General features: G+C 39.7%; 9 protein-coding genes across 38 annotated transcripts in view; 5 read left to right on the top strand and 4 right to left on the bottom strand.

The window, feature by feature from the left end:
* Positions 1-124586, top strand: part of pde4b (phosphodiesterase 4B) — a 352571-nt gene extending 227985 nt beyond the window's left edge. For 4 of the 8 annotated variants that reach the window (XM_003226759.4, XM_008119709.3, XM_003226758.4 and 1 more), the window contains 14 exons: positions 45383-45577; positions 47001-47037; positions 48656-48726; positions 51415-51464; positions 91763-91875; positions 110991-111084; positions 113662-113840; positions 115317-115415; positions 115533-115697; positions 116860-116959; positions 117465-117619; positions 117728-117850; positions 119814-119996; positions 122528-124586. In XM_003226759.4, the coding sequence (XP_003226807.1) occupies positions 45383-45577; positions 47001-47037; positions 48656-48726; positions 51415-51464; positions 91763-91875; positions 110991-111084; positions 113662-113840; positions 115317-115415; positions 115533-115697; positions 116860-116959; positions 117465-117619; positions 117728-117850; positions 119814-119996; positions 122528-122893 (1930 nt within the window). In that variant the 3' untranslated portion in view covers positions 122894-124586. Of the gene's footprint in view, positions 18-39986; positions 40103-45382; positions 45578-47000; positions 47038-48655; positions 48727-51414; positions 51465-73533; positions 73775-91762; positions 91876-108803; positions 110423-110990; positions 111085-113661; positions 113841-115316; positions 115416-115532; positions 115698-116859; positions 116960-117464; positions 117620-117727; positions 117851-119813; positions 119997-122527 lie in introns of those variants that run through there. The other 4 variants (XM_008119712.3, XM_008119710.3, XM_016997032.2 and 1 more) reach the window with 4 other exon arrangements.
* Positions 124587-177024: 52438 nt separating this feature from the next.
* Positions 177025-346316, top strand: sgip1 (SH3GL interacting endocytic adaptor 1). Of its 18 annotated transcripts, none has more exons than XM_062978197.1 (25): positions 177025-177648; positions 230126-230189; positions 238307-238331; positions 242952-243029; positions 244139-244195; positions 249122-249176; positions 249695-249870; positions 259743-259754; positions 260618-260642; positions 261509-261560; positions 263005-263090; positions 263600-263686; positions 269988-270062; positions 273772-274230; positions 279416-279540; positions 281598-281724; positions 287551-287610; positions 288764-288823; positions 324669-324780; positions 328689-328844; positions 331486-331618; positions 331858-332060; positions 333744-333808; positions 337190-337354; positions 337775-346316. In XM_062978197.1, the coding sequence occupies exons 1-25, from the start codon at positions 177639-177641 to the stop codon at positions 337795-337797; spliced, it is 2490 nt and encodes an 829-aa protein (XP_062834267.1). In that variant the 5' UTR covers positions 177025-177638; the 3' UTR covers positions 337798-346316. The 18 variants fall into 18 exon arrangements, with proteins under 18 accessions (XP_062834267.1, XP_062834271.1, XP_062834263.1 ...); XM_062978193.1 differs by lacking the exon at positions 177025-177648 and adding an exon at positions 199253-199475; XM_062978201.1 differs by lacking the exon at positions 242952-243029 and having other exon boundaries at positions 177029-177648.
* Positions 346317-354572: 8256 nt separating this feature from the next.
* Positions 354573-366176, top strand: dynlt5 (dynein light chain Tctex-type family member 5). Of its 2 annotated transcripts, XM_062978191.1 has the most exons (6): positions 354573-354919; positions 355614-355707; positions 358106-358223; positions 360347-360438; positions 362307-362431; positions 364937-366176. In XM_062978191.1, exons 3-6 carry the CDS (start codon positions 358111-358113, stop codon positions 365138-365140), a joined length of 534 nt encoding a protein of 177 aa, XP_062834261.1. In that variant the 5' UTR covers positions 354573-354919; positions 355614-355707; positions 358106-358110; the 3' UTR covers positions 365141-366176. The 2 variants fall into 2 exon arrangements, with proteins under 2 accessions (XP_062834261.1, XP_003226805.1); XM_003226757.4 differs by lacking the exon at positions 355614-355707 and having other exon boundaries at positions 354582-354919.
* A 2013-nt stretch (positions 366177-368189) lies between these two features.
* Positions 368190-376374, bottom strand: insl5 (insulin like 5). Its single transcript, XM_062978192.1, has 3 exons — positions 370326-376374; positions 369270-369307; positions 368190-368620 (listed from the first exon to the last, which is right to left on the bottom strand). Exons 1-3 carry the CDS (start codon positions 370492-370494, stop codon positions 368405-368407), a joined length of 423 nt encoding a protein of 140 aa, XP_062834262.1. The 5' UTR covers positions 370495-376374; the 3' UTR covers positions 368190-368404.
* A 124-nt stretch (positions 376375-376498) lies between these two features.
* dnai4 (dynein axonemal intermediate chain 4) lies at positions 376499-418825 on the bottom strand. 3 transcript variants are annotated; one of them, XM_008119698.3, is made up of 17 exons: positions 418498-418825; positions 416541-416712; positions 413717-413910; positions 411585-411691; positions 410372-410528; positions 408912-409051; positions 403736-403891; positions 402809-403006; positions 387356-387585; positions 386094-386180; positions 383906-384057; positions 380664-380821; positions 379720-379832; positions 379177-379275; positions 378251-378477; positions 376922-377075; positions 376499-376678 (listed from the first exon to the last, which is right to left on the bottom strand). In XM_008119698.3, the coding sequence occupies exons 1-17, from the start codon at positions 418566-418568 to the stop codon at positions 376601-376603; spliced, it is 2493 nt and encodes an 830-aa protein (XP_008117905.2). In that variant the 5' UTR covers positions 418569-418825; the 3' UTR covers positions 376499-376600. The 3 variants fall into 3 exon arrangements, with proteins under 3 accessions (XP_008117905.2, XP_062834258.1, XP_062834259.1); XM_062978188.1 differs by having other exon boundaries at positions 387497-387585; XM_062978189.1 differs by lacking the exon at positions 418498-418825 and having other exon boundaries at positions 416485-416612.
* A 16501-nt stretch (positions 418826-435326) lies between these two features.
* mier1 (MIER1 transcriptional regulator) lies at positions 435327-482037 on the top strand. Of its 2 annotated transcripts, XM_062978184.1 has the most exons (13): positions 435327-435520; positions 451461-451485; positions 454916-455061; positions 457450-457599; positions 467192-467312; positions 469635-469699; positions 471381-471453; positions 472159-472310; positions 472889-472970; positions 474944-475038; positions 475773-475900; positions 477973-478112; positions 479140-482037. In XM_062978184.1, exons 1-13 carry the CDS (start codon positions 435512-435514, stop codon positions 479460-479462), a joined length of 1509 nt encoding a protein of 502 aa, XP_062834254.1. In that variant the 5' UTR covers positions 435327-435511; the 3' UTR covers positions 479463-482037. The 2 variants fall into 2 exon arrangements, with proteins under 2 accessions (XP_062834254.1, XP_062834255.1); XM_062978185.1 differs by lacking the exon at positions 457450-457599.
* A 1986-nt stretch (positions 482038-484023) lies between these two features.
* slc35d1 (solute carrier family 35 member D1) lies at positions 484024-510864 on the bottom strand. The gene is made up of 12 exons (XM_062978186.1): positions 510581-510864; positions 508137-508170; positions 507961-508047; positions 505701-505768; positions 502156-502227; positions 500588-500656; positions 498935-499037; positions 497966-498058; positions 493517-493584; positions 491830-491908; positions 490992-491074; positions 484024-489361 (listed from the first exon to the last, which is right to left on the bottom strand). Exons 1-12 carry the CDS (start codon positions 510862-510864, stop codon positions 489256-489258), a joined length of 1146 nt encoding a protein of 381 aa, XP_062834256.1. The 3' UTR covers positions 484024-489255.
* A 14365-nt stretch (positions 510865-525229) lies between these two features.
* c4h1orf141 (chromosome 4 C1orf141 homolog) lies at positions 525230-552878 on the bottom strand. Of its 2 annotated transcripts, none has more exons than XM_062978183.1 (9): positions 552620-552878; positions 542735-542831; positions 541205-541374; positions 537562-537665; positions 536530-536633; positions 534538-534598; positions 533774-533897; positions 527813-527996; positions 525230-526390 (listed from the first exon to the last, which is right to left on the bottom strand). In XM_062978183.1, exons 2-9 carry the CDS (start codon positions 542813-542815, stop codon positions 525374-525376), a joined length of 1845 nt encoding a protein of 614 aa, XP_062834253.1. In that variant the 5' UTR covers positions 542816-542831; positions 552620-552878; the 3' UTR covers positions 525230-525373. The 2 variants fall into 2 exon arrangements, with proteins under 2 accessions (XP_062834253.1, XP_062834251.1); XM_062978181.1 differs by having other exon boundaries at positions 527813-527999; positions 552620-552877.
* il23r (interleukin 23 receptor) overlaps positions 545172-576716 on the top strand; it is a 59165-nt gene continuing 27620 nt past the window's right edge. The window contains exons 1-7 of the mRNA XM_062978187.1: positions 545172-546796; positions 560504-560637; position 560895; positions 563977-564267; positions 565190-565313; positions 569577-569740; positions 570735-570880. Coding sequence (XP_062834257.1) covers positions 560539-560637; position 560895; positions 563977-564267; positions 565190-565313; positions 569577-569740; positions 570735-570880 — 825 coding nt within the window. The 5' untranslated portion in view covers positions 545172-546796; positions 560504-560538. The remainder of the gene's footprint in view (positions 546797-560503; positions 560638-560894; positions 560896-563976; positions 564268-565189; positions 565314-569576; positions 569741-570734; positions 570881-576716) is intronic.

Below are 576716 nucleotides of genomic sequence, written 5' to 3'. Positions count from 1 at the left end.
AGGACTTTCCAACAACAGTAAGTCAGTCAGTTAGTCCAAAGCCAGGCAATGAGCCTTAACTTTTAGGTAGCCGGTTGTGCAATTTTTAGACAACATTTGCTTTGTTGAGCATAGCTAATGCATGCTGGAAACCTGACTCCATTTTTAGAGTATTACTGGAAACAAACCTTATTTCTCAGTAAGATTGTACTGTTATTTTATTTTTAACACGTTCGTCTTACAATTGTTTAAGGAAAAATAACCAAAGTGACAAAATTGTTATCAGAAATACAAAATATTGTTTTTTAATTATAAAGATTAAGAATTTTCCATGAAAGGTAAAGGTAAAGGTTTTCCCCTGACATTTAGTCGTGTCCGACTCTGGGGGTTGGTGCTCATCTCCATTTCTAAGCTGAACAGCTGGCATTGTCCGTAGATGCCTCCAAGGCCATGTGGCCGGCATGACTTCATGGAGTGCCATTACCTTCCCACCAGAGCAGTACCTATTGATCTACTCACATTTGCATGTTTTCAAACTGCTAGGCTGGCAGAAGTTGGGGCTAACAGCGGGAGCTCATCCGGCTCCCTAGATTCGAACCTCCAACCTTTCGGTCAACAAGTTCAGCTGCTAAGCGGTTTAACCAGCTGTGCCACCAAAATTTGCTGAATATAAAAGGTCTATGTTGCTTACCAAAATAAAAGCAGCAAGGAAACCTATCTGACTTCTCTTGAAAGGGAGAACCATTTTCTTCTCACTTTAAAGAAAATGTTTATGTCTTTCACATTTAATTCCTATGCTGCAGTATATGGCTCCGGTCCAGGTTATGTGAAGGACCACATCTCTTTCTATAAACCTGGGAGACATCTACAATCTACTGGGGAGGGTCTTTTCTTGGTCCCACCACCCATTCAAGCACATTTGATGGGAACACAAGAGAGGGCCTTTTCGGTGGCTGCTCCCAGGCTGTGAAACTCCCAAGAGAAACCAGAATGGCCCCATCCCTGCTGGTCTTCCAGAAGCAGGTCAATACCTTCCTCTGCCAACAGGTATTTTGGGGAAGCATAAGGGGAGACTCTGTGGAGAGTAGGTGGGATTGGGGGGATATGAGTTTTAAAGGCCATTTGCTGTATTATAATTCTGTCTTTACCACATTATTTAATTGTTTTTTAAACTTTTGTGTTATTCTTTTTAAACTGTTTAATGTGAATATATGTTAGCCACCTTGAGTCCCCATGGGAAGAAAAGAAGGATATAAATAAAGATGATGATGATGATAATTGTTATTTTAAAAGTAACATATTCGTGGCATGCTCTTAACATCTAACTTTTTCATCAAATTATTAATGTGAATATTTTAAAAATAAATACAAAGTTACATCAAATGCCCCCTCCCAATCAACATATAAGAAGTAACGTAATATAGAAGTAGATGTGTTTTTAAAAAATATATATAACCCTATAATTCTTATTTACATTACCAAAAAGAGGTTAAATGTTCTTTTTATTATCTTTCTTGGTGGATCTCTGAGCAAAAGTCTGCAGTTGTTGGCAAGCTGAGAATTTTCAACAACAGTAAATCAGCTCAAAGGTAGCCAATTATCTTTAAATTCTTAGCTTTCAGGCAGCCACTTGCCTGCTTTTTACTTTGCAAAAATAACCTTGGTATACTGTACCTAATGGAACAGTAGATGTACTGTTGTTACTTTTTAAAAGTTTTTCCAACTCTCCTTATAGAATGCTGTTATATGGTACAATCATGCAGCCTGATAGTAAGCAGGGCCCTTTCACACTACATAGTTACAGCACCATTTTATCTGTAACAGCAACATGCTGTGGAATCTGGGGATTTGCAGTTTAGGGAAGACAGTTAAAGTTCTCTGTCAGAGAGCTCTATGATGTCATCAACCAATGAATTTTTCGCATCCTAGGATACTGCCCAGCTCAGCTGAACAACGGAGCTTCACACCACCCATCACATGACGTAGCCTCACTTCCAGTGGGGCTCCATTGCTCATTAATGGTAGGACTCTGTGCCACCAAAACAGGATCACCCCATGTTCCATTTGGAACAACAGGGCTACCGAGGGACAAACCATATGGCAACACTTCCCCACATGTAATGGGGAAACATCGCTGCAGGGCAGGGCACTGGGATTACCCCACTGCCCTGCCATATAGCCATGGAGGCAGTATGATGAAATCCCTAATGCCACACTAAACTACAGATCCTAAGATTCCACAGAGTGCATCCTTGTCAGTTAAAGTGAAATCATAGTGATATGTTTGCATAGTGGGAAAGGAGCTCAGGAGCAAGGTGCAGCTTCTCCAGAAAAGGGTACAAGTAGTGAGTGCATCATGAAAAACTGGTGAAAAACAATCCTGTAAATCTACAATTGGATTATCCATATTTAAGGCTCAATTAAGAGACTCCTCATGCTGAAAACTTCAGAGGGTGTATAGAGCTCTATCTATCTATCTATCAGCTTAAATACTCCTATATTGCCTGAACTCCTAACACCATTTCTGTTTTATTTGACTGACAAAGCCTCTGTCTCTTTAGTTAGCTTACTCTCCTGCTTTCAAAATTGACCCCAGGCAAATGCTCTCTGAACCTTGGATGATTTTTTGCTGCCTTGCTTCTTGCTTTCAGCCAACTGTAGTTTTCCATTCTAGGAGGATTGTAACCACTGAAGAATAAAATTTGCTTTGTAACATGCCTTATAGCCTTAGACCTAACGTTGCCTCAGTTCAGTCTTGAAAAGTTTGTGCGTTTTGGCTCAGATCTGAGGTTTAGATCCTCTTGTCATTTTTGAAGTTTCCAATATCTTTTTTCCTTAATGTTATGTGAAGATTAAAACAAACATCTCATAACAGTTATGTTTTGTTTTATTGGCAGACTCGGATGACATTTGTCTTTTCTGAAGGAATCATGCCTGCTAAATTTCAGGCTCTGTGTTGTTTTTATTCGTTTTGTGTGCATATACCAGCGCTGCTGTAAAACAGTCACTGCTTGCGATGTTCTCAAGGGTCAGTCTCCCTCCTCTTTCTGATAGAGAAAGCACAGGGTCCTATTTGATTTTCATTTTAGAGCTGAGAAGCCCAACTGATCTTGTGGTTTTATCTTAACAGCATGATTCCTTGTGGCTGTAGTCAGATTCAGAGCAGTAGTAGAAAGGGGAAGAACAGCACACACAAAGTTACTCTTGGTTTAGCAGGAAGTAAGAATCCTTGCCCCAGGCAGACAGGGAGAGATTGCCAAATGTTAGCTTACAAAGGATGTGGTTTGATTCACAATCTAGAGCAGGAGGTCCATGAACCCTTTGAGGGACCTTGGAAAGATTTGAAGGGGTCTGTGAGCTTGAATTAGGGATTAGGTTCCAGGCCTGCCCGCAAAAAGTGAAAAACCGCGAAGTAGCGGCACTATTTTAATTTTAATATTTATACATCATTTTGGTCCTTTCCCCTCACGACCCACCCACGGTCAGGCCCTGCTCGGACTCCTCCACTCACTGGTGGGGGTGCTGCAGGCCCGCTCCCCCCATGCATGCCCACGTGGCCGGCCTCCCTGTCCACAGACCTGAAGAAGCGGAACAGCACGGGCTCCACTAGGTCCAAGGTGCACCTGGTGAAAGAGGTGGGGGAACGGCAGTGCCCTGCCCCGCTCGCCTCTGATGCAGGGGAAGTAAGGCAAGGCAAAGCAAGGCAGTGCCGCGCCGCCTGCTGCTTTTCCTCGTACAGGTGCTTGTGCCCGTGCTCACTCTCCTGCCTTCGCCTGTGGCACACAGATCCTGAACAGGGGAGCAAGTGCCTCTGCGAGGAAAGACAACATGCGGTGCAGTGCTGCCTTGCTTTGCTTTGCCTTGCTTCCCCTGCGTCAGAGGTGAGCAGGGCGGGGCGCTGCCGTTCCTCCACCTCTTTCACCAGGTGTACCTTGGGGCTAGCGAGAGGAGAAGCCTGGCATGTGATAAGGAGGAGGAAGCAGAAGAGGAGTGAAAGTTGGGAAGAAAGACGGCCCCCCTTCTGAGTCCTCCATGTTTCCCAGCATGGCTGGCTAAAGTGGCAGCGGCAGAAGAGGAGTCTGGCCACCTCTTCCAGGCTTTTCTGCCACCGGTGCGGCCCCCCTTCCTCGCTCACTCACGGAGCGGAGCGGCGTTCCTTCTTCCCTGGCAGAGGCAGCCAGAGCCACATGTCAGGGCCGAAGCAAGGGGGCAGCCCTGAGGAGGAGAAGCAGCAGCAATGGGGTGGGTAAACAAACAAATAAATAATTAAAAAAATTCCGTGATAGACCAAATCCGCGGAAAGCGAACCGTGAGATTGTGAGGGAACACTGTAATCCTAAAATCTAGTTGAAAGACATGCCAATGTTGAGTGTTGTAAAACTATGTGCCCCTACATTCTGAGGCATTCTGTGGTTTTGACCTGACTGGCAAAAAGGTATATGAAATAAAAATGTTTAAGAAACCCTGAGATAGAGATTCCACATACCTGATATTCAAGAACCGAATCATTCAAAAGGCTAGAATCATTGTGTTTGCTCCCCCTCACCCGCAAACAGCAGCAGCCGAGAACTGTCCCCAAGTGTTTATGAAAGTTTAGAAGCTACTTGAGTACCACTGCTGCTAAGGAAGATGAGAAGTTGATGGAACAACTTCTCATTTGTTCTATATTCTTCCCTAAATCACTGAAAACATAAAAAAGAGCCCTGGTAAAATTGTTCCATTTTTGAAAGCTACAGTTGTCAATCAAAAAGCTACATTCTGCCTCAAACTTGCTTGCCATATTGTGTTTATGGAAAGTTCATGAGAGTGTTGAAAAATACTAAATTCAGCTTATAGAAGTTTTGAAAAAAAAAATAGCTTATGAGCTGATTCAAACTTTTCGGAGCCTCCCACTTTGCCTTAGACTGTTTCAAACTAATTTTATTGCTCTTCGGGGGGGGGGGTGCTGGCCAAATATTTGATTTTGCTCATTGTGCTTATGAAGAAAGAAACAGAAAGATTTCATGATTGGATTTTTTTTACCATGAACAAATATTCTGAAGGTATGGGGTGATGGAAATATCCATGCCTGTTAACTAAAATAAGAGATCCAACTAATTTGCAGAGTTTGGGGGTGGGGGGAGCAGTGATGACAGGGAAATACTCATGGGCGACTAATCTGAAGAGTACAAACTATTCCTAGGTGTGGGGAAAGAAAGAAAAGTGAAACATAATTTTTCCAAAGTTACTTTGTGCCATATTTTAATGTTGGAAGTGAGGAATTGGGTAAAAAAAATAGATATGGTTTTTCAAATGTGAAAAGAACAAATCTTCCAGCTGTACATAATTTAGATCAGTGCATCCAGTCTTCTGAAGTCACTCATTTGCCCTATATTTTCCCACTGGCTGTAATTGCTCAGTGGAAAAAGTTGATAAATCAGATCTTGGTAGGAAGAAGGATGACTACTGACTGATGAGAAGGGAGCTTTTTTATTATTTACTTGTGGATGCAGTGTACAGGTGCTGTCACGGAGCTGTGAGGTATGAAATGGCAGCACTGAAGAATAAGGCTCAATAGTTTTGACATTTATCTTTGACATAATATAATCAGTGCTTGCTTGGAGAGAGTGGGTGTATATCTTCCCACATTAAACTGAGACTATTGCCATACTTCTACTATTTTAAAAGTGTTCTTGTTTAATTGTGTGGTACTTACTTTGAAAGTAGTTGTTGTACTCCAGAAACTTCATTTTTGTGGCTGCCACAAACTGTGTTAAATAGATTGAGACTCAATGAGATATTCATTGAAAAATTATAGCAAAATGTGCTGCAGGATGGCCCACAAAAACAAAGTTTTTGCAGTTTAATAAGCTGTTTCCATGTTTTTATGATGGAATCAATTAGGAAACGGCATTTATAACGTAGGAACAAAAATTGTGTTACATAGTGTAATTAATGAGTAGTAAGAAGAGGAGGCTGATGTTGGAAATGGCATCCCAGACATTGACGACGATAGCCATGAAGACACTGTGATTCTTAGAAATTATCTATGTACATGTTTTATGGGGAAGACAGCAATTAGAGTCAGTCTGCCTCTCTGCTGTTTTCAATCTGACTTGGATTCATGGCAACATTTTCACTTCATGATTCAAAATCACTTTCTTTTTCCTGATGAGCATTAATTTTAGAATGGTTGCTTTAATCCAATACAAAGGTTTTTGTTTTAGAATGAACATTCAAACAAAGGTTTCCCTAGAGACACATTAAAACTATCTCTGCAACCTCTTTCCTCACTCTGTGAAACACCAAGACTCCTCACACAAAATGTTCCATCTGATGTTACTCTTAGCAAAAGTACAGGTTCCAACAGGCATTTCTGAGAGCTTTGTTGTGGACTGACATTTTCTATGAAAAATTGCCACAATTTTCTGCTATGATTCTACTGGGACGCAAAATCTGATTTGAGTCATCATGCTCAGGCCCATAAACTGATTAAATGCTCTCTATCCATCATCCCAATTGCCACTGCCCTGGCCTCAGAGGGATAAAGAAAGAAGCAGGTACAGCTCCATCATGCCAAGGTCCAGAAGTCGATGAAAGCCCCTCTCTCCATCGCAACAGCCACTGCCTGGCTTTGAAAGTAGGGAAAGCCCAGAGGTATCTGATTGACTTAATCCCCTTCCACACTGACATTCCCCTTTTCTTCTGCATTTTGTCTTATTTAGATTGTACACCTGAGGGAAAAGAACTGTCAAATTAAAAAATTGTAAGATGATCTTAGAATCTCATCACATGGACCCTGAAAATCATTGGGGACCATCTGTCTAATGAAGGGAATTGTACCGTTAGATCCCCAATAAGCCCATTTCAAGTTGTGTCTTCCTATTACACATGTTTCTGTCTGCAGGTTTTCACTCATTGTTGGAACCATCACACAGGGAATCCTTTTCCCTGCCCTCTCCATATTACATGTTTTTTATTATTATTAAGGGAAAACTTCAATATTTGAAAGCTGATTACTATGAACCTCATCCCATTTGGGGGGAGGGGAGTGGTGGAATTTTAAACCCCTTTGTCATGATAAGTCTTTCCTATGCCTTCCTTCCCTCCATTAGACCTGTGTTATGTTAAAAAGCTAGCAAGAGCACAATTTCAAGCCTAAATTACTATTAAGGAGAAAACATAGTGAAAGCAAATTGTTGAGGAACACCCATTCCTCCATATCACTGAAACAATTCAAAACAGCCAAATCTGTCAATGTATATAGAGTACTGTGTATAGTTCCACACCTTAAAAGGATATTGTAGCATTTAAAATTGTGCAAAAAAGGTACACCCAAAAGAACTGCAGCAACTCCTTTATGGAAAAAAGCTTGCAATGTTAGGGATTCTCCAATTTTTAAAAAATGTTGATTAAGGACAGAGGTGATAGAAGTGTATAAAATTATAGGTGATATGAAAAAAATGAAAGGTAGAATTTTTCTCATTTTCTCAGCATATAGAATTCATGGTGCTGAATGATAGCAAATTAAGTGTTCTGCTTTTTAAAAAAATCCTGTGGGACATGGATGCAACCGTTTTTCCATCTCATGCTCCAGCATACTGCCTTTGATACTAGAGATGATATATGGTTATTCATAATAGCAACTGGTAGCTTTATGTGCTCTATGAATTTACTTAATCCTTCTTTAAAGCTGTCCATGTTGTCATCACTCTATCAATATAAAAGTAATGTACCTGGCATTGTTAAGTTATACAGTACTAATAACTGCCAGAAGTTATGGTGATGTGTACCTCCATTTATTGGTTGCTGGGGAATACAAACTGAAAGATGCCATACATTTACTCACATGCTGCTGTGTTTCCATAAGTTCACAATTGGGTGGCTACTGCCTGGACAGAATGCTACACTACATTAGTGGAGTTGGTCAAGAAGTAGCTGACATTAGTCCTAGCTTTTTTTCATGCTAAACAACTTTAGCACTGTGATTCCACTTTAATTGCCATTTAGTGAAGGGTATTTAGATATTTGTGACAAAGAACACATTTAATACTTTATCAAACTACAAACCCCAGAATTAGATAGAATACAACCATGCAGCCAGGAAATCAGAAGACGTTTACTTCTTGGGAGGAGAGCAGTGACCAACCTCAATAAAATAATGAAGAGCAGAGACATCACACAGGCAACAAAGGTCCGCAAGCAGATCCAACTAGTCCATACTCCAGAAAATAATGCCCGGCTGCTCACTGGAAGGAAGGATATTAGAGGCAAAGATGAAGTACTTTGGCCACATAATGAGAAGACAGGAAAGCTTGGAGAAGATCATGATGCTGGGGAAGATGGAAGGAAAAAGGAAGAGGGGCCGACCAAGGGCAAGATGGATGGATGGTATCCTTGAAGTGACTGACTTGACCTTGAAGGAGCTGGTGGTGGTGATAGCTGACAGAAAGCTCTGGCCTGAGCTGGTCCATGATATCATGAAGATTTGGAAGCGACTGAATGAATAAACAACAACAAACAACCATGCAACTAACATGGAATCATAGTGCTATAACTGTGTGGTGTGAAGGGACTTTTGCTGTGTAGTCTGATAGATCACTACCACTATCACAGAGGAAGAAACCTGTTGTTGAAACTACTCAAGATTTGAACTAGGTCTATGATAAGGAGCAGAAGTGAGCTTTAGAATTGGGCTAAGGCTGGAGTGATAGATAATCTTTATGGTCTGAAATGAAAGCACCTGCTTGATCAAACTGAAGATTGAAAAGAATAAAATTTGGGGTTAGTATAGATTCACACTTGTATGATAGAGAGGAATGTATTTGTATAAGCCAATACAAATTTAGCCGACATATTTACACAGTGGGGGAAGACTGAAATCACAATGGCTAGAGTGTGCAGAAACACAACAATCAAAAGCAAAAAAAAAATTATATAGACAGTTGTCATTGTTATTATCATCACTGTTCCATGATAATACAGGTAATCCTACATAAAGTAGTTAATAAGCAGTGAGATTTGAAAGAAAATAAGAAAATACTTTCTTTTTGTTGGAGCCAATGGATATGGAGTTAAACTTTTTGATATATTGTTATTCAGCTTTGGAATCTGTCTTTAAAGTTCTTTTTTCTCCCTGTAGTTTTGAGTGTCTTTCTCTTGTAATATCTGTGCCAATTTATTCTTTTGTGCAGTGGCTGGCCTGTTTGCCCTGTGTAAAATGCATGTGGCATTGCTGGGAGAAAGATGGCATATATCACAGTGTGGGGTGAACAGGTGTATGAACAATTCATTTCAAATAATGTTTTAAAATAGCTAATAGATGTGCCTGCTGCAAAATCTGAAAGTCACAAGTCAGGGCAAAGGATGATCAGGCCAAGTTTCATTGATGACACAACCCAGCAGCTGTTCTGTAATTTGCCTTTTTAAGATGTTTTCCAATTACTGTTTCAACCCACTCCCACAGTTTAGAATAATTGATGAAGGCTACGAAAAGGATAACACTCAAAACCACATCTAAAGCATGTGTTATTTGAACAACAGACTGTGTAAACAACTGCATTACACAATAAAAGGGAGGAAGAGTTCAGGCAGAAAAAAGGGACTAAGGTCCTATTTGCACTGGCCAATTGATTCATGGTCAGTCTGGAACAGAGGTGGCCACAGACTCCATCTGCAGCCTGCAGTGGTTGCAGGACAGAGTCCATTTGGGTCAAGTCTGGTTCAGCCCCACCATTGCTACTGCTGAACAGCCACAGAGCTACTGTACGTGAGAGTTTCTGGTCATCATGGGTGCCCTATGTTGGCATTAACAAGGGTGCCCATTCAAATGGGGAAATAATTGTGCAAGTGTCTCTGTTATTTCCTGTGATTATGAGTGCAGGAAATAGGGGGGGGGGGTGGCAGCTAGTTTGGACAGCAGACTGGTACACATCAAATTGTCCAAATTGCAAGGTTGCTATGGAATTTCAGCCAAACCCCAGAATATCCTCCAACTGTACTGAACAAGGGGCTAAATCAGATTAACCCTGTTCACCCTATGATAAGGACTTTGGATATCACGAAGATAGCCAGGAGCTATTTCACAGTGAGGGCAGGCCATTGAGCCCATGTAGATGAGTCCTACCTCAGTTTTATTTTAGAATGAACTTTTATATATACAGTTTTTCAGATGCAGCACATAGATGAAACACTGAATGTAATTGCTATAAAATCAACAATGTGATCAATAAATATGAGTTTCCTGCAATTTTGTTTTATTAAAAATCAGTATTCATTGTGTTATACAGAGGTCCTTACAACTATTTACTTACTTACGTAAGCCTTTAAAATTCAAACATGATTGCATTGTAACTGTTTTGGAAAAAAACTGTTCTCTACTTCAGAGGCCATCATTCTATTCCAACTAAAAATACTCAAGTAATGGGATTGGGGTATAGGAACAGAATGTATTTTCCATTTTTTGAATTCTTGGGAAAAATGGAAATTAATACAAATGCTCTAGTTTTAAAAACTATTGTGTTATAAATACTTATAATATCTAGTTTATCTTTTGCTTCCCCATTAGTCATAGGTGTTGTGTTTCAGAAAGTAGCACAGCCAAATGATATATGTAGAAATTATTTTTTAAAAATTAATTCAGTCTGAATAGAGATTTTTTCAGTTAGAAAAACAGAAAAGTCCAGCACAGTCAGTGTCTTATTTGTAGCAGATAGAAGCATAACTATTCTGGGATATAATCCCAGTAGCAGCGTTGAGTCATCGATTGCAGCAGTGGTAATGATATGAGAGTCTATTTATTACTCTTCCTCCTAGCATTGTACGGCTAACTCGTCAAGAAATTATTATTATTCCTTCTGGATGGTTTTTCTTTATTGGTTTGTAATTATAAAAGCATTATGAGGGCATGGCTATATCTAGAAATTAAGTCTTCAGAGTTAAATGTAGAACTGGAAGATTAAATCTTAGTCTGTTTGCCTTCATTATACTCGTCCTTTTTTCAAATTAATAATGTAGCTTTCTTGTATTGATGTATTACTGCCTGTTCCTGCCAATTCACTATCATGCAATCCAGTGTTTAAATTCACTTGCATTATGGTATTGAAGCGATAAACTTGGCTTTAAAAAAACCACACTAGAAAAATATTTTCCAGAAGGGCCTACGTTGATTTCATTTCGAACAGGTTGTATCACCGGAACACATGAATCTTCCTCTTGCCCTCTGGCACACATACCTAAAAGCTAATAAAAGGTACCATTAGCTGTAAGTTCCAAGTCTTCTGATATCTTCTTGTAGTTGTTAACTTGATTTTAAAGGAGACCAGAGGGAAAGCCAAGGCAAACCACCCAGGATATTTAGCTTTCTCTCTTCCACCATGTTAGAAAACAGAAAGAAGAGTAAGCTGCTCTAATGAGAGCTGCAGAATAGATTGCACACGAGTTGTCACTGAAGAAAGGACCATTCTTCTCAGCAACCTTAGAACTATTGTTCAGATTCAGAAAAAGCAAGCAGATTCCTCCTGGGAAATCATTAGCTCTGCTCTGTGACGAAATGTGGGAAAGATTACCTTGACTACACACATTTTATAGGTTTCCTTTAAAAAGAAAACCTGTTTCTCTTAGAACTGAAGTTGAGGGAAGCAGGGTTACCTACCTTCCTTTTCTGTTTTCTTATCTTCTCTGCATGCAATTCCCACGTTTCCCTGTATTCCCCATCCCACTGTATATTTCAAAATCACATCTATTTGAAGTGTCCACCTTGGAAAATGAGGAGAAAGACTGACATGCAGTTCATCTGAAACATTTTGGCTGTTTTATTTCCACTACAAATATGGATTGAATCAAGATTCCAGTTTAGATCCAGTCAGAGTCATATATAGAGCAGTAATGCTCCTCAGCTACTCTTCAGTAACTTCCAGAAGAAGCATACAATAGAATCATTTGGAGGATGTAGCAAATTCCTAAGGAGATCAGTTTTTCCCTTGATGCAAGTAAGAGAAGTCACAGATAGGGTTCTGCAGTTTTGCAGGTCTTTGTGTAGCAAAGCTTTTGATTGTATAAATCACAAAATGGCATAGACCAGTTAAAGATATTGGCATGTCACAACATTTTATTGTCCTGATGCATAACTTGTACTCAGGGCAAGAGGCTAAAGAATATGAATAAATTAAATGGTTTCCAGTTGGCAAGAGGCTGCATATTATCACCCTATCTGTTGACTCACAGTTCTGAGTCTGCAAGAACTACACAGGGCTGTTGAGGATAGGGTGACTTGAAGGTCTCTCATTCATATGGTCAATATGAATTGGAATTGACTTGAAGGCAGTTAAACACAAACAGTAAAGATTAAGACAAATATTAAGTGAATGTCGGAAACTCTTTGTACATTATCTTCCAAGTCTTACATCACTATATTCTGAACCAGTCACATAAATTCTCACCCCTGTAGATTTTGTAGTTTATACATTTACTTCCATACCTGAGTTAATTTAAACCTGAAGTAAAAAAAAAAAAACAGTTTTCAGTTAGTCTACTGAACCATGTGAAGGGATTTTAACTTCATCCTTCTTCTGCACATGTAATTGTTTTCCTTTCACGGAATACTCCACTGCCACTGTTTCCAGATACTGAACATGCACATTTCTGTGCAGCTGTTCATGTGGTTCCTCTCTTCAGCAATGAGGAGTGTGGTAGCAAAGGAAAATAAAAGATAAGTGTTGCAATGTTTTTTCCACATATCTATATCTTATTTGCCCGAGCCTCTCTCTATTAAGAGATTATGTTAAGCTGACAACTTGTACGGAAGTCAATGGAATACCATAAGGTATGTTTCCATCTAAAATCCAGAGTCAGAGTAAGAAAACAGTGCAAGCAGAAAGGAAGAGGTCCTTGGTTTACAGCTTTTCTCTCAGATTTTTTTCTGAATTCTGAATTAGTCATTTTGTGCTTAAGTATAGGAGCATTAAAGCTCTTCACAGCAGATGTGATTAAGCCCTGCAAGCAGAAAGTTTAACCAGTCCGTGTTGCTTACTTCCCCAAATGACAACGGATAATTTTGAACACTGGGTTGCTGTTTGTTTGTTTTTTTTAAAAAAATCCATCTAGATTGTTTTTGAAAGGCTGGCCTGGTACATGCTTCAGCTACACAAAGTAACTCTCAGCTGGCTGGGACTAATTCTTCTCCTTCACAATGCACCATGAGCAAATAATGGCACACAGTTATCTTTTCTTAGAGTTGTCATTTTGAAGTATTATTTGGAACTGCCTAGTGTTCAGCTGTAGCCTTTCGCATTTTATTTTTATTAAGTGCTCACCTTTTGTTATTTGTAATGCAGAGAGTGAATGAAAACTTTTTGGGAGAACAACTTTTGTGAGTCAGGCAATGCCTTTTTGTGGGCAAAGGTTATGCTCTTTCTGTGCTTGTCAGAACTTTGTGAAAGATTAACTGGATTTTGGTGTGCTATTTAGACAGTAAATTTGTTCAGAAGATGGCTATTTCCTTTATTCTCCATTCCATTGCTGCTGTTATCTCAGTTGGGTATCTTTTGCTGCAAGCCTGCAGCCTATTTCAGTCAGAAGAAAGCAGCTTGTGAGCAAGTTTTAGGGCAGCCACTAAATGGATTGTTAAATGCAGGAAATGCGCAACAGAAAAATGTGAGTGACAATTTGCTCAAAACCTACATATGATAATTATGTTCATATATACATTAAAAATGATGTTCTGAAATCTTCATTACATGGGGTAGTTAATTTACAATGTTTGTCATCTTCCAAGTCTTTCATCACCATATTCCAAATTATGTAAGTTCTCACCTCCATGGGTTTTGTAGCTTGTATATTTACTCTCATACAAACAGAAAAATTACATTAATTTAATCCTGAAGTTAGAAAATCTTTTAAAGCTCATTTACCTTTAAATTTATAGGGCTCATCTTTGCTGAGTCCCTTAAGCAGCACAAGGCTTACTGTTGAAAGTAGAATAATTTAATTAAGCATTTAAAATAATAATTTTCCTTTTAAAGAGAGGAGATATGTATAGCCAAGCACCCTTTTAAAGTATGGAATAAAACCTATAGCATCTTAGAACCACAGAGTTGGAAGAGACCCCAAAAGCCATCTAGTCCCATCTCCTACTATGCAGGAACCCACAGATAAAACATTCCTAAATTATACCTATTCACCTTCTTTTTAAAGATCTCAAAAATGGAGAGTTCGCCATCCTCAGAGGCAATCTACTTATCTGTTAAACCGTTCCTAAAATCAGACTTACAGCATCCACATAGAAACCTTCAGCAACTACTGGTTCCCATACCTCTGCTATTGCTGCTGCTGGAATATGGAACAATAGATCCATTCAATCAATGTTTGAGTGATAAGCCAACCTGTAGGTCTGTCCTATTGATTCAATAGGTCTACTTTACCAATAGGACTCAAGCTAGGATCTCTGCTAATGACTACATATCCAGATTGCATGGAAGAAGGTGGTAGTATAAATACCCTGTCACGAAGTTAGGCTCTAACTCAGCTGATTTCTATAAGCAGTATGCCTTTTGCTGGAGGTATCTTAAGTAACACAATCTATTTTCAAAAGAAATGTTTCAAAATAGCTGCAAGCATGGGAAATATTGCAAACACCTTCAGAAAGATATGCATTGGTATTGCCTGGAAAACACAGCTATAAATAGAGTGTTCTCAAGTCTGTAAGTGAGTAACAGATAATCTGCATTCAAAATAATGTTCACATTTTACTCAAACTGCAGATTCTGTATTACTGACTGTTCTGTAGAGGCTATAGTCTTGTCTTGGCCTTCCAATGCGAAAAGGTGGCATTTCATGTTCAAAGTTAAGTCGATAGGATATATTGTGTATTGGATAAAATCATGACAGAATAGCTTGCATCCTTGTCAAAGGCAGTAGCACCTGAACCTTTGGAAAATCTACTTTCTTGGCAATATTTTTGGTTAGAGGTTGCCATTTCTCATAGGCAGCTGTCTCTCTTGGAGCCCAGAACTACTATCAACTGTGCTTTTATATCTAAGTCTTGGGGCACAAATGGCATAGATTAGACAGAATAGAAGTTTACTCTGTTTTCCAGAGTATGTCCAATCCCAGGTTAGGTCTGTTTGTTGAACCTGATTGGTTTCCCAGAAGAAACTTGTGGTACAATTGGAAAGAAACAAGTGGGTACTGGTTAGGGACTTCATCACATTTACTGTAGGATCCATTGGAATTCACCAGCCTCCATGGTGAATCTGCAGGACAATGGGGCACTCCTGTCACCCTGCACTGGCGTTTCCCCAACACACATGGGCAAATATCTTTGCTCGGCTTTCCCCTGCACTGGCCCCATTGCTGCCTACAGAACACAGGAAGCCTTCCATGTCCTTGGTGAAGTGTTTTAAGACACTTGTGGCACAGTTCATCTACACAGCTGGAAATGAGTGTGTGTTGTGTGATGGGCAGCGTGGGCCCCCCGTAAATGAGATGTGCTGCAAGCGTTCTTGGACACTTGCGAAGATCCATGTGATGAAGTCATAGGAATCCAAGGAATTCAGGATTTATCACTTCTGCTTTTGTTTTGCATTAACCCACCTGTATCTGAAGCCTAATTCCCTTTTCAGTTACTGGCTTGCATTCATAGTCTTCCCTCAGGTCAAGTGAAAGTCTATAGTGAAGCTAAAAAGAAGTGTTTTTCTATATGTTTGCATAGCAAAGTAATTTGGGGGAACATAGGGGTAAACTGGGTTTTATGCTTGAAGTGCTTGCCATTATAGATCTGTCAAAACTGAATTTAACATGCATATACAGTAGAGTCTCACTAATCCAAGCTAAACGGGCCGGCAGAAGCTTGGATAAGCGAATATCTTGGATTATAAGGACTGATCAAGGAAAAGCCTATTAAACATCAAATTAGGTTATGATTTTACAAATTAAGCACCAAAACTTCATGTTATACAACAAATTTGACAGAAAAAGCAGTTCAATACGCAGTAATGTTATGTTGTAATTACTGTATTTACGAATTTAGCACCAAAATATCATGATATATTGGAAACATTGACTACAAAAATGGCTTGGATTATCCAGAGGCTTGGACAAGCGAGGCTTGGATTAGTGAGACTCTACTGTATATACTGTCATATTTTAGTCTCTGTCCAATTTCTCTTTCAAACTATTAAGAAACTCCAAGGGCTCTTATGGAAATGAATTATAATAAGCTGAAAAGGGTCTGTCAGCATTGTTTTTGTGAAAATATATTTAATCAATTCTACAGTGAGAAAGTATGAGACAGCAAGCTAGCACTTCAGGGAACATCATTCTGGATCCCACAAGGATTCAGATAACCACTTAGAAGATATATTTATTAGAGAAGGAATAAGACCACAGCAAGACATTTGGGCTTCTGCCTTCTTTAGATGTATTAAATCAAAGTCAGGGTCAGATTTTCATTCCATTGATTCTTAGCAGTAAAAGAAGTAAAAAAAACAAAACAAAACGGGCCGGGCTGTGGCGCAGCTGGCTAGTAACCAGCTGCAATAAATCACTACTGACTGAGAGGTCATGAGTTCGAAGCCCGGGTCGGGTTAAGCCCCCGACCATTAAATAGCCCAGCTTGCTGTTGACTTATGCAGCCCCGAAAGACAGTTGCATCTGTCAATTAGGGAAATTTAGGTACACTTTATACGGGAGGCTAATTCAACTAATTTACAACATCATAAAACTGCCAGCAAAACACGAGGAAAGGAATGAGGAAGTACAGCCACTAGTGGACAGTGAAGCAACAGCTCCCCCTGTGGCCGGAATCGTGAAGCTGGAAAAAAAAAAGTTAAATGCCTCTGTGTCTGTCTATATATGTTGTTTGTCTGTTGGCATTGAATGTTTGCCATATATGTGTTCATTGTAATCCTCCCTGAGTCCCCTTCGGGGTGAGAAGGGCGGAATATAAATACTGTAAATAAATAAATAAATAAATATAATGCCTAACTATGTGATAGTAGTATCTTAATTTTGTTAGTCACTGTAATGTAGGCAGGTAGCTGTGGGTGGATTTTTGTATGTTAATTAAACAATAAATAACATCACATTTCAATAATAAAGTAACAAAAACATTATGACATTGATTCTCTGTTACTAGTAGGCAGTTCACTGCAATTTCACAGTCCTCTTCTATTCTAAATCTTGTTTCTTTTTTAGATTAAATTCCCATCACAAACATACCTCTCACCCCTACACAGAAAAATCAAAGGATGACTGACTTGACTTTTTCATCCTGTTATTTCTGAATTTACAGTAGGCCTGTGTATAATGTGAGGAAGTCATTCCAGGACCTTTCAAGAACTATGAATTTCATGAAATATCTGGTGCCCTTCTCTCAGCGAGCATGCCACTAAAAACTGAAAATACTGTACAGCAAACATTCAAAATACCATCCTCCTACCGTGTTTCCCCGAAAATAAGACAATGTCTTATATTAATTTTTGCTCCCAAATATGTGCTAGGTCTTATTTTCAGGGGATGTCTTATTTTTCTATGAAGAATTCACATTTATTGTTGAACAAAAAAATGAACATTTATTATATACTGTACAGTAGTTGTCATCACAAACCAACATGATCAAACCAGACTCCTGTCAAGAATTTCTTGTTACTACCATTATTTCCATGTACAACTGGTATGTACATTTACCAATTCTGTATGCTCTGGTGTTCTGATTGGCAGGCGCCGGGCATGCTTCCAAACAAAAACTTTGCTAGGTCTTACTTTCGGGGGAGGCCTTATATTTAGCAATTCAGCAAAACTTCTGCTAGGTCTTATTTTTCGGGGATGTCTTATTTTCGGGGAAACAGGGTAGCACCTGTGCTCAGTTGCTGCCTTGTAAAGAGAAGCTTAGGTGAAGGGAGACTAATACTGGGATGTGGTCTACCTGTACTGAGCTCCCAAAAGGAGCCATCTCCCTGAGTGCCAATTCTAGCAAAAAGCTCAGCTCTGCCAAAAAAGACATCCATCTCTTTCCTCTGCAGAGAGAAGTAATCGAAGCCTGGCTGCATTTCTTTTCCCAAAGAAAGGAGTCCATTTTCTTTTTTTCAGCTAACAGAAATGCAATTAGGCTGTAGTTGTGTGATGACCCATGGGCCTTGTAGTCCTGCTCAGGACATTGTAATTCCTGATGAAGATGAAAACTTGGGTTTTTTACCTTCCCAGTCTGAACTGGATTCCTCTCAGCCAGATCTTTCCCAGGCAGATCTGGGAACCTTGCACCTGCAAGAAAGTTGTCTCCCAGAAGTATGTCAAACAAGCCCAGAGCCTACTTCTCCCGTATTCTTGCGCCGGGAGTTTTGTAAACAACAGAGAAGTTTGGATTCAGCTTCGCGCAGGAGTGCGAGGATTGCAGCTAAGAATGTGGCCAATTAAGACTGCTTCTCGTGAGAATCTTTGGGGAGTCTCACATCTGGTCTCAGAGTTAGCTTTCGGTTCTGATTCCCAGAGAACTGCTTCGGCGGGAAAGCTAGACTCTATTTAGGTGTTTTACCCGCGTAGTAACTTCGCGGAGTCAATTCGTCAGCCTACGGAGCGAGTTGTGTCTGGACAGCGCGCTCCGATTCAAGCCTCGCTCCTGCTCAAGCCTTGCCTAGCTATCCAGCCTTCGCCTTGCTTCCCAGCCTTTGTTTATCTACGGACTTTGCCTTGTTTCCCAGGATCAATCCTTGCCTTGTTCCACGGATTTATCAAGTTATTCCACGGACCTTGTTCTTGTTCTTAGTTACCTTGTTCCACGTTCAAGCCTTGTTTCAAGTATCAAGTTATTTCCTAGCCTCGCTCAAGTTTCATGGACTAAAGGACCTTGTCATCTCCCCTCACTTTGCCTGGCAAAGTGAGTGTTTCGGTTATTGGATTACAACTTTGGACCTTAATATTTCTTATTGGACATTGCTTTTTTGGACTAATTCTGACCTTTCCTGAAAGGTCTAATTCTGAACTATTTTCTACACTTGTTTTTATTAACTTTATATATTCCTACAATAAAGATATTAGATAGATTCTGGCCTCTGTGTATGGTTATTGGTGCTCTGCAGCCTGGGTCGTGACAGTTTGACTCCGCCGCCCTAAGCACCAATTAACCTCGGCCAGAATGTCTACCGGAGTCGTACCTGGGCCGAGCGGCCAGCCGATTACCTACACCATCGACAAGGAAGAGGTGGACCGAATCCGTGATAAGCTCAATGCACAGGATGGAGAAATAAGGGGTTTGAAGGAACGCGGTGTTCGTCTTCCGGCCATGGCGTTGCCAACCAAGTTTACTGGAGAAGCTTCTAAGGTTCATGTCTTCCGTCGCCAATGTCAAGCTTATCTGGAGGCCCGTGCTGCCGAGTTTCCCCAAGAAGACATCAAAGTGGCATGGGTTTACAGTCTTCTAGACGGGCCAGCGGCCAGCTGGGCGACGGCACTGTTCGACCAAGCCTCTCCACACCTAAGATCAGCGCAACACTTCTTGGACCACCTCAAGGAGACTTGGGGAATCGAGGACAATTTGGAGGCAGCCGGTCACAAACTCCGTCGCCTTTTCCAAGGAGACAGACCTATGTCTCAGTATATAGCCGAGTTCCGAGTGTTGGCCCACAACACCGGCTGGAACGATGTAGCCCTCAGGGGACAATTCCGGGAGGGTCTCAACATTGAAATGCTGGAAGAAATCTCCAAGGTGGATCCTCCCCAGACCCTCGAGGCCCTCATTGATCAATGTTTACGGGCTGAAGTCATGATTGCCAACAGGAAACAGTGGGTTCGAGGCCAGGGCAGTAGAGCCGGGGCAAAACCCCCCGCTCCCGCCAGCGTTCAGCCACGTCCGGTGTGGAGACCCCCACCGCCAACCCCATACCCCAGAGGAGGCGAGGAGGTGCCGATGCAGTTGGGCAATGTGCGTCCCAGACTAGATGCCGCCGAGAAGGCCCGTCGTCAACGCTTAAACCTCTGCTGGTACTGCGGGAACGGGGGCCACTTCGCCAGAGAGTGCCCAGCCAAAGGGAAGCCTGCCGCCCGTCTTGCGGCGGCGTCCTCCACGGAGACGAAGGCGTCTGAGCCGACTGGCACACAGCCGGCGGGGGAAGCCAACGACCGGGTGTAGAGAGGCTCGCCAACCCGGTCAAAAAATCCATCCAAGAGCCGCCAACCGGGGTCCTGTTCCTTCTCGTGGTCACATTATGGTCAGCAAAAAGGGGACCCGTCATGATCCACGCCATGATAGACTCTGGAGCTACCAACAATTTCATCGATAGAGAGTATGCCGACTCTCTGGGATTACAATATCATGATTTCAAGAATGCCCGTGTGGTGCAAGCCATAGACGGCCGTCCCCTCAAGACGGGCCCCGTAAGTCAGTGGTCGGAACCCACCAGGATGTGGATAAGGGAACATATGGAAGAGATTTCCTTCTTTGTTACCGAGGTCCCCCATTTCCCTGTGATTTTGGGAATTCCATGGCTGACTCTCCACGACCCTAACATCTCCTGGTCCAACAGAGAACTGCAGTTTGCTTCACCGTACTGCCAAAACCATTGCCTCGTAGCCAAGGTATGCCATGCCACAGACACCGAGCCCATCATCACCTTGCCAAAGAAGTACTCCGAGTATTGGGATGTATTCAATGAGAAAGAAGCCGAAAAATTACCCCCACATAGACCTTATGACTGTGCCATTGACTTGGTGGAGGGGGCCCCGATCCCGCGAGGGCATCTCTACTCCCTGACTGAACCAGAGCAAGAAGCTCTCAGGGAATTCCTAGAGACAAACCTTCGCAAGGGATTCATCAGACCCTCTCAATCCCCAGCCGCCTCCCCAGTGATGTTTGTGAAGAAGAAGTCAGGGGAACTACGCTTGGTGGTGGACTACAGAGCATTGAACAATATCACCAAGCGGAACAGCTATCCCCTGCCCTTAATCTCGGATCTACTGGATCGGCTTCGAGGAGCCAAGGTTTACACCAAGCTGGATCTTCGGGGGGCTTACAACTTAGTTCGCATCAGGGAAGGGGACGAGTGGAAGACCGCCTTCCAGACCAAATTCGGATTATTTGAGTCCCGAGTTATGAATTTCGGTTTATGCGGAGCCCCCGCAACGTTCCAGCATTTTGTCAATGACATTTTTCAAGACTATCTAGACAGGTTCTTGATAATCTACCTGGACGATTTTTTGGTGTTTTCCAGATCACAATCAGAACATGAGAACCACATCAAAATGGTGTTACAACGATTGCGGGATCATGGACTTTATGCCAAGCTGGAAAAATGCGCTTTTGATCTACAAGAGGTAGATTTCCTTGGTTACCGCATCTCGCCTCTAGGGCTTTCCATGGATCCAGCCAAAGTTTCAGCAGTATTGGAATGGCGGGCGCCAACTAACAAGAAAGAGGTGCAGCGTTTCTTGGGGTTCGCGAACTACTACCGCAAGTTCATTCCAGATTTTGCCCGCTGGTCCGACCCCATCACTAGCTGCATCCGTGGAAAGCAGCCTTTCCGCTGGACTGATCAAGCAGAGAAAGGGTTCCAGCAACTAAAGATACTATTCACCTCCCAGCCAATTCTACAGCACCCAAATCCTGGAACCCCTTTTGTGGTGCAAGCGGACGCCTCTGATGTGGCAATTGGGGCTGTACTCTTACAACCGGTGGGAGATCACCTCCACCCCTGTGCCTTTTATTCTCGTCAACTAACCACACCAGAGAGGAATTACACCATTTGGGAAAAAGAACTACTGGCCATAAAGGCAGCCTTTGAAACTTGGAGACATTGGCTAGAAGGGGCCAAATTTCCCATTGAAGTCCACACTGATCATCGTAATCTAGAACATCTAAGAACTGCCCGCAAACTAAATCAGAGGCAGCAACGTTGGGCTTTATTCTTTGAACGTTTCAACTTCCAGATCCATTATGTGACCCCAGCCCAAACCAAGCAAGCAGACGCCCTGTCACGTAAACCGGAATACGCTGCAGGACGCAAGGAGACCTTTGAATCCCAACTGCTACAACCTGAGAACTTTGCCACGCTCACGGTGGGGAACACCAAATCCATTCCCATTGGTTCAACTTCCCCTACTCCAGGACCCATCTGTGCTCAAGAAATCAGGGCTAGTCAGCAAGCAGATGCCTGGGCGCAGGACCAACTTCGCCAAGGTCTGCATTTCCCCTTTTCGCTTAAAGATGGGCTGCTCTGCTATAGAAATCATGTTTATATCCCACCCGGACCGGGCAGGGAAAAAGCGCTTCGTCTGTGTCATGACTGCAAACCAGCAGGACACTTCGGACTATTTAAAACTATGCATTTGATCCTAAGGGATTTTTGGTGGCCCAAGATCCGCAAGGATGTGGAAAAATATGTCAACACCTGCCCAGTATGCCAGCGCTCCAAGATACGAAGGGAGAAGCCCTCAGGGCTTTTACACCCCCTTCCTACCCCATCTCGCCCATGGGAAATAATTTCCGCGGATTTCATCACTGACCTACCACCTTCCTGTGGATTCACCACGATCTTAGTGGTGGTGGACCTATTCACCAAGTTAGCCCATTTCATTCCCTGCGAAGGCCTCCCCACGGCCAAGGAAACTGCGGATCTATTTCTTCAACATGTTTTCAGACTACATGGATTGCCCAAGAGTTTAGTCACAGACCGTGGATCTCAATTCACCTCTCGTTTTTGGAAGGCACTACAAAAACTATTGGGCATAGACTCTCGCTTATCTTCAGCTCATCATCCCCAAACAGATGGGCAAACGGAGCGCACCAATGCCACTTTGGAGCAGTATCTTCGCTGTTATGTAAACTATCAACAGGACAATTGGGCTTCTCTGTTACCACTGTCTGAGTTTGCCTACAACAATGGAGTTCAAGCTTCTACAAAAGAAACGCCGTTCTTTGCAAACTACGGCTTCCATCCACGTTTCTTCCCCCCTGTCATTGAAACTTCAGAGGTTCCCGCAGCAGAGGATTGGCTGCAGGAACTCACAGCGGTGCAACAACTTTTGCTCCAGCAACTGGACCAAGCCAAGGAGGACTATAAACGCCACGCTGACAAACATCGCCAGCCGGGCCCCGAAATCAAGGTAGGAGATCGGGTTTTCCTGTCCACTCGCTTTCTGCCCTCCCACCGCCCTTGCCGGAAGTTAGATGCCCGTTTCATTGGTCCCTATCCAGTGGTGGCGCAATTAAACCCCGTGACTTTCAAACTCCAACTTCCGCGTTCAATGCGCATTCACCCAGTGTTTCACCGTTCCCTGCTCCTTCCGGCGGATGGTGTGCGACCTGATACAGACCAACCGGCCCCCCCTCCTGTTTTGATGAATGGGGAGGAGGAGTTCGAGGTTGAGGACATTTTGGATTCTCGCTTTCACCGCCGCCGCCTACAATATCTCATTGACTGGGTGGGTTTTGGCCCTGAGGAACGCTCTTGGGAAGACGCCTCCACAGTCCATGCTCCTGATCTAACCCGTCGCTTTCATCAGACCTATCCCACCAAACCACGACCTCGCGCCTCGGGGAGAGGGCCCCAGTTTGGGAGGGGCCTTGAGGAGGGGGATAGTGTGATGACCCATGGGCCTTGTAGTCCTGCTCAGGACATTGTAATTCCTGATGAAGATGAAAACTTGGGTTTTTTACCTTCCCAGTCTGAACTGGATTCCTCTCAGCCAGATCTTTCCCAGGCAGATCTGGGAACCTTGCACCTGCAAGAAAGTTGTCTCCCAGAAGTATGTCAAACAAGCCCAGAGCCTACTTCTCCCGTATTCTTGCGCCGGGAGTTTTGTAAACAACAGAGAAGTTTGGATTCAGCTTCGCGCAGGAGTGCGAGGATTGCAGCTAAGAATGTGGCCAATTAAGACTGCTTCTCGTGAGAATCTTTGGGGAGTCTCACATCTGGTCTCAGAGTTAGCTTTCGGTTCTGATTCCCAGAGAACTGCTTCGGCGGGAAAGCTAGACTCTATTTAGGTGTTTTACCCGCGTAGTAACTTCGCGGAGTCAATTCGTCAGCCTACGGAGCGAGTTGTGTCTGGACAGCGCGCTCCGATTCAAGCCTCGCTCCTGCTCAAGCCTTGCCTAGCTATCCAGCCTTCGCCTTGCTTCCCAGCCTTTGTTTATCTACGGACTTTGCCTTGTTTCCCAGGATCAATCCTTGCCTTGTTCCACGGATTTATCAAGTTATTCCACGGACCTTGTTCTTGTTCTTAGTTACCTTGTTCCACGTTCAAGCCTTGTTTCAAGTATCAAGTTATTTCCTAGCCTCGCTCAAGTTTCATGGACTAAAGGACCTTGTCATCTCCCCTCACTTTGCCTGGCAAAGTGAGTGTTTCGGTTATTGGATTACAACTTTGGACCTTAATATTTCTTATTGGACATTGCTTTTTTGGACTAATTCTGACCTTTCCTGAAAGGTCTAATTCTGAACTATTTTCTACACTTGTTTTTATTAACTTTATATATTCCTACAATAAAGATATTAGATAGATTCTGGCCTCTGTGTATGGTTATTGGTGCTCTGCAGCCTGGGTCGTGACAAGTTGCTTCTTTGTGCTGAGAAAAGAGATCATTTTCTTTCTTGAAAGACAGAAATGCAGACAAGCTTTGGTCACTTCTCTCTGCAGAGAAAAGACCATCTTTTTCTCATTCCAGATAAATGGATTCCTCCACAAGACCAGGCTTCCTGCTAGATTTGGCACCAGAGAAGGGCTGTTTTCAGAAACTCAGCAGGGGAGGCTGGTCCCCTGTTTCCCTCACCTTCATCCATAGAGGGGATCTTCACTTATAACCAAAACTGCTGTTTTGCAGCAATGACCTCAAGATCTTCCTTGCAGTGGCCACAATGGGCAGTAAAAAGAGGTAGTGGTGTCAGGGATTGGAGACAGTAGAAGCTCCTCTGCCCAAATTATCAGGAAGAAGCCCCATTCCAAAACCAAGTGACCGCCAAGGAGAAGGCAGTGTTTCCATGCAACCTATTTTTACTCCCTCTCCCTGCCTATTTTGAAGCCGTTTCAGATGCAAGCAGCTCCACTGCGTCATGCAGATAGACAGGCAGAGCTGGGAATTGGATCAGGGGGCTTCCTCGGTGGGAGGGATGGAGAGTGGTGCAGTGGGTTAAATCTTTGTGCTGGCAGAACTGATGATTTAAAGGTTGGATTGCTGACCTGAAGATTGCCGGTTTGAATCTGACCCGGGAAGAACGTAGATGAGCTCCCACTATCAGCTCCAACTCCATGTGGAGACATGAGAGAAGCCTCCCACAAGGTTGATAAAAAGATTTTTTAAAAAAATCTGAGCATCCCCTGTGCAATGTCCTTACAGACTGCCAGTTCTCTCACACCAGAAGTGACTTGCAGCTTCTCAAGTTGCGCCTGACACATGCACAAACACACCAACCGCATAACACAAACTCGCATCATACACAGGCTTACTGTATATTTCGATAATTTTTGTGTGTATCAGGAGCAACTTGAGAAACTGCAAGTCATTTCTAGTGTGAGAGAATTGACTGTCTGCAAGGACGTTGCCCAGGAGACGTCTGGATGTTTTGATGTTTTTACCATCCTCGAGGGAGGCTTCTCTCATGTTCCCTCATGGAGCTAGAGCTGATAGAGCAGTGGTCCTCAACCTGTGGGTTCCCGGATGTTTTGGCATATAACTCCCAGAAATCCCAGCCAGTTGACCAGCTGTTGGGATTTCTGGGAGTTGAAGGCGAAAACATCTGGGGACCCACAGGTTGAGGACCGCTGTGATTGATGAAGCTCATCCACACTCTCCCCGGGTTGGATTCGAACTGGCAACCTTCAGGTCAGCAACCCAATCATAATAAACGGATACTATATTATTCAGCATTTGTCATGCATCCTGTTTTCTTACCATTGATTTAACAATAAATATTAACTTTTCAATTAAGGTAAACTCTAAATAATCATTTATTAATACTGTCTTACCTGGTTTTCCAAATGCTAGGAATGTTGAATCATCTCTGGTATTGTTCTCAGTTACGGGTTGAATTCCACAAACACATTTAGTTTAATTATTGCCTTTTGGTTCCAAGCTCTTCATCTGCAAATTGGAGGCAGTTCTAAAACTAGGGCCAGGTTGCAGTCTGTACTAAACCATGAACTTCATTGGATGAATTTGAGCTAGTAACTGTCTCTTTCCCTAACTTATATGAGGATAAAAAGAGTGGAATAATGAACTATGTTGTATATTGTTTAAAGCTCCTTGGAATAATAAATATAAAAAGGAAATTATATACATGCTTAGCATGAAATGTATTAAAAATAATGATGTACAATTCCCATAAAGCATTTCTTTTGTCTCCTTCTTTAAAAAATTATGTAACAAATCCTTCCAAGTGATTTTATGGTTTTGTAATTTGGATTGCTCATACCTCAATTCATGTCTTTCTTTGCTTATCAGTAAAGGAGGGGGAAAAACGCTTTTAAGTTTTTATAGAACAGAAAGCCCATGGTTTCAACAGATAATGCATCATACACTAACTACCATTCTCCATGAAGCATAGTGTGTAATCAGCAGGATGTTATGATAATATTGTAATATTAAAAGAACATAAGGGGATTCCAAAGAAGTAAACAAAATGCAGGACACTTAATTTTAAAAGATCCCTATCAAACCAGAGAGAAACATTGAATACATGTTTTCCCCATCAATAAGAAGTAACAAAAAGGCAAGTTCCTTCTTTCTAAGCACTAGATAAATCTTCAGTCTTCCCAAATGAATGCAGTGACTCACTTAAATCATAATTTTTTTTCATACTCACGTTCAAGCTAAAGGTCAAACTAAACATTAAAGAAAATGTTCATCCCGTATGATTATTGTGTGTTTATTCTGACTAGATGTATTTACTTATTACAGGATTCCTCAGAAATCTTGCCTCACCTATTGTGAGGGCATCAACCTCACCTGTTAGACTTGCAATTTAAACCCATGTTTACCTTCCAGTGACTGAAGCATGCCAAATGTTGGGAAATCCTGTGCTATGACAAAACATCATCATGGGAAGATTATATCAGCAAAGAAAGCACAAGCTGTGTCATGTAGCTGGCTCTTGTTAGCTACAGGGTTATATTTTTAAAGATAATTAGTGTCTATATACCAGAGCAGGATGTGGCCTTTTCTGCTGTGGAGGAGGATAATCCTTAAAAGAAAATCCCTGCAAGAGTTATTTAGTCTCTTCTTATTTTAAGACGGCACATCTCCCTTTTCTCCAAGACTCCTACCTACACTTATTTTCCCATTTTTGTTTTATTATCCATTTTAAGTCCTGTTCCTTCCAACCTTCACGTTCCTCTCCATGTTTTAACTGTCCCTCATTGCCCAAGAATAGAACTATTGTAGGGTAGCATCAAGGGCCTAAGTATCTTAAAGACAGCAGATAATGTTTGTTCTTGGAAGCCAAAGAATGTCATCCCTGGTTAGTATTTCGATGGAAGCTCATCAACAAATGCCAGGTTTCTGTAAGCCAGATTTCAGAGAAACAACTGTCAAAATCATTTCTGAGTATTGCTTGCCCCAAAAAACGCTATAAAATCCATGGGGTCGCCATAAGTAGACAGGCAATTTGAAGACAAAAACAAAATTTCCAGTCGTTTATAAGAATGCAGCCTCCCTCATTTTTATGTGTGCATGTATTTTAATGTAGTCTTTTATCATTAAACCTATTTAATGCCTGCTTGAGTTGGCCAATGTTTCTGTTCAGTTCAACCATGCGAACAGTCAAAAATGTTAAAATATTGGTGAAATTTTGCCTTCCTTCATGAATAGTATTTTTGGTTGATTTGGCTGATTAATACAGCATGTCACATATGACCTTCATGGAGTTTAATAAGGGCAGTACCCACTAGATTTCTGTTGCTTTTTTCATTTTGCTTTTTACCAGACTTTCCCTGAGGCTGGTAGATAGATAATCCTTTCTAGCCTGATAATTGGTAGGTGTTTTGGACAGCATCAAGTCTTAAGTGGTAATTCACTTTTCAAAAAGTCTTTCAGCTTTTATAGCAGTGCTGTGAAACCTATGTGTGTGGATGCCTGTGCATACTTGTAAAACAAATTAATGTGTAAATAAAGTGTTCAGTTTCCACACAATTCCATATAATCTTACAAAGCAATCTTCATTCACGTGTGAATGACTGGTGACTAGAAGCAAAGAGGAGGTGGAATCTGTGGCACTTTGAGCCATCTAGAAGTATCTGACACTTCTGGCAGTGTGTATCATGTTCACTGTCTTTAGTATGTTTGTATCTTAATAGACTATGGAAAGGATTATGTGCTTATTTTTATGTATATACTGTGAATCTTGGAATCACACACACAGCCTTTATTGGCATACAACAACAAAATCGCAACACAGGTATATACAACAAGAGGAAGTCACAGATAAAAAATAAAACATACTTAAAAGTTACTAATCTCAAGAATAAATTGTGCAACAGACTCAGAAAAAGAATCCTTCAGACCTGTTAGGAAGATATGGAATTTTATTACACACTTGCCATTGAGAACACTGTAAAAAAATTGAATTCCTGTATTTCATTCGTATATTATCATATTTGGGGCAAACAAACAAAGAATGTTGAAATGTTTCAACAGAGACCAAGTCACAAGAATAAACTCTTTTAGAGCATTCCACATTTTTTATCTGCCATCCAAAAGAGCTGATTGCAACACATCAAATCTTGCTGTCGCCAAAGCTCTCCTCTGGGTGGGATTAATCAAAATGCTGCCGTGACTTCATGCTCGCATGGAATTAATGATGTGGTAGGGGAACAAGTTGGTTTTTTTGCTGCAAGAGTCAGATTATGAAAGTCAAGATCCAAAAGACTGCTCTTGACTGACTTGCAGGCTCCCACATTTGTGAGCATTAAGAGTGCTTTCAAAGACAGGCCAATTGCTTTGATCTTTCTGAGAATCAAAGAATACCATTCTGAAATAAAATGATCTGATAACAGAAGTGGAATATAGCTATTGGGGTCTACCTGAAAATGTATATGCAGCCAGAATTTTATAGCTCCATGCATCCATGCCAAGGTTTCAAGAGCCCCATTAGTTTCTGGAGAAACTTGGAATGTAGCGTATTAAATTATTTATTGACTGCAGAAATCCAAATATGATCTTTTTATTGATTATCTGCAGGAGTAAATAGAAATTGCATAGCATCAGGGTCAGAAATTACATTGTCTAATAAAGAATGCAATCAGTTGCCCACCCTGGCATTGAAATCACCAGTCAGAATTATTTCCACAAGGGGAAAATTATTTTTTAAATTTTCAGTGTAGGTAATTGTAGGACTCCAAGGTTTTCCAGAATCTTGGAGTCCATTTACACCAGTGGTTCTCAACCTGTGGGTCCCCAGATGTTTTGGCCTTCAACTTTTAGAAATTTTAACAGCTGGTAAACTGGCTGGGATTTCTGGGAGTTATAGGCCAATACACCTGGGGACCCACAAATTGAGAACCACTGATTTACACTGTTTAATTAGGGCAGGGGTCCCCAAACTTTTTAAACTGGGGGCCAGTTCACGATCCTTCGGACCGTTGGAGGGCCGGACTATAGTTGGCCACTGAGCAATAATAATAATAACAACAACAACAACAACAATAAAAAAGAGTTGAAAGAGACCCTTTGGGCCATTGAGTCCATTCCCCTTCTGTCTTTGTGCACCGAAAGCACAAGCAAAGCACCCCTGACAGATGGCCACCCAGCCTCAATGTCAATAATAATAATAATAATAATAATAATAATAATAATAATAATAACAACAACAATAATAATAATAATAAAAAAGAGGGTTGGAAGAGATCCCTTGGGCCATTGAGTCCAACCCCCTTCTGCCTTTGGGCACCAAAAGCACAAGCAAAGCACCCCTGACAGATGGCCACCCAGCCTCAATGTCAATAATAATAATAATAATAATAATAATAATAATAATAATAATAATAATAATAATAATAATAATAAAGAGGGTTGGAAGGGATCCCTTGGGTCATTTAGCCCAACCCCCTTCTGCCCTTGTGCCGTGCGGGCCGGATAGATGGCTTCGATGGGCCGCATCCGGCCCCCGGGCCTTAGTTTGGGGACCCCTGAATTAGGGTGTTATGGTTCTATTTTATCTACAATGTAGAATTAATGCAGTTTGATGCCACTTTAACTGCCACAACTTAGTGCTATGGAATCATGGGAATTGTAGTTTGTGGGACTCTTGGGCAGAGAAGGCTAAAGACCTTGTAAAACTACCACTTTGACGGTGCTTTTCCTTGCATGGCAGGGGATGGACTAGGTGGCCCATTTGGTCTTTTCCAACTCTATGATTTTTGGATTCCCTATTCCATAGCATTGAAAGTGGTGTCCAACTCCCTTAATTATACAGTGTAGATGTACTCTCGGTATCTGAGATTTGGAATTTAGATAAGAAGAAAACTACAATTTGATGCATAAAATTGTGGGAGGATTTTCAAAGTAATGACAGGATGATTTAGGAGCTTGAGAGAGAAATGCATATATTTGCATTTCTGGACTAATAATCCGATTTTAGAGGAAATCCCAGTGCCTAGATATCCATAGTAGCACAGAATGCTTGCTGGAAAGTGAAAGTTTATGTGAGGTGTCTGACAATCTAAGCTTTGACTCACCCAGCAGGCTGATTTGGAGAAAAATCCTGTGACTATTTTTGGTTTACCAGAAGGAGGTAAATATGTCAATGCTCTTGGTTTTGCTATAAGAGGAAATCACAGAACTCCTCAATGGTCAATAGTATTGTAAGTCAGATTTATTTTATATTGAGTTAATCTTAGGAAAATAGCCATGAAGATTTTGTTTTGGAGTTGTCGGAGTTAAACCATCAGTATTTTCCAGTGCAGGCAAGACATAACGTCTTGGTCTTATGTAATATCTCATCTAGAAAACATGGCTTTGTTTTGCTTTAAATCCAAAGCATTTAAAAAACAAAATCACAGATCATGTTCCTTTGTACTTAATGTCGAAATAAACTGATTTCTGTTTATTTTGGTGCTTTAGCATGCTTAAGTACCTATATTTCTTAAAATTAATTCAGCAATGCAGAGCGGTAATGTTTTCCTTGCATGTCTCTTATTAGAAGCTGACAAGTAAGGTTAGAGAGCCACCTACTGATAGAACTTTGAATAACATATAGATGGAAAGAAGCACTACTCTTTTCATAATATTTGTACTGGCTTTACTAGTTTCTGCTTTAGCCCTATTGAATATGTATGCCAACCATTATACCTATTCCATCTCAGAGTGTTCATTTAATGTTTTTTCTTGGCTGTGCTAGCAGTTTCGTAAATATAAATTCTATTTATATTCTATTTATATTCTTCCTAGTATAGGCAATCCCCGAGTTACAAACATCCGATTTATAAACGACTCATAGTTAAAAGCAGGGGTGATACAACAGGAAGTGAGCAAAATCTACCCCTGGGAAGGATAATTCACTCCTGAAAGAGTTATTATGGGGAAAAGTGTTAAGCAGAGGCTGGATGCCCATCTGTCGGGCATGCTTTGAGTGCGATTTTCCTGTTTCTTGGCAGGGGGTTGAACTGGATGGCCACAAGGTCTCTTCCAATTCTATGATTCTATGAAGCTTTATCACCAATCCTTGCTTCTATAACAAGCCAGATTTTTCACAATCCAATTGTCACAGAGGCAGAAAGCAAGGTGAAATCTTCTGAACAGGGGCACAGACAGCAAAACAAACACCACGGAAGTGTTAACCCTTCCGTATGCTATATATATATATATATATATCGCTGGAGTTACACTTAAAATGTAACTGTTCCGACTTACAAACAAATTCAACTTAAGAAGAAACCTACGCAACATATCTTGTTCGTATCTTGCGAACTCCCTGTATTCTCTTACATCTGGTCAAACAAATCTGTGACCCTAAGTCCTGTGTTTCTAACAAATTTAATATCAGCTGTGAATCTGCACCAGGTGCTGGTTAATGAAGTTTAGACCTTTCTTTTGTCTAGGTTGAGTATCATCATCATTGCCATCATTATTACTGTATTTATCCCAAAATCCAAAATATTCCGAAATATAAAACTGACCAATGAGTGGCTGAAATAGTGAAACCTTTCTTTTCTTATGGCACAACGTACACAAACTTTGCTTCATGCACATAAGTATTACAAATAGTACATAAAATTGCCTTCAAGCAATATGTATAAGGTGTATATGAAATTTCATGTTTAGACTAGGGTCCCATCTCCAAGGTACCTCATTATGTATCTATCTGCAAATACACATATTCTGAAACTGGGGAGGGAGGGGGGGGGGATATCTGAAATCCAAAACATTTCTGGAATTTTGGATCAGGAATATTCAACTTCTGCTAACTCCTACTATCTGTAATCTACTTTGTAAGACTATGTGAGAACAATACAGGAAAACAGAAGGTTGAAACTGGCACAGTGAATGGTTTCATTGACAATGCCAGATCAATATAAATATACTGTACCTGCCCAATAATTAGAAAGAACAAAAGGAACGAACTAACTGGGAATCTCCCAACACCGAGGCGTCATCTACACTGCATTTTGAAACTGCATTATGTGGTCAGTGTAGACTCATATAATGCAGTTTAACTGCACTGAACTGCATTATATGAGCCTACACTGAATATATAATCAGTTTAAAATCAATTATATGATAGATGGGGTCAATGTTGACATTATAAAGTACCCAATAGTTTTAATCCCATCCAGAAAATTTTCTCTCTTTTTTGCTTCCATTTTTGTGTTTGTATATACAGTAGAGTATCACTTATTCAACATTCGCTTATTCAACATTCTGGATTATCCAACGCAGTCTGCATTTTAGTAATCAATATTTCTGTAGTGAATGTTTTCAATACATTGTGATGCATTGGTACTAAATTCGTAAATACAGTAATTACTACATAGAATTACTGCGTATTGAACTACTTTTTCTGTCAAATTTGTTGTTAAACATGATGTTTTGGTGCTTAATTTGTAAAATCATAACCTAATTTGACATTTAATAGGCTTTTCCTTAATCCCTCCTTATTATCTAACATATTCGCTTATCCAACGTTCTGCCAGCTCGTTTATGTTGGATAAGTGAGACTCTACTGTACATGCAGTCATTCATACAATGAAATTAAAATGAAACAGGTGGAGAGATGGGAAAAGCATGTTTTCCAGCATTAAAATAATTGTCAGCCGCAATCAAGCAAGCAAATGAATAGATTGCATGAAATAGTGATTATTGAGAACTGCGCCCGGTCACTTGTATTTATATATAAACAAATGATGTAAAGACATGCAAGTTGTGTATCTGAAACTATATTTACCTGAAATTTGATCTGACCAATTAAAGTTAATATGTAGTTTGAAATACTATAGAAAAATATGTACTCATATTTTTAACAGTTTAACCATAATGTTAAGTTAATGCCAACTGGATGAGAACAGGATTAAGACTAAATTCCCTAAAACTCACAAAAAGAGCTATTGTAATGAAGTTTCACCATTATAGTTATGCCATTTATAACATTTAGTAGAAGTTTTGTGACAAAACTATTTGTAAGAGAAGCTGAATGAGAATGGGTTGAAAATGGCAGAAAGTTAACACATGGATTGATATACTAGAGCTGATAGGCAAGAATATTAATATATGCAAGGATGGACTGCAAGAATGATTATCATGATAATGAATTAAAATGAGTAGTAATATACCAGTAGATGGCACTCGTAGTATATCTACTGCTCAGGGACTTTTCCTGCAGATATTTCTCCAGTGTCAATCATTACAGAAAAACTTTGTCATTTACCATGTAATATTCTTCCTTTGCCTGTATCTCAACTGATTAAAGCTAGAAGTTTATTATGTGTTTTCAAGTTGTTTCCAATTATAGTGACCCTAAGAAAATCACGTGATCTTACCAAAAAGGCTGAGAAGCAATCAAACATAGGATGTTGTTGTTGTTTGGAGGGGGAGGGAGTTGTAAGGTTTAGTCAAAGAAGGGCCCTTTGGAATGTAGACAGGTGTCCGTTCACACAGACAGCCTCCGGCTTCCACAAAGAGGCTATAGTTCCCAGTGCTGAGGAGCCACCAGGTCTTTTCCACTGACATTGCGGTTACAGCGAGCGCCATGAACATGCCCTGCCAATGTCCTTCCCAAACACTATGGCCCACAACCTAAGGAATGCTTTCATTTGGGGACCATTTTATCCTAGATTTTGCTTTTTCTTCCACAGGCCACAGGCAGGCATACCAGGGTTCTCCATTGCTGTGGAATTTGCATGGCCCCGCCCACTGCCCTTCCCTTTCAAATCTCTCTGCATAATAAACAGAGAAGAATGGAATGTTTTGTCGAAGAACTGAGCTGCAACTAAACTTACTGGAGGAGTTTGGGGATTAATTGCACATGGTGGAAGTTGTAGTTCACCCTGCATCAAGTCAGAGTACTGTAACTCCTACTGGGGAATTTAGAGGAGTTGTAGTTCACATACACCCAGAATTCTATGAACAATGATGGGTCTGGGCCAAACTTGCCATGCAGACCCGATATGCCCAGATTTGACTACTGGTGGGTTTGGAGGGGAATTGGCCTGGAAGTTTGGGAGTAGTAGGTACTGGGATTTATAGTTCACCTCCAATGAATGAGCACTTCAATAATGACTATCTTTTAAATCTTTCCTTTTAAGGATAGTTTTGGGTCTCTTTATGAAAACTTTTACTCTCCCCCACCTTACCCACCCCTGAGTTTTTTCCCTACGTTGGTGGTACTTTTTTGCCTCCCTCACTGAGGCAAAAAACTACCACCAACAGGCTTCGGCCTACTCACTCTAACAGGCATGACACATACAGTTCCCATGACCTACTATACATCCTGCCGCTGTTTCGTGTGGGATGGACCATGGATGATGGACTTTCATATGGGAGTTGTAGTTCACCTGCACCCACTGAACCCCACTGACCCTGGACCTCGACTAAACTTGGAACACAGGAAAAGAATGCCTTTCTCAAATAACCCGGGCACCGCCGGGTCCCCAAGCTAGTATATAATAAAAGTGAATGTTTGTATGTATGTAACTGGGTATGTGGCAGCTTTCTGATTGGCCAACCCTTCCACAGGCCACTGAGACCACCAGAAATGACGGATCTGGCCCAAACTTGACACATTTAACCCCCATGAGGCACTTTATGGCCTGGTGCCATTTGGGGGAGAATGGTCCACAGATGATGGGATTTGTAGTACTTTCAAACACTTTAACTCCCACAGACTACTGCAATGCCCACCAATGATGTAAATGGACCAAACTTGGCACACAGAACCCCTCTGGCCCCCTTTACGTCCTGATGTATATTGGGGCAGGATGGACCAAGGATGATGGAATTTGCAGTACCTTCCCTCACAAATCACAGAACTCAACCAAACCAGGCACACATATCCCAAATGACACACTTCACACATGCTGCAGCAGTTTGATGGAGGATGGACCAAGGATTATGGGATTTGCAGTACCTTCATCCAATTCACCTCCCACAAACCACTGTGATGCCCATAAATGACAAAACTATCAAACTTGACACACACGTGCAGGGTAGCCCACTTTACATCCTGGTGCAGTTTGGGGGAGGAGGGACCGTGGATGATGGGACTTGCACTATCTTCACTCACTTCCTGGGACTACTGTGACCCCCACCAATGACTGATCAAGACCAAACTTGTCACATAGAGCCACTATGGCCCACTCTACATCTTGGTGAGGTTTGAAAGAGCTTGGACCTTGGATGATGGGACTTGCAGTATGTTCACTCACTTCCCGAGACCACTCTCACCCCCATCAATATCTCATCAAGACCAAACTTGACACAGACAACACCCAGGACTCACTCTACACCCAGGTGCAGTTTGGAGGACGATGGACCATGGACAATGGGACTTCCAATACCTTCATTCACTTCCTGAGAGCACCGTGACTCACACAAATGACTGATCAAGACCAAACATGGTACATGGAACCCCCATGACCTACTCTACATACTGGCTCTGTTTGGAGAGGGATGGACACTGGACGATGGGACTTGCATATGGTAGTTGGAGCTCAACCGCACCCACTGAACCCACCTGACATTGGATATAGGCTACACTTGGAACACAGGCAAACAATGCCTTTCTCAAATGACCCGGGCACCGCTGGGTCTCCAAGCTAGTATCTATTAAAAATGGTACAAGCTCTTTTTATGACACATGTTTTTAATGTGTTTTAACATTAAATAGAGGCCCCATCTACTCTGACCATTTAATACAGGTCCAAACCAGTATTGAAGAAAGTGGTTTTGTTGTACAGAAGAATAGAGAGGAAGTCCTGGATCCCGTTTGAGGCCCGAATGGTGATTACACAAACCACAGAGCACTGATGGACATGAAGACCTTTCTTTTGTCATTTTTGTGGAAGTTTGTTTTATTGGCACCACAGTTTGAAGCTAGCTTTCAATTGCATTAAATGGTCAGTGTAGATGGGGCCTTAGTGTAATTATGTTTTAACTTTTCTATTACAAACTTTTTTAAAAGTGTGGTGCTTTTTAGATGTGTGCCACCTTGAATCTCTTGATGGAAGAAAAGCAGAATATAAATTAATTAATTACATAAAATAACAAAACCAAGAGCATTACATAGGCCATTAAAATGTAGAAGTTATTTCAGAGTTATATGATGGCATATCCTCCTAGTTAGGTTCTGATTCAGTCATTGTTTTATTTCTATTATGAACCTTTTATGTAGATTTTACCTCTTCCATGTAGATTAATTTCAAACTTTTATGCTTCCACAGTAACCGTTATAAATATTTGGTTAGAAACACATATACACACTTCATGTATATTCATAACACATTCTCCAGAACTCTTATCGGTGATGTGAAATCACTGAGAAGCTAGAATGAATCACTCAATAAAAATTATTTCCACATTGAATTGCATGATAGAAAAATCTTTCCAATGTGTTTTTCCTCCTTCTCCCTCAGCTGCAGGTATAGTTCATTTTTAAAAAGTGATAGTGACATCACACCTGTTCAGTTTTCTTTCCAGCTCTGAATTAATGGTGTATTTCTTCCTCCATATCTAGTTATTGGCAAGTTCTGTAATGGGGTGGACAAATGTGGTCTCTTGAGGCTTGTCCTTGATTATTTACCAAAAGGCCTGGAGAAAGGCAAATATTGTCCCTCTCTTCAAAAAAAGGCAAAAAAGAAGATCCAGGAAACTACAGAATGGTCAGCCTGACCTCAAAACCAGGAAAAATATTGAAACATATTTTACAGGAGGCTGTCTGCAAGTATCTTGATGACAATTCAGTGTTCAGTAGAAGCCAGCTTCCGTTTGTCAAAAACAAATTTTGCCAAACGAATCTTACTGGGTTTTTTTTTCAATCAAGTCACTACTTTAATAGATGGTGAGAGTGTCAAAATCAATTTCTCCTGATTTCAGCGAAGCATTTGATAACTCTACCTCATAATATTTTGATTAGTATATTGATTAAATGTAGAATAGATTAGAACACTGTCAGATAGGTCCATTATTAGTTGGAAAATTGTGCTCAAAGAGTTGTCATTGGTGGTAGTGCTTCAAGCAGGAAGTGGAGTATCATGGAGCCATTATTTTCCCACTTATGGCCCATTTACACTGACAACTTCAAATTGCAATGGCCAGACAACAAACACCCACAAAGGTGCTCCGAAGAAAACCCTTAATATGCATCAGTTCTCTTTGGTTTTTGCAATCATCATTCAAGTCTCAAATTGATTCCAGGATTTTCTGGGTAATCGTCTGCACAGTGCAACCACTTTCTTCAACACCAGTTTGAAACTGCATTAAATGGTTAGTGTAACTGGAAGGGGTGGCTAACTTATTAAAAGAGAGGAGCAGAATTCAGAAGGACCTGGATAAAATTGGGCAGAAATTAATAAATAGAAACTCAATTTAAAAAGTATACATTTAGGCCACAAAAACCAAATGCAGAAGTATAGGATGAGGTTAAATGACTTAGTATCACTACATTTTGAAAGAACGTTAGGATTATTATTGATCTTACTACCTTGTCACACAGCTACTGAAAATGTTACGTGTCGTCAGGGGCATTTTCTGACTGGGATGAAGTGATTTGTAGTCCAATACATTTGGAAAGTGATTTATATGGAAAGTCTGTACTAGACCATTGTATCAAATTGTGCAATTAGGTTTTGCCAGTCATTTGCTGAATCTCTCCTTTTTTTTCTATTTCTACCTGCCCCAACAACGTGTGTGCTGCTTGCTTACCCTTCAGGCGTTGAAATATCTTTTTATAACCACTTTTTTAAAAGTTAGAAACATTACTAATTCACAAATACACAATTATTAATTCATTATTACTTGTAACATCACATTTTCTATCAGTTTGTTATGGCACTCATTATTGACAAGTAAGTTGTTGCAATTAAATGGATTTTGTTAGATCTTTACATTTAAGCTCTGCATATCATTAGAGGTTACTTAGTATAGAGCTAAATACAAAGATATGGGATCTTAGCATGTAATAAAATTCTGGCCTTTTCTACTGAATTGGCAGTCAGCCATTCTGCTACGTTTTTAGCGAATGGTATGACCAAGCAGCCACATCTATACACATAATAAAAGTAAAAAATCTGTATGTGTGTATGTGGCACAGGTGTCCGTTCTCAAAGACAGTCTCTTGCCTCCACAAACAGGCTATAGTTCCCAGTGCTGTGGACTCACCAAGTCTTTCCCTCCCAGGACATTGCAGTTACAGTGAGCACATCCCAGTGTTCCTTTCTCTCCCATTTGCATGACCCCGCTCACTGCCTCTCTGAACCGCACCAATGATGGACGTCGAACTGACTTGGCACACAGACCAAACATGGTCAGATGTGCATGGTGGCAGGGTTTGGGGTGATTGATCTTGATATCCAAGAGTTAGAGTTCACCCGTTTTCAGAGAACACTGAACCCATCTGATGATGGATCTGGACCAAACTTGGTACACAAATTCAACATGGCCAACTGGGAATATTGGTGGACTTGGGAGGTGATTGACTTTATCTCTGGGAGTTATAATTAACCTGTATTCCATGAGCCCTTTGAACCCTACCAATGATGGATCTGGACCAAACTTGGCAAACAGACCCAACACAGCCAACTTTGTACACTGGCGGGGTTTCAGAGTGATTGAATTTGACATCCGGAAGTTACAGTTCACCCATATTCAGAAAACACTGAACAAAACCAACGTCAGATCTGGACCAAACTTGGCACACAGACCCAACATGGCCAACTGTGAATACTGGCATGGGTTCAGAGTGATTGTCCTGGGAATCTGGGAGTTGTAGTTCACTCTTATCCAGAGAACACTGAACCCAGCAGATGACAGATCTGGACCACAGATTGGCACACAGACCCAACATAATCTACTGGGAATACTGAGGGAGTTTTGGGAGGATTGACCCAAGATTTTTGGGAATTGTAGCTCACCCACATCCTTCTGCATTTTCTAATGGGAGCATTCATAAAAAAACAAAACAAAAGCAAAGACGAAGTTTTTTTCCTAAGGCATAACGTAACATATGACCAAACTGATACTACCAAATATCCAGACATAAACAGGGCCCTTTCAAATAACCTGGGCATCACCGGGTATCCAAGCTAGTTATCTATAAATGTACCCTGAATTGGCTCTGGCCCAGGACTGAAAATCATGCAGAAAGGGGCCCGAAATTATATAATATAATCACACTGTTACTTTTAATAATATCTACTAATTCATAAATCCCACAATTGACAATTGCCCCCATCCTTATTATGACAAAGTAATTAGCAAATCCCAGTCTGTCTTGAAATTGGACAAATATTTCTCCTTGGTTAATTCATTCTATCTCAGCTAATTCACAAACCTTCATCAGCCTTTCTCATCTCATCACCCTTCTCTTCTTCATGTATTTGATCCTGTTTTTCCTCTCTTCTCCTCAGATATCTGCCAATCTTGTTTCAAAATTTTTCATTAATACATTCCGTTGATGTTGAATCGAATTACATCTCATTTAAAGGGAGCAGACTACTTGGAAATAAAAACCACCAAATAGTGAGTGGGAGGTTCATAGAGTAATCATTATTAGTATTTTTGTTTGTATATGTATAAGTACATGTGAGTTTTCCTTTTATGCTTATGTTGTATTATTTGTAGTTGGTATTTAGCTGTTGTATTGTAGCAGTAGTAAATAGAATGTAAATGTGTGTGTATGTGTGTATGTATATGTGTATATATGTGTGTGTGTGTGTGTGTGTATACACACACACACACACACACACACACACACACATACATACATCACATCAATACTTAGAAGAAACAAATAAGTTTTATTTCTTCTAGTCTTGCTGTGTTTTTGTGTTTTCTTCCTTGAACAAAAATTACTAATTTAAAAAAGGCGCTTGAAATATCATAGATTTGGAGTATCTTCCTGTAAGGCAAGACTCAAAATTTTGAGAATGACTAAGTGGGAAACAGTTTGCTTTGCAACTTTTATTATGACACGTAGTTCAGTTTGCTTGCTTTGAGCGATCTACTTTCAATGAGACATAGTTTCAAGTGCTTCACAATTAAGCAGCCCAAGTTTAAAACACTAATTGAATCTCTTAATGAATGAGTTCCATTTACTCATCAGTAATTAGAGTAGTTGTATCATGATTTTGATTAGAAAATGAGAGAATGGAATAGCTATCAGTTCAAAATAACGGCTTATAATTATCACAATATCAGGATTTTACACAGGATGTTTTGAAAGCATTAAGGTTATTAGCTGTTGTTGTTGCATGCTGCAAAATCAGCTGACTTCCTCCGATTGTTTAAATTATCATAGTCTAAGCCACCCAGCCATCTCCCATATTGAATAATGAGGTTCAGATAAGTCAATGACCTAATGATATAGCAAAGATCTCCACAACATAAGTGGAAGCTGAGCCAGAACCAATGGCAACATTGGCAGTACTACCAATGGCAGTATCCATGTGGACTCGTGACAATTTTCCCTAATATGAATTCTGCTGCTGCTGCTGTTGCTCTTCTTCTTCTTCTTCTTCTTCTTCTTATTATTATTATTATTATTATTATTATTATTATCATCATCATCATCGTCATGGGATACAACTTCTCCCAAATAAGACTTCCAGTTATACCTACTTGGGCACTAAGATCACCTTCTGAGGCCTTTCCCAAACTAGCATAACTCGAGCCATACGCAGAGGTAGGAAACAAATAAAATTGATGATGATAATGATGATGATGCACAAGGAATACTTTCAGAACAGAATGCCATTTTGGTATTGACATTTTTGCTGGAATGCTTAACTCAACAAATATAATCTGATTCTTCCATTATTGTTTTTTTTGTGTCTGGGAAAAACTCTTATTATTCTCTTAGGTATTTAAATCTTGAAATATTTTAAGGTATTTTTATCAATTACACTGACATGATCATTGTCGTAATCTCTTTTTTCTTTGGGATAGTTTTAGAATTTAGATTTTTATATCTTTTGTACAGGGGTGGGGGGGTGTTACTTATAACTTATCTAGGGAGTCACTCCCAATTGGTGGTATGCTGTCAACTTTGGGTTACCACTTTAGAGTTGTAGTCCAAAAAACGTTTAATATGCACTGATTGGATAGATGGACAGGAACATTAAAAAAATGCTAGTTCATGGTGTGTGTAGATAATGCATAATTGCAGGTCAGCTTTTAGTAATGGCATAATGGATTTTGAAGAGACACAAATATAGGGCAAAAGGAAGAAATATGCCAAGAGGAAGGTGCATCACGCAAATCCTTGTTGCTACCACTTTCCATATGGAAATCTATATCTACAAGAAAAACTATTTGGATCCAGAATAGGTCTTCATAGCCAAAATTCTAACTCTGGAAGACAATTATAGTTGGCTGCAAGTGATAATTGCCAGTCCCTAATTTTGAATTTTGTGTCATTGTAGTGGCCATAGCAACTCTGGCTATTATTGTGTATACTGTTTCAAATGCCTAAACCATAGTGAGAAGGCTAGTAGCTCTATGTAAACTTAGTTCCCTATTTGGCACTATACCTGCATTATTTCAAACTACAAATATGAGTTCATTTGATTAATGGTTTCATTTGAAAATTGTTGAAAATTTGGTTTCTTAGAAAAAAAAGAATTCTAGGTATACATTTTCAGAATATCCTACTCTTTCTCATAAAATACTCTGATGAATATAGCCAGTAATAATTGCTTCAGGAATCAGTATCAGGTATTCTTTACTTCTGGAAAAATCAGAAGTAAAGATATCCTTTAGTTCTACAATTCCACTACATGATTGTTTTAAATGCTGTGACTTAAGGTTTACTGGAGCAGTATGTGTGATTGCAGTTCAAGGATTCCAAAAGTTTTATAGTAAAATATGTTGACCATTATACAGTAGTTGAATGGCGTTGCTTAATTGTGGGCTGTTATTTTAGATACTTCATTACATTTATATACCCTCCATATTTTCAAGTTTGAGATTTGCAAATTTGAATATTCACATATTTGATTAATATGTTCTCTCTCGGAATCTCTACGTCCTATAGTGCAACTCTGTGGTTCATAGAGCCACATTGGAGGGCCTATAGGTTTATAGAAAGGTTTTCCCTTGGATTAAAAAAAGAGCAGTTTTCTAAAAATTATGTTGTTTCTGCTTCTGTGGGGATCTTGTGCCCCTAATTCAAGCAAATGTTGAGAGCCCACTGATGCCAACCATAAATTCTTTCATTGGATAGCATATTAATCTAGATTTAGTGATTAGAAGTTCTGAGCACACATTTTTATTTCTATCATTTAAACTATGCTTAGTTGTTAGCCACAGAATTTACACAGTCCCAATGGAAAAAGGTCAATCTGCTTATTTAGGTCATTTATGTTTGGTGTCTCTTGCAAAAAGGGCTCAGATTTAACTACAGACTGTAACTATCAAAAAGAAAATATCCTTTGAAAAGGGCTATATGATCGAAACTGAAAATAGCCCCTGTTTGTTCAACAAAAGTTTATTCAACAAAGTTTAAAAAAGAACCACATTTTATAACTAGTAGGGTTTTAGTATTCTGATATGTTGCATAAGGTGTATCATCATAATATTTGTGTATATGGTTGGGTAGTAGTACTGATCTGCATTACTCCATGAAATTTTGTTTGAAGAAAAGAACAGAGGTGATCAAAAATGTTCAGATGCTTGGGAAAACAGAATATATTTCTGAAGGAAGGAGACCCTCACATTTTAAGCCATTATCTATACCTAGTTTTCCCTTGTCAGTTCGTTTAGATGTAGTTCAGATGTGTATATGCTCCTGAATCAAAGTTCAGAGAAGCTACCTTTGGGGAAGGATGGGTCTGGATTATTTGTTCTGGTGGGAGGATTATGTGACTTGTAGTCTAACAAAACTCTGGGATTAATTTAAGTAGGTATCATTCTTATCACACAGAGCTGGTGGACAGCTCAACACATACCATACTACTTTTCTTCTTCCCCCATGCTCAGAAATTAGCATCTGAAAAGGAGAGTTTTGTATGCTGTTAGTAAAATTATCACATACCCAACTCATATTAAATGATGTTGTGATACCATTATATTTCTTATGTGTTCCCCAACTGATCGCCTATACAGTACAGAAGAACAGATTGTGGAAACAAGAACTGCAAGCTAGCATTAAATAATGGGAAGAATGGAAGACACACTTTTACATAGGATATCCCTCCATTAGAATAATGACAATTTTTCATAGTAAAAACCAACACTCTGAAATATATGGTATTATCTTAGTAGGTATTCAGTGACGATTGTCAGTGACAAATTGACTTTGTTATATGAATCATGCCAGATTAATGAGTTTGAGTTTGGTATACTGAGATAATGATATATTCAGGAAACATAATAAGTTTCCTACCTGGTTTTCATAAGAGCTTGAAGGAAAATGCTCAGAAGGAGAAATTACAAGCTGCCTATGCCATTCTCCCTAATCATTCACTACAGGTTTTCCAGAGTTTATTCAACCTACCATATGGGTACAAGTCCAAGGGAAATTTGTGGCCTCACTTTCCTCTGATTATCCTGTGCTCTCGCCACTGGTGTCTGCAAACAAATATTGTACATTCGGGATCTTATCTTTGGCAAGGTCTTGCATGCTAACAGCTTTAAAATATGGAATATTCATAAACGTTTCATAGTAGCTTTCCAGCTGATGGCTCCTTTCAGTCAACTGAAACAGAACTGTTATGGCCAACAACTACAGATGTTTGACTTAGTTAAATTCTTCCCCTTCCTTTTAGTATGTATTTAATTTGGGAGATTAATGTATAATGTTATTGTTCCTACAAGCCTGTGTGGTCTTTATTTAGATTAGTAAGTCTTCCAAAAGAGTGTCCTAGGTTAGCTTTGCTCCAGAATTTGGAGTCCAAAAAGTAACTTTTACAAAATTTTGTTGTAATTTTTCAAATACCATGCTTACCCGAGTCTAATGCTCACCTTTTTTGGCTAAGTTACATAGACAAAATCAAGGTGTGCATTAGATTTGATGGCAAGTTGGAATTGTGTATCTAAAGCCACCTGTTCCCCTCTATCAGGCCGAAGCCACACCCTTTTGTCAGGTCAAGATGAATCCACCAGCCTCAGCCTGATGGAGGGAATGCAATTTCCCAACTGGCCTCCTTCATAAGATCTTCAAAACCGAGGGCGGGGGTCAGTGGAATGGCCGAAAAGCAAGTGGAAGCTATTCATCTTTCAGGCCAAGGGTAGCTTCCCAACTGGCCTCATGAAGGTTTTCAAGGCCTAGTGAAGGAGGTCATTTGGGAACCGTGGGAGGTTGGCAAAGGGGTCTCACGCCGTTTCCTTGCCTTCACAGTTGGACCTGTCATTAGAGAGGCAGGCCATGGAATGGCCGTTGGACAGGGGAAATCACGCCTCTTTGCCAGCCTTGCATGGTTTCCAACTTGAGGTATTACATTCAACAAAAAAATCCTTTTTTTGTAATGTGCACCTTCAAAATCGAGGTGCGCATTACATTTGATGGGACATTATGCTCAAGTAAATATGTGTATGTAGAGTTCATTGGAGAAGGGATGATTAAGGGGCTGATTTTAAAATATCCTTTGATAGTAAAATCACAGCCGTAGAGGAAATACGGTTATGATTATGTGTCGGATGGACATATATGTTTCCAATTTGAAGTATGGAAGATTTTATTTATGAATGTGATAAGTAAGAGATGATGTTGTTTTTGTTTATGTTTGGCTGCATCAAATAAAGCGATGATTAAGATTCTGAAGATGCCGTGTCCTGTAACATCCACAAATCTCTTGTTCACAGCTTTGATGTGGAAAATGGCCCATCACCAGGCCGTAGCCCGTTGGACCCTCAGGCTAGCTCTTCTTCAGGGCTTGTGCTCCACACCAATTTTCCAGGTCACAGCCAGCGCAGAGAGTCCTTTCTTTACAGATCAGACAGCGATTATGACTTGTCACCAAAGACCATGTCCAGGAACTCCTCACTTCCTAGCGAACAGTAAGTCCAATATCACAGTACTGTCTTATATATACTGTATTATGAAATTGAGGGTTTGGTGTTAAACAATAGATTGTGGCTGATGTTAATACATTATTCACGTTAACCAGATAGATATAGAACATTGATACTTTCTATCGCCAATCTGCTCTCTTATTTCTACTTGCCCGCAGCTTCAATAACAGACACTAGTAGACATGTTTACTTGAGAGTAGGGAATAAATCTTCACTTGTTTCAATGTGGCATACAGGAGCAAATAATGTTTAATGTTTTCACCACACTGGTGATTTCACAAGGTTTTTTCCAAGATTTTTAATTCTTTTTTGCTGGGATATTTTGGAGGGAGATTTGCTTAGACAAAAAGAAAGAGGCATAAAAATGATTTCCCCTCCTTCTCCCCCTAAAACCCTCACCAATTTCCTCTGTAAAGCAGCATGTTTTGCCTGATTGTTGTTTTTACTGTAAAAATGCTGGTTTTCTTTTTGCCAAATGTTTAATAGAAATGTATTTTTTCATAATAATCACATGGTGGTTAACTATTTTCTTCCTTGTCAAGGGGGAATGAAATTGCAAGTAGTCTTTATATCTCTATTAGAAAGTACATCACATTTAAATTAATATACTTTTCCTGAGTCTTTTTAATGGAAAACAAAAGGCAAGGCATTGCTTGTGTTTTTGATTTTTTTTTAATAGAATGCATATTTGAGGTAATTTTGTTGGCAAAACATATTTAAGATTCAGCTGAGAGCAAATATGCCACTATGTCTAAAAGCAGGGTTCAGAGGTTTCATCTGGAATCATTCTTGAAGACATAAGAAGAGTTCTGTGGAGAGGAATATCACACTTTCCTATTTCTTCTGGATTCTGCAGTTGTTCTGCTGCCAGTCCAGTGTTGGATACTACCCAAGATATTTGGATGGTTTTACAATGCTGTGTGTGTGTGTGTGTGTTGCACTAGCTCATCCGTAAATACCCTATTGTAGCTACTAAAATTGACATTCAGGACTAAGCCATTTTAAACTATTATGTATTAAATCTCCAGATTAAATCTTCCTCTATATGTGCAAAATGAGTATGAGCGTGATATTGTCCAAAGATGCATCTACACTGTGGAAATAATGCAGTTTGATATTACTTTAACTGCCATGACTCAATGCTTTAGAATCATGGATAGTTTTTCAAGGTCTTTAGCCTTCTCTGCCAAAGAGGACTGACCCCCCCCCAAACCAAACTACACATCCCAGAATTCCATAGCATTGAGCTGTGGAAGTTAAAGTGGTGTCAAGCTGCATTATTTCTACAATGTAGATACACCCCATGTTAGAACAAACTAAAAATTCATGATGATGAGTCTTGTGTATGCCTTCTTATTTAAAATATGTCCCAAGAAATGAAATTATTTTTGCTTTTCTTTCTTATTAGGCATGGAGATGACCTGATAGTCACACCATTTGCACAGGTATGTTCCAAATATTCTGACATTGAGCAAGTGTTGTGCTGATGGGGGTGATACCTAACATTTGAAAGCCTTAACACTACTCCTCTGGCCCATCCAGGCTATGGATTCTTGTTTTCATGATTCTTCCTCCCTATTTGCATCTGCCTTTCTGAACTGTCATTTCCTCACACATCTTCCCTAGCTTTCCAAGGCATAGTAGACTTCAGGATGCTTTGGCTTATCCCATCTACTGATCTGGCTACTGAATCCATATTCTGAGGGAGTGCTACTCCTGCAATGCATTCTGCAATTGGTCACCATGAATATTTTAAGGAGACTAGACTTGTTTCCAAAATCCCTGTAAAATCAAATTATTCTTCTATTCATTACTTTCAGGTTGGGGAACATATTTGACGCAGAAGTCAAATTACATTTCTTAGATAAATTCTTGAGGCTGTAATCCAAGGTTGGGTGGTCCCAGTAAATATGAGCAAATTTCAAGCACTCATTGCCAGTTGCCCAGACGTAGGAGAGGAATTCCAACCTTTTATTAGAATGGAAAGAACAATATGTACAAAATCTGGGAAACTACCAAACAATAGTTTCATAGGGAAAGGGCGGGGAGAAGTCTGTAGAAGCCCAGTGAAATCCCTCTTCTTGCATTAGTGCCTTGTAGCCTCTAACATAAGCACAACATATGCGTTAGAGAAGGCTAGTTCTAGCACTGCAAAGGGGTGTTGTTCCAAATGGACAAGTAGGTTACCAAGTATAATGGTAGTGCCTGATGATGTACACATTTCATAAATACCATTTACAAAACTGTTTGAACTTTTGTGGGATGGCTAACCGCCAACATATTTCACTCTGAAGGAGGCTGATCTGTGCCATGACTAATCAGTTATCATATACGATTTGAAGTACAATTAGTTCAATAAAGGATAGCAGTAGCATGGCAATGCTGTCACCTTTTCATTGGCCAGTGGGTAGCCACATCCTCTCCTTTCCTACTGAGTCCTCTTCCATGTATCTTGTTCTAAATTTTACTGCATTGCTGACTTGTGATAGATAAACTGTAAGTTATTACTCATGAGCATTAAGTTCAGCAGCCTGTGCTACCTGTTATGTACATATAGCTATTCCTATTAAGTATGTTTTATACTTACCTTTAATATTTTTTAAATGATGTATTAGAAATTTCTAAATCATGGGGTTTAGGAAAAGTAAATAGAAAAAGTTAATGTATTTCCTCTCATGGAAATCGGTGAGGGTTAAGCATTATGAATATTAGTATAGATTGAGCATGCCTTATCCAGAAATCTGAAATGCTTAAAAATCCAAAATTGTTCACATGGGTGGCTGAGATAATTGCACCTTTGTTTTCTGATGATTCAATGGACACAAACATTGTTTCTAAAATTATCAGGTTAAGTGTATAAGATGGACATGAAGCATAAATGAATTTCATGATTAGGCTTGAGTCCCATCTTCCAAAAAATATATATATCTACGTATATGCAAATATAGGTTTTCCAAAATCTGGAGAAAAAAATTGGAAGTACTTCTAACCCCAAGCATTTTGGGTAAGGGGTACTCAATCTGTATTTATTTTAATATTCAGAGTGGTCTCATGTCTTCCTAGGTTTTGGCAAGTCTGAGAAGTGTAAGAAACAATTTTACACTACTGACAAATCTACAGGGAACATCAAACAAGTAAGTGGCTTCTTTAAAAAAAATGAAGAAATGATCTACAGTGTTCTCACATGTAGGCTGCAGTCTTAGCAACTAGCTGTGAATTAGCATGCATTGGTTGGAACATCTTCACCTCCTTGCTGATTTTTGAAATTATAGTAATTGAAGATTCCCAACCAGCTTTTCATCTAGAAATTTGCTGTAAAAATGTCAGTATTCAATGACAAAGGTCGCAATGGTTGCTGATGCAGATTCAACATCAATTTACACTTGTAAATAATGTTTTCATATACAGTAGAGTCTTGCTTATCCAATGTAAACGGGCCGGCAGAACGTTGGATAAGCGAATATGTTGGATAATAAGGAGAGATTAAGGAAAAGCCTATTAAACATCAAATTAGGTTATGATTTTACAAATTAAGCACCAAAACATCATGTTATACAACAAATTTGACAGAAAAAGTAGTTTAATACACAGTAATGCTATGTAGTAATTACTGTATTTATGAAGTTAGCACCAAAATATCATGATGTATTGAAAACTTTGACTCAAAAATGCGTTGGATAATCCAGAACGTTGGATAAGTGAGTGTTGGATAAGTGAGACTCATATATAATTAAAAAAAACACTGTAGAATGTGGTTTTGCTTTAAAATTGTCCATGAATTTTACCTAACTGCTTCAGCTATTTGAACATCCTGTAAACCAGTTTTGCTCACTGGAGAAGCAAATGCGGTCTCTGTACCAATCAATGACAGAAAGAGCAACAATTAACACATATGTTGAAATTTATGTTTAATATAGATAACACAGTATATCGCAAAATATAAAGGTAGCAGCACATGAGTCCTTTATAGACAAGTAGGCCAACTATGCAGAGTACTTTTTTGTATGTTCTTGTTGAAATTGGGTCATCAATGGCATTGTTACAGTATTCTAGACTGGTGTGTGTTCAGGGTCTTTCCCCCCTGGTTGTAGTGATCAAAAAGGCCAGCAGTTCAAATTATTCTGAGGAAATGTCCAGAGCTAACTCAGAGTTACCAGTAAAATGTGATTTTGTTGTTTTATCCAAAGTTCAAAAAGTTAAGTGGCTCCAGTTCCCCTTCTCCCTAGTTAGTTATTGTAATGTGTCTTTTTATTTAAACTAAAAATGGTTTTGTTTACTGGAAGAAATGAAATCTGAATTAAGGTCTTCCAACATCTAATCAAATCGAAGAATCTCAAAATATAGATGAAGTGTGCAGCTGAGTGGTTAAAAGAACACTCTCCTTCCCTCTTCCCCTATTCCCAGGCCTCAATGCCTAGTTAAAGAGATCTTCATTAAAATCACAGCTGTAAGGAAATCTTCACTCTTCAAAGGCTGTGATCACTTTGAAAACCAAGAGACTATGTGCCTATATTCCATATATGTATGCATATCTGCACTACATATATACTGTAGATACATGCTTACCTATATAATGGCACACTTAGGAATTTCATATCATCTGACCCCCAACTTCATTTGTTCATCACCCGGGAAGAGCGCGGATGAGCTCCCTCTATCAACTCTAGCTCCATGCAGGGACATGAGAGAAGCCTCCCACAAGGATGGTAAAACATCAAAACATCCGGGCGTCCCCTGGGCAACGTCCTCGCAGACGGCCAATTCTCTCACTCCAGAAGCAACTCCGGTTGCTCCTGACACACAAAAAAGTACCTTCGTTATGCTCAGTATTTCTGCTGTCCATTTTACTAACACTTACTAATACAGTATAGTCTCACTTATCCAACATTCTGGATTATCCAACGCATTTTTGTAGTCAATGTTTTCAATGCATTGTGATACTTTGGTACTCAATTCAAAAATACAGTATTTGCTACATAGCATTAATGTGTAATGAACTACTTTTTCTGTCAAATTTGTTGTATAACATGATGTTTTGTTGCTTAATTTGTAAAATCATAACCTATTTTGATGTTTAATAGGCTTTTTCTTAATCTCTCCTTGTTATCCAACATATTCGCTTATCCAACGTTCTGCTGGCCCGTTTATGTTGGATAAGTGAGACTCTACTGTACAAAGTTGCTTGAGATTAGCTTTTCCAGGGGATAATCAGTTAGTTTTTCTTCTTCATTCTTGTGGGTGTTCAGAATTGCATTAGAACAACCTGGAAGGATGACATGGTCTTAATGCACTCTTATATTCCATGCACATTCACTGAAGTCACTACTGTTTGATTTTGCAAATTGGTATAGGTATTCAAGTGCATAAAGTCTTTTGACTCATGGTTTAATGATGTACAATTCCACTTCACCTAATTGTGCTTTGTGCTTATAACAGGCACATGGAGGCCTTTTAAAAACTTGAATCTGCCTGACAGTGGCTTCGCATGGCAAGCTGTTTGTAGGGAAAACCACCACCAGCTTTAGATTCTCTTGTGTGTTTTCCTCCAGGCAGAACATTACAGTCTTCTATTTAGAAGTGAATGGAAGAAAAGGGGAATTTACTAGCAGCTGACTGATGTAATGAAGACCAATGCACATGTGGAGTAGCCACTTTGCAGATTCAGTAGCAAAAGACATCTAGAGGACTCACATAACCACATCTGCTATTTATGTGAAGTGAGGCTTCATCAGTCCATGTTCACGGCTTCTGACTGTGTTAAAAGGCAGCTCTCCAGTCTGATAAAACAATAATGTCATGGCATATTATTTTTTCTTCTACAGGAGATCACCATCAGCAAATCAGCCACCAATTCCCAGGGTAAACATTCAAGGTATGTGTTGTGTTGGAAAAAAAGACATGTTTAAGTGAAAACCTGATTTTATTTTAATGAATTGTCTTTTTAATAAGACATGAGATAACCAGTGTGAAATGGAGCTCCGGTGGCTCAGTGGGTTAAACTCTTGTGCTGGCAGGACTGATGACTTGAAGGTTGGGTAAAAACATCAAAATATCTGGGCGTCCATTGGGCAATGTCCTTGCAAATGGTCAATTCTCTCACAGCAGAAACAACTTGCAATTTCTCAAGTTGCTCCTGACACACAAAAAAACAAAAAAAAAACCCCAGTGTGAATGCATTTAAAGCAGACAGGCAAAGTGTGCTTTCCAGATGTGGCTGAATTGTAATTCCCATCAGACAGGGTAGTCGAGGTGAATGCTTATCAATCCACAAAGTATGAAAGGCCACACTTTGTCCACCTGTAATTTGTAGCACAGGCAAAATCTATAGCAGTATTTCCCTTTCATGTTAAGACTTCTTCCTAGCACTTTGTTGTATTATCAGGCCTCTCATATAAGCTTTGCTGGCGTCCCAAATAAATTCTATTGCTGTGTCTTCCTCCTTATTAAGTTTGAAATATTCTATCAGCAATTTCCTATATCTGTCCTGATCCTCTTCGTCTTTTAATAATGATTCGTTTAGTCTCCATCTGTATTTTCCACTTCTCGGATCCTCCTTATCTAATGTAATCTCCAAGGGAGCATGGTCCGAGTTTAATCTTGGTAGTATATTACATTTAGTTATTCTGTTTGCTATTGATTTGTTTCCCCATATCATATCGATTCGGGTCCAGGTCAGATGTCTGTTAGACAGGAATGTATAATCCCTTGCACTCCCGTGTAGGTGTCTCCAGATGTCCAGCAAGTTTAGGTCTTCTTTCAATTTAAGGAAATATCTAGGTAATACACCACCCTTAATGCTTTTAGATTTCTCTTCTGAGTTGGATTTATCTAGGGCTGCGTTGAGCACCCCATTGAAATCCCCCATTATTATGAGGTCCTCGTATGCCTGTTCGATTATTTTTTGATAGAGACTTTCTACAAATTTTAATTTGCACCCATTCGGCGCATATATGTTGCATATCAGGAGTATCCTGTTATGCACTTCTACCGAGACGCCTAGTATTCTGCCCTCGTGATCTTTGAAGGCTATTTTTGATGGCAGCTTCTCGTTTACGTAGGTCACCACCCCTTTTTTCTTCTCGGGCCCCGATGAATAATACGTCTTTCCCAGTCTATCGTGTTCTAGGTGTGACACATGCTTGTGTGTTATGTGAGTTTCTTGGAGACATGCTACATCGTATTTGCCTTTTTTTATTTGTTGCCATACTTTATTTCTTTTACTTGGTGAGTTAAAACCGTTTATATTGTTAGAATACAGTTTAAGCCTCCGCGCCATCATTCTTATTTGCCTCCTCCCCCCTAACCTTATCCCATTTTCCCAGATCCATCAGATCCAATAAGTCTTCGGGCGATCTTTCTCTGAGTCTTTTTTTTAGTCTGGACCATTCTCCATCTTCTCCTTGTGTCCTGTCCTCTTTTAATTCCTCTCCTTCTTTCTCTTTCCCTTGCTGTTCCCTCTTACTGTTCTCATGTGATCCTGTGTTTAGGTATTTCTCATAGAAGGCGTGTGCTTTGGGTTCACTTGTTATCCAATGTTTATTTCCCTCCCAAGTAATCATCACTCCCTCCCTTCTTTCCCATTTGAATCTTATATTTCTTCTCTTCAGCTCGTCTGTCAGGAAGAAGTATTTACGCCTCTTTTCTAAGACAGACATAGGGAGTTCTTTAAGAATGGCGATTTTGTTTCCCTTAAAGTATGATGGAGCTTTTGCATTACCTCTGAGGACCTCGTCTCTGAGGCTTTTCTTACTGAAGTGGATCACAATATCCCTTGGCGTGTTAAATTTTCTTGAATGGTTAGAATGGATTCTATAAATTCTGTCTAAATTCCCTTCCACCATTTCTCTGGTTGTCTGGGTAATATTTGTTATGATTTCAACAACTTGGTCTTTTAAATTTTCATCTTCGGCCTCTTGTAAGTTACGAAATCTTAACTGGAATTCCTTTTCTTTTGTCTCAAGTATTTCTTGTTGAATTTTGATTGCGTTTATTGTTTTCTCTATTTCGCCTAGATCTTTTCTTGTTTTATCTTGATCAGTTTTAATTATTTTATTTTCTTTAGATCTTTCCTTATTGTCCTGTTTAATAAGTTCTATGTCCTCTTTTATCAGTCTTATTTCCTCTTTAACTAGTGTTTGGATTTCCTCTTTTATTTCCTCTTTCATTCCCTTCATCTCATCCCTAATCTGGGTGTATTGTTTGTCTTGCTTTTCCTGAATCTTAATCACCTCTGTTTGTAGTTTCAGAATCTCTAACATAACATCTTTGATACTGTAATCGTCTGGTAACGAGTCTTTCCTAGCTGTTCCTCGTTTCTCCTTATCTTTATCCATCTTAGCTTTGGATGAATTCATCTCTATCTTATTGCTTATTGCTTTGGTCTAGTCTGGTCTGCGGGTCGCCCTTATTCTTTATTTGTTTATTTAATTTCTGCCCCCCTTTGCTTGGACCCTGTTCCTGTTGCAAGTGATCTAAAACTGGTGCTGTAGGTGCTGTCTAAATACACCCTGGGACTGTGCTGTCAAGTCGAGTCGAGCTTACTGGAAGCTATGGGAATAGTAGATAGCCAATTACATCCTATGAATCAATTCTAACACTGACACTTCCTATAAATCAATTCTAACACTGACACATCTGTAAGTGGTTGCCAACCCCAGACTATAGCAACCAAAATGGAGACAGATTAGAGAAAGAAAGAAAACAAAAACAAACAAACAAACAAAAAAACAAAAAAACAACCATATGTCTATAAGTATAAGTATAAGTGTAAATATATAAGTAGGGTCTGTTAAGCGTTGTAAAGCCAACCTTGATGGGGCCAGCAGGCTAGTCCTCTTTCATTCTTCTTCTTCAGAACAGCAGCTCAGATCCTATTCTTCCGACCCTTGGCAGGGCTGGCCCTTGGTTGCTTTGTAAAAGCCTGTTTAGACAATCCTCGTCCCGTTCTCCTTTTGGACACACCTGAGGACTCTGTGATGGGTCCAACTCGGTTGTATTTTGTATATTGTCTCGTGCCGCTGCGCCTCGCTGTTAAGCGCGCCGCGTCTCCGCGCGTCTCCACGCCACGCGTTGCTGCGTCGTCGCGCCGCACGTCACTACGGCGCGCGTCGCTTGCGTCGTGTGCGTTGCTGCCCCCCGCGCGTCTCCTCTCCTGATCTCCACCACGCCTCGTCCTGTCGCCTCTCGTTCTCCACCACCGGCTGTGTCCCCACCGGCGCACCGGCGCACCTCTGGAGGTGTCTTTCCGATCTCCCTGGGTAGAGTGGTCTTCTCTGTCTTAAGAGTATTTTAGAGTCTTTAGAGTGTTTTAATATTTGTTTTATATTATTGTTCTTCTTGTGCCATGCGTTCCTCTTCCTTTCTCCAAGGGCCGAGAGTGCTCTTTCCTTCCTTCTCTTAGACTTCTCTCTCGCTTCTTAGTGCCGCAGTCTATCTTTTGCAATGTAGGTTCGCTTTGCTTCTATAGATATATTTCTTCCCTCTCTCTTCTTAAGTTTTAAAATAGTGACAGCGTTCTAGCCTAGCCTCGGCTAGGGAACCTCAGCCTTGCTCTGCCCACCAAGGACTTTTCCCGTGCTGGGACTGGTGCAGTTTTCCCTTGTTATCTGGGAAAGTCCAATGGTTTTGCAACTCACCGGTTTCTTACCACTGGTGAGTGGGAGCCACGGCTCTACCTGAGCTCTCGGAGAGGTCAGAACGCTGAGGAGCCTCAGCGTTCTGCTGCGTCCACCATTAACGCCACTACCGGAAGTGCATCTATTCATTTTGTAGTTGAGTATCAAATTCTGCCTGAGAGCTGGTTATGGTGAACTAGGCAAGTACTGTCTTTGAAAAATCATGGCACAGAAAAACCATCTACTGATGAAAGTATACATATGTAATAAATTAATTAGAGGAAGAGGTGATCAGTCTGAGGCAGGAAGAGGAAATTATTCAGTGTGGGAAGGCTCAGGGGAAGAATCCAAGTGACAAAAACACAGAGCAGTCACTTCATACTTCTTTGCTTTTTGTTCAGAGACCTCTACAAGGAAATCAATTTCCTTTCTTATATTTTCTAGACTGATAAACAATATTGCTGTATCTGCCAGCCAGTGCTGTATTTAAAAAGAAATATGGCACTTAGGTTGCATTACCGTACCCATTCACCTAAAAGGAAGTCCCACCAAACACAATGGGGACCTACATTGAGTCTGTTGTTTTTAATTGCACTTGAAAATTTGTCACCATGGCCAATGCTTTGGGGTTATGTTTTTAGAACTTTTTTTGTACCAAAACATCAGCCAGGAACCTACCTTAAAGGCTATTATAATTACAAAGGTATATTACTAACACAAAACACATTCGTGCTAGTAAGCTACAGTGATGGCACAATAGTACCATTGCATAAGATGTCCTGTTGCACAACAATATTGTATATTGGGACACATTGGGAGACATTGTGCAGTGGGGCTGTTCTGCAATAGCCACTCTTGCTTGTACAATGGTCATGACAGTGTAGCTATGTTTCTGCTTTCCCCCAATAATATGAACATTGTGCAAGATTAGTACCATTCAGCTTTATGAGATCGTAAGTTAGTTTATGGTGATCTAGCTTTCCAAGAAGATACCTGTTGTGACTGCGCCTTCGGGGATTATGGTTGATGGTGATGGAATTCGAAGAGGAAGAAAAAACCCTCGTGATGAGGGTTCACTGGAGGAGTTGCGCAGGAAGTGACTTAGAGAGCTATATGGGGGATCTTCTGAGGAAGATTCAGATGGGGAGATGGATGCTGAGGAACAGGTGGTGGCTGGGGAAGCGGGCACTGAATGGGCACAGCCACCGGAGATGTCTGGGGATTTGGGGCCTATGGATACTTCTGAACCTGGGGTTTCTGCAGGAGCTGATCCCAATTGGGATGCTTGGAGAAGGGAGGATGGTTCTTTAAGTGTTCATGGGGCTAAGTGTGGGCAGGATGATTGGGACTCCGATGAATTGCTAGGTACTCCAGATCCACGAGCTCTAGCTGTGTGGAGTTCAGACTCTGAGTAGATTTGGGACACCTGGTGTTTGGGTGTGAGTGTTTGGTCACCCAGGAGGAAGGGGAATAAAATGGGAATGTTTGGCCACTGCACTTTGCGTGTGGCAAGGTGTTGCTGAGGCGCCATTGGGATCTCTGTGTTTCCATGAAGACTGGACTTGGACTATGATTTGAATCTGCTGATATCACCTAGCTTGGCTCTCGCTGTGTCTTACCGTGGACCTGTTTTGGATGACTGCACCCTCTTCGGACTTTGGATTGAATTTGACCTGGCTTCTGTCTACACCCTCTGACTGACGGCTACTCCCGGCTTCTGACTATTGGTTTGTCTTTCGGAATTTCTGCTGCCTCCTGACCTGACCTTGGATTCTTCTGACGACGGCTATTCATCATCCCTTTGAGGCTTTCGGCTTATCTGCACCGTGGAAGCAGCTTTATTGCTTTTCTAGTTTGTTTATTTTCCAGCAATTAACTCTATTTGTTTTCCAAAGCTGAATTGAAGCGTTATTTAGGTTTTTATTGAATGCCAGCATGGGAAATTAGCGTGGCTCGTTTTTGAGCTATTATTGTCCAATCTACTCTCGAAACACTGAAAAGTGAAGTGTTTCAAGGATATTTCCTGTGTTTATGTTATTTTCTGGCTTATCTTCGGAATAAACTTTGTTTTGTATGTTAACTGGCGTCTGACTCTTGACAGATTGCCACACGCCAAACAACAACAACAGAGAGAGCCAAGTCAACATGGCTGGGCTGGACGACAGGCTGGCCGCTTTGGAATTGGAATTGGTAGCCTTAAAGAGGGCACAGCAGATTAAAGGACAGGTCATTGTGCCTGAACGTTTTGACGGGACCAGAGAAAAACTACCAACTTTTTTGGCTCAAGTGGACTTATATTTTTTGCAAATATCTGATCTTTCGTTTCCTACAGACACTAACAAAGTTGCATTTATTTTAAGTTTATTAACTGGGCCAGCGGGGCGTTGGGCAGTCAGTGTAATTAGGGGCAATAGCCCAATTAAGAATAATTTGGTGGACTTTAAGGCAGCTCTAAATGAGACGTTTGGAGATCCTTTTCAAAAGGAAAATGCAGGTTGGGCTTTATATCGGTTAAAGCAGGGTAAAGGGTCTTTAATTGATTATTTGAATAAGTTTAATTTGCTTAAGCATCAACTGGACTGGGGAGAACATGCTTTTATGTTGGTTTTTACTGCTGGGTTGAATGAATGTTTACAGGATGAGCTGTCTCGTGTGGAACCAGCTCAAAATTGGGATGAGCTGGTAACCAAAGTTTGTAGGATAGAGGCTCGAATGGAGTTCAGAAAGAAAACTCGTGGGACTCCAGTAGTGGAGTATCATGCTAGTGCCTCTGTGAACTCTGGGGAAGAACCCATGCAGCTTGGGATGCAACGCAAATTGTCCCAAGAGGAGAAAGACAGATGCAGACGATTAAGGTTGTGTTTGTACTGTGGAAATGGGGGGCATTTTGCTCAAGGTTGCACTCTAAAACCATCTCAGCTGCCGGGAAAAGGGCAGCCCTAATGCGCCATGAATCCAGCGCATTAGGGCCTATGATGCAATTGCCTAGGGGGAATAAGCATGTGTTTGTGGCCATACAATTGTGTGTAATGGGTCAGAGACCAGTTAGTACCCAGGCATTTTTGGATTCAGGGGCTACAGTTTCGTACGTAGACCAAAGCTTTGCGGAGAAGAATAAAATTCCAATTGTGAAGAAGAAAGTCACAGCTTGGGTGGAGGGTGCTGATGGAAGGTTGTTACATTCTGGGATGGTGAATCAAGAAACAGCGGGTGTAACCTGGCAAGTGCAAGGGCAGAAGGGGATGTTAACTTTTGATGTCACTGCATTACCTAGATATGATGTCATTTTAGGCATGGACTGGTTGGCACAGGTCAATCCTCGGGTGGATTGGGTACGCAGAACTATCAGTTTGGACCCGCCGGTGTGTTTAACACTAAATGAAGTTGGTGGGGATATGGAGGGAGTTCCATCTTGTTATCAGGACTTCTGGGATGTGTTCTGCCAAAAGGAAGCGGATAAATTACCACCACATAGGCCTTATGATTGTGCGATCAAATTGGTGGAAGGTGCTAAGTTGCCTGCAGGCAGGTTGTATGCGCTTACTGTACCTGAAAGACAGGCTTTAAGAGAATACTTAGATGAGAACTTGCAGAAGGGTTTCATTAGACCTTCTAATTCGCCTACGGCCGCTCCAGTCTTTTTTGTGGCAAAAAAGACAGGCGACTTGAGACTGGTGTGCGACTACCGTGTGCTAAACAAGTACACTGTTCGGGACAGGTACCCTTTGCCTCTAATCCCTGAGTTGTTGTCTCGGGTTCAGGGAGCTTCCATCTTTACGAAGTTAGATCTGCGTGGGGCTTATAATTTGGTGCGTATAAAGGAAGGGGACGAATGGAAGACAGCGTTTAACACCTGTTTCAGCGCTTACGAAAATTTAGTAATGCCGTTTGGGCTCTGTAATGCTCCAGCGGTATTTCAAAGATTTATTAATGATGTGTTCCGGGACCTTTTAGACAAATTTGTGGTGATTTACTTGGATGATATATTGATTTTTTCGAAAGACGCTCGCGAACATGGGGAACATGTGCGTCAAGTGTTGTCCAGGCTCAGGGCAAATGGGTTATTTGCTAAGGCCTCCAAGTGTGTTTTCCATGTGTCTGAGGTGGAGTTTTTGGGACATGTTATATCTGGGAGGGAACTGAAAATGGACCCAAGAAAAGTGGACGCTGTCAATACCTGGCAAGAATTAACATCCAAGAAGGATGTACAAAGGTTTTTGGGGTTTGCCAACTACTATAGGGAGTTTATTCCGCACTTTGCACAATTGACAGTGCCGTTAACCCAACTCCTGCAAAAGAAGCGTCCGTTCGAATGGACTATGGAGGCCAAGAAGGCTTTTGAACAACTGAAATGTAGTTTTCAGAATGGGAACATTTTAGTACATCCAAATGTGAACCAACCATTCATTGTTGAGGCAGATGCTTCTAATTATGCCCTGGGAGCAGTACTCTCGCAGAAGGACCCGTCTGGTAGATTAAGACCTTGTGGTTTCTATTCTAGACAACTCACTGCGTTTGAACAAAATTATACGATTTGGGAGAAAGAGTTGCTAGCGATCAAGGTGGCCTTCGAAGTTTGGAGGCATTGGTTGGAGGGGGCAAAACATCAGATAGTGGTCCTATCTGACCATAAAAACTTGGAACATTTGCAAACTGCAAGGAAACTGAATCAGAGACAAATTAGGTGGGCATTGTTCTTTTCCAGGTTCGACTTCAGGGTACAATTTGTAGAGGGGAAGCAGAACTTGAGGGCTGATGCTTTATCTAGGAAGCCTGAGTTCAAAACTGCTGAAATCCTTCTTGAACAAACCATTTTACCTGTTTCAGTGTTAAATGTGGTACAGGACAGGCAGGATTTTTGTCTTCTCAAAAAGAGGATAGGTGGACACAAGAGCAGTTGATATTGCTCTCTCAGGATATGAGAACTATACTGCCTAATTTACAGGATGTGGACGGGGTGTTATCACGTAATGGGCAGATTTTCGTGCCGCCTGGTAAACTACGCTTGGAAATCATACAAGCATATCATGATGAGCCAACTGTGGGACATTTTGGCAGGTTTAAGACTGTGCAAGCCATTACTCGTCATTATTGGTGGCCCAAGATGAGGCAGGATATTTTAAAATACTGCGATAGCTGTGCTATTTGTCTACAGTGTAAACATCCAGTAGGTAGGCCCTGTGGTCTATTGTCGCCTCTGCCAGTCCCTGAAAAGCCCTGGCAGATTATTTCCATGGACTTCATTACTGATTTGCCTAGAGTGGGTGGCTACACTTGTATTTGGGTGGTGGTTGATTTGTTTTCCAAGATGGCTCATTTTATCCCATGCTCTAAAGTACCGGCGGCTACAACGTTGGCCAAATTATTTGTGCGCCATATTTTCCGTCTGCACGGGGCTCCAGAGGTTATTGTTTCGGACAGAGCGCCGCAGTTTGTTTCACAATTTTGGAAACAGTTCCATGCGCAGCTTGGAACTAAACTGAACGTCTCTACTGCATTCCATCCGCAGACTGATGGGCAGTCTGAACGGGTGAACAGTCTGTTAGAACAGTATCTGCGCTGTTTTTGTTTGCAGCAAGCTGGGGATTGGGTTCAATGGGTACTGGTGGCAGAGTTTGCGTATAACGCGGCGACACATAGCGCTAGCCAATACTCGCCTTTTGAAATCATGTATGGTTGCCATCCACGTGGAGTAGTAGCGCCTGCGCAAAATACTGTGTCGCCGGATCCAGTGTATCATTCCAGTGAACTCAAGGCCTTGCAAGACGTTGCGAGGAAGCTTCTGGTGGAAGCTAAAGCAACGCAAAAGTCACAAGCTGACAAACATCGTCAGCCTGGAGTGGAATTGAAAGAAGGGGACATGGTGTGGTTGTCTGCTAAGCATATCAGGACGCATGCGGGGAAATTTGGGGCTCGGTACTTAGGTCCTTTGCCCATTGTTACTAAGGTCTCTCCTGTGGCGTTTCGATTGCGATTGCCTTCCACGCTGAAGGTTCATCCGGTGTTTCACCGGTCTTTACTGAAACTGGACACATCATGTAACAGGCCCTCAGTAATTACAGAGGTCTCGGATCCCACATTAATTCCAGTGGGTGGGGCCTTTGCGGGGAGGGATAGTGTTGTGACTGCGCCTTCGAGGATTATGGTTGATGGTGATGGAATTCGAAGAGGAAGAAAAAACCCTCGTGATGAGGGTTCACTGGAGGCGTTGCGCAGGAAGCGACTTAGAGAGCTATATGGGGGATCTTCTGAGGAAGATTCAGATGGGGAGATGGATGCTGAGGAACAGGTGGTGGTTGGGGAAGCAGGCACTGAATGGGCACAGCCACCGGAGATGTCTGGGGATTTGGGGCCTATGGATACTTCTGAACCTGGGGTTTCTGCAGGAGCTGATCCCAATTGGGATGCTTGGAGAAGGGAGGATGGTTCTTTAAGTGTTCATGGGGCTAAGTGTGGGCAGGATGATTGGGACTCCGACGAATTGCTAGGTACTCCAGGTCCACGAGCTCTAGCTGTGTGGAGTTCAGACTCTGAGTAGATTTGGGACACCTGGTGTTTGGGTGTGAGTGTTTGGTCACCCAGGAGGAAGGGGAATAAAATGGGAATGTTTGGCCACTGCACTTTGCGTGTGGCAAGGTGTTGCTGAGGCGCCATTGGGATCTCTGTGTTTCCATGAAGACTGGACTTGGACTATGATTTGAATCTGCTGATATCACCTAGCTTGGCTCTCGCTGTGTCTTATCGTGGACCTGTTTTGGATGACTGCACCCTCTTCGGACTTTGGATTGAATTTGACCTGGCTTCTGTCTACACCCTCTAACTGACGGCTACTCCCGGCTTCTGACTATTGGTTTGTCTTTCGGAATTTCTGCTGCCTCCTGACCTGACCTTGGATTCCTCTGACGACGGCTATTCATCATCCCTTTGAGGCTTTCGGCTTATCTGCACTGTGGAAGCAGTTTTATTGCTTTTCTAGTTTGTTTATTTTCCAGCAATTAACTCTATTTGTTTTCCAAAGCTGAATTGAAGCGTTATTTAGGTTTTTATTGAATGCCAGCATGGGAAAGTAGCGTGGCTTGTTTTTGAGTTATTACTGTCCAGTCTACTCTCGAAACACTGAAAAGTGAAGTGTTTCAAGGATATTTCCTGAGTTTATGTTATTTTCTGGCTTATCTTCGGAATAAACTCTGTTTTGTATGTTAACTGGCGTCTGACTCTTGACAATACCACATTGTATATTTTGCAAAAAAGTAATATTTTCTTAAAAAACACAATTTCTGTGCAAAGTTCCTTTATGAAATTGAAAAAAAAATCTCTTAAAATGATGAAAGATGTCTAAAAAACACTCTTTCCCAAAAGCGCTGTTATAATCTGAGGAGAAATTTTTTGAAATTTTCATTCTTGCTTGTCTCATTCATAGCTAGATGAAAACAGCATTTCACACCATAATCCTAGATCATGGTCTCCGAGTGAAAGATTGAAAGTCATGGGTTCTGTATCTTTTGGCTATGCAATTTGCCCACTGTGTTCCAAATGTTGCTGTTGGTGTATTGCAATCCATGAGCTTTCCATTTGTTCTGGCCAACTACTCCAACATTCTCTTATCATTGACTGTTGAATGACTCTGGTAAAGGTTCCACACTTTGGTCTTCATGCATCTCCAGACATCACAGATGAAGTTTTGCAGAAAATGTGTGACAAACATAGTATGTCTTATATTCAAAATATTAATGGTGTACTTAATAACGGCAGCGAGAATAGTCTACACAAGAAAATGGAGGTTAAAGGAAACACCAACTCTCCAACAATAGGAAGTGAAGATAATGGAGGTGAGAAATATGGTTGAATTAACCAGTATACTATCAAGACATCAAGGACCGGCAAGAATAGAAACAGATTGGACTTTAGTGAAAGAATATTTAAAACAGAAAAAAAAGAAATTGATTATATAGAGAGACTATTGCAAATAAGAAAGACCATCTGATTATGTGAGGAAAGAAAAGGAGAAAGAGAAGATATAAAGGAAATGACAATAAACTATAGACCATGAGGAGGAAGATCGGAAGCTAACCAAGAGACTTTTAGTAGCCCTCCCCCCTTTTCCCACTTTACCATCCCCCGTACCCTGGGCCCTCCCTCCCCAGGACATAGCGGGTTACCTTTACTTTTACTTTTTTTCCCTATCCCAGATACCTTCCCAAAAAACGCATAGAACTTTTTTCTTTTTATTTTATTTTTTCTTTGATATTTTAATACATGTATAAGAAAACTTAATAAAAATTCTTTAAAGAGAAAAACATAGTGTGACTTCCATATCCATGGAACCAGCATACACGGTTTCACTTATCCATGGTTTTCACTCACTCGGTTATTCATTTAGGCCTCCTATACAAGTGGCACCCATTTCTCAGTACCTCCATCATGTATCCCATTGAAAATAATAGGTTCTCTGTTATCCACAATTTCACACATCACTGTGAAATCTAGGAATGTATCCTTCATGGATATGCGAGTTGTACTATAAGTAAAATAGTTTGATTTATATAGGAAATATGTGTTTATCATATTTTACAGAAATATCTGGAAGTTATTAGTTTCCAAATTTAGAAAACAGAATTAATGTGGAAACAGATGGCCAACTAGAATTTCAACAGCATTAAACAAAGAAAGACTAGACATGATTAAGCAAAATATACTCATTGGCAGAAACTTCAATGTACATTTGTTTCATTGTTTTGATGTCTGCCCTGAGCTATTGCAGAAGAAATAACCCAATAAAAATATGGTTAGTTAAGTAGGAGACTTTAGACTCAAGCAAGAACAACCAACATACTGTTATTTTCTACTTCTAGAGCATACATTTTCTCTGAAGACATTTGATCTTTTGTGAGAGTATTAAGTTGTCCTGAAGCTTAGTGTGCTGCGGTATTTCATCTCCCAGATGGTCATCCATTGCTTTTGCAACATCTATATGGAATGTGACTGCTCAAGTAATACAATTCAATATGCTGCTTGTGACATCAACAGTGGTGGGTTACACAACTCCTTTTCCCCACCCTAATTGGTCAACATAATGTAATATTTTGCTTTTTTTCTCAATACTTTTTTCCATATTGAATATCCTTTACTCTTTCAAGGATGTTGCATTTTTTGTATCTTTTCTTTAAAACACACATTTTGGATCTCAATTGAAAGAGAAAAGTAGAGTATAAATAACTATTGTTGTTGTTTAACAGTGGAAACAGGACACAAAGGACCTGCATTTGGTGCCCACAGTTTTTTTGAAAGTTGGTAAACCTTTAGTTAACTTTGTAAGGATGTATATGTGCCTTCAAGTTGCCTATCAATTTACAATGACCCCATTAATTTCATAGGACTTTCTTAGGTTTAACCTGTTGTACCACCAGGAAACCCCTGGTGGCGCATTGGGTTAAACCACTGAGCTGCTGAACTTGCTGACTGACTGGACCTCCCATAATTTTTCATGCACAAGGCAGTTTAATATTCTTATGTTAAATCTAATTTTAAGCTCCACTTGAGGAAGGTCAACTCATGAAAAATTATAGAAGGTCCAGATTGTGATCTCTTTAGCAAGCCCTGCTGAGTTTTCCCATTGTTTCTTTCATCTTCCTTCTTATTAGAGAAACTGTACTAAGGAAAATAAGAAATAAGCTGTCTTTTAATTGCAAGCACCACCCTGTTTTCCCCAAAATAGGACAGGGTCATATATTAATTTTTTCTCCAAAAGATGCATTAGGGCTTGTTTTCAGGGGCAGGTATTTTTACAAATTGAGTTTTTAAATGAACTATATCTAGAGCTTATTTTTGAAATAGGGCCTATATTTCCAGCATCCTCAGAAATGCTGAAAAATCATGATAGGTCTTATTTTTAGGGTAGGTCTTATTTTGGGGGAAACAGAGTAGGAGCACTCTACCTGGAAGGACCTTAAGGCATCACTGGAGTTTTGCTGGAGAAAAAGAACACTGCACGAGTTAAATGCCTTAATTTTGTAGGGACTAGCCTTTTCCACAAGGAAACCATAAGCTTTTTTTTCCAACGGGAAGATCAAAACACAAATCTTCTATACAATGTGTGATTTGATGGTATAATATATTTTTTATGATAGCTGTGTTACAACTGAATTTTTTTTTAAACCTGAGCACAGAAACATTTATAAATCTTAAACATGCACATTTATAAAAATGTAGTTGTTTAATGACAGCAGTATGATATAGTGGTTTGAATATCAAACTAGGGCTAGAACTGCATTAAGTTGTCAGTGTAGACCCACACAATGCAGTTCATTGCAGCTAAACTGCATTATATGGGTCTACACTGACAATATAATGCAGTTCCAGCCTAGGATTCTACAAAAGCTTGAATGCCCACTCAGACATCAAAACTCACTGGATATCCTTTGGCAAGTTATACACTCTCAGCCTTGGAGGAATGCAAATGCAAACTGTTGAATTAGTCTTGCCTAGAAAGCCTTAGGATAGAGTCAGAGTCAACTAGAAGACACATAACAATTTTAAAGGGTCCTTTTAGGCTACTGGCTTGTTTAATTTTAATACATGCTGAAGTAATTCTGGAACCACTACATCATCATCAGGATTATTATTTACAAATTATTATCATCTCATCATCATTCCATCATATACACACTACATTTGTAAAATCGCCCACATATTCTCAGTATAATTCTATACATGTTTATCTAGAAGAGAGTCCAGCTGAACTCAGAAGGGTTTACTCCTGGGTAAATGGATATAGATTTGCAGTCCTGTATCATTACCTCATTTTGTATGGTCATTATTATTATTTTATTATGACACAGCAAACAAGATAGATATGCTGGATTTCGTATCACAAAATCACAAGTCGAACACTTCCCAAGTGTCTAGGATTGTGTGATGTATTTTTGGATGATGCGCGCAGATCCCAGCAGGGTGGCCTTTTGCAGTTGGCAGATCGTAATTTTGTCAATGTCTATTGTTTCCAAATGCCGGCTGAGATCTTTTGGTACAGCACCCAAAGTGCCGAACACCACCGGGACCACCTGCACTGGTTTCTGCCAGAGTCTTTGAAGTTCAATCTTGAGGTCCTGATAGCGGCTGAGTTTTTCCTGTTGTTTTTCGTCAATGCGACTGTCACCTGGGATGGCAACATCAATGATCCAAACCTTTTTCTTTTCCACAACTGTGATGTCTGGTGTGTTGTGTTCCAGAACTTTGTCAGTCTGGATTCGGAAGTCCCACAGTATCTTTGCGTGCTCATTTTCCAATACTTTTGCAGGTTTGTGATCCCACCGGTTCTTTGCTGCTGGGAGGTGGTACTTGAGGCATAAGTTCCAATGAATCATTTGGGCCACATAGTTGTGCCTCTGTTTGTCGTTATTATTATTATTATTATTATTATTATTATTATTATTATTATTATATTGTATGACACAGCAAACAAGATAGATATGCTGGATTTCGTATCACAAAATCACAAGTCGAACACTTCCCAAGTGTCTAGGACTGTGTGACGTATTTTCGGCTGATACACGCAGATCCCAGTAGCGTGGCCTTTTGCAGTTGGCAGATCGTAATTTTGTCAATGTCTATTGTTTCCAAATGCTGGCTGAGATCTTTTGGCATGGCACCCGTTGTTGTTGTTGTTGTTGTTGTTGTTGTTGTTGTTGTTATTATTATTAACTATAGGATCCTCCAGTGGTGCAGCGGGTTAAACAGCTGAACTGCTGAACTTGCTGACTGAAAGGTCTGCAGTTTGAATCCGGGGAGTGAGGTGAGCTCCCATTGTTAGCCCTCGCTTCTGTCAACCTAGCAGTTTGAAAACATGCAAATGTGAGTAGATCAATAGGTACAGTTCCGGGGGGGAAGGTAACAGCGCTCCATGCAGTCATGCTGGCCACATGATCTTGGAGGTGTCTATGGATGGCTCTTCGGCTTAGAAATGGAGACGAGCACCATCCTCCAGAGTCGGACATCACTGGACTTAATGTCAAGGGGAAACCTTTATCTTTACTATATTGAACTATACCTACATGTAGTGAATTCAGTGAATGTATTGCTAGACATTATTGCAATGCAGAAGATAATCTATAAACAGCATTATGCCTAGTTAAAAACTATAGACATTCAAGTTATTCCTCAGGCTTCCACACCATATGTTATGAATGGCTGTACTAATGATGAAAACATTCGTGGACTCTTCAAAATATTTTGTCCAGGAAAGCTACAGCTTTATCCCTGTCAGGAATTTGGAGAGACAATATTGACCTAGGCATGCTGCTTCTTCACTGCCTTCCACAATTTTAATGGCAATTTTTATATTTCATGCGCCCTTATTTGCCTCTTCTTTATGATATAAATACAGATGTTTTCTCCTCTGCATAATTTTAATGTGTTGTTTTGCTGGTGCAAAGCACAACATAGGCTGTTACTTTCTTATTTACGTATAACCCATGTTTTCCTTAGAAAAATAAGACATGCAGATAAGAAAGTTGGGTTAAATATGAAAAACGTTTTTATTGGAAAAGTAATTATATTGTAGTATTAAAAACAAGTTAAAACAGAACCATAGAGTTGGAAGAGACCGCAGGAGCCATTCAGTCCAACCCCCAGCCATACAGTAACACAGAATTAAAGCATTATACAAACTAGGTATTATTCAAACCAATTTTATTTCCAATCTTTCATTTTATTTATTCCATTTATTTGTATCCATTACCATTCCAGAAGGAAGGACTTGATTTTGTGAGTGTTTCTAGGAAAGAGGTATTAAGAGGTGATATTTCCTGGTAAATCCGGCGCTGTAATTTCCCATCAGAGTCACTTCTCTTATTAAGAAAGTGCTCTGTTTATACCTGCCATGATTATATCTTGAGTCATATGATCCATCCAACCAACTACCATCCATTGAATCAGATAAGATTGGTCTTTTTTGCTTTTGAAGTGTGAGTTATATCCTGTTATGAGAAGTACAGTATTCCAGCTAATAGATATGAATGTAATATTCCAAGGTAAGAAAAAGCAAACCTCATTCAGCATTTACACTGGGAATTAGCACATTTCTTGGCACTAAAAGGAAGATTCAAAACCTGGCAAACAAATAGCACTTCCTTGCTTGTATTGTTAAAGGATTATCCATGGAATTACTTCTTGCAAAGAAGCATTATAATTCTTAACACTTAAAACAGTGTCCTCTTGAGGTTGCAAAGGCTTCATATACATCCTAGAGGTTCTTATGACAGCTGTGTAAGGTAGGCCAGTTTTATTTGTTGCATTTTGCAAATTAAGGACTGTGGCTCAGATACAGAGCCTCATCTTAAATCTTTCCATGACTTAAAGTAACAGTGAGGGAGACAATAACATTAACTAGGGATACATCCTTGTGCTTTGTCACAACAATCTGTTAAGATTTTCCCCTTTTATTTTATTGTAATTGCAAGCCACAGGATCATAGAACTGTTTTCATAAATTACAAAGACACGTAAGGATTCAAAAGGGCAAGTGTTTAGCAAATAATAATAAAACTTTATTTATATCCCGCCACCATCTCCCCAACGGGGACTCGGGGCGGCTTACATGGGGCCATGCCCAGAACAGTACAATATAGCAAAATATAAAACAACATATTACAATACAATTAAACAATACAATAAATAATCATATACACTGCAACACAAAATCTATACACACACACACACACACACACACACATATATATATATAACAGATTAAATCTAGATTAAAGGAGCATGTATTATGCAACTACGAGGTGAACAATGATTTGAGATCCAGTGTCTACGACCTTTTCTTTCTTTTTTTTGTGATGTTGAGACATCCAAGTCAAATATGACTTGCCCCTGAAAAACCTAACACTCAATGTTTTCCAAATGTTTGGGCTAAAATCTAAACAGAACAATTCATTCTCAAGACAAAAAGCATTCTTACCCAATTTAAAATAGGCCACTGAGATAGCAAAGCTCATGACACATTTAATGAAATCCCTTCTGTGCTTTTATTTTCTGATGCTTCAGACCAAATTCCCATCTATATATTTGTGTCTGCTGGATTACTGTGAGCTGCTCCTGGCAAAAATTCAGCATCAATATTTTGTAAAGGAGCATGTTTGCATAACAGTCTGTAAATACAGTACTATGGAAAATAAAAATTGATTTTGTTGAAGACTTTCATGGCCGGGATCACTGGGATTGTTGTGTGGTTTCCAGGCAGTATGGCTGTGTTTTAGCAGCATTTTCTCCTGACATTTCACCCACATCTGTGGCTGCCCTCTTATTATTATGATGTTTATTTATATTCCACTTTTTCTTGCCATAAGGAGACTCAAAGTGGCTCCTCTGTAGAGGCCAGCCACAAATGTAGGTGAAACATCAGGAGAAAATGCTGCTAGAACATGGCCATACAACCCGGAAACCACACAAACTCCCCAAATCAACTTTATCCTTATACAAACTTAATGGACCAGTAATGCTGGTGGCGCAAGAAAACAGAAGAGAAAAACTATAATTCTGTTTAAAAGATCTTTAGAAGATGTACATCACAGATCTAAATAGAAGATTGACAGAACTGGTAGATGTTTTATTTCAACTGTTATCTTCAAAACCATCCTGCTATCAGCTGCTTTGTAAAGTAAAGAGTTCTTTTCACTCTAATGAACATGGAGGATAATTTTAAACAATTAGATTGTTCTACTGAATCCCTGGTATCATTTTAGTTGTTTTAAAAACAAAAATGAAATGTGTTCTATAACTTTATAATTCATATATGTTTAACTCAGCTGATATTTAAAGATTTCTAATTTTAATTGGACAGTTTTATTGCTTATGATTCTTTATGGTCCATTACTTGCAAATACATATTGTTGAGGCAGAAATGATGCTTTACTGCAAAGAAGGAAGTCATTTTTCTGGAGAGCTAATTTAGTTGTTGAATGCTGAAATTGTTCAATTAAAGCAATGGAATAGCCTGCCTCGAGGTATGGATTGAGCTCTTCTTTGGAAATTAGTTGGACATCTTTCTCGAGTGCTGTATTCCTGCATGTCATGGGATTGCAGGAATAGACCCCTTCTTAAATTGTGGGTCTAGACCTCAAATAGGAGTCCCCTTAGCTCAAGGTTGGGGTCATTAAAAATTGACAGTAAACAGTAAAACGTTTCGAAACAGCATCCATTTACACAAATCCATTAGCATCAAGTTTACAGTGGACTTGCAGAAAATGCTTCAGCTGTACTTCATAAAAAGGAAAATTAGCCTGTTTAGCAAGGCTTTGCAAACACTGATTTTTTATCAGTATTTTTTTATGCCTATTTTATATACCCATGGACATGGGGTTATGGAAAGATTTCTCTGGCAGAAAGGGGTTGTGAATGGATAAGGAACTTGTTGTATGGTCTTCTATTGGCAATTGAATACTTTGCATATGTTGGAAACCGCCCTGAGCACTCTTGGGGAGGTAGAGTGGTGGTGGTGTTGTTGTTGTTGTTGTTGTTGTTGTTGTTGTTGTTGTTAAAAGTAACCCTGGACTGGATGGCCCTTGAGGTCCCTTCCAGCTCTTTAATGCTACAGAAGGGAGGAGAGGAAAAACCTTTACGTATTTTCAAAAAAGGATAAATCCAGAATTTTAATTAATAATATGCTTAGGAAAACATATCTGGCTGTTATATTGTGGATTTTTTGCAACAAATCACATCCAGCTTCCCAAAGCTCACAGGATTAAAATCCTGTAAAAATTCCAGTGTGGGGAATGGCCGTGAAATAGCATTTTTCTTTTCCTTGCTGCTTCAACTCGCCTTTCCTGTGAGCCTCCACATATGCTTAAGCTCCTTGCATGCCTTTACATGATCAAATATGTTCAAGCCAGTTAAATACATATTTGTAGGTGAATCATCAAAAAAGTAACAAACCCCACAACAATAAAATATTTGGTTAATTAAAAAGCATCAGGATTCATTTATATAACCATTTTATCTTCCTTTAAAAAAAAATCAGTCTGCATAGTTTGGGATGTGTATGTGGTACATTAGCCATGAGAATCTGCTTTCATAGCCCCAAATCTCATGACAAGCTCCGAGGATTTTCTCACCCAGCTCAGAGTATGCATACTGATGCTTTGGGAAGTAACAGCTAATTCACTGGACCAAATTCCCCACCCACGCATTGGGTTATGCAGGAGGAAATACTATTGCTATGCCTTTGTATTTCCCATATCAAGAATTTCATTGTAGTTTTATCCCACATTAGTCTTTTGAGATAGGTATACATTGGAATTGAGGCAGAAAAGCAGTAACTTTCACAAGGCTACAGAGTGAGTTATTGAATCCAAGTGTCCTGGACCCACGCACTATTCATTATTCAATAGACTGCAATGAGATAAAGTGAATTTGAAGTGTTTTGAGTTAGTAAATAAAAGGCAGCTGTGTCATAGAATTGCAGGGTTATTAGATGTCTTGATAGCAGAGCATTTTCAAGACAAGAAGAAATCTTACTTCTATGGTAATAGAAACCAGCAGAGTGGAAGATACCATAATATTATTTCCCATGGCCTCAAAAAATACAGAAGATGGGCACACAACTTAGAAGTGCATCCAATTGAGTTAAGTGAGAGGAACTGCAGGAAACATGGGCATATGACTCCACTTCTAAAATTACTTGGACATTTGGGAATCTTACCGTTCAAGACTGTGGGTATATCTAAACTGTAGAACAAATGCAATTTGACATTTTAACCGCCATGGCTTGATGCTATGGAGTCACAGGAGTTGTAGTTTTACATTGTATCTAGCCTTCTCTACCAAAGAGTGCTGGTGCCTCACCATACTACAAGCTCAAGGATCCTGTAGCATTGAGCCATAGCCAATAAAGTGGTGTCAAACTATATTAATTCTATAGTTAGGGCTGTAGCCAAGGGGAGGGGGGTGTAAAAAGGTTCAAGCCCCCCCCACCCCCGCTGAAATTTTTCAGGTTTTTAAAAAAACTGGTTTACTCATGAATTTTAACTGATTAACGAAACACCCATGAGTGTCCACTGAAGTTTATCTGTCTTAAGTGTCCACTGAAGTTTATCGATGGAGCCAGATTTCTAAATTATTTTGCGTTATGGAATTACTCTTCATGATTCGCTTTAAAAAAGTTTCAACCCCCTCCCCTCAAAAAAATTTCTGGCTATGGCCCAGTCTACAATGTAGATGTACCCTTAGTTTAACTAAATTTCATTTACGAAAATGTAGTGCAGCAGATTGTCATTGCTGATGAATTAATGTTTTTTGTTTAATTGAAATCCATCATTTTATCAACAAGGAGGATATTTAAAACATAATAGTCTTCTGGGAAAAGTAAAGACATTGTGTAGTTTGCATCAGGTAAATGGTACCTACACACACACACACACACACACACACACACACACACGAATTAGCTGATGGGAGATCAAGATACTGGTTACAATATTAGCTTCATTTCCTGCATTGCAAGCGTAGTTCATTCCCACAGAGAATCCACTTCTCATTTTCCAATTGCCTAGAAACACACACCCCTCAAAGTTGGAATCATGCATCTTAGTAAGTATTTCAGTTATGCTATTGACGTCAATGCAGTCATTAAATAGATTGCTGGCCCTCCCAACACTAAGCATGTGCCAAAGAGCTAGAGGCAGACACGTTTTAGAATATGAACATCAGGTTTTCTTTAAGCAGTTTGAGAAAATAAGGGGGAAAGTTCCTGCTTTAGTGTCTGTTCTTTACAACTCCCCTGTCTGTTTTAAACCTCTTTGACTTTCCATCCCTGAAAGGGGTTGGAGGGCTCACTGCAATGTTGTCATTCTGTTACTAGGCACATAAACAACTTTAAATGAGTTACTAAATAGTAATTTCTTGTGACCAGCTCCAGCTGAAAAGTGACACTAATTTTACGTCGTGTAGCTAGACTTAACTTACATGTATCGTGTAACGTTAGTCAGCCAAACCTTTTTAGCCTTTGACTCCAGACGTTCTTCAGGGATTGATTTCATGGAGTCTATTAAAAAATAGCTACCATTTCTCCTCCGCAAGCCTCCTCTGGGCTCTGAGGACGCGTAGGCCAATCATGATCCCATAGCAACGGATATAAACTGTTCCCCTTCGGCCACACCTGTGGACTCTCATGTTAGGCATTCCACACGTGCTCCATCCGTCATGTGGTTTGCCATTCCTGCCAGTCCAGCTACCATCTATGGCAGCTGAGCAAGCAACAGTGATGTCAGTGGGACTCCCCAAGCGTAGTCAAGGAACCCGTCCGAGGGTCTAGCGGGGCGGAGGAGGGAAGCAAAGCAGTCTTCCAAGACTGAGTGACGGGCAGGTTCATTCATTACATGAGCCAGGGCAATGCATACATCCTAGAGCTCTCCCATCTTCTTTAGACCCACAATAGAGGCTAGTCCCTTGCAGAATGGATCTGACTCACCAGAGTTGTCTGTAGAAAGACTCTTAAAGCTTCGCAGTTGAGGATATATGGCACCCTTAAACATGTGGTGGACAACTTTACGCTTTGGTGGAACAATCAGGTATGTTTCAGCTAAAAGCATTAGGTTGTTTTCCAGATATTGAGCCTTTGCTTTCTTGTCATGTGCCCTTCCTCATTGCTTTCTGCTTCCCCTCCCCGTATTAGGAAGAGTTCGCCCCACCCTGCCAGAAGTCAAGATCTACAATGTAAGCAAGAGAGCTCCAGATATCATTCCATTTTCTTTTCTTTTTTTAAAAACTGAACTTTGTACATCTTTTAAAAACTCTACTCATACGCAGAAAAACTCAATCTTGAACAAAAAATGAAGAAACTAACTAAAAGTGACCCTCCCAGCTTAATTAGTGTGTTTCATTTATTGTGGTGAAAGTTTTACTGCTCCTACATGTTGTTTAAATACGAGGTTGTTTGATTTCAGAGGGCATGTCAAGTCTCCAGTTTTTGTATAGATGTCTATATCTAAGCGACAGCTTCATTTGACACTGCAATATGTTATTGCCACAATTGGCCCTGACATTTTTCAGAATGAGGCACTTGCATCAAACAGTAGCTTCTACAGTGAGGGCAGGCTGACAACAATGGTGATAGCTGAACTTCTCAGCTGTTTACTTCTGTTAGAGGACATACCTGGGTGTTTTGGAAGGCACACCTGCATGGCCATACAGGCTTTCCTGCATGCTGTCACATCACTAGCATCAGAATTAACGTCAGCTCCTTGTCTCTTCTGGATGAAACAAGTCAGGGAGTACCCTCTTGTAATTTGCCTTAAGCTTAAAAACATATTGAGCCATTTCCAGGACTTAGTTCAAAGCATGGTCTTGCCTTTACTTTGTCCTTATTCATCCTGGCCTCACAGATCTGTGCCCTCTGTGAATGTGACGGATACGATCTGGGAGCAGCAATAAGTGGTGTGATTAAACAGTGCCTGTAGGAAGCTTTTCCAAATGCTGATGGAAACTTCAAGCTGTATGAAAGCAAATTCAAACGATCATATTTATATAATGTCAGCTGTATTTTAGAGCATGAGAACTTCTGCTGAGAATGTATTCAAGCAACAATAAAGGGGATATCTTGCTAGCCCTAATAACTTTTGTATCATTTCATTCACCTTTGCTGTTGTGGGACTTCAGTTTCCCTAACTCTTCCTGAAGTCGGTGCCTTTAGGGAAACCTGAGAGCTATTGTGTGATATGATGTTGGATGCTATCCAAACACCACAAAACAGAACTGAAAGTATAGATTAGTGTTCTCTTCAATGCCTTCCTTAACAGGAAATAATATATGATTGCATATATATTCCTTTCTTTGTTTGTTCTGAAATTTAATCAATTTATTTTCCATTTCATCTTCAAATTGAAACTATTGATTTAGGTTTAAACTTGATGTAACAGTAAAAGAAAAGAAGAACAGTAAAAGCAGCATACTCGTATATACTCAAGTATAAGTCAACGTCATACCAGTACATTAAAGACAGATTTGGGGAGCAAAATTATAGATTTTGATATGGCCCATGAATATGTCGAGGGTCATTCTGCAGAGAGATGAAGAAGCACTAGCACTGCCTTGGGATCCAGTCATCCCTGGATGGCCACCATTTTTCCCCCAGGCATTTGAAAAGACCTTTTGCCATTGTACTCAAATAACGGGATCGTTTATTTTTTGTAAAAGTTAAAAGTATGATATTGATTCTTTTTTTACAGACTAGTGAAAAGCTAGAGTTTAGTCTATTCCAGAAAAACCTAAAAGAAGCATTGGCCCCCTCTACCCTCCAGGTGCGCCTTTGATGGGAAGATCCAAAAAGTCCCCACTGCCGTTTCCCCACTCGAGAAATTAAAAAAGATAGAGAGAGAGTGAAGGGTTGGCAGTGCTTCTTTCAGGTTCTCTTGGGATGGATTACGCTCTGGCCTTTCAACACTCTACTCAGAGAAGGAGATGGTTCCTTTTTTATATCTGTTAAAGTACAATACTAATTAGATCAGTGGTTCTCAACCTGTGGGTCCCCAGGTGTTTTGGCCTGCAACTCCCAGAAATCCCAGCCGGTTTATCAGCTGTTAGTATTTATGGGAGTTGAAGGCCAAAACATCTGGGGACTCACAGGTTGAGAACCACTGTCTTAGACTGACTCATTGATAAATTGACCCAGGTTTTTCAGGTCAATTTTTTACTAAAAACTTCTAGACATAAACACATCAGTATACTGTATTCAGTAGCTATAATGATTATAATTTTAAAAGCAGTTAAAATTCAACAGCCTGCTATAATATCTTGCAAGCATCCAGATGCCACGGGCCAAAATCCAATATTGCACGTAGAAGATGTCTAGCCTGTTGGGATCTTCTTTCCGTCACCTTTTGCAGACCTCTGTGCCATCTGGATCTGTATCAGTGGTTCTCAACCTGTAGGTCTCCAGGTGTTTTGGCCCACAACTCCCAGAAATCCCAGCCAGTTTACCAGCTGTTAGGATTTCTGGGAGTTGAAGGCCAAAACATCTTGGGACCCACAGGTTGAGAACCACTGCTCTAGATGGTTCTCCAACCCAAGTGAGTCATTTAAACAGGGAGAAAGGTAGCTGCAGCACAGAAAGGAGAAATCCTTCTCTTTCTATTTTGCCAATGGAAACAATTACATTGACAGGGTGACCCCACTATATTGTGTCCAGAGAGGGTGTGTTCACACTACACAATCACAATTATTCAATGTATAAATTATTCACATATTTATTCGTTTAAACATCCAATTTTAATTTTGAATACAAAGCTGCCTACACTGATTTACCTAATGAGAAATACACCCATGCTATCACTGAAACCTCCGGTGGCTCAGTGTGTTAAAGCACTGAGCTGCTGAACTTGCAGACCAAAAGGTCGCAGGTTCAAGTCCACGGAGCGGAGTGAGCGCCCGCTGTTAGCTCCAGCTTCTGCCAACCTAACAGTTCGAAAACATGCAAATGTGAGTAGATCAATAGGTACCGCTCCGGCGGGAAGTTAATGGCATTCCATGCAGTTATGCCGACCACATGACCTTGGAGGTGTCTACGGACAACACTGGCTCTTCGGCTTAGAAATGGAGATGAGCACCAACCCCCAGAGGTGGACACGACTAGACTTAACGTCAGGGGAAACCTTTACCTTTACCTATCACTGAAGCAAATTTTCATATCGATATTATAATTACAAAAGTACTGTTTTCCATATGGATATTATTATTTGTGTGCCAAAAACAATAATGTATGAAATACTTCACAATGTTCTTTCATCAGTAAAAGCTAGATTTGCCCTTTAAAATCTGTGCTTCAGCCCTGGCAAAATGATTTTTCCTTTTTCCCATAAATTTGTTCTAGAAGCAGTGTTAAAACTGACATTAACATTTAACCCAAGAACAATGAATCAAGAATCAGGTTCCCATAATGAAGGTTTTCTATGTTGTTCAGCACAATCTTGGGTTAGTTACTCAAAAGTGAAGGTGCTTATCATATGCATTTGTTTTAGAAATTGGTTTTGTTGCGATGAGTTCCTGTAAAATATTCTCTAAAAGCATCCTGTGTTGTGTCTGTCTTTTTAAGGAATGTTTTAATGAATAACATTTACCAGCAATCAAAGCACCAAAGGGGAAACAGACCAATATTTCTGCATGTTTTTCAAGAATTCCTCCTATTAGGTTTTTAATGTCAAAACTCCTATTGTTTTCATTCTAGTGCTTCTTCCTTTTTGAACCCAGCTTAGACATTTGGCATTTCTTTCTCCTTGGTAGTAAAAGCTTTTGTTGTGCACTCTTGAGCATCATGTTGCTAATATAGTGGACTGATGATTACTACAGTTTCTGATGCCTCCTTTCTCAAGGGATTAGTAATGCAAATTGAGCATTTCCATATGTGAGTCATTGTTTTGTCTATCATAATTATTGGCAAATATTTGTTAGAATTTGAATGGATTCTGTCTATATAGCTTGATACAGCTCTTTTGGATTGCCACATGTTTCTGGTGATTTATTTCTTCCAAGGGCTTTGAGATAAACTTCCATTTCATTTTCTTAAATTATATGTTCCCCCAAAAGTGTTGCATTTTGAAATAATCTATCATTCTTTCATATGTTTCATATAGTTCTCTAGGGTGTTGCTACCTCATCTTTTTATTTTGCTCTGATCATATCATGTAGTTCCCTGTTTACTGTGCTTGGAAATTATATTTTGGAGCCCCCAGTGGCGCAATGGGTTAAACCACTGAGCTGCTGAACTTGCTGCTCGAAAGGTCAGCAGTTCAAATCCGGGGAACAGGGGTGAGATCCCGCTGTTAGCCCCAACTTCTGCCAACCTAGCAGTTCAAAAACATGCAAATGTGAGTAGATCAATAGATACCGCTCTGGCGGGAATGTAATTAAACCGCTGAGCTGCTAAACTTGCTGCTCAAAAGGTCAGCAGTTTGAATCTGGGGAACAGGGGTGAGATCCTGCTGTTAGCCCCAACTTCTGCCAACCTAGCAGTTCAAAAACATGCAAATGTGAGTAGATCAATAGATACCGCTCCAGCGGGATTTTGGAGGTGTCTATGGGACAACGCAGGCTCTTTGGCTTAGAAATTGAGATGAGCACCAACCCCCAGGATCGGACACGACTAGACTTAATGTTAGAGGAAAAACTTTACCTTTACTAAGTTATATTTCAGAGGAAGGAACTACTGTAGATTCCTTCCCAAAGAAAATCCTACAAAATTAATGGGGTCACCATAAATCAACAGGCAACCTAAAGGCACACACTTATTTTTACACCTAGATACATATTTTTTTTCTTAAGTTCATAAATACACTCTCACACAGACTAGTTACTCAAAACATTATCCAGGATGCTACACCAGCGTTATCACTCAGCAAATCTTCCTTGCTGCTAACTGGTCCTCTCCATGACAACATAAGAAACCCAGACACACACAGTTTTCAGGAAGTGGTTGTGCATGCTGACTTGAAAACACCAAAAAAATCCAGTCTAATCCAGCTGCAGATGGATGTTTTGACATCATGTTGTTGGATTGCTCCACTTGCAGATTGTTTTAATCTGCAGTCTCTCCCTACTTCCATGCCCCAAAAGCAGAGCATGAAGTCTGCACTCTGCTTTCTTGAATTAAAAACAGTTCTTCCTTTATTTTTCTTGTCCATGTTTTATTCCCTCCTTTAACATCTCCAGAGAAGGAAAATTGTTAAAACCCTGTACAGAAGACAGCAGATGATCCGCTGCCAGAACTGCCTTTTCTTGCTTTTGCTGTCACCACTTAGCTAGCTCCACCTTTTTTTGTGTCAGGAGTGACTTGAGAAAGTCCAAGTCGCTTCTGGTGTGAGAGAATTGGCCATCTGAAAGGACATTTCCCAGGGGACACCCGGATGTTTTACCATCCTGTGGAAGGCTTCTCATGTCTCCATATGGGAAGCTGGAGCTGACAGACGGGAGTTCCCCCTCCTCCCCGGATAGGAACCTCCGACCTTTCGATCAGCAGTCCTGCCTGCACAAGGGTTTTACCCATTGCTCCACCTCATTTACCTATATTCTCCATCTCTACCCCTCCGTCTCTCTTCTCTCCTGTCTCCTGGCTTTTATACTTATGTAGATCACCCTGCTTTCCAGGAGAAGGAGGGGCAACACAAATATCTGCAATAAGATATTTTTTGATCAGAACAATGTCTACACATTCTGCTCTTTATCTTGGTTTCTTTAAGAGCTTTAAATAATGCTTGAATCCAGGACAATTAATGAAGCAACTGTGCACTAGGTGAGATGTATGCTTGCAAATTCATGCTATGTTTTCCTGCCTCTGCTTTTGCTTTCTTGCAAAAGTGTTCCCACACAGAGCCTATCAAGCAAGACACACAGGGTATTGTTATATGGCACATTATGACAATGTAAAAACCAATATAAAAATTAATAGTCTTTCATTTAATTGTAGACTCAACATAGTTAAAGCTATTGTTTAGTTTGTGCATTTTGTTGTATATTCTAGTTTAATTTGATATGCCCCCATCTGCTTTCCAGATTCAGATGAAGTTGTTTTACATTATCTTTCCCAAAGCCCAAAACATTTTTTAAAATCTGTGCAGATTGATAAAGGAATTTGAAGCCCTGGGTCCCAACTGATGAGAGAGCCTGAGGAGGGGCTAAAGATGGATTTCATTTTGCCTGTAAAGCATTTCTGCCAGCCTAGGTTTCATTCTCACACAGAGCTCTGCCTGCTCAGGAACCAAATACAGCAAACAATGTACCGAGGGCTGCCACAAATCAGAAAGAAAAGTGACAGCACTTGGATAGCACCAAATGGAGGTAGCAAAATGCAGGAAACATTTTGTCAGATGTCACTTAGCAATGATATCATGCGGGAGTCAGGGATTTGCCTGCATACTAGAAATACCACAGTCCATGGATATGTTAGAAGCAGAAATAGCAAGAGTAAAGAGAGATCTATCTTGGTTCACTGAATGAGAAGAAAAAGACTGGGCACATTTGGCTTAGATCCTTGAGGCTCAGCTGACTTCTTATGTATGTTTGTGAATCAATGAGGATATGACTAATTGTCTATTCTTGCGATATGTTTTTTAAAAAGGGAACCTCCACATGGTTAACAAGTGCACATTTTGGGAATAAAATTCAAAATGAAGTTAATTCTTTTCGAAGTGATAGAGAACTTTGCAGCGAAGTATACACACAGAGCAGAATTAGTACAGAAGAGAACAGAAGATGGTTAACATAACCACTCTGTTGTTACGTAAACATATAATTCATTTCTGCTCATGGTAGTATCATTATACCCAAAATATGAGCTCTATTTTATTGTTATTGTTTTAATTATATATGCTGTTGTAGTATTGTTTTATCTGTTGATTGGGCTTGGTCCCCATGTGAACCATCCGAGTCCTCTTGGGGAGATGGAGGCAGGTTATAAATAGAGTATTATTATTATTATTATTATTATTATTATTATTATTATTATTCAGATATGCATTATATTCTACAGGACAGGGATTGAAAAGACCATGTTTCCCTAATATACACTTGGAGCCACAGTGTCACATTTTATATCCTTCTCCTTCCCTACCCAATTTCTAATATTTCGAGGATAGCTGTGGTCTGAATCTAAACATCATTATTTCATTGTCTAAGGTCAAAGGCAGTCAGCTACAAGAGCGGCTGTAAACCCTGCCTCCTGTCATGATGACACTTACATTTGAAGATATGTTGCAATGAATACCTGGATAATAATAAACCCTATATTTTCATTATACTAAAGCTTGTGAGTAGTTGGAGTAAAGCCAGAATGCTGGAAACACATATCAAACACATATATACAGAAAATGTTTATTACATCAGTTAGAATATGTTCAAGATAAAATTATAATTTTCCTAGAATAGAGAAGTTGTCTGTACAAACACAAAGCTGGGATTGTTGCCAGTTGCACTTACTCCCAATTGAAAGCATTTTAAAACTGAAATTTATAAAAGTTTTTTAAAAAATCTATGTGAATTATTCTGCTAGTGATATTTAATATACATACAGTAGAGTCTCATCCAACACTCGCTTATCCAACGTTCTGGATTATCCAACGCATTTTTGTAGTCAATGTTTTCAATACATCATGATATTTTGGTGCTAAATTCGTAAATACAGTAATTACTACATAGCATTACTGAGTATTGAACTACTTTTTCTCTCAAATTTGTTGTATAACATGATGTTTTGGTGCTTAATTTGTAAAATCATAACCGAATTTGATGTTTAATAGGCTTTTCCTTAATCCCTCCTTATTATCCAACATATTCGCTTATCCAACGTTCTGCCGGCCCATTTATGTTGGATAAGTGAGACTCTACTGTATTTGAATATTAAATACACAGTCTGATTATCATGGAAGGCACAGAATTTATACTTACTGTTTTCCACAAATCTACTTTCTATTCTGTTTTAGCACATCGAAAGTTAAAGGCAGCTCTGTTACCTTTGAAAGTTAAATGAAGGGTGTTTCTCACATACATGTTTAATTTGGGATTAATGAATGATCAACTGAACCCTGCCCAAATGCCTCTGCATTCAGTTGCTGTAGGTCACTGTTTTTGTTTCCCATCCACATGTCTAATATCCAACGTGACTTTCCTGCACATGGTTGATATTCAAGACAATCATGCTTGAAAATAAATAAATACTTTCTGTTAGTTAGCCTCGATTTAATGAGACACATTTGTGACAGGTATAAACAGGAAAAGATTATGATTAAATAATTATAGCAGTACACATATAACAAATGAAACTGTTAAGAAATAATTTATTATATATAGCTAAATGTGAAACCCTTTAGAAGGAAACCATACAACTGGTTTACTTCCAACACAGAATGCTTTCTGCAGTGACCTTGTGGTGTATTATGAAAAAAGATTTATGTGAAACTGATTTTATTTTAAAGTAATTCCTACTTATTGCAGCTAAAGTTCTCAAACCATGGTATTCATATTGTTAGGGGACCACTCATTTTATTTTTTCTGATGACTTAAAGGCTGATTACTGGTAGATTTGGACTTGATGTTTTGTATGTTCAAGTCATTTCCAGTTTATGATGACCCCAAGACAAAACTACCATGACGTTTTGTTGAAAAGTTTTGTTCAGAGAGGGTTTGCCTTTGACTTCTTCTGAGACTAAGAGAGTATGATTTACCCAAGCTCACTGAATGGGTTTCCATGGCCAAGTGGGGATGCAAACCCTGATCGCCAGAATTCTGAAACCATTCTGGCTGTCATGCTCTGACCTATGGCTTACTGTTTCTATAATAAACTATGTGCAGTCTATTAATTTTCTCTTAGAAGCTTACCAGTTAAAGAGCCACAGAAAACCATGAATCCCTGTGATTTTCATAACATGATACCTGTGGATATTATATTGGCTTCATTTTTTTAAAAAACAAATGAGAGTTACATGCTTTGTTTTGTAACATTTATTCTATTTCAAAGACTTTGTCTCCCATATTCCATTTTGGGACAGGATACTGGAATGTGTGGTGTCATCCCAGTTTAAGGGCTTTTGGGATGATACAGATCTAGCTACATTTCAGTCTGGTCTCTGGTCTGGTTTTGGTTGCATTGGTGGATGACCTCCACTGGAAACTGGACAGGGGAAAGTACTGTATATCCCTTTTGGATCTGTTGGATCTCTCAGTGTTTTATTTTTTAAAAAAACATCATCAACTGTGCAACTGTGGAGCAGAACAAACATCTCAGTATCTGTATGCTTGCCCACAATGCCCCGCCTCATGCACAGAGGAAGAACTGTTTAAAGCTACAGACAATGCAGTTGCTGTTGCCCGTTTTTGATCTAAAACTATTTAGCAGTCTGTGATCGCTTTAATTTATCAGTTTTAAACTTATCTATTTATGCAATGCTTTTGGCATGAAATAAAAATCAGCCGTTGTTTTCTTCTGGGTCACCTAACTAGAATTAGCACTTTGATGTTTTCTGACAAAGTGGTTGCATTATTTTCTGGAAGGGAAATTTCAGAAGGTGATGCTGGGAGATGCCTAGAAGGGTGTGTTATTTTGAATCCTCCACTGTTCATCTATGTTAATGCTGAATTTAATTTCATAATAATCAAATATTTCCCCATTTGGAGGAGGGAAGGGGTGTGACTATTATGCGGTGATGGCCATTATGTGGTAAAAAGTGCCTTTGAAGGGAAAGCCAAGTGGGTGCTTTCTCAAAGGGGCTTTTTCACTGCATAATAGTCCCTTTAAGGGGTCAGACATCCACATAGCTGAGGCCTCACCTGGTTGCACCTTTGGCAGCCACATGAGCGAGTGACACTTTACCCACCCATGTAGCGGAGCCAAGAGAAAGACAATAGGCAGGCAGAGAAATGATTTCACTCCCCTGCCCACCTGCCTTCTTTCCTAGATGCTGCGGAGCTTAGCTTGGATGGGAGCCGAGTCAAGCTCCATAGCACTAAAAAGGAGCCTCAGGTGGCCTAGGGGATAAAAGCCTTGTGACTTGAAGGTTGGGTTGCTGACCTGAAGGCTGCCAGGTTTGAATCCCACCCGGGGAGAGTGCAGATGAGCTCCCTCTGTCAGCTCCAGCTCCATGCAGGGACATGAGAGAAGCCTCCCATAAGGATGGTAAAACATCAAAAACATCTGGGCGTCCCCTGGGCAACGTCCTTGCAGACGGCCAATTCTCTCACTCCAGAAGCAACTCCAGTTGCTCCTGACATGGAAAAAAAGCAAAAAACTAAAAAGGCAGTCACACCCTCAATTCACTTGCCTGGGCAAGTGAAATAAGGGTACGACAATTATGCAGGGAATACTATAATACCAAATTTGCTACTCAAAAAATGGGGGTGTGACTATTATGCGATGTATGGGTTGCTGAAGGGACACAAGGGGCCTGATTTAATTTGATTTAATCTGATTCATAAATAGCAGTGGTATTAAGAATAGATTTATTAAATAAATAGTCTTCTTAAGTGTTACAAGAGATCAATAAGAAGGGTTTGCCACAAACACCACCAAATTGCAGCAATAAACAGCCCATTACATTCCTTAGAGATGCAAAAGTCACTAGCTCAGGAAAGTCACATCAGCAGGCAATATATTCTTTGGAGACAGTGGCCTTAGATGTAGGAGTCAGAGATGGCATTTTGTTTTAGTTTGATTTTGATAGATGGACATTTGCTGTTTGCTGCTTTGATTAGTGTCTGACCAAATGGTGCCATGTGTAGGATGAAAAGAAAGAAGACATGGGAATGGAAGAATTTTGAAGGTGTGAAATATCCTTGGAAATCCTATAAAAGCCCAACCAAGCTGTGTCTTGGGGTAGCACTCCTTTTTATTTCATGCTATCCGCAGATCTTGTTTTGCAAAATAAAGTCTGTTGTATCACTTTCCTCGCCTCAGTCTATTTTGAACCACATGCTTTTAATGAAGCCAAGCCTCTTCCTTGCCATCTTTCTTGCTGAAATATTCCTAATCTTTCACAACGATGTGATAGGCAGGGACATTCAACTTTTTGGAATACATGTATAACTATTCATTTGATGAGTGCAGATGGATGATAATTTTACTTGGTTGATGTATTTTATATAAATTGTTTAAAAGATAGAATCTTCCCTCACCAAAGATCAATGGAAAGAACATGAGATTTTAAAATTCAGAAGGTAGGAGATAGCCCCTTCCCATACAACTTAAATTTCTGTAGCAAATTAAATTTGCTTAAATTTTAGCAACCAGCCTTCTGTCCCACTTCCAAAAGGGCAAGAAGACTGAGGTCAAGTAGGTGATCTATTGAGGGCAAGCCACTGTCGAGCAGGGATGACTACCTCTGTTGATGGCACTATTCCTGCTGTGATCGCTTCTTCCTTCACACGTTCCCAGCCAGTCAGGGACGAAGGCACCAAAGTTCATGATGCACAATGATTAAACTCTTAAGCAATGGAAATGTGAAAGTCTGACCATGCAGGAGAATTTCTAGAATATTCTCACTCATATACCAACAGTTTTGTAATAACACATCCTCAGTCTCAGAAACACCAGTCACATTTCCTCTTTCTTGGTGATGCCATGAATCAGAACTCTTAATGTGAAATAACTACCACTTGTAAAAAAAATGTCTTCCAAGCATTATCTAATCTTAGATAGAAGTGCTATCTAATCTTCTCTTTCCGTTAAGCAAATCTTTATCCAAATTCCCTGCCTCCTGATAAAGCCTACTAATTTGTATTGATTTCTCTTAGTATGTGTTTAGCCTTTATTGTGTTGACCACCAGTTACATACAGTATAACCCCCATATCCATTGAGGCTACATTCCCATTTTTCAAATAGATATGCAAAACAGCAGATTTTTTTAAAACCCTATTAAAATGAAGAATATCATAGAGTCATGCTGGATGACCTAAAAATGCCTAGGGATGATATATTTTATTCAAAGTAGATAAATGAAGTGCCAGTCTGTGGATACAGCAGTTGCACTGTAATTTTAGTTAGTGCTGCATTATGAATAATTAGTTTCATTGGGGAAATAGTAGATAGGTAAAGGTAAAGGTTCCCCTGACATTAAGTCCAGTCGTGTCAGACTCTGGGGGTTGGTGTTCATCTCCATTTCTAAGCCGAAAAGCCAGCATTGTCCAAGGTCATGTGGCCGGCATGACTTCATGGAGCACTGTTACCTTTCCCCCGGAGCTGTACCTATTGGTCTACTCACATTTGCATGTTTTTGAACTGCTAGGTTGGTAGAAGCTGGGACTAAAAGCGGGAACTCACCCCACTCCCTGGATTTGAACCACCAACCTTTCGGTCAGCAAGTTCAGCAGCTCAGCAGGTTAATCTGCTTCGCTATCGGGGGCTCCAAAATAGTAGATAGCTGAGTTCAAATAATGCTAGAATTGTATATTTGACATAAAATAAGATCAAATCTGTTTTAAATGCCCACCCTACAGAAAATATTAATAAGTACAACTGATTAAGGCAGATAATAATGATTAACCACGCCTTAACACCTTGGCAGCCGTTACCTTCCCGCCGGATCGGTACCTATTGATCTACTCACATTGGCATGTTTTCAAACTGCTAGGTTGGTAACAGAGCTACATGCAGTCATGCTGGCCACATGACTTTGTAGGTGTCTATGGACAACGCCGGCTCTTTGGCTTAGAAATGGAGATGAGCACTAACCCCCAGAGTCAGACATGACTGGACTTAACATCAGGGGAAACCTTTACCTTTACCTTTTAACACCTTGGCAATGTAATATGCTAGTGTATTGAGTGACAAAATAGTTTCACATTTCACTATGAATTTTCTAATTTATATCCTGTGAAAGTGATTGTGGATCTGAACACATGTTGCTGCCAGAAGGACATACATTTATATGAGTTTGCAATGTGACAAACTCATACACACACACACACTTACTTTTACTTAACTTACTTAGATGATCCCTCGTAGCTCGAGGATGATGGTCCTCCCGGTGTAGTGCCTTGGTGGTGGATGCGTAGGTGGCTCTGGAGACCTATTCTTGACCCACATGTTTTTCCACAGTGAAGACATCGGTTTCCAGACAGGAGGCGGTCCCAGTCAGGGTTGGCTTGATGCGCCGTCCTCATGGCATGTTTCTTCCTTAAGCCCTCAATTCGTGTCTCTTTGAATTCTTCAGCACTGTTAGTAACAGCTGACCTCCAATTAGAGCGCTCAAGGACCAGGGCTTCCCAGTTCTCGGTGTCTATGCCACAGTTTTTAAGGTTGGCTTTGAGCCCATATTTAAATCTCTTTTCCTGTCCACCAACATTATGTTTCCTGTTCTTGGGTTGGGAGTAGAGTAACTGCTTTGGGAGATGGTGATCAGGCATTTGGACAATATGACCAGTCCAGTGGAGTTGATGGCATAGGAGCATCACTTCAATGCTGGTGGTCTTTGCTTCTTCCAGCACACTGACATTTGTCCGCCTGTCTTCCCAAGAGATTTGCAGGATTTTTCAGAGGCAACACTGGTGGAATCTTTCCAGGAGTTGAGTGTGACGACTGTAGACAGTCTATGTTTCACAGGTGTATAGCAAGGTTGGGAATAGCTTTATAAACAAGCACCTTGGTATCCCTATAGATGTCCCGATCCTCAAACACTTTCTGCTTCATTCGGAAAAATGTAGCACTCACAGAGCTCAGGCGGTGTTGTATTTCAGTGTCAGTGTTGACTTTTGTGGAGAGGTGGCTGCCAAGGTAGCGGAAATGGTCAACAATTTCTGAAGTTACACCATTAAGCTATATTCCTGACATTGCAGAGGGATTGGCTGAGGATTGCTGGAAGAGCAGTTTGGTTTTCTCAATGTTCAATGATAGGCAGAGGCGGTTCAACCACCAGGCCAACTAGGCAGTTGCCTGTGGCGCCATGTAGTTGGGGGCGCCATCGAGGCAACTCCTGTCTCCTGCGGCCTGCCTCCGCAAGGTATTGAACTGCTTTTTCTGTTGATTTGTTGTAAAACATGATGTTTTAGTGCTTAATTTGTAAAATCTTAATGTAATTTGATGTTTAATAGGCTTTTCTTTAATCCCTCCTTATTATCAAACATTTTCGCTTATCCAATGCTTTTATTTTTCAGTGATTGATTTGGGGGTGGGGTGGGGGGCAAAATTCTGTTCGCCTACACTTGAAAAATACCTAGGGCCGACTCTGATTATAGGTCAAGCCTCTCGTATGCTTCTGCAAAGGTGTTTAGAGTGGCTTGTAGATCTATTTCTTTCTTTATTTACATCATTTATATACCGCCTTCCTCCCTAGGGGACCTAAAGCGGTTTACAGCATACTATACAAACAATGAACATAGTGTTAAAATGGTCAGACTACGTTATCATCAGCATATTGGAGTTCTATAACAGATGTTGTTGTGACCTTGGTTTTAGCTTTCAGTCTGCTAACACACACACACACACACACATAAAAAGTAAAGGTTTCCCCTTGACATTAGGTCTAGTCATGTCTGACTCTGGGGGCTGGTGCTCATCTCCATTTTTAAGCTGAAGAGCCGGCGTTGTCCGTAGATGCCTCCTAGGCCATGTGGTCGGCATGACTGGATGAAGCACTGTATACACATACATACATTGGTTTTATACCAATGTATATATACATACACTGGTATAAAACCATTTGTTGGACTTACATTACTCTTTTCTTCCAAATTAAGGAAAGGACTCAAGGGAGCTCACAGTAAGAGTAATTTGTTTGAGAAGAAAAAACTCTAACACAACTTTCACTCGTGTTCCTTCCTCAGCAAGTAGTCTATTGTCAAATGCCTGCCTTTCATATAATAAATAACAAAAATTAAAATGTGCACATGAGCAAAATCCACTTTGAAAATTTATAGGAATTTCCATGCCAGGAAAAAACAGTCTGATACAGACCTGAGTCATAATAAGCTTTGTGGTCAAATTAGTAAAACCTGACAACTCATGTGTGGCAGCTTCATTCAGCCCAAGTACAATTAAACATGCCTTTACTGAAAAGTCACTCTGAGGTATTTCAAGGTAAGAATTTTCAGAGATAGCTGTGTTAATCTCTTTCAGTATAAAGGCATCTTGGACTTGAAGAAAGAGAATGATGTCCATGGAAATTAAAACAAAAATAAGTGTATTGATCTTAAGGTCCTGGAATTTTTTTCATTCCCTGCAGAGTAATAGAAGTGCAAACCTTTTATGTTTGATCCCTTTGGAACAACTAAAAAAGAATAGAGCAGAAAGGACCAAAGATAGAAAATGAAGAACAGCGTCTCTCTTTTCTTGCTCAGAACTCTAGGTTTGGATCTACTTTGCATGTGTGTGTGAGAGAGGAAGCTCATGAGGGAAAGCAACTATACTAACTTCTAATCCTGTTATCTTGCACGACTTTGGAGGGAGGGAGGAAACACCTATTCAAAGATATGAAATAGTGGATATGAAGTAGTAACCCGCAAAAATCCCAGTCCACTATTTTTAAACATAGAGAATACATGTAAGAACAATGATATTCCAACCTAAAAAATAAAACGCAAAAGTGGCCCTCAAACACTTGTGGGCATTAAGGGGCAGCTCCCACCATTAGGTTCCAAAAGGGCCTTTCGTGGGTTTAAATTGACCTGGGGGTGCACAAAATGCAGCAGCAATGTACCACATGCTCCCTAGTAGATATTTCGGGGCTAAACACTTGAGCCTGTTCTGAGACAGAACTGGCTGTATTGTTTCACTGTCATCTCATATTTCAGATGGCCTGGGGACATGGGATGGCACTTACCATCCCTTGTTGTTCTCCATGTCATGGCGCTTTCCAACCACATCATGGGTCCTACCAGTTGCAATGATGTTGATGGGAGTGATGGGAAGGAGAGAGGCAGGAGCAATTCTTCTTCTCCACTTCTCCACTCAGTTCTTCTCCTCCTCTCTCCCTCATTTTTCTGGCACCCCAAGCCATTACTGCAGATGCCTGGTAGTACCCATGTTCCGGTTGCCACAAAATGGAGAATGGGAGTGACAGTAAGAGTGGCCTTTTGGCAGGGTCCAACCCAGTTTGATGCCACTGGCCAATTGGGACTTCCTCCCACTTCTACAGCAGTTTGGGCGGTGGGGGGGCTGTGAAAATCTTGATTTGATGTTACCCCACCAGATTGCCCCTGGAATGGTGGGTCAGTGTACACCCATCCCTTGTTATGCCATTTGTAACCTCTAAAGGCAACATGTTATGGATGACACTGTGACACATGCCTTCTAACATCTGGAATTAAGCTATGTGATATTGCTTTATTCCCGGTAAGGCAGACGGTAGGAAAAGAGGCATCTAATAGGCAGTCACTGAAAAATAGTCCACTTTTAATATCACAGTTACATACAGTGGCAGAAATTCACCCTATTTATTCTATTTAAAGTGGTGGCATAGCAGACACCAAAATAACTAGCAATTCTAGAAACCATATTTGCTTTTTTGTGTCAGGAGTGACTTGAGAAATTGCAAGGCGCTTCTGGTGTGAGAGAATTGGCCATCTGCAAGGATATTGCCCAGGGGATGCCTGGATGTTTGATGTTTTACCATCCTGTGGGAGGCTTCTCTCATGTCCCCGCATAGAGAGCTAGAGCTGATGGAAGGAGCTCACCCACTGTCCCCTGATTTGAACCGCCGACCTGTCAGTCAGCAGTCCTGCTGGCACAAGAGTTTAACCCATTGCACCACTGAAACTAAATCTTTTGTTCCATCTGCTAAAGGTGACAATGTGGCTTCTCAATAACTCATCACCTATAAATTAAATGGTGGGTTGTGGGTTGAGTGGAGTTTCATTTCTCTCTTATATATCTTTTGCTCTAAAAAATTCAAAATTTCCACTATTTTTAAGTATATGAACATGCATCTGCTAGTGCACAGTTTTTCAGTGAAAAGGTCCAATAACGTGTTGGATAGAATTGGCATGTATGACTTAATCTGGTTTACTTGTTACATTTGATTATTTTTGTGAGTTTCTTCACAGTTGGAAAAACAATTTACAAACAGTTATGTACACACTTACTCAATATGATTTATTCAATGGGTAATGCAGTTGGATTTATTCAATCACAAAACTGTAATGAAGAGTGCAGTTTTAGGAAATATTTTGATAAGCTTTACTTCCTCGGTTATAATTACAAAGCAAGGAAAATACAGAGTGAGCTAAAACTGTGCAAATGTGTTACTCCATCCAGAAATCCAGTACATAATTTCTTTGTGTCTCTTTAATTTAATTAAGAGAAGTGGGATTTCCAATTTTGCCCATAAAACAAAATCTGATATTTCTATATATTTTTTGGCTTCTGCCGTACAGTCATTTCATCAAACATCCAGTATAATCACTATTAATTTAACATATATGCACACGTTGTCGTTACGCAAAGACCTGGATGGAGGGGAATGATCAAACTTGCACAAGTTTAGGAAGCCTATAAACATCACTGTCAGTACTTTGTTTTTCCGCTTTTCATCTGAAGCTCTTTTTCAAGGAAACAAAAAGGGAAAGATGCAGTTTGATTGCCTAATCTCACTTGATGACACTTTAGAAATCTCACAGAGATGTCATCGCTTTAAACGAGAAATGCCAGGGTGATTAATGCTTGAGAAGAGAGAAAATCCCCTCTGCTTAGAAGGAACTGGTTTTCCGCTTCTGCTGGGTTCTGTGAGTGCATCTCCAGGCAGATGAGCCTGCCAGAGCGCGTCCCTCCTCCTCCTCCTCCCTCTTTCTCTAGAGGAAGTTTGTTGGTGTGTTACTGACTTTGCTTGTTCAAAGCTGGCAAGAACAAAAAGAGCCACCGAGCAGGAGGAGGGGAGAGCACACTCACACACCACAAAACCACAACAGCCATTCACAGCTGAGACGTGCATTGATTTGTTCTACAGGGGAGTGGAACAGGAGCCTCCAGAACTCATGATGAAAGAGCACTGTAGCTCCTACGGCAGTATTGGTCCAAGCCGTGCCGGTGAAGCCACCATGGAAAGCCTGCCATCGCTCAAGCCTAACTACATGTCTATGTGTTTGTTTGCAGAAGAATCTTATCAAAAATTAGCAATGGACACGTTAGAGGAATTGGACTGGTGTTTAGACCAACTTGAAACCATTCAGACCTACAGATCTGTTAGTGAGATGGCATCAAATAAGGTAAGAAAAAATATTTTTTGAAGAAAAAAGCATATTTTTAATTAAGCAAAATGCAGCAAGTGATCAAGGTGTAGGGATGTTCCATATACAGATTATTGGAATATTGGGGATGAGATTACTTGATGAATTCTTCCACTTCAGTCAACTTGTCAAATTGCTCAGGACTGTTAGTTCCTCTTGTTACACTGATGCAAAACCAAGCCAAAACAAAACTGGAAAAGTGTCACTGAGTGAGATCAAAGTCTTTGAAGTAAAGCACATCAACTTTCAAGTTTTTGTTCTTTGGTATTATTGAAGATGCATAAAGTATCTAGGTGGTATTTCATTTCAGGAATAAGACAAGTTGCATGTTTATGTACCAAGAATAATTCCAGAATTGTTTTAGATTGTTCTGTAAATAACTAGAAAGTGTGAAATGAAATCAAGTTTAATTTTGACACCAGGTTTTCTGTCAAGGTCCCAGTTAAGAAAAATTAAATCAAGTGTGAAAAATGATTTAGGTCAGAAACTTTAAATTCAACAGATTATACATTGTTATAAATGGATCATAATGGACTGATTTCTATTGGAACATTAAACTTTCAGAAATTAGGGCTTTCCATAATTCCATCTGTCAGGGGTGCTTTGACTGTGATTTCCCTGCATGGCAGGGGGTTAGACTGGATGGCCTTTATGGTCTCGTTCAACACTATGATTCTGTGAAATTAAATTAATTGCAGTGCTACTAATGATAAACTATTATGTTCACTTACAATGCAAAATATATGAACCTGCTTTTATTTTAGTTATTATATTGTACTTTGTGTACCGCTGTTAGCTCCAGCTCCTGCCAACCTAGCAGTTCGAAAACATGCCAATGTGAGTAGATCAATAGGTTACCTCCAATGGGAAGGTAACGGCGCTCCATGCAGTCATGCTGGCCACATGACCTTGGAGGTGTCTACGGACAACGCCGGCTCTTCGGCTTAGAAATGGAGATGAGCACCAACCCCCAGAGTCAGACATGACTGGACTTAATGTCAGGGGAACCTTTACCTTTACCTATAATGACAATTTGCCATTTAAATTGTTGGTTCGGTGACAGACAAATTTCTAGAAGTTGGAAATTGTATTTGGAATGTGTAGTTATGAAATTACTACACATTCCATGACATTAATCTAATTAGAATAATAGAATTATCAAGCTGGAAGAGACCACAAGGACCATCCAGTCCGACCCCTAGCCCTGCAGGACTGCACAATCGAAACACCCCTGACAGATGGCCATCCAGCCTCTGTTTAAAAATCTCCAGAGTGGGAGACTCCACCACACTCCAAGGTAGCATATTTAACTGTTGGACAGCTCTTACCATCAGGAAGTTTTAGGTGGCACATTGATTCCTATTTAATGTACTCGATTTAGGAATTAATTGTAGTTTTCTTTCTTTAAAAAATCTCATTGTCCCTAACCCCTGAAAACTTACAAGTGAGCATTTCACTCACTCTACATCTAAAAAGTGAAGTCTTTTGTATCAAAGCCACACCTTATTTGGCTAGCGGCCTGAATGCTGATGACTATCAGGGATCACACCCGCCTCCCGCCTCCCTCCTTTGGCTTCGGGCAGCACCTTCGCTGGGATCCCAGGCACTCTTCCATGGAACACATGGTGCACGTCTGTCTGGGGAGAAAAAAGCATTATTCTGCAGTGTTGATGCAGAGACCCCGTTCTACATCGTTTAATCAACTTTGCTGTAACATATGGCATTCTCCAGGTGTACTTGTTAACACCTGTGTAAATGGCATTATTTAATAAGCAAGCTGTGAGGAGTAAAATGTACTTCTCCAGCTGCAAAGGTATCAGTTTCCACATGAACTTTTCAAGTTTTAGAATGCAATAGAATCAAAGAGTTGGCCCTACATCCTTCTTCTCTTTATATTTTAATTTTACGTTACTTGTTGCAATATGTAGTGTTAGCTCTCTTTTACCTTTGAAATAGTTAAATCTCATGCCTATTGGGATGATCCAAATGACAGAATTCACAAGCCCATAATAGTTGAAAAAGTTAGTAACTGAAATCTTTTTTCTCTTGGGAAAATTAGTAACTTATCAATCTACATTAACATAGAGATAGTAACCAACATCATAGAGCAGTGGTTCTCAACCTGTGGGTCCCCAGGTGTTTTGGCCTACAACTCCCAGAAATCTCACCAGTTTACCAGCTGTTAGGATTTCTGGGAGTTGAAGATCAAAACATTTGGGGTCCCACAGGTTGAGAAAACCACTGTCATAGAGCTTAAAAAGAAATAATGGGATGTTTTGTGAGACAGCCAGCATGATGTAGTAGTTAAATCACTGGACTTCTATCCTGGAGACCTGGATTTGAATCCCTGCTCAGCCATAGAAATGCATTGGGTGACTTTAGGCAAGTCACATTCTCTCAGCCTCAGAGGAAATCAGTGAAAAACCCCTTTGAACAGAATCTTGCCTTATGGTGACCAGGTCACCATAAGTTGGAAATAACTTGAAGGCACACAACAAGAAGTTTTCACATAGCAAAAGGACCCACATAAGCTGAATGTTTCATAGTTTCATCATTTGTTCAGTCTTCTATCTGACTCTTAGGTTTTAAAAAAGGAAGAAACGATAAAGATAGATACACTTTGCTCAAAGGACCACAACATTTCTCTCTATTTATCATTTTCCTTTTTGCTACATAGTGAAAACAAAAGATGTGCCTTTATGGTTTTTAGTTTTATAGTACTGAAGGTGAGTCATGTAGCTTGCACTTACCATTTGAGAGCAAAGGATAAATTTGGGATTTTCTAAGTCTTTTAAGGAGCCTCTTAAAATATTTTCATTAATTAAGCTATTTCCACATCTGTAAATTATCTGAATAATTTGCCTTCCTTCCGTCAAAGGCTTCTGCATAGAGATTTGGTAATGGCACAAACAGCCTGATGTTTTGAAAACAGGATGTTTCAAGCTCCCCATTAGTAAAGAAGAACGGAAAGAGAAACAGTATGAAAAGGAAGAAAGCAAATAGACCCAGCATGATCCCAAGTGCAAAAGCTGTATAAACAGTGACCTATCTTCCTGACCTCTGGTATTGCTAAGTTCCTGGCCCCATGCCACTGAAGCCCAAACTACGTCATTTGAGAATGATAGTGGGCATGGCACAGCTGTTGTAAGTGTGACTCGAATTTCCTGTCTCCTTCCTGACAGACGTAGTTTTGAAAGTACGGCATTGCAAAAACAGTAGACAAAGGAGAGACTCGTTTTGAGTGTCTCTATTCAAAGCTGTTTCCCCAAAATCATTGAAAGATGTGTAAGAGTACCACTAGTGAAAGTTTTCAAGGCACTTCTAGTAAAAAAGATGCACATGTTTGGCAAATAAAATAATTATGTGTAAGACGAGGAATCTAAAATCTGACAGTTTCCAGTTGAAGGGTTTAAAGTTGTAAAAGTATGTAAAAATCATGGAGTACACTTTTATTTTATTTTTTTAAAAACTATGTTTCTCTACTGTGGTTTGGACATATATCAGTTGCATAACAATAACAAATCAGGACAGTAAATAAAGAACAATACTCAGAAAACCGGGGAATTCCAGACAGGAAACAATCAGGGCCTGCTAACACCTCCCAACAAAGATTCTCCCAGGAAGGAATCAGCAAGGCTTTGAAGCTGCAAGGCCATTCAGTGCTAATCAAGGTGGCCAATTACAATATTCACACCTACCTCCAGCAGACAAGAGGTTTTTTTCTCCCACCCTGGACGTTCCACAGATATATAAACCCCACTTGCCTAGTTTCCAACAGACCTCACAACCTCTGAGGATGCCTGCCATAGATGTGGGTGAAACATCAGGAAAGAATGCTTCTGGAACACAGTCATACAGCCCAGAAAACTCACAGCAACCCAATGATACACAAATTTGGTCAGCCCCATTTATTTGTAAAATAGAAATTAACATATTTATTGTTGCTGTTAGTTAGTTGTGAACGGTATATATTAAATATAGAGATAGATAGAAACTCCTCAGCAGTAGGTGTTGTTTGCAGAGTAACAGAAATAAGTATGAGCAACAAGGAGTAGGAAGCAGCATACACAGCACAAGTAATGTGAGCAAACAGCCAGAGTTTCTAAAATAATGTTGCTCACTGCTCAAGCTGGAGATAACTGAAACAGACTGGAGCAAAATGGGAGTAAAATAAAATAAAAATATTAAAAGATAAAAGATAAAAGTAAGGAAAACCGTGACGATACTGGAGCTCAGCTGAATGCCTCTTAACTCTCCTGCGTCCGCCTCCTGAATCACTTATAGATAGATAGATAGATTAAAATATATGTGTGTGTTTTGATTAATAGTATGTCCCTAACTTATTTTTATATTTGAATGTTAGTATTCTATCCACAGTTTTAGAGCCTGATTATTGTTTGTGAGACCTTTTGCAGAAGTGGCATTTTTCTGGAAGCTCTTTAAATTCATTGCAGGCATTAGAAAGATGATTGTATCTTCATCTTTGCTAGAAAGAGAATCACATAACCCTTTAGACCTAATATAACAAGAACACTCCCAAGAAAGAGATAATGCTCAATTCATTCTCATATTATAAAAAATGAAAGAATCATTTCAGTAATACTGGGGGGAAGAATCCCAGTAGGTAGGTAAAAGTTTTGACATGGTTTAAAGGTCTTGATAATTTCAGCCCTTGTAAAGTTTTGTTAGAAGAAGGGAAACATGAGTTAGTAAATAGTTAGAACTAATTAAATTAAATTAAATTAAACTAGTTAGTCCCAAGTTCTGAATGAATAGTGACCGTTTTCCTGGCAGATTAGTTTTATAAGCCTTGTTACAGGAAAGGGGTGATTGCTGTTGATGCGTGCCTTCAAGTCATTTGCAACTTATGGCAACCCGAAGGTGACCCTATCACAGAGTTTCTTGGACATGAGAAAGTGTGACTCACTCAAGGTCACTCAGTGCATTTCCTTAACTGAGTGTGAATTGAACCCTAGTTTCCAGTTGTAGTCCAGTGAACAAACCACTATGCCACACTGGCTGCCAAGGGTAATTGTTTAGCATATAATTAGTTACACTGAACTTGAAATTCCCAAGTTCTGTAATACATTTATCAGACATAAAATCAATGTCTCACTCAGCTACAGCAGCCATTTTTTTTGTTATGCCAGACAACCAATTTGCACAAGTTGTTGAAATGCTTGATAATCTGATTTAGTCTCTGGCTAGGTCACAATGTTTGTATATTGTCCTGTCTGCAGAACGTGCACGTCTTCCCTTTTTATTTATGTCATCAGCTCTTTTATTTATGAAATGTTTGGTTCAACTGAAGTAAATTGGGCATTGGCTTTGGCAAGACAGTACAGGATGGTTGTTCAGATCCACTGAAATGACCCCGAGGGCTATGCATCTCTACCTCACGTAGGCACTTGCTAAACGGTTTTATTGTCTTTGTTATCTGTAAACTAAAATCTATTAGTGTATACAAAACTTTCATTGCACGATTTCAAAAGGGGATTTCAGTCACATAAAACACACAAGGTCACGCCTTGCTTTTAGGAAACTAAATAAAGTAAACATGAGGGCACTAATGTAAATTCTTGAGGTAACTCTGGATGCCTGCCAACTGTCTATGTGCCTCTCTGCACAAAGTCCATATTGAGAAAGGAGGGGTATCCTATTATGGGTCTGCCAGCTCCAAGTCTTGCTCCCTTGGTACGCGATGTTTCCCTTGAGGTGTGCCATACTGTCCTTGCTTTCAGTTTACTCTAACTTCCTTTGTGTATGATACATTGCACAATACCCAAAGACTAACTCGGGCTAGAGAGCCAACCACTTCCGTTTCCTTTGTTTTTAAAGTGGAGGCTAATAGCCATGAAACAGGAAATTCTGTCCCAATTTATAATCATCTATATACTCTTCCCCCCGGCCAGCTGTTTGATTGTCTTAACTGCCCCAGAGACTTGTATCCAAGCAATTATGGAAGTTCCTATAAGAAAGAATGTCTTGAGTAGTCATAAGAACTGTTCCATAATTGTGAATAGATTTCTTTAAGTCCATAGCAGTCTTGTACAAGTTCCAGGATAAACATACCCTAGAGCAGATTAGTAAATATATTCATTGTTGAAATTATTACTAATACACTCAATGAACATATTTATGGTATTGTTTCATAATGAGACTTAGGATCATTCCATCAGATAATATCTGGATTGTGTCACTTCATTCACAATTACTTTATTGTAGCACAGAGTAATGCAAGCAATTTCTTTAGTTGTGATTTGGGGCTATTTAGGATGTACATTAAATCCAGAGAGTGGGTGATAGTTTTTATGGCCGTTGAATTCTCCTGTTGTCACTCTGCTGTCAATTTTTGTTCAGAGCAAGAAGACTTGTAGTCCGGAAGTTCTCCATGAGCAACAGTAATTCATTAACTCATGAGTAAAAGAAGTTGAAGGACTTGGTTTTAGTGAAAAGGAGCTTTTTTTCTATTTTTTTTTTTTTTAAATTAAAGGAAACGTTTGGCCAGATTCAGCTTGTATTTGGATCAAGGATGTGACCCAGCATGAGTTCAGATGGGTCAAAGTTGATTTCTGATAGCTGTTTGCTCTACTGGGCTCAATCTGAAATACTGTCTTTCAGATATTTTGCTTTCAATTTTTTTTTTCGTGTCAGGAGCTACTTGAGAAACTGTAAGCCGCTTCTGGTGTGAGAGAATTGGCCGTCTGCAAGGACGTTGCCCAGGGGACGCCCGGATGTTTTTGATGTTTTTACCATCCTTGTGGGAGGCTTCTCCCATGTCCCCACATGGAGCTGGAGCTGATAAAGGGACTCATCCGCACTCTCCCCGGGGTTGGATTCGAACCTGGCAGCCTTCAGGTCAGCAACCCAACCTTCAAATCACAAGGCTTTAAACCACTATGCCACCGGGGGCTCCTGCTTTCAGATTAAAAAGAAACTTTCCTAACCTAACAGGCTGAGAATCCAGTATTTTTCATTTTATATATCCCATAACTTGGATGATGCAGGACACCTACTATGATTTAATGAAGTCATGGTTGCAAGAGTAGAATGCAGATGGAGCCTTCAGTCTGCTAGATGGTTATCTTGGATTTAATGAGGCAGGGCAAAGGAACAGACTGATACTTTTCTTTGCAAATTTGGAAGCTGTAAAGTTCCTTTCAAACCCCAATTACTGGTGGTCTTACATTAATTAAAAACAGTACTCCATAAAATCACACAACATTTGTCCAGGCAGCCCAGTAAAGAAGTTGTTAAGAAAATGACTTTGTGAAACCATCTTAGAAGAATGCTGGAACTGAAGTAAGAACACATAAGTCATGAATTTTATTTTGTTGGGGAGATTGGTGCCACACATGTTTGGAGGGATTCCTCATATATCACAAGTACAGTGTGTTTCAAAAAGATGAATTTTCCCAATTTGAAATTGCTATACCTCTGCAACCAGGAACCACCCATGAATGAAACTCTTAGCATTTGAAAAGGTGGAGCATAGAATTTCAAAAGATTACCACTAGATGCCTCTTCCAGTGCATAAATCGCCCCTAACCTCAGTCATTCACAAGATGGCGACTCAACAAAACAAATATTCTCAATTTGCAGGGTAATTTTTTCAGATTTGTTTCTGGCTTCAAATATTTGGTAAAATTTGATAACTTGATAATTCATTAAATTATTTGTAACTTTTTGTGTAATTGTAACATGTTGCCATCATGAGGTATACTGCTTTGAAATTGGATCCATAATTTTGAAACACTTTAGAATCAAAGAGCCCCCATCTAGTTCCACTTAAATGTTGCTGAGATACTTGCATATAGGCTTTCACATGGTCGGGTTCTTCAATGTGATCACATTTTTCAGTGGTAGTGATTTAAGTACAATATTACTCAAAGGCAATCATGGAAAAAAGTTATAGTGTAAACTGGGGAAAATAAAACATATTCAGCTGCAATGCTCTGACTGCAAAATCTGCATTATTCATTTATGTCTTTATTTTGTACTCTTATGGATCACTCTTTAGGAGCCCCGGTGATGAAGTGCGTTAAAGCACTGAGCTGGAGACTGAAAGGTCCCAGGTTCAAACCCCGGGAGCGGCGGGAGCGGCCGCTGTTAGCTCCAACTCCTGCCAACCTAGCAGTTCAAAAACATGCCAGTGTGAGTAGATCAATAGGTACCGCTCTGGCGGGAAGGTAGCGCTCCATGCAGTCATGCCAGCCACATGACCTTGGAGATGTCTACGGACAACGCCGGCTCTTCGGCTTAGAAATGGAGATGAGCACCAACCCCCAGAGTCAGACATGACTGGACTTAACGTCAGGGGAAACATTTACCTTTTTACTATGGATCACTCCTTCCCAGAAAATACAATATTTGTTGTACCATTTGAAGCATCTCATTTCAGCTTTTTTAAAAAAAATCTCATCACAAACAGCAGAATATTTTTTGACCTCAACTGCAAAATAAAGAATGTGGGAACAGAACAGATCATTTTATTGGAAGTAGACATTCAGGAAAATGTACCTTTTTGATTCTTTAGTTCTTGTGCCAGGATTGTAAAATAAATCTCTCTGTAAGGTATAAGCATACATTTTCTCACCCTTTGTAAACTGATGTTTATATCCTCTTTGGAACAGTGCACAAGTTATGGTTCTTTGTTTAAGTTGGAGTACGGTGCCAAATAAAGGATTTAGTGGGATTAGCAAGTATCAGGTTTCCCAAACCTGCCACTAGACAATGCCAACCTCTCCCACGTGCTCTTTCCTATTGTCTTTCCTCCTCACATGGATCTTCTATAGTAACTCTTTTAATAAGACATCCATTTAAATGCAGGTGCCAGATTAGCAGGGAACAATGTTCCCACTGTGGAGCGTGTCTGGTTACCGGAAAACAAGTTCACTATTCTAACAGAATTTCTGATGTGTCATGGCGTGAAATGGGCTGAAAACCTTTTCTGTTCTTTCAAACTATCTTGACAAATAGTAGTAATATGCAAATCAGAGACAGAGGAATAAAGTTTACAAGGAAGTGCCCACACCTACAAGATTTGGGCATAGTATACACTGAAATAAATGGCCACTGTTCAGCTAAAGTTTGTTGACTGCAACAGAAAAATGATGTGTGCTTGACTTGTTCATTTTTCTATCATAATAGAGTTCTTTAGTTTATGTGAATTGAAATCCAGAAAGAGAAATTGGTTATGCCCAGAGAATGTGGAAATCACCTAGCAAACAGGATTTTTCAGTTAGAGATAATAGTATATCCCATTTCTATGGCAGACATGCACCTGAAGTACGTTTTCGGTTAAAATGTGATTAGAGTTTTATACTTAATTGGATCATTCCCTGTTCTGTGGAAATATCCCAATTACTTAATGATATACGTTTATTAAAAAGAACCCATGCCTGTAAACACCAAAGCAAAGGTCTTACAAATATTTTTTAAATTTCACTGCATGGACAGTCCTAACTTTAGTATTCAATAATACAACTTTCCACTTCAGGGTATTGCCTAGTTGCTTCATAGATTCCCTTCCAAGTTCTAGGGACTACCTACACCAGCAAAAGAATTCAGCTGCAATTTGAAGTATTCTTCCCTGGATTGACCCCATTAGCACCACAGCTACTCCAAATAAACCATGTTCTATTGATAGCCATGTATTTTCCATGCCCACATGCAAATCATTACAAAGACCTTGTGCCATTTTTTCTCCCCATTAGTCTTTATGTTTTATCTGTCAATCCTACCACCTACATTGGGCTTTCATTAGATCCATCTCCCATTCAAGCCCCTTTCTCTCTTTGTGTCCCAGTGAGTGATCATGAGTAAGGGAGGGAACTTTAAATGTCTTTTAACATATATTTCATGAAATGTAACATATACACACCAGTGAGCAAAGTATCTCAGACCTTAGGAAATGGGAGGTGAGCAAGGTTCATGGCAGGAAGTTTCCCAAAGGGTTTTAACTAGTATCCACACTTTTCTTTTACTTTAGTGAATGTTTGTATGCACATCTCTGCTTCAGCGCGCAAGCAAGCGAGTGACTAAGCTAGCAAGTGAATGTATGTATGAGTCACTTTCTAACCTAGTAAGTGGCTAATTGCAAGGGATCAGATGGGAATATCCCCCAATCAGCCACAGCCATTCATTTGGGTGGAAAGGCAATCAAACTGAGAAGAAAGGGGGAGAGCACATGCTACCTGGTCACACAGTCATTCACTTGCTCATACATACGTTCACTGAAATAAAAAGGTCAAAACAAGGGCCCTGTCCACCATGATCTTTGACTACTTCACATATATACACATACATGGAGTTCTGAAAGGGACACTTCCATTTCAGAAGGCCTGCTAGCCTTTAGAAATATGCACTGAACATTAAAAGAAAAATGGCAACACACACCACACACAACCACCTACAAGCCTGTCCCACCGTCCAGTTACCCCCCTCCACACACACACACTCCCATGTCCATTCCAATCCTGAAACACATGTAAGAGATCCAGATTTTCCTAAAACTGTGCATCACAAAGTGAGTTTCATATTAATGCCTAAAAAAAGTTCTTTCACTGTGAACCATTGTGCCTTCCTAAAGCACTGAAAACAGGAAGGGTACGATTTATTAGACCTGTGTTGACAACCTCTAGTTTTCTTTTCATTTCTTGACTGCAATCTCCATTCTTTTTACAGAATTGTAAATATATATATACAAAGTAATTGACCAAAATGGGCACTGGAACAAAATGCTGCAGTCAGTGATAATCTTAATCCAAAATCTATATTGTGGTGATGGCTTTATTAGGCCAACCAAAATTGTAGAACTCGTAGGCTTTTTAATCACGTAATGATGGGAAAACAATAAAGATGCCTGTTGGTTTGCAAGGTATCAAGGTAGAGTCTGTGTGTAGACTTTGGAAATAGGTCACAGCCTCAGTGGCCATGAACTGACTGGGAATACATGTAGTAAACAAAAGGTAATTAAAAAAAACTGATCCTGCATCTGAAAATACAAAGCACCCTCCTTGAAAATTAGGTTGTTTTATAGCACCATTATATTTTCATTCATGTAATCAAAATACTGTGCAGGTTTTAAAATACAGTGTTCCCTTACTTATCGCGGGGGTTAGGTTCCAGGACCACCTGCAACAAGTGAAAATCCACAAAGTAGGGACACTATATTTATTTTAATATTTATACATTATTTTAGTAGTTATACACTATTTTAAATCTTTATCAACCAATCGTGTGTTGATAAATTGCCTTCTCCTCCCGTTGCCACATGGGCTCCTTTTCTCTCTCTTTGGCTTCTCCTTCCTCCCTTCCTTAGGCTGTAAATTGTAATTTTTTATGATTTACAATAGTCTTTTAGAGTATATTGAAAAACTGCATAAGTAATACCATATTTGCTGAACACTACATGTGTATTGAAATGTAAATTCTACTAAGCTCACCCATACCGTAAAGACACTTTACTGAGCAATACTGTATTGTGAGCAATACTGTATGTAGGATCATATTACTTTTTGCCAAGAGAGTCAGTGTATTTTACTTAAAAGAATGCCCCACTGAATTTAAACAACTTAGTTCTCAGTAATAGTTTTTAGTAGATTTTCAGTACTGAGTCAAATTAATTTAAAGCCAAAATCTCGCTCACACTAAATTAACTCAAAATGTGACCGTATACAAAGAAGATGTATAGAAGGTCCACATTCTCCAACACGCAACATGTAGCTTTCTTTCTCTAGATACATAACATGCCTCCAGCTACTGTGACCTAAAATTCTTCAAAACCAGTTGAATTTTGCCCATGCACTTAGTTTAATCTAACATACTATAGCTGCATTCTTAATGAGACCACATTTGTACAAAACCCATCTGTTGCAAACCAGCTCCCAGAAGAATGAAAGTTTCCCCTTTTCCAAGTGGTCAGAACAGACAACCTTTGAAGACTCTTTTTGCCTTCTGGTCATCTGTGGAAAGTGTCATTTAGAAGTCTTCTGACAGAGTTGCAGGATCTAGAAGCCAGCAGCTGTGATGGCTAATCTTTTTCTTTCTCATGGATGAATTTCACATTTGCTCTGGCAGCAGCTCAGTTCCCTTGAGAAGCAGATTCTGTCAGTGAGATCTTATAGAAGAAGCTTGAATTGTCTGGAGGCTGGGTTCAAATGAGGGACAAGCTAATATGCATAAGCACAGCAAGTTGCCGAGAGAGAAAGAAGCATCCAAACTTCCTGGAGAAAATAGAGTTCCTCCCTTCCTTGGGAGGGCTGCAGTTGGAGAAGTGTCCATACACTTTGTGTAAACATCTATCTGAAGCAACCCGTTCTTTCTGTCAGTTGTGCAAAAACACATAATGAGCTCAACATTGCACAGAATGTTCCCTTTTGAGGGATATACTTTGCACTTGGCTTTCTGTCATTTAGTTTGGCTTTCTGTAGTCACCTCTTGCCTGTTAAATTACTGTTTGCCCAGTGAGTGAAGGTGGCTATTACTGCAAATATAAAACATTAAGTTAAAATAAAGCTTGCAGAAGAAAGGAATGAAAATGTAACAGAGGTTCATGCAAATCTGATGGAATGTTTCTCAAAGGCTTGACATATCTATAATGAATGGCATGGCTTCGGTATCACTGAATTAACTGTTGAATATCACAACACTTACGTAAACCAGTGTGAATCAATAGACCGGCTCTAGTCAGAAGTATCTGTATGATGTCTTGAAAATAGCACAGCAACAAAAGCATCATCATACTTAGAAGCTCTTACAACAAGCAAAGCTAAAAGTTAAAAAATGATTCAATACAAGGCAGCATTGATTAGCGGGTAATTGCTTTTACAGCAGTTTGAAAATATGCATAACATGAAAGTTTCGCAAGTAGGATTTTATTTGCACTTATGTCTTTGTATGGATTGTTCAAATTACATGGTGTAAATAACTCTGCCTATACAATATTTTGACATTATTACACTATCCTGATTAAATTTAATTCTTAGTGAGAACAGACATATTTTAATAATCATAAAAATGTTAATGTTTCTTGAAAAGTATATAATACAAAGTATTTTTCATGATCTATTGTGTATATGCAATATATTTCTTTCTCCTTTCACTCTTATTGATTTAGTGAGGATAATATTTATAGAGCATTGCACTTAATAGCATTGGTGGATTTATGTGGGAAAGGCTGCTAGCATGACTCCCTTTCTGTGGATCATTTGAGATCATCCAATGCTCCATAAATTTGCACACTGTTACAGTGTCAGCTGTGTGCGCAATTTACACAGAATGTGAATAAAAATACAATTAGAAGGGCTGGCCCAAATGAGCAATTATTGTGCACAATAAGTGTTTTATCAAAGAGAGCATTAATGAATCCTTCCTAGGACTTTCTCTCTCCTTAAGTTCAAAGGTATTTTCAAATGGCACAATTTACACTGTCCTTAGAAAATTAAAGTATTGGTGAAGTGAATGGAACTTGTGTTCAGTTAGGCCCCTTTTCTACTAGGTTTAGTGAAACTAAGGTATGGCTATTTTTCTCAGTTACAAGGTTCGATGTGTCTAGAATTGTCACTTAAATTGGACACATATATCTTCAAGGAAGTGAGGGAAAGGAATAGAGATAGCCCTTCAGCTGCTATTTCCTGAGAGGTGATTATTCACCTGCTGCCATGGAAATCTTGGAATCAGTTTCAACTTATTGATAGCCAGGTTCTCCAACCACAGCCAAAGGCACTTTTATTCACTTCAGACTCAATACCTGATTGAATTTTGTTCCCAAGATTTCAGACAGAGTAAAAAAAGAAAAGTCTTTTTTTGCCCCATTGATCCCTAGCTTCAATGCCTTAATTTAAATGTTTGTGATCCTGGCCAAATTGTGTTGGGCAGAATTATTTGAGTCAGTTCTCAAAACCAACATCCTGGTATTCTTCTATATAGCAAGACAGAGATGGGGATAGATACAGATATAGATGTTACACCAGTCCATTGATGTGAGTCCAAAATGAGATTCATGAGCTGAGAATGATTCCCCCCGAGTGCCGACACAGCTGGGATTCATGACCTTAACGCTGGGCATCATTCACACCTTCTCTTGCCCATATCTTGTGACATATTCCTAAGTAAACCCACCATGAGCCAGGAGAAGAGTGACGCACACTAGAAGCAACCCTCATCCATGTGATGATGTGCTCCTGCAGCCTCCACTTTGAAGTATAACATGCTGGCAGGCAGTTTTAAAGGCTCATTTTCATAGTCAAATTGGAGTAATCGTCTACTGCTCATTTAGTCATTGGCTTGCTGGAAGAAAGAAAGATTTCATGCAGCTATAGTGGCTTATATTTTATGCCAAAAACAAGTCTGAGTCCACACTGCCATATAATTCAATTCAATGTGCATTTTATACAGTTGTGTGGAGGAAAAAGCCTCCCAGGACCAGACTGACTTGGAGCTGGAGCTCAACAGGATCAAACAAAGTGCCAAGGGGATTCAGCGGAGCAAAGAACAGGCCGAGCAAAAGGCAGAGAAACTGTGAAAGGGGTCTAAGAGTTCACATTTTAGTTTCAGATGTATCTAAATTTCAAATCATTTCAACTGGTCATGCTAGCTGGTGGATTCCGGGGTGTTTTTTTAAAGCAATAGAAGAACCCCATCTAAAAGTAGCCATGGTTGTTGATACTGTTACTGGGTGTTCAAAGGCTCAAGGAAAAAGTGACCTGAATCCTATTGTGAATTCTAACCAGAGTAGAATGCTGTTTCTTACTCAGTATACCACTAGTAGAAGCCCCCCTACTTATTTTCAGCACAATCAGCACACCTATATATCTTAATAATTGTTTTAATATTGATATTGGTTTTTGGTTTTAATGTATATATTTATTTTTTTCTGTATGTATGTATATGTATGGCATCAAATTGCTGATTTTCTGTAAGGCCGCTATGAATCCCCCTTTTGGGGTGAGAAGGGTGGGATATAAATGTAGTAAATAAATAAATAAATGCCAATATTTAACACAAAAGCTTAGACAAGTGCATACCAGGTACTCATTTGATCCCCCAGCTGTTTCTCTGGTCATCAACTTCAAGCTCCACTCTTTCTGGTGGAGAAAGCCTCCACATGCAGTGGAGGGTGGGCACATGCAGTTGCCCACCCTGGTTTAACAAAACAATTATTTTTTCTTGATATTAGACAGAGAGATACCATTAGTGATCAATGAGTCCAGAGTAATGGGGTTTTTTATCATGTATCAGAAGCGAACTGAGGGTACAGTTGTAATGTATTTAAAAACACAAACAGTGTTTAAAACTTGGCATTATACTAAATGTCCTTTGACCAGTAGCTGGTTGCTTGGAGTGCCTCTGGTGTTGCTATAAGAAGGCCCTCCATTGTGCATGTGGCAGGGCTCAGGCTGCATTGTAATAAGTGGAGTAATCGGTAAAGAAAAAAAAATCTTAATTTCTGCCCAGGCTGCTTTCTTGATTGTGGTTAAAGGAGATGTGTTTACAGCATGGCACAAGCCACACTGAAATAGCTATCTCCATCCTATTGTGTGCATTCAGTGAAAAACAAAATATGATTCATTGGCTGAAAAGAAGGTGAATTTCCCTTTGCCCAAACAGCTCTGCTCTGAACCATTGTTAGAAGAACAAATGGATCCTAAAATCAACAATGACAAGAAGCTATAAAAATAGAAGGATAATCACAAGTCCATATTTGGTAAGATCGTTCATATCACAAAACAACAACTGTTGGGAATTGAATGGACAATTACAAAACAGTTGACAAAGAACCATGTATAGTAGTCCCCTTTACTCCTTCAATTCTCCCAGTTTATCAAGGATAGGCCCAATTAATCATCTACTGTCCCCCTTTGTTAGTCTGGCTTTCAAAATGTTAATTCAGCTGTGTGAGAGGATAGAAAGCTGCCCTTGCTTGTAGGCTCAGGCAAAAGCAAACTGATGCAGGCACTCCTGTTTTCGTCTTCATTCATAATTTTGCCATGATAATCTCACTCTGATGTGTGTGTGTATAATCATTCTTTACAGCTTCCTAAATTCATACTCATATCTTGAAGCAAATATATATATATATATACAGTAGGGTCTCACTTATCCAACATAAACGGGCCGGCAGAACGTTGTATAAGCGAATATGTTGGATAATAAGGAGGGATTAAGAAAAATTCTATTAAACATCAAATTAGGTTATGATTTTACAAATTAAGCACCAAAACATCATGTTTAACAACAAATTTGACAGAAAAAGTAGTTCAATACGCAGTAATGCTATGTAGTAATTACTGTATTTACGAACACTGACTACAAAAATGCATTGGATAATCCAGAACGTTGGATAAGCGAGACTCTACTGTGTGTGTGTGTGTGTGTGTGTGTGTGTGTGTGTGTGTGTGTGTATATATATATCCATCCCTCAGTGGCGCTTTGGGTTAAACCACTGAGCTGCTGAAAAGGTCAGCAGTTTGATTCTGGTGAGCAGAGTGAGCTCACGATGCTAGCCCCAGCTTCTGCCAACCTAGCAGTTCGAAAACATGCAAAATGCTAGTAGATCCAGCCACATGACCTTGGAGGTGTCTATGGACATCTTCAGCTTAGAAATGAAGATGAGCACCACCCCACAGAGTTGGACAGGACTAGACTTAATGTCAAGGGGAAACCTTTACCTTTACTACTGTGTGTGTGTGTGTGGACAGTTAAATAAGAACCTCTGGTTGTCCTTTTTTTTTTTTTGCTGCCCCACATTGTTGATTTTTGGACTCATTTGTTCTTCTAACAATGGTTCAGAGCAGAGCTGTTGGGGCAAAGTAAACAACAATTCACCTTCTTGTCAGCCAATGAATCATATTTCGTTTTTCATTAAATGCACATGTCATATGAAGACACTGAAGTTCATTTCTTTACAACTCTGTATGCGTGAATGTGCACCGCTTGAGAAACGAAAAGAGAAATCTTAATATAGTTCCAAGTAATAGCTTAAACTTTCTGGTTCATATGCCTTCTGAGATGATAGTGATTGTGACATCTTTTGGAGTGGGGAATAAAAAGAAGCGGATGAAAATAATTTCATGGAAGATGGTGCTCTTATGCAAGTTCGAGCCACTAAAAATCATCGTTTGTTATAAAGGGAGGAGAAGCTATGTTAACAGGCCTACTTTATAACCCTCTTTAGCTCTGTAAAAATATATTTCAATGGGTGGAAGTGCTGCTAGAATTCCTATGGCGAAGCCATTCTGCCTGTATGACAGTAATCGGAAGGGATGCTTTACAGTAAAGAGGCTGATTGCCATGAAGCCCTGTTGCCATGGCATTCTTTGGACCAGCTGTATATGAATTCTTGCAGGGAGGATGGGAAGTGCGAGAGTTTCGATGTATTTCAAAAATAGCTCTTCTAATGGAAGAAAAAAAACTATTTCATTCAGGAAAAAGAAGTATAAATCCACATTTATTTGTAGAGTTTTCCTAGCTCCGGGAGGTGGGGGAGGCAGGGAGAAAGCAGCATGAATATGATTCATTGGTAGTGTCTGTTTGTTCCTGATTCATTACATTTCACTGCATAAAGAGATCTTTGCCTGGATTCTTATGTCAACATGGGAGGAGACATGGCTTTGAATGAGCCAGTTCCGTGGAACCCTGACATCTATCCATCATTTTGTATACAAATAATAAAATTAAAATAAATAAAGAAAAATGAGTAAACTACTGCTTTCACAGATCAGCAAATGGATATTGAGATTTGCTCTGCCAATATAACAGACCTTGCCATGTTCTCTGTGTATTATAGAATGGGAAACTATTTGATATGGCTTAATTAAACATTTAGAAATAAACTCTGATTTTATCATATGCTAGAACAGTATTGGATTTTATTCAGGAGGTTTTACTCTGTCAAGAAATTCCAAACAAGATTTTATGTTAAAGGAGGGGGAAAAAAAATCTACATGCTAAGGCAAGCATTAAAGATCCAAATGCGTGAGTGAGAGGGGGTTTTCCAGAATGATAATATACTGATTTGGGGAAGGAAGAGGATTTGCTTGAATGTGCACAGGACTTCCTCCATTTTTTGTAAAGACGGCTGTATTGCTAAAGTCAGCAGTACCTGCAAAAGCTGTCGTCATTTCTTCTTCGTTGCATTCGGCAAAGGAATACTAATCTGGACTGGGAAACCCCTCTTTAGCCAACTAAAGGACCTGGACTATTCATAATTCATAAGTGCTTCAAGGCAGCTTGCTGGAAACATTTGGATTAGTGTTGGCTCCTTCGTGCAGTCCTCTCCTTCACATCTTCTTTGTGTTTTGCCAGTGGATGAGTCTTTACAGTCTTGGCATGAAGCCATGATTGCTGGAATTTCAGAATTTTGCAAATAGTGATTTTTCACTTACGAAGAAATTGGGAATTCCTTCTCTTTTGAACTGTGGATTCTTTGTAGGGGATTTGTTTTGTTTGTTGTTGGTGTGCAGAGTCTCCCAAAATGCCTGAAGCAAACTATTTATTATCTGTGTCATGGGGCTACATCAAGGTGGGTTGTTTTTAAAAAACAGATAACTAGATCTGATTATGTTCCACGTATAAAGGATTTGGTATATATTACAATTATATTTAAACATATAAATGCCTAACTCAGGAGTAATTTAGAACGCAGGCTAGCACTAGCATACTAATAGAATGATGTGAAAACAAAAAGCATAATTTTGTTTCCATAGTAGGAAGTATGTTTGTTTTGTGCATATGATAATCTAAACAAAGTGTGCAAGCTTTTCATTTTTCCTCTGACAGAAATTGATTTATGTTGAAATTGCCTTTATAGCATATGTGTTATTTGATAGCAGTTTGTAGAGATTTATAAGCCATGAAAGCAACTATGATATCTAAATATAATGTGGTTTCTAAATATTCAAAAGTTCATCAAAATATATCTAAACAGACTTTTTCTTGTCCTGTACTAACAGCACTATATCCTAAATTCTTATATATGTATAGTCTATTCCTGAAATTATAGCTTAATGAAGGTTATTTATTCTACCCAGTAAATGCATATATTACTCAGAAAGAAAAATGTCTAATTTTAATTTTCTTGTTACCAACAGTTCAAGAGAATGTTGAACCGGGAACTGACACATCTTTCAGAAATGAGCCGATCAGGGAATCAAGTTTCTGAATATATTTCAAACACCTTCCTAGGTAAGATTACAGTTGCAACTAATTCTATGTGGGTGGGATTTGTCAAGCATAGCCAGTGACTAAAGGGTTCTTCCATAGGCATAGCAGTCTACCATTTCTGATACAGTTAACATGACATCCGAAAACTCATTTCAAAAAAAATCATTTAATCTAAGCAAATAGTCGGCAATGTCATGAAAGGAACTGTGGTCATTAAGGGAAATTGGAAAACTCTGGTGCAAAACCACATAGGTTGCCATATCACCATAAATGTAGTAGTGCTTTATGGGTTGCCATAACACCAACACAACCAAATCCCCTAGGATTAGATTCTATCCCAGGGATTAACCCTCATCATCTGAGTGCATGTGACAAAATGACATGGCTCCAAACCCAGGTAGTAGATAAAACATATTTTTTAATTATACCACCCTTGAACAGATGAAAATGTAATGAGTAACACTTAGGAATATAGGAACAGAGCTGGTAGGGGAGAGTGGGAAATACGATCTTGCAGACTGCTGCTTAGCAACAAATTATGCTTTCCATAGCTCAGGGAGATGCTTGCAGTTGTTGTTCATTTTAGTTTGTGATGAGGCTAGAAGTTACAGCTGCCACAGCCCATTTTATCTGCTTTCCACTGCAAGGCACGTCTAGTGCTCATATGATTTAAATACTGTAAGTCTTCTGTGTGTGTGTGTGTGTGTGTTGGCATTTTCATTGGGTTTCTTGTGTTATGGAAAGAACATGTAACAGTGTTGAAGCATTTAAATTATAATACTCTTCCTGAAATCATTGACCACTTACCCAGATATCCTTTCCCCAGAAATAAAATGCTGACATTCAAATATTCATTTCAAATATACTCTGCTATAGTGCTGATTTTTCAGTTATCCGTATAGAACAGTGGTTCCCAAACTTATTTGGCCTACCGCCCCCTTTCCAGAAAAAATATTATTCAGCGCCACCTGGAAATTATTTTTTAAAATTTTTAATAGCAATTAAACAGAAAGATATATGTATTAATGTTTCTACCTTTTTCATACAATATAGTAAAGAAAGATGTAAATTAGAAACATTGAAGTTTGAAATTATGAAAGTATTTTTTGAACTCAGAATAGAAAGGTAATACAAAAAAAGTTAAAACATTCGAACCTGTGGCCATCACCACCCCCCTGGATCGCTGCAGCGCCCACCAGGGGATGGTAGTGCCCACTTTGGGAATCACTGGTATAGAACATAGCCTACAGTAATTTCAAAGTTTCATTTCCAGATGTAACTAGAGCATGACCTCCATATTTATGAGACTGGTAGCCATAATTCAGCATATCCACAATCCATCAGAAGATGTGATGTCTGATCATGTAGAGCAGGGGTGTCAAACTCATTTTCATTGAGGGTCCCATCAGCCTTATGTTTGTCTTGAAAGGCCCGTTGAATCCGTGGATGGAGAATCCATGGATACAGAGGACCAACTATAATTTATTTACATGGTAGTTGGTGCTCTTTCATTTTTACCCAATTTGAATCTTCAGATGTTCTTGAACAGTAGCTCCCATCACTTTTAATGATCCACCATGCAGACTGGAGACAATGGGAATTGCAACCCAACAGCACTTATGGCTCTCAGATTGAGGAAAGGTTAAAGGACACTTTAAAGTCTGCCTTGCATCTAAATTCAAATACCACTCTCCTGATAAAACAGAACAAACTGCTGCTTTCCAGATGTGACTGCACCCCAGCTCCTATCCGCTCTAGTCATGTTGTCTAATGAGAAAGAATACAGACATTGTAGTCCGACCTCTGGAGGGATACATAAAATGACATGGGCTGGATTTGGCCCACAGACCTTGTGTTTGGCACATGTGATGTAGAGATAACAATTTACAGGAGAATAACATGATCATTTTGATCTGAAACAAAACTGCATGCAGCCCCCCCCCCCCCCCGGGGCAATTTTTGTGGCCCTCAATGACAGTCTAAAATTACTTGCTCCAAAATGTCCCAAATGACCAATTGGTTTGTGAAAGGCATTTCCACATTTGAAGCTCCTCCTGGACCACCCCAGGAGTCAACACATTTTTTTAAAAAAAAAATCCCCAAAAATCTTATTTCAAAATTGCCTAAAATGCTTTTGGCTCAAGAAATTCTTGTGTGACCCCAGGTATATAGGTACATAAAATAAAATAAGTATATAAAAATTAAACATTTACTGATCACAAATCATAATTTGCAGGGCTTGCTAAATAGGCTGATTTAAGTAAAGCTAAAGCATCTTCTGCAAAGTCGCTGTAAACAGATTTATGTAAATGTCTAAAACAGCCACTAGGTGACATTCAGAAAAACTGTATTGTTGCCAAATGTTTCGGGACCCCAACATTGAGCTGTAGGTGAAGTTTAGTGTCATACACTTTTCCTCTAGCCGTCCATTGGATGCCAGTGCCTTCAACTGGAAGGAGTCCTTCCATTCATAGCAGGGGTGTCATAACTTCCTAAATAACATAGCCAATAATGTGTAGTGAAATGCAACACCTGGAACATGACAGTTGCCTATATTTATTAAGGGTTAGAACTTTTTTATTCCTTTTATCCACACAGACAAGCAGAATGATGTGGAGATTCCCTCTCCCACACAGAAGGATAGAGAGAAAAAGAAGAAGCAGCAACTTATGACACAGATCAGTGGCGTGAAGAAGCTGATGCACAGTTCAAGCTTGAATAATACTAGTATTTCAAGATTTGGTGTGAAAACAGAAAAGGAAGACCATTTAGCAAAGGTTCGTGATTCATTGTAGTTACAGTGAAATTCTTGTGAGAGATGCAGATGGAACATTTACTGTCCTGGGGTGGTAAGAACTCTTGCCCTGCTCCCCCGTTTAATGATAAGGTTGTAGTTTTGGGAGATAGTATCATCAATTACTCCATATTAAAATGAATGTCCTTAATCAGTATATCCCTAATCCTGGAATATTAGAAATTATTGATCTACATATTTACAGATGTAGACCCTTATATCTTGCTCTTATACTTGCCAACATATATCTTTGTTCTTCAAATGTTAGACCTGTTGCTAGGTATATTTGACCTCCCAATTCCAAAAATGGCACTGGTTTTTCATCAGCTCTATCAGCGCTAGTTTTTGAGATGCCCAATTTCACTTTTGCTCATTTGATTATTTGTAAATTTTGTTAACATATTCTCTGTACCCAGTTTTCCTGAAAATAAGACATCCCCTGAAAATAAGACCTAGTAGAGGTTTGACTGAATTGCTAAATATAAGGCCCCCCCCCCCCCCCGCCCTGAAAGTAAGACCTAGCAAAGTTTTTGTTTGGAAACATGCCTGCCAGAGCATGCAGGATCGATAAATGTACATACCACAGATTGTTGTACATGGAAATAGTGGTAGTAACAAGAAATTCTTGATAGGATTCACAGTTTGTCTAGTCATGCTGGTTTGTGATGACAATTACTGAACAGTATATAATAATTGTTCTTTTTTTTGGTTCAACAAAAAAGTGAATTCTTCTTCATGGAAAAATAAGACATCCCCTGAGAATAAGACATAGCACATCTTTGGGAACAAAAATTAATATAAGACACTGTCTTATTTTCGGGGAAACATAGTAGGAAATTCATCAGTGGTTCTCAACCTGTGGGTCCCCAGATGTTTTGGCCTACAACTCCCAGAAATCCCAGTCAGTTTACCAGCTGTTAGGATTTCTGGGAGTTGAAGGCCAAAACATCTGGGGACCCACAGGTTGAGAACCACTATTCTAGATCCTCCAGTGTGACTCTGTGGTGGAAGGTGGTAGAAGGTGGTCATATAGTCAGGCTGGAGATTCTTATAGAGATTTGAAAGTCCTCCAGTACAATTCTATGGTCAGCTTCAAGTCGAAATTGATGAAAGATTCAAGTGAAGGACCTTGGCATTTTTATTCATGCTTTTCCCATTTTTGCAGGGAGAGAGGCTACTATATTTCATTATCAGCATAGGGTATAATAATGAATTAGCAGCATAGGATGTAATAATGCTATGATTAAATACCTCTGTGCTATCTGCTTTGCTTCTGTGTCCCACAGAATACTAAACCTAGAATTAGAGAGAAACCTAAGTTTTCCCTGGTTCCTTTGATTTATTGATTTATTTAAATGGCAACAATACGCTGTACAATCACTGAAAATTGCTTATGCATAGGAGATCTTTTTGTGGTTACATTGTGCATTTATTAATTAGTTGTTACTGGATTTTTTAGGAGCTGGAAGATCTGAATAAATGGGGTCTAAACATATTTAATGTTGCAAGATATTCCCACAGTAGACCTCTCACCTGCATTATGTATGCCATATTTCAGGTTTGTAATTTTGATTGATTTGTTATTATTCATTAGTATAGATGGTTACATTCTTGACTATAGTCCCCATCCATCCATCCATCCATCTCTCCATAATTAAAACTTTACCTTGAACAGGAAAGAGATCTGCTGAAGACATTCAAGATCTCATCGGACACCTTTATAGCTTACATGATGACTTTAGAAGACCACTACCATCCTGACGTCGCCTATCACAACAGTCTCCACGCAGCTGATGTGGCTCAGTCAACTCATGTTCTTTTGTCTACTCCAGCCTTGGATGTGAGTAGATTGTCCCCACCCCAATATAAAGTATTCAAATTGTAATAATTGAATAAATCTTGAATGATTCTTCTTTCTTATTTGATGAGGTCTCAGTTAGTTTTGAAAAGAAAATGTGCATGATTTGTTCAGTAGTTTTGACAACATTTCCAGAGTGGCTTAGGTGTTCCTTGCATTTTTGCAAGATAGGAAAATGCATAAGTGAGCTCATGAGCCAACCCTTGGATGGGAGATTGCCAAAAATAAATACCAGACGGTGTAGACCAGTGGTTCTCAACCTATGGGTTCCCCATGTTTTGGCCTTCAATTCCCAGAAATCCTAACAGCTATTAAACTGGCTGGGATTCCTGGGAGTTGTAGGCCAAAACACCTGGGGATTCACAGGTTGAGAACCACTGGTGTAAACTATATTTCAAAAGAAGGAACTAGCAAAACCACCTCTTGAATACTCCTGACCATATGACATGGAGTTGTCATAAGTCAACAGGTGACTTGAAGCCACATACACACAGAGAAACACACACATAGGACTAGTGGTATTGTAGAAGTTTCATAGCCAAATCACAGGACTGCAATTGATGTGAAGGAGCCATGGAAACCCACTGGGTGACTTGGGCAAATCGTATTTTCTTAGCCTCACAGAAAGGCAAAGCAACCTTTGTCTGAACAAACCTTATCAAGAAAATCCCCTTAGAGCTACCATAAGTTAGAAAAACTTTTAAGGCACACAGCAAATGTTTATTAGCAGCTAAATCATTGTTCATGAAGTGGGATATAGTTTAATTTGAACATATTGTGAGTAAGATTAATTTAGGTCTTAAGTTATCTGCTTAAAGCATTTTTGTCATCCCTAAACAACAACGACAAAGCCCTAGAAGAGCTCATAAATATTAATAGTTTGACAGTCCCTGCTCTTAACCTTAAAATCTGAAAGATACATCACAAAAGGAAAGTGAAGGCGAGGGGAAGGAGGAAGGTTGTTCTAATAGATCAAACAACAAGAACAAACGTTTTCAAGGGAAAACTTACTGTATATTATCAATAATATTTATTATACCTGAACTATTTACCTAATGCCTGTGCCATGATTTCTGTTGAGTGGTAAGCAGGTTGTTCATAATGTAATTGTGTTGAATTTGTCCCTTTGTCCCTTTCTGGTTAGGCTGTCTTTACGGATTTGGAAATTCTTGCAGCAATTTTTGCGGCTGCAATTCATGATGTGGATCATCCGGGTGTCTCCAATCAATTTCTGATCAACACAAGTGAGTAATGTACTTATTAAATGCATTGAAACATGTCCAAGTATCACCAGTTCTGACCTGTTTTTCTCAGGAATCCAGTGTACTAATGTAATATTACGTTCATATAGTCCATGTGGGGAGCATTCTAGATTCTATACCATGTACTCACAAATCTGTGCAATGTAATATCCCAACAATGCATGAATTGATTTAACATTGCAAAGCATTTCTAGAGAGTACAGCTTGAAAGTCTCAATTTACCAATGCAGCCAACGTTCAAAAACAACATGGAGCTGTGCTGATACATTTTCCATAGTCTTTGCTTACAAATCTATTCCTGGCTGACAAACCTATTTCTGAATTTGTATTGCACCTGCTTTGGGATTCTTTAAAGTAGTGCAAGTAAAAGGAATGCCCAAAATGATGGATATGTTGCCCCTCTCATTTTCTTATGCTCTGTAATTTCTAACACTCTGAAATCATAGGTTTCACTTAATAGTATCTACTTATGCTTCCTTTCTTCCAGATTCCGAACTTGCCCTAATGTACAATGATGAGTCTGTTTTAGAAAATCACCACCTTGCTGTGGGTTTTAAGCTGCTGCAAGAAGAGAATTGTGACATCTTCCAGAATCTGACCAAGAAACAACGTCAAAGTCTCAGGAAAATGGTGATAGACATGGTAAGAATTGTAGTACCTGCTAGCCTTCTTGCTATTCCCTATTCTCCTGTATGAAATGGAATCCTACTTCTCCCTTTCCGTGTAATAATACTTTCTCTTTCCGCTCAGGTCTTGGCAACAGATATGTCCAAACATATGTCTCTTCTGGCTGACTTGAAAACCATGGTCGAAACTAAAAAGGTGACAAGCTCTGGTGTTCTTCTTCTGGATAATTACACAGATAGAATACAGGTTAGTATTGGAGAGGATTTTTTTATGTTGTCTAAGGCTTTCATGGCTGGGATCACAGAGTTGTTGTGTTTTCCTGGCTGTATGGCCATGTTCCAGAAGTATTCTCTCCTGACGTTTTGCCCACATCTATGGCAGGCATCCTCAGAGGTTGTGAGGTATATATATGTGGGCGAAATGTCAGGAGAGAATACTTCTGGAACATGACAATACAGTCTGGAAAACATACAACAACCCAGGATTTTTTTAATTTTTGAAAACATTGTATGCTATATGTCCTGTTTATTTTAAAGGGGTGAGACAAGAAAATAGAAAAAGGTTAATCACCACACTGATAGTGGGGCAAGTGTGTTGTTCTCTTCACTCATAACTTTGGAGCCCCTTTCAGTGCCAAAGGAGAAAAGCTTTTTCAGAACGTTATGTGGTAGCATTTGTCCAAGCTATCCAGAATTGAAATATATTAGAAAGAAAACTGTAATAAGTACGGAGCTTAAGAGAAGTTGAGGTAGAATTTGATTGGATGTCTCTTTGTCCATTGCAGCATAAACTATTTTTATACCACAGTTTCTTGAGGGAAGGAGCCTCCAGTGGCGCAGTGTGTTAAAGCTCTGAGCTGCTGAACTTGCAGACCAAAAGGTCTCAGGTTTAAATCCGGGGAGCAGAGTGAGCGCCCACTGTTAACTCCAGCTTCTGCCAACCTAGTAGTTCGAAAACATGCAAATGTGAGTAGATCAATAGGTACCGCTCCAGCGGGAAGTTAACAGCGCTCCATGCAGTCATGCCGGCCACATGACCTTGGAGGTGTCTACGAACAACGCCAGATCTTCAGCTTAGAAATGGAGATGAGCACCAACCCCCAGAGTTGGACTTAACGTCAGGGGAAACCTTTACCTTTACCTTTTTCATGAGGGAATAGAACTAAATCAGCACATTTTGCTGCTATTAGGATGCATCGTCTGCAGATTGCAAGCATTAAAATCACATCAGTCTTTCCATGAGAGAGGAATGGGGTTGTTAGTACTTCTGGATTTTTTTCTTCCTCCTGATAATTCCTCCCTTGAGCTCACATGGAGAAGACAAGATCTCACTGTCCTGTGGATTATTAAATAAGCCTAATGTTTACTCTTTAAGGATTTTAAGAATGAAAGCTTGTCATAATTGGCCAAGTAAAAGAAGGGATCACTTTCCTAGAAGAAGAGAACAGTGGCTAACCAAAGGTCACTGAGTAACTCAGATAGTTGATTTGGAATTTAAACCTGGCCTACTGAGTTCTTGACTGACTCTCTAGTCCAGTGGTTCTTAACTTTGGCTTCCCAGGTGTTTCGGCCCACAATCCTCATTCGGGATTTCTATGAGTTAAAGACCAAAACACCTGGGGACCCATAGGTTGAGAACCACTGCTCTAGTCACTTCACTACTGTGGTTCCTGATCAGATTTGTTGGACTCCAGGACTGAACCAAGGATCTTTAGATGAAAGTGAGCAAAAGGCAAGGCATATGAGTGTCCATTCTTTCTCTTTCTTCCATACTTGGTCATGTTTAACTCATTAGCAGGGTGGAATAGTGTCCTGGACAGAGTTGAACTAAAGGAAATCATACAAGGGCATTGTGAAGTAAGACATAGCCAGCTGGTTCTGCTTTACTTTCCAAGCCTCGTTTTACACTTGAGTATTCAACACAGTGCTTGTGGAATTGGCACAGACCAAATACCTTGCTTCTCCAGCATATCCACAGCGAATTAAGCTGACATTAACTGACCTCCCACATCTGCATATTGTCATAGTAAAAATGTAGTCTATGCAGTTACCTTTCATAATATATTCCAAACTAAGAGTATTTTTGTGATCAAAATGTTCTTCCTGCAATGCAAAATTGTACTGAAATGTGTGCCAGCTTGTACAGAACAAAATGTTGTCCTGTCTGATTATGTGAGCCTTCAAATTAATGCAGGTTTTTGCAATTACAGGTTCTCCGAAATATGGTCCATTGTGCAGACCTAAGTAACCCCACAAAATCCCTTGAACTCTATCGGCAGTGGACTGACAGAATCATGGAGGAATTTTTCCAGCAAGGGGACAAAGAACGGGAGAGAGGAATGGAAATCAGTCCAATGTGTGACAAACACACAGCATCTGTGGAGAAGTCTCAGGTATGATATTGATAAATTTGATCAGAGCTCTTACCACTAGAGCATGTTTTATAATTTTGGAAGGATCCATGCTGTCGAATTATTGCCATTTGGCACCATATTAACTGCCATGGCAGAAGGCTACAGAAGTCTGGTATTAGTAAAACATTTTTTTCCAATATTTACCCTTCACTGTCAGAGAGCTCTGTTGTAACAACAAATTACAAATCCCAGGATTCTATAAAACAATGCTATGGTGGTTAAAATGGTGTGAAGTTGGTATAATTCTGCAGTGGGTAAAATTGTTTCAGAGTGTTATAATTCTGCAGTGTTGATGGGAGGTTATTCTATTAAACCTTATGCTACAACTTCTTTCAGTTAGTCTCAGCAGTGCTACAAGATCTCTTTGTTTAAAAGCCAGTTCGCTTTTTTAGTTTGAGCTGTCTGCTGGGAAATTTAGTTTTCAATTTAGTTTACAGCTACGAGCAGTTCAGGTGGCTTTCTTTATGGATATGAAATGAGAAAGAACCCCCTCTTTCCAATAACCAAACAAAAGCTATTTAACTTAAGAGATCTTTATGTAGCATACACTGCAGGAAGTTTTCATCGCCTTCTGGCTTAGGTTACCTCAACAATTACAATGGAATTGTAATGGCTTGTTCAACATCCTGTTGTGTCTGAAAGGACATGAGTGTGATTTCCAAAGCAAACATCCTAACACTTAGATGGGTTCCTCCAAGAGTTGTTTTCCTGCCTATAGAATTGCCTTCCAAGAGCTTTTGGAGTGAAATGTCAAGCTCTGGCCAAGTCTTCCACATATTTTTTATGGCTTTCGAGTGCTCTGTCCTGTACTTGTTTACCACACAATGAAGAGTAATTCCGTTAAGAACTTCTTCACCAATGTAATATTTATATTCTTTGTTATTTCTCCACAATGACATATTATTTCTAGATGCAAGGGGGTGATGCCTCATTTTATGCTTCCATGCTGCCCACAACTTAGTAATTTCAAATTACTTCCTGCCTTGTAAGTGCACCCAGCTCTCTCAAATTAGCATACAGCATATCATCAGGGAATTCCAGTTTGTTGCTAAGTCCAAATCAAGATGCTGGTTCTTGACCCATGAAGCACTAAAATGGGTTGAGACTAGTGGCATACCTACCTAGTGCATTTGACACCTGTTGTGGGTCATTTTTAACACTCCTCTCATGTCTACAATAAAATTGATTTCAGTAATAATTATAAAATGAAATGATTAATAATGACCAAAAATGAAATACAAGCAGACAATGAAAAAAAATTAAAATGGGGAAAATCAAGACATCTTGTACTGAGTGGGTGCATTATTTATTAATTTATTTATTTGCTATACTTTTACCCCGCTCTTCTCACTCCGAAGGGGACTCAGGCCAGCTTTACAACGTGGCAATAATTCAATGCCTTTTAAAATACAAGGAAAATCATTTAAGATACACATTAAATTACAATAAAACACCATGCTCAATATATCCCATATGCTTGGGGGTATTGGGATAACGATACAAAAGGTTTGCTAGGGTAGACCCTCTCCCGCTCAGACTCAGCCCCCCCCCCCCCCCCACCAAAATCCCAGCCCCTCCCGAAACAAAATCCTGGCTACGGGCCTCACTGAGGCCTGTCACTACTAAGGACTGTCACTACTTTTTTTGCACACACAAACCTTGTTTTTTTCCCTCCAAATCTCCTGGATACAGGAGATTTGGCCTCTTGGGTAAGGAGATCTGGCTTACTTCCAGGCTAGCTTGTTCTCATGACTACCACCTTCTAGCAGAAAATACCATCTCTGTGCCTCATTTGGCCAGAGAGCAGCCTGCTTTTCCTACCTTTTTGCCTCCTATCTTTCCCGTGCCCAGAAGGCATGTATCATCTGCTCAACCTGAAGCCATTTAGACCCTCCATTCAGAGCTTCTTTTTCCCCCAGGGCAGGAAGGGGAGTATTCTCTTCCATTGGAGAATAAGAAAGTAATAATTGCTTAAGTAATCTCATTTTTTTTCATATGGTGACAGCAGCACTACTTCACAGAGCCTGGGTTAGCCCTTGGGAGGCTGAGAAAGACTTTTTTGCCTCCTTTCCCACTTGATACACCACTGCTTGAGTCCATTTGAATCAAACCCAAATCTTCTTTTCAGAGACATTATTTGTCCCTGCAAAACAGGGACATTCCTATTGAAAAATCCTGATTATGAAAAACTCAGTATGGCTTAGATAAGATTTTTTTTACTTTACTTTGGATAGGCAATGAAGATAGTGTTTTTTCATTCACCTTTCAATGGATTTCAATGCTCATTCTCTGTCTTGATCTAAATAAGATTTACATTCCTGTTTGTAATTGGTTTATTTAATTAATTATTTAATCAGTTTCCTTATTTTACTCTTTCTTTTATTCTATTTAATTTGACATCATCATAAACACCCATTGGATGATGGTACAGTTAATAAATTATCTAATAAATGTTGCCACTTTCAAAGGGTTTAGAGCTATAACGCTAACTACTTACGTTTGCTTTACAGGTTGGTTTCATTGATTACATTGTACATCCACTTTGGGAGACCTGGGCAGACCTAGTACAGCCTGATGCCCAAGATATCCTAGATACCCTAGAAGACAACCGAAATTGGTACCAGAGCATGATCCCTCAGAGTCCCTCTCCTCCCCTTGAAGAACGCAGCAGAGACTGTCAAGGCCTGATGGAGAAGTTCCAGTTTGAGCTGACCCTTGAAGAAGAAGACTCAGATGGGCCCGAGAAAGAGGGTGATGGGATCAGCTATTTCAGCAGTACAAAGACACTCTGCGTGATTGATCCCGGAAGAAGGGATTCCCAAAGGGAAGCTGATATAGAAATTCTGGAGGAAGATACATCACCCATTGATACTTAATATACTGTATCTGTGTTGGTGAATTTGAATATTTCATGCACATGCAGGTTGTCTTGCTGACGAGCCTGAAATCTAGGTCTTGGGCCAGCATCTACCATTGGTTAGAAGACCTTTCCAGCTACTTGAGATTGGAGTCAGGGTTAAAGAGGGTGTAGTGACTGCTCAGGAAATTAACAGGTGATTTATATTGCAGTGTCAAGCTTTGTCAGCCAAAAAAAAAATACACACAATCTTTTTGGTGATCGAGAGCCAGTGTGAGTTGTTACTGAACAAGCCTGATAGGAAATGACACACAACTGAAACATGCTCTATTCTTCAGAGGTTGTGAAACCTAGACAGGTCTGACAGCTAGAACTACTGATTCATAACTCTGCATTTAAAACTTGTCCACCTGTCTGCAGACCCGTGTGCCTTTTTTATAAACACTTCCACATCTTTTTGAGAGACCTACTAAATACGCAGTATAACGTGTTTGATATGGTTGTATAATTTTTTAAATTATTATTATTGTTATTCCTGTTTTAAAGAAAGAAGTCTTCCTTTTAAAGGGCAATACTTGTTACTTTATTGCAGTTTAATCACTTTGACTCACTAAATAAAGCAGGGTGCCCTCTTTTCATAATTGCACATTTGGTCACTTTATCAGTCTGCAAGACTTGTGTAACTCCTCTGTTTGCTTGCTGCTGAAAACAGTATTTTCCACTCAAAACTGTTTTTGACTTCTGTTGTGCACAGGATAAAAGTGTAGCTTTTTGTTCTCATAGCACAATCCAGCACATGTAAAACAAAACAAAACCCAGCATACTGAGGTAGCGTGATGTGCATTCTCTCCTCATTGTCTTTTCCCCTCTTTTAACTCAGTGGAAGTTGTATGCTTTAAGTCCTCTTGTGTTTTTTTTCCTGCATAGCTCATGTCAGCTAAATTAAGTCTCCTTTTTCCTCCTGCACTTGCCTTGAGCTCTAACGTGTCCAGTACTGTTTATAACAGTGTATTTATTACTTAATGTATATACTGTAATGTTTTGTAAGTATTAATTTATATAAATTAACATTGCCTGTCAGCGGTGATGTTACTTATGTAGAAGACTCTGGATGAGAGTTGCCTTTCTTGTAACCTTTTGTATTGCATAAAATAGAAGAACCTGAACATAGCTTAAAAGAGACATATGGAACCCAGAGAGGGCATTCAGAGGGCATTGGCTCAGGGGGATTCATTTTCACTAGCATTTGTTGGATAGAGACTTGGAAGGGTCTGTTCAGATGATGTGAAACTACTGAAGCTCTGGAGAAGAGCTCCCCAGTAAAACACCACAAATGTTATGTGTCGTTTTCCAATTTACGAACAAGCCAATGTGAATTTCTATTACAAAATGTGAACTGATATGTTATAATTGTGCTGTGAAACTTCTTCCAACAAAGCTTGTAAGGCATGCACACGGTGCCAATTTCAGTTTGTAAAACTATGTTTCAAGCTTTCAGTCCAACTTGTGACTAACTAACTAGTTAATGAAAATAGCACAGTTGTGCATGATCAATGGGTTTGTATGTCTGTTGAACACTGCATTGTTCAAGATGGTTATTTTATTGTTTTAAAGATTCACAATTGTAATGTTGTTATAGTATTATATATTGTGTTCAGATGCATTCTTAAGAGATTTTTATATGAAGTGAATAAATGAAAGCATGACTTAGATTACATTCTCATGTATATCTTTTTTTTAGTTAGCTACTATGTCTCAGCTGTATGGGTTCTAAACCTAACGAAAACTTCCTAGACATCTTGGTTGAGGTCCTGCATTCATACATGTGGACAGGAATGCTACATGTGGCTCTCTTGGAAACTGTCAAGCCCCAGAGGACAATTGCTTGCCAACCAGGGTCACAAAGGCAAGCAACAACACTCAGCAGCACCAAAAGGAAAGAGGATTAGTGCCATTCTCCTGATTCAGGAAATCGATAGAAATTCAGGAAAATTACATTAGTGGTAACCACTGCTGATCACCTTTCTGTCCATAGTTAGCAGATGACCACCACAGTGGCCCTTAGGGTTTGACTGCTAGCTTGGAAGAAGCAGCTGACTTGCTGTACTGCAGAAACAGGTTCAAAACCTAGAATCACGATTGTTTATTTTTATTTCGTGTCAAAAGCATTGTACATTTCAAATAATGGAAATAAAAATAAAATAAAATAATAATTTAAAAAAAGGAATCACAAGCAACTAAATAGTTTTGGACCAAAAGCGGGCAACAGCAACCGCATTGTCTGTAGCTTTAAACAACTCCTCCTCCGTGCATGAGGCAGGGCATTGTGGGCAAGCATACATATGCTGAGTTGTTTGTTCAGCTCCACAGTCACACAAGGTGGAGGATTCCTCCAGGTAGTGCCACCTTGCCGAGTTGTCTTTTGATCTGCCCACTCCACTTCTGAGTCTGTTCAGGGACTTCCAAGTTGCCCATTCTTGGTTTGCCCCTGGAGGAAGACCCTCATGGGGGGCCATCCAGTTAGAATTGCCAGGTTTAGCTGCCCAGAGGGACACCCTTGCTGTTGCTGGAGGAACATCAAGAGGAGTGGTGGTTCTCGTGAAGCCCTTCCTTGATTTGAGTCTGGTGGGAGGAGGGTGACAGCCATGCAGTGGGTGGCTTTCACAATGTTCGACCTTTTTTCTCTCACCATTAGCAGCAACTTCCTGTCGCACGTCAGGAGGGGCAATGCCAGCTAACTTGTAGAGTTTATCAACAGGTGTAGGTTTAAGGCCTCCCGTGATGATTCTGCATGTTTCATTCAGTGCTATGTCCACCTGCTTTGCATGGGCAGACTTTTGCCAGACAGAACAGGCATACTCTGCAGTTGAGAAAGACAAGGCCAGGGCTGATGTTCTTATTACTTGTGGGTCTGCTCCCCATGCGCTGCCAGTCAGTTTCTGCAGGATGTTATTGCGTGCAGCTACTTTGTGCTTGGTGTTCATGCAGTGTTTCCTATATGTTAGTGTTCGATCTAAGGTGACACCAAGGTATTTAGGATGGAAACAGTGTTCGAGCTCTTGGCCTTCCCAAGTAACTTTCAGTTTCCTGTTGGCTTCGCGGTTACATAGGTGGAAAGCACACACTTGTGTCTTGGAAGGGTTCGGCTTCAGGTGATTCTCTTTGTAGTAGCTGGAGAGGTCTTTCAAGGCATTGGTGAGTTGTTTTTCAACTGTTTCAAAATCTTTTGCTTGTGTTGTAAGGCCAAGGTCATCAGCATATATAAAGCTCTTTGTGAGTGGAGGTTGTGGCTGATCGTTCGTGAAGATATTAAATAAGGTCGGTGCAAGAACGCTGCCTTGGGGTAAACCATTCTTTTGCCTCCTCCATCTGCTTTTCTGGCCCTGAAACTCCACATAGAAGCTGCGGTTTTCTAAGAGGGTCTGGACAGTTTTTGTAAAGTCAAAGTCCCGGGTGATATGGTAGACTTTATGCAGCATTTTTCTATGTTGCACCGTGTCATAGGCTGCCGTAAGGTCCACAAAGACTGTTCCCGTAATGCAGCCTTTCTCATAGCCTTCCTCGATATGTTCAGTCAGATGAAGAATTTGACCTGTACAGTTTTTCCCTGGTCTGAAACCTGCTTGTTGTGCAATAAGCTTGTGTTCGATAACAGGTCCTAGTCGATTTAATAGCATCCTCTCATAGACTTTATATAGATGACATAAGAGGGAGATTGGTCGATAGTTCCTGGCATTGGAGGCATCTTTACCAGGTTTTAAGATGGCAATTATCTTAGTTTTCCTCGATTGTGTAACTACTCAATATTCACTAAGTATGAAGGTTGCAAACTGGGATTGAAGCATGACCATCACTTTTGGTGATGGTGCCTATCCAATAATTTAATAATAATAATAATCCTTTATTTACATACCACACTATCTCCCTGAAGTGACTCAGGGCGGTTTCCAACATGGGTAAAGAATTCAATTAGGCCTAAGAGAAAGTATAACAACCTTTACCGAAAATTATGACATTATATTTACCTATATATCAACAGCCGCAAGGATAACCTTTGCTCGACAATGGAAATCGGACAAAATACCAATAAAAGATCTCTGGTTAGAAAAGCTAGACAAAATCTATGACATGGACAGACATATTTAATGAAAGAAACCAGAGGCAAACCACTGACTGGAAAAAATATGAAGCATACAGAAAATTAGCAAGGGACTGAAAGAAACAAAAAGGAGAAACTGGTGAATTCAAACTACGATGGTGACCAACAAACAAGAAAAGACAATTAAATATCTAAATACAACCAGGAAAAGTAGAAAACGGAAGACCAAAACAAACTTTACCCTCATTACCCTTCCCCAACCAACCTTCCCTTTAATTTTTTTCCTTCCTTCTTTTTCTCTGTTTTTCCTTTTTCTTGTCCTTCCTATTTTTTCAATTTCTCCTCCTCACTTATATCCACCCATGCTTTTTCTTTTATGTAAGCACTGAAAATTTCAATTAAAATTATTTTTAAAAAGAATTCAATTACCAACACAAAACATACAACACAACCATAATAAATAATCAACATAATTACTATTAGCACAACACACTCATTTAAATTAAAATCAGTTTTATGCTCAACCTGTTGTAGTTCTGCCACTACTATGTGATAAACTCATCCTCTGCTATTGATGAAGAAACTTGTCAATAATGCCTGTTCACACCATACAATGATCTAGAACTCATTCTTATGCCAGGCATAAACAACCTGAATGAAACACAGGCCTTAATGCAGTGGTTCTCAACCTGGGGTCCCCAGATGTTTTTGGTCTACAACTCCCAGAATTCCCAGCTGGTTTAATAACAACAACAACATTCTTATATCCCACTCCATCTCCCTGGAGGGACTTTGAGGCAGCTAACATGGGGACCAAGCCCAAAAAACAGCATAAAATACAACAGCAAAATGCATTTAAAACATATAAAACAAAGCATATAAAATACAATAAAAACATACTCAACCGACCAATGTTAGGATTTCTGGTAGTTGAAGGCCAAAAACATCTGGGGACCCCAGGTTGAGAACTACTGCCTGAATACATCCAAACACGTTTGTTTCAAAAGCTTTAAGAATTCTCCCCTCTTTTCCCCATTTACACCAATTCTTGAGAGTGGACAAAACTTCATAATAAAGAGACTCTCAAGACAAAATATGTTTTTGAAAGTCTCAGGTTTATTTTAGAGACTCGTGTGATGTTTTATTTATCCTGAAGCATTATCTGGGAACTCCCAGCAGTACCAAGGACTTTTCTTTCCTACTTCCCAGATCAGTACTTTCAAAAATAAAATGTTTCTCTATTTGGGTGTCTGTTTGTATTATCCTGGGAGTACCTGCCATCAGTAAACACAGCTATGGTTTCCAAGACACTTAAACTAATATATACTTTTCAAACAAAGTGTAAAAATGATTTTAAAATACTGGCATACGGGTTTATTTCTTGTTGCCTTACACTGATTGAAGCTATCCACCCCTTAATCCAGTGTGTAATTTAGACCCCAGAAGGTACTTTCAAAGTAAACCTTTTAGGAGAGGATTAGAGTATTTGCTTCTGAGACCGTCTTCTTTGCTCTACACTGGACCACAATTTTAACAATACAGTAGAGTCTCACTTATCCAATATAAATGGGCCAGCAGAATGTTGGATAAGCAAAAATGTTGGATAATAAGGAGGGATTAAGGAAACGCCTATTAAATGTCAAATTACATTACAATCTTACAAATTTAGCATTATGTTTTACAACAAAACGACAGAAAAAGCAGTTCAATACATGGTAACATCATGTAGTAATAACTATTTACAAATTTAGCACCAAAATATCACAACATATTGAAAACATTGACTACTAAAAGGCAGACTGGGTTGGATAATACAGAATGTTGGATATGCAAAGGTTGGATAAGCAAGACTCTACTGTAATAAATAAAATCTCAAGATGACTCAGGATCTTCCAGGACATGGGACAATAGGTTCAAATTGCAGGAAAAGAGATCCCACCTAAACATTGGAAAGAGCTGTTCAGCAGTGGGATATGCTGCCTTGGAATGTGGTGGAGTCTCCTTCTCTGAAGGTTTAGAAGGACAGGTTGGATAGCCATCTGTTGGGGGTGCTTTGACTGTATCTTCCTGCATGACAGGGGGTTGGACTATATAGCCTTTGTGGCCTCTTCTAATTCTATGATTCTAAGACTCTGATACTATAATTCCTAGTTTATCAGCTTTTAGAGTTGTTTTATTGCCTGCTGATATAGAAATAAATTGTCAGTTGGAGCTTATTCAACTGCCTCTGTCCCTGGATTATCACCTAGGTTGATGGTGTGTTATGTAATGCCCTCATTTCCAATTATTTGATCACCAAGGAAATCTGATTCAGCCACATTTATTTCTGATTACAGAACAATTGCAAAAATGGTTAATGTTGTAGAGGAAACTGTTATTGTATTCACTTTTAGTAATACAGATTTTCTTGAAATGTCAACATCATGCTAAAGACATTGGCTTGCATCCTGTTGGTGTTCTACATATACGTAAGTTATCTTACCACCTCATCATATTTGGGGATTTTGGGCCCTTTCCTGCCAAGCGACTTCAGACGACGCTGTCTTGGCTCAACCCCTTTGATCCCTGAAGTGACGAGGAAGCATCGCAAGATACTTCCTTTCCACTAACACATTGTAAGTTGTTTTGAGTAGTTCCAACAGAGTTATCTGCATTTTTCTGCCCTTTTCCTCATCTGATGGGGACAGGGCACTAACATGCTTTCTCCTGTTCCTTCCTGACGGGGAAGAAAGGCAGGGACTCAGTGAAATGAAGCAAAGGAAAGGTAAGTGTAAAGAGGTCCTTACTCATGCAGTTTATTTTTTTGTCCATATTCATTATACAGTGGTGCAAGTAGAGTTCCAGAATTTTCCTGTTGGATATGCAGTAAGTTGCACATTCATAGATAGTGATGTCAGTGTAACTCACAATTCACTAAAACTGCAGAAACAACACACACATTGACTGCACAATGCTGGTACTTAGCAGAAGGGTAGTAGATTTGCACTACACAGGCCAATGTAGGATTTTGACTATTCTGCTTTAGCTTTATTCCAGCTTCTAAATCTACTGATATTGCTAGTGAGAGCTGCCCTCATATCTTCAAACAACAACCCTTAATCACAAAACCATGAATCTGAGGGCTGCACTACCTGGGTATTTCTGAGAAGATTGGCACCTCCAAGTGCACTTCATCTGGAAGGCCCTACTAAATCAAACAGAGCTTCACATACAAGTCCTGCAATCTAATTTATGTCATTGATTACATATATCCAGTATGCCATCTACTGTTTATAGGTAAAACAACAACTTAAGAACTTTAGAGATAAATAACAAGAAAGGGGAGGGATGAAAAGAGAGATAAGAGTGCATTTCAGGAATGATGTAAAAGAGAGAAAGCAAACACTATTGCTACATTTATCAAGATGTGAGAATGAAAGGTCAACTATGTAGGAGTTAGGTCAACCAAATGGCTTTCTCCTCCTGCGTCAATAGCAGAAGCAGTTGCTTCAACAGATGCATTGCAGAATGCTTTGCAAAGTGGAAGCTTAGGGAATTCTCAAGTCGTATTTATATGACCCCTTCCTCCTCTGTCTTCTGTGACACTGTAAAAAAATCCTGAGTCAAGCCTTTCAAACATGATGCTTTCATAAGTAGACCTAAATCTTTGTTGTCTGAAGGGACCATAGTCTTATCTGGAGTACTTTGGCCAGTCCAGCTGAAATTTGAACATGTCAGAGAAGGAGATGGAAAAGCCATATTTGTATAAACATCTGAAGATACAACAATGAGAATTGTGCCTCATGAACACAATAGGCATTCCTGAGACAGCAAAGAGTGCAATGCACCTGAAGAGAAAATTAACCAGGGCATAAAATAATGGAGCAGGGAACAAAAAGGAGAAGAATCCAAAGAGGAAGGGGACTGAGAAGCATCAAGTCAGCATAGCGAGGTAGGAATGCATTCAAACTCGCGATTTTTTAAAATTACTGCAAGGGGACAAAACAACAACACCAGATAAGGAAAAGACACACATCCTATTCCACCTAACAAGTTTTTAAAAAAGATTATGAAGGGGTGGTCATCAGAGGTAGAGAAGGAGCATAAGAGGGAGGAAAATGGTCAAATCTTATCTGATCCAGCTGTAACTATAGTTCAAGCCTTGCCATTTGTGTTCTGGTTTTCCATATATATGGTTCACTTTGACTCTGCTCTCAAAGGTATTTTTGATTTTTAAGAAAATGCAGATACGTATGATAAAGCAATATATGTCTGCCTAAAAGGGGGATTTGGATGTCACACTTGACTTTAGTACTCCTAAAAACAAATATATGCCAGTTTTCTACATCTTTGCTTAGCTACAAACACATAACTAAATGTAGCCCTTCCAGCCCCCTTTAATAGCCAGCAGTCACATAAAGTGAAGGAAGTTTGTTCAATTGCCATTTGAGGCACAATGAAAATGAAGCTTCCAGCCCACCAAAGAGCAAGACTTCAGTGAGGAATTGTGGCAGGAGTCCTGATGTCTCAGTATGGTTCAGTGGTAGAAGATGGGAAGCGTTAGCCCCTTGAGACCTGAGTGACATCTGACTGTCAAGAAAAGACCTCCTTCACCCAATGTAGCTACTGACTGGTTCAGGTGGTCTGGGGCAGAATGCCAGCCATACTTACTATGAAAATAAACTAAAGTGAATAGGATTTACATTCAAGTCATAAATGTTTAGAATGGCAATCTCAATGTGGATGTATCCTTTTTCTGAGAAATACATGAGGGAATATGACCATATCATTTATGGAACCCCTTTTGACTCTTTGGCCTAGGAGAGCAAAGGTTGATTAAGAAAAGCTTCTTGTACGTCATATCACTATTGAACTACATTATCTATCACAGTGTGGTCCAACCTGCGGGCCACATGCGGCCCACCAATTCATTTTTGTTGGCCCTTGCTTTTCTTACTGGAAAATATTTTAATTATGTAATTCAATATTAATTATATAATTCATTTTCTTTCTGGAATGTCTCTGGCCCTCACATTCCTATACTAAAGTTTGATTGGCCCTTTGGTAACTAAAGGCTGGACCACACTGATCTAGCAGTTTGTTTAAGTTTCCAGATTTACAGTAACAAATAAAATACTGCATATTCCCCAAAGTTATGTCTCTGCTAGTTATGTGACTCTACAGTTGGAAAACAATGCATTACAAACAAGAGACGACATTGATATAAGTTCCCATTTTTGGAGCAAGAATGACTGACTTAACCTTTTGGTAATATCTTTTGTAAGTGGATGCTGCCTGGGTTATTCCCAGCTTTGGCTCTCCCAAATGCTGGGTACTGTGCCTCAGGACATCCAGATGGACAAACATTGCTTTTTTGTTTAAGAGAAATCCTGATGTAATCCTTAACGTTCTCTGCACAAGATGCTTTAATAAAGATTCCACATTCAGAATAGTTCATTTTGGGTGGGATCTACTGAAGCACTTGAGCTGTCTGCATTCTTTTGGAGGCCTCTTTTTGAGTTTGAACCCCTCTTTCAGGCCCTGCAAATCCAAGATTTTGGTCAGTGAATCTGATCAGCTTATTTCTGTTTCTCAAAGTCTTGCACCTGGCTTCAGAGGATCTCAGTTAGCTTGTCCTCTTTTCCTTTGCTCTGTTCTAGCCAGGATACCTCATAGACCCAGCTGGACTACAGAGAGGTAATCACTCAGTCTTTTAAGTCTGTCTTTCATGGAGTACTTTCCCTACATAATGCAGCTTCCCTAAATTATCTGCATTTGTTACCAAGGAGCAGAAAGTCTTTAACTGTTGTAGAAGGCTTTCCTGGCCGGGTCTTTAACTGGATTGTCCTATGTGTTTTCAAGCACAGGTTGATGGCACCATCTAGTGGGAGGAAAATAATAAGGTGTTGTCGAAGGCTTTCATGGCCGGAATCACTGGGGTTGCTGTGAGTTTTCCAGGCTGTATGGCCATGTCCCGAAAGCATTCTCTCCTGACGTTTCACCACATCTATGGCAGGCATCCTCAGAGGTTGTAAGGTCTGTTGGAAACTGGGCAAGTAGGATTTGGAGGCAAGTGTGAATGTTGCAATTGATCACCTTGATTGCAATTGATTACCTTGGTTAAGATCTTAATCTTAATCAAAGTAATCAATTGCAATCAAGGTGATCAATTGCAACTTTCACACTTGCCTCCAACAGACAAGAGTTCTTTCTCTCAACCTGGACTTTCCACAGGTATATAAACCCCATTTGCCTAGTTTCCAACAGACCTCAAACCTCTGAGGATGCCTGGCATAGATGTGGGTGAAACATTAGGAGAGAATGCTTCTGGAACATGGCCATACAACCCAGAAAACTCACAGCAACCCAGAATAATAAGGATATGAAAGCATCTGTAATGTGCCTTTGAGCCACCTGTGTGGGTGACCCCATGCATTTTTCAGAGGCAAGGAAAACTCAAAAGTGGTTTTGCTAACAGAGGAAGAGGAGTATACACAGGCAAACCTCCATGTCTATGCCTAGGAAGCAGACCAAAGACATTTCCTCCATCCCAACTGCTACTGCCCTGATTTTGAGGGAGAGAAGAGGGCGGCACCGCTTCATTGTGCTTAGGTCCAAAGCTGATGAAAGGTCTTCCCTCCATCCCAACGTCCATTGATGTAGTCTTGGAGGAAGAAGAGACATCACACCTACGGCCTCTATCCCAGCTGCCACTGCCCTGGTTGGTCAGAGAGAAGTAAGGCAGTATTTGCTGGACTGAATCCCCTCCTTCACTTGACATTTTTTTCTTTGTGTTGTGTCTTAATTGGATTGTAAACCTGAGGGGTGGCAATTGTTTCATTTTTCTTTTACACATAAAAGAAAAACAATGATAAAAGAAAAACAGTGATGGAGCAATACAAATAAATAATGCTGATGTTCTAGATATCCAATTTGGCTGCTGGACCACTATTCATGCTGCCTAGGAGCTTCTGGGTGTAATAATACCTACCAGGGCCTTTGAGAGATGATTGGGCAGAATATCAAACTAAGGTCTCTTTCTTAGGGTCTGCGCAATGGAAGAAAAATAGAGTAAACAGATTCAAAGAGTGAGGCTGGCAAATAACTAACTTTCCAGATGGCATTGGGCTGCACTTCTCACTATCCCTAACCTACATAGCTAATAGTATGGAATTCAGGGAGCTGTAGTTCACAATAATCTGGAGGGCCATATGATGATTTTTAAATGCCCCAATTTCTCTTTTCACTTTTCCCTTGACCTACTTCAGTTCCTGCAAACTAAGTTCACAATGCAAAAGTAGTTTGCATTCAACCAATTAAGTGGAAGGCAATGGAGTGGAGACTTTTGCCCTTGGCAATAGACTCAGTCAAAAGCAAATAGTTGTAGCCTCTCCTAGCTTGTGTCTTTTTCTTAATTTGCCATCTTGATCCCACTTGTGTTGTTTACAGAGCTCCATGCCTTGATGCTCTTATTAAGGATAAAGCTTGAAGCTGAACAAATATATCTACAGCACATATTAAACATATGAGAAAAGAGGTGCATTTATCATAATTCATCTTGCTCTATGTATATTATTCACTGTCAGGAAAGCAGCAGCTTCATGTTGGTATCTACAAAGATGATTCTTCTAGAATGCCATCTGTAAAGGAAATTATTCGCCTTTCTTTTCACAAGGAATCAGTCATGCAAAACCCTTTTTCTTGAGGCAAGCAAAGCTTTTAAAGTAACCTAAAGCAATGAATGTGCCCTTTCCATGGGAAACTAAATGGCTTTCCTTCTTCTAACAGTTTTAGACAAATCTGATTGTATGTGACAAACTAAGAAGAATAAGCAGAATGTAAAAGCACACAGAACTAACACATGCAGGGGAATCAAGCTCTTCCTAAAACTGAAGGTACAGCCAAGAGGAATAGAGAAATTATAAAGTGTCCCGCAGCATAATCATCTGTTTACAATAAAACTATTGCTCAAAAAGGACCTCTTTAAGAAAAATGTGTTGTGAACTACTCTGAAGAATCAACAAGATAAATGAGAATTGTTGCATTTCACATACATGTAGAGCACTGGTCCTCAGCCTGTGGGTCCCCAGATGTTTTTGGCCTTCAACTCCCAGAAATCCTAACAGCTGCTAAACTGGCTGGGATCTCTGGGAGTTGTAGGCCAAAACACCTGGGGACCCACAGGCTGAGAATCACTGATGTAGAGAGACAGACAAAGGATTAAGACATTGCAGAGTGTGGCTAGGTGCTGACCTTTATATGCCACAGGTGATACGGCATATTCATCTTTTATTCAAAAAGACTGGGGACATCTCTATGTGTATGTCCCATTTGAAGAGATGTCATAAGTTTTCATTTTTTTCTCCCTGGACATCTCTATTCTAGGGGCCATGGTGGCACAATGAGTTAAACCCTTGTGCCGGCTGAACTGCTGACCTGAAGGTTGGCAGTTCGAATCCACAAGATCATCTGTCATCCCTAGCTTCCCATGCGGGGACATGAGAGAAGCCTCCCAGCATCCCCTGGGCAACGTCTTTACAGACTGCCGATTCTCTCACACCAGAAGCGACTTGCAGTATGTTTTCAATTTGCTTCTGACACAATAAAAAATATCTCTTCTGCACAGACCCTGGGCTACATGATGATGCCATGCATGCCAACAGTTGCTTTCTATATGTTGTTATAAAAAAAACTACTATCCAGTTTGGATCCTACAGTCAGTACAGGCCATTTCGAAAGGCCTTTCCCCTCTGTGCAATCAGCCATCAAACATCCCCCCTCCAAACAAAAAAAAACACCCTCAACTGTCTAAGTAGATATGGTGCTCAGACTTCACCACTTTCAGGCAGAACTACCCAGAATACTCCTCTATGTGAATGCTGCCAAATTCCCAAGATTTTATGCTCTAAATGCTATGGAATCTGACATATGTTGCCTCTGCTGTATAGAACAACAGTGGTTTGATAACACTGTTTCAATCTCAGGGTTCCATGCTGACAAATCTTGCAATTTGTAGTTTCACGCTTTATTTAACACTAGCTGTGCCCGGCCACGCGTTGTTGTGGCGAAGTCTGGTGGTATGGGAAATAAAGTATTGAGGAATTGGTGGTAGTTAAGGTCAAGGGTAAAGGTTTTCCCCAGACATTAAGTCCAGTCGTGTCTTACTCTGGAGGTTGGTGCTCATCTCCATTTCTAAGCCGAAGAGCCGGCGTTGTCCGTAGACTCCTCCAAGGTCATGTGGAATGACTACATGGAGCAGCGTTACCTTCCCGCCGGAGCAATACCTATTGATGCACTCACATTTGCATGTTTTCAAACTTCTGGGTTGGCAGAAGTTGGGCTAACAGTGGGGGCTCTCTCCGCTCCCCCAATTCAAACCTGTGGCCTTTCAGTCCAGAAGCTCAGCAGCTCAGCGCTTTAACACGCTGTGCCATCAGGGGATATTATTTCCTAAAGGTTGTGAATATACAATATTTCTGATTGTTTTTTTGTTTGTTGGAGGCAAGTATGAATGCTGCAATTAGGAAAAATGATTAGGATGTAATAGCCTTGCAGCTTTAAAGCCTGGCTGTTTCCTCCCTGAGTGAATTTTTTGTTGGGAGGTGTTAGCTGGCCCTGATTGTTTCCTGTCTGGAATTCCCTTGTTTTCAGAGTGGTGTTGTTTGCAATATTTTATGTGCTTCTACTGTCTGTGGCCCTGAGAAAACAGAGGATTTTCCAGACTTTGATGATGGGAATACTTTGTTGGGAGGTGTTAGCTGGCCCTGATTGTTTCCTGTCTGGAATACCCTTGTTTTCAGAGTGATGTTGTTTGCGATATTTTATGTGCTTCTACTGTCTGCGGCCCTGAGAAAACAGGATTTGCCAGACTTTGATGATGGGAATACTTTGTTGGGAGGTGTTAGCTGGCCCCGATTGTTTCCTGTGTGGAATTCCCCTGTTTATTTACTTTCCTGGTTTTAGAGATTACATTGTTCTGAATTATTCTATCCCAGTAATTATTTCATATTAAAGAAGAATCTCACTTATCCAACATTCGCTTATACAATGTTCTAGATTATCCAACGCAGTCTGCCTTTTCATAATCAATGTTTTTGTAGTCAGTGTTTTAAATTCATTGTGATATTTTAGTGGTAAATTTGTAAATACAGTACAGTAGAGTCTCACTTATCCAACATAAATGGGCCGGCAGAACGTTGGATAAGTGAATATGTTGGATAATGAGGAATTAAGGATAACCCTATTAAACATCAAATTAAGTTATGATTTTACAAATTAAGCACCAAAACATCATGTTAGACAACAAATTTGTCAGAAAAAGTAGTTCAGTACACAGTAATGCTATATAGTAATTACTGTATTTATGAATTTAGCACCAAAATATCACGATATATTGAAAGCATTGACTACAAAAATGCGTTGGATAATCCAGAACGTTGGATAAGCGAGTGTTGGATAAGTGAGACTCTACTGTAAATACTACATAGCATTACTGCGCATGGAACTACTTTTTCTGTCAAATTTGTTGTATAATATGACGTTTTGGTGCTTAATTTGTATAACGATTACCTAATTTGATGTTTAATTGGCTTTTCCTGAATCCCTTCTTATTATCCAACATATTCACTTATCCTGCCGGCCTGTTTACGTTGGATAAGTGAGACTCTACTGTATATTTCTAATCTTATATTATCTGCTCAGAACTGGATTATCTGAGGCCCCTTCTTCACAGCTGTATAAAATGCACACTGAAGTGGATTATATGGTAGTGCGGAGTCAAGATAATCCAAAGCAGATAATATAAGATTATAAAAGGGTTATATAGCTGTGTGGAAGGGCCTTGAGTCTACACTGCCATATAATCCAGTGCAAATTAGATAATCTGTGGAAGAAGTCTAAGTGAGGCCTAAATCTGCCTGTCCCCTAACTGAAACCTGGCTGTCCCTTGGTTGCTAGGCAACCAAGTGGGCAGAGATTAGCCCTCTAAACTGGCAGCAATTGGATAAAAAAAATTATTGCTCTCCCTCTAATTAGGACTTTGTTTTTCTTTTCTTTTTGTTGTATCAACCTTGAGGCGTGGATGATGGGTTGTGTTGTCAAATTTTGAGGTTGGGGGGCCTGTACTTTTGTTGTTTTGTGAATTGCCGTGATGCCATCACTCTTTTATATATATAGATTCATAGATATTTAGCAGAACTTGAGAAGAGTTTTTGGAGATTAACAATATTGAGGACTGTATTTCAGGAAAGAGACTTGGGCTCTCTAACATAGACTTCTAAGTAGCCTAACAAAAAACGAATGGAAAGAAAACGCAGATTGGTTGCAGTGGCACCAGCTCCATCTACAGATTAAATCATATACCACTGTTCAACTGCTGTGATGGAGCCGGCACAAGTTCACCCTTGTGCCAGCTGAACTGCTGACCTGAAGATCTAAAGGCCGGGGTTCTCACCCATAAGACGGGGTGAGCTCCCCTCTGTCAGCGCCAGCTTCCCATGCAGGGACATGAGAGAAGCTTCCCACAGGATGGTAACACAGTCAGGCATCTCCTGGGCAACATCTCTGTAGAAGGCAGATTCATTCACACCAGAAGCGACTTGCAGTATATTTTAATTTGCACAGTAGTTCTGTTATCGACCGCGTTTCTGGGGGATCGGGTCCCTTAAGGAGAGAGCCGATCCGGTCCTGAGGGAACGGACCTTGGCGAAGCCAAAAGAAGAATATAAGCCGCAATACAACCTGAAGCCTGGAATGAAGAAGGTCCGCCAAGTTGAAGGAAAATCCGCCAAGGAGTTTTATTGAGCAATTCAGCTGAAAAGGACGCTAATAGCGATCATTCAATCTACTAGCGTAACATATGTTTCAAATAAAGTCATATTTATACAATGTTTCGGTCTGACAGCCCTTTGAATTTCCCGCCCCGCTTCCCTGCCCATCTGATCGCGGATAGGCTGAGAGGTTGAACGAGGCGGGCTTTCGTTTCCCGCCTTGCCCTGCTGGCCCAATGGGGAGCTGTTTTTTGTCCCCCCTCGGGCCAATCAGAGAGGAGGAGGCGGGAGCTATAGAAACAATGCGGTGACCGGACAGGAAACATCGGATTAATTCTGGCCCAGCCAATTTCTAAAGGAATTAATGACACCCATCAAGGATGTCCGGGGTCCTGTCACGTTCGCAGATTTTAGATATGTCTTTGGGGTGTCAGACGGGAAGTGGTGATTTGATGAGCCATCATTGACGGCCCCACAGGGTGCCTTCCTGCGGCGTCCTGGCCTGAGATGTGACAATGTTTGCCTTGGGGGCGAGTCACCTTTAGTTTGGTGACTCGCCCTATATTGTCCATGCGATCGGAGTGAGATGGGATTAACTGTGGCAGATTATCCCTTTGTTTTTTGGGAAGGGGAGGTCTGAGTCATGGGGCTAGAGTTCAGGTTGGGGTCATAATATTTCCCATTTGATTTCATGATCTGACAATTATTTGGGATAAAATGAAAATTATAAATAAAGTCGGAACATAAACCCAGCAGGGAAAAACACATATTTTCCGGGGATCCCAAAGAGTGTAAATACATATAGGCAGATAGGTAGATAAAGGAGAATCCATAAAGGTGGGTGACATTGCATAAAGGGGAATCATGAATGATATAAACAATATAAATGAGCAATAGAAAACATTTGATAGGAACGAAGTTCACAACATCTGGGGAATCCAACATAGAAGTAGGGTTCAAGCAGCATGATTTCACAATCCATGAAGTTAGCCCAACAGTTTGAAATTCATACAGCAGTGAGTCATGTACATAGAATATAAAAATTCACAAATGCATGAGGGGAAAGAGTTCATAAGGAATTCATAGAGATGGCATGGGGAAGGGGCACATATGGGTTAGTAAGTCTTTGGAGGTATAGGATTTCATAAGTCCAAGGGGTAGGTGTGGGGAAGAGTGTTCTTCTCTTTCATAAAATTATGAAATTATGAATGAAACGTGGAGGGCCCCCGTCCGGGCATCCCTTGGCAGCTGTAGAGGGTGAGGGTCCTTGGTGAACTATGTCTCCCCCGCGAGAGAGCGATCCCCCCATCCCCATTTCACAGAAAGGGGCCAGGGAGAACCATTCCGCGAGTCGCGGGGAGAGAAAACCCCGGGATAAAGCAGCAACTTGGCTTGGAAAGAAACGCGGTTCTGTTTGACAGTCAGCTGTTGAGATGCCGAAAACTGGACCGATTCCGGGTCTGCTGGTTGTCTTCGAGTCAGGAGCCTTAGAAAGGGTTAAGACTAAAAGAGGAGCGTTCTAGGGGTAATTTTGATGGAGATATGAGCCAATTTATATCGTCCGCCATGTTAATCTATGGCGGAGAACCTCAGCCGGAGTTAAAGGACGGGAGGGAGAGAAACCGCATGCAAAAAGGAAGGAGTCAGAGGGAGATACAAAATAACCAGATAGAGAGTGTTACTGTTAAAATAAATGCCACTTTTATTGGGGGGATTTGTTACATAGTTCAGGGAAAGGGAAAATGAAGGAAAAAAGGTCTTTTAATAATGGTCTGTTGCGGTCCCGCTCCGTTCTTTCGGAGAGTAATCTATGGAACTCTCTGCTGCGTTTTCAAATCAATTTGAAAGCGGGGGCGACGGTTATCATACCCCCACTCGGGAGGGCGGGGCGAGATGGGCGGAGCCTATTTCGCCCCTGCCCTACCGCATAAGCGTTATAACCTCTCAGCGGCAGCATGGCCATCTGCTGAGAGGGATTCGAATGGTTCTTTTTGCGACAAATTTGGAACAGAGCGGGCAAATGCGACCAGCAACAGCTTATTATTAGAAGGAAAAGGATTACGGCTAGAAAGAGGAGAAAACCTTTCCTCAACCAGTCTAAAGAAGGGAGCCAATCGGTCAGAAAGCTAAGGTCGAATCCAGTCGTCTCCTTAATTCCTGAGGCCAAATCATCCAAACCCTCGATGGATTTACGAATCATAGGAGTCTGGTCTGTCAAATTAAAGCAGCACATGTGCCTTACACTCTCACAGCCATAGTGGTTTTTCAATAGGAGGAAATCAATAGCTGCCCTGTTATCTAATACAGCCTCCCGCAGCTCATGCATTTCCTTTGCCACTGATGCCAAGGCTTGAGAGGTATAATTGATGTTTTTGACCAGAGCGCAGGCCAGATGCTTTATGGCCCTATAATTCATGGCTGAGGCCACTCCAGGAGTGAACAATGCAGCCGCCACAAATTGTGGGATACCTTTTAGCACTACAGAGGGGTCACAATTCGGGTCCAAGTTCTGAATGGATCTTGCCTTCCGACCCAAAGAGTGTGCCAACTCTAAGTCGTTCTTGGAGGGCATAAAAAGAGACAGCCTACCCAATGCACAATTCCCCATGGAGGTATTGGCAGGTAGATAACCATAGGCTGTCTGTCCACACAGGAAAAACCATCCTGGGGGCAGGACCAAATGGGCATTCAAATGAGACAGTTTTTCTATATGTGTACAATTTAGAGAGTTGTCAATGGGAAGCTGATGGCACTCACCGATGCAGGTGGGTATTTGAAAGCAATTTTCTGCTTGAGGAACATGAGCAAGGCGGATGGCAGCCATGCCAGGCAACTTGTCCATGGAGACTCTTCCCCAGTTAGAGAGATCTCTGTAAGACATATCCTTTGGGATGTCTTGGAACATGGTATAATTTCTAAAAATTTCCAGAGGTTCTGGAATGCCAATTAAACAGGTGGAAAACAGGTCTGTGGCTGAGGCTCCACTGGACAGGCAAAAATCTGAGACATTTAAGGCTTTTGTGGCCAACTGCTGCCAGAAGTTTACTTTAGAAGAAAGCCACTCGTACAATACCGGGCTAGAACTGGTGGGGAGAGTCAAAGAGAAGATGAGAATTAGGGTTAGCATTTTCTAGGGTTAAGTACCAGGGACAGCTCCTAGTGGGAAAGACAGGGAGAGAGCAGAGAGAAAACTAGAAGGGAAATTAGGACTCACGGCTCCTGAATCAGCACGCCGGACAGCTCCCAGTGGAATCGTGGGGTTAGCTCTTCCGAGCGGGGGTTGAAGTGAGGGCCGATTTGACAGCTGTCAAAGCGAGCTGTCAAATGTTTGTAGGTCCAAATGGGGGTGTTCCCGTGGTGCTAGAAGGATGGAATTTGGAGAGGTCCTTGGAGAGGGTCTTGTGCTTTGGTCTCTGGCTTTTGGTCTTTCTCCGGGCCTCGGGAGGGTGTGGGTCAGGACAGTTCGCGGGTGGCGGTCCCTGAGGAGGTGTTTTCCGGAACAACACCTTCAGGTCGTCTCCCAGCTCAGCTGTCCACAGATCTTTGTCTTCCTCACCGCTGGTGGGGGCTGGCTCAGGTTCAGGAGCGCTCTTAAGCCTGGTGTGATGGATCCAGGCACGGATTCCAGCTACCTTGCAAGCGGTGTAGGAGGTCAGGAGGACTTGGTGAGGTCCGACCCACTTCTCAGTCAGAGGCTCCGGTCGCCACGTCCGCACGAAGACCCAATCTCCAATGGAAAAGTCGTGGACTGGAGCATCCAAGGGGACAGGAAGGTGGGAGAGTAGGTACCTGTTTAGAGAAGAGAGGACAGAGGTAAGAGAAGACAGCCTAGCTCTAAGGCTTTCGGAGCCCACCTCATGTAGGTGTTCAGCCTTCAAGGGAACCTGGGAAGAAGGAAAAGGTCTACCATAAAGAATCTCAAAAGGACTTAATTTTAACTTGCCCCTAGGGGCAGCCCTGACTCGAGTGAGAGCGAGTGGAAGAGCCTCTGGCCAAGGTAGGTTAGCCTGCTGACAGATTTTCGCCACTTGTCTCTTAAGGGTTTGGTTCATCCTTTCAACCTTGCCGCTTGCTTCTGGGTGCCAGCTGGAATGCAAGTCCCACCGGATCTGGAGGACCCGAGAGACCTGTTGGGTGACCTTGGAGATGAAAGAACTCCCGTTGTCCGAAGAAATGCAGAGGGGCAGGCCGAAACGTGGGATGATGTCATGGAGGAGGGCTTGAGTGACCTCTTTGGCCGTGCAAGTATAGCAGGCGAAAGCTTCAGGCCACCCGCTGTAGCAATCCACAAACACCAGCAGGTATTTGTACTTCTTACTGGAGGGCAATTCAGCAAAATCCACCTGCCATACCTGTCCTGGCTGCAGTCCTGCCCTGAGATGCCCCACTTCTGGCTTCTTCTGGATCTTGGGGTTGTTCTTTAGGCAGAGGAGACATCGCTTACAGGCCCAGATAGACTGTTGGGCCATGCGTGGTCCAATGAAGAAGGATCTGAGGTGTTCCAGCATGGCATCATGACCCCAGTGGGTGCTTTTGTGAAGGCGGAGGGCCACTTCACGCATCAGGGGATCTGTGAGGAGCAGACGGCCTTGGCTGTCCTTCCACCAACCCCCATCCTGTGTCAGTCCTTCCTTCCTAGCAAACTCATCGTCCACAGTTCCATACAGAGGGAGGCTGGTGATGGTGGTGTCCGGGATGAGGGCTCCCTGGAAGGTGGGCGTTTTGTTGGCGGCCCCCTTAGCCGCGGCATCTGCTCTCCTGTTTCCCCTGGCAGCGTCCTGGTCTCCTGCCTGGTGTCCCCGACAGTGGATGACAGCAACAGCAGTGGGTTTGCAGACAGCGTCCAACAGCCTCAGGATTTCTGCCTGGTGCTTGACTGGGCTGCCTGCAGTGGTCAGCAGTCCCCTCTCCTTCCAGATGGCTCCGTGGGCGTGCAGGACATTGAAGGCAAACTTAGAGTCTGTGTAGATGTTGACAGTCCTTCCTGCTGCCAGCTCCAGAGCTCTGGTGAGGGCGATGAGTTCTGCTTTTTGGGCGGAGGTACCGGCTGGCAATGGCTCTGCCTCTATGGTGTCCCACAGAGTAACAACTGCATAGCCCGCCTTCCTCACGCCCTGATGGACACTGCTCGACCCATCAGTGTAGTATTCCAAGTCTGCCTGGGGAAGTGGTTGGTCCTTGAGGTCCGGCCGGCTGGAGTAGACTTCTTCAATGGTGGCGATGCAATCATGTGGCTCCTGGTCGTCCCCTTCGGCTGATTCGATGGGCATCAGGGTGGCTGGGTTGAGGCAGTTGGTGGTGGCCAGGGTGAGGTCTCCCTGGTCGATGAGCGAAGCCTGGTAGCGAGTGAGCCGTCCTGCTGACAGCCAGTTGGTCCCCTTAGCATCCAGGACTGCCAGGACGCTATGGGGCACATAGACAGTCATTGGTTGGCCCAATGTCAGCTTCCGGGCCTCCTCAGCCAGCATAGCAGTGGCGGCCACGGCACGAAGACAGGCTGGCCACCCGAGGCTGGTGGGGTCCAGTCGCTTAGAGAAGTAGGCGACTGGCCTTTTGGTGCTGCCCAGAGGTTGGGTCAGCACCCCCGCTGCCACCCCCCGACGTTCGTGAACATAAAGGAAGAAGGGCTTGGTCATGTCAGGGAGTCCCAAGGCTGGTGCAGACATGAGGGCTTTCTTGATGGCATCGAAGGCTGTCCTGCATTCTGCGGTCCAGGTGAGGAAAGTCTCCGGTCCGGTGGTTGCCTCATAAAGAGGCCTGGCGAGCAGTCCGAAGTTGGGCACCCAGATTCTGCAGAAGCCAGCCATGCCCAAAAAACCCCGCAGTTGCTTCTTGGTCTTGGGCTCTCGGACCTTACAGATAGCTTCCTTCCGCTCCGGCCCCAGAGCCCGCTGTCCTTGAGAGACATCAAACCCCAAGTAACGCACAGTGTCCTTGCAGATTTGAGCTTTCTTTTTGGAGACCTTGAAGCCAGCCTCTCCCAGGAAGTTGAGGAGACTGATGGTAAGTCTTTCACAGGTGGGTACATCCTCACAACAAAGCAATAGATCGTCAATGTATTGCAGAAGGACCCCCTGGTCCCGATCCGGCCACCTGTCCAGCTCCGAAGCAAGGCTTTGGCTGAAGATCGTAGGAGAACAGGTGAAACCTTGCGGAAGAACCTGCCAGCAGAGCTGTACCTTCCTGGCCGAGTCCACATGCTCCCACTCAAAGGCAAATATTTCTTGGCTATCTATGTGCAGAGGGATAGAAAAAAAGGCATCTTTTAAGTCCAGAACAGTAAAGCAAGAGCAGGAAGGAGGGATAGTGGAAAGAAGAGTATAGGGGTTAGGCACCACGGGATGAATGTCCACCACAACAGCATTGATGGCTCTGAGGTCCTGCACAAAGCGGTATTCATCTGAGTTGGGCTTCTTGACTGGCAGCACAGGTGTGTTGTAAGGGGAGGAGCACTCTCTCAGCAGAGAGTGCTTCAGAAAATTTTCAATGATGGGCTGGAGGCCCTTTTTGGCTTCGAGGGGGATGCGGTATTGGGGAATCCTAGGAGGCCTGATGTCCGGTTTTAGGGCAATTTTGACTGGGGCAACGTTCTTGGCCCTCCCTGGAATCCCATCGGCCCACACAACAGGGTCGACTTGTTCCAGAATGGCCAAAGGGATCAGGTCAGCCTCGGGGCTGGGCTGATGAAGCAGGAGAGCCTGTATCCTCCACCCCTCCTCCTCTGGGACAGCCAAGATGATCTTCTCTGGCCCAAAGGTGACCTGCGCCCTGATTTTGCAAAGGATGTCTCGGCCCAGAAGGGGAACTGGACACTCAGGCATGTACAGGAACTCATGAGACAGAGTCTTCCCTCCCACCTCACACTCCATGGGCTTGAGAAAAGACCTCTCTGCCTCTTTCCCTGAGACCCCCACTACCTGAGTCTTCCTAGCTCCCATGTCTGTTCCCCGAAACCCTTCGGTGACCACTGAATGGGTGGCCCCACTGTCTAGAAGGAAATCCACAGTTCTTTTTCCTAACTTCAATGGCACCAACGGGTCACTGGGAGCCAAGACGATCCGCTGCCCTAGTCACATGACCCGGCTCTCTGGTCCCTTATCCTTGAGATCGGGACATTCTCTCCTGTAGTGCCCCCTCTGCTGGCAGTAATAACAACGGAGTTCCCTTGGTGGTTCTCTTCCTTGCCCCCTGTCCCTCCAAACTGGCCTTTCTCTGTTCTCCCCAACTCCCCGTCCCCTGTCACGTTCTGCCAGTGCAGCCACCATACTGGCTGCTTGGACCTGTGCTTGAGCCTCTCGGTCATCTTCTTCCTTCTGGGCTGCTGCATCCTCCCGGTTGTGGAACACCTTAAAAGCAATGTTGATTAACTGGGAGATGGGCATGCCTGCTCCCCCCTCCAGTTTCTGGAGTTTTAGCCGAATGTCCCTGCAAGACCTGCCAATGAACAGGGAGTTTAAAGAGGATGCATTTTGGGGGTCAGAGGGGTCAATGTGTGTCCACTGTTTTGCAGTGCGACATAACCGATCATAAAAATCAGAGGGGCTTTCCTCAGGAGTCTGTTTTATATCATAGTATTTAGAAAGGTTTATGGGGCGAGGATAGACCAACGGCAGGCCAGCCAAGATGGCACGGTGGAAGGCCTTTAGAGACATCATACCAGCGTTGGTATTGTAGTCCCAACTGGGGTCTTCCTTTGTTGGAAAAATAATTTCAGCATCTCTACCGTCATCTACATCAGCCTTCATGATTTCAGCCTGAGCTGCGGCCAGTAGGCGGCGCTTCTCCTCTTGAGTAAGGAGAGAGCCCAAGAGAGTCATAACATCTGCCCAGGAGGGGCGATGGGTTAGAAAAATAGTTCTAAAAAGTTCGGTCATTTCTGAGGGGTCCTGGGAGAGTGGTGCAGTTGTCTTCTTCCAGGTAATGAGGTCTGTGGTACTGAAAGGGACATGAATTAGGACCGGGTCTCCCCTTGCCCCGACCACCTCCCGTAGGGGGGCCATTACAGTGGCGGGGCGGGTCCGCAGGCTATTTTTGGTGATGAGGGGCTCAAAGGGATCCTCTTGCGTTTGGGAAACCCTTTGAGGGGGGAGGGATGAAGTTTCTGGCGAAGGAGTGGAAGGGGGACAGTTGGGGCTGGGTCTTTTGGGCGCTAGGGGGACTGGTGGGGTGGTTTGAGAAGCTGGGGGTGCTGAAGAGACGGGGGAGGTCCCTGCAGGAGGCGCAGAGGGGAGTAATAGAGGGTGGAATAAAGTCTGAGAGGCGAGAGGGTCTGGGGTCGGGAAAGGTGATCCTCTGGGTAGCGTGTATGGGAGATAGCCATTAAAGAATGAGAAAGGAAATTGAGAAGGAGAGGGAAAAGAGGATTGGAGAATGGGGGGGTTGGGAGGAGGAGAGAGAAGGGAGGATTGGGGGGGCTGAGAGGGAATGGGAGGTTGGGAAATGGAGGGGAGATGGGGCTGGGAGGAAGGAGAGGGCTGGGGAACGGAAGGGAGATGGGGCGAAAGGGTAGGGGGTTGGGAGAGTGAGTCTAGGAGAGTGGGAATCCCGGGAAGCAGAGGTTCCCTAGAAGGGTCACTTTGGGGGCTCTGGATCGGTGCAGGGCTCAAAACGGGGGGAGGGGGCGCGGGATGAGGTGGGGTGAGGGATGGGGGTCTGGGTTGGTAAGGTGGGGGGTAAGCAAATGTCTCCAGAAGTTCCTCTTCTGGTGGAGGCGGGAGGGGAAGTAGGTCTAGAGAGGAGCTTCTAAGGAGAGTGGGTTTGGAGCCCACGTCCCTGCATGGGAAGACTTGGACCCCCTCTCTCCTTCCACTCTCCCTCTGGCTTAAGGCCATGAACATTGCAGCATAAGCAAGTTGGGTCCACTTGCCCTCCCCATGGCAATGGCTCTGGAGTTTCAAAATGAGACTCTCATCCTCACTGCCATGTGGAGGCCAAGCGACTCCTCCTTCAAGGGCCACGAGGGGCCACTTACGCTTGCTTAGTTGGACCAACCTGGCCTGCACCATGTTTTTCGATGCAAACCCACCCCAATCGGCCAGGATCTTGCCCAAAGGAGAATCCTTGGGGATGTCTGCTGGGGTGGGACGCCCCAGGCGTGCTGAACAAACACCCATCCTTGGCTCAGCCCCTGCCCAGTACCTGACAGTTAATGGAGTAACGACTCACCCATCGGCTGGATGCAACTCGTCCTTTCAAGAGTTCTCCCTACACCAAGGCTGAATGGCTGGCGTTCGTGGGATCCGCAGGTGCCCCGGGAACACAATCGTCCCCCTACCCCACGATCCTAGAACCTGTAATCTTACAAGCCAGACTGTTCTCACACACCACCGGGCGCCAGATGTTCCCGCGTTTCACCAGGAATTTGTTACCGAGCCCTGATCCGAAGTGCAATACCTCCAGAACTCCGCCCACCTGGGTCTTAACAACGGGGCCGGTTCCCTTTTATTTTTACAGGGCGTCCCCTGTTTCACGTTGGCGCTTTTCCTTCGAGGAGCTAAAAATCTGCTTCCTCCTATCTGGCTCCTTTGTTCAGTACCCTGAGTCAGATCTAGAGAGAGAAAGGGGCTGCCAGAGAAATTTGGATGCGAAATGAGGTCAAATTGTTGGTCGGAGGGCCCTCCTTGCAGCCGTTTCTCTCCCCAACCTGTCCCAGAATATCTGGACCAAGGTCGCCGCTTGGAATTTTAGCCTAAAAAATTGATTTTTGGAACTTCCAAGCAAGTCCCTTCGTGGTAAAGCCAAATTATGTTATCGACCGCGTTTCTGGGGGATCGGGTCCCTTAAGGAGAGAGCCGATCCGGTCCTGAGGGAACGGACCTTGGCGAAGCCAAAAGAAGAATATAAGCCGCAATACAACCTGAAGCCTGGAATGAAGAAGGTCCGCCAAGTTGAAGGAAAATCCGCCAAGGAGTTTTATTGAGCAATTCAGCTGAAAAGGACGCTAATAGCGATCATTCAATCTACTAGCGTAACATATGTTTCAAATAAAGTCATATTTATACAATGTTTCGGTCTGACAGCCCTTTGAATTTCCCGCCCCGCTTCCCTGCCCATCTGATCGCGGATAGGCTGAGAGGTTGAACGAGGCGGGCTTTCGTTTCCCGCCTTGCCCTGCTGGCCCAATGGGGAGCTGTTTTTTGTCCCCCCTCGGGCCAATCAGAGAGGAGGAGGCGGGAGCTATAGAAACAATGCGGTGACCGGACAGGAAACATCGGATTAATTCTGGCCCAGCCAATTTCTAAAGGAATTAATGACACCCATCAAGGATGTCCGGGGTCCTGTCACGTTCGCAGATTTTAGATATGTCTTTGGGGTGTCAGACGGGAAGTGGTGATTTGATGAGCCATCATTGACGGCCCCACAGGGTGCCTTCCTGCGGCGTCCTGGCCTGAGATGTGACAATGTTTGCCTTGGGGGCGAGTCACCTTTAGTTTGGTGACTCGCCCTATATTGTCCATGCGATCGGAGTGAGATGGGATTAACTGTGGCAGATTATCCCTTTGTTTTTTGGGAAGGGGAGGTCTGAGTCATGGGGCTAGAGTTCAGGTTGGGGTCATAATATTTCCCATTTGATTTCATGATCTGACAATTATTTGGGATAAAATGAAAATTATAAATAAAGTCGGAACATAAACCCAGCAGGGAAAAACACATATTTTCCGGGGATCCCAAAGAGTGTAAATACATATAGGCAGATAGGTAGATAAAGGAGAATCCATAAAGGTGGGTGACATTGCATAAAGGGGAATCATGAATGATATAAACAATATAAATGAGCAATAGAAAACATTTGATAGGAACGAAGTTCACAACATCTGGGGAATCCAACATAGAAGTAGGGTTCAAGCAGCATGATTTCACAATCCATGAAGTTAGCCCAACAGTTTGAAATTCATACAGCAGTGAGTCATGTACATAGAATATAAAAATTCACAAATGCATGAGGGGAAAGAGTTCATAAGGAATTCATAGAGATGGCATGGGGAAGGGGCACATATGGGTTAGTAAGTCTTTGGAGGTATAGGATTTCATAAGTCCAAGGGGTAGGTGTGGGGAAGAGTGTTCTTCTCTTTCATAAAATTATGAAATTATGAATGAAACGTGGAGGGCCCCCGTCCGGGCATCCCTTGGCAGCTGTAGAGGGTGAGGGTCCTTGGTGAACTATGTCTCCCCCGCGAGAGAGCGATCCCCCCATCCCCATTTCACAGAAAGGGGCCAGGGAGAACCATTCCGCGAGTCGCGGGGAGAGAAAACCCCGGGATAAAGCAGCAACTTGGCTTGGAAAGAAACGCGGTTCTGTTTGACAGTCAGCTGTTGAGATGCCGAAAACTGGACCGATTCCGGGTCTGCTGGTTGTCTTCGAGTCAGGAGCCTTAGAAAGGGTTAAGACTAAAAGAGGAGCGTTCTAGGGGTAATTTTGATGGAGATATGAGCCAATTTATATCGTCCGCCATGTTAATCTATGGCGGAGAACCTCAGCCGGAGTTAAAGGACGGGAGGGAGAGAAACCGCATGCAAAAAGGAAGGAGTCAGAGGGAGATACAAAATAACCAGATAGAGAGTGTTACTGTTAAAATAAATGCCACTTTTATTGGGGGGATTTGTTACATAGTTCAGGGAAAGGGAAAATGAAGGAAAAAAGGTCTTTTAATAATGGTCTGTTGCGGTCCCGCTCCGTTCTTTCGGAGAGTAATCTATGGAACTCTCTGCTGCGTTTTCAAATCAATTTGAAAGCGGGGGCGACGGTTATCAGTTCTGACACGAACTACTGTGATTCCATGCTATGGAATTCTAGGAGTTATAGTTTTGCAAGATATTAAATTTTTCTCCCAAAGAGTGCTGGTGCCTCACCAAACTACAACTCCCAGGATTTCATAGCACTGAACCATGGCTGTTAAAGTGGAGTATAACAGCATTAATTTTACACTATAGGTGCACCCTCTGCCCCATATTTTCCTTGCCTCTTGAAAGCAACAACAAAAAAAGAAAAAATAAGTAGTAGAAACAGACTGAGAAGAGAGAGAGGTTTGAAATCAAGTGAAATTTTGCCTTGGTGCAGCATACACTGTCACAAGTAGTAACAAATCAGAAAACCCCATTATAGATCCAAGAAACTACCAAATAATGTTATATACTACAGTAGTAATTAATAATAAATACAGCCAATATAAATCATGAAAACACAGAACCAAATGCAATTATATTCAAAAACATTGTTTGGGGGGGTTTGTTTACGTATCTGTGATGGCCTTTTCTGGTTTCTGCATCTGTGGTTGAGATACTTCTAATAACAAAAAATAATAAAACTTTATTTATATTCCGCTCTATCTCCCCAGGGGGACTCAGGGTGGATTCCAACAAACAAAAAGGCAAACGTTCAGTGCCTCAGTCGCAAGTACAAACGTAATAACCCAAAATAACCCCACATAAGAAAACAACATATAACATACTTAAATAAAAAACATACTGGTAACCTATCAAAAATAGGTTTCCTTCTGTTCTTGGGCAAGCAATAAGAAGTGGGACCATTAGATGTCAGTAGCATGCATACTACAAGATCCATATTCATGCTAAGTGAATCATAGTATGACATACTTGGTAACAGTAAGGTTGATAAACGCTATCTTCCTTTTAGGTCCCCCTCCCCCCCCCAAAAAAAACCCTTTGTGAAATGAAATACTGATGCATTGAACAATCATACTGTTTGCTTAACAGAATGCTTTACTTACGGAGAAAAAGCTGCAAGTAAAGATGAACTTTAGAGTTGTTCACAGCAGCTAGGATTCAGAGAAGTCTTGTTACATGGTCAAGGGCTCAGGTGTTCCAAACAAGATTTTAGAGATTAGACAATAAGCTAGAAACTGCTTTTGAAAACCATTTTTACCATTTTTGTTTCATCTTCCTGATTGGGAAATATTTCTGTAAAGGAGACACTTTCAGTATTCATACTTTTTGCTTATTGTTGTAGGATCATAAGAAATCTCAAGTAACCTATCCCAGTTCACTAAGCCTGTTTGGCTTCCTGAAAGGTTTTATGTCTCCTGAAACACTTGGAGTGCATAGAATGAATGCAGTTTGACACTATTTTAATTGCTTCAAATCAGTGCTATGGAATCAAGGTTGCTGTAATTTTATACAGTCTTTTGCCTTCTCTGCCAAAGATTGTTACTGCTTCACCAAACTACGAACCCCAGGATTCCACAGCATTGTGCCATAACATTATTTACTGCACCTTAAACCATCCTGGATTACAGAAGTTTCCAAAAGGAACCAAATTCTAAAAGAAATTGAAAAATGAGTTGCAGGTGGCAGCGCGTTGTTACTTAGGAATAGAATTTTATGGACAAATCAAAACTATCTTTTTTTCTTCCATGTCAGGAGCAACTTGAGAAACTGCAAAACTATCAAAATGTACCTAATCAATGGGTCGTCGAAGGCTTTCATGGCCAGAATCACTGGGTTGCTGTGAGTTTTGCTGGCAGTATGGCCATGCTTCAGAAGCATTCTCTCCTGACGTTTCGCCCACATCTATGGCAGAAGAGCTACAAGACCAAGAAAAGGCCACGAGAGTAAAGTCAAAGATCCATCCAGAGGAAAAGTGTTCTTATCATACATCAAGGGAACCACTGACTGTATAGGGAAGCTGATGAAGAAACACAACCTCCAAACTATCTAACACAAACTCACAAAGTAAATCCAACAAATGCTACATTCAGCAAAGGACAAGAGGGATCTTCTCACCTCTGCAGGTATCTACCCTATAGCATGCAGCTGTGGACAAGTCTATATAGTGACCACCAAACGCAGCAGCATTGCCCAAACACCAACCCAGGAACATGAAAGGCAATGCAGACTAATCCAACCAGAGAAGTCAGCCATAGCAGAGCACCAGATGACCCAACCTGGACACAGCATATGATTTGAGAACACAGAAATGCTGGTCCACTCTCACAACCATAATGTCAGACTACACAGAGAAGCCACTGAAATCCACAAGCATGAGGACAATTTCAACAGAAAAGAGGAAACCATGAAAATGAACAAAATCTGGCTAACAGTATTTTTAAAAAACCTCTAAAATCAGGACAGTAAATAAAGAACAACACTCTGAAAACAGAGGAATTCCAGACAAGAAACAATCAGGGCCAGTTAATACTTCCCAAGGCTTTGAAGTTGCCAGGCTATTCAATGCTAATCAAGGTGGCCAATTGCAACATTCACACTTGCCTCAGGCAGACAAGAGTTCTTTCTCCCACCCTGGACTTTCCACAGATATATAAACCCCACTTGCCTAGTTTCCAACCCCCCACAACCTCTGAGGATGCCTGCAAGAGAAATGGACAAAATGTCAGGAGAGAATGCTTCTGGAACATGTCCATACAGCCCAGAAAACTCACAGCAACCCATTGAACCAAGTGGCTTTGGTATAGGGATTGGAAAACTGCATTTTATAGCCAACAAAATGTGTTATCAGGACATTTTTTTCAGTTCCTGTAAAATTTGTTCAGATGGATGCCTTTTGGGAACAAGCTCCTAGTATGTAGTCCACAAAAGCTTATGCCAAAATAAATTAATGAACCTGTAAGATGCCGTGAGACTATATTTAATCATTGTGTGGATAGCATGATAACATGCAGCTTTTCATCAAGGATGACAAATGCAGCATTTGCAGCCAGACATTAAACATTAAAACATCCCTGTCTGAATTGCATCTAGTTATATATGTATGAATTTTAAAGAGCATTCCTTTAAATGATGCAAAGACAACCTAATTGCAGAGTGCTTGTCTTTACTTGTGATCACTTTGAGGTAGTGTACTATAACTGTATAGTTTGCTTTTCAATCTGAATTATCAAAGATAGATAAAATAGAATTCAAAAATTTATTTCACTAAACCAACTTAAAATGCTGATTTGTTTTTGCACATACCTGTTAATTAAATCTGTAAACAATAAAACATCCCAGGAAACAGACTCAGGCCATGAAAGTTTATGCTACCAACTACAATCTCTTAGAGATCATTTGGCACTGTGATTATTCTTTAGCTGCTATGCTTGAATCCTATGGAAATCTGATCCTATGGAATACTGCAGTTTGCATTTTAGGAAGAGGCATTTAGATCTGTCAGTCCAAGACTTCTTGTGTCTCACCAACTGGTATAGATTGTTTGAATGCAGTTGTAGTAGTGTGTTCCACTCAAACATGTTTGTTTTAGTAGTTCCAGTTGTTTCCAACCTATGTCAACCCTAAGGTCAAACTATCATGGAGTTTTCTGGGCAAGATTTCTTCAGAGGGAGTTGCCATCGCCTTCCTTTGAGGCTAACAGAGTGTGACTTACCCAAGGTGGCCTTTCATAGATGAATCCTGCTGTCTAGACACATAGTCCAGTGCTCAGACCACCAGACTTATGCCATTTATTCAATTGGAAATACTAGATTTTATCTTTTAGGTTTTGGGGATGAGGGTACTTCCGAATAAAGGACTACAAATGCTAGTTTTAAAAATGACTTAGATTGGAATAAACATGTTGAGAACTGGACTGAAACTGTGCTGAAAATTACCCTAATGCAGTGGAAAATCCCTCCCTGTTCCACTTAAAGATCTTCAAATGTAAGTAGATTTACAATTCCCACACCTGAAATTCTTCCTCCTTTTTGAAAGCTTGACTTCATATCTTTTTATCACTAACACCTGTTAGAGGAATCTTGGGGACTCTTTTCTACTGGTAGTAGTACTTGTTTCTTGAGCATATACACTGTAGAATCAATGCAGTTTGATAATACTTTAACTGCCATGACTTAATGCAATGGAATCCTGGGAATTGTAGTTTGGTGAGGCAACAGCTCTCTTTGGCGGAGAAGGTTAAAAGTACATTGAACTATGGCATTGAACTTGTAAAAAGTACATTGAACTATGGCAGTTAAAGTGATGTCAAAATGCATTCATTTTACAGTTTAGATCAGGCATGGGCAAACTTTGCCCCCCCCCCCCAGGTGTTTTGGACTTCAACTCCCAGAATTCCTAGGTAGGCTGTTAGAAATTGTGGGAGTTGAAGTCCAAAACACCTGGAGGGCCAAAGTTTGCCCATGCCTAGTTTAGATGCACCCAGAGAGACAACATGAAGTCTTAAGTGGTTTTAGTTCAGCTGTTTATGAAGAAGGTGGAGGATATTATCCCTGCATACAGCAAATGTTGGGAAATTGAGGGAAACTCTAAAAAAATATGCCACTCTGAATAGGGGCTCCTGTGTCCTTATTCTTCTTTTGCCCATGTTTTTTGAGAGAAATGATCCAAGAGGGTTTTTTCCCCCATAGGAGAAATTCTTTCAGTTTGCAAGGGAGTTTCCTTCCATGAGGAAGGAAAAGCCTGCACCAATTTTTCTGTTCAGAGATACAAAGTTTTAATATGGATTTTGTTTTTCGTGTCAGGAGTGACTTGAGAAACTGCAAGTCGCTTCTGGAGTGAGACAATTGGCCGTCTGCAAGGACGTTGCCCAGGGGACGCCCGGATGTTTTGATGTTTTCCCATCCTTGTGGGAGGCTTCTCTCATGTCCCCACATGGAGCTGGAGCAGCCTTCATACCTTGGTGTCATATAAGAAAAAGAAGTGCACTTTATTTTGTGATGCCAGCATAAAACAGTTCCACTGCAAATATAACAATAAGTGTTCTAAATTAAATAGGCATTTCATTTTAATCTGAATTTTTGTTATGCATTTTGACCTTACCATGACCTGAATTTACTTAGCAATGTTTTAATGTGTGTACTTGTTACTGATGAAAATGCTGTACAGATATAATTCCTTTGATATAACTGATTGTGACAGGGGAACAACTTCTCTTTAAATACCTCAAGGACTGCCACAAAGAGGAGGGTGCAGGCTTGTCCTCGTAGTCTAATGGTTTTTAGGAGGGTAAATTTTGATTGGGAATTAGAAGGAACTTCTTCACAGTAAGAGCAGTTTATCAATAGAACCAATAGTCTAGAGAAGTGGTGGGGACTCCTTCTCCAAATGTCTACTGTTGCCTGCTGGTGATGTTCTAGCTGGAGATCCTGTATTAAGCAAGGGGTTAGCCTTGACAAGGAATCATCCAACTATGATTTTGTGGGTACATCTACAGCAAGCCTTCACAACATGTGGCATGCAGCCCATGGAAGCTGTTGATGGGGCCCACCAAGTACCACCCTCCACCACTGTTTGTGCCTCTGCTCCCCCATTGCCTGCTGCCATTTGCACCCCCACCCTCACCACTTGCCATTTGTGCCCCCTGTCACTACCCTGCTGCATCCCACCACTGTCACCCGCTACCATTTGCTGCCACCCTTCGTTGTCTGCTGCCATTTGTGCCCCCCACTGCTTTCAGCTCTCCTCACAACCTGGAGGTTGTCAGGAAAGCAGTTGAGCCTCATAACTGCCAGCAGTTATTGCCCCAAAATCCAGCCTGTGTCCTTCCTTAAAGTTAACTTGGACATCCTTCCAATGAAGCCATCAATCTAGTCCAGTGGTTCTCAACCTGTGGGTCCCCAGATGTTTTGGCCTACAACTCCCAGAAATCCCAGCCAGTTTACCAGCTGTTAAGATTTTTGGGAGTTGAAGACCAGAACGTCTGGGGACCCACAGGTTGAGAACCACTGATCTAGGCACTTTAAGTGGAAAAGGAAACTGGTATATGGCATATGTATTCTAAAAACTAGAGCTGATAGGAAGAAACTGGTGCCATTGTAGAACCAGCAGGTCAAATATACCCAGAAAGAGGACTAACATTTGAGGCACCAAAATGTGTGTTGGCCAGTTTTATTGCCATATGCAGTGGTTTTCAGGCTTTGGTTCTCCATATATTTTGGATTTCAACTCCCAGAAGCCTTGGCTAACATCACCAATGGACAGGAATTCTGGGAAATGAAGTCCAAAGATCAGGCAAACCGAAAGGTTGAAAACCACATCCCTATGGGCAACTAAATGTTGAGTAAGGGTTTCATGTTGAAAGCCATGGGATCAAGAATTGTTATGGATTTAACGTACAGATACTTTGCATAGGTTTTGTAAAAGGACAACTTTTCATAATGCATTATTACAGGCTGTATAATACTACATACTGCATTTTATGACTTGGACCCTGTCAGAAAAATGTAATAGAACTTGTAAATCTTCCTTGTGTATTCCAAGTAATAAAACGTGCCCTGGGCTATATGAGCAAACGCTGAATCTCTCTGTTACACTACAGTAAACTGTGCACCTCAGTCCTTGCATGTTTAGATCATAGACTGGCTAGACCTGGCAATGAGATTAACACTGTAGGAGGAAGGCTGGATGGTGGCAGGCTGGATGGTGGCAGGAACAGTAGCAGTAATAAGATTATGTAATTACACAGTCCACTAATAACCTTGCTAAATGATTAGCCTGCCTACTTCTTTTAATTCTGCAGCCTGGTTCATAACATGTATTGTTTGTAACTTTCCACAGTGTTAGCCATGGAATCAGAATCTGGCACAGTCGAATCTGAAATAATATATGTATGTTAATACCATAATTCAATCCCTGTTTAGGCATTAATTATGTGGGGAAAGGAACACATTGAGCCTGCCTCTTTTCTTGTGTATTTGTGTCACATTGTCATGTGGGAAAATGTTCAAAGATTCTGAGCTTCCATGCATACTGGACCCTGCCTTCTTCTTGACATATTTAGAGGGCAAGAGAAATGGCTATAGAGAAGCTGTTTTCATAATATTTGAATAGAGCTGGGAGGTATTGAAAGAACATGACATTTAGCTATAAAAATGCTTCCTAAAGAAAAAAACCCAACATGATTACATCAACAATGTACATATTCATAGAGTTGAAAATATGTTTACATGCACCAATAGTATAGCTATTTTATTATCCTACCTTCCTCTAAAGAATATTTGAGTTATACAGAATCAAAATTCCTAAAATCCTTGTTAATAATAATAATAACAATTTATTTATATTCCGCCATTCTCTCCGAGGGGACTCAGAGTGGATTACAGTATATAAACAGATATAGACAAACATTCAATGCCTTGTCACAATAAATGAGACACACATACACAGGCAAAGGCAAAGGCCTTTCATTTCCAGCTCTGGAGGCGATGCTCATCTCTGGTTTTGGGGGAGGTCCTCTTCTCCATTTCCATTTCCAAGCCAAGGAGCCGTGTTGTCACTTCCTGGTCATGTGGACGACATGACTGCTTGGAGCGTCTTTTGCCTTTTCCAGCTGAAGCAGTACCTATTTATCTACTCACATTTGCATGTGTTCAAACTACTAGGTTGGCAGGAGCTAGGGCTAACAGCAGGAGCTCACCCTGCCCTGCAGATTCAAACTGCCAGCCTTCAGATTAGCAATTCAGCAGTACAAGGGTTTAACCCATTGTGCCACCGCAGCCCCAACAAAGCTCAGAAAAATTGTTTAAAACACAACTATTTTTTTGACAGCACAATATCTATATCTACGAAGATCATTTTTATGTTTCATATGCACTAACAAGAAGAAAGCATTAAAACAGGGAGAGGAATCATGGAGTTCACTCCATTGTTTCCACTGGGTGTCTAAAAGCCAGGATTGGATGTCCATTTGGACATATAATTATTACATCAAATATGCCACCACAAAGATAAGTGATGGTTTTTATGGTTCATCTCCTATTGCTTCTGATGACAAGGGTCTAAGTTTCTGTGTTTCTCATTAAAACATGAAAATCTAATCTAAATCTGAGTTTTTTCTGTTCTATAATTCTTCAGTGATGCTGAGACATTGATTTAACACAAACATATAGAAATAATATAGAAAGAACAGTAAGTTCAGTTGGAATTTCACATAAAAATTGCTGTGGTCAAGATCCGTAAGCAAAGCACTATTACAATGTTAATTAAAAACTTTCCCATTGTAGCTTCTGCCTTTTTATTAATGATGAATAGGTTTGGAGAATGGGGAAAGATATGTAATTAAAAGTGAAAAGAAAATCAAATTAAAATGCATGCACAAAAATGGAGTTCAGTCATTAAGAATTAATTGAGAAGATAGTCAATAACTTTTTTTTCTCTTCTGAACAGAAAAAGGAAAAAGAGTCAGAAACTTCTAATTAATAGTAGGCAAGCCTTTAAAAGGCTGTAACAGTTTTCAAAATTTTCACAGAATAGAGCAGGGGTCCCAAAACTAAGGCCCATGGGCTGGATGCAGCCCTCCAAGGTCATTTACATGGCCACCGTCCTAAACTTTAGTCTTAGAGTCTCTCTAAGTCGGAAACGACTTGAAGGCACACAACAACAGCAATCCTAATTAACTTGACTATCTCATCAACCAAAAGTAGGCCCATATTTCCCATTGAAATACTGATAAGTTTATGTTGGTTAAAATTGTTCTTAATTTTAAATATTGGAGCCCCAGTGGCAAAATGGGTTAAACCCTTCTGCTGACAGGACTGCTGACCGAAAGGTTATTATTATTATTAACTTCATTTCTGTCCTGCTCTTCTCACCCCGCAGGGGACTCAGATCGGCTTGCAACATACATTTAGGCAAAAATTCAATGCCTCATTGTACAAAGCAAATAAAATGTAACATAAAATCAATAGAAAGAAACAACATATAAATACAATTAAAAACCATTAACATTAAGATATTAAAACATAAAACAGCATCTAGATACACCCTACTACCCTACCCCCCTCCTGTCATGATCTTAAGGTCTTCTTTGGCTCCCTTGGATGGTACTGGGTTGTAGGTTCGAATCCGGAGAGTGGAGTGAGCTCCCATCTGTCAGCTCCAGCTTCTCATGTGGGGTCATGAGAAAAGCCTCCCACAGGATGGTAAAACATCTGGGGGTCCCCTGGGCAATGTTCTTGCAGATGGCCACTTCTCTCACACCAGAGCAACTTGCAGTTTTTCAAGTCGATCCTCACATGAACATTTTTTAAAAATATTGTACTGTTCTCTCATTTTTTTGCACTTCAAATAAAATATGTGCAATGTGCATAGGAATTTGTTTATTTAAAAAAACAAACTATAGTCTGCCCCCCTAACAGTCTGAGGGACTGTGAACTGGCCCTCTGCTTAAAAAGAGGACCCCTGAAATAGAGGGACACCACAGTCTACTGTCTCTATATACTCCGTAAACCAAAGGTTTTGTTTTTGGGTGCACAAATTATACAGAAACAGAATGAGCTGCTGTTAATATGGATAGCAAATGGAACATAGCCCCCTTGGAATCATAATAGTGTCTCTAAACTTTGTTTTGGAGAGAAAAAAAAATCTGCTTTAGCCTCCAGAATGGATTGGGAAAGTGACAGCTCCAGGTATTATCCCAATGCCCTTTTGTAGCTCTTCAATCTTGACCCCAATGTTCAGGTTTTGAAAGCAAAAAAGGATGATCTGCTAGGATTGGAAAATGTATAAACTCACCTCCACCATCCTTCCAGATACCAACGTAAGTGAAAGTCAGAAAAATAAGTGACATTTGATTTTTTATTGAAAATGTGATAGTGGAGACCCACTGCAATGGCACAAAATTTGGACTCTGCTCACTCCTGCCTTAAAATATTAGAAATGGCTTCTACTGAATTTGGGGCACTAATATACTACCTCTGGTCTAATTCAAGTTTATATATAAAGTAGTATTGTATCAGCCTCAGTGTGAAAAGCTGCTGGCCACCGTTAGTTTCTCCTCCCAACACATATAAACCACCATTTTGAAAAAGGAAGGAATTTCATCCCACAATCAAATCTGCAGCTATAGGAAATACTGAGAGTATCAGATCTGTGCATTTCTTTGGTTTTTCATCAGAGGGAATGTGGCATGCAGCTTAAATTGGAGACAAATACCTATGTGGTCTGCTTGAAAGTCAATTAGGCGCTGCTAATTACTATACAGGGATGAACCACAGGCGTTGTCAACTAGTATCTGTCAGCTTTGATTTTCATAAGCACTTAAAAGAAAGTCCAGCATTTGACTTCTATGGGTTTATATCAGCGCAATTAAAATGTGCACACAGTGAAATATGAACTGTTTCAGAGCCAAAATGCCTGAAAAGGTCAAAGCCATCTAATAAAATGTCAGCTAAATGGGCTCACTTTGATAAATAGATTTAAGTTTTATCACTTTTTTATGTGCTGAAATGTGGGCTTGTTTTAAATAGACTGTGCGCCAGTGTGGTATAGTGGTTTGCACATAGGAAACCATAGGAGACCAGGGTTCGGATTCTCACTCAACCATGACCCTCACTGGGAAAGTGAAACACACACAGTGGTTCTCAACCTGGGATCCCCAGATATTTTTGGCCTTCAACTCCCAGAAATTCTAGCAGCTGGTAAATTGGCTGGGATTTCTGGGAGCTGTAGGCCAAAAACATCTGGGGATCCCAGGTTGAGAACCACTTGAGAGGAAGGTAATGACAAGAAGAACCTGTAATAGCTTTGCCTTAGGGTCACCAAAAGTTATTTATTTATTTATTCATTTACAGTATTTATATTCCGCCTTTCTCACCCCGAAAGGGACTCAGGGCAGATCACCATGTAAATATACATGGCAAACATTAAATGCCATATGACATACAGACAGAAACAGAGACGAAGACACAGAGCCAATTTAACATTTTCCAGCTTCCAGGTTTCATGACGGATTCCGGCCTCAGGGGAAGCTGCTGCTTCATCATCCACTGTGACACTGAGTCCTTGATGGATTACTTCCTTATTCCTTTCTGCACGCTACTGGATGATTTTTTATGGTGTTGTAAATTAGATAAATTGGCCTCCCTGCATAAGCAGTACCTCAATTTCCTACTTGATAGATGCAACTATCTTTTGGGTTGCTTAGGTCAACAACGAACTGGGCTATTTTTAATGTTTGGGCGCTCAATCCAACGCGTTCATGCTTCGAACTCACGACCTCTTGGTCAGTAGTGATTTATTGCAGCTGGCTACTAACCAGCTGCGCCACAGCCCGGCCCAAAAGTTAGAAATAACTTAAAGGCATACATCAACAAAAACATATTTATTATAAAGAAAAAATGCACTTTCTCCAGCTATTGTAAGCTGTCACATATGAATACGCCTATAGGCCTCCAGTTCTCTGAGGAAAATATAAGAGATTATTATTTACAAAAATGGATCTGTTACATGGGAGCAGAAAAGCCTTTCCTGGTTTTATAGATGCTAGTCCTGCAAATGTCCCAAGCTTTTGTAGAGGAGACATCCCAGTACTGGGCCCTCTTCTTAACAAAGATTCAGCACCAGGATGATTCGTGTATAACCTAGAACAGTGGGGAGACGGCTCAGATTGGCAGTTCAGGGAAAAGGATTTACAATTCTCAGTCAGAACACTCCAGTGTTTCTCCAGACCACAAACCCCAAGGCTCTGTAGGATTTAACTATGACAGTTAAAATGGAATAATAGCCTTGGGCCATAAAACCAAGAGTGGATCAGCCATTCTTATAATAACTCATTAACTGGTTGCTCTTGAAGATAACATTGCAGCAACCATCTAAAGCATTAGATGTCAGAGAACAACAATGGCAGCACCCCCAACTGCCCTTATTGAGATGCCTCTTCCCTCTGCCCAGGGGGTCACACAGTCTATCTTGCACTCCCAAATTGAACCTATCACTCTCTGAACTGGGAGCCCTGCAGTAAGTCAGGTGTAGACTGAGACAGTCTCCAGAGCCGGCCCTAGGTATTTTTCAAGTGTAGGCGAAAAGAATTTTGGCGCCTCCCCCCCCAAACCAATCACTGAAAAATAAAAGCGTTGGATAAGAGAAAATGTTGGATAATAAGGAAGGATTAAGGAAAAGCTTATTAAACATCAAATTACATTATGATTTTACAAATTAAGCATCAAAACATCATGTTTTACAACAAATCAATAGAAAAAGCAGTTCAATACATGGTAATGTTATGTAGGAATTACTATACAATAGAGTCTCACTTATCCAACACTTGCTTATCCAACGTTCTGGATTATCCAACACATTTTTGTAGTCAATGTTTTCAATATATTGTGATATTTTGGTGCTAAATTCATAAATACAGTAATTACTACATAGCATTACTGCGTATTGAACAACTTTTTCTGCCAAATTTGTTGTCTAACATGATGTTTTGGTGCTTCATTTGGTTTAAAATCATAACTTAATTTGATGTTTAATAGGCTTTTCTTTAATGCCTCCTTATTATCCAACATATTCGCTTATCCAACATTCTGCCGGCCCGTTTATGTTGGATAAGTGAGACTCTACTGTATTTGCAAATTTAGCACTAAATATTGAACAGGGATATAGGGCAGTGTGGACTTAGATAACCCAGATAGCCCTCAGTATTAAAAAAAACTCTAAAATCAGGACAATAAATAAAGAACAACACTCTGAAAACAGAAGAAATCCAGACAGTAAACAATCAGGGACAGCTAACACCTCCTAAAAAAAGATTCTCCCAGGCAAGAAGAAGCCAGGCCTTGAAGCCACAGGGCCATTAAATGCTAATCAAGGTGATTAATTACAACATTCACACCTACAGTAGAGTCTCACTTATCCAAGCTAAACGGGTTGGCAGAAGCTTGGACAAGCGAATATCTTGGATAATAAGGCGGGATTAAGAAAAAGCCTATTAAACATCAAATTAGGTTATGATTTTACAAATTAAGCACCAAAACTTCATGTTATACAACAAATTTGACAGAAAAAGTAGTTCAATACGCAGTAATGTTATGTTGTAATTACTGTATTTACGAATTTAGCACCAAAATATCACGATATTTTGAAAACATTGACTACAAAAATGGCTTGGATTATCCAGAGGCTTGGATAAGCGAGGCTTGGATTAGTGAGACTCTACTGTACTTCAAAGAAGAGTTCTTTCTCCCACCCTGGACCTTCTACAGATATATAAACCCCACATACCTAGCTTCCAAGTTCCCACAGACCTCACAATCTCTGAAGGCCCCAAAGGTGGGCTCACGTGGTGCGAAGGTGGGATCGCGCCAGCCGGAAGGCCCAGCGCGGGCACCGGGAGGTCCGAAGGAGAAGGAGGTGGAGAGTGGCGCCCTCCTCCCAGGATGATGGCGCCCCCTGGGTGATGGCGCCACAGGCACGTGCCTAGTTCGCCATATGGTTGGACCGCCTCTGACTGTCTCTCAATTAAAGTTTTACATTCAAGCAAAAGGATAACTTTATGGAAAAATCAGCAAAAGCAGAGCTACACACTATGCATTGTCAGGACTAAAAGTTTAACTCAATTCCACAATTTTATAAAGACTTTGCTATTACGTTAATTAGTGAGCAACATTTTCCTGTGAGTACAGCCATTGGTTCTTTAATCAAACATTACATCATTATTATTGACACTGTCTTATCTGGGAAAATAATCTTGGTATTTTCTCTCCTTAGCTCCTCCCTCTCTAATTCCCAATTTCTTATCAGCTTAGGTGAATAGCAATTTTTTTTTTGCCTGTACTCGCAATATAACAGTACTTTAACTGCTATCTTACACATTTTTATATCTGGCAGTGGCCATATATTTAATGTCTTTTTATATAAATATCATGATATATGATATAATAATTTTTTTTACCTTCACTTTGATGGTAATGGCGGGACCACAGTGGGGGCCCTGACATAATATTGGTGTTTAAAAAAATAAGTCTATTATCATTATGTGATTGTTTTAATGGATTTAATCTGAATTGTTTTTAATACTAATGATGTTTAATACTGTTCTAATATTTGTATATTTTAAATTGTATTGTAATGCTTTTAATGTTAGCTGCTTTGAGTCTCCTTATGGAGAGAAAAGGTGGGATATAAATAAACATAATAATAACAATTGGTGCTCCCAATGGCGCAGCAGATTGAACCACTGAGCTGCTGAACTTGCTGATCGAAAGGTCGGTGGTTCGAATATGGGGAGCGGGGTGAGCTCCCGCTGTTAGCCCCAGCTTCTGCCAACCCAGCAGTTCAAAAACATGCAAATATGAGTAGATCAATAGGTACTGCTCCAGCGGGAAAGTAACAGCACTCCATGCAGTCATGCCATTCACATGTCCTTGGAGGCATCTGTGGACAATGCCGGCTCTTTGGCTTAGCACCAACCCCCAGAGTCAGACACGACTAGACTTAATGTCAGGGGAAAACCTTTGCCTTTACCTTAATAACAGCAATTATTATTATTATTATTTACATTAACAATCATAAAATAAGGAATGATGAATCAAATGAAGCCAGCATGGTTTAAGCATTGGAATGGTACTCTAAAGGCCAAGGTTCAGTTTCCTGCTTGGCAATGGAAACCTGTTGAGTGACATTGGGTGAGCCACACTCAGATGTAGAAAATTATTTGATAGGTTTGTCTTGTGACTTGACGGCACAAAACATCAAACTCAAAACAAAAAATAGAAATGAAAGAAATCAGGGAAGATATATCTTGCAATGCAAGCCCACATATTGCAACAAATTAAAAGTGGTGCGGGGGACTCATTGGGGCTTATGTCTGAGTAGAACATATAGGATTGTGTTGCTAAAAACTTACAGGATTGTGTAGCTAAAATCTGCTGACATCAGCTTGCAGCTGGATAGTCCCTCTTTCATGTTTCTCAGATCTGCTGACATTAAGGAGAGGAGGAATTTTTGGTCAGCACACAGCTACTGTAATCTCTTCTATCTGCAGGACCAATTGTAGGACTGTACATTCTGTTTGTAGGGTTCATTGCCAATTTCTAAATGTTCTTACATTTGATTATGCCAAACTCCAAAAAAGACCATAAACCTCTTTAGAAATTAACACTGTAACTGGAGGATCAAAGTAGGCAAGACACTGGCTGTTGTCTGTTGATGAAAGAAGGCTCCTTGTTGGTGTGAACACATATGAGTGCGTAATTCTTTCCTTCCAGACCATTTATTGAAAAATACTGTCTAGATTTTAACCACATCTATGGTGGGAATAGAAATTGGAGAAGAGAACTGCAACTAAGGACATGTACAACAAATCTGTTCCACGTGCTGTTCTGAGATGGATGAAAGGTATTGTTTTCAATGGCAGAAACATTGGCATTAATTATGGATGTATTAGCCAGTGGCTACATATTCATACAGGCCAAAATGTAAACTGAAGAAAAAGAAAAAAGAAGAGGAAGAGGAGGGGTTACTCTGTTATTATTTTCATTAGTGTGTTGTAAGTTACTGCCTGTCTATTCTGACGGGGGATGAAGCTGGAGGATTTGAGCTTTATTTAGCAAATCCCTTGCCATCAGAACCTAAAGCTTCTTGTACTTGGCAAACAGTGTCCAGAAGGTACTCTGTCTGGCAATGCATATGGGGATGCCACTTGAAGTGTGTCACATCTCATAAAGTAAGACATCACTCTTGGCTATTACTTATTCATTTTATTTTAAAATATCTCTATCTTTACTTAATATTCTTCCAATTTTGGTGTGCAAAAATCTGAAAATTTAAAGAATCTTCCTTAAAGGTTCAGATTAAAATCCAAAGGATTTTACTAAGCTGCTTCACATTTCAGGACTCTTTAAAATTGCTGTGAAATCCTGATTTGTAGATGTGAGATGTAGAAAGGACTTTGGCCCAGTGGTAGGGCACTTTTTCTTCCATTTATTTAGAGATGTGCATCTTTTCTGAAGATTCCTACTAAAACAATACTACTTTCAATGATGTTCTGAAAGTGAACAGAGTTGAGGACAACATGCATACCACTCTAAAAGGTCTGTTCCAGAGTTTGGAGGTGGCATTGAGAGACAAAGACACTGTCTTGTCTGTCATATCAGATTGTAGAGATATGAAAAATGGACTCAAAAATGGAGCAAAACTCTCAAGCAAATTTCTTATGATAGGTAAAGGTAAAGACTTTCCCAACATTAAGTCTAGTCGTGTCCGACTCTGCAGGTTGGAGCTCATCCCCATTTCTAAGATGAAGAGACAGTGTTGTCCGCAGACACCTCCAAGATCATGTGGCCGGCAGGACTGCATGGAGCACTGTTACCTTCCCACCAGAGCGGTACCTACTGATCTACTAAAATTTCCATGTTTTCAAACTGCTAGGTTGGCAGAAGCTGGGGCCAACAACAGGAGCTCACCTCACTCCCCAAATTCAAACCTCTGACTTTTCGGTCAGCAAGTTCAGCAGCTCAGTGGTTTAACTCACTGCGCCCATGGAGGTTCCATATAATAGTCCATCAAAATCTTTAATAGTAAAAACTAAACACTTCAAATTGGTCTTGGAAACAAACTAGTTGCTGATGCTGTTTGTAGTAAAAGGATCATTGTTATGCAGTCTGGTTTGCTGAAAGCAAATAGTACTCCAGGTTGCTGAACTGTGAACCAAATTTCTGAATATCCGACCTTTTGGTCAAGATGTCTTCCTTCAAAAGGCTGCTAATATAAAAAGATCCAGGAAACCCACTGCCTGTCAGAATATGGACTTAGGACAAATGCTTTAAATGCCTAGAGGAGATTTCATACTACAGAATTATATCACCATGATTCAACTTCAAATTTTGGGATTTGCCTCGTAAGTCAGCATAGTGCTATAACTGTGCATTGTGAACGGGGCCTGAGAAGATAGTCAGGTAAAAGTGGAAAAGAGCTGGTAGAAATATGTTAAAAACTAATGTTCACAACTTCATTCTACTTGGCATTTTGACCAGTTGCTTGGTTGGTGAAACCACAGAATCCTCATAACCCCTCTTGTGATGACACAGGACTCTTTGCCATTAAATAGTTACAGTAGTCTCGCTTACTTAACCTTTGCTTATCCAACATTCTGTATCATCCAATGCAGTCTGCCTCCCACCTGGATCCACAGCTGTTTCTCTAGGCAGCAATTCTATCTTTATTTGTAGTCAATTTTTTAGTAGTCAATGTTTTTGTAGCCAATGTTTTCAATACATCACGATGTTTTGGTGCTAAATTTGTAAATACAGTAATTACTACATAACGTTACCCTGTAGTGAACTGCTTTTTCTGTTGATTTGTTGTAAAACACGATGTTTTAGTGCTTAATTTGGAAAATCATAATGTAATTTGACATTTTATGGGCTTTTCCTTAATCCCTCATTATCCAACATTTTTGCTTATCCAACATTCTGCTGGCCCGTTTATTTTGGATAAGTGAGACTCTACTGTATATCATTTTGATCCCCCTTTAACTGCCTTGACTGTATCCTGCGGATTCCTGGGGATTGTAGTTTGATGAGGCAGTAGAAGAGCTGAGAATGCCAAATGCATGGGATCTACATGGGATTACATGGGCATGCTGTCATGGCACTCAAAGAGGAATGATAGTGTTATAATTGTGTAATGTAAAAGCAACTTCATATTTTGCAGAGTCCAGGAATGTTATTAGTGTTTGCTACAGTGGCCATGCTGGTTGGGAGATTCTGTAAGATGTCATTCTAAAAGCAGAAACAGTAACATTTCCAAGCTGTAAATTACCCTGGTTATGATGTGAAGAATTTCCTGCTGCTCTATTTTGCTCAGAGTTGGAGAAGTCATTTCCAACTTTGAGCATTTCAGTGAACATTTGAGTCAAACAAGAATTTGTTTGGACAGTTCTCCTTAAAGGGATGGCTCAGGGCACTTTGAAATTATCCGGGACTCATTTTTATGCTGAATTCCATACAAAATCTCCTCCATAGCTAGAAAGCACATGATAGATTGGAGGATAAAGGTCATTATAATCACATGTACAAAGTAGCAAATCCTAATGTTTTAAAGAAATGAAATAATTTAAAGGCTAAATTATTAGTGCCAAATGCATGCCACTCACCTCTGTGCTGTTGAATTCATTATGCACAAACAGAATCTAGAAGAAGGTTTAAATTCATAGTTTAAAATTGACTAGGTAGGCCTGTTGGATGAGCAGGAACAATGCTGTCTTTATTGCTAGTGCTTGCAGCCTCCATGATGGTGAAGCAATTAATCTGTTCCAGATTTCAATTTCAATTCTAAAAGAGTTCTCCAAGGTGCTGAAACCATATGGGGTGACCCCTTTTAAAGTGTGAGATAAAATCCAGAATGAATATGTGCTGACATGGAAGCCCTCAACCATCACTGTGTATTGGTGTAATAAGAAATAGTTTTACATACTTGAAAAAGTTTTTTTAAAAGATATTTTGGGAAGTATTTTGGCAAAAAATAAAGCAAAACACAACAAAGGTTTATGCCTTTCTCTTTTCTCTTCACAAAGAATGGAAAATTCTGAACCTGTTCTTTACCCTTCAAGTAACAGAATATCAATGAACAATGCTTCTCAACACAGTAATGAGTCAAAACAATGAATTAAGTTTTCAAAATCTCCGGCAATTGCTGCCTGTGTCAAAAGAATCTCATCTCCTTTGCCTATAAGGAATATCAGAAAGCTATTTCTTAAGATTATTTTTGAAGTTTTGATTGGACCAGTATTTTATCATTGCTCCCAGATGGATTTCAGATTACCTTAAGCAAGACACTGTCTTCCATGATAAGCCTCATCGAAATACAAGCCTAAATGGCTAGTAAGAATGCAGTATGACTCCCATATTATTATGAGCTGTTTCAAGATCCCTTGTGGATGCCTAAAATCACAGATAATAGCAAACCCTATGTTTTGATTATGCGTGGGCTAGAAGCATACCATAAAATCACATTAGAGGATCCAGAGAGACCTACAAATATTTTTGGGCTGAAATATCTTTTGGAGCATGGGCAAGTCATGATCATTATCCAGCCTTTTAAACTTCAAAAGACTGGTACGTATACACAAAGGTCACAATAAAAAGCAGAGATCTTTTTAAAATGCCTTATTGACAACTAGTTTGAAAAAGGAGAGTGGGGAAATGAAGCCAACTGGTAACTTTACTTTCCTAGCATTAAATATAATTACCTATATAATGTACATTTTTGGGAAAACATGACAAAATCATTGCAGATGTAGTGACAACCATGTTGCACTTCTGCGCTGTTTTCACTGAAAACAATTCCCACCTACTGCCATTCAAGCAGGTAATTGCTCAAAAACCTATATTCAAATATCTCCAAAATGTGCAGCTTCTCAAATACACTAGGCTGCATAAATACATGTGCTTGCTTGCATATTGGGAATGTCCCTTCTGGTTTCTTTTTTACACTACTAGGAGCAGCATTAGCACTTTCGAATAGAAAATGCACCATCATATAGTTTTTCAAAGGTTCTTTGCTTTCACTTCTAGATTTGTTCATCATTTTTGTCTCTCATCCCAATAAATTGCTTTCTGCTCTATATATATTTAGAAGTCAGAGAAACAAAAGTGACTATCTGGGGATACTTTAGAAAATCAAGGGGCAGAAGTAAGTTGGGTGTGTTGTGTTTAATGTATGCATAGAAATGGTCATCACAGATGATACCACCAGTATAGTTGCTGCATATGACATTACTTCTATCACCAAAATGACAGGCTGTGTCTAGATACAGGGGCATCCACACCTGAGAATTATGTCCCAGCTCAGAATCACAGAATGGAAAGCCAGATACACTTTCATTGGGAATTCTGAATCTGATTTGTAAACTAAAGTGAAAGGTAGAGCATGTGTGGGTAACCATGTAGGAAATGGGGGGCGGGGGCATTTCTTCACTATTCACCAAATACTGTTTTGGCCACATTTTCAGCTGATTGTTTCAAATTCTGGGGAGCTTGGGATGGTCAAGGGAAGCAAACCACTGTGGTTTGGTATATATTGGTAATCACATGAAAATAAGCTCAAATTATTTTTGAAACGAACTTTTTTTTAGTTTACTTTGGAGGATATGAGGGACATTTGAGTTATTCTTTGGCTATATTTAGAAGTCCCAAGGGTTCAATGCAGCCTATGTGTTGCATTTTGCCCATCCCTGTAATAGGAAGTTCTGGACACTGGAGAAAGATGAGAAGAAAATAATTAACTCCTATGAAATGTGGTGCTGGAGGAGACTTCTGCAGATACCATGGACTGAAAAATCAAACCTGATGCTAAAATGACCAAACTAGGTTAATATATTTTGAGCAGATCATGAGATAACATGTCCCATTAAAACAGAGCTTTCCAAACTTTTCATGGTGGTGACATGCTTTTTAGACATTCATCCTTTCGCAACATGGTAATTCAGTTTCACTGAGGGTTAAACCAACCCTTTACAGGAGTTTCATACCCCCCCTCTCTCATATGTGTGTGTGTGTGTGTGTTTTAGTGGTAATTACCAGGCTTGCTAAAAAAATTCGATTTTCCCGTTTATCGTTAGTAATTCGTTTGAAACTACTTTTGAAACTAACGAATTTTCGTTAAATTTCGAAAATTTTTGAGGACAAAATTTGGAAATGACATCAGAAATGAAACGCTAGCGCCCCCTACTTTTGAAGCGAGTTTAGAATAAATTTTTACGTGGATCGCTCAAGCCTAGTAATTACTGCAACTCTGAACAAAGAGTTGGTGGCTCTCCCTTTACCCAGCCTAAATCCAATCCCTGGCATTTGCATCTTGATTGCATTAGAACCATTGAAAGCATGACAAAGATTTGGAATTGTTTGTGGCTGTATGGTCTCAATAACGTCTTGTGGCTCTGGGGTGTATGCTATAATTGTGTGGTAGAACCAATGTGGCCTAGCTGGGGCTTCCCAGCATCTCCAGCATCTCCAGCCAATATGCTAATGAGTTATGAGAGGCATAGTCCAAAATATCTGTTTGGTACCAGGTTGCCTAATCCTGAACCAGAATGTTGATTTCTGTGAAATTTTTGCAAAGCAGCTGCTATATAGTACTTCCAACTTGTGATTAACTGACCCTGGCCTGTACAATAGTGGTTCTGCATCCATGTTCTATTTCTTTAGGAAGGAGGTCATATTGCAGAATGTCCTTAAAGCATTTAGCTGCCTAGAAGCCTTAGAAGTGTACCTGCATTTGGGACAATGTTCTCTATTGCTTACAAGCATGGGGCTCACAGTTATTAATTCTAGTCAAATACACTTTCACTTATGGCAACCGTATAAATGAGAGTCTTCCAAAGCAGTCAATTATTAAAAAGTGCTATAAACTCAGGTGTGTGGCTTCCTTGATAGAGTCCATGTGCCTCTAATGCCAGCCTTTTTCCTACTGCCTTTCCCCCTTTGCTGAGCATTACCATATTTCCTAATGAATCATTTGTCTCATGATATGGCCAAAGTACAATAGCCTCGGTTTTGTCATTTTGAATTCTAGAAAGAATTTAGGCATGATTTACAATAAAAACCAATTCATTTCATGTTTTGACAGTTTATGGGATCTACAGAACTCTCTCACCCAGCATCACATTTCAAATGACCTGATTTTCTTCTTTTCAGTCTTCTTCAATGTCCAGAACTTCCAATACTAAGGTAAAAAAACACTGCCAAAATCCATATTTAGCTGAAAAGGACTTTGTCCCAAATTATAAAGCAGACATGTTATTCAGTATTTACAAGATTATAAAGTGGTCTTATGATCTTATATGGTTCAGGAGTTATATTTATGGTTGTTAATGACCCCCAAATCCTACCTCTTAAGCCAGGCAACACCCAAACTGATGGGTTTCTGAGGAACTATAGAAATTATGACTGCAACACTTTCTCAGTCATGAACATGTTGAACCAAATAACTGCAGCAGGATCCTAGAAGGTCTGCAGAGTTGCCCATCTCAACAAGCCTTACAAGTCCTTACATCATGATTAACTAATGTCTTGATGTGCAGGTCCTCAGAACACATTCACTTTAGATGCTGCCATGGATTAAGAGGTGGGCTGGAGGGGAAGGGGGTAAAATTAGGTACAGCGCTGGACCTCCATCATCATAAATATATCAGAAAATGTAGGATTTCAGCCTATGAATTGTGAGTACTCAAGTCTTTATGAGCCAATCAGTGGTGTGAGTGGAAACCTACTGTGTGAATTTGGACAATGCCCACTCCTTATTCTTAGAAGAATGCAATGGCAAACCTCCTCTGAATAAATATTGCAAAGAAAGCCCAATGAAAAAGGGCCCTATACGTCAGACTCAAAGGCATGTAACAACAAAGTTAAATCATGACCATAGTTCGGACATTCTTACATTATTCATAAAGTTGCAATCCATGCAGTTAAATGCACACATTCAAATGCTCTCTGGTATATCTGACCACCTTTTAATAATACAAAGAGACTGGTGCAGCGCAGGTGACTGGAAACTCCTACACAGCAACGTGTTTCAGAGAGCAGATCCTTTGGGAATATGCAGCAGCTTTAAATGAATGGAAAATATGCAAACTTCACCAGGTTCCTGTAATCCTAGTATAATGTGAATGAATACAAAGGTATTTGCTTTTCCAAAACAGTCATGAACATGAAGACCTCAGTACACATACAGAAAGAGATTAGATCTAACCTTTCCATCTAAACTTTCTGAGCAGTCACCAAAACAACAGCTAACTTTTGTTAGGATTTTTTCTGTTCTGAATGTTGACTATAGCAAGAATTGTCTTCTTCCTGCAAATAGGTTCTTAGCAATGTTAGTCATTGAAGGGTAGCTATGAAAGAACTACTGCATACTCTCATATATCAATCGATCTCATATACAGAAGAGTTCCAGTTATCCGAGATAAAGGGGTGGGCCTAATCTCGGATAACCAACTGCCTGGATAACAGGGAGGCCCAGTTTAGAGAAGCCCGTTGCATGCTTGCTGCCTAGCAACACGCACCGGGGCCTCCCCAAATGGCCACCTAGAGCTGGGCAAAGGGAAAAAGCACTCTTTCCTCCGTCCAGCAGCCCATTCAGGGAGGCCCCAGTGCATGCTTGCTGCCTAGCAAGACGCACCAGGGCCTCCCCAAATGGCCACCCGGTGCTGGGAGAAGGGAAGGCACTCTTTCCTCCACCCAGCACCCCATTTAGGGAGGCCTTGGGGCCCAGCCTGGCAAAGGAGCAAGCGAGTGAGGCCGCCCTCCTTCACTCGCCTGCCCTCCATCCCTCAGCTCTTTTGCCACGCCGGGTCCAGCATCACCAGGGCTCAGCCTGGCAAAGGAGCAAGCAAGCTAGCGAGGAAGTGAGGGCCTTTGCCAACCTCCTTCACTCGCCCGCCCTCCGTCCCTCTCTCACTCACCCAGGTGGGTTCCGGCAGCACCTGGACCCAGCGAGGTGAGTGAGAGAGAGAGAGAGAGTGCAGGGGCAGGGAGGACATTTGCCTTGGATAATACGGATGCTCGGATTAGCAGGGCTCAGATTAGCAGAGCTCTACTGTATAAGTTAAGGGCAGGTTTTGAGGCCATCATTCTGGATTTTGATAAATCAAGTCTCATTCTGTGGAGAGGAAAGCACCAAGACCACTTCAGAGGACCAGACATGTCTGATATTTCCTTGTCCAGGCATTCAAAATAAGGGCAGAAATGGAACCACAGGGGAGAGTAGAGGAGGCCAGTGCTTCTTTTAGGTTATCTTGGGATGTACTAAGTTCTTGCCTTTCATCACTTTATTCAGAGAAGGGTTGGTTCCTTTAAAAAAAAAGAATAAAGTACAATGCTTACATTGAGCCATTGATAAGTTGACCCAGATTTTGGAGGTTGATATTTTTGACTAAAATTTCTAGACATATACAGTACATAAATATATAGAGTAAGCAAGATCCTTAAGTGTAAAGATACATCACTGGATACTAAAGTCAGGAATGTCCATGCCATTGTATTTCTAATTCCTATGTATGGTTCTAAAAGCTGGACAGTTAAGAAAACTGATGGAAAGAGTGTCAATTCAACTGAGGTGTGGTACTACTAGAGAAGAGTTGTGTTGATGCCCTCAATGCCAAAAAGGCAAAAAATGGGATCTATAGCAAATCAACAGGAGACCAGAGATTGAATCCCTAATTAGCCATGGAATCCCAATGGAAGATCTTGGGCAAGTCACATGCTCCCAGCCTTGGAGGACAGCAAAGGAAAACGCAAACCCATTCTGAACATATCTTCACAAGGAAAGACTATAAGACTTTGGGGTCACTATGAGTTGGAAATAACTTGAAGGCACACAATAACAAGATCAAATCAAGCCTAAGCTCTTCCTAGAAACCAGGAAGACTCAATGGAGACTGCTGTATTTTGGACATAAAATGGGAAGACATAAATCCCTAGAAAAGATAATAATGCATGGAAAGGTAGAAGGCAGTAGGAAAAGAAGAAAACCACATACCAAATTGATAGAGTAAACTACAAGACTTGAGCAGAGGGAAGGAGCACAAGAGTCTGGCCAAAGTACCAGCCCTGTGTGTACTCTTGGGAATTAATTGGGATTGAAGCACATCTATGCTAAAGGGCAGTGGGTTTGTCAGGTGAAAGAAGAAGGAACAAAAGAAGGCTCAGATCAGTAGGCTCAGGAGATCTCTCATGCATAGGATCCCTATTTAAAAAAAAGCTTAACAGAAACAAAAATGTGATGGTTGTAGAAGCATTACTGGTCTTCTTTCAACATGGATGTATTCTCGAATGAAAAGGGGGTGCAAACAGACATCGGGACCCAGGTCAACCCTTCCCTTTGGAGGTGCTTTACAGGTGACACAAATGCCAAGTCTAGGTTCAATTGAGATAAAAGCAGGATATAAATAAATATTATGATTGTGGTGGTGGTGATGATGGTGGGGATAGTAATCCTTTCCCCCATGTAGCTTATGGGAAGTCCTAGGGCCCTTCCACACAGCCAGATAACCCAGAATATCAAGGTAGAAAATCCCACAATACTTTGAACTGGGTTCATATCGAGGAAAGCTATGAGAAAGGTTGCACTACAGGAACAGTTTTTGTAGATCTTACGGCAGCCTATGACACGGTGCAACATAGGAAATTGCTGCATAAAGTCTACCATATCACATGGGACTACGGGACCCCCCACAAGGGCCTTCCTCCAGGGGCAAACCAAGAATGAGCAATTTGGAAATCCCTGAACAAACCCAGAAGTAGAGTTGGCAGATCAAAACACAACCTGGCAAAGTGGCACTACCTAGAAGAATTCTCCACCTTGTGTGACTGTGGAGCAGAACAAACAACTCTGAATCTGTATGCTTGCCCACAATGCCCTACCTAATGCACAGAGAAAGAACTGTTTAAAGCTACAGACAATGCAGTCGCTGTCGCCTATTTTTTGGTCTAAGGGCCTCATCACACTTGCACATTTATCCACTTTAAATCTGGTTTATGTCTCCTGCAGAATTCTGGGGTTTGTAGTTTGGTGAGGCTCAGGACCTGTCTGGCTGAACTGTTTAAAGGTCCCTCCCTAAAGTGGATTTAAAGTGGATCCCAACTCTAGTGCAGTGGTTCTCAACGTGGGGTTTATCAGCTGTACCAGTTTATCAGCTGTTAGGATTTCTGGGAGTTGAAGGCCAAAAACATCCCCAGGTTGGGAACCACTGCTCTAGTGTGATGAGGTCATTATGATCTCATCATGCTAGAGTTTGGATCCACTTTAAATCTATTTAGCAGCTTGTGATCCCTTTATTTTATCCATTTTAAACTTATCAATTTATGCAATGCTTTTGACACGAAACAAATAAAAGCAGAAAACCCCACAATATCTGCTTTGAACTGGGTGATCTGAGTCCACACTGCCATATATTCCAGTTCAAAGCAGATAATGAGGGATTTTATTCAGCTGTGGGGAAGGAGCAGTAGAAAGATGAAAACAGTGGTTGAAAGAAGGTGACAGGTGAGGGAAGAGAGTACTCAACCAAGACTGGGAGTGCATTGCCTGAAATGGCAGGTGACACTAGTCTTTCCACTGCTGCTAGGAGTGTGTGTGTGTTCAAAGGGGGGGGGGAAGCCTGGTGGCAGGGCTTGTGGGTGCTCCCTCCCTCCCTCCCTCCCTCCCTCCCTCCCCCTCTTCCCGCATTGCTGAGCCCGCTGCCCTGGCCCTGCTTTTGTTCCCTCTCCCTCCGCCTGGCAAAGCCCAGCCTGGCCTTGGACAGGGATGCGCTGGGAAGATGCTCCTGCCGGACTCTCTTGGGCACCTTCTTTCCCGAAGATCATGGTTGATGATGTGACGTCAGGCCCGTCGATTTGCCTCTTGAATGGCTGTGGTTGGACGGCGGAGGAGGCAGGGAGGGAGGGAGGGAGGCAGGGAGGGGGGAGAGGAGGGGATCAGGCGACACAAATGCCAAGCCCGGCTTCCAGCGTCTCTCATTTGTGAGCTCTACAGAAACTGACATCCCGGGAGCGCAACCATTGTGAGGCTGCTGCAGCTGCACGGCAGCAGAATCCATCGCTTGGCTTTGGGAGCGATGATTCAATCCAAAAGCCCAAATCAATTCCTCCTCTTACTCCCCCCCCCCCCCCCCAGCCGCCTCTCCTGCAGCTTTCCTTCTGCTGATCTGACAGGGCTGGATAATTAATCTTGCTCACCCAGATGCTGCATTAAGATTACAGGGAGCGGGGAAGGCATGGCAAAGACGGAGACAATCCCTGTGCGTCTGCGTGTGTGTGTGGAAAGTGGGTGAGGACAAAAAGGGGGGAGAGCAAGAGGTCCCTGTGTTCCTGTGGGGTATTGTGTCAGGAGATGCAAGCCAGCTACCATGTGACGAGATAGAAAGCTGGAGGGATTGGCTGAGATACTACCAGCAGGCTCTGTGAGCTAAAGCGGCTCCCTCCACCCCTCCCTCCCTTCCTTTCCCTCCCTCCCTCCTCTCTCCCCCCTTCTCAGCATCCTTCTGTGATCCTGTAGGTGATACAGCTACAGCAGCATCCATGGCCTGCCTTTCGCCTTAGCACGCTCGCCCTGCGTTTTTTTTATTTAAATTTTATTTTTCCCCCACTTCTTCTTTGGCTTTGACAGCTGCACCCACCATGTATCCAAGGCACTGATTTTGGGGAAGGCTTACATTAAGCATCTGATACACCGGGATCGTAATTTCCTGTATTTTTTCAGGCTCTGTGGAAACTGAGGAATGCAATTCTGCCACCATGATGGAAGGTAGGATCTGCTCTGATTATGCCTTCAGATTTCCAATGCTGGTTGGGTTGTGATCGCAGCCCTTTGAGAGGGCAAAAGCGCTCCATGCTTAATCCAATTGCTTTTATTGCCAGGGTGATTTATTTTACAAAAATATCCCAACTTGGATGGTGCACAGAAATGACTCGCCAGATACAATCTCTAGCGATCAAATTCTCCGTTCTCGTGATGCAGCGGAAGATCTGCCCATGTTTTATTCATGCAGGTCTCTTTTCAGGATGGAAAAAAAAGTCGGGCAGTTCACGGCCTGTAGAGATATGCTGAACCAAATAAAGAAATTGAGATGAATCTTTGCAGAATGAATATAGGGGGTGAAAGGGATGGGGGGGGGGATGTCTGAAGGCAATACTTCGATTAAGCTTTGCTCTCTGGAAAAGAAAATCATTGCCACTTGGCTTGTTTTGAAAAGAGAAGGGGGTTGCAGAAAACTGCCTTCAGATATGATTTTCTTAATCCTTTATTGGAGAAGGATTGTGTTCTGTCACTTAACTCTTTCAAAGGCATGCACCTCAATGTTAGAAAGCATGAAGCAGATTCAACTATAAGAATATTAGAATATTTTTCCTGTTGTTTGTAGCATTTGTGATCTAAATCTAAAATATAGCCATTCTATGGCCCTTTAATTTGCACCAGTTATGACCATAGAATATTGCTGTCTCGTAGCTTGAAGGTTTGCTGTAATGAAATTGCTGTGGCTGCAAATAAAATGTCATGGCCTTTTAAGCATCATAAGGCATTTGCTGTGATACATTGAAACATACACATATATACATGTGTGATTGAAATGCAGAACATAATTCAGACTGATGGTTCTTTTGGGGGATGCATTTATTTGGGATGGGATATATGTGTCACACATTTTAGGGTTCTTTGGTGAAGAAACCTTTCTCTAGTGTTATAGCATTAATTCTTAATTGCGTTACAGTTTCTGAGATGATGACAGAATTACCAATGAAGCAAAAGACATCCATAGCAGGTGTACTGAGACTATTTCCTCTGGCCTTCATACTGTGCTGTGGTGCAGAGTAGCAAGCTTTTGCAGGGGGAAAAGAAGAAAAAATGAGAGGAATTAAGAGAGAGAGGGAGTTGAATAAAAAAGGGGGTATATAGCTCTAGATTCTGTACAGATGTCACTTAAATGTGCATGCAGAAACCTTCATTTATGATGCATGTTGGTTCAAGATTTTAGGACTTTTGAATATCATTGTTTGAAGCTGTATTTGCATGCAACTCCCCTCCTCTCAAACCTAGCTAAAATTAAGAATGTTATAGGCTATTCTTGACCAATTGATCGTAGTGACATTACATTTCAATCTGCACTGTTATAAAACCAAGAAGCATAGTTTGTAGTTAAGAAGGAAATGCAAATACGTTATCTAAACATTAAAGCCTTACCATTTCCTGAGATTAATCAAAATGTCTTGTATAACTACAGAATATACATTCTGTATTGCTGAAGGACTGGACTAGAGACTCTAGTTTAGTTTAGAATTATATGGATTACTCTTTATGGCCTGCTTGCTAAAAATGAAAATGAAAATAAACTCTTTCATCTAACCAAATAAAAATCAAACTAGATTTTTTTCACGTAAGCTTTGTATCTCGTGAACATTTAGCTTTGATTTGATTTTATCACCATAGACACTGAGTTAGGCAAGAAATGTTAAGATTTATGAAAGTTATGTTTGATTTAAACTATGAATTAAGCAAGTAGACATACTGTGAGCTTCACTATAGGTAGTACTAGGAGCTGGCAAGTATCTATAGCACTAATGGATCATCATCCTTGGAGAATACTATTTTAGTTATTCTGCCAGAGAAACACACACATACATAATAAGATAACATACTTGGAATGAGTGACCTTAGTCAAGCACTTACTAGTGTTTTTAATTAGTGTAGGCAACAAAGATCTAAAAGATATAATTATCTATTTGATTAATATTAAAAACGCTAAAAACAGGGGAGATGTGGCAGAACCTGTTTTTAAATAAAACTGTAGTCATGAAGATCTTAAATTTTCATATGCTTTCAGGCTCATAATTAGGTTGGAGTATCATGAAGCCTGGTTATAATATCTCAAATGTGCAAGTGTTTCCTCAAGTTGTTTTTTACATATACTGTATCTCCAAATTACTTATCTGTGAAAACCAATGATAATCCCTTAAAATATATCTCTTACATTTCAAAGAATGAACCAACACCAGACTTAGGGTGCATCTAGGTTGTAGAATTAATACAGTTTGACACCACATTAACAGCCATGGTTTAATGCTATGGAATTATGGGAGCTGTAGCTTGGTGAGGTACCAACACTCTTTGGCAGAAATGACTGAAGGCCTAGTAAAACTACAGCTAACATCCATCCATAACATTGAGCGGCTCCATAATCAGAAAAAAAAATCATGGGGAGTGTGGGTTTGAATTTTTTCAGGAAATCATGAAGAGTAGGTCCATAACACAAAAAATAATATAAATTCTATGACTCATTCTTTATTTTTATATAAACGTAATTAAATCAAATTTCTATTTTAGCTACAGAGTTTCAAGTCTAAAACAGCTGACTCTTAATTAGTAATTTAGTGGTTACAAAAGAATACCACAACACCTGTTGGAAATACTTGAAAACTATGCCAATACACTTTGACAGAAATCAGGCTCCCTCGATAAACTTCAATATACACTCAAGAGGGCAAGTCCAGTCAGTCTTTCTTGCCCTGTTGTGCTTTTTGTGTATGTTTTCAAAGGTTTAAGAGTTGAAAACAACCTTTCATTTGTAGCTGTTGAAACTGACAATGTTGCAGAAATCTGAATTAGTTTCTTTACATTCAGAAAAAAATGTCTATTACAGACAAGATATGCTTCCAATGCATCTGATGGTTTTTCTGCAGGTGTAATCTTTTTCCATTTTCTACACCATAGGTCAAACTCTTCCATCAGTGTATCAGTATCTTGAAGGCATTCATTGTAAAGTTCTGTGAACTTGTTCAAGTTGGATTTAAAATGGCCACAATTAATAGGGAGGAATATTTGCAGTTCCTGAACTTCCCTGTGCCTTGAAGACCTTTCTTGAAGCTGACTGCAGAAAAAATCCAGAAATGTTTAGCCTATAATATTCCATTGGTGTTGGTGAAATTTGCCTTGAACAGATGTGAGGGATCCTAACTTTTCCACCCACAGACTCCACCACTGATCTTGCTGTGTTAAAGATTTCCTGAAAATTTTTCACAAATTCTGTGTGCATCTCCCTGGCTTTTTCTAAGAGACTCTAAACATGTTGCAGACTACAGAAAATGTCCATATCTACTCTTTGTAATGTTTTGCCAAGCTGAAGGGAAGATGGCAGAAGCTTTCTTAGGATGTGTATGGTTATTACAAGTTCAGCATTCAGAACAGCTGTTTTATAGAGGACTCTCATTTAGTTCTTCAAGTGTTCTCACCACCACACTGTACAGTTCAACAAAACATAAAACTTCATCATGTCGCTCAACCCAATGGGCTTCATAAAGTGGCAACAGGTTGTTTGCTCTTGATTCAGGGAAACAGCCTTTTATATTTTTCCTCAAGAGTTCCAGTCTGATGGATAGTGCTCTGAAGGAACTGCACACAGATGATATTGTTCCTTGGCAGATTCTGACAGGTGGGATGCTGTTAAGTCTTTGCTAAGGCTAGTTTTAGCAAGTAAACACTGCAATGGATGTAGACAGTCATTTGATACTTCTGCGATATAATTGCTTGTGCACCACTAATATGGCCACTCATATTAGCAGCTCCATCATAACCCTGTCCACACAAGTACTGCAAGTTCAGCCCAATTATTCCAGGATTTACAAAACAATGCCTGCAAGTCCTCCACCTGTCATATCTTTACAAAGCCTATACAGCCTTCCCTTATTCCTGCAGCTTCAACATCAATTTATCTTGCCAAGAGCAATAACTGTTCTGAGGTACTCACATCCAAAGTTTAATTTGCCAAAAACAGAGAAACATTGTGATGCATTGCATCTTTAAATTTTTTGACTATCTTGTGACTACAAATGTCTATGAGTTCATTCTGTATTTGAGAACTAGTATACTGGGCATCCATAGCTGCAGTTTTGAAATTACTTTTTAGGTCATTTATCATGATGGGTTTACATCAAGACGTTTTCCAATGTGAATTAGCAAGGAGCTCTCAGCCAAGCACAAGTTGTTCTGATGATGTTTTCTTTTTTGGGTCAATTGAAGACTTGAATTGCATCATTTCATCACACAAATGGTTAAGCAAACAATGTACCAAGCTTCTGATGACCACCTTGACCCCTAACTTCTCCTCCGAACACCACACAGTACTTACAGATGGCACCTTGTATATGAAATGAGTTGACTAACCAGAGAAATCTGTTAAAAACTTTAAAAACTTAGATGCGTCTTCTTATCCAACCTGTTACCATCTTGGGTCTTCAATATTTGACTTTTTTTTTTGCCATGCATTCAAAAACGTTCAGTTGCTTCGATAGACATTCAGGGATCTTCTGGAGTCAGGTCAATGAAAGGAAACACTAACAGCAACTAACAGGGCTTTAAGTCTCAGAATTACAACTCAAACTAGCAGACAATTGCACAGTAAGATAGCTGTGTTTGGGATGATTCACGGCTGCTTTCATACCTTCCTTTTATATCCCAGTGGGAGGAGCAAGGAGGTGGACATAAGAGAGAGCTCTGAAAGGGGGAAGAGCAAGAGAGCAGTGTCGTGACTACTTTTTAGTGTTTTTAAAATCACATTTCAAAAAATATTAAAGATAATTACATGGGTTAAAAACAAATAAAATCTATAATTGTATTCAAATTTCATGAAAAAGAATGTTGATTAGAATCAGAGATACAGCATTTTGAAAGTTCTCTTATATATATATTTTCATTCTAAATTGGAATATCTAAAATCAAGATCCATGACTCACAAATATGTTTACATTTTTAGAAACTGCATAAAATGCCTTTAATCTAGTACCTATTTATTCAAAAATACTTGATATTTTAGGAGAAATTAAAGTATAAATGTTTAAAGCAAGCACAAATTACCATTGTTGTTATATACCTGGAATCATCACAAATTGTATTTAAACTCAAGTTTTTCTTATGGAGTTTAACCAGGAGAGTCTGAATCCGATGTCAGTTTTGATGGATCACATCATCTTTATGTTGATTAAACATTCATGATGTCAAAACTTGATCAGTTCCACTATGTTAGGTGGGTAATGATAGTGTGAATAAATCAAAATTTGGTTGAGATAGTGCTTTCAGTTCTGGAGATTTGTCACGACCCAGGCGGCAGAGGCACCAATAACCATACACAGAGGCCAGAATCTAACTAATATCTTTATTGAAGGAATATATAAAGTTAATAAAAACAAGTATAGAAAATAGTCCAGAATTAGACCCTTCAGGAAAGGTCAGAATTAGTCCAAAAAAGCAATGTCCAATAAGAAATATTAAGGTCCAAAGTTGTAATCCAATAACCGAAACACTCACTTTGCCAAGCAAAGTGAGGGGAGATGACAAGGTCCTTAGTCCATAAAACTTGAGCGTGGCTAGGAAATAACTTGATACTTGAAACAAGGCTTGAACGTGGAACAAGGTAACTAAGAACAAGAACAAGGTCCGTGGAATAACTTGGTAAAATCCGTGAAACAAGGCAAGGATTAGTCCTGGGAAACAAGGCAAAGTCCGTAGGTAACCAAAGGCTGGGAAGCAAGGCGAAGGCTGGATAGCAAGGCAAGGCTTGAGCTGAAGCGAGGCTTGAATCGGAGCGCGCTGTCCAGACACAACTCGCTCCGTAGGCTGACGAATTGACTCCGCGAAGTTGCTACGCGGGCAAAACACCTATATAGAGTCCAACTTTCTCACCAAAGCGGTTCTCTGGGAATCAGAAACGAAAGCTAAACTCTGAGACCAGATGTTAAACTCCTTAAAGATTCTCACGAGAACCAATGTTAATTGGCAACATTCTTAGCTGCTATCCTCGCACTCCTGCGCGAAGCTGAATCCAAACTTCTCTGTTGTTTACAAAACTCCCGGCGCAAGAACACGGGAGAAGTAGGCTCTGGGGTTGTTTGACATACTTCTGGGGCACAACTTTCTTGCAGGTGCAAGGTTTCCAGATCTGCCTGGGAAAGATCTGGCTGAGAGGAATCCAGTTCAGACTGGGAAGGTAAAAAACCCAAGTTTTCATCTTCATCAGGGATTACAATGTCCTGAGCAGGACTACAAGGCCCATGGTTCATCACACTATCCCCCTCCTCAGGGCCCCTCCCAAACTGGGGTCCTCTCCCCGAGGCGCGAGGTCGCGGTTTGGTGGGATAGGTCAGATGGAAGCGACGGGTTAGATCAGGAGCATGGACTGTGGAGGCGTCTTCCCAAGAGCGTTCCTCAGGCCCAAAACCCACCCAGTCAATGAGATATTGTAGGCGGCGGCGATGAAAGCGAGAATCCAAAATGTCCTCAACCTCGAACTCCTCCTCCCCATTCATCAAAACAGGAGGGGGGGCCGGTTGGTCTGTATCAGGACGCACACCATCCGCCGGAAGGAGCAGGGAACGGTGAAACACTGGGTGAATGCGCATTGAACGCGGAAGTTGGAGTTTGAAAGTCACGGGGTTTAATTGCGCCACCACTGGATAGGGGCCAATGAAGCGGGCATCTAACTTCCGGCATGGGCGGTGGGAGGGCAGAAAGCGAGTGGACAGGAAAACCCGATCTCCTACCTTGATTTCGGGGCCCGGCTGGCGGTGTTTGTCAGCGTGGCGTTTATAATCCTCCTTGGCTTGGTCCAGTTGCTGGAGCAAAAGTTGTTGCACCGCTGTGAGTTCCTGCAGCCAATCCTCTGCTGCGGGAACTTCTGAAGTTTCAATGACAGGGGGAAAGAAACGTGGATGGAAACCGTAGTTTGCAAAGAACGGCGTTTCTTTTGTAGAAGCTTGAACTCCATTATTGTAGGCAAACTCAGACAGTGGTAACAGAGAAGCCCAATTGTCCTGTTGGTAGTTTACATAACAGCGAAGATACTGCTCCAAAGTGGCATTGGTGCGCTCCGTTTGCCCATCTGTTTGGGGATGATGAGCTGAAGATAAGCGAGAGTCTATGCCCAGTAGTTTTTGTAGTGCCTTCCAAAAACGAGAGGTGAATTGAGATCCACGGTCTGTGACTAAACTCTTGGGCAATCCATGTAGTCTGAAAACATGCTGAAGAAATAGATCCGCAGTTTCTTTGGCCGTGGGGAGGCCTTCGCAGGGAATGAAATGGGCTAACTTGGTGAATAGGTCCACCACCACTAAGATCGTGGTGAATCCACAGGAAGGTGGTAGGTCAGTGATGAAATCCGCGGAAATTATTTCCCATGGGCGAGATGGGGTAGGAAGGGGGTGCAAAAGCCCTGAGGGCTTCTCCCTTCGTATCTTGGAGCGCTGGCATACTGGGCAGGTGTTGACATATTTTTCCACATCCTTGCGGATCTTGGGCCACCAAAAATCTCTTAGGATCAAATGCATGGTTTTAAATAGTCCGAAGTGTCCTGCTGGTTTGCAGTCATGACACAGACGAAGCGCTTTTTCCCTGCCCGGTCCGGGTGGGATATAAACATGATTTCTATAGCAGAGCAGCCCATCTTTAAGCGAAAAGGGAAAATGCAGACCTTGGCGAAGTTGGTCCTGCGCCCAGGCATCTGCTTGCTGACTAGCCCTGATTTCTTGAGCACAGATGGGTCCTGGAGTAGGGGAAGTTGAACCAATGGGACTGGATTTGGTGTTCCCCACTGTGAGCGTGGCAAAGTTCTCAGGTTGTAGCAGTTGGGATTCAAAGGTCTCCTTGCGTCCTGCAGCGTATTCCGGTTTACGTGACAGGGCGTCTGCTTGCTTGGTTTGAGCTGGGGTCACATAATGAATCTGGAAGTTGAAACGTTCAAAGAATAAAGCCCAACGTTGCTGCCTCTGATTTAGTTTGCGGGCAGTTCTTAGATGTTCTAGATTACGATGATCAGTGTGGACTTCAATGGGGAATTTGGCCCCTTCTAGCCAATGTCTCCAAGTTTCAAAGGCTGCCTTTATGGCCAGTAGTTCTTTTTCCCAAATGGTGTAATTCCTCTCTGGTGTGGTTAGTTGACGAGAATAAAAGGCACAGGGGTGGAGGTGATCTCCCACCGGTTGTAAGAGTACAGCCCCAATTGCCACATCAGAGGCGTCCGCTTGCACCACAAAAGGGGTTCCAGGATTTGGGTGCTGTAGAATTGGCTGGGAGGTGAATAGTTTCTTCAGTTGCTGGAACCCTTTCTCTGCTTGATCAGTCCAGCGGAAAGGCTGCTTTCCACGGATGCAGCTAGTGATGGGGTCGGACCAGCGGGCAAAATCTGGAATGAACTTGCGGTAGTAGTTCGCGAACCCCAAGAAACGCTGCACCTCTTTCTTGTTAGTTGGCGCCCGCCATTCCAATACTGCTGAAACTTTGGCTGGATCCATGGAAAGCCCTAGAGGCGAGATGCGGTAGCCAAGGAAATCTACCTCTTGTAGATCAAAAGCGCATTTTTCTAGCTTGGCATAAAGTCCATGATCCCGCAGTCGTTGCAACACCATTTTGACGTGGTTCTCATGTTCTGATTGTGATCTGGAAAACACCAAAAAATCGTCCAGGTAGATTATCAAGAATCTGTCTAGATAGTCCTGAAAAATATCGTTGACAAAATGCTGGAACGTTGCGGGAGCTCCGCATAAACCGAAATTCATAACTCGGGACTCGAATAATCCGAATTTAGTCTGGAAGGCGGTCTTCCACTCGTCCCCTTCTCTGATGCGAACTAGATTATAAGCCCCCCGAAGATCCAGCTTGGTGTAGACCTTGGCTCCTCGAAGTCGGTCCAGTAGATCCGAGATTAAGGGCAGGGGATAGCTGTTCCGCTTGGTGATATTGTTCAATGCTCTGTAGTCCACCACCAAGCGTAATTCCCCTGACTTCTTCTTCACAAACATCACTGGGGAGGCGGCTGGGGATTGAGAGGGTCTGATGAACCCCTTGCGAAGGTTTGTCTCTAAGAATTCCCTGAGAGCTTCTTGCTCTGGTTCAGTCAGGGAGTAGAGATGCCCTCGCGGGATCGGGGCCCCCTCCACCAAGTCAATGGCACAGTCATAAGGTCTATGTGGGGGTAATTTTTCGGCTTCTTTCTCATTGAATACATCCCAATACTCGGAGTACTTCTTTGGCAAGGTGATGATGGGCTCGGAGTCTGTGGCATGGCATACCTTGGCTACGAGGCAATGGTTTTGGCAGTACGGTGAAGCAAACTGCAGTTCTCTGTTGGACCAGGAGATGTTAGGGTCGTGGAGTGTCAGCCATGGAATTCCCAAAATCACAGGGAAATGGGGAACCTCGGTAACAAAGAAGGAAATCTCTTCCATATGTTCCCTTATCCACATCCTGGTGGGTTCCGACCACTGGCTTACGGGGCCCGTCTTGAGGGGACGGCCGTCTATGGCTTGCACCACACGGGCATTCTTGAAATCATGATATTGTAATCCCAGAGAGTCGGCATACTCTCTATCGATGAAATTGTTGGTAGCTCCAGAGTCTATCATGGCGTGGATCATGACGGGTCCCCTTTTTGCTGACCATAATGTGACCACGAGAAGGAACAGGACCCCGGTTGGCGGCTCTTGGATGGATTTTTTGACCGGGTTGGCGAGCCTCTCTACACCCGGTCGTTGGCTTCCCCCGCCGGCTGTGTGCCAGTCGGCTCAGACGCCTTCGACTCCGTGGAGGACGCCGCCGCAAGACGGGCGGCAGGCTTCCCTTTGGCTGGGCACTCTCTGGCGAAGTGGCCCCCGTTCCCGCAGTACCAGCAGAGGTTCAAGCGTTGACGACGGGCCTTCTCGGCGGCATCTAGTCTGGGACGCACATTGCCCAACTGCATCGGCACCTCCTCGCCTCCTCTGGGGTATGGGGTTGGCGGCGGGGGTCTCCACACCGGACGTGGCTGAACACTGGCGGGAGCGGGGGGTTTTGCCCCGGCTCTACCGCCCTGGCCTCGAACCCATTGTTTCCTGTTGGCAATCATGACTTCAGCCCGTAAACATTGATCAATGAGTGCCTCGAGGGTCTGGGGAGGATCCACCTTGGAGATTTCTTCCAGCATTTCAATGTTGAGACCCTCCCGAAATTGTCCTCTGAGGGCTACATCGTTCCAGCCGGTGTTGTGGGCCAGCACGCGGAACTCGGCTATGTACTGAGACATGGGTCTGTCTCCTTGAAGGAGGCGCCGGAGTTTGTGACCGGCTGCCTCCAAATTGTCCTCGATTCCCCAGGTCTCCTTAAGGTGATCCAAGAAGCGTTGCGCTGAACTTAGGTGGGGGGAGGCTTGATCAAACAGGGCCGTCGCCCAGCTAGCCGCTGGTCCGTCTAGAAGACTGTAGACCCACGCCACCTTGATGTCTTCTTGGGGAAACTCGGCATCACGGGCCTCTAGATAAGCTTGACATTGGCGGCGGAAAACATGAACCTTAGCAGCTTCTCCAGAAAACTTGGTAGGCAACGCCATGGCCGGGAGGCGAACTCCGCGCTCCCTCAACCCTTTTATTTCTCCATCCTGCGCGTTGAGTCTGTCACGGATGCGGTCCACTTCGTCCTTGCTGATGGTGTAGCTGAGCGGCTGTCCAGCCGGCGCGGCTCCGGTAGACATCCTGGCCTCGGTTAGTTGGTGCTTATGGGGGCGGAGTCAACCTGTCACGACCCAGGCGGCAGAGGCACCAATAACCATACACAGAGGCCAGAATCTAACTAATATCTTTATTGAAGGAATATATAAAGTTAATAAAAACAAGTATAGAAAATAGTCCAGAATTAGACCCTTCAGGAAAGGTCAGAATTAGTCCAAAAAAGCAATGTCCAATAAGAAATATTAAGGTCCAAAGTTGTAATCCAATAACCGAAACACTCACTTTGCCAAGCAAAGTGAGGGGAGATGACAAGGTCCTTAGTCCATAAAACTTGAGCGTGGCTAGGAAATAACTTGATACTTGAAACAAGGCTTGAACGTGGAACAAGGTAACTAAGAACAAGAACAAGGTCCGTGGAATAACTTGGTAAAATCCGTGAAACAAGGCAAGGATTAGTCCTGGGAAACAAGGCAAAGTCCGTAGGTAACCAAAGGCTGGGAAGCAAGGCGAAGGCTGGATAGCAAGGCAAGGCTTGAGCTGAAGCGAGGCTTGAATCGGAGCGCGCTGTCCAGACACAACTCGCTCCGTAGGCTGACGAATTGACTCCGCGAAGTTGCTACGCGGGCAAAACACCTATATAGAGTCCAACTTTCTCACCAAAGCGGTTCTCTGGGAATCAGAAACGAAAGCTAAACTCTGAGACCAGATGTTAAACTCCTTAAAGATTCTCACGAGAACCAATGTTAATTGGCAACATTCTTAGCTGCTATCCTCGCACTCCTGCGCGAAGCTGAATCCAAACTTCTCTGTTGTTTACAAAACTCCCGGCGCAAGAACACGGGAGAAGTAGGCTCTGGGGTTGTTTGACATACTTCTGGGGCACAACTTTCTTGCAGGTGCAAGGTTTCCAGATCTGCCTGGGAAAGATCTGGCTGAGAGGAATCCAGTTCAGACTGGGAAGGTAAAAAACCCAAGTTTTCATCTTCATCAGGGATTACAATGTCCTGAGCAGGACTACAAGGCCCATGGTTCATCACAAGATTTTGCTTCTCATAGACTTAACATGGGGATTTGGTTAACCAGTTAAATTCATGAGTAAATCAGTTTTTTTTTAAAACTGTCCGTAGATGGCTGAAGAGACCTATTCTTGATCTGCATGTTCTCCCGCAGTGAGGACATCGGTTTCCAGGTGGAAGGCAGTCCCGGTCAGGGTTGGCTTGACGCTCCTTCCTCTTGGCATGCTTTTCCCTTAAGCCCTCCATTCGTGCCTCTTTGAACTCCACAGCACTGCTGGTCACAGCTGACCTCCAATTAGAGCGCTCAAGGGCCAGGGCTTCCCAGTTCTCAGTGTCTATGCCACAGTTTTTAAGGTTGGCTTTAAGCCCATCTTTAAATCTCTTTTCCTGCCCACCAACATTATGTTTCCCGTTCTTGAGTTCGGAGTAGAGCAACTGCTTTGGGAGATGGTGATCGGGCATTCGGACAACGTGGCCAGTCCAGCGGAGTTGATGGCGTAGGAGCATCGCTTCAATGCTGGTGGTCTTTGCTTCTTTCAACATGCTGACATTTGTCCGCCTGTCTTCCCAAGAGATTTTCAGGATTTTTCTGAGGCAACGCTGATGGAAACGCTCCAGGAGTTTGGTGTGATGTCTGTAGACCGCCCACGTTTCACAGGCGTCGAGCAGGGTTGGGAGGACAATGGCTTTATAAACAAGCACCTTGGTATCTCTACGGATGTCCCGGTCATCAAACACTCTCTGCTTCATTCTGAAAAATGCTGTGCTCGCAGAGTTCAGGCGGTGTTGTATTTCAGTGTCAATGTTGACTTTTGTGGAGAGGTGGCTGCCAAAGTTGTAGCTGTATTCCTTGCATTGCAGAGGGATTAGCTGGTGCCTGTTGGAAGAGCACTGGTTTTCTCGATGTTCAATGAGAGGCCGAGCTTCTCGTATGCTTCTGTGGAGGTGTTTAGAGTGGCTTGCAGGTCTTCTTCTGAATGCGCACAGACTACGTTATCATCAGCATATTGGAGTTCTATAACAGATTTTGTGGTGACCTTGGTTTTGGCTTTCAGTCTGCTGAGGTTAAATAGCTTGCCATCTGTCCGATAGATGATTTCCACTCCAGTGGGAAGCTTCCCATCAACAAGGTGAGTATCATAGCGATAAAGATAGAAAATAAGGTAGGGGCAATAACACATCCCTGCTTGACACCTGATTCCACCTTAAATGGGTCACTTTGGGAGTCGTTGCTGTCCAAGACTGTTGCCATCATGTCATCATGGAGGAGCCGCAGGATGTTCACAAATTTGTCAGGGCACCCGATTTTTTGGAGTATGGTCCAGAGAGCGCTGCAATTCACTGTGTCAAATGCCTTTGCAAGGTCAATGAATGCCATGTACAGAGGTTGATTTTGTTCCCTGCATTTTTCTTGGAGCTGTCGAGCAGTGAAGATCATGTCCACTGTTCCTCTGGAGGAACGGAAGCCATTCTGGGATTCTGGGAGGGTGTCTTCTGAGACAGGGAGAAGGCGGTTTGCAAGGATTCTTGAAAGGATTTTCCCAGTGGAGGTTAGAAGGGAGATACCGCGATAGTTCCCGCAGTCTGTTCTGTCCCCTTTCTTGAAAAGGGTGATGATGGTGGCATCCTTGAAGTCTGCTGGGATTTTCTCGGTGACCCACACCTTTTCAATGAGCTGGTGGAGTTGTTGTATCAGCTCAGGTCTACCTGTTCTGAAGATTTCAGCAGGGATCCCAGCAGGTCCGCTGGCTTTGTTGTTTTTTTGTTGGCTGATGGCATTGCTAACTTCTTCCAAACTAGGCAGTGCTGCAAGCTCATCCCTGGTTTGTTGTTGCAGGATTTGTGAGAGGGTCTCTTCGGCCACATTGGAGCTGCGATTCAGCAGGTTCTGGTAGTGCTCTTTCCAACGTAGTGCAATTGATGTTTTGTCCTTCAGAATTTTGGTTACATCTGATGAGTGTAGAGGCTGTATGCCATGGTTTCTTGGTCCGTAAATGATCTTTGTGGCTTGAAAAATCCCTGGGCATCATGGGTATCTGCAAAGGGTTGATGCCAGTGGGTGCTTCAGTCAGGTGCTTCACCTGGTCATTTCTGATGGCAAAGCCAACTCCGTATATTCTTCGCTCTTCTTCAGGCAGTCCCTTCCAGAAGAAGGTGTAGCCTCCCTTTTCTTCCTTCAGCTGCCCCTCTCCTGCTCTCCGGGTCTCCTGAAGGGCTGCTATGTTGATCTTAAAGCGTCCCAGTTCCCTTGCAATGATAGCAGTCCTGTGTTCGGGGCGTTCGCTGTCAGTGTTATCCAACAGTGTCCGTACGTTCCATGTTCCAAAGTTCATTTCTCTTTTTTGGCCACAGAGTGGTAACCCCTCTGGACGTGGCAGCCCAGTCAGGGTAAGAGAGGCAGACTATGTTTAGGGCACCTTTTCTAGCCCCTTCCCCACGTGGGGTTAGCAGAGCGGATCCTAAAAAGGGCTGCTCAGTCATGGATACAGCTGCCGGACTACTCAACTGCCTCGGTCCTTGAGGTAGAATGACTGAGTCCATATCCACCGCCCATGTGCCAGTCTGTGACTAGGGGCTTCCAGATTTCACAGTCCTGCCCCCGTTGCCACTCGCTGATCACCATGGGACTTTTTGGGTTTGTTTTTATTTTTGTTGGAAGATGCCTGTGCATGATTTTTTAAAAAATGTGTGGAGGTCAGTGCATGGCTGGTCAACACACAATCTTCACAGAGTGAGGTTCCAGCAGTGGTGTGGTTAACACACAAGAGTGGCTTCTCAGTCTGTTGCAGCCTTCTTCCACCTTCACAGCCATTGTAACATGTACCATGTTATCCTCCACCTGCTCCGCCATTGAGGTTTTAGGGTCTTCGGATTGTGCTTGGTCTGGAACCTCCCCTGTGGCCACACCTGGAAGTGTATGACTCCAGTGGTTGTGCCTGCAGGTTCATCGGAACACGCAAGCCCCCTCACCATGACAAGGTGACAATCCATCGAGACAACTGGCTGTCTATATTTACAGATTCTGCATCCATGGAGCCCTATTGGAAGTGCTCTAACATCATGTGATGGTTTCCACTCCATTTCCAAAGCGCATGGAAACCAAACCCAAAGACCATATGATGAAGTCATAGATCTTAACTCCTGGTCATTTTAGGCCAGTGATGGCCAACCTATAACATGTGTGTCAGCACTGACACGCCTAGCCATTTTTGTTGACACGCTGCCGCAAGCAGATTGATTGGATGATTAATGCCTTTTGTGGCCAAATTTGGTGTGATTTGGTCCAGTGGTTTTGTTGTTTTGTTGTGGGAATTATGCACATTACATCTATCTATCTATCTATCTATCTATCTATCTATCTATCTATCTATCTATCTCATTCTATTATTATTGTAGTATATTATTATATTATATTATGCATTATTCATGACTACATTGAAACTACAATAGAGAGAAGCTGCAAGAGGTACCATAGATTGTTGTACATGGAAATAATGGTAGTAAATAGTTTTGATTTATTAAATACAGTTATATATTACAATTATATATTTTTGTTATTTAAAACTATACATTTTGTGAAATTATGGTTTTCTCTCTCGAAGTGACACACCACCCAAGTCATGCTAGGTTTTTTTGGTGAATTTTGACACACCAAGCGCAAAAGGTTGCCCATCATTGTTTTAGGCCAAATGTAGTTAGTAATCCTGGGGGCAATAAGGTATTTCTGCAAATCTTGGGCTCTTTTCTTCTTGCAGAATACTGATATTTCTGTCTTGTTTCTCATTAGGACTGTTTGGCCAGTATTGACACTCAGCATCTACATTCACTGTTTAAAAGAGATAATTTGACTAACAAGGAAGTATTGTTAGCAAGACAGTACTGTGTTAACAGATCATAATAACAGAGATATTATTCAGCAGTAGAAGTTGGAGGCCACTCCAAGTATTGTGGAAGGATTACTCAGCATTCCTTACTGGCTTTAGTTGATGGAGTTGTAGAACCACAACATCTGGGAGGCCCTTAGCATTGTCCAAAAGGTTATGAATGGGCATATTCTGTGATCAAACATAGGCACAGTGAAATTTTATAGATTTAGGATGCATTTACATTGTAGAAGTAATGCACTTTGATACCACTTTAACCACCATGGCTCATTGATATGGAATCATAGGATTTGTAAATCTACAAGGTCTTTAGCTTTCTTTGCCTAATAGTGCTGGCACCTCACCAATCTACAACACCCAAGGTTCCACAGCATTGAGCCATTGCAGTGAAAGTGTCAAATCTGCACTCAAAGGCATTGGATACCCTCCCACCCACATCCACAGAGAGATTTTCCCCTTGGAGATGTAAAAATGTATATGAAATATTTGTGTCATTCTCTAACCATTTTCTTGCAGAACCATCAACTTCAGAATTTATTCTTTTTTCATGTGTTGAAACTTTGTTCCAAATGGCAAAAAAATCTGAAACAAGAGGCTATTATGACTCATTTATCTTGAGCGATTGTAATGCAGCAATATCTGTTTGTCATTCAGGCAAAACAGTATTGTGCAAAAGTCAAGCTTGAGGCATTGCAGCTGACAGTGTATATTCCAAATGGACAGCATGCTCTCTTGTGCAGTGTTCTCTGCTTTAGACAAACCCAAATTGTTCTACCATCTTTTCTAATTCCTCTGCTTTGAAGAGAGTGCCAAATTCTGTTAAAATCTAAAAGGCTGGCAGATAGTCTTCTTTTGTGGAGGAGGGGGATACTTTTGGTTTGTTGAATTATTTTTGCTGCTTTGGGAACTCTCAAGTGGCCATTTCTTGGGGATGAGAGCTAATAGATTTGTGATTATTACTTCGAACATTTCCATAGCACTCTCAAACATGCTCAGTGATTTACTGTCATTCTTCAATCTTGTGAATGAACTATATATCTTGTCTTCCTAGCAGCTGATGGGAACTGATGTGAGAAGCTGAAACTTGTATTTCATAAAGCATATGGCCTGAATCCTATTATTAACTCCAACCCGAGTTGACCCTTTGAATCAGCAGTATTGATATAAGTATTGATTCATCATGAAAAAATCAATTCCGTGGGTTTACTCCAGTTAAGATTACCTTATAGCATACAGGCTATTGACAGAAATTGGTGTTAGAGGCATGCCTCACCATCATGCAAGGTGGACAGTTTTCCATGCTCCTTCTTCCATAACAAATACCATCAACATTTTAGTCATCCTAGGTTTAGAATGAGGTGAACCTTCCTCTCCAAAAAGGTTCAGTTTAGAATGATAATGGAATGAAGGGTTAGTTTCTCCTTTTCAACACACATCTATATATTATACTTCCAATCTTAACTGGAACTATTAAATGTACTGTTATCAATTATAACAGTCTCGGGTTACCTACTTCTTTTGTTTACATTCCTCACTGTATGCACTTTATGGCCCAGTCATCTTATGTGTGTTTCATGTTTTTATCCAGCCCATGTTTTATTGATATGTTTTATTGATTTGTTTTACTTTGATGTGTTTTTTACAATGTCTGTTATTATTTGGGCTTGGCCCCATGTAAGCTGCCCCGAGTCCCTTCGGGGAGATGGAGGTGGGGTATAAAAATAAATTTGTTGTTGTTGTTGTTGTTGTTGTTGTTGTTGTTACTATCAAAGCACTTCTGACAGGTGTTCATCTGGTCTCTGCTTAAAAAGAATGACTCCACCTTGCTCCAAGACAACATATTCCAGCTCTTATCATCAGGACATTATTTCTAAAATTAAGGTGTAATCTTTTTTCCTGCAATTTGAATCCACTGCTCAATGTTTTAGTCTCCAGAGAAATGGAAAACAAGCTCGTTCCCTCCTCGGCATTTCTAGTATTTAAACATGGCTATCATGTCCCCGCTCAGCCTTCTTTTCTCTAAGCTGAACATACCCAGCTCTCTAAGCCACTCCTCATAGGGCTCGGTTTCCAAACTTTTGATCATTTTGGTCGCTCTTCTTTGGACACATTCCAGCTTGACAATATCTGTCCTGAATTGTGGTGCCCAGAACTGGACACCATATTCCAGATGAGGCTTGACCAAAGCAGAAGAGTGGAACCATGACTCCTCTTAGTCTCAACACTATATTCTTGTTGATACAGCCTAGAATCACATTGGTTTTTAAAGCTGCTGCACCACATGGGGGATTCCCACCCACCCCCGGTGCTGTTTCGCCAGCCTCCGGCAGAATGGAGAAAGCATAGTTGATGTATTGCTGAAGTGGTGAGGATCTGTGCTGGCTCCAGTGGAGCCAGCACAACATGGGCAGGCTCACGTGTTTGGAAGGAAGCTTCTTAAGATGCTTCCAATTCAGTTGGGGGCGGGACCTCTGCCAGAAGTCCAGTGACATCATGTGATGCACAGTGTGCCTATCAGTTACTGGTGAAGTTGTCATGTTTAGTTAGTAAACTACCAAGAATCCTAAATACCTTTCATGTGTCACCCATCCTATATATGTGCATTTCGTTTTTACTGCCTAAGTGTAGTAATGTAAAAGTGTCCCTGTGGAAATTCATTTTTCTGGTTTTTGATAATTTTGCTTTCTGATCCTGTCCTCTGGAATATAAGCCATTCCTCCCAATTTGGTGCCATGTACAAATTTGATAAAAAATGCACATATTTCATAATCCAAGTCCTTGCTTGATAAAGATGTTGAATAGTACTGGGCTCAGGACAGAACCCTGTGACACCCCACTGAGCACTTCTCTCTAGGATGAAAATGAGCCTTTGGTAAGCACCCTTTGAGTTTGGGCAGTTAACCAATTCCCAATCCACCTAACAGTAGCTTTGAGTAGCCCACATTTTATTAGATTCTTTGTCAGAATGTCTTGTGGAACCTTGTCAAAAGCCTTACTGAAATTGAAATCATTGGTTCTGAAATTACTTTGGCCAGTTCTTTGAAGATCCTTAGATAGAGTTCATCTGGCCCTGGAGACTTGATTTATTTAGATTAGCCAGATATTTCTGTACTGCCTCTTTACCTGTTCTATGTTGCATTTCCCCTACTGCATGTTCTGCTACATTATCCCCAAGTTGAGCACTGTTAACCTATTGGGAGAAGACTGAGACAAAAAAGTGTTGTTGTTTTTTAAAAAAAATTATTACATTCCAACAATTAACAAAATTATAGCGATGCATGTCTTATTTCAATATACATAATACCAAAAGTAACTAATGCTTAAATGACATTTTAAACGATCCTTTGGAATGTAACACCCACCCCCCTCCCCTCCCTCGTTCCCCCTCCCCCCTGGAACAGCAATTCAATATATTATCATTGTATCATTTTAACTGTGTGGAACGCCTGGTTCAAGGTGGTGTATCTTTCGTCTCCGAGACAAAAAAAGTGTTGAGCATTCAGTATTACTGTCCCTACATCCTAGGAACTTGAGTCCACTGTCTAAAGTTGCCTTTTCTGGTTATAAATACAAACTAGAGTAGACAACAAAACCTAGGAGGAATTCAACAAGGACTGAAAAAAAGCCGTGGAGCATGAGTTCTTCCCTTTTTCATAAGACAAAGACCTTTTCTGTCAATGTATTCAAAATGGAGAAGGTATTGCAGAAGAGGAAAGTGCTGGGAAGGGCTACCTCCCTCTTGCTTTCAAACCTAGCCCTGGCAGCCTGGCCACAGTTATGAATTTACACATTTCAAACACTCATGTAGGTGAATGGAGAATATATACAAATATGTAAACATGTGGAGAATATAAATAATGTAAAACATTGGCCCAGTAAGCAGTCCTGTTAAATAAGCCTTACTTGGAGCATCCTTAAGTTCACATTTGACTTTGATGATTATTCATATTGATGAGAGAATGTGCAGAGATCTCCTGTTACTCATTCTCTGTGATTTTATAATGACTATGCACAATCATGGATATTCATGCACATTCACAAGTTAACTCATTTTAGCTCTATTGAATATCTTATTGTCCTTCTGTTGTCTACCAGTCGACAGTTAAGACATCTTAATTCCACTAGGCTTTTCGTATTACCTAAATGAGTCATTCATCTCTCCTAGTTTCTTGTCTTATTGGATGTGTCATGAGTAAGACCTGAGCTTGACGCTTAGACTGAATATTACAAAACAAAGCATTTTTAGATGAAAAGCTATACTGCCTCTAGCATTGGATCTTATTGAAATTCTTCAAAACTGAGAATTTACTAGTTGACAATCCATGATATGACATCATTTCTTATCATTATGAATGTGTGAACACACTCTTAAAAAGAGATCAGGAACCTTCAGTCTTCCAGATGTGTTGGGTTATAGTCTCCATAATCCTTTGCTTTTAACCATGGTAGTTGAGATTTCAGAGAGTTGACCAAAAATCCTCTGGAGAGTCAGCAGTTTCCTGTCTCTGTTATAAAACATAAACAGCCTAATCATAATCAAAAATAATGTTGTTCTGTGTCACACATACACTGTGTGTGTATGTCTTCAAGTTGTTTGCCAGTTTATGGTGACCCCATGAATTTTATAGAGTTTTCTTAGGCAAGGAATACTCAGAGATGGCTTTGCCAGTTCCTTCTTCTGAAATATAGCCCACAACAGCTGGTATTCATTGTTGATCTCCCATCCAAGGCTGATCCTGCTTAACTTCCAAGATCACATGGGATCTGGTGCCTTTAGGCCAGAGCTTTCCAAACACGCATCATTTTGCAACATAGCAATTCAGTTTTTCCAGCAAACTGGAAGTTAAATACATACATAAATTGTAATAACAAAATATGTAACAATACAACATACCTCATGAAAGCTTTTAATTTTTTTTTAAAGTATCTGATGTATTGTTTATTTCACATAGAGTCCTTATTTAATCTTTTTGTCTTTTTTCATCACAGTGGGAACCAGAAATCTTCAGCTAATGTGAGATATCATTAGCTGACCTGTCCATTGCAGCCTGCTTCCATGTTAAGTTCAGAAACATATCCCACGTGGATGTGAGGGGCATAGTGTATCAGCAAGTATTGGAAGCTTGGCAGCCTGTGCTTGTCTTGGTAACTGTCAGAAGGAAGTCTAATCTGTTCTTCTAGGGCACTTCTTAAACTGTGGGTTCCAAATGGGGTCCCCTTAGCCTAAAGCTGGGGTCACAAAAATTTGACAATAGTAAATGGTTTCTGAACCACAACCTAGTGGCTGTGTTAGACATTACACAAATTCATTAGCAACAACATAGTGTTAATAGTGGATTTGACAATGCTTCAGCCTGTTTAGCAAGCTTTGCAAATGCTGATTTATTATCAGCAAATGTTTGATTTTATATACCTATATACCTGGGAACACGCAAAATTTTCTTTGGGCAGAATGGGGTGTCAAAAAGCTTAAGAATCCCTGTTCTAAGGGATCAATATAAACAAAGGGAGACTTCATGCAATATCATAAAACAATGAATTAAGCCTTCAAAAATCTGAAAAATCCTGAATTCACTTCTCATCTAAGTTAGGGGTGAAGGTGTATGCATTTTCTAAGGAGCAAATTAGACATTATTGTTCAGTAAATGTAATGTGTGGGCTCAAGCTTCTCTTTGCTGAAAGCATCCCTAACCTTGGAACACACTCCTTGCTCTGACGGCTGGTGCATGTTAAATGAGAAGATCGTGCCCTTTGTGAACTCCACATCAGTGATGGGGAATGTGTCGATCTCAAGATCTTGCTGGGATAAAACTCATCATCAACTCTCAGCATTGGCTACAGTGGTTGTAGCTAATAATAGTGACACTGCTTCAACTTCTGGAGAGTGACACATTCCCCACACTACCTATAAAGTATTTGTTAGGGTCCAGTCTTCGCAGTCATAATGGACCCAGTTGCTATGGTGCTGCTTAAAGATGTATTTGCTATAGTGAATCAGGATTTGCTTCTTCCTCTTATATGAAAGGCTCAGGGAGGATGGGTTTTAAGGATTTAAAATCATTTAAAACCTTTCTGAAAACTCAAACTTAAGGAAATGGCCCAGTGGCCTCTCTGCCCCTTCTACACAAAGGCTGCAGTGGACAGGCCAGCTGATGATCCTTCCCACCAAGTGAAGTTTGCTGGTTTTCACTGTAATGAGAAAAGGAAAAAAGGTATTGACTCACTTTCTAGCAAGAATTAGTATACGTTGGTGACAGTTTTGTATTCATTTACTTTTCGGTGAGTTGAATTCAATGCTATGCTCAAATGACTGATGTTTATGGCTAAATTCTACTAAACTCTATGATACCTTTTATTGGAAATGACAATTTCTACCTGGTTTGCTCTTTGGGTTTTAAAAAAAACCCCAAGTTGTAAAAAGTAGAATCCTGGATACAGAATCCATGGATATGGAGAGCCGACTCTATGGGGATAATTCTTCCCATGTATGATCCTTTCTAGCTGGGCTCAATAATATTTACTCCAAGTAATTCAAATAGGAATTGGGCTCTGATAGACCCTTCTGGTTTTTCTAATACCGCAAAGTGAAAATTACAGATGGAAAAATCAATTTACTGTCTCAAAGAGTTCTCAGTCCCATTTCTTTATCATTTACTGGTGTTAACCAAAGTATAGTCAGTATATTCCAGTTCCTATTAACTTCAAGAGGATGTCTCCTTATGTTTGAGATAAACTTTTAGTCTGTTGGGATTGATTTGGAAACAAAATACATGTATGTGTGAGAATGAAATAGAAAGGTTCAATTATAATTGAAATTACACTCTTAACACTGAATAACACATTATGTAAGGCAATGCTATTTTCTCTGACAAAGGAAGAAAATATTCAATATGAAAAGCTCAAAGAGCTAGTGAGGTGTAGCTGTTGAGTTTTAGACTGGGAGAGCATCTCCCAGTTTTAACATCACTTTCACTACCATGGTTCAGTGCTATGGAATTGTAGAAGCTGTCGTTTTACAAAGTATTTAGCTCTTTCTGTGAAAGAATGGTGTTGCCTCACCAAACTATAAATCCCAGGATTTCATAGCATTTAGCCACAGTAGTTAAAATAATGTCAACAGCATTCAACAGTAGCTAGCTCAAGTCTCTGGAAGAGTAGGACCCAAATCGTGATTCATCCATGGAAATCGCATTAGTCCAGACATAGTTCCAGGCTGAAAAAAAAGCAAATGCACCCCCCTCCCTGAAAAAAAAAATCATGCAGAGAGCCTGCACGATTGGTTCACTTTGTGTTTAGCCTTCTCTATCCAAGAAAACTGGTGGGGTGCCAAAAAGCTGTCTGTAGCTCAAAGAAATTCAGCTTTAAAAAAGTTGGGCCCTCTACTGAATGTGTAGATCTGATCTAGACAGTTGGGAAGGGGGGAAAACCCCATTATCTCCAATAAAGAAAATGGAGGTTACAGTAGAGATTCTTTCTCATGCCATTTGGCTTCCTGGTTCAGAAGGCCAGTGACACACAGGAGAATTACTGGTATTATCTGTCTCTGCAGAAAACAGTGGCCAGCTTTGCCTGCTCTACATTTTTCCTGTCCCTGATAGCAGAAAGTATGAGGGTCGTCAATGCATTTCAGACCCAGGTGCCAACCATCAGGACTATTTGAACAAAGAACATCTGTAGGGAAAGCAAAGTGCAAAGCCATTCAGCTTGTGCTCAGAGCTAGCTGAATCCTAAGACTGGGGCTGTGTTCATAAAGCTCTGTCCCCTACTTTCCAGTGTAGAAGGGAGATATGGAGGGAGCTGACTGAAAGCACCAGTTGCAAGTTCAGTTGGTACTGCAAGCACAGAATATATATTACCAGGGGTAAGGGGCATGCTCATAATAAGGCCATGCTTCATTTGGCTTGGCATGCCAAGCCAGTTTGCCACCTTGTTATCCACATTTACTTTGAAGAAATTCCTCAGTGAACTCAACTTGGACTTACTTTTCAATATACATAAATAGGAATGCACTGCTAGAATATAGTTGCAGTTGGCCCTCAGAATCCGTGGGCTGTCTATCCATGGATTCAACCAACCACAGCTCAAAAATATTTAGGTGGGAAATCCAAAAAACAAACCTTGATTTTGCCATGCATAAACACATCCTCTTGTAGCCTCCCGCCATTTCACAGATCCTCATGCTCTCTCTGGTACATATTTTAAGTTGTTCCTCATTTTATAAAAGGGATGCCACTTTATTATGCCATTGAATATAATGGTATCCAGGGTGTCCTGGAATGAAACCTCAGCAGATACCAAAGACACAAAACACACGTACACTGTGCACATATGTTGATCCCATGATTTTCATAGGATTTTGTCAGGAAAGGAATACTCAGAATTGGGTTTGCTAGTTCATCCCTCTGTAATATAGCCTATAGGGCCTGGTTATCCATTAGTGGTTTCCCACGTACTAACCAGAGCTGACACTATTAAGCATCTAAGATGACATGGAATTTGATGTCTTTAGGATATCTAGGACCAGCCAACTAGTAGCAAATATTCTGACTCCTGACACCAGTACTTACAGTACAGCAGAGAATGCAAGCAGGCCTGTAGCCGGGAGGGGGGGGGTAGGGGGTTCAAACCTCCCCCCCCCCCAAATTTTTCAGGTTAAAAAAAAACATGGTTTACTCATGAATTTTAACTGGTTAACGAAATCCCCATGCTAAGTCTATGAGACGCAAAAAATTAAGAGTCCCTCCAGGCACTATCTCAAGCAGATATTGACAGGTCTGTAGCCAGGGGTGGAGGATGGGTGGGGGGGGGGGTAGGGTTCTACTGTACTCAAAGTGACAAAAGACATAGTAACAGATGAGGAAAACCCACTTTATTCCCATTTGTATCATTTATATAAATCTGAGAATATGAAATGAAGCCCATGTTTTCATAACAAGAAGTATTTGGTCTGCCATTAACATAAATGTTTTTTGTGGGTGGGTAGGTCAGGCAATGCCAGCCCTAATCATCACTGCAAGAGCTTGGTTACCACCTTTCCCTAAATGGAGTAGACCCTGCAGACACTAGAAAATGTCTTTACTGTACTTCTCACCTGAGACTGATAAATGTATAAAGTCCATTTTAGTCATAGCTGGTGATTCCTAGGTCCATAATTAATCTAATACAAACTTTAAAGGAGCTTTCTGAGATGCTGTGAACTGTCCCACAAGGGATAGCTCCTTTGAAAATTGTACCAAAGCGTGGAGGAGATTACCCTCCTCACGCATACGGGAGTGAAGAGCTCTTGCTCTAGTTCAGTGGTTCTCAACCTATGGGTCCCCAGATATTTTGGCCTTCAACTCCCAGAAATCCTAACAGCTGGGAAACCGTCTGGGATTTCTGGAAGTTGTAGGCCAAAACGCCTGGGGACCCACAAGTTGAGAATCACTGCTCTAGTTGCTTAAGCTTTGTTTCATTGAAATGAGAACAATTTGGACAAATGCAACACAGAGTAGGGCTTATCTTGAAATGGTGGCCACCTCTTCCTCAGAATTCCTTCCTTACAGAGATTTACAGACTATTTCTTTGTTTTTCTTCTGTCTTCAAGTGACAATTTTGATATTGCTAAAGTATTTCCTAGTACTGTATATGGATTGCTGATGATTTCATTGTTGTTTCCTTTCACCCCTACATAGCCATTTTGATCAGGAGATTAAATATTATCACCATAGAATGCACTATTTTGTAAATACTAATTATTTGGCATTTATCTGTAGTTCCACAGGGTGGTAGCTATATTCTTGTGGGTAGCTCTATGGAGAGAGAGAATATGATGAAGTTGAATTGATTGAACCTTTGCTACTTTGCAATTTCCATGTAGTTTCACAGCATAGTTAGACTAGTTTCATCACAAGGCTACAGATGGTGAACCAAGAATGCTTCCAGATAAGGAATCTGTAAACATTCTTTTATGAATGTTTACAGGAAATCCAAAGGCTTCCTTTTCTTTTTGCAGCTTCCTCCTTTATTGTCCCATCTTTTTTCTTTGTGGATTAAGGAAAGAAAAAAGACCCAAAAAAAAGGTAGGGACCCCTTGGGAGGCACCCTATGATTCCCAATGTTTGATCAATAATCCATGTGCCAAAATGTGGTGTGTAGATTGCAAAAATGCTCTATATTCCTAGAATTCTTGGAGTAAATGTTATTTTAACTTCATGTGTTCACATGAGTACTGGAGGGCCAAAGGAAAGCACTCTCTTGCCCAGTATCCCCCCTCCCTGATGGCTAGCCAAATGCTTTATTTATGTAGACATTGCATATGCATCAGGTTATGAGCTTGTTGTTTTTTGCTCTTGCATACAATTTCACATGCTGCCACATGTGGAATTACAATTTATTGTGCTTTGGTCACATCATACTTTTCAATATTTTTTATGGAAAAAGAGTAACATGGCAATGTAACTGAAAAGTAAAGGGAGGAATGTGTGATTTTCCTTCATGACTCTATACTCACCCGGCTTCACTTTTCAGAATCAACATTTGACAACTTTGTGCCAGAAGAATAGATTAAGAGACCAGTGTACCACCAGGATTCAGAGTCACCTATCAGAGCTTGAAATATTACTTATTTAATATTTAATTGATTAGCTAATTTAACCCTAACTGGGTTTTAATTGCTTCCATGAAAAGAAATTCATTACTTTCAAAAGTCATTCATTACAGTCATTATAATTGCCTTTTAAAAAAATATACACACACACACATATACACCAAGCTGCTCAATTGTGGAACAAACACACTCTACCCCCATTTACATTATTGCCGTGCCAGTATCCACAACAAAAAAATTAAGTATCATTGTGAGGCGTAGCACAAGCCAGAATTCTAACTATATTACTTTCCCCCTCTATCATTTAGTGAGGTACATTCCTGCAACTATAAAAATGGATATAATAATAACTTTGTGACTGGAAAAATTAAAGTACCAGATTATTTGTACTCATTTTTCCATGATTTTCTCTTTAATAAGTTGTTTCTAAAGATCTCAACCTCCTACATCAGCAACTTAGTTACACAAATGAGTCCCCAAGAACATCTTCATAATCAACAGCTTCTTCAGGTGAAAGAAATCTCTTCACCTGTTAATCAAACCACAGGAAAATGATGTTTCCAGCACCCTCCTATTGCGCCAAATTGCTATATGTGTGTGTGTAAAGAAATCCTTGCAAAGTTGGTTTGCAAAAGGGAACTCTGCAAAAGAGCTCAGCCTTTTTGCAGAGGCAAAGCCACGCCTAAAACAATGTATCGGTTTGATGGCAGGTGGCTGAGATTGTCAGTTGGAATTTGAGCTTGGAGGGAGAGCACAGAAAAAGACAGGGCTCTCTGCTACGGTCAAGTAGCAATTTTGAATATGCTATGCTGTATATATTGAAAGCTGATTGATTAGTTATTGATCTTATGCAACTACATGGACATTGTACGATTGCAGAACTGTTTTATATTTCAACTCAACAAGCAAGAGTAAAGTTTCCTTTGTTCATTTCAATTCCTCTGCCTGGTCTGAGTTTTCTTTGCACATGGTGTTAACTGGATGCTACTGATTCCGCTATACTCTCATCTGGTAACACCTCCCACCAGCAAGTGAGATGTTGACAAAAGAGTTGTGATAAGGATCATACTTCTAATTGTCATACCTCGCTCATTGGTGAGAGGGGATGGAAACAGCCTTCTTGTGCCACAATCAGCTGCTGAGCAGACCTCCTTTGTTCACTAGGGTCACTGGCTGTGAAGGTGGGACTGGGAGGACATTTAGGATTGTGGCAATAATGCCAAAATCACGATTTCATAGTCTTATGAGGTAAGGGATTGTTACAGAGCCATAACACCAAGTTATCAATTTGTAACTGTAATACAGAATGCCAGCTAAAAGAGATGAAAAGGGGGAACACTTTCAGAGCTCTTTAATCAGCATATTAATGATGAGAGGATATGAATTGTGTTTGGGATTTTTTTTAATGAAAAGAATGAATGGATTAGGAAGGGAGGTGAAAATATGGTAAGGCAGGATTACCACTGTTTGGCTACTAGCTCTGAAGAAGCATCAATGTTGATGTCCCTCAAAATAAGGGAGATGTATAACATACTTACGCAAACATGGCCAAATGTAATCTCTATTGAGTTTGCTTCTTCCATCAGTATGGATCAGGCATAGACAAACTTTGGCCCTCCAAGTGTTTTGGACTTCAACTTCCACACGTCCTAACAGCTGGTAAGCTGGCTGGGACTTCTGGGAATTGAAGTCCAAAACACCTGGAGGGCCAAAGTTTGTCCATACCTGGTATAGATGGTGGCAGTGAAGGAGGAAGGAGACAAATAACGACTGGACTAGGCCTTCAGTTAGGGTTTGATCAAATTCTTCATACCACCATGAGAATTTACAGTATATATAACCTGATTTATCTGTGTTTATTGTGTTTTTGGTTTTTTTGGGTATATGTGATTATCAAAAAGAGAATGATCATTATCCAAAAGATTACAGGACTCCCCCCCCCCCCCACACTGAAAATAAATTAGGGAATGTAATGAAAGAGTATAGTGTTTTTATGGGGTAGAAGAGAGGAAGGGAAAGCTCTGTATTTCAAATTAATATTTCAATAAAATAGATAAAAGACAATATTTCACATTATGTAATTCAAAAGAAATACAGAGAAAAGTAGGCAGATAAGTACACTGATAATTTTAAAATAAGAATTTACTGCATTGTCCCATCCCCCTTGAATTACAACGTTGATCTTGCTTCTTCATTACGTTATAGTTAAAATAATTGTGCCAGCTCTACTACCTAGGAAGAAATGGCACTATTATGTGCCACAAATATCTAATCAGGCAATAAGAACAGGGTTATTCTTCAATAAAAATTCCACTGGCTGAGCCTGTTCAAAGTTAGCAGTACTGAGTCACTTTTTTAAACAGCGGAAGTGAAATTCTTCAAATGCCTCTTTCTTTGGATTCCAGCAGAGAATGGAACATATGAGATCATTACTCTGCATATGTAATGCTGGGTATTTTCATTCAGATATACAGTGGGGAAAAATCCTTAATGAATTTACATCAATTAAGAGTAATGTTTTGAGAGGGAAAATTATGATTCAGAACTACAATTCTATATACTTTAACAGACTAAACACATTTTTAAAAAAAACAAATACATTTTGTAAAAGCCTTAGTAAGGACAGGTACCATCTCTGAAAGCAATGATAAGGGTCTGTTTAGATGAAAAAACTTACTTCATGACTATAAATCTGAAGACAATTGGGTTACTCAACAGATGTTTTTATTGTATATGCAATGCAATAAGAGTGGGCCATCTTGAAAACAGAGGATTAAGTACGGTAAATCCAATCTTATATTTTGTGGTTAAAATCATCATTGCTGATAGAAAGTACCAGAAAGTAATGCTTGATTTATTCTACCCCTTCCCTTGGGGCTCTGTCAGAGTACCATGGATCTAGAGCCAATAAAGTCTGAACTTTATTAAGTTTATAAAGGCGTCTTCTACACTGCCATATAAAATCCAGATTATCTGCTTTGATCTGGATCATCTGGCAGTATAGACTCATCCAGTTTGAAGCAGATAATGTGGATTATCATATTTGATAATCTGGATTATATGGCAGTTTAGAAGGGGCCTAAGACTTAGGTATTTTGATTATATAATGACTCATTAAAAACAATAATGCTTGGTAATGTAGAAGAAAATAGGAAAAGAAGAAGAAAGCATTTCAGGTGTCTATATTGAATCAGGGAAGCTACAGTCTCAAGCTAGCAAATTCTGAGCAGGGTTGTTGATGATTGGAGGTTTTCCATTCATAAGGTTACTGTAAGTCAAAACAGACTTGACAGCAGTTGACTACAAACCATGATGTCTAAGGTTTACATAAAAAGTGTGAGGGAATGTCTGGTGATTTGGGGTGTCGTGTAAGATAGCATGCTGGTGAACTCTCTTTTTCTCCTTTCCACCTGATTCTAAAGAAGCTACAGAGGTCCTGGATTTTTGCCTGAGACTAATGGACAAACTGAAATTTAAACAGGAGACCTTATATGTACCTTAGTAGGATAACCTCTCACAGGGGTAGCTAGCTATATGGCCACATATAGCATTGGACCACAGTTCTGGAGATCAGGGTTTGATTCCTTACCCTGCCATGGAAACCCATCAGATGACCTTGGACAAGTCACAGTCCCTCAGCTTCAAAGGAAAGGAGGCAACCCTCTCCCTGCCCATGAACAAATCTTGACAATAAAATCCCATGATAGGGTCACCTTACTGTTGTCATCAACTGGAAATTATTTGAAAGCACACAACAACAAAGTGGGACTATTAAATCTAAGAATTGGTGTTCAAGCTATCCTAGATGGATCTGCAGATCTCTTAAGTGGGAAGTTCATATTTCAAGAAGGTTTCTTTCTGTCATCTCACTGTGAATATTGCCAAAAGCATTTGATGCACCAGTTATGATGTTTCATTAAGAAAGCTGATCATAATGAAAAATAATCTGGAATAGAGATGCAAGTCATTCTTTTCTTGAAGGAAACAATGAGCAATTTTAGGATTTTTCTTCATAACACATGAAATGCTTTGAAAATTGCTCAAAGTCCTACATGAATCTCCTCACTTTTTCCTTTTATATTTTGTTCTCCAAATTTGTCTATAGCCTGCTTGAAATGTAAAACATTACAAGCTGATTCTCCCTATAATGGGAGAATATAGGCAGCAATCTAACTGAAAGAGTGAATATTTATATATCTCCAACACATCAATATCTTTGGTGCTTTTATTATTTCCCACCTTTAAGAGAGAAAATACACTTATGTTTGGTCATGGCATTTCTGGATAAAGTTTAGATTAACTATTTTCAATCTGGACATTATATGCTGATCTGTCCATCATGCTGGGTATTTCATCAGTTGTAATCTCTTGTCTAAAATCTTACTTCCTCATCAAATCATGTGCTGTTTGCCAGCTACTTTAACCCCCTCTCTAAAGGCTTTAACCAGTCTTAAAATAGCACCAGGCCTGCTGTTTTATATAAATAACATCACAAGAAGAAAGGGTTAAATGCCTGGGCTGGTGAATTTAAGAGCAGACTATATATCCGGCAAGCAGTGACATGACCTTGTCAGTTAGGAAGATATGCCTGATGTGGTGAAGACACAATAACTTGATCTTTGTACATTAATAAACATCTAGAATACTGAAGCTGGAAATACAAACAGGAAAGACAGAGTGTAACTTCTGTGCTGACATTACAGTTTGCGTGTGATCTATTCACTCAGCATATCAATATAAAAAGCCACCGCAAATGTTATGTGTGGCACAAAACTGCCAAAGGTATTCCAGTTGTCCTGAGTTGGCAGAAATAGTCCTGAACAATCCTCTGTCACCCTACACTTTCTGCTGCTTTCAAAATGTCCCTGTTTCTCTCTCCCTTCTCCATGAACCCGGCATGTTCTGACCAAGCTTTACAAAACCATGTTTCTGCATTAAGTCTGATCTACAGTCCAATCCCCATATCCTGAGGAGATATATTCCTAAACTTACAATCAAAATGGGAAACTGCAAATAATAGCAAACCCTTTTGAAATGAATGGCTTTTGCCAGGAGTCACCTTGGAGAACCTAGAAAATGTCTACAGAAGTAATCTCTCTATGAATTTTCTAGCTCTTCCAGCATGACTTGACAATAACGTCAATTAGAAGCATGTCATAGAATAGCCCTGGAGGACTTAGAAAATTTCTACAGATGTTATTTCTCTAGGACAGTGGTTCAAATTACAGGAAAGGAGACTCCACTTGAACATTAGAAAGAACTTTCTGACCATAAGAGCTGTTCAACAATGGAAGTCTCTGCTTTGGAGTGTGATGGAAGCTTTTTCTTTGGAGTCTTTTAAACAGAGACTGGATGGCCATCTGTCTAGGGTACTTTGATAGTGCTTTTCCTGCATGGCACTGGGTTGGACTTGATGGTCCATGAGGTCTCTTCCAACTCTGTGATTCTATGATTTTAGGGATTTCCTAGGTCCTCTAGCACAGGTCTATGAAAAATTTCACTGGAAGAATAGCCTGGAGAAGCTAGAAAATTCCTAGAGAAGACACATTTTGTTGGCTATGGATAGGTACTAGTCCTATGGGTGTGGAGGTTGTACTTTATAGCTGTCATTCACAAACCAAAATGATTTAGTGGATAACACCTTTTATTAGAAACTGAGTCAAATTCCTATTTCTTTAATGAAGCTCACCATAGCTTGAAATTAATATCACAGGTAGGCTTCACTTCTGATTCTGATAGCTATTCCTTGGCCTCCTCTCCTCTATGATGTTCTCTGGACCAACCTGTTTGTTTCATTTCACATATGCTTATGTATATTATTAGTTTTTGTGAAATTGTTTACTCAAATATGTAGAATTGCCCACCTTCCTGTGTTCTAGGACCTATCCTTATTCATTCTCTTCTTTCTTTCTGTGGGACATTTTTTTCTTTAAAAAGTCATACCTTTAAAAAGTATACCTGTATAGGTTAAAATAAAGAAAAATGATTACAATCCAAATATATGTACATCTTACCAAACTGGAGGATAATGTTATCAGGTGACCTGTGTATCTGATCAGTGGGCTATAAGAATATCTAAAAGAAATGAACAGAAGTAGCACAAAAGGGGCTGACGTATTGTAGGGGTATTTCAAAGCTGTATGGGGTAATGGTGGTTAAACCACTAAGCTGCAGAACTTGCTGACTGGAAGGTCAGTGGTTCAAATCTGCGGGATGGGGTAGCTCCTGTTGTTAGCCTCAGCTTCTGCAAGCCTAGCAGTTCCAAACATGCAAATGTGAGTAGATCAATAGATACTGCTTCAGCGGGAAGGTAACGGCGCTCCATGCAGTCATGCCAGCCACATGACCTAGGGGGAGTCTGTGGACAATGCCAGATCTTTGGCTTAGAAATGGAGATGAGCACCACTCCCCAGAGTCGGACTCGACTAGACTTAATATCGAGGGGAAACCTTTACCTTTATCTTATTGCTATGCTGTAACAATGTTTCTGCCTTAAAATAATATTACGGATTTGAGATTGGATCCTCAGGTTATTTAAAGAAGCTAATTTCTAGACAGAAATCTGGAAAATGTTATTTTGAGCAGTGAAGTGGTCTTAAACAGATGTGACATTTGCATAATAAACAGAAATGCTTTTTTTGACTATACCATCTAAATGACTCTGTAAATTTATTACTGTGAAGTATTGACTTCTCCATTTCAATGTGAAATATGTCACATGTGTAGTGTTGCCACTGACTTTATGAGAGTTGCAGGTGCTATCTTGTACAGCTGAAAAATCATCTGGAATCACTGTTATTAAGCATTTAGTGGACACATTTGATACTAGAGCTTTAAGATCTATATAATAATCATAACCCACCTTTTCAGTCTGTGTGACATTAATTTGGTTTAGTTCAGTTCTACAGGGCAAACATCTGAAAATTAAGATGAACCTTTTTGAAGTCCTTAAACATTAAAATGTATACGTATTTGCTTATTTGTTTGGAGATTTTACCTTGTTGCTATATCATGCAACCAGATTTCTGTGCCCAGAAATCTTCTTTGCATGCTACTTTGTGCAGGGATATGTTAAAAGTCCAGCCATAGACTTTGGTATTATGCATATCAGGAGGAAATGCTGTGCTAATCAGGGTCAGCATGATCTTTTCAATAACCAAGGATTAAGAAAGGAAAAGGCTGTCAGTTGCTTTCTCAAAATCCACTGCAAGTAACTGACTAGGATAGAGTCTGAAGTGCCAGGTCATGCTTCTCAAGAGAGCCAAGCTGTGTGCTGCAAAGCTTGCAAGCCAGGGTTTAGAAGAGGTGAACTGTCCTTGTGTAATCTTCATTTGCTTTTCATCTCCTCTCAGATCTGCTCCTTGAATATTTACTAAGAGCTCCCATGTGGTGCCAGCCATTACTTCCGTCACTGTCTTTCCTAGCTGTGCTTGCTGTTTCCTCGGGCTTTGGGTGGCATGAATACAAGCTGGCTCCCAGCTAATAGAGCTTGGAAGAAACTGCATCTGCTCATGTAATCAGTTTGTCAAAGTAGGACTTTTCTTTTCTTTATGTTATTGTTAACTGCCTTCAAGCTGACTTTAACATGGAGTAACCCTATGAATGAGAGACCACCAAGTAACCCTTTCCTCAAGATCCCTTCTTAGGTCTTGCAGACTACTTGAATCTATCCATCTGAAATATAATCTTCCTCTTTTCCCACAGCCTTCCTCTTTTCTACCTTATCAAACATTATTGTCTTTTCTAGTAAATCATTTCTTGTCATGATATGTCCAAGTACAACAGTCTTGGTTTAGTCATCTATGGAGAGACCAGGCTTAATTGCTCTAGGATGCACCTCTGTCCATTATGAGAGCACCACACACTTGTTTAGCAGTTCACAATAGCTGCAGAACTCTTCTCCAGCAACACATCTCAACTGACATGATTTCCTTCCTCATACCTACAGATGATTTTCTTATTGATTATTATTATGTTGGACTTCATGCTCTTATCTGAGAGAGCACTTGAGACATTGGAAGAGGGGAAGTGTGTGGCACTCTCATAGTGGGCAGAGGTGCACATAAGAAATCATGGAGATGAGCTACAAGGCCTCAGCCTAGCTCAGGTTGCCATGCCTGCTCAATCACAAGTAGCAGGAATACAACTAGTGCATGCCTCAGTAATTCCAACGCTCCTAGTGTTCCTCCAATATGCAGACTGGGAGTGGGATTGACCAGTAGGAAAGCTATTCAACAGTTGCATCTAAAACCTATGTAGCTATACTTAATAAAGTGCTGTGGCCAATTTTCATCCAAGGTGTGTGTCAGCAGACTTATTCTAATTTAACTTCAGTGCCCAGTGATAGGAGCCCCCAGTGGCGCAATGGGTTAAAACCTTGTGCAGGCAAGACTGCTGACTTGAAGGTTGGGTTGCTGACTTTGAAGGTTGCCTGTTCGGATCCAATCTGGGGAGAGCATGGGTGAGTTCCTTGTGTCAGCTCCAGCTCCATGTGGGGACATGAGAGAAGCTTCCCACAAGCATGGTAAAACATCAACAACATCTGGGTGTCCCCTAGGCAACATCCTTGGAGACGGCCAATTCTCTCACACAAGAAGTGACTTGCAGTTTTTCAAGTCACTCCTGACACAAAAAAGTGCCCAGTGAAATGATCAACAATATTTTTCAGCTTTACTGGGCAGTGATGCTTTTTGCATTTTAAGAGACCCATATTAAACCAGGATTGAATTGTATTGTATGCAGAGGGATCTAGTAGAATCTTTGTGACTAATTGAAAGATGTTGGTAGCATAAGCTTTCATAGACTTCATCAGATGCATGAAGTAAACTTTTTATTTTATGTGTATTTAGTGAAACAATTAATGATCACAATTTAAATATCTATAAATCAAAAGCAAATCATGAAAAGACAGGCTAACAACCTCAAATACTATTTTTAAGTATGCAAAACAGTCTAGTCAATGGATGATCATTTTGTCTCTCTTCCTCCTGTCTGTCCATTTTCATTGTTTCTGGAAATAAAATTCTTTTTTGTCATTAGCCCATTAATTTGCCTCTATTGAACACCTTGTTACCTATAGCAATCAGATGTCTTGTTAAAATACAAGGCTGCTTTAGATGTAACAGGAGCAGAGAGACTGCAAGAGAGAGAGAGAGAGAGTCTCAATTTGACCTATGTTGTGTCTCCCATATGGAGAAAGATGAGGCAATCAGGGATGGACAGAAATATGAAATATATAGGCATTAAGAGAAGAGTTTATTTGGCATTTTCTTTTTAAGACAGTCTAAGAGGTAATTAACATTCTCCATATTCACTATATTACCTACGGAAATATGATCCAGTGCAATCCTTTATAACCTTTACCTTCAAATGGGTTTCTGTTAGATATCTTCTCATGTTAAATCATTTAACTACTGTAGATGACAGGCCAGATGGGCAGAGTAAATCTTAAGGGCTCTGCGGAGCACACTTTGGGAACTGTTGCATTAGAGGGCTAGGTGTCTCAGTCTCTTAAGTATAATGCTCCACACCCACATACAAATGGTGAAAGAAAATAGTACACTATGGTCAACTAGGGGTTAAGCTGCATTTATTGAAGCATCACGCAAGTAATGCTCTTTCCAATATTATGAGTTTAAATTTGAAAGAGGGTTATTTTGGCAAAGTCTGTAATGTGGAAAGAAAACATGGCCTGAGTTTTTGTAGACTCTCTATGAGAGTTTCTGGGAGCAGTCACTGGACTAGCTCATCCATGATAGGGAGATGCTTCTAGACCCCTCTCCGTTTTGAGCAAACATTTGCTTTCTTCCTTTTGAGAGGGGAGCTTGTAGCTTACTTTCTTGATGGACAATGTGGAAATACTATGAGTGGTTCTATTTCTCTCCAGTTATGAGAGAAAATCATTATCTTGAATCCATACTCTGTTGGGTGAATTATTTCTTACTTCCCTTCTTTGGTTGTGGGAGGGCTGTCCTTTGTATTGATGATCACCTGAAATCCATTTGATATATGCATCTTAAAATTATTGATCATTGGATTGCATCAGGAGCTCCCAGTGGCACAGTGGGTTAAAACCTTGTGCTGATAGGACAGATGACTTGAAGGTTGGCTTATTGTCCTGAAGGTTGCCGATTCGGGATGAGCTCCCTCTATCAGCTCCAGCTCCATGCCGACATGAGAGAAGCCTCCCACAAGGATGGTAAAAACATCAAACATCTGGGCATCCCCTGGGCAACATCCTTGCAGACAGCCAATTCTTTCACACAGAAGCAACTTGCAGTTTCTCAAGTCATTCCTGACATAAAAAAGTGACCATCAACTTGTACATTAATATGGACATAGTATTTGCTAAGCTATCATGCTCCCAATATAGAGTTGTTCTTGGGATCAATGTTTCTAATGAGAAGAGCAATAGAAATTGCATTTTCCTTTTCCTTACTTGCATTTGCTAGAGTTGCATTCTTCTGGATTTTCTGGCATTCAGTTTCATGCTAATTTTATAGTTATCAAAGAGGAATATATTCTTGTCAGTTATACTGTTCTGGTTTTTGCAGCAACTGATGCTAATATTTTAATCCTACTTGCAGAGGTCTATGTCACAAAATGTTGCCCTTGTCTTTTATATTTTGTTACTTATGTAATACTTATGTTAACTGTACAACTTGTGTCTTGTAGAAAGTCTGAAACTATACCACCTCTTAGACTTTTTCTGATGATGGAATACTGACTATTATCCATTGCCCTTAATTAATATTATGGTTACGCTACTGATGGAAAGCAATGATTTGAGCCTGATATAGACCTGACTGTCTAGGATCCTTTGCCAAGTTCATGGTTGACCTGAAACATGGAATGTTGTTTTTAAGGTCTATGGAGCTCATAGCCCATACTCAGTGGTTCTCAACCTGAGGTCCCCAGATGTTTTTGGCCTACAACTCCCAGAAATCCCAGTCAGTTTACCAGCTGTTAGGATTTCTGGGAGTTGAAGGCCAAAAACATCTGGGAACCTCAGTTTGAGAACCACTGGCCTAGATGGTCAAAGCTATGTCTGGCCAAACTAGGATGACATCAGGTGCTATAGAAATAATTAATATGGCATTAAAAATAATCATGAAGGAAATAATTATTTATCTTGTTTGTTCTGAATAGATAAACTATGCCCATATCATGAATGGGAAAAAGCCTCTGGTTAGCTGATAAGAAAAAGGTGATAATTTTGTTTTAAACAGAGAAAATGTCATTATATTACCATTATAACAATTATGCTAATCTTTATATTATGTCCCATTTCTCATTAAAATTGTATATTTTGATATCACCTGTAAACCCAACTGGAATAATTAGTGTAGAGCTAAGTAATCCAAGTATTACAGTGAAAGGTCCTGACAGTTCTGTACATTTGGTCCCTCTGGTATCAACCCCTTGTTAATTTCATTTGTGCTAAAAATCTTGCAGTGCTTTCACAATTCTCTTTATCTTTTAAAAGTAGCATCTTGTAATTTTAGTTGTGTTTTACAAATATGACACATTGATAAGGAAACCCCTTTTATTAGAATATGATTTGCTTACAATAAATGGTATTTATGTGGTCTATGATAACATCAGAAGAATGAACCTGGTTTTGCCTGGGGGCTTTCTGGTAGCGGTGCTTTATTTACTTAAATATATTGCCTGTATAGCATGTAATCTGTTGGTTTTGACATTTAACCTGGCTAGCCTTCCTCTGACCTATCTTTTGAGATACTTCATTCTAATCTGTTAATTCTGAGCTATGTGCCTAGCACATTGTTATAGCAAAGCCATTGTCTCACTCCAGCATTTCTGCTCATTTTCCCTTTCAACCCCACTGTGTGACATCTGCAATTCTACTTGTAAAGGAGTTTGATAAAATATTAATGAACCTATCGAGTTGTCTTGCCAGCCATTCAAATCTCTTTTGCAATATTGGAGTCTCTCCTTCCTCTCCCCACTGCCCATTTTCCAACAATTAAAAGTAATGAAGAAAAGCAAAAAGTGTTACTCAAGTGCACACTAAACTAACGTCAAGATGTTGCTGCACTAGTCAAGAGCAAGCACAATTATTTCCTCCCAAATACAGAAGTGATAATTTCCTCCATGCTTCAATGTGTACAGCTAATGAATTTAACAAACTGGCATCTTTTCAATGAATTCGGGCATATACTTTTCACTGAAAGAAAAGACTGAAGGGCACCATAATTAAAGTAGAGTATTGCTTATCCAACCTTGCTTATCCAATGTTCTGTATTACCCAATGCAGTCTGTCTCCCGCCCAGATCCACAGCAGTTTCTCTAGGCAGCAACGTGCAGTGGACCAACACGCCCATTAACAACACAAGTGCAGCCACACTCCCAAACAAGTGGCAGACTTGTTGTAAAACATGATGTTTTGGTGCTTAATTTGTAAAATCATAACATAATTTGCTGTTTAATAGGCTTTTCCTTAATCCCTCCTTATTATCCAACATTTTCGCATAGCCAACATTCTGCCAGCCTGTTTATGTTGGATAAGTGAGACACTACTGTAAAAGAGATACGTTTTTTCAGACATCTTTCTTACTTTTACTCTGCATGTAAGATAAAGACACTCATGTACACAAAAAGTACAAAGGCTGTAAAAGTATGGTAAAACTCTGTAAATGGGCCTTGTGTTTACTCTCCTCACATGATGTAATTTCCTGTGTCTCTTTCTGGCTGGTAGCAAATCAAAGTTTGTTGTTATACTTAAACTGGCAAATACAGTAACAGTAAACTTTGGGAGTGTGTGCAGCGGTGCCCAAGAAGTGGGAGATAGTAAAGAAAACAGTCCATCAACCTAGACCTCATTCCAGGTTTATTCACCTGTCACAAACTCATAGTTTTATGCTTTCTTTCAACTATGCCTGAATCTCCAGATGCTACCTCTTACTACAGTTTTTAACTAAGATTTATTTCCAGTAACACATTGTCCTGGATACAAGCCAGCTTCCTTGATACATTATACATTACATTGCCAAAAGAATAGAAAGAAATGTAGAACTGTGACAGCACTTCTCAGGTAGCATCCTTTTTTAAAATAACTTTCCATACTGTGAATGTGGAAAACCAGGAATATTGACAGTAATTGTAATATTCTTGCTGATTTTTCTCTTTTTTTCTTGTTTATAAGGAAAACAGTAAATTTTAATGTTTTGAATAACTTGGGTAGTCAGCATTACAGAAAGAATGTAAGTTTCATAATAACCAGTATTGTCAAGTTCATTTCCCAATATTTGGAATGTTCCTCCTTTTATTCTCCACAAATTATCACTAGTAAACAGTATTTGATTTATTCAGAAAGTCCTTTAAACAACAACCCTGGTCTATGAGATTGGGCAGTAGCATGGGTGAAATAAATGTTGCTAAAAAAAATCATTGAGTAACTACTTGTAGTCATTCCGATCTTGTAGAATTGCGCTTATCTAAAGAATGCACAGTGACAAAAGTGGTCTTTTTAATTGATCCAGAGTAACAAACAGGTTAAAGCTAAAGGTTTTCCCCTGACATTAAGTCTAGTCATGTCCCATTTGGTTGTTGGTGCTCATCTCCATTTCTAAGCTGAATAGCCGGCATTGTCCGTAGACACCTCCAAAGTCATGTGGCTGACATGATTGCATGGAGCGGCATTACCTTCCTGCCGAAGCAGTATCTATTGATCTACTCACATTTGCATGTTTTTGAACTGCTAGGTTGGCAGAAGCTGAGGCTAACAGCAGGAGCTCACTTCGCTTCCTGGATTCGAACCACCGACCTTTCGGTCAGTAAGTTCAGCAGCTCAGCGGTTTAACCCACTGTGCCATTGGGGGCTCCTTAACAAACAGGTTGCAATTACTTAAAAAAAATTTAGAAGTTCATACTACTAAATAACAACTCCTGAACAATTTCTGATAAATAAATTTATTCCTTTAATATTAACGGCTCACATTTCCCAATTAGTTAGTATGCTGTCACATCCAGGCACCCTTTAAAGCTTTAAGATGTGCTTCTTCCTTTGCCCAGGTGAACTGCGGGGCCTTACTTAGAAGCTCTGAAAATCCCAGTAACCAAAGGCACTTCAAGTTGAACAATCAAACAAAATTTTATTTTCACAAAGTCCATGGCAGACTTGGCACACGTAGTTAAGGTTGCAAATATAAACAGTCAACTTATAAAACCTTGCAGATGTTCCTTTTTTGCTTTTCCCTTTTAGTTGCTGGTTTAACTTCCTCCAAAGGCGAAGAGATCCTGAGATCCTCTTTACCCTAGCCCTGAACTATCAGAAAGAGCAGGTCTATAACTATCTATGCTCCAAGCTAGTTTTTGAGGCGAAGTAGGTAGAACGTCCTCCTGTGGCAGAGAAATCCTGAGATATTCTCTGCCCCAGTGCTAAGCTACTGATTTTAGAAAGAGCAGGTCTTTCCCTATTTTATGCTCAGCACTGGTTTTAAAGGCAGGTCAGTACTTATGATGGCTTTGTCAGAGTTGGCCTGGCTTGGCCACACAAGCACATCTAAGTTCTTTCTTCTTCAGTCTAGAAGGCAGAAGAGGCTTCTCAAAATGGAGCCTTCTTTCCCCAGGAAAAGGGGCGGTCTCCAGAACAAAATGATACTTTTGCAAGCTGCAAGCAGCAAAGACTTTGCCGAGCTGGATACAAACTCTACTAATGGCTGACTATCAGGGTGCTGCAGAATCTGCAACAGCCATGGAAAAAATGCAAACAGGTGCTATTTTCTGCAACTATGAAAAAATGCAAACCAAACCTCTGGGGGATGGAACAGTTAGCTACTTCAAAGAGCCATGCCTCAGAACTAAATGTGATGTGAATCTGAAGCTGGGCAGATAGCTTTAGAGACAGTGGAAAGTGACTCGGGAAGCCATTGCTTTCATGATCAAACAAGTTAATTGCTAAAATTCTTTTGAAAAAGGTATTGTTTTAAAAAAACTCTGAAACATTTCATGAGAAGTTATTCCTCTTTCAAAACAACCACCAACGTATAATTTGGGAATTCAATCTTATTGGTTGGCAGAACTGACTGGAATGGCCTGAAAGCAGACTTCTTTCTGGTGGGCTTTGGGAGTATTTAGGCATCTGCTCAAACCTGAATTTGGCAGTCACCATCAGAGTCATATCCCACCCTTCCTTGTTTTACTGTTGTTATGCTGTTGTATTACATTTGTTTGCTATGTCTGGATTCTGTATTAGCATAACTTTGTAGGGATGTTAGCATTGTTTCTGGATCTGGGATGTGAGAGTGATGAAGATGAGTCTGGCCTTGGCCATAGGGGTCAGGCATCCCCAGGTGATAAGGGGACTATCACTGGGAGCAGGGATTTAGGCATGCATGGTTCATTCTCTGTCATCCCAAGCATTTTGGCAACAAGCTGGGAGTATTGGGCTTATCAGACAACAGGCAGGTTAGTCAATGCCTGCATCCAAACCCAAGGCCTTGGGTCAACGCTATTTAAAGCTATAACAAATAAAGTTGTGTTCTTTTTATTCCATATTGATGTTGTGTGAACTGGATTCTTTGCATTACAGAGGGGAATCTCCCTTGAACATGTGGTAAAGGTGGCCAGTGTAGTTGAATAAAAAGGTGGGATGTGGTACTTGTGAATTTATTACAGTATATTCAAGTGACAATTGGCTCAACTTAATCCACCAGTAAACAAAAAAACACATGTAGGCAGGACAGTGGGATTGGTGCCATAGCTCTAGTAAGGGAGGCTGGAAGAACATTTGGTTTGGCAGAGCCTCCATACCTCCCTCCTTGGCTACAGGCTAATTGTGGATAATCAAAGATAATAACTGTAATCAGAGTGTTTACAAGACAATGTTGGAATTCAGTTATACTGCTTTTACTTAGTCATGTATCAGGAGCTAAAGTGAGCTACTGAGTCCATGAACATAATGTTAAAAAATATATTTGTAAGCAAAAGCCACTATCTCCTGGAATTTTTTGTTTGATTGTTTTCTCTCCTTTTCCTAAGCTATTGATCAACTAATTCATCAGTATATAATTTATTTTAAAAGTGTAATTGTAAAGATACATTTTCAATGTCACATGACAAAGAATTAAGCCAATCACTTAACTGTCATCATTATTAAAGAAACATTGAATGATGGCTTGCCAGAAACACACCTGCTTTCTCTAAATTAAAACCTTCATATTCAGAGCAAGCATAACAGAAAGTATGCATAATTAACACTTCTGCTTCCTCTGCATCAGAAGTATGCTGGTAAAGCCAGAGACGTTTTAACAAAGTAAATTATTTAAGTCTACCAACTGTCACCACCACAGGTTTTCCTCCAAAGCTAAACATTATTGGGCTCAAACATCTTTATCAATATACTCTAAAGTGAGAGTCACTTCATTTAGCCTCCCAGTTGTTTTTGTGAAGTCTCTTATTTTATTTCTTTTTTGCAGGTGACAGTTGCCAAGTATATTTCCCATGGGGAAAGCTGTACTTTATTACATGAACTAACTAGTTGTCCAAGATTAGCAAAACAAAGTAGCCAAGCACTCCAAGACTTAAACTTTGTTTTTTGAGGAATGGAAAATACTAATCCAAAATAGACCTTTGCTCTCAGGCATTAGTGGAATTCTCAAAATGGGAGATCACAAAAAAGGATATGTGTCCTCTAGAATTCTATGGAAGTGCCTTCTGGCTTTGAGCACCATGACCCCTAAATACTACTCTAGATAGATAGTTCATGTGAGTCCAACTGCAGCTAATGTCTGTTTCTAATTATAGCTGGGGAGAGTTGCCTGTTTAACGGGTAAGAAAGGATGTGTTGTCTATTTAAATGTGAACATCATTATAAAAATCTGCAGGTTTGCTATCAAGCAGTGAGTTCAGAATCAGAGTGCACATCTGATTAACACTCCTCTAAATCTAAGGAATTGCATACTTTTGGAGTATAGCTCTAGTAACTATATCCTATCCTAAAGAGCACTTGACATATCATATTCTAGAGATAGTTTGTTTACATACCCACTAAAAGCAGTATTCAAAGAAATAATTGTGTTAGCCTCTTGCAGCATAAAAATATATAAAAGAATCTAGTAGCAGTTTTGAGACTGAGAAAAATAAATTTCTAGTATAAGCCTTTGTAGACTCTAGTCCATGTCATCAGATGCATGGAATGAGGCCTCTGTGGACACAGTCATGCTGTATATATCAAGTGGTGGGGAGAAAGTAATGTGAATTGTAAAAGAAACGCAACACATGTGGGTATGATGATGGAGTGATATGTTCATTCTTGGCAATGGTTACAAATATTAGTTAAAAGAATAATGGTAGGGGACAGATATTATGCCCAAGCCAAGATGAGCATGTAAATATATGAATAGTGGAAGGCTTTTTTGCTATTGTATATTGATATGTGTACAGGATTTATAGTACTCATTTGAATTTTTTTGCCTACTATCTTTTATATTGTATTTAAAATTTATTTATTTGTTCCAGATTTTTAATTGTAAACTTACATCACATATTCATTTTCAAATTCACTATTTATTTTACTCCCCTTAGCAAGGCAGAACATCGGCTGTTCACCAGATTGCTCTTAATTTCACTAAAACACATTAGAATTCTCTTAGAATAGAGTAAAATATGATGGAAAGAGTAACATCATGCTTTCCCTTCCTTTAGCTCTTGATAAAATAGATAAATATGTTGCACAACATTTGAGCTATTACTGTATATGGAATCTTACAAATATAGGTTGAGGCACATAAAAGCAATGATTATTTCTTATGGAAAGACCCTTTCTTCAATTTTTTTTGTTAAATTGTCTATTAATCTCACTTGCATTCTTGGATGCTGAAATGACAAGCAGGCCAAATCACATGCTCAGCATCTATATGTTAACATACCCTGTTCACTGTCAATCCTAGGAGATTGATGTAATTGATATACTGCTTCAAGTGAACTTGTATAGATAAAACATTGATCCATATTGTTACCGGACTATCTGACACATAGGCTTTTTAAACGTCTCTTGTATGTGATATTACTATAAATTCTACAAAGCTTCAGAAGGAAGTACTCCTGCCTGATCCTAGACATTTTGTTATTATCTTAAGACTATTTTTAGATTGTGACAAACTGCTAAATTTGGGGCATCAAGTCGCATCAAGTTACTATTCCTTTAATTTTTTTTAAAAAAAGATTGAAACAGAATGAATGAACCCCTTTCATGACTCACAGGGAAGTGGAAAATGACATATGAGTTTACTAGTTTAGATATTAGTGCTGCCCTGTAACACTTTCTCCAAATCGGATCATTACATTGGCTGGACCATTTCCCATAAGATTCATCCACCATGACCAGGGATTCTGTTATAATATCACATTTTGGGACCATGCTTTGTAACAGTGGCTCTTAAATAAGAACCCTTTAAGCAGTTTGTTTGACAGTTGGACAGACTTGTATCTTAGGTGGTGAAAATAAGTGGAATGCATATACATTTTGTGTGTTATGAATAGAAATAGGCACCTGAAAACTTAGCCCCCCTTCCACAAAGCTGAATAAAATCCCACAATGTCAGCTTTGAACTGGAATATATGGCAGTGTGGACTCAGATAACACAGTTCAAAGCAGATATTGTGGGATTTTCTGCCTTGATATTCTGGGTTATATGGCTGTGTGGAAAAACCCTTAACTAGAGTAGTTTGACATCATGTTAGTGCTGTGGCTCAATGCTAGAGAATCATGGGAATCGTAGTTTTATCAGGACTTTAGCTGTTGCTGCCAATGAGTGTTGGTGCCCCTTCAAACTACAAATCCCTGTATTATATTCATATCCTGTCTTTATCATAAACATCCAAGGGCAATCACGGTAACTAACACATAACATGCAACTCAAATGAATGGAAGATGAAATGAGTTATAAAGAGAAAACATTAATTAGATATCTATGGAAACATTGGTCAAAACAATTCCTTATCATACTTCTAATGTTAGCATCATGGCCTGGTCTCTTCTTTTGTCTGTGTGCCATCTGTGTCATGGAACCTTTTAATAGTCCACTAACTACCAAGGAAACTAGAAATTGGCTTGATCATTTGACCACGTTTTTACAAAAGCCAGTGTTCTTTCCATCATCCTATTTTTTTCAAGATATTTTTTCTTGTTTGAAAAGCTTTCATTTGATAGGTTCAGTGTGAAAAGAATTGTGTCCTGTATACCTACATTTAACTATATTAATAAGAGAGTGACGCACAATTGATTCCTACCAGAGAACAAGATGGCATAGTATGAGTGACAACTGAATCAAACTCTGGATACATCTGCACTGATACTTTATCCTGAAGAATATGGAGGAATCAATGCATAAAGCTGATTTGGGATAACAACATAGACTCAGGGTGCTTAATGTGGCCTTTGACTGCATTTTTAAATGTCGTGGGTTGCTCTGCATTTTCCTCAAGAATTTGAAGCAAATTGTGACTTTGGGCCCATGTAAGCACTGTAGTTAGACCAGTTCCAAGATAGAACTATCCACAACTAGGGTCTGTTGCTCACTATCTGGAGTGATGTTGGCCAGGATGTAAATGCAATAGGACAAGGAAGAGGAAAATGAGGGGAGATTCTTCTCTCTCTCCTTCTACATCCCATGTCGTTCTGGTGCTTCAGCTGATGTCATTCCAGGTGATGAGCGTTGGACACTAGCAATGTCATGTTCGGTGACTGCTGCTACATTGAGAACAGGAGGTCTGGAAAGGGGGGGCTTCCTGGCAGTGCCGAATCAGGTTAAAGCACCGCTGGATGATCTGGACTCCTTCCCACCTCCATAGTGGCCTGGGGACTGGAAATAATAATAATAATAATAATAATAATAAAAACCATCCTGGGGCCAGTCTGGAATTCAACACTCTAGATCAGGGGTCCTCAAACTTTTTAAGCAGGGGGCCGGTCCACAATCCTTCAGACTGTTGAGGGGCCGAATTATCATTTGAAAAAGAAATATAAACAAATCCCTACGCACACTGCACATGTCTTATTTGTAGTGCAAAACAACAACAACAATGAAAGAACAATAAAATATTTTAAAATGAAAACAATTTTAACCAATATAAACCTATCAAGATTTCAATAGGATGTGTGGGCCTGCTTCTGGCCAATGAGATAGTCAAGTTAATTAGGATTGTTGTTGTTGTTGTTGTTGTTGTTGTTGTGTGCCTTCAAGTCATTTCTGACCTTGGGCGAGCCTAAGTCTAAAATTATTTATTTATTCATTTACTACATTTATATCCCGCCCTTCTCACCCCGAAGGGGACTCAGAGCAGCTGTATGTACATACAATATATTATATTATTAACAAAGCACAATATTAGCATTATATATTACTATATTGAACTATACCACTATACTGTAATATTATATGTAATATATAACATGTAATTAATATTATTATATGGTATTATTATTAGTATTACATTGTATAACATGATAATATTATCAACATCATATGTATATATAATATATTATATTATTAAAACTGATATAAAATATTATATTATAAATGAGGGCGGGGGCCAGGTAAATGACCTTGGAGGGCCGCATCTGGCCCCCAGGCCTTAGTTTGGGGACCCCTGCTCTAGATCATCATGAGATAAAGTGTCTGTGTAGAACTGCCCTCTAAATGTGCAGCTCCTGATATGAGAAAAGGATAAATGACTTTTAAAGTTACATCAGTACTCTTGATTTTGCCATTTCATAGCTGACGGTAGTTGACCAGTATACTTAGGGGATGGATTGCACAAATGTTGTTTTCAGAATCTGGTTTGGGTTTGTTGTCGTTGTGGTTTCTTTTCTTTTTTGGTAGGCTTTTTAAGGATAGAACTAAGTGTGTGTAACCAAGTGCACATTCACATTGATTGCTTTGGCATGTTGAGAGAAATACACAGGTCAGGAATGTTTTATATAATAATCTGTTATGGGGCTTAGCTAATGCTGACAGGTACAGAATATTTTAGAGTAACTTGTTGACTGCAATTCAAAGATGTGTTTAAAATGAAAAGTCACTAATTGAGAGAGATAGAAGAATGCTCTGGGGAAAAATAATGTAATAATGAAAACATTCTTAGTGCAGGCCTGTGTGTTTTATGCTGTATTAGCATGTCACTTCAGATATCTCACAATTAGATATACGGAATTATGCTGAATCACTGTCCTCAGTATTGTGGAGTAGGTAGCAGCACAAAAATGTTTCCTTGTGGAAGTCCAGTTTTCTATAGTAAATTTGTCCAACTATGTTTTCTCTCTCTTTCTCTCTCTGTACGCCTGTACACATACTGCCCACTTTCACATGATTCACACAGGAAAAAATAATTCATATTATCTCTCCTAAGGATAGTAAGCTTCTATCCAGATAATGTATTGATGCAATGTGAAATTATGTAGGAGTTTCAGGGATAGCCTCTTGAGCTTTGTGCAAAGTGTTGGGGGTTTTTTGGTATACAAATATGTATGGGGGGTTTTGGGCAGGATGTCATTGATGTCTAGGTGGGAAATGCATATAGAAATACACTGCTATGAGATCTGAAACCATACTGATATATGGAATGCAATTTATCATGTCGTCTTATTAATATCTCAGTTATTTTTTATTATTTTCTAGGTAACAAATATGTAATTAAGTAGTCTATGACAAGACCTTTAGAACAGATTTAGGGGCATAAGACAACACAAGGGAATGTTAATATTATTGTGTGAATAAAAATCCACTTGTAGAACTTCTGGAAGGGACTAGGATCTTTAAAAAAAGGTTAAATATGATTTAGGAAAGTTTTTTCACTTCCCATTCTTGGAGTTCCTTTTTCTCCGAACAGAATTTAGGTGGTCAAAATCTTGATAACATCTTGTATGAGCTAATAGTATAGTCTGATACATCTTGTCTTAATGAACCATTAATTTACCATTCATGACAGGAATCATTGTGTTTAAGGTCTCACAGGATGAAGAGCAAATGCTTGATCTAAAGCAGGATATCAAACTCATTCCCACCAAGGGCCACATCAGCTTTATGATTGCCTTCAAAAGAGCCATTTGTAATTGTAAGACTGTACAGAATAAGACTGTACAGAATGTTTCCCTGGCATTGAAAGCCTTGTAAATCACAAAATGATGTGGCAGGCCAGATTTGGCCCATGGGCTTTGTGTTTGACATGTGATCTAAAGATACTTGATTGTTTCCTTTGTTTTGTTGTGTTTATTTATTAGCTTATTTATTAGGACTCTTCTATCTCTTTTTCAGTGGCAAAGGATTTCATTGAGAAAGAAAGTGGGAGATCAGGAGTGGACATCCCACAGTGAAAGCTTGTAAAATGACTAGGGCCAGAGCAGAGAATAAATCCTAATTCTCATTTTGTTTTGTCTGGCATTGTTGATCATTTGGTTCATGGTCTAATCTTTTACTGTCCTTCATCATCAAATTCACTGCAGTTTTATGACAACTAGGAATTGGTTACAGCTAGTTTTGTCTCACTGCAGCACTGCCAGTGATAGCTTGATAGGCCTTCAGGGATAAGGCAAAATCTTGTTTATTTCTTCTTACCCAAATGAGCATTTTGCTAATCTACAATTAGCCTTTTGATAGCTGAATTGGCTGATAACAAGTGAAATATACAGGCATTGCCATCTTTTATCAGGAATGTCAAAATAATTCTAACTTCTAATTTTTCTACATGGGTGGCTGAGATAGTGACACCTTTGCTGTCTGAGTGAATGTACACAAGCTTTGTTTCATGCACATTATTTGAAAATATTGTGTACAATTACTTTCAAGCTATGTGTACACTACAGTCAGCCTACTACATTTTCTGGTGTTAGGGCACAGGACCCCAGTGAAAGTAAAAAAAAAAAATGAATGGGTAAATTGCTATTTGTGTACCTAGGAATTTCTGAGTCTTCCAACATGATCCTATGGTCAATTTCTTCTGGAAGATGACAATAAAATTGCATTAGAGCAGTGATTGCCAATGTGGGTACTACTGCCCCCTGGTGGGCGCTGCAGTGATCCAGGGGGGGCGGTGATGGCACCTATTAGGACATGGGGCGGGGCCAGGGGAGGGGCGGGGCCTCTTCCCAAATGCCGGAGACAGGGCTGAGCACCTGAGGTGCCTGTTAGGACACAGGGGGCGGAGCTAGAGAAGTGGGCGTGGCTTCTTCCCAAGAGCCCGAGACAGGGCTGAGAATCTATACCTCTCCTGAGGCGCTTGTTGAGACACAGGGGGCGGAACTACGGAAGGGGGCGGGACCTCCTTCCAAGAACCCAAGACAGGGCTGAGCCTCTGTATACCTCCCCTGAGGCGCTTGTTAGAACAAGGGGGCAGGGTATAGAGGTTCAGCCCTGTCAGGCACTTGAGAAGAGGCTCTGCCCCTCCTCTAGCCCCGCCCCCTGTGTCCTGGACAGGAATAGAAGCTCAGCCCTCCCTTAGAACTCATAACTCCATCTATCCCAGTCCTGGCTGCCCATTTGTGGCCCCGCCCACCTCCTTCTCCCCCTCTCAGCCCTGCATCTTGGACTAGGGGAGAGGTTCAGCCACGCCCTCTTAAGCAAGAGCCACGCCCACCCCTCTAAGCCACGCCTCCTTTTCAAGGGGCGCTGAGTAATATTTTTTCTGGAAAGGGGGCGGTAGGCCAAATAAGTTTGGGAACCACTACATTAGAGGATCTATTCCAGAGATTCCTAGAAATGTCTAGTTCTTCCAGCATGACCAGAGGAACTTGACTTTAAAATCTTGTTGATTTAGATTCCTAGTGGACATTTTTAATCAAACTTGTGAATAATCAAACCCCCAAAAACCAAAACTGTAAATGTAGAGGGATGATTTCATTTTTAGATTTGGATCCTCATCTACGAGTTATCTCATTGGAATAGCTGTATACGTCAATGCAAATATTGCTATTCTAAAATCTTAAGAAATCCAAAATACTTCTGGTTCTAAGCATTATTGACTTTTTAGTGATACTTTATGTATGCATAAGGCACTGTTCTGCATAGGTACTGTGGACTTATTTTATAGTTAATTATTTTTGTACTTTTTTTACTGTCAAGTGAGGCAGCTGCTGTATGCTTCATGTCGTTATGCATTACTGCCTTACCTTCAGTGTCTCAATTCCCAAAGGTGATCATTCCCTTATAGTTAAATGTCACTTCCTATTTGCAGGGCAATAGCTTATACGTACTTTCTGTTTGGATGTAGTTGCACATGCAACTGTATCTAGAGATAGATTCCTGAGCATTTTCGTAGTGTTACAGATACTTTCAAAGATAATTTTCTTTACTAAAAATGGGTGCTATGTTTCTTAGCATTAAAGTATCCATAATTGTGAAAACGGATAAAAAAAGCAATAGTTCTGTCTGGAAACCAGTTTGAAGATGCTTGAGGTGCATTAAAAAAAGACAGCCAGATTTTGCTCTGTCCAAAGCAATGGTATGCTTAGCCTCTTAGGCTGCCAACTCCAGATCAAAAGGTCAGAACCTTGGAGAAAATGGCAACACCTGATATATTCTTTGTGTGCTTGTATAATATAGTTCCAGGGCATCAAGAGAGAAGCATAATGTTCCTGCATGTTTTTGAAGGAAAGTGAACATATTGGGTGATATCATTCTAACTTTTAATAACTATTGTTTTCTCTGTAGAATGTTAGTACAGTAGAGTCTCACTTATCCAACATAAACGGGCCGTCAGAATGTTGGATAAACGAATATGTTGGATAATAAGGAGGCATTAAGGAAAAGCCTATTAAACATCAAATTAGGTTATGATTTTACAAATTAAGCACCAAAACATCATGTTATACAACAAATTTGACAGAAAAAGTAGTTCAACATGCAGTAATACTATGTAGGAATTACTGTATTTATGAATTTAGCACCAAAATATCATGATGTATTGAAAACATTGACTACAAAAATGCGTTGGATAATCCAGAACGTTGGATAAGCGAGTGTTGGATAAGTGAGACTCTACTGTACTTTAAAATACTGCTTTAGTTCCCCCTTCCAGACATATCAGATTGCAGTATTCCTGGCTAGTGGTCATGGAGGATGAGGGTAAATGAAAGTTAATGGAAGTTGTAGTCCAACATCAAGAGGGTTTTTAGATGAATAGCATTCTTTACTTCATGGATTTACCTTCAAAATGAGATCTCCTTAATTGTTAAACCAGATTATTCACTCCATGCTCAGTTGTTCTCTAAGATGAAATAGTGCCTTCCTGCTGTAAGGTTAAGAATCCCCATTTATGTCTGATTAATTAAAGTATATGAAAGACAGATGTTGTGCCGTTAGGCATCAGGTATGAATCTGGCATGGGATTATATTGCATGCTGAGTCTGAAATGCAGTGAAAAAATGGTTAATATGCAAAATGCTGTCTCATGCTTTATATTCCCAATATGTGTGCATTTTAGCCATTTCATCTATGAATGTAGTGTGTGAATGTGACAATCTTATGTTTACAGAAACCTTTATTGAATATTAGGGAGCCAATAAGTGAAGTAGTTCAGACTGAGATAGGAAGGACTGCTCAAGGTATGCATTTCATTTGTAGCTTTTGCAATAGAGTAGTCTGACTAAGCAACCTTTTTATAAATAGTGCTTATGACATCAGATTATTACTTGGCTATGGTATGAATTGTGCTGATGATACCCTTTCACCGCACCGGATGTTAGAGCTGCAGAGGCTGAGTAGAGATAGGAGCAGAAAATGTGGGTGTATTTTTGCAGCAGTTGATTAGCTTGGCTTCCAGGAATGAAATAAGCAGGTATAGCTTTAGCAACAGAGTCTGACATTTTTGTAATACTGTATATACAACTTCACAAGTCTTCTTTAGACAGTAAGAGGGAAATGAATTCAAAGAAATGTATGATGTCAAAACTACCTTTCCTTTGAATGATTTGTTGTTGTTGTTTAACCATCGCGGATTTGTAGAATGTTCTTGTTAGGGTTGACACTATATGGGCTGTTTCTCTAAAGTATTTAAAATGCTTGTTGTGTGTCTAAAATTGTTCCACATCTAAAATTGTTTTCTACATTTTAGCAAATTACAACACTATCAAACATGTTTCATTTGCCATAATATTTTTTTTGCTTATTTAAATAATTAATATAATATAATTTAATATAATTTATTTGCTTATTTTTTGCTTATTACACTTTCTAGATCAGTTTTTTAACTAGGTTATGACAGATTTTAAAAATCACCATATTTATCCAAATGTGTGTTTTGATTTTGTCTCTACAGGACTGAAAAAACGTACAAGGAAGGCCTTTGGAATACGGAAGAAAGAAAAGGACAATGATTCCACGTAAGTTTGTAGAGAAAAAGGAGAAGGGAGTCACTCCTGAAGAACAGAAATAAAAGTCAGTATACATTAAAAGTACTCTTTGGCATGTACAGTAAAAAAAATCAGCAAAGAAACAGTAGTTAAAGTAGGTAATTTAAGAACCTCATGGTGTTTTGAAGTGAGGACAGTCCTTTAGGTAGCAGATACTGTATAAGTACACAATCAATATAACTCCTCTTAATATCCTCCTCCCATATCCTTGTTGCCATCCTTACATGCTTTACAATGCTTCTGATTTTATAATATGTTGAAGAAGGAGACAGGTTTTCTCTTGTTCTGAGCTCTGATTAAATTGAAATAAATAAATACTCAGAATGTGTAATGTTAAAACTTTTAATGACTAAAGTAAGATAGAATTTGCTTTTGTGGGTGTAACTCCTCACTTATTTGAAAGAATCACATTTTTGTTGTAGGAAAGGATATTTAGAACAAGGGTTCTTAACCTTTTATGTTCCATGGACACTTTGCCAGTCAGGTGAAACCACCGACCCCTTCTCTGAATGTAGTAGCAGATAGTTTTAGGACACTCTACATCAGCATGTCTTTAAATTAAATTTTAGGATTCTTCAAAATTGCATTTAATAGAGACAATACATAGGGTTGTTTTTTTGTTTTGTTTTTTAAATGAACCTCACGGACTCCCCTGAAATCTTTCCACAAACCCCTTAGAGACCCCTGGCTAAGAACCCTTGATTTAGAATAACAGAATGACTATGAAATAATTAGTACACCTTTTTGTTAGAAAAGTGGATGAGGCCTTCCAGGTCCTCCTGGGGTTAAATGCATTACAGGAACACTGACCAAAAATATTATGACATGAGGCTTTAAAAAGATTGCAATGCTATCTTGGGTTTCAGCAGTATTATTGTTATTATTTGATACACAACAAGATTAGTACACAGCAAACGAGATCAATATGTTGTATTGGATCATGTGTCGGACGCTTCCCAAGTATCTAGGACTATGTGATGTATCGGCAAATAATGTGTGCAGATCCAAGTAGAGTGGCCTTTTCCAGCTGACAGGCCGGGCTGTGGCGCAGGCTGGTTAGCAGCCAGCTGCAACAAATCACTCTGACTAAGAGTTCATGAGTTCGAGGCCAGCCCGTGCCTGCGTCTGTCTCTGTTCTATGTTATGGCATTGAATGTTTGCCTTATATGTGTGCAATGTGATCTGCCCTGTGTCCCCTTTAGGGTGAGATGGGCAGAATATAAATACTGTAAAATAAATAATTTTTTCAGTGCCAATTGTTTTTAAGTGCTGGTCAAGGTCTTTAGGCGTGTTGTTGTTGTTGTTGTTGTTATTATTATTATTATTATTATTATTATTATTATACCCCACTTTATCTCTCCTGCAGGAGACTCAAAGCAGCTTAACATAAATGCATCAACATACAACATACATATATGCAAACAATAACACAGGGTTAAATATAAACAGTATTTTAAAAATTCCCAGTTAAAAGCCATTAAAACATATTTAAAATTAAGAACCACAGCACCCCCTGAATTGATCTTAAAAACCTTCATCTTTAAAAGCCCGTCTGAATAAAAAGGTTTTAGCCTGCTGAAAGCAGGAAGCGTCCATTCTAGCTTTCCTGGGCAGAGAATTCCAGAGTGAGGGGCAGCCACCGAGAAGGAAGGCCTGCTCCCTTGTTCCCACCAACTGAGCTGGAGATGTAGGTTGGACCAAGAGAAGGGCCTCTCCTGGAGATCTCAGGGCCTGGGCAGGTTCATACAAGGGGATGCGGTCAGCCAAATAGCCTGGACATGAGCCGTCTAGGACTTTAAAGGTTATACTGGGCACTTTAAATTGTTCCCGGAAACAGACTGGCAGCCAGTGGAGCTGCTGCAACAGAGGGGTTGTCCAGCAGCAAATAGTATAGTTACGGTGTTATAGCCAGAGCTCCTCTAGTTTTGATGACCACGGGGAAGTGAAGCAGTCCAAAGTGATGCTTACAATGACCCATCACAGTTTCCAAACTCACTGGTGAAGTGCTTTGGGATTTACTGAAAACACTTTGAACATAATCAATACACTTTATCGGACTTAAAACAGGGTTTCCCCATTTTTGGAAAAGAACTGGTTACAGATGAACTGTAGACTGGACTGGAATGAATATAGGACAATGCTGTGTGATGGAAACAATTCAATTCATGGTTGGGGAGGCCGCAGCTCATGTTATGTGCCTTGTGTGGTAATGTCCTGAGATTGTGAAGGTGGCTGAGATCATACTCCCCAATATTTCAGACCCCCTCCACACAACTGAATATAATTCCACATTTTCTGCTTTGAGCTGGAATATATGGCAGTGTGAACTCAGATAACCCAGCTCAAAGCAGATATAACCCAGAATATCAAGGCAGAAAATCCCACAATATCTGCTTTGAACTGGGTCATCTGAGACCACACTGCCATATATTCCAGTTCAAAGCAGATATTGTGAGGATTTCTGCCTTGATATCCTGGGATACAGGGCTGTGTGGAAGGGCCCTAGAAGGGGCCTGAAACAAGCTAGTAGTAGTTATGGGATTAAAGTCTATAGAAAATCTCATTTGAACTGCAGCCTATGTGACAGAGAACAGTAGGTGGAGGCCACCTCTTAGAGAAAGCAAGCATCCCTGTGCTTTTGTGTCTGGAGAGAATTGTCTTAGCTTTTCAGCTATAGGTACTTTGGTTTCAAGGTAATTGTTCCATAGCAGAGGTTTAGAACATAATGGGATTGGTGAATAGCTTTTAATGTTAAGCTGTTTTGTAACATGCAATATTTAGAGTTTGTGCACAAAGCGCGTGTTCCTTTTCTTCTCTCAGCTTCGTGGGGTTTTTTTTGTTTTGTTTATTGCTTTCTTTTGGCACTGATGCTACCGTTTTTTCTCTCTGAAAACCTTAAATAGAAAACAGCACGGGAAGTTCTAAGGGTGCATCTACACTGTAGAATTATTGCAGTTTGACCCCACTTGAACTGCAGTGGCTCACTGCTATGGAATCCTGGGATTTGTAGTTTGGTGAGGCACCAGCACTCCTTGACAGAGAAGAATAAATGTATTGTAAAGCTACAACTTCCATTGTTCCATAGCATTGAGCCATGGCAGTTCAGGTGGGATCAAACTGCATTGGTTCTACAGTGTAGATCAGGGGTGGGCAAACTTGGGATCTCTGGGTGTTTTGGACTTCAACTCCCACCATTCCTAACAGCCTCAGGCCCCTTCCTTTCCCCCCTCAGCCGCTTAAGCGGCTGAGGGGGGAAAGGAAGGGGCCTGAGGCTGTTAGGAATGGTGGGAGTTGAAGTCCAAAACACCCAGAGATCCCAAGTTTGCCTACGCCTGGTGTAGATGCACCCTAAAATGTTAAGCAATGCATGCATCCTGATGCACCATCATTCCCAATGCCAAAACCTTTGGTGACCTAGGAAAAAATAGAAAACAGGATTATTTGGAAGTCAGGTTTTATAGCCTAAGGAATGTCCAGCATCCTCAATGTGCTGGAGATGAAAATGCATTGTCTCACCTTAAAGGCATATATACCTCAGTTCACTGCAGACTTAGCTTGGGAATGGGTTGCCTAGCAACAGGATCCAGGCTGCGGCTGCAGCAGCGATCCTTGAAATCCACTTAAATTGACAGAAACACTGCATTTTTTTTCCAGGAGTTCTTCCATAGCTCTATTTCTTTCTCCCGTAAAACATGTGACACGATAAAGGCAACACTCCTCTAAACAAGGGCAGAGTACCTTTTCGCTCACTCCTAAATCAGAGTAGCCTCTGAACATATACATTTAGGAAGGATGACTTCTTAGGGCCCTTCTGCACAGCCCTATATCCTAGAATATCAAGGCAGAAAATCCCACAAAATCTGCTTTGAACTGAGTTATCTGAGTCCCCACTGCCATATATTCTAGTTCAAAGCAGATAATGTGGGATTTTATTCAGCTGGACAGTTCTCAGACCAGAAACTAAGGCCACATTCTACACAGCTGAATAAAATCTCACATTATCTGCTTTGAACTGGGATATATGGTAGTGTGGACTCAGATAACCCATTTTCAAAGCAGATATTGTGTGATTTTCTGCCTTGATATTCTGGGTTATAGGGCTGTGTAGAAGGGCCCTAAGGCCCCATCTACACTGCCATATAATGCAGTTTCAGAATGTAGTTTAACTAGATTTTCTGACTCTACATGGCCATATAATGCAGTTCAATGTAGTTAAACTGCATTCTGAAACTGCATTATATGGTCAGTGTAGATGGAGCCTCAGGGTCCTTCTAGACAGCCATATAATCCGGAAAATCCCACAATATCTGCTTTGAACTGCAATGTATATATATGGCAGTGTGGACTCAGATAACTCTGTTCAAACCAGATATCATGGGATTTTCTGCCGATATTCTGGGATATAGGGCCCTAAGTCCCCATCTACAATGCCATATAATTCAGTTTGAACTGCATTATATGGAGGCCCTTCCACATAGCCATATAACCCAGAATATGAAGGCAGATAATCCACATTATCTGCTTGGAACTGGATAATCTGAGTCCACACTGCCATATTATCCAGTTCAGTGTGGATTTTATATATGTGTGAGGAAAGGGGCCTAGGTCTACACTACATTATTTAGCAGTGTAGATCCTGCCAGTGTTAAAGGCTGTTCTATATGCAATGCATTTTTATGTATACAGTACATTTGGCCGTCCAAAGCCAAGGATTCTATATACATGGATTCAACCATCCACAATTCAAAATTAACACACATCCTGAAAAAAATCACATTGATCATTTTATATAAGGGACACCATTTCACTACAACATTGCATTTAATGGGACCCTAACCCCTTCCACACAGCTGAATAAAACTGAAATATATAGCAGTGTGGACTCAGACAACTCAGTTCAAAGCAGATATTGTGGAATTTTCTGCCTTGATATTCTGGGTTATAGGGCTGTGTGGAAGAGCCCTTAAATTTTGGTATCCACTGGGGTCTTGGAACCAAACTCCAGCAATCCACTGAATAACGTTTGCTTTATAAACATAAAATACCATGTAATGTGTCATATTTGATAGTTTGTACTTTTGGTGTTAAATTGTCTGCCCCATGCATTGTCATGTAATGGTATATTATCTAGGAAGTGTTCCTTAAAGTAGTAAAAGTCATATTTGGAAGTAAAGGAGATCCCTCAGGCCCCCATCCACACTGCCATATAATGCAGTTTCAGAATGCAGTTTAACTGTATTGAACTGGATTTTATGGCATCATATAATCCAGCCCAATGCAGTTAATCTGTATTCTGAAACTGCATTATATGGCATTGTAGATAGGACCTCAATGAAAGAAGGGATTTGCTGTTGTTTTAGAAAGTTAAGTTTTGCAAAAAAAAAAAATCCATATTTTTGTTTAGAGGATTGTGAATGTAGATAATAATCTTGAAAATATCAGGGATAACCTTTTCATTTCATTGACAGGGTTTTTCTCTATGAGGAAGTACTGACCATGTTAAACATTAAGTTAAAGTAGGGATGGACAAAATGAATAGCAAATATCTGGAAGTGATACTCAAGCATGATAGAGTAACAGATTATGTACAGATGTATATGTTTTGGTTTGATCAGTCACTAAGCGTCCTTCCACACAGATATATAATTCAGAATATCAAGGCAGATAATCCACAATATCTGCTTTGAAATGGGTTATCTGAGTCCACACTGCCATATAATCCAGTTCAATGTGGATTTTATAGAGTTGTGTGGAACCGGCCTTATATATTTGTTTACCAACAACCACCACAATACTCGTACAATTAATTATTAAAGTTTCCCCCAACACCATAGGCTTCACAATACAATAATACCATAACTTCTTACATTGGCATAAAATAATCAGAAGTTGTCTTATATATTTTTCTCTTAGCTAATTAATGAAATAACTAATTTCCTGGAATGTGTCAAGCCAGATCCTCAGCATAATCTTTAATAATTCAAAGTACACTTGTTATGGCACTGTGAGGGCATTAATGGTTCAGCTTTAAAGGCAGCATACCAAAGAATATTGTAAAAGATATGTAATGGCGAATCCAAAATATGTCAAGTGACGTGTCTTGTGCTACTTTCCTCTTTAGGAGTGTTGGGTTGTTTTGTTTTGTATGCTTACCATTTTGGCAGTGTTGCTTTATATATACACTTGTGAATATGGAGATTTATAAACTAAAACAATTTTTTCAATAAGTTGGTGAGAACTTTTTGGATCACCTGGTGTTGGGGAACTGTGTTGGGATTTTGTGTTGTCAGCTCTGTTTTACTACAGTAGCTATTCAGATATTAATTTATGGCACACTCCACTAGCAGGTCACAACAATTTTCATTGTGTTCACATTTACAAATTTGCAATGTGGAAATACAATATGACCCCTGTACCCATAGCAGATGTGTTACAGTGGAAACAGGTAGCTATGGATAATGCTGAATCTTATTGAATTCCAGAGGAATTATGCAATTCTGAAAATTTGAAATCTCATGAGACTGGGGGGACTGGAGCTTGGTAAATAAATATTCCACATGTTCACAAAAACTGTCCCTTTAAACGCCTAAAATAATAATAAATATGGAAATATGCATTTTCCATTTAGCATCCTTTCCCTGTTTTGTGTATTCTGCAAGTAAGAGGGATATCTCTCATTCACAAGCTCGCATAAGCTGCTACTTTACAAGACTGGGCTGTACTGCAAAATAGATGATGATTTTGACTAATAAAAAAAGAAAGATGTATTTTGCAATTAAAGGCCTTTCCTCGGTTGGTGAATTTTGCATAGGAGGGATATTTCTTATTTAAAAAGCAGCAAGCTAAATTTTGCATTTTGACTCCACATTTGCAAAAGGATAAATGAAAGTTTACAAATACAGTAGAGTCTCACTAATCCAAGCTAAACGGGCCAGCAGAAGCTTGGATAAGCGAATATCTTGGATAATAAGGAGGGATTATGGAAAAGCCTATTAAACATCAAATTAGGTTATGATTTTACAAATTAAGCACCAAAATATCATGTTACACAACAAATTTGACATAAAAAGTAGTTCAATACGCAGTAATGTTATGTTGTAATTACTGTATTTACGAATTTAGCACCAGAATATCACGATATATTGAAAATGTTGATTACAAAAATGGCTTGGATTATCCAGAGGCTTGGATAAGCGAGGCTTGGATTAGTAAGACTCTACTGTAGCATGAAATTGCCTAATCAAGACAGGAACTTCCTACCAGTGCCTGAAAGGAGCTTTCGGCTTGTGCCGTTTGTGGTTGTTATTGAAGCAATCTGGGGAAAAGAGGCCATTTCTTGCTTTTCATCCAGAGCTCTTCTCATTCTGATGGGCAGACATAAAATGACTAGAACTATGGCTATAGGGAAGTTAAGCAGTTAAAGTACTCCCACCCATCGCCCAATATCATAGTTCCCAAACTCACTGCTGTAGTACTTTTGCATTCCCCATTTTTTGAAAAGTAATGATTACAGAGGAACCCCCAGTGTCACAGTGTGTTAAAGCGCTGAGGTGCTGAACTTGCAGACCGAAAGGTCACAGGTTCGAATCCGGGGAGCAGAGTGAGCACCTGCTGTTAGCTCCAGCTTCTGCCAACCTAGCAGTTCGAAAACATGCAAATGTGAGTAGATCAATAGGTACCGCTCTGGCGGGAAGGTAACGGCACTCCATGCAGTCATGCCAGCCACATGACCTTGGAGGTGTCTATGGACAATGCCGGCTCTTCGGCTTAGAAATGATGAGCACCAACCCCCAGAGTTGGAAGTGACTGGACTTAACATCAGGGGAAACCTTTACCTTTACCTTTACTTAATGATTACAGATGAGCTGCAGATTGGTTTGGAATGAATATAGAATTATGGCAAGCCATTCCATTTGTGGTTGGGGAGGCTGCAGTTCATGCTATGAGCCTTGTGTGATAATATCTGTAGTTGCTAATCAGTTTATTGTGTCTCCCAACCATACAAACAGTGAAGGAAAATGTTTTCAAAATGAATGTAGGTTGTTTGACCTATAATGGTAATAGTAAGTATGTTTACTTTATTACAGAGGATCACCAGACAGGGATGGAACTGTGAGTATTTAAAAGTCTTTCTTTATTAGAGTTGTTTTAAAATTAGATATGTCTAATGGTAACTGCTTCCCCAACTTGTGATTTATCATAAGCAATTTAACCCTTTCTATTTCTATTTCTGTGATACCATATCAGTTTCTAATACTGTCCAGTGTTCAGTATTTTCTTAAATTCATTCTGAGCCTTTTATCTCAGACAATATTTTTCTCTGTGTGTGTGTCACTCTCCTTTTGATTAAAAAAACCCTAGTCAGCGGAATATTTTTGTGTAATACTTCAAAGATAAATTAATAATTATGAGAGTGAACAAATACTAATCACATATGCAAACAGTTTGCAAACATTGACTATTACACTTAATATTTGTAAAACAGAAAAAGATTGGATATAATATGAAAATATTGAATAACCTATAGAAAATAGAAATACAAAAAGGGTTGCTCTTGAATTAACTGTTGCTTTTATGTATGGTTTTAGGTTTTGAGTCTCTGCTAGAATTGGACTAGCAGGAAACATCTCGTCAGCTATTAGACTTTAAGTTTGCTATGAAGAATGTTGGGCTCAGATATGGATTTTTTTTATTCTAAATTGATTCTGACTTTAAAACTCTTACTAAAATTTATCTTGTGAATAAGTTAAGGGAAATTGGAGTGGTTTATTAATGGTCTTCAACAGATATTCACCAATGGAATGGAGACACTGGAAGTCACACCATATGTCATTTTTTTGTACTAAAATTACAAGAATTGGGAGTGCTAAGGGCCTTTCCAGATGATTATTTTTTGCATACCAAATAAGCAGCAGTTGCATTGGCTATGATTTAGGTGTCATCCTTCAAGAAAGTACATCAGTGTTCAGACATTGAATTTTCCCAGCATGTCTTCTTTCACCAACGAAACTGTGCTCTTACCCCATCTAACGTCCCTCTTGCTGTTTGGAAAGTTCAACCTAGAATATATTGTTTGAATGCTACAGTCTTTCAGAAAATCTGTGGCAACTTGAGCAAAGAGCATTCCTTTCTGTGATCCTCTTTGCTGACTCTAAGTTATTTCTTTTACAAATATGTGTGTAACTGCTTGGAATTAAATATCCCCTCCATATAATCCCACTGTTGGTACATTGGCTTAGACCAGGGGTCCCCAAACTAAGGCTCCCACCCTAAACTTGAAGGCACACAACAACAACAATCCTTATTAACTTTACTATCTCATCAGCCAACAGCAGGCACACACTTCCCATTGAAATACTGTTAAGTTTATGTTAGTTAAAATTGTTCTTTATTTTGAATATTGTATTGTTCTTTCATTTTTTTGCACTACAAATAAGATGTTTGCAGTGTGCATAGGAATTAGTTCATTTTTTAAAAAAAACTACCTCCCCAAACAGTTTGAGGGACTATGAACTGGCCCTCAGCTTTAAAAGTGTGAGGCCCCTGGTAGACCTTTCAAAACAAGTAGCAGACATCACTTATTCTCCTTCATCAATGGTCTACTGCATTTTCCTCTTCTTAAAACTCTATATTGTTGTCTCTCCATCACAAACAGTTTTTTTCCCCTTAAGATAGGATACCATTTTCTCTCCAGCACAAATATTTTTTAGAGAGTTGAATACTTGTTCTCCACATAGCAAAACTGTACTTCTTCCCACATGTTCTCCAGTTCTTTATATGAGGATAGAATTTCGCAATACAAGTGTTCGATTAGAGTTCAATATACAGTCCTGAAATTAACTCAATATGATGCTGGAAAGTTTTATCTTCTGGAAAGGCCCTGTTATATGTGTTTAAAACCCTTTTTTAATAAACAAAAAAATGGAAACCTTCTGACCCAAGATCCTTAATTCTCAATCCTAAACAGAATTGCTTGCAAGTAAGCATAATTAGTTTAAATTAACTGAATTTTAAGTAGGTTTGCTTAGCACCGCAGCTTTAGAGTGCAAAAAACACCGCATTCACGGATCCTTTTGCATCCCCATTGTGTTCTGTCAAGCACTTTTAATTTACTTTATTTGACAATTTGGTCAAGGCTCTGTTCAGCAGTGATAAAGGGAAGCAAAGACCTGTAAACTTGATCCACTCTCTCCAGGCCTCATCTATATCACAGTTTTGAAGACTTACAGGTAGTTGGAACATAAGGAAAGAACCACAGAAGACCTCTGCAAACAGGTCTTGTCCTCTTCTGTGCACTTTCCTTAATGCAGAGTTTCATCTGCCACCAAAAAACAAAAAAGCACAGAATGTTCATTTGTGGAAATGTCCATAATTCTAAGTAAATTTTTCTATAATGGATAGCTTGCCTCATTCTGATATAACTATGGTAGTTTGGTAATATTTGACAAAACCATATATAAGATGTTGAAGACCCGTTAGTAAATCTCAGTGTCTTTTTTTTTTTTTTTTTTTTTTTTGGCCATAAGTACTCAAAGGATATTTGGGAGGGAGTCACAGCACTTGGGAACAGTGACCTGAACAATTTCCATTCACTGAATTTTGGTTAAAATTGCAGAGGAGAAATATCACATGGTTCAAGTACTAGTACATTCTGTATTTCAGACCGTTGATGAAAATTTTAAAAATTTAAAAATAAAGTAACTAACTGGCAAGTAATAGATTACTTTTAAATGTAGATTAAACTAATTACTCTAAGGTTCTTTGAATGTTGGCTGGAATTATTCACTTTTAAAATCAACTTTTCATACTCTGGTCTAGATATATTTGAGGATTTCAACTAAGGGAGAAAACCCATTAATAGATTCTTTTGTCAAATTGTTGTTACCATTAGGAAAAATTTTCTATCGCTCAGTCAAAAAGTTTCAACCCATTCATTCGAATCCTTCCCTTTAGGGAACTAAAGAGTATTTTTAACAATTATTTTTAAATGTTTATTATGTTTAATATTTTTAGTGGGAAAACTTCCTCACCATTTTTATTTATTCAAATAAATCAGAAGTATTTCAATAAATCTTTCCTTGATTTGGACCCTCTATGGCTACTAGCAATTATAGGGTGGGGGAGCAACCTGTGTTGGAGAAATAGCAAGGACAAGATGATCCAGCTCTGCTGTCACATCTCTGTAATAGTAATCAAAATCCCATTCATCATAGATGTTTTTAGTGTCAACGTAACAATGAAACCTTGACTGGATTTACACTGCCTTATAATTCAATTTCAGAATGCAGATTACCTGCATTGAACTGGATTATATGGCAGTGTAGACTCATATAATCCAGTTCAATGCAGTTAACCTGCATTCTGAAACTGCATTATATGGCAGTGTGGATCCAGCCCATATGATCCTATGAAGAATTACCCATATCATATTTAGTTTGAGCCATGGTTCCTTGGTTTTCAGCAAAACAGGTACTGTAGTTCTACTGTCTTCTAGTTTCATCCGTTTTGTAATATTCAAGGCAATCTGGCAGCCTGTTCTCTTGCTATCTGTCGCTGGAGAGCTCAAAATATTAACTGCAGCCAGTTGGGAGTATGCCAAGCATAAAACTTCTCTGTAACTTTATTTTCTTGTGTTATCAATGATTGATTTAGAGCTTTAGCTGTATTAGTTCATTAACAATAACACCATGGTGTGTTCACTATTGTGAATGAGCATTCCTGATTTTTAATGCCTTCATACAGTTAAGGCCTGTACTTCTAAATCTGATGATCTGTCAATGTAATTATTTTGAAATTTGGTCTCAAAGATTGTCCTTTAGTATTCAGGTGCTATGAGATCTGCTATTTATTTTAGTTAACAGAAAATTTAACACTTCTTTTCTTAGAGTATTTTGACAGAGTGGAAATTGGGCACCAGCTCTCCAAAGTTTACAGATGAATTTTTGAAGAAGAGGAAATTCACCTGTATAACATGAGCATGGAGAACAAGAATTTATACTCAATATGTAACACTGAGTATCATGTAGCTTTATACCAGCTTTTTGGACTGTGCATTCGGAATCTCAACAACATTAATGTAAGAAAAATAAATAAGGACCAGAGCTTGTAATCATCATGTTAAAATTGGCTATGTTATCAGTCTGCTTTTCATATTGCAGAGGGCATAGGGAATGTATATAATTCTGAGTAGGAACAGGGCTGACACATAGATAAAGATGATGTTGCCTGGATTCAAAGCTTATTTAATGTCAAAATATTGCTAACCATTTTCTTGCCAAAACCAGAATAAAAACACTGAGGACCACACTATTAGATGCATATTCAGCTGCAAAATAAATGCTGAATTATATCACAAACTACTCAGAGCCAGTGGGAAAGGTTGGCAGATCAGCTGAAAGGGGCCTCTGCAGAATATTAATTGTTTGAGCTGACTTTGATGGCAATGTTGTAACTTGTGAAGATCTTTTTTCTAGAATCTAAATTAAGAAAAAGCCTTTACAATTGCTAATACGTACCCCTGCTGCTCAACTATAACAGTGCTACTTTCTGCTGAATAGAACCCTATCATGTGCTCTACAGTAGTCTGCTGACAGCAACCTTAAATTTGGCAAGTAATCCCTCTGAAAAGTGCATTCTGAGCTTGCTTCCTCCATGTACTTTCATGTTTTTTTAAGGAAATCAAACCACCCAACAGTTTAACCCTTTTTCTATAAAAAACAAAATCCATTCCAGCCACCCAGCCCTCATCCTCATGATCCACCCTCCAATAGCAAACCAGAATGTGCACAGGAAGGAGGAAAAACAGTTTCGGTAAGGATATCCCTATTAGTTTAAAGCTTCCAGGGGGTTGGTTTGGAGCAATTGTAAGCCTAGCAGAGATTTGTTGTTATTTTCTTATTTACACATGTATGGTTAATATTGTTTCTGCATTGCTCATTTCAGTGCATTTTTCACTAAGATGATGAACTACTGCAAATATTTTCCTGTGTTTCTGATATGTTTCTAGTCTTTATATCTGATTAATGTTACCAAATTGTCAGCATCTTCTGGTATTCAACAGGGTTTTGTTTTGTTCAGGGGTAACTGATGATAATCCAAGTAACTAGAAACTGATCAGAATTTACCTTGCTTTGTGTACCAGGTTTGGCTTTAAAATTCTATTGTTACATTGAATTCTCTTTTTATAATAGATATTTTGGAATGAAATTAATAAATGTTCATTCTATTCATGATATTGAAAATGTTTTAAACATGGGCTTTTGAAATGAAATATTTGATTTGAGTGTATATAAGCACTTTGAGACCAGTGTTCTATTATGAATAGGATGTTTTGATCTATATTTCTATATTATGCTTCTCTGCATGTTGTGAATGCCAAGGGAACATGATAGGATTGCCTGATAATTTTGCTTCTGAAGACTAGGGAAATAAAAAATAACTTGAGATTTCTATTTTATATAAATATCCTACATTTAAATGAAACACATTTTGTGTTATCCTTTGGTTCTCTTCAATGTATTTACTAGGGCTTCAGTTAGTCTTTCATATCACCTTTTCTTGTCCACATAATTTGAAGATGTCAGGAAATGACTGACATTTTCTGCAACTAGACCTATAAGCTATGGTCCAACCTGCATTTGCCATAAACTGTGACATTTCATCCCTGAAAATATAATAATAGTACTCTCTCCCTGCAATCTTTGCTCTGGCTCTTGGCTTTAGGAAACCAAAGACAGTTATGGGCCTGGTATTGTCTTTCTTGTTATGGATCAATAGGAAGTCCTATCTGACCTTAATAAATTGCAAGTCATTGATATTCTGAACTGGAAACTTACAGTTTTGTTATAATTTGTCAAATGAATGAATTTTTATGTTGATTTGTTTATTCAAAGCCTACTGTTTTTAACTATATATTACAGAAGAGATCAAATGGTGCTCCAAATGGGTTTTATTCAGAGATTGACTGGGAACGATATGTAAGTAAGAATAACACTTTGATATCCATTCTCTCCTAGAATATTCCATGTTCTCAAGAAATTCTAGTTATTCCCCCATCCCCCCCCCCCTTTAAAAAACTATTGCTATCAGATCTTACTCCCGTGCACTATGACATGTAACCTCCAAAGGGGCTTTGGGTGGAAATGCTTGCTGTTTCAACAGTCCTTCAGATCATTGGATAAGTGATTATTTGCTTCCTTTCTAAAGCCCCATGTACACAGCCATACAAAATCCAGATTATCTACTTTGAACTGGATTACATGGCAGTTTAGATTCCTATAATCCAGTTCAAAGCAGATAATGTGGATTATCTGCTTTGATAATAAAACCGCTGTTGAAGAAGCCATCACTTGACCCCACTAACTGGAATAACTTTCGACCTGTTTCCAATCTTCCCTTTCTGGGTAAAGTGTTTTAAATTTATATATTGCAATTTTTATTGTATTTAATAGTTTTAATTGATTTTATGTATTGTTTGATATTGTTTTTGTGTGGGCATCAAATTGTTGCCATTGTTGTAAGCTGCCCTGAGTCCCTTCGGGTGAGAAGGGCGGAATACAAATGTTGGAAATAAATAATAAATAAATAAAATCGTTGAACGTGTGGTTGCCTCACAACTTCAGGGATTCTTGGAGGAAACTGATTATTTGGACCAGGCACAGTCTGGCATGGAACTGAGACGGCCTTGGTCTCCTTGGTGGATGATCTCCGGAGAGAGCTGGACAGGGGGAGTATGTCCCTGCTGGTTCTCCTGGATCTCTCAGTAGCCTTCGATACCGTAGACCACAGTATCCTTCTGGGTCGCCTTGCTGGAATGGGGCTTGGGGGTACTGTTCTGCAGTGGCACCAGTCCTTCCTTGAGGACCGTACCCAGAAGGTGTTGATAGGGGACAGCTGTTCGACCCCACAACCGTTGTCTTGTGGAGTCTCACAGAGTTCAGTACTGTCCCCTCTGTTGTTTAACATCTACATGAAGCCACTGGGTGAGATCATCCGGAGTTTTGGGGTTCGGTGTCATCTATACGTGGATGATGTCCAACTCTATCATTCCTTTTTTCCAGCGTCCAAGGAGGCCGTTGAAATCCTGAACTGCTGTGTTGGACTGGATGAGGGTTTATTTATTTATTTCATGTCAAAAGCATTGCATAACAGATACATTTTTAAAATGATGGAAAAAAATAGAGGAAATCACAAAAACAACTAAATAGTTTTAGACCAAAAGCGGGCAACAGCAACTGCATTGTCCGTAGCTTTAAGCAACTCCTCCTCTGTACATGAGGTAGGACACTGTGGGCAAGCATACATATGCGGAGTTGTTTGTTCTGCTCCACAGTCACACAAGGTGGAGGATTCCTCCAGGTAATGCCACCTCGCCAAGTTGTCTTTAGATCTGCCCACTCCGCTTCTGAGTCTGTTCAGGGACTTCCAAGTTGCCCATTCTTGGTTTGCCCCGGGAGGAAGACCCTCGTGGGGGGCCATCCAGTTGGAATTGCCAGGTTTAGCTGCCCAGAGGGACACCCTTGCTGCTGCTGGAGGAACATCAAGAGGAGTGGTGGTTCTCATGAAGCCCTTCCTTGATTTGAGTCTGGTGGGAGGAGGCTGATAGTCATGCAGTGGGTGGCTTTCGCAATGTTCAACCTTTTTTCTCTCCCAGTTAGCAGCAACTTCCCGTCGCACATCAGGGGGGGCAATGCCAGCTAACTTGTAGAGTTTATCAACAGGTGTAGGTTTAAGGCATCCTGTGATTATTCTGCATGTTTCATTCAGTGCTATGTCCACCTGCTTTGCATGGGCAGACTTGTGCCAAACAGGACAGGCATACTCTGCAGTTGAGAAAGACAAGGCCAGGGCTGATGTTCTTATTACTTGTGGGTCTGCTCCCCATGCACTGCCAGTCAGTTTCCGCAGGATGTTGTTGCGTGCAGCTACTTTGTGCTTGGTGTTCATGCAGTGTTTCCTATATGTTAGTGTTCGATCTAAGGTGACACCAAGATATTTAGGATGGAAACAGTGTTCGAGCTCTTGGCCTTCCCAAGTAACTTTCAGTTTCCTGTTGGCTTCACGGTTACGTAGATGGAAAGCACACACTTGTGTCTTGGCAGGGTTAGGCTTCAGGTGGTTCTCTTTGTAGTAGCTGGAGAGGTCTTTCAAGGCATTAGTGAGTTGGTTTTCAACTGTTTCAAAATCTTTCGCTTGTGTTGTAAGGCCAAGGTCATCAGCATATATAAAGCTCTTTGTGAGTGGTGGTAGTGGCTGATCGTTCGTGACAATGTTGAATAAGGTCGGTGCAAGAACGCTGCCTTGGGGTAAACCATTCTTTTGCCTCCTCCATCTGCTTTTCCAGCCCTGAAACTCCACATAGAAGCTGCGGTTTTCTAGGAGGGTCTGGACAGTTTTTGTAAAGTCAAAGTCCCGGGTGATATGGTAGACTTTATACAGCATTTTTCTGTGTTGCACCGTGTCATAGGCTGCCGTAAGGTCCACAAAAACTGTTCCCGTAATGCAGGGTGAACAAATTGAAGTTAAATCCAGACAAGACAGAGGTCCTCCTGGTCAGTCGCAAGGCTGAACAGGGCATAGGGTTACAGCCTGTGCTGGATGGGGTTGCACTCCCTCTAAAGGTGCAGGTTTGCAGTTTGGGAGTCATCGCTGAATCTGGAACCCCAGGTTTCGGCGGTGGCCAGGGGGTCCTTTGCACAACTCAAACTTGTGCACCAACTGCGCCCGTACCTTGGGAAGCCTGACTTGGCCACAGTGGTCCATGCTCTTGTTACATCTCATTTGGACTATTGCAACACACTACGTGGGGTTGTCTTTGAAGACTGTTCAGGAGCTGGAACTAGTCCAACGTTCTGCAGCCAGGTTACTAACTGGAGCGCCATTCAGGGAGCATACAACTCCTCTGTTGAAGCATCTCCACTGGCTGCCTGTTAGCTTCCGGGCACAATTCAAAGTTCTGGCTTTGGCCTACAAAACCTTAAATGGCTCTGGTCCAACTTACCTCTCAGAACGTATCTCCCCCTATGGGCCATCCTGCAGATTAAGATCTTCGAGTGCAGCCCTGCTCTCGGTCTCACCGCCGTCACAGGTGCGGTTGGCGGGGACAAGAGACAGGGCTTTTTTTTAGTGGTGGCTTCGCAGCTGTGGAATTCCTTGCCAAGGAAGATTAGGGAAGCCCCCTCACTAATATTTTTCAGGAAGTAGCTGAAGACCTGGCTGTGGGATCAAGCATTTGGCCCATCCTAAGATATGAGCTGATATGACCTGATGGATTAATATTAATTCAAACATATACTGGCTCTGACTTTGGCTTGAAACTTCCCCTGTTGTAATGGTCACATGGTTTTAATTGTTTTAATTTGATTTGGATACCGGCTTTTATTTGTGTTTTATGTTTGGTTTTTCTACATGTTGTATTATATGTGGCATTTAATTCTTCCATTATGTAAAACTGCTCTGGGTCCCCCTGGAGGAGAAGAGCGGTATACAAATTAAATAAATAAATAGTCAGGATTATATGGCAGCGTAGAAAGGGCCTAAATCATATGGGGCATACAGAGGTTTTGCAAAGTGTGAGTATTGTTTCACTTTGCAGATTTCACTAAGAAATGACTAGAATCACTTCCAATGTCCACACCTCTGGAGCTTTCAATGTTTCATGTTCCAATCTCTGCAAAAACATTCCCAATACTCTCCCAAGATCTCTGCACTTGCCAAATGTTGAAGAAAGACATGGAGTTTTTTCACATGATGTCTTTAATCTGTATGTATTGTGCTTTACTATTGCCTGATGTAAGCATCCCAACACAGGCTGTAAAGACATCTTTATACAGCCAAGGAGCAGAATGTGAGCACAAGTGAGGTGGATTTTATCCACCTCACTTGGGCTCAGTAATATTTGGGCTGGCACACTTTCACAGTCACGCAATCCTGCTTTAGATGGCTATCCCATGCCTATTGTGGGATATACGGTAGGCCATCCACTTCTGTAGGGGTTGAGGTGCAGGAACCCTATGAAAGTGTGAGCGGGAGAGATATGCACTTTTGTTTTTTACCTGAGAGAGCGTTCCTCTAAAAATCTCTAGGGTCTCTATCATGATTTGTGATCAACATTTGGCAGACATCAGCCATAGAGCCATGCTGTAGGAACTAGACATTCCCAAAGAGAGAAAAACCAATCAAATTGGGAACGAATACACCTTCAACACCTTAACTATAAGATGTGGAGGGCTGACTCTATATAAAAATTGTATGTTAATTATATTGTATAAAACTGCCTTGGAAAAGCTGAGAGTTATAAAACATTGAAAACCAATTATGCTAATAAGGAGAGTTTCAGTCCAGACACATTGTGGTACTGAAATGGAAGACGTCCAAGCTAATTAGAAGAAATTAAAATTTCTATAGAAGAAATTTAGCTTTGCTAAATAGTGTTCAATTCAATTGTATTGCTACTTGAAATACATCTTTAATGCCCAGGAAGTTTAATTTGACAGAATAGCAAAATGGCTTAGCCTATATATATGCATATCTTTATATCTGTATTGTTTCGAGGTGAATAAATATTATGTCTGTTTTGTAATATGCCCCAGAGAAGCCGAACAACAGATGTGTGCCTTTTCTTACAGCAAGGATCATTCATGCACAAATTTTAGTAACCTTTTTATGATACACATTGCTTCATTTCTCCATCCCATACAGATACTAGAGCCATTAACAAAACAGGTTCCAGGACAGATTCTTTGCTCAAATTACTCCATCCCAGTTGGGAAAATGTATGTCTGTAGTTTGTTGGACGTGTAACCATTATTAATGAGAGACGGGGGGAGGGGAGGAGAAGAAGATTGCTAGCTGTCTTGTGTCTTGCAAGTAATCCAATTGTTTCACTGTGTTTCATGTATCAGAATTCACCTGAGCTTGATGAAGAGGGATATAGCATCAGACCAGAAGAACCAGGCTATATCCTTTTGCTGTTTGTTCTGAAACTGACTTTATAAACTCTAAAATAATTGGGGCTTGATGACATGGTTACTTGTTATTCTTGTTTGCCTTCAAATAGTTTCTGATTTTAACAACATAACTGAAAAAAGGAATGAAAAACCTAGAAGTAATAACCCCCACTCTATTTTCCTTCCTCGCCAAATGTTTCTTGAATAGGAGAAAAATATATTTAAAAGAATTATAACAAATATATTGAGCAGAAATTGCTGCACACCTCATCATAAAAAACTCATGGTGGCAATAATATTTATTAGTAATAGCCACTGACAGCCTAAACCATGACAACATGTGCTGTTATAAATGCATTATTTCATTAACGTTACCAAACTGTTCATCATGACTGATTAACACAATGACCTTCCAGGATGTGTCACTGATGAAACATTCTTCTTAAATTTAATTCTTAGCTACTCGTTGTTGAATATCCAAAGTTAGATTCCATGGTTCAATTGCAGCTCTCCTTAACTGTGTTCTACCTACCAAAGGAAAGCACTTTTATTCCTCAAGTGAATCTGAAGAGGAAGAGGAGGCACATAAAAAATTCAACATTAAAATCAAGCCTTTACAGTCTAAAGATGCTCTGAAGAGTGCGGCAACTGTTGATGAACTGAAAGCGTCTATAGGCAACATTGCACTTTCGCCATCTCCAGTGGTAAGAAAAATATTGTTTAATATGTTGTCTACTTATGATATAATTCATAATTCTTTCTTTTTTTGTCTGGTTATGCAGTGATTCTCAACCAGTGGGTCCCCGGGTGTTTTGGCCTACAACTCCCAGAAATCCCAGCCAGTTTACCAGCTGTTAGGATTTCTGGGAATTGAAGGCCTAAACTTCTGGGGACCCACAGGTTGAGAACCACTGAGTTATAGCATTTTTATTATACTATATCTTGTCATTAACCGATAGATCACAGTATCAAGACTTGTCAGAAACTCATTTAGATTCAAGATACACTAGTGTCTGGCAGAGTGTCTTGTATCTGTGTGAGATGTTTGACATATTTTTGTTAGTACAATAGAGTCTCACTTATCCAACACTCGCTTATCCAATATTCTGGATTATCCAACACATTTTTGTAGTCAATGTTTTCAATATATCGTGATATTTTGGTGCTAAATTCGTAAATACAGTAATTACTACGTAGCATTACTGCGTATTGAACTACTTTTTCTGTCAAATTTGTTGTATAACATGATGTTTTGGTGCTTAATTTGTAGAATCATAACTTAATTTGATGTTTAATAGGCTTTTTCTTAATCCCTCCTTATTATCCAAGATATTCACTTATCCAAGCGTCTGCCGGCCCGTTTATGTTGGATCAGTGAGACTCTACTGCATGTGATTGAACTGCAGGCACTTTTCTATGCATTTCAGCAACTCATACATTTAGCAACTGGCATGAATTTGATTGATATCTGAAGTTGGAGGGGAGTAGTAACAGTGAAAAAAAGAAAATAATTCTAGTTTTCAGTGATTTGTTAAAAAAAAAAGCTGTCATATTCTTCCGTTACACTTTACTTGTCACACTTGCAATCCAGAAGTCCATTCACTGATTCTGATGAAATCAGTAGATTTTTTATTTTAAATTATTTTCTGTACCCAGCTTCATATTTTGTGTTGGGCCACTTTCAGAAAAATTGGAACGCTTCAAAAGGCATTTTAATGCACTGAAGTAGCAATAGTTCTTGTAAAAAAACCACAGCACGTTTTAAATCCTTTGCAGCAAAATGAAGCATTTCAATTAATTTTGTGATTTAAATTTTTTAAAAAATAAGCTTTGGGCATATTTATATTATATTATGCCAGGGCTCCATTTTGAAGGGAAGACTGACCCCATGGACAATGTGTAAACCCATTGAATAAATCGGATAAGTCAGTCATAGCTGTTCCCTGACATGTCATCCATCCCCCGAGATCTTGTTAAATTTAAAATTGCTCACTTTTAAAGGCGTTAATTGGAGAGACTTTTGTGAAGAGAGCACCTTGCCTTTCCTCCCTAAAGCAAACTTCTTCCTTCTTTCTCTCCCTCTCCTCCCTCTTTCTGCATTTGCATTTGCATTTAGAAAGCAGCAGCATTGTAGAATAACACAAAACCAGTATTACCATATTTCATAAAAGGTATAAAATATACACACTTTGATTAGAGGTGCAAAACTACCCCCTCTCTTTTGTATAACTTTCTGTGAAAGGTGCCACTGAACATACTCCTCCTTATTGGGTGGCAGTTGAGAAACAAAAGGGAGAAGCTGAGGACTGAATTGTATTAGCTGACCTGACACTGCATAGGATGGAAAATATTGAAATAATTGCTTATTTTGAATAATGATACCATTTTATTAAAGTCAGGAACCACACAGAAACACTCTTGTGTTTCTTCTAGAGATGACCTACAATGAATTCACACTTTAGTTTGTTAGGGGAAAAGGTTGCCATAGCTGTCCAAGTTTCTTCTGTTTTGGAAAACTCAGAGATGCTGAACTTATCTATCTGTTTATTATTGTGTAATATCACTGAAACTGAGGTGCCATCTCAGTCAGATGCCCATAGTGTGGTTCGTCGTAAACATAATTTATCCATTAATGCAGATCATGAGTATGTGAGATTTACTCTGGCATCTCCAGGAAGCTTCAGAAAGATTCTGGAATTTTGAAGGTTTGGGCAGCTGGATTGAGCTGGATCCTGATTGATTCGTGTCCATATCGCCAATATATCCATTGTTGTGTTACCACCAACAAACATCTCCCTGCCAGAGGCTTACTGTCAATGTATCTTGTGGTGATGTCACATCAAGGTCCCAGCATGTGACCAGAAATGAGATGTTGTCAGCATGCTTCCAGTAGGGTGCTGCTTGCTGGCAGTGATTCAGCAATAGTTCCAATGTACCCTTGGCTTAGCCAACCATGTGGATGGCCAAAGGGCTCCAGGGATGCTCTCAGGCTGCATCATAGCAGCTTCAGAATACTTCAATCTAGATTAGTTATAAATATAGACACGTGTTTCTACTGTAGCCTTTGTCAATGTAGAAACCATAAACTGCTTCTTATAAAGTCACTTTCCTATTTAAAATGTAGTCTAATTATCTGGAAGTGGCTGAAATTTACTGCAGCTCTGCAAGCTTCCTTACACAACAGAGCTACAAGACCTTTACTCCCTGTGATTTATCCCATAAAATATAAATTCCTGAAGGAATGCTGTCCTGTGTGTTAGCTCCTGACTCACCCTTTTATTTTTACAGTTTCAGCTGATAGGTGATACATTATGCAGGAATTAAATAGAACTTCTCCTCAAATGAGTGCTTAACTTGCTTGTCTATTTAACTTGTGTTTATATTGACCCTGTGTTGGGGCTGTGCTCCCTCATTAGGGAAGGATGCCCTTCCTGGGTTCTTATAGGTGGCTTCTAAGCAGTATAGGGAGAGCAGCCAGCTTTATGCCATCCAGCATTTCAGAGATGAAATGTGGGATACATGTGGCCAAAGAACATCATGGTGTGATCAAGATGACAAAAGTTATTCATGGGGAGAATAGGAGATGCTACAGCATTTCGATTTTGCCTGCGTCTACTGGGAAGAATAAGGTTTTGCCTGTTCCTCTCCTATCCTTCCTGCTGAGATAAGTGAGTGCAAACCACTTTTCCACTTTGACCGCAGTTTAAAACAATTGAAGAAAACTGAGGACAAAGGGGAAAAGTGGAAGGAAGAGAGAAACTGAGATATTTTTAAACCAGCGGAATCAATAGGACAACAGATGAATCAAGATTGGGTCTCTCAATTCAGGACAGTTGGATAATATATATTTGAAGGTAACACTCGTACCTATTTCCTACTTAAGATCCTAAATTGCCACAGATGCTCACTCAGCTCCCCAGTGCGAATGCATTTGTTTAAATGCCCATTCTCCCCTCCAAGGAATCCTGGAAATTGCAGGCAGCCAGAGTCTTGTTTTTGAAACCTTCACAAAAGTATTATTCATGAGATTCTTTGGAGAGAAGCCATGACAGAGTGTATCCTGGCAACATAAAAAGAGCATGACTATAACAGTCTTGAAACTGATCCCTGTTTGCTGCTTATAATGCTAATATATCTATAATTTATGACTGGCACTAAGCAGTAACATTTTATGACTAAAAACCTTTGAATTTCCAATTCACCCAAATAAATGATCATTATGTTTTTAATTTGCAAACAAATAAAGCTTTCCATTTTTTTCAGCTGTTGGCAAATACATTTCTTACTTCAGTTTTACCTATTTAATGTGTTAATAAATAACAAACAATCTTGGTATTTTTAACCAGAGAAATTAAATCTGAAACTGGATTGAGCTAAAAATCAAACTGAATTGTTTTAATCTTACTGCTGAGACTACTTTCATGTGTGTGGCTTTAAAAAATTGTGATTGCATAAAAATTTTCACTTATAATTCTGGTGTGCATATTAGTTAGATTGTGTTTACTCTGGTAATTAGTCTTTGTAGTCATTATGAAGTCACTATGCTCTTGCAGCTGGGTTTGGAAGCAGGACAACAGTGTATTATTTTGTTGAATATGGAAGGCAGGTTCAAGAGTTGATTTGTGACACTCATTTCCTGGACGGTAGAAGATGTGGGAACTGTAAATCAGAATGATAGCTTTGTTGCATTGCAGAGAATGCAGCTTCCTGATCTACTTGTAAGGAGTCTAGGATGTGTGGGTATAATACTTTTCATGGAAAGCAGGATGTTGAGAAGAATAAGCAAGCCAAGCAGTTCTATAACTGCACCATGAAAAAGGGGGTTTGAGTATAGACCAAATAAAATTAATTACTTTCAGCTTTTTAATGAGGCTCCATGCTTATGTACAAGGCACACACACATGCTCTTGCACACACATACATTAATAGTCAATGAACTAAACATTTTGTTATCCTTATTTCAAAACAATATATTTAAAGAGTATGCATAACATTTTGTTTATTGATAAGGCGCTTGACTGGCAATGGGTGAATTCAACCTTGTATGTGAATTCATTGTATAATTATCTCTTTCCAGTAATCATGATAACTGTCAAAAGGATAGTGTTCTTATAAGTTCTTCTTCATTGTACCATCCTACACTAAAGTTAAAAACAACTAGAGAGTTTGCCATATGGAAAATCTGTTGTGGAATTGCCACTCTTTCCATTTTCTGTTATACTGATTAGAAGGCAAATCCATGAGACCAGATACTCCTTAATACCACATCTAATGGTAGAGACCCTTTGGATCATTAGCTCTAGTTCAGATAGTGTGAGAGAAAGTTAACAACTCTTCACTCAAGATTAGCTCATGGGATGGATTGTTTAATATATTGTTTATTTTTGAATATATTGTTTCTAAGGATGATTGCTTCTCCCTTCTTCAAAGTTGTTTCCTTTCATACTAATTTTTTGAATGTTGATTCTTACCATTGTTGTTATGTACCATCATGTCAGTTCCAATTTATAGTGACCCTGCTCTAAGGTTCTTTTGGCACAATTTATTCCGAGGAGCTTTGTCATTGTCTTCCTCTAAGGCTCAGATAATGTGACTTGCCTAAGGTCACTCAGGGGGTTTCTGTGGCTTCTGAAGGATACAAGCTCTGGTCTCCCAGAGTCCTTGTCCAGCAATCAAATAACAACATCACTCTAGCTTTCTTTATTATTATTGTAGCACTGTTGACACAACTTAGGAGATTTTGAAAGAAATTTTTGCCCTGCCTTTATTACAAAGGCAGATGATAAGTCTAGTGTTATAATGAAAACCTAACTATGAAACAATGCTTTATATAAGGACAGCATTGCTTATCAATAGATACTAAATACTTTATTTGTGTTTGGGAGATGTTTCTTATATTATTATTTAAATAGATCAGATTGAATCCAAACATGCCCTCCATAATGTTACATTGACACAGGAGGAAGGAAGTAGAGTAGCATCACAGCCTCATTTGCTCCAGGGGGTTCAAAAAAGATACTTGAAACAGCTTAGAAGGTGATGTTGGGGCCAGTCAGAGGAAAGATGGAAATTAAAACCAGTAGAAATTGGCTTGATGCATTTACCCCATTACTTAAGTAAGAAGCCTCTGTTAACAAATCTCATTTCTACCTACAAAAATAACAGATCTCTCTTTCTCAATTACCCCTATAAAAAGAAGGAACCCCTCTCGTTGGAAAGAGGATTATCTATATCAAGCCCACTTATATCTTTAAATTCTCCTTTAGAAAAAGGGAGGTTTTTCAGCGCAGCCAGAGACTGTTTTTGAAAAAGAATAATGAGCAGACTTTGTTTTGGTTATTTAGGGTGTTGGTTCAGAAAATTGCATTGGATAGACCCCATCAGCTCTAGTTTCTGATAAAGAACATATACCATCCAGTAGTCGCCATCTGCTCGCCCACAGAAAACCATATTTAACAATCTAGAGCTGATGTGGTCTGCAGAAAGGAGCAGAAATAATAATAAAAAAATAAACAAATAAAGAGGAAGGAGGTTCGCAGACCAGATTTTTGTTCTCGCGGCCCATGGGTTGGGAACCACTGCCCTTAACAGATATAACTAATTGAGAAGTCTCATGTCAAAGTTCATTTAAAGAACACCTCTTTTATTTTATTTTTTAAACCTATTATAAATTTGTTAAACACTTTTGAATATGAAGTCATTCTTCCTTCTTTACCTGTTACAATAATAGACAGTAATACTTTAGTCTGTCCAATAGCCTACTTTAAGCAATGGCCATCTGCTCAAACATAAAGAATCGTCACATGTGAGCACTTGGGAGAGAGTAACATTTGCAGTTTCTAAAAATAGGAATGATACAAGCAAAAGCCGGGAATCAATATATGATAAAAAGCATCATGAAAGAAAGCATTGCTGGCCATTGACTATAACAATAAAGCCTGATATGTTAGAAAAGGACTTATCGCTAGAAATAAACATTTTAAAAACCTCTATTGGTATTGGAATTGCACTTCAGAGCAATTGTTTTGTAAAAACAAGAGGTTGTCCTTTTCATCCCGTTCCCAGGGAGATGTCAAACAAATAACTTGTGACAGAAAATGAGGCTGAGTGAGAGGTCTTCTGCTAATGAATCTTTTGGAGGAAGTACTGAGAGCGTTCTGTTCAGCTATAATAAGTTTCTATTAGATTACCAAAGGAAGTGTGCTGTTCTAATGAATAACTCATGATTTAAATATGGAGCATACTCCCAGAACTAGCTGCTTAGTCTAATTCGTGTGCCCTTGTTTGCTTAATGGATCACATCTTTCATCCCCCTTTATCCAGAGTGCTCTATTCTATTATCTTATTGGCTATATTCTATTATCTTACTTGACAGTGGTAGCTGTAGCTCCTGTCTTCTTCGGGATTCCTTGTTTAAAGCAAAAATATCAGAATGATGTTCAATGTCTCAGCCTTTTTAAAAAGCAACTATGTAGCACACAGGTTGGATTATAAATATGCAAGCAGAATAATGAGGGCTTATTTTAAAATTGATCAGAACCAAAACAAATGGCTTCTTTCAATAAAGTACACATTTGTTGCCTTGTTCTATCTAGAGACTAAAAAGAGGGTCACTTTCTTTGACAGACTGTGGCTTTCTGAAATTGAATTTCTCAGTGTTTTATGTTTATTTAGGACAGCATGTTTCATGTGACAGTTTTATCAGATTTATTTATCCATTTATCTGATATAACAGTAAAATTTAAAATGGAATTTTCAATATAAAGCTACAATTTTATGCAATCCCCATTGAATTCTCATTGGAATGTTTGTCTAGGCTCCACTTGTTTTATTGTACAGTTTAATATGATTACCTCTTGTCCATGAGATTACTTTGTAGGCCTTTCACATTTTTTGTTAATATTTATACCCTGAAGTCCCAATCATATTTACATGCAGATCCCAGTCATATTTACATGCAGATCCCAATCATACTTACATGCAGATCTCAAAAAGTCGCTTTTCAAGGTAATATGTTATGTATGATAATATGTTCCTGAGGGGACTCCTACATAACGAGTTAATATAACTTTTTTAAAGTGTGGAATTATTGTTGTTGTTTAAAAAAAAAAAGCTTCAAAATGGGTATTACAATCTTGTAAAATTGAAAATGCCCCAGCGGATGTTTAGTCCCCAGGATGTTACAAGTGAAAATAATGTTGATAATGGATGATTAAACAACAAGGTGAATGATATCTCTGTAATATTGTTTAGTTCCAAAACAATAATGTGTTATGAGAAGCACCTTTACTTGTAACATTTTATTTCCCAGTTGTGATGAGAAGTCCTATTTAACCAGTAAGATTTGTTGTTTTAGGACTGATCCTTTAACAAAATTGTTTTATTTTATAGAGACGGTTTTTATTTTCTTAAAGATTTCTGAATAGTTGAAAATGTCCGTTTTCTTTTTCTTTTTCCTTTGTTAATGCATTCTATAGAGGAAAAGTCCGGTAAGACTCAGTCTTCTTCAGCTCTTAATACTTATTATAAATTATTGTCTCCCTGTGTTATTTAATACTGATTTAGCAGACTATAGACCCAAAATATTATATTAAATATTTGTGAGTACTGATCACTTTCCATTGCATTCATATTCTGAGTTGTGGAGTTCATTTTGCAGTTTGTGCTATATATCCCCTCCTCCTGCTGCAAATTTAGAATTTTTGCAGATCTTTTGCGATGGCGTTTGTTATTGTAAAAGCAATGACTAAGAATATATTATTTTATATACTGAGATTTTTGGCTAAATGTGATTTCTGCAAATTTCCTGGTATAAAATATGAGCTTCCATTTGTTTCACTTATTTTTTGCTCGTTCGTAACTTTCAAATGTGACCCAACTCTGCTTCTCCAGATGTTGCTGAGTAGCAGATTTCATTTTCTATGAAAGGAAGAGGGCTTTTCATTTCCTACACTCAACAATGGCTCATTAGACTTTTGCCAGTGGCAGCCTGAATAAAGAAAGGGGCAGGGTGACCTGAACCCGCAATCCCAGGGAGAGGTGCCCTTCCTGCTGAGACCCCATGCCAGCAGTGGTTTAGTTTTGCATACATAGCCCCAGATGATACTGTGTTCCTTGTTATGCAAGGGTAGCTTATTATCTGCTTGGTGAGTCATGATCAAAATTACTGAAAACGAACATTGAATAAGAAATGTTGATGAAATTTGGTATTTGCAGAAACCTTTCCCCCTATATTTATACTGTGAAATGTCTTTCTTAAAATGGATATGACAGTCATTTACTGGAAGAAGAAAAAACATAAAATGTGTATTGACAAATACTTGGCGCGTATAAATTGGCATAGGTCCACTGAAATTAATGAAGCAGTGTGGCACAAGAGCTGAAAATCTGTAAAGTAGTCCCTCAGCTGGGGCCTAAAAATACTAGAATGATTTCTAGGACAGAAGTTTTATATAACATGTTCCCTGACATTTCCTGCTTTGTATTGGAATATGATTTATATTGATTCTTGTGGATCTTGAATTCTCTTTAAAAATAATGTCTATATGCATACTTAGTAATCTCAATTTAAAAATTAAATGTGTACACTCAGAAGTACTCACCAGCTGTATTTAGTTATATCTGCATTCATATAAGCATATGCTTACCTGCATTCATAACTGAAAAGCAAATAAAAGTGGCTTGCCAAATATCTTCAGGGCCCATATGTTGTTATATTTTTAAATTATAAGGATGTGCTTTTGGATGCTATACACTTGTTTGCAAACATATGAGAATAAAATACTGGCATGTCTTTCTCACTAGACAACAATAGAAGTCTAAATTTCTGCTTATTTCTAACAAGAAATTGGAAGAAAGAGGAGAGGAGGGTCTTTAAATTTAATAAAAACTTGCTAGGCTTCGTGATACATGTTACTTCCTACTTCCATACTTATAATTTCTCTCGCTTAGCTATATTTATGAATGATCAAATAGGCAAACAGCAAGTGAAACAGGCAATTTGATATTCATTTCTGAATTATTTTATATTTTATTATTAATTTATAATTTATAAAAATATGTATTTTTATAAAAAGGAACACCAAACAGATTCAAAGACTTGGACAGAAATGATGAGGAAAGCAGCCAGGATCATTTAGTACTTAATGTTTCCTATTTGTGAAACAAGAGAAAGATGGCCTATCTTCCACCACAAGTCTCACCTTGATCTTAGGCAGAGTGGCAAATCTTTATGAAAGGAGACATAGGAGGCAACCAAAAGATACAGGATGCTAGTGGTGGGAATGCCATATGGTCCAGCTTGCTCACCCAGGCAACCGGGTTGCTCTCAGTTGGAGTGGAAGATGCTGTCTGATGACCATTGTTTAGCTACCATTCACCTGTCAGTTTTGCTCGCTTTTTGTACATGAAATTGAGGGAAAGGCAATTTCTCTTTTGTCTCAGGTTGAAAAGTATCTTTGGCCAGCCCTTACTGAAAATCTGCTTTCCAACCCCCAATCCATGTTCAGTCACTCTCTGATCAGCAATCTGTTCTCTCTCTCTCTCTCTCTCTTTTTTTTTTTTTTGCTGACCACAGAGGCGCAGTCCGGTAAGATGTTGCATGACGTTTCATGTTAAATCAGTTGCAGAAATGACTAGGGGGTGATCATAATCCATATCCAATATAAACTGGTTTTGTGAATTGCAAGTAAAGTAGATTAATCTGATCCTCTTGCATAATGTTTGGATTACTTTTCTTATAAGAGAATATGAATATGTGATGTACTACTAGTTTATATATAAATAGCATATATGTAGGAACAGAAGGAAGCATACAGGCATACCTCAATTGACAAAGTCTCTGACAAAGAATCTCCTTTTTACAAAACCTTTTTATTCCCATGCACCATCTCATTTTCCTCCTTGTCTTCTGTTTAGTCGGATTTTTTTTCTAGCAGCATCAGCATTGGAAGGATAGTGAAGGGGACAGGAGAAATGTAGATTTTTTGTGTGTGTTTAGCAGCAAGAGCATGCTTGCCATAAAAGCATCTACATGAAAGATTTTTTTAAAAAAATCTGCTTATTTTAGCAATTGTAAATTTAGTTCTGGACAATTTGTTAATTTGTTTTTCTAAATCCAGCATTTTTGGTGCATCAATTGCACCTAAAAATGGTGAGTGGGATCAATTTTATTTCAAGGTCTAAAATTATGAGGCTGTACATTTGTAGCAACTCATTAAATCTTAAATTAGTGAAGTAAGAATTAGACAGCATGACTGACACCTAAAATAGAATGTGTGAACCAAAGTTAATATGTATTTTGGCTTATTAATGTTAATTTCCTGTACCCTTTTCTAGTTCCTGACTTATTTGCCTTCACTGTTTGTTCCAGTGTCCAGAGTCTTTCATTCCTGCTACTGTCTTAAAATATATTCATGTAGTCCTAAACTGCATTTTTGTTTTTAATTTTAGGGTACAATAAAAAGGAATTTATCTAGTAAGTATATATGCATTTTATTTTCTTGGAATATATCTCTAGATATGTTTTGCATCTTCAGTGATTGCAAATATTTACTTCTTATTTTTCATACTCTAAAATTATTGCAAAAGATACTTAATTTTATAGGCTGCTATAAAGATATTTAATTTTATATATGTCCTCAAAATAACATTTTGTGTATCTAACAACAGTAATTTCTGATATTACTATTAAATTCTGCATGAATTTTTAGCAAGTAAAATTAATAAACTCTGACAATATCACAACGAGAGACATATGAAGTTTGCCTGAGTGCACAAATACGTTCAGCAGGCCAAGAAAAATATATGTTAGAGATTTGGAATTATAAAGGGTTTGTTGGCATAGGATTTGGGCTTAGGTTTTTTTTCCCAATTATAAACATGGTCATATACTTTTGCATCAAGCACACCCATACATATCCATACATACATATGTAACATGGGAGAGGAGATCAAAACTAAACCATATTTGTGAAAGTGACAAAGACCTAGCTGAAATGAATTGCAAAAAAATTGTTTCAATTAGAATTATCATAGTTATGTAAGAAACATTATAGTTAATGTTATATTTACTCTGCGAGGAACAAGCACTAAGACCCAGAAATAGTGCACAACAAGAAAAAGGATCCAAGAAAGTATACATTATATTAGTATTTCAAATATAAATTATACAAATACATCCATATTCTGAGAAGAGATGATTGAAACAATGTTTTATTGTTCTTTGTGACTACTGTAATGCGAAGGAAGGGATCTTATACAGTTGGCATTTCTAATAGTAATTGCACCATTTTTCTAGAGGGTGCTGGGAAAATAACCTTAAAATTGTATCTTATGTGCCAGGTGAAGAAATAGCAAGACCTAGGCGTTCAACTCCTACTCCAGAACTTCTAAGGTTGGTGTAAAAGTGGCATATGCTTACAGTATGGGAAGAGCTGCACTTCTTAACCCAATATGGCATCCTGCAATATTATTATTAAGTTCATGATTTATTGGTCCATTTTCTTTTAAAATGTTTTAAAATAAGCACAATCTATAACTCCTCTATCCGAGTTCAAAACACCTTTCTTTTATGTACTGTATACATCTCTGCATGTAGAAGTGGAGCTTTAGGGCAAAATATGCAGTCACTATTGTCAGAGCACCATCTTGTTTCATTTTACAACTTCATCAGATGGGCCAAAATTTGGCAGCATACACAGGTGCCTCTTCAGTTTTGCCATGGAGCCCGCCATCTCCCATTCCATATTGTACAACTAGTAGCTACTTCCAGTGGAGTTCGGTAGCAAAACTGAAGAGGAACCGGTGTATGCCACCACCACAGCAACATGGGAAGCTTTCCGTGTTGCATTACCAACAATGGGTGGAAGCTAGATGGTGGATGCTTCCCCCTGTGGGATGAGGTTAGAGTCAAGTTGGGTGATGCGGGGTGACAGGCTCTGCAGCGATTCCAGCGGCAAATGTGATGAAGTCCATAGATGATGTCATCATATGGGTTTCAAGGACTTCAGGAGTTGTTTACCATTACCTTCTTCTGTACAGCATAAGTTACTTTAGAGATAGCTTTGGTCCACTGCTGTAGTCTGTAAGAGATCCTTCTTCAGTGTTCCCCCACTACTGCTGCTGCCCAGTAGCTGTTTCACACATTGAGCCTGGCTCCCCAGCAAAAGTATATCTGACGTGGGAGCCCCTCAGCAGTGCTACCATCAAGTCTCACCACCATGAAAAGGTAGTGTCAAGATCACAGTATTTCCAATTCATCCGGGTCATAGTATTTTCAGTTTCTTACACTTGTGAAAGTTAGACAGCAAAGAAAACTGACAAGAAGCAAATAAATTATTTTGAAATGCTTTGTAGTGCTAGAAGATAAATTTGAAAGCTACTGAAAAACAATGGAAAGCCCTGCTATCAGGAGAAAGAGACCCACAGATCTTATTTTATGCAATTTGAACCCCACCATCTCTTTTCATAGAATTTTACTATTTCAGAAGCTGCTTCCTGAAGTTCCATTTTGAAATAACAGAGTATCACAAATGGACCGTGCAACAAAAATTTGTTGTTTTGAAAGCAGTGGCAACTGTATCACTGGAATTGTGGGATGGGGAATCGATATTTAATTTTAATGACAGTGCTGTGGTGTGGTTTTAAGAGCACCTGTGATTCTGGTTATATTGGGAGCTATCGAAACGATGCACCCTGTTCACAACATAGGCTCAGAACCTGTATAACCCCTACAAAATCTGGAGCTACAATTAAAACTGAGCATGGATTAGTAAACTCTTTTTGTGAAATCTAGTAACCACCAGTAATTGTAATTCAGTATCCATATTGTACTGCAGCAAGAAAACCACAGAGGATCCTGCAGTCCTAGCACCACTATTTGGTCCACCCCTAGAGTCTGCATTCGAGGAAGAGAAGTTGGAAGGCAAGTAATATTGTTTAATTTTATTTATATTAGACTCTGTCTCGATAGTTTGAAATAACCAGAAAGAATTTTTCTGAATTTATTTTATACAATTTTTCACCTTATCTAAGTCCCTTGATAGAGGTTCATTATGAACAGAATTCATAAATTGAACACAAAGTAGATCTATTCTTATTTGTGAACAAATATCAGTCTACCTGTGGGTGTACAATAAGTAAAAGAAGATTTTTAAAAATTGCTAGAATACCATTTGATATAAATGGCTAACCAAGAAAGTAAGTAATATGGTTATAACTTTGGCATTATAAGAATTAAGACCATTTGCAGTCTTCTTGTTGTCTCCTATTAGTTCTTCCTAGCTTCTTTCTCTCCTGTCTGATTTTTCCTAAACTCAAGGACAAACTGAGTTTGTCAAAAATGGATATTTTCTAATTATTTTTAAAAGTAGGATAAAGGTTTGTTACCTCTAGATTTCCATGCATCAATGTTTTATATCCTTTTGTGTTCAGCTCCAATAGATCAACCTGAAGTATGGGGTTCAGTGCAGCCAGAAAGTGTAGAATCTCCAAATTCATCACAACCTTTTCCATCTGGAAGTAAGTAAAAGTATTGTCTATTGGAAAAAGGGTTTTTTTTATTCCTGTTACCAAACATTTAGGTAGGAGAGGGAAACAGCATTGTTAAGAATTATTGCTCATTATACTGTCATGGATATTGAGATATTGGGGGCCGGGCTGTGGCGCAGGCTGGTGAGCAGCCAGCTGCAATAAATCACTCTGACCATGAGGTCATGAGTTCGAGGCCAGCCCGTGGTGGCGTGAGCACCCGACAATTAAAAATAAAAAACAGCCCCTGCTCATTGCTGACCTAGCAACCCGAAAGATAGTTGCATCTATCAAGTAGGAAATTAAGATACCACTTACAAAGTGGGGAGGCTAATTTAACTAATTTACGACTCCATAAAAATATCATCCAGCTGACATTGGAATGAGGAAGTGCAGTCGCAGTGGATGATGAAGCAGCTGCTCCCCCCTGTGGCCGGAATCGAACATCCCCTCAGGAGAAGGTTAAATTGCCTCTGCGTCTGTCTCTGTCTCAGTTCTATGTGTATATGGGCATTAAATGTTGCCCATATATATGTATACAATGTGATCCGCCCTGAGTCCCCTTCGGGGTGAGAAGGGTGGAATATAAATACTGTAAATAAATAAATAAATAAATATCTATTGCTTTATGCATTGGAATCAATCTTTCAGAATGTACTCTGAAACAATTCTCAGTTCTTGGAGAGAAAACTCTCTTTTTTGCGATCTCAATTTGCCAAGTTAAGCCTGACTTTTAATCAAAAAGACAATCACCTAGCAACTAGTACAGCATGGCACATATTTGTAAGCTCCTATTAAGAACTAAAATTGGATTCATGTTTGTGAAGGGAAAAGGAAAAACTCATTTTAAAACTAGCAATAGTTAAAGCGGTATCACACTTGCTATCTCAAAACATCTCACAGCACAACAAAATGTGGGCTGCATCGGGTAGTGATGCTTCACTACCTCATAGTGATGAGCAAGAAATTTGGGTTATTTCTCATCTGTCTTCTGTTAGCGGTTGAGGTTGATTAGATTTATATTCCACCTTTTCCCAAAAGTGGGACTCAGTACAGCTCACCAGAAGTGTAAACACAAATAAGAACTCTAAAGCAAAATAAAATATTAAAACAAAATTGATTTAAATGCAATTCCAACGTGCATCAATAAAAAGTATAGAACCAATTGTCGAATGTTTCTGAGCTGCCAGTAAAGAAGCCAGGAGCTTTGTTGTTGTGTAAGTTCAAGTTGTTCCCAGCTTTACAGAAACCCTAAGATGAACCTTTCCCAAAATTTTCTTGGTGAGATTTGTTCAGAGGAGGTTTGTCTTTGCCTTCCTCTGATGCTGAGAGTGTGACCTGCTCAAGGTCACCAAGTGAATTCTTTTCATGGCCAAGCAGGAATTAGGCATTGGTCTCTGGAGTTGTAGCCACCAAACCATACTCTCTTTCAAGCAGAAGACTGCCTGAATACAAAAGTTTTTTTATGTATTCAGAAAAGCAATAAGAAGGTAGGCAGCCTAAGCTATTTTCGGGTATTTATCTGTTTTGTGACTGAAAAAAAACATAAACACTTGAGGTAATCTAGAGCTAGTTTAAAAATATCCTTAAAGATTAATTTAAATTGCAGCAAGGCACCAAAGTAGTATAATTCTTATCTGCCAAGGTTTATTTTCAAAACAAAATTCACAGACAAGTGGATATCTTTATTGTTCAAACAAAATGCAGAAAATATATCATGCAAGCTTTTGAAACTCTACTGGCTTTGAAATTTCCTGGGTTTATTTTTAGAGATTCTCAAGCAATTCAGCCTTAATATTCCTGAATGAAATGATCTGACCTTCACTTAGAGTGAAAAAAAGCTTAAAATTTAATTGTCCACCAGATTTCAGACTCCCCTTAAACTGTTGCAATCTCGTTCCTGACAGTTCACATGTATCAATATATACATTTGAATAATATGTTGAAACAAAATGTAGATTAAATGTATTTTGAGAGAAAATATACAGTTTTACAAAGTAATTCGATGAAGAAAAGGATCTCCCCCTGTGTAATTTTCTCTTCCAAGAGTTCATCAAGGCTCAATTCTAAGGAATAATGGGAAATGTAGTTTGGTGAGGCACCAGTACTCTTCATGGAGAAAGGCTAAACGCCTTTAAAACTACAACAGCCAAGAGCCATGGCAGTTAAAATGGTTTCAAACAGCATTAATTCTACAGTGTGGATGCATCCCTAGAATGCCTTCTTTCACTTTCTGTCTTCATTGGCCATCAGAGCACAAAGACTAAACTGACTGCTGACAGTTGGGAACTCCAACTTTTATATAATTTCCTTTCTAATGGCTCTTTGAACAATCAACCATGTATCAAGAAGCTATTTTTAAAACTTTTTATATCTTATCATAGAATCATAGAATAGTAGAGTTGGAAGAGACCTCATGGGCCATCCAGTCCAACACCCTGCCAAGAAACAGGAAATCGCATTCAAAGCACCCCCGACAGATGGCCATCCAGCCTCTGCTTAAAAGCCTCCAAAGAAGGAGCCTCCACCACAGTCTGGGGGAGAGAGTTCCACTGCCGAACAGCTCTCACAGTCAGGAAGTTCTTCCTGATGTTCAGGTGGAATCTCCGTTCCTGCAGTTTGAAGCCATTGTTCCACGTCCTAGTCTCCAGGGCAGCAGAGAACAAGCTTGCTCCCTCCTCCCTATGACTTCCCCTCACATCTTTATACATGGCTATCATGTCTCCTCTCAGCCTTCTCTTCTGCAGGCTAAACATGCCCAGCTCTTTAAGCCGCTCCTCATAGGGCTTATTCTGCAGACCCTTGATCATTTTAGTCGCCCTCCTCTGGACGCTTTCCAGCTTGTCAACATCTCCCTTCAACTGTGGTGCCCAGAATTGGACACAGTATTCCAGGTGTGGCCTGACCAAGGCAGAATAGAGGGGTAGCATGACTTCCCTGGATCTAGACACTATACTCCTATTGATGCAGGCCAGAATCCCTTTGGCTTTTTTAGCAGTCGCATCACATTGTTGGCTCATGTTTTACTTGTTGTCCACAAGGACTCCAAGATCTTTTTCACACGTACTGCTCTCGAGCCAGGCATCCCCCATTATGTATCTTTGCATTCCATGTTTTCTGCCGAAGTGAAGTATCTTGCATTTGTCCCTGTTGAACTTCATTTTGTTAGTTTCGGCCCATCTTTCTAGTCTGTTAAGATCATTTTGAATTCTGCTCCTGTCTTCTGGAGTGTTAGCTATCCCTCCCAGTTTGGTGTCATCTGCAAACTTGATGATTGTGCCTTCTAACCCTTTGTCTAAGTCGTTAATAAAGATAATGAACAGAACCGGGACCAGGACGGAAAAAAATACAATCTTAATACAAGAAACTTTGGCCAAACTGGAACTTCGCATCTCCAATTTTAATATGTGAATTTTGTATTTGATATGTTGTTGCTTTATCAGGTATGCATTTTAATGTTATCTATAAAGCATTACTTATCTTATGACCTGAATTGCACCATTAAACTTACTTAAACTTAAACAATATCCACTAGCTCACTGGCATAAAAATATATACCAAAGGATGGTAATAGTATGTTCATAAATGACCTATTCAAACTCAATCTTTTGAATTCTCCTCTTTAATATTTAAATAGATAGATCTTCCTGCATACCACTACATTTATAGAGTACTAGCTGTTCCCGGTCACACGTTGCTGTGGCAAATTGTGGTGGTCTTGGAAATAAAGTATTGATGAATTGGCGGTAGTTAGTATATGTTATTTTCTAAAGTATGTGAATATACAATATTTCTGGCTGTTACTTGTTTTGTCTGTTGGAGGCAAGTATGAAGGCCGCAGTTTGGCAGAATGATTTGGATGCAATGGCCTTTCAGCTTCAAAGCCTGGCTGCTTCCTCCCTGGGGGAATCTTTTGATGGGAAGGTGTTAGCTGGCCCTGATTGTTTCATGTCTGGAATTCCCCTGTTGTTAGAGTGTGGTTCAGAGTGAACTCAGTTCAAAGTAGGAAATGGCGATGGCATTCAGTTGTGTGGAAGGGACCCTAGAATCTCGAGGCAGGTAAATCATACTATCTGCTTTGAGCTGGGTTATCTGAGTCCAGACTGCTGTATAATCCAGTTCAATGGGGATTGTATTGAACTGTGGAAGGGAGTTTAGGCATTCCCCCCCCCCCCAATATATTATTTCCTTGGTTTGAGAGCACCCCATAACCCTTTACTGTGAGGCCCCCCGTTATTATTGTATTATTATTATTTCATTATGACACAGCAAACAAGATAGATATGCTGGATTTCATATCACAAAATCACAAGTCGAACACTTCCCAAGTGTCTAGGACTGTGTGATGTATTTTTGGATGATGCGCGCAGATCCCAGCAGGGTGGCCTTTTGCAGTTGGCAGATCGTAATTTTGTCAATGTCTATTATTTCCAAATGCCGGCTGAGATCTATTGGCACAGCACCCAGTGTGCCGATCACCACCGGGACCACCTGCACTGGTTTCTGCCAGAGTCTTTGAAGTTCAATCTTGAGATCCTGATAGTGGCTGAGTTTTTCCTGTTGTTTTTCGTCAATGCGACTGTCACCTGGGATGGCAACATCAATGATCCAAACCTTTTTCTTTTCAACAACTGTGATGTCTGGTGTGTTGTGTTCCAGAACTTTGTCAGTCTGGATTAGGAAGTCCCACAGTATCTTTGTGTGCTCATTTTCCAATACTTTTGCAGGTTTGTGATCCCACCAGTTCTTTGCTGCTGGAAGGTGGTACTTGAGGCATAAGTTCCAATGAATCATTTGGGCCACATAGTTGTGCCTCTGTTTGTAGTCTGTCTGTGCCATTTTCTTACAGCAGCTGAGGATATGATCAATAGTTTCATCGGTTTCCTTGCAGAGTCTGCATTTTGGGTCATCAGATGATTTTTCGATCTTGGCCTTAATTGCATTTGTTCTGATGGCTTGCTCCTGAGCTGCAAGGATCAGGCCTTCTGTCTCCTCCTTCAGGGTTCCATTTATTATTATTATTATTATGATTTTCTGGTCACCCCAAAGACCCCCCCCAATCCCCTCTCCATTGGCCCCATATTGTTGTTGTTGTTGTTGTTGTTGTTGTTGTTGTCTCCTCACCCCAAAGACCTCCCCCATTCCCTTTCCCCTCTCCATTGGCCCCATATTGTTGTTGTTGTTGTTGTTGTTGTTGTTGTTGTTGTTATTTTCTCCTCACCCCAAAGTCCCCCCATTTCCCCTTCCCTCTGCATTGGCCTCATTTTCATTCTGTTCAAGGACACCTCCATTATTTTCTCACCCCCAAAGAGACCTCCCAATTTCCCCTCAGCGCCTCAGAATTGTTTGTAGGCCTAGTCGAGGCCTAGTCGTGGCCTCAGAGCCAGAATTGTTTTGAGGCCTAGTCAAGGCCTAGTCGCAGCCTTGGAACCTTCAGTTACGTAGACGGGTAGGGGACCCTTCGCTCCTCCCCCCACACACACACACACGCTTGCGAGGCCCGCAGTTTGCCAGGCCACCTTGGTGTCTCAGAGAGCAAACTGCCTCTTTCACCATCCTCTCTCTGTCCTCGGGCGATCTGGATGGAGGATGGTGGCAAAGATGACGGCGGTGGCGGGAACAGGTGAGCACGCAGGTGACTGTTTAGGAGGGGTGTGGAGCGTATGAGAGCCACACGCCGTGTCCTGGTCGGCGCAGGCGCAGATGGCTTTTTCTTGTTTTTGGGGTTTTTTGGGCCATGGTTCCGTCCTTGATGTTTGGTTTTGTTGTCGGAACCTAGGGGCAAGGATGGTGAGTTGTGTTGCCAAGTTTCGTGGTTTTGGGTCATGTAGTTTCGTTGCCTACTTCTAGGTAAAAAGTCCAGAACATTTATATATCTATAGATAACACCTATTATTAGAGGAATTGCAAAGATGGGCTTTTGTAATGTGTTTTGCAAGACTTTTATGAAGTCTTTGTGTTGATATGAGAAACTTGAATAGGAAACTCAATCAATAGGGCTTTTTGCCTACTTGTAATCCTTGCGTCCTCAGCAAAGAATTGTTTCTAACATTTGAGGGACTGTCCAGAACAGATTGGGATGTGATATAGGGGCTACATTAGAAATCATGCTATTGGTAAACAAACGAGCAACCTAGAAGTCTTGCATAAGACGGTGTATAATAAATATGGCATGAATTCTCTGGATTACAACATATTTTGACTGGATCTGTATGTGGTCAAGTAACAGATTCCGATTTTTTGTTGAACTTTGTCCATCTTTTACTTTTAAGTTCTTATTTTTGTTATACAGCTCCTCCACCACTTCCACCTAAGAACATTCCAGCTACACCTCCACGTACTGGTTCTCCATTAACAACGGGAGTAGGTAAGAATATTAAAGAGTATCTTCTAATATTGTAAGAACAATACTATTCTGTGAAATAAATATGTGCCCATTTATACATTATGAACTTTTTAATCACTATAATCACTTCTTGATAATGAACATGTAATTATATACCTTCTACATATACATGATAAACATGCATTTAATATCAATTAATATTTTCATCCAACTTCAAGTATTTTAGCTGTTTTTCTTCTATAACAAGAAAAAGTCCAAAGCAAATCTAACAGGTGGGTTTTTTTCTAATGCCATTGAGATTTTGAATTTGCTGCATTGTATTGAAATGTTGAACAATTCCACCCTGAAATATGACTGTATTGGCACAGTTTTGTACAAATAGCTCATCTCTTACTTTGCCCATAGACAATTTGTCTGGCCCACGTGTAAGAAAAGAAATTGGGGACTTTAGCAAGTCTGCAAGAAATGTCAGCGCACTCACAGTTCCTATTGATAACTGCAGAAGACCTATTGCAGTACAATAGTCTTGAAATTGTGAACTCTGTATAGGAGTATGAGCAAATGTGATTAAGATGTTTTAGAGAACTTGTGACCTAAATTCTTTAAAGGCACCAGATTCTGTCTGATCTCGGAAGCTAAGCAGGGCCAGCTCTGGTTAGTATTTGTATAGAAGCCAATCAGCGAATACGAGGTTATCTAGGCTAAAATTCAGAGGAAGGAACTGGCAAAAATAGCTTTTGAGTATACCTTGCTAAAATAAAAGCCTATGGAATTAATGAGGTCACCATAAGTTGATAGGCGCAGACATAAAGAAGGAATTTACTTGGAAAAAGGGATCATAATTTGGATAATAAGTTGCAGTCTCCATCAAACTCCATTCAGCAGTCTCTTGAACCATGTCCTACACCTTTTCCAAAGGTCTGTTAACCTCCAGAAATAGACTGAGATCAAGTAATACAAGCCTTCAGACAGAAACATGGGGTTGGAAATTCCTGTTCCTTGAACAATGAATGCTTTAAAAGAATGATGGGATCAAAGCCACCGAGGCACATAAAAACTGTAAATACAGTGCTTTTAGGCATATCATTCATGTAGCAAATGAAATCATTTATTTGTTTATTTACGACATTTCTGCCACGCCTTTCTCCACCACGGAGGAGACTCAAAACGGTTTTACACATAGGCAACGATTTCATGCCTTAAAACAATGTACTATTCAAAATAAACATTTAAAATAGAATTATAAAATACATTAAGACAATTAAAGTCGTTTGAAACAATACCTTCACAATAAATCAAATAATCCACAAATGTAATCTGGGCTGTAAGAATAGTCATTGCACATCATTCCATATCTATCTATTGCACTAGCTCTCCAAAGCCACATTTTTACTCTCTTACAGATTAATTAGTATATAAACACCACCATTGGCTTATGGCTTAAGTTCAAATATATATATATATATATATATATATATATATATATATATATATATATATATATATATAAAGAGAGAGAGAGAGAGAGAGAGAGAGAGAGATAAAAAATTTATGATTATATGGAACATGAATTTTACATTATGCAGTGAATACAAATGATGTTTTAACAGCATTCCTATGCACGTACATGCACATTTTGTTTTATATTCTTCAGTATTTTATAATGTACATATGCTATTTCCTCCCAGTATTTATTCTGGGTAGCTGTAATACATACCTGCAAACATTGACATTAATCAAATGAAATTAAGAACTATGTTTAATCATTTATTTCCTGTTTAAGATTGTCACATTCTTTACATGAATTTTAACCATGGCAATTTAAATAAAAGGGATCTTTCATTCTAACAAAGCTGGCAATCATTCCTGAAATATAGCTTTCTCAGTGATAATATTATGTAGAATGTAACTGTCCCAAACTCCTTACTCTGCAGTGGTTCTCAAACTGGGATCCCCGGATATTTTTGGCTTTCAACTCCCAGAAATCCTAACAGCTGGTAAACTAGCTGGGATTACTGGGAATTGTAGGACAAAAACATCTGGGGACCCCAGGTTGAGAACCACTGCAGAGTTAGAAAAACAGAGTGAAAAGAAAGCATGAACTTGTCCTTCTGTATGCAGGGATCATTTGTGCATCAGAGAGAGACCAGGCAGCTGTCTACGGAAAATATGGTCCATATGTTCAAATCCAGAACAGATATATTACAAGCTGCCTATTGAGTGATTCGAGGCCAAAGAGTAGGAAACTTATTTAAAATAGCAATTAAATATAAAATATATGTACTGTCTAAGACCATACTTTCCTATAGTGTTTTAGATATGTATAATGTATCCCCAAACTTTATTCTCCATGGTTTGCACCTCCAGCAAGAACAGCAATGTAAAAGTAATCGCAGGTACATTCTAGTGGTCGACATAGTTGCTATAATCCATGGGTATTGACAGATAGAGATATTCCTATTTCTGTTTATAGAAATAAGAGGAGCCAGAGTGTTGTAATAGTTTGAGTATGACTCCTTGAAATCAGATTTCAAAAGCCTGCTCAACCATGGAAATCCACTGGGTGACCTTGAGCATGTCATGCTCTCTCAATCTCAGAGAAAGGCAATGGTAAAATCTCTGAATAAATCTTGCCAAGAAAATTCAATGCTAGAGGTGCCATCAATCAGATTGAATACTCAAAAATTAAGCTGTTCCCATGATATGAATGCATAATTTATAGTTATAACTGTGAGACTGTGATGATTGGATATCATCCAGAAGAATACAGATATGCTGAAATGCAACTAATTTGGAGGAAATTACATTTACTTGGCTCAGATAGCATTCAAATCAGAACATAATCATTAAGCAGTCTATTGAATCTAACACAACATATATTTAGAATCAGCTGAGTTAAGTTTCTCCTATGGACTCCTATATGCTGCTCCTAAATAAAATACACTAACCGTATATAAATGTATATGTGTATATGTACACACACACACCCACACACACACTTTTAATCTTCTTATCCTGATATTCTTGCAGTTTTTTCTAACAAGAGGTGTTGATAAAATGCTGTTCCTTTTTAAAATTTTCTCTTGACAGACTCTGGTACTTTTTGCTAAGAAATGACAGATCATAATGATTGCTAAACCTATGAACAGAATTCTATATTAAGTTCTTTCTCCTAAAATATTACCACAATATGTGCTGCAGGTCACATTTATGAATTTTGCAGTTGGTAATAATGATTGCTGAGCTAATGAACATATTCCTATATCAGCTTATTTGGTCAAAAGTATTATCACAATGTGTGCTGCATTGTGCAGTATATGTTCAGTGCAAGTATTCATATCTGCATGCAAATCAACATGTTTCAATTTTAGATTTTTGCTTATTATATTTGCAGATAAAATCACTGCAATAGCAGTTGTTGAGGCAACGTTCTTAGAGCACTGTGTTCCATTTGAATATATTTGTATGTATAAAATTTGTAGGCAGTACACTTTGCATGTTAAATGACATGGAATGTAATTTATATGATTATGAATAACATACATTTCACATGCTAGGTCACTATTTATGCACATCAGTTACCTTCCTGGTGACACCTTTCAAACATGTTACTTAAATGTCTGTGCTAGAATAAAGCTGATTTTAAAAGCCCCGTATGTTAGTAGAACATTAGTGCAACACAGCTGTACAAGTTCGTGTTAAAGTTTAAAATCAACTACTTTGACCACAGGAAATGACCAGACAGCAACAGAGGTCAAAAGTGACAAACTACCATCAATCAATGACTTGGACAGCATTTTTGGCCCAGTATTATCCCCCAAGTCTGTTGCTGCTGATGCGGAGGATAAATGGATCAGTTTTTCTGATCAATCCCTGGAAAACGTAACTCCAGAGGTGACTTCAAGGGAAAAAGTGGTGTCCCCACCTGTGGTATCAGAAATCCCAGATGAGCCTCCGGAGGCTGAAACCTCTCGCAGTGTTCCATCACCACTCAATTTAGAAGAGGTTCAGAAGAAAGTTTCTGAGCAGACCCACGTTAAAGATGATAACTTAGCAGCAGCAGCAGCATCTCCTAAAGATTTTGGGGTGGGACAGAGAGCAACACCGCCTCCCCCTCCACCTCCTACCTACAGAACGGTGGTGTCATCACCCGGACCCAGCTCTGGCGGTGGCACAGGAAGCACCAGTGGTATGTCAAAACAGCTTTGAGTGTGCTTCAGTGTGGCCATGAATGCTGCTGTGTGAACACAAAACCTTTTTAGCTACTCTTAGTTGGTTGGCTTTTAAGCATCAGTCATTCCCTTTGTTTGGTTGTACTGTGCCCAGTGGCTTTTCTTTATTTTTTTATTCTGTACTCTTGTGATCCAACTTAACCCTGAATCCTTGATACTATGTGTTATATCCCTACCATTGCTCAATGTCTAGTGTTCATTGGAGAGGTCTATATCTTTAATTACAATATAGATATAAAAGCTATGTTGCTTTATATTAGGAATTATTTAAATTCAACAAATCTCCTAAGCAAGAAACAAGAATATGATTCTCACTTCTTTCTGCCAAGCAAGGAAGTCATGCTTCTTTCTGACAAGAAGTTATGCTTCTTTCTGCCAAGCAAGGAAGACAGATCCTAGGTTTTCCCCAAGAGGAACTGATAACTGAACACTTTCACTTTTACCAGATGACCACAGACTCTTACAGGACTTTTCCAAAAGCAGGAAAGCATTATTCTTATCCTTCTAACTCAAAAATACTTCCTTCCCTTATGGCCAAAGCCTATGTGGGAAGCATTGTGTGTGAACTGCATATTGACATTATATGGTTTCCTATCAGCCATTTCACAGACCTTCATCAGTATTGAACCTTCAAATAAAAACTTCTTTTCTGTGGCTAACAGCTGCATTGGAGGGAAAGCAGTTTTTTGTCATTGTAAAACATTGCCATTGTAACAAAAATAAATGGGAAAATATCCTCCCATGTGATCATTGCAAGTTTCTGTGAAATTAGAATTGCATAGAAATTTTGAATTTTGCATCAGTGCAGTTTAATATATTTCAAAAGTTTAAATACTGGTTTGAAATATTTAATTGTGAATGAAATTTGGGTTTATTCCAATAGTTACATTGACTCAAGAAGCAAAGGAGGCTATTGTCAAAAATCAGGATGTTGCTGTTGTTTCCCCCAGGTTGTCTTACAAAGGAATTCAAAAAATGGCTTTTTGAAGAAGAAAGCTAGAAATTTACAAAGGGCAAATTATGGAATGCCTAGTATTTAATTGCTAATGCTAGAAATTAAGGGATAACCTAAAATTCCTTGCAGAGTGGGAGAAGATTTTCCAACCACTACTTGAATGAAAATGGTTTTTTTCCCGCATGCTGAGGAGTACAACATCCTGCTGGAGATGTTGGAAGTTGTCATTTTTCCAACTTCTGTTGAATTTGTAAAGATGTCTGTAAAGTTTTTCTGATAGGAAATGACATGTATTCAACTGAGAAGCAACTAGAAAGGGCTTTCCTGTTTCAGGCCAGCCAATGCTGCTATTGGTATATTCCTCACCTTGTGAAAGGAAAGGGATAAAGAGTGCTTGTTTTTTGTTTAAGTTGGAAAGAGAATGTTGTCTTGTCAAGGGATTCTAGGTAGTTCCAATTTTAAGGTAGACCTAAATTTGAAGAAGCCACATTTGCAATTTTTGAGAGTTTTAAAACTAATTCTAATGAACAATTCTAATTATTATTACATCCATAAAAGCATGCCTGACAGTTTTATTTTCAAAGAGGACATTTCATATCTATGGCCATTATATGATCACTGATTTATGGTTTTGTAGAAGAGGGAATTCCAGTAGGTGTTGCATATCACTTAACCAGGTAACAAGCCACACCTGCTGAAATTCCGCTGTTCTACACAACTATTAAAATGACAGCACACCTGTCCCTTATTTCACTTGGCATTCCTAAGAAACAGATGTGTATGGTTTTTGATAGGAAAGAGTGATACTAAATGTGATAAAGACTGATACTAAATGTGATTTTAAGGTGAAATATTTATTTTACAATAAACCTAAATGTTAATCTGATTAGTTAACCCTTCTAAATGCTGGTCAGCATTGTCTTAAATTAGTATGAAAAATAATTATTTTCATAGTCCTCATACTGGTAATTTCCCCAAAGTTGTTTAGCCTGAAATGTGTATTTATGTGATGGATTAGCAGCAAAATTGCGTAAGTGTATTTTATTCCTATCTAGGGTTTCTATCCAATAAACTTCAAATGTCATGTAGCACAAAAATGGTACTATTTTCTATATTTCATGTGGAGGCAGATTTCATCCAGAATAATCAGACTTAAACCTAAGCAAGTTTGCTCAATCCTGCGATATGTTCAGAACATTTTAGCAAAGCTTACAAAGAATGAACTTGGAAGCTGGTCATGTTTGCTTAAGGACAGAAAAGAAAGGAACTATAGCAGAGATAATCAAAATTACTAAATTCCTTCCTTGCTGCTTAGATCAATAGTTTCAGAGCAGTGCCTCTCCCCACAGTTAAAAAGAATTGTCTTGTTGATGTGTTTTTGAGATAGAAATGATCATTTTCAGGGAAAATTGAGACTTTTATTCTACTTACTCTAGAAATTTTTATTTTTTTAATGGATGAGATATCTTCAGATTTTGTTTAAGATATATTTTACATGTTGGGATATATCTTGTTTGTGAAGCTTGCTGATGGTTCTAGATTACTGAGCCTGATGGATATGTGTTATGTACATAACAAGAGCCACCTATGTTTTCCTAAGACTTTTGTTAGATCAGAGTTCTTGGCTCCAAGAGATACATGCTATGATTTTTGTCCTGTTGTCAATTTTAATTTTTATCTATAGTTTCAGCACAATATCTTTAATTTTTGTAATTAATTACCAATAGGGATATCTCAAAGTTGTTTAATGAACATGAATTTAACATTTGTGTAGCCATTTGATAGAATTTAGTGTTCATGCTTTTTATTAAAGAAAAAACACTAACTTTAGTACACAGAATTTCACATTTGAGCACTACGGGTTATGTACGCTTCACTGAGTACAAAATACATATGATTGTCAAGGCTTTTGAAACTCCTTACCTTAGTTAAGGGGATTATTCACAACCCGCTTAGCAAGTGAAATATCATTTTGTAATTATTCTTGTGCTGTACTATGAAACCTTTACCACCCCACCATCTATGTTCTCCTGATAGCTGTGTGTTTTATATGTGTTTTTCACTGACTGCATGAAGCATGTAATCAGTTGGTGTTTATGATCAACACTGTGATACTGACATCTGATTTGGATGTAGAATGTCTTGTTTGATTTTAAAGGACTGACTTGAGCACCCAAAAATGTTAAGAGTCTCCGATATGTTGAATATGGAAAACCTTCTCCTTTCCTTTTCCATTTAAAATAATGTCCTTAGTCTGAATCTTCTTTTTAGTCCAAACTTGAGTAGTCCCATTAAATCAAATGAAGTTACATCACTGTTGATTTTCTAAGTTGTTCATTCAGGGGTTCTATTATAGTTATAACTTATAACATAATTGAGACTCTTATAATTTATCTTTCAAGGGATGCTGTTCTTTGGAAGAGGACAGGGACGTGATAAAATTACTGTACACTGGAATGCATATATATATATATATATGTGTGTGTGTGTGTATGTATGTATGTATATATATATACATATATATGAGAGACATTCCTTTTAACAGCATGATAATTGCTGCATCATAACTCCTTCCAATGTCACTCAGTAATCTCTATCATATGTTCACAGTATGTACAAGGAGTCCATGCTGTGGATCGTTCCCTACTACTATTGTTCCAGTTTCCTGAAAGAATAATGGTAGAGTGGGAAGAAGACACAGCATGAATTCCTTCTGTGACCTTTGATGGTACTGAGAACATACAAGGGAGCAACGCTGCAGCAGAACAGATGGCACTTAAGGTAAATTGAGACCCTTACATAATAGCCCTGTTAGGACAATTTCTAATGTTACCATCTATTCTTAAATTTAGAAGTCATTTATAGGCTGTTTTCACATACTGGTAGTTAATTGTGTCAGTTGGCATAGTATTGATAAACTTTATTCTGATAATCATAACAGTAATCAAATTTATGCCAGCACGTAACATACTGTATATACTCTTGTATAAACTGACCTCGTATGTAAGCCAAAGACAGGTTTTGGGGCCAAAATTATGAATTTTGATATGATTGTGGATAAGTCAAAGGTCATTTTGTGGAGAAAGAAAGACATAAGTGCCACTGACATTTTACCATCCAAGAATGTAAAAGGCCAGAAGCAACACCACGGAAAAGAAAGCAGAGGAGATCAGTGGGGTTTTTTTAAGGTCCTCCTAGGACTGACTAAGCTCTCACCTTTCGCCACTCTAGTTGGAGAAGGGATGGATTCTTTTTTACAATTGTTGAGGTACAGTACTCAGATTGACCTGTAGATAAGTTAACCCAGCTTTTTGGGCTTGGTTTTTTTTTACTAAAATGCCTAGACCTATACATGAGTATATACAGGTTATAATTTAACTATCTCCCTTTGGCTATTATTTAAGCTGTTTCTCATTTAATAGTCATCAATATGAGTGTGAAAAAATATTAAACATTTTGCAAAAAAATACCTTGTAGAAACATTTTTTCTTTCTTAAATATCTGCATTTTTCTCAAGACCACCTATCAGCCCTTTCTTTATTGCAGACAAGGTAGATATTCCTCTGATTTGTTAGTATCTTAGTATCACATAAAAAGAAGGATGAAAAGTTTGTTTTTTCATTACAAATCTTTTTTTTCTACATGTCTAGGTCTCCGTCGTTTCATTGTATGGTAGTTTTTGATGGTAGTTCCCACTATGTTTGCATAGCAAACATACTCTGAGGTTTTGTATTAAAATAATGTCAAGGAATGAGTAAATTCCAGAGATAACCAAAAACAATACAATATTTTGGTTTTAGTCATCATATTTCATTTTAAAATGGATGCAGTTCATCAAGTGCTGGCTCCTCATTTAATTTAAGGAGGTTTGTGTAGGAGCAGTGCATGATCTGTAGCCACTTTGTCTTCCTTGTCAAGTGCATGTGGAAAAGTCATTAGCATTACGGCAGCAAAGAAACAAGATTTTATATTAATGATAACATCTTAAGTTAGCAGTTTTCTGACTTCATCCATTTCCCATCTATGAATCATATGGTTATGCAGTAGCTACCAACTTATACAAAACCCTGATATGGCTATGGTTTGCTTGATGGCCTGCTCTGTGTTGAGGGGTACAAAACAAGGGCAAGGAGGGAACCGCAGTAAATTTAATTCAATGCCATATTTATAGTGTGCATTTATTTCAGGGTCCTCGTCGCCTGCTCGTCCTGCAACCCCACTGGCATCCTGCAGCAGCCCTACTCCACCACCCCCTCCACCTAGACCCCCATCTCGCCCAAAATTACCTCCAGGGAAGCCTGGTGTTGATGTGGTATGTTGGTTTTCATTCATGTCGTCTCTTTTACCCTGAAGCAGATAAAGAAAGATGTGGTAATCATAATTAGCAAATTATGTTTACCCTATCCCTTCTAATTGTTTGAATGTATTCAACTTTAATTAACTACATTATGCTAGATACTTGAAGAATTCCTATTTGAGGGGCAATGCCCTCCAGTGCTCCTTATAGCTAACCCCCTTGCTGGATAAGAGAAAGGGAAAATAATAACAATTTTGTCAATTCCTTCCTTGAAAAAACTGTTTCTGATGACTGGATGATGTTATGTATTCATATCCTGCCTTCTTCGTAGAATTGGGACTCAAAGACGCATTGAGTCTTTAAAAGAGCAATACAGTTAAAACATACAAAAAGGGAAAATTAAAATAGAATTAAACAAGTAAAAATGCTAAAACAATTAACATTTCTAGTTAAAAGAATAACATGCAATTTAAAAGATTTAAAAGCTATTGAAAACAGTACAATTCTTTAAAATCTTTGTGTATCAAAAGCCCATTGGAATAAAAGGCTTTTAGCATGCCATCAGAAGGACAGCAGGAAGGGGCCATGTTGACCTCTCTGATAAGGGAGTTCCAGATTTTAGGGGCAACTAATGGAAATGTCTTCTCTTGCATTGCCACTGACCATGCTTGTGAAAGTGATGGAGCTGAGAGAAGGGTCTACTGATTATTTCTGGGCCAGAACAGGCACATACAGGGAGATACAGTGTACAAAATACTCTGAACCTGAGACATATAGACTTTTATAAGTCATAATTAGAATTGTAGCTGGAAACAAAGTGGGAGCTGGCAGAGCTATTTCAACAGAAGTGTAGTATGGTTCCTATATCCTGCCCTAATTAGCACTCTGGCTGAGATCTTTGAACTAATTGAAGCTTTCAAACACTTCTCAAAGGAGGCCCCATGTAGAGGACATGACAGTAGTTCAAATAGGATGCAACTGGGGCATATACCACTGTGACCAGATCTGGCATATCAAGGTACGGGTGTATTTGGTGCATAAGCTTTAATGATGCGAAGGCCATCCTGGCCACCACAGAAACCTGTCCTTCCAAGTTCCGTGCAGAGACTAGGAGTACATCCAATCTATGAACTTGTGTCTTCATGGGGAGAATAGCTCCACCTTGTGCAAACATAACCCCTAATCCCTGACTTCCCTTCTATCTTGCCTGGATTAAATTTTAATGTGTTTATTCTCATCCAGTCCAGACCCTCTAAAATACAGTAAGGGTGGCAATTGCAAGGAGGATGAAGTCAGCAACAATTACAATTCTACTCTTTTTATTCAATAGGATTAGATCTTGATATTTTCTGTATAAGGACCCCTATGGACCTCATCACATTGAGGTCCCCCCCAATCCAAGTGATAGCAGGAGGATTGGCCATAGCTCATGGTGAAGCCAGCAGGAGGTGTGGTGAACCTGGTGCCTTGCACCCTGCAACATGTGTATTACTCCTACCTGATCCCATGGGGGGAAATGTCACCTCCCAGCTCCCCCCCCCCCCCAGTTGTGTCCTCTTATGATACTTCAATTTCACTTGAGGCACCGAGCCCTTTCAGAAGTTGATTGGCATTGTGTGATGCAATCTAGTGGATTCTGTGCCTCAAGTGAGGTCAAAGTGTTTGCAATTTCACCCATCTGATGAGATTGTCTGTAAGTATTTTAGGCCACAAAAAGAATAATGAACAGAAAAGGAAAAAATCTAGTAGTGCCTTTGATATATTTTGCCACAAGCTGTCCTGGTTTCTCTCCTCCACTCTTTTCTGTTTGTAAGTGATCACTTCTGAATCTTATGAATGAAATTATTCATACTTAGCACCTCAAGGAAACCTACAATTGTCCAGCTGGCCTAATAGTCTATGAACAGGAACAGAGAAATCAATGAACTTGCATGTCTAGTTCATGTGCGTAGATTAATTATGGGTTACCAAAAGCTTAGGAAGGTAGCCTGTGTGCTTATGAGTATTGGTTGGTGTGTTCACATTAAGTGATGCATTATATGTATTTTCATATTGTTTTTCTTTTTCTACAGTCCAGACCTTTTAGCCCTCCGATTCACTCATCCAGCCCTCCTCCAATAGCACCATTAGCACGTGCTGAAAGCACCTCGTCCATATCATCCACCAATTCCTTGAGTGCAGCAACTACTCCCACAATTGGTAACAAAAAAGCTTATTTCTTTTGAAGAATAGTTTTCATGAGCAGAATGGCTTGTATCTTTGGTTTCTGAAACCTTTTCTTTGGTTATCTTTTCTTTGTTTGTGTTGTCATAGTCATGTTATGTTAGAGCACTTTATAATGTGAAATAGAACTGGAATTTGGATTAGTAATAGACCACTACCTCTGTGTTACATGTGTGCATATCATAACAACAGTCAAAATCACACACACTTGTTCTTCATGAGCACATTTTGCATATAGAATGTGTCCTCTAGCTCCAAGTTACACTGGGAACATAATGTAGATTATTAAAAAAAGATAGGAAAACCTTTACAAAAATTAATTAGGGCATGAAACAGTATGTGTCTCATATGCTTGCAGGTATTTCACACTGAAAAGTTATTGCACTTAAACTGGGAAAAGGCATATAGTAATTTATGGATTCAGGATAGCTTTTTCTGACAAATGTCTCTAAAACTAATATACACATGGAATAGGTGTGTGTATATTTTAGTACCCCAACAATTGTATCACTGTAGTATCACTTGTAGTTATACAATAGAATAGTCTGGTTTTTCAGTAATAGTTCAATTCATTGTTAAAGTAGACATACCATTAACCTTAGTAAAGAAAAAGAAGCGGGGGGGAAGGTCAAGAACAAAAAGCACTACTCAGAATCACTTTTTCCTTTAAAAATCTATTTTAAACCAGAAATGTGGAACACATAGTCCTCTAGTTGCTGTTGAATTTCAATTCCTATCAGTAATCACCAATGTCTATTTGGCTAGCTTTGATACGAGTTGCAGTCCAACAATATTTGGAGGACCCCACATTTCTCCTCCCTGTTAGAAGCCAAGCATATTTCTTCTCTTTAGATTGCAGAAACTGTACAGCTGTACAGTGTCAAAAACAATGCAGAATGTCAGTGATCTGACTGAAAATGACTTAGACATTTATTGAAGAAGGGATTTAAAAAAAACCATTGTTTTTCTAAGTAGAGATTAGATTACACATGATGAGGCTGATCGTTTCTAGTATTGATGCCTTTTGGTCCTGTTTCCTTCTTTGGTTTTCCCTGGTCTCCCTTACTTCTCTCACCTTCTTCTGAGATCAACCCATGTTTGGATTCTCTCTTCTTGATTTCGTTTACAGCATTTTGTTTTTTTCTTCCTACTTTAAATTTACATCCTTTTATCTGATATAGCTCTTTTTGTGCTGCAGACTCCAGGTTTTCCTTTTTGAACTGCCAATTCTTTCATCAGCGCTTCCACTCTTCTGCAGACATCTCTGGCTCCTTCCATTCTCATTGTTTGCCGGATTGTTTTATTTGTTTCATATGCCTTTGGACCCGTTCTTCTATAAATCTAAACTTTGTTTGATTTCAGTTCCTCTGATGTGACTCCTAATTCTGTCTTGACAATTTTCAAAACTATATGGAGGAGAAAGGGAATTTGAAGTTCAGTTCTAATTTTCTGAGTGTTCTTAATAAACTTTTTAGCTTGGGAACAAATTGAATCAAAATCAAAAATTGCTGAAATGTGTGTATGTATTATGCCTTTGTGAAGTGTGATGAACTATACTGGTAACTTCCTATTTATTGGAAACCTTTGTCTTTTAATCTGAAAAAGAAATCATACTATGTTTAAATAATGGCTCTAGTTACTAAAAACACAACATTGCTCCCAAATGGAGTATATATTTAGACCTCCAATAATGATTTGGGAACTGTTGACTCTGGTTTGAAGTGCTCTATCTTTTCATTTGTCCTTCTGAAAAATTTAAGTTTATTTTTGTTCCCTTTTTGCCTTTTATAATATTTTGGTGGGGTAGTAGTGATGGAAAGCTTCAGATAATTTTCTAACTACTTGTTCTTTTCCATGTTTATGTTCTGTTTCTGTTGCTATTGAGCAGTGTTATGACTGGCATGATATAAATGTATGTCAGTCAATGTACTGAAAAGCATTTCTCTTAAAACTTAATCTATTCTACAATTTTATGTTCTTTTAACCAAAAGGCTCTGCCATCAGTGACTTAATTCCTTGTATGTAAAATACTTTCAAGTCTGAAGCTGATGGTAGTCAGTGTTCCTTTTTTCACGAGAGACACATTATTGTGTGTTCTTATCAGTAACTGTTTTTCATAACTTAAAACTGCAAATCAGATAACTGATTTGCAAAAACTGCTATTTTCAAGTTGCAGTTTTTAGCTAGATTTTGTGCCTCTATACAAAAGAGATGGGATATTATGCAATTTTCTATTTAAATAATAATTTCCCTGTACAGTGAGCCTACCTTATCTATGGCAGTTTGACTCTGTGACTCACTATGGATACAAAATACGCCATCAGTCATGCACAATATTATTAAATAATGATGATGTGAACGCACACACTTCAGCATGTTTTCATTCACATTGCTACCATTTACTAATATGGGAAGTGATGATCAATGGTCCCTGGAAATCGCAAATCCGGATCCTGTTGATTCAGCAGACCCACCATGAAAATTAAACTTGTAATGTGATTCTTTTGGGCGAAGCATTTAATGGAAGACCTTGTAGATTTTCATCAATGGAAGCTAATTTCCTATCTAACAACATTTTATTTTTATTCTGAGCCTGTTTGGTAGAGATAAGAAGTTATAGAAAAAACATTGGCTTAAAAATAGTTACTGGTGCATGGGGACTGCTGCACCGTTTCCTTATTTTATGATGATAACTACAAAGATTAAAGTAGTAGGTAGATAGGTAGTAAAATAGTATTACATGATTCCACATATTTGGCTCTTCTTCAAAAGTAATCACACCTATAAAATGTCTTATATTTTGCATTTCATCAAGACAGTTACTAATTCATCCACTCTGTAAATATAATATTTTAAAAATCAGATGATGGTCCAAAGATAGACAACTAATAAATTATGGATTGCAGCAACAGCTGGAAAAGCCTTTCTAATATGAAGACTTTATAGTTTTCATAAAGGGCTAGGCAGATGAGTTCTGTTAGATTTTTGTGCTGTCAGAATAAATTGTTTCAGTAAGTAATAGCCAGGAAGGCTCTTAGATTTATAGACTGTCAAAACTGTAGTAGCATGTCCAGATACTTTGAAGACAACGTGAAAGTGTAGTACTGACAGTCTAATGCAGGGGTCCCCAAACTAAGGCCCGGGGGCCGGATGCGGCCCTCCAAGGTCATTTACCTGGCCCCCGCCCTCATTTATAATATAATATTTTTATATCCGTTTTAATAATATAATATATTGTATATACATATGATATTGATAATAATATTATCATTTTATACAATATAATACTAATAATAATACCATATAATATTAATTATATGTTATATATTACATATAATATTACAGTATAGTGGTATAGTTCAATGTAGTAATATATAATGCTAATATTGTGCTATGCTAATAATATAATAGCTTGCCCAAAGTCTGAAATGACTTAAAGACACACAACAACAACAATCCTAATTAACCTGACTATCTCATTGGCCAGAAGCAGGCCCACACTTCCTATTGAAATCCTGATAGGTTTATGTTGGTTAAAATTATTTTCATTTTTAAATATTGTATTGTTCTTTCATTGTTATTGTTGTTTTTTGCACTACAAATAACATATGTGCAGTGTGCATAGGAATTTGTTCGTTTTTCCCCCCAAATGATAATTTGGCCCCTCAACAGTCTGAAGGATTGTGGACCGGCCCTCTGCTTTAAAAGTTTGAGGACCCCTGGTCTAATGCAAAATCCAATTATGAAGTGGCAAGACTCTTAAAATGGAAGACCTATGAAGGCTTTTGAATTTTGGATTTTGAATCATATTAGGACAAGGACACGATCAATTTGTCATATACACTTTAGTTCACAATATGATGACTATTAAAATGATTAATGAATGCTAAAATTCCTAGCCTTTAGAAACAATGTTTACACTAATTTCAGATATTGTATTAATATTAAGGGAAAAAGTTGAGGAAAAGTTGAGGAAACTTTTGAAAAAGTTGTATCTGGCATTGCTAATAAGAAACAACACTGGCTTGTACAATACTTGGTCATCCCAGCTGTTTAGTCGTGGCTTATTTGTTAACAGCAAGAAGCATTAACTTTGCTTTTACTGACCATATTAAGACCAATATATGTATGCTGCTAAATATACTTAGCATGTACTGATTTAGAACACGTACTCAGCTTTTCTCATTTTTTAAGTAGATTGGGTTTAGTTTGTACAGTATATCTCTTTCTAGGAATTTCAAATGATTTAGGACATGACAAAAAGAGAAAGACGTAGGAATAGTCATACTCTTACACAAATCAAACACTTTAAGTGTTTTCTTGAACATGATTACTGAATACAAGCACATTTTCTTAACATTAGAGTCAAGCAATTTTGTCATATTGATGTTGTTGGGTATTTGTGGATGTGTGCAGAGAATTTGTTGACTGTTGTAAACAAAAGGAACACCTCATTAAATGTTCAAATTCTGTGGTCTCCTGAGCAAGGACTGATAATGTTCACAATGTTCATGAACTATATCTTAATTTTAAGACTCTCAGCTCCATTTCCCCCTGTAGAAATTATTAGAATGTAGTCTGCTGTTTATTGACAACAATGACCACTTCTTGGAAAGCTCCAATCTGTACATATAGCTAGTACTATCAAAGCTAATAAGATCAATCATGTGATGGGTGGGTAGACCTTGTGTAAACCTGCTATACGACAATAAGACAAGTGTGGCATGTGATGCCAAGGCTATTTTTGCCACATCACAACACACCTTCCATTTCTCATCCTTCAAAATATATTTTGCTACTTCAATGGCTCCTTCTTCATTGTTAGGTGGCCACTTCCTGTTTGGAAATAAAGTCTGTGCAAGCTTCAAACTGGTGGAAGGAGAGAAAAAGTTTTCAGAGTTCTATTTAATTGGGGGGGGGGGGAGGTTGACCCCTGGGGCTGGTCTGAAAATAAATGTAGGGAATCTCACACTGATACATGCCACTGATCCCTCAAGGTTGCCCATCTCTGCCATAGCATTTGCTGAATTCCTTGGCATTTAAAGTGCTGATAACTCCAAGCAGAAATTTTCTTTGTAGAGGGGATGGACAGTACTGTGAGAAACATAAAGCTCAAGGTTCAATGATACTTCAGATCTGTCAACCTAAGCTTGGTTGTACAAAAAAGATTTAGAGCCCTTAAAAACCAGCTATGGTATTCAAAAGGACATTGTAGGAACTTATATATATATATTCTTACAGCATGAATTAATGGGATACTATTAGGACTTTGACAGCTAGGTACAATTACAGAATGCCCTTTGCAAAAGGCAATGTTTTCTCAGCTATTGCACAATAGATAGGATTAAGCATGGAGAGTCTGGGACACTTTTATAGGGGTCAGGGTAGGTGGATAGAATATTTTAAAATCTATATATCTAAGAGATTGATGATTCTGCTTGCACGCTAGAAAAATGAGCATGAAAATTGAGATTTAAAAATAGATAAAGCAACTCTTTCCCATTGGTCGTTGTCCTGGTTGCTCAAATTTGTCTGATATTTGTTGGGTTTGCCCAAGGGAATATGGCACAGAATTCTTTCATTTACTTGTCTGTCCTTTTTGTATTTGATTTTGGGTTCTTGTGGTGGCTATTGCATATAATTTTGATAATAAAAGAGACTTGTCCACTATTTTTATGTCTATGATCTTTTATTTTTCATTGTAATGTTTGTGTTTTGGTTGATAAGCAGCTATTTGGTTTTCATTTGGAATTTGTGTTTTCATTGTTTTTCTTTTACATTTCTTTTGCTCATGGGTTTCAGAAGATGATGCTTATGTTGACAAACTGCCCTCGTTTGAAAGGCACTGTGAAACGCCTGCAGGTACTGTACTAGCAGAGTGGTTTCAAGGAATCTGGATTTAAAAGTCAAGCCATTATCATCTGAATGCCTCCTTCACTACCACCACTACCATGAGTGTCAAGTGCATACAAATTTATACCTAATACCTAACTGAGGAACTCATGCAACATGAAAAATGCAGTGCATTGCATGATGGTGTCCTAATAATAAGAGTTTGGGATAGGTGACATATTGCTGATTTGTGATTCTTTCATATGTAAAGAATAACAACTACTCAAGAAGAATTCTTCAGAGAATTTATTTTCCATACCTTGCTCTTTCTCCAAAGCAGAGTTGACTGAAATATCTGGTTCCATGCAAGTTTCCAGGACCAGATGTGCCTAACACCATTGTTAGGGTATCATCAGTTTCTAGTTTTTGTTCATGTTCACTGGATCCTTTAAAATGGAGGCGTAACTGGTAATATTTTATGAGAAGAGGAAGGACTATAAACTGGCACATTCATATCTTGGTTTTGTAAACCACAGGGGTTTAATCCTGCTCAGCAATTTATTGATTCCAATTTACCAGTACTAAGAAAAACACTAGAGCAGATGTTAAGTCAATTTTTGGAAGCCCAGGCATATTCATCATCCATGAGAACATAATAGCTGTGATACATATCTGTTTCAGGATGACGACATGAGCATAGGTGCTCCATAATGTATGGGAGCTCAGGAAAAATACCCAGTTTTCCCCTTTATCCATCTTTTTTTTTTGTCAGGTTCACATATTTTTTTGTGCAACATTTTCAGATGTGATCATATGCAATGATACCTCCCAAGATTACAGCAGCGCTTTTGAGATGTGGCTGGTCACCAGTGTAGCTAAAACCGTCTAATCTATGCAGCAACAAACATCTTCTACTGCTCACATAAATGCCACAGCAACTATCCAGTGGGCAAAAATTACCTCCATTTAGGATTCCATAGCTTGCTTTTTTTGCTTTGTTTCCCAAAATAAAACAAAAACATTGTTTTAAAATCCCTGCCCGGCTCCTTGCACGTTAACAGCTTGCAGCGCCTCTTCTTCCCCTGTAGAAAGATTAATAACCTGCTTCTGTGACTCACACTTATGTCCTTCTCTCTCCCTCTCCTTAACCTTTCCCATCCCGCTTCAACTCCTGGCCATACAGAGAATGAACAGCCTTCCCTCGTCTGGTTTGACAGAGGAAAGTTTTATTTGACTTTTGAAGGTAAGTAGTACATAGCATACTGGGTTGGAACTTCAAACTCTCCTCTGCTCTTATTATTTAATAGAAGCCCTTTGGTTTCCTTGAAACAAACAAGAAAACCCATTCTACCTTTTTGTTTGGAAATGCTATGGCTACTTAGTTGACATGATGAGTTCAATCAGAATCATTTTTTAAATTTGTTTTGTACAACTGTGTCCCTTCAGTTGTTATGATTGCTTTAATTTCAGTAAAAAAGGGAAAACATTAAAGTATATGTTTTTTTTAAAAAAACCCAAAGTTACTGATTACTAAGGAACTTGACTCTGTCAACCAGGGCTTCTTGTATACACTTCGCAAGCAATTTTTACACTTTATAACAGCTCCACAGCATAAATCCACTTACAATTTTTTATTGTCTTATATTGAATCTGCTTAATTCCCTTGCCATCATATTCAGGAGAAGCTCCCATCCAGGCAATAAAAAGCATATTTCAGATAGATATGAAAACTATATTTGTACCCCCACATTCAGAGTTAATGGCATGCATCATCAATTTATGTGTAATTTGGAATGGAAATGTATGGTATAAGAATACAAATGTTGATAATTTAACAAAGATTGTTTAAATGTTATTTTAACATTGTTCAGTTAGCCTCTTCATTTTAATTTGTATGTAGCATTTCCAGTTTTATTATAATGGAGGTTTAAAGCTTGCTTATAATAAATGTTTGGTTACATGGACCTATTTCTGTTTTAACTATCCTTCACATGAGTAATTTGTCAAAATCTAAATTGCTTTGGAAATTTTAATGAATGAAGGGGTACGGATGCAAATGAAAACAGAATTGTCACTGATCAGAGTGGTTAAAAATTACTTCTTGCCTTAAATAAGTACGTAAGTGTTTAAGGATTTCATAACTTTGAGAAGTTGTTTAATTCCATGTTATTCTTTTATAAAATTATCAATAATACAGAGATGAGTTTACACAATGGGTTAAGTCTGCAGTTCAGTGATGAGAGTTTTGTTTGCAAAACTGAGCACTTTGGAGCCTCAAGGCCCTCTTTTCCCAGCCGCTGACTTCACTAGTCACAAGCTTGCTCCAGAAGATTGGGGATCATCCAAAGCAGTATGGAAGGCAGGATGAAAGAGTTAATATGCAATATTCATTATGGAAGTGCTAAGCGAGTATAAAAAAAACTGTTCTGAGCATTATGTAGGTCTTCATTTCTAATAATAAGTCACAACTCAAGAGGTTCATGAGAGTAGAAAGTTCTTCCCCAATTAGCAGAAAATTCATGTTCTCCCCAGCATAATTTTTACATGACTAATTCTCCAGGGTGCTTCTGCTTCATTGCTTCCTTCCTTTACCCCAGTTACTTTACCCCATCTACTCTGGTTCCACTCACCTCTTTATGTGTGTATTTGCCCATGGAGGAAAGGAATTTAAAGACAGTAAAAGTAATTGTTGTTACTGTATTATGATAGCTGTGGTAAGAGTGATGAGTAAACCAACTTGCAATAGTCCAGAGGCCAATTTTTGTCCTTGAAGACCCAACACAGCCTGCACTGGGCCTGTAAATGCATTTTCTTAAAAATTAAAATAGATGGAAGTCCACTGTCTCTTTTTTTTGTTTCAGGAGATGAGACTTTGTTGGATCCTGCATCCTCTTTAAACAAAAAAATTGCATTCCTAAAAGAATTCATCCCACATTACACAGTTATAGCACTGTCATTCCACCTTAACTGTGATAGGATATATGATTTGGTGAAGCACAAGAGCTTTCTGATTTAGGATTCTGAATATGCCTGACTAAATTGTGAATTCCAGGATTCTTTATGATGCAGCCATGGCTGTTCAAGTGTAATAATAGTACTACTGTTGTTTAGTGTGGGGCAAGGTGTATATGAGATATTATTAGGGCTTTGAATGCTCATAATGGCAAAAATAGCATTTTGGGTCACATTTAGCCCCCAGGCCATCCTTAATTCACACCTTATCTGGGAGCCTTATCTCTGTTCTTCATTAATACTTTCTTTCTTTAAGCCAGTGGTTTATCTAGGGAAATACCATTTTGATGAGAGCTTGAATCTTTATGTGCATCACATCCATCATTTTTTTTGTAAAATAAGTGTGCTTCCTCACCTGTGTCATCACTTTACATATATCTGTGTTCTATCACCTAAAATGGGTGCTTCCTGAGATTTGATTGATATTAAAACCCAATGTTCTGCAGGTGGACAGAATTAGTAAAATTATGTCACTAGATTGCAAATCAGTTCTTCCTGAATCCTTCATCATACCCCCTTGCTCAAATTAAACAATACAATGCTGTGGGGAAATCCTAAAATGATCTCTGACAATGAAACTGCTACTCCATAGTTGAGATTTTTTTTTAAGACCGCAATGTTAAGTTCTATCACTAATTGAAACAGTCCTGTTGTTTTTCTCCTAGAGCAGTGGTTCTCCAGGTGCTTTGGCCTACAACTCCGAGAAATCCCAGCCAGTTTACCAGCTGTTAGGATTTCTGGGAGTTGAAGGTCAAAACATCTGGGGACTCACAGGTTGAGAACCATTGTCCTAGAGGAAGAAGGAAGTGTGCTGATAGAGAAAATTATAATTCACGCACTGTCCTCATCTTTATCAACACTTTCCCTCTAAACCTGGGGTGGATATGTTCTCAGGGTTTGACAGTTTTCAGCAGCTCCTAGCTCTTCATGAGCCATACCAGTGGAATTAGTGGTGGCCAGAAGTTAAGCTTCAGTCAGGTTTTGCGGTGTTTTGAATGGCCTCATCCCCAGCCCATATTTTCATTTTGCTGTTCTAGGTTGAGGATGAGGCTAAAGTGATATTTACAAGTCCCTTAGAAACCATTTGATGATTTTGTAAAGAAATTGGGATTAAGCTGCCAATGGCTACAAAGAACCTACATGTAATCCCCCAAGTGCACTATCTCTGCCCTGCAGCGGTTTGAGTACTATATTTCCACTATTTCGTTATTTTTCTGTCCATAAGAGGGTTAACAAAATTTATTAAAATAAAAGATTAGAAACAAGTAACCTTAAAAGCACTTTAGTTGGAAGAAGAGCAGAAAATGTTAAAAAAGAAAACACTATACAATGTTGACAATGTCAGCTCTGACAAAAACTGTCTATGTAACTGCAGAATGGTATTTCATAGTTATATGCTAACTATATGGTTTTCAAGAAAGTTGGCTGGTAGTACCTTGCAGTTTAGACTACAAGCAATCCCCAAGTTATGAACCAGATAGGTTATGTAGTTTTGTTCTTAAATTGAATTCGTATGTAAGTGGAACAGGTACATTTTAAGTGTAACTCCAGTATGTATTTTTTTTTAGTACTGGATAGTATAGGGAAGAGTTAACATCCCCGTAGTGTTTGCTTTGCTGTCTGTTCCCCTGTTCAGAAGATTTCATTTTACTTTCTGTCCCTGTGATAAGATTTTGAAAAATTTGGCTTGTTGTGGAAACAAGGATTGGCAAGAAAACTTCATTGGAGATGTCTTTTCCTCATGATAACTCTTTCATGGGTGAATTTCCCTTCCTAAGGGTATATTCCTCTCACTTCCTGTTGTCTCACCCCTCACCCCCATCCTTAACTATGAGTCGTTTGTAAGTTGGATGTTTGTAACTTGGGCACTGCCTGTAAATTCTTTGTCTACACAGGGGGTTTTTAAATCAAAATTGGTGAAATTCTGCCTACCAGCTAAAAGGTAGTTAAGTACATGCTTGAGGGAAGAAGGCGCCATAAATGCTCAAAATTGCATACTTTTCTAGTTTTCTAATATAGAATCACAGAGTTGGACTAAACATTTCATCATCTCCAAGAAGCAAAACTATTGACTTGGCATAGTAGTCTTAACACAGTATTTCTCAAACTGTGCTCCTCCAGATGTTTTGGACATCAGCTCCCACAATTCCTAACAGCTGGTAAGCTGGCTGGGATTTCTGAGAGTTGAAGTCCAAAACACCCGGAGGAGCAGTTTGAAAAACACTGGCTTAACATATCCAGTTGTTGAAGACTGAAAAGTTCTTGTGGATTCTATCAACTAAACTAGCCAAGATTAGTCTCAGTAGCTATGCCATGAAACCGGTCAGTCACCCGTATCTTTCTTCCTAGGTCATACAGATTATTAAAATGTGGATGGGAGTAGAGAACATATGGTTGACTGGATTGTCCAAGATGCAGTTAATTCCACTTTGAGAAGGAGGTGGTCCCAGCCATCTTGTAGGAGACAACTGCAATTCCACTCACTAAGAAATCCTCCTGAAACTCAGGAGATTTTAATAACTTTTATGCAGTAAAAATATCTCTTGTTTGGGCAAGGTCTGCTGAAAGCAGTGGTGACTTCATTCATTTATGGATGGCAAGGATTCCCTGAACCCATTTCAGTGCAGCTTTACATCTAGTTTTGAAACATTTATTGTTCTCTTGGAAAAGAGATAAGAGAGAGCATTTTAAAAAAACTGTTCTTGGTTGCTCAGTGGTTTTGGATACTATCTGCCTGAACCAGTTCTGGACATGAAGGTGGGAGGGCATGGTGAAACTGTGATTTTTCTGCTATGTATTGAGTTCATAATATATCATGGGAGAGGGTCAAAGTTGTCCAACTTCATAGAATTTATGCAGAATTCTTTCGTATTCCTCATACTTTTGGATATGTTCATCAAGCTCCTGGATGAAATCATCAGGATGTGTGAAATGAGAAGCCATGAGTATGCTGATGATACATAACTCTTTTCTTGTCATTTGAGTTAGGAGAGTTCACACAAATGTTGAAATTAGGCAATTGTGTGGACTCGGTAATGCATTGAATGAAAACTAATAAGTTACAATCCTTTGTATCACTTTCAACTTTGCTGTTATCTTGTGTGTTATCTTGGACACCAAGATAATGTTACATTTGAGTTATCTCAGGTTTGTCTCTTTCCTATTCATGGGCTTTGATGGTGTCTAATCAGTTGTCATGGACTATTTAATATAAACTATCAAGAACTTTCAAGAGCTGCATAGGAACCTTACGCTCACCGGTCATTGGGCCTTACCTTGGCATTCTTATCAGGACAGAATGCTTTATTTAGTATGGCTAGCTATTCTGAAATATAGGGATGCTTTTTCTTTGGCTGCGTTTAATGTTCTTCCCTCTAATTTATTACACTGCAGACTATAATAAAAACTCACTGAGCAATATATGTAATAATGCCAAGGTAAAGCCAATCTTCATGTATTTTTTTTTCATTACTGGTATTATTGAGGGACTGGGAGACTTAATAAAGCTCATTATACAACTTTTCCCAGGCAACTCTCCTTAGTCCCTAATTATCACTTTGTCATTCATTCAGCAAGTGACTTGAGTTTCTACATTTGGCTGTTGTAACCAGATCATTATGGCTGTAATTATTATTATATTCAGTGTATTGATCCTGTTCTAGATTTATTAATATGCAATTGACGTTTTAACATGTGTTAATATGACATTTTAATGGTCTAGTGACTGCAGTAAAGACGACAATGATGAATCATTTCAGTTCAAGATCAGAACTGTTTGTTTTTGTTCAGTCATTTAAGTTTGATGTTTTATTGCCTTTTATTGTTTCACTGTTTTTATTTCATATTTATTATTGAACACTGAGATATGCTGAAAAGGGGAAGATGTGTATTTCTAAATAAATAACATAAAATAGATTATACAGGAGAATGTAGTCCTTGTTCTCTGAAATGGGTCTGTAATGATAAACCCCCTCATTAGCTCTGGTAGTTCTAGATTTTTATACATTATGAGCCAATAGCTAATATACATTGCCATAGATGGGTACTGTAGTTATAGCTGGAGGCCATGGGTGATGATCATACTGTTTAGCTGCAGATGCTTTGAGATGAAATTAGTTATCTGGATCGATTTTACTTTTGGAATTGAAGTTGCTGTGCTTACAGTAAATTATTTTTCCTCTGAAGAATAGTAAATGTGAATGTAATTGAGTTAATTTCCTAGGTTGTTTTGCAGTCTTGGGAGGATTATAAATTGTACCTGTCATGGTTTTATTGGTGCTTGAGAAGGAGGATAAAAAATAGTAATGGCAGCAGATATTCTATGCTTTGAGAATTGTTTTAAACGATGTCATTTATTCTGTCTTGTCTTACATGCTGTTTAACATTCATATTAGGTCACTGCGGGTGGTGGCGGGCATTATGTTCATGTTGAAAACAAGTGAACACAGAGTAGATCAGGGGTCCTCAAACTTTTTATGCAGAGGGCCAGTTCACGCTCCCTCATACTGTTGGGGGGTTGGACTATAGTTTGAAAAAAACATGAACTAATTCCTACAAACACTTCACAAAGCTTATTTATAGTGCAATAACCCCATAAAACAAAAAATGCAATATTTAAAATGAAGAACTATCTTAACAAACAAACTTACCTGTATTACAATGGGAAATGTGGACCTGCTTTTGGCTGATGAGATAGTTAAGTTATTTAGGATTGTTGTTGTGTGTTATTTCAAACTTAAAACAGCCCTAAATCTAAAGTTTAAGGCAGGAGGTGGGTAAATGACCTTGGAGGACTGCATCTGCCCCATGGGCCTTTGTGTGGAAACCTCCTGGAGTACAGGAATCCTGTTGTTATGATAGTAATCACTTTGCAAAAACTATTATTCAGAGTAAATAGATTGGTAACAAAAAAAGTTAAGATTTCTCCACTTTTAGCCCAGGTAGTAGCACGAGAATGGAGTTGCTCATCTGGAGGCAAAACTATCAGGTGCAGTTTATCTGACATGACATGTGGGTTGGGGACCCACCTTCGCCCCTTATAAATTGCAACCAAAACTTGTAAATTCCATCATATATTATGAGCATTCTCAGATATTGTTGTACTCTCTGGCATTGGTTAACCTTTCTTTGTCAATTCTTACTATTTCATTGTTTTGTTCCTGTGAGGAGGTTGTGTTTTAAAAACTGAACACATTTGTCATTTTGTAGAGCTTGGGTGATTTTATTGTAGATTTTGCTGAATGTATCTCTAACAATTTTCTTTGTGCAGTTCTTCATAAATGAGTACATCTCAAAAGAATGTCATAACATTCTACAACAAAGGGGGGGTTTGGAGGGGAGGATAGTGGCACTGTACTAATTTCATAGAAAGTTGCAGAATTTTGTCTGTTTGAAACAGAGGCAGGATGAAGCATTAGCATTTTGCCCTACTAAAAAATACCATAATTGTCACGACCCAGGCTGCAGAGCACCAATAACCATACACAGAGGCCAGAATCTATCTAATATCTTTATTAAGGAAGTATATAAAGTTAATAAAAACAAGTATAGGAAATAGTCCAGAAGTAGACCTTTCAGGAAAGGTCAAAATTAGTCCAAAGAAGCAATGTCCAATATGAAATATTAAGGTCCAAAGTTGTAATCCAATAACCGAAACACTCACTTGCCAAGCAAGTGAGGGGAGATGACAAGGTCCTTTAGTCCATGAACTTGAGCAAGGCTGGGAAATAACTTGATTCTTGGAACACAAAGCTTGATTCAAGGCAACAAGGAAACGAGGAGCAAGAACAAGATCCGTGGCAATTACTTGGCGAGGTCCGGGAAACAAGGCAAGATCCGGGGAGAAAACAAGGCTGAGAACGAAGGCTTGGAACAGGAACAAAGGCTTGAGAGCAGGAGTAGCTGTCCACACACGCTGCTCCGGTAGCTGACGAATTGACTCCGCAAGATTCCTTCGGGAGCAAGGAACCTAAATAGGCCTCGTTTTCCCACCAGAGAACACTTCTCTGGGGAATCAGAAACGAAAGTCAATCTCTGTGTCCAGATGTATGACTCCCTAAAATTTCTCATGGGAGCAGGCTTAATCATCTGAATGCTTTGCTGCAATTCTCAAACTCCTGCGATTAGCCTGCTGCACTCCTTTTTGCTGGAGATAATAATTACGGCGCGAAAAAGGGGGAGAACTCGACTCAGGGCTTGTTTGGCAGATTTCTGGAAGACAAGCCTCCTGCAGGTGCAAAGGCTCAATTTCTGGCTGAAATGGTTCCTTTTCTGGCTGAAATGGTGGAAAACCCAAGTTTTCCTCTTCATCAGTCACAACAGCACTAGGAATGGGACTACATGGCCCATGAGTCATCACACTATCCCCCTCCTCAAGCCCCCTCTCAAACTGGGACTCTCTCCCCGAGGCGCGAGGCCGCGGCTTGGCGGGATAGGTCTGATGGAAGCGGCGGGTTAAATCGGGGGCATGGACTGTGGAAGCGTCTTCCCAAGAACGTTCCTCGGGGCCAAAACCCACCCAGTCAATGAGATATTGTAGGCGGCGGCGGTGAAAGCGAGAATCCAAAATGTCCTGAACCTCGAACTCTTCCTCTCCGTCCACCAAAACAGGGGCGGGGGCCGGCCGGTCTGCATCAGGGCGCACACCATCCGCCGGAAGGAGCAGGGAGCGATGGAACACTGGATGAATGCGCATAGAGCGCGGAAGTTGGAGTTTGAAAGTCACGGGGTTAAGTTGCGCCACCACTGGGTAGGGCCCAATGAAACGGGCATCTAATTTCCGGCAAGGGCGATGGGAGGGCAAAAAGCGAGTGGACAGAAGAACCCGGTCTCCTACCTTGATTTCGGGGCCCGGCTGGCGATGTTTGTCAGCGTGGCGTTTATAGTCCTCCTTGGCTTGGTCCAGTTGCTGGAGCAAAAGTTGTTGCACCGCTGTGAGTTCCTGCAGCCAGTCCTCTGCTGCGGGAACTTCTGAGGTTTCAATGACAGGAGGAAAGAAACGTGGATGGAAGCCGTAGTTTGCAAAGAACGGGGTTTCTTTAGTTGAAGCCTGGACCCCACTGTTGTAGGCAAACTCCGACAGCGGTAACAGGGAAGCCCAATTGTCCTGTTGGTAGTTCACATAACAGCGAAGGTATTGTTCCAAAGTGGCATTGGTGCGCTCAGTTTGCCCATCCGTTTGGGGATGGTGAGCCGAAGATAAACGAGAGTCTATGCCCAATAGTTTTTGTAGTGCTTTCCAGAAACGAGAGGTGAATTGGGACCCACGGTCTGTGACCAAACTCTTGGGCAATCCATGCAATCTGAAAACATGTTGAAGGAATAGATCTGCAGTCTCTTTGGCCGTGGGAAGGCCATCACAGGGAATGAAATGGGCTAACTTGGTAAAAAGGTCCACCACCACTAGGATCGTGGTGAATCCACAGGAAGGTGGTAGATCAGTGATAAAATCCGCAGAGATTATTTCCCATGGGTGGGATGGGGTAGGGAGGGGATGCAGAAGCCCTGAGGGTCTTTCCCTTCTTGTCTTGGAGCGCTGGCATACTGGGCAGGTGTTGACATATTTTTCCACATCCTTGCGGATCTTGGGCCACCAGAAGTCTCTTAGGATCAAATGCATGGTTTTGAATAGTCCGAAATGCCCTGCTGGCTTGCAGTCATGACACAGACGAAGTGCTTTTTCCCTGCCCGGTCCTGGGGGGATGTAAACATGATTTCTATAGCAAAGTAGCCCATCCTTGAGCGAAAAGGGAAAACGTAGTCCTTGGCGAAGTTGGTCCTGTGCCCAAGCATCTGCTTGCTGACTAGCCCTGATTTCCTGAGCACAAAGGGGCCCTGGAGTAGAGGGAGTTGATTCAATGGGAGTGGATTTGGTGTTTCCCACTGTGAGCGTGGCGAAGTTCTCGGGTTGTAACAGCTGGGACTCAAAGGTCTCCTTGCGCCCTGCAGCGTATTCCGGTTTCCGTGACAGAGCATCTGCTTGCTTGGGCTGGGCTGGGGTTACATAATGAATTTGGAAGTTAAAACATTCAAAGAATAAAGCCCAGCGTTGTTGCCTCTGATTTAGCTTGCGGGCAGTTCTTAGATGCTCTAGATTCCGATGATCAGTATGGACTTCAATGGGAAATTTGGCCCCTTCTAACCAGTGTCTCCAAGTTTCAAAGGCTGCCTTTATGGCCAAAAGTTCCTTTTCCCAAATAGTGTAATTTCTCTCTGGCGCGGTCAATTGACGGGAATAAAAGGCACAAGGATGGAGATGATCTCCCACTGGTTGTAGGAGTACAGCCCCAATCGCCACATCGGAGGCGTCCGCCTGCACGACAAAAAGGGGTTTCAGGATCTGGGTGCTGAAGGATTGGCTGGGACGTGAATAATTTCTTTAGTTGCTGGAACCCTTTCTCTGCTTGATCTGTCCAGCGGAAAGGCTGTTTCCCACGGATGCAGCTGGTGATTGGGTCAGACCAGCGGGCAAAGTCTGGAATGAACTTGCGGTAGTAGTTCGCGAACCCCAAGAATCGTTGCACCTCTTTCTTGTTGGTTGGCGCCCGCCATTCCAATACTGCTGCCACCTTTGCCGGGTCCATGGTGAGCCCTAGTGGCGAGACACGATATCCCAGGAAATCTACCTCTTGTAGATCAAAAGCGCATTTTTCCAACTTGGCATAAAGTCCGTGGTCCCGCAATCGTTGTAACACCATTCTGACGTGATTCTCATGTTCTGATTGTGATCTAGAAAACACCAAAAAATCGTCCAGGTAGATAATCAGGAACCGATCTAGATAATCCTGAAAGATATCGTTGACAAAATGCTGGAACGTTGCGGGAGCTCCACATAAACCGAAATTCATAACCAGGGTTTCGAATAAACCGAATTTTGTCTGGAAGGCAGTCTTCCACTCGTCCCCTTCCCTGATGCGAACTAGATTATAAGCTCCTCGAAGATCCAGTTTGGTGTAAACTTTAGCCCCTCGAAGCCGGTCTAAGAGGTCTGAGATCAAAGGCAGGGGATACCGGTTTCGTTTAGTGATATTGTTCAATGCTCTATAGTCCACCACCAAGCGTAGGTCCCCTGACTTCTTTTTCACAAACATCACTGGGGAAGCGGCTGGGGATTGAGAGGGTCTGATAAACCCCTTGCGTAGGTTTGTCTCTAAGAACTCCCTGAGAGCTTCTTGCTCTGGTTCAGTCAGGGAGTAGAGGTGTCCTCGCGGAATCGGGGCCCCCTCCACCAAGTCAATGGCACAGTCATAAGGTCTATGTGGGGGTAGTCTCTCGGCTTCTTTTTCATTGAATACATCCCAATATTCTGAGTACTTCTTGGGCAAGGTGATGATGGGTTCAGCGTCTGTGGCATGGCAGACCTTGGCTACAAGGCAATGGTTTTGGCAATATTTTGAAGCAAACTGCAGTTCTCTGTTGGACCAGGAGATGCTTGGGTCGTGGAGTGTCAGCCATGGAATTCCCAAAATCACAGGGAAGTGGGGAACCTCGGTAACAAAGAAGGAAATCTCTTCCATGTGTTCCCTTATCCACATTCTGGTGGGTTCCGACCACTGGCTTACTGGACCTGTCTTGAGGGGGCGGCCATCGATGGCTTGCACCACACGGGCGTTCTTGAAGTCGTGATATTGTAATCCCAGAGAGTCGGCATACTCTCTATCAATGAAGTTGTTTGTGGCTCCTGAGTCTATCATGGCATGGACCATGACGGGTCCTTTTTTTGCTGACCACAAGGTGACCACTAGAAGAAATAGGACCCCGGTTGGCGGCTCTTGAGTGGGTTTTTTGACCGGGTTGGCGAGCCTCTCTACGCCCGGTCGCTGGCTTCCCCCGCCGGCTGTGCGCCAGCCGCCTCAGACGTCTTCGTCTCCGTGGAGGACGCCGCCGCCAGACGAGCGGCGGGCTTCCCTTTGGCTGGACACTCTCTGGCAAAGTGGCCCCCGTTTCCGCAGTACCAACAGAGATTTAGGCGTTGGCGGCGGGCCTTCTCGGCGGCATCTAATCTGGGACGCACATTGCCCAACTGCATCGGCACCTCCTCGCTTCCTCTGGGGTATGGGGCTGGTGGCGGGGGTCTCCACACTGGACGCGGCTGGACGCCGGTGGGAGCGGGAGGTCTCGCTCCGGTCCTACCGCTCTGGCCTCGGATCCATTGTCTTCTGTTGGCAATCATGACTTCAGCTCGTAAACATTGATCAATGAGTGCTTCAAGAGAGTGTGGAGGATCCACCTTGGAGATTTCCTCCAGCATCTCGATGTTGAGACCCTCCCGAAATTGTCCTCTGAGGGCTATATCGTTCCATCCGGTGTTATGGGCCAGCACTCGGAACTCGGCTATGTACTGGGACATGGGTCTGTCCCCTTGGGAGAGGCGCCGGAGTTTGTGGCCGGCTGCCTCCAAATTGTCCTCAATCCCCCAAGTCGCCTTAATGTGATCCAAGAATTGTTGTGCTGATCTTAGATGTGGGGAGTCTTGGTCGAACAGTGCCGTCGCCCAGTTGGCCGCTGGCCCGTCCAGGAGACTGTAGATCCACGCCACCTTGATGTCTTCTTGGGGAAACTCGGCATTACGGGCCTCTAGATAAGCCTGGCATTGGCGACGGAAAACATGAACCTTGGAAGCTTCTCCAGTAAACTTGGTTGGCAGCGCCAGGGCCGGGAGACGGATTCCGCGTTCCTTCAATCCCCTTATTTCTCCCTCCTGCGCATTGAGCTTATCACGGATGCGGTCCACTTCATCCTTGTCGATGGTGTAACTGAGTGGTTGGGCCCCCGGTCCGGCTCCGGTAGACATTCTGGCCTAGGTTAATTGGTGCTTAGGGTGGCGGAGTCAAACTGTCACGACCCAGGCTGCAGAGCACCAATAACCATACACAGAGGCCAGAATCTATCTAATATCTTTATTAAGGAAGTATATAAAGTTAATAAAAACAAGTATAGGAAATAGTCCAGAAGTAGACCTTTCAGGAAAGGTCAAAATTAGTCCAAAGAAGCAATGTCCAATATGAAATATTAAGGTCCAAAGTTGTAATCCAATAACCGAAACACTCACTTGCCAAGCAAGTGAGGGGAGATGACAAGGTCCTTTAGTCCATGAACTTGAGCAAGGCTGGGAAATAACTTGATTCTTGGAACACAAAGCTTGATACAAGGCAACAAGGAAACGAGGAGCAAGAACAAGATCCGTGGCAATTACTTGGCGAGGTCCGGGAAACAAGGCAAGATCCGGGGAGAAAACAAGGCTGAGAACGAAGGCTTGGAACAGGAACAAAGGCTTGAGAGCAGGAGTAGCTGTCCACACACGCTGCTCCGGTAGCTGACGAATTGACTCCGCAAGATTCCTTCGGGAGCAAGGAACCTAAATAGGCCTCGTTTTCCCACCAGAGAACACTTCTCTGGGGAATCAGAAACGAAAGTCAATCTCTGTGTCCAGATGTATGACTCCCTAAAATTTCTCATGGGAGCAGGCTTAATCATCTGAATGCTTTGCTGCAATTCTCAAACTCCTGCGATTAGCCTGCTGAACTCCTTTTTGCTGGAGATAATAATTACGGCGCGAAAAAGGGGGAGAACTCGACTCAGGGCTTGTTTGGCAGATTTCTGGAAGACAAGCCTCCTGCAGGTGCAAAGGCTCAATTTCTGGCTGAAATGGTTCCTTTTCTGGCTGAAATGGTGGAAAACCCAAGTTTTCCTCTTCATCAGTCACAACAGCACTAGGAATGGGACTACATGGCCCATGAGTCATCACAATAATACCTATTCAAGTAGGATTGCTCCCATCTACACTGACCATTTAGGTTGGATCAGTCCACGAGTGGCCGTAAAATGCACACATGCTGATCCAGATTAACCCAGGGAAAAGCTTTTTAATGCAGCTATAATAATAATAATAATAATAATAATAATAATAATAATAATAATAATAATAATAATAATAATAATAATAAAGCAACAACAACAATAATTTTAGTTCTTACCTGCCTAAACATTCTGGCTGATTGTATGGGAGGTGTCATGCCACGAGGAGGCAAAACATTACCTGCTGCCCTGTCTCTTTAAGATTCTAAAGGGGCGGAGCTTAGCCTTGGCTCCTGCCAGCCTGAAATGGCAGTTATTTTTGTCAGTTAGAATTTGTCAGTTGGTGAGGCACTGGAAGGAAGTGTAGGAAGTAAAAGGATCACAGAAATTCACGTCACGTTGGAACTGTATTCAAATTAGATTAAAAAGCCACAGACTACAGCAATAGAGAAAGCCATGTCAACAACACTGCATTGAAGTCACCTCAAAGATACAAAGAATCCAGTCATAACAAGACTTTATACTCTGTGGCAATATCTATCCAGAACTGTATAGACTCAAAGATTTCTTTCCTCACAAGAGACTTCATAGGGGCAACAAGAGGAAAAGAGATCAATTTTGTCTATTAATAAAATATTTTGTTTTACATAACACAGTGTCCAATCTGTCCTTCGTGCTATGGGTCCTTCCAGTTCATTTAGTTAACCATGGAGGCAGAACAGGAGGTGTCCCGACAGTCATCCTGCAATCTGCAGGCTCCGGTAGCCTGGGGATGTGGGATAGTTTTCTTTTCCCTCCCTCTCCCTGTGTGTCACTTCTAGTTACAGCACCAACAATGTGACTAACCTGATGCTTGGAGGTCCCTCTTCCTTCCTCCATGTCTTGTGACTCACAACAGTGACTGAAAGGAGTGGACTCCCCCTCCCTCCTCTCAGCTTCCTTTTTGAGTCACAAGATACAGAAGGAGGAAGGGGTACCACCCAGCATCAAGAAAGTCCTGTTGTTGGTGCTATAGCTAGCAGTGATATACAGGGAAGAGGGGTGCCAGTTGGGCCCCTGCCTACTGGGCTGAACCAGCTTTGGCATAGCTGGGCACTAGGTTGCACAGAGTGTTTTGGATCTCAGTTCTGGCCCACATTATTGAACTGTGTAGAACCACCTATTATCCATGCCAAAGAAAGCTGAAATATGTATTGTATTCGGTTCATTGTGATGAAAGCTATATATTACATTCATTTCATTGTGAACTTTAATCATCCACTCTCATAGATGTTTGGGAAGATTAAGCCACTTACTATTTGGCTGATCGTATCTCCCTGTACAAGCCTGCCCGGGCCCTGAGGTCTTCAGGAGAGGTCTTTTCTTGGTTCCACTTCCGTCTCAAGCCCAGTTGGTGGGAATGAAAGAGCAGGCCTTCCTCCTCAATGGCTGCCCCTCAACTCTGGAACTCCCTGCCCAGTGAAGCCAGAATGGTCCCTTCCAGCAGCAGGCTAAAACCTTTTTATTCAGGCAGGCTTTTAAGGATCAAGTCGGGGGTACTGTGGTTTTAGCTCTGAATATGTTTTAATCAGTTTTAAGGATTTTTACTGTTTGTTTTTAATACCATTAGAATTTAATTCTATTGTAATGTTTGTAACTTTTTTGGTTTTAAATTGTATTGCATTGGTTTTATTGTAAAACCGCTTTAAGGCTCTGCTGTAGAGAGAAAAAGTGGGATATAAATAAATATAATAATACAGTATTCAATTTATGTGTCCTTAAAGTATATGTTAGCAAACAAACAAAGATATTTGCCATTTTAAATAATTGTTTCTTTTGATAAACTTTGCTATTTTGTTCAAAATATAAAAGATCATAATAAAGCAACCACCTCCATCATGCTTGACTATTCTATATGTCTATACTACAGTAGAGTCTCCTTGCTTATCCAAGCCTCTGGATAATCCAAGCCATTTTTGTAGTCAATGTTTTCAATATATCATGATATTTTGGTGCTAAATTCGTAAATACAGTAATTACAACATAACATTACTGCGTATTGAACTACTTTTTCTGTCAAATTTGTTGTATAACATGAGGTTTTGGTGTTTAATTTGTAAAATCATAATCTAATTTGATGTTTAATAGGCTTTTCCTTAATCCCTCCTTATTATCCAAGATATTCGCTTATCCAAGCTTCTGCCGGCCCGTTTAGCTTGGATAAGTGAGACTCTACTGTATTTGATTTTTCTTCAGTTATCCACAGACCTTGCTGAAGAAACATTTTTAGTTACACAAAAAGATTTGACCTACTCTGATTTAATCAATGGTGACATCCAAAAACTAGAAAGATGTTTTTTTGTTTTTTTTTCAATTTTTAGTATTTCTTTGTCAGGCCTTAAATTACAAGCCCACTAAATGAGAAGTATGTTATTCATACATTTTATACACACACACACACACACACACACACACACACACACACCAGGATACTAGTGGTTAACATAAACTAATTCTGATATTGTATTTCTTAGGCCTATGGGACCTCTTTATTCACCATGCTGTAAATCATAATTATCAGACATACATACTTGCAGTCAGGGCCGTCCCTAAGCAATTTTCAAGTGTAAGCAAGCAGCTTTTCTGGCACCCCCTCCCCAAACTAATCACTGAATCATGGCGCAGGGATGAGTGCTTCTTTGCTCTTCCCCCCACCCCCATCCTGGCTTTGGAGGGACGGTGGGAGCCTCCCAGTGCCCCTCCAAAGCCAGGAAGGGGAGGAAAGTGTGAAAGAGCACCCATCCCCGAAGCGTGGAATCACAGCGTTGAGATGAGTGCTTCTTCACTCTTCCTTCCTCCCCTCCCGGCTTCGGAGAGGCGGTGGGGGCAAGAAGGAAGGGGGCCGGTGCTTTGGGGAGGAGAGAAGCAGTGTTTCTCTCCTCCCCAAAGCGCCGGCCTCCTTCCTTGCAAGAAGGAAGAGGGCCGGCACTTTGGGGAGGAGGTAAACAGTGTTTCCCTTGCCAAAGCGCCAGCCTCTTTCCTTGCAAGAAGGAAGGGGGGCGGCACTTTGGGGAGGAGAGAAGCGACATTTCCCTCCCTCTTTTTGCAGCTGGAGTCTGGGTGCCTGAATGCACCTCAACTGTGCACTCTAGAGGATGGCGTCTTCCACAAATGCGTAGTTCACTTAGCGCTTGTATGTATGTATATGTGTGTGTGTGTGTGTGTGTGTGTGTGTGTGTGTGTATATATATATATATATATATATATATATATATATATATATATATATATAACATCTGAGATAAGTAAAACTGCAGTTACATGGTGAAGGAGGAGTATTGTTTGCCAAAATGCATGATAAACCCAATTTCTAATGCCAGTGATTTAGCCAAACAATCTGAGGCTGAACATAACTGCTTGATTTATTTATTTATTTATTTATTTATTTACAGCATTTATATTCCGCCCTTCCCACCCCGAAGGGGACTCAGGGCGGATCACATTACACATATAGGCAAACATTCAATGCCTTTTTAACATAGAACAAAGACAAATAAACATAGGCTCCGAGCGTGGCTCAAACTCATGACCTCCTGGTCAGAGTGATTCATTGCAGTTAATTGCAGCTGGCTTGCTCTCTCGCCTGCGCCACAGCACGGGCCCTGATTACTCTGAACTTCCAATTCAGAAGGGCTAGGCAGTTTGAACTAGGCAAAGCATCACACACACACAAATGTTAATTTCTCAAGGTACACCAAGCAACAATAAAGAAGATCTGGCCTGCTGATGAACTCCCCGGGGATGGTAAAACCTAGACAGTCAAGGAGACAATTTTGGAACTGCATTACAATAGCTGCACTGTTATTATTCCTGAGATATATCAGCAACAGCAGCTGCCTTAATATTTCTTTGTGCTTATTTTGTATATCTCTGATGGATAATTCCAGAGGAGGCTCAATTGCATAGGTATTTTAGTGGTTCAATGTTGCCTGATTATTTCAGGCAGGAGTTAAGCCTAGTCTTCAGGGAGGACATGAACCAAGGAGAGGTCAAAATGAGGCACTGGCCTCCAATAATAATTCCTTCTGCCAAATCAAATTTCCTTTCAGTCCCACTACATGGGGAGGGTGCTGTCTTGATAAATACATATGATCTTGGATGGTTGAGTTTTCTTATGATTTATATTTTCTTTAAAGTTTTGAGCACTATACATATGACATTAAAAAGTAAAGGTAAAGGTTTTCCCCTGACATTAAATCTAGTCGTGTCCGCCTCTGGGGGGTGCTCAGCTCCATTTCTAAGCCAAAGAGCGGGCATTGTCCATAGACACCTCCAAGGTTATGTGGTTGGCATAACTGCATGGCGCGCCATTACCTTCCCACTGGAGCAGTACCTATTGATCTACTAACATTTGCATGTTTTCAAACTACTAAGTTGGCAGAAGCTGGAACTAGCAGCAGAAGCTCACCCCGCTCCCTGGAGTCAAACCTCCAACCTCTCAGTCAGCAAATTCAGCAGCTCAGCGGTTTGACCCGCTGTGCTATTGGGGCTCATGTGTCATTAGTTTATAGCAATGTACCTTTCAGTGCCTGTTCTTTTTTATTACTGCTCCTCATACAATATTCACAGTACTATTTGAAGGACAGTTTGTACTACTAAAGCTAGAATTTATGTTCTCCATATACGAATAAAAGACCTTGCTGCTATCAGAGATCCAGTGAATAGGCTGCAGCAAAGAATTTATGCAAGAACATTTTGTTGCTAAAGGCCAACCATGCATTATGCAAAGTCTATGATTCTTCCTCTTGGTGTTCCTCCCTTTTCCTTTAAAATAAACAGCCATGGAAATCAAACATTGAAAGTAGAGAAGTATGTGGGAAAGGCAAATTGTCTTGTCTTTTTCTTCTTGTATTTTTATGGCAGATCTCATCCAGGCTTGAAGGAGCAATTTTGATCAAATACCAATAATCAGTATCCTTTTTTCCCATTGGACTTTCACTCCCATTCCAGGCTCCCATGACTATCTTTTATTTTTTTTTATAGTTAGACAAAGAAATCATTAAATTGCCATTCATTTGTTATTTGAGCCTGTCCATGATGGTGGAATGTTGGATTTTTTAAACCATCAAACAATGTAAAGTTTTGTAGTTTTTTCCTTCATTTCTCCATGCTACAGTCAACAGGTGAAAAGATTACTGAAGTAGCAAAGGAGATATACTCTATCCCTATAAAGGCTCCAAGTTCTGTCCATCAGTTATGAATTAATGATGTCTTCATTTTACAGGATGATTGAAATGACAGCTGAGGATTTCAAAGCACTTTGTGTATGTGACATATTATTCAGAACGGCCATAATAAAAGCAAGAGACCTGTTAAAGAATATAAGTGCATATTTTCAGCAAGACAATGAATATGCGGAAAAACGTTCTATATTTTACTTTCCTTGCAAGATCTAAAACCATGTAGTTAGTTGATGTATAGTCAAATGTGCTTCTTTGGCTGTTTCTGCAAAGGCTTAAAAGTTTTATTTATTTATTATCTTTATTTGTACCCCGCCTTTCTCCCCCTCAAGGCAGCTAACATTCCACACTAGGCAAGTTTAAAAGGTGCAATACAAAAGTTTAAAAGCAATTAAATAGGAGCAGAGTGGTAAAAGCAAAACTGAAATGCAGTCGATATACTAAAATGGCATTTAAAAACCCCGATCCCACCCACAGCACCCCCTTAATTAAAAACTGAACTGATCTTAAAAACCTTCTTCTTTAAAAGCCTGCCTGAATAAAAAGGTTTTAGCCTGCCACTGGAAGGACAACAGGGAAGGGACCATTCTGGCTTCCTTGGGCAGCGAGTTCCAGAGTCAAGGGGCAGCCACCAAGAAGGAAGGCCCACTCTCTCATTCCCACCAACCGACTTCAATAAAGCTAACTGGACAAAGTTTACAGAGACCATGGAACCTGCTATTTCTGATATAGAACCTTCTATAGAAAATTATGACCTGTTTGTAGAAGCTGTGAAAAGATCCTCAAGGCTCTCAATCCCTAGAGGCTGTCGCACAAGCTACCTACCAGGCCTAAACAAAGAATTGCTAAATCAGCTACAGGAATATCTCAGACTATTTCAAGAGAATCCATACAGTGATGGGACTATAGCAGCAGGCCAAAAACTATCTACAGCCTTAGCTAATGCTAAGAAAGACCGCTGGATAGAGCTGCTTGAGAACCTGGACATGTCCAAGAGTAGCCGAAAAGCCTGGCAACTGCTGAGACGCCTGAATAGTGACCCTCTGGTCAACGATGGACACGCAAACGTGACACCAGACCAGATAGCTCACCAGCTAATTCAGAATGGGAAAACCAACTGCAGCAGAGTAAAGATGAAAATCAACAGGGTGACAGAACTTGAAACCCACCAGTTGTCTTCTCCTCTAAACCTGAAAGAACTCAGAGAAGCCATCAAGCGATGTAAGACTGGTAAAGCACCTGGCCTAGATGACCTGATGATGGAGCAAATCAAACACTTGGGCCCCAAAACTGAAAACTGGCTTTTGAAATTCTACAATCAATGCTTGGCACACAAACAGATTCCCAGAGCATGGAGGAAAACTAAGATCATTGCCATTTTAAAACCTGTACTCCAAAACTCCAGATGACCTCTCCCAGCAGTTTCATGTGTATGTTGAACAGCATGGGGGACAAAACAGAATCCTGAGGAATCCCACAGGTCAATGGTCAGGGATTCAAACAGGACTCCCCCAAGCACCACTTCCTGGGTACAGCCCTCCAGGAAGGACTGGAGCCACTGTAAAACAGTGCCTCCCAGTCCCATCTTGGCAAGACAGCTCAGAAGGATACCATGGTGAATTGTATTGAAAGCTGCTGAGAGATACAGGAGAACCAACAGGGGCACACTCCCCCTGTTTAGCTCTCTGAAGAGGTCATCCATCAAGGCAACCAGAACAGTCTCCATTCCATAGCTAGTCCTGAAACCAAATTGAAATAGATCTAGACAATCTGTTTCAACCAGAAATCCCTGGAGTTGGGAGACCACCACACACTCCAAAACCTTGCTCAGAAAGGAAAGGTTGGACACTGGCCGATAATTGTCCATTATAGAGGGGTTGAGGGATGGTGTTTTAAATTTAGGTCTCACAGCTATCTCCTTTAGGCAAATTGGAACTTTGCCTTGTTCCAAGGAGGCATTAACCACCACCTTGACCCACTCTGCCATTCTCCCTTTGTCTTCTTTGATCAATCAGGAAGGGTGGTTACAATCAGCATTTAAATAGGTTCTCCAGGCCACATGGCCATCCAAAACCCTGCTTTTTGGGCAGGGGTGGGCAGATGCCCACCAGGCTGATGTGAGATTGGGGATATTGCTGCTGGTCCTGCACTCCTAATTTAGGCCTAAAACTTACCGTACATACCTCTGAACAGAGGCATGAGGCTTGTAGAGAGTTCCTGGTGATCAAAATTACTACAAGAACTTTGGAAGGGGGAATATCCTCTCCCCTCACCAAAGCTCCTGGTACATCATTCTCTACAAGCCTTGTGCCTCTACATTAAGTTTTTGGCCAAAACTGGAAGAAGGGGCAGAGTGGCATTATCTCACCCATCCTCCTGGGCTACTGCAGCCAAAGGAAGCAGAATGGCTGTGGGGCAATCCTGAGGGTCAGTCTCCACACCCTCCATACCTGGGAAGGGATGGACCTTCCTGGAAGATCTGCATCTTCCCAGGCATTTTTAACCCAGAATAAACCTGGATTTCCAGTTTTACTTCGGGTTAAACCAGATTAGCCTGAGACATCATTTGAACACCTCAGGCTAATCTGTTTTAAATTCTGCATTTTAGGGCTGTGTAGGTGCAGCCTTTGTTGTATGTTCTACATGAGAGACACTAGAGTATATACTAAGGCAATATGGACTAGAACTTGAACAATAGATTAATGCCGCTAAAGTGTATAGAAAAGCAATATGCACTTGGAGTTTATTTATTTATTTATTTATTTTATATACCGCTCTTCTCCCCCAGGGAATTTGTACAAGGTATTTAATGGGGAGGGGAGCACTGGGATTGTGTGCCAATTTTCCCTGTTCTCTCTTAGTTGGCTATATCACTGAGTCAAAAACCATTCCTGGAAGTGAGGCCCTATTTACTTGCATTTTCCACCTCTTGCCTTTTATACTGCTTTATGGCTCAGATTACCAGGATACATTGAGATGAGGCTGATGGCATCTTTGAAACCCTGGAAAGCCTCTACCATATAGTATAAGGATTATTGAGCTAGATGTGTTGATAGGCTGACACAGGTCTCTACTAGTCATAAATGTGGAAATCCATGCCCACCTACATCTACTAAAAGCATTCTTCTTTTTCAAGCACAGGCAGACTTCTGGAGCATCATGAGGCAGTAGGCATGTGCAATCCATGAAAAAATGGTTCAATACTCGCTTCTAAAGTAGGGGGCACTGGTGTTTCATTTCTGAAACTACTTCTGAATTTTGACCTCCAAAATTTTGAAACTTAACAAATATTCAGAATATTTATAATTAATTCGTTAATGGCGGACGTGCATGCGCAGTGGCCAAAAACATCACCGGGGGAGGGGACTTTACAGGACTCTCCTGCCCTCATTTTTGAGATATCCTCTTCAAACTTAGTACAGTGGTAGAACACATTTAAAACTGCTAGCTCACCAAAATTCAGAATGTTTGCCTTATCTTCTGATTTTTGGTGAATTTTCATAGCTTATATAAAAACCATTTTTTAATAATTGCAGAAATCTGTTCCTGGTGTGAAAGTGTTATTTCCTGTTTCATTGGGTTGTCTTTACTTTGAAAATCATTTTTCTACTTCAAAAACTTTGGTTTTTTGGCTGAAACTCAGTGAAATTGGTGGACACAGTGTCCCAGGAAACCATATTGTGCTATCATAGCACCATGTCCCTTGTGCAAAGACAAAGTACAGGCATTGTAATAAAGTTTAGCCATGTTTCTTTGACAGAACCAATTAAGAAATGACATTCATCATCCAGGAACAGAAATCATAGTACACCATCAAATCACTCCTGACAGAGGACCATCAGCCTCTGAATAAGAAAATCTGTTCCTGGTTTGAAAGTGCTATTTCCTGTTTCATTGGCTTTTCTGGGGCTGAGTGTGTGTGACTTGCCCAAGTGGGTTTCCATGGCTGTGTGGGGAATTAAGCCCTCTCCCTCTCTAAACTTCTCATACCTTCCAAGAATTCACATATGAAGGTTTGGTCAAGATGGTCAAGTGAGGACAAAAGGGGGTGGGGAATGTTAAGAGGAGAAAGGGCCTGGGACATCTGGGAATTGTAGTTTTAAAGCGGGCATAGTACTATTGGGGAAACGTTTGCTTCAGCCCAATGCTTTTTGAGAAATGTAGTTTCATCCAGGCATATGGCTTCTTGCTTCCCCTTAAATAAATGGGGAAAATTCAGAGGCTCCGTTCTCCTCCATTTTTAAAGCTATTGGGATGAAATTTTCCAGAATCGCAGAAAATATTTACCACTCTTTGCCTATCAAGTTTGATAATGTTTGACCCATCCACTGATATTTTGGGAATTTTCAAAGTTTTTTAAAACTTTTTTTTAAAAGGCTACAAGAATGATGGCCCTGCCTCTCCCTCCCTCTTCTGTCATCCCTGATTGGCTGAGAGGCATGCCAACATGTTTGGCTGCACCTCTCAGCGGGGCTTGGTCACGGCTACATCTGAAGACATCTGAGACAGACGAAAAAAAGGTGCCTTTTTATTCAAATTCTTAATATTGGGATGGCAGTGAGCAGGTGCGTCGAAACATGCTTCAAAAGTGCTTTAGATCCGAATTTAATACAAATTTAACAGGCATATGAAAAATTCGATGTAATGTGCTATACAAAACACAATAATGGTTCAAAACATAAGTAGTACACAATATGCATATTAGAGCATCATATACATATTACATTCACAAAATCAATGCTCAGTCCTATGGTATATAACACAAAAGTATCTAACTCAGTATTATAAATCAAACAAGATGATATAAGTCTCTGCAGTCCTAAAAGGATTTGATTGGCTTAAAGGCAAACCAATTCAGAGTCTCTGCAGTTCTGGAAGGATTGCTCAGGACTCCATAGGTTTAGAATCAATAGTAAAGCCAAGGAGACAGAATCAATGCTGATGTAGATCCTGAGTAGCTGGTTATTGGCTGGAGTAGGTGTTAATATAGCCGTTTACAACAGGTTCCCGGGTTTTATCCCAGTTTCGGTAACCCTTCTTCTGGTAAGCAGCAAATGTTTTATAATTTCTTTATTGATGGCTCTGCTTCAGGTATTCTTAACGGAAATAAAAGAATAAAAGGAAATTTGTCTAATGTTGTGCTCTTTATAAGATATAAATCATAAATTATATAGACCTTGTGAAAATAGACATGTCAAAGACACCCCAAGGTATGCTGTATTTTAAGTTACAAACAAGGAATTACCTTTTTCCCAGATATAGTAGTAAACATATCTACTCACATGTTTGTAGTATCAGTATGCTGTTGTGGATTTTGTGGTGCGAGCAGCCATTCATGGTCCCATGGTGATTTAAATATCTTGATCTAATTACAGGAAGCAGGTGAGGTCGAATTTATCGTTCAGACCATGAGGGGTAATGGTTCTCAATTTGTGAATCCAGAAGGCTTTCCTTCTTGGTCTTATTCTACAGCTTCTCGGGATGCTCATCTGTTATTTTTTTTTCTATAGTTTTCACTTGATATACCTGTGAGTAATGCACAATGCCTTCTAATCCTGGCATATAAGCATCCACAATCTGCTGCCATAGTAGTCACTTCTTTTACATAATTTTCATTAAGATTTAGTTTTAGGATGCAAGCATAGTCCCAATGTGTATATAAGGGTGCCAATTGATGCACCAGTCTCTTGCCTAAGAGGCTGAATTCATTACAAATAATTTGGCAAAAAATAGGAGCAATTACACATGCTGTGTAGAGCTAATCTCCATTAATCCTTTGTGAAAGTATGCTAGTATCTACTGAATCTTTGAGTCAACTCACCAACTAGAAGTTGGAAAAAGTTATCTTCCAACAGGCTTTTGGAGAGTGAATTCCCCATCCCCATGATAGACTTTGTATCTACGACCATTTCTGCACTTGTTGCACTTTATGTTGTGAATGAGCCTTCTGGGGTCAACAATACTACTGATAGTAGCAGGAAGAGAAGAAAGACTCCTCAGGAGCAAGACTCATTTGAGGAGTTACAGAGAAAGAGGCTTAGAGAGATATTTGAGGAATCAACAGATGAGGATTCATTTGAGGGTTTTGAAGGGGAGGATGGGCTTGAAATGGACGTTGGGGATGTGGTACGGGCAGAAGAGGATGGCATGGAATGGACACGCGCTCCAGAGAGTAGTGATGGGGAGACTGGGCTCACTGGTAATGGGGATGCTGAGGAAACATGGGGTCCTTCAGGATCAGACCCAAGGTGGTCTAATTGGAGGAGTGGGGATAGTTCCACAGCTGTGGGTAGGTCTGTGCATCGGCAGGACGGTTCCAGCTCGGATGAGGAATGGGAGCAACCTGTGGGAAGGGCGGTGCCCAGCTCGAGTTCTGAAGACGAGTTGTAAATAAATTGAGGGCATTTGGCCATTGGGCCCTTGCGTGTGGCAAGGTGGTTGTTGGGCGCTATTGGGTTTCGTGTTCGTGTTCCTGAAGACTGGCTTGGGACTGTGCAACCAATGTAAGTTTATTCCGGGTTATTTCTACGACGGGGGCTGGAACTGTGTGGGTTTTCCTTAGACTGCATTGTGATTACTGTCTGCATTAGTTCGCCTCCGTCGTTTTAGCTACTTGTGTCAACCCATTGACGAGGACTTTGCTGTGACGACTTCTCATCTTGGACCGGACATCGTTTTGGCATTTCTCTTCGCTCCCTATTCCGGCTTGGCTTTGTTCTCAACCCTGTAACTACTCTCTGTTACCGACCGTTGGCTTCGTTATTGATTCTGCAATTACTCTTCGCTCCCAATTCCAGTTTGGCTCCTGGTTCTGCAGTTACGCTCCGTTACCGACCGCTGGCTTCGTTCCTGACTCTGCAATTACTCTTCACTCCCAATTCCAGTTTGGCTCCTGGTTCTGCAGTTACGCTCCCTTACCGACCACTGGCTTCGTTCCTGACTCTGCAATTACTCTTCGCTCCCAATTCCAGTTTGGCTCCTGGTTCTGCAGTTACGCTCCATTACCGACCGCTGGCTTCGTTCCTGACTCTGCAACTACTCTTCGCTCCCAATTCCGGTTTGACTCCTGGTTCTGCAACTACGCTCCGTTACTGACCACTGGCTTGGTTTCTGACCCTGCAGTAGCTCTTTGCCCTTTGTTACTTTGTTTCTGGCACCAGTTTGTTTGCGCTGCCTCCGGCGGCAAAGTTTGGCCCGGTTTGGGACATTGTTTGTTTTGAGCCTTAAAACTCTATTTGTAGCCCAGTTGGGATTCTGTTTATGTTGGACTCTTGGGAATTCGGCGCGTAGTTTGTTTTGCTTTCTTCAAGTTATCCGGCAATTCTGAGCTGAATCTAAGCAGTTTTGTTTTAATCCAGATTATATCTCTGGATAATCCGTATTATACTCCGGTTTGGTTTTTTGGAGTTTTTTCAGCTCAAATGTCTTTTTCACACTGAAGTTTAAATGTTGCAAGCTCCTGTGTTTGTTTTATGAGTTTTTTGAGTTGTTTATACAATAAACTGTATTTCCATTCATTGGCTGACGTCTGACCTTGACACTTTATCTTGCCCTATCAGTTTATTATAGTCACAGGGTCCACCCCACCCCAAGTTGCTCTCTTATTGATGATAGTATTTAATTAATTACTTTGTTTAGAATATCCACTCATTGCACTTTACCCAGTTCATTTTATCTTCTTTACTTGGGTGCCAAATCCATGTTTTTATTATGATTATCTTTTTATATTTTTACTATGTTTAGAATGTTAATTTTAATTTTTGTGCCTGTATTTTCTGATGTTATTTTATTTTGGTTTGCTGTTGCTGTTTTATCCGGGCTTGGCTCCATATAAGCCACCTCGAGTCCCTTCGGGGAGATGGAGGTGGAATATAAAAATAAAGTATTATTATTATTTTATGACACAGCAAACAAGATAGATATACTGGATTTCCTTTCACAAAATCACAATTCGAACACTTCCCAAGCATTTAGGACTGTGTGATGTATTTTCGGATGATGCGTGCAGATCCCAGTAGGGGGTGGCCTTTTGCAGTTGGCAGATCATAATTTTGTCAATGTCTATTGTTTCCAAATGCCGGCTGAGATCTTTTGGCATGGCACCCAATGTGCCGATCACCACCGGGGCCACCTGCACTGGTTTCTGCCAGAGTCTTTGAAGTTCAATCTTGAGGTCCTTATTATTATTATCATTATTATTATTATTATTATATCACATCATTGATTCACTACAGAGCCATCTCATACTTAATTCATATTTTCTTGGTTGTCATCATTGCAATTGTGGAGAAAAAAGATTTTGGTATGGAAAGGTCAATAGGGCCATAATAAAACCACTTACCTAATATGCTAAAATATAAGACTGCAGCCAGACTGATGTACTGTACTGATTTTCATTGGCAAAGAGGTTTCATCATAAGAGCAAATTCTGATTTGGTACAGTTTCAGTAGGACTATATACCAGATTCCTTAGTAGGTAGATCAATCCTTAACAATATAAAAGGAATAAAATAGAAATTGACTGGTTCTTCATTTTCCTCTTGATTAGTTGCATTTGACCCTTCCTTGCAAACACCGATCTTCTTGAACTTCCAAGTATTCTAGAAGATATTGGTCAAGTCAGTACTGTTAGTAGGAATGTATAGATATATATTTGACTGTTACAACTGTTGCTGCTTTTACTCAGCCTTGTATTTTGAGAGATGAAGATTAAATTCCTACACACACCTATCAGATCTTCTCTTCTTGTAATAAAATATTGAATCTTTTCAACTGTGAATGCAAAATGTTCCTTGTAACTGCATGATTATAGAATTCTCTGAGAGGTGGGGAACCATTACCCAAAATTATTTTTCCTTTTTTATATAGTGCTAAATAGAAAAACTTTAGAGTCCAAAATACTCTACAAGGATAATTGCAGGTGGGATGGGTTAGAAGAAAATTTGTGCTGAATAAATGAGTGATAATAAGAAAATAAGAAAGTAAATATTGATGTATTGAAGTATATTTGAGAAGACTATTGGCACAATCAGCTAAAAATGAAACCTTTTTTCATGACCTGTTTTACATGGTGGGGGGAGATTAGTGATGGAAAATGTTATTGTGTTACATTTGCACTAAAAAGTGTTTGTATGGTTAAAATGAAAAGGAAAAGGTTTACATTTATACTACGTATATATATTTAAACTGGAAAACTTTAGCAGAATGAAAATGAAGAATTTTGTTTTCATTCATCACCATCTAAAGTTTTTCTCTTACACAAACACACTGTCCTTGGGCACACCTACATTTACTACTTAGGTCAGTGTAGGGCCAGATCAGTCCTGTAGCATCCAAACACTGCATGGAACTGATCCAGGCTAACATGGGGCAAGGCTACCTTAATGTGGCCCACATTAACCAAACCAAAGGAAAGTCCACATTCTGGCCCAATTTTGGGCCAGTCTGAATAGTTGGAATCAGCCTCAAATGTTTCCACTCCCATCTCGTGTTTCTTGAGCTTCGCCCTTTCCTTAACATGAGAATAAGAAGTTACATTTTACCTTCATACCTTCACTTTTTAATATGTTAAAAATCCAGCGCTCATACCTAATTCTAGAGCTCTGATAATGCCTTTCATCAGATAGCCAGTTCTCACTTTAATCACTCTAAATTTCTTAGGGTTTTAATCAAACAGTTTTGGTTTTTTCCTGATGCATCTGTCTCCAATTTTATTTTATTAAATGTTTGGTTGATTTTTAATAGCATATTAACATCTTAATTGTTGTTAACCAAGGAAGAAATATTTATTTAGTGATACTTATGCCAGTTTAATAGAAAGGCATGATTATTTAGTCTCTTTTAAAACACCTTGTATGTAAGTTTGGTATGAATTCCTCAGTTCTGGAAAGCTTAGCTTTCCCCTTGAAGTATGTTTCTAGTGCAGTGGTTCTCAACTTGAGGGTCCCCGGGTGTTGGCCTACAGCTCCCAGAAATCCCAGCCAGTTTACCAATTGTTAGGATTTCTAGAAATTGAAGGTCAAGACATCTGGGGACCCACAGGTTGAGAACCACTGCTCTAGTGGATTTTGATGAAAAGAGTGGCATAGACTGTAGTCTGTAGTCTGATTTACATAATGGATTTTGGCATAGTCTGTTACATATGATTTCTACTCAGAAGGATAAGAGTGCTTCCCCATTTTTTTTAAAGAAAAGAAAATCCTAATAGTTTATGCAGGTTGCGTCCTCAATAAAGTATTTGTACTTCAACACAGACAAATTGGCTGACTGTCATTTTTCAAATGAGCATTGAATTAATCTCAATTAGAATTGTTTGTCTTAACCTTCATGAAAGTTTGGAAATTTGCTTTTACAATTCCAAGACCTGAGAAAGGGATGGCACCAGTTAATGAGTAAGTTTAGAAGAAGTAACTTTTATTTTCCTAATTTATCAAAAGCAAACAGTTATACAGTAGAGTCTCACTTATCCAACACTCGCTTATCCAACATTCTGGATTATCCAACACATTTTTGTAGTCAATGTTTTCAATACATTGTGATATTTTGGTGCTAAATTCGTAAATACAGTAATTACTACATAGCATTACTGCGTATTGAACTACTTATTCTGTCAAATTTGTTGTATAACATGATGTTTTGATGCTTAATTTGTAAAATCATAACCTAATTTGATGTTTAATAGGCTTTTCCTTAATGCCTCCTTATTATCCAACATATTCGCTTATCCAACATTCTGCCAGCCCGTTTATGTTGGATAAGTGAGACTCTACTGTACCTAGCTGTTTGTTTTAAAGGAGTATTTCATTGATTAAAAACGGTAGCTTGGGATTCTTGCTAGTGTTAACACTAGACATAACAAAAAGTGGAGCATTCCAGTGACCAGTGAACAACAAGGCTTTATCCCAGGGGTGAGAATCCAGCAGCCTTTAAATACAGCCTTTGGGGGCAGGGGGCACTGAGGATTCTGGTCACCCAAAATGGTAGTCAAATAGTCATGTTGTGGCCGTCGAAGATTCAGAGTAGCCAAAAAGTGGATAATATGGCCCTCTAGGCTTCAGAGTATGACTGCCACAAATGAGTTCTATCTAGGGCCACAGCCAGAAAAATGGGGGGGGGGGTGAAACTTTTTTTTAAGCAAATCATGAAGAGTAGTTCCATAATGCAAAATAATTTAGAAATCAGGCTCCATCTATAGACTTCAGTGAACACTCAAGACATATAACTTTCAGTAGGGATTTGGTTAACCAGTTAAAATTCATGAGTAAACCAGTTATTTTTAACCTGAAAATTTGGGGGGAGTTGAATCCCAACCCCCCCCCCCCCACCACCACCACCATCACCACCCTTGTCTACAGTAGGTATTCATGGTTTTCCCATTTTCTCTGCAACTGCTGAATAGAGGAAACATACACAAGATTTTTTTATCAGACTTTTGCAAAACATACAGCATTTATCATTTCTCTGTTATCCTTGTTCTTTCCACACAGAGACTGTTACTTTGGGCCAGACCTGGAAAAACACCATATCTTCTTTAATTTAAAGCACAATGTCACTTTCTATTTACATCTTAAAATGCCTTGAGACTTAGCAGAAATAGTGTGTACTTTAAGTAAAAAATATATGTGATACCGCCTTTGTCCTTTGTCAGTGATATGCTTTTAGAGTTAAAATGTATATAGGGTTCTATAATGTCCGCTTTGTGACTTATTTCTCAAAAGCATGTAATATAATTGTTTTTGTAAAAATGCAAATGAATTACTTTGCTCATCTTTGCCATAAAATTGGTGAATGCCCAAGGCATTATGAGTAAAAACGATATCTACCACTATTAAAAGGGAACTTAATTTACTTATCTAAAAACCACACCAAACATGATGGGCATCAATGGAATATAGTTACAAAATGACTTATTATGTTCTGCCTCGCAAAGGTATGAATAGGAGATTTTGTCATATTCTTCCATGAAATGGGGCTTGTGATGGAGACAACAATATTTCACCTCTTTTGTACTCCATTGCCTTTTTTAAAAATCCAGACTGGTTTATTTCTAGTTGGATTGGGTATGGGATACAATTGTTTAAAACAGTGGACTTCAGCAAGATGCTTTTGCAGACCTTTTCCCTCTGACATCTTTTCATATATAGAAGCCTAGACCGGCCTGACTTTATATGTAACCAGGGCAGACTTGTGTATCACATGCCCCATCACACCTTATTCACCCTTATAAAGAGATAAATGTAAAGCAATGAAAAAAGAGTTTGTCCTTTGAGAAGGTCTCTTTGGGGGCTTGTGTGTTTTATATAATTACTTAAGGAGTCATAATTGGTAAGTACTCAAGACCCAGAAGTTACACAGAGCTGGCTTTGTGATATTATCCTTTCTTCCTCCCTTGAACTTTAATATTTGTGTTTATGGAGGAGTTGTAGCTGTGAATAGATAATAAAAGTCAGAGCCCAGCTCAGAAGAAAAGGTTAGGAAACTAAACTACTAAAAGCACTTAACGTTGATAAAATTGTGAGTAGGAAGACCTCTTATACATAAACAAACACAGTGTAGTTCATATGATCATATGTGATTCTTCAGGTCTCTAGTAGTCATTCGAAGTGTTGAAAAGCATGTTTTCCCTTTTAGTAATACACTAGTAGTAGTAGTAGTAGTAGTAGTAGTAGTAGTAGTAGGCCACGCATTGCTGTGGCGTTGTCTGGTGGTGTTCGTGAGAACTTGTTGAGGTAGTGGTGGTATTGAATATCTTTTGTATGGTTGTCTTTATGTTTAGTATGCATTTGGTTGTTTGTGTACTGTGAAAATTGTGAGGGTAGAGGGGGTCTATGTCCCTGTGTAGTATTGTATAGTATTTATACATTGTCCATGTGTTGTGAATGCTTGGATTGTGTCCTGCTGCATAGTAGAACGGGTTAGGCTGGATGGCCATTAGGGGTCTCTCCAAACTCTTGGATTCTATGCTATTATTATTATTATTATTATTATTATTATTATTATTATTATTATTATTATCATCTTCATCATCATTATTATGTAGAGGCTGGATGGTCATCTGTCAGGAGTGCTTGGATTGTGTCCTCCTGCATGGTAGAAGGAAGTTGATCTGGATGATCCTTAGGGGTCACTCCAAACCTTAGGATTGTATGATGATGTTATTATTGTTGTAATTATTATTATTAGTATTAGTATTAGTATTGAGAGGCTGGGTGGCCATCTGTTGGGAGTGCTTGGACTGTGTCCTGCATAGCAGAATTGGGTTGAACTGGATGGCCTTTAGGGTTGTCTCCTAACTGTCTGATGCTATGATTCAATGTGTATTATTATTGTGCAGAAATTGGATGGCCATCTGTCAGGAGTGGTTGGATTGTGTCCTCCTGCATGATATAAGAAAGTTGAACTGGATGATCCTTAGGGGTATCTTCTAACCTTAGGATTGTATGATATTCTTATTCTTATTATTGAGAGGCTGGCTGGCCATCTGTTGGGAGTGCTTGGATTGTATTGTCCAATGGCAGAATTGGGTTGGACTGGATGGCCTTTAGGTGTCTCTCCTAACTGTCTGATTCTATTATTCGATTTGTATAATTACTGTGCAGATCTTGGATGGCCATCTGTCAGGGGTGCTTGGTTTGTGTCATCCTGCATGGTAGAAGGAAGTTGAACTGGATGATCCTTAGGGGGTGTCTCCTAACCTTATGATTGTATGATATTATTATTATTATTATTATTATTGACACAACGACGTTGTATGACACAGCAAACAAGATAGATATGCTGGGTTTCGTTTCACAAAATCACAAGTCGAACACTTCCCAAGTGTCTAGGACTGTGTGATGTATTTTCGGATGATGCGTGCAGATCCCAGCAGGGTGGCTTTTTGCAGTTGGCAGATCGTAATTTTGTCAATGTCTATTGTTTCCAAATGCCGGCTGAGATCTTTTGGTACGGCACCCAGTGTGCCCATCACCACCGGGACCACCTGCACTGGTTTCTGCCAGAGTCTTTGAAGTTCAATCTTGAGGTCCTGATAGCGGCTGAGTTTTTCCTGTTGTTTTTCGTCAATGCGACTGTCACCTGGGATGGCAACATCAATGATCCAAACCTTGTTCTTTTCCACAACTGTGATGTCTGGTGTGTTGTGTTCCAGAACTTTATCAGTCTGGATTCGGAAGTCCCACAGTATCTTTGCGTGCTCATTTTCCAATACTTTTGCAGGTTTGTGATCCCACCAGTTCTTTGCTGCTGGCAGGTGGTAGTTGAGGCATAAGTTCCAATGAATCATTTGGGCCACATAGTTGTGCCTCTGTTTGTAGTCTGTCTGTGCAATTTTTTACAGCAGCTGAGGATATGATCAATGGTTTCATCTGTTTCCTTGCACAGTCTGCATTTTGGGTCATCAGCTGATTTTTCGATCTTGGCCTTAATTGCATTTGTCCTGATGGCTTGCTCCTGGGCTGCAAGGATCAGGCCTTCTGTCTCCTTCTTCAGGGTCCCATTTGTGAGCCAGAGCCAGGTCTTCTCCTTATCAGCTTTTCCTTCAATTTTGTCAAGGAACTTTCCATGCAATGTTTTGTTGTGCCAGTTGTCAGCTCTAGTTTGTAGTGTGGTTTTCTTGTACTGGTTTTTTGTCTGCTGTGCTTTGAGGAGTTTCTGATTTTTGACTTCAATCAAAGCAGGTTCTTCACTTTGCTTTACATATTCTGCCAGGGCATGTTCTTCTTCTTTGACTGCTTGTTTTACTTGTAGGAGTCCTCTGCCCCCTGATCTTCTAGGCAGATATAGCCGGTCAACATCACTGCGAGGGTGCAGTGAATGATGAATGGTCATGAGTTTTCTTGTTTTTCTGTCCAAATTGTCCAGTTCCATCTGTGTCCAGTTTATGATGCCAGCAGTATATCTTATGACAGGTATGGCCCAGGTGTTTATGGCCTTGATGGTGTTGCCTCCATTGAGCTTGCTTTTGAGAATTTTTCTGACCCTTTGTGTGTATTCTTTGCTGACCACAGTTTTCACATGTTCATGCTTGATGTTGTCCAGCTGTAATATGCCCAGATATTTATAGGCCTCTGGCTGGTGACACTTTATTGTTTGGCCATTGGGCATATTTATGCCCTCACTTTCAATGATTTTTCCCTTCTTCAATGCCACTGTCGAACATTTGTCCAAACCAAACTCCATGTTGATATCAGTGCTAAAAATTCGGACAGTGTTGGTCAGAGACTGAATTTCAGTTTCTGTTTTCCCATATAGCTTCAGGTCATCCATTATTATTATTATTATTATTATTATTATTATTATTATTATTATTATTATTATTATTTATTATTATTGAGAGGCTGGGTGGCCATCTGTTGGGCGTGCTTGGATTGTGTCCTCCATGGCAGAATTGGGTTGGACTGGATTACCACAGTAATTATTTCATATTACAGTAGAATCTCACTTATCCAACATTCGCTTATCCAGTGTTCTGGATTATCCAACGCAGTCTGCGTTTTAGTAGTCAATGTTTTTGTAGTCAATGTTTTAAATTTATTGTGATATTTTGGTGCTAAATTTGTAAATACAGTAATTACTACATAGCATTACTGCGTATGGAACTACTTTTTCTGTCCAATTTGTTGTATAACATGATGTTTGGTGCTTAATTTGTATAATCATTACTTAATTTGATGTTTAATCGGCTTTTCCTGAATCCCTTCTTATTATCCAACATATTCACTTATCCAATGTTCTGCTGGCCTGTTTATGTTGGATAAGTGAGACTCTGCTGTATATTTATAATCTTATATTATCTGCTTAGAACTGGATTATATGAGGCCCCTTCTACACAGCTGTATAAAATGCACACTGAAGTGAATGATCTGGCAGTGTGAAGTCAAGATAATCCAGATCAAGGCAGATAATATAAGATTATAAATGGGTAATATAGCTGTGTGGAAGGGCCTTGAGTCTACACTGCCATATAATCCAGTTAAAATCAGATAATCTGTATCTTATAGGCAGTGTGGAAGAGGCTTGAGGCCTAACTCTGCCTGTCCCCTGGGCTGAGTAGGTTGCTAGGAGACCAAGTGGACGGAGCTTAGTTTTCTAACTGGCAGCAATTGGATAAAAAACAATTATTAATTTCCCTCTAATTGGGACTTTATTTTTCTTTTCTTTTTGTTGTATAAACGTAGATGCATGGATGAGGGGTTGTGTTGCCAAGTTTAGTGTTTCTGGAATGTGTAGTTTTGTTGTTTTGTCCTAGGCCAAAAAATTTTTATCCTTTTATATATATAGATATATATAGATTGTCTCTTGGGTACTATATATATTGTTAAGTGTCTGCAAATAAACTCTGACTCATGATGAACTATCACAAGATTTTCTTGCCTTCTTCTAAGCTCAGAAGAGTGTGATTCACTCAAGATCATCCAATGGGTTGTCCAACACAAAAAGGTTTGCATTATGCTGACTATCTGCTGAAATATACATGTATGTATTCCAGCACTGAAGAGGCAGTACTCAAGAAACAATATGTATGTGTCCTGCAAGGAAGGAGTCTTGCAGCATCCTAAACATGAACAAATTTATTTAATCTTTGGCTTCATGATTATGGCTCACTACCTCAGTATTCTTTGGACAAAATTACTTTGAATATTCTGCTTTCCAGTTAGACTTCAGTAGACTATATCATGTTCTAGTTTATCTCATTGAGTTTTCTTTAAAAATGTTAACCTAAAACACTACAGAAAATCTAGCTAGGTTCTAGACTGTCATTAGTATTGCATGCAAGGGAAATGACTTGATGTACAGCACAAGCTATCTAAGAAATGAACAAACTCTGCTTCAATTAATATGCAATAAAGAAGATAAAACACTGCAAAAATGGATACAGTTGTTGCGAGTGTACTCTCAGAAGACCTGAACTGATGTAATTACTAATATATTGCTTTATTGCTGTAATGACTAGGTTTACTTCTCCTTTCATCTCTTCACTTTTTTATTAGTGGTCTTGACCTTAAGAATTTTTTTTAAGTTTCTATATCCATAAAGAGTGAATATGTTCAATTGTTGCAGGCTCTTCTCGTGGACCTAGCCCATTAACAATGGGTGCACAAGACACTCTGCCTGTAGCTGCGGCATTCACTGAAACTGTTAATGCGTACTTCAAAGGAGCAGACCCTAACAAGTAGGTATCCTGCTATGTGCTCCTGTCTTTTCCCCATGCAGTGATTAAATTCTGCTCACTTTCATACCATCATTCTCCTTTGGAGGTGAGCACTCTAGAGAGTGCTGCCAGCTGAAAAGTAAGGGAAAATATTGATTTGCTGTTAACAAGTATGCCCATGGTTTCTCAAAGAGAAGACTTTATTTTCTACCTAGTTTCTAAAATAGGTGATACTTTTCCAACCTTTATCCATACATCTTTTGAATTATTTTCAAACACCTGGAGTGTCCAGGAGTGGTATTTTCAGAAGATTTGAAATACTTCATAGAAAGAGCTCAACATACAGCAGGGAAATGGGGAGAACACAATTTTTGGTGATTTCCCCTTCTCCCAGTGCCATATGCTTTAGTGTTCTGTAGGATTTTCCAAACTCTGAGTAGATTTCCAGGAAAAGAGGGGAATGTGTGGAGATTGATCCTTTCTTCTGATTATGGGAGTCCTCTTTTAGTGGAGTTCCTAGTCAAAATAGTTCCTGAATCCAACCTGGAAAGAATGTTTCCCCAATTTGTTTAATTGTGTACATTGAAATCAGTATGAGAAACATATCATGCTTCCATGGCATCTCAATTCTGACTGGAATTGTTATCATTTGATATATCCAAAGTACTCAGTAGTGTAAAGATGAAAAATAGTTTTATTGTAACACAAAAATCAAGTTAACAGAAATAAATGAGTACTTTTTGATTATATAAGCATTCACACCCTTTGCTATGACATGTCAGATAATCCTGGGTGAAACCCAGTTCTTCCAGAAGTCACATCAGTAGTTGAATGGAGTCCATCTGTCTGTAGTTCTAGTGCCACGTGATCTCAGAGTAATTATACCTGTGTGCGGAAGGCCCTGGAGTTTGCTCAAACAGCGTCATGAAGCGTCATGAAGCCCAAAGAGCTATCAAAACAAGTCTGGGATAAAGTTGTGCAGAAGCACCAATAAGGTTTTTTAATTTAAAAATTCAAAACAATGAACATCTCCAGAGCATCACTACCTCAAATATTACAAAATGGAAAGAGTATGGTTCAACTGTGTGTCTAGCTAGAGAAAAGCATCCACCAGAACTCAGTAACAGTGTAAGGACTTCCTTTCTCCCTCCCTTCCTTTTGTTACAATCCTATCATGTGATCTCAGTGTGTCATATAATTAAAACAACATAAATAGCTTTCTAAATTTCCAGTTAAAAACTACAGAATAGTGTAAATAACATAAAACCATATTAGTGAGAGGAGCAACCAAGTAGTAGCTAGAGAAGCAGCAGAAAGTCAGTGGTAATTCTGAGGACCTGGAAAGGTCTGGATCTCCACACAAGCTGGGCTTCACATGAGAGTGCTGAGAAGAAAGCCATCATTGAAATAAACACTAATGCCTGTTTGAAGTTTGCAAAAAATCATAAGGACTTGTCTAAATGAACTCCAAAATCCTTACAAGGCTTACAAAATGCTGGCTGACCCCATAATGCACAATGACTTCCAGTGAATATGTAGGGGTATTTTTTGTTTTTGTTTTAAGCTGACTTTGTCCTGCTTTGGGCAAATTTAAGAACTACTCCAGACTTCACTAGAAAATCTTGAGTATCTTCTGGACAGTCTGGACAGTGGTATTAGGTCTGATTTGGGCCAGTCTGCTGTGCAGACTGGACATAGCACCATCACCTTTTCTTTGTGTTCATCGGTGCATGAACCCAGTGCCTGTGTCACCACCACATCTCCAAGCTGGCCACAAAGTTCCATCTGAACCTCTATCACAGATGCCTTTATTGATGTCAGACTGGGGCACCAATGTGACCAGCAAGAAGGAGGAAGTACAGTGTTCCCTCAATAATTCGCAGTTCACTTTTCGCAGATTCGCTGTTTTGTGGTTTTTCAATAAACTCTAAAAGACTATTATAAATCATAAAAATTACAATTTACAGCCTAAGGAAGGGAGGAAGGAGAAGCTAAAGGGAGAGAAAAGGAGCCCAAGTGGCAACAGGAGGAGAAGGAGGAGATTTATCAACACACGATTGGTTGATAAGGACTTAAAATAGTGTATAACTACTAAAATAATGTATAAATATTAAAATAAATATAGCATCCCTATTTCGCAGATTTTCACTTATTGTGGGTGGTCCTGGAACCTAACCCCAGTGATAAGTGAGGGAACACTGTATTCTCCCCTCATTGATGGTTGCACAGGTGCCTTATTTTAGCACCAGCAAAGGTGCCCATGGTGGTCAAGAGTTTAATAGAAGCTCTATGGCTGGTTGAGAATGGCAGCAGTGACATGGTGGAGGTAAGATGTGGGCTGCCCCAGTGGCGTGGATATAGTCCAGGACTTGGACTAAAACTGGTCAAACTCAAAAAGTGGATAGAGCCAAACAGAACTCAATTCTGGAAGAAAACCTGTTTCAGTTTCCACAACCAACAAGTCCCAGTTTTACATTGTTTATTTTATGTTGGTCCCCAATAAAATCTTTAGAGTATTGAGACTTGTGTACATTAAGTGGTAATAATCTCAATTAAATTCATTTAGATTCCAAGTTTTAAAGCAACAAAATGTGGAAAAGCCAAATGACAGGTGTATACTTCTGCAAGGCTCCACACAGCTACAGCTTGGACAAGTTACTTGTTGGAGTATAATTCCCAGAATCTCCCTGTCAGCATTGTGAGCTGCACACTGGGTGGGAGAGAAACTTGTCCATGCTCTGCAAGTTGGAAATCCCATGTCTACTTCAGGACATATAAAGCTTTGTTCAGGTGAAAGCAAATGCATATGTGATAAAGGAAGAGAATGAGTCAAAAGTTGTAGCATGTACCTCTCACCTATAAACATGCCAAAGAAAGCTCTGACAAATGTTTTTAGCAGAAGGTTGTATAAAATAAAACTGGACATAATTCATGTTTATATTTCTATTACAGTTAAGGTAATTTCAGAATTTGTGGATTATTTTTTTAACATTTTGCACTTTCATAGACTACCAAAGGCAGAACACTGCTTTCTATGGCCCCAAGCATAATACTATGAACTATTTATATATGACTATTTGAATTTTAAATACTTGAATTACAGACTAGCAATTTAGTCATGAATCTCTTGTTACATAAGTAGTTTGACAGTTAAGGCACATGCAGGCATCTGGTAATATTGACTTTATTCTTCAAAGTGTAGACTTTTTCACCCTGCTAATTATTACTTGTGAGATGCCAGAATAAATTATCTAGTATTGCAGGGTTATCTGTTCCACTGGTCTTCACCTAGTCCAATCCAATATAGTAGAAGATTCAGTCTTATTAGTATTTTAGTTTAATAGTCTGTTTTATAGCAAAATATAAGACACATGGCCAGAAAAAGATGATGCTGGCATGATAGGATGCATTTAGCTGGGCAGAATATAGACATTCTGCTGTAATCTTGTTAATACACAGATGCTGCGCTAATGGAAGCCTTTAGGCCAGGCTTCTTCAAACTGCACCCCCTCCCAGGTGTTTTGGACTTTAGCTCCTAGAATTCCTGAACATTGAACAAGCTGGCTAGAGCTTCTGGAATTTAGAAGCCCAAACACCTGGATTAAACTCGTATTATTTCTTCATTATTTATGTATTTCCCTCAGTGAGGTGGTAGTTGCTACTTCTAGTTCTTCATTCTTTCTGTGTTGCAGCATCCTTGGCTGTATCAATGCAACCAATCCATTAATCTAATTGCAGCTTGTGTATAGGAAACTAAGAACCAAAATGAGAACTGCCCTGATACGATTAGATTTCCATTAACTGCTACCTTGAGTGACATTCTGGCACCAAAAGGAAACCAGGTGCTGTCTAAAACTGATTCTTGAAAATGTATATAACTGACTTGCAGGTTCTGTTTCTATTTGTCTTCCCTTATTTCGCTCCTGAAGATGCATAGTCAAGGTTACTGGAGAAATGGTGCTGTCATTTCCTGCAGGAATTACTAGACATTTTGCCAATAATCCCAGCCCAGCTGTTTTAACGTTCCGTGTGACAAATTACAACAGGTTAGAACACGTCTTGCCAAACCCCCAACTTCTTTGCTGGTAAATATCATTCTATTTGACACTTTTATTGATGTATAGGGGAAATATAATTTATGTAGCTTTTGCAGAAGAAATCTGCATAAGTTATATATTTACTTAATAGTATACACAAACATACAAATACCTAATGGAGGACCTGTGAGGTTTGAAGTTTGTTTTTGAAGTCATTTCTCAATATGTTTAGTAGTGGTAGTGTTTCAGAAGAATGTACTATGTGTCTTCATGTCTGAGTTTGCTGCCAGACATCAATTTTGTCAATCTCAAAGCTTAAACAATTTCTTTAAAAATAATTTGTTACAGCTAAAAATAATATCTTACATAGATTAGTTACAATTATCATTTAAATTCCTAAACAAGTAGTTAATTAATATTATAATTGAAGTTTGAAAATAACTTTTGTGCCCTCCAAAAGAAATTATAACCGCTTTTCAATTAATTTTTAAAAATCGAAAATTTTGAACACAGATTTGAAGTATAATGTCTGTATTCATTTCATTGCCACCTCAGCACATACCAAAAAGCCCAAACTTCAGCATGAGCCAACACTGGAAATATTTGACTTTTTTCTTCTCTATCACTTCACTACCCTCTTATAGTTTTGAAAGTACAGTAGAGTCTCACTTATCCAACACTCGCTTATCCAATGTTCTGGATTATCCAACGCATTTTTGTAGTCAATGTTTTCAATATATCATGATATTTTGCTGCTAAATTCGTAAATACAGTAATTACTACATAGCATTACTGCGTATTGAACTACTTTTTCTGTCAAATTTGATGTATAACATTATGTTTTGGTGCTTAATTTGTAAAATCATAACCTATTTTGATGTTTAATAGGCTTTTCCTTAATCTCTCCTTATTATCCAACATATTCGCTTATCCAACGTTCTGCTGGCCCGTTTACGTTGGATAAGCGAGACTCTACTGTAACTAAAAAACAATTACACTACAAAATGAGAGGCATTCGTTCTCATATATTACAATTAAATGTAATTCCTTAATTAATGAGGAAATACGTTGATTGTAAGTAAATAGGTTATTGTAACAAATTTTTTAGTTGTGAATGATAAGTCTACTACAAGATTTTTATTGTTCACCCTGCTTCCTTTGTGACAGTTTAAAGAGGGAGATTCCCACTGTTGTCATTTTTATGTGTACCTTTCCTGGTCTTTCTGTGCTCTACATCTAACTGGAAAAAATATATGATGAGGGAAAGCATAACTTTTGATAGTATTAGGAGCCTTCCATCTGGAAACAGCCCTAGACAGGAGAAAAGGAAGCCATCAAGTAAAGTAGACCCCACATATCCATGGGTTCTGCATCCATGGTTTTTAAGCTGTTTAAAATTGTTTTCAAAAAACGCAGTGGGAGAATAGAAATAAATACATTTATGTTGATCATTTCTCCCTCATCTTTCTATCTTAAGTACTCTAACTTGCATAAAATATTAAAAGTATAAATTACAAACCACCTCTGAGTATTCCTTGTCTTATAAAACCTTATGAAATTCAATAGGTTGCCATAGATCAATAGGAGACTTGAAGAAAAATACATGCCCACGGTGGTTCAGCAGCAAACTAAGATCTACATATACTAGTGTTGTGTATTTGTATGGAATTGCTGTTCATTTTGTTTAGTTTCATTCATTTTGTCTCATTTTCATATTTATCCCCGTTTCTGAAAATGGGACGCCTATACAAATAGAATTTTTATCTCGCTTATGAAAAAAAATTCATGCCATTGGTAGCAATGGGAGGGCTTCTGTGGCTCGCCCCCCCCCCACTCAGATTTAGGGCTAGAGGGGTGAAAATTGCTACACACAGAAGGCATATGGACCTCTTTTAGCCTACCAACTTTTAAAATGTTTGGGTCTTCTAATGATTTCTAGCAATTTTTTTCCTTTTTATAGATAAAATCCCCTATAAAAGAATTCCCTTTTCCTCACAGCTGGCCCAGCCCTCTTAACTTCTGCAGCAGCAGAAGGAGGGCCAGGGGAGGTGCCAGTCAGTAAATGGGAAAGATGCTCTACACAAACACACAGCCCGTTGCCTAGTTCCAAGATTTCACTTCTTAATAAGAATATTACACCATCAAGCAACTCTTTCAAAAGCTTTTTGCTGATCGTTTTGGGAGGAGTAAAAAAAACAAAAACATTCCAAACCAAGCCAAGCAGAGACACAGCAACCCAGCTCCAGCACCCAGAAGTAGCAGCAACAGCTGCTTTAGGGGCAGTCTCCCCCTTATATACTCTCCCTGCCTTCCCTGCCCAGTCCACTTCAGTGATTCCTTGGCCTACGATTGGCCAAGGGTTATCTCCTCCCTGCCTCCTTCCCTGAGGCATGAAGAAGTGATTGCAGGCATGGATGCCATGTTGCCAGAAAACGAAAGCAAGCACGATGACTGTGTAGCTTTCATTTTCGTGTCACCATATGTTTTGTATGAAAATGTCATTCATTTCGTGTAGACGACACGAAACAAATGCACTAAGGAAATGAAGGAAACAAATACCGCGCACATCCCTAATATAAGCATACATTCAAGACTAAAATCTGCTTTTCTTATATGATGAAGGGCAAATGTTTTGTGTTTATGAAAATGGCATTGTTTCTTTTCTTTTCTTTTTCCTAAATGGATGTAGTGACAGCACACAAGCAGATGCCAACACAAAGGAGTTCTGGGTGAACATGCCAAACTTGATGACCCACTTGAAGAAAGTGTCAGAACAGAAACCACAAGCAACGTATTATAATGTGGATATGCTCAAATATCAGGTAAAACCTTTTACAATATTTCACCTCATGAAAGAGGTAGTTCATATATAGTGGAGTTCACAGGCAAAGTTTGAGCATAAACTTTCAAGTCAGTTTTATTGGTCTAAGCCTACCTTTCGTATTCCTTTTTAAAATTATTATTGAGAACATTTTTGTCTTGAAAATGCTGTCTCAGTGCTTTTTTAAAGAATCCTTGCAGCTTAATGTGCATACTAAATATTATCTTTCCATCTTATAAGGTATCAGCTCAAGGTATTCAGTCTACTCCATTGAACCTTGCAGTGAACTGGCGGTGTGAGCCTACAAGCACTGATCTCCGGATTGACTACAAATATAATTTAGAGGCAATGACGACCCCAGTAGCTTTAAACAATGTCCAGTTCCTTGTTCCAATAGATGGAGGAGTGACAAAACTGCAAGCTGTGCTTCCACCTGCAATTTGGTATGAACTAGAGCTAGTCTTAGATCCGTCCTTGATTTCTTTCCACCAGTGCGCCAGTCTTCTGGACTGAAGCTGAGCCAGCCTTTTGGACTATGCAAATTAGTTACAGCTATTGAATCATTTGTTCATTAAATATTTGGCACAATACTGTCTGAGCAACACAGGGGTTGGGGAACCTGTAGCCCTCCAGATGGTGGTGAATTACAGTACTACTTCTGAATGGCTAAGGCTGATGGGAATTAAGTCCATCACTACGTAGAGGATCACACATTCCCCCAGTCTACAATGTCTATTTTATATGTAACTTTAAAAAAAACCAAGTTTAAACAATTAATAAATGTGCAATCACTGAAATCTCATTAAAAGGGATGGGACCTTCATTTCAGTTAACATACAAAGACTTCCAGTAGCATAGCATTTTTATCTTGATGGTTGCAGATGAAAGGACGAAATGTCTGATAAGTATGACAACAGCAGATACATCTATTTACCAAGTCAGTTTAATTCATATATAAATCTGCCCTTTCACTCTGCTTTAAAGTGCAAACAATGTTCACAATTGGTGGGGGCTGTAGGCATGTTTCTCCCAGCTAGATTCTTCTGATATCAAAGCCCCAGTGGTGCAGCAATGACACTGAGAGGCAGACATCAGAAATAAGAGAGGTGGCAAGGAAGAATTGCCTACCTACAAGCTCATTTCCTTTTTAATGTGTAGTTCCCTCCCACTTTGTAATCAATTTGCCTTGGTCAGACCACACCTGGAATACTGTGTCCAGTTTTGGGCACCGCAGATGAAGGGAGATGCTGACAAGCTGGAAAGCGTCCAGAGGAGGGCAACTAAAATGATTAAGGGTCTGGAGAACAAGCCCTATGAGGAGAGGCTTAAAGAGCTGAGCATGTTTAGCCTGCAGAAGAGAAGGCTGAGAGGAGACATGATAGCCATGTACAAATATGTGAGGGGAAGTCATAGGGAGGAGGGAGCAAGCTTATTTTCTGCTGCCCTGCAGACTAGGACACGGAACAATGGCTTCAAACTACAGGAAAGGAGATTCCACCTGAACATCAGGAAGAACTTCCTCACTGTGAGGGCTGTTCGGCAGTGGAACTCTCTCCCCCGGGCCGTGGTGGAGGCTCCTTCTTTGGAGGCTTTTAAGCAGAGGCTGGATGGCCATCTGTCGGGGGTGCTTTGAATGCGATTTCCTGCTTCTTAGCGGGGGGTTGGACTAGATGGCCCTTGAGGTCTCTTCCAACTCTACTATTCTATGATTCTATGATTCTATGATTCTAATTTTGAGATATCGTTAAAAATATAGATCTACCACTGCTACCTCTGCTTTGGCAGTTATAGTTACCCCAGTTTTTTCATCTATAAATATGTAGAAGAAATGTTAGCAAATAGATGGAAGAACTGCCTGTATTGCCATAACTATGTGAACTAGAATGATGCTCTGCATATTACAGACCAATTGTCCATTGAAATCCCATATTAGAAGATACTCAGTCCAGATTTTCTGCTGTTCCCATTTTAGTACTGGCAAGGAAAGATTAAAATTGGAGCAGAAACAACTCTTGTGTTGGCTGTGGAATACTAAATATACTTCTTGTTTCCCATTCTTCCAATATCTTGATAAGGTTTCTTCAGTATTCTTGGTTCTTATATGAGTAATATTCTCTTCTTTTTAGGAATGCTGAACAGCAAAGGATATTGTGGAGAATTCCTGATATTTCACAAAAGTCGGAAAATGGAGGTAATATTAACACATTTACCCTGAAAATGCATTCTTTTCAGACTCCTTAAGCCAGGGGTCCCCAAACTAAGGCCAGGGGCAGTTCAACCGGTAGGCAAACTACACAGTTTCTGAAGGTGGCATCCTTTGGGGGGCGCAGTTGAGGCGCCTCCAAGTGCCCAAAGGCTAATGAGCAGCTTCTTTTTTGTCTTTTTTTTCTTTTTTCCCCTCCGGTGTGCTTCACCTTCCCCTCCCGCGTGTGCAGATGTGTGCATGCATGCGCATGCACCCCCGCCTCCTCCTCCCAGGCTTGCGTAATGGTCATCATCTTCTTCTTCTCCCTCCCCCCCTTTTAAAATCCTCACCTGGAGAACAGGTGCCGTTGCTCCGCTTCCTCCCCCTCTCCTCCTCCCCACGCACATGGGCACTCACAGGTAAGCGCACACGCATTCGCTCATGGCTGGGAAGAAAGGTGGGAGGGGGAGGCCTGCTTGCGCACTCACGGCCGGAGTTTTCCCTCCGGCCATGAGTGTGCGAGCAGGCCTCCCTCTCCCACCTTCCTTCCCAGCCATGAATGAATGTGTGCATGTGCACTTACCTGTGGGTGCCCATGCGTGTGAGGAGAAGGAGAGGAGCCTGGAGGGGGGAGCGGGTGGCGGGGTCGCGGAAGTCACTGCCGCCGAGAGGAGGCAGAGGCAGAATAGGCGGAGGCGGCGGGAACAAAGCAGTGGAAGGAGAGGAAGGCCATGCTCGGGCCTCCCTCTTGGTCCTCCACCCGCAGCGCCCTCTACCTAGGCGTGGCCTTCCTCTCCTTCCGCTGCTTTGTCCCCACCGCCTCCACGGCTGAGGCCTGGTCTGCCTTTGTCACCGCAGCCTGGCCTGCTTCCGTGACCTGGCCTTAGCCTCCTTGAGGCCAGGTCTCTGGGCTGCTGGCCATGTTCCAGAAGCTTTCTCTCCTGACGGTTAACCCCACCTATGGCAGGCATCCTCAGAGGTTGTGAGGTTTGTTGGAATCGAGGTAAGTGAGGTTTACATATCTGTGGAATGATGTCCAGGGTGGGAGAAAGGAAGAACTGCTGGATACAGGTGTGGATTTTGCCATTGGCCACCTTGATTAGCATGTAATGGCCTTTCAGCTTCAAAGCCTGGTTGCTTCCTCCCTGGGGGCATCCTTGGTTGGGAGGTATTAGCTGGCCCTGATTGTTTCCTGTCTGGATTTCCCCTGTTTTCAGAGTGTTGTTCTTTATTTACTGTCCTGATTTTAGAATTTCTTTTATACCGGGGGCCAGATTCCCTTTTGGTGGCCTTTTAATTCCTATGGATTCCTAAGGACCCTCAGGGCTCTTCCACACAGCCATATAACCCAGAATATCAAAGCAGAATAACCCACAATATCTGCCTTGTTCTGAGTTATCTGAGTCCACACTTCTATATAATCCAGTTCAAAGCAGCTATTGTGGATTATCTGCCTTGATATTCTGGGTTATATGGTTGTGTGGAAGGACCCTCAGGGCTCTTCCACACAACAATATAACCCAGAATATCAAAGCAGAACAACCCACAATATCTGCTTTGAACTGGGTTATCTGAGTCCACACTGCCCTACATCCCAGTTCAATGTTTGGTGCTAAATTTGCAATTCCTACATAACATGTATTGAACTGCTTTTCTGTTGATTTGTTGTAAAACATGATGTGGTGGTGCTTAATTTGTAAAATCATAATGTAATTTGATGTTTAATAGGCTTTTCCTTAATCTCTCCTTATTATCCAACATTTTCGCTTATCCCACGCTTTTATTGGTGGGGGGGGGGGCGCCAAAAGTCTGTTCGCTTACACTTGAAAATTACCTAGGGCTGGCCTTGCATGTGGCCGATCAAAGCCATTTAACTGGCCCCTGCGGCGGCAGCTCCCTCCTCCTCCGCTGAGGAAGGGGCGTGCGGAGGAGGGAAAGGCGCACATCTTTCCTGTCTTCTCCCTCGCCTGGTGCGTGCCTTCCAAAGTTTTGCTTGTTTATAATAGTATTTTAATTAATTATTAAGGGGTGCTTTGCTAGTGCTTTTGGTGTACAAAGGCAGAAGGAGGTTAGACTAAATGGCCCAAGGGGTCTCTTCCAACCCTCTTTATTATTTTTATTATGATTATGATTAACATTGGAGCTGTGTTTATTCCTGTTTTGTTTTTTTACTTCAAAATAAGATATGTGCAGTGTGCACTGCATAGGAATTTGTTCATAATTTTTTAAAAACTATAGTCTGGCCCTCCAACAGTCTGAGGGACCGTGAACTGGCCCCCTGTTTAAAAAGTTTTGTGACCCATGCCTTAAGCAATGGTAGTCTTAAATTGTTTATTAGACTTGTGCATAGATCTGTTTTAGCCATTTTACTTCGGCCAAACCACCTTCTTTGGCTCTACTGGGTGGCCGTAATGGCAACCACCCAGTTGTCATGTTTTCCCATCCATAACAGAACTATGTGGCAGCCAATCATGGCTCCTCCTCCCCTATTTGGCATCACAGTTGTGTCCTGGTTTCATTGTATTTTGTTACCTCTCCTCTAGAGTAGAAAGTATAAACAGCTTTGAGGAAGCATTAAACCCAAAACAGAAAGGCATGGGGGAGGAGGCAGGCAGGGCCTGCAGTGCAAAAGCAAATCAAGAGAAAAGAGAAGGCTTTTTAAAGGAAGCCCAGAGGATAGCTCCAGGTCATCATTCTTCCTTCACAATGGGAAGTGGGAAGCCTCCTTAAAATGCCTTAATGGAAAGCTGCGTGCAGGGAGAGAGCGCATGTGCTTCTGCTTGTCTCCTCTAGAGTAGAAAGTAGAAACAGCTTTAAGGACGCATTAAACCCAGGTCTCATCTACAGACCAAAGGGAAAGGATTGCAGAAATAGTGGTATCTTAACTCTGATGCTTTTTAATCCAGGTCTTAATAAAGGACAAACAATGCAATTGCCTAAAATGATGGGAAGGGGAGCCCGGGGAAGCCCTCTCCCCATTGCCAACAATGGGCCAGATCTAGCCATATTTATCAGCTGCACACCTGTTTTCAGGAGGCACGCAAAAATAGATGTGAGGGTCTACCGATATCCGGCCAGCAGAAACGGATTGAGGTTCAGCTGAAATGCACAAGCCTATTTTTTATATATTCTGGAATTAGTACATTTGTTCAGTTCTATGGTCAGTGTTCCTTTATCTCTCTTAGTGTTCACATATATCAGCTTCTCCTTCTCTGAGTGGAATGGATAGAGGCAATTAACAGCACAAGCATAGATTTTAGCAGAAGGGAAGAAGGGGTGATCATGGCCTAATGAATATGAGATGAAAGCTTATGCCGGTATTCTACCCCAAGGCTTCCTCATTGTGCCTCACCTTTCTAAACTGTCTGCTGAATTTTCCTTCTCAAGGTGTGGGCTCTTTGCTGGCCCGATTTCAACTATCTGAGGGACCAAGCAAACCCGCCCCCCTGGTTGTGCAATTCACCAGTGAAGGGAGCACTCTGTCAAGTTGTGATATCGAACTTGTTGGGGCTGGGTATCGTTTTTCACTTATTAAAAAGAGGTTTGCAGCAGGTAAGAACATGCCTACTTCTTTTTTTCCAAATTAATGAGTCTGTGCATCAGTAAAATGCTTATAACATCAGTTGGCAACTTAGATTTGAACAGCGTGGTTTTCAGTGTTATTTGCTCTGCATCTCCAACTGCCAGTGGTTAAAGTAGCATAGAGTTACCATTCTTACCTGATACGTATTCACAATCCATGTGTGTGTGTGTGTGTGTGTGTGTAATGTGCAGAAAATGTAAGGCCTTCGACTTACCAGGCAGCAGCTATTGCAAGAAGCAGGGATCTGTTCTGTCCATTGGGATGCAATACGGCTTTTAGTTAAATATACTGCTTAAATGTACGTAATTAAGAAGCTGAACTAGAATCTTAACCGACTTTTACACATTCTATGTTTATTTTAACACAGTTCTTATCATTTCCCCCTGCAGGGAAATACCTGGCAGATAACTAAAAGAAGTTTATGCGAGTATTTGGAAAATCCATGTGGCTGAGGACTGCTGGGAGTGGAGAGGTTTTATATATGGTTTGAGGAAAATCTAACTAAATCCTGTACTGGGACATTTCTATTGGAAGTGTCAGCAACTTTCAGCATTTCTCCCTCAGAAATTACCATGTTGACCAGTCCTACAGTATTTACTTCTAGGTGTAATATTGTTAATGTTTTAAATTGTAATTATTGTATTTGTAAATTGTATTCATTCCAGTAAGGCTGTATTTTGGCAGTTAGACACCTGAGTTTTAGGATTTTACCATTCATGAAATGGATGTAATTTAAACTGTGGTATATAAATTTAATAGTAGTACTATTGAATGGCACAATGCTTTCAAAGGTAGATAACATTTTGTCAATATATACAATTTGAATATGATGCTAATAGCTGTGAGGAAGGGGGTGCCTCAAAAAGAAAGTTTAATAGTAACCCTACAAAGTCATTTGATTTTCTTTATTTCCTCCTTAGTATCTGTCATATAAATAATTATATGAACAAACAGGTCTATCTTTAAATATTAAGTTTATTTGACTCCAGAACATTTCTGCAAATGTTGATGTGCTCATAAGTTATTTCCCCAAATGATAAAATATAATTTTATTTTTCACTTTATACACTTTTTCGTATGTTCCTTTTGAGAATATCAGTCTATCAGAATAAGTGTTTGGGTTTTTAAAATTCCAGATAATTATTAGGAAATCCAGATGAGATGAAGGATGTGCTGGAGTAGTTTCCTTTCTGGTTTCATTACTTTTCTGCGATCCAGATGTAGAAATAAAGAACCAAATTCCATGGAACCCTCTACATTATGAAATTTCTGTTCAAACTTACTGAAAGCTAAGTTTGGCAGCAAAGCTGTTTCAGTTATTTTCACTAGAAGTTGCACAGTTTCACAGATTATTCTCAGAATAACAGTTTTAAAATATAAAGTTACAACTTTGACTAACACTTTTCTTTGCGGCTATAGCAAGAAATACTGCTGTCATATTTTAACAACAGTATAGTTTTGTAGGCGTGTGTTAATTTTCTTACAGTAACATTGGCATTACAAATTCCTTGCTCTGAGTATGTTCTCCTATCCTTTTTCATCAGATTCTATATTTAGTGTGGGCAGGATGAGCTTCAAAATAATATATTCCTCTCTCTTTTTTTTGACCTAAACTTATAAGTTGGGAAGGGTTTGCATGTGCACCATAATCAGCAATAGCACTGGATTTTCAACTCTGTTATAAGCACTTAACTCCTAGTTTGTTCTGTTATCTTGAAACATAAACTAGCTTGAAGTTTCTGATCATTTGTCAGATTCCTCCACACAACTAAAGTCCTTATGGAACATCTACAGCCTAGGCTTTTTCTGTGGCATTTGTTCATTTGGCTGTTAAGTTTGCACTCAGAATGACAGTCGAAGCTAATGGGGGTTATGAGAGGGCATTGCTGAGTTCACAGAAGGTGATAAAACTGATATACTGGTAGCCATACGGCTTTATTCTGTGCACACAACTAGTATTTTTGCAAACTGAGATCTAAATAGGTTGGCATCCAACTGTCTCATTGCATGAGAAAAATGGCTGTACTTGAGGAACAGCTATGTCTGCATTAAAACAAGCAGACACAATCAGAGGCTCTCTTGAAATCTGACCATCAATAGATCTCTTTAGAAACTAATGTGGGAAGCATATATCCCAAAGTAGGACATGCTGAATTTTTTACACACAGCATGAAAAGAATAATAATGACGTTAATTTTTTTTTATGAATGTTAGAAGAAAAATTCTTTTTTTCTTTAGCTACTCTGGCTTTTTGCATGTTTTGTCCCCTATAGCACTAATTAGCTGATCAGCGCTGGTTTTACTAGAGCTTTGTCGGTTGGATAGGAAATGAAATTTTATGTTTAGCCTGTCATTCCTACAAGACATCGTATTAGGCGTCTGTTCTTATTGCATGAAAGTAAAACTGGCCTGCTGCTGGCATTTGGTGAAATCATGACACTGTTGGAGTAACAGAAAGCAACTTTTTGCTTTGGTCGAAAGAATGCAGAATCTTCTTGTGTCCATGCTGGGTGAAAAATTGTAAGATGTGCAATCTAAAGAAAATTCCAAAGCTCTTATCTGGCTACTTTTTCCTGTGAAATGCAGTAAGACCCTCTTATCCACAGAAGATAAGTTCCAGTGCCCACCCCTGTGTCTGAAATTGAAGATAGTATCGGATCCTCATATTTTTGCTTCTTGTGGCTAGGAGAAGTCCCTCTACCCACAGGAGAACCGATTCACTCCCAACTTTTGCCAGTCTGTAAGCCGCCCTGAGTCCCTGCGGGTGAGAAGGGCAGGGTAGAAATGATAGAAATAAATAAATAAATAAATAAATAAATAAACTTTCCTCATGTCAGCTCCCTCTGCAGATGTTTGTACAAAAAGCAGAAGGCAAGAGGCCAACTTTCATCCCAAGGAAGCAGTAGAATCGCACTGGAGGACTGTGAGAAGCCCACAAACACTTCCAGTAGCAGTGACTACGGGTAACTGAAACCATTTGGGGGGGGGGGGGGGAACCATGGATAAAGAGGTTTTAATGTATGCCCTTAATAGCTGTGGATCCTTTCAAAAACATATGTGCAAGTTTTGAGCACCAATTTGAATTGAAAGCTCTTTCCATAATTGCTGCCAACAAAAAGTTTACATATTCTAATCTCAATTAGAAGATTTGTATCATGGCATGCATTGAAAAAACATTTATCTGAAATGGACCTTAAAAACTGAAAAGAAAACCAGCTATTTATAAAAACAAGGGAACCTGAAAAACATTTAAACTCTAAATAGACAAGGAGTTAGAAAGAACTATGTTCAAAATAGAATATGCATGACATCAACCCGTAACTAACTAACCTAGTTCTATTTAGAGATTGTGTACAGATTCTCAACATGTCAGATAGCAACTAATTCCTGCATAGAAGAAACCCATTTTGGGCATTTCTCCAACTTGCAAATTATAGGGTTTAATTAAAACAGGAGCACCCATGCTTTCATGATCAAGTTGCCTTAAAACTCTTCATTCAGTACTAGCTCGCAGTTGTTTGCCACAAACATCAGCAATTGGCAACCTTACAGATCTATCTAGAGCAGGCATGGGCAAACTTCAGCCCTCCAGGTGTTTTGGACTTGAACTCCCAGGCATTGTGGAAGTTGAAGACCAAAACACCTGGAGGGCCAAAGTTTGCGCATGCCTGATCTAGAGACATCCCTCCCTGTTACTTGGGAATCCTGTTCACTTACAACTGATAAAGAAAATAGATCCATGACTATTCAGTAAACAAATCAAAAAATCAAAAATCATTTTCTTTGCCAAGTTCTGGTTGATAAAAGAACCTGATATACAAATTTGATTACCATATTTCATTGCATAATAGTCACACTTTCTCCCCCTTTTTATCTAAAATTGGGTGGGGGTGCAACTATTTCACACGGAGAAAAATCTGCCTTTGATTCTATGGTTTCTGTTGTTGTTTTTTAATAAAATGCCTTACCTCCAAAAGAGGAGGAGGAGGAAGAGGAAGAGGAGGAGGAGGAGGAGGAGGATCCAGTCTCAAACAAACAGCCTCCGTTCTATTTGTTCTTTAAAGCTGCAGAGCCATTTGGGGCTGATTCTTCCTTCCTTCTTTCTCTGAAGGTAAGGCAGTTTAAAAATCATAAAATAGAGGTCCCTGGAGCTCCACTTCTCCCTCCTTCTTCCAAAGCAAGACACTTTTCCAAATCTGGAACTGAGTTCTTTGCAGAAAGAAGGGACAATTCGAGTTCCATGAGCCTCCATTTCAGGGTTTTTAAACTTCCTTCCTTTGGAAGAAGGCGGAAGGAGAGAAGAATGGAGCTTCAGAGACCTCCATTTTATACTTTTAAAACTGCCTTGCCTTCAGAGAAGGAAGGAAGGAAAGGAGCATCAGCCTCAACTGGCTGATTTTGTTTTGTGAGGAAAACAAAAATACCATTTTAGCACCCCAAAAATGGGGGTGCAACTATTCTGTGGTGGTGACTGTTACGTGAAGAAATACAGATATTCTTGTTTCATGGCTAGTAGCCATAACATGCAGTACGTACAGGCTTTATTTTTTATGGACTATTGATAGATCCTTACTCTAGAAATAAAATAAAAATACACATTTCTGTTGACTCTGCAAAGGCAGAAGAAAATGTGAGTCATGATTCAGGAGATTTTTTTCCTCAGTTCAGAAGAAACTGAAGATAATAATTAAAATATATACAACTGTCTTTGTATTATATGTAGAGACTATATGATAAAAGAATACATAAACCAATGTGGTGAATGTTTCAGTGGGGGAAATATGCCTGTAAAATATACTCAGGAAGGTATTTTCTTTCAGAATATAAAAAATAAAATCAAACACACTACATAGCCTTCAAGTAGGGTGTCAAACTAGAAACACCTCTCTAGCTTTCATGGAAAGTCTCTAAAAGGGAAACAGTCATTGTTAAAGGAGTAAACAGTTGTTATAGGAGTAAATAATACAATCAGTTATACGTGGGAAGAAACCCAATAAAGTCTGTGGGATTTACTTCTTTGTATTCAGAATTTCAGGCTGCAGGTTTTTTAAAGTGAGAATATAAAAAAATTAAATTCTGTCTGAAGCCATGATAACATTTCTTTTAAAATTTAGTTAACCACCTGAATTTTAGTGGGCTTGTTCCTTGTGTTTTTAGAAATAGCAGAATAGCTTGAATCTACAATTAAGGAATTTAATCAAGGTTTTGCTTCCATTATACAATTCACAATTATTCACTCTTCATTCTTATTAGTGATATACCCACTGTATTTGTACTTAGCCTTTTCATTTTAAGAACCAAACTGACCAAAATTTCTGTTCACTTCTATTAGCACTGTGCCATACAATAATGCTGTGTTAACTATACTACACAAAAACATGGTTTTCATGGCTACTAAAATGTTATTTCCAATGCTCATATTATTTTTTAAGATATACATTTATTTGGAAGGACATGGCATACCTATAAAATTGTTGCAAGAGGCATGAATTACCCTTTACATCTAAACATTTGAAAGGGAAGATTATGCTACAGAAAGAATTATTATTTTTAATAGTTCCTATAGGCATTCCTTCTTCAAAAAAAAGAAGCAAGTGTTGGTTTTCACTTGATATTTGGGTTTTTCTATGTAGATTATACATAATGGGGCATGAGACTCTTGTGTTTACGCCCTCCACCTCTGCATGTGGAATGTCAAATGTGGCATGAGAATCCATGTGTAGATCCCTATTTACATGTAACATACACTAACCATTTAATTTTTTGTGTGGACGTCCTCTACATGAAGTATATTGGCACACATGTATATTGTAACACATGAAATGTTGTACACCCCTGGGGAGCACATGTCCCTGAGATTGACTCCCGTATTCCACTTTTGTCAGAAACCTTGGTATAATGGTTCTTAGAATTATATTTATGTCAATCTTAATGTTTTAGTTGTGCTTTCAAGAAACTAGGTACCATCAATTTCACTTGTTTTGTGTTCTGGATTATTAATTTACCAGAGTGGAACAGTTATCTTATTAGAATTAAGCCAAAGCAAGGTGTCCGTCTTATCAAAGAGAATGAAGCTGAAAAATGTGTTTGGGTCTCAACTCTTGTCTGCTCAGAGTTTTATTTGTAGGTCATTTTCCAAAAAGTTTGAACAAGACATACACAATAGAGAAAATGAAATTTAAAAATAAACAAAATTTGATAACTTCATGAGCAAAATCTATTTAGCTTCACTGAAGTTTCCTTTATGGATAAAGACATGAGATATCTCTGATAACTTTAAAAAAATGTAAATCAATTGGTTTCCCTTCTTTTGAACCTAATATACTTTTAAACATTTAGAGAACTCACCATAAAGACAAACATTCTGGGGTTGGATCTACACTGCCCTATATCCCAAGATCTGATCCCAGATTATCTGCTTTGAACTGGATTATATGACTACACTGACAGATAATCTGGGCTAAGTAAATAATCTGGGATCAGATCTTGGGATATAGGGCAGTGTAGAGTCATCCTCAGACAGCTAGTTGTTTGGATGTATCAACACCTAAGAGGTGGACGATCATACTTATATACACACTTAAAATGGATTGTATTTACTTAAAATGCAATAAGGAAAAAGAGACCTGAAACTGTCTAGCCCTTCATGTGGGCAATAACATAGTTTTATTGTTCATACATATGCATCTGAATAAATGAGCACCAAACGCTGATTACAATGGCACCAATGTAAATGACTACTGTTTCTGAGTAACCCTTTCAGAAACACTTCTCTTCTATCACCAGTTAAGTCAATGGTTCTCAACCTGTGGGTCCCCAGATATTTTGGCCTTCAACTTCCAAAAATCCTAACAGCTGATAAACTGGCTGAGATTTCTAGGAGTTGTAGGCCAAAACACCTGGGGACCCACAGTTTGAGAACCACTGCGTTAAGTGGCTTCTGAAACTCCAGAAACCTGTTATAGGTGGTCTCCAATATGACACAAAGAGCCTTCTGCTGGAAACGACCAAATGAACAATCCCAAACAAACCCTGGTGTATACTCGCCAACTTTTGCATGTATCTAACAGGTTTCTTGGGAACAAACTGCAAACAGAAAAATGTTACTCTTGAATGGCACCCAATGCAAATGTGTTGGCGATGCTTTCTGAGATTCCTCTATAAGAATTACGTGAACTAGCATTACTACATTTTTATATGAATAACATTTAAAAACGGCTGAATCTTGGTGAGAGGGATCAATATTTTTAAACAACATGACAAGAAAATTGAAGTCATTCTTTCACTTAAAGATTTAAGTGAGTGTGATGACAGATTCCCTGCCATCTAGTTTCTGTTCTTCAATTTTCTACCTTTACAATAGCCTAATAGTAGACAACTTTATTAAAAGTTACATTAGAGATCAACGTAAATACTCTGGGAAAATTAAAAATAAGAGATTTTTTAAAGTAAACAGAACAATAGTCAAATGTTTGACATCTCAAGTATGCAGAAATGTAGATGTATCTGTTATTTTTAAATATATATATATCCTTTGACCAATTTATTAATGTTAAATTTTTATTTGGGAAGTTTACCATGATAACCAAACTCGAGAATGAAGTATCATACATTTATTTTCTTGCAAATTTATGTGAAGATCATTTCTAATGACACCAGATATCTTTAACTAGCCTGCTTTTGCCCTGTCATATGGTTAGAAATACACAATAAGAAAGATCAACTGGTCTCATTTGATCTTTTGCGGGGGGGGGGGGGGGGGAGCTTTTGGACTCTTTAATTCTGTGCTCATATGTTACAATACCAATGGTGTTCAAAGGTTTACACAAGCAGGATTTCACTACAGGCCAAGCAGTATGAGCAAATCTGGAACCTGACTTTCAGTGACATCAAGAATGCTGAATGTCCATACACTGCTTTTTCAAATTGGAATTAGGTTTTTAATAATGAACTTGAATAAATGGGGCCTACAGCTCTTCCAAATCAATTATCAGTGGGACGCCTAAGTACACCAGTCATGCTGGTGCCTTAGAAAGGCAGATGGGTTTTCAAAAGATAATACGTTTTATGGCTGATTATTGCTTGTGAGTGTGCACCTCTTTTGTTTATAGGCTCAGACAAACTGAAATGCTAAACTGCAATCCTGCCAAACTGTTGTACACTTGTTTTCAAAGGCACTATCTACTTGCATGCAGTTAAGCATCTGTATAAGCATTTGCAGGTCTTGGGTCTTTTTTAATTTTTAGCTGTGACGTCATCTCTAAAGGAAATCTGAGACCTGAATTAGATTCCCTGGTGTTTTATCAGATATCGAACTATATCATTTTATATTTTAAAAGAAAAAACCTTGTGTATAAACTGTTTATAGATATTTGTGGACTTAAAATACACATGTATATTTTTAAACATTTAAGTTTTAAAAGTCTGGACTTCTCAGGCTAAGTGTGAAATGAAATATACTATCCTAGTTTAGGTGGCCCTGTTTACTGCTTAGTCTGTGATGAAAGCTTTGCTGCTAACCTGATGGGATCAGAGAATTGTGAACTATTGTACAAGGTTTGTTGCATCAGAGACACTGCAGCAAAGCTTTGTATCTGACCACTGGTAATATGAATGTGTTGTATTGACTTGTTGAAGATAATCATAAAACACATATTTTCAATGTTTGTTTCCTTATAGATTAGAATACAAATGTCTATTTTTTTTGTAAATAATGGTTTTTATAAATGTCTTTCCTCATGAGTTTTCCCTAATCATCCATTTCACAGAATCCTGAATATGCAATTATTTATCATACGTATAGAAGAAATAAGGTCCCCGTTTCAGAGAAAAATTATTGAATTCTATACATAAGAACAAAATGAAATAATATGTTGTAACTCAAAAGGTGATTCTTTCCCCACTTGAAAATAAATGAGAAAGCTAAAAAGATTAGTGTATGTTTTGGGTGCTTTTTTCATGAGAACTTAACAACAGCCATGCTGAACAGACCAAAGACTTGCCTAGGACAACATGCCTTCAGTCACCAAGCAAGATGGCTACAGGAAGATCATAATCAAGGTGTGAGAAAAACAATATGCTTGTGCTCCTCTTCCCTAGGAGCTGGAATTATATTCTGTTTTCGATGCTAGGGATTGTATATCACCACAAAGTGTAGTAGGCAAGCCGTATAACCTTATACAACATGAATCTGACTCTGGAACAATCTATTTCTAAGACATGTAAGATAACATTTCATAATTTGAAGAAATACTTCTCTCTCAAGGTCCCATTATTCATTTCCAGCAACTGACATTGAGGTTTTTTATAATGAAAGAGAAAGTAAAAAAATATACCCAACTGTTGTTCTCTATACTATGTATAACTTTTTAAACATCCAATATATCTCTCTTACGTGCCTTTTCAAAGTAGCCCTGTGTCGGATTGCAGTGTTGTTATTCATATTTATAACTACTACTACTACTACTACTACTACTACTTTATTATTGTTTCCCGCCCCATCTCCCTGAAAGGACCCAGGGCAGCTCACATGGGGACCAAGCCCAAAATACACCGCAAAATACAATGACAAGGTACATTTAAAACATATGATCATATAAAATCAAAGGCATATAAACTACAATAAAAACATACTCACAATAACCAACAGCCTTCTAGGTTATTTATTTATTCAGTGAATAAAAGTTTTATAAGTTCTTTAGCCTTCTCTGCCAAAGAGCATTGATGCCTCACCAAACTACAGTGCTCATGGCAATTAAAGGGGTGTCATTCTACAGTGTAGAAGCATCCAAAGACTTTCACTGCTGGGTTACAGCAGTATGTTTGCAGTAAACAGTGACACAAAGCTTGGGCTGGGAAAGAATGGGATTCTACTTCTGCCAATCCTACAGCGTGTGCCAGCCTACAACAGCCAAGTTAAACAGTAGCTGCCTTCTGAATATCTTGCTGAGCATGTAAGAACAGCAAAACAGTGTCAAAAGAGGAAAGCAGATGAGCCCATCTGACTAGTTCCTTCCCTCCCCACTCCCCAAGGATGTTGAAAAGCCACAGATACATAGGTCTGATCACAAAAGAAAAATCAATGAAAAGTTAAGATGTGAAAGAAAAAAATAATCCCTGGATGCATTTTAGAAGGTTTTTTTCAAGTAGTCTCTAGAACAGGCATGGGCAAACTTGGGCCCTACAGTGTTCCCACAATCCCTAACAGCCATACCTGCTCTAGAAGATTCAAAGGGATTTTGTTCATTTATGCAAAGCTTGATTGATCTTGGGTTTCCTTTCACATGTGCATATTGCTAATTTTGGATCAGAAGTATGCTGAAACACGTTGAGCTAGTTTTCACTTTTGTGATGTAGGAATCTACCCTGATTCTTTCCATATTATTTCTCCCCTTGGTATCAAATAGAATTGCACTGGGAGACCTAGCAATATCTGGGGAAGTGTTGACACTGGGTACTGCTAGATCCTCCATCATGCCTCTGATGGATTTTGACCACTGAATCCTGGTGCCGGACCTAGAGAGGTGTTCTCTCAGGTAAAATACCACATAGCAGGCATATATTTGTGGTTTCCTCTTTTAGAAAAGAGGAAAAATCATCCTGATCCTCAAGAAAGATGAGAGCAAACTGTACCTTGTTAATAGAGATACCCATTTTTAAAGCAGATCTGACACATAAAATGGGGCACAGTAGAAACTAAAAATGGTATGGGAGGGCTGAATCCAACTCTCTGTGCTGGTTCCATTCCCAGTAGTTTCAGCTGCATAGCAGGCTTTAGGCTAATGTTGAGCACATCAGAGTGAAACATTGATGCTCAGTGATAGACCATATGCTTTTCATGAGCAAGGCCTTTGATTGAGCCTAAGCATCTGCAGTTAAAATGACCTAAGAGAGCCACTAACAGAGAAACCATTTTTGGACTAGATAGACCAATGGATGCTCAACTTAATAAGTGAAGGCACATTGCCCACTGCACACTGTGGTGCACATTGTACAGTAATAATCATTGGAATCCATTGCATAATGTTGCAATTCTGTATGGGGGTTGTGTTATGCCGATGCAATGTTGTCTTTGCATGCAGACATTTACAGCTAGCTGTCCATATCCATGGATTCGGGATCTATAGGTTCAACCATCCATAGTTTTAAAAAATTCTGAAAAAAATCTAAAGCACAAACCTTGCTTTTGCCATTTTATATAAGGCATTATTTTACTAAGCCATTGTATCCTGAGCATCCATTGGTTTTGGTATCCACAGAAGGTCCTGGAACCAAATGGCAGCTGATGCCAAGGACTCATCAATAAACAATTTGAGGCTGGATTGCCATCATTAGGTGAGTTTGTGTGCATGACTGATTGCACATTTGGTTTTAAAGACTTGGTGCCTTCCCATCCTCCCCCCCCCCCCCCCCCCCCCGGCCCCGGTATCTTGTTTCAATAAAAAATATGACTTTTTAACAACTGGAAGTGAACTTCCAGGAGCTTCTGCCATTGAACACAGGAGAACAAAACAGGTAAAGATGGTTCTACTTCTGGCTTGCTGAATCCACTACAAACAATTCAATACCCCTTTTGATATAGTTAGCTCTCTGAACCCATGGATTCTGTATCCACAGATTCAACCATCGACAGCTTGTAAATATTCCAAAAATATCCCAAAAGCAAACCTTGATGTTGACATTTTATATAAGAGCATCATTTTACTAGCCCATTGTATATAGCGAGACTTGAGCATCCAGGGATTTTGGTATCCATAGAGGTCCTCGATCCCAACCAGAGCCCACTGTATTGCCATGGCTTCTTCCAGCCAACAAGGCTACTAGACATGGGTGAATTTTTCGTATTGCCTTTAAATTCATATCAAATTTGGATCTAAAGCACTTTTGAAGTATACTCCAATACACCTGCTCACTGCCTTCCCAATATTAAGAATTTGAATCAAAAGGCATCTTTTTTCCGTCTGTCTAGGATGTCTTCAGATGTAGCTGTGAGCCCCGCTGAGAGGTGAAGCCAAACGTGTTGGCATGCTTCTCAGCCAATCAGGGCTGACAAAAGAGGGAGGGAGAGGCGGGGCCATCGTTCTTGTAGCCTTTTTAAAAAAATGTTGTTTTAAAACCTTTGAAAATTCCCAGAAAATCAGTGGATGGGTGAAACATTAGGAAACTTGATAGGCAAAGTGTGGTAAATATTTTCTGCAATTGTAGCAAATTTCACCCCAATAGCTTTAAAAATAAAGGAGAATGAAGCCTCTGAATCTTCCCCATTTATTTAAGGGAAAGCAAGAAGCCATATGCTTGGATGAAACTACATTTCCCAGAAAGCATTGGGCAGGAGCAGAAGTTTCCCCAATAAAACTATGCCCGCTTTAAAACTACAATTCCCAGATGTCCAAGGCCCTTTCTCCTCTAAAAATTCCCCACTCCCTTTTGTCCTCACTTGACCATCTTGACCAAACCTTCATATGTGAATTCTTGGAAGGTATGAGAAGTTTAGAGAGGGAGAGGGAGGGAGAGAGGGAGGGAGGGAGAGGTTTGAGGGTAGGACTCCGATTGTGGCTTGATTCCCCACTCAGCCATGGAAACCCACTTGGGCAAGTCACACACTCTCAGCCCCAGAAAAGCCAATGAAACAGGAAATAACACTTTCACACCAGGAACAGATTTCTGCAATTATTAAAAATGGTTTATTATAAAAGTTATGAAAATTCTCCAAACATCAGAGAATAAGGGGAACGTTCTGAATTTTGGTGAGCTAGCAGTGTTAAATGTGTTCTACCTCTGTACGAAGTTTGAAGAGGATAGCTCAAAAAATGAGGCTGGGAGAGTTCTGTAAAGTCCCCCCCAGTTGCTGTTTTTGGCCACTGTGCATATGCGTCCGCCATTAACGAATTAATTACGAATATTCCGAATATTCGTTACATTTTTTAAAAAATTGGGGCAAATTTCAGAAACAAAGCGCCAGCGCCCCTTACTTTAGAACGAGTATTGAACCATTTTTTTCATGCCTAAAGGCTACCTCTGATTCTACTTCTGAGTTGACTTCTAGCTAAAGACCCAAACTCATGCCCAAACAGAGTTAATACTCCTCCCAGGATACACCTACACTGGAATTATTAGTGATAATGGATTATGACCTGTTAAGATCACAATCTAATGGGGATTATGACCTGTTAGGATCATAACCTATCGGGTAGCAGAGTTTCAGAGATGTTCCTTTAGTTTATTGGGTAATGGAATATCACTGGGCAGATAAATATCTTGTTTCTATTCTCTCTCATCAGACAAAGGTTCAAGCAGACTTCTTTAATAGTAACATGTTTGTTTACTCATAACTTCATGTATTTAAACATACAGGTACATTTCTTGTCAGGTTAAACTTGAAAACATTTCAGTTTGTATCTTTAACTTATAATCTTTAACAGACTCTTCAAAACTATATTGCTTTAACTGTCTATTTTAATTTATAATTTTAACAGTCTATTCAAAACTGTATTGCCCCCCTTACTACCTCGCTCTTTTCACATCTATCTCCATACCCCTCCCTGCCCTTCCCACTCTTTCCCCCTATATACTACCCAACCCCGATCCACTTTTTCCTTTTATCCTATGTAAATAAAAAATTCTTTAATAAAAATGACACACACACACACACACACACACACACACACACACACACACACACATATATATATATATATATATATATATATATATATATATATATATATATATATTTGTATAGCTCTCTTTTATATGTCTGCTTCCAAGGAAACTCAAGCCTCAACTGACCTCTAACTCCTAAAACCGGCTTCTGCACTCTAACAGACTCAAGTCTCAACCTGTCATTTCTAACTGTCGTCCTTTTAAAACTGAACATTCTAAACAAACACTGAACCAGTCACATGGTCTGCAGCCCCTCCCACTGCGTTAAGTACATAGAGCTAAAATAACTGCAAACTAAAAAAGACATATACTTCAGGAAATAAACTGACACATTATAAAACAGACAAACATTAAATAGAGGAGGCTTGAGAAGGTTGCTATCTCTAAAAGGAATTAATGCAGTTTGGCATTTATTTATTTATTTATTTATTTCCAACATTTATATCCCGCCCTTCTCACCCGAAGGGACTCAGGGCGGCGTACACAATTGACAACAATTAGATGCCTACACATAATTAAAACATAGCAATGCAAATCCAATTAAAACAATATAAAAATATAAAACTAATGGTTAAAAATCCATTCATCCAAAATCCTCATGCTGTGGCTGTAAATCAGTCTGGGTCGTCTTTATCATTTAATCTTCGAAGGCTGAGCACATAGCCATATTTTCAGGGCTTTTCTAAAACTCAAAAGGGTTGGGGCTTGTCGTACATCTCTGGGGAGGGTGTTCCACAACCGAGGAGCCACGATCGAAAAGGCCCTGTCCCTCGTCCCCACCAGCTGTGCTTGCGAGGCAGGCGGGACCGAGAGCAGGGCCTCACCAGATGACTTTAGGGATCTTCCTGGCTCATAGGAGGAGATACGTTCGGACAAGTAGATTGGGCCAGAACCGTTTAGGGCTTTATAGGTCAAAACCAGCACTTTGAATTGGGCTCGGTAGCATATCGGCAGCCAGTGGAGCTGGCTAAGTAGAGGGGTGGTGCGCTCCCTGTAAGCCACCCCAGCTATTAATCTGGCTGCCGCCCGTTATACTAGTTGGAGCTTCCGGGCCATCTTCAAAGGCAACCCCATGTAGAGAGCGTTGCAGTAGTCCAAACGGGATGTAACGAGAGCATGGACCACCTGGCCAAGTCAGACTTGGGCGCAGCTGGCACACAAGTCTGAGTTGTGTGAAGGCTCCCCTGGCCACCGCCAAGACCTGGGGCTCCAAGCTCAGCAATGAGTCCAGGAGAACACCCAGACTGCAAACCTGTGTCTTCAGGGGGAGTGCGACCCCATCCAACACAGGCTGTAACCCTATTCCCTGTTCGGCCCTACGACCTACCAGGAGGACCTCCGTCTTGTCTGGATTCAGTTTCAATTTGTTCGCCCTCATCCAGTCTGACACAGCGGCCTAGACACCGGTTCAGGACCTGGACAGTCTCCTTAGTGACAGGTGGGAAGGAGTGACAGAGCTGGACATAATCTGCGTACAGATGACACCGGACCCCGAAACTCCGGATGATCTCTCCCAGCGGCTTCATGTATATGTTGAACAACATGGGGGACAGTACTGAACCCTGTGGGACCCCACAAGTCAAAGGTTGTGGAGCCGAGCAGGTGTTCCCCAGTGGCACCATCTGGGAACGACCCTCCAGAAAGGACCGGAGCCACTGCAGAACAGTACCCCCTGAGCCCCATCCCGGCAAGGCGTCCCAGAAGGATACCATGGTCAATGGTATCGAAGGCTGCTGAGAGGTCCAGCAGAACCAGCAGGGACACATTCCCCCTGTCCAGCTCCCAGCGAAGATTGACTAAGGCAACCAAGGCTGTCTCAGTACCATGCCCCGCCTGAAGCCAGACTGTGCCAGATCCAGAAAAATGCCTTCCCGAAGGGAGGCATTCACCACCACCTTCACCCACTCGGCCAATCCCCCTCTGGCTTCTCTCACCAGCCAGGATGGGCAGGGGTCTAGGATGCATGTGGTAGCCCTCACCTCTCCAAGCACCTTGTCCATGTCCTCAGGCTGAACCAACTGCCACTTCTCAATATTATGAGATAATGGGTGTTGTAGTTTTATGATCTCTTTAGCCTTCTTCTGCCAAAGTGCTGATGCTACGCCAACCTACAAATCCCAGGATTCCATAACATTTAGTCATGCCAGTTTAAAATGATGTTAAACTGCATTAATTTTACAGGGTAGCTGTACCCTCAGGTAGCAGAACCAGATCCTGTGAAACCACCCATCTATTGGAGAAATCTCTCCACTATCTCCAGCAGTTGAGCAGTGAGGAAAAACCAGAGTTTAGAAAACCCTGAGTCCCTGCAGTGGATCACAGAAATAGGGTGGCAAGGAAGACAGAAAGAGAACAGGCACCCAGAGGCCAAGGGAGAGAGCATCTACACCAGTGGTTCCCAACCTGTGGGTCCCCAGACCCCACACGTGTCCAATTCTGGGCACCGCAAGTGAAGGGACAAATTGGAATGTGTCCAAAAGAGGACGACTAAAATGATCAAGGGTCTGGAGAACAAGCCCCAAGAGGAGTGGCTTAATGAGCTGGGCATATTTAGCCTGCTGAAGAGAAAGCTGAGAGGAGACATGATGAGGGCCATGTATGGATACGTCATAGTCCTAAGATGAGTGGCTTAAAAAGCTGGGCATATTTAGCCTGCTGAAGAGAAAACTGAGGAGACATGATTTTTTTTTTCATGTCAGGAGCAACTTGAGAAACTGCAAGTCGCTTCTGGTGTGAGAGAATTGGCCGTCTGCAAGGACGTTGCCCAGGGGACGCCCGGATGTTTTAATGTTTTTATCATCCTTGTGGGAAGCTTCTCTCATGTCCCCGCATGGAGCTGGAGCTGATAGAGGGAGCTCATCCGTGCTCTCCCCGGGTGGGATTTGAACCTGGCAGCCTTCAGGTCAGCAACCCAGCCTTCAAGTCACGAGGCTTTAATCCACTATGCCATCAGGGGCTCCTATAGGAGACTTTATAAGGGCCATGTATGGATATGTCATAGGGAGGAGGGAGCAAGCTTGTTTTCTGCTGCACTGGAGACTAGGACGCAGAACAATGGCTTCAAACTATAGGAAAGGAGATTCCCCCTGAACATTAAGAAGAACTTCCTCACTGTGAGAGCTGTTTGGCAGTGGAACTCTTTGCTCCGGAGTGTGATGTAGGCTTCTTCTTTGGAGGCTTTTAAGCAAAGGTTGGATGGCCATCTGTCAGGGGTGCTTTGAATGCGATTTTCCTGCTTCTTGGCAGGGGATTGGACTGGATGGCCTGTGAGGTCTCTTCCAACTCTATGATTCTTGATTCTAGGTGTTTTAGCCTACAACTCCCAGAAATCCCAACCAGTTTACCAGCTGTTGCGATTTCCGTGAGTTGAAGGCTAAAACATCTGGGGATCCACAGGTTGAGAACCACTGATCTACACTGTAGACTGAAAGCAATTTGACCCCAGTTGAACTGCCATGGTTCAATGCCAGGGAATCCAGAGGGCTGCAGTTTGGTGGGGCACCAGAAGCACTCTTGGGCAGAGAAGGCGAAAGAGCAGGACGCAGGACAACTCCAATGGTTCCATAGCACAGAGTCAGGGCAATGAAAGTGCACTCTATGGCACGGAGTCTGTATTAATTCTCGGCACTCGGACGAGGCACTCGGACGCGGCGTGGGTCCTTTGTAAGAGCGGACAGAAAGGAAAACAGCCTCTATCCAGCCATAAAAGGCATCCTGGCTCCTCTTTGCCCTCTTTCTTCCCGGCCCCAGAGGCGGGGACAGCGCCCAGCGCCTTTGGCAGAGGGGTTGATGAATAAGTCTCCCTGGAAACGAGCAACAGCAGCTCCGGCTTTGGTCGGGCTCTCCTGCAGGAAAGCAAGCAAACGAGCAAGGTAGGCTGTCTTGGGGGGATCCGGCAGAAATCGAGGAGGAGAACCCAATGCCGCTCGCAAGAGAGTCAAATAAGGCATCTGTTTTTGGCTGGAGCCTTAGGACAGACAGCTGCATTGTTTTGTTTTTATCTTTCTTTGCTTCTCCTTTCTGTAACAGTTCCATGGCAGAAAGGGGCCTGAGGCTGTTAGGGATGGTGGGAGTTGAAGTCCAAAACACCTGGAGGGCCTGAGTTTCCCCTTATCTGTACTACACTGTGGAATGAATGCAGATTGACACCATGTTAACTGCCATGGAACAATGCTGTGCCATCAGAGGAATTTGTAGTTTGGTTCCTCACCATACTACAGCTCCCAAGATTGCACAGCACTGAGACCTGGCAGTTAAAAGTGGTTTCAAACTGCATTCATTCCACAGTGTAGACTGAGCCTGCCAAAGTCAGCTGGTGAAGTTTGCAAATGAGAACTCTGTTGCCTTCTGGTTTTCTGCCTCTCCTTTATACCTGTTGAAGGCACGGACAGCCTGGGAAGGGGAAAGGTGCATGTTCACGATGGGCCGAGAATGGTCTTATGTTTTGTGTATCTATTTGTTCTACCCTGTCTCCAGCCATGAGGAAAGGTTGCTAAGAAATCTCTGTTGTTGTTGATGATGTTGTTGTTGTTGTTTTTGTTATTGGGTTGCTGTGATTTTTTCCAGGCTGTATGGCCATGTTCCAGAAGCATTCTTTCCTGACGTTTCACCCACATCTGTGGCAAGCATCCTCAGAGGTTGTGAGGTTGTTGGAAACTAGGTAAGTGGGGTTTATATAACTGTGGAATTTCCAGGGTGGGAGAAAGACCTATTGCTTGTTTGAGGAAAGTGTGAATGTTGCAATTGATCTCCCTTGATTCGCATTAAATGGCCTTGAAACCATGAAAATGAACAAAATCTGGCTACCCATATTTTAAAAACTCAGGAGAGTAAAAAGAACAACACTCAGAAGAAATGGGAATGCCAGAAAGGAAACAATCAGGACCAGCTAACACCTCCCAACAAAGGATTCCCCCAGGAAGGAAGCAGCCAGGCCTTGAAGCTAAAAGGCCATTTAATGCTAATCAAGGTGGCCAATTGCAACAGTCCCACTTGCCTCAAAGAGACAAGAGTTCTTTCTCTCACCCTGGACCTTCCACAGATATATAAACCCCACATGCCTAGTTTCCAACAGGCCTCACAACCCTGCCATAGATGTGGGTGAAATGTCAGGAGAGAATGCTTCTGGAACATAGCCATACAGTCCAGAAAACTCACTGCAACCCAGTGATTCCAGCCATGAAAGCTTTCAACAACACAGTGGTCTCATGTTTTGTATATGTATTTGTTGTACTCTGTCTTCAGCCATGAGGAAAGGCAGCTAACAAATTATTATTATTATTATTATTATTATTATTGCCAGAATCTTCTTGGGACTAGGTTGTAGCTGCCGCCAGTGAAAATGTGTCCAGATTTCTAGCGTTGAATCAGTGATAATCATAAATACTTTGAACTCCAATATTTCCTGTGTTCACATTCCCTTGGCAACTTTTCCTGCCCCTTTTCTTTGGATGTTTTTGAAACTGAAGCTTTCCTATGGAAAACGATCTCATGGCACCTTAGAGACTGAGAGAATGAAATGGTTAGCATAAGCTTTCCTGGACTAACTCTGCTTCCTCAGATGCACTGAAGTGTTATGTTACTGCACTATTGTATTGGATTCCTGCGCTAGCAAAACACCCGGTGCAACTTTTACACAGAAGTACCTTGGCTCAGTCATTATTCAGAATGGAGAAGGCACTTAAATTAGAAGAAAACTAGGGGTGCATCTACATTTGTGAATATTTTTGCGAATAGTTTAATTATTAGTTTTTTACCTATTTTCATGATTATTTTCATGATTATTTTGTGAATATTTTGGTGAATATTTTGTGTATATATTTTATGTGAATATTTTTGTAGATATTTTTGTTTATATTTTATGAAAATATTTTTGTGAACTTTTTTGCAAATAATTATGTGAATTTTTTTTGAATAATTTCATGATTCTATTATTTTTACGATATTTTTTGTGAAGATTGTTTGCAAATAATTTTGTGAATACAGTAGAGTCTCACTTATCCAACACTCGCTTATCCAACGTTCTGTATTATCCAATGCATTTTTGTAGACAATGTTTACAATATATCATGATATTTTGGTGCTAAATTCATAAATACAGTGATTACTACATAGCATTACTACATATTGAACTACTTTTTCTGTCAAATTTGTTGTCTAACATGATGTTTTGGTGCTTAATTTGTAAAATCATAACCTAATTTGATGTTTAATAGGCTTTTCCTTAATGCCTCCTTATTATCCAACATATTCGCTTATCCAACATTCTGTTGGCCCATTTATGTTGGATAAGTGAGACTCTACTGTACTTCCATTATTGTATTTGTAAATATTTTCATGATTTTTTTGTATATAGAACCACTTTGACTGCTATGGATCAATGTATTCGAATCCTAGCAGTTGTAGTTTTTACAAAGTCTTCCACCATGTTCTGCTTCACCAAACTACAAGTTTCTCATGATTCCACTGCATTGAGCTATGGAAGTTATATTGGTGTCAAGCCAAATCTTTTCTGTAGTGTAGATGCACTGTAGGACTTGGAGGTGCAGCTACAAAGGAACTAGACAAAATCCTGAAGTATATTGTTAAATACTAAAGTTAGGATGGTCCATGCCATTGCATTGCCTATTTCTATGTATGTTCGTGAAAGCAGAACCATGAAGAAAGCTGATAGGAAGAAGAGCAATTTGTTGTCAAAAGCTTTCATGGCTGGAATCATTGGGTTGTTGTGAGTTTTTCGGACTGTTATGGCCATGTTCCAGAAGCATTCTCTCCTGACGTTTCACCCACATCTCAGAGGTTGTGAGGTATATTGAAAACTAGGCAAGTGGGGTTTATATATCTGTGGAAGGTCCAGGGTGGGAGAAAGAAGAGCAATTCCTTTGAAATCTGGTGCTGGAGAAGACTTCTACAGAAATTGAACCTTGTTGAAAGACAAATAAATTCTATCTCGACCTGTCACTTCACTTTTTATTGGCTCTATTTTGTAATTTTGGAAAGCAGTTGTCAGTGCCATTTCAAATCCGAGTTGTGTTTTAAAATGTCTTTCCTCTCTCTAGTAAATATGTCAGATATAATGAAAGACAAAGCAACCCGCTTGCTGAGGAAAAGAGGGAGCATATCTTCCTTAGGGAGCCATGAGGTCAAAGCAAAAGAGTTTCTTGGAAAAACTAAAGAGTAAGTTGCATCTGTACTGTTTTATGACTATATGCTGTGGAGCAATTGTAAAACTGGTTTATTATGCCCACTTGAGGGACAAATAAACATGGCCCTATTTAAGTTATGAGTGGGTGCAATTGTGTTTTTAGCTGTTTATTGCTTAGTGCTCAATTAGGTAATGAATCTGCCCTTATTATGACTGAAGAATGTTGAAGATGATGTTCTTCCATGATGGCTTTGCAAGCAGAATTGCTCGTGGCTTTAAATTCCAGACTTTTTATGGGTGAAAGGGCTAGAAATTATATCCTTGGAAATTCACATTTGCTGCACTAACTGGTCATGCAAGATCAAATGCTGCCAAATGGGATGTACCACATCAGAACAAAAAGTGAAAAGAACAACGAAACAGGAAGACATGGCAATGCCTGCATTTGGGGGGTTTCAGAGGCTTCCAGCCACAATCTGATGTATTCCCAGCTAGAACGGAGCCATTGAATCATTGAATCATAGAGTTGGAAGATACCTCATGGGCCATCCAATGCAACCCCCTTCCAAGGTGCAGGAAAATCGCATTCAAAGCATCCTCGACAGATGGCCATCCAACTTCTGTTTAAAATCCTCCAAAGAAGGAGCCTCCACCACAATCTGGGGCAGAGAGTTCCACTGCTGAACAGCTCTCACAGTGAGGAAGTTCTTCCTAATGTTCAGGTGGAATCTCCTTTCCTGTAGTTTGAAGCCATTGTTCCATGTCCTAGTCTCCAGGGCAGAAGAAAACAAGCTTGCTCCCTCCTCACTATGACGTATCCATACATGGCCCTCATCATGTCTCCTCTCAGCTTTCTCTTCAGCAGGCTAAATATGCCCAGCTCATTAAGCCACTCCTCTTAGGGCTTGTTCTTCAGACCCTTGATAATTTTAGTTGTCCTCCTTTGGACACATTCCAGCTTGTCAACATCTCTCTTCAATTGTGGTGCCCAGAATTGGACACAGTATTCCAGGTGTGGTCTGACCAAGGCAGAACAGAGGGGTAGCATGACTTCCCCGGATCTAGACACTATACTCCTTTTTATACAGGCCAAAATCCCATTGGCTTTTTTTAGCTGCCACATCACATTGTTTGCTCATGTTTAACTTGTTGTCCACGAGGACTCTAAGATCTTTTTCACACGTACTGCTGTCAAGCCAGGCGTCCCCCATTCTATATCTTTTCATTTCATTTTTTTCTGCCTAAGTGGAGTATCTTGCAGAATTGTAGGAATTTACTTCTGTGTTAACTCACCACTTGATAATTATTCATTGGATCTTCTACGCTAACTGGGACTAACTGCAAGAATACTCAGCCTGAATGTATATAGCACTACAGAATTAATTGCTGTCACCTATGTCTTTAACTCTCTACCCATTTATTTGACATTGCCTACATTATCATCTAAAGGGGGGCTTCCTCAACTTTTCCACTCATGATCCCTTTTTGTCTGAGAAATTTTTACATGGCCCTAAGTTTATAGGTATAAAATCAAACATTTACTGATAACAAACCATTGTTTGCAAAATCTTGCTAAATAGGCTGATTATCCTTTTTATGAAGTACAGTTGAAGTATCTTCTACAGAGTCCATTGCAAACACTGTGCAACAGATTTGGATAAATGTTTGAAACAGAAACTAAGTGGTGTTCAAAAAAGTTTTACTATTGTCAGTTTTTTTCATGAGCCCAACACTGAGCTCAGGGGACCCCATTTGGGGATGGGACACACACTTTATGAGCCCTTCTACACAGCCATATAACCCAGAATATCAAGGCAGAAAATCCCACAATATTTGCTTTAACTGGGATATATGGCAGTGTGAATTAAGATAACCCAGTTTGAAGCAGATATTGTGGAATTTCCTGCCTTGATATTTTGGGTTATATGGCTGTGTGGAAGGGCCCTAAGAAGCAGTGATCTCAAGAACAGGAGATGGGATCAGTGCTTGAAATGTTAATATGTGGCCAACTTGAAAAGAAACCATGTATCTGGTATCCTTGCTTGAGCAGGCCTTGTATCCTTCCACAGAAGAGCTGGAGCTTCACACGTCTTTTGTTTTTAATCTTATTACTTTCAATAATAAATAACACTGTTATTGTTGGGGATTATTTTAGTTCCATCAGTACAGTGTCTTACATGGATGCACCAGGACACTATGAAGATATCCTTCGTCCTGCTGTTCAGATGGAGAACACATACAGATTGGGTAAGCATCACATCCTTGTTACTTATCCATTTCCATGTGTAAGATTTGCTCCAGTACTAGATATGGGGGATGGAACAAGGTAGCAGTGAAATGGACTTGGTCCTTCATAGGTACTAGACTGTTTGTTAAATACGATGCTAACTGGCAATAGTAATGACACACATTAAGTACATTTCTATTGGTTCAATATCCACAAACTTTGTTTCATGTTCAAAATGAATAAAATACTGAGTTTAAACTTTCTTTCAGGCTGTTTGTAAGGTGCAGATGAAACATCAATGAGTTTTAAACTTAGATCCCTTCTCCAAGATATCTCATTTGTAAATATAGATATTACAATATCCAAAAACAATCCAAAACACCTCTAGTCCCAAGCATTCGGATTAGGGATAGTAAGGTAAAGGTTTTCCCCTGACATTACGTCTAGTCGTGTCCAACTCTCAGGGTTGGTGCTCATCTCAATTTCTAAGCCAAAGAGCCGGCGTTGTCCGTAGACACCTCCAAGGTCATGTGGCTGGCATGACTGCATGGAGCGCCGTTACCTTCCCACCAGAGCGATACTTATTGATCTACTCACATTTGCATGTTTTCGAACTGCTAGGTTGGCAGAAGCTTGGGCTAACAGCGGGCACTCATTTTGCTCCCCATATTCGAACCTGTGACCTTTCAGTCCTCAAGCTCAGCAGCTCAGCACTTTAACACGCTGCGCCACCAGTAGCTCCTCGGATAAGGGATGCACAGCCTGTACTGGCATGCTTATTTTCCAAGAATCTGAATGCTTTGTTTTATTAAGTTAATTTATAGATGAATAAACCCCATGACTGTTGTACTAAGACCAGGGTTGAATCCTTGCTCTGCCATGGAAACCTCACTGAGTGAACTTGGGAAAATCACACTCTCTCAACCTCACAGGAGGGCAAAAGCAAATCTTTGAATAAATTGTATCAAGATAGGTTGTGATAGGTTCACCTTAGTATCACTACAAGCCAAAAATATCTTGAGGACACACTGAATACAAGGAGGATGATCTATCACTGCATATGCAAAAATTAAACTATTGAAATCTCTGTGTTTTAAAAACCTCTTTACATGGTACAGGAGATTCATCTATACTGTAGAATTAATGCAGTTTGGCAGCATTTTAACTGCCAAGGTTCGAAATTGTGGAATCCTGAGAGTTGTAGTTTGGTGAGTCTCTATCACTCTTTAGTAGAGAAGGCTGAAGATCTTGTAAAACGACAATTCCCATGATTATATTAAGCCGTAACAGTTAAGGTAGTATTGGGTGCATTACCAATAATTCTACGGTGTAGATGCATCCTAGGATGACATGATGATTTGGCAATGAATCTTTGGGAAGGAAGAGTTCCAAAGCTGGTTTTCCTCTAGTAAGATGGCCTTTTTTGGTATTCATATGTTTCTACCCTGAGGGCAAGACTCTGTGGAGAAAGATGCTCAATAATGATTTGGGTTTGTTCATGACATGCTTCATGAGCTGCAGATTCACCTTCAACAAATAAGATATCAGATACACAGGTTTTTAGGATACCTAAGGAACTCCAAGAAAAATAGCAAATCTGCAAAATTATCTTTTTACCAGCAGGAACCTCTCATAGGTATTCTGGATCCAACCTACATTTTCTAGTATCTTTTGCCTATGCTCTAAGAAAGATACTGCTTGGTTTTAGATTTAGCCGCTTTGAGTCTTCTTGTGGAGAGAAAAAGTGGGTATAAATAGACATCGTTATTGTCATCATTTAAAGAAATATTGAAGTGAAACAAGTACAGAAGCCCACATCTCTTATTTGTTGGGAAAGTTCACAATACATTCTTATGAAATAATGCTGTGAATTATCTCTGTCTTCTAGGTCCTGCAAAATGTTTCCCAGTGGGCACGGTGAATAATATCTTGAAGGATGTACTCACAAGTTATCTTCAGGAAGAAAAATATGAAGCAGAATTGTGTAGACAAATGACAAAGACAATCTCTGAGGTACAAACTTATTAACTAAGCAAAGTTTTACAACAAATTTCAAAGGAAGATTGAATAGAAATCTCCACAGGATAAAAACAAACCCTATTAATATTAAAAGCTATATCAGTTTTAACCTTTATAAGTCACATAATAAATATAAAATATTGGTGTTGGGACTATCAAGTAGAACATGATACATTCGGTCCTCAAGTTCAGCAGCTCAGTGTTTTAACCAGCTGCTGACTGGGAGGGAGCCAGCCTACCATCCAGGCACTTTCCAGCAGCCGCTGAATTACCCTCTGTAACGTAAAGCCTTATTTTATTGGTGATTTTTGTCTATGTTATTTAATGTTGATTCAGAGATAAATGTGGGCAGGAGTTAGCTACTGATAATTGGCTATGTGTCACCATGGTAACGTAGCTGCTTCTGTAGAAATGTAACCATTTTGAAGCTAGCACGAAAGGGGCGGAGCTAACTGGATGAGAAAAGGAGGGAATGTTTTAAAAAGAGTTCAGTTATGTTCTTGTTTCTAGTAAGGGAAACTAGAGGAAAGATTCGTGTGAGTCTGAGGAGTTAGTTATGTTCATGTTTCTAGTGAGGGAAACTAGAGGAAAGATTCGTGTGAGTCTGAGGAGTTAGTTATGTTCATGTTTCTAGTGAGGGAAGCTAGAAAGAAGCCTGAAAGTCAGTTATGGTAGTTCTCTAGCCAGTGAGCTAGGAAGAGGATGTCTGTATGTTTAGGTTCTAGCAAAGGGAGCTAGAAGAAAGACTGCTGTGTGTTCAGTTTAGTTTCTAGCCTGTGTGTTAGAAAGAAGATGTCCGAAGTCAGTTAGTTTAAGTTTCCAGTGAGATAGAACTGAGGAAAAGGAATATTGTTGAGACAAAGTTTCAGTCAAGAGGTTGATGTTAAAGGAATGAAAGATATGGATATATTATGTACAAATGAAACTGAAGAAGTAAAACTATGCAACAAGTTACGCTTTTTGGATTAAAGAAACCATAAATAAATAATTCTTTGTTTTTAATAAAGACAGTGTTCCTAAGTGTGAATTGCTCTACTTAGAGTCAGTGGGAGATTCGTCTTACATACTTTACCTCAGTGTCACATCCTCTCATACATACACATGCACAGACTCAAGTTTTATAGCTGGCAGTGGCTGGGATCCTGAAAGAAGGATTGCCCCCTGTCATAGTGGGATTTGAGAGATCCCATATTAAAAAGGTGTGGCAAAGGTGTGGGATATTAAGAAAAGATTCCCTTGGCCTAAATGTAAAGGGGCTTTGGGCAGGGTGTCCCACTTTTAATGGTGGCAATGGTTGGGATCTTGAAAGAGAGATTTCCCCCTGCCTGTTTGAGAAGCCACTCATGTGCCTTGTTTGTTTTTTCGAAGTGAACCCTGCACCCTCCCACCATCTTTAACTGCCATTCCACTGGCCACTGAATGGAGGGAGCCAGCCTACTAATCAGGAGAGCCTTTTGTGTTTGGGATGTGTTGTTGTTACCATCAAATTTTGCTGTTTTTAACAGCAAATTAATTTACACTATCAAGACTTGGCATCAGTTGGGGGCCCCTCCTCCCAGCAACAACATAGTAATATGTAATATGATAATATTGTTCTATGGTAATAATATAATATATTGGATATACATATAATAATAATAATAATAATAATAATAATAATTCAATATAATACTACTAATAATACAATATAATAATATTAATTATATATTATATATTAAATGTAATATTACTAATAATATTGCAGTATAGTAGAATAGTACAATATAGTAATATATAATGCTAATATTGTGCTATGCTAATAATATAATATATTGTATGTACATATAACTTGCAAGCTGCTCTGAGTGCCCTTCAGGGTGAGAGAGGGCGGGGTATAAATGTAGGAAATAAATAAATAAACACTAGGATGTTTGTATACAAGAACGATATATTTGTCATCCTATCAGACTTCTTGGTGGCTGTTCCCAGACTGTGGAATGCCCTTCTGAGGTTGACCCCATCAATACGTTCCCAGCTACATTATCTGAAATAGTGGATGTGACCAAAAAGCATTAAAGAATCTGACATCTAGTCCCACCCAGTAAACCAAAGAGTCACCCAGGAGGCCTTTGAAATTCTTGGAGAGATATACTCCAGGGTGACGCTATAGTACAGTGGTTCTCAATCTGTGCATCTCCAGGTGTTTTGGCCTACAATTCCCAGAAATCACAGCCAGTTTACCAGCTGTAACGATTTCTGGGAGTTGAAGGCTCTGGGGACCCATAGGTTGAGAACCACTGCTATAGTAGCTTCTGAGGGAAGCATAGCAAATTTCTAAGAAGACCTAGTTCTTGTATTGGGAGAAGGCTAGTGGTGGTGGTGAAAACTAAGCAAGATAGATAGATAGATAGATAGATAGATAGATAGATAGATAGATAGATAGATAGATAGATAATATAAAGTATTTCTGTAGATCTGTACATCCTAAATACTTTTCAACTGTAACTTTTTCTCTTTTAGGTAACTAAAGCTCGCATAAAAGACCTAATGATACCAAGATACAAAATTATTGTGATAATAAATATTGGACAACTAAAGAAGCAAAGCATACAGATTGGAAGCAGGTGCCTCTGGGACACTACCAACGATACTTTTTGCTCCTATTCCTTCAAAAATAGGTCATTGTTTGCTCTTGCAAATGTCTATGCTGTTTACTCTGAGTAACAAGTGACAGTTCTCTGTGGAACTGATGAGCCCAACATACAGCTGGATGTCATTTGTTTTCTGCAGTACTGTGCAGACTCACCTGAGAGTAACCTTCAATTAACTCAGTGAGACTTGAGTTTGGTTAAACCTGTGTGGAATTATTCTGTATGGTGGGTTTGCTAAATAGCATATACCTGGCCTTCCACATTTGTAGGTTTAACTTTTGCAGATTTAATCATTTGCTCATTTGGTTAGTATGTTCTCTATAGGAATCAGTAAGTTCTCCAGTAAATTTCTATGGTCAGTGTATATAGAAGTTGATTATGTAAGTCACCTGGAAGGCCTAGACATTCTAGAGAAGTGTTCTCTTAGATTTTAAAAAGTGTTTTTTTATTTTTGGTTTTTCTTCTTTTGTGGAGGTCCATGAAAATGAAGGGGGGGGGGCTACTGTTATCATGTCTGTGTACACTAAGGATTGTAATTGTTTTTCTCAAGAAAACAGGGCTTAATATCACTGATTCAATTTTCACTCCAGGTATGTAAACCTAAAGTTTCCTCATGTATTTATTCCCAGGAGAGGACTTAATATCCCTACTGTTGTACTAATTACATTATAATGGCTGTGTAAATAAGGTCTACATTTGTGTTATAGTCTTGAAATATTACTGAAATATTGAGAAATTCACATTTACTTTGGTGTACTGGTTTGTCTTTGAACTCTTTTTCAGAACATTTGGGAATTTAACTAGCAGTTATTTCTTCTTCTTCTTGCTCTTCCTTTTTGTCAATTAACATTGCAGGGGACCTGAACTGGATTTGGACTGTACTGGAGACAAGAAAGGTTTAATCTGAAGTCCCTTATAATGATCCAAGCTCAATTTGATCAGACACGTAGCATCTCCCTCTCAAAAAACGTATCAATTTTTAACTCATTACTACTTAGGTATGCAAATTGCAGGCCAAAGTCCTTGATATCCACATTAGGATCCAATTCCAGATTGGTTCTTTGAGTTTTCTTTAAAGTAGGGAAGAAATAAAGAGAGAGCTAATTACATATTTCAATTCCTGTCTTGCTTGAGTCTCAACAATCTCATCAGATGGGGTAAAAATCAGTGGCGTATGCTGCTTCCTCTGCGGTTTCGTGACGTAGCCCACCAGCTCCCATCCCATGTCATACATCTACTTCCGATAGGGCTCCGTCACAAAAGGGAAGAAGAATTGGCATATGCTGCCATCGTAGCAACACATGAGGCTTCCTGTGTTGCATTGGAATCAATGGGTGGAAACCGGGTGGCAAATGCTTCCCCTGGTGGGACGGAGTCTGGGGTAAGTTTGACAATACAGTGCATGGAGCACCGGGTTCTCCACACACCCCGCCGGGCACTGTCAGATTTGCCACAATCTGTGGTGATTCCAGCGGCACACATGATGAGGTCCTAGTCTCATATCAACAGGTCTATTAAGACTGCTTGCAATTGATAGTGATAACATTCCTGGTTAGCTGCATTGCTGTTCCCTTTCCACTTTAAAAGCTCGATATGGGCTCCACTCAATAAGACAACACTCAGTATTAGAGAGAGTGCTTTTCTAGTAGTGGAAGTTGAATTGGCTGAAGTTAAAGGGCCCTTCCACACAGTCATATAACCCAGAATATCAAGGCAGGAAATCCCACAATATTTGCTTTGAATTGGGTTCTCTGAGTCCACACTGCCATATATTCCAGTTCAAAGCAGATATTGTGGGATTTCCTGCCTTAATATTCTGGGTTATATAGCTGTGTGGAAGGGCCCAAAGTGTGACAAAAGCAGTTCTTGGTTTTATTTTGAAAACAAATTAGCTAAATTGGCCTGGGTAAGTGAAACCATGGATAAGTGGGTCATACTATATTATATATATTAGGTAGTTTTTATTTTTTAGAAAAGTAGTATATTAGACCATTCTATCTTCCCATAGTAGCTGTTCTGAGAGTAATTAGGTGCCAAGCTGAGATTCAATGCACATTCCTGGCTGACCTCAAATATTAGGATCTCAGAATGGCAAGGGGTTGCAGACACTGTTGCTTGTACATAGGCATTATTTGATAGTCACTGGTGAAACTGACTAAAAATACATTTCTTCTAGATTTTTGTAATTCTTGCATGCTTTCCTTGCATCCACAATATATCTGGTATTATTCTACAGTTAGCTCTCTGTTTTCACATATTCTTTATTCATGAATTGAACCATTCATGGCTGAAATTCAACACACACTCCAGTCCAAAATGAAACTTTTAATTTGCCATTTTGTACAAGAAGCACTGGGATCCTTCAATGGCACAGCGGGCTAAACCCCTGAGCTGCTGAACTTGCTGACCAAAAGGTTGGTGGTTCAAATCTGGGGAGCGGGGGTGAGCACCTACTGTTAGCCCTAGCTTCTGCCAACCTAGCAGTTTGAAAACATGCAAATGTGAGTAGATCAATGGTTACCACTCTGGCAGGAAGGTAACAGTGCTCCATGCAGCCATGCTGGCCACATGACTTTGGAGGCATCTATAGACAACACCAGCTCTTCAGCTTAGAAATGGAGATGAGCACCAACCCTCAGAGTCAGACACGACTAGACAATGTCAGGGGAAACCCTTTACCTTTAACCACAAGGAACACCATTTTACTGTGTCAAGACTGAGTCTTGAGCATCCACAGATTTTGGTATTAATTGTGGGAAGTGGTGGGGGAGAGTAGTGGAATTGACTCTAGCAAAGGGCTCACTATACTTCATGAATTATTATCACAGCATTCTGTGGAGAGATATGGCATATCTGCTCTTAATTTCATCTGCCCTGTTCACGCAATACATCTCCAGCATTTTGTAATTTGTTTTGCCTTCTTGATAGATTTTCTCCAATTCCATTCCTGTTGCCACCCTGTTACCAAACGTTTAATAAAAATATCTCCCAGCAAGTAGTTTGGAATATTCAACCACCCTGAAATTAAGATAAGAGTGTTCTATGAGAAATTAAACAATTAAATTAAATTAAACAAACAAACAAATTTGTTTTTAACAAATTAAACAAACAAACAATCGAAGCCAGCTGGTGAACTTCAGATTTATTGCAAAAGTAGGAACCAAAAGAAAGAGCAGAAATCTTATTCATACATTTGAAGTGTAGTAATTGAACAATATTTGTCAATCTGGAAAGGTAGACAAGAGCTGAGAATTTTGCAGCCTACTTGAAAAGACCTATTTTAAGACCAAAGTATTATTGCTGTAGAGTAGCCTCCATATCAGCAATTGGTGCATTTTTAGCATAGTGTACTTATAGTGTTTTCGCTGCAGCCAACAGCACAGCAAGAGATTGTGAGTCGCATCACATCCTCATGCCTTTTATGGATAGACTTTTGTTGCTGGTCTTGCAGATCTCTTTCAGCCTCAGCCCTTGACTGGATGAATTCTTCGCTTTGGGATTCTGACTTCTGGATATAATTTTCCTCAGTACCTGTTGAGATATTGATCACAAAGTGAAAAATGACAGTGAACGTCTTGATCTGTTAAATGAAAATAATAACTAAAATGCTGGAAATATGTTAATAATAAAGTATTATGATAAATTGTGTCGGACTACTCTGACTATGAAAACATTGGCAAGGCATTGCCAATGTAGGCTTATCTGTGTCAGGGTTAATGTCTTAGGTTTGATGGAATTTGTACTTATAAGATAAATTAGACATCTCATCATAGGAAATTCACAAAAATATCAATGCTCTCAATGAAATTTGCTTTAAAACATGTGTACCAAGCCTAAGCTGAAGTTATTTCAATAGGATTATCCCAGTTGTGTTTAAACTACTTAAAACAAAGGATATGCGGAGAGAGGAAGCCAAAGATCAATTTCACCCACTCACATGCTTGCCCCAATATCTCTTTCCATTTTCATAGGTAATTTTGTGTGCAAGTTTACAAAATATAGGGAAAAATATGATGGATTTCAGTGAAACTTTGTTCCCTACCATCTTTCCCGTCTTCTGGGTCACCCCACAGTCTTTTCTGTGATTTCCTGTGCTTTCCCTGCTTCCTCTTCATTTTATTGAGTAAGGAGTCAGGAAGCACCCAACTCCTGAAAATGGAGTCTTCTCTCAGTCTTAACACACTAGCAGCACGGATTCCCATAGGCAGCCACCGGAAGTGGTCATGTATTGTGATATGGCCTCCATGGGACTCCGTCTTGCGAGCATGTTAAAATGGAGAGAAGACAGAGAGTTGACTATGTGGGATGAAGTCGTAAGGAAGGAAACACTCCCACTCTAGTGAGACTTGCCCAACACTTCCTCTGCTGTTTTTTTTAAAAAACACAAATGAAGAGACTTTTCTTTTGCCCAGGCTCTGTATCTTTTTATTTCTATACTTTTACCATTTTTAATTTTGTTGTTATATTTTTTTTATTACATATAGCTCCTTGAGAATATATTTTGACGTTGCTGTCTGCCTTCAAGTTATTTCTAAGTTATGGAACCCTAAGGTGACCCTATCCCAGGTTTTTTGGGATTGGGTGTGTAAATCACCCAAGATCATCCAGTAAGTTTTCATGGCTGAGCAGGGAATCAAACCCTGGTCTCTATTCTTGTAGCCCAACACTCAAACTACTATATCATGCTAGCTCTCAAGAATATATTAAAGATTCCCAAAAAAAGGCTCACATTTTACGCCATCAAATTAATTAAGAATGCACAACTAAGTAATTTTTCCTGGTCCAATCCCTCCGTCATGCCTTTATGAGGTAGCAACTGTGTCCAGGGATGGTGGTCTGTTCAACTGGGAATCACAGCACATGAAGTGATGTTTCCATCATGTCTTAACAGTGAACAAGACAGTGGTGATTAGAAGCAGGACCCCATTGCAATTTCTTGTTACACACTCTCTTGCTGGAAGGAGAAAGAGGAAAGTGGAAATCTTCACCCTTGTGCCATGCCTGGTCTTGAACAAATCATTTTCTCTCTGTGCTCCTGCTGCCTGGTAAATCAGGGCAGTGGCATTCATGAACATGAGTAGTTCTTGTTAGTGAATACAATGCAGTTATGCATCTGTAATTCTAGGCTACTAATCTGCAAATCCAGTATAGAATACCAGCCCAAATAACTAAAAATAACACAATTAATTTACGATAACTAAGTAAGATTTTTACATGGAGAACTTCAAAAATATTTTAAAAGCGATTACCTATGAGACCATTTGGGAAGCCATTCAGTTGTCTTCTCCAGCGGGATCCTCCACAGGTAAAGACGACCGCTCTGACAAAGTCTCTCCCGCAGAGTCGGACTGGAGCCCCTTCAGATTTTACTTCAGAGATGCCCATGAAGAAAGAGAGCAAAAGTAACCCCAGAACCACAGCCTTCATTTTGGCAGAATAGTATCTGATTAAACAGCAGGGAAGAAGATGAGGACTACTGTAGATGGAATCCAAGGAGGCAGACCAATTTATATGCTCCTCTCTTAGGCAAATGACATTAATCTGTGATGATCTAATGTTTGTCAAATATTTTTTGTGCCGGTGTTAAGTGCTTTGGGATTTTTAACTGGACTGTTCTCAAATAGTAATTAAAATTATAATATGTCACTATATGGCTAAGATTAGCATCATACGTAAAAGTCCAGCATATTTATAGAAACCACGCATCTTAGATCAACACTGCAAATGTTCACTTCCTTCCTCCCTTTGGGAGATTTATTATATTTTTCACACCTCACAAATGACTATGAAATAGCTATTAAACTCAACCAATAGGCATGCCATGCTGCTTTGCATTTAGTATCCTGAACCCAGTATATTTTATCAGAACTTACATTAAAATTAAATTTGTTAGAATCATGTATGTTTCTGTTAAGCTATTTATCTTATTTTTTCATTTAATTTATAATATTATTAATTGGTATTTAAAGAAAATGTTGAAAATACCCATGGTTATTTCTTCTTGAATATCAAGTTAATACATTTCTACTTTTTTCTTCCTCTTCTCCAATGACCACAGTATAAGAAAAATAAATAGAGTTGGCTCATCACATTTGCTGGAGTTAGGGCACAGGTCCCCCATGAAAATGGGGAAAAGGTGAAAAAAGCAAAGAAACCTTGCCCTTGTTTTTTAAACCTGAGGCTGGATCTACACTGCCCTATATCCCAGGATCTGATCCCAGATTTTCCTACATTATCTGGCAGTATACTCATATAATCTAGTTCAAAGCAATTGGGATATAGTGTAGATCCAGCCTGAGAGAATACCTTTCTAGGATCTGTAGGTCTTCCAATGCAACTATATGGTCAACTTCTACTGGAGGACCAAGAGAAAACTTATTAATCAAATCAGCCCATAATCAAATCCACAAATGGAGCTGGGGGGGGGGGGGGGATTAACAGTACTTGCCCTCTGGTATATTTCAAAATTACAGCATCGAAGAGTAAAAGTCCAAAAGAGTAACAAATGTGGAAGATCATCAGATGCCTCATCTACAGTTCTGTTTTATTTCTTGAAAATGTATATATGGCTTATATATTCTCTCTATTCTCTAAATCAGTCGTTCCCAACCTTTTTTTGACCAGGGACCACTTTGACCAAGGACCACTATCCAACATTAGTACCAAAAAGGTTACGAATCAGTTTTTAGTCAACTTTAGATTTGGTTTAGTTATTTGGTTGCTAATTCAGAAAATTCCATTGGATAGGCCACATCAGCTCTAGTTTCTGATACAGAACATATGCCATCCAGTACTCTCCATCTGCTTGTCCACAGAAAATCGTATTTAATAAGCCTCAGCATTATAAGAGGGTTTTGCGAGACCAGCCGCTCTCCTGCAACAGTGTAGTAATAGTGATGCTGCTGACCATATTTTAGTTCTTGCGAGCCACTGGTGGTCCATGGACCACAGGTTGGGAACCACTGCTCTAAAGTGAATCTGATCATGCATTTGTATGTCAGCCCTGATAATGAAAGTACCATAAATCCTCATTCCATTATATCTTTCTTGTTATGCATTATGTAGTACAGGTAAAACAGCCTCTCATCCCCGGAATCTGTGATAAAATGTTTGCATATAATATCATTTTTTTAATTTGTGGGGTTTTCCACTTTTGCATAAGTAAAGGCCCTACTGTATTGTGAACCTTTTGCTTCATTTTCCTTGTCAAAAATGAAATCACACACACACAAGCTGCTGGATGTCCTGTTCCCCCAAACTTTCTATCCCTCTGAGGCACATGGCAGCTCAGCAAAAATGGGTTTACAAAGAAAAGTTGCCTGAAAGGAAACAGATAATTCTGTCTTCGCTTTCTCAGATCTTCCACAAATCTCTTCCCTGCTGCAAATTTCTAAGCCAGTTTGTGACTTCTTGCTTCAGGCAACATTTGTCCTTGGAGATGTCATGGCACTCTCTGAAATCATGTGCTGCTCATAGTTTTGCCATTGGAACACATTTTGTAAGGTTGCAGCTTTCACCTCTTTTCAGCCATTTCTTTTTTTGTCCAATAAACTATTTTCTTATGGTGTTTTTGGTTTAATTCTGTTGTTTCGTGTATTGTTTGTGCTTTTTCTTTAACATAGAAATGTGAAAGATTGAATAATCACATTAATACATATCAGTTATAGTTATTTTCATCGTAAGTTCTACCCAAAGAAAACTAATTTATCAGAGGAGATCAAGCTCAATAATAGTTAAGTTTTCCATTTCCTATTGATTCTATAATCTGTGAATGAAGGTTGTAGACTTCTACTAAATGAAGCTTAATTTTCTTTTTTCTCTTTTTGTCCTCATGATAGTATTGTCATTTTTGTATTGTGCCCTCAAATTATTTTCCTCTAAAGGTGAATCTATCATGGTAGTTTTGAGAGGGGCGTGTCAAGGGTTTATTCAAATGAAGTTGCCCCATACCTTTCTCTGATGTGAGAACATTTGACTTGCCCACAGTCACCCAGTGGGTTTCCAGTGAGTAATCAAACCCTGGTCTCCCAGAGTCCTGGTCAACACTCAACCCACTTCACCACATTGGATCATGTTATAAAATTAGTCTGATACATTTGAACTAATACATACAGCTGAATCCACTAAGATGGAAGCTAACTTCTGCTCAAGCAGTTAAGAATTCCCTTTTAATCCCCTCCCTGCAGCCCAATATGCTCCCCAAATCTGCCTTAAAAAATTCACCTAATACTCAAGAGCAGATTTCGACCTTATACAAAGAGCTGCCAGGTGGAGAAGGAATTCATTTTGCCAGCCATGTGTTGCTAATATCTGTGTATCAGGCTACAAAAATCAGTAGTCCATCAATGCCCATGTTTAAGTAAATAATAGATATGCTAAAAAGATCACAAGTAATATCATGTTTGTGTCTTCAAGCATCAAGAATAAAATTTTGATCTCTGTTTATTTTGACACATAAGAAGATATATTGTGATTTACAAGGGCATTAGAAAGGTTGTCTGGTGCTTAACAGACCCAATAAGTAAACAGTTATTCCTTACTTTTTGATACCTTTTTGGGAAAATGATTAACAACTGTCCATGCTAATGGGTAACATCTTTAGGCAAATGCAGGAAATAGTATTGCCATATGATTTCTTCATTAAAATGTGCAAAATACACATGGAAATGGTTGTTAATGTCCTATATAACAGGCTGTGATTTTTTTTATCAGTTCAAACATTCATCACTCGTTGCCAGGCTGTTGTAGGAAGTTTAATATTATTGAAGTTTTTACAATAGATTGCCCTTGTGAAAGAGCTCTCTGGGATGTACAGAGACTCTAGGATGACCTAATCAATCAGAGAGCAGGGTGTTTAATGTCACTCTTTAAATCAAGAAATGAAAGACTAATAAGGTTTAGATGCAGGGAGTTAGGTTGAGCTGGTTGTTGGGTAAATAGAAGTTCTTCCATTCCCAAGAGACAACAGATCCAGCAAAGACCTCTTGGGCTCAACCAAGGTGATGTATACTATACTTCAGAGGAAGACAATGGCCAGCTACCTCTCAGTGTCCCTTACCTTAGAAAACTCTATGGAAACAATCTAAGGCTGTTTCCTATCCAATGAGCTGGATCCCAAGACAGGGCCCTTCCAGATAGGCCCGAAACGTGGGATCTGTCTCACTTTTACCCGAGGCATCCAAATGATGTCTCAGGTAAAAATGAATTAGTCCAGAGAAAACTGGGATTTACCGGTTTGCTCCAGATTAATTAAACATCTGGAAAGATCTGGATCTTAAGCAAAGGTCCAGATCTTTCCATGTGAGGGCCCTTTGGGATTGCCTCCCGGTACTGCTTCCACAGTCCCGGGGGTCAGTACCCATAGCCATCCTGGTTCTTCAGGCTCGTGGAAGGGCACCCCCCTCCAGCCCCCCATTTTAAAAAAACTTACTGAAGGGGCATCCCAGCAGTGCATAAAAATGATGTGTCAAGAGGAAGGGGAGGAAATAAATGTTTTGGTTGACCCAGGATGGCATCTAGCCACACCTCAAAGGAAAGCTCGAGTTTTGAATTGGGACACAAATCTGGGAAGGTGTGTGTTAAAATAACACACTTCCTCCTGAGTTTCTACTGTCTGGAAGGGCCCATAATCATACTTATACAGTAGAGTCTCAATTATCCAACATAAACGGGCCGGCAGAACGTTGGATAAGCGAATATGTTGGATAACAAGGAGAGATGAAGGAGAAGCCTATTAAACACCAAATTAGGTTATGATTTTACAAATTAAGCACCAAAACAACACGTTATACAACAAATTTGACAGAAAAAGTAGTTCAATACGCAGTAATGCTATGTAGTAAATAAAGTATTTATGAATTTAGCACCAAAATATCATGATGTTTTGAAAACATTGACTACAAAAATGCGTTGGATAATCCAGAACGTTGGATAAGTGAGACTCTACTGTAGTAGATTGACTGAAATAAACAGGATTTAAGATTATTATGAATAACAATTTCCTTTGGTACCATCCCATTGGTGGTGTGGGGTGGACTGGATAAAATTTGGATAATGTTTGTTGCCTGTCACTTAACTAAATTACCAGTTTTTACAAAAACTTCTGACACAATATCAGAGGATGACCAGAATTTGACTATTATGATTTATGATTTATGTTGCATAAATCATACAGAGGCTCTAAGGAGTATGTGTCAAACTCAGAGGCCATGAGCCAAATTCAGCCTGCCATGTAATTTTATGTGGCCCTCCAGATGCTGTACTACAACTCCTGTATTCCTCTCCATTAGACATCATCACTAGAGCTGATGGAGTTGTGATACAGTAACATCTGAAATGCTGCAATTTGTTCTGTTTAGTCAGAATAGTGGGGTTTGAATTTAGATACAAGGCTTGGGGATATGATGTCTGAGGCCCCTTCTACGTTGCCATATAATCTAGATCATCAAAGCAGAAAAAAGTTATCTGCTTTGAACTGAATTATGTGAGCCTACACTGCCAGATAATCCAGTTCAAAGCAGATAATCTGAATTTTATATGGCAGTGTAGAAGGGGCCTGACTTTAAAATGTCCTTTCACCTTTACTCAACACAGGTTCTGTTGGGTTGCAATTCTCATCATCCTAAATCCACATGGTGGATAATCACAAGTTATGGAATTGTTATTCAATAACTGGGTAAAGAGCACCGACCACTATGTTAAAAATTGTATTTATGGATTCTCTGTTCATGGATTTAATGACCCTTTGAAGGCAATCCCAAGGCTGATGTGGCCAACATCCCTGCTCTAAGGAACATTGGTGAATTGCTAAGATGCATAAAGGGACACCAAGGGTGTCCTGGTTCACATTAGACTCTACCAATGTGTATCCACATTTTCTAGCTGGTGTCCTGATGCACACTAGATCCCATTTTGCATCAATCCTGATGTGCATCAGTCCAGTAGCACATTGGATTCTAATGTGTATTGGTCCCATTGCTCATCAGTCCTATTGTGAATTGGGTCACAATGCCCATCTCTCTTGTGTGCATCCCCTTGTACAACCACCCCAGTGTGAAACAGTCACTTTAGTGGTTTAACAGTAGCATAAAAACAGACTCTTGCCAAATACAGGCATTGTGAAACTGTTCAATGCTATTTCCTTCAGACATGATTTCCTTATTGTGAAACAACACATGGATCAAGAATAGGTCTCTACAGTCACCTACAGAGCCACTGCCAAGACCCAACACTTGGAAGGCAATCATACCTGGCCACGAGTGATAGCCTATGAATGACTGAATAACTCCCAAATAATTTGTCTTAATATTCCCCAAACTAGAGCATAAGTAAAGATTTAGCTTTCCTCTCCTGGATTATCTTGGTGTGCTTTACTAATCTTGTAAGAATTGGTGTGTCTAGTGTTTGATACTTTAAAAAAAAATGTAGAACATTTCAAAAAGATCTCGACAAATTTATTTCCATATGAACAAATATATACATATATATATACATCAATGTAATAGTTACATTTTAAATGTTTCATAATTAAATATCAGGTATTCAGTATCACTTCCTTTTCCCCCTCTGGAGTGAGTAGATTAGTACCAATCATATCGTGCAGAACTTCCACCTGAAAAGATATAAACAATTTGCACCTAAATTAATATGCTTAGAAAAACCCTAAAATCCTAGATAAAAGAAGTGTTATTTCTCCATTACAGTGAACATGAATTTACAAAATATTGATATTTTTGTATAGCTTTTTGTGTGTGTAGCATTGCCTTTTAATTCTACTCCCAGGTACAACTGCAATGGCTTTTACAAGGGACCATAACAGGGATGTATGGGACTAAATTAAGGTGACAACGCTTACCTTTTTTCTGTCCACTTCACCCAAATTTCTAAGTGCATACACAGTGACTAATCCATCACTGTCCCCAATCAGAAGACAATCTGCATTTTTAGCAAAAAGTACTGTTGTGATTTTCAAATTTCCAGTAGCAGGATTTACAATCAGGGGATCCAATCTATATGCAAAAGAGTAAGACACACAATAGATAGCCATAGCTGTGAAACTGTTTGGAGCATCCCATTGTGGGATACTGCTTTCAGACATTATTCTCTGCTTGTCTCCTAAATTACTTTTTCCAAACAGTAATTTCCATGTTGGCTCGGGAAACTAATGAATGCCACACAATTGAGCCAAGGCTCTTCATCATGTTGATATTTGGCACGGCATAACTGGTTCTATTATGTACCAGTGTTGAACTCCAGCTAGTGATGGTGCTGTGATACTGATTAGGCCTCTTGGAGAATAATGTGAAGCTTTGGGGATGGGGGGAAACGATGGGCTGCCTCAAATTGTTAGTCTCCACTGGTGTAGCTTCATCCAAGGTGGGTATTGCATGCAACCCATGGTGATTCCAGTCCCTTTTTTACTTCTCCTTCAAACAGTCAACATGATAGACAAAATTTTTACAGTGAATATAAAATGCTTGTTCAAGGACTTCCACCAAGCAGAAGTTATATAATCCTAGAATCATGGTGTTGGAAGAGACCTCAAGGGCCATCTAGTCCGACCCCCTGCCATGCAGAAAAACATCATTAAAGCACCCAGACAGATGGCCAGGCTCTGCTTAAAAACCTCCAGAAAAGGAGGCTCCACCAATCTCTGAGGCAGACCATTCTACTGCCAAACTATTCTTAACGTCAGGAAGTTCTTCCTAATGTTTAGATGGAATCTTTTTCCTGCAATTTGAATCCATTGCTGTATGTCCTAGTCTCCAGAGCAGCCTCCTTATTATCCAACATTTTTGCTTATCTAATGTTCTGCTGGCCCGTTTATGTTGGATAAGTGAGACTCTACTGTATTTAAATATGGCTGTCATGTTCTCTCTTAGCCTTCTCTTCTCCAAGCTAAAGATACCCAGCTCTCTCAGCTGTTCCTCATAGGGCTTGGCTTCCAAACCTTTGATCATTTTGTTGCCCTTCTCTATGCACATTTTAGCTTGCCAATATCCTTCTTGAATTGTGGTGCCCAGAACTGTAGTTGCTCCACAAATAGGAAAGCTTTACAATAGTTTCAGAATTATCAATTATAATGGATTTCTACACCATATATCATACACTGTTTTCAAAAATAAACAGAGTGCATTTGGCTACATGTACTTTGGATGCAGTTTAAGAAAGGCAGTTAACTTACGTGCTGACACTAAGGTCCCAGATTTCCACCTGAGATTCATTTGCAGCTGCAAACACATATGGTGAATGAGGGGACCACATTATATCATAAAGAACGTTGGTGGTGGAACTGAGGGTCAGAAGAGGGCGAACTGAATCCTGGCGCCACAACATAATACTCCAGTCTGCAGAGCAACTTAGAAATATTTCTGTACTGAATGGATTCCATGCTAATTTGTACACAGGACCCTTCATGACAGGGCAGAGGAAGGAGGGAGAGAGAGAGAGAAAAAGAAAGAGTAATTTTCACATAAGGCTTTCATAGTAAAATGAAGGTGTGCTAGCATCAGCAAGCAGGGAACCTCTTCACATGATGTTCCATTTTCTGCCTGGTATAATCCCTGTTTGGTTTTGCACCAAAAATACAGTATCACCTCCCTGTATCCTCCATTATATGTTCCAAGTATTCTTTACATCAGAATACTTGCAAAAGGGATCTTTTGCACCAAAAAAATACAGCATGATCTTCCCATGTCTTCCATTATATGGGTCCTCCATTATATGTGCATAATGAAACTGAATAATAGCAAACCCTATATTTTGACTATACTTGGGCTGAAAACACACCATAGAATTGCACAAGAGAATATGGAAAGGCAATATTTTTTGGAGTGTGGGCAACTGAAAGCATGGATAAGGGCTCGTACTGCAACCAGATTGCGATTTCAGGACAGGTTATTTTTCTATGGGATTTTAATGGTGCAAAAAGTCCTTTTTGCAAGTATTCCGAGTTAGATATCAAGTACATATTTTGGGGGTATGAAGTAGGTGTGGTTTTGCTAGGTGCCCCTCCTTGCTTTGTTCAAATCCTAAGGGAAATCCTTAACATCACACTCTAAGGTCTGCTGGGGAAAATCCCTACTATACCTAATGTTTAACTATACATACTTTGTGTCCTGTGTAGGTCTCCATGTATTGTTCATTGTAAGAACAAGAGCATTTGTGAATATAGCCTTCTTCGGTTCCAACCACATATATATTAGTGTCCTGAAATATAAAATAAAATAAGAATCACTTTGATTCTAAAGTAAAATGTTACTTTACCCATCTTCAGGTTTTGCAAAATGATTCAAAACTTGTTTCTCTCTTCCGCTGGTAAAAGCTGGAATCATTGCTCAAAAGTGTAGTGGAATTCTCAAAAGCTCCACTAACTGTGTGGCTAGATTTTTTAGAGAAATAAGGATAAGGAATGAGATAAAAGCACCAATAAACACTCAATTCCCCCATTATTCAGCTGCAAGGATATTTCACGCAAGGCATATATTTCATTACCACTATCCTTTATGGGACAATCATCTCCAGACAGAAAACTGTGTACTAATAGTGTTTAGGAAACTATAGTCAAGGTCCTAAATTAAGCACCAGTACGAATGCTGGTGAAGCATTATGAGTCAGCTGGTCTGATGAGAATAATTCATTAGCTTTACTTACTTTTGGGTGAAAATCAAAGGAGAGACCCGGAACTTGTCGTGATATCAGTGCTTCACTTTTCTTTTCTGCTCCTTTTCTCTTCTCACTTGTTGTTCGCTTTAACTTCATCAGGTCTGCACAGAGAAGCAAACAGAATGTCAAAACTCAGGTTTAATTGTAATACTAGAGATCATTATTTATCTTGTATTTCATTGTTGAAAGGAAAGGGAAAGAAAGAAAAAGAACCTCCCATAATAACTTCACATATTGTGCTTGTTCAGCTCTATTTTCTCCTTCTATTTCTTATGGGTTATTTTTTTAAAAAATAATGTTATTTGCTCCTCTTAAGGTTTGTTAAGGTTTATTATATCTCTTGATTTTTTAAAATTAATGTGTTCAGGTTTTTAACCGGAATTGACATTAAAAAGAAAACATGTTGACATGCCCACACAAAGAGTCATAAGGGAAATGCAACATTATTCTTGTGTGTCTTCAGGGCATTTTTTAATTTATCCTGATCCTAAGGCAAACCTATTGCAGAGTTTCCTAAAAGATTTATTCAAAGGGGTTTGCCATTGGCTTCCTCTTAGGCTGAGAGCGTGTGAGTTGTCCAAGCTCACCCAGTTGGTTGCCGAAGGCTTTCATGGCCCCTCAACCTTTGAGGATGCCTGCCATAGATAAGGGTGAAATGTCAGGAGAGAATGCTTTTGAAACATGGCTATACAGCCTGGAAAACTCACAACAACCCAGTCACCCAGTGGGTTTGATGTTTGAGTGGAGGTTTGAGCCCTGCTGTCCAATATCCAAACCACTACACCACACTGGTTATCTAGTATTAAATATGTGCATGAATTATGTTCATAATCCATTATCCAACTTTGTGTCTTATCTGAAAAAAAAATGTTATCCACACTCTTGAGAATAATAGTATTCCAATATGTTTTATAGAAGATGACAATGCTTACCAGTGCAGCTCAATCCTTTCCGAACAAACCATTTAGTTACTCTTCCATCTGCTGATATGGAGACCAGTATCTCCCCTTTGTCTTCTCCTTTTGTCCCCCTGTCCTGCTCTACCCACCTCAGCTGCCACACAGGGCCTAGGTGTTTCTCGCTAGATTCACTGAAACATAAGAGTGATGACACACACACACAGGAAGAGTTAGGAAATATAATTGTGATGCATACAGTATATAAGGTAACTTAAGAGTTATATACCACTTGTAAGCTTAAAATTGAACTTCTGCATGCAAAAAAAATTAAGTGAAAAAAAACTGTTATATAGATAGTGTTGTTGGCAGTTTGGACAGAGAGGATTAATGTTGCCAAACAAATTGCTGAAAATGTGATGGGTGTGTGTGCATGTATGGTTAATTACATGACTGACTTCAGCCTCATAAGAGAGATTAGACTGGTTTGCTCTTTGCTAACCTTTCATAGGTAGATGAATACTTTTGCTTTGTTTTGGCAGTCTTTGAGGGCTGACTGTTCAGAGAGAAAGGACTTTTCATGTGCTATCATGTTTGTATTTTTATGCTTCTTAATAGTTACGATTTTAATTGTTTTTAATTTTATTGATGATTTATTTATATTTTAATTTTTGCATGGTGGAAATCTTTTAGGTGTTTTAACTTTTACCTTGAATCCCAAAGTGGTAAAACAAAAACATTGTTATCATTATCATTACTATCCAGCCAAGATAATAGCATAGTGCTCTAAATGTGTAATGCTCAAGAACCTAAACATCAGTGCTGAGATTGTCAAATTGAAGGTAGCAACCAAACAAGTGGTCATTGACAACCAGACATGTGTCCAAAATGGTTCATTCTTGTTTTCTCTGCTGAATAGGATGAGGGTGATCTTCCTGGGCATTAGAGACACTATTTCCTCCTATTTCCAAGAGGCTAATGGATCTGGATGGTCTCCTGTGAGAGATGTTCCTGTTTCCCTTCAATACCTGCTTCATCTCACAAATGAGGAAATAACCAAGACTGTGAAGGAGTTTCCCTAATCATGAAGTGGAACCCAAATGACCCACTGTTTTTCTAGGTAGGCAATGGTGATGAAATGAGTAAAATGGCAGCTAAAGAAACAATGGTGATTAACTCAGAATATGTCTGTGCAAATATAGGTTTGAGCCTATTGGAAGGCTTACTTCATGGCAGTGCAGGAAAGGGGGGAGGGCATCAGTGACACTATTACAGCTGCAAAAAGGTTTTGCGTGGTCATCCACGCTACTCTCATCCACGCTAAAATAATGCAGACTACCAACTAGCTGTTTTGAAGAATCTGCATAGTATTTTGCTGATAAAACTGCTTTGATAGATTTTGATTTGGACATTGTCCTCAACAGATATGGATGCAAAGCTGTTTCTCAAGTAGTAGTGATGCCTTTTAGTTTGCACAACCCATAGATGTGGACAGGATTCTTGGAGAGGTAAGAGCCACTACATATGTATTAGACCCTTGGTTCATAAAGAAGGACTAGGCGCATGGTCAACCGAGTGATCAATGCCTATTTGCAGCACAATGAGGTTAAAGCACAATATGTTTAAAAGAAAAGGTAGCAATAACTTTGTTGAAAAATCTTTTACCAGAGTCCATTGTATCAAAAGGTAATGCTGAGGAATTCCAATGTAACATTTTGTTGCTAACCTGTGAAGTCCCTACCCATTATGTTTGTCGTGTATGTTATTTAAGATATAAATGAAATGACTGGGAGAATCTATCCAATATTTTGGATTTGATGCAACCAATTCATTTTTTTTCCTCCTAACTAGATCTAAGGAAATCGTTTGGATCCCAAACCAGTTTTTAGAGTAGTAGGACTGGATGAGAATGAACAAAGTGAAGCTTTATTCAAACAAGACAGAGCACTGCTGGTCTACAGAAAGGTATTTCAGGGAATAGGAATTCAGCTCATGCTGGTTGTGGTTATGCTTGCTGTGTAAATGTAGGTTCACAGTCTTGGTGTACTCCTTATACCAGGATACCCAGGCCTCTGATATCACTAGGAGTTTATCTACACAGTTAAACCTAATGAACCAGCTATGCCCCTTCCTGGAAATGTCTGATCTGGCCTTGGTGACACATGCCTTGTCTTTCATTGGATTACTGTAATGCACTCTATGTGGAACAGTCTTCGAAAAGTGTTCGGAAACTTCAGCTGGCTCAAAGAGCTGCAGCCACAGAAGTACACAATTCCCTTCTTACAATTGTACCCCTGATTACCAGTCTATTTCTGGGCACAATTTAAAATACTACTTAGGACCTCTGAAACACTACCCAGTTTTTTCCTTAAGAGAAAATTGCCTTTGCTTTCCTCTGAAGCTGAGAGAGAATCACTTGCCCAATATCACCCAGTAGGTTTCCATGGTTATTGGGGATTTGGATCCTGATATCCAATGCTCAAACTGCTTCATCAAACTGGTTCTCATTGTTGCTATATTTATTTGATTTTTGTACAGGGAATAGGGGACAAGCAAAAATACAAGGGTGTTGAATTCTTTTTGCTATTTGCTAAAACTGGGCATGGGACTTATGATGCATACAACTTATAAATATCTCATCCTAAAGGGTGAACTGATAGGGTAAACTGTGAGAAAATTCAAGGAAACAGGATTCCAGTTCTAGGTTGAAAGTGTTAACTCAGGAAAAAATTGGGTAGGTTTGTTCTTCCTTCACTTATGCCCAAGAAAGAATGAATTTATTTAATGAGTCTTTGAGGTCTTTCTAACAGAAACTGAAGTTTGGGATGTATCAAAAAAAACTGATAGGATTTACATAAAGAAGGCAGCCACAGTGTAAACCAGAAACCTAACAATATAGGGCAGTGGTTCTCGATCTGTGGGTCCCCAAATGTTTTGGCCTTCAACTCCCATAAATCATAACAGCTGGTAAACTGTCTGAGATTTCTGGAAGTTGTAGTCCAAAACACCTGGGGACCCACAGGTTGAGAACCACTGATATAGGGCAACCATAGAGGGCAACTGAGTATTTGCGAACTTTTGCATCTTAAGCTTTATTCAAATGGGAAAAAAATACTCCCAGTGGCAGAGAGGTAACATGGTAATGAATAGAAAATAATTATTTTAAAAAAATTAGTATGCAATGTGTCTACATGAACTGCTTTGGAGAACATTAGTACTAATGACCCAAAATGCATGAATAATATATGGAAGTAATCCAACAAGAATAGAATGCATACCTGTTATCCAAAACTGAAAAACGATTACGACTCTGGACATTGAACAGTTCAATTGTCCCATTAAACAGTCCAACTGCTAACAAGTTTGGATTGGTTGCTGAGAAATCCAGTGCAGTTACCCCATGATGACATTTATAGATACGTTCTGGCCACTGAACATGAAAAAAAAAATAGCTTGCTTTAGCTGAAAGAGCATTCTCACAGTACAGACCACAGGTTTCAAAAGTGGGGAAAGGTCAGGCTGCAATGAATATGAATAGGCCTCTTTTCTAGTATATTTTTACAACTGATTATTTACAGTAGGCCCACCATATCTGTGGACTCTGGAAACATGGAATCAACCAACTGCTGCCTCAAACTACAGTACTGTATACAACACAATACACACTGCTTTACACAATGCAAACAATGTGGTTCATACAATACTATGTTTATGAGGCTAGGGAGGTTGCAGAAAGGCACAAGGATTTATGACATAGCAGTCATAGAAGTATGGTGCTTGTTACACTCCCTTCATTTAGAGATCCTTGTGTTTTTCTACAACCTTGAATCTCTTGCATCTTATTTCTGCCTCTCAAAGGCAGAAGTGTGTACCTGGCATTCTTACCAAAGGCAGGGGATCATGAAGAATGCTTGCCTAGTGGCTAGGAGTTCCCACTGCTCTGTACCATTTTATTAATAAGAACCGCAGAATCTACTTTATTGCTATCTGGATGGGATCCTGAAATCAAACTCCATGGATACTAAAGGCCAAAAGTATTATTCTCTCATTCAATAAAGTGAAAAGCAATAAATGCAAGATTGCTAGGTAAAGGTAAAGGTTTTCCCCTGACATTGAGTCCAGTCGTATCCGACTCTGGGGAGTGGTGCTCATCTCCATTTCTAAGCCGAAGAGCTGGCATTGTCCATAGACACCTCCAAGGTCATGTGGCCGGCATGACTGCATGGAGCACCGTTACCTTCCCGCCAGAGTGGTATCTATTGATCTACTCACATTTGCATGTTTTCAAACTGCTAGGTTGGCAGAAGCTGGGGCTAACAGCAGATGCTCACTCCACTCCCCGGATTCAAACTACCGACCTTTCGGTCTGCAAGTTCAGCAGCTCAGCGCTGTAACATGTCACGCCACCAGGGGCTCCCTAATTGTTAGATACCTCTTATTCATACATTCACATGTCCAGAAAAACCAAAACATAAGACTTAGCCACTGATTTAAGTAAAAACTACAAAACACTTCTGAAGTTATAGATCTCTATTTATTAATAGAGAGATGTTGACAAGCTGGAAAGATGTTGACAATAGGGAGATGTTGACAAGCTGGAAAGCGTCCAGAGGAGGGCGACTAAAATGATTAAGGGTCTGGAGAACAAGCCCTATGAGGAGCGGCTTAAAGAGCTGGGCATGTTTAGCCTGCAGAAGAGAAGGCTGAGAGGAGACATGATAGCCATGTACAAATACGTGAAGGGAAGTCATAGGGAAGAGGGAGCAAGCTTGTTTTCTGCTGCCCTGCAGACTAGGACACGGAACAATGGCTTCAAACTACAGGAAAGGAGATTCCACCTGAACATCAGGAAGAACTTCCTCACTGTGAGAGCTGTTCGACAGTGGAACTCTCTCCCCGGGGCCGTGGTGGAGGCTCCTTCCTTGGAGGCTTTTAAGCAGAGGCTGGATGGCCATCTGTCGGGGGTGCTTTGAATGCGATTTCCTGCTTCTTAGCAGGGGGTTGGACTAGATGGCCCATGTGGTCTCTTCCAACTCTACTATTCTATGATTCTATGATTCTATGATTCTAATAGAGATTCGTCTTTGTTTGCATGTTTGTTTGTTTATTGGATTTATACTACCATCTTTCTGGCCAGAGTAAGAGGAGATTGCAAGAATAATGTAAAGGAGTAGGTCCAGGTGACATGTGATTGGTTGTGGGCCATCAACAAATGCCCAACCATGCCAACTCTTGACACAGACTCTGTCCATGAACCCAGCAGGTTTCAGGGAGTTAAATTATAATCATTCTGTTTCCGAAGATAGAAGGCAGACTGCAGTGCACAACTGGAGATCTTATGAAATCATTTTCTTAAAGGACTAAATGGGAATAAAAACTAAATATAACACTTTTTACAATTCAGCAAATACAAGTCCAAATGACAAGCAGAGGAATGGCCAAAATATTTCTCAGTGTTTGAATTACCATAGGGTTCTTCAGTGACCAGCAACATGCCAAACCTTCCTTCTGCTCTTTAAAACGAAACTCCCCATAACCAACAGCCAATAGATCCTGGAAAAAAACCAAACCAAACAATACAGTTTATAACACCAACAAATATTGAAATATCTATCTGTACAGCCTTTGAGGTTCTGTTTAATTTGAAAAATGCAACTAAATATCACAGGACAACATTTGGCTGGGCTAGCTAATATTTTGTTGCCTGGAAATGTAGCAGTGGATGGTACCACCATCAACTCCAGTCAGGATACATGATGCCCAAGGCCAGATCTAACCCAGAATATTCCACCAATGCTTCTTCCTGTCCCTGGGACTCAAAGCACAACATAAATAAATAACAATTTAGTGCTTTTCGTGGCTCCCTAAATATGCCTACTGATTTAGCTAAAGAATGGCAAGGCTGGCCCTGAAAAGAGCAAGGCTATACACTCTTAGGATTTAGGTTACTATTGCTTTTGTTCCATGTTCTACTTGTGGTTGCTTAAGCTGTTGTAATGTCATGATATAAGAAGACACATTCTAAGTGCTGAGATAAACAAGGGAATTTACAAAAAAAAACACACACATTCAGACCTTATGACATGAGATGTTGACAGAGGGAGTAGGCTGACGATTGGCATCTAGGGCCCCTTCTACACTGCCATATAAACAGAATGTCAGGAGGGACGAAACGTATATTGTTTTAAGGAAAGCTCACAGGGAAGGCAGGTGCATTGGGCATGAAAGCAAGTTGACCAGTAACCAAAAGAAAAAAAATTATTAAAAAGATAATGTTGCTGATCCTGAGATGTATTGGCCTAATTTAATTTTACATAAAGCTATGAGTGCAGCCATTGAAAGGCACAGTATATTAGCCATGTCAGGACAAAGAAAATATAAAGTGCAGATAGAAAGAGAAACTCCCCCTGGTGCATGTACCAGGTAATTTCTCACTAATTTTCAGGCACAATATTTTCCTACCTGTTTTTAGGACCAATCAACATAAAATGAATTGTTACTGATTGCCAATTTCCAAATGACTAGCTATCAGGCTGCTCTGGTCTAAGCAGTTATGGCCAAGGCACATAGGAGATAGCCTCATTAACGCATCAAATGCAATTTTTCCTTCCAAAGATATGCTTCTTCGCATATCCAGTTCTGCCCTGGGGTAAAAGGTTGAGTTTTGTCACTGACATTTTCAATTCTTTAAATGGATGGGAAAGAGGAATAAGTAAACTGTTTCTTACAGGATTCAGCTTGTTCCAAGTCATACAGCTTACATTGTGGCCTCGGGTAAAATCACATCCATAGGACCACAAAGCTTCCATAAAAGGCGGTAATATTTCTTTTATCCCTTCACCAAGTTCTAGTAGCAAAGATGACCTAACCGATAACGGCTCTTCTGCTTCCTCCTCCTCCTCTTCTTCCTTCTCTGACTCAGTATCAGTTTCACTTGTTGCAAATTTCCTTTCTGGTTCTAGGGATATAAGCAAAGCAGGTTAATACCATTCTGACCATAAACATGACCCTTGCTATACCAGGTCAGACCACTACAAAAGCTAGATCTGCTGCTTTCTGCTGACGGTACTCATAGTGTCCAGTGTTGTGGATTGCTCTTCTGATTCTGAGGGAGAAGCAGGACAGGTGGTTGAAGAGGCAGCAGCACTTGGGGATTTAGGGTTAACTGGTGAGGAAGAAGACGAGGGAGGAGTGATAACAGATATGGCAGAGATCCCTACTTTTTTTGGAGCAACAAAGGGAGAAAGAGGGCAGAAGAAGGTCAGCTAGGCTAGCAGAGAAAACGCTGAGCAATCAAACCTTGCCCGAGGGTCAGCTGTGCTGGAAAGTTCAGCGGTATAAATTAGCAGCAAGGCTAGAACCCAGTGCTGGCTGCAACCATCTTATTTTTGAGAAAGAGCTGAACCCAGCACCGTGTATAGCGTGGAATCTCTGAAACTGCTTGTTGTTGGCAATTCGTAAGCCTGTTTATCAAAGACTTTATTTGATGTCTACTGCAAAGACTTTTGTTTAGATTTTGATTGAAGGTTAACATCGAGATATTACTTTCTGTTTTCTAAATTGCATTATCTTTATTTTGGCTGAAGTAAAGCTCTTTTTATTTGTGTCTAAGGCAGTTTCTGGTGAAGAACTGGACATCCAGTTGCTTTGATCACAGCTCAGGAGTCAAAAGGTCTAATATCACCCCATGTTCTTCATCTCTCCTGACATAAATGTTTCCTGTTCCACCATGAATACCCCTCACTGCCAGGAAGAATCAAGTGGCAGGGAGTGTTCTCTTTGTTCTTGGAGGGATGCATGATAAAGAAGGTTTGAGAGCTCATTTCTATGCTACAGAAAGTGTGATGGAGCCCAAAAAACTCAACACCAAACAAAAGGTTGCTCCTTCTTGCCACTATAAGAGAGCCAAAAGAAGATTGCCAGGGACTCAAATATGCAGAGAATACCAGAATCCTTACAGACATTTGAGGTGCTATTTTATCTTCCATGTACAGTAGAGTCACACTTATCCAAGCTAAACGGGCCGGCAGAAGCTTGGATAAGCGAATATCTTGGATAATAAGGAGGGATTAAGGAAAAGCCTATTAAACATAAGTGAGACTCTACTGTATTTCATTCATATTCTAAAACTGAGCCAAAAGGGGGCCTGCACACACACAGAGAGATTAATGCCTATCGTGACAAACTAAAAAATTTCAGCAAATCTGTGTAATGCCTTAATACCAGAATTTTCTTCTGTAGACAAGAATGAATTATCCCACAGGGATACCAAACTGGAACAGCTTGGTAGTAAAAATGATACCATACAATTAGACCTGGAACCCAAAAGGTTAAAGGGACACAAAGCCCAAAATGTTAAGCTAAATTAATCTATATATATAAAAGAGTGATGGCATCACGGCGACTCACAAAACAACAAAAGTACAGGCCCCGCAACCTCGAAATTTGACAACACAACCCAACCCAACAGGCCGCTCGAAGGTGGTACTGGAGGGTCCAAGTCGCGGAGGACGCGGACCGTCAAGCGGGAAGCGGAGTGACTCCGCAAAAACCGCCAGCCCGGCTCATTTTAAAAGAAAGAAAATTGGAGAAGGAGAAGCTATAGGAGACTGTAAGTTTCCAGCGAAAAACTTTCTCGTCTCCAAGGGAACAATACTGGTATGGACTTTGAAGAAAATTTAACAATAACAGAAAAAGACCCATAAGGGTCAAGATAAACGGGAACTATTTGACTAGGATGTAATGAGAAATAATGAACTAGACTCGACAAAATAAAATTACAATAAGACGACTGGGTAGAGCCTTAAAGCTCCCCTCTTCCTGGGAAGGAAACTTCACCAGGGGGGTACGCAAGCCTCGAAGCGGCGGAACGGGTCCTAACAGACCGCTCCGACTGGAGGGCGCGGGTCGTCGGGTAAGAAGTAGCGTGGTTTTGCATAAAGGGCCAACCGGGCTCCGAACAAATGCAGACCCTGGACCTTATAATTATACAATTAAAATTAACTAAATAAGTGACGAATTAAATGAGAAGGGAACCAACCTTGTGTCTTCCAACTGACTCTCAGAAAAGACAACGATAGATCGACCTTGACCACCATATTGTTCCGCCCACGCTCCCCTTCTTCATAAACAAAAGTCGGTATCCTGGGAAACACGTAGGAGAAGGGAGCAGCAAGGAATCCCTCCCCTCTGACTGCGTGCACGGGAAGAGATGTAGGAGACGCAAGAGGTGGGCGTGCAATTCGATCCGGGGGGAAACAAACTCTGGAAGAGGGAAAGAAAGTGGCGCACAAAGCGCCGACTTTCACGAAATACTCCCCCAACAAAAAACTTCAGAATCTCCAAGGACCTTTAAATTAATAGGCCATTAGAGCCAAAGAAACCAAGAAAAACAACAAGATCAGGACGAAGTGACATAGGGAGAGCAGAGAGAGGAAGAAAGGAGTGAGGAACAGCTCAGAACACCGACCAATATAGGAACCCAACTTAATCGGAGGGGTGTGAAACCAGAGAGGATCAGAGTGGTTTTGAGGAAGTCAGAGGGGGATTCACAAACGACGAACTGATCAACAACGCGGAGTAAGTGTGACTACGGAAAATTAAAATCAGAAGACACCGAGAGAAACCGGGAAAGGAGTGCCTACAGGAGGAGAGATTAGGAAATTTCTGAAAGTTTCAGATATTAGAAAGGATGGCAGGTGCTAAAGCAAAGATAGAGAAAGACTTAAAGGACGTAAAAGGACCTGTAATGACAAGGAGACCCTCACAGACTGAGGAAATAAGTATGCGGGACATTATGAAAGAGATCCAGAAACTGGCAGCCACTAATGAAAGTTATCAAAAAGAACTCTATGCAATGTCAGAAAGACACAACGAACAGCAAAAAGAACTGCATCAAGAAATGTTAGAGATGAAAAAAGATCTAAAAGAAGAAATCAGCCAACTAAAATATGAGCTCAAAACTACACATGAAGAAATCCGAGAGTTGAAAAGAGCAAAAGTAAACATTGAAAAATCTCAAATAAAAATCCAACATAGAGTAGAGAACTTAGAAGGGAAACACTCTCGCCTGGAAAAAGCACAAGAAAGGATGGAACAAAAGGAAATGGAGTTCCAATTAAGATTCAGGAACATAAGAGAAGAAGCAAATGAGAACATCAACCAAATAATAACGAAGCTATTGGCAGATTTGATACAGGGCCCGGAACAGGATATGGGAAATGAAATTGATAGATCTTACAGAATTCAAACAAATTATTCAAAAAGGAATAAGGTTCCTAGAGACGTGATAGTGCATTTTGTAAAAAGAAGAATTAGAGATGAAATCTTGATACAAAATAGCCGTCAACCCTTAATTTACAAAGACACTAGAGTTATAATCCTGAAGGAATCTCCCTTATCCATACTAAATAGACGTAGGAAATATCTCTTTCTGACCGAAGAACTTAAAAGACAGAAAATAAGATTCCGCTGGGAAAAAACAGAAGGGATTATGGTCACATATATGAATGAAAAATATTGGCTAACTTCAGAAGAAAAAGCGAAGGATTTTTTCAAGAAAATAAAGGAGCAAAAAATAGAGAAACAACCGGAAACCTCACTGGCAAATGAGAAAAACCCAAAAAGGGCAAGATACTACTCCCCAGAAGACCCAAAAGCAAATAAGACGGAGGAACCTATGGATTCAGATGACAATGACCAAGTGACTGAGGAAGAAGAGACTGATTCTAAAACAAAAAGCATGATGATGTATGACCTAAACCGCCAACTTAAATGTATTTCAAACAACATTAACGGTTTAAACTCACCTAGTAAAAGAAAAGCTGTAATAAATTGGTTAATAAAAGGTAAATATGACATAGTGGCTCTTCAAGAGACACACATTGCACAAAAACACATATCTTACTTAGAAAATCCCAAACTTGGTAGAATATTTTATTCAGCAGATGTCAAAAAGAAAAGGGGAGTGGCACTATATATTAAAGAGGACATTCCAGCTGATCTAAAATCCAGAGATATGGAGGGCAGATTCGTGGGAGTTGAAACTATGATAGGGACTCAAAAAACACTAATTTGTAACATATACGCTCCAAATGGCCCAAAAACACATTTCACTAAAAATTTAAGGGAGCAGATAGCCAATACAGAAATTGAACATATAATGATTTTTGGCGACTTTAATGGAATTTTAGATGACAACATGGATAAAACAAAAAAGGAAAAGAGATCAAAAAAGAGAAATAGAGGATTGTTGCCCAAGAATATGATTATGATGAGAGAGGAATTTAATTTGCAGGACATCTGGCGGTATCATCTATATATATAAAAGAGTGATGGCATCACGGCGATGGACAAAACAACAAATCTACAGCCCCCCCAAACTCGAAAATTGGCAACGCAATCCATCATCCCCGCCTCCAGTAAGATACAACAAATTTACACATAAAACACTATCACAACACCAAAAAATGCCAAAACTAAGTACGCATGCGCAAAAACACCATGCTTCAAACCTTTATGGCGCTCGCGCGGCTCCAGTAAGATTTATAGGACAAACACAATCACAGGGCCACAAACGGCCAAAAACTGCAACAGGCGATGTGCGCCTGCGCGCACCCCCCCATCCCTTCCCGCGCGCGCACACACACACCTCGCCTCAGAGCTGAAGGCAGGAAGGCAGGAAGGCCGATTCCTTGCTGGGCGCGGGATGGAGGAGGCCGCGCTGGGAGGCGTGCGGGCCTCACGTCGCTCTCTGCCCTCTCCCCCTCAATCTCCCCCCCCCTCAGGGCCCATGGAGGGCCCCGGTTGCCGTTCAGGCCCCCTCCTCCCGCCCCTCTCCCCTCCCCCCAATGCGAGGAAGGCCCCGCAGAGCCCCCCCCCCCGCCTCACCCTCTCTCCTCCTCCTCCCTTCTCGGTTCTTCTCGGAGGTCTTCAAGCTCTTCAAGGTGAGGGGGGAAGAGGAGGGCACGGCCCTCGAGCAGGCCTGGACCTCCCCTCGAGTTGTTTTGGGCGCCAACCCCCGCCCTTCCCGGCCTCAGGGCCCTTCCTTTTCCCCCTCACCCGGTTAAACGGCTGATGGGGAAAAGGAAAGAGCCTCAGGCCAGGAAGGGTGGAAGTTGGCGCCCAAAACAAGTCAAGGGAAGGCCCAAGTTGGCCCAGGCTGAGCTTCCCCCTTTTCTGTTGTTGTTATTGTTGTTGTTGTTCTCACCCACAAATGACAATCCCTCCAATGCCTCAGAAGCCCCCCTTTTTCCCCTCTCAAACCCTATCGCCCTCACCTTTCCCTTCCCTGTAATAATTATTAATATAATAACTGATCATCAGTTAAGAATGTAATAATCACCAATAATAATACTAATTTATTATTAGTATAATACTGATAATCATTCGAGAACATAATAATTCATAATAATAGTCAGTTCTTATTATTATAACACTGACAATCATTCAACAATGTATTAACAAATCGTAATAATAGAAAATTATTATTATTATAGTAATAATCATTCACAAATTAATAATTATTATTATAACATTGATAATCATTCAACAATATAATAACAACTAATAATAAGTAGTTATTATTTTTATCACAATGATAATCATTCAAGACTATAATAATTATTATTGTTATAACAGAAGGCGCCTCATATAATCCACTTCTAAACAAATAATATCACATTATAAATATACACTAGAATCTCACTTATCCAACATAAACAAGCCGGCAGAACGTTGCATAAATAAATATGTTGGATAATAAGAAGGGATTCAGGAAAACCAATTACACATCGAATTAGGTCATCATTATACAAATTAAACACCAAAACATCATGTTATACAACAAATTTGACACAAAAAGTAGTTCCATGCGCAGTAATGCTATGTAGTAATTACTGTATTTGCAAATTTACCACCAAAATATCACAATACATTAAAAACACTCACTCCAAAAACATTGACTATTAAAAGGCAGACTCCATTGCATAATCCAGAACATTGCATAAACGAATGTTGGGTGAGATTCTACTGTAATATGAAATAATTACTGTGGTACAATAATACACAACAATATCATCTCAGGACAGTAAATAAAGATCAACACTCTAAAAACACAGCTATTCCATCCAGGAAACAATCAGGGCCATCTAACACCTCCCACCAAAGGATTCCCCCCTTCACACAGGAAACCACCCACACTTTGAACCTACAAGGCCATTCCGTACTCATCACTCTCTCATCTCAGCACAGTAAATAAACAACAACAGTCTGAAAACACACACATTCCATCCAGGAAACAATCAGGACCACCTAGCACCTCCCAACAAAGCATTCCCCCCCTCTAACACACGGAACCACCCAAGCTTTGAAACTACAAGGCCATTCCGTACTCTGGGGCCAATTTGCAATATATTAATATATATAATAATACAATACATATATAATACAATACATTGTATATACATATAATACTGCTAATAATATTATAATACACTACAATATAATACTAATAACAAAACAAAACAATATATATATATATATATATATATATATATTACTACTAATATTGTGAAATAGTCGTATATGTTATAGCGTAATATCCTATCATATGTCTTTAATGTAATAAATGAATAAATAATACTGTATAATTTTTGTTGACGGTCACAACAAAAATAAAACCCAATGTAGATTGACCAACATCACTAAAAAAAAGCCACAGCAACGCGTGGCCGGGCACAGCTAGTAATCCTACGAAAAGAGACTATACTTTCTATTCGAGCAGACACCAGACCTGGTCGCGCATCGACATGGTTTGGGCAACCAATTCTATAGTGACCAAAGTCTCGGACATGAAAATCCTGGCCAGAGACAAATCAGATCACAGCCCAATCGAATTGACTCTGAATCATAAACTGCCTAGTTATAAATGGAGATTAGATGACAACTTAATTAAGTCAGAAGAGGATATAAATAGATACAAAGAATTGACTAAGGAATTCTTTAAAATAAATACGCAGGAAGGGATGAAAACTCAAATAATTTGGGACACGTATAAAGCTGTAATAAGAGGATATCTGATCCAACAAAAAATCAGACATAAAAAACAGAAAGACAAAAGAATAAAGGAAATTGGGACGGAAATTGATAGAATGGAAATACAGCTAAAAATGAACCCCAAAGACAAAATAACTCAAGAACAATTAAAGGCCCTGAAAAAAGAAAAAGATCACATGGAATTGGAGAATATTGCTAAGAAATTAAAATTTATTAGGCAAGATTATTTTGAGAATGCTAACAGGCCTGGAGCCTGGTTAGCCAGAAAAATAAGGAGAAAGCGTCAGAAACAATTAATAACAAAAATAAAGGGGAAGGACAGAATATATACTAAAGATGAGGAAATTATTGAGGAATTTCACCAATTCTTTAACCAACTATACAAAGGAAAGCATTTGGATTACCCAAAAATAGCACAATATTTAGGCAAGCAAAAATTGGAGAAAATTACCGAAATCCAACGGGAGTTACTCAATAAAGAAATTACAGAAGAAGAAATAAAGAAAACAATAAAATTGTTGAAGGGGAACAAAGCACCGGGACCTGATGGTTTCCCGGCTAGCTTTTATAAAACATTCCAAGATGTTCTAGCTGCGCAACTTAAAACTATAATGAATCAAATTCTACAAGAAATCCCGGATTCATGGAGAGTAGCGGACATAATCATAATTCCTAAAGAAAACTCGGATCCATTAGAGGTTAAAAATTATCGCCCGATTTCTCTTCTCAATTTGGACTATAAAATCTTTACGGGAGTATTAGCAGAAAGGTTCAAAAATTTCCTAAATTCTTGGATTTCGGAAGAACAAACAGGCTTCTTACCGGGGAGGAAGATGGGGGACAATATAAGATGCATTTTAGACATCATCGAGTACTACGATAAAAACCATCAAAAAGAATTGGCACTCTTATCAATCGATGCTGAAAAAGCATTTGACAATCTGAACTGGGGATTCTTCAAACTACTTTTTAAAGAAATAGACAATGGTTATCAATTTTCAAGTGCAATCGACAAGATATATGAATCCCAGCGGGCAAGGGTGATAATCAATGGCCAAACATCAAAGGAAATTAAGATTGAGAAGGGAACTCGCCAGGGATGCCCACTCTCTCCCCTCATTTTCATATTTTCCATAGAGATACTCTTAAAAAATATTAATGAGGACAAGGAACTAAAAGGGGCAAGAATAAAACAAAAAGATTATAAATTAAGAGCATTTGCGGATGATGTCATCTGTATTATCGAGGAACCAAGAAAAAATATACAGAGATGGATATACAAACTGGAAGAATTTGGAGAGTTAGCGGGCTTCTATTTAAACAAAAAAAAGACCAAAATACTAACAAAAAATATATCGAGACCAAATCAAGAGAGATTACAAAAATGTGCGGGCATTGCCGTAACATTCAAATTAAGATATCTGGGAATCTGGTTAACACACAAAAATGCACATCTATTAGAAAATAATTATCACGTAAAATGGAAAGAGATAAGTAAAGATCTGAAAAAGTGGGCCAATATTAAAATTTCACTATTGGGGAGAATTGCATTAATAAAGATGAACGTCCTCCCAAAACTATTATACCTTTTTCAAAATCTTCCTATTATCCGGAGTGCCAAAATATTTAGTACCTGGAATAAGGAAATCTTAAAATTTGTGTGGAAAGGAAAAAGACCAAGAATTAAATACTTAACTATGACAGATTCCAAATCCAGAGGGGGACTTGGACTCCCCAATTTAAGAATTTATTTTGAAGCTTCTGCCCTATCATGGGTGTTGGACTGGGCCCTCTTGAAAAATGAAAAACTCTTAGATCTGGAAGGATCCGACCTGCGTCGTGGCTGGCATGCCTATATCGGCTACGATAAAAGAGCAATTGAAAAAGGATTTGGAGATCACTTCGTACGATCTTCAATTATAAAGGTATGGGAGAAGTACAAGCCATACCTATACAGAAAAATACCGGTGTAGATCTCTCCTATTGAGGCCAATCAAAGAAAAATTCTTGGGTGGCACCAATGGCCAACATACAATGAAATTTTAACAAAAAGAGGGAACCAATATCAAATTAAAGAGCAAGAAGAGCTAAAAAAGACTTACCCTAACCTAACCTGGTTTCAATATTTACAATTAAAAGAACAATTCGTAAAAGATAGTAAAACGGGTTTTAATGAAAGGGAAACGATTTGGGACAAATTGCTTAGGAATGGAAAAAAAAGCATAACAATGTTATATAACACATTGCTCGAATGGTCGACAGAGGAAGAAACAGTGAAGGCATGCATGACAAAATGGGCCAGAAATATTGGAAGACAAATCAAATTCGAAGAGTGGGAACAAGTTTGGAATGTTAAACTAAAGTACACCTATGCGACGGATCTGAAAGAAAATTGGTTAAAAATATTCCATAGGTGGTATATTACACCGGAAAAACTAGGTCTAATGTATCCTAACGTTCAAAACAAATGCTGGAAGTGCAGAAACCAGGTGGGCTCTTTTTATCACGCATGGTGGACATGTGAGGAAACTCAGAAATACTGGAAAATAATACATGTTGAGACACAGAAAATAATGAAAAAGTCTTTTTCGTTGAAACCAGAATATTACCTCCTAGGAATAACCGACAAAGAAATGCAATTTAACAGAAATGAAGACATACTGTTCACATATTTGACTACACCTGCGAGAATTTTATTTGCAAAACATTGGAAAACACAAGTCATACCAAGCATTGAAGAGTGGATCATAAAAATAGATGAAATATACGAGATGGACTCATTAACTTTTTTGATTAAACAACACAAAGGGAAACCCATGAAACGCACGGACTGGTCTCTCTATAAAGAATATATGCAACAAAGGAACAGGAACTAATGTATAAAAACAAATATATAGGATAACAAACTTTGATCGGTATAATCAGAAACAGTAAAGAAAATCCACCCAGGACTAGAGGAAGAACCGAAACAATAGCAAGTTACCCCGAAGTGACGAGGATGGAAGACTGACAAACTCCCCCCCATCCCCCCTTTTCCCTCCTTTTTTTTTCTTTTTCTTCCCCTTTCTTTCTCCCATTTTTCATTTTATTAAATTATGTATAAAACTTTCAATAAAAATTAATTAAAAAAAAAGAAAGAAATTTGACAACACAACCCATCATCCATGCCTCCAGGTTGATACAACAAAAAGAAAAGAAAAACAAAGTCCTAATTAGAGGGAGAGCAATAATTTTTTTTATCCAATTGCTGCCAGTTTAGAGGGTTAATCTCTGCCCACTTCGTCTCCTAGCAACCAACTCCTAGCAAGCCAAGGGACAGCCAGGGTTCAGTTAGGGGACAGGCAGACTTAGGATATCTAATTTGCACTGGGTTGTATAGCAGTGTAGACTCAAGGCCCTTCCACACAGCTATATAACCCATTTATAATCTTATATTATCTGCTTTGCACTGGATTATCTTGACTCCACACTGCCATATAATCCACTTCAGTGTGCATTTTATACAGCTGTGAAGAAGGGTCCTCATATAATCCAGTTCTAAGCAGATAATATAAGATTATCAATAAACAGTAGACTCTCACTTATCCAACATAAACAGGCCGGCAGGATAAGTGAATATGTTGGATAATAAGAAGGGATTAAGGAAAAGCCTATTAAACATCAAATTAGGTAATCGTTATACAAATTAAGCACCAGAACATCATATTATACAACAAATTTGACAGAAAAAGTAGTTCCATGCGCAGTAATGCTATGTAGTAATTACTAGGCTTGATCGATCCACGAAAAATTTGATTCTAAACTCGTTGCAAAAGTAGAGGGGGGCAGCGTTTCGTTTTTGAAGGTATTTCCGAATTTTGCCCCCAAAAAATTTCGAAATTAACGAAAATTCGTTATTTTCTAAATTAATTCGTTAATGGCGGACGCGCATGCGCAATTCCCAAAAACAGCACAGAGGGAGAGGACTTTACAAGACTCTCCCACCCTCATTTTTTGAGTGATCTTCTTCAAACTTGGTACAGTGGTAGAACACATTTAACACTGATAGCTCACCAAAATTTGGAACGTTTCCCTTATCCTCTGATTTTTGGGGAATTTTCATAGCTTTTATAATAAACCATTTTTTAATAATTGCAGAAATCTGTTCCTGGTTTGAAAGTCTTATTTCCTGTTAAATTGGGTTGTCTTTACTGTGAAAGTCATTGTTCTACTTCAGAAACTTTGTTTTTGTGGCTGAAACTTTGTTAAATTGGTGTGTGTGTGATATATACTGTGTATATATATATATAGTCCCTGCATATGTGTGTGTGTGTTTGTGTGTGTGTGTGTATAGGTAAAGGTAAAGGTATCCCTTGACGTTAAGTTCAGTCATGTCTGACTCTGGGGGTTGGTGCTCATCTCCATTTCTAAGCCCAAGAGCCAGTGTTGTCCATAGACACCTCCAAGGTCATGTGGCCGGCATGACTACATGGAGTGCCATTACCTTCCCGCCAGAGCGGTACCTATTGATCTACTCACATTGGCATGTTTTCAAGCTGCTAGGTTGGCAGAAGCTGGAGCTAACAGCAGGCACTCACTCTGCTCCCGGGATTTGAACCTGGGACCTTTCGGTCTGCAAGTTCAGCAGCTCAGTGCTTTAACACACTTCGCCATCGGGGCTCATGTATATATAATATACATACACATACACACAATGTGGAGAATATGTGGAAAGGTAGATAGATAGATAAGTTGGGAGCCACAGCGAAGGCACCTTCCTGGGAGCAAGGTCTAATAATAATAATAATAATAATAATAATAATAATAATAATAATAATAATAAATCCCTTACAATATCCAAGATGGGTACCATTATTGGCAGAGAAAGCCAAGCTGTAGGAGTTGAAATCCAATCATTTATCCTCCCTATAGAATCAATTTTATATGCATTTTTAGCTACAGAAAAGCTAAAATCAGGACAGTAAAAGAACAACACCCAGAAAATGGGAATTCCAGACAGGAAACAATCAGGGCCAGCTAATACCTCCCAACAAAGGATTCCCCCAGGTAGGAAGCAGCCAGGCTTTGAAGCTGCAAGGCTATTCAATGCTAATCAAGGTGACCAATTGCAACATTCACACTTGCCTCCCACAGACAAGAGTTCTTTCTCCCACCCTGGACCTTCCACAGATATATAAACCCCACTTGCCTAGCTTCGCACAGATGTCAAAACCTCACCACCGGGCCCCTCTCTGTCTCTCTCGGTCTCGGCTCCATCCGCCGCCTTCCCGCCTCAGAGAGACACCAGGCCTGAGCTGAGGCGAGGCGGCGGCGGCCATTTCCCCCCTCCGTCTTCCTCCTCCTCCTCGGCCTCCTTCCCCCTCGCCCCCTCCCATTGGCTGAGCCCGTGACGCCCCTTTTGCTGAGGGGCAAAAGGAAAGGGCCTGAATGGTGGGAGTTTGGGTGATTTGCAAAAGCTTTTTTTTCCTAACGAAGAAAACGACGACATAACGAAAAACGGCCTCTCGCGATTCGAAACCGCGATATCCAGACGTGTGGACAACCAATGCTTCAAAATTGCTTCAAAACAAACGAAAATAACGAATTAATAACGGTTAACGGGGAAAACGAATTATTTGAGCAAGCCTAGTAATTACAGTAGAGTCTCACTTATCCAACACTCGCTTATCCAATGTTCTGGATTATCCAATGCATTTTTGTAGTCAATGTTTTCAATATATCGTGATATTTTGGTGCTAAATTCATAAATACAGTAATTACTACATAGCATTACTGTGTATTGAACTACCTTTTCTGCCAAATTTGTTGTCTAACATCATATTTTGGTGCTTCATTTGTAAAATCATAACCTAATTTGATGTTTAATAGGCTTTTCCCTAATGCCTCCTTATTATCCAACATATTTGCTTATCCAATATTCTGCCAGCCCGTTTATGTTGGATAAGTGAGACTCTACTGTATTTACAAATTTACCACTAAAATATCACAATGAATTTAAAACACTGACTACAAAAACATTGATTATGAAAAGGCAGACTGCGTTGGATAATCCAGAACATTGTATAAGTGAATGTTGGATAAGTGAGATTCTACTTTAATATGAAATAATTACTGGGATAGAATAATGCAGAACAATATAATCTTTAAAACCAGGACAGTAAATAAACAGGGGAATTCCACACAGGAAACAATCAGGGTCAGCTAACACCTCCCAACAAAGTATTCCCATCATCAAAGTCTGGCAAATCCTCTGTTTTCTCAGGGCCACAGACAGTAGAAGCACATAAAATATCGCAAACAACACCACTCTGAAAACAAGGGAATTCCAAACAGGAAAGAATCAGGGCCAGCTAACACCTCCCAACAAAAAATTCACTCAGGGAGGAAACAGCCAGGCTTTAAAGCTGCAAGGCCATTACATCCTAATCATTTTCCTAATTGCAGCATTCATACTTGCGTCCAACAGGGGGAAAAAACCATTCAGAAATATTGTATATTCACAACCTTTAGGAAATAATATCCCCTGATGGCGCAGTGTGTTAAAGCGCTGAGCTGCTGAACTTCTGGACCGAAAGGCCACAGGTTTGAATTGGGGGGGCGGAGAGAGCCCCCACTGTTAGCCCCAGAAGTTCAAAAACATGCAAATGTGAGTGCATCAATAGGTACTGCTCCAGCGGGAAGGTAACGCCTCTCCATGCAGTCATCCCACATGACCTTGGAGGAGTCTACGGACAACGCCGGCTCTTCGGCTTAGAAATGGAGATGAGCACCAACCCCCAGAGTCAGACATGACTGGACTTAATGTCTGGGGAAAACCTTTACCCTTTACCTTAACTACCACCAATTCCTCAATACTTTATTTCCCATACCACCATATTTCGCCACAGCAACGCGTGGCCGGGCACAGCTAGTATAATATAAATTAACAGAAGAAAAGTGCTTCCTCCTCTCTTTTCCATTTTGCAGGCCCTTGTAATTTCTGGAAAGTCTATGCTCACTCCCGCAATCAACTTTAGTAGATCTTTGAGCTTCATTTACCGAGAAAGAAGATCAGAATATGTGGTGGAACTAGTTTCAATGGACACTACTATAATTTCGTCCAATCTACTGGAGCAATATTGCTTACATGGGATTGTGAAGGGGGGGAAATGAAATTTAGAAAGATGAGAAGGCTGGATGGCCATCTGTCGGGGGTGCTTTGAATGCGATTTCCTGCTTCTTGGCGGGGGTTGGACTGGATGACCCATGAGGTCTCTTCCAACTCTACTATTCTATGATTCTACAACAACTAAGGAGTATGTGGTATTAAGAGAAGAGAGGGAAAGTGAAAAACAGTATCACATCTTTTGTGGCAGTTTGAGCATAGAATCGGACAAACCAGGCCTGTGTGCCTGTCTCAGGCTCCTTCTACACTGCCATATAATCCAGTTCAAAGCAGATAATCTGGATTTTATTTGGCAGGGTAGATGGGGCATTACCTAATGGGAGTCACTTTATGGGACCTCAGGGGTAAAGACGACATGGGTTAAGCCCAGCTCAGCGCAAAAAAATCAGCACCCCATATTGGTAATTCCAGTGGTTACCAGTATGCAGATTGGAGATGTGGTAGCACATTGATTGGTAGGTGGGTTGGCCTACGTCTTGTAATCTGAAGCCATGAAAACTAAGCCTTCTTTTGCAGCTCCAACCAGTGAAGGTCATGGCCATCCCAACCCAACAAATGGTGTGAGTGTGTTTTTGGTGGAACACTCACTTTTCCTTTCACTAACTTACTGTAGTAAGATACCACAATTTGAATTCACAACTCTAGAAAAAAGGAAGCCGAGATATTGCTCAAAAATGTCATTTTTACAAACAATCCAAGCAATTTCTTGCAAGAAACCTACATTTTAGTAAACGAAGTCTGGTTTTTGGTGATAAGGAAGACTTAGTTTTAACAAATCATTCCCAGCTATTTTCCCCAGAATTGGTTTGTACAATTATTAAAATATTTATATCCCATTCTTATCACAAGATCTCAGCCAAGTCATTTAAATCAGAGACATTCACATTTACATTCACTTTAAAAAGCCTGAAAATCTATTTTCAACTAAGGCTGAGAATCAAATATCTGATTACAAATGTACCTGAAAAGATAGGAAGCTGCCGATAAGCTGCAAGCTTTGGCTGGAAGATATTCTCCATTAGGACCCTCTCCATGAAAAATAAATCTTGATGAAATTTTTCAGATTTTAGTATCGCTTCTGAGCGGTCTTCTATATCTTCATGGATTCGGGAGAGAATTACACTTTCAATATCAATGATGGAACTTGATGCTGTGCTCTCTGAGAGGTAGAAAAATAGGTGTTCACAATGTCTGTACATTGAACAGAATAATCCAGTATATTTTAGAAATATGGCCAAAGAAATTGCAAAATCTCCTCTCATTAGTGGTACAGTACCTTCAGGATGATATAATTCAGTATTGCATAGAGTTAAAGCTCACAAAATGCAAGCAGAAAAACATAACATAGCTTTTCACTATTCTTTTTTATTGTCTGCTATGGCTATTCAGTCTTTGCAAACTGACTTTGTATTTTGATGGGTAGCATATAAATGCATAAATCTCTAAAACACATAAATCATAACTTCATAGAGTTTATTCCATATAAATTGTGTCTTTCACAATTTAAGAATTGGTTGCTCTAGGGGTGTTTTTGCCCCTACCCCTATCCCAATTTTCTGTGTATGGGTGCATTTATTTCAGGATTTTTTTTCTGTGTGGAAGAGGGTCCCTTCCACACAGCTGTATAAAACCCCACCTTGTCTGTTTTGAACTGGATTATATGGCAGCAGTGTGGACTCAGATAACACAGTTTAAAGCAGATACTGGGGATTATCTGCCTTGATAGTCTTGGTTATATGGCTGTGTGGAAGAGCCTAGATTGCAGTAAAAAGACAAATAATCATTTCCTGATGTCTAGATATGTATAACACTACAATTACCAGTGCAATGTTATACATATCTACTCAGGAATAAGAAGTATTTAATCAAATGCTTCAGGAAAACTTACCTCGATCCACAGAAACCGTAGATGTGGTTCTCTCATGTTCTTTGAGTATACCTGATTTACTGCAGGTAATACTTTGTAGATGACCGGTTTTCTCTACCGATGCAACTTCCAATGCATTAAAAGAATCATATAAATCCCAGACAGTAGCCATTATCTCTAGAAACAAAAGACATTGTAGACAGCATTTTGTTATATACATACGTCTTACATGCTATATTACAAGGATACATAGTTAAATGGATGGCAGAGGCGGTCCAACAATGAGGCGAATTAGGCAGTCACCTGTGGCGCAAAACATACGGGGGCGCAGTCGAGACTGCTTTTTCTGTTGATTTGTTGTAAAACATGATGTTTTGGTGATTAGTTTGTAAAATCTTAATGTAATTTGATGTTTAATAGGCTTTCCCTTAATCCCTCCTTATTATCCAACATTTTTGCTTATCCAGCGCTTTTATTTTTCAGTGATTGGTTGGGCACCAAAATTCTGTTCGCCTACACTTGAAAATTACCTAGGGCCGGCTCTGATGGATGGTTATACTTTGAATAGAAGCATTTTTAAACTAATGCAAGTATAGCTCTGTGAAGTCCCATTCTGAGTATGTTAAATTTTTTAAAACCTTTTTTAGGCTGGTTTGCAAATTAGTCTTTTAAAAACACACACATATCCATACTTCTTTTGTGTACATTTCCCCCAAGATTGCATTGTCCTCATTTCAGAAAAGCATTACCCTGATAGAAAAATGTTGTTACAGGGCATATATTTCCAAATCCATACATTTTAAAAGATTCATATTCTTTCACATACATTTTATAATGTGTGGATTCTCCTGATAGCAGTTTCCAGAAAGGTGGATATTCCATGCAGATGAACCCACATCAAAATGCATACTAAGAAAATAGTCTCTTACACACCTTCCTGGAGTGCAGGAAGATGTAGGCCCTTTCTACACTGCCATATAAAGTCCAGATTATCTGTGTTGAACTGGATTATATGGCAGCATAGACTCATATAATCCAGTTCAAAGCAGATAATGTGGATTATCTCCTTAGATAATCTGGATGATCTGATTTGGAAATCTGGGACCCCTTCCACACATCTGAATAAAATCCCACATTTTCTGCTTTGAAGTGGAATATATGGCAGTATGGACTCAGATAACCTAGTTCAAAGCAGATATTGTGGGATTTTCTGCCTCGTTATTCTGGGTTATATGGCTGTGTGGAAGGGCTCTGGATTATATGGCAGTGTCGAATGGGGCAGAGTCATGGGATCAAGGGGGCAGAAATTGTCACAATTTTCCATGTAGGCAGCATCTATACTATATAAATAATGCAGTTTGGCACCACTTTGACCAAGGGCCCTTCCACACAGCTAAGCTTTATATAGCTGTGTGGAAGGGGCCTGACATAGCTCAATAGGCTTGTAGGCCCCTTCCAGACAGCTGTATAAAATCCATATTGAATTGGAGATGTAGACTCAGATAATCCAGTTCAAAGCCGATATTATGGATCATCTGCCTTGATATTCTGGGTTAAATGGCTGTGTGGAAGGGTCTGTAGCTTGGTGAGGCACTAGCTCTCTTTGGCAGAAAAAGCTAAAGATCTTGCAAAACTACAACCCCCATTATTCCATAGCATTAATTCAAGTGCTGTCAAACTGCATTATTCTACATTGTAGATGCAACCATAGTTGCCCACTCCTCATCTGAACTCCCTATTTTAAGACTTCATATTCTACAAAAGAGAATAGCAGTTGCATGTCCCCACCACATAGAGGCAGTATTCTTGCACAAACCCATTTAAGTATGCTTTCTAATTCAAAAAACAATATAAAACGATAAGTAATCAGAAATTGATTAGAGAGAGGATTAATTTCTCTTAAGACTATCACTTGATCAGAGAAATCTGATGTCATCATATTAGCTTTAGTTGATGCATTAATTGATCTTACACTTATATTTGCTTATACTTTAGTTACCTACTATAATTACGATATAAGAAACATATTTGGGTAGTTTTTAGTCAATACATCATCTTAGAAAAGGCATGCCTCTCCATAGCCTTTGAAATACAGATTAATGACTCCTTTACAATGATATTTACAGCTTGTATTAAAAATGAAAGTCTTCTGAAATTTTAAAAACGAAGAAATTGTTGCAGAATAAGCGTTCATCTACATCATCTGAATGTAAACATTAACTGTAATTTTCTATACTTATAGGATGAGGTTGCAAATGGGGAGGTCAGAGGGAGATGAAATGCTAAAAATATGAAAACAACAATTATCTTAACAATAGCCATCCACAAAATAATGTTTGCTGATAATACTCATATTCTTCCACTGGCAAGCTGCTTTAAGACATGCAGTGATCTTTTTAAAAAGAGGGATCATCTAACCTCTGCAGGAGTCTGTCATCTACCATACAGCTGTGGACAAGTCTACATAGGGACCACCAAAGACAGCATTGCCTAAACACAAATCAAGGAACATGAAAGGCACTGCAGACTAACTCAGTCAGAGAAGTCAGCCATAGCAGAGCACTTGATGAACCAACCTGGACACAGCATATTATTTGAGAACACAGAAATGCTGGACCATTCTCACAACCACCATGTCAGACTACACAGAGAAGCCACTGAAATCCACAAGCGTGTGGACAATTTCAACATGAAAATGAACAAAATCTAGCTACCAGTATTAAAAAAAAAACCTCTAAAATCAGGACAGTAAATAAAGAACAACACTCTGAAAACAGAAGAATTCCAGACATGAAACAATCAGGGTCAGCTAACACCTCCCACCAAAGGATTCCCTCAGGCAGAAAGAAGCCAGGCTTTGAAACTGCAAGGCCATTAAATATTAATCAAAGTGGTCAATTGCAACATCCACACTTGACTCAATCAGACAAGAGCTGTTTCTCCTACCATGGATTTTCCACAGATGTATAAACCCCACTTGTCTAGTTTCCAACAGACCTCACAACCTCTGAGGATGCCTGCCATAGATAAGGGGGAAATGTCAGGAGAGAATGCTTCTGGAACATGACCATATAGCCCGGAAAACTCACAGCAACCAATATGGTCTATCTTCCAAGTGTAGAGTTGGAAATCAATCTCTTGCATGAATTGTTGCTCAGCTTCATTCAAGAGCTTCCACCTTAAGTCACTGACAGAGTGTTCTGGGGGAGTTTTTGCATTTGGTCACTTCTGGCATCACATTTGTGTCCATTTATTTTTTGACTCAGATAACAGCAAGTAAGCAATACAGGTATACTGGCAAATGATGGCATGCATAATATTAGAAGTGGAGACAACTCTGTCAAATATTATAAAGTATTATTTCCAAGGTGGAATTTAAAACTGCTTCACAAGAGTCCACCCAGATGATAATTCATAACATTATGATGGTCATAGAACTACCTTTAATGTAAAAAAAAAAATAAGCAAATGCAATGTTTTTTTTAAAAAAAAAATCCAGACATTTAGCTCCAACTCCTGTTGCCTGAACAGGGAAAAGGTCTTTTTATTACCTAATTTGCCTTAAATCAACTCACCAACACAGGAATGGCTGCATTGTCATGCAATCTTTGTTTTGTGAATGGCCTGTTAAAGTAATAATGTCTGTACTTTCTGCATTTCTGCTCACGCTTTCCTCATTACTTACATACGTACACCCATATGAATATGAAACTTTAAAGTTTAGAATAATGTCTCATGCATCTGATGAAAGAGACTGGGATCCATAAAACTGTTATGACACAATGCCCTTTGCTGGGTTTTGTAGTGTCAGGAGATTCTTTTGTCTTTCCTGCAACAGGCTAATATGGCCAAGCTCTCTAGAGATTGTACTAAAAGCCTTTTGAAAAGTCGGCTTAAACCATCATGGCAATTTCTTTAGAATGATTAAATGTATTTCATTCTTTAATCTAATGGATGGATTAAACACTGAAGTGTTAATTGTTATTCACGTTATTTTATACTGTTTATTTTCATGCAACATTTAGAAACCATCCACATTGCAGATTTATAGCAGTCTGGCATCATTTTAACTGTTAGGGTTCTATCCTATGGACTCATGGGATCCGTAGTTTGTTGGGGCAACAGAGCTTTCTGGCAGAGAAGGGTAAATCTCACAAAACTATAGCTCCCAAAATTCCATAGCAATGAGCCATGGCAGTGAAAGTGGTATCAAACTGCTATGATTTTGCAGTGCAAATACAGCCTCAGACTGCCATCTTGTGCACATTTTCCCCAAAGATTGCACCATTTGTTGGATTAGGACAGTGAAAATGCCAGTATGGAAGAACTTTCCCTGCGGGGTTGTTGTATGTTTTCCGGGTTGTATGGCCATGTTCTAGAAGTATTCTCTCCTGACGTTTTGGCGACATCTATGGCAGGCATCCTCAGAGGTTGTGAGGTAATACTCAGACTCAGATAATCCAAAGCAGATGTTGTGGATTATCTGCCTTGATATTCTGGGTTATGTGACTGTGTGAAAGGGCCCTCAAACCTCCAGAAGTAACTTGGGGAAATGCATGCAGGGCTGCAGCAGGAAGGAGAGATCACCTCCTTCAGATCCCATCTTCCATTGTTCCAGCAGTGGAAGTCCAACCTTAGACCTTGCTTTTTTTACTTTCATTCTGTAGCACATCTTGAGCTGAGAAAATACACACTTTAGTAGCAATTTTATGTTACTACTACAGTCCTTCTTACACAGGAGTTCTGTTCCTTATGAGCAAGACGGGAGACAGAAGTGTGTAGGTTATCCCATCCCAGCTGCTCTACAGATGGTTCTCATCCAGAATATCTGACAGCTTCGCATCTCTCAAAAGTGACGAACCTGTCACAAGTGTAATTTGGAAATGGAATCCAGACATTCCCATAAGAAGAAACTGAAAGTAGATGAAAAGAGCCTCACAATAAAACTCTCACAATATTTTATTCTTAAATAAATTTTGCTTAAATCGTTCAAAGTTCTGTAGCAAAATCTTGGTTTTATAAGTTTCCTCTTAAAGACATTCATTTTCATATTTGCCTACATTTAGGGATGGGGGGGGGAGAGATAATTTTTAGACTTTATTCCTACTTTTTTATATAAGAGGAAAAATTCCAAGGTAGGCACAGGTCTTTCGGTACCTCCTTCAAAGTTTTCTCACATTCCCAAACAATTATTTACCTTTGTCAATCATGCCAATTTTATCACATTGCACTTCCTTCGTTTTTGGTGCTCCATTAATTGTTTGCATCCATCTGTTGGTATAGCGATCATTGCCAGCTCTATTTTTACAGAGTTCCATGTATACAGCATTTCTTTTCCTTTGAAAACAAAAGAAATCAATTTTTTAAAAATAAAACCTGTGGAAATGTTGAGTCCCCCTTAACGTTTCCTTCAGAAACATTGAGCATTCCTTCAGAAACACTATATTAGAAATTATGTGTTTTATTTATACGATCTCTTCCTTATAAATGTTGTGTACAAAGATCAGATTGTTTAAATAATAATTATTAAACATGGCATTCTGTGGCTATGATCTCAGTTATCAGAGTAAGATGAGCTATCAAACCCCACTCAGCAATGGACATCTACTTGGACAAGTCATGTTCTTTCAACTTCAGATGAAGGCAATGGCAAAGCCCCTCTAAATATGAAAACCCATGAATAGATATGCTTTGTGTGTGTATGCCTTCATGTCACTTGCCAACTTATAGCGATCCCATGAATTTCATAGGGTTTTCTTAGGCAAGGAATTATCAGAGGTCATTTTGCCAGTTCTTCTGAAATAGCATCTATAACACATGGTATTCACTGGTGATCTCCATCCACGCACTAACCAGGATTCACCCTGCTTAGCTTCCATGATCGGGTGAGATCTGTGCCTTTAGGATAGTGGTTCTCAACCTGTGGGTCCCCAGATGTTTTGACCTTCGACTCTCAGAAATTCTAACAGCTGGTAAACTGGCTGGGATTTTTGGGAGTTGTAGGCCAAAACACCTGGGGACTCACCAGTTTAGAACCATTGATTTAGGGTATTTAGACCTTAGTTTACCTTAAGCTCACAGTAACTGGAAGTCATGCAACAAGAGGCATCATGCGGAGAGACCATGAACTTGCCCTGTGTAAAACGTTTAAGGACCCCTGGTCTAGAGGCCATTGTTGACTGTTGAATCGGCGTGATTGGAACTGATTCAATGTATCTATTCTTAACAGGGACGAATTATAGCATTTTTACTTAATAGTTTTATCCATTAGTAACACCTTGCTATTGCACTACTTTATATTTTTAAACTGCTGAAAAGAGAAAAATGGCCCCAAACTCTTCAGAAATGTTTTAGAAGGAACAAGCACAAAGACCTATGCTCAAATTATAATGTCATCATGAATTTGCTGAATTAAGTTTTTAAAAGTATTATGTTGGTACTTGTTATCTGAAAATGAATGAATAATTAGTAAGATTTATATTAACACATTTTGTAAGCTCCAAGTTTTATTATTTTCATTAACTCTAAGGAAGGACAAAACTCTCATAAGGAGGATCTGAATTCTTAATATCATTAGGGAGGTCTTCTTAAATTTCCTTGAATAGCTAAAGCTACCAGGTCTAATAGATGCCTTCATTAGATTGAAACTATGCCTACCTCATGCTTTCAGATTCCTCAGACTCTGTAGATACCATGACAGTTGGCATGTCAAATAACCAAATGGTTTCTGTCTCTGTTAGGAAAATATCTACACGCTTTTCTAGATCTTCTTTTGTCAGTTGTTCTTGTATTTCCTCCCGTCTGATCTGGACATCTATCAAATTAGTATACCATATGAAATGAATAAACCGTAATATGTATGTAACCATTACAAATTTACCAGTGGTGCATTAAAACCATTTTTAGAAACAATGTTTTTATAAGGTACACAATTATCCTGTTAAAATGCAGGGATTATTAATGTATGATTACATGTACTGCTAAATGCCAGTTCATATTATTCCTCCTTGATAATGTTTAGTAAAAACAGGGCTAGCCCCAAATCTGTGTGATATATGTTTGAGAACTGGACTAGCGGGCCAGGGTTTGAATTCCCACTCAGGGCTGTAGCCGGGGGGGGGGGGGGGGGGTGTTAAAAAAACCCTGGTTTACTCATAAATTTTAACTAAACCAAATCCCCATGAGTGTCCACTGAAGTTTATCGATGGAGCCTGATTTCTAAATTATTTTGCGTTATGGAACTACTCTTCATGATTCGCTAAAAAAAACTTTCAAACCCACTCACCCCACCCCCGAATTTTTTTTCTGGCTATGGCCCTGTTCCCACTCATCCATAAAAGTTCATTTGGGCACGTCACACTCTCTGTCAGCCACAGAGGAAGGCAATGGGAAACCCCTTCTAAATAAGTCTTTCCAATAAAGCCTAGAATACTGTTGGGGTCAACTTAAAAATACATAACAAGAAGGGCCAGAAAATAAGAAATATCTTTTTGTTCTTTTCATATCTCAGGTTCCAAAACATCAAGAACACCCTTTAATACAGTGCCATTTTTCAGTAGGTCGAGTAAAATTTGCTACTCTGCCTCAAGCAGCAACATGGCAAGCTCAGGATAAAAGTTCTGTATGAACTGACACCACTATATTACATATTTCCTCAACCAGCAACCTGTAGTAGTAGGAAAACACTATGCATAAAGCCATTACACATGGCATTTCTTTTGCCATATATTATTGGGAAAACCTGGAGGAGATACAAGAGAGCCACAGCTATATAATTCCCCAGAAATGTCTCTTATATTTAAAGAAATAAAATATGATCAGAAAATTCAATTATTACTAGTATCAATACTAATGTTTTGTACAAATTTACCTGAAAAACTTGCAATTGTCTCTCGTCTAGATCCAGGTTCTATAATTTCTTCTGCCAATGATTCAGTAGAAGTGCTGGACTTTGTCATACTGCTACTACCGTAAGTCCTAAAATTGGTGGGTGGCAGGGGAAAAGTGAGCATGTATTGAAGCATAACAACACAGAATATCAAGGAAGAAATACCAAATGCCAAGGATGATATTCCCCCAGCAGTGAAGTTGCTACACTACTAATAATCCCTCTTAGATGGGAACCACTAAACTGCAGAAATATTTGAGCTAAGGTTCCTGATTGTTCTTTAATACAAGGGATGAGCTAGGAAGCTTAGCCTGTTATATTTACTTATTTATTATTTATTACATGCATTTATACCCCGCCCTTCTCCCCGAGGGGACTCAAAGTGGCTTACATTCTGCCACGAGGGCCAGCAACAAATATACTATAAAAACAAAACAATTAAAACATGATAAAAACATGATAAAAACATGATAAAAAGTATACAAAGCAGCGATATTGCACCATCCTCAGTCATTCACTACTGCTACAATTACAGATTTGCAACCCGATTACAACAGCCAATGAGCTTATTCGCTGAATGCCTGGGCGCAGAGCCAAGTTTTTAGTTTTCTTCTAAATCCCAGGAGGGATGGGGTTATATAAACTGAATGACACGCCAAAATTTTTGTAAGTTGCCCTGAGTCACCTCGGGTGAGAAGGGCAGGGTATAAATGTTGTAAGTAAATAAATAAATAAACAAAAACATCCTGTATTTTTAAGCGTGGTCCTTTATAAAGACAGAAATGTGAGCCTCGTGTAATTTATCAACATGGACAATATGTTAATTTTACAGGGAAAAACAGCAAACTAAAATTCATATATTCATTAGGTATTTAGGTAACACATGAACTTGTTAAGAGCTACTTCCTGAGGGTCAAGCCTGCATAGCATGATTTCCAGCTGTCCCTTATTGCTATCTTGAAATCTGGCAACATTACTTTGAGCTAACTCAGGTACAGAAAATCTATGGATTACAGCTCTCCTAGGAGTGGACCATCTCCCAAATTAAAATATTCTTGAAAGTAAATTGAATATTTAGGGAAATGTGATTCTTAACGTTCTGATTTGGCATAGTTCTTAGGACTCTATCTTCTGATCCTTCTGAATATCTGATATCATTCTTTGAATCAGCTTCCCATGTCAGTAAGAGATAGCACATTAAATAACTCGTATTAGAAGTACCACACTTCCTCGAAGAGACGTGAATTTTCCCAGGTTTCTCTATTGCAAATCCTGCTGATTTATGGAAATCTATTTCAGAGAAGCCATTGAAATCCACAAGCATGTGGGCAATTTCAACAGAAAGGAGGAAACCATGAAAATGAACAAAATCTGGCTACCAGTATTTAAAAAAACCTCTAAAATCAGAACAATATATAAGGAACAACACTCTAAAAACAGAGGAATTCCAGACATGAATCAATCAGGGGCAGCTAACGACTCTGAACAAAGGATTCCCCCAGGCAGGAAGAAGCCAGAAGATGAAGCTTGTTAGGCTATTCAATGCTAATCAAGGTGATTAATTACAACATTCACACTGGCCTCCAACTTACAAGAGTTCTTTCTCCCACCCTGGACCTTCCACAGATATATAAACCTTCCTTTCTTAGTTTTCCCATATACTTCACAATCTCTGAGGATGCCTGCCATAGATGTGGGTGAAACATCAGGAGAGAATACTTCTGGAACATGGCCATATAGCCCGGAAAACACATAACAACCCTATTTCAGATATTCTGATAGTACCCAGAACCCAGATCACAAAAACTATTTTCAGCAGCAGTCACACTATAGTAATTAATTCTGAATAGACCTCAAGTTGTGCCTCCAAAATAGATTGCTAAAATATGATGTACTGAAAGTAAAGGTTACAAATGAATGTGGTAGTCTAGTTCTCGGGGAAAGTTCTCAGAGACAAAATACATATTAATTGCATATAAGCAATTAACATGCTGACAATCAAAATTTAAAATCTCCATGATGTATGCAGACTCATAGGGCTTCTGTGTATTCTGTGCATGGCCATGGAGCCCAAAGAGTTTGGCTAGAATGTTTTATGGGATGCCATGCCATACCTGGAGAAAGGGCCTGCTAGGCTAATATTGGTCATAGATGTTTGGTGTGCAGAAAAAGAAGATAGGAATTCAGTTTGAGTCACTCCAGCAAAATCGTGTGCTGATAAGATTTTGCTTTGTCTCTGTATAGCAGCTGTTGGTTCTGGTTGGAATAGTGGCCGTGGTGTCACATCTCTCCCTAGATCATCAAAAACCTGTAGATACAACACAAATAACAAATTAATGTCAAATTAGGCCCTTTCTGTTCTCTCCAGTTTCACAAACTAAGAGATATGCAGCTAAATAATTGATTGGTTTAAAAACAAAAAAAGCAATCTTAGGTCAATCAATGTCCCACTGAGTTCAATGGATCTTATTCCCTGGTAAAGAACCAGATGATTAGTAAGACACCTGCATTAGTCTAGAAGAATATAAGTATGCCAAAATATCTTCGAGCACATTAGAGAGTGGGGGATGTAATCTACATGGCAGAATTAGTGCAATTTGATCCTATTTTAACTGCCATGGCTCAATGTTGTGGAATTATGGGAGTAGTAATTTGGCGGGGCATCACCATTATTTGGCAGGGAAAGCAAATGACCTTATAAAACTACAACTCCCATGATTCTGCAGCATTGAATCATGGTAGTCAAAGTGGTGTGAAATTGTATTTATTTTAGCATACAGATACACCCTTTGTCCAGTACTCAAACCACTGAACCAAACTGATTTTCATTACAGTCTGATGTATCTATCTATCTATCTATCTATCTATCTATCTATCTATCTATCTATCTATCTATCTATCTATCGTAGAGTCTCGCTTAGCCAATCTTTGTTTATCCAATGTTCTGTATTATCCAACGCAGTCTGCCTTTTAGTACTCAATGTTTTTGTAGTCAATGTTTTCAATACATTGTGATGTTTAGGTGCTAAATTTGTAAATACAGTAATTACTACGTGTGCATAATGTTACCATGTATTGAACTGCCTTTTCTGTCAGTTTGTTGTAAAACATGTTTTATTGCTTAATTTATAAAATCATAATGTAATTTGATGTTTAATAGCCTTTTCTTTAATCTCTCCTTATTATCCAACATTTTTGCTCATCCAACATTCTTCCAGCCCATTTATGTTGGATAAGCGAGACTCTATTGTATGTGTGTGTGTGTATGTATGTATCAGGGGGCTAGTGTAGTATGATGGCTTGAGTCTTGGTCAAGCTCAATGTTAGAGTCCCAACTTCAGTTAAATCTTTCTGAATTTCACTTAATAATTGTTTTACACCTTGTGCCATGTTTAGCATGGACTTTGCAACAGATGTTTCAGCTATACGCCTTGAAAAGGAAAATCAGCCGGTTTAGCAAGCTTTTCAAATGCTGGTTTGTTATCAGTAAACGTTTGATCTTTATACCAATTTTATATACCTATATAATCAGGGTTACAAAAACATTCTCAAGCCGAAAGTGGTCACAAGTGGAAAAGTTTGAGAAGCCGTCGAAACACTGGATGACCATGGTTCAAATCTCCATTTAGCTATTATGTGGCCTTGGGGAAATTACACTCTCTTAGACCCAAAAGATGGCAGAGGCAAACCCTCTTTGGACAAATCTAGCCAAGAAAACCCTGTAAAAGGTTTGTTTAGGGTTGCCATAAAACTGAAATTACTGGAAGGAACATAACTATATGTATCAAAAGTGTTTTTGTAAATTGTTGGTGAGACATTTTAATCTTTTTTTTAAAGTCGCCACATTCGGTCTTAAAATGCAGACTAATTTTAACAGGGTCGTTGTCTTGCAACTGTTTAACATTATTCCCTTTAAAAAGTTATTTGCTTCAGTAACTTTGCCACTGTCTCACTGAGAGAATCAAGTCTGACTGCACCTTACCCAAATCAACCTCGGTATTGTATTCCAGAAAAGGACTGAAAGGAAAACATAATCCAGGCTTTCTGTTAATTTTTCTGTAAATATTTATAGACCTTTGTTCCTTTATTCCAGTTTTATTCTGATGCATATCACCATATCACTTTGCTCAGGATTTGTTGATTTCTTCTTAATGTTTTGTTGTTGTTGTTGTTGTTGTTGTTGTTGTTGTGCATATATGTATGTGTCTTCCACTGTTTTCAAGCTTTTAATGTTTTCCATTAGAATTATATAGGTTTCATTTTTTATGTAGAGCTTTGGTTATGAGTTCTTCTTTTTTGCGGTTAGATTCTGGCTTATTGATTTTCTATTTCTTTTCAGAGATTCCTTCCTTTTGTGTCATATTAAGAAATACCTATTGTTGTTATTGTGTTCCTTCAAGTCATTTCTTACTTATGGTGACCCTAAAGCAAACATATCACAAGAGTTGGGGGGGGGGGGGGACTGAGAGAATATGACTTGCTGAGGGTCACCACATGGGTTTTTATGGCAAGTACAAGTATCTGAACCCAGAGTCATGGTCCAACAGTCAAACTATGATGCCATGCTGTCTCTGGATAGAACTGGTTAGGCCAGTTCTATCTGTTTCTGTCTGTCTGGAGTATATGACTTTCAGATTCCAGCTTCAGTCAGACCAGTTGGAACAAAGGCAGGGAAATGGCTTAATCTGATCAAGAGAAGGCAACTCTCTGCCCAGCAAGGCCACCAACCCTTATCTGATGCAGTGCATATCCAGCTCTCCTACAGGAAAGCCAGAACATATGCAAGGGAGATTGCTTCTGAAACAGCTTCAGGATTCAGATAGCTTAATCTGGTCTGGTCAAGTTTGTTAAGGTTTTAAGAATACAGCTGAGGTGACAGTACCATTGCATTAGTTTCCCCACATGAGTATATCAATTGCTGTAGTATCACTCCATTACCAGGACAACATGTTTGTTGCTGGCCAAAGCACCCTTGTCCCCAGTCTTTCCCTCTGTCATCAGGATGCTCCGACGTGCCATCGATCCAACTCTGCTGGTCTGCATACTGCTGTAGATGCTCATTCGTCTAGAAGCTGAAGATGTCATTACTTTCTTGTAATCTTTATTCGGCCTAGTTTAAGGAGATAAAAAGGTGTGTTGGTCAGCAGATGAGATGGCTCAGCAAATAGGAAAAGTTTAATTTGTCAATATCTGTTTGCAGATGTCTGTCATTCCTTGTCACAATTTCTAAGGCTCATCTACACTGCTATTATAATGGCAATGTAGACGTATATAATCCAATTTAATGTAGTTCAGTCTGCGTTATATGAGTATACACTGGCCATATAATCCAGTTCAAGGTGCATTATATGGCAGTGTAGATGGGGCCTAAAGCACATAGGAGGGGAGGCAATGCCGTAGTTCTTTTTTTGTAAGTGACATAAAGTGTACCCTTTGTTATTCACAAAATGTTATGCATTTTACAAACAATACTGTGCTTCATTTGTACTCCTTTTGTTTCTCACTGCATCTGATGTCTTTTTTCTCTTTCTCTCTCAAAAACAGAAAAAGAAAAGGCACATTAAGTAGAGGGAGGCAGAAGAGGTGCATCATGGTTTTTGATGGAATTTAGGACCATCTTTCTGGAATATCATTTACTATTTTACTCAAGATGCTGGTTAGAGCCAGGGAGTAGATGGTAAGGGTAAGGTATAAGCAATCTCCTCAGTATATTGGGAGGATGGAGTGGATTATCTGAAAAGGAAAAGTGTCCAAGACGTTTGTTGTTGTTTTGTAAACTGAGGCTTTGCTTTATTACCTCTGTTGACATATAAATAGGCTCCTCTCTACAACCTGCGATGAACTATTTCAGGACAAGGTAAATTCAAGGTAAAAACATTGGTAATGATAAATACTTTTGCATCCCATATCCAAAACGCTTGAGATCAGACATGTTTTGAAATTAGAATATTTTTGGAATACCTCTACTTGCATATAAATACATAAGATATCTTAGAGATGTGGTCCAAGTCTAAATATGAAATCCATTTATGTTTCATGTGCACCTTATACAGATAGGTAATTTTATGAAATATTTTTAATAATTTTGTGAATGAAATGACATTTGTGTACACTGAATTATCAGAAAGCAAAGGTGTTACTATCTCAACCACCTATGTGGACAATTTTGGATTTTAGAGTATTTCATATTTCAGGATTCCAGATAAGATATGCTCAACCCATATACATAACACTAAATAGTAGCTTAAAGTGCAAAGCTAAAAACTTAAAATAAAAATAGACATGATGGCTGACATCACTGTTTGTACAACTAGATAATATTACAACTTCCTATAAGATCATCAACAAAGGCAGGATGAAAAGCTGTGATTTTAGAGATATTATTAAACTATAGTTCCCATTAATTCCTGATCAGCACAGCTAATAGTGAGGGGAGCTATAATCCAACATCATCTGGAGAGTTAGATTTGTTTACTCCTAACATAGGATATTGTGTCTCATCCATCCATGTATGCTGCATTTGAACTGTTAGGTCAGGTCCCTATTCCAAAATAAAAAGTGATGTTAGGACAGGATGGCAAATGAATGATCAAATATGAATGAAACTGAAATTCAGGCCTATGTTGTTCATTCTCTCCATACGCCTAGCTAATGGTGTGTGTGCGAAAGGAAAGTTAGCTTCACTTCTTTCTCCTCCACCCCATCCACTTTCTCCTCAGCCCAGTGGTTTTCAACCAGTGGGTCCCCAGATGTTTTGGTAAACCCTCACATGATTCTTAATCATATCTCAAAATTGATGAAACAAAGAAAGGCTGAGGTGTTACCTTCATTCAAAATGAGGACCCCCCCCCCGCCTTTCCTGTAGTCATCATGACTGCAACACAATGGCACTTACATATTCACGGCAATGCTGCTCCTCTTGATCCTGAGGTTCTTGACCGAGGTGGTCGTCACGCCTTCTGACATGGTTGACTAGTTGCCAAGATCCTGATAAATGTGGTATCTGCAGGCAAGATGTCACAAAGAAGATCCTGATCCTATGGAACTGTGAAATACACCACTGTTGCCTTTCAAATATGGCAAGACACTAGAGCCCAATAACTGTCCAATTTCTAGAGACTGATACCATACAGTGCTGGAGCAATAGTATATTGATTTGAAACCTGAGTTTCCAAACTGCTGTGCACTACAAAGCCAACTGCACTCAGCAGCTTCTGCTTAAGCAAAACACTGTTTACATGGTAACCATGGCAGCCAGTTTTCCAGCATGCAGCCATGTGATTGGCTGGCAGTGACACACACAACACACCATCAAAAAACAGAATGGTTTTTTTTTATTTTCCTTCCATCTGCTCCTGCCGAAGAAACAGTAGTTGCACTTCCTTACCACTTGCCGCCACAGTTGCTGCATGCTATCACTTTCCTTTTTTTAAACTGCAGTTTGAGTGAGTTTGTTGCTGTGATACATTATAGATGGGAAAGACTGTCACCACCCCTCCCTATAAGTTCAATTAATACATGTTAAAAGTAAAGAAAAAACCCTACAGTCTAAGCTATATGTGAATTTGATCTTTTGTCTCTTCTTGCTCTGTCTTGCGCACTTGGTTTGCCCTGTCATACAATACCATATCATTGCCTCTACTCATTTTTCATCCTTGGGATTATATCAGAGTCTCATTGTATATGTGCCTACATTAAAAACTCACCACATGGTTCAATGGCAAAATACTTGCTTTGTGTGCTGGGAGTCCCATGAGCAATTCCAAGCATCTGGTTGAAGGGATTGGGAAGAAGATGGTGATGATGGGAAAAATCAGTCTCTGCCTAAAAACATGAAGAACTGCTGCCAGAGTTGACGATACTGAGGGAAAGGAACACATCATGTGTCCTGGTATACAGTATCCTCCCAAATGTATGCATCAGGGCTGTAGCAAATGTGGGGGGGGGGGGAGGTTAGGGGTTCAACCCCCACCCGAAATTTTTAAGGTTTAAAAAAACTGGTTTACTCATGAATTTGAACTGGTTAACCAAATGCCCATGAGTGTTATCTGTCTTCAGTGTCCACTGAAATTTATCGATGGAGCCTGATTTCTAAATTATTTTGCGTTATGGAACTACTCTTCATGATTCGCTAAAAAAAAGTTTCAACCCCCACCTACCCAAAAAAAAATTCTGGCTATTGCCTACCACCTATCTCAGAAACTGGTCATACAAATTTTAGAATCATGCTCTGCTAGAAAAATTAACTTCCCAGCTCAAAAATGCACACGGTAACACAGTGGAAGAAGCATTTGTGGCAAATTGATGGTCTTCTATTTCATTTCCTTGTAAAAATAATTTCCACATTACAACATTTCCAGGGGTGCAAACAAATAAGATTCTATAGGTTTTTAAAGTATAACTCCAGTCAATAATTTTGGATAGCTCAGGGAAGGGTTAATGCCCCTGTAATATCTGTTTTGCTGTCTGTGTTCCCGTTCAGAAGATTTCATTTTTTTGTTGCTGTGACAATTGGATTTTGAAAAATGTGGCTTGCTGTGGAAACAAGGATTGGTGATAAAGCTTCAGTTGAGACACATTTTCCCCATGATACTTACAGGATTGAATTTCCCTTCATGGGGGTAGATTTCTTCTCACTTCCTGTTGTCTCATGCCTGTTTATAACTAGGAGTCATATGTAAGTTGGATGTTTGTAACTCAGGGACTGCTTGTACTTAACTTTTCCACAATTCATATGCAAAATAAAAAAACAATTTAAAACATGCATGAGATTTCTAATAACTTCCCAGAAGTTCAAATTCTAGAAGCTGCACTGTCCCCCTTATCAAAATGTTTTCTTACTTTTTTTATATTTCCTCTGTAGAAGTACTTTGTTACTATTCTTTTTGGTATGTTATATTCCCGCTTTCTATGTTTACCAGCAGTACAATTTAAAATGTTTTGCCAACAGACAAACATGTAGCAAGCTTTGTTTTCCTGTAATCTAGAAAATAAAAACAAAAACTTCCTTCACATATACTTTTCTTTATGCAATGTGGGTGTCGTGTTGGTATTCTCTTCTATTGAGGATTGATTGAATGAGTAGCTCCATAGCCTAATTTTGTTTAAATTCAGACATTTTTACTTGATTTAATTTAAGCATGTTTCTTAATAGCTAGCAATCCTTTCAGATATGTTCCATTTTTCACCATGCACCCCCAGTGCATTGCATTTACTCAGGAGTAATTTCTGTTGGGTTCATAACTTATTCCCAGATTTTAGTGCATCTTTTTCAACTGCTTCACACTGGGTGGGTACATCTTCACTGCCAACAGAACCTCTAAAGATGCCAGCCACAGATGCAGGTAAAATGTTAGGAGAGAATGCTACTGGAACATAGCCATACAGCCTGAAAAACTCATAGCAACCCAGTGATTCTGGCCATGACAGCCTTCAACAACACAGAATTAATGCAGTTTGACATCACTTAGGGCTCATCTACACTTACCAAGGACTAGTCCAGAGCAGAAATGTTCCTGACTGTACCTGGAGGCTGCAGATGTGTTTAGATGCTCTATGCATGACCCACAGTAGTGGTGAGCTGAACTTTAGTCTGACCGGAATGAACCCAATTTGATCTGGCAGGACTGTCAACCTTAACTTTCCTGTTGCTATCACTGCTCCCAGAAAGCAAAGTCGCCTGCATAACCAAGGAGAAGGCAGCAATCCCTTCCTCCTTACGCCTGATTGCCAAGGCACCTTTCCTGATGTTAGCAAAGGTGTCCAAAACATCCAGAAGCTCTCTGGAGCAATCCAGTCATCCCCAGTGATAACGGGGCAACACAAGCAGGGAAAGAGGGGTGGCAGCACCAGCCCATGTAGACAAGAGACTGGCTTGCTTTTGAGCCATTCTGCTGTCTAAACTCTGCCCAAAGAACAGGGCTATTCTTTTTCTAAGCATTTCAAACAGTGTAAAAATATTTTAGAAGTAATAATAAGAATTAAACTGCCAGTAGTAAAGGTAAAGGTTTTCCCCTGACATTAAGTCTATTTGTGTCCGACTCTGAGGGTTGGTGCTCATGTCAATTTCTAAGCCGAAGAGCCGGCATTGTCTGTAGACTCCTCCAAGGTCATGTGGACAGCATGACTGCATGGAGCACCGTTACCTTCTCGCCGGAATGGTACCTATTGATCTACTCACATTTGCATGTTTTCAAACTGCTAGGTTGGCAGAAGCTGGGGCTAACAGCAAGAGCTTACCCCACTTCCTGGATTCGAACTGCTGACTTTTCAGTCCGCAAATTCAGCAGCTCAGCAGTATAACCCGCTGCGCCATGAGGAGCTCCAAAAAGTGCCAGTAGATCCTAATATACTGTATATTCTGCTTACCTCTGCTTCAGTTCATTGAATGTTAACCAGTGGGTTTGAGCTGGAGGTGTCAGCCACCGTTGTTTACCTTGATGATAGCCAGGTAGCAAAAACTGCAAGCTGACATCCAACTGACCTGATGCTTTGAGACAAAGTGGGATAGCCCTAGCGCTCCCAAGGGCAAAAAGTCTTCATTCCACTTAATGGACAAGCATTCCAGAAATGTTTGGTGTAGCACCATAACTGCAGTCATACCTGTGTGCTATAGAACACTGTGGGACAATGATTATTTGGGCAATAATAGTAGAATATTTTATGGTATACTAATCTTTTTTGAATAGGTTATAAAGGCTCCTCCTTCATCATGTAGGTTTAGGTGTGGTTCAGATATATAATGTAGAAGCCTGTGCAAGTTTCAGGTGGAGTCATGAACCTTGAATTTTAAGTTGTCTTAAATTAAGTTAGAAGCTACATTTAATTTAAAAAAGAAAACTTAGGTTTCAACATAAAGTACCCTTTCACCTCCTTCTCCTTTCCTGTGAATGACAGGGGGGAAAGCATTACCATTTTCTATGTTATTTCCCCCCTCCCCCTTCCTCCGTCCTTCCCTGTATTATTTTTCCAACTGTTAATAGATCTGTCCAATGCATATGTATTTAAAATGTGTTTGTATGGGATAGAATAAAACTGCTGCTTCAAAGAAAAAAGGTCCATGCATTTTAAGGCAGTGATTATCAACATTAAGTTCTTCTAAATGTTGTAATTTTAGTTATCACAAGTGCTAGTCAGTATGCCCAGATCCTGATAGCTGAAGTCCAAAGCAAGGTAAACAGGTTTATTTTTCTAGGACAGGATTTTTCTCCCAAAATGCAACTGAAGGAAGATTTCAGTTCAGTATTAATTAGAAATATAAGCCATTATATTTAACTTGATATATTCTGCCCGTTTTGAGCTTAAGGGTAGTACTGAATAATGGGTATGATGTTTCACCTTCATTGTAATAAGGTTTTTAGTTAAAAAATATACCATAAATGTAAACACCAACTTAGCATTAATGTAAGTGGATTAAAAAGCCTCCATTCAGCATAAATGTCATTAATGAGTTTCATTTTTAGTGTAAATATGATGTAGTGACTCCTTTCCATAAAATGTCCTACTTTTGGTTTCAAGACTGAAAACAGACCCCATCTGCCAATAATTAGTGTTCACATTTTAATATTTTATATCAGTATTGCAATGCAGAATTCTTGCATGAGCTTTGCGCGAGCCTTTCCCCCTCCTAATACAACCATGTAATTAGACTGTAGTTTACAGTGTCTTTCCTATATTCCTGGAAGCAATTTGAAGTCTGAGTTATGTCAACAAGGGATCTATTGCTAGTTGACCCAAGTTCAATGTTGTATTTTATGTTCTGAGATTGGTAGAACAGTTTGGTAATACAGTTTCATCTTCTACCTTCTCTAGAACAGAGGCATTTAGAGTAGTTTTGATCATGATTAGGGTTGTCAGGTCAGGACCAAAAAGATCAGGGACTGGGATCTTTATAGATCACAAGCCTGGATTCTTATGAACTCCCAGAATGAGGGCAGACAAAGGGCCCATTTATACATACTTTGACACTGATTTGGAGTGGGGTATTCTGGATCAGCACTACAGAAGCTTACACACCCAGCTATTGAACCAGATTGAAAGCTGGTAGATGTCAGCAAGATCGATGGATAGGCCAAGCCAGGATGAAATGACTGGCTTGACCTTAAAGGAGCTGGGGGTGATGACAGCCGACAGGGAGCTCTGCCGTGAGCTGGTCCATGAAGTCACAAAGAGTCGGAAGCAACTGAACGAATAAACAAAAACAACAGCATTGAGTGGCACTGAGCCAGCCTGGTGGCTGGATAAAGTCCGTTGTCCATTGGCACCGAACCCCAAGCCTCATTTGGCCTCTGTAGATAGGCCCAAAGATTGGAGGCAGGCCATCAAAATGGGTATCTAGAAAAATGGTCCCGGGATCTAGGAAAACCCAACCAATATGGTAATATTGCAACTCAGAGCCAGGCATAAAAACCATTTTGAACAGTGAACAAAATTCATTCAATAGCATCAGCAATGGCCAATTTTTCCTCTAGGTCAGTAGTGCCCAACCTTTGGAGCTCCAGGCCTTTTGGACTTCAGCTCCCACAATTCTTAACAGCTGCTAGGCTGGCTGGGATTTCTGGGAGTTGAAGGTAGGTAAAAGGTTGGGAACCACTGCTCTAGGCCTTGTGTCTGGTGTAATCTTACCAATAGCACACAGGATACCAGATCTGACGGGGGCAGACAAAAGCTGGTACAAATCAGAGCCAAATGAAAAGACCTGACTATGAAGCATATGTTCTTGTCTTTGTTTTATACTGTTGTTATTCCATTGCTTTTGACATCCATTGTAAAATCAGTGAATTTCAAAGAAAATAGTAATGATTTGCAAAATTTTGTATTACAAAGTGATAAAGATCTAAAGCAGTGGAGTACAGAGTCTAAATGTGTTGGTTGCCAGGAAACAAAGGGTTCCCACGCCCCAACAATAAGGCTAGCATTTAATTTTTATAAGAAAATTTAACATAAATAGTGTATTTCTCTTCATTAACAGTTTAAACATATTGTCTAATGTTTAACAGGGCCGACTAGCCATCGGGCAAACGGACCCTCTGGTTAATCTGCCACTGATCTTTTGCCAACCCATCCTAGCTGGGTTAGGACTGGAGCTGAATTCAGTGAAGGAATGAAAGCCATGAATAAGTAAGAGGACAGAGAGATGGTAAAAATTAGATTGTACATTCATGACTTTGAGCAGAACTAATGGTTTCTTTTCCTACTGTAATCTTTCATTTAAATTATGATTATGTATGAATAATTGGTTCTCTTTTGTGACAATGTGTTGACAGCTTCTGCTCCCACTGCCAATGTAATGCATATGCAAGGCAGAGTTTTCTCTACTATACGTGTTTTTATCTATTGTTGTTGTTGTGTGCCTTCAAATCACTCATTTCCAATGTATAGCAATGCTAAGGTGACTCTATCATGGTGTTTTCTGCAGCTGAGAGTGTGTGACTCCCCCAAAATCACCTAAAAAGTTGTGTCTGGATTATTTGAAGAAACACAAATTTCCCACATGACATTTCTCACTCCCTTAATCGAGATAATTAAGATAAGACAGCAAAGGCAATCTTCCAAGAGAGATCCAGGTGAGCTAATGGGTAATAAGAATGGTTTTCTTCCATTTCAGCCCTTATATGTGCTTTATATTTGTCTCTTGTGTCAATGGCATTGTCATTTGTTATTACTCATGTTACCGTTTTCATCAAGTTATATGGAGCCTCCGATGGCCTAGGGAATAAAAGCCTCGTGACTTGAAGATTGGGTTGCTGACCTGAAGGCTGCCAGGTTCGAATCCCACCCGGGGAGAGCGCGGATGAGCTCCCTCTATCAGCTCCATGCGGGGACATGAGAGAAGCCTCCCACAAGGATGGTAAAATATCAAAACATCCGGGCGTCCCCTGGGCAACGTCCTTGCAGACGGCCAATTCTCTCACTCCAGAAGCAGCTCAGGTTGCTCCTGACACGAAAAAAAATCAAGTTATATGTCAATTTTGAACTATAAAGTTGAAAAGTAGTCTAGGGTTTAAAAAGATAATATAATGATGCTTTAAAAAAATGCAAAACAAAAATCTTAATTCTCGATTCACAAAGAATAAGAACATACAGTAGAGTCTCGCTTATCCAACGTAAACGGGCCGGCAGAACATTGGATAAGCGAATATGTTGGATAATAAGGAGAGATAAAGGAAAAGCCAATTAAACATTAAATTAGGTTATGATTTTACAAATTAAGCACCAAAACATCATGTTAGACAACAAATTTGACAGAAAAAGTAGTTCAATACACAGTAATGCTATGTAGTAATTACTGTATTTATGAATTTAGCACCAAAATATCATGATATATTGAAAACATTGACTACAAAAATGTGTTGGATAATCCAGAACGTTGGATAAGCGAGTGTTGGATAAGTGAGACTCTACTGTATTTGATACTAAAGAGAACATAAAATATAAATCTAAGCACTGTGGGATTTGGAAGAGACAGCTAAAAAGCTTTCAAATAATGGTTAAATAAACACCACAGTAACTTGTAATGCATTTGTGCCCCAAACAGGAATCAAATCTCAACAAAAAAAGAACTTGCTTGTGATATTGTGACCACAGACAATATGATTTGACATAAAATGAGAGGCCTCTGAAGAGATCTTTTCAAACTGAAAACCACATTAAACAGATGCATCTCAGCTTTTGGATGACATTAAAAACTGATATGTTTCTGTATAAATGGAACACCCGAACAGAGATCAAGTTCAAGAAGTGAAATCAATAAAAAAATTGCATCATATTAACCTTTGAATCTTTTCTGCAAATTGGCTATCATAATCTAAATTCATGCTATGTATGAGGGGTGGGAAAATAACTATACAATGACACTGGTATATAGATGAATTTCATTTCACTTAGAATTACTTCCAATAATATTGTTTTCTATATAGTTAATGAAGTAGATATGTTTCTGGGCATTAGTTTTTTTAATAGAAAAAAATGGTACCACTGGTAGAACTAGCATGGAAAAAACAGGGATAGATCCATTCACCACAAAAAAGAAGTGCAGCTCAACAAACTTTTTATCAAAAACTAACAATATACACATGTGAAATGAAATAACTAGGTCAGGTAAGTCTTGCAGGGGAAAACCTAGAAACCAACTGAAAGTTTCTTTCAAAATCCATGTCTTGTCTCTCATTAACCTCCACGTAAGTAGACAAATGTATAGATCTATGATTTTCTAACTATCTTATAGATGTCCAAATGCAGCCCTTTGTAAGTTCTGGAAGACAAAATAATAATAATAATAATAATAATAATAATAATAATAATAATAATAATAATAATAATAATAATAATTTTTTTGTATCCCACCTCCATCTCCCTGAAGGGACTCGGGGCAACTTACATATGACACAAAGTGTCACTAGTTTTTGAATGTTGCTATTTTCCTGTCAGTATTCATGAGATGCTGACAGGGGGATCATGAGATTAATGAGGAAAAAGACTATTTCTCTGCTTTTCCCATTTTTGACAGAGCAAAGCATAGCATGTTGGAGATTCATATACTGTCCCAATTAAGCGGGGTAAGATGGCTATTCCTTTGGAATTAATTCAATGGGACTTCTTTTGAAGTTACTGAGGATGGGATTTCAGTCTTCCTTCAAATAAGCATGATATGCTCTTTGCAATTGGTACATATACCTAATAATTACTAACGACCCTGACTGTTCCTCAAACAAAGTCAATGTTTCAAAAAACAAAAGCCAATATCAACCAATCTGAATATAAAGGAAATCAAACAAACATATCAGATGAATTATAATTTGGAATATTAGATGAATAAAAAACCATACAAATTATATTTCACATGATAATTATGTACATAATAATTCAGCCTGTTCCAGACAAGCTACTTAAATTAAAGGAATCAAAGCACACCTTTTCAATGCTAAACATCTGTACTGGCCTAACTGTCTGCCAGAACAGCAGAACAATTTAACTGGGACATAATTAAGGAATTCATGCAGAGTAACCCCCAATAAGATGCATGTTTAGGCAAGTTATGACTGTACCATTGATTTCAGCTTCAAAAATGTTTCTTGTGCTGAGGCATACATGCTTGGCCATGTTGAAATTGCTTTGCTGTTAGATATCAATTTTCAGTGCAAAGTATATACATCTAGTTAAAATTAAGCTCCAGGGATTTTCAAAGGGTCACCAAGTGTGTATAACACTGCAGTTTTGGCAAAGATAAAGAAGCTCAAGAAATACAGGCTTCAACCCCATGAACATGTAGGGTAACTATCTTGAATGTAGTGATATTTCTTTCAAGTGAGCATGAATGTGATTGGGTCAGATAGTTGCAATCCCTTGAAACTTTACTAGTGTGCAAGTCTCATTGAAATATTTACTTCCAACTAAAATGCATAGAATATTATGCAACTACTCAGTGATTTGGGGCTGAATTGTTTTGAGGGTAATGTTAAAAGGGAGTGAATGGGCTTGTAGGAACCTTAATGTTTGCAGATGAGAAGAAAGAATTCAGAGTAACTGAAATATTTTTGGGGGGAAAGGAAGAGCCAAGTAATAAATGTTGAAAGGAAATGTAGTTTTTGCCATTCACCCAGCTGTTTGATGCATGGAGGAGGAATGGTTTGTTCCTATCAGTCTCTGCCAGCCTGTCCAATAGTGGACTATGGGAATAGTAATTCAACATCTAGAGCAGGCATGGGCAAACTTCAGCCCTCCAGGTGTTTTGGACTTCAACTCCCACAATTCCTAACAGCTGGTAAACTGGCTGGGATTTCTTGGAATTGAAGTCTAAAACAACTAGAGGACCAAAGGTTGGGAATTACTGCTCTAGGAGGGAATGAAAATTATGGTCAGAGTAATTAGTCAACCTTTTAAATTAGGTGCGTGGAAAATGCATCCAAGGCTGGATATACACAATCAAAGGAAAATAATGTTACCTAGATCAGGCATGAGCAAACTTTGGCCCTCGCCAAAGTTTGCCCATGCCCATATGCCTGATCTAGAGTGCCAAAGGTTTGATTCAGGTCACTGTGGGCCCTTTCACACAGCCCTATATCCCAGAATATCAAGGCAGAAAATTCCACATTATCTCAGTGTGGATTCAGATAACCCAGTTCAAAGCAGATATTGATATTCTGGGATATAGGGCTGTGTGGAAGGGCCCTGAAAGTTTTACCTAGCATAAAAAGATGGAAGCAGCAACTGTGGACATACTACTTTTGCTTCAAATGTATGGCAGCTAGAACATCCATTGTAAAGTTTCCCATTTCCATAAGGAAGAGGACAGTCCACTGGTTGGGTTTCTGCTGCAGCTCAGCTGTTGGACAAGGAGCTTTAGGAAAGTTATGTCTTTCTTCTAGGTGAAAGAAAGTGATGTTTCAACTACAATATTACCACTCTGAATCTTTCAGTAGTTTCCTTTTATTTTTCCAGACAGTTCTAATTCCCAGGAGGTGAGAACAAATCTTAGCAGTGCTTATCTGACTGTCCCTAAGAGTAAAAATAAAAGTGCAGAGGATATCAAACAACCATATTTCCCTGCATATCACTTGGATAAATCAGAAAAAAAGGTTAAAATACATCTAACATAGAATCATCAAACATTTTACGTTAATTTATATCAACACTGGACTGGTCCCAGCATACAAACACAGATGTCTCATTGGATGCAGCCTTTGTCCATGTTTTCCATTGTTTCTGTAGAAGAGAACATGCATAACTATTTGTTTCTAGTACTCTTTCAGAGGAAAGCAAAGGCAACCCCCATCTGAACAAATCTTGCCAAGAAACCGGTTATAGATTCTCCTTAGGATCATTAGAAGTCAGAAATAACTTGAAGGGACACAACAAGACAGCTCTTCCACAATGACATCACACACAATTTTATTACTTTCTGCATGTTGCAAAAAAGTAGCTGGTTTTAGCCAGATCATTAAAAGAAATCTTTTCCATATTATCACATCAGGCATCAGAAAAAAAGGAAACACCTGAAATATCACTTTACAATCACCTGTGTTTTTTCATGCCTAGAGGAAGCGAAGGATTGCAAATTCATGCCTTAATTTCAGCTGAGTATGAAGAGATTTTAGTCAAACGAGTGCAGAAAGATAAATAAGTTTAATTAATTTGATTCCTCAAAAGAGCTGGATCAAAAAGAGACAGGTTGTGAAACTAACCCTTCATCTACCTTTCTACATGTTCACTGGTAATTTGTTATGCAGCAATGTTCTTTGGCCAGCACAATAATTATTTTGTTATGTAATGATCAATGAAACATAACAAAAACACAAACGTATCTTTACATAACAAAACATACTTTGTTATGCAAAGGGCTGGCCTCTGCCTCTAATCCACAATCTCCTGACTAAATGCTGCCCAAATGTAATTCTAAATGTAGTACCTGCACATACAGTATTTTTAAATTGAAGGCTAGTCATCCTGGTTATACAACTCAAAAACATAGCTGTGCTAATCTGGAATATAAGTACGCAAAAGAATCTTCTAGACCAGTGGTTCTCAACCTGTGGGTCCCCAGGTGTTTTGGCCTATAACTCCCTGAAATCCCAGCCAGTTTACCAACTGTTAGGATTTCTGGGAGTTTGAAGGCCAAAACATCTGGGGACCCACAGGCTGGGAACCACTGTTCTAGCACTTTTGAGACTGGGAATGCAGTCCCAAAGGTAGAATTAATGTGGTTTGATACCACTTTAATGCCATGGCTCAGTACTATGGGATCTTGGGAGTTATAGTTTGTTGAAGGTTCTCTGGGGCAGAGAAGCTGAACAGGCATAGGCAAATTTGTATCCTCCAGGTGTTTTGAACTTCAACTCCCACAATTCCTAAGAGCCTACCAGCTGTTAGGAATTATGGAACTTGAAGTCCAAAACACCTCGCAGGCCCAAGTTTACCCATGTCTGTTGATAGAACTGTAACTGTAGTGATTCCATAGCATTGTGGCATAGCAGTTGAGATGGTGTCAAACTATGATAATTATACAGTGTCAATGAACCCAGGGCCCTTCTACAGAGCCCTATATCCCAGACTATCAAGGCAGAAAATCCCACATTATCTGAGTGTGGGCTCAGATAACCCAGTTCAAAGCAGATAGTGTGGAATTTTCTGCATTGATATTCTGGGATATAGGGCTGTGTGGGAGGGCCCCCATAGTTAACCTCCAAGTTTAGTTAGTCTCTAAAGTGCTGAAAATCCCTTTGAATACTGGTTACGGGCAATATATGGGGAGCAGCCTGTATTTGTTTGTTGACTGCCTATATCTCTTTTATTTCAAAAGATGAGAAGTGATAAGGAAACCAAAAAACAAAATGAAACAAGAAACAGGCAGCAATTGTGGGGTTGTTTTTTTTTTTTGCCTGACTTCCTGTTATTTCTCTCATGTTCACATCAGTCCCAAAGCAAACCAGACATGAAATGCCTCACGTCTCTCTCTCTCTCTCTCTCTCTCTCTCTCTCTCTGTGTGTGTGTGTGTCCATCTCCCGTTAAGTAGCGGCTCTAAGGGGCCTGAAACTATCCAAAAAACAGGCGGGGAAGCAAATGTAAATACATTTCCTTCCCTTTAGATAATTCCCAGTCTGGAATCCCAGATATCTGAAACTGCCATTACTAGGTGACTGAAGAGTGTAGAAGGGCAGTGTAGAAGGGGCTTACTTGACTTGAAAAAGGAGTTTCCGTTTTTCATATTTGATTGCTGTCAGCCTCCAGAGAAAGAGAGAGAGAGAGAGAGAGAGAGAGAGAGAGAGAGAGAGAGAGAGAGAGAGAGAGAGAGAGAAGTTCTGTTTTGGACAATTCATTGCATATTCAACAATAAGGATGATTCATGCAGTAATAGTAATACAGGCCTGCTGAACTGAGCCCTTCCACACAGCCATATAATCCACAATATTCATGCAGATAATCCACAATATTTGCTTTGAACTGGGTTATCTGAATCTATACTGCCATATAATCCAGTTCAATGTGGATTTTTTTTTACAGTGGTGTGGAAGGGGCCTAAGAGTCATAAAAACCTTTTTTAAAAGACCTATATTGGTTTTATGGAAATTTGTTGTTCTAAAACCAAACATTTGACTCTCTCACGTTGCCTCTCCTCCACTTTTCATATTGTTACATTTCGCCTGCATCTTTAGGGCTAACCCATGAATTTAATGAAGCAACTCAAAATTGTTTTTGCTAGTTTCTTCCCCTGAAATACAGCCTATAAGTTAGGTATTCTTGGGCAGTCTTTCTGGGCTGGGGAATGTTTCCTCTTTTTTGGACGGGGGATCCTGGGAGTAACAGTCCAAAAAAGGCAGCTTTCCCCATAATTCTGGAAGTCCTAGTGATGAAGGTGTATTGGAAAAATATAATACTTGTATTGGAAACTATATATTGAATGTAATCATATTAGAAATAGGAATAAGAAAATATATAATCAAAAGCAGAACATGTGCATATAGCCCCAAAATACATTCTGCCTAGCAAATACCTTCTGCCTAGTCTCCTCATAGCAGAGACCAAAGTTCACCCAAACTAGCAGAGACATCTGTCAAGTGTCAACAAGAATAAATAAACTCCATGCTAATGGACAAAAGACAAATTAAGGCCTTTGGGATGTCAAGATAAGCTTAAAGTAACCTGGCGCCATGTCGGAGTGCTAATGCCTCCCTAAGAGCTAAAATATGGGGAAATTCCTCAATTAATGGGATCCCAGAAAGCCTAGATAAGGCCTAATGGAAGGTCAGAGGTCTTGAAAGTAGCCTATATTTTAGGAATATGCAAAAGTAGCTTTTAGTAAAGTGCAAAGTAAGACTTTTTTGACACTAATTGGTGATGGATAATGCCTATATGACGTAGGTAGATGAAGGCAAAATGGTATAAAAAGGCCTGTGTTTCTTTGTTCTGTGCCCTTTTTTCCTGGAGACAGGAGGATCCATATTCTCTCTGGCCACTGAGAATAAACATCTTTTTCTGCAGCAACCAGAACGCTTTTTGTCTCATTACCTCAAACCTTTGTCTGCCATTTCACTAGCATTTGTGGTCTGAAATCACTGACTGAGAACCTTCCACACAGCTATATAAAATCCCACATTATCTGCTTTGAACTGGGTTATACAGCAGTGTGGATTCAGGGCCCTTCCAACCAGCCCTATATCCCAGAATATCAAGGCAGAAAATCCTACAATATCTGCTTTGAACTGGGTTATCTGAGCCCACACTGCCATATATTCCAGTTCAAAGCAGATAATGTGGGATTTTATTCAGTGGTGTGGAAAGGGCCTCAGATAACCCTGTTCAAAGCAGATTATCGTGGAATTTTTTGCCTTGATATTCTGGGTTATATGGCTATGTGGAAGGGCCCTAAGGGTGATTCGTGGTCTTCATGGTGTTATCTAAGGACCCTTCCACACAGCCATATAACTCAGAATATCATGGCAGAAAAATCCCACAATATCTACTTTGAACTGGGTTATTTGAGGGCCATTCCACACAGTCATATAACCCAGAATATGAAGGTAGGAAATCCCACAATATCTGCTTTGAATTGAAATATATGGCAGTATGGATTCAAATAACCCAGTTCAATGCAGATATTGTGGGATTTTCTGACTTGATATTCCGGGTTATATGGCTGTGTGGCACAGTGGGTTAAACCGCTGAGCTGCTGAACTTGCTGACCAAAAGGTCAGTGGTTCGAGTTTGGGGAGCGGGGTGAGCTCCTGCTGTTAGCCTCAGCTTCTGCCAACCTAACAGTTCAAAAACATGCAGATGCGAGTAGATCAATAGATGCCATTCCGGTGGGAAAGTAGCAGCGCTCCATGCAGTCATGCTGGCCATATGACCTTGGAGGCGTCTACGGATCACGCCGGCTCTTTGGCTTAGAAATGGGGATGAGCACCAACCCCCAGAGCCGGACACAACTAGACTTAATGTCAGGGGGAAACCTTTGCCTTTTATGGCTGCGTGGGAGGGCCCTGATTCCACACTGCCATATATTCCAGTTCAAAGCAGATAATGTGGGATTGTATTGAGCTGTGGAAGGGGGCTCAGGCAAGGAATCCCCTGAAGGGGTTTGTCCAGTTCCTTCCTCTGCTTGGAAGTTGCTTCCCTTTCCAAGGGCTGGCCCTGCTTAGCCCCCAAGTTCTCATAGGTGAGTGGAACAAAATCAGTCTGGAAGGGAATGCGAATGAGGAATGGCATTTGTGAAGTACATCTGTGGATTTTACACAGCTGTGTGGAAGGGGCCTAAAATGGCACGTCTTTATGGTGTGTTTTGATTGCAGCATTCCCACAGGTATGTTTTTAAAAATCCCAAGCATCTGCACTATTGGGAGAAAGGAAAATTCCAATAAGGCCGGACATTAGTGAAGGAACTCTCTTCTATGGGCTCTTCCATGCAGCCATATAACCCAGAATATCAAGAAAGATAACCCACAATATCTGCTTTGAACTGGGTTACCCAAGGCCACACTGCAATATAATCCAGTTCAATGTGGATTTTACACAGCTGTGCGGAAGGGACCTAAAATGACAGATATTTATGATGATTACAGCACTCACAAATGTATGTTTAAAAAAAATCCCAAGCATCTGTAATATTGGGAGAAAGGAAAATGTGAATGAGCCAGAACACTAGTGAAGGAACTCTCTTCTATGGGCCTGTCCACACAGGCATATAACCCAGAATGTCGAGGCACCTTGAACTGGAATCTGCCTTAAACTGGAATACATTGCAATGTGGACTCAGGGCCCTTCTACACAGTCATATAACCCAGCAGAGCCATAGCCAGAAAAATATTTCGGGGATTGGAGTGGAGGGGGGGGGGGGGGTTGAAATTTATTTTTAGTGAATCATGAATAGTTCCATAGCACAAAATAATTGAGAAATCAGGCTTAATTGATAAACTTTAGTGGACACTCAAGACAGATAAACTTCAGTGGACACTCATGGGATTTGGTTAACCAGTTAAAATTAATGAGTAAACCAGGTTTAAAAAAAAACCCTGAAATTTTTCGGGATGGGTTGAACCCCTAACCCCCCTCCCCTTGGCTACAGCCCTGTAACCCAGAATATCAAGGCAGAAAATCCCACAATATTTGCTTTGAACTGGAATGTATGGCAATGTGGACTCAGATGTCCCATTCAAAGCCGATATTGTGGGATTTTCTGCCTTGATATTCTGGGTTATAGGGCTGTGTGGGAGGGGCCTCAAATAACCCAGTTCAAAGCAAATTGTGGGATTTTCTCCCTTGATATTCTGGGTTATGTGGCTGTGTGGAAAGCCCCTCAGTTCAAACCAGATATTGTGGGATTTTCTGCTTGATATACTGGGATCTAGGGCTGTGTGGAAGGACCCTATGGCGTGTGTTTGGAATCCAGCACTCCCAGATACATGGGAAACATCTGCAATATTGCGCGCGGGTTGTGAGAAGCGCTTTTATGACTGAGTGGCAGGCCTGTGTGACACAGAACGAGGAGCCACGAGCCTCGTTCTATTCTGCCCTAAAAATAAAGGGGGGGGAGGGAAGAGAGCGTTATTACAGTTGGAAAAATGGGAGGGGGCGCGGAGGGGGATCGTTTCTCGAACGCCGCGCGCGCAGAGGTTAAAAAAAAAGAGAGCCCAACAAAACAAACGGTCTCGTGACTCGTCGAAAAGGGGAGGAGGGAGGAGCGCGCGGGAGAGGCGTCGTCGCTGCCCACCTCCTTTTGCGTGGTGACGTCGCCGTGCCTCTTCCTCCCCCTGGTGGCGCCCTCGCTCCCTCCCTCCCTCCTTCCCCAGCAGAGCTCGCCGCCTCGCAGAGACCGTCGTGACCCCCTCCGGTGCCACTTCCTCCTCCTCCTCCTCTGCCGCGGCGGCGATGTGATTACCCCACTCCCGGCTCGGCCCGCCCCAACTGCGCGGCGAATATGGCGGAGGTGAGTGAGGGAAAGAGAGAAACCCGCGGGCGTCTGGAAGGAAGGAAAGGGAGGGGGGGGGGAGGAGGAGGCCGGAGGAGGAGGAGGGAAAGAGAAGAGTCAGGGCCCGGCCGGGAACTTGTTGCGCGGCTGCCTCTCTGCGCAAGTTAGTTCGGCAGAGGGTCCCAAGGCCGGCCTGGGTGGCAAGCGGGGCCCGACTCGAACTCACAGCCCTCCCAGGGCCCAGCTGGAACTTGGAGGGACGGACGGAGGGAGGGGGCTCACTCTTGGGACACTAGAAGGCCGTTTATGGATGGAGTAGAAAGGGAAAGGGCTTGAGTCTTCCTGGCTGGGAATTGTCACTCAAGTTGCCTCTACCTCTTTCCCCCCACTTTTTTGGCTATTGTTGAATCTGGGGCCCCTTCCACACAGCTGAATAAAATCCCACATTATCTGCTTTGAACTGGAATATATGGCAGTGTGGACTCCGATAACCCAGTTCAAAGCCAATATTGTGGGATTTTCTGGGTTATATGGCTGTGTGGAAGGGCCCTGAGGGGGTAGAGATTCAACATAAAGGGTCCCTCAAATCAAAGGAAAACGTTACCTAGATCAGGCATGAGCAAACTCCGGCCCTCCAGGTGTTTTGGACTTCAACTCCCACAACATGGGAGTTGAAGTCCAAAAACACCTGGAGGGCCGAAGTTCGCCCATGCCTGATCTAGATCTAAGAGTATGGGAACTTGGCTTCCAATGAGATTAATTAATGGTTTTAAAAATGTATGTCTTATTTGTAAATAAGGTTTTATTACTGACAGTTTTAGGTAATCTGGTTGCTATAAGGAATTTATTGGGTTTTAATACATAAACCTGCCCCACAAATGGTTATGGGCTGATCTCTCATGAGGGGTAGTCAAGACTGGGAGAGCAAAATAATACTCTTAAAAAAAAAAAGAACTAGCTTGAAAAAACAGAGGCCCTTTCCACATGCTGAATAAAATCTCACATTATCTGCTTTGAACAGGAATATATGGCAGTGTGGACTCTTAGGAATTGTGGGAACTGAAGTCCAAAACACCTGGAAGGCCCATGTTTGCCTATACCTGAACTAGGGTCCTTCCACACAGTTATTTAACCCAGAATATCAAGGCAGAAAATCCCACAATATCTGTGTGGAAGGGGCTTCTGTTCTTCCAAGCTGATTCTTTTTTAAAAAAAGAGTATTATTTCGCTCTTCCAGTCTTGACCATGAGAGATCAGCCCATAACCATTTGTGGGGCAGGTTTATGTATTGTTTTTTTAGTCGATTGGTGGAGGCTCCTTCTTTGGAGGCTTTTAAGCAGAGGCTGGATGGCTATCTGTCGGGGGTGCTTTGAATGAGATTTTCCTGCTGCTTGCAGGGGGTTGGACTGGATGGCCCGTGAGATCTCTTCCAACTCTGTGATTCTATGATTTTTACCCCGCTTTCTCCCGCACCAAGGCAAGACCCAAAGTAGCTAACAATTCCAATAGAACATACAAAGTAAAAATTAAAACCTGATAAATTCCTTATAGCAACCTGATTATCTAAAATTGTCAGCAATAAAATCCTATTTACAAATATAGCATATATATTTAAAACTATTCATTACCCCCATTAGGAGCCAAGTTCCCATACTCTTGGATTTAGAGCAGGCATAGGCAAACTCTGGCCCTCCAGGTGTTTTGGACTTCAACTCTCACAATTCCTAGCAGTCAATGCTGTTAAGAATTGTGGAAGTTGAAGTCCACCTGGACGACTGAAGTTTGCACATGCTTGATCTAGAGAGACCTGTGATCCATCTACAATTTTAATTTCCCCCAAAGGCCTGTTCTAATGTAAAAGTTTTCACTCCTTTCCTAAATGATAAAAGAATGGTGGTGGCTCTGATTTCTCTAGGGAGGGTGTCCCACAAAGCTGGGGCCTTCCCAGAAACGGTCCCTTCTCGAGTAGCTTTAAGCTGCATTTGGGATGGGTGTATAGGTGTCAGCAGTCCCTCCCCACTCCATCAAAGTTGCCTTCTGAGTACACTGTTTCAAGTCAACTCTTGAGTTCATTTTCTTCTTTACCTTGTAAAATGCTAAATTCTATGTTTATAATACATTATGATGAATTGTTATATAGCAGTCTTGTTTTATGTGTATTCCACCCTAATTCAAAATGGTAATGGGACAGTTTAGGCTAGTGTTTCCCAACTTTGGACTTTAGGTGTTTTTGGGCTTCAGCTCCCAGAAATCCCAATCAGCCTGGCCAATGGCTAAAGATTTTAGGAGTTGAAGTTCAAAGCATGGAACATCAAAATTTGTTATTCATCCGTGCTTCCCAAAATCTAGTCTTCCAAGAGTTTTGGAGTTCAACCTAGAAGTCTCACCTGCTATGAACAATGATCAGGGATTCTGAGGGCTGAAGTCCAAAACACTCAAGTTTGGGAAACATAGATTTGGGCTAATATACATGATTTGCCCTAAATCAGACCCCTTCCACACAGCTGAATAAAATCCCATATTTTTTGCTTTGAACTGGAATATATGGCAACTAGCTGTGCCCGGCCACGCGTTGCTGTGGCGTTGTCTGGTGGTGTTGGTGAGAAATGGTTGAGGTAGTGGTGGTATTGAATGTCTGTTGTATGGTTGTCTTTATGTTTAGTATGCACACTGAAGTGGATTATATGGCAGTGTGGACTAAAGATAATCCAGTTCAAAGCAGATAATATAAGATTCTAAATGGGTTATATAGCTGTGTGGAAGGGCCTTGAGTCTACACTGCCATATAATCCAGTTCAAATCTGATAATCTGTGGAAGAGGCCTAAGTGAGGCCTAACTGTGCCTGTCCCCTGGGTGAGTGGGTTGCTAGGAGACCACATGGGCGGAGCTTAGCCTTCTAACTGGCAGCAATTGGATAAAAACAATTATTCCTCTCCCTCTAATTAGGACTTTATTTTTCTTTTCTTTTTGTTGTATGAACGTAGAGGTGTGGATGATGGGTTGTGTTGTCAATTTTCGAGGTTGTGGGGTGTTTAGTTTTGTTGTTTTGGCGGTCGCCAGGATTCCATCACTCCTTTATATATATAGATGTGGATTCAGATAACCCAGTTCAGATATTTTGGGATTTTCTACCTTGATAGTTGCTAACTCTTACAAATAGAAATACTGTTCCGATTTTTATTGGTATTATATTGTTGAATGAATATAAAGAATTGCAGTGTAACGTAGAAAATAATTTAGATTCATGGTAATAGCTGCATCTATTATAGCTTAAGGTTGAATTGATATCATTCTTACAGAGAACACAAATTACCAAAGGTCAAGAGACATAATGGAAGTCTGTCACATTTTAAACAGAATGTTTTGCTGCTGTTGGGATCATGTAGCATGCTTGAGGGCACTTCAGTGATCCATGGTACACCTTGTCCTCAGCTCTTACAGATTAGTTTGATATAGATCTGATAGTTATAGTATTGCAAAATACTTCCAAAAGGCTTTTAATTTGTCAGGCAAGAAAACATGTGCAACCAAATCCTGCTACTGATTATTCAAAAATAAATTCCACTATATTTAGTGGATCATTATCCCTAGTGTGTGTATTTGTTATTACTTACTTACTTAGGCGATCCCTTGTAGTTTGAGGAGGATTGTCTTCCATCTTTGGTGTCTTGGGGGTGGGTTCTTAGGTGGCTGAAGAGACCTATTCTTGATTTACATGTTCTCCCGCAGTGAGGACATCGGTTTCCAGGTGGAAGGTGGTCCCGGCCAGGGTTGGTTTGACGGGCCTTCCTCTTGGCACGTTTCTCCCTTAAGCCCTCCATTCGTACCTCTTCGAACTCCGCAGCACTGCTGGTCACAGTTATTGTTATTGCAGTAATCTGTAATGCACTTTGGAAATCAACATTTTATTGTTTGAGAAATTTCCTAGGTACTGTATATGCAATTGTTAGTAACTTGATACCTCCAGAGATACTATTGGAATCTGTATCGAAATGATGCATTGTATCTGCAGCTTCCTAAAAAGCATCATTGGTTCAAGGGTTCTAGCCAGCCATTCTGAACATCAGAATGCTTTATAGTATGCTTTGATTTGTTTTTTCCATTATGTTTAAATTTTATCTTGTTTTTATATTTTAAGCTGTACCACTCTGAAATCCGTCTCCTTTTGAAAAAAATTGAGATACTATTTCTATCAGCATTGTTTGATGAGCAGTATGTAACAGTTGAGCATACCTGGTCATTATTTTGGGTCGTTTTATTAATTTTAAAGTTATATGTATTTCTGAGCATTTTGTGGTTTTTCTGAAGATGCCAGTACATCTGTCATACTCCTCACTAACTGAATTTTAGTTTCTTAAACACTTGTTATTGGATTTTGTTTTTATACTGCATGGTTAATTTTGCCTCTGCATAAAATATGTCTTGACCCAAGATGAGTAAGTAGCAAATCCTAGTCTTGGTGCTTGTAGTCATGACTGCAGTTGACTACAGTCAACTTGTGCAACCTGGGTTTTTCCACAAATGCAAAATTTACCCCTACTTTGAGTGACATGCTCACCACCATGTTTATGCTGTCTGTTGAAAGAGTTAGACCTGGTTTATAGATAATTTGAAACCTTATGTGCTTTTGAGTAGACAAGTCCGTTATAACCTGGTCCATATCTACACTGAAACTTGTCCTGCTTACTTTTTAGTTTGATTCCCATTCAGATTTATCTTCCCTACCTGTTATATCTATTTGATGTATGTCCTGTTTGTAATAGACACTCCCTAAATCAGTTTTGATTATCGCCGAGATGTTATCCTATATTGGACCTTTAATGCCTGGATGATTGTTTAACATTTTAACTATGTCAGTTTTAACTATGACTTGTTTAAATTGTTTTTAAATTGTGTTGTCTGATGTCTGAATTGTTATTTTATGATTTTATGTGATTATATTGGGCTTGTTCCCCATGTGAGCTGCCCGAAGTCCCCTGCTGGGGAGATGGAGGCGGCATACAAAAATAAATTTATTATTATTAGTATTATTATTATTATTATTATTATTGTTGTTGTTGTTCTATAAATTACAATTCCATATGTAGTGTTGATAAGATCCTTAAAAACAACTTCGTCTTTAAGACTCAAATCATTTTTCAAATTGTGCTTTTAAGTATTTGTTTAATTGACACATATATTTAGAATTTCAGTTTTATAGTATTTTTCTATGTAGGGATTGGTTAATACCTACTTTGAGAGATAATAAAAGCCCCAAAGGTTTATTTTATTTATTGTTTTCTTATACAGTAGAGTCTCGCTTATCCAACATAAACAGGCCGCCAGAATGTTGGATAAGCGAATATGTTGGATAATAAGGAGGCATTAAGGAAAAGCCTATTAGACATCAAATTAGATTATGATTTTACAAATTAAGCACCAAAACATCATGTTATACAACAAATTTGGTAGAAAAAGTAGTTCAATACTCAGTAATGCTATGTAGTAATTACTGTATTTACGAATTTAGCACCAAAATATCACGATATATTGAAAACATTGACTACAAAAATGCGTTGGATAATCCAGAATGTTGGATAAGCGAGACTCTACTGTATTGATTTCTTTAAAGCCAATACATGCTTTCTTTAGTTAAAAAGAAACACAAAAGACTAAAATTCTTGGAATGAATGTGTGTGTTGACACTATGTCCCTATCTACACTGACCATTTAATGCAGTTTGAAGTTAGCTTCAAACTATTGTGACCAGACAACAAACACCTATGTAAGCATGTGAAAGAAATCCTTTAATATACTTCAGTCATCTGTGATTTGTGTAATCAACGTCTGGGTGGTTCTAGGATTTCCTATGTAATCATCTGTACAGCGAAACCACTTTCTTCAATATTAGTTTGAAACTGTATTAAATGGTTAGTGTAGATGGCCCCAAAATATGTGGTTTTAGGGCACTTGTTCTCAACCTTTGGTCCTCCATGTCTTTTAGACTACAGGATTTCTTGGAGTTGAAGTCCAAAACAACTGGAAGGACAAAAGGCTGGGAACCAGTGTTTTAGGGGATTCTGGATTTGTTTTTTACACAAAAATTTGGCAGCGACAATTTTCAAATTCTTCACAACCATAAGTTGTCATAATGTCATTATACTTCTAGAAATAATGTAATACAGAAGGACGTACTGTTTCTGATACTCATCTGATACTCTTAGAAATAATGTAGTATAGAGGGATGTACTGTTTCTGATAGCCTTTGTGAGTTTGACTATTGCCCTTTTAAAGCTTTTCAGGTTAGTGGATAACACTCCCATCTTATAGAAACAATTTCTGTCATTCACTGTGTGAATAAATATTTCTTTTTATCTGTCTTCTACCTATAGCTTTGCAGAGTTACGTTTTTGGACTACAGCTTCCAGAAATAGCTATTGGCTATTCTAGCTATGGGATTCTGGGAGTTATAACCTTAGTAATAATATTTTCCAGGCTTTGTTCCCATTATTCAGTTATATTGGGTAACTTTGGTTATAGCAATATGAGAAGGGGAGAAAAATGTTTATGTTTCTTCAGCTCTTGGAATTTTTCTTTTCTGTACAGTTTCCAGTTACACAATCCTATCTTGAAGTGCAGTGATCACGACTATAAACATTGTTGTTTTAGGTGGATCACAGCATAGATGTAGATTCTATGTCATTGGCAGTTTCATTTTTAAGTGATACTGAACATAAAATTTATTAAATTAATCTTTTTAAAGTGGCTTGATTATTTTAGCAAGTAATTTATCCCTCTTTCCTAGACAGTTAATATAAAGTCAGATTGCATTGACAAATGAAATTGAAGTTGTTGCCCCACCTATTTTAAAGTCAATTTTATTGGTTTGGAAGCACAGTTGTGCTTCTGTTCTGTCCATTTGTGATCATAATTGTTTGTCATCAGCAATATATGCTTGTCTTGAGCAAGCATGACCAGTTCATTCATCACCTTAACTTCAGACTTCATTTGAACAAATAAAAAATACAGGTGCAAGCCATGTAAAAATCCAGTGAAGTTAGGACGGGAGGGCACTCTTTATAGCCTTCACTGCAAGAATTGTTACTTTGCATTTCTAAATTTCTAAACAAATGGGAAATGGGTTGTTCAATTTTAAAGAAGATACATTGTGATGTTGGTGAATAGAAACCCCACTAGTAGTTGCATTAGATTTTCTCCAGTAGTCCCAAAAAGATCATATATAGATGATGTCTTAGCAGACACCACACAGTGGAAAACTGCCAAATTGTGTCTTTGTACTAACTTTAAATGTGCACTCTTTATTGTACGAGACAATGCAGTAGAGCAGTGACACTATTGGATACAGGGTATAACTATCTTAATTGTTCCTATGCATTAATTATATACATGAACCATCCAGACAGAAATTACAAGGAATATTGACCATCAAAACCTTAATACATTGACAACTTCACATTGATAAGAAAACGAGAAACAGATTGCTTTATGAAAAAGATCTAACATTTAGACATTACTGTTCTTTTTGAATTTTAAAACACTAAATCCTTTTACAAACCTCCACATACGTCTAAACATTTTAGACTGTGAAGAAAGATAACTATGCCTTGTTGCTCCACATCTAAGTACACCTGAAGTACACCCTCAAGGTTTCAAGCCTGGTGTTACTTGCGAAATATTCTAAACTTAACTGGTGTGTCTCTGCTTTACTCAAAGGACCTGTATAATGTTCACAAGATACTAAACCCCGTGATTTAGTTATACCACTATTCAATTAAATGGTCATTCTTTTTCTTTCCCAGTACTTTGCTTTGTTTCCATCAAACAAACATTGGAAGTTGGTGGGACAGAGAGAAGATCCTCTTTATAAAAGATGCAGTCTTTCAAACAGCCTGGACCCAACCCATATAGATCTTTGTAGGTCATGACCAGCACTTTGTATTGTGCCTGGAGCTCTTTAATCCAGTTGTGATTTTTGAGCATTTTTTGAAGGTACAGTAGAGTCTCTCTTATCCAAGCCTCGCTCATCCAAGCTTCTGGATTATCCAAGCCATTTTTGTAGTCAATGTTTTCAATATATCATGATATTTTGGTGCTAAATTCGTAAATACTGTAATTACAACATAACATTACTGCGTATTGAACTACTTTTTCTGTCAAATTTGTTGTATAGCATGATGTTTTGGTGCTTAATTTGTAAAATCATAACCTAATCTGATGTTTAATAGGCTTTTCCTTAATCTCTCCTTATTATCCAAGATATTCGCTTATCCAAGCTTCTGCCGGCACGTTTAGCTTGGATAAGTGAGACTTTACTGTAGCTCCATGTAAAGCCAGTTGGGATGTTAGAAAGTCATGCATTGTTGTGATCAGTTGCTCCATTAACACGTACAGTTGGTGTACTAGTGTTCACTGTGCAAATGGCTTCCTGGTCACCTCTGATGCATGCGTCTCTGGGCTGGAGGTTGAATCCAGGAGTACTTCCAAACTACAAGGCTGTGTTTTCGGGGGATTCAGATGTAACCCATCTGAATCTCTATTCTCAGATCTGTCGTTCACTGGCTAGAAACACCTATGTATTTTCTGGATCGAGCAGTTTATTCACCTCCATCCAGTCCATTACAGCTGCCAGGCACTGGTTTAAAACGGAAACTGCTTCCTTGGAATAGAACTGAATGTCATCATCATTATACTGGTGACTCTGAACTTCCAAACCCTGCATAACATCTACTAGTGTAGTGGTCCCCAAACTTTGGTCCTTCAGTTGTTTTGGACTTTAACTCTCAGAAATCCCAGCCAGTTTATCGGCTGTTAGGAATTGTGGGAGCCGAAGTCCAAAACACCTTGAGGACCAAAGGTTGGGAACCATTGGCCTAGTAGTTTCATTTGGGGTGTTAAATAGCTTAAGGGACAAGACAAAACAGAGGGATTGCACATGTCAGTGATCAAGGAGTTGAATTGGAATGTGTTGGAATAGCAACCTCCCAGGCCTCTCACTATTTGTTGATGTATATATTTGCTAACTTGTATTCTATGTGTATGTTGATTTCCCAGTTTGGCTCTTTGGTGTAGGAAGGGTTATAGACATTTGATTGTACTGTGCATGTGCAGACTCAAGACTCCATTTTGTATTCAGTCTTGCATCAGACCTCAGTGGAGGTAGATACATGTTTGTGTTTGCTCTTCAGTGAAATAAGGTTGCTGTTTGGGCTTCAATAGAGAAGTATGATTATGGACTTCATTGAGTACAAGTGGACTTGTGGACTATTGATAAAGACTGGTACCCTGTGTACACATCACAGAGAAGAAGCTATAGTCTATCTATAACTGAACTTTAATAAGAAATGGTAAATTAATACAAGATGTTTATGAGTAAACAAGATATGCTATTTTTCAAAGAAGACTTTGTTTTTTAAATCTCTGGATGCATATTTTAAACTAAGAGGTTTCAAGGGAGTGTATATCTTTTGGGCAATTACAACTGCAAAGAAACAACTATCCTTTGCTAACCAAAGATATTATTGTAGTGGTATGTCTTTATCCTTGGCAGTTTAAAGACATTGTTCTTCAGTTTAACATCTAAGTTACCTGTGAGCCGTTACATGAGTGCTTATGAATATCATTTGTTCAAAGAGTTAACTTCTAACAAGGTTATGCTTTTCTTGAGTAGTGGTTTTTAAAAGGTAATCTCCACATACTCATGGAGATTCACATTTGCCAAAAGGATATGTGCCCATAGACTGGGTGCAGTTATTTTCCAATAGGTTATACATAGGTTGTGGAATTTGCAATAGAATGCTCCCCAACTACCCTATCAGAATGCCCTTCAGAGGAAAAGTGGAGCCACTATAGGACAGTGTCTCCAAATCACATGAAATTGAGGCAACCCAGAAAGATCTCATAGTCAATGGTATCATAAGCCAGTAGAACCATTTCTCTGTCCACTTCCTGACATAGGTCATCCACTAAGATAACTAAAGATGCCTCTGTCCCATTACAAAGCCTGAAAATAGATTGAAATATTCTAGGTAATTTCTTTGCTGTTCCATATGAATGAATATATGTCTAGTTAAATCTAACCTCACTGTTAAGACTATGATAACGTCAAAAACCTTGACCCCCAAATATCAGTAGAGTATTAAGAGTCTGAGGTCAAGCCGATAGTCCAACTGAGGTACAAGGATTGGCAGAATAACTCAGTTTATATTTTGCACAAGCCCTTGTCCCGTCCTATTAGGATCAGATCTGTACATGCCCACTTCTCTCTGCTACTGGTTGTTTTGATGCTTTCGTTGATGTTTGATGAAGTTTACATTCTACTGTTTTTATTGTTATTGTTTTAAACTTTTTATTGTTATATGTTTTTAATTGTTTTACCTGCAACCTTTGTTTCTGCTGGGCTTGGCCCACATGTAAACTGGCCCGAGTTCTTTCGGGGACATGGAGGCAAGATATAAGAATAAAGTTGTTGTTGTTGTTATTATTATTATTATTACTACTACAGAGAAGCCAAATGTCCATTCCAGGGTTGTAAGCCGAATACCAGAGTCCAGAGTACAGGTCCAAGGGTTAGTTCAGAGTTTATTTATTTATTTATTTATTTACAGTATTTATATTCCGCCCTTCTCACCCCGAAGGGGACTCAGGGTGGATTACAATGAACACATATATGGCAAACATTCAATGCCAACAGACAAACAACATTTAGTTTTAGACAGACACAGAGGCATTTTTAACATCTTTCCAGCTTCACGATTCCGGCCACAGGGGGAGCTGTTGCTTCACCGTCCATTGGTGGCTGTTCTTCCTTCATTCTTTTCCTCGTGAGCAGTTTTATGGTGTTGTAGATTAGTTAAATTAGCCTCCCGCATAAAGCGTACCTAAATTTTCCCTACTTGACAGATGCAACTGTCTTTCGGGGCTGCTAGGTCAACAGCAAGCCGGGGCTATTTTTTTTTTAATGGTCGGAGGCTTAACCCGACCCAGGCTTCGAACTCCTGACCTCTCGGTCAGTAGTGATTTATAGCAGCTGGTTACTAGCCAGCTGCGCCACAGCCCGGCCCCAAGTTCAGGAATATAAGATAGCAAGAGTCCGAGGTTGTAGCTTCTAGAACTCACGTTATGGCCAGCAACAAGGTGCCCCCTTTGAGTTCCTTAAATCCTAAATTCACAGCTGTCACCTTTTAGTCTTCCACCAGCATCTCCTCATTCTCATTTTCCAAACTATCCATGACAGGTATAAATATATAATCACAATTTAGCAATGGAATAGAATAGAGTTGTTGAGATTGGTAAACCTAAGAAGTACTTAACAACTAAAGCCAAAGAAGTACCTTAGGTGGAATAATCAATATTTAGGGCTTTTCCTGTTTGCTCCAGATTATTTTACTAGTTGGTTAAGAAATCAAGAAGAGGTAATTTGTAGGAAGTCAATTGGTATGATATGATACCTAGCATGGAGCATTTTATAGTCTTATAAATTAACTGTAGTGAAGTGGTAAGAAATGTGTCATTGAGAAACTGTGAATACTACAGATCCTTTCTGATTTCTGTAAAAACAAAACTATGAGCCTCTATATCGGGGGTCCTCAAACATTTTAAACAGGGAGCGCACTATAGTTTGAAAAAAATATGAAATCTTATGCACACTGGACATACCTTATTTGTAGTTCAAAAATAATAGTAATGAAAGAATACAATATTTAAAATGAGCGATCTCAAACTTACCAGTATTTCAGTGGGAAGTGTGGGCCTGCTTTTGACTGATGAGATAGTCAAGTGAATTAGGATTTTTGTGTTCCGACAAATTGTTTCAGGCTTAGGGTGACCCTAAGTCTAAAATTTAGGGTGGTAAAAAAATGATGAAGGGCTGCATCCAGCCCACGGGCCTTGGTTTGGGGACCCCTGTTCTATATATTCCCCTGAAATAATCTACTTACAGAGAAACGTTGCTTTTCTTCTAAACACACATTTTCTGCATTTTAAAGATACCCTTATAAATGTTGGATGATACTTCAGAGTATGCATTCAGTCTTGTGATTGTATACAGGTAGGAGTAAGAACGAAACCTCCCAAGGTTATGGTTCATGACCTTAGACCAAGGTTCTCAAACTTTTTCAGCCGCAGGGCCCTTTTTAAAGCAAAAGCTTCTCGTGGAGCCCCAATAAATGTTTGTATATTATATCATGTATAAGATATATATATCAGGCATGTACAAACTTTTTGGCGCATTTTAAAATTTGAATGATGGACCAAGCCAGTGGCAGATGGATGGGAGAGTGCTTGTGTGAACTAATTAAAAAGAACATGAACAACTTCCTATGCACACTTATTTGTAGTGCAAAAAAAAGAAAGAAAAAAAGAGCAATACAGTATTTAAATTTTTAATCAACATAAACATAAAACAGTATTTCAGTGGAAGAACCCAGGGACCATCCAGTCCAACCCCCTTCTGCCATGCAGGAAAAGCACAGTCAAGGTACCTCATAGTGTTAGGAGGGAAATAAGGTTTTGGAAGCAAGGAAGACACAGGGGAAAGGATCTGGGTGGTGAGGGAAACAGGGGGAAAGCTTTTGGGGCAAGGGAGGCTGGGAAAGGGAAAGGAATGGGAAAGACGAGGAAAATCTTGGAGCGGGAGGAAAGAGGAGGAGGGAACCATGGAGCCCCTCAGTATGTTTTGCGGAGTCCAAAGGGCTCCATAGAGCACACTTTGAGAACCGCTGCCTTAGACAATCATATGGTTAAAAAGTTGATTGTTTGTTGCTATGGGAAAAAGAGTAATTATTCAGAAGCTTAGCACACGATAGGCAGACCAAGAAAGGAATATTTAAATGCAATTTGCCAGTTACCCTTTGCACTAGTCGTAATGTAAATTCATAATAGGTATGTTGAGTTAGTAGATTAATTATATATTTTTCACCTTGAATTCTGCTTATTACCATGAGCACTATGTAAAACAGACTAACAAATTAAGCATTTCAACTACAGTGTTCCCTCACTTATTGTGAGGGTTCCGTTCCAGGACCACCCACAATAAGTGAAAATCCTCAAAGTAGGAGCGCTATTATTTCGATATTTACACATTATATTAGTAGTTATGTGGCCTTTCTCCCCTTCGCAAGCCTTTTTCTTGTGCTTCTTCATGGCGGCCTCCTCTTCAGCGCCTGCCAGTTTCCCTTTTGCACATGCGCCTCCCTCTCGTCGGCATCCAGAGTAGCGCGGCTGGATGCCGACGAGAAGGAGGGCGTATGCGCAAAAGGGAAACTGGTACCTTTGCGCATGCGCCACTGCTCAGAAAAAACTGCGAAGCAGTGAGGGAGCAAAAAGCGAACCGCAAAGTAAGGAGGGAAAACTGTACTAGTATAAATGTCAAAAACAATGCTAATCATATGTATCTAACATTTGGGCTTCTAATCCTATACTTTTTGGTTCAATATATGTAACAATTTTTTAAAAATACACCTAAGAAATTGCTTGTATAAAACACATTCTGTTAAACTCATTTAATTAAAACAATGTCAGATTTCTCCTTTGTGTCTCAATGCTTTTTAAAAAATGTTTTGTTCAATTCCCAACTCAGCCAAGTTTATTAACAAGATTCCAGTATTGGTACACTTTCCTGTAAAACAGATATAAGAAAATAGAGACTATATATACATGTATGTATGTACGTGCGCGCGCACACACACACACTATATCTGTGTGTGCATGTATGGGACAACAAGACTGACAAATTCATTTACCTGGGAAAATTGCTTTGAGTGCTTCTTAAAAGTCTGACTTTGAATCTGTGTATTCAATTATAGGTGTGGTACTGAATGAGGGTTGCATTTTAAAAAAAACTTTTGGGGGGTTGTAGTTTTTTTCCTGACAGGCTCCTTTAGCAGCTACATGGCAGCACACACAATCCTGTCTTCTTCATATTGGAAATACCCTATTCCTTTTAAATTTTGCCAGTGTTTATTTTTTATAAGAATTAAACATATTTGATAAGAACTCTACACTGTTTGCAAATATTTAATAAATTTTATAGAAAGAACTTGGAAATGTTAAGTGGAAAGAAGGTGAAATCAACAGATTGGCCCACTCTTGTTCAAAACTGAAAATGAAAATGAGATCCTGCTCTTCATAAACTGATAAAGGGTCTACCCAAAGTGCTACTCAGTGGTGTTCCATGGACTGGTGCCAGTCCACAAGCATTTGAGGCAGCAAGATTCCAGAGAAGAAACTGTTTTAGCCAATGGGCACAAATATGGTCTAGTCCCTGAGTCTTTGGGAGGTAGGGGAGTGGGACACTACAGTCACGATATCAGATAATTTATGAAGCACTGCTTTAGATTATCTTGGGTCTTTATAGATTTTTTTCAAGATAAAAGCAAATATGGTCAAACCCCAGATACTATGGGACCATAATGCTAAGGGGACACATAATATTTATTTATTTATTTACTGTATTTATATACCACTTTTCTCGCCCTAGGGGGCCTCAAAGTAGTTTACAACATAGTAATGGCAAAATTCAATGCCTAACATACATACAAAACCAAATAATAAAATCTAAACAAGAACATATAACTATGCATTAAAATCAATAAGACCATTAAACATAAGATAGATTTCTTTCAGTGTCGTTTTCCTGCTCTAAATTTCCTACAGCTGGTATTTAATCTGCATCTCAACTTAAGTGCCACTTAATGAAATTTGGAATTTGGTTATGATATATCTCTGAAGGCGCACCTGAAGAAAGCCACAGCTTGATTGATTAGACAAAATGTACTGGGCATTTCAATAGGTAATTCCCCCACTTTCATTGTCAGCATTTTGTCTTATTTTTTCATTGGGTAAATCAGGAAGGGGCACAGCTGCCATGTTTGTTTTTACCGTGTAAATGCAGTTTTTGATGCTGCCAAAACCTGGTTACCGAGGATCTGGGGTGACTTTAGGAGCACACCAAGCTGCAGACCTGAATTTTGAAATGCTATCACACACTCCAACCATTTGTCCAAGGATGAACTACTGGAGATTAGTCACTAATTATCCTTTATAGTGGGATTCACAGAAGGTTTTTTCAACAAAGCTGTATTACCACTTCTTTTTGAAGGACAGGAAACTGGTCTTCCTGTGTTCAGCAGTTCTTTCCCTCTCTCAGCCGGTTTACACACAGCCTCCATTTATGAAGCAAAAATGGCTAGCATCAACATGGCATTTCTCACTTTTCTAAGAAGCCTGTACATATCTTTGAGTTGTGCTGATTGAAAGTTACTCATTGTCACATACAGGAGCCAAAGCTACAATCACACTGTTTGTATCCACTATAGGTTCCAAGTCATAGCAGATCTCCGTGACTGTTTAAACAGAAGTTTATGCAGGTATAGGTAGTCTTTCACTGCTTCCGAACTGTCTGATATGAGGAGTGTCAGGCACGTAATTTGTGTCCATTGAATTACATTTTTTCTTTCATTCCTGGAAATGTATCAGGAGCCAGCAGTCAGTGGCTCTTGGACCAGGACCAGTCAGCCCATGGATCCCCCATTTTAAGTAGGACTGGTCTGCATCACCATGGCGCTTGACAGCTTGAGAGGATAGACACAATATTGACAGAGCAGGATATGTCTTTCATTGTCAAGATGGACCAAACCTTCCAGTGGGCTCTCTTCTGTTCTGACTATTTTTTTTTTAACTTTTTATCCATGATTTAAAACCAAGAAATTTCATGTAGTCATTCTTCTTGGTATGACATTTTTCTTCTGGTTTTTAACATTACCACAGAGACAAGTATGTTGGTCTTTCTCTTGACAATTATATGTTGAATTTAAATGCAAAAAGTGAAAAAATGAATTATTATATGTTTTATATTAATTGTAATTCAGAATATTTCTGTTGTATTGCTAAGTAGTTGGTTTTGCTCACTTACATTTTTCTTTTCTTTCCTTCCATGGCCTTTCCCCTGCCCTTGATTAGCCTTCTGTTGAATCAGCAAGCCCAGGTAAAGATTTATTTTCATAATGATCCTATATTTATCCAATATTGCTTGAAATGATAGCTAGGCAAATAATCACATAGCTTTAGTAGCTATCACTGTTCTGGCTTCTCACTTTGTCCTCTTAGTCCCCATTCTGCAGTGTATATGATTATATCCGGCCAACACAGACCTGTTTCTGGGTATATTTGATGCGCTGATTCCAAACATGGCACCAATTTTCGCCGATAGGCTCTAGTTTTTGAGATACACATGCAATATACCAGTCTTCATCTGCTTGCCCATATAAAATCTTGAAAACCATATCTAAGAAGCTAGAACTGATGCAGTATATCAAATGCTATTTTCTGAACCAGCACCGCAAATAACTCCAGGAACAGGCCTAAAAACTTAAACACCAAGATTGTTTTTGGTTTGAGCTATGTTATGAATCAAAATGAATGGTCATAACTATATGTTTGTTGTTATTGTCCCCACCCCACTCTATAAGGTTTTGTCAGGAACACTCACACTGGTTGCTAATTACATTCTAAGAGCTTAGAATACTACCCATTACTGATTTTTCTCGCTCTTTTGAATTGGATTTTCAGTTGTAATTATATTGTATCATCTACTATATACTGACAGTTGCAACATTTTGTGGTTCAATATGGAGATTATGAGAGAAGAAGGATGGTAGACATTCCCATTTATTTATTTACCATATATACTCGAGTATAAGCCGACCCGAATATAAGCCGAGGCACCTAATTTTACCACAAAAACTGGGAAAACTTATTGATTCGAGTATAAGCCGAGGGTGGGAAATGCAGCAGCTACTGGTAAATTTCAAAATAAAAATAGATACCAATAAAATTACATTAACTGAGGCATAAGTGAGGTAAATGTTTTTTGAATATTTATCATATTTCCAAGAAAAACAGTAAGCTAACTCTTAAGTGCATAAGTAGGGTCAACAAAAACAATATGGTTTCAACAATAACTTTATAATAATCATCATCATTATCATCATCAACAACAATAACAACGACAACTTCCTTTGTATCCTGCTCTATTTATCTCCCCATGGGGACTCAGGCCGGCTTCCAACATAGTAACAGGCAAACATTCAATGCCTATATAAACAATGCAGGCCTAGATATAGCTCTATAATTATACAGTACAGTCTCACTTATCCAACACTCGCTTATCCAACGTTCTGGATTATCCAATGCATTTTTGTAGTCTGTTTTCAGTACATTGTGATATTTTGGTGCTAAATTCATAAATACAGTAATTACTACATAGCATTACTGCGTATTAAACTACTTTTTCTGTCAAATTTATTGTATAACATGATGTTTTGGTGCTTAATTTGTAAAATCATAACCTAATTAGATGTTTAACAGGCTTTTCCTTAATCCCTCCTTATTATCCAACATATTGCTTATCCAACATTCTGCTGGCCCATTCATGTTGGATAAGTGAGACTCTACTGTATATACTAATTTCACATTTGCATTTCCCCCCTGAAAAGTTTGCAAATCCTCTCTCTATATATGTGCATTTCCCTCCTGCAATATTTGCAAGTCCCATTTATCTATGCTTACATCTATCTAGACATCTGTGTGTGTGTGTGCATATTTAAAAGGCCTATATCTATATTAATATCTATCTATCTAGACAATTAGAGAATTATATATAGGATTTGCAAAGACCTGCAAACATATGAGGGGAAAATTAATATATTAATGTATTTGTAGGGGGAAATCTATATATTATTTACAAGCTTTGGGGCATGCATTTGCCCAAGGAAGAAATGCAAGCAAAGCCCTCCTAAAAATAACTTTGGCCTCTTTTCTCCTCCCCTTCCCCACCTCTTTTATTTATCCCTCTTTCAAACTCTAAAAGTAGCCAGAAAAGGCTTTTTAAAACTTCCCTCCCTCTCCCAAAAAACCCACTCCATTTTTGTTTCCTTAGGAATAAAAAGAAATACACACCTTCTGTTGCTCTCCTTTCCCTCCTTTTTGACTCAAACGTTCTTGCAATAATAATAGTAATAATAATAATAATAATAATAATAATAATAAATCCTGCAAATTTGCAAGAGTCTCTCTTTTTCTTCCCCTTCCACCATGGAATCTTTTTCTTCTTCCTGGCTTGCAAGAGGTTCTGTCACTCACTCTCCTTTCGCTTTTAAAAACATTCCCTCCTTGTCCCTCTCTCTCTTAAAAAATAAGATAACTTCAGCCTAGGAGGAGAAGTGGAGAAGGGAGGTTTTGGGAAAGAAAACATTCTGTGGCCTCCAGGCTCCACTGCTGGCTTGACCTTGACCCGATTATAAGCCGGGGGAGGCTTTTTCAGCCCCCAAAAAGAGATAAAAAAACTCTGCTTATCTTCGAGTATATATGTAGTAATATATATAGTGGAGTCAGAGGGGCAGAATGTCCCATGAAAGGAATGTCTAGTTACCCCATATGCAGAGCATCATCTTAGTGTCAGGGAGGGCCAGTGGATAGAGAAAGTATGTACCTGTCTATTAGAATGATAGTCCAGAAACTTACAGTTTAGGATTGAAGGTAGAAGCTAGAATATGGTTTCTTAGTTTATTTTTTTTTCCTGGACCTGAAGAATTTACTGACTTATACCCAAATAACTTCTAGCAGAGTTCTCTTTGGCTAACTAGGTTTTGCTTCCCTCCATTCTATTATGGGTCCTCCAAAAGCTCCTTGAGACTTATGTGATCTTTTTGAAGAAGTAGTGTATGTGGGTAAGGATCTTTAGGTCCAAACCACAGTAAGTCAGCACAGAGCTGTGATAAGGATATAGATGATAGGACAGATACAGGTAGTCCCCGAGTTACAAACATCTGACTTACAAATGACTCATAGTTATGAATGGGGTGAGACAACAGGAAGTGAAAGAAATCTACCCCTTGGAATGGAAATTCTCTCCTGAAAGAATTACCATGAGGAAAAGTGTCCCAACTGAAGCTTTATTACCAATCCATAATTTTGACCCCAAAACCTGCCCTTGATTTATACATGAGCATATATGGTATATGTTGCTTCACTGCTAAGAATTCTTCAGCACCCTGGAATCATTTTTTCCTCATGAGAACCCAGTACTTATAGTATGGTTTCACTGGGAGCAAATTAAAATCATTTCTACTTATAACACGTGATGTGTTCATTGATTTTCGATTAACTGGCAGTAAGTCCTGTTAAGCTTAGTATAGGATTGCAGTGTCAGATATCATCAGTCTTTGATTTCTTATAGTCTTTAAATTACGTTATATCTTTCTTGAATAATTGTTTCATTCTTATCAATAATTTATTTAGAGAAATGACTTTCCCATAAAGTTTTTTATTTCTATTTTAATTTTAGTTTTAAATAATTGGTAATGTTCTCAAGTCTATGGTCAAGATCAACCCTGAAATTATTAATCAAATTTTAGGAGGGTCTGCGACATCAGATGACCAAGAATTTGACCCAACAGCTGACATGCTGATTCATGATTTTGATGATGAACGAACATTAGAAGAAGAAGAAATGATGGAAGGTGGAACAAACTTCAGTTCAGAAATAGAAGATCTTACAAGGGTAAATGCTGTAAAATATTCTAACTGCAAATGTGTGGGCAAATCTTGGAAGTGGTATGATAGATTATTATATGGAAATATTCATTGTCGCGCACTTTCAAGTCAACCCCAGTTTATGGCTATTTCCTCATCAGGCTTTCTTAGCAAGTTTTGCCATTGGAGGTTTGCCATTTTCTTTCACTGAGAAAGTGTGACTTGCCCAGTGGGTTTCCATGGCTAAGTGTAAATTTAGACCCTTGACTCCCAGAGTTCTAGCCCACTAGCTGTCTTCAAAATAGATTAAATAAATACATTTCAAAATCACAGCATAGTAGAATTGAGGTAAAGGGTATAAGGAGTCCCTTAGGGGAGATAGGGCGGAATATAAATAAAGTTGTTATTATTATTATTATTATTATTATTATTATTATTATTATTATTATTATTATTAAGAGTTTAAGGTGACCCTAGGCAAAATTACAGAATTTGAAAATTGCTTATTTTCCTATTGTGCTTTCTGTCAATTTTACCAGTAGAATATCTCTCCCCACTCCCCCCTTACATTTCTTTATTGACTGTGCTCATTGAAGCAACACATGAGTGGAGGTGCTTTAAAGTGTCAAAAAAAGACAAGATAAAACACACAGTGGAATTGCTTAGTTCCTGCTGGACCATTTCATGTTGGGATAGAAAAAATATGTAAAATGTTATGCAGTGATAGGTGGAGCACCAATTCAAGGGAAGTAGAAATGGGAAATAAAAAGTTTTATAGCTCATATGTCTAGTACAAAGTTCATCAAAAATATTTCCAGGTAAGCTATTTGATTTACATGCATTAAGTTCCTTCTCTTACAATAGTTTTGAATTTTTATCTTTATATCCTTGTGGATTCTGATGTTAATATTTTTGAATCAAGAGATAATAACATAAATTTCAGTTCTTTTTGAAAGCTTTATTATGTCAGCAGGAATGAGGTGAAAACCAGTTTGTCTGGCAAATGCTTGACACAAATGTGTACATTTAAAAAAACATTGTTTTCAGTCAAATGGAACTGAATATTAAAAATCCTTCAGTTTGTTAAGGATTTCCTGTGATATATAAGGAAGCCTTTATTTCTTAAAAACAAAGTATTGTACTAGCAGACCTGGTTGGGGAATGGGAATAGTGATAATACCCCCATCTTAATCTTAACATTAAGTTCCCACTGCCAGGCAGTAGGCATGGCATTTAATTTATCTGACATCTTCCTCATAATTTTGGTATGTAACAAATGATAGCCGAGAAATGTATGTTCCTTCACATTTCCTGTTCTTTCATGGTGTTATACTACATACCAGTCAGACGACAAGATGTTTATAATGCGAAGTGATAATGAAGGTCAGAAGCATCAGCTTTTTATACAGTATAACATGAACAAAACCTAGAATATGTCAGACTACTTTAGCCCATGGGTGGTTTGTTCAGTAGCAAGAGGAGTAGCCTTTAGAATATTTTAGGATTGAAGTGCTGTGCAATGTCCATATGATTAGACATCATTAATGTGATCTTTATATGTTATTCAACATAGATGCCAAATAGTTGCTTCAGAAGATGTACTTATTTTATGATACTTTGAAAGCATCACCCCAGGATCTGAAAACCCATAAACCATTACCATATTCGTTCATTACCATATTAGAAATCAGAGTTGAAAAATCTTTGCTATCAGTATCCTTTGTTTCATTCCTCTTGATTTTTTGCTAACTTGTGTTAGTGTATATCTGCAGTCACCAATATATGTGTATATTGGTGGTAGAGGTGGGCAGAGTGAAGGATTTTAGCAAACTTGTGACCAACCCAGGTATACAACTTACTGTTGTCCTATTTAGTGAAAATAGCTATTAAAATGAATAATTATAGCAGGCATCATTTATCTCTACTTTAACAACAATGTAAAATTATAAATATAATTTTTCCCAAGTTCCTTTATACATATATCTTTATGTAGGTGTGCATGCTCAAATTTTAGCACTATTGAAAAGTAGATACTGTCAGTTTTTTCAGAGGATACTCTCTACTATCTGTAAACTTTCCGTCAAGGATTTGTTGTCATTGGTTTGCGAAGCAACCTTACAATTTACAGGAAAGGGAGAGACTGCACATGGAAGTATACCAAAAGGAGATATTGTTCCTTTGTACACCTCTAAGGCCTTGAAGCACAAAGTGCTCTGCTGTTGCCATAACAGACAGCACCATTGGCTTCTCCTTTCTTTGCTCTGCCTTAGATAGAGAACATGTAAATTGGAATAAAAAGGCATAGATTGAAATTTTATTTCTGGGGTTGGAAGAAGGTTATTATTCAACATGCAGATTACAACACTGATAAAAATTTGGTGGAATTATTATAATTTCCTGTTTTAATTCTTTTTAGGAAGGCGATATGCCAATTCATGAGCTTCTTAGCCTTTATGGCTATGATGGTACTGTACCACTACCAGAAGAGGAAGAAGAGGAGGATGAGGAGGAGGAGGGTGAGGGTGAAGATAATGATAACAACAGTGGGTGCAGTGGAGAAAATAAAGTGAGTTAGATTTATTAATTTGAAAATTTGCTCTGTGGTGTTGCATGTTCCCCAACAAGTGCCTTTGATAAGTTAGAGTATATGTGCTGTGAAACTGGCATTATCAAGCAAACCTGCTTTTAAATATCAGGATTTTAATCTGACATGTATTTGATGCCCAGTTTTTATCTTTCAGTGGTGTAAATAGGTATTTAAAGATCAGAACACAATGTGAGAGCTGCTGCCAACAAGATTTTACCAAGTAAATACAGTTCACTATTATTCTGATATATAAGTATGCTCTCTCTTCTGGTCTTTAAAGATCTACTGACACTTAGGACAGAAGATAGTTACTGTCAAAGGTCAGACGCCAGCCAGTTAGATAAACATAGTTTATTCAAAAATAACTCAAAAAAGCTCAGCACAAAGTCCTGAGAGCTCACAACACTTTAACTTCAGTGTGATTAAACAGTTCAGAGCAAAGAAACCTCAAAAACGCAAACCGGAATATAATCCGGATTATCTGGAGATATAATCCGGATTAAAACCAAAGTGCTTGGAAACAGCTCAAAATTGCAAGGCAGAGTCAAAACGGCAAAACAAACAAGGGCAAGAAATCCCAAAGGCTCAAAACCTCCCCAAAACCCAAAAGTACAGCAAAAAGCCCAAAACTAAAGAGAAAGCCCAAACCGGGCTAAAGTTCTTCGCCAAAAGTGGCGCAGGCAAACAAAGCAGGAAAACGCTGAAGCAATAGCGACAAGCTGCTGTGGAGTCGAAAGCCAAGCCAGATGTCAAGGGAACGAAACGTCGTAGCGAAGTCAAACCGGTCAGGATTGGAGAACAGCTTCGGAGTCGAAGGTGAAGCCAGCAGTCAGCAACGGAAGTCAGCCACGGAGACAGGAATGATGCCAAGCCGAGTTAAAGAGCAAAGAGATATGCCAAGTCGAGTTCCGGTCCAAGATCCAAAGGGTGAAGTCTTCACAGCAAGGTCCACGCTACAGGATAACACAAAGAGCCAAAACGACGGAGGCGAGCAGCAGCTAATGCAAAATAGTAATAACAATGCAGTCCAAGAGAAAACCCACACAGTTCCAGCCCTCCGTCGTAGAATAACCCGGATTAACTTACATCGGTTGCAAAGTCCCAAGCCAGTCTTCGGAGTCACGTACAAGAAACCCAATGGCGCCCAACAACACCTTGCCACACGCAAAGAACAATGGCCAAAAGCCCCTAATTTATTTAGGTTTCTTTGGGCGTCCAAACAACCAACGCCTTAGGATCAGGTGTCCCAAACTCCTCATCAGAATCCAAGCTCCAAACAGCCAACGCCCTAGGATCAGGCGTCCCAAGTTCCTCTCAGAGCCAGAATCGCCCTGCCCATACCCAACCCTGTCCACACCTGTGGAATTACCCTCATTCCTCCAGGCAGACCATGTGGGGTCTGCTTCTGAAGGAGCCCAAGCTACTCCTGCGTCCTCAGCATCCATGGACCCAGTTTCCTCCCCAAGATCCTCCGGAGCCCGTGTCCAGTCCATGCCAACCTCTTCCACCACCACTGGGTCTTCAACAGTCATTCCCAACTCAGGATCCCCTTCCAGATCCCCGAATGAACCCTCATCTGAGGATTCCTCAAGTATTTCCCTGATCCTTTTCCTGTGTAAAGCCTTCCTCACGAGGCGTCTTTCTTCCCCTCCTGATCCCACCATTAGTACTAACAGCCTCAGAAGACTCATTCACAACAGTTACGCAGTTTTGGAGATTGTATCTGGGGTAGGAGTAGGTCAGTTCATGTAGAGAGAGGTTAATCAGGATGGAACTCAAGTTATTTAAAGGGAGATGTCACTGACTGCATTTTCCAATGGTTTCCATCTTACAGTATCTTCTTTTCATCTTAAGTTCAGTCATTGACTCCCCCTACAAATTGATGTTAATATTGAGGAACATGGTGGAGAAGCACGTAGACACAAGGTCCATTTCTAGTCCATTTAAAATTTAATCTGAGGAATGAGAACGGAGTAAACGTTGTCAGATAACGTTATGGGCATAGTGGTGTATAGGCTGCCAGTCTTAATTTTAATGGTTGGGGCAGCAACATATTATGTGGAAAGAGTGGCAGTTTCCTTTCAGACTATAACTTGGGGAAATGTAGTCGGCTACCATATTCAGGTAAGTAGCAAATGGTGTGACTGTTGTTAATGGTACAGGAAATGCAATTTCTTAAAAAATGAAGATATTAGATTTGTAAATGCTTTCCCATGAATAGCAAGGAGAATAACAAATTACAGAGTACTCTTCAGACATTCCATGTTAGGTTTTTAAAGTACAGTAAAATATAGGTTAGCATAGCATCAAGAATACTACAAAAGATACGCCCCATGAATTATTGGATGGAACTATTCAGTATAGGGATACTTTGTTGCATAACTCCTTACATAATATGCAGCCATCAGACTCTAATATGATGTGTTTATTTTGCTCCCCAACCAATAGTACAAAGTATTTCTTTGCTATATCTAATAGAATAAAGGTTCCTAAATAGGTTTGTAATGGTTTTATATATTTATTATTTATTTACTACATTTATATCCCGCTCTTCTCACCCCGAAGGGGACTCAGAGCAGCTTACAAATCAAATGAACATGCAATATATTATTAGCAGAGCACAATATAAGCATTAAATTACTATATTGTACTATATCATTATATGGTAAAATTATTAGCAATATTACATTTAATATATAATTAATATTATTATATTGTATTATTAGTAGTATAATATTGTATTCCATTATAATATTATTATCAATATTATATGTATATACAATATATTATATATTTATAAATTATTATATATGTGTGTGTGTGTGTGTGTATAAAATTAGCATAGCATGTTGCTATGGCACAGGAGACAAGATGGAACTATCTTCCTGGCTCTCAGGTTGGTATGATGTCTTCCTGCCCCCCCCCCCCCCCCCGTTCTTCACTCTGGCCCCAGAGTGGCAATTATTCCTTGGGGGGAGGGGCTCCCAACCAGTGACACAGGAGACAGGTTGGTATGATGTCTTCCTGGCCCCTCCTTCTTCACTCTGGTGACTTTATGACTTTATATATGACTTTATGCTAATTTTTCACAATAAATATTTACGATGCAAATAATGGAAATGCATAAAATTATATTCCTGGAGGATCACTTTTTGTGTCTTCGTTGCAAGCTTCACTGGTCTTAAAATATAGATTCAGTCTCTAAACTCTTGCAGATTTTATCAGAATGCCTTGTGCTTAAATTACAAAACTTTTGATAAAGTCCTTAACTGTCCCTAGATTTTTCAAGATAATTGCAGCAGGAATTGTGGAATTATAAGTAGATCTTATCTTTGTCTATCTTTTAATGGTATTCTTAAATTTGTAAAATTCTAATCTAAATACTATAAATCTCAATTTTTAAAGGTATTCAGTATAGTGTAATTTTGCAGACAGCTTAAATCATTGTTGGTATATATGTGCGTAAGGCAACTTGAATGAAAATTTACAAGCTAAAACACAATTTAAGGCATGTACTAATGAACACTTTTCCTTTATCCACTATCGTGAGTGAAATATTCCTCTGTGGTAGGAAGGAGTGCTGTATATCATTTTTAAAAGCCTAATCCGCAAGGATGCTTTGAATTTATAACGCAATCAGATGATTCGGGCTGTGAGTGAGAAATAGGAGAGTTAGAAAATTAGAGATACATCTACACTCATGTGGGCTGTAGTAGAGATAGTTGTAGTAGTAATAGTAGTAATTAAAAATAATATATTTTGTTCTGCTGTTTTCCCTAGTTAGAGACTCAAGACGAGGGGTCCTCAAACTACGGCCCGCGGGCCACATGTGGTTCCTCGAAGGCATTTATCCGGCCCCCACCCTCCTCCAAGGAAGGTGCATGCCGCTGCCGCCCTTCCTGCCTTCTCCCTTCCTGCATAAACCTTGGAGCCTTTCCTTCTTTCTCCCTCTCGCTGCACAAGCCTTGGAGCTTTGGCTTTAGAGCCTTTCCTCCCTCTGCTGCACTAGCCTTTGAACTCCCTCTCGCTGCCTTGGAGCCTTGCCTTTCCTGCCTTTCCTCCCTCTGCTGCACGAGCTTTGAGCCTTTCCCTGCCTCCTCCTCTCGCCTCCTCTCTCGCCCGGTGCCTTTCCTAGCCTCCTCTCTTGCCCGGTGCCTTTCCCAGCCTCCTCCTCCGCTCGGTGCGTGCCTTGCAAAGCTTTGCTTTGTGTTTATAAAGGTATTTTAGTTATTATTTAATTATTAAGGGGGTGTTTTGCTTATGCTATTGCTGCACAAAGGCAGAAGCTGGTTGGACTACATTGCCCAAGGGGTCTCTTCTAACCCTCTTCATTATTTTTATTTGTATTATTATTATTATTATTATTATTATTATTATTATTATTATTATTAACATTGAGGCTGGGTGGCCATCTATCAGGGGAGCTTTGCTTGTGCTTTTGGTGCACAAAGGCAGAAGGGGGTTAAACTACATTGCCCAAGGGGTCTCTTCCACCCTTTTCATTATTTTTATTTGTATTATTATTATTAACATTGAGGCTAGGTGGCCATCTGTCAGGGGAGCTTTGCTTGTGCTTTTGGTGCACAAAGGCAGAAGGGGGTTGGACTAAATTGCCCAAGGGATCTCTTCCAACCCTCTTCATTATTATTATTATTATTATTATTATTATTATTATTATTATTAATATTGAGGCTGGGTGGCCATCTGTCAGGAGTGTTTTGCTTGTGCTTTTGGTGGACAAAGGCAGGAGGGGGCTGGACTAAATGGCCCAAGGGGTCTCTTCCAACCCTCTTTATTATTTATATGATGATGATGATAACGATGATGATGATGATTAATATTATTAACATTGAGGCTGTATTTGTTCCTGTTTGGGTTTTTTTTTTTACTTCAAAATAAGATAGGTGCAGTGTGCATGGGAATTTGTTCACAGTTTTGTTTTGTTTTTTAAACTATAGACTGGCCCCCCAATGGTCTGAGGGACCGTGAACTGGCCCCCTGTTTAAAAAGTTTGGTGACCCCTGCTCAAGACAGTTTAGAACAGATAAAAATGTAGTTAAAATTCACAGAATACAAAAGTTTAAAAGTAATTACAGTATCAGAATAATTAAACTTAGTTAAAACATAACCCACAAAATAACACATTATTAGCATAATAAGTTTTTAGAAAATTCAGCACAATGTTTAGGTAGGATGGTCCTTGTACAGTCAGTCCTCAAAGGCCTATCAAAACCTGCTTGCAGAAAGAAACTAGTGGAGGTACCAGTCTCACCTGGATAAAGACTACTAGTTCATGGGATTAGTTACTGTGTGGGCCTTTTCCTGTGTTCTCATCAGATGTACATATGAGCGGGGTGGGACAGTGGGATTATCAGCACACCGTCAGATTTATAAGGGAGAGTATGATCATTCAAATAAGTTGTATACACTGAATAGATATACAGATACCAGTGAGTTTCTGTGACTGTAGCCTTTGTGTGATGTTGAAAGTGAGGACTGCAATGTTGAGAGTAATATATTTTTTAAAAGTTAGAACTGTAAGGTGTTTGAAAGCTGTGTCTTTTAGGACTTAGACCAGAGAGGTATGATGTTTAAACTTTAGACTGACAAACTAATTGCAAGTAAACATAACCATTTGTAGGTTATGTACAAGTAATCGAGAAAGAATTCTGTCTTATAAGTGATAGAAATGAAATTGGTAAAGTCTGATCACCGCATAGTCTTAAAATAGTGAAGTGATCAGATGCTACTTATTTAGTCTCTGATTGACAAGAGATTGAGCCTCAACTTCAGTTTAATTAATCAGTTGGGAGCAGTTGCTGAAAAGAGAATAGCTGTTGAGAATAATGCAGAAGATAGTTAGAAAAGAAACTAATGAAGTCTGAAGATTTCATGTCAGAAGTAGTTGAAATCAGTGTGGTTATCTTGAGAAGAGTTATGATCCCTGATATTGTGAAAGGTTAGTTGTCAATTGCCATAATAGGTCCTCTCTGCTGCCCTGTGAATGAGGGCAAAATATTCAGTTGTTTCAACAAGGTCTACTGAGAGTGGCTCCTATTAGCTCTGAGGTATCTGTCACTAATTACAATCCTGTGCCTGCCTTTACATACCAATATTCCTGTTCATATTGGTGCTGTCTCCTTTTGAAACATTTACCATAGAACGGCCACCTTTTCTAAAAGCAACTTCTAATAGCATTGTGATCTATTCCATCTAAATTTGTCCTTTTGAATGGAACACTCTTGGATTCTACTTTTGCAGTGGCATCTGGGTATCTTTTTCCATTTAGATCTGTCTTTGGTCATTCCTGACAGGGTACCAATACCCAAAGCTCCTTCTGACTGAGCCTACAAGACAAAAAAGATGTCCAGAACAGCAGTTCCAACTTTCCACTTCAGGAAAAGGATCCTTAATCAAGGAAACAGTTCTTGGGCTTCAGTTCTTAGAATTCCCTCACTGTTGGCCATGCTGATCGGGTCTGCTAGAAGTCAGCATAGAATATATGTGTTGCTTCTGGTTGATAACCACACCTCTGACCAGGACCAGTCTTTGTGCCAAAAAGGCTGCAATTTTTCCAAGAAGCAATTTTCCTCATTTCTTGATTTAACATATAGTGCCCCAATGCTTGCCTGTGACTTCTTCAGTTATTAACAACCAGGGCAGGACACATTCAGCAAGGATAGTGAGACTTACTGTGTGCCTTCCATGCATCTTTAGATCCAGAGGCATCTTGCTCCAGTAGCTGCAGACAACAGCACCATTGACTTTTTGGATTATAATAGAGTTTCCTCTTATAAGTGATTACCACCTACATGCTCACCATCTGTTCTTTGTTGCAGTTACTTGAGTATCGCGCTTTGTATTACTTCAAGGAGTGCTCATTTCCCCTACTTTTCCCAGCAGAGCACTTGGAATAGAACGCACAAGAAAATGTATTCATGTTCTTTTCAAGATGCCTGTTCCTTCTTGCATTCCTGTATATTTCCTTGCTGACCAGAATTCTAGTGAAAATTTGCTGCAAGTAGTTTAACATCATTCTTATTGTCCAGCACAGAAGTGGCTTCCTACAACACTCCTGCCTTTGCACCAGAAATAGTTCCATGTGTAACAGCAGTGGGAAATAATCTGGGATAGGAAGCTGTGTTAACCGTTAGAGGCCTCTACAGTTGTAAGAGTAATTTCTCTGTTTTTGCCCCAGTTCACTGCAGACATTTTAGATCCAAAATACAGTGTTCCCTCACTTATCGCTGGGGTTAGGTTCCAGGACCACCTGCAATAAGTGAAAATCCGTGGAGTAGGGATGCTATATTTATTTTAATATTTATACATTATTTTAGTAGTTATACACTATTTTAAGTCTTTATCAACCAATTGTGTGTTGATAAATCACCTCCTTCTCTCATTGCCGCTTGGGCTCCTTTTCTCTCCCTTTGGCTTTTCCTTCCTCCCTTCCTTAGGCTCTAAATTGTAATTTTTTAATATTTATAATAGTCTTTTAGAGTTTATTGAAAATCTGCGAAACAGCGAATCCGCAAAAAGTGAACCACGAAGTAGTGAGGGAACATTGTAGACCTCTTTAGAATAGGAAATAATCCAGAAGTTCTAGTTCACTGCCTCTTAAGAGAAAAGGACTGTCCTAATATGCCAGAGGACCTTCCAAAACATAGTAAAATTATCCCTGTGATTTCTAGAGGACAATTTGTAAAAAATGATGTATTTTTAAACAGTGGAAGCCACAAAAATAACCCTGTCTATGGGCTACATTTTGATCACCAATGACCTAATCTCAAACATAACAAGAGTATTATGCAAGGGAGAGGGGATTTAGAGAGTAATTGGCAGGCTGATTGCGGAAAACATGGTAGACTGCATTTGGCCCATGGGCCACAAATTCCCCATAAGAGTTTTAGATCTCTTTCAGAATGTTCTCTTGGATGGTATGGACTAACTACTTGACAATTTGCAGCTTGTCCTTATTTGGTTGATGGTTAGTCCTCTTAGTTTAGCTTAGCCTGTTACAGTAGTCTGGGCACCTCTTTCTGTCCAGGTCTTCAATGGAACTGCTGCTTCATTTGAGTTATTGCATCTGTAATTAAATTTTTCTTGATAAATACTAACTAGGGGCTGGGAGAAAATACCTTTTTATGTCAAATCTATCTTACATGGGCATGTAGCATGTGATGACTAATCATTTGAAGATGCTCATAACTTCTTGGTCTAAGTCTGTTCTTTGATATCTAGACAGTGATGGTAGTGGCAAGCAATGTTTTTATCAGCTTCCATTCACTGCCTTTGGCTTTTTAATGAAGAACATGGATTTCACTTACATTAACTATGCATAGATTAACTATGCATAGGTATTCCCATATGGACTGACTACTGGAAACTGCAGTTGATTTTGCAAAATTGCAGTGAGTAGATTACTGTCTGGGATTCCAAGACTGGAATCTACTGTTTATGATAATGTTTTTGAAACACTCTGTATACACAATACTATCTAATTCAAACAGATTTTACTGCTTAAACAATAACTAAGTGATTTAACATATACCATTGAACCATTTGATATTTATGAAATTAAATAAAATGTGAAAGCATTACCTTTTTGGAAGCAAAATTATCAATATACCATATTTTATAGAGAGAGCAAACCCTACCACCTAAACTCATGTATCTTGGTTTTGTCAGCTGTGAATAGTCAGAAACAGACATTTGGATATGAGGTTTAATTCAATCTTGATAATATTGAATGCTTAAGTAGTGTATATTTTAAGACATAACATTCCCTTCTCCAAGTGTGCTCATATCAAGAAATGAATACTCATGAAATGTAGAAATTTATCTTGAATGTGAACGTTGTAGACTTCAAATTACGTATAGTTGTTTCTGATTTATGGTGACCCTAGCACAGGGTTTTCTTGGTAAGATTTGTGCAGACATAATTTACCATTGCCTTCCTCTGAGATTGAGAGTAGATTACTTACCCAAGGTTACCAAGTAGGTTTCCACAGCCAAGCCGGGATTTGAACGCTGGTCTTCCAGTGTCCTAGTCCAATGCTCATGTCACTACACCATGCTGGCTCCTCTGCACAGGACTTACAATTCTTTAATTCTGTACACTGTTTTGCATATAAATTTTCATACTTCATTGTATGCAATTCTTGTTGTTCAGGCTGACTAAAACCTTGTCCTCAAATTGTTTATCTTTTTTTAAAAAAAACTTATTTCAGCTGGAAGTTTTTATGCTTTCCAATATTTCAATTTCCCCATCAAAGAAATAGCCCAGTTTATGTTTTCTTTTATCTTTCTCACCACTCCCATTTTTTAGAATTTTTTTCACACCTTCATATCTCTTTTTGTGTGAAATCAGATGGGTGGCTATGTGAGCCTTTTCTATGGAGGCATGGCAATTTTAAAATGCCAGGGTCACACCTTTTCAATTTTAAAGCTTTCTTTTTTTTTAGTGCGCTTTTAATGTATGATTAACCTACTATATTTGTATGTGTGTTAAACAGAAAGAGGCAGAGATAAATAAGAAAAATTAGTGTTGTCTTGTTTTATTCTTTATAAGGAGGAAGCCATAAAAGATTCATCAGGTCAGGAAGATGAGACACAATCCTCCAATGATGAACCAGCACCATCTGTAGTACAGGAGATAATTCGCCCACGGCGCTGTAAATACTTTGATGCAAGTATGTTTTTTTCATGTCTTAAGACCTATCATTTATGCATGTTTTCAAATACTTCTAAATGTTTGGACATTCTCATACCAGAAAGTGAATGAAAGGTTTTTATGCTTGGAGAATGACACAGTTTATTTGTATTTGTTTCCATTTTTTATGTTTGTATTGGTTTTGTTCATGTTTAGTAGAGCATTGACACAGCTCAGGAATGTAGTAGAAGAGTAATAGAATTATCAAAAAGAAAGATGAGGATATGGACTCTAGTGATAATGTCTGAAATCTTCTATGGCAGTTACAAAAGTGTAACCTAGAGTTAAAGCGCTTGTGACTCTTAATGTATTAATAAACCCTATGTACAGGCTATGTAAGGGCCTTCAAAGTTCTCCCACCCACATTTACAGAACAGCAGTCAATTGATAGAGGTCTGTTCCCATCTCATTCAGGAAGCGCTTGGCTGACTATTATTTATTTATTTATTTATACCCCGCTTTATCTCCCCAAAGGGGAATAAAAGCAGCTCGACATAAAGCATTTTCCTTTCCCCGTCAAATTCTGCAGGCCACTCTGGGAAACAGCTGGCAAGGGTGGAAACAACAATCAACCACTTCCCAAGTGTCAGGAACAGAGTTATGTCTGTTTTAGTGGGTGCTTCCTGTTAATTGATGATGGAGGGCTGTTGGGCCAGGATTCACTGTGTAGTACTCTAACTAAAAAGCTTAAATTGGTAAAATTAGAAATGTGAGTGTATTTTGTAATCTGACATTGGAGGCACATGATAAATCTGAAATACACATCACATTCTATATATTTGAGAAAATAGCCAGGAATCCAAACATTCATATGTAGAAGGTTGGTATGTTAGCTTGGAGAAAAGAAAGCTGAGAGGGGACATGACTGTCATATTTAAATATTTGAATGGATGTCACAAGAAGGAGGGAGCAAGCTTGTTTTCTGCTGCTCTGGAGGCTAGGACATAGAGCAATGGATTCAAACTTAAGGAAAAAAAGATTCCACCTAATCATTAGGACAAGCTTGCTGATGGTAAGAGGTGATTGGCAATTGAAATTACTGCCGCAGAGTGTAGTGGAGTCTCCTTTTCTGTAGTTTTCGAAGCAGAGTCTGGATGGCCATCTGCCGGGATGCTTGTTTCTGCATGGCAGGCAGGGGGTTGGACTGAATGGTCCTTGTGGTCTCTTCCAACTTTGTGATTCTATGAGAAATTTGAATTGTTTTGATAATAGGCACACAATGGTCCTTCTGCTTCTTTTAAGGTGTGTAGAAGAACTTTTGAAAGTATATCAGAGTTGTAAAATGCTCACTGTGGGAACAAAGGACCCCTTCCATTTTAAAAAGTTTATTGGCTTTTAAAGGCATCTTGTAGAGTAGAGAAGGACGCTGAGAAAAAATTACATTGACTGCATGTTTATCAGGATTGTGGTCAGTTCGTGTTTTCCAGAAAATAGGATTTTCTTCCTAATTGTGGAGTTCACGCTCTTCATATTAGAAAGCTTTAGACCAATGGTTCTTGTTAGTGAAATGTGGATTCAGTCAGCAATCCCTTAACTGATTTCCAGAAAAATACCTTGTAATAAACTGTGTTTCAGATAACCTTTGAAGGACAGAAAAAAAATGTTCATTATGTTACCCATGACCCAAGAATCATGTACAAATATGTATGCTAATAGTATTAATTACTCTTTCCCACATTATCCTACGTAACCTGTTTTCTACATAGCTTAACTAGTAAAGCTAGGAAGAAATGTAAGCAGAAATGCTGACTGAAGTTCAGGAGATCCTAAGAATGCAACCCTGTGGTATTGCTTCCTTAAACATAGGGTGACAGATTCTAGAACAGAAAAAATGTGGTCATGGCTTAGTTAAGACACAGTTTTTTCTAGGAATTCTTCCATTAGTCCTTTGTAAACTATCTTGCTGGACCCGCTCAAAGTTATAAGTTTGGCCAAAAACACTCCCAAGGCAACAAAGATGCCACTATTCCTAGTTAAACTTGTTACTGTATCTGAAGCTTTTCAGCTTGGGGGCTTACTGGTGTTTTTAATGGCTACACTGTTCACAGTTTTAAAAAAATAGAAATCTGCTTCTTGCTAAAGTTCTCAGTATTACTCAGTAAGGAGAGCTCTGCCATAATTAGCCACAGAGACGTCATAGTTCAGTGTTCAATTCAGTAGTTGTGACATCATACTTCAATGTTCAATTAACCAACCAGATTTAGCTTTGAGAAATTGGTCACTAGGATAGATTTTATTTGAAGGAATGTGATTCAGAGTAACTATAAACAGTTTAGTGAACGTTTTTGATATTCTTATATAGATAGCGAAATAGAAGAGGAATCTGAAGAAGACGAAGATTATATTCCTTCAGAAGACTGGAAAAAGGTAATGTTTGATGCCTTCTGGTAAAGCTATTTTCCCCCCCAGAAAGTATTTCTGAATCAAAGCATCTTTGCAACACTCCTTGAATATTGTGTTGATATCACAGGCCAGATGCACTGTAATCAAAGTTGCAAATTACTTTATATGCAGGAGACATTGGTACTTTTTAATAAAAGCTGAAACCCTCAGATTCCTAACTTTAGGGTACATAGAGCAAACTATATAGTCCTAACTTAAATGAGAAGTATTACTTCTTTTGAGGGGTTATATTGAAGATCTGAATCTCGATAAAATAGTGAAGAGTAGAGACATCACACTGGCAACGAAGGTCCGCATAATTAAAGCAATGGTATTCCCTGTAGTAACCTATGGATGTGAGAGCTGGACCATAAGGAAGGCTGAGCAAAGGAAGATAGACACTTTTGAACTGTGGTGTTGGAGAAAATTCTGAGAGTGTCTTGGACAGCAAGAAGATCCAACGAGTCCATACTCCAAGAAATAAAGCCTGACTGCTCACTGGAGGGAAGGATATTAGAGGCAAAGATAAAGTACTTTGGCAACATAATGAGAAGACCGGAAAGCTTGGAGAAGATAATGATGCTGGGGAAAATGGAAGGAAAAAAGAAGAGGGGCAACCAAGGGCAAGATGGGTGGATAGTATCATTGAAGTGACTGGCTTCACCTTGAAGGAGCTGGGGGTGGCGATGGCTGACAGGGAGCTCTGACGTGGGCTGGTCCATGAGGTCACGAGTTGGAAGCGACTGAACAAATAAACAACAACAAAATTGAAGATCTGAAGTTGATAGTTTGATATCTACTGAACATAAAGGAGTACTGAACTGCCATTGCAACTGAATTGTGGAACATGTTTCAGTAATGAGAATACTGTGTCATAATCTAAGCGCCTTTGAAAAGACTTGAGTTTCTCAAATTTGGCAAGCAGAGTAATTTTGACTGAGACAACTGTTGAGAAGTAATTACTGAATGTTGATAGGTAGTTCTCATATTAAGCAGTGAATATTACCTTGATGCAGAATATTTATCTTATTAGAGGGAGGTTGTTAGCATTTGAGATAATACTATTCTATTTTAAAAAGTGCGTGAGTCCTGGCCATATTTCCCATAAACTAGAATTCTGAAAACTCTTAGCTTAACCATCACCAGCATGCACTTGCTGTCCATTGCCAATTGCTTGATGTGTGGCTAGACGAACTAGGAAGTCACCAAGAGGCAAAATATTAGTATTATGTCAAAACCAGGTGTTCCATTGTGTTGCATGTAGAAATCAAAATCTGAAGGGTTTGTAGTTCTTATTCCAGACTTGTTCAGTAGTAGCAAGGCAGTAAATGAGTTTGGACAGAATCCTAATCCTTTCTTTGCTGTGGGGTTCCTTGTATGTCCAGCAGCACCCACTGATAAGAATCATATGGCAATTATCAAATAATGTTTATTAGCATGGTGCTTGTGAGCAGTGTTCTCGGTTTCCCTTGGGTGCTGCAGATTTGCTTACAAAGTGTTTGTACTGTGCAAAGATGCAACAATTATAGAAATACAGATTTTAAAAGTTTTTAACAGTGATTTCCATCATAACCCCCCCCCCCCAAGAGATTCTGCTGCATCTTATTGATAACTGTGATGTATTATCTGTGATTACTAAGGAATGCATTGCTATTATTCCAAACAGGAAATTATGGTGGGCTCCATGTTTCAAGCTGAAATTCCAGTTGGTATATCCAAATACAAAGAGAACGAGAGAGGTAAACTTAAATTGCTTTTAATGTAACTGATAGTTTGATGGATTTTGAAATGTCTGAAATATTTGGGTAACTTATTGATAAGAAATGATGTGATATTTTCAGAATGTGGCAGTGTATTTTTGGTACATATATTTTATGGCCAAAAACAAGCATAATTCTATGCATGTGTGGTGTAATTTCTGTAGCTATAAGACCTGAAGGCTAGAGACAACAGTTATTCTTTGCACGCACTTATGTTTCAACATCCTGCAGCTTCCTGACTAGCTATCTCCAGGTCTCTAGGGTGAAGTGACACCCTGCTTATGAAGCACCAACAACCATAGAGTACTGCTTTCAGAATCCAACTGCCACTGAGTTTCCTTTGTAAATTTTGTGAAATTTTAAAACTTCTCAGTAAAAATCAGATGAATTCTGATGTATTCAGTTGTATCCATTTAATTTGGTTTAGAATTTATATATAATTACTATCATTTTTATTTTAGTTGTCAAATGAGATATAATTAAATAAATCAAGAATATTAAGAAAACATAAAAAGTGCACCCTTTGAGCATTTGGCCAATCTGGAGAGTTGCCCCCACCTTGATTGCAGTTGCCCAGTCTTGATTTAGAGCTAAGATGAAAGAAAATGAATTATTTTTCTTCATATTTCTTTTAGGTTTAAATGTTGTTAGACAATGTGTAAATATTGTTTTTAAACATAATAGTTTATGAAAATGACGACCAGTTGCTGTGGAATCCAGATTACCTGACTGAAGAAATAGTGATTGAGTTCCTTAATGAAGCCTCTAGAAGAACAGGAGAGGAGAGAGGAATAGATGCATTGCCTGAAGGATCTCACATTAAAGACAATGAACAGGTATATGGTAATAAAACAGCATGCTTTCCTTTTATTTTTTGTCACCTTACGCTCCCACAATTTAGTTGAAGTGCATAATTTTTGTTTTAGGATTGGATCCAGAGTAAGCTTCTTGCATGTGGAAAAGCTTTTTCTGTTAGTGAGAGATTTGAAATCATCAGAACCCTTTTGCTCAGTGAATGAGGGAGGATGCAGGCTTCAACAGTTCCTTTCTACTGCTTTGAGTCTCTTTGTGGAGAATAAAAGCAGGGTATAAATAAACATACTACTGCTACTACTACTACTACTACTACTGGAGAATGGTATGGGAACGTGGGGCTGAAAAAAATAGCCAAAATGAATCCAAGATCACTTGTCCCATTTTACCAACTGGAGCATTTTGGAGTTACTCCACTTCGGGACACTCCCAGCAGCAGAATAAAACTTAATATCTTATTGTATTTTGGCTTATTCTCTCTGCTAAATTCATCTGGAAAATAAGCAAAAGACCAAGGTTGGAAATAATTGACTGATACACTTTTTAAACAGTTGAAAAAGCTTGAAAAGCTCAAAATCTATTTCTCCCCCTTCTTTCCCAGGCTTTGTATGAATTGGTAAAATGTAATTTTGAGACAGAAGAAGCATTAAGAAGATTGAGATTTAATGTAAAAGCAGCCCGAGGTATTTATATCTTTATCTTTTAAAGTGCCTTTTATTATCAAGAAAGTTATTACTGTTAGCTTAAGCTGTTCCCAAACCCATTTCTTAATTAAGATCCCATTAACATATTGTGTGTCTATCTTCCCGTGATTTTCATAGTCCGTTTTGAGAAGCTTCAAATCTTATCAGTTTAATATTTGTGAGTCCCAGCTTTAGTCATATTTTTCAGTTCTATGGTATGTATATACACTTGGATGGTTGATTTCTTAGAATTATTTTGTTTTGTTTGTACTTTATTAAATTGGAAATGAACAAGAACATCTCAAAATAATAATATAGGTGGAGTGTAGCATAACTTTATGAGAATATTCTAATTTTAATTATACATACAATATATCTCTGCATTCTTCCCTTTTTTGTAGTAGAGTTGGGCTTGGGCTGGGTTTTCAACACTGTGACTTGTAGGAGCAAAAGTGGAACAAAAGGATCTGGTACACAGTTAGAGATTGTACTATGGACACATTTCCCAGGTTTCTTTACCCTGATGTAGGCCAGACAAATGTATCTTAATAGCTAGGGGAATTTTAAAATCAATTTTGATGAGGGAAAATATCACTCATGATTATTACTAGGCAGTATGTTATATCCCATTAGTCTGTGGAATTATAGTACTTAGTGCACACGTGTCAGTCTCAAGGACCATGGGTTGAATATGATCCCCCATGTCATTTATGTGGTCTTCCAGATGCTGAACTACAACTCCTGTACTCATCATCATTAGACTAGAACTGATGGAAGTTATGATACAGTAACATCTGGAAGGCTGCAGTTTGTTCTGATAATTCAGGAGTTGGGTTTGAATTTAGAGACAAGGCTTGTGAACATGATGCCTGACTTTAAATTGTCATTTAACCTTTCCCCAACCTCAGAGCCAGAAGTACTGTTGGGTTGCAATTCTGCATGGTGGATATTCAGAAGTGATGGGAGTTGTTCAGTAACATTTGGGGAACCAAACTGGGTAAAAACTAAAGAGCACCAACCACTATGTAAAAAAAAAGTATAGTTGGCCTCTGTATCCATGGATTTTCTGTCCATGGAGTCAAATGCTCTTTCAAGGGAACCATAAGACTAATGGGACCGTCGATGGAAATTAGTTTGATATCTCTGACCTAGTGTGCTGTTAAATGCTGTACATACTGATAAGTGCAACCATACTCACTGTTCATCTTGAAACTTCCTTCCTAAGGAAGAAAGAATTGCTCTCCTTTTTGTTCTTCCATCATCCAACTAAATATTTATTTTGACTAGCTTTTGAAAATGTATTTGTGTTATTATGCTATTGACAATTTACTTACATTTGAATCACAGCAATTTGAGTCCCAACTTTAGTAGCAGAGGGCAGTGGGCTGTGAATAATTGACTATGACTGCTCCTTGTAAAGAAAAAGACAATGATACTAGTTTACAGCAAGATGAGCGAATCTTGTTTTTAAATGCCTGGTCACTTTTTTCCATGGTTTTCTTTTTTACCCACAGTATTTTAGTATCTCTAGGCCAAATTGCATGTGATACGACATCTTGGCTCAACTCACAGAAGTTGCTGGAAAATGGCTTCTTGCCATGGAAGTAGTGAGATGATGCCTTGCTGCATTCTGCTACCTCAATCAGCCTTTCCCCCAATTAAGTAGTAATGCCAGAAATAAGCTGGGCAGAAAATAAAAAAAGAAAATAAAATATTGTTGCATAAGATGTGTGCTCCTTTTCTGGGTAAAATGTGGCGATCCACACAATCAATCTCTACTACATTTTCTAAGGAGAAAGGGTAGGGAGACTGTAGATAAGACAGATAAAGATACGATTCTCTGTTGGATTTTACTTGGCTATATTTGAATTAGAAATAATTAATATTTTTGTTGATAATTTAAAAAGTGAACATATATTTTATCAGCTTATTTTTTTTACTCATTAATATAAAAATATATTGCTTTAATTCAGAAGAATTATCTGTCTGGACAGAAGAAGAATGTAGAAATTTTGAACAAGGGTTGAAGGCTTATGGAAAGGATTTTCATTTGATTCAGGCAAACAAGGTTAGTATATTGAATAATGATTCAAATAAGAAATGCAATAAAACTAGTGAATGACAGTGTTGTGGCCACTTAAGAAGTGTGAAAGCTATTGATTTCTCCTGTTTGGTTTCTCCTGTTCGGCTTCAAGTGGGGGTAGTTGTCATACATGTAAAGTAACAGCATTTGTGGTATTGAAAGGCCATAAATAGTGTTCTTCCAGATATCCAACAAATGGACATAAATACAGTTTGCATGTATTATTTCCATTCAGTGATGCCTTTTAGGCATTCTACACATGCTCCATTGTGGTGGAATACTTTCTCCAGTTTGCCAAATACATTTTATTTCTCTTATTTAATTTTTGCCTAAATCTTAATGGATAGAGGCTAACTGAAAATAGGTTTTTCGTTTTCTAGTTTATTCAGACAAGTAACTAAAAATGTAGTCAAAAGAGTAACACCTCCGTCATTTTTAGATGCTGTATTGGTTTACTGTTTACAAACTTATTTTCAAAACTATGTAGCTTTACAATGCCAAGAACAGGATGTACATAATACAGTTTGAGAGGGAAGACCGAGGATAGTTTCCTGTTCGGCTGTTCATCTGAGTCCTCTCACCGGCTCTTCAGTTCATGTCATATCTGCCTAAGTTTCCCATTTTGACTATTCCTAATATGACTCTGAGATGACTTATTTTGTGTTTCATACATTTTGTATAGAAAGCAGATTAAATATTTACACTATTCATTTTCGTAGGTACGAACAAGATCTGTTGGTGAATGTGTGGCATTTTATTACATGTGGAAGAAATCAGAACGATACGACTTTTTTGCTCAGCAGACACGATTTGGTAAAAAGAAGTACAATCTGCATCCTGGTGTAACGTAAGCTGTGCTGTTTGTTAAGTCATATTTCTCAGTGTTCCTAAACCAGTAGAAAACTAGATGCTTTCAAGTTTATTAGCAATAGAATGTGTATGTTTGTGCTCAGTTTTGAGTTCTGCTGTTCATTATTAGTTTCTGAAATTGCATTCTGGGAGTTTTAGGTGCTTTCATTCTTCTAGTTTTTCCTGGTTTTTTTAGGTCAGTCTTCAGAGTTCATCATTGTGATATAGGTTAGAAATAGTGTCTGATTTATGAACACACAGGAAGACTTGTGGCTGAGTAGCCACATAAACCCACATCTCCCTATTCTATCTCAGACAGTCTGGTCATTTCCCACACTAGCTTTTCTGCTGTATTTTGTTGTTTGGCTCTCAAAACAGTACCCAGTATGGTATTCATTTGGCACCTCATTACAGGAGTAAAGCACACAGCACAAAATTAGAGCTAAGATCCATAGATATAATAGCCCTCCTAGCACACATCTGTCAAACTCAAGGCCCGTGAGCCAAATCCACGCTGCCATGTCATTTTATATGGAATTTCAGATGCTACAATTCCTGTATTCCTCATCATTAGGCGACATGCCTAAAGCTGATGGGAGTTGTGATACAGTAACATCTGGATGGTTCAGTCAGGATAACTGAGTTTGAGTTTAGATACAAGGCTTGTGGATATGATGTCTGACTTTCTCAATCTTTTCCCAATCTTAGAGACACGAGTGTTGTTGGGTTGCAATTTCCATTATCCCACATCCTCATGGTGAATAATCAAAAGTGATGGGAGAGCCAAATGTGGCTAAGAACTAAAGAGCATAAACCACTATGTAAAAAAATATAGTTGGTCGTCTGTATCCACAGATTCTGCATCCATAGTTTCAGTAGCTTTTTGAAGGCAGCCATAAGGCTGATGTGGCCCTGGATGAAAATGAGTTTGACACTACTGTCATAGCATCTCAAAATAAGCGGATGTAATAATAATAATAATAATAATAATAATAATAATAATAATAATAATAATAATAATAATACATGTTATTTATTATCTGGCTCTCCTTATAGCTTCAGGCAGGGTACAACAAATTTAAAAACAAATGAATATAAAAATACAATAAATTACATACACACACACATATGAAAACCTATACCAAACACATATACAGAATTGACGTATAGTGGCAATAGAATGTAAATCAAAACTCATGATTGTAAGTTGACTAGGTAAGCCTGCTGGAAGAGATGGGGCTTCAATTGCGTTTGAAATTTCAACAGTTTGTTTAGCTGTCGGAGCTCTTCTAGCAAGTCATTCCGTAGTCTTGGGGTGGCTGATGAAGGTCTTCTGGATGATGGTTGACAGTCAGGTTCTGATTGGTTAGATTAGTCACCCCACAAAGGACCTCAGTGTCCTAAAGGACGGATTGTGCAGGAGGATGTGATCCTGTAGTAACCTGGACCCAAACCATGTAGGGCTTTAAAAGTCAAAACCAATACCTTGTACTTTGCCCAGAAACTAAATGGCACCCAGTGGAGTGGCTTTAGTATACGTGTAATATGCTCACTCCTAGATGTACCTGTCACCAAACTGGCTGATGTATTTTGAACCAACTGAAGTTTCCAAAATTGGTACAAAGGTAGCCCAATGTAAAGCGCATTGCAGAAGTCCAATCTTGAGGTTACCAGCGCATGCACTACCATTTACAGGTCCTCCAAATCTAGGAAGGGACGCAGCTGGTGGATTCGCCAAAGCTGGTAGTAAACAGTCCTGACTGTTGCATCTACCTGGGCTGACATTTGGAGAGACTGATCCAAAAGCACTCCCAAGCTGCGAACAGTCTTTCAGGGGGAGTGTAAACCCATCCAGAACTGGTTGACACACTTCCATCCCCAAATTAGGACTTTTAATGGCAATCATCTCTGTTTTGTCTGGATTCAGTTTCAATTTGTTTTTCCTCATCCAGCCTCCGATTATATTACAGAATTGAACAAACTTTTTAGAGTCTTTATTGATTTATTTTCCTTTTTACCTTGATTAGTTATTGGCGATATGAAATGCAGATATGTTCTTTCTGTTTTAAGGGATTACATGGATCGTCTGCTAGATGAAAGTGAAAGTGCAACATCCAGCCGAGCCCCATCCCCTCCGCCTACTGCCTCAAACAGCAGCACCAGTCATTCAGAGAGAGAGGACAGCACCACCAGCAATAGTAATCATAATGGTATGTGAAACTTTTACCCTTTAAAACTGTTGGTTTGTTTTTTCAAAACTTCACTTTATTGAGGTTATGCAGTCTTTTTTTTTGTGAACAGAGATGGTTGTATTGTTAAAGTTGCAGAGTTTTGTTACATGCTTGAAAGCAGGTAAATATTGAGTTGTGATTAGTTCCTGACTTCACAGTTGATCTGTATATACTTTCACATGAGCAGTGATTCATAGGGACCACCAAACGCAGCGCCCAAACATAAATCAAGAAACATGAAAGGCACTGTAGACTGATTCAACCAGAGAAGTCAGCCATAGCAGAGCACTTGATGAACCTGGGCATAGCGTATTATTGGAGAACACAGAAATGCTGGACCACTTTAACAACTACCATGTCAGACTACACAGTGAAGCCATTGAAATCTACAAGCATGTGGACAATTTCAACAAAAAGGAGAAAACCATGAAAATGAACAAAATCTGGTTACCAGTATTAAAAAAACTCTAAAATCAAGACAATAAATAAAGAACAACACTCTGACAACAGGGTAATTCCAGGCATCTCCCAACAAATGATTCCCCCAGGCAGGAATTAGCCAGGCTTTGAGCTGCAAGGTCATTAAATGCTAATCAAGGTGATTAATTACAACATTCAACTTGCCTCCAACAAACAAGAGTTTTTTCTCCCACCCTGGTCCTTCTACAGATATATAAACCTCCCTTGCTTAGTTTCCAATTTACCTCACAACCTCTGAGGATGCCTGCCATAGATGTGGACGAAACATCAGGAAAGAATGCTTCTGGAACATGGCCATACAGCCCAGAAAACTCACAGCAACCCAGCGATTCCGGCCATGAAAGCCTTTGAGAACACATCAAGCAGTGATTTGTTGCTGAAAACTATAGACTAAATTATGCTGTTGTACTTGGTGTATATAGTGGTGGAATTCATTGTTCTTAAATATCTATGGTTTAAACCTGTTTGAATCCTGTCCCCAAATTTTGTTCTAATACCAGGTATTCTGTTTTTTCATGTATTGTAGGTGTATCCACGAATGGTCCAGGAGAATTGTCAAGTAAAGAAGAAGCCAAACTTGAAGGATTGCACCTAAATGGACCAGTTGGCAAAAAAACATCACTTGTGGATTTTGATACAAATGGCTATGAAACTGAAAATCTTCCCAATCATTCTAAACTTGTTCATTCAAACACAAGGAATGAAAATGAGTTTGAAGACAAAAATGAAAGGCCTTTGAAGAGAAGAAGAGTAAATAGTAATGAAAAGGAATGTCCAGGTTCTTCAGAGACTTTCCCAGAAGCAATGTCCCATGGCAAGTTTGAAGAGCCAGAGACTGTGGATGACTGAATGTTCCCTTTTATTTCTTAAAAGTCTTTTTTTTTTTGGTGTTGGCAAATTTCAGGGCTGGTAGTTTACCTTTACAGATTCAAATCCTTTAATTTATTAAGATGTTGAAATACATGTTGGTTGCTTCCTCATCTTGAATGAAGTTATCCTCCCTCCCCCAGGCCTGTAATGCAGATGAAATGGACAGGAGAACACTCTTGAACCAAGTCACTTTTTGTTTTAGCATGTCAAGGAAAACTTGTTACAGAGACAGTTCTCTGCAAATTATTACCAGAGCGGTAAACTGTTGTATAAAATATACTGTGGAAAGTAATCATTTTAAAAAATCCATAAGATTAGATATCAAATATAAAACATAACAAAATGTGGGAATCTCCTGTCCACAGAAAGAGAAGCAGTATTGGAACAGTTAAAAGAATGCCTGAATTCCTGAGAGTTGTATGTAAGAGAATATTTTTATATATACATACATATATATAGAAATATTTAAAAATAAACCAAGTCAGGTTTGTATTTGTAAAATTGTTGACATCAGTGATGTCTTTGCATATTCTTATCTGGATATAAGATACTTTCTGTATTTTTCCAGATTCTTTGTAGCCTTTGAAAGATTTTTACAATATCTAAGTCATGATTGAGTTTGTCATTTCTAAAAATAAGTATGTAATTTTCATAAACTTGTACAGTATGGTAAACTTTTATGAGAGTTGATCTTCTGAGGAGTTTGTCAGCTTCATTTTATTTTGCTAAAGTTTTTTTTATTATCCAAGTAATCATGTTTTAGAAAGCAGTACAAATTTTAAATATATATAATTCACACCCAGTTATGAATCTCAGAATTTTGAAATGCCTATCTATCTTGGGATAAATTGTGACTTAAAATTTTAGAGATTAGCATGATGCTTCAATTGCACATATTTCTCGCATCTGTAATTGATTTTTTCAAATTTATTTTTATGAGACAATATTTAAATAGTCAAAATGCTTTAATGTTGCTAACCTAGCCAGGGTCAGACATGACATTCACCCATTGATTTTTACATTTCAGTGAGTACAGTAGGATAAGGAAATGAATCAAATAATCCTTGGTAAGGAACAAGTGCATAGCTTGTATTGGGCCTGATCTTACATTCAAGGAAACCACTTTGTGAATAGTTATTATTGCATATATATGTATGTATATGCATATGTATGAGGTACTGTAAGGGCTGGTAACCTTTTAAAAAAATAATTTGTCAGAAGGAAATAATTGACAGTGTGATGGGATTATCCACAAAGATTGGATTATGGCCAAATGATGGTACTTTGTAATGTCAATACCTTTCTGGCATGTAAAATTGTTCGTATGAGATTTTTTTTCTCTCATCCCCTTTTTACACCAGGCTCTCTACCGTAATTTTAGCACTTTTCCTGTATTGGGGCTGGCTTGAAAAGTTAGCATCACACTGTTTCAAGTTGATCTGATTACTGGCATTATTTGGCAAAATGTTCAGTCTTTAATTATGAACCCCAAAAACCTTTCTAGGCCATCCAAACATAATTTTTTTTTGTAAACATCACTTAATCATTAATGTAACACCCTGCATTCTCTGGAAATGTTCCAGGTGAATTCTCTTTTGTTAAGATTATAGGGCTAATATTTATTGTCTACAGCTCAATGCAGTATATCTCAGTTGGCTTACTTAGCAGATGCATACTATTGTAAACTTTACTGCTTTAGGGAAGATGCTACGGCTGACAAATCCCAGTTTTGTTTATGTGGGAATCCAAAGTTTTCATAGCCTCGTATCAAAGATTGTCTTTTAGAAAGTGTTTCTGAGCAAAGCAGTGCATTGCTTTTAGAAATCTTGTTGCAACTTTGAACATCTATTTTTCTGTTCTCTATTTCGCAAGTTGAAAATGCTTGCAATATGGCTCATAGGAGTTTATAAGTATATTGTTCTCAGGCTTGTAAGTAAAATATAGCACTGTGTACATTTTCAGAATTTTTACTTTGGTCTTTAATCTTACCTTTAATGGTATGCCTAAGAAAAGTCCTGACATTCCGTAATCAATATGTAATGCTCAGCTGTTCTTAAGTATTTAATTGTAATGTGCATTTTGTTTATGCAGGTGTTTATACAATATTTTATTCATGTTCTTTAAAATGCAGCCACTATAACTTGATAAGACATTGCACTAGTAGTACTATTTAAAATTCTAGTAATATAGTAACCTAATTCAAGAAACTTTTAATGCAGTTCGGAAACGCTGAAACTTCGGTTTCCAGATTGGATTGAAAAATCAGTGCAGCTTTGTGTATAGTAATTGTAATGTATATTTTTACGCACTATTGTGTCCTGATCCATGAAGTGCATTGTGCGCAGCCTGAATCAAACCTTCAATTCAACAGAGCTGACTGTTGGCTTTATAAAAGGGTTTAAAGTGATATTTTGAAAGAAATTTAAAGATTTGCAAATTAGTTTTATAAATTTTTCACATAGTACTTTTGCACTGTTGGTAATCCCTGTGTCTCTTTCCCTAGCTCCCTGTCTGCAATTCTGGAAAAGGTTATTAAAATATTTTTTTAAACATACTGCTTACATAAATACAGTTGTTGCATATTTTAAGACTGGTACTTCTGTTTCTTTAAGAAAACCTTGGAAGACTCACCATCAAACATTGTGGAGTATTTGGTTAAACTTCTTGCATTTGTATCATAGAAATCTGGAAAGGGAATTTGGTACAGAGAAGCAAACCAAGAATGGCTACAGCTGGCTTACTCATTTGCTTACCATAATTTGCACAGTGCACCAAATGAAAATATGTTCTACAGTAGTAGTAAATGAGGGGAAAAAGGGGAAATTGGGACATTCAAAAAGTAAGCTGTATTCTAAGCATGGTGATGAGTACATATGCAACAATGCAGTGAATTTTTGAAATATATATGTATACTGAAATATTTTCATGGGAAGATAATTAGGTAGATAAGATAACCACTTTTAAATTTACAAAAGATCAGTTTGCTATAGTAACAGACAAAAAAGGTTCTGCAACTAAAATTATGAAGGAAAATCACCAGAACCAAACAGGAAAGTAGGCATATATTGGTCTTTTAAGAAGTGAAATTCCTGTATCAGTGAAATGAATTCTACAAGTTAGTATAATACAAGTTCAAGCTGTAAGGAGTTACAGTAGAGTCTCACTTATCCAACGTAAACGGGCCGGCAGGACGTTGGATAAGCGAATATGTTGGATAATAAGGAGAGATTAAGGAAAAGCCTATTAAACATCAAATTAGGTTCTGATTTTACAAATTAAGCACCAAAACATCATGTTATACAACAAATTTGATAGTAAAAGGAGTTCAGTGCTCAGTAATGCTATGTAGTAATTACTGTTTTTACAAATTTAGCACCAAATTTCACGATGTATTGAAAACATTGACGACAAAAATGCGTTGGATAATCCAGAACGTTGGATAAGTGAGACTCTACTGTATAAAGCAGGGAATAAAAGCCTGGCCATATGGATTATGTAATTATGATGGCCTTACTGGCTCCAGTTAAGTCAGCCTTCCATATTCGCTGGGGCCAGGACCCTTCCTCATGAAATTTTTTAAAAAGGTGATTTACCCGATAACTCCATTTCTCTAGGAATCTTTTAGGGCCTCCAATATGACACAATGTTCCAGATGTTGACTATAGTGGTGTGCTGGAGGGCCTGGAGAGAGATTCTCTAGGAATATCTAGGTCCTCCAGTACTTCTCTAAGGTCAACATTCTGCAGAAAGTCACCATAAAGTCAGCTGCACTAGATGACCTAGAGATCCCTAGAAAAGGCCCTTCCACACAGCCATATAACCCAGAATATCAAGACAGAAAATCCCACATCTGCTTTGAACTGGGCTATCGGGTGTCCACACTGCCATATATTCCAGTTCAAAGCCGATGTGGGATTTTATTCAGCTGTGTAGATAGGGCCCATACTGATAAAATCCACTAAAGTTAAATCTGCAAGTGTAGAGGGCCAACTATTCCTAGGTAAGGGGTGTCCCTGGATCTGAACTAGTTTGGCCCCTTAATGACTATTGACTGCTGCCGAGATCAACGAATCCTATTGTGGCTATACATATCTTTGTTCCTGTATATATAATTTGGCTAAAACCTTGGAAAACAGCTAAAATGCTGCCCCCACAAGTCATTGGCAATTCATTACTGAACTGATAGACCTAGATGAATTAATAGTACTGAATTATTCATATTTATTCCATACAAATATAGGATGTTTATGTGCAGAATCAAAAATTAGGATTGAGTGTGTGTGTGTGTGTGTGTGTGTGTGTGTGTATGTTTTAATACTTCAAGTCAGATTTAAAGATTTTAGAGGCCATACTATATGCTACAGGACTCCCATCACTACTTGGATACAGAAATACTGCACTGCCCTGAGCTGCGTATTGGTGCAATGCTACCTAAGTTGTATAAGTCAGCACACATAATTCCTATTTCTAAGTGTGCTATGTTCTTCAGCAGAATGAAAAAGAAAAATGGACCATCTTACAAATCCAGTACACAACGCAATGAATTTAAAAACAACGGTGATGTTGCTTCAATTTATTTTTAAGCCAGTACAAAAATACAGATGCAATTTTGTTTTTTAAAAAACTGGTGTCATCTGACTTAATATATAAAGTCTACAATACTCAACAATTAAAAAAATGTTTACCCTTATGCTAGGAGACTCAATCTTGTAAATAAATTCTATACAGGAAAAATAGGAAGATTAATAGCATAGAAAATAAACTAGAAATTTTGTTTCCCCTTCCAGTGTACGCAATATCTTCTGGAACTTGGCACTAAAAAGGTGTACATTTTACATAATGCAAATCCACTCAGAACTGTTTTACATGATAGCAAATCTATCCAGTAGATTACAAAGAGTAACTTTTAACAAATACCCTGAGAGCAACTGCCTCAGTATAGCAGATTGACAAAAATACAAGGATCTGTCATTGACATATTAAAACACTCTAAAGAGACCCCATATCTTGTGACAAGACAATGCAAATATACGTATCTGCACATACATTCTTTGTATAACTTCTGTGCATGGCTTTTTTTTTTTTTTTTTTTTACAGAATTTGATACTTTGGGGTAGGAATCTGGTACAAACAAGTATAGATGGCAGGTTGGCAGGTAAGAGAAAAGAGTAACCATTTAGCAAGTAATGGAAATAGCAGCTGGAGTTAACCTTTATAACAATCACTACTTTTTATGCTACCGTAATATATTTCACAGCTACCATTCAAAAACTGAAACATGAAATCTTAGAGGAGCCTTCTTATTTCCACACAAATGAAGAATGTGTTAATGCTAGCCTGAGAAGCAAAGACAAACACTTCTGTTTCTCTAACCACGGGTTTGCTGGAAAATCAAATTGTTGTATAGTGGGCCCTTGATATCGGCTGATGTTTAATTCCAGGAGCCCCCATGGATCCTCAATTCCCTTTATACATACAGGAATATGGTGTCCCTTATATAAAATGGCAAAATCATTTTTTGCTTTTTGGAATTTTAACATTTTCAAGACATGGATCATTGAATCCAACTGCAATGGTTACTGCTTAAAATGAGAAAGTAGACATTCATCCTAGGTTTCAGAGGGGGGGAAGGCTAGTCCACTTTTTACAATGAGAAAGATGCTGGACAAAATGTATGCATTAAAAAAGAACAAATCTATTTTGAAAACATTACATTTTGAAAAACTATTATAGTGCATTTTAAATTATGTACAAACCATCCTAGGTTTATCTGCACCGAAGTAAATTCCAATGACAGAGCTTACTTCCAAGTAAATGGTACATAGGTAAATAGTACATAGTTATTGAGATCTGATTGCATACTGGCAGAGTGTACCACTTCACCCTCATAGTTTTGTGGAAGAGGCCAAGGCAGTTCCCTTTTCACTGGCTACACAACAGCAGCTGGGTGATGCTAGGGCAAACCTTACATGGCCTATCAGTACCTGTATAGATTGGAATGGAGCTGCATTTCAACACTACCCAACTGCCATTATACAACTTGGAAAAAGATACTGTGCAAGGAAGTATGGAATACCTCCTTGTATTAACACCCAAGAAAGTATTTAATCTGATGTAGTTTGGGGTAGTACCAGCTTATGTCTCTAAAGGACTAAAACCATGGTTCACAGTAAAGTGAAAAAATAATACAACTCTTACAACCTTAACAGCCTACTTTTTGTACACTTGTGCAAACTCTTGCAGCCTAAGCATAAACGGTTGCATCACTGCCTATTTAGTTTTTGAGAAATTGCAAGTCGCTTCTGGTGTGAGAGAACTGGCTGTCTGCAAGGGGACACCTGGATGCTTTGATGTTTTACTATCCTTGTGGGAGGCTTATGTCCCCGCATAGAGCTGAAGCTGACAGAGGGAGCTCATTGACACTCTTCCCGAGTTGGATTCGAACTGGCAACCTTCAGGTCAGCAACCCAACCTTCAAGTCAACAGTCTGCCGGCACAAGAGTTTAACCTATTGTGCCACCAGGGGTCCCATTTAGATGAATGCCATATACACCGAATCTCTAAAAAGACACTATGTGACATTATTTTGTTTCTGGGTTATAAATGTCATTTTCTAATTGGTTCTATTATAAAAACATGGAAATAGTGTTTCAAACGGCAAAAGCTGTGTTTTTACAAGACATCCTGCAACACATTTTGCTATAGTTTTTTCAATTAATATCTCATCTAGATTCAACCAATTTAACATAGTTTGTGGCAGTCACAAAAACAAAGTTTCTCGAGTATAACAACTACTTTCAAAGTACGTACCACACGATTCAAGGGTAAAGAACTCTTTCAAACCAGGAACAGAATTTTTTTCAAACGTTACATAGTACAGGTCTGTCCTGCTGCTACCCAAGATATGTTCAACTGAGAAGTCAGGGATTGAACCTGGCCCTTTTCTGTTCAGAATGCTACCAGTTAAGAGAAAGCCAACAATTTCACCCTCTGCTGATTTTCCTACAGGTATGAAAAATTGAGAGGATCACAAAAATCTTTTTTGAAGTTAATGATTCTGGTGTTCTAAATTTAAAAAAAAAACGCATATTTGCTCCATGTAGTTTATTTTCACAACTTGCTTTGATGTTTCTATTGTGAGATGTCATTAAATGCACTCTTTGCTTTAGCTGCTGTTCTCTTGCACTAAACAGATTAATCCACAAACTAGTCAAAAGCTTAACTAGCTATAGCTACACATAAATACTTTTTAGGAAAAGCTGTTTAAGAGCAGGGATTTGGAGCAGAAACGATGGCTCAAAATCTTTCCCACACTCATTAAAGAACGTAAATATTGTGAATTTCAAACATACATCTCTTTTCCATTTTTTTCTGCCTTTGTCATAAGATTTAAATGTGGGATTATCTCTCCAATCTAGTTTAAGTAAGGACCCACTCCTTGTCTAATGTGAACAAGCCAATAATTAAATATCAGATAAATTAACTGGACAATTAGCCTCTCCTGTGAACACAAAAGCAAGTTTAAGCACGGATCTACATACAGTCTATTTAGTTCTCCAGCGTGAGAACTAAATACATGAGTCAGTAGAGATGGCAATGTTAGACATATTACAAATAACTTTGGAAAGCTAAATGAAAATAGAATTCCTGCATCTGAACTTTCTCTAGACTCCAAGTCTAGTTTCAGCTACAAAATCATTCTGAAAATCTGTATCTATTCCTAATCTATTTCTAACTTGGATTCTCAGTCTGATGGAGCCCAAATCAAAGACAATGTCATCAAAAAGCTACCTTAAAAGGGAATTCCTTCCACTTTGACCCTCTGGGGCTATAACATACATTTTTTCACAGCATGAGGACAAAATCATTCCTCTTTGCAGACAAATGCAGAAACATGTAATTTCCATAATCTGGTCCTGAATGCTGCAGTGCTCTAAGTGCCTCCTTTTTATGATTTCATTTCCTCAGAAAATTTACCCATAAGGCTATTGTGCTTTATAATCCCCAAGAAACAATGCAAATAATTTTTAATTTCCATAGTAACTGGTGCAGATCATCAGCAATGCCTTTTTAATAGAAACTGCTCTGGACTTTTGAAAAAAGGTACTTGATTCAGCATTAGATGCTGTTTGGTCCTTTTCTGTTTCTAAGTCAGTTTCCCGGACTCAATGTAAACCTTTGAGGGCAACCATTATCAGCAGAAAGCCTTCTTGAGGAATCCTATGCAGATGCAGCAAAGCTTTGCTAAAGTTTTAATCTAGCCATAAACAAGAACATGGTGGGCAAGATGCCAATGGATACAAGGAGGTTTTCAGTTGTGCTCTTACTGTCCTCCTCAGCTCTACTCCCCTTATATGTGCTTCAGAAAGAGCCTTCTTGACTGAGGGCATTCCTAACTATCAGCAATGTAGAAGCTATTGCATCTAAACTACTATCAATCTAACTCTTATGACTTCATTGGACTTTTTTTACCACTGCATCCTGGGCACTTTCTAGATATGCCTATTTGTGGTTAAACCAGATTCTTTAGGAAAAGAACATGAGCACTCCCACCCTAGTCAAGAATAGATGAAGAGCACTTGGGTTCAGGTATAAATGAAATAATATACAACAGGAGTGATTGGGTTTATAACTGTTGATTTAAACATCTCTCTTCAATGATTAAGCTTTATATTATTTTGGTTTCCCTCTATTGGTTGCTATATTCTCTCCTCTTACAATAAGTTATGACAGGCTGAAGAAAACTGTGAGAAGAGTGTGCGTTTATAGAAGCAAACAGGCAGACAGATAGAGAGGCATGGGACTTGTTTGTTTTATGTATAGAATTACCTATTTACAAATCCCTTTTCAACATGGGCCTTTTGCATCTTTGATCCCTATTCCTACTGTCATAGGAAAGAGCTTTGTGACATTGTTGGAAGATAAAAATCCTTCTATAAGCCTGTACCTTCTTCCAAACTGAAGTTGTACCAAAACAAATTGAGTGAAAAGCCATGACCAAGGTGTAAAACTTTAGCACTGTACTTTGTTTTACTCATTCCTCCATGAAAATATTGCTCAAACCATGCTTTGAACCATGATGGTTGTTGACCTACAGAGGCCTCAAAGCCATGACTTCTGACAAGGCACATATCTAATTACCCCTGAATTTAATACAACACAAGATTTGAAATAGGACACGCATTTCAAACTACTGGCTGGAATGGCAAGAAACTGGTTTGGGATTTCTCTCATAGTGACTTCTGTGGTAGACAAGATAAGCTATTATCCCCGTTGCCCTCCCTACAGGTTACACACCAGAGTGAATATCCCCATAGAATAAGGATCTTAGTCTGAATGTTATTTGATCAGTAGTGATCTTGAGTAACCTCTGAAAAAAAGTCAGTTGAAGCTGGTCTTCTTGGCAAATGAAAGCCCTGAGTGTTTGCCCAGCAGCCTGAAGTTGCTTCTGAAATATTTAGGATCCATTTACTTGCAAAATCCAGCTGCGGCTACTAGTGCACTGGCTATAGTTGAGATAATTACTACTGTGGCATTAGAAGTGTTTTTTGCACAAATGGTGCAAGATTTTAACAAGTATATTTTGAAGCTCAGCATTAACGATCCACTTGTACATTTTAAATTATCAAATTTCCTTCAAAAGGTAGCTGTCATCAGATTGTGCAAATGCCAAGGACTCGTTATAATTCCATTCACAGACATGACAGATTCTACTGATTTGTCAGCACTTACAACTGCAAAGCAAGTTACTTTAGATAAGTAACTCCTTTTGTCATACAGCACTTTTCCCTTTAATGTCCATCTTGATGCTAGCTTCAGACTGCTTGCTCTGTTCTTCTGTAAAGGTGATGTAAGAATATACCAGGCTTCCAGCAATACTGCAAGACATCAGTTTTAAGATGAAAAATACATATTTGGAATCTTCCTGAAGTTCTACTAGATCAGTGGTTCTCAACCTGTGAGTCCCCAGGTGTTCTGGCCTACAACTCTCAAAAGTCCCAGCCAGTTTACCAGCTGTTAGGATTGCTGGGAGTTGAAGGCCAAAACATCTGGGGACTCACAGGTGGAGAACCACTGCACTAGATAATCTATCTTGGTACAGCTGGTTCCCATTTTGACTTTTCTTAAATGCTAGGTTAGAAAAATGCCAACAGCCAAATTATTGGTGGGTTCCCAGATTATTAGTAAGTAGTTTCACTAGTATTTTATACAGCTAATGCAATAACTGAATTGAATTACATGGAAACACAACTTTATAGGATAATAATGATTCAAAAAATCACAGGTTAATACCTCGCTTTAATCTAGAATTCTGTCATACTGTTTATAATTATCCTTTTGGGATCATTATAAGTTCCTAAATTTTAATTCTATCCCAAAATACTGTTATTAAACCAAAATCTTTTGTACCAGCTGTATTCATAACAAGAAAAGGTCAGACAGAACTGCTCGATGTTGACTTAAAATTTGTTTGCTGCCTGCAGTTCCAAACAGATGGAGATACATATATAAAAACATGTGTGGTTAAGTATAAATATAATTATGACTATATATTAGGAGTAGACTCTTTCAAAAAAAAACACAATGGAAATCTACAGTAGGGAGAACATATGTTGTTAAAGGAACAAACTTAAGACTGGGACATAAATCAACTAACCAGTCAAATTCTACCAACAGAGATGTCAAAACAACATTATAGCAAATTGATCCAAGAAGATTAAACTGGTTTAATGTAGATCAGGTCTCTGTGGCCCACCAGGCGTTTTGGACTTCAGCTTCCAGAATTTCTGACCATAATTGCCTATCTATTTTTAAAGTCATCAAATGGGAGCAAATGTCTACCTTGAATCCACACATAATAGCAAACACTGGAGGATAATGATGTGGGTGATACAAAAACTAGTACCAACAGTCTCAAGCACTTGCATGTAAATTAGACCTATGAGAATTGGACTCTGGCATTGAGTTGAAGATAACTACAATGTTCTTTTGAACAAGAACCCATCTTAACAGTCTTCTTGCTTATGGGACTTTTGCAACTGCATTCAACCCAAGACAGTCATATGCATTACAGTGTAATCTAACTCATTTCTGGATGCTTCCGGGTGATGGGAGCTGGACTTCTATGTCCATTCAGATCCCTGTTTAGGTGTTTGCATCCTGGCAAACACCTAAACAGGGCTTGAGAGAATGGCAAGAGTACTCTCCATCATTACAGCTCATCGGTGTATAAAAAGGACACCTCTCTTCTAGTTTTTTCAATTTTATTTTACCTTTCTCATCAATGAACTTCAATTTAAAAAAATATATTATTCATAATGCAATTGGATGCAAGTTCATATAGAAGGATCTGCTGGTTTCAATGTGCATTACTGTACATCCAAACTGAGTGAGAACTAGATTGCCTCCTTTCCTCTAACAATAAAAATCAATCTTATCAACTACATATCTAACAAGCTTCTATAAATTGTCCTTACCAAAGAAGATAAGATGTTTTCCCGCACTTACCTGATATTTAATCCTACAAAGTTTGTCCATGTGAAAATATAATCTCCTCCAAAGAACATTCCTATGTAGGTTATTAATATATTCTAGGAAAAAGATGCAAGAAGGTTAATTGTTTTAGTCACAGAGTTCAAATAGAATTTTTCTCCAAAGCGGGGTAGTAAGCATGGTAAGTGCTAAAAAGTCTCATAAATGACTTAGTCCTAAAATGAATGACAGACAAATTTGTTATTTAAAAACAGTAAAGTGGATGAGAAAACCAGGGCATTTGTATCTTTCTAGATAACAAATTTGTATAAGATGTGTGCAAGATATGGTCTATGGGCTGCATGCAGTCTCTCAGAAAACTTCCACACCATTCCTGAAACTCTGCCATAAAAGGCCTACTATAAGTAAAAAAATAACTTGAAGGCATACAAATGGGTCTGAAATACAATAAAAATGGCCTTCATATATTTACAAGCTGCCCAATCAACTTCATCCATATCCTCTCTCTCTATCCGCTAAATTTTGTATTTTCTCATAAACACTCAACTCATAAACACATACATAATTTTTCTATAGTGTAAATAACAGACCTCTATTTAGGACACTAGGCTCTTCCACAGATCTAATTCAAGGGAGTTAGGTATTTCATAGGACATCACTTGCATTATACTGCCTTTCTTCCCTATAATGCAAATCAACAGATGTGATTTGTACCAAAAACGCAAACTCACCTATGCAAGTTGCATGCTACAGCGGTATTACATCAATTTATTTATTTCATTGGAATTTCAAGGGAAAACAAATAATGCAACAGTACGATTATTTTTCAGTCTTATAGATTCAAAGACCTTACCTTAATACAACCAACTATTGTAGTTGTTAGGGCAGAGTTATACTGAGTACAAAGTACTGTTGAATACATAAGAATAAACCTACAAAGAAAGAGTCAAAATTTAACAAGGTATTGGAAATAAATCACTAGCTGACCAGAAGACAGATTTCGTTAAGTTTTGCTATCACCCGATAGATGTGTTCCTAAATGGTGTATGATTTGGCAGACAAGCCTCACCTCTCACTCACTCCTGTCCCAGCTTAAAATCTCGTCCCTTGCTAATGTTCCTACCTCTATTCCATCCACCTCCATTGGTCCTGTCCCACCTGAAAATCTCATCCCAGGTTTGCAAATGTACCCTCCTTCTCCTTCCATCAATATCACTTCAATCCTTCACCTCTCAAACCCACTGACTGACAAGCTGAATAGTTAAGGCAAGAGAAAGTGAGGTTTCTGCTTAACAGCTAAAATGGGATTGTACTATATACAATTTACAGTCTTGGTTCTGTAAGTAGTATTCTTCTATTAATACATCGTGTTATTGCCAATTTGAATGGTAAAAACACATGTTATACCAGAACACACTGTGCAAGCTAGTTTATGACACACAATCGGATGCCTCCTGGACTCTGATGTTCTGTTAAAAAATGAGTAACAAGTTGGATCTAAATCAGCAAGGTAGCTTTAAAGTACATGCTGAGGGTCAGTTAACACAGAGGAACTAAAGAACAGGAGAGCCCATATTTTTGCATTATACACCCAATACACATAAAATGACCACATTAATTCTAGTAAAACGCAAAACATGCCGGAATCAAGTCAACCTACCCTGATACAATTAAATTTCATTATTACGGTCGGCCCTCCACATTGGCAGGCTAGATTTCTGCAAATCTGATTATTTATGGATTTGGTTAATATGTTCTTTCCAGGAATATCTAGATCAGTGGTTCTCAATCTGTGGGTCCCCAGGTATTTTGTCCTACAACTCCCAAAAATCCCAGCCAGTTTACCAGCTGTTGGGATTTCTGGGAGTTGAAGGCCAAAACATCTGGGAACCCACAGGTTGAGAACCACTGATCTAGGTTCATGATCAGCATGATTGTATGATCAACTTCCAGAGGACGTTGCCTGGGAGAACCTAGAGACTCCTTAAGGGAACACTCCTGTAGACATTTGTAAATCCTTCACAATGGAAGTTGAAACCTGATGATTCCTACAAAAATTATCTCAGGTAAAAAAGAAGGTTATTTTTAGTCATGATCTTTACACTTTTGCATGGGGTCTGCCCATCCCCCACCCCAACCTCTGCGAATGTGGAGAGCCCACTATACTACTTGGTGCTAATATAACGTTACTTTTATGTTCAGAAAATCCAGCCCTTGAGACATGTATAATTGCAGTCTTTATCACTTTTCTGCCAATTTGTCATGCCTGTATTGCTTAATGATAAAACAGAAATACACACAGTACTGCATTAGGTTTCCAGTAACAAAGTACTTGTTTCTTGGGAAGGGGAGGAGGAATCAAGAACATACATATTAAAGTAGGAACAGGAATTTTGTCTCCATCCAGATGTTGAACTGCAAATCCCTGCAGCCTTAGCCAGCAGATCCAATAGTGGGGAAGGAAGAGAGCTGCAGTCTGAAAACATCTGCTGAGCTGTATGATTCCCCACCCCTGGGATCACTAAAACATCCTTACTTACCCCATTACACAGGAGAGCGTAAACTGTACAAGGAAGAGGGTATCTGCCCAACCTTGGTATTCAATTGCCTGAAAATAATAACAAATTTTGTTTGTTGGTTTGTTTCATCTATATTCTGTCTTTCTTCCAAAGAACTCAGGTGGCATGCATGGCCCTCTCTTGATTACTATATTCACAATAAATGAGAGATAATATAGAGTCCAAGGGCATTGAATAAACTTCACGGCCAGGTGAGGATAGGAAGCCAGCCTTTCTAGTCACAGAACATCAACAAAGTACATCCAGACCGGGCAACTGTGGCTCCCTCAATGCTATTGGACTACAACTTCCATGTGACCTAACCAGAAGCTCTTTTATATTACACAATTCCATTTGAACGATAATTAGTGCATCCTGTGGATTTTAGTTTGACTCAGATGGACTATGAATATGTAGAATTAATGGATACAGAGCAGTTACAGATCTGTAACCCTAGGTTACAAATCCATAGGTGCATTACTGAATACCAGCCATTGTTCCTATTCTATTGCTTTAGGGTTTTTAAAAGCTTTTTTCTACTGATTTCACTTCAAATCATCTCAAGCGTTTACCTAGAGCAGTGGTTCTCAACCTGTGGGTTCCCAGGTGTTTTGGCCTACAACTCCCAGAAATCCCAGCCAGTTTACCAGCTGTTGAAGGCCAATGTGGTTTTCCTGCTTCTTGGCAGGGGGATGGACTGAATGGCCCATGAGGTCTCTTCCAACTCTATGATTCTAATGTTTGCTGAAGCCAAAAAGAAAAGGAACAGCAAAAAGCAAATGTATGCTTTCTTAACACAAAGCCACAGGTAAGTAGAGAAGCAAGCAAGTTCTCCTGATAAGACCATCCTGGAAAACTCAGACTCCCTGTCTCTTTCTAGAACCTACTTTCTTAAACATATATATCTCCCCTTCACTGTTTGCAACAAGACAACAACAAAGAGATTTGGATAAGACAGCTATAAATATGAATGATATAACCATTCAGGAAACAGAGCTCTTGCACACGGGTATAAATAGGAACTGATGTTCAATAGGATAGGGCTTAAGTTTTTGGCCCTTGCCTCTTGATGTATACTTGAGATGATCTACAATGATATCAAGGGTCCCTGAGGACCCACTGAGCCCTTGAAAATACAAGACAGACAGACAGAAAGAGACAGAAAGGGAGGGAGGGGAAACTGTATATCACTAAAAGTCCTTATCTGTGTCTCTTTCACCGGACAGTTATATGTTTTCTACTTTGACTATTTGGACTGCATCCTTGGAATGTATAGTTTGGTGAAGCACAAGTGCTCTGTAACTCATTCCAAATGCCGCTCCCTGAACTGCAAATCCCAAGATGTGATAGATTGAACAAAAGCAGTTAAACTAGAATCACAGCACTACAATTGCATAGTGTGAAAGTGTTCCTATTTCTCAATGTATCAGTTGATGGGAGGATTTAATTAACACTGGACCTAGGGGTTCATCAAAATGACTCAACCCATAGCTTACATTTTCTACACATAAACAATATTCACCACAGACAGTTTGACAAATGTTAGTTCTTTTAACATCTCAATCTATTTGTCATATATTGCCATAACCTCCACTTAAGCCTCATACTCTGTCAGTATCAAGACAAATTAATATAATGAAAGGGGGGAAAGAGAGGTACATTCTTAAGCTACATTAATAATAAAGCAGTGATTTCTCAGCCCTGTGAATTTTGAGCTTCCTGGATCTTCAACAGAGCAGGCTTTGTTCACCTTCACTGTCAAGAGCTTGCCAGAGAAGAAAAAAAGAACGTTTGTTAAAAAAAAAAAAACCTAGCAACATAACGTATGTGCACAGACACGGAAAACAAATTCCAGAGTCTAATACAGTGTCAGTATTCTATTTCTCATTCTGTTGATGCAGATATTTCGAATGAACACATTCTCCTTATTCCTACCCTCCATTACATGAACATCAAGATGTTATTTTTCCATCTCAATGGAAGACAGAATTATTATTCTCAATGCCAATCTTGTCAATTCTAGACTATACCTAGAGAGACTGGCCTCCTACAGTCCGCTTGGCCCTTGCCTTATAACTTGGATTGACAAGTTAGGTCCAAGAGGCAACAATTGTCTCAGTGTGAATGGAATAGTGGTCTTGAAGGAGTTGCCTGAGAAGAAACTCTCAAATGTAGCCTTTCTGGATTCTGAGGATTGTAGTGATTGATTTACTGCTGTATTAACTCTTGTTTAATTGTCTTACTGTGTTTTATTTTTATTTTTTTGTATTTAAATATTCAGGTACATTTCTTGTTAGGTCAAATTTTAAAACATTTCAGTTTGTATCTTTAACTTATAGTCCTTATCAATCTCTTCAAAACTATACTGCTGTATACAGCTCTCTTTTATAACAGTCTACTTCTAAGGAACCCAAGCCTCAACTGACTTCTAACTTCTAACATTGGCTTCTGTACTCAAATAGACTCAAGCCTCAGCCGTCAGCCTTTTTAAAACTGCATTCTAAACCAGGGGTCCTCAAACTTTTGAAGCAGAGGGCCGGTCCACAATTCTTCAGACTGTGGAGGGGCCGAATTATCATTTGAAAAAAAATACAAACAAATTCCTATGCATACTACACATGTCTTATTTGTAGTGCAACAATAACAACAACGAAACAACAATACAATATTTAAAAATGAAAACAATTTTAACCAACATAAACCTATTAGGATTTCAATAGAAAGTGTGGGCCTGCTACTGGCCAATGAGATAGTCAAGTTAATTAGGATTGTTGTTGTTGTGAGCCTTTAAGTCATTTCAGACTTTGGGCCTAAGTCTAAAATTATTTATTTATTCATTTACTACATTTATTTACTACATTTATATCCCGCCCTTCTCGCCCCGAAGGGGACTCAGAGCAGCTGTATGTACATACAATATATTATATTATTATCATAGCACAATATTAGCATTATATATTACTATATTGAACTATACCACTATACTGCAATATTATATGTAATATACAATTAATATTATTATATGGTGTTATTATTAGTATTATATTGTATAACATTATAATATTATTATCAATATTACATGTATATACAATATATTATATTATTTAAATGATATAAAATATTATATTATAAAACTGAGGGCGGGGGCCAGGTAAATGACCTTGGAGGGCCGCATCCGGCCCCCGGGCCTTAGTTTGGGGACCCCTGTTCTAAACAGTCACTGAACCAGTCACATAGTCTGCAGTCCCTCCCACTGCCTCAAGTACATAGAGCTAAGAAAACTACAAACCAATACACTTCAGGAAATAAAACAACACATTATAAACAGGCAAAACATTATATAGAGGCTTGAAAAGCTTGCTATCACCAACAAAAATACCATCTAGGGGAGAATGGTGGTATTTGTACAATGTCATTGTGCCTTCCTGAGTAGTTTTATTTCCTGACAAGGCCATTTTTAAATACAGTAGAGCCCTGGTTAACCGAGCTCCTGTTAACCGAGGCTCTGTATTATCCGAGGCCCTGCCAGGGGCGCCCCTCCCTCTCCTTCTATCGAGTTCGAGAGAAGCAGAGGGAGGAAGCACCCTGCGACAGCTGCTGCCTAGCAGCAATGGCGAGGCGCTTCCCAGGGGGCGAGGTCTCGCGGAGGGACGTCCCTCTGCGAGACCTCGGCCCAGGCAAGCGCCTCGCCATCGCTCCTACCTAGACAGCAGCGATGGCGAAGTGCTTCCCAAGGGGCGATGTCTCGTGGAGGGACATCCTTCCGCGAGACCTTGGCCCAGGCAAGCGCCTCTGCCATCGCTCCTGCCTAGACAGCAGTGATGGCAAAGCGCTTCCCAAGGGGTGAGGTCTCGCGGAGGGACTTCCGTCCGCGAGACCTCGCCGTATCCAAGCCATTCCGTTATCAGAGATGGGGCCCGCCCCTTTATCTCGGATAACCGGGGCTCTACTGTAATGGGAAGTGAGGGAGAATACACTTCCTGTTTATTTCAGGTTTCAATAAAGGCTTCTATTTGTCCTTCACTGGCCCAGGCCAGCCCAAACATAATGAAAATGCCTCCAACATTGTCTGGAGGGAATTTGAGAGCTAATATTTTTAAAAGCTGCAAACACTTTTGTAGAAAAAAAATTATTCCAAAGGAGGAAGAGGCACTTCAAACATAGTGGAAATGCTCATAAATACTTCCTAGAGAGCTTTTGGGGGCATTCTAGAGCATAAAACAAGTTGCTTGGGTGCCACAGAAATGGCCACACTGTGCCCACCCTTGATCTAAAACCATCACTTTGATTTCAGGAAGTAAAATGAGTTATATTCTAGTTTTTTCTACAATTCAAGAGTGCATTGAACGATAATGTCCTGATTGAAGGACCTACTGCAGATATAGTTTGGATTTTTAATCATTCTTTCTGGAACAAAAGCCAAAGACTCACCTTTTGCGCATCTCCTGTAAAATAGGCAATGGCCAAGGTTGGAAGGATCATGAACAGTGCATTATAATAAAGGAGGCCATATTTTCCCAGCTCCTAGGAATAAGGAAGATGTAAGGAGTTTGTTTATATTGGCAGGCAAATCAAGCTTTACAGGCAGACCTAGACACAGTAAGACCTCAATAGTCAACCTTGACAAACACTATGAAATTTCTCCTGTCTTGAGTCCTTACCTTTGTGTTTACTCTATGGTACAAATTGAGGGGAAATAAGTTTTGCACTTTATTTTTAAATGTATTTACTCATTTGATTTATATCTTGTTTTTCTATAAAATTGGACTCAAAACCGTTGGAGAGCAAAACCAGCTGCAATTAACTGCAATCAATCACTCTGACCAGGAGGTCATGAGTTCGAGGCCCGCTCGGAGCTATGTTGTTTGTCTTTGTCCTATGTTAAAAAGGCATTGAATGTTTGCCTATATGTGTAATGTGATCCGCCCTGAGTCCCCTTTGGGGTGAGAAGGGCGGAATATAAATACTGTAAATAAATAAATAAAACAAAATGGAATACAGAAATGTAAAACGCATTACACCATACATTACATTATTCATTTGTTTACTTGTTGTAAAATGGTAAATGAAAAATTATTAACTGCAATGACTATTAAAGAATTCCTAATAAATAGAGGACAAAAGGGGAAGTGGTGCTGGAGGGGTAAAATAAATTCATTTTAAGAAGAAGTTTATTGTCAGAGGCTTTGTTAACTGAGGTATGCTAAAGGTATACCTGGTACTGTACTACAGAAACTTCTATTACAATAAAAGAAAGAACATGAACTAAGGAAGTGAAATATTATATTGATAAGACATAAAACTGGTCAGCCTTACTACTAAGGAATTAATATTTGTTTTGAATGAACCACGGAACTGGCAGACTGCTTTTAAGATGAACTACGATAAATATAAGCATACCTTTGAATCTAGTTTCTGCTTTACATATGCACCATTTGCAGCTGTCAAGACATCGTTGATCAAGATAAAAATGTAACCTTCTAGATCAAATGCCAAATCAGAACTAGGATAAAAAGAAAATATTACAAATGTATAACATTCCCAAACATTGAACAAAGATCATCTGCAAACCCTACAGGATTCTGTACTGGAGTGCAGATGTTGAACCTAATTGCAAGAAGATACTGTGCAACAGAAGACTCACACATTCAGTCTTCCAGGGAACAAAACTGCTGTTCAATCGTTTAGTCATTTCCGACTCTTCATGACCTCATGGACCAGGGAACAAAACACACATCATCAATTCTGCAATTTATATCAGCACTGGTCTCCTGTAAGGTTTTTTCAGTGGGTGCAGGTGGGAAGCAAGGGCCAGATTGCCTCAACTTTGGAAATTTTCTTCTTCTTAACGCAATCATTAGTGCCAAAGAAATGGTCACTAGTAGGGTGTGCAAAGAGATTGTGAAAACCTAGGTGAATGCAAAAAAGATGTCTCTGGACTCTGGTCTCAACCGCTGTTGCAAGGGGTGATGAGAATATTAGAGCATCAAAGGGCCTTCTCGGTCGTGGCTCCTTGGCTATGGAACTCCTTCCCCAGGGATATTAAATCAGCCCCCTCCCTCCTGACCTTCTGAAAGAGAGTAAAAACGTGGCTTTGGGATCAAGCCTTCAGAGAACAATTGTAGTGCAATAGATAAATATGGAATTATGTGCAATGACTACAGGAATGGCCCACATTATGATTGTGGATAGTGTGATTAATAGTAAAAGTAATGCTTTAAAATGTTTTAATGTGTTTTAAATTCTATTTTATATGTTTATTTTAATTGTTCATTGTTTTTAAAGGCATCAAAGGCCTGTGTGTAAAGCCGCCTTGAGTCCCCTTCAGGGCAAATAAATAAATAAATAAATAAATACTGGAAAGGTATCTGTTCCCCTGCTTTAAATTCTCCGAGTCTAAAATAAAGATTTATTCATTCTTCCCATCAGTCACTACTTTGATGGGATGAAGGGAAGCAGTTAGAGAATGCAGATTGTTGAATGCAAAAGCCGTAGATGCAGGGTCAAACTTCCATAGTTAAACCAAAGCCAGAAAAAATGTTTAGCCATTGTTTTCTAGGCCAAGATCCAATATGATCCTTCCATTCAACACTAAAAGAATTAGGGCTTTTGTTTCTTCCCCCTATTGCCCTTTCTGGGGAGAAAAGCTATTCGCTGGAACACATTTTTGGTTGCATTAGGATCTTAAGGAGACAAGACTATTGATTCAGGCAAAAGCCACCAAAGTACACAATTTTATTTTGGTCTCTGCATTTTCTAGCTTTACTCCAAAATGGCCAGCCCAGAAAAAAATTCTATACTTGAAAAGACTTTTCTACTTTCATTACAGATGTAATTATTCAGCAACACAAGCTGTATTAATTTATGCAAGCAATTATCTGGCCATATCAAGTATCTCTCTCACTCAAATCCATTTTCACAGGGTTTCATCTCAATTTCTATTCAATTTTCACAAATTAGACATAACATTTATTTTAACAAGCTACTTGAAGAATGCCATAGTGTAAAATGTAATTAAAATAAAGCTAATTTTAAAAGAATTCTGCACCTTACCTTGCAGCTACAAAGGCTCCAATTATCATTGCAAATACTGTCATCTGAATCCCCCAAGAAAATTTCTTCCTAAAAAAATCCAAAACAATCAAGAGGTATATCGTTATTATAGCTGCTATCTGAACATTACTAACACACCCAGTTCTTAAATCTGACTTTCATGATTGAGCTATAAAGAAATCATGATAGCCTGACTTTTCTCTTAAATATCCAACTATTTCCAACTATCTATTCCATGATAGGTAGATGAGTGGGTTTAGGGAAGGGATACTATCAGATCTTTCATTGTTTCCAATTCAGTCTTCTGCACTGTTGACATAGAAAGCAAGTGGTCTCCATATTCAGCAAATGGCAGACACATTAAAGCTGCTGCATGGAAACTTTCTCATAAGGAAATGTCATATGGGTTTACTAAGAACTAGCTAATAAAATTATGCTCTGTATTGCAACCAAGATTATGAAAAAAAGGTTAATCTGCATTCTGAAACAGGATTATGTGGCAGTGTAGGTCCAGTATGGGACACGAGGCCAGTCATAGAAATCTAGAGTGACCTACTCTCAATTTCTCAGCCTTAGAGGAAGGCAATGGGAAACCTATGCATAGATTCTGCCAAGAGGAGCCTGTGATAAGAGTGGTCATAGGCCAAGATCAACTTGAAAGCACATAGTAACAATAAGGTTGGAGATTACCTCTAAACCAGCAATTCTCAAACTTTTTCAGCCATGAAATCCTTCAAAAGATGTCCCCCCCCCACCCCCACCCACCCCCCAAATAGAACCCTACCTTAAACAGTGTGGACCTGCAGGGTTCTTCTTTATCTACCAATATTACCTGGGTGTTTTGTATATTGTAGTAGGTTTGGAAACAAAGAAATTGAATTTCCTTTTTGTAAAGCAGAGGTACATTGAATTTCAGTAAGATTTTCATACTCTGGCATGGACTTTTAAAAATAAATTTAAAAGATTTTAAAGATTTTTCAAGGAATCCCTTTTATGGAATTCTAGGGTTCCATGGAACACAGTCTGGGAACTACTGCTCTGTAGTACATATCTATCCAAGTCCATGTGGTCAGAAAAAAGTGATAGTTCACAATATCAAAAGCTCACTTCTCTACACCACAAACAAACAGTAAGGATTTTAAGAATAAAGGGAATTTTCACCAAGCAGCTTCTTCAGGGGCACAAGGGGTCTAGCAGTACTAATGCAGCCAGCACATAATCCCACTGCAATCTGTTTCCTCCTGTTTCCAAAAGGAGAATATTAATTGAAAAGAAGCTCAATGCAAAATCCTCTTCCACTCCTACCACATCAATATTTTGTATCAAAGCTCAGAAGCATCACTCCTCCATGTTCTTCTTCCAGAATACAATCAGGATTTGAAGAAGTAGACAAGTAACTTCTAGTCACAAACTTCACATCTCTTGCAAGCCAAAAAAAAATGCTGTTTTGGGTCGTTCCCCCCCCCCCCCCCCAATTCAACATGTGCAGGCTGACATATACCTCATTTACTACATGATCAAAGGGAAACAAAAATCTTGGCATAATACTGTACCTGCCCATTACTCACTTGAGCAAAATTCCTTCTGCAAACATTGTAAACAGAATAGAAAATCGTCTCAGGACTGTAAACATTGGCAGGCTGAAAGAGGAAAGGAAGAAACTTAACATTTTGGAAAAGACTGACTAAACTGAGATGGTTTGAGGCTACTTACACATTTATACTGAGATATTTCAAAACTGCAATGCAGAAGATAGGTGAAGTAAACATTAAAATACAGCAGTGAGATAAAACCCAGTGGGGAAAAAAAGAAAGATTCCCAATACAGTTTTGAAGAAATGGCAATAACAAAACAAAATTGGTTCCCAAATCTTGGGACTGGGAGGCAGATTTTCTCCAAACTGTATAATTTGTTTTTATAAACAACATGAAGGTTAGCTACATATTAGCTATGACAAAGCTTTATTTCTGGAAAGGAAGCGTGGAAAAGTTATTTCTGATTGAGCACATTGGCTTCTAGTACATTTCTCCCAGAAATGTGTTAGGCTCTCAAGTTACAAGAGCCTATGGCTTAAAAGTTATATTTAACCGTCTTCTCAAGCTGGTGGCTAAAGCTAGTACCTGCCGATTTCTTGCTGTATGTAGCCTCTGAGAGTATGGAACAAGGGCACAGAGCTTCTGAGATGAAAATAGAGCAGCTGCTTTTGTCAAATGTTACATGGTCTATTTTAAGGTGGTTCATGAACACGAACAGTATTTGTACACATTTCTGTTTAAACTCTAAAAATATTTTAAGATGACCATTTGCTTAAGAAAACATTAACTACCTTCAAATATTTATTAGCATCAAACCCTACAACTTCTTTCTTCTCCTTAGGAAACTTCAAACGTTTCTACATGACAATATAAATGACTTTGCCAACAGGTCAACAGGACCTGCAAAATCTGTGGCAAATAAAATTGCCTCAAGGATTTTAAGCAGTATAGTTTTGTTTTGTTTTTTTTAAAAATGGGCTGGATCTAGATAAGTCATACTTTGACTTCAATGGTTCTACTCAAGTCTTGACTCCTGCTGTAGTCTCAACTAGGGCAGTGATTTAATCAATGGATTACGATTAGTGCTGACTCACCATTCAACAAGTGATTCAGTGGGTCTATTCGAATTGGAAAATTAGAGCAAAAATATTTCAAAACCATACAGGGTTTTATAAGTGATTAAACAAAGCAACAGTGGCAGTAATGCACAAATATCACCAAATTTTACTTGTGACTAGAGATGATAAGGCCTGGAAAAAAATCTGGAATAATGGGGGGTGGGGGACAGAAAAAAAACTGAAAAACCCAGAAAAATAGGGAAAATCCCACCCCTTACAGAAAAGAAAAACATCCTGTTTTTCCCCCAGTTCTCAGTACATTTCAAGGGAGAAATGAATAAGCTATAAATATGGTACCAATGCTGGCACAGTAGGGGTGGAAACCTTGCTGGTCAAAAAGCTTAAGATGCTCTCATGTTGAGCAGGGGTAGGGACCTCTATGAAGCCCACGAGCCTGCATTAGGAAAGCCTGGAAAGCCAACCGACCTTACCCTCAATTTAAAAAAAAGGTTGTACCCCAAAGTGCTCCTAGTACCTTGGGCATGGGAAAGGGGGAGGGGGCTATTAAACCCAGGTAACGTCTTTGTAACAATAGGAAGTCGCCAGCAGTCAATTCCTGATTACTTCTTGTTTTAGAAAAATGAGTTTCTTAGGCCTAAAATGGCCTAAGGGAGAAACAAAGATGTGGTAAACATTCTCCAATATGGGTGCATACAAAAATGGGAACCCAGGGTAATCCTGCCCCAATGACCCTGAGACCCCCCAAATGCCCATGCAAAACATTGACCCCCGCTTTCCTTACATCCAAATGCCTTCTAAGGGACATGGGGGCTACTTTCTCCTGTCTTGGCCTTTTCTTCAGCAGCTAGTGACCTATTAGTCCATTTCTAGATAATTCTTATGGGAGGTGGAGTCTTTTCCTGGGCCTAACATAGACCAGGGGCAAATGCAAAATGCAATTGTGTCTCCATCTCCTAAGAGCATTTGGGAGCATAACAACTTTTTTTGGGGGGAGGGGATGCTTCTTTTTAAGGTTGGAGGATCTGATCCAAGTGAACAACTTGGAAGATGAATACAATACATGGGTTGCATGTTCCTTGTCCCATCATTACTAGAAAAAGTGGATCTAGCAGTAATCATGCTCTAGTTAATTTTTTTACTATTACAATATCATCATCATTGTGTTGTCTGTGATTGCTGTCAAGAACTTTCAGCCACATTCTGCAGAAGCTGTGAAGCTTCTGAGTGCAGCTATTCGTCAGGACCACATAATTCCTCTGTTATGTCATGGTTCACCAAGCTACCAGTCTGTGTCTAGATTAAATTTAATGTGCTTGACATAACATTACACTTCCCAAATCTCCATCTCTCTTACCAGTTTGGAATCACTGCTCCAACTGGCTTCAAATGGCATTTGAGGAATCACCTCCTCCTAAAGCAGTGGTTCTCAACCTGTGGGTCCCCAGATGTTTTGGCCTTCAACTCCCAGAAATCCTAACAGCTGGTATACTGGCTAGAATTTCTGGGAGTTGTAGGCCAAAACACCTGGAGACCCACAGGTTGAGCATCACTGTCCTAAAGGAATCTGGCCATTGTTTCAAGTCATCAGGAGAAAGTGTGCTACATGTCCTACTGACATCTGAGTTCTGTTTGGTATGCAAACAGTTTACTGCAAGGGAGAAACCTGATTCTGGAATGCCCAGCTTCAAGAGATGAGTCAGGGCTCTTTTCCAAAGGCATTTTATTCTTAGGTTGAACTTGCTTTTGTTATAGAGGATAGCTGGCTTGTCAGAGAGCTAGAGACATAGCTTTTTAAAATAAATATAAAAATAAAGCTGTTATGTCTTCTGCGATTCTCTATAGTGCAAAGCAGACATACAGTAGTCTTCTCCACAAAAGGAACTAAGAAAAGGGAAGCAGAAATTGCAGTAATGAAAAGTGCTGTAAATAGTCCTACATATAAGCATAACTGTTACATAGTTTTTGGAAATAACGTAGGTGGGAACTAAATATATTGTTTAAAATATTTTATTCATCATTCTAATATATAATATTGTATAATTCATTTCTCCAATTAAAAAAAATCCAAAACCTCATATTATTTTTGGATTGTTTTCCCCATGTCTTCACATCACTACTTCCAGATGTTGTAAAAATACAACTCCCAAATGTTTTAGGTATCATAATGGATGGAAAGAACGGCTACATGTTTTAGTCTAATATTCTCTAAAGGGTCATATAATTTTTCAGATCTACTATAGCTGTCTGAATCTATCCAATCCCTAATTTCTCTTCTTTGTCTCTACCGAGGACATTTTCTTTAGCCAAACTAGAAAAACACACAGCTGGAACTAAGAACACAAAACTCCACAAACCACAGAGCTATACAGTTTTTATTCACTGACGTTGATTACTTCACATTAAATCCCTTCATATATAAATATTGGAATTCAGAAATTTCATTTTAATACAAGTTTTTAAAAATAAAACCTGACAAATAGACAAAAGTTATACACATACTTCAATTTTTTTGTGCTGAACAGTCCTGTGATTTGGTTCCCAAAATAGAGAAGAGGTAGTGGAAATGTCTAGAAAATGGGAAACAGGATGTCAGGTAAATGACCTAACCATTAAAAAAATTACAGTTTTGCAGTTGGAACAGTTTTCACAAGGGACACAGCCTGGCAAGGCTTAACGAATACATAACAATGGTTTAATTGTAGCCCACCAGCTTCAGCACACAAGATCAGCCTGGTTTTGCAACCTGGCTTACAAAATAAGCACGGATATCCTTCGTTTTCCCTGCCTCAAGTCTTTTTTAATTTCTGCAAAGTTGAACAGATCTATCAACTGAAAGACCTTCTGTTTTCACAGTCATACTGTGACCGTGGGCATGGAAAGGAATGTACTGATGCTGGATTGCAAACAACTGATGGCGCATAGAAACCAGTGACCTGATTTCAGTGTGCACGGTAGTAATATACCAGGAACCTGTGGCATACGAATCCTTTACATGCATATGAAACAGCAGCCTCTTTAACATGACACTGAATGGGGAAGCTTATTTCACATGCCCAAAATAATGTTTAAAATAGCACTCAGGAAGCCAAAGTGTGGGGAAAACAGTTACAAAAATAATAAACAAGGATATTTATGCCAGCGAACTGTATCAGAGCTGACGTAGAAGCTTTAATTTCATCAATGCCAATGACTGTGTATGTGTCCACAAGATTGCAGCATAGGCCAGTATCAACTGAAGGCAAATCCTTCCAAATTTAGAATTAGAATCTTTAGAGGTGCAAGTCTTCAGTAAAAGTGGAAAAAACACAAATTAAAAAAAACTGTTTACCCAGTAGATCATTTGTCTAATAATCTCTAGGTCCTCCAGTGCAAATCTAGTGTTAATATTCATCAGAAATTGACCAGAGAGTTGTGCTGGAGGATCTAAAAATCCCAAGAGAAGAGTACTCATGCACAATTATATGGTCAATTCCTGATAAATGTTAACGATAACAGTTGCACTGGAGGAGATAAGAGATTCTTAGAGAAGCCATACTAATCAAATCTGAAAAAGCTAAGCCTGTTGATGTGGCAGGCCAACTACATATCCTCTAAGGGGCAAACTATATATTGCATTAAGTGCATGATTGTACTTTAAAATATGTAAGAGCTGGGAATAATCTTGGTAAACTGCAAAGGATGGGGAAAGTGCCAATAGTAACACTATGTAACAAAATTTGAAAAAGATTCTGTTCCTGGTTTGAAAGTGTTATTTCCTGTTTAATTGTGCTGTACTTACTTTAAAAGTAGCTGTTATACTCCATAAACTTCATTTTTGTGGCTGCCACAAACTATACTGAATTGGTTGAGACCTGATGAGATATTCATTGAAAAACTATACCAAAATGTGCTGCAGGATGTACCTCAAAAACAAAGTTTTTGTAGTTTAATAAACTTTCCCCATATTTTTATGATAGAACCAATTAAGAAATTACATTCATAGCCCTGGAGCACAAAATCATGTTAATTAGTGATTGTACCCCAGAGCAAACAGCAGCTTAGATGGAGGGGGATGCTTGCAAAGTTAACACCAACAAGCACAACTGTCCCAACTACACTCACACAAAGATTACATTTTTAATTTTTTTAATGTCGCCACACATTTAATAGATTATGTAAGTGGACTGAGGAATAAAATCTTGAATCTGAACTTAAAAACAAACTTGAATTTAGCCTTGTATGCGAAAACAAAGTACAGTAAAAATAAAAGGAACACACAAATCCTTTACAACCATATATTTCGCACCCAATGAATTAGGATGCTACATATGAAAACTATCTGGCCAACTCACACAGCTACTTGTACAGGATTCCATTTATTTATTTTGCTTAGTGTAATAAGAGAATAACTGAAATATCTTGATATTGACTTACAGCACTTTTACATGTGTAAGCATATATGCTGTGATTTGTCAAGAGTGATAAAACGTGTTCCTTAAATTATGCTATGAATTCTTTCTGCTGAACATAAGCTACAAAAGAACAATTTTGTCTATTAGTATTATTATATATTATATGATGCTACTTCTCTTAAAAAAGACTCAAAACAGCAAACTGTGCTAAAAATAATACAATATCCAATTTAAAACCTAAAGACTATAAACATTAAAGTATAATTAAACCTTCTGCATCTTAGCTATGTAGAATGAAAGATCTGGACTTCTTTAGTGGTTTACTAAAGCAATGCTGAGAAGTGAGGTGATGAAAAGAAATACTATACCTTTCGAGGTATATTTCTGTCAAAGTCTGGAAACTTCACCACCCTGAGTGCCTTTCCCACCCAGAGGACAAGCACTGTGGCAAACATCTGCAGAAGGAGCAAAAGGGATCACTATTTCATCCTTGACCACACATTCCCATTTTTTAAAAATCCCAATAAAGGTATTTCCAACTAACCTGGCCTAGTCCCACACACAACGAGGATGGAAATCTACAACAACAAACAATAAACAAGTTAAACTAAACATCAAGCATAAACTTCAGGCATAAACTTCATGGATAAAAGGAAACACCTAGCTGGTGCCAACAAGGAAATAGTCTGCCTCATTTTGCCTTCAATTACAACTCTCTGGCCTAAATGGAAAAGAAGAATTCAGATCTTTAAAAAATATTCTATGCCACCAGCAACCAACGCCCTCACATTTGTAAGTCCGAACACGTTCATCTGTTTGCACAGCAGCTGGATGGCATCAGTTACTTCTTATAGCATAGCTATTCAAGTCATGCACACACAAACACACCGGACTGGAGGCTCCCCAATATACACACAGAGGGATTTATATACAGTAGAGTCTCACTTATCCAAGCTAAAGGGGCCGGCAGAAGCTTGGATAAGCGAATATCTTGGATAATAAGGAGGGATTAAGGAAAAGCCTATTAAACATCAAATTAAGTTATGATTTTACAAATCAAGCACCAAAACATCATGCTTTACAACAAATTTGACAGAAAAAGCAGTTCAATACGCAGTAATGTTATGTTGTAATTACTGTATTTACGAATTTAGCACCAAAATATCATGATATATTGAAAACATTGACTACAAGAATGGCTTGGATAATCCAGAGGCTTGGATAAGTGAGACTCTACTGTATATGCATATATACATAACATGCACAACCATACGCAATATTCTATAGAAATAGTCAACACAGTCAAAAATTTTAAAAGTTTTTCAAAGTTTTAGCAAACCTTTAGGATAGGGTGCAGATAGCAAATGCAGGTATCAATGCTGTGCAAACTATTGAAAAGTCAAATGTCAATCTATGTATATCCACTTAAGATTGGTCTTCACTGAGGCCGTTTCCACACAGCTGAATAAAACCCCACATTTTCTGCTTTGAACTTGGATATATGGCAAGCGTGGACTCAGATAACCCAGTTCAAAGCAGATATTGTGGGATTTTCTGCCTTGATATTCTGACTGTGTGGAAGGGCCCTGAGGTCCACTATAACTATAGTCATATGCAAAAGGCTCTTGTAGCCCCTTAGTGCAAGTAGCTGGTAAGATAAAGTTTTTGTAGACTGTGGGCACATCTACGTTGTAGAATTAATGCAGCTTGATACCACTGTAACTGCAGAGGCCCACTGCTATAGAATTGTGAGAGTTGTAGTTTTACAAGATCTTGAGCCTTCTCTGTCCAAGGGCCCTTCCACACCAACATAAAATTTTATTTATTTATTTCTTATACTTGTATCCCGCCCTTCTCACCTCGAAGAGGACTTGGGGAGGCCTAACAACTGGCAGCAATTTGATGCCCAACATACAAATTCCAAATATATGATTACAATTAAAATCAAACATTAAAACATAAATTATTAAAACAAGAATTAAAATCAAAATCGTAGTCCAGAATCAGTTCATTAGTCAATACATTAAAAAGTTCTCAATTATTGCATTGCTATAATTATTGCTTAAATGCATGGTCCCATAACCATATCTTAAGTTTATAACCCAGAATATCAAGGCAGAAAATCCCATAATATCTGCTTTGAACTGGGATATCCGAGTCCACACTGCCATATATCCCAGTTCAAAGCAATGTGGGATTTTATTCAGCTGTGTGGAAGGGGCTCAAGAGTACTGGTGCCCCACCAAACTACCAATCCCGGGAACCCACAGCCTTGAGCCAGGGCAGTTAAAGTGGTGCCAAACTGCACTCATTGTACAGTGTAGATGCACCTAAGTCTACTTCCTCAGGGGCAGACTAAATGGGCCCTCACCAAATCCAGGACTGCAACGTTGGTGGGAAAAATACTGGCTCAGAAAGTTCAGAAGGAGACCACAAGTGTTATTTTGAACAGGAGAAGGGAAGGTGGAAGACTGTCCAACACAAGCGCCATCTGGGGTGCATCTCCACGGTAGAACTTAACGTAGTTTTAACTCAATGCCATGGAACCTGAGGTGCTGTAGTTTTGCAAGGCCTTAAGGCAGGCATGGGCAAACTTGGGCCCTCCGGGTGTTTTGGACTTCAACTCCCACAATTCCTAACAGCCGGTAGGGCCCAAGTTTGCCCATGCCTGCAGTAGATGCACCCCTGCAGAAAAAATGGGAGAGCTAGAGGCAACAACCTCGTCTTTCTCTAACATGGGAGCTGCTCCAGTTTGTAAGATCTGCAGCCTTGCCTGCCGAAGAATCCTTATCATGGAGGTTGCTTGAGCCTCTCCTCCTCCTGTCTGGGCTTTGCATGGAAGGCGCTCCAGGCAAAGAAGGGAGGGTCCAGCTATCTTTCTCTCTCTCTCTCTCTCTCTCCAGCCTGGGAGGGGAGGCTAGTTAATGTGCAGCCCGCTGGACGGACTTTGCCTGCCCTTTCTCTCCTCCTCCTCCGATCTCTCCCTACCCGTAGCTGGTGAGGACGCTCTTGTTAACCACCACGATGAGGAAGGAGCTGAACCCGTAGAAAGCGGCCGCCAGGAGCTTGAGGCAGACGGTGAGGCTGGGCGCCGCCGCCATGCCTGGCTCCGCATCGCCGCGAGGGAGGGTTGGCGCTGCTGCTGCTCTTGCTCTCGCTCCTGCTGCTGCTCTTGCTGCTGCGGCTGCTTCTGAGGCTCGAGCGCCTCGCGCGCCCGCCGCCGCCGCCGCCTGACGTCTACGCGCCGCCATCGTCGTCTGAGGGAGTGACATCAGTAGGAGGGGCGGGGCGGAGAGAGAAGAAGGAGGGCAGCCCTGGGCAGGCGCTCCAGAATTAAAGCAGCTTGAGCACCGCCTGAACAGCCCTGGCTCAAGTCTAGGAAGCGCTGGGAGTTTGCGGAGAGGCACCAGCACTCTTGAGCTTGGCAATACAGTAGAGCAGGGGTCCCCAAACTTTTTAAACGGGGGGCCAGTTAACGGTCCCTCAGACCGTTGGAGGGCCGGACTATAGTTTTTTTTTAAAAAAAAACTATGAACAAATGCCTATGCACATGGCACATATTTTATTTTGAGGTAAATAAAGGAACAAATACAGCCTCAATGTTAATAATAATAATAATAAAATAATGGAGAGGGTTGGAAGAGACCCTTGGGCCATTTAGTCCAACCCACTTCTGCCTTTGTGCACCAAAAGCACAGCAAAGCACACCTGACAGATGGCCACCCATCCTCAATGTTAATAATAATAATAATAATAATAATAATAATAATAATAATAATAATAATAATAATAATAATAATAATAATAATAATACTGGAGAGGCCCCACTAAGGCCTCAAGCCCAGGGAGAAATCCGGAGCATATTGCTAATCAAAAATAGCAATATGCTCCAGATTTCTTCCAGGACTGGAAGTCTGAGTGGGGAAAGAAACTCCCTCACTCAGGCCTCCAGCCCAGGGAGAAATCCGGAGTATATTGCTAATCAAGAATAGCAATATGCTCCAGATTTCTCCCAGGACTGGAAGCCTGATTGAGGAAAGAAACTCTCCCTCACTCAGGCTTCCAGTCCTGGGAGAAATCTGGAGTATATTGCTAATCAAGAATAGCAATATACTCCAGATTTCTCCCAGGACTGGAAGTCTGAGTGGGGAAAGAAACTCTCCCTCACTCAGGCCTCCAGCCCAGGGAGAAATCCGGAGTATATTTCAGGTTAATTACGGGGGCAAGTTACAGGGAGAGATCTACTCCCCTGTTCAAGGAGCTCCACTGGCTGCCTTTTATTTTCCGGTCCCAATTCAAGGTGTACACCATCACATATAAAGCCCTACACCATCACATATAAAGCCCTAAACGGTTTGGGACCCACCTACCTTCGTGACCGTATCTCCTATCACAAGCCTACACGATCCCTTCGCTCATCAGGGGAAGCTCTCCTGTCCCCACTCCCGATATCCCAGACCCGCCTTGTGGGAACAAGGGAGAGGGCCTCACTCAGGCCTCCAGCCCAGGGAGAAATCCAGAGTATATTGCTAATCAAGAATAGCAATATGCTCCAGATTTCTCCCATGACTGGAAGCCTGATTGGGGAAAGAAACTCTCCCTCACTCAGGCTTCCAGTTCTGGGAGAAATCTGGAGTATATTGCTAATCAAGAATAGCAATATACTCCAGATTTCTCCCAGGACTGGAAGTCTGAGTGGGGAAAGAAACTCTCCCTCACTCAGGCCTCCAGCCCAGGGAGAAATCCGGAGTATATTGCTAATCAGAAATAGCAATATACTCCAGATTTCTTCCAGGACTGGAAGTCTGAGTGGGGAAAGAAACTCTCCCTCACTCAGGCCTCCATCCCAGGGAGAAATCCGGAGTATATTGCTAATCAACGTATTGCTAAACCTGGAGCAAACACCCCTTAATAATTAATAATTAATTAAATAATAATTAAAATACCTTTTGATCGGCAGTAAAAGCAGAAAGGCAAGGCTCCTCCACAGCGTACACAGGGAGAGTGGGGAGCCAGGTGAGACTCAAAGGCTCATAGAGCAGCAAAGTGGCGGGGAAGGCGGAAAGGTAAGTCTCCAAGGCTTGTGCAGGGAGCGGGACAACGCAGGAAAGGGAGGAAAGCTGCAGCGGGCTGGATAAACGGCTCCGGCGGGCCGGATGTGGCCCGCGGGCCTTAGTTCGGGGACCCCTGCAGTAGTCTCACTTATCCAACATAAACGGGCCGGCAGAACGTTGGATAAGCGAATATGTTGGATAATAAGGAGAGATTAAGGAGAAGCCTATTAAACATCAAATTAGGTTATGATTTTACAAATTAAGCACCAAAACATCATGTTATTCAACAAATTTGGCAGAAAAAGTAGTTCAATATGCAGTAATGCTATGTAGTAATTACTGTATTTACGAATTTAGCACCAAAATATCACGATGTATTGAAAACATTGACTACAAAAATGCGTTGGATAATCCAGAACGTTGGATAAGCGAATGTTGGATAAGTGAGACTCTACTGTAACTGCAACGCCAGGCGAAGCAGGCGGCCGCCGGTGGCGCACACCAACAGGTGCCTCTCATTTTTCCCCCAGTTCAGAATCCCTGCGCATGTGCCCAAAATGGCTGATGGGATCCTCTGCGCATGCGCAGAGTACACTCGCTCGCAAAAAAGGAGGCTGTGCCCACTCTCCAAGCCAGACAAACACGCGTTTCCCCTTTGGAGAGTGGGGACAGCCTCCCTCGCAAGAAGGGGGGCTGTGCCCTCTCTCCAAGCCGGAGAAACGCACGTGGCAAGTGAGGTTTATACACCTTTATACACCTTTCTGTTTGCCTACACTCCAAAATTGCCTTGGACCGGTCTGCAACACCAACAAATATATAAATATAGTAGAGTCTCACTTATCCAACATTCGCTTACGCAACATTCTGGATTATCCAACGCATTTTTGTAGTCAATGTTTTCAACACATTGTGATATTTTGGTGCAAAATTTGTAAATACAGTAATTACTACATAGCATTACTGCGTATTGAACTACCTTTTCTGTCAAATTTGTTATATAACATGATGTTTGGGTGCTTAATTTGTAAAATCATAATCTAATTTGATGTTTAATAGGCTTTTCCTTAATCCCTCCTTATTATCCAACATATTCGCTTATCCAACATTCTGCTGGCCTGTTTATGTTGGATAAGTGAGACTCTACTGTAATAGTATAATAATTTAACAACAAGTGAAACATGAGCCAACCATGTGATGCTGCATCTAAAAAAGGCAATGGGATTTTGGCCTTCATAAATAGTATAGTGTCTAGATCAGTGGTCCTCAAACCTTTTAAGCAGAGGGCCAGTCTACAATCCCTGAGGGGCCAAATTATCATTTGAAAAGAAATATGAACAAATTCCTATGCACACTGCACATGTCTTATTTGTATTGCAAACAACAACAACAATTCACCTCCACTTATACCCAGCTATTGCACTTTATTCTGGCCAAGCTCAGAGGTTGCAAGATATTGCACATGCAGTAGAGTCACAGTTATCCGAGATAAAGGGGCAGGCCCAATCTTGGATAATCGGAACTGCTCAGATTGCCGGGAGGCCCAGCAATCCGGTTTAGGGATGTACGCGTGAGTGCTGCTGCCTAGCAACGTTCACAGGCGCTTCCCAAGGGGCGAGGGCTCGCCAAGGGATGTCTCTCCAGATCTCCCTTGGCCAGGCCCTTGCTGGAGGAAAAAGTTTCCTCCAGCAAGGGTCTGGCCGAGGAAAACCCACAGCACGCTCCTCGTTCCCGAATTTTTTCAGGTTATTAAAAAAAAACCTGGTTTACTTATGAATTTTAACTGGTTAACCAAATCCCCATGCTAAGTCTATGAGACGCAAAACATTGAGAGTCCCTCTAGGCACTATCTCAAGCAGATATTGACAGGTTTGTAGGGGGGAGGGGTGCTAGGGGTTCAACACCCCCCCCCCCCCGAAATGTTCAAAACCCCTCCCGAAAATTTTTTCTGGCTATGGCCCTGCTTGCTGGAGCAATGGCCTGTCCCTCAGAGAAAAGCAGAGTGTGCCCCGGATCTCCCTCGGCCAGGCCCTTGCTGGAGGAAACTTTTTCTTCCAGCAAGGGCCTGGCCAAGGGAGATCTAGGGAGACTCGGATAATACAGAGGCTCAGTTAACCGGGACTCTACTGTAATTAATTTTACTGCCTTATCTCAATCCTGATTACACTCACTGCACCTAGCAGGCTATTGGTTATTGTATGTTTTTATCGTATTTTATATGCCTTTGATTTTATATGTTTTAAATGTACCTTGTTGTTTTATTTTGTGGTGTATTTTGGGCTTGGTCCCCATGTGAGCTGCCCCAGGTCCCTTCAGGGAGATGGGGTGGAATACAAGAATAAAGTTGTTGTTATTATTATTATTATTATTATTATTATTATTATTATTATTATTATTATTATTATTATTACAATGAAAGAACAATATAATATTTAAAAATAAGAACAATACCATCCAACATAAACCTATCAGAATTTCAGTGGGAAGTGTGGGCCTGGCCAATGAAGAGGAGAATTGAATTGTTTATTGTACCAACCATAGGCCATGATATCAAATTATATATAACCTTTAAAGGTACAATAAGCACTTTCCAATATAAACATTGGCTTCAAGTTAATTAGGATTGTTGTTGCGTGCCTTCAAGTCATTTCAGACTTTGGGCGAGCCTAAGTCTAAAACTGAGGGCAGGGGGCAGGTAAATGACCTTGGAGGGCTGCATCCAGCCCACAGGACTCAGTTTGGGGAGACCTGGTCTATATCAGTGCTTCTCAACCTTCCTAATACCGCGACCCCTTAATACAGTTCCTCATGTTGTGGTGACCCCCAAGCATACAATTATTTTCATTGCTACTTCATAACTGTAATTTTGCTACTGTTATGAATCGTTATGTCAATATCTTATATGCAGGATGTACACTGGACCAAATTTAGCTCAAATACCTGATACGCCAAATTTGAATACTGGTGGAGTTGGGGGGTTTGATTTTGTTATTTGGGAGTTGTAGTTGCTGGGATTTATAGTTAACCTACAGTCAAAGAGATTTTGAACTTCACCAATGATGCAACTGAACCAAACTTGGCATACAGAACTCCCATGAGCAATAGAAAATACTGGAAGGGTTTGGTGGGCATTGAGCTTGAGTTTTGGAGTTGTAGTTCACCTACATCCAGAGAGCACTGAGAACCCAAACAATGATGGATCTGGACCAAACTTGGCATGAATACTCAATATGCCCAAATGTGAACACTGGTGGAGTATGAGGAAATTAGACCTTGACACTTGGGAGTTGTAGTTGCTGGGACTTATAGTTCACCTGCAATCATAGAGCCCCTCGAACCCACCAACGACAGAATTGGGCCAAACTTCCCACACAGAACTTCCATGTCCAACAGAAAATACTGGAGGGATTTCGGAGAAATTGACAGTGATTTAGGGGAGATGTAGTTCACCCACATATGGAGAGCACTGTGAACCCGCACAATGAATCTGGACCAAATTTGGCATAAGGACAGGCAGAGAAATCTTCAGCCCTCACTGCCAAAGGGGTTCCTAAGACCATCATGTGATTTCTGATGGTTTTTGGTGACCCCTCTGACACCTTCTTGCAACTCCCCCCCCCCAGGGTCCCAACCCCCATATTGAAAAACACTGGTCTAGATCCAGGGAAGTCATGCTACCCCCTATTCTGCCTTGGTCAGTCCACACCAGGAATCACACTGTGTCCAATTCTGGGCACCACAATTGAAGGGAGATGCTGACAAGCTGGAAAGTGTCCAGAGGAAGGTGACTAAAATTATCAAGGGTCTAGAGAACAAGCCGTATGAGGAGCGGCTTAAAGAGCTGGGCATTTTTCGAATACAGAAGAGAAGGCTGAGAGGAGACATTATGAGGGTCATGTATAAATGTGTGAGGGGAAGTCATAGGGAAGAGGGAGAAGGCTTGTTTTCTGCTGCCCTGGAGGCTAGGACATGGAGTAATGCCTTCAAACTACAGGAAAGGAGATTCCACCCGAACATAAGTAAGAATTTCCTGACTGTGAGAGCTGTTCAGCAGTGGAACTCTCTGCCCCAGAGAGAGATGGAGCCTCCTTTGGAGGCATTTAAACAGAGGCTGGATGGCCATCGGTCGGGGTGCTTTAAATGCAGTTTTTCTGCTTCTTGGCAGGGGGTTGGACTGAATGGCTCATGAGGTCTCTTCCAACTAGGATTCTATAATTTTATGATTCTAATATTACTAACAATATTGCAGTATAGTGGTATAGTACTATATTAATATATAATACTAATATTGTGCTAAGCTAATAATATAATATATTGTATATACATATAATATGCACAATAATATTATATTGTAACACAACATAATAAAGTAATAATACAATAGAATAATATATAATAATGCATTGACGTCAGCTTTCATGGCCGAAATCACTGGGTTGTTGTGAGTTTTCCGGGCTGTATGGTCATGTTCCAAAAGCATTCTCTCCTGACATTTCGCCCACATCTATGGCAGGTATCCTCAGAGGTTGGGGGTCTCAACCGTATTTCAGTTCATAAATGTCCCCATTGCATAATACCAGCACCCGCTTCCCCCCCCCCCCCAAATATGGGGAGAAAGTATAACTATTATGTGATAAAATACAGTAAGACATCCCCTAAAAATAAGCCCTAATGAATTTTTTGGAGGAAATATTAATATAAGACCCGGTCTTATTTTCAGGGAAATACAATATTTGTGCAAAAAAAGAGAGAACAATACAATATTTAAAATTAAGAACAGTTTTCACCAACATAAACTTACCAGTATTTTAATGGGAAGTGTGGTTCTGCTCTTGGCTGATGAGATAGTCAAGTTTATTAGGACTGTGGTTGTTTTATGCCTTCAAGTCGTTTCACACCACGGGTGACTCTAAGTCTAATGTTCAGGGGAGGGGTCAGGTAAATGACCCTGGAGGGCTGAATCTGGCCTATGGGCCTTAGTTTGGGGACCCCTGGTCTACAGTCTTTCACAGTGTCAGTTGAGGCAATGTTCACTATCATCATTCATGAATGTAATATGGGGGCCATATTGGGTCTCCTCTATTCGACACAGTTTTAATACCATTTTAACTACCCTGGCTCAGTGCTATGGAGCTCTGGGAGTTATAGTTTAGAGTGCACCAGTACTCTTGGGTAGAGAAGGCTTTGTAATAACTGCAACATACATGATCCCATTGCATTGATCCACAGCAATCAAAAGTGCTGTGGAGCTGCATTAAGTCTATATAAGTGGTTCTCAACCAGCACTTTTTGGAATAGAAGCCTGAACACCTTATAATAGAACTACAGCCCCCATAATTCCATAGTCCTGAGGTACTGCAGTTGAAGCAATGTCAAACTGCATTCATTTTACAGCATAAATGGACCCTTGGCCTTTTCTCCCCATCATTACATGGTCTTTAACTATCGTGGCCAAAAAGTGTTAATGTCTGGCCAATCTAGCATCCCATAGCATCAGGCCAAAACAATTGAAGTGGTGTCAAATTGCATTAATTCTACAGTTTAGGTGAGCCATTAGATGCCTGCCAAAAGCTCAAAAGCAGTTGCTTCAACCTGGCCTCCCACATAGGTTGTTGGTGCAGAGAAAACCTCATCATATCAACTCACTAAACTAGCCTTTTGGAGTGATCAAACACTGAACACTGGCCTTCAGTTGCAGTGTTTTCAAATTTCGAGATAGTTCGTATGGATGAACATCAGGTCTTGACCTGTTTAGGGCTTTGTAAGTCAAAGCTAGTAGCTTGAATTAAGTTCAGAAACAAGTTGGAAACCAAAGCAGTTCTTAGAAGAAATGTGGTCTCTGAATGTATATCCAACAATGTCTGGCCACCATATTTTGTACTATCTATAGCTTCCAAAGACTTTTTGAGAGCCACCGTGAAGAGAAGTGCTTCACGGTGGCCCCAGTTGCACTGATCATTTAAGGCAAACTTCCAAGTGCGGTGGATAGACCACACATGCCACAAAAGTGCACTGCAGTGTGCATTAAGAAATCTAATCTGGCATAGGCAAATTTGAGGAAAAGTCTTAAAGAAAGCCCTTAATGCAAATCAGCACACTCTAATGTAAACTGCATTGTGGGGCATGGCACTTCTTCTGCCATGGCTCAATGCTACGAGATCTGGGGAGTTGTACAGTAGGTTCCTCACCAAACTGTAACCTAGGATACAAAACACTGAGCCATGGCAGTTGATGGAATCACATTAATTCAGATGCACCCTCAGCAGGGACTAGTGGTTTGAATGTTGGAATAGGACTGAAGAAAAGGGTTTGACTCCTCACTTGATCATGAAAATCTAGGGGGTAACCTTGGGCAAGTCATTCTCTCTCAGCCTTAGAGGAAGACAAGGGGCAGATCCCCTCTAAAACAATCTTGCCCAAAAACTGCCATGATAGGATTGCTTTAGGGTTGCTTTAGGTCTGAAATGACTTGAAGGCACACAACAACAACAATACTTGTAATCATTTTGGTCATCATGGAGATACTTTTATACCTCTGTTCGCAAAGGCTATGACAATGAGACTCCTTTTTTATACACACCGACCGTCCCCTTATCCTTACCATTCTGTGTTCCTCAACAATACAGGAGCAAGGATGACACTAACCTATAAACCTGATTTTTTAATGCCACTGCACACATATATAGTCAAATCTAACAAAAACAGTTTCAGAGATTTCAAAGAGAAGATGCGTAAAGGGGCTGCATCACAAAGCCAACAACCTCTGAAGATGCAAGCAGGTCCTAACAATCTCTTTCACTGGCAGTTCTACAAAGTAAGTTACAGATCGTGATCTAAATATAGTTTTTAAAATATAGTTTTTCTATCTTTATAGTTCTTTTTATCCTATTAGACGGACACTCATTCCTTGGTGCTATTTTGCTTGCTGTTATGCTTGGGACCCTGGTTTTTATCTCTATTGGGAAAAGCGGGTGATATTTTAGCGGAATGAATGTTCTAATAAAAGTCTGATGCCCATTTACAATAAGAAGCACCAACCTACAATGAAAACATCTTAAGCAATAATTAACATTATAGTTTTCGTTTTAAAAAATGGAATTTAAAAATTCTAAAAGTGGTGCAGTGGATTAAACTGCTGAGCTCCCGAACTTGCTGACCGAAAAGTCAGCAGTTCAAATCCGGGGAGCGGGGGGAGCTCCTGCTGTTAACCCCAGCTTCTGCCAACCTAGCAGTTCGAAAACATGCAAATGTGAGTAGATCAATAGGTACCACTCCGCTGGGAATGTAACAGCGCTCCATGCAGTCATACTGGCCACATGACCTTGGAGGTGTCTACGGACAACACCAGCTCTTCAGCTTAGAAATGGAGATGAGCACCAACCCCCCAGAGTCGGACATGACTGGACTTAATGTCAGGGGAAAACCTTTACTTTTACTAATTTGAAGTAGCAGAGTTTGACCATTATAATTAAAGTCTTGTGAAATTATACCATAATTGGATGCTGTCATTGAGAAGTCATTGAGAAGACAAGAATCCACTTGTCTATGTTCAGACAGTCTAGGTACCTGAAGATACTTCTGAAATAGAGCTTAACATGTGGAAATGACTATCATGAAGAGACTTCCATCTTGTCTCTTTGCATCGGCTGAGGCCTCTCTCACCATCTCCAACTGACGCTCGGGTGCCAGAGCTAAGAGGGGGCCATGAAGAGACTTCCATCTTGTCTCTTTGCATCAGCTGGAGGCCCCTATCCGCAATAACATGCTATGCTAGTTTTATATATATATGTGTGTGTGTGTGTATATATATATATATATATATATATATATATATATATATACACACACACACACACACACACACACACACATATATATGTGTGTGTGTGTTTATATATAAATATATATATACAATATAATTTACAATATGTAATAATTATAACATATTGTATATACATATAATATTCATAATATTATATTGTAATACGATATAATACTAATAATACAATATAATATTAATTATATATCATATTTTACATGTAATATTACTAATAATATTACAATATGTTGATACAGTACAATATAGTAATTTGTTACCAGTATTGTACTATACTAATATAATATTGTATGTAAATTTAATTTGTAAGCCGCTCTGAGACCCCTTCGGGGTGAGAAGGGCGGCATATAAATGTAGCAAATAAATAAATAATAATAAATAATATCAAGTAAAAAGGTTCCAGTCAGCTTCAGATTTTAAAAGCCAAGTTCATGAATCATGCTGGTCAGTGGAAGCTTCTCAGAACAGTCAGCCTCCACATTTACAGGTTTAACTTTTATGGATTTGATGATTCACAGATTTAGTTAATATGTTCTCTCTAGAAAACTCCAGCCAAACTCTGCATTCAACAAATCTAGACATTTGTAGATTTAATAATAAAAGTGAATGTTTGTATGTTTGTGTGCCAGCGTTTTGATTGGTCGGCCGGAATATGGGCCAGCGTTTTGATTGGCCTGGTGGAATATGGGCCAGCTTTCTGATTGGCCGCCACTTTCACAGGCCACTGGAACCCCTGAGGCAAAAACTACTACCAGCAGGCTTCATTCAGCCTACTCTCTCTCCTCAGAACGACGCTAGCTTTGGTACACTTAACAGCCTTCGGCCTACACTTTTGTCATCAAAAATACCACTGGGACCACCATGAAGGCTGGACCTGGACCAAACTTGACACACATAACCCCTAGGACCCATGAACTCAGTGGCAACGGATCTGGACCAAATAGACCCAACATGGCCAACTGTTCATACTGATAATAAAAAAAACTTTACATTTACATTACTATATCTACTTTCCACAACAGACTGAAGAGAAAAAAAGACTATCTTCCTTTTAAGGATGGTTTTGGCTATCTTTATGAAAACTTTTATTCCCCCCCCCCCCCCCCATCTTACCCATCCACCATTGGGCCCCTTTGGCCCCTCTGCTGACATGTTTAAGGCCTTCCAGACTGCCTTTCTCCTCCTAGGCCGCAAAACGGATTTTATCACTGACCTACCACCCTCCCTTGGATTCACCACGATCCTAGTGGTGGTGGACCTTTTTACCAAGTTGGCCCATTTCATTCCCTGCGATGGTCTCCCCACGGCCAAAGAGACTGCAGATTTATTCCTTCAACATGTTTTCCGACTACATGGATTGCCCAAGAGTTTAGTCACTGACCGTGGATCTCAATTCACCTCTCGTTTCTGGAAAGCACTACAGAAACTATTGGGCATAGACTCTCGTTTATCTTCAGCTCACCATCTCCAAATGGATGGGCAAACTGAGCGCACCAATGCCACTTTGGAACAATACCTTCGCTGTTATGTAAACTACCAACAGGACAATTGGGCTTCCCTATTACCTCTATCGGAATTTGCTTACAACAATGGTGTCCAGGCTTCAACTAAAGAAACCCCGTTCTTTGCAAACTACGGCTTCCATCCACGTTTCTTTCCTTCTGTCATTGAAACTTCAGAAGTCCCTGCAGCGGAGGACTGGCTGCAAGAACTCACAGCAGTGCAACAACTCTTGCACCAACAACTGGATCCAGCCAAGGAGGACTATAAACGCCACGCTGACGGTCATCGCCAGCCGGGCCCCGAGATCAAGGTAGGAGATCGGGTTCTGTTGTCCACTCGCTTTTTGCCCTCCCATCGTCCCTGCCGGAAGTTAGATGCCCGTTTCATTGGTCCCTACCCAGTGGTGGCGCAACTTAACCCCGTGACTTTCAAACTCCAACTTCCGCGCTCCATGCGCATTCATCCGGTGTTCCATCGTTCCCTGCTCCTTCCAGCGGATGGTGTACGCCCTGATGCGAGCCGGCCGGCCCCCGCCCCTGTTTTGGTGGACGGGGAGGAGGAATTCGAGGTTCAGGACATTTTGGATTTTCGCTTTCATCGCCGCTGCCTTCAATATCTCATTGACTGGGTGGGTTTTGGCCCCGAAGAACGCTCTTGGGAAGATGCTTCCACAGTCCATGCCCCCGACTTAGTCCACCGCTTCCATCAGGCCTACCCTGCCAAGCCGCGGCCCCGCGACTCGAGGAGAGGGGCCATGTTTGAGGGGGGCCTTGAGGGCGGGGATAGTGTGATGACTCATGGGCCTTGTAGTCCTGTTCCTAGTACTATTGTGGCAGACGAAGAGGAAAACATGGGATTTCCGCCAGTTCAGCCAGAGCCGGAGCCTCTCCACCTGGAGGATGTTTGCCCTCAAGAATTCAGCCAAACAGGCCTTGGGCAGAATTCCCCCCCCGTTTTCCCGGAGGGACAATTATAATAGAGATAGAGGAGTCAGAGAGGCTAATCGCTGGAGCCTGAGAATCGCTGCCAAACAACTAGCTGATTAGGTCTGCTTCCCTTGGGAAATTCTAAGGAGTCATGCATCTGGACAGAGTTGGGTTTCGCTTCTTGTTCTCTAGGGAAAGTGTTCTGTTGGCGGGAAAACGAGACCCAATATAGGTGCTTGTCGCAAGGGGAACTTTGCGGAGTCAATTGATCAGCTTGAGGAGAGAGATCGTGTGTGGACTTCGTAACCCCAGTTCCTTGCTTCCCGGATCAAGTTTCAAGCCTGCCTTGTTTCACGTTTTGCCACGGACCTTGTTTCATGCTTCATGTTTGCCTCGTTACAAGTCTTTGATCTAGCCAAGAATCAAGTTTATTTTCCAGCCTTGTTGTCAAGCTACATTGGACTTTAAAGACTCTGTCATTTCCCCACACTATTGCTTGGCAAAGTGTGTGTTTCGGTCAAGTGGATTAAAACTTTGAACTCTAATATCTTATATTGGACAATACATTTTTGGACTATATTTGACCTCATCTGAAAGGCCGACTTGGACCCTCCAGGTGTTTGGGACTCCAACTCCCACAATTCCAGACAGCCTACCTCATGAACCCCTTTAAATCCTGGGGCAGTTTGGGTGAGGATGGACCAAGGATGATGGGACATGCAGTACCTTCACTCGCTTCTTCAAACCACAGCAACTGCTACAAATGACAGAACTAAACCAAATGTGGTATATATATCCCAAATGACACACTTTATATGTTGCAGCAGTTTGGGGGAAGATGGACCAAGGACGATGGAATTTGCAATACCTTCATCCAATTCACCCTCCACAGGCCACTGTGATTCCCATGAATGACAAAACTGTACCAAACTTTATACACAGGTGCAATGTGGCCCCCTTTACGTCCTGATCTGGTTTGGTGCAGGATGGACCATGGATGATGGGATTTGCAGTAGCCTCACCCAATTCACTTCCCATGGACCACTGTGATACCCATGAAAGACGAAACTGTACCATACTTGATACACAGGTGCAATGTGACACAATTTATGTCCTGGTGTGGTTTGCAGGAGAATGCACCAAGGATGATGGGATTTTCAGTACCTTCATCCAATTCACCTCCCACAGACCACTGTGATGCCCATGAATGATGAAACTGTACCAAACTTGACGCATAGGTGCAGTGTAGCCCACTTTACGTCCTCCTGTCATTTGAGGGAACAATGGACCAGGGAAGATGGGATTTCCAGTACCTTCACTCACTTCCTCAGACCACTGCAACCCACACCAATGACTGATCAAGATCAAACTTGGCACACATACCCCCTATCACCCACTTTATGTCCTGCTGTTGTTTGAGGAACAATGGACCATGGATGGTGGGATTTACAGTACCTTCACTCACTTCCCCAGACCACTGCGACCCCCACCAATGTCTAATCAAGACCAAGCTTGACACATCAAGTCCCCATTACCTGCTTTACATCCTGGAGCTGTTTGGAGGGGGATCGACCATGGACTTGCATATGGGAGTTGTAGTTCACCCACACCAACTAAAGCCAACTGACACTGGATCAAGACTAAACTTGGAACAAAGGCAAACAATTCCGTTCTCAAATAACCCGGGCACCGCCGGGTCCCCAAGCTAGCCTAATAATAAAAGAAGCTGATAATAAAAGAAGATCTATACATTCCCAGAAATGACTTATCTCGGGGGGAGGGGGATGTTTGGGATAGTTATTTTGTTGTTGTAGTTTTTCCATTTCCATGAGGGTCCCATGACCTTAACTCCAGTGAATGCAGAGGGCTTAATGTACTGACATAATAATGGCATCTTTGATTTACATGTGCTAATAATGTATTTATAATATAGTTATTGAGCTTGTTACTATTTTATCTGCCATGACTCCCTTTCTATGAAATATTGACTCTCTAGTCAATTTGAAGGTGCTTAGAATGCTTTAAGAGAGCTCTGTTGGTATTTTGTTTGCATCTCCATCAAATAAGTACCTCAACAACCTATATATCCCAGGAATCCACAAGAGTGATTGGTGACAGTAAAAGCAGCATTAGTGCAATCTTACAGTCTTAGTTACTTAAAAATACAATTAGCCCTGCCAACGCAGCACCAGATTTTGTCATGTGTTAGTGAAACACCAGATGGCACACAACATCATAAAAAGAATGAGTTCCTTCAGCATATCTTAATACTCTCTAAAAACTACTATATTGGTAATAATAAAAAATCCAAGACATCTCCTTCATGGTTTGCAATTATTCTTGACTACAGCACAACCAGTCACCTGGATAAAGTAGTTCTTGCATAGCTTTATTAGCCATGCTGAAAACACAATGCACAACAACGTAACTTCAGAGGCTGATGGCAAAGTTCTCTTCATTGCATCTATTTCTGTAAAGTATCATTAAAATCCTGCATTCTCTGATCCTTATTCGATTCAGCAGCATCGAACTGTGCTGTTGGTATGCTTATAATGTCTGAACGAGTGGGCACAATATGAAGCAGTTCGGATTGGGTAGCCATAATACCTGTATTCTGAGACCTATTACTTGTTTCATCTGAGAAGACCTTTAGTGACGCTGATGCCACCAGCCTCCTTGAACCGTCGCTGCCTTTTTGGATGAAAGATCTGCTGTGCAGGGCTGTGGCTTCCATGTCAGCTGGCTGGTTTTCATCCTGATAGGATTCCTGGTCAAACTCATCATGGTGACACACTAAAGATTTGTTGGTCTCACTTGGTTTGACTTTAGTGGAACTGTATGGTGCTGAGAGTTTGCCGCCAGATCTCTGGACTGGAATTGGCTTTGAGATGGGTATGTAGTCCACAAAAATCATTCTCCCTTTCCTACGGACGTCTTCCACAGAATGTAATGGAACTTTGGGTTTTACTCCTGAAATCAGATTTCTAGATAAAATACTAGGGTGATCAGTGCCTTTCAGATTCACTCCTTGTATCATAAGCGTATCTTTGCTACCCATAAGCATACTCTGCGTAAGCCTCCTCTCTATTATGGTGTTTATATTTATAGTTTTAGCCACACTCACATTCGTTTTCTGAACAAATGGTCTCTCTTTCTTAGAACGTACATAGATATTGCTGGGTGCATTCTCAACTGATAAAATCTGAAGCGTAATGCGCTTTGGTTTCCCAGACAACATGGGCTTTTTCTTCCTTTTAACAGTGACTTTAGGAGGAGGAGGTGATGGTTCTTTACTTCCAATTATTGAAATAGATTCATTGTAGTTATTTTGTAGAACAGGGTTTAGATATTTACATGCATCAGTCCCCTGATCCATGTAATCTAATGCTTTATTTCCATATAAAGCGAGCCATCGATTCAGAATATAATTATCCATATACGCATCATTGCGAGTAAAGACGGGAAATGATTCACTCATTTTCTAAAAAGGAAGAGAGGAGAATGTTAAAATCTTTCATACTAAGCAAGAGATAATTCATGTATACAGGGAACATCACATCACTGAAATAATGTGTATAGTGTTCATCACCTACTTATTTTAAATGCTTAAATGTTAGATTTCGAGAAGCATAAACTGGCATTTTAACCCCACAACAGCCCTATGAGGGAAGCTGATAGATGGTGATTTCTGCAGAGACACATATTTAATGTCACCAGGATTTAATGAATCTGTTTTTCCAACATAGAAGCAAAGCATCTTCAATTTCTTCTAATTTTGTATAAATTAGGCTATGCAAAATGAAAAGACAAATGTAGTCATTTGAGAGGTGGGGGACTGAAGTCTTCTAACTTGTTTACAGTGTAGTACATAGCTATGCCAGGAATCAATAAATATGCTAACAGGCTATTCAGGCTTCAAGTCTAGTGTTCATCCCATGTTTCTCAGTAAAACATATCTTTGGTTTCTGTCTAACTAATTCAACTCCATGAGCCAGCATGGTGTACTATATTAGTGCTGGACTAGCACTCTGGAGAGTTTGAATTGGGTGATCGCACTTTCAGCTTCAGAGAAAGGCAATGGCAAAAGGCCTCTGAACAAATTTTGACAAGAAAACTGCATGATAGGTTCACCATGCATTGGAAATAATGTTAAGGTAAACAAAAACAACATTAAATCATACCAAATATAGAACACCATTTTGATTAAACTCCATGCTAAATGTCATATTAACATTGTTAGTAGCTGATGTTCAGTGTAGTGGTGAATTTGGTGTAAATTGGGAACTTTCCAAGGTGCTTGGTCCTTTTCCCAAAAAGAGGTTCAGGGGCTTTAAGGGAGTTGCCCACAGTAATGGTATATCCAGCATTTTAGAGGGGTTCTTTACTGTTTGGATTGAAATCTGGAATGGATTAATTCTTCATCTGGAAGCATTTGCCAGTATGACACTATAATAACATCAAATGGAAGCATACCATAGACTCACTGCAGAACCTAGAAAATTCTGAGAGAGGACATACGTTGTTGGATGTCAATAGTTTGGTTTTTTTCGTGTCAGGAGTGACTTGAGAAACTGTAAGGACGTTGCCCAGGAGATGCCTGGATTTTGACGTTTTACCATCCTGTGGGAAGCTTCTCTCATGTCCTCACATGGGAAGTTAGAGCTGACAGATGGGAGCTCACCCTGCTCCCTGGATTTGAACCACCAACCTTTTGGTCAGCAGTCCTGCCGGCTCAAGGGTTTAACCCATTGTGCCACCAGGGGTTCCATGTCAATAGGTGAAACTATGGATATCTATTTTGTGGGTAACGCAACAAGAAACGCAACAAGAAAAACTGTGCTATCCTACAGGATATTTATCAAACCTATTAATCAGTCGGAGGAGAGGGCAACAAAGATATTACCATGGGGCTTTCGCATTTTGGTCTTGGACAGCCAGCTCTGATTATTTTGGCATTTGGTTTTTCTATTTCATCCTCAATACACAAAGGGACAATGGGCTTCTTCTTTTTCTGAAGTGTGTCCTTGGGGTAGATAAAATCCTTCTCTGTTCTTCCTCCCTCAGTGGTTAAACTATCTTTGAGAAGACTGCTTTTAAAAAGAAAGAGGTTAGTAATTAAGCAGGCACCCACCATTTAAATAATGGCATTGCCAGTACAGTAGAGTCTCACTTATCCAACACTCGCTTATCCAACGTTCTGGATTATCCAACGCATTTTTGTAGTCAATGTTTTCAATATATCATGATATTTTGTGCTAAATTTGTGAATACAGTAATTACTACATAGCATTACTGTGTATTGAACTACTTTTTCTGCCAAATTTGTTGTATAACATGATGTTTTGGTGCTTAATTTGTAAAATCATAACCTAATTTGATGTTTAATAGGCTTTTCCTTAATGCCTCCTTATTATCCAACATATTCGCTTATCCAACATTCTGACGGCCCGTTTATGTTGGATAAGTGAGACTCTACTGTAGTTAGTTCCAACAGAATTATGCCACTTAACTCAAGAGTGAGTCATTCAAGGAACAGATTTTGCCAGACTAATTACCAACATAGTATCCTCCGAAATTAAAGTTAGTCTGAAACCAGAGGAGAAATTGCCATAGTGTAAATAACAGTAGCAGCAGCAGCAATAATGTAATGTTTCTTTAGTATTTCGTGCACTTCACATAGGAGGAAAAAGACCAAAAACTATTTGAAGCGTTATGTTGGTCTAACTCTCTGATTGGTGCCAGTGGTTGTCATTTATACAAGCTTGTGTAAGGAAGTTCCAGGTAGAACTGCAGGAAATGCAACCTATTTCCTTTTTGTGTGCAGTGCTGTGGATTTTACAAGCTAGTCAGCATTCAAACACAGCTTGCCCCCACTTTAAGGAAATGGCCAAAGACTAGCTGTGCTATGAAATAACCTAAAACGCTACCAGCCAAAGCACACAAATCCCACTACTGAATCGGCTGCCTCCATGTGAACTGGCAAATCTTTATATTCCGTGTGTTTTAAATGGGATCTCAACCATTCTTTTCAAAAATGAAAACTCACACTTGCTTTGCCCTGTTAGTCCATTGCTCATGGGAAACAGACATAGAATGAGCGCTCTCAAGATCTTCATGCTGTCTGGTAAGTTCTGCTTCCAGTAGTGTCCAAGTATTTCATCCAAAAACTTCATGTTGGGGTTGCCTACTGGATTGTTGTGTGCCCAGTTGGTAATTTCAACTTTCCTGAATAAAGCATAGGGCTTGTAGGAGAAGATTTCAGATTGGTTTGTACTACAAAGGCTCCTACATGGCCTAATGGATCTGGGCCAAACCTTTGACACATACCTTTCATTATTCAACTTAAAATAATTGTGGGGTTTGATCTAAAAAAATACACCTCTTCCAGGCTCAGAGCAAAGGGATAGAAAAGAAACAAAGCGGATTGACTATGCTAGGTGAAGCGATCCTCTGTCATATGACTGGTAAATAAAAGGAATGAAGCAAATTGGCCATTGCTAGGTTGCTGTATGATTTCAGTCCCACTAAAATTGTGGTTTTGGGTCTAGATTGTCAAGCTTCCAGAAGGCCAGATGAGAAACAGAGGGGTTGAAGGCAAAATCAGAGGTTTAGTCTCAATGGCCAGAGAGGATGTCAATGGAGAAGGCACCCCAACTAACTACATACTCACAACTGTGAGCATGAGTTTAGTTATAGTACATTTGACACAAAGGGAGAGCAGTACAGAACAAAATCCAGAGATCACATCCACTTTTGAAATAATAAAAGCAGAATTCTATACACATTTACAATATATTATCATTACTAAGAATATATTTCTCATCCAAAATGCTTGGGTCCTGAAGTGTTTTGAATTTTTTCAGAATTTTGAACATTTGTATATACATATATGTACATAATTGGAGATAGAATCCAAGTTTAAACACAAAATTCATTTCAGTTTCCTGTACACCTTATGCACGTCACCTGAAGATAATTTTATACAATACAGTAATTTGAACAATTTCATGTATGAAATAATATTTGTGTAAAATAACCATTAGAAAGCAAAAGTGGCACTATATTAGCCATCCATGTAGTCGATTTTAGATTTTGAAGAATTTTGGATGTCAGAATTCTGAATACAGGAAAAAATGGAAATTTAAATGGATGCCAGGAACATCAAAATGGACCCCAATCAAAAGCCTTTATGAGAAGAAGTTTGATTCCGGCTGGTGGAGAGAAATGAAGGCCAAAGGATACTATAGAATTAAAGATTTATACGAAATGAACGGCCATCTTATCCCCATAAACAGAGTAATAGATAAGATGGGAGATAAAAATTGGATTAAGATACTAGGACTATATAATAAACTGAAACAATGGAAATATGGAGAATGTATAGTTAAGAAGAGTATGATGGAAGACATAATTAAGAAAGCACAGATTTCAGAGAAAGGGCTGGTAGGAGTAATATACAAAGGGATGATCAAAGATGAGGAATATATCACAAGAACATTACAAGACCAATGGCAAAAAGAGGGGGTACTTACAAGACAAATAATAGAGAACTTAAAAAGAGAAGCCACAAAAATTAAAATCGAGAAGTACAAAGAAATGGAAAGGAAATTCATATGGAAATGGTACCGCACCCCAGCAAAATTAGCAAATATGATGAGGAATAAAAATTCAACATGTTGGCATTGTGGAGTAGGTAAGGGATGGTATGCCCATATGTGGTGGGAATGTCCAAGGGTAAAAACATTTTGGGAAAAAATAACAGGGAAAATAGAGGAATTATTTAGAATTTCACTCCAAGTAAACATGGAATTAATGTGAATGGGGATATTAGGGAACAATAAAATTAACAGGGTTGTTGTATGTCTTTCGGGCTGTGTGGCCATGTTCCAGAAGCATTCTCTCCTGACGTTTCGCCCACATCTATGGCAGGCATCCTCAGAGGTTGTGAGGTATGGATAAACTAAGTAAGGAAAGGAAAGAATATATATCTGTGTCCAAGGTGTGGCAAGAGTCCTTTGTCACTGGGAGCCAGCATTAATGTTTCTGTTAATCACCCTAATTAGCATTGGAGATGTTTTGTCCCTTGCCTGGGGGCATCCTTTGTTCAGTCAAGCCTTCATTGTGTTGGTTCCCATCTACTGTTTTGATTTTGGAGTTTTGTAATACTGGTAGCCAGATTTTGTTCATTTTCATGGTTTCTTCCTTTCTGTTAAAGTTGTCCACATGCTTGTGGATTTCAATGGCTTCTCTGTGTAGTCTGACATGATAGTTGTTGGAATGGTCCACAGAGAAGCCATTGAAAGGCTTGACTGAACAAAGGATGCCCCCAGGCAAGGGACAAAACATCTCCAATGCTAATTAGGGTGATTAACAGAAACATTAATGCTGGCTCCCAGTGACAAAGGACTCTTGCCACACCTTGGACACAGATATATATTCTTTCCTTTCCTTACTTAGTTTATCCATACCTCACAACCTCTGAGGATGCCTGCCATAGATGTGGGCGAAACGTCAGGAGAGAATGCTTCTGGAACATGGCCACACAGCCCGAAAGACATACAACAACCCTGTGATCCCGGCCATGAAAGCCTTCGACAACACAATAAAATTAACGTTAAATATCAAGATCTATTCAAAGCTATGATTCTTGCAGGGAAGGCAGTAATAGCTTGGGGCTGGAGAGACGAAAAAAAGTGGAATATAGTGAATTGGAATAACTATTTGTTTGACCAGGTCCAATCAGAAATTATTGCAAATGTAACCTTTGAGGATAAGAAGGAAGATAAAATGAGGAAAATTAAAGAGAAATGGACAATATATTCGGATTGGATAAAAAGTGGTGAAGCCAATGTAACTATTGTACAGAAATGGGAAAAGTTGTGCTCATGGATGGAGTTAAATTTCTAATGGAATTGTGGTAAGGGGTAGGGGTGGGGGGAGGGGGAGGGAAGGGGGGGAAAAGAATGAATAGAATGATGATATATTAGATATGTGAGTAGACAATATAGAAGGGAAGAGGATGGAGAAATGTGATAATAGATAAATGATGTGTAGGTATGAACATTTGTATTAAATGTGCAATATACTCACAACATGAAATATAAGATAATATCAATAAAAATATATTTTAAAAAAAAAAAAGAATTCTGGATACAGAATGTCCAATATGTAACACATTATGCAATAAACATGTGGCTAACTATAAAACAATGCGATATTATGCTAATTTTCTATCTTTTATATATATATAAAGTGATGGAATCACGGCGCCGGACAAAACATCAAAACTAAAGGCCCCCCAACCTCTAATTTTGACAACACAACCCATCATCCACGCCTCTAGGTTGATACAACAAAACATCACATCAAGAACATCCACGGGGCCTAAAAAACCCCAAAAACCCAAAACGCATCATGTGTGTCTGTGCAAAAACGGACTCTTCGTGCTGACAGAACAAACCCCTCCTCCCCTCTACACTTCCTCCCGCGCGGTACGGTACACAACATGGGAGCCAGGCGTGCTGAACATGAGGGGGACTGGGCCCTCCTGGCAATGTTTAAGGCAAGCAAGCAAGGACGGAGGCCGGGAAGGCACGGGCATGCAGGAGAAGGCGGAGAAGAGGCCCAGGCCTCACAGCCAGCGCTGCTCCTGGGATCCTTCCCCGAGCCCTGGCTGCCTGGATGTGGCCTCCCCACCCTTCGACCCACTCCTTCGACCAGAAATCCAAACCTGCTTACCAGCCGTGAGGAACTGTGGGGGCTGAAACGGGTCTGCAGTCACTTGGGCAGCTTCTCCCCTCTCTTCAGTGAGGCCCGCCCATCTCTTCCTTCCTCCTGCCAGCCTGGCCATCTCTTGACTGGGTAAACACGGGCCATTTCTTCAGCGCTGCTTCCCGCCCTGTTAATCCTTCCTTCTGCCTCCTCCTTGTGTATGTGTGTGTGGGGGGAAAGGATTCCTTCTGCTCCTTGTGCTTCTCACCTGAGCAAAGTGAGCGGGGCCTCGGCCAGGCTGGCTTAGGCGGCAGAGGCCTGGAGGCAGCAAGGAGGGAGACTCGGGACCCTTCCCTTTCTTTGGCGGAGGATGGAAGGAAAGAAGGAAACAGGGGGCTCTGGAGGCCCCTGAGGCCAGCTGAGGGATCCTTGCACCCCCCCCCCCTTCCCTTTTTCCCTCTTCAAAGGAGGGCCTTAGCTTCCCAGCCTCAGCTGCCTGGGCCTCTTGTCTTTCTTCCTTGGATTGGAAAGAGGGGCCGCCTAGCCATGATCTCAGGCAACAAATATAATATCTAAAATTACTGTGGTGTAATAATACAGAACAATATAATCTCTAAAATCAGGACACTAAATAAAGAGCAACACTCTGAAAATGGGAATTCCAGAAAGGAAACAACCAGGGCCAGCTAACACCTCCCAACAAAGGATTCCCCCAGGCAGGAAGCAGCAAGGCTATTCAGTGCTGTTTAACCTGACCAAGCAAGATTTCCCCTAGATAGTAAACCCTCAGGTTTTCAAACCATGAGGCTACTCCGTCCCATTCAATCTGCCCAAGGAAGGATGCCCCTATATAGAAAGCAGTCACTCTTTGAAACAGCAAGGCTATTCAGTGCAATTCAAATTGGCTAAAAAACCATTTCCCTAGAACACAAGTACCCAGTCTTCCAAGCAGCAAGCCTATTCCATTGTATTCCAGTTCACCAAACAAGGATTCGCATAAGGAGAAAACAGCCAGACTTTGAGGCTGCAAGGCTATTTGCTCCTATCCCATCTGGTCAACAAATTATTCCCATCAGCCACAGCAACGCGTGGCCGGGCACAGCTAATGCTTTATAACAGGAAGTTTGACTTACAGTTATGAAAAGTTAGTTACCTTAGATCTGGCGATAAATTACTATTTGGAAGCAATTTGACCTCACTCTCACTTCCCAGTTCTTGAGAGCTTTGGTTTCTTTCCACATTGGAAATAGTGGATTCATTTGCTGACAGCAGATAACCTGAAATTAGGTATTAGATAAAGTGGAGAAGACATAGTTTCACAACAGCACATTAAGAAGCAAGTGCTTGGCTAGACAGCTGATTGAAATATTAACATTACCTGGGCAACCTGGAACATTAGTCAGTGGCATGCTCCTTGTAAATCACATCAGTCACAATTTTTTATTATTATTATACTGCTGTTATACTTGCCTGATAGCCACTAGTGAGGATATGGAGGATTTCCATATATTCAGGCTGATCTATATGATAAACAATTTATAAAAGTTGCAGACACAATGTGGGTCATGCATTTTAAGAAAACTCATTTAAAGCCAACTATAAAGTCTGAAGTAAATATTAGGAAAATGGAAATCAATTAAGGAGAAAACTTAATAACCTAGACAGTTTTAGAAAGCTGCTTTTCTCATTCCACATATAGGTCCTGTTTGTACAGGAATTGTAGCTAGTTAATCTATGCTGTTGAAGATGTATAATGCAGTTATAATTTCTTCAACTGTTATTAGTTTCTCACTGTGATTGTTCTCTCAGTGCAGGATTAATGGGATAAGTGTGATGCACTTTGAACCATTTGTTGTTTTAATGTACTCACTGTTGCTGTTGATTTTTAAAAATTTATATTATTTTTATTTCTCCCACCTTTTCCCACTGTGACCATTAGCTGTTGGTCCTGACCACCAGTTTCTGCAATCATGTGTTCCTGTAAAAACATAACAAAACAATTCATATATTTTTACAGGTGGTGGTATCCTATGATACAAAAATGTTTAACAAACCTACTTGGACACAGTAAGAAATTTACAAGGAATTTGTTTCCCTTTGATTCTAGGATACACTTACCAGGTGTTACAAAGAAAAAAGCAAAGTGATGCCCCATCTTTTAATGGAAACCAAATTCCTACCTTTACGTTCTTGGACATTCTGCCTATTAACTAAGGAAATGGGAAATACTAACTATAAAATCCCATATTAATTAAAGATTATTACTAAACTCACATTTAATGATTTCATATAAAACATGTAATGCAATATAAATCTAATCAAGCCAACTCTTAGAGTACAAAACACAATAAAAGCAAAACATCCAGATGGCCAATTAAATAGGCATAGAAACCTCATCCCCCCCCCCCTAGTTTGGGAATGGCCCCCGGCTTTTGCAGACCCCGAAAACCCCTGATGGAAATAAGGTGGAGTTTTTAATAACCTTCCAAGGTCACAACCCCACTGGGCCACCAAGCATGTAGGGACGGTTTGAATCTCCCACTTCTCTGGTCCATATACAGAATTAGATACACTTTTTAAAATCGTGTCAGACGCGAATTGAGAATATACTGCAAGTTGCTTCTGGTGTGAGAGATTCAGCCATCTACGGAGACATTGCTCAAGGGATGCCCGGATATGTTACCATCCTGTGGGAGGCTTCTCTCATGTCCCCACATGAAAGCTGGGGCTGACAGATGGGAGCTCATCCCATCTTGCGGATTTGAACCACCGACCTTCAGATCTTCAGGTCAGCAGTTCAGCCGGCACAGGGGCTTAACCCATTGTGCCACCACAGCTCCCTTAGGTATACTGAGCTCCTTAGATAAAATATGGGATATACATTTACCTTATATACTCATGTATAAGTCTAGAAATTTTATTAAAACAAATCAGTCCAAAAAAACGTGGGCCAACTTACATTTTTAAAGCAGGCATTTGATAATGTTTAGACAGTAACCAGAACTGATTGCCAATCACTTAGCACTTTATATCTGCATTTTGTGTATTCAGCTGGACTGCTATATTGATTCCATGGATCTTATAACTTATTCTATTTTAATAGAAGATGTTCTAACCAATTTATATATTTGGTTTTTTGTAATGTTATTATTGTATTCATGTTGATGTATTTTATTTTATGTATTATGTATTTTATGTATGGCATCTTTGTGTGCTATTTGTAAGCCGCCCTGAGTCCTTATGAGAGATGGTGGTAGGGTATAAATAAAGTGTTGTTGTTGTTGTTGTTATTAGAGTACTGTACCAAAAAGAAGCACCCCCCCCACACACACACACACACACTCTGCATTGTGACATGGCTTTTGGCCTTCTAGATGCTGATACAGGGAATTGGCAGTGGCCATCTGGGTTTGCTGGTCCGAAGCTGACATTGCTGCTTTCCAAGTCTGCGAAATGACCCTTGACTTATCCATGGCACAGGACTCTGGCTTGCAGATTTAGCTTATTCTTTATGACAACTTTGGGGGATGGAGGGTAGTATGGGCCCTGGATCTAGGATTACAAGAAGCTGTGTGTGATGTATTGGCAATTGGCGATGAAAAGGGAGCTTCTCTATAGGGACTCAGGGGGTCTGCTCAAAGTGGAGTCCGGGATAAAAGTTCTAAAACTCAATTAGATGTAAATATTTCCTTCAACAGATAATGATGGGAAGGACATATAGTGTAGCAGTGTGTTACGTCACATTAACATAAATCCAGTTACTAGTTCCAGTTCAATCCAACTGTTGAATCAGTGGGGTGAACTGTTGTCAGATTTCCATTGATTCACTGGGTTCAGTCTTATTGAGATTTTGGAATTAAGCTGTTGCTTTTTGGATGTAAATAAGAAATAGCTGATGACATTATTCACCTCTGACACTCTTCTTTTCTGAACTTCCTCAGTGGAACGAGCAGGTTTGAGCTTTGGTTGTAGCTTCAGAATCATAAAGCATCCATCTAATGCCTGAAGGTTACCTTAAATATATAAACATACTATGAAATAAAATAATAAGTTCATTGACACTGTATAGGATTTTGTCTAATGGATAAAAGTCTAAAATAAATGTTTCTGCATGCTCAATACATACATCTGGAATGAGATAGAACAGGGGAAGGGACTCATTTGGGGGGCAGGAGGTCTGAAGAAGAGTCTTCTACACTGCAATATTTTATTATGGGTTCACCATTATGATGTAAACTATATTTTGCATGAACCATTTGCTTGACAGGGAGCTGTAGCCAGGTGCTTTGTATATTCCCCAAGAAAATATCATTTTCAAAAAATACCAGCAATGTAGGGGAAGGAAAAAGACAAGGAGTTACATGTCTGTGTCTTCTTCCAGAATGTTTTAGCATATAGAGAGTTCAGGCTCCATCTCTCTCACTCCTAACAGAGAGACACAGAAATAACAGGAACATGCTCATAAACAAAGGTAATGCAATCTAACTTCTCCACTGCAGCCTTAATCAATTTATTATTGGTTTCAATCCAAAATTTCAAGGAGCTATCCATGGTGCTGAACCCAAAATAGATTCAGCAATTTGTGTAAGCCCTTTAAACTTTGGATTAAAAACTGGAAATGAACCATTCCATAGACATGTGAGTTTTCAGACACCAGTAAATACAAAAAGTTTCCAAAGATTCATGTTTTATGGTTTTGGTATGTATAAGGACTACAAAACATTAATGCATTTCCACTGCTGCTTCTGCTAGCGTGATTCATTATAAACTTTGCCAGTACCAAATCTTGACTTTTGAATTTTGATCTGCAGTCCCAAAATTTTGGGTTTGTATACGAAAAATGGATCCATATTCTACAATCTGCTGCACAATCACCAGTGCAATAGAAGGTTTCTAGAGTTCCGGTTTAAAACCAAATACATAAAAGACAAACATACCTACCTCTCTGGTAAGTTGGTTTATGTTTCAAGCAAGCTGGAGCACTAAATGGTCTCACAGCAGGTTTTCCCGAGTAATTTTTCCTCATTGTTTGTGTGGACTCAGATCTAATAGTACCAAGATAACCACAAGTATAAATTATTGTACAGATTATTATATGTTTTGAAAAATTGCCTGGAAACAACAGGAGGAAGAAACTGTGGCCTAAATACAATTACTACTGTTGTGTAAATCTCCTTGATTTAAAAGGTCTACTCTAGTAGGGTATAGCAATTGGATTTAGTTCTGTCTGCACATTGAAAAAACCAATTAAAATACTTATTCATGTGATCTGGAATGTCTGGTATAAAGGGTAGTCTTACACTAGAAGAAGACTTCTCTGGTCATGGAGAAGTTGTGTCTTTCATTCCACAATTAGCCTAACAGAGGAAAATGACCGAAACACAAAAATTTTCTATTTGCATGAGCTCTTAAGCAATGCTTTGTACACGCTCTTTATCAGCAGCTTTATATAACCCTCCAAACTGTATTTGGAGCTTGCCTCTTAATCAAATCACCAGGTTTGTCTTGTTACTTAATCCAGTTACTGTGTTTCTTATAAACAGTACATCCAAAGGATACTTGGTGAAGGAAGGAGAGTATAACTCCACATACTATAAACCCAACCACTGCAAGATGTGAGCAGCTTTTTCCTAGTATCCACAGAACAATCCACCAAAAAATAGCAGCACATGTCTCTGTGCTCATGGTCCTGTGGATCGGCAAGACATACTACTTCTCCATGATCTAGCCATGGCGGATGATGGCTTCCATATCCTAGGAGAAGTGAATTTGCTTTGGCTTTTAGTCTAAACTTTAAAGTTGTTGTCCAAAACAGGTGCTGAATTTATTTGTGGAATGAAATCTAGCATCTTGGATAACTCCTTTAAAATTCAAACTAAAATAAAAAGTAGATTCCTCTATACGTTGTCAGTAAAACCACCAGCCACAACACCCAAGGCTCTAGTGTCTAAAAAATATGAAATATAGTCACATTTCTACTCATGCCATATTATTATCATCACTCCCTATTCTGAGACATCTACCTGGCGTTGGATCCAGAAATGTTGGACTGCAACTGTCAGCTAACACAACCATGATGGCTGGGGGTTTGCCATGAAATCAACTTCAAGATATGGTTAATGAAAGACCCCTAAGCAATCTATTTATTTGTCTTTCAGCGATTTATGGTATCTGTAGAACTCTTCTCCAACATCATGTTTCAAAGGAGTTTATTTTTTTCCTGTACAGTTTCACCATCATACATATAAATACAATGATGTGGACAATCCTAATGTTAGTATTATTCAATGATATAACTTTATACTTCAGAGCCCTGCCTAGTTCATGAATAGTTGTTCTTCTAAGTCATAGCCTAGTTCTTTCTTGACTGCAGTTTCCATTTTGATTGACTGAGCCAACGTATGCAAAATACCATATTTAACTAATGTTTTCAGTGTTTACTTTAAAGTTATATATGTTAAATCATTAGTGGTGCAAGACAAAAAGGTGGATTTTGCTTGTTTCTCTGTCTTAATTCCTCCTTTAGGTCAGCTGGTTTCTCTCTGTCAGTTCCAACTACCAGTATATCTATACTTGGTTTCCCAGTTCCTTGAGGATCACTTTATTGCAGAACCAAAGCTTAAAGACTAAATTTACTGTCCCTTTAAAGTTTTATCGTCGCTCCTCATATTTTATGCCTGTTTTGTGTGGGCATTATAACTACTTCAAACAAGGATGAGTAACTTTTGGCTCTGCATATCCTTTGGACTCCATTTTCCATGGTCCCTTCCATTAGTCATGCTGGCTATGGCTTCTAGATACTAAAATCTAAAATGTTTTGAGGATCAAGCTTTCTCATTCCCTATTTTAAGCTGTTGTTGTCTCAATCATGTCATTTTTCTCCTAATAATAGGCCACATGTTTAATTTTGTCAAACTGAAATGAAAAAGCTCTATAAATAAATATTTCCATATACAAGATTTAGAAATAGTATGTCAACTTTGAGAGTAATCTTAAAGAATGCACTTTGACAATGTTGGAAAAGAGTGATCTTGAAATCAGCTAATTTTTGTCTAGTACATATAATGGCTATTGTGACAGATGTTTTACACATATAGTTTTCTAAGCTCCGAGGAGGTAATTTTTCATAAGAAATGCAGCACAAATCCCTTTTCACAGGACTTGCAGGCTGTAATTGTTCTCTAAAAGTTTAATAAATAGAAAGTGGGACAGCAGAGGATTAATCCAGATGTCTTTGCCAAATAAGCACATGTGGAGGATATATAAGGCAATAGCTCTTTCAGCAAGGGGTGACTGAGGCTGAAATTTGGGGCTGGAAGGTGAGCAAGGACAGGTATTTTTCCAGCTTGACAAAACTTTATGCAGAGGCGGTTCAACCACCAGGCCAACTAGGCATTTGCCTGTGGCGCCATCTTGTTGGGGGCGCCATCGAGGCAACTCCTGTCTCCTGCGCCCTGCCTCCGCAAGGTATTGAACTGCTTTTTCTGTTGATTTGTTGTAAAACATGATGTTTTAGTGCTTAATTTGTAAAATCTTAATGTAATTTGATGTTTAATAGGCGTTTCCTTAATCCCTCCTTATTATCAAATATTTTCACTTATCCAACACTTTTATTTTTCAGTGATTTTTTTTTTTGGAGGGGACACCAAAATTCTGTTCGCCTACACTTGAAAAATACCTAGGGCCGGCTCTGACTTTATGGTACCTTGTCTTGCTCCAAAACCTACTAAGAATTAAACTAACATGGAGCCAACCTGACAATTAAATGAAGTACAAGTACTCTTATCCTGGAGCCAACCTGACAACGAAATGAAATACAAGTAGACCACTGATGTGATCCACATATCACTCAAAAGTCTTTTGAAACCTGTAAGGAATATCAGTATCCTCCTCCACAACTCAAGGTACAAGGTGCAATTTTGTCCTCTCCGTCTGTTGTCTGGGAAATTCCAGGAGACGCTTTTTTAAAATCAGGAAAGATCACATATACTTAACTGGGCATGTTTATTAGACTATTTCCTGGCAAATATTTCACTTTGCTTTTTAATTTTGATATTCCAATATAATCACTTCTTTGTGGATTTGCTTGGTAGATTGTACAATAATTTATATATGGTAGCCTTATCTAAAATGATTGGTACTGTAAATGTTTTGCATTTCAGATTTTGGGGTGGGGGGATTTTAGAATACAGTGTTCCCTTACTTATTGCGGGGGTTAGGTTCCAGGACCACCCGCAATAAGTGAAAATCCACAAAGTAGGGACACTATATTTATTTTAATATTTATACATTATTTTAGTAGTTATACACTATTTTAAGTCTTTATTAACCAATATTGTGTTGATAAATTGCCTCCTTCTCCTCCCGTTGCCGCTTGGGCTCCTTTTCTCTTTCTTCGGCTTCTCCTTCCTCCCTTCCTTAGGCTGTAAATTGTAGTTTTTTATGATTTATAATAGTCTTTTAGAGTTTATAATAGTCTTTTAAAGCTTCTTACATTCCAAGATAACTGCTGCTTGTCCCATACTATGAAATGAACTATAAATTCCAAAAATGAATAGCTCAAATGAAGGAGAACAGGTCTCACCTTTGTCTCGATTGGACTGTGCTTTGACTATGTTGTATAACATGTTGATTAAACAGAGATGCTGAAATTGCTGATTTTTCAGACCTAGATGTTTCATAATCCATTTTAAAGTCAGATGTCAATGGTGTTCTCACATAGGGGTTCAACTGTACTGTCCCAAGGTTTCGACACTATTTAAAAAAAGCAGACACTTTAAAAAAAGCAGTAGTGGTGTACCCAACAACATTTCATTGGTGAAAACAGCAAACATATGAAAGAGTGCCGTCAAGAAGGGAACTGTTATTAATAAGGAGGAAATAGTAGGCTAGGAAGAGATGCAGCTGATTGCTTTTGCCTGAGCCTACTAGGAAATACAAGATTTGTTTGCTAGAAAATAATCTATGCATTTTATAATAAGTAAATATCATAAATACAAATAGAACTAATGGGGTTTACGGAATAATGGTTGACTTTCAAGAATCCATTACAGAGAAAGAAATTGTTTTGTGCGGTAAATCTGCATATTATACGAGAAATCAGTTCCAGGACCTTTAGTGTAATACAATAAATCATGTAGAAGAGCCTAGCAAAGACTAGAGAAGTGTTCTCTCTAGGCCTCCAGAGTGATTTTATTGTCAACATCCAGTGGAACCAGATACAACTGATGGTGAAGAAGTCCAAACAGGCACATGGGACGAAAATTGACTCCACCCATCTCAATTGCTTACTTCGGTTGCTCATCTCTACCCACCCCTGTCTTATGGGAGAGTTTCTGTATTCATCCATCCAGCCATCTATAATCCCAATAAGCTCTGCTGCTGTTGTGTGCCTTTCCAAAGTATAGCAACTCTATGGTCAGGCCTGTAGCGAGGGGTTTTTTTAGGGGTTCAACCCCCCCCCCCCCCGAAATTTTTCAAGTTATAAAAAAAATCTCGTTTACTCATGAATTTTAACTGGTTAACCAAATCCCCATGCTAAGTCTATGAGATGCAAAACATTAAGAGTCCCTCCAGGCACTATCTCAAGCAGATATTGAATTTTTTTTCTGGCTACGGCCCTGTCTATGGTAACTCTATCTTGGCAAGATTTGTTGAGAGCGGTTTTTCCTTGCCTTTCTCTGCAGATGAAAGAGTGTGACATGCCCAAAGTCATGGGATGGATTTCCATGCCCAAGTAGTAACTTGAAACCTTGCTACTGGAGTCATAGCCCAGTGCTCAAACCATTACACCACACTGATTTTCCCAATGTACCATCCAGCTTGTACATATCTTATCTATTGCATACCTTTCGTTTTAAGGATATTTCAGAAACAATTATGCACTTACACACATTCAAATGAAGATACTATAGTAAGAGACTATACACAAATGAGATCATTACTTTTATAGATCCACACTGCATTTAGTCTATACAGTGAGGATGTCTGAATTAACACTGAGGAACCAGGTTAATAATTAACTTTTCAATGAGACTTGGTTGAAATTCTTGGTATTGCAAAGGTGAAATATTAATTTCAGAAGTATTTAGTAATCTGTTGCTTATATATTTACCTCAGTCATGTCATATTTTCTCAGCCTTTTTTTCTCATACTGCTTCAAAACCTCAAGTTTTTTCAGTACTCTCTGAGCCATGTTTGCTGTTCATTTCCTAAGAAAACAGGTATGGCTTTTTTTTAAAGTAGGTAGGTAAAATCTTGGAAGAAAGGAATAATTAATAACAAGATTAAATCTGATGTGTTCAGGAATACATATATGTGTTCACTTTTAGTAATTGCAGCATACTGGCTGGTTCGCCTCTCTCCAGGTATATTTATTTTAGCCTTGCAGTATAAAGTCAAGTTGACCTGTCTAACATTATATGTATTCTTTAATGCCAAGAAGGATGCTGATACTATAATACTGAAATATACAGATACCTCAATGCAGTGCTTTTATTGTAATGAGAAATAAAACTGATAGTAAAAATACCAATCTTGTGTTGTTGAAGGCTTTCATGGCCGGGATCACAGGGATGTTGTATGTCTTTCGGGCTGTGTGGTCATGTTCCAGAAGTATTCTCTCCTGACGTTTCGCCCACATCTATGGCAGGCATCCTCAGAGGTTGTGAGGTATGGATAAACTAAGTAAGGCAAGGAAAGAATATACAGTAGAGTCTCACTTATTCAAACTAAACGGGCCAGCAGAAGCTTGGATAAGCGAATAACTTGGATAATAAGGAGAGATTAAGGAAAAGCCTATTAAACATCAAATTGGGTTATGATTTTACAAATTAAGCACCAAAACATCATGTTAGACAACAAATTTGACGGAAAAAGTAGTTCAATACACAGTAATGTTACGTTGTAATTACTGTATTTACGAATTTAGCACCAAAATATCACGATATATTGAAAACATTGACTACAAAAATGGCTTGGATTATCCAGAGGCTTGGATAAGCGAGGCTTGGATAAGTGAGACTCTACTGTATATCTGTGTAGAGTCCAGGGTGTGGCAAGAGTCCTTTGTCACTGGGAGCCAGCATTAATGTTTCAGTTAATCACCCCAATTAGCATTGGAAATGTTTTGTCTCTTGCCCGGGGGCATCCTTTGTTCAGAGTGTTGGTTCCCATCCACTGTTTTGATTTTGGAGTTTTGTAATACTGGTAGCCAGATTTTGTTCATTTTCATGGTTTCTTCCTTTCTGTTGAAGTTGTCCACATGCTTGTGGATTTCAATGGCTTCTCTGTGTAGTCTGACATGATAGTTGTTGGAATGGTCCAGCATTTTTGTGTTCTCAAATAATATCCTGTGTCCAGACTGGTTCATCAAATGCTCTGCTATGGCTGATTTCTCTGGTTGAATTAGTCTGCAGTGCCTTTCATGTTCTTTGACTCTTGTTTGGCCGCTGCGTTTGGTGATCCCTATGTAGACTTGTCCACAGCTGCATGGTATCCGGTAGACTCCTGCAGAAGAGAGAGGATCCCTCTTGTCCTTCGCTGACCGTAGCATTTGTTGGATTTTCTTTGTGGGTCTGTAGATAGTTTGCAGGTTGTGCTTCTTCATCAGTTTGCCTATGCGGTCAGTGGTTCCCTTGATGTATGGTAAGAACACCTTTCCTCTGGGTGGATCTTTGTCTTGACTCTCATGGCTTGTTCTTGGCCTTGCAGCTCTTCTGATGTCTGTGATGGAGTATCCATTGGCCTGGAGAGCCCAGTTTAGGTGGTTTAGTTCACCTTGGAGGAGGTGAGGTTCGCAGATTCTTTGTGCACGGTCTGTCAGGGCTTTGATTGTGCTTCTTTTTTGACTTGGGTGATGGTTGGAGTTTTTATGAAGGTATCTATCTGTGTGTGTAGGTTTTCTGTAAACTGTGTGGCCCAATTGTTGATTGGGTTTGCGGATGACCAGAACATCTAGAAATGGCAATTTTCCTTCCTTTTCTTTTTCCATGGTGAATTGGATGTTTGGGTGGATGCTGTTAAGATGCTCCAGGAACTTGCTGAGTTCTTCCTCTCCATGGCTCCAAATGGTGAAGGTGTCATCTACGTATCTGAACCAAACAGTTGGCTTTTTTGGTGCTGTTTTTAGGGCCTGTTTTTCAAAGTATTCCATATAGAAATTTGCTACTACTGGGCTGAGAGGGCTCCCCATGGCCACTCCATCCTTCTGTTCATAGAATCCAGTGTCCCACTGAAAGTAGCTAGTGGTGAGGCAATGGTGAAACAGGGCTGTGATGTCTTCTGGGAAGTTTTGTTTGATTAGTGTGAGGGTGTCAGCTACTGGGACTTTGGTAAAAAGGGACACCACATCGAAGCTGATCAGGATGTCATTGGTGGTTAGACTGAGGTTGCTGATCTTTTCTATAAAGTGTGTTGAGTCCTTGATATAGTGTGCAGTGAGCCCAATGTGGGTTTGTAGCTGTGTAGCCAGAAATTTTGCCAGGTTGTAAGTCGGCGATCCAATCTGGAACATGGCCACACAGCCCGAAAGACATACAACATCCCAATACCAATCTTGTTCAAAGTGTCGTTTTTCTCCAGTTCCTATACTCAAAATTCCCCAGACAACAGGATCAGTTCATATTTTTATCTTTCTATTCTGGAGAAAGTCCACATAACACAAAATTAAACTTCTTAAAACCTCTGGAGGTTCAGAGATATGTTTAGACCCCTGCCCAGAAAAGAAAAGAAAAACACATGCAGCTGTGTGATGAAGGATTCCTATATCTAAATCGAATGGTTGAAAAGAGCATAGAATAAAATTTCCTTGGATATTTCTAAGAGAAAATTCAGTATGTGAAGTCAAGACATGATACAGCTAGATAAAAATGAAGCACGCATTACAGCCTCCATATATGTGAACCCAATAGTGATGGTTTCACTTATTCATGCTCCAAAAATATTCCCACCTGGAAGTGTTGATGGGTCTCTCTAGGTCAGTGGTTCTCAACTTGAGGGTCCCCAGACGCTTTTGGCCCTCAACACCCAGAAATCATAACAGCTGGTAAACTGGCTGGGATTTCTGGAAGTTGTAGGCCAAAAACATCTGGGGACCTCAGATTGAGAACCACTGCTCTAGGTCCTCCAGTGCAACTCTATAATAGGTTTCTGGCCCAATTATTGTCGATATATAGAGTTTGCAGTTATCCATGGTTTCAAGTATCTCTGAGGGTCTTGGAACGGTTCCCCAATGAGATTGTACATTTCCTGCCTCCCATTATTGTCATTATTGCAAAAGAAGTCAGGCTTCAACAACATACCAGTAAGTCACCTGTTCTGGGGGAGGGAAGTGGCATGAATAACACCCAGATTTGACACAGATTTTTTGGAATGATGGATATTTGAAAACTGTCTTCTATTATATGCATATCTACCCTTCACCACTCAGTCATATGTTTTTTATCAATACATTCAAAATCTTGTTAGGCTGGGTTGCTGTGAGTTTTCCAGGCTGTATGGCCGTGTTCCAGAAACATTATTTCCTGATGTTTCACCCACATCTAAGGCAGGCATCCACAGAGGTTGTGAGGCCTGTTGGAAACTAATCAAGTGGGGTTTATATATCTGTGGAAAGTCCAGGTTGGGAGAAAGTACTCTTGACTATTGGAGAGTGTGAGTGTGACTGTTTCAGTTGACCACCTTGATCAACATTGAATAGCCTTACAGCTTCAAAGTCTGACTGTTTCCTGCCTGGGTGAATCCTTTGTTGGGAAGTGAATAAACAGCCTATGCTTTCAGCATACAGTTTTCATAACCTTTATTCAAAATATACATCAGAACAAAGTCTGTGATAACCACAGAATTTAACAACTAAAAAGAAACTGGGGAAACAGCCTCCTTTTCAGTCCAGGCTGCAACGTTACTTGGAACCACTTTTAACAAGGAACTCCTGTCATCACAGACAAAGGAAGCCACTTCTCTATGTTTCTGATGGTTTAATGGAAGACAGAATTGCTGCACGTAAACTTTTTTTAAAACCTTTTCTGAGTTCTGTGTGGTATATAGCAGTTTGCAAACTTCTACAACAGTTTTCTGCTTATCTGATACAACTACTACTTCAATTATACTGCATTTTTTTTCTCTTGCCAGGAAATGCCTGAGTTAAGAAGCAGATATTCACTACCGTATTCACAAGGTAAGTCACTATAGATGACATCTTAAATATCAAAAGATTATCCAGAGAGGAAAATGTGAAGACTAGAGCAGGAAGTGTTAGCCTTTACTACGGGTTGGTGTATGCTACTGAACTGGCTTTAAATTATGCTGACTGTGTGAATGAAAAACCTCCAAGAGCCTCAGTCATGAAAAGTTTGTTGGCTTTCTTTCTTGATTAAATCAAACCAATATATTATTTTTCTTTTTCTACTGACTTCAACTTTACCAAGCAATATAATATTCTTCTCATTATATATCCAAAGTAGAGTAGCCTTAGCATGGTCATCTTGGTTTCTAAATAGATTTCTAGGTGATTTGCTCTCAGACCCCCCTATTTTGGCTTTTTAGTTGTTCATGGTATCATTAGAACTTTTCTCCACCACTACACTTCAGCTAAGCTGATTTTGTTCCTCCCAGGATTCTCACTGTCCAGTTTTCATCTGGAAATACTATGGCATGGATAAAAGGTAAATCATCTTTGGTTACTACACTGTCCAACACACATTTTGGTGCCTTAAATGTTAGCCCTGTTTCTGGTATATTTGACCTGCTGATTCCAAAAATGGCACTAATTTCCTCTTATCAGCTCTAGCTTTTGAGATACGGAAAACATGCCATCTATCAGTTGCCGTCTCCTCACCCATAGAAAATTATGATAACTGTATCTAAGAAACTGGAGCTGATGCAGTCTATTCAATGCAATTTTCTAAAACAGCACCCAAAATAACTCCAGGAACAGGCTTAAAGAAAACAAGCACCAAGAATTTATTTTGGCTGGGCAGTGCTAGTTGTTTTCTTAATATTTAGCTGTAAACTTTCATTTGCATTTTATTAATTTACTTGCACAGTAGTCATTCAGAATCTTTGTTACAACATCAATACAGCTCTTGTCTCACAGGAGCATGCACTTCCACCCACATAAAAAGAAAGTAATAATCTGGAACATTTTCTTCTTTGAGGTCACAGTTACCTGGAAACTTATCTTATTTATTGGTCTGATTGGCATTCTTTGTTTTGTTTATTTATTTAAGAACATCCCCATGTTTTAAAGGAGGCATCATCATCATCATCATCATTGACATAAAGACACAGTTTGATACAGCAAACAAGATATATGTGCTGGATTTCGTATCACAAAATCACAAGTTGAACACTTCCCAAGTGTTTAGGACTGTGTGATGTATTTTCGGATGATGTGTGCAGATCCCAGTAAGGTGGCCTTTTGCAGTGGACAGATCGTAATTTCGTCAATGGTTATCATTTCGAAATGCCGGCTGAGATTATTATTATTAATTATTATTATTATTATTATTATTAAATGTTTATCTCTCTTATAGGAGACTCAAAGTGGCTTAACATAAAAGCATCTGTAGTTTATTGTGCAAACTGTATGTCCGAGGGAGGGGCGAAGGGTGGGAGTGGGGTAAAACAATAAATAATAAATATATTTAAAAAGCAAAACATAAAAGCATCAGCATACAATTTAAAATATACAAACATGCAAACATCAAACTGTATTAAATATAAACAGTACCATGTATTAAGACTGCAGTACTCCAGTGCCATTGCAGATTTCTTCCAACAGGATTATGAAATTTAGCCAGTACTTAGTATGACAGTAATGAAATATTCATGGGGAGAAAATTGTGGCCTTCATAAAATTGTAATCACAAATGCCTTTTTAAAAAAAAGTATTTTCAAGTATTAGGAATGTTAACTCTCCTATTTTTGGTACAAAGTGCTAATGGGTAAAGGTAAAGGTAAATTGCAGAAGAAATGCAAGACTGTAATCCGGGAAACCAGCTTGAAAGCATCTGGATAAGAATCAAGGGAACCGGGACTCAAAAAGATCTTGCCGTGGGTGTCTACTACAGACCTCCGAGTCAGGATGAAGGACTTGATGAAGCTTTCTGTCAACAGCTGACCAAACAGGCACAAAGAAGAGATATAGTAGTCATGGGCGATTTCAATTATCCCGATATCTGCTGGAAAACAAACTCAGCCAAGAGTACAAAGTCCAACATATTCCTCACTTGCCTTGCAGACAATTTTATGGTCCAGAAGGTAGAAGAGGCAACAAGAGGATCAGCAACTCTTGATCTAATCTTAACAAATGTGGAAGACCTGATCAATACAGTTGAAGTGGTTGGATCCTTAGGAGCAAGTGACCATGTGCTCCTGGAGTTTGCAATACAAAGGAATGCTGAAACTAAGACAAGTCAAACACGCATTCTCGACTTTAAGAGAGCTGACTTCCAAAAAATGAAGGAATTACTGAGCGGCATTCCTTGGACGCCAATATTAAAAAACAAGGGAGTTAAGGATGGATGGGAGTTTTTCAAAGGTGAAATACTCAAGGCGCAAATGCAAACAGTGCCAACAAAGAAGAAAAATAAGACAAGTGCAAAGAAGCCAGAATGGATGTCCAAAGAACTTCTAACTGAGCTAAAGCTCAAAAGTGACATGCACAAGAAGTGGAAAAGGGGAGAAATCACCAAAGAAGAATTCAAACGTATAGCCAACACCTGTAGGGAAAAGGTTCGCAAGGCTAAAGCGCAAAATGAGCTCAGGCTTGCCAGGGACATAAAAAACAACAAAAAAAAGGCTTTTTTGCTTACGTTGGTAGAAAAAGGAAGAAAAAGGAGGCGATAGGGCCTCTGCAAGGAGAAGATGGGGTGATGGCGACAGGGGACAGGGAAAAGGCAGAACTGCTCAATGCCTTCTTTGCCTCGGTCTTCTCACAAAAAGAAAGCCATCTTCAACCTCAGCAACATGGAATGGACGAAGGATTGGGGGAAATCCAACCCCAAATAGGGAAACAAGTTGTCCAGGAACACCTGGCCTCTCTAAACGAATTCAAGTCCCCAGGGCCAGATCAGCTACATCCAAGAGTATTGAAGGAATTAGCGGAAGTTATTTCAGAACCACTGGCAATTATCTTCGAGAGTTCTTGGAGAACAGGAGAAGTCACGGAAGATTGGAGGAGGGCGAATGTGGTCCCTATCTTCAAGAAGGGAAAAAAGAATGACCCAAATAATTACCGTCCGGTCAACCTCACATCGATACCAGGAAAGATTCTGGAAAAGATCATTAAGGAAGTGGTCTGCGAACACTTAGAAACAAGTGCGGTCATTGCTAATAGTCAACACGGATTTACCAAAAACAAGTCATGCCAGACTAATCTGATTTCTTTTTTCAATAGAGTTACGAGTTGGGTCGATACAGGGAATGCTGTGGATGTAGCCTACCTGGATTTCAGTAAGGCCTTCGACAAAGTCCCCCACGACCTGGCAAAGAAACTAGTAAAATGTGGGCTAGACAAAACTACGGTTAGGTGGATCTGTAATTGGCTAAGCGAACGAACCCAAAGGGTGCTCACCAATGCGTCGTCTTCATCATGGAAAGAAGTGACAAGTGGAGTGCCGCAGGGCTCCGTCCTGGGCCCAGTTCTGTTCAACATCTTTATTAACGACTTAGACGAAGGGTTAGAAGGCACGATCATCAAGTTTGCAGACGACACCAAACTGGGAGGGATAGCCAACACCCCAGAAGACAGAAGCAGAATTCAAAACGATCTTGACAGACTAGAGAGATGGGCCGAAACTAACAAAATGAAGTTCAACAGGGACAAATGCAAGATACTTCATTTCGGCAGAAAAAATGGAAATCAAAGATACAGAATGGGGGACGCCTGGCTTGACAGCAGTGTGTGCGAAAAAGACCTTGGAGTTCTCGTGGACAACAAGTTAAACATGAGCCAACAATGTGATGCAGCAGCTAAAAAAGCCAATGGGATTCTAGCCTGCATCAATAGGGGAATAGCGTCTAGATCCAGGGAAGTCATGCTCCCCCTCTATTCTGCCTTGGTCAGACCACACCTGGAATACTGCGTCCAATTCTGGGCACCACAGTTGAAGGGAGATGTTGACAAGCTGGAAAGCGTCCAGAGGAGGGCGACTAAAATGATTAAGGGTCTGGAGAACAAGCCCTATGAGGAGCGGCTTAAAGAGCTGGGCATGTTTAGCCTGCAGAAGAGAAGGCTGAGAGGAGACATGATAGCCATGTACAAATACGTGAAGGGAAGTCATAGGGAGGAGGGAGCAAGCTGGTTTTCTGCTGCCCTGCAGACTAGGACACGGAACAATGGCTTCAAACTACAGGAAAGGAGATTCCACCTGAACATCAACCCTGTGAGGGCTGTTCGACAGTGGAACTCTCTCCCCCGGGCTGTGGTGGAGGCTCCTTCCTTGGAGGCTTTTAAGCAGAGGCTGGATGGCCATCTGTCGGGGGTGCTTTGAATGCGATTTCCTGCTTCTTGGCAGGGGGTTGGACTGGATGGCCCATGAGGTCTCTTCCAACTCTACTATTCTATGATTCTATGATTCTAAAGATTTTACCCTGACATTAAGTCTAGTCGTGTCCAACTCTGGGGGTTGGTGCTCATTTCCATTTCTAAGCTGAAGAGCCAGCGTTGTCCAAAGATCATGTGGCTGGCATGACCGCATGGAGTGCCATTACCTTCCTGCCAGAGCAGTACCTATTGATCTACTCACATTTGCATGTTTTTGAACTGCTAGGTTGGCAGAAGTTGGGGCTAACAGCGGGAGGTCACCTCACTCCCCGGATTTGAGCTGCTGACCAGCAAGTTCAGCAGCTCAGTGGTTTAACCCACATACTTGGAAATTCTATGTTTTTAAAATATAAGTACTCTAGTGGCTGGGGAGTCTGAAAAATGTAGCTTGGTAAAGCCCTTTTTTTAAAGCTCTCCTAAGATGCTATTATTCACATTCCAACAACATTGGGGTCCCAATAGTACAATCGGTCCTCCATATTCATGGATTCTGTATCTATAGATTCGACCATCCACCATTTGAAATTATTCCTTCCAAAAAATTGCAAAAATCAAATCCTCATTTTGCTATTTTTTTATATAAGGGATGCCATTTTATTATGTCATCCTATGTAATGGGGCTTGAGTTCCGTGGATTTTGGTATTCATGGCAGGTTGAACCAAACCTAGCAGATACCAAGGGCTCACTATAGATCAGGCATAGGCAAACTTCAGCCCTCCAGGTGTTTTGGACTTCAACTCCTACAATTCCTAACAGTTGGTAAGCTTGCTGGGATTTCTGAGAGTTGAAGTTCAAAACACCTGGAGGGCCAAAGTTTGTCTGTGCCTGCTATAGATCAAGAAAACTGCCGAATCAGTAATAAGACATCTTTTTCTGCAGGTGGCCTACTTTAAACTAAAGTACATTTTTTCATAGCCTAGTAAAATGTTTATCAACTGAGATAATTTATAATTATATCAATTTTAATACATGTTTCTCAACCAAACCAAACAAAAGCTGAGTACCGGTACTTAGAGTCCCCCAGGGAAGATAGGGCGGGGTACCAATAAAGTGTTATTATAGTGTTATTGAACTCCCCAGCGGCGCAGTGGGTTAAACTGCTGAGCTGCTGAACTTGCTGACCGAAAGATCAGTGTTTCGAATCCAGGGAGCAGGGTGAGTTCCTGATGTTAGCCCCAGCTTCTGCCAACCTAGCAGTTCGAAAACATGCAAATGTGAGTAGATCAATAGGTACCACACTGGTGGGAAGGTAACAGCGCTCCATGCAGTCATGCCGGCCACATGACCTTGGAGGTGTCAATGGACAACACCGACTCTTTGGCTCAGAAATGGAGATGAGCACCAACCCCCAGAGTTGGACACAATGTCAGAGGAAACCTTTACCTTTACCTATACAGTAGTGTTATTATAGAGCCCTGGTGCTGTCTTTCTTTTCTAGTTAAGGTACTTACCTGTTGATTCCAGTAATATAATCCCAGTTCTTCTTCAAATGTTTATTAGAAATGTTTTCTTAAAATTCTCTCATTCCCCAGGATCAGTGTTTTGAGACCAGGCTAAGATACAATACTGTGATCTTGCCCTTGTACAATAGCTAGCATGTTGGAAGGGTGGACAAATAAGATATAATTCAGAAAACAGTGTGCAAAAGAATTAGCACTGGACCCTTTTCCCATAGAACCGCATGCCTTTTGTGACCTAACACTCAAGTGTTCTCTCAAGATCACAGTCTGGTAGAACTTCACTCTCTTCTCATTGTGTCATCATCATTGAGTAAAACAGCAGTGACCTATCCAGGTTCAGTAAACATGTAACAAACGTTACTTCCATATTTTTGATTATCTGTATGCAATAAATACATTTTGTCTTTTCTTGATAATGGGATATTTCCAGTTTTACTGCTGGTACATAAATGGTTGGAAGTAAATCCATGCTTTCCTTTTCAGATATATAACTGTAGATAGCCTTTGAGAAGGGCTGCAAGCGTTTTCACCAGTCCTTGCAGTTTTGCCTTGAACATCCCCAATTATTATTACCAGATACCAGCCTAAGTACCGGTAACTGGACAACAGAGTTATAGCCAGTTGTTCAGTTTATATACAATTATATTTGTTAATGCTAGCAACCAGTTGTTTACACCAGCCCCAAAACTGCAGTCCATTAATACGTGGTTCCAAAAGGGGTGCAAATGAGTGGACCACCACATCAGGAGGAACAGACTATTTTGCCCTCCAGCCATCCAATCCAACCCCCTGCCAAGAAGCAGGAAAATGGTATTCAAAGCATCCCCAACAGACAGCTATCCAGCCTCTGTTTAAAAGCCTCCAAAGAAGGAACCTCTGGAGCAGAGAGTTCCACTGCTGAACAGCTCTCATAGTGAGGAAGTTCTTCCTAATGTTCAGGTAGAATCTCCTTTCTTGTAGTTTGAAGCCGTTGTTCCCATCTTAGTCTCCAGGGAAGCAGAAAACAAGCCTGCTCCCTCCTGCCTATGACTTCCCCTCACATATTTATACATGGCCATCATGTCTCCACTCAGTCTTCTCTTCTGCAGGCTAAACATAACCAGCTCTTTAAGCTGCTCCTCATAGGGCTTGTTCTCCAGACTTTTGATCATTTTAGTCGCCCTCCTCTGGACACATTCCAGATTGTCAACATCTCCCTTCAATTGGACACACTGTGATTCCAGGTGTGGTCTGACCAAGGCAGAATACAGGGGTAGCATAACTTCCCTGGATCTAGACACTAGACTCCTCTTTATGTAGGCCAAAAATAATCCCAGTTATTTGTCTTAAAGGATATCTTAAAAATGTATAACTTCAGTGTTGTTATTCTGTAATAGATAAACAGAAAAATAAGTATTTTCTATGTTTATTTTAGGGTGACTGATTTCAGTTATCTGCAGCATCTATATAGACACCAGGATCTAAATAGGATATCCAAATTAATTTATCAGTGAGGTTGCTTAGTGTTTCTTTCTCTAATCCAGTGAATGTAGTTTCATAGATTCATCTCTCTCACACTCTTTCTTTTTTATTAGAAGAACACATTCTTTCTAGTACCACTATTTAGCATCAATGTCCACTGCTCTTTTGTGCATATCAGTAGCTGTGAAGGACAAACTGAATGTCAAAACAGTCACAGAAGTGGTTCAGTCATCCCTGGTGTTCTCCAGATGTTTTGAATTACAACCCGCATTAGTCTTGGTCAATATTGCCAATGTATTGTGATTACCACTTTGAGGGCATCCATTTTGTGGAAAACTGCCTATAATAGTAATACGGTTCATGTGTAAGAATGAGAAACTAAATTGGGTGTTATCAAATTACCTAATGGGAATTAAGACAATGGGAATCTTAATAATGAGACAGAGAAAGGAATCTGAAGATCTAGTTAGGTGAGCTGGCATTCTCTCTCTCTAGCTGCATGATACTTTCTGTAAACTCAGTAAAGAACTTGATGGGATGTCTATACAATGTTGTTTCTTCATCTTCATTGATTGGAACTATAGAACCATAACACTGCAAGGATCTCTAGGGTCATGAAGCCAATTCTTCTGTTTTGCACAGGAAAACCATTGTTAAAACTTGACCGTATTAATGTTTTTTGAAAACCCAATGATATTTTAATTTATAAGGCAATCATGCTACATAATTTGTCATGCTGACCCATGTGAACTGTTTATTTCAAATCATTTGGTCCCCCTATATCGTCAGAGGCTAAGCCAAGGGCTTGTTCTCTTCTTCAAAGCTTCAAGCATCTGAGCTTGTTATAGTAGAGGTACAGGCTATGATAGAACTTTAAATATAGGTAGCACACTAGATAAGTCAATTATAAGCATTACAAAACTCTGAGTAATTGAAAACCTTATTTCAGCATAATTCCTCTTGAATGTTAAAAACCTTCTAATGATAGAACCAGCCTACATGGCTAATGGTGATATTTTCTACATTCCTGTTCTAGGAAGTGCTTTATATTGTAACTGGTCCTGTCATCTTTTTCAAAATGCATTTTTGACCCATATGAAAGACATCGTATGCCAAGCCTATAGCCAAGGGGGTGGTTTAGGGGTTCAAACTACCCCTGAAAATTTTTAAGTAAAAAAAACAACCTAGTTTACTCATGAATTTTAACTGGTTAACCAAATCCCCATGCTAAGTCTATGAGAAGCAAAAATTAGAGTCCCTTCAGAACTGCAAGCACTATCTTAACCACATTTTGATAATTTGTTTACACTATCATTACCTACCTTTCTGCCAATTTACATTGCAATAGCAACAATAGCCGACATAGTTACAGAGAGGTAGCCCTCTTTAAATGCCATGGCTCAATGTATGGAATCATAGAAGTTTTGGCTTCAAGAGAGACTACTAGTCTTCAGCAGAGAAGACTGAAGACCTTGTAATACCACAAACATAGGATTGAGCAATCACAGCTAAAGTTCTGTCAAAATGCATATACTCTACTGTGTAGATGCACTCTAAGTCCCATTAAGTTCAATGGAGATTATTCACAAATAAATGGGCATAAGTTAGGGTGCTGGAGAATGTTATGATGATAAAATGGACTAATGAAAAAGCACAACTTGTTGATCTTCATCTACCAGAACACAGCAGTGACTATGTTGGCTGATTTTCTATAAAATGTCTTTAACAAAGTATTTCCTACTTTCTGCTTAAAGATCAGGTTTATTAAATCAGAGATTTTTAAAAAAAAGACAATTCTTGGTATGTTAGAAATGTTCTTGCGTGAGACTGCAAGTTGCTTTAGATCAAAAGGCGATGCTTCAAAAGAGCGGGGAAGAGAGGTCAGGTGAAAGGAGTCAGATTTCTGGTAGCTGTGGGTTTTCCCACAGTCTGACTCATAGAGGAAAAGTTCTTTAAACTAGAAAAAATAAAGTGTTCACAGACAATAATTAATGTAGGTCATTCATTGCTCACAAGCAGTTTTTGTCCTCCTCCGATATATCTAGACGTGAATTCTAGATAATACTTATTTAAAAGGAAGGAGAGTTTCATTCTGTGACTATTGGCAGCGAAAGCAGGTTCAACAGAGATAAGGGACACATGGCCTGAAGGAGAATAAGGTAAAAATACATTCCTTTTTACAGGCAATTAATTGTGATGTGTGTCTGGATACATTTTACAGCATTTCTAAATTCATTGATGATTTGCAATGCAAGTAAGGAACGGAGATGCAAGTTATTTTGAAGACTTCTCAATCAGATAAGCCTTCACCTTCCTGTGTACAGTATTCTAATTCTCCTTCTTTTTCAGCCACGTTTCCCATTTGTGTGTCCCCTATTCTCTGATGCCCCCCTTTTTTAAAAAAACGATGCTTTTATGTTGCTCCTTTTCCCCCAAGGAGCAATGAGAAGGTCATTTTAAATATGGTTTATAGAATGTTAATTCTCTGGTGCTGATGTATGCAAACGTATATACACATGGACATTAAATGGCACACATCATTCCCTTAACATTGCTTCCAATGGTTCTCAGCCTTCCTAATGCCATGACCCCTTAATACAGTTCCTCATGTTGTGGTGACCCCAACCATAAAATTATTTTAGTTGCTACTTCATAACTGTAATTTTGCTACTATTATGAATCGTATTGTAAATATCTGATATGCAGGGTGTATTTTCATTTACTGGATCAAATTTGGTACAAATACCCGATACAATTAAATTTGAATATTTGTGGAGTTGGGGGGGTTGATTTTGTCATTTGGGAGTTATAGTTGCTGGGATTTATGGTTCACCTACAATCAAAAAGTATTCTGAACTCTACCAACAATGGAATTGAACCAAACTTGGCACACAGAACTCCCATGACCAACAAAAAATACTGAGCTATGTCAATTGAAACAACTTGTTTTTATCCGCAGCTATGACTGCATTTTATGAATTTTAATGTTTTACATTGTAATTATGTATGTGTGTGGTCGCAGTTCTGTGGTTTTTACCTTTCAGATTTATGTATTATCTATATGCGGCACTTTGCTGTATTTTGTTGGCTTCCCCAAGTCCCATATATATATGGGTTTGGTGGGCATTGAGCTTGAATTGTGGACTTGTAGTTCACCTACATCCAGAGAGCACTGAGAAACCAAACAATGATGGATCTGGACCAAACTTGGCACGAATACTCAATATGCCCAAATGTGAACACTGGTGGAGTATGAGGAAATTAGACCTTGGCATTTGGGAATTGTAGTTGCTGGGATTTATAGTTCACTTACAATCAAAGAGCATTCTGAACTCCACCAATGATAGAATTGAACCAATCTTTGCACACAGAACTCACATGACCAACAGAAAATACTGAAAGGGTTTGGTGGACATTAACCTTGAATTTTGGAGGTGTAGTTCACCTACATCCAGAGAGCACTGTGGACTCAAACAATGATGGATCTGGACCAAACTAAGACCATCAGAAATATGTGTTTTCCGGTGGTCTTTGGCGACCCCTCTGACACCCACCTCATGACCCCTATAGGGGTTCCAACCCCCAGGTTGAGAAACACTGGCTTAGCATGTAAGAAAATTTATGCTTTTGTAGGGTGAGGGACTGACACCCCAATAATTCACCAGCCACTATGGCCGTTGAGAGGGCAAATTTATAATTTATAGTCCAAACAGGATCGTGAATTAAATATTGCAAAATACTAGTATGCAAGGCTTGGGATATATCCCTTTTTTTTTTTTACAGTTCCCAGGCTGGGAGATTCTAGAATTTGTAGACCATAAAATTATTTTCCCAACTGCACCAACTGGGAAAATTTGCGTAAATTGACAGTCCTGCTATCTTTAACTGTTCATTTAGCCCCAATCTCAACGGATCTGAACAAAATCAGCAGGGACAGGATTACAGCTTCTCCAATCTTTCTGAACACAACCTTCTAGGTTCTTTTTGTCAAACATTGTTCTGTTAGGAACATGTCACCTATCGACTGAATAAGAAAGGAACGCTCAACTGTTTGCATATTATAGCATGGTGCTCTCTTTGATGTGTTGGACTAGAGGTCTAAGAGACCAGGATTCAAATTCTTGCTCATCTTTGGGAACCCACTGGGTGACCTTGAGCAAGTTACAGTCTTTCAGCCTTCAAGGAAGGTATCAGTAGACATCCTCTGAATAAAATTTGGCAAGAAAGCCTTATGACAGAGTCACCTTAAGTCATAGTCAACTAGAAGGCACATAACAATAAATTACAGTGTGTCCTTATGTTTCTTCAACAGCACCTTCCTGCGACATTTTAAGCTGTATAGCTCCACAATATTTTGTTACAGAGAATTTAAAAAACCGATTTTCAGTATGGTATGATATGGTTTGCTTCTTCAAAAAAAGAAGTTTGGAAAATCAATGGGTGTACAAAGTCCTGAATAGATTCTACTTGCTCTTTTGGATCACAGCCATGATCTTGGGCCTTCTTATGTCTGATTTCAGGAATGCTTTCAGACAGGGTAATCCTCATTTAATAAAATAGGCATAGGGTAGCTAGCCCATCTTTTCCTTTCAAAGAGTTTATTTTTATTTAAGAAAAAGAGATAAGGGGAGTACTGAGGACTTCCCCCATCTCTTCCAAATAGATAAAGATTTCTCCTGGATGAGCTATTGTTCCACAAATATCTTCCAGGACTTCGCCTACATTCACACTAATATGAGTAATATTGAATCCTATTCAATTAACAACTTCTTCCAGGAGCACAGCAGAGTCATGCTGGAGGATATTTAAAATGTTTAGAGAGGACACTTCTCTGTGCATCTCTAGATCATCCAGTGTAACTCTGTGATCAACTTCTATGGAAGCATATCATGCAATCTTCTGAAGTACATCTGAAGAAAGGCCTAGAGAGGACATATTTTGTCAGATATGGGTAAATGAAAGCACGGGCACCAGTCCTGTGGATACTGTGGTAGTGCTATATTTACCTTTTTCATAACCACAGTATGATAGTGTTACTTTTTATACTACAACTCCCATGCTCTTCCAGTCAGTATAGCTCTCAGCTTTGAGCATCATCTGCTATTTATACAGTCAGTTGTATAGAGCTTTGTTAAGAAAAAAGTGCTCCATGTAACTTACAAGGGAAGTGCATTGCATGGGAGAAAAACCATGGGCCTAAATCACACAATATTTTTTTCCATGTGGTTTGGATACTCAGATCTCTAAAGTAGTGGTTCTCAACCTGTGGGTCCCAGATGTTTAGGCCTTCAACTGCCAGAAATCCTAACAGCTGGTAAACTGGCTGGGATTTCTGGGTGTTGTAGGCCAAACACCTGGGGGCCCACAGGTTAAGAACTACTGTTCTAAAGGAACGATCTGTTCACCTTGTGGGATGGGAACTGAGCAAGCCTTGTGTAGGAGTTGGACAAATTGTCAGATTTGTAAGATAGTTTGAAACAGTGTTGGCCCTTTTGTGGTGAATTTTGAGGAGGGGAACAGTAAGGTACACAAAACGAAGAGGCTTAAGCAGCAGACTTGTTCCTGCCAAACTACAAGCCATCATCCAAATTTGGAGATCTGGGAGACTGGCTCACCTGCTTGAAGAAGGTCAGTGGATATATGGCAGAACATGCTAGGTTCTCAGAGGCAGAAACATGGTGCCTTCTTCTGCACTAAATTATTAACCACAGTCTTAATTTACTCATAATTACATTTCAGTAACATTACAAACTGTAATTTCATATTTATAGTTACATCATTAGTGAGTCATTGTGGTCACCACAGAATGAGAGAATTAACCATAAATATGTACAGTTTAGATGTTGGTTCCTTCCTCCCCTGCCATAAGGAACAGCCACACACACACATTGTTTATGTAAGGGCTGGGAACAAGAAATAATAATAATAATAATAATAATAATAATAATAATAATAATACTTTATTTAAAACCAATCGACCAACCCCTCCCCCCCCCGGCCCGGCAAGCTTTATAAGCCAGGTAGGGCAAGGATCTAGAGCGCATGTGGTTGGTCTCATCGCTCCAAGGATCTTGTCCACATCATCAGGCCAAACAGGTTGGGTTTGATCTGTCAGAATTGATCTGAAGCTCTCATCTCTTTTTCCATGCAAATAATAACACAGAGCTCCATGTCTCTCTCTCTCCATAGCAAAGGGCATTATGACCCCTCTGTTCATCATCCCAAGTAAAAAAGAAGTTCAGTTTGTGCTTCATATAGTTGCTGCACACACTTGGTCACTGCCTTGAAGGGTTAGATGGGGGAGGGCTATGCTCAACAATCAGAATCTGGAATCTTATAACATTACTTTCATTTACTTTTTGGGAACAATTGCTTAATAAAGATGACCTCTAATACTCTTTTCTTTGTTTTTAGGCCATGTATTTTGGCTGATGTTCAGTATCTTTTGAATGATGGTGAATACATCAAAAGTTCTGATGGTCTTCTACATGCTCTCCTGCAAGGTCCACCAAGTCCTTCTTTCTAACCATTGTTCAAACACAAAGGAAGTTAAGTATTAAACCTAAGAAAATACTAGGATAGTCTAAATTAACAGATTTCACTATTTTATTAACAGATTTTTTACAAGACATTTAATAATGGCTTGAACAAATGTTTGAACAAACATGCATTGTACGTTACCTTGAAGTCCATATTATTAGCAGAGGAGGAGCAATGGTGGTAATAGTAGTGCTATGCCAAAACAGATTAATGAATACTGGGGTCATTTCTGTTAAATCAGAATCAGGAGTGAGCAACTTCTAAGGGTGACTGTAAATCTAAAAATTGCTTATGATTCAAGCAGATATTGGAGCAAAATCGACTACAATTTCCAAAAAAATTGTAAGGTACTATTCTTATTTGACAGACTGGATCCAGCACCTTGAATCTTTTTGGTAGCCTTTACAGTTAAAAAAACTCAGTCCAGATTCAGCAGCTAACGTGAAAGCTACTTCCTTGACTCGTTCAGTCGTTTTCGACTGTTCGTGACCTCATGGACCAGTCCATCAAAGCTACTAAACACCTCTAATTTTCCTAGTTTCTTTCAAAATTGATTTTAATGGTATTTTGAGGCATCCCTTGATAGGATTATTTTCAAGTTAGAAATCCTGTTTTTACATAGCAGAAAACAATAAGGCAACAACTAGCATTGTAATAAATGAGAGTATGTTATTTTTTAGATTTGATAAACAATGAGAACAAATAAAAAAAATAAAAAAACAACTTTTTAGTCACTGGTTATAGGGCCTCATACATCTCTTCTGTCAGCATTTATATAGAGCAGTTATAAAAGTATACATTAAGCATTTCTATCGAATCATATACTGAATTGGAGCCCCCAATGGTGCAGTAGGTTAAAGCCTTGTATGGCAGAACTGAAGGTTGGGTTGCTGACCTGAAGGTTGCTGGTTTGAATCCAACCCAGAGAGAGCTCTCATGAGAGAAGCCTCCCACAAGGGTGGTAAAAACATCAAAACATCCATGCATCCCTGGGCAACATCCTTGCAGATGGCCAATTCTCTCACATCAGAAGCGACTTGCAGTTTCTCAAGTCGCTCCTGACATGAATATATATGTGTTTGTGTGTGTGTGAGAGAGAGAGAGTGTGTGTATACTGAATAAAAAATGTAGGTGTATATGTGAAAGAGCCAAACATGTGATGAATAATCAATCACTAGATGTTTCCATTGCAGAATTTTAAAGAAATTCTAGTGCATATTAAACATGTACCTGTATTAGGGACTTTTGAGGGGATTTCACCAGATTAATCTCATTTAAAAGGTAAACATGCTGGCCCATGAGTAAAAAAAAAACCCTATAAATGTGGCTTTCACCTATTCTGCTCTTAGTGTAATGGTTAAGACTGGCTCATATTCTTTCATATATATTTGAATCACATACACATCTGTCTCACCTAGTCAAGGATATATGTATCATCAGTTTGTCTGATTTAAGTGGAAGTACTCAAATGATTCAGTTTATACTGACTGCTCTGCTTTTCTCACAGTTCCTAATAATTGGGAGTAGATGAAAACCACTGAAGTCATGTGGCCTTATAAAACACACCAAATTAATTTTTTCAAATACAGTAGAGTCTCACTTATCCAACACTCGCTTATCCAACATTCTGGATTATCCAACACATTTTTGTAATCAATGTTTTCAATACATCATGATATTTTGGTGCTAAATTTGTAAATACAGTAATTACTACATAGCATTACTGTGTATTGAACTACTTTTTGTGTCAAATTTGTGGTAAAACATGATGTTTTGGTGCTTAATTTGTAAAATCATAACCTAATTTGATATTTAATAGACTTTTCCTTAATGCTTCCTTATTATCCAACATATTCGCTTATCCAACATTCTGCCGGCCCGTTTATGTTGGATAAGTGAGACTCTACTGTACATAATATATGTTGCAGGAATATTAATCTGAGCCCAAGCCTTCTTATCTATACACATAACAAATGCGAAAATTTGTATGTGTGTATGTGGCACACTGTCCATTTACACAGACAGGCTCCCATCTCCACAAACAGTTACAACTCCCAGTGTTGTGGAGCCACCAGTGCCCCCCCACCCCCAATGACACTGCAGTTTTAGAGGGCGCCGTGAACATGCCCGAGAGCCATGCCAATGTCCGCCACAAACACCATACTGCCCACCACCCAAGTGAAGGCTTTCATATGGGGACAATTTCATCCTAGATTTTCTGTTTTTCCTCCACCAAAGACACCTCCCAGTGTTCCTTTCTCTCTCCATTGGTGTGGAATTTGCATGACCCCACCCACTGCTTTTCCCTTAACCCCTTTCTACCCTTTCCTATGGCACACAGCAAACAGAGGATTTGATCAGCAACTGAACAAATGAACATACCGGGAGGGTTTGGGGGACTGACTCAACATGATGGAAGTTGTAGTTCACCCTGCATCATGTCACAGCACTGTGACCCCCCAATGACAATGGACCTGGACCACATTTGGCACACGGAACCCCCATGACCAACAGAACACACTGGAGGGATTTAGGGGGAATTGGCCTTGATATTTGGGAGTAGTAGGGACTGGGATTTATAGTTCACCTGCAATCAAAGAGTATTCTGATCCACACCAATGATGGACCTGGACCTAACTTGGCATACAGAACATCCTTGACTAACCTACTGAAGGGGTTTGGGGGGAACTGACCTTCATTTCTGGGAGTTGTAGTTCACCTACATCCAGAGACACTGTAGCCACCACCGTCAATAGATCGAGATCAAACTTGGCACACAGAACCCCCATGACTATCTGAACACACTGGAGAGGCTTGGGGGGAATTGACCCACCATGGTGGGAGCTGTAGTTCACCCTGCAGCCAGAGAGCACACTGAACCCCACTAATGATGCATCTAAAGAGCAAACTTGTCCAACATGACAAACTTTAACTACTTACGGAGTTTCAGGGGATTAACCTGGCATGATGTGAGTTGTAGTTCACCCACAACCTAATGTGTGCATTTTGTAAAACAAAAAATTTTTTTTCAAATAACCTGGGCAATGCCGGGTACCCAAGATGGTATCTTATATTTTCCACTTTTACATAGGGTGCATCTACACTGTAAAAGTAATACAGTTTGGCACCACTTTAACTGCCATGGTTCAATGCTATGGAATCCTGGGATTTAGAATTTAGTGAGACACCAGCACTCTTTGGTAGAGAAGGCTATAGACCTTGTAAAACTACAGCTCATGATTCCTTAGCATTGAGTTATGGCAGTTCTAGTTATTGTATTTATGAATATATCTAGTTACAAGAGATTTATAGTAAGATATTGATGGCATTATCTTTTTTCAACCTAGGTGTAATAGTCTGTTATGGACGTGTGTGGACAGAACCAGCGTCACTCATTCAGATGGGCCAAAATGTTTCTGTTAATTGCCATTCTGATAAAGACTTCTGTCAGAATGGTAAACTGTACTTAATCCTAAATAATGTCCGTGTCAAGGACCAGTCATTGACAGTTATAAACAAGACTGCAATCCAACTTCAGCTTCATGGGTATCAGCATCCAGTTTCTATGGTCCAGTGTAATGTTGAATGCCCCAGAGGAGATAAATGGATGATATGTGGAACACAATTTTGTTTGGGCTGTGAGTAATATATGATGATGCGGTGATTTTTTTATTTTACTTGTAAGTTGTGCTGATTTATTTGAAATAATCACCAATGTATTGATAATTTTGGAGATTAGTCATTATGGACATCCCATTCTCAATTATGTATCTGTAGAGAACCGCTTTTGGATCAGTGGAACTGTCTTTTGAATGGCTGAGCTTAAGCTTTCTGCTTTCTCTCCTTGTATCTTCTTAAAGAAAATGACATTGCTGTGTTTTAAAACATTTTGAATAATAATAATAATACGTAATTTTATTTCTTACCCGCCTCTCCTCATGGCTTGAGGCAGGTTACAACATTGCTAAAACACATACCGTAATCAGAGTTGGACAGTCTTATCTTAAATTACAGTTTAATGTAAATATTCAAAAACATTTAACCTACTGATGACTCAATTAATGTAATTTTATTGGTATCTATTTTTATTTTTAAATTTATCAGTAGCTGCTGCATTTCCCACCCTCAGCTTATACCCGAGTCAATACGTTTTCCCAGTTTTTGGTGGTAAAATTAGGTGCTCCGGCTTATATTCGGGTCGGCTTATACTCAAATATATAGGTAATCAAAGCACATAATCATTTAAAAAAAGACTCAGTAGAGTACACATATTAAAACATTTTTCCCTAAAATACATATTAAAATACACAAAACAAAAGTTAGAGATAGAATGGAAGTTTAAAATTCGTCATTAAAACTCTCTGGGTAAAAATAGTAATTTAGAATTGTAACAGAGTAATTGGTAGAGCTTAGATATTTTACTCATCAGACAACAAATCTTAGATTCTCCCAGACTGTTTTTTTTTTAATGATCCCAGGTTCTGGAGTTTGACACATTTATGGTTTGTTTGTTTGTTTGTTTTTGCTAAATAAAATCTCACGTATTTTGTAATTTTTTAGATCTACCAGACAAACCAGCCAATTTGACTTGTGTCATACACGAATATATGGACAATATGACGTGTACTTGGGACCCAGGCAAGAACACACATTTAGACACTAGCTACAAGTTATATTTGAACAGGTAAGAAAGTTACTTGAGGTATCGCAAACCAAAACCACTTGCATTCCATGCCTTGGAGGGTCATCAAAGCGTGTTGCAAATGAAAAATGAATTGATGGCCAATGCTTTTCACTGGCTCACTTCTCATTGATACTAGAGCAATATTTAGCTCCCATGCTTTCTTTTTTGGTCACTTGGGGTGCTTCGGAATTGGTGGACTTAAGTAGCCTTCTGCTACAGTCAAAAGAGAAGTACATTGACCAATATGGCATTTCCCTCATTGATAGCGGTTGGGATAAAACATTATGCATGTCCAGTCCTTGCCAACATCCAATAAATCAGCAAAGGACAGCCCAGCTCCCAAACAGTGAACACTGAATGTTTAAGGATAAACTCACTGAACAAATTTGAGAGTCTGCATGGGAAATAAATTTAGGAGATTCCAAACTTTAGGCTGTCCTTTGTAAGGACATTTAATGATTCTGGTGCTTGAAATCCAAAATTCAAATGTGTCTGGTACTCATCCAACTTGGGAATAGTACTGATCTTTCAGCTCCACTAATTTGCTGATATTATATTGCAGTGGGCTGGCCTCTTTTATTGCTGTTTAGATCCAGCTCTACCTCATACTCCATTTATAGCTTTGGGTGAACCATTTGCCTCCAAGTTTTAACTGGGGATGGATTTGGGAGAAGTCATCATGTCAGCAATTAGAAGGCACTGTGAAGCTATAGGCTTGTTTTTAAGTCTGAATAGACATTTAGAAAGCCAAAAAGAGGATGGAAGAAGGGAGAAGTATGATAATCTTATATGGTTAGTGAATGACAGAGAACAATAGGATGCTTCAGAATTCATCTGAAATTGCTATCTCTCTGGTTCAGTATTGTGCCAGTGGTCATCTGAATGTTTCTTAGAATACAAGTATCAGGAAAATGCATTTCATCTCATATTCGTCTTGCCATGCTTTATCTAGGGCAGAGATATGGAAAGTGTGGCCTGTGAGCCACATGAGGTCCCAAGACTGTTTTTGAGGCCCTCCGATTTCCTTAATAATCCTTTCTTTCTTCCCAAACCTGTTCCGCTTTGAGTTCCTGTTGCAGAAAGTGATGAAATCATTTGGTTCCTCCCATGGGTGTGAGTGGTATTTGGAGACAATGTGGAAAATACTTCCAATTTTTTTGGGAGATGGCAAAGCAGGGCTGGGGAGGGGGGTAGTTTGCAAGGTCCCGTAAAGGGCCGGTGTGACCCCCATCTTGGCAGTTGTCGATTCCTGAGTTTCAAACTACTTAAATACAGGAGTAGCTCTAAACCAGTGGTTCTCAACCTGTGGATCCCCAGGTGTTTTGGCCTACAACTTCCAGAAATCCCAGCCAGTTTACCTGCTGTAGAAATTTCTGGGAATTGAAGGCCAAAACATCTGGGGACCCACAAGTTGAAAACTACCACAATTAATAAAAGTACATTTAAGAGCTTGGTTTAGCTTGACCTGAAATGATGAACTTTGGGCTGATGAAGGTGAGGGACATGTAGCACCAAGTGGCACAGCAAAGTGTCAGGTAGTGTGAGGCATTTTATAGCTGCTGTATTATTATGATTTTTATTTTATTTTTGAGCACATGCCTGTAGTCACTATGAAACACCTGAAGAATGTTTCATGGAATGAAACATGCCAAGAGTTGTTTTCCAATGCAGAGTAATCTTAAGAGGCAGTAGTTATGAACTTGTGACATTCTGAAGGCCAGAAGATCAATTAGCAGAAGAGCTAAAGAAAGTTCTTACAAAACAATATATTTCCCAACTTATTTACCCATGCAGTTACAGATGCATATTTATCAGTTTAAATACCTATCTGGAACTTAGGGAAGGAGAAGAACTGTTTGTACTCTACTGGATTCTGCTGGAGGAATGAATAGTAGGACAACTAGACTGGAACTTGGGAAAAATTACTTTTGAGGATTACAATAATCAGAATCCCTCAGCCAACATGTCCATTGAAGTTATAAAGTTATATTATTTCGGGTATACTGTATAATCTAAAAAGTCACTTTGCAGAGCTTTTCTAAACCTATATTTTTTACTAGATCCTGCTCTGCACTTTATTCACTTCCTGGCCTTATGATATTCTGTTACACTAGTCTTGCCTAGCACTTTATAGTTGGTCATGTCCACCCTGAAGCCCTGGTCATTACATTTTGGCCCCGTTGATGGAGCATATTGTAATTGGATTTTAATTTTGTGATTGTTTTGAATTGTATGTTCTTGTTTTATGTTTGTTGTTTTTACTATGTTTAATTTGTTGTATGGTTTCTTTTTGGCAATTGAATGTTTTGCCATGTTAAAAACCGCCCTGAGTCTTCTCGAGGAGATGGGGCAGTATACAAATAAAGTCTTATTATTATTACTTGAAACGCCCACCTCTAATCTCTTTGGGGCTGTGTGATATACATTTGCCAGGAACATTAAGTTTGGTCTTAAAACTAGGTTAGTTGCAAATTCAGGCAAGAATTAAGAAATGACAGAGCTGCAACTGATGTTGTGGTCTGACTATGGGGACTAAACTTGTGATTAAACAACCACAAACCAAGCAAGATTATGCATGTGTCGTAAGTCTTGAACGCTAGAAAACAGTGTTGTGTCCTACTTACACTTTCTGGAAAAAAGCGGGTCTCTTGACTTGCCTTTCACTCTAGACCTGATCTTAAGAATGCCTTTTCTCTCTGGGGGGCCTTCCACACTGCCATATAACCTAGGATATCAAGGCAGAAAATCCCACAAGATCTGCTTTAAATTGGTTTATCTGACTTCACACTGCCATGTATCCCAGTTCAAAGCAGATAATGTGGGATTTTATTCAGCTGTGTGGAAGGGGCCTGAGTAAAACACTTTGCTCTCACCCAACAATGTTCAAGCAGAAGATTTTCTGTTATTGGGCATGAAAAGTAGCACTGATATTTCATAGATTCTGTGTAGAAAACAAAACACGCTGTGCCGACATGATCACAATCCTTTGGGATGCAAATTGTCCTTTATGGGGCCTCTCCCACAAGAATTGACCATGCCAAAAAGTGAGATGGATTCCTCAGGAAACTCACTTTGGAGAGCCTTGAAAGGATACTAGTTTGTTACTTATTTTTATTGTATTATTACTCCTAGACAAAACTGCTTGTAAGCCTTTCTCTCTTGGGTGGGAAAACAACTTTAACCAATCTCAGATACTATGTACCTTAACTTGGAGATTGGGGAGTCATTTTCTCTTCTACCTGAAAGAGAGTAGAATGTCTTGACCGAATCAAAAGTATTCTTTCCTTGTGTCGATCCACTGCCTTCATGTCACTGTTGTCATGTGAAGTCCCTGTAAAATTCCATGAAATATTTTAAATTTCAATGGATTTTACAGCCATGAGAGAAAGTTAGAAAGAGAGGACGAGAATTAATAGGTATGATGGGTGCATGTTTATTTCAAAGAACTAACTATAGAAGAGGAAAAAGGAAACAGAGAGGGAAGTGAGACGTAAGTGAAACAGTTCAGAGAAAGAAAGAGATGAAGAGATAAAGGCCAACTGTAGCAAGAGAAGACACATCTGGTCACAGCAAGTATAGAGAAAATTCTTTTTAAAATTGAGGATTTTTGTGTGTGAGTGAAGAAAGAAGTCCAACTTGAAGAAGGAGAATCAAAAGTCCCAGTTTGGATAACCAGATCATTGGATGTAAAAACAAACCAACCCTGACTCACTGGTTCATGTGTGTACCATTTTTTTATTGCTATTACATTATTCTACAAATTTTCTGAAAACAATAGGCATAATCCAACATGATTCAGCCGTGTTATAGAGATTATGTTGGTTGGAGAAGTCTGAGAGCTATAGTTTTTAAAAAACACAACTTTCTACATCTTTGAACACTACAGAGTTCACACCCCGGATAGCTTCTTCCAAGTATGGTCTGAAATTACAGCTTGACACTGAACTCTCCTATGGAAATCAATTGGACTTTCAAATGCTTACCGATGATTGGCTCACTCAACATATGGAAGTTAACATAATTCTGTGTTTTTGTTATACTGTAAGACGGATCTCTTCAATGCTGACTAAAATACGTATAGAACTTTGAAATGCTTATAGATTGGCTTCATGTTTAATATGTCAGAATGTTGTTTTATTTTGGTTATAAAGTACATAGAATAACTGATCAATAACTTATGAATGTTTTTAGAAATTTCTACCTCAGACTGATATTTTATAGCAATGGCAAAATAATATGTATTTTGATTATTTTATCTTATAGCTTACCACCAACACAGAACAAAACATTTTCTGCAAATAATTCCTTTGTCATCATCCCCCTGAGTCAACTGCAAGAAAGTCAACAACTCTCTGTTTTGGTCCATGTGGAAAATGATCTGGGCACAGTGTATTCAGATCCACTGCATTTTGACCTCAATGATATAGGTAGTATTTATAGTAATTTGGAGACTTTTCCATTAAGAATTGCTTTTAACGTTGTTGTTTTTTATCTTACTGTGTTAAGTAGTAAAAGATGATGAGAATTTAATGGATATTTGAGAACATGATGCCAGAACTCTACACAGATGAAAATGTTTTAGTGTATTATTGCAACCCAATTGGATGTCTCCTGTTAAGAATTCTAGTCAGTTAGCCATCCAACAGGTCATTCCATTTCTGATCACCCAACATTTCCCATATTTGTCCTAACTTAAAATTCAGAGTTTTGTAGCTACTGGGTATGCTTAGGCCTCACATAGCTGATCTGGGAAAGAGGAGTTATCCTCTTAGTTTCTTCTAGGCTCCTGCAAATAGTAGATACCCATCTCTTGCTTTTCATTGTCCCTAGTCAATGAGATAATTCTAGTTGGGCTTCCTAATAGGATTCAGACTTTAGGATCCAACTAAAAATATATGGAAAGCAAATGCATGTTTCAAGAGAACTATTTTTATAAGAACATAGAGAAAATTGTGCAAGGTAGGTTTGCCAAATCCAGCATTTTGTCCTCCTAATGGCTAGCCAGTTGACTATGCACCATCCATGCCTAATGATAGCTGGTGTCGTCTATGTCAAAGAAGAAAGTCATTCATTCTAGCTTTCAGTTAAATAGCTATCCAAGTTGCTAAACTCTGTCCCTCAGATTAGGTTCAATATCTTGGTTAGGCCCTTCAGTGTTCAGACTAAACCCCATGGTGGATTCGCTGCTTCATTGAGACAGTATCATCATCCAAAGTGAATTAACCAACTACCATTGCCCAAAAGCGGGTCTTGTGTACCCCAGCAACTCGTATACAAAGTTATCATATGCCTAACAGAAGACCCCCACCTGTAGCAAATATTATTCTGTTCACACTTAGAACAAATCAGCTTCTAAAGTTGGCAAAATATTAGCCAGTTTGTCTGCATAGACTGGAGCTAACATTCTTGCATCTCTTTCAGTGATCCCAGCTACATCTATTGTTATCCAAAATACAACAATAGAATCTCCGGTGTTTAAGACTATAATATGGTGGCAGAAACAAACTGCAATCAATGGAACTTACTGTGAAGAACGTTATAAGGAAACAGCAAGTGAAATGTGGCATGTGAGCAATTTGTTCTTCTATGATTCATATATATAGGCAGCAATAGCTTGACTGTTGCATTTTACTCATGTTAGTGCCAAATCTTGCCTACATAACCTTTATACAGGTATACATTTCCTAAGATGAGTTTCAATATTTCTATTAATTCAGTAGAATGTATTTTTAGCTATAATTTCTTATAGCAAAGAAGTATTCAAAAATGAGTTTATGAATTTGAATCGATGGGCAGTTATAAGGCTTATGTACTACTTGGTCTTATAATTTTTTTTCTCTTGTACTTAATGACCGCTTTCACCCAGCCCATGTTTAGAACCTCATGTCCATGTGCATCATTTACAGGAGGGGTGGGAAGATGGGAGATGAAGATCTACTGCAGACTTTGGAAAATGTTACACTTAAGCACATGCTAGCTGAAGAAGTCAAGTATTTACTACCCAAAACATGAAATTTTCCAAGCTTTGTTCTACAAGTAAATATGTGGGTTAAACTATATAACAAAATTTGGGGGAAAAAATCTGTTCCCAGGTTGTTTTATTTCCTGTTTAATTGTGCGGTACTTGCCCTGGAAGTAGTTGTTACACTTCAGAAACTTTGTTTTTGTGGCTGCCACAAACTATGCTGAATTGGTTGGGACTCTGTGAAATATTTATTGAAAAACTATAGCAAAATGTGCTGCAGGATGTCCTGCAAAATTAAAGTTTTTGCATTTTAATAAACCTTTTCTATGTTTTATGATAGAACCAATTAGGAAACGACATTTATAACCCAGGAACAAAAATAGCGTTACTTAGTGTTTTTGCAGTAGACTGACATTTTTAAATGTATGTAAGTATATATTTTAGTACTGCTGTTGTAAGCTGCTGAAAGCTTGTTGTAATCAGAGTTGATTATTGCGTGAAGGAATGTGAATGCAGTTCAATTTTCTTACTGAAAACAAATTTCTAAGCTCAGAATACTTAGAGGTTTCCTTTTCTTTAACTCTAAGTGCATGTCCTCTGCATTTAGCTTTGATTAGTTGATCTATGAATTCTAATTTTTTAAAATCAGCAAGTAGCTCTGATAAGCCTGAACTTGATCTATCTTAATGTTGTTGTTGTTGTTGTTGTTTACCTTCAAGTTATTTCTGAATCATGGTGACTCTAAGGTGACCCTATCATGGGGATTTCTGAAGCTGAGAGGGTATGATTCACCTAAGGTCACCCAGTGGGTTTCTATGGCTGAAGGGGGAATCAAATCCTGGTCTCCAGAGTCATAGTCGAATGCTCAAACCACTACACCACACTGCCTCATATCCTAATATACACAGTGATATATCTTCTGTAAAAAGTCATTCTTTATTTTTGTGTTTGTGTGGTTCATCGATGATGCTAAACAGGCAAAAAGAACAAATCAAGCCTAAACTTTCCTTAAAAGCTAAATTGACCAAACTGACTCTGTTATATATTAGGCAGTATTGTGGGAAGAGATAACTCACTGGAAAAGACAATAATACTTGGTAAAGAAGAAGGCAGTAGGAGAAAAGAAAAACCACACTCCAGATGGCAAGACTTAGGGCCCTTCCGGACAGGCACTATATCCCAGGATCTGATCCCACGTTTTCTGTTTTAAACTGGATTATATGAGTCTGCACTGCCAGATAATCTAAGTAAAAGGCAAAGATTTCCCCTGATGTTAAGTCCAGTCGTGACCAACTCTGGGGGTTGGTGCTCATCTCCATTTCTAGGCTGAAGAGCCGGCATTGTCCATACACATTTCCAAGGTCACGTGGCCGGCATGACTGCATGGAGCGCCGTTACCTTCCTGCTGAAGCGGTACCTATTGATCTCACATTTCATGTTTTCGAACTGCTAGGTTGGCAGGAGCTGGGGCTAACAGCGGGCGCTTATTCCGCTCCCGGGATTTGAACCTGGCACCTTTTGGTCCACAAGTTCAGCAGCTCAGTGCTTTAATACACTGTGCCACCAGGGGCCCCTACCCAGATAATCTAGGATAAACAAAAAATCTGGGATCAGATCCTGGGATATAGGGCTGAAGGCCCTTAATCAAGGAAGATACAGATCTGAGTCTTCAAAACCTGACCAGGACTACTGATGATAGTTCCTTGGAGATCTCATACGTCGAAGTCAATTTGACAGCAGTAAATCGCAACAACAACATCAATGACCAGCATCCTATTATCCAGTTAGCCTAAGGACCCCATTACATTGACTGAACCGTCATAGGATGCTTCCAGCCTGCTTCAGGGATGGATCCCCATGCCTGCCATCACGCGACGTTGTGTGACTTCCAGTGGAGGCCCGGCCTCCAACCAGGGTGGAAGTGTCCTTAAAACATGGGAGCCTTTCCATGTTGTACTGGCTCCAATGGTTTGGATTATGCTTTCTCCGTATAATGAGGAAAGCAGCACCATGCTGTAACAAATAACAATTTAAAAAGTAACCTTTTAGTCTCTTGCTGTGGGGCCTCATACATCTCTTCTGTCAGCATTTATATGGAGCAGTTATAAAGGTATACATTAAGCATTTCTATTAAATCATATAATGAATTAAAGATGCAGGTGTATATGTGAATGAGCCACTCATGATGAATGATTAATCACTAGATGCTTCCACTGTAGATTTTTTTTAAATCCTAGTGCATATTAAATATGTACCTGTATTAGGTATTTTTGAGGGGATTTCTTCAGATTAATCTCATTTAGAAAGTAGACATGCTGGCCTATGAGTAAAAAAACCCTGTATAATTGTGGCTTTTACCTATTCTGCACTTAGTGTATTGGTTAAGGCTGGTTCATATTCTTTCATATATATTTGAATCACATACACATTTGTCTCACATAATATAATAATAACATAGGATATGTATGATCAGTTTTGCCGATGGCTTTCTGGCCGGAATCACTGGGTAGCTGTGAGTTTTTTGGACTCTATGGCCATGTTCCAGTAAACTGGAATATGGCCATACAGCCCGAAAAATTCACAGCAAACCACTATCATCAGTTTGTCTGATCTAAGTGGAAGTACTCAAATGACTCAGTATATACTGACTGCTCTGCTTTTCTTACAATTCTTAGTAATTAGGGAGTAGAGGAAAACCACTTAAATCGTGTGACCTTATAAAATGCATCAAATTATATTTTGAATATGTAATATAATGTTTCAAGGACACAAATCTAAGCACAAAATCTCTTATATCTTGGTGATTTACCATTTTTACATAGTGTGTCTACACCAGTGTTTCTCAACCTTTTGCATGCTGCGACCCCTTAATGCAGTTCCTCATGTTGTGGTGATCCCCACCATAAAATTATTTGTCACACATCCCCAACATACCAAACTTTGAATACTGGTGGGGTTTTGAGGGGACTGACCTCAGAGTTTGGGAGTTATACTTCCTCCACTCATTGGCGTAGCAACAGGCGACAGAGCTGGACCAGGCGCTGTCTCAGTCCATGGCAGCTCTGAAGGCATGTGCTTGGAGGCCTTGTCCGGCCTTAGGGCAGTCTTGGCAGGCCAGGAGGAGCAAGCCTTGCCTCCGGATGAGTTGGAGTGCCTTGTGCTGAGGCCCCTCTTGCTCCACCCACTCGGGCCCGGCCAAGTGGTGCTGTGAGGAGGCCTTGGGGCTGCTCCACCAAGCCTTGAGCCATGGAGAAGGAACAGGAGCAGCCCGTGCTGGTGCTGTCACAGTGACTGTGCCTGGGCAAGGTAGGCAGTGCGGCGATGGCGGAGAGGCCTCCTACTGCTTCTGCTTCTTCTTCCTGGCTCAACGCCCAGTGGAGAGCAAGGCTAGAGCAGTATCATGAGGAGGCCTTGGGGCTGCTTCACCAGGGCTTGAGCCAGAGAGGAGGAGCAGGAGTAGGCCTCTCCGCCTCCACTCCTCAGCCCATGCTGGTGCTGGCACTGTTGCAGTAACTGTGCTGGTACCAGTATGGGCAACACAGTGAAAATGGAGAGGCCAGCTCCTGCTCCTCCTCCCTGGCTCAAGACCCAGCAGAGCAGGAAAGGGATAGAAAATGACAGGGATAGAAAAGAGAAGGAGGGGGCCTGACAGCCATTCTGGGGAGGCGGAGGAGACGGGGCTGAAGGAGGTGGTGGCACAACCCCTCTCAGATGGCTAATCAACCACTCTGGAGGTCACGACCCCCAGGTTGAGAACTGCTGATCTACACTGTAAAAGTAATACAGTTTGGCACAACCTTAACTGCTATAGCTGAATGCTATGAAATCCTGGTATTTGTAATTTGGTGAGGCACCATAGCTCTTGGTAGAGAAGGCTTGTAAAACTACAGCTCATGTGATTTCATACCCTGTTTCCCCGAAAATAAGACCTAGTAAAGGTTTTGCTGAAATGCTAAATATAAGGCCTCTCTAAGACCTAGCAAAGTTTTTGATTGGAAGCATGCCCGCTGAATAGAACACCAGAGCATGCAGGATCAGTAAATGTACGTACCATAGATTGTTGTACATGGAAATATTGGTAGTAACAAGAAATTTTTAATGGGATTCAGTTTGTCTGGTTATGCTGGTTTGTGATGACAACTACTGTACAATATATGATAAATGTTCAATTTTATTTATTCAACAATAAATGTGAATTCTTCTTCACAGAAAAATAAGACATCCCCTGAAAATAAGACCTAGCACAATTTTGGGAGCAAATATTAATATAGGACACTGTCTTATTTTTGGGGAAACATGGTAACATTAAGGTGGTGTCAAAATGCATTAATTCTATAGTGTAGATCGGGGGTCCCCAAACTTTTTAAACAGGGGGCCAGTTCACAGTCCTTCAGACCGTTGGAGGGCCAGACTATAGTTGAAAAAAAACCTATAAACAAATTCCTATGCACACTGCACATCTCTTATTTTGAAGTAAAAAAAAAACCAAATGGGAAGAAATGCAGCCTCAATGTTAATCATAATCATAATCATAATAAAAATAATAAAGAGGGTTGGAAGATACACCTTGGGCCATCTTGTCCAACCCTTTTCTTCCTTTGTGCACCAAAAGCACAAGCAAAGCACCCCAGCATCAATGTTGTTAATCATCATCATCATCATCATTATCATCATACATCACACAGTCCTAAATGCCGGGGAAGTGTTCAACTTGTGATTTTGTGATACGAAATCCAGTGTGTGTGTGTGTATATGTGTGTGTGTGTGTGTGTGTGTGTGTGTATATATCGTTTGCTGTGTTATACTGTGTATTTGTGTCAATAATAATTATAATAATGATAAAAATAAAAAGGATTGGAAAAGACCCCTTGGACCATTTAGTTCAACCCCCTTTTGCCTTTGTGCACCAAAAGTACTGGCAAAGCACCCCTTAATAAATTATTAATTAAATAATAATTAAAATACCATTAGAAACATGCAAAGCTTTGGAAGGTATGCAACAAGTGAAGAAGGAGGCGGGAAAGGTGGAGGAGGAGGGAGCCACCGTCACGGGGGCCGGATAAATGGCTTTGATGGGCCGCATGTGGCCCCCGGGCCTTAGTTTGGGGACCCCTGGTGTAGATAATAAATACACCTTTTGTTTCTAGCTACCACGCTTGCTGGTGAAATGGGTGGGGGGATCTTCCCCGTATGATAAGGTTGTCAGTTAGATAGAAACTATCATAACTGTTTCATATTATCATTTCCAATCACGACACTATTGACACAGCTATAAATTATCATGAAAGTCACCTTAAAGGCCAGGCAGCTCTCTGGAGTGATAGAGGTCTGTGCTTCTGCCAAATTGGATGATACAGGATGACATTCCCAGTCACCTCCCACCAACAAGTGCATCAAGAGTCCACACAAGCACTTGTAGGAAGGGATTGGTAACAGCA

The sequence above is a fragment of the Anolis carolinensis genome, chromosome 4 (assembly GCF_035594765.1).
Source record: "Anolis carolinensis isolate JA03-04 chromosome 4, rAnoCar3.1.pri, whole genome shotgun sequence".
Taxonomy (NCBI): Eukaryota; Metazoa; Chordata; class Lepidosauria; order Squamata; family Dactyloidae; genus Anolis; species Anolis carolinensis.
Note: the sequence above shows the minus strand (reverse complement) of the source record. Positions and strands in the feature narration are given on the sequence as shown.

What these genes read in the sequence shown, in the direction of transcription:
- sgip1 (XM_062978193.1), top strand. Translation starts at nt 199,358, where the DNA reads ATGGCCCAGTGGCCTCTCTGCCCCTTCTACACAAAGGCTGCAGTGGAC. An exon ending in AAAGGAGCAGACCCTAACAA is followed by an intron (nt 324,781 to 328,688) that starts GTAGGTATCCTG and finishes TCGCTCCTGAAG; the next exon opens with ATGCATAGTCAAGGTTACTG. An exon ending in TAAAAAGAGGTTTGCAGCAG is followed by an intron (nt 337,355 to 337,774) that starts GTAAGAACATGC and finishes TTCCCCCTGCAG; the next exon opens with GGAAATACCTGGCAGATAAC.
- dynlt5 (XM_062978191.1), top strand. Translation starts at nt 358,111, where the DNA reads ATGTCAGATATAATGAAAGACAAAGCAACCCGCTTGCTGAGGAAAAGA. An exon ending in TTTCTTGGAAAAACTAAAGA is followed by an intron (nt 358,224 to 360,346) that starts GTAAGTTGCATC and finishes GGATTATTTTAG; the next exon opens with TTCCATCAGTACAGTGTCTT. An exon ending in GGAGAACACATACAGATTGG is followed by an intron (nt 360,439 to 362,306) that starts GTAAGCATCACA and finishes TCTGTCTTCTAG; the next exon opens with GTCCTGCAAAATGTTTCCCA.
- insl5 (XM_062978192.1), bottom strand. Translation starts at nt 370,494, where the DNA reads ATGAAGGCTGTGGTTCTGGGGTTACTTTTGCTCTCTTTCTTCATGGGC. An exon ending in ACTGAATGGCTTCCCAAATG is followed by an intron (nt 369,308 to 370,325) that starts GTCTCATAGGTA and finishes AGTCCCATGGAG; the next exon opens with GCCATATCACAATACATGAC. An exon ending in ACCACTTCCGGTGGCTGCCT is followed by an intron (nt 368,621 to 369,269) that starts ATGGGAATCCGT and finishes GTCATTTTTCAC; the next exon opens with TTTGTGATCAATATCTCAAC.
- dnai4 (XM_008119698.3), bottom strand. Translation starts at nt 418,568, where the DNA reads ATGTCAGAAGGCGTGACGACCACCTCGGTCAAGAACCTCAGGATCAAG. An exon ending in GACAATTGCAAGTTTTTCAG is followed by an intron (nt 410,529 to 411,584) that starts GTAAATTTGTAC and finishes CTAATTTGATAG; the next exon opens with ATGTCCAGATCAGACGGGAG. An exon ending in AATTGGCATGATTGACAAAG is followed by an intron (nt 403,892 to 408,911) that starts GTAAATAATTGT and finishes TTTTGTTTCTAG; the next exon opens with AGATAATGGCTACTGTCTGG.
- mier1 (XM_062978184.1), top strand. An exon ending in CTTCAGAAGACTGGAAAAAG is followed by an intron (nt 469,700 to 471,380) that starts GTAATGTTTGAT and finishes TATTCCAAACAG; the next exon opens with GAAATTATGGTGGGCTCCAT. An exon ending in TAATGTAAAAGCAGCCCGAG is followed by an intron (nt 472,971 to 474,943) that starts GTATTTATATCT and finishes GCTTTAATTCAG; the next exon opens with AAGAATTATCTGTCTGGACA.
- slc35d1 (XM_062978186.1), bottom strand. Translation starts at nt 510,864, where the DNA reads ATGTCACTCCCTCAGACGACGATGGCGGCGCGTAGACGTCAGGCGGCG. An exon ending in TGTGTGTGGGACTAGGCCAG is followed by an intron (nt 508,048 to 508,136) that starts GTTAGTTGGAAA and finishes CTCCTTCTGCAG; the next exon opens with ATGTTTGCCACAGTGCTTGT. An exon ending in AGCAGAAACTAGATTCAAAG is followed by an intron (nt 498,059 to 498,934) that starts GTATGCTTATAT and finishes CCTTATTCCTAG; the next exon opens with GAGCTGGGAAAATATGGCCT.
- c4h1orf141 (XM_062978181.1), bottom strand. Translation starts at nt 542,815, where the DNA reads ATGGCTCAGAGAGTACTGAAAAAACTTGAGGTTTTGAAGCAGTATGAG. An exon ending in ACAGTCCAATCGAGACAAAG is followed by an intron (nt 537,666 to 541,204) that starts GTGAGACCTGTT and finishes TGGTACTATTAG; the next exon opens with ATCTGAGTCCACACAAACAA. An exon ending in AGAAAAGAAGAGTGTCAGAG is followed by an intron (nt 534,599 to 536,529) that starts GTGAATAATGTC and finishes ATGTTTTTACAG; the next exon opens with GAACACATGATTGCAGAAAC.